This window comes from Canis lupus, chromosome 22 (assembly GCF_048164855.1).
Source record: "Canis lupus baileyi chromosome 22, mCanLup2.hap1, whole genome shotgun sequence".
NCBI classification, from domain to species: Eukaryota; Metazoa; Chordata; class Mammalia; order Carnivora; family Canidae; genus Canis; species Canis lupus.
In genome coordinates, this window is record NC_132859.1 from 28,518,801 (window position 1) to 29,095,516 (window position 576,716).

Here is a 576,716-nt window from a genome sequence, read left to right on the forward strand (position 1 = left end):
AGATCTACCTTCTCCTCTCCACTGGAGACTGATGATGATTTAAATTACAGGCCATGGACCTCTCTCCCCTGGTTATGGCTTAAGCAGGGACTAAATAGCCCTCTTTGATTCCATGCCTATAGTTTCTCATGGGACCAAGAAGCACTGAGCCCTCCTCTTTCCTTCATCACCAGTGCATTTAAGCCATTAAACCATCCTGCTGCATTTCAACAAATGATGCAGACAATTCACAGAAAGCACCCTTTAGCTTTTGGATATATGAATTAATCATTCCAGCTAACCAGATACAGAGTCCACCTAAGGCTTCTGACCTCCTCAAGATAAATATTAAATGTCTCAGACTTACTCTTTAGAAGCAATGCAAATAACCAACAGTCCCTGGGTCAAAGATCTGAGAAGTGATAAGTTCAAATAAATCCAATCATGAGGTCAGGCAAGAATCTTATAACTGGTGTGAATATTGCACATTGCCCACATACAGTTTTCTCCTGCCAATACCAGCAGGGACACCAGGAAGTGTGAATGGGCTGGTTCAAATCCCCTACTTTTGTGGGCTGCTACATCTTTCAACCCCATTTACAGGATGAAAAAAAAAATCATGAACACAAGAAAAGAGATTTGCGACTTTATTAGTGTATGTCTACTGGTTTAAGAGGAGCCTATAACATTTAATATCTGTAAAACTATGAAAGGGGCAGAAGCTGCAACATTCCAGTGTTTCCTTTTCGAATTCTGCTTTGTAGAACACAAGTATTCCCTGGCAGGACTACAGGAGCAGCTGCTGGAAAAAACAGAGAGGCAGAGGTACAGTGCCCTTGGCCTCCCCTTACTCTACTGGAGCAGCTGCATTTTTATCTGCTTTATCAATTGAACTCCATGTATGATTACATTTGAATAAAAGCATTCTGCTGCTTTAAAAAAACGGTTGGGAAACATGGGTTTTGATCATGTCTTCCTCTGCTGTAAGACCCATTTTTCTACACCCAAGAACAGTGTTTCCCTTGAACATGGCCTTAACATTTATTTATTGAATTTTTGGCTCTTTATGTATTAGCAAAGAATGGGATTATCTTTGCCATGCTTTGGCCTTTTTTTTCCACAACGTGCCCCATTTTATTTTGATTGCTTTCATCTTTTTGTTCTCTTCTCCTTATGTTCAGCCTCAAAATTGCTATTTTACTCCTAGCCTAGGGACAGGCATGTTTGATACCATTTCAAATAAATAATCTAACTGGAGATTGGAGAGGAAAACAATGTGATCTCTCAGGTCTAGGAATGGTTGTGTTTCATTTAATTTATGCAAAGCCTTCTGTACCACACTCCCTATAGAGTTTCCTTTGGAAGCCTGACCACTACCTTTCAGGAGAGTGGAGTTTCCTGGAGCACACGGTAAGGATCAGCATAGCCCAAAGGGCTCTCTCCAATCACTTCCACTTCCCATCTCTTTTTTCTAAGTGTCATGTATGGATGAGCAGAGAGACCACAGATACACACAGGCTACTCCCTAAAAACCAGAGCTGCTTTGTATCTATTTATATGTGGACATGGTGGGATCCCCTGGACAGGCAGAGTGGCGCTTCACTGAGATTGCCATAGCCTTTGCTTTTAACACAATATTCCAAGCATCCCTTTTTCTTACCGTGGTGAGTACTACCTCACATTGTACCATCCCTCAATTTCTTGGCTCTCTGAATGGTGCCTTCACAGTTTCAGAAAAGGAAGAATCAAATTTAATCTTCGCTGATGTCAAGTAATTCCTTGTGTCTTCTTTCATACTATCCTTGGTGGCAAATTTCTTACCCATTTAGACTACTATGGCTTTAGAATTCATGAAAATACCCTTGCTGACCTGTCTTAAATGGTCTTTAAATCTGCAATTATGTTGAAATAAAATTCATGAAATGAGTTCTAGGTGACATTTGAGGGTTGTTGAAGAAAACAAATTGGAATACTCATTATGAACCTTTCCTAGTATTCAAAGGAAGGGACCATATTGACCCTTTTTATTTTTTTATTTTATTTTATTTTTTATTTATTTATGATAGTCACAGAGAGAGAGAGAGAGAGAGAGGCAGAGACACAGGCAGAGGGAGAAGCAGGCTCCATGCAGGGAGCCCGATGTGGGATTCGATCCCGGGTCTCCAGGATCGCACCCTGGGCCAAAGGCAGGCGCCAAACTGCTGCGCCACCCAGGGATCCCGACCCTGGGTGGTAGTTTCAACTGTTAGCACCCAAAAATATTTGTCTAAAGGTTTTCTTTAATGGCCAGATATGTGTACAAAAGCATGACAGTCTAAAAGCACAGAGAATGAATGCATTTTGGGAATAGCTCTAAACTCTGATGGATGGGACTTTGAGATAAAACACTCCACTTTCATCACCTTTTTGGTGGGATAACTCTGAGGGGCATACCTTCAACATGGTCCTTCAGAGTCCCCCTGTGGAATGAAGCTCCAGTAGCCCACAGTGGTAGGTAACTTCGTAACACATCATTTTTCTGTTTTCTTCCCTTGCCTGACTAAATCCCCAAATTTCCTACTGGCATCTTCTGGAATCAGTTCCCAAATAAACTATTTGCCTTCAGATTCTTGTTTCAGGATTTGCTTCTGGAGCAACCCAAACTAAAATACTACTATAAGCCTCAAGTCTGTCATTAGTAAAAGGGAAGAAATATTAACTCCCTCATTGCCTTATAAAGATTAAGTGAAGCAATATCTGTATAATTCTTAGACTGTTGTTACTCAGAACAAGCATTCAATAAATTATAGTTATCCATAACAACCCCTCACCTTGCCCCCATATCTCTTTCACCAGTTTTCCTACCACTTTATCCTCTATTCATTCCAATCAGGGCACAGTGATCTTGTTGCTCTCCCTTAAACATGCCAAGCACTTTCCTGCTCCAGAGTCTCTGCACCCTCAGTGTCCTTTTCCAGATATCTGCATGTTTTTCTCTATTACTTCTTTCAAACCTTACTCAAATGTGAGCTAACCAAGAAAAGAGTTACCTGACCTTCATATATAAAGTAATATGTCCCATAAGATCTCAGTAACCCCTTGCCCCATCTTGATTTTCCCCATTATAGTCATCACTCTACTAGAACAGAAACTCCATAATGGAAGGAGCTATGTCTGTTCTGTTCCTGGTATATCCCCAGCATTTATAACAGGGTCAACCACACAAAAAATGCAAAAATAATATTTGTTGAATGAATCAATGAATCTTCACAAAATCCTAAATTTAAAAAGTCTTTTTAAAATATTCTTATGAAAAAATAAAATAATAAAATAAAATATTCTTGTGTTGAGATATACTGATGAGGGGGATTTTATCAGATTATGACAGTGGTATAGTATGCTGGCTAACACTTACAAGCCAATTATTAAGTATTCAACCATTTTGTCAACCTGTATTAAGGTGCTATAGCTCAAAATTGCCACGATGGAAGCATTTACACCACATAAATTGGCAAATGCTATAAATCAAAACTTTTGTTTTTGTGGAGAACTGGTTGACCAGCATACCACTGATGACAGGCAAAATTCTGGTAAACAAAAAGTGCCTTCAGATTGACTAGAATATAGCTTAAGAAAGGACAAAGGATAACACTTTTGAACACTAACAGCATCCTGGTCACTGGGTTGTGCTTTAAGCCGGATAATTTGTGCTCCCATCTCCAAATCATGTTTTGAGCACAAACTAATGCCCAATGTGATGGTATTAGGAGGTGGGGCTTTTGGGAGGTTATTAGGTCATGAGAGTAGAGCCCTCAGGAATGGGATTAGTACTCTTATGAAAGACACCTCAGAGAGCTAGCTCCCTTGGTCTTTCTACTATATGAATATACAACAAAAAGATGGCTATTTATGAACCAGAAAATAGGCCCTCATAAGGACACTAAATCTGCTGGCACCTTGATCTTGGATTTTGCAGTCTCTGGGAACATGAGAAATAAATTTCTGTTGTTTATAAATTCCCCAATCTATGATAATTTGTTATAGCAGTCCAAGTAGACAAAGATCATGTGATAAATATTGTAAAATCATCCCCAGGCAGATTTAGTAATATTCTTTTCTGTGCTCCACAGCATACACACACTCCACTATTGTTCTTAAGACATTAAATTCTCATTGTCAATATACAAACTGTGAGCTCTACGAGGACAAGACACTGTTCATCTTTATAATCCCAGGGATTAACAAAATCTGCCCACACAGTTTTCTTGTCTGTTGGAATGACATAATGATAAAAGCAGGCAGTATAAAGATGAACACAAAAAGTAAGAACATATATAACTGACTCCATAATGCTTCCTTTTGTAGTATCTTACAGAATGAGGTTGGATTCAATTTCATCTTAAACTTGCAGTCATTTCTGCAGAAACAATGAAAATTCAATGGGTTCAGTCCATTTTTCTTTGCACAAATCAATTCTACTAAGGGTAGGGGGTTCTCAAAATAATGAACGCCAGTCTACTTTTAAATGTAAAACCATAGGGGTATCTGACTTCTGGAACCATAGGGGTATCTCATAAAGAATGAGTGAAGTTTTCAGTTTTAGCCTTACATGCCATTAGTAAAAGAAGAGCTACTAGAAGTCTGAGTAAGGTTTTTCTACTTAGAATAGTATATGAAGTGGGCAGCTCGGGTGGCTCAGTGGTTTAGTGCTGCCTTCAGCCCAGGGCCTGATCCTGGAGACCTGGGATCGAGTCCCACATCAGGCTCCCTGCATGGAGCCTGCTTCTCCCTCTGCCTGTGTCTCTGACTCTCTCTCTCTCTCTCTTTCTCTGTGTGTGTGTCTCTAATAAATAAATTAAAAACCTTAAAAAAAAAAAAAAGAATAGTATATGAAGCAAGGAAAGAGATTATAATTAATAGCCCCTAAAACAAAAAAGCCTAGAGATTGCAGTGATATAAATCAATAAAGTTAATTTTTTGTTTGAATCTCAGAAATATCAGTCTAATGTGGGAGACGTGGCTCTCCTGGGTAGGATTCCTCTAAGGCACTCATACCTATTTTCCACTGGCCAGAAGTCAGGCACATAGCAAGAGAAGCTGAGCAAGGTGGTTTTTATATGAATTTGGAAAAAGAAATTATTCAGGTGAGCTTCTAGTCAGTGTCTACCAATGTGGCTAAAAAGTTATCAGAGATTCTACACATAAATTCTTTTTATGGGAAGTCTCATTATCCCCAAATTACTGACAACAGCCTACTTTTGCTATGAGTGGAAGTTTCGGTTTGCTGCCCAACCAATAGTCCCATGTCTTCTGGTTGGGAAAGACTATATCCCTCTCCTAGAACTTAATTTTCCTAACCTCCCTTGATAACCTTGTGAGTCTTAAAAAGAAATCTGATGGGAAACTTTCCTCCCTAATTAAAAGAGAACCAGGAGTAAACTCCTTTTTTCTCTATTGATGTGGCCATGCAATCTGACCTTTGGAATTAGTACTGGCATCTTGTGGCAATGAGGGAATATACAGCAAAGGTACTGAAGATAGTTGAGCTTAAAGATGCAAGTGACATAGTTCTTGGTAATAATGAGGATCCATTGAATTAACTCTGGAATTCACTACACTGGGTCTCTTATTACTTGAGATAATAAAGGGTTTTCATAGTAAAATCTTTTTAGGGTACTTATGGTTTGATTCAACAGGCATTTATTGAGTGCCTAATTGGCACAAGGTGTAGTATCTGCCACAGAAAGACAATTTCCATGCACTTCAAGATCTGCTCCATTATTTTACAGAATGCTGCCAGGGGCCTCTTTCTAAAAGCCAAACACATGCTCTCTTACGTTGAAACCTGCCCAAATATTTTACCTTCAACCTTTCTGTCAGTCAGTTCAGGCTGCTTTAACACAATACCATAGCCTGCATGGTTTATAAAACACAGAAATATATTTCTCACAGATCTGAAGAATGGAAATCCAAGATCAGGGTGCCAACACCGTCCAGTTTTGAAGACCCTCTTCTGGGTTGCAGAAGCTGTTTTTTCATTGTATCCTCACATGGTAAAAAGAGGAGGAGGGTGCTCTGGGATCCCTTTCATAAGGCTTCATTCTTATGATCTAATCACCTCCCAAAGGCTTCACCTATTACCATGACACTGGGGATTAGGATTTCAACAGATGCATTTTGAAGGATGCAAACATTCAATCCATTGTACTTTCAGTCCCTGGAAGATAGATGGTAGTTTGTTTTTTGTTTTAAAGATTTTACTTATTTATTCATGAGATGCACAGAGAGAGGAGCAGAGACATAGGCAGAGGGAGAAGCAGGCTCCCTGTGGTGAGCCTGATGCCAGACTCCGTCCCAGGTCCCAGGGATCACGACCTGAGCCAAAGGCAGATGCTTAACCACTGAGCCACGTAGGTGCCCAGATGGTAGTTTCAGAATTGCTAGAGTTTGTTGTAGTACTGCTAGCCATGGATAAGGGAACGGAGGACCAGGCCTTAGCTACATTGATGTCATATCTCTAAGTTTGTGTTGTTTTCTTTTTTGTGCTTTTATTTCATTGTTGTTATCCCCAATCCCTCAGAAAGTTTGTTATACATAGCAGAGCTGTTTACTGGTGTCCTAGAGAATAAGGTGAACAACTCATTCAAATTTGTTCAGGACTTCTCTAGTTTTAGCCCAGAAACTCCCACATCCCAGGCAAACCAGGATAGTTGGTTCTCCTACCTAAAGAATGGATGCAAGAGGGTTAGATCCGTGGGTGACAGTGGGAACTCAATAGTAAAAGCTGATTGAAATTGAGCTGAGGGGTAGTTTTCCAACCAGGAAGTGAGAGTTACTGAGAGAAGGAAAATACTTTCCCAGGATCCTGAGAAATGCAGGACAGATCATTAGATATCCCCCCTGGGACAAGGACGTCAAATGGACTATTTAAATGGTAGGGAAAAAAAAGAGTAACTTCAGAAGACTGAGAAACAGAGATCCTGGTGTTGCCTGTTTAAACCATTTCTACAACTGTGATAAGTGCTACTTCAAGCAATCTTTTACAGCCTTTTCCTCTTACAGCAAATGCTGTATTTCCAAATATGCCTGACTTAAATCTCTCTGCTTCATTTGGGTCCTAAGAATAAAATTTCCCATAAATCAATTCTGCATAATATGTTATCTATTAGAGAGTTGATTCTCCCAGATAAAGAAATTCAATATACAGGAACGGTGATAATACTGGATAAATTCCGCCCTCCAGGGAAGGTGTTGGCACATACAACTCTGACTACACAAATCTCAAGGTTTCTCCTGAATAAAGCCAGTTGCCAAAATAAACAAGAAAAAAACAATAACTGCATGTGGCACATTCCTCAAGGCCCCACTGAATTCCATTACCCGGACTTCTGGTTGTCCAGGCAGGAAAATAGCCCATGCGGCTTTCTCAATGACGGAGAATAGAACTTCCTCCAGCTTGTCAATAAAGTTCAGTGTTACCGGCTTCATATTCTGGTTAATGGACTGTGATCAGCTACTTGCTATTTTTTCTTAGAAATGATATCATTGCTGCTTATTAGGTCAAAAGACCACTAATAAAAGTTCTCTACCTGAATAAAGTGCCCCAAATGCATTTTCAAAATTCAGTTTAAGAATCTGGCAGTTGAAAAAAAAAATAGGTTGCAATGAAGAGGCTCTAAAGTAGACACTTGTTCTTTGGTAAAAACAATTCTCATGCATTCTGAACTGAATAAATCTAACCTAGATTATAATCATTAGATTGTTTTAAAAATAATAAGCTGTCAAGTCTGAAACGAGGAAGAAATTGAATAAACAGACTGAAGAGCTGGGTATGTTTCAGGCATCTAATGGTTTACACAATGGCAGTGAAAGAACAAGAGCGGACGCACGGTCAGTAGCCAGAAAACTTTACCTCTTCTCAATTTCCTGGCTCTGAGATTTTGATAATTCATGGACACCATCTCTGGCTTCTTGGACTTTGACTTCAATGTTACTTCCCATCAAGCAGTGACATTCTAAACATTGTTTTCAAACAAAAAAACTAAAAATAAAATTTCTTCTACCACCACCGATGCGGCTACACAGAACTCATGCCACAGGAACATAGCAATTGTTTTTGCACAGTTCTAGGAGGTCCCTAAATAGCAGCAGAGAAGACATGGCAGTGGTGTTGGAAGCACGCACTATGAGGTCAAATGGTCAGAGTTTGGACCCTAACTGCACTACCTCCCACTGTGTGATCTTAGGCAAGAGGCTGGAACCCTAAGAGTAGCATCTAAACAGCATCTGTGGCCACAATCCAAAGGGCAGTCTTCTCCCTTTTGCTATGGTTTACATGTGCACATCTTTTTTTCCCAACACAACTGTGACAGCCTTGAAATAGAACCTCTCTTCCCCTCTAAGAGCCTTCTACTACAGAACGCACATAGTAGGAGCATGACAAATATCTGTAAAATAAAAGGCTAAATAATTGGGAGTAGTTTAATTATCATGTGTTTCTGACCTTCATCATGCTTTATGACATGAAAAACAAAGACGAAAATTTCTCAGCCAAGATCTATTTCTTGAGGCTCAGGAATTTTTTGAAGCAGAATAGGGGGGTAGTAAGAATTACTGTGTTTGAATGTAGCCCCTATCTGTCATTTGCTGTGTGATATTAAACAATTTCCTTATTTCTCTGTGCTATTTCCTCATCTATAAAATAAGAACAATGACAGTATCTACATACAGTTATGAAGAGGATTAAATGAATAAATGACAAGTGCTTAGACTTGTGTTTGGTGCATGATAAGCACATTATAAAGGTTTTTTTTTTTATTACAAATAAACATGTAAAATCAGTATGCATCCTAGAATTGATGTATCAAATAATTGTATCTTCTTCTCCTCCCCCAGCTTATATTAAATCTATGTACATCTTATAATGAATGATATCTATAAATCAAAGAAACAGTCATTAAAGGAAAGCAAGAGAGGCAACAAAATGGGAAAAAAAAAATGGCTAAAGAAAATTGAAAGAATGGGAAGAAAATGGAAATGGAAAGATACATGGAAGGCGAACTCAAATCCTGCCCAGTTGGTTGTTTCATCTTGAGAATGTTAGGTACATCTTGCCTTATGTACCTCTATAAGGATGAAGTAGCTGAGAATGACGTCAAACATAGTTACACTATAGACTGAATATTTGTGTGTCCCTAAGATTCATGTTGTAACCCTTACCCCCAATGTGATGGTGTTATAAGGTGGGGGCCTCCAGGAAGTGATTAAATCATGAGGGTGGAGCTTCATGAGTGGGATTAGTGTCCTTATAAAAAAAACCTAGAGTGCTACGTCTATGAAGACACAGTGGCCTTCTATGAACAAGGAAGGGTGTTCTTACCAGAAGAGGACCTGCCAGCACCTTAATCTTGGACTGCCCAATTCCAGAAGTCTGGGCAACAGAGGTTTGTTATCTATAAGCCACCAAGTCTATGGTATTCTGTTATAACAGTCCAAACTGACTAAGAAAAATTACTTGGCCTCTAAAGACACAAGATTGGCTAAAAGGATTTATTAACTATTCCCCTCAGCTCCTTCTTTCTGGTGTTAGTACTTTTTGTCAGAGGTGGCCTAGAAAGAAGTCCATCATAACACCAACAAGGAATGTGAGAGGAAATTATCTCTGTGTGTTTCCTCCAGAAATCTCAGTGTAGGTATTATTGTCACCACATTAAAAGAGTTGATGGGAATCCTACAAATACTAGGTGAAATATACCAGGTATATTTCTGTATCATATTAAAATAATCTCAATATTATCCTAAAAACACATGTACAAAAATAAGCAGCTTCTCTTTTGAAAACTATGACGTCTTTACATTTTGTTTCAGGGTCACATTTAAAACAATCCAGACCTGGCTTCTTAAATTATGTTCTATAGAAAACTAGTTCCATGGAATGTTTGTTGTTATGTTGGATGTGTCTTTATATCCTTTTCCCTCCATAGAGTTTTAATAATAATACCTTAAAAAAAAAAACACTTTTTCTTAATCCTTAAAAAAAAATCCAATGGTCAAAGAAAGTATTAGTGAACCAAAACTTAAACAAATTTCTTTTTGATGGACTTTTTAGAGCCCTTAATATGGCAAAAGGATTGTTCATCTCCTAAAAGGAGATACCATAGGCAGTTTTTGCCAAACATATTTGACCACATAACATTTACAGCATTTTACCTCATGGGGCATTTTGACATGTATGTTTTAGAAAAAACATTTAAAGAGTTGACTTAGTCTTCCTATAAATATAAACAATAATGCAACTCATTTGACATTCTGTACTTTCACAAAATATTTTCATATATATAGTAATAATTGTCCATCTCTACAGTCCCTGGGAAATAACAGGAAAGTAATTAGTACCACCATTTTATAGATTATGAAACAGAAGCCTTGGAGTGTTCGATTATTTTCTCATTGTCACACCATGTGGCATCTAGGGCATTTGACATTTAGGCCCCCTGTTTCCAAGTCTAGTCTTGAATAAGAGGGTATTTAAGAAATACATGGACTAGTTAGCCATGCAATCTCTCTGTAGCTTTGCACCAGCTCCCATCCCTTTGCTGTAACTTCAGGAAAGGGTGACAGCATCTAGGACACAGAGTACCCTGGTCTAGGGCCCCTGGGTAAACCAGAAAGAGCCATTTCTGAAGTACGGGCAGCCAAGAAAAGCAGCATCCATAGAGCAGCTATAGGAGCAGTTGGAGCTGATTTTTCAGACTGATAGACAAGGAATAATACATTGGAAACTGCAGCTGGGAAGGCCTGGGTGTGGCTTAGGAGGTGATGAACAAAGATTGGTTGGCCAAAGGTCTCTCACATTAGTTGGTGGCTACATGGCACGTGGGTAGATCATTGTATGGTTGTCACAATCAGCTAAATGCAGATGAGGGTTATAATTTCTGTTATTGGCTTCCAGTTCTGGAGGGTCAAGAAGAGCCTGAATGGAACCAAGGGAAAGAAATCATGGAAATCCTTTGATTTCATTGCATCTGGAGTTTTCAAGGTAAAAAACATTCTCAGTGATGATACTTGGTTCAGCGCAGCATACCAGGATAAGAAAAAAGACTTGGAATTCAGTACTGAACTCTTTTATTATGTATGGGAGATACACCTTCTCATCATCCAAGTCTCCAAAGCTGAAAGGAATGTGCAAAGTCAAGTACAAACCGTGGCTTCCCAGGGAAGAGAATTCTATTCAGCCAAAAGTCAGTTAATCTCATAATGTGTTTTCATGTGCTAAGTGATATTTCACTGCATAAGTTGTCTGAGCAGCACACACTGGATTGCCACCAGCCTCCAGAGCTGTAGGAAAAGAAAATGATCACTTATGTATCTTGGTGGCTTATCAGGGAACATAGAAGAATTAATGTATTTATTCTTTCTTCTGAGATTAAATGTAATTGCTTTAAAAAGATAATCATGCTATTGTTTGAATTGTATGCATTTCTTATGAAGCACTAATACATTTTCCTGTAGTCTGACAAAGTATATGGTCTCTTATCCTCATTTCCCTGTGGATAAATACTTTGTTAATTAATAAAGTATTATATGAGCACTTAGTGTCTGCATTTAACAGTGCAAGGATTTCATTCAGATTATGTTAATAGATTGTTCGCATTATTTCTTGCATTAATTACAACTTCTTTCTGTGGTTTCATCATAAGAGCATTGTCTCTGTGAATACAGGGGGCTTTTTGGATTATAGTCTTGTTTGACTGCTGAAGTAATACTAGGAAAATATTATTATACTGAGAACTACTTGCTAGGACTTGGATCAAAAGACAGAAACAGAGATTCAATTATTTCCAAATCTTAGAGGCGACACAATTAGAGTCTGTCTTAGTTGAATCAAAATCAAGCAATTTGGGAATTTCTCTGGAACCCACAATACCTTGGGAACAAATTGATGAAATTGGTATTCCACATCATGATACCTTAGGCATAATTATGAGAAAAAAACTAAAAGGATTCTTCCTAGTTATTGATAAGCGTGGAATTCAGATGAAGCAAATGTGTGGGGTAGGAATGAATCTGAGGCTATGGGCACGCAGTAAATTTCACTTTATTTTCCCTGAATCAGTTTAATTCTGCATCCTCCTGCTCTGCTGCTGGGAAATTTAATCACAGTTGATGTGATGACCTCTCCCTCTCCCACTCCTGCCAGTGTTATGCAAAAGTTCTGAGTCTCTAGTAATTTCTAGAAATGAGGCAGTCTCTTGGTCATCAGTTGATTATGATTGCCACTGAGGCATTATGGGCCTAGCTCTCTGGGCTCCTTCAGGGCTGACTGTACTCTTTATATGCTCCAGCAATCTGATGTAGTTTAGAAGGCTGGAGATCTCTGTGTCCACTACAGAGATGCACCTCCACAGCCATACCTCCAAGAATGCATCCCTTCATCAGTCCACAAGTACAGACCCTCACCAGGAATTGCTATCCCCACCTTCCCATTCTGTTTCAACCTCTTTTTTTTTTTCCCCCATTCTAGGAGCTTTTTCCTTCCTTCACACTGACTGCTTTAATAGTCATATTTACTCACTTCACTCTCCAGTTCCCTCAGAAGCAATTTTAGCATTATTTTTTTAGGTTTTTCCTAGTCAGGGAGACTAGTTTTGTGGAACTGAAGGTTTCCACTGGGTCAAAATAGCTCAGAGGTCCATTTGCAGAAGAATCAGTTACATGCTCAGAACACAGATGAGAAGAAAACAGTGGGCAAACGTTACCATCTTGATAACATATCCTGGAACCCAACTTATTTTCCAAGGGAATGCAATTTTATTTTTAAAAAACTAAACTGGGGGCAGCCCAGGTAGCTCAGTGGTTTAGCGCCGCCTTCAGCCTAGGGCCTGATCCTGGACACCTGGGACTGAGTCCCATGTCAGGCTTCCTGCATGGAGCCTGCTTCTCCCTCTGCCTCAATCTCTCTCTCTCTCTCTCTCTGTCTGTCTCTCATGAATAAATAAATAAAATCTTTAAAAGAATAAAAAATAAAAATAAAAAAATAAACTGTAGAAAACACAATTCTGCTGTCATTATTTCATGTAAAAAAAGGAATAACTTATAAAAATTAACAAGCTTGAATTCAGAATTTGCAAAGGCTCAGATTTGATGTTCTAGATGACAAAGTGAGAAAACATTAACATCTGAAGTTTTATCTAATTGTATTTGTTTACAAAAATGATTAGGTTATTTTCATTTTATTTCTTAAATATTCCCAGGAAGGGTAACTCCTGAAATTAAGAAGCGTATTTTCTTTTTCCCTTTTTATGCCTGCATGTTGTCATCCTCCTGCCTCAGTTCCTCTGTTTCCATGCTGTAAAGGTAGATTCAGCTCTATGTTGCAGTCTCTCACGTCTTGCCCTCTGTATTTACACTTCTCCAATTTCTAGGGCTGTTGATTTAGCAAATAAAACTACAGACAGCCACATTAACTTTAAATATCTGATAATAATGCAGAATTATTCAGTATAAGTATGTCCTGTGCAGTATTTGGGACATATTTCTACTATTTCATTGATCTGAATTTCAAAGTCAACAGTCTTCTGCATTTTATCTGACAACCCTACTCATATCCCCAGGTCACTATGGCCTTTTTTCCCCTAACTTCTTCTACCTCCTCTATCAGAAGATTGCTCCATTTAAAGAGCCATTGTAGTAAATGTGAAAGAATCTTCAAAGAAAGGCACTTTGGTTGAATACCCCGAGATCTATGACAAACCTGTGCTCCCAGGCTCTAAGCTATGTGAGAAACAGGAAAGTGGCTTCAAGAGACACAATCTAACAGCTTCAGGATTCCACATTTATAATAAAAATAGAGTCAAGAAAAGGAATTGAAGTTTAGGTCAGAAGATAGTGTCACATAAGAAAAAAAATTCAACCGTTTATTATAATCAAACACTCTGAATTCATGAAATAAACTGAAAACAATTTCACAGTGCAGTTGAAAGGAGAATTTGGATTTTTTTGTTTTCAACTGGATAGTGCTAGAATTAAGAAAGTAAGCTTATTCCTTGAACAGGTCTCTTTAGAAATAATCCATTTGGAATACAAAGACCTTTGTTACAAAGAAAGGTATGGCTGGGAGGGAGAGGCCATTGAATTTGTCCGTTGTGCTCCTCAAGCATTTAACGTAGAAGAAGTAAAGGTAAAATAGCAAGAATTGTTCCTACAGGAAAACATTTAAACTTCTAAACTGGGCTTCACAAATAAGAGTACAAGGACAAGACCAGTAGAGGCTTTTATTTCAAAGCAAAATAAGAGCTGTGCAGGATACCACCCTTCTGGTTCAATAAAGTCTCCAAGATGCTTTCAAGTTGAACATGTTTTTAAGCATTGCAAGGGTATTCCATAAATGATTTTTCTTAAGCTGTTGCTTATTAAATCAAATCTGAATCTGGCAAAGTAACAGCATGAGCCAGGGGAAAGCCAGTAGATGATGCATTAATGCAGCCTTGAAAATAATTTTCAAGTCTTACTCAGCAACAAATTTGGTTATGTCCTGCTTCATACGGAATGATTTCATTCCTTTGTTTTCCTAATCAGTTCACCTTCTACAATAGCCATTTAAATCAAACATCAAGTTTATCAAAAGAGTATTCCTTATTATAATTAATTCTAAGGGATAGAAGAGTACCACCTTCTTTAGCAAACACAGAGTGAGGAACTCTGACATTTAATCATATTTACACAGGAAACAAAAAAGCTATAGATTGACCAGTTATCAGTTTAAAACACAGCTCCATTATTTACTAGCTTTGCAGCTTTGGGAAGATCCATTAACCTCTCTGAATCTCCTTCTTTAATTGTAGTATGAATAATAATGCTTACATACATGATAGTTTGAGAATTAAAAATAGTATGTGGAAAGTGCTTCAGAACGAATAATATCTAATAAGGTCTATTAAAGATATTCTGAGGCTCATGAAAGAGAATTGCAGAGACCTTTTGGATAACATTTCTCATGCATGTTGGGAGAATATTAATTCCTACAGATGGGTCTTATAAAGGGATTCTATTATCAAATAAGTTTGGGGAGCATATTCTATAGGCACTACTAGAAAAATCTGTTTAGACTCTGAGAAATTCTGCAAAAGAAATGGTTGTTCAACACTGAGTTTTCCAAGCTAAGGAATCTAGTAACCTTTTATTAGGCATCAAGAGGAATCTTAATCATGGGCAAATCTTGCTTCTTGCATGGAAAAAAAAAAAAAAAAAGCAAATTTACTGATATTTGTTCAGCAGAGGATATATTTCACACTTAGATTGATTTCAACATTATTACCTTTCTTTTCACTAATTTCAAAACATACAGTATTATATCTGTTCCAAGTGTACAACATCATCACAAGTGCACTCATCCCTATCACCCATTTCACCCATCCTCCTATACCTCCCATCTGGTAACCATCAGTTTGTTCTTTACAGTTAAGTGTCTATTTCTTGGTTTCTCTCTTTTTCTTTCCTTTGATTATTTGTTTTGTTTCTTAAATTCCACATATGAGGGAAATCATCTGGTATATTTCAGTTCTCTGAATGACTTTCTTTGCTTAGTGTTATTCTCTCTAGCTTCGTCCATGCCATTGTAAATGACAAGATTTCACTCCTTTTTATGACTGAATAATATCCCATTGTATATATGTACCACATCTTCTTTATTTATCTGTTGGTGGACACCTGGGCTGCTTCCACAATAGAGTTATTGTAAATAATGTTGCTATAAACACAGGGGTGCATGTATCCTTTTGAATTACTGTTTTTGTATTTTTTGGGTAAATACCTAGTAGTGCAATTACTGTGCTATAGAAGAGTTCTATTCTTAATTTTTTGAAGAAACTCCATACTGCTTTCCACAATGGCTCCACCAGTTTGCATTCCTACCAACAGTGCAAGAGGGCTCCTTTTTCTCCACATCCTCGTCAACACTTGTGATTTCTTGTGTTTTTGATTTTAGCCATTCTGACAGGTGTTAGGTGATATCTCATTGTAGTTTTGATTTGCATTTCCCTCATGATGAGTAATATTGAGCATCTTTTAGTGTGTCTGTCGGCCATCCGGATGTCTTCTTTGGAGGAATGTCTATTAATGTCTTCTGCCCAGTTTTTCATTGAATTATTTGTTTGTGGGTGTTGACTTAAGTTCTTTATCTATTTTGGATACTAACTTTATCAGATATGTCATTTGCAAATATCGTCTTCCATTCAGTAGGTTGCCTGTTAGTTTTATTGATTGTTTCCTTCACTGTGCAGAAGCTTTTTATTCTGAAGTAGTCCTAATAGTTTATTTTTGTTTTTATTTCCCTTGCCTCAGGAGACATATCTAGAAAAATATTGCTATAGTCAATGTCAGAGAAATTACTGCCTGTGCCTCTTCTAGTATTTTTATGGTCTCAGCTCTCATATTTAGGTCTTTAACCCATTTTGAATTTGTTTTTGTATATAGTATAAGAAAGTGCTCCAGTTTCATTCTTTTGCATGTAGTTTTCTCAACATCACTTGTTTTTGTTTTTTGCTTTTTAAAGATTTTATTATTTATTTGAGAGAGGAAGAGCAAAGGAGAGAGCATGGGCATGGAGAGGGACAGAGGAGAGAGAGAAGCAGACTCACCACTAAGCAAGGATCCCAATGTTGGGCTCGATCCCAGATCCCAGGATCATGACTTGAATAGAAGACAGATGCTTAACTGACTGAGCTACCTAGACATCCCCCAACACCATTTATTGAACAGAATTTCTTTTTCCCATTGTATGTATATTCTTTCCTTTTTTACTAATTTTTTGATCTCCAATTTTAATTAATTAAAAGAAATTTGGATGAAATGTTATTTATTAAAAATATACCAATTAAGGGACGCCTGGGTGGCTCAGTGGTTGAGCATCTGCCTTCAGCTCAAGGCGTGATCCTGGAGTCCCAGGATCGAGTCCCATATTGGGCTCCCTGCATGGAGCCTGCTTCTCTCTCTGCCTATGTCGGTTTCTCTCTCTCTCTCTCTCTCTCTCTCTCTCATGAATAAATAAATCTTTTTTAAAATTGAACCAATTAATATTCTTTCTGAAAGATTTTCTTATGCAACTTTTAAGTTTAAAATTTTGTCTGACCTGATCAGGAACTATTACATTTACAACCAAGAATATACACTGATCCATTGCCTTATGAACAGAACATGCTACTTTCCTAGCTACTGTGGATATATACACAGTATATAGGATTGTGTGTGCTTACACTCTTTGAGCCTGTCTCCTTATCATCATCTTCTCAAATTCCATCAGCCTCTGTCCTTTCTCTCTCCACATAGGCCATCCCAGCATAAATATAATCCACTTTCATTTGTTTTATCTCCAAATTTCCTCTCTTCTCCAGTGAGGATCCCTATTCCCATGAAGACCTGTCTAAAAAAAGCATATCTATAAACAGTTGTATAGGACATAGATGAACCAGGCTATTTTCTGCCTGGGTTCCACATTTCACAATCCATTCAGCATCTGCTTGACGACCTCGTTTCCTAAGGCCCCAGTAAGTGAGGACCTGATCTCTCTCAGCTCCAAAAGTTAGATCCAGACATTTTTAATAACTCAGAAGCAAACTATAATGAGTTTTTGGTAAGGCATATACAGAGCAGCAGTAGTGACTGCTATATGCATTATTTGCTATAAAAAAGGATGACTTAATCTATTAGTCATTAGGGCTGATAATACAGTCTTACTCATGTATTGGTTTTGGTCTTTGGAAGAGGGAGTGTATTGGTAATTATCCAGAAGCAGCCAATTTGCTCCCATGGAGCATTCTGAGCATTTTATACCTGGACATTGTGCAATGAGCCTTGAGATCAACAGCTCCAATCCCACAGGCCTCGTGGAAAGTGCCAGTTGTGAGTTGCAGCCAGAGCATTCATCTCACAATCTCAGTTCCTAGAACACCAAGCCATCAAACAGCCTGCTGGGTTGGCAGGGGCTGCCTCAGTGATGTCCAAGACCAGGGCCATGGCAGGGAAAGGGCTGAGGTGTTTTGGCATGAGGGATGGAGAATGGTTTCTCAGCACCTGCCCACAGTATGCTTGCTTCCAGGTGCTATGACAAACACCTTGGCTTTTTATGACTCTCTAAAATTATTCCTCAGCCCAACATAAGACTATAAACCGAGAGGAATATGGATGAGCTCCCTGAATAGTGAAACATAAGACCTCTATTAGAGCAGAATGCAATACATCTACTTATAATCAATCTTTGGTTGTGCTTTCACATTGTTGACTTCATGAATATGAAAGCTCACTGTAATAAAATTCAAGTGTAAGTTTTCCATCAAGTTTCAGCTTCCTAGAGCAAGAAGCTTTTGAATAAAAAGTCTAACGATAAGAGTTAACACACATAGCACTTTTCCAATACAAGAACTATTCAAAATACTTCACATATTAAGATTAACTAGTTTAATTCTCAAAACAATCCTATGAAGAAGATACTATTATTATCCCCATTTTAAAGATTAGAAATGAAGTTAAATAATTGTCAATATGGAGACTAAAGCATTGTTGATAGTGAGCAATTATAGGATCAAAAGCCCTACTGCTGTGAGGAGGTAAGAGGTCCACCAGAGGTGGACAGGAGACTGTGACATCATCACTGCCTACATAATAACAATAGCAAAGTCACATTTGGCCCCACCATCTTCATCTGTGAGATGAACATATGCTCATCTTTTCCTAGAGTGTTTGAAAATATATTTTAAAACATCATGGAAATCTATGACAACCACTACGAATAACAAGGGAGCCATGATGAATAAGTACCTTAAAGCTATGGAAATAGAAGATCCACAGTTTGAGCCATGATTGCCCAACTCTCTGTGCAGTACTGTGTCTCCTGCAACTATAGTCAGGAAATGAGTTATAGTGCTCTCTTGGGGACCATTCAAAGGACAGGATTCTGGAGTAAACTGAAGAAAAGGAAGTAGCCATGTTTTATTCAGAGTTATTTTTCTAGTTGGGACCAAGGACAAGACTGAGCCAAATGAAATTGTTCATATTCAACCATCTTTGACATCAAAAAATGACAGTTTCATACGGTTCATCTAATATAAAGCCCTACTTTATGGGACTCCTAGGAAAAAACATGTTTGATTAGAAGGTAAGTCTGTAAGAAGTCAACGTTGAAATACCTAGCCCAAATCAATGAACCTACACCACACCTACAGCAATCTTGAATACATGATAGGGAGGTGGGTATGCAAACTATATTCATAACTATAGAAATCTGAATCAGTCTATGAGATCACCATTAGCACAGGGAATACACCTGGAAACCTGGGTTTTTTTGTCTCAATGCCCAGTGTTCCAGAAAACTTGGTGCAACCATGTTCATCCTTTCCAGCAGGAAGTTTTAAATACAAATCTGCTAGACTCTTGTAAAACAAACATAGTGAAACAAAAATAACAAAGCCTCTTCCCAGGATTTTTTTTTTTTTTTTTTTTTGGAAAGACAGTGAGGTAATGTAATGGAACTCTGTAATATACTTCTATGGCTCCCATTGTAATTTGTGAGATATCCCTACAAAAACAGATTTGGAATCACTCCAGCTCATGCTGTCAGTTTGGACTAAGACTGGCAGTACAAATGGGCAGACCATTTTTTTGATAATGAAATCTAGAAATTCGTTTGGAAGACCCTGAGCAATGTCATTGGTGCTTGTTTGATGCTGCAGTGCCATCAGCATGAAGTGAAACAGCTCTGCTTTAAAGTGCCTGGCAAAAAAAGGCGCATGTCTCTGCATCTCAGGAGCAAAAGCAATAAACATCATGTTACTGTAAATTCCATTTTTATAGCATAGATTAATAATGCATGAGCATGCATTTCTTATTGCCATTCCAGTGAATTTCCAGAAGACTTTTAATTCTAAATGAAAAAAAGGTGTGTTTATATTTTCCACGCTGTCATGTGTGCACTGTACATGTAGTAAGAGATACAGACACATAAAGAGAAAATACAAATTTTGAATCTTGGAGGAATCATCTTTGTGTCCATAAGCATTTTTTGGTGTCTCTGGAGAGATCAAAAGTGTCACTGCACATATTTCAGAAAGTAAGAAAAGAACAGAAGCATAATGATGTTATATCTTCCTGGGGATTTCATTACTTAAAACAAGTGAATTGTACAGGTGAACACAAGGGATTGGTCTCTCAGTGCTCCTCCAAGAAATCCCTTAGAAATAAAAAATTCGCGTGAGGTCAACTCTGGAATAACTAGCCTGGAAGATGCCATTTATTCATATTTCCCTACATAAATGGCATTTTCCAGGGTGCATGTTCACCCTGACATGCACACTCAGACACAAAATGTGCACAAATCGAATGCAGTAACTACTGCAGTCTTCTGCAGCCAAGATAGAAGTCCTTACATCAAGAATTTCATTTTTCAGTCTATGAAGTCATTCAGCCTCCTACTTAGACTACAGATGGGAAATAATTTTCAGAAGGCCCACCTGAAAACTCTTCCGGTTGCTGTGATTAAGGCTAGCCAGCTATCCCTTCTCAACCTTTTGGCTAAAATCAAGTGCAGTTTAGCCAGCTATGCAATTGGGTGAAAAGTATTTACTGTTCCATTACCTGGGTTGTTGAGTGAGCTCTATAAATTTTGCTGGTCTCTCTGTTTCTGGCTCCCTCTCTTCTTTATCATATTATCCTAGCTTTCTAATCCATCTTATTTTTAGATTTAGATGGCATTTCTCCTCCACCCCCCACTACACACACACACACAATGTAGGTGGGCTTTTAATTGCATGAAGCCACTAGAATAGTCACATACCTATCTCTAGGGTCCATTCTTCAGAAATTGATTTTACAAAATGACCTTAGAGGAATGTACTAACCCTGCTGTGAGATAATTTGAGTTTTACTTGTGCTCACCTTATGTGGAACCTGGTGATAAATGTGACCTAATATTAATTCCTCAATCCTGTCTTCCTTGTTCAGGGTGGCAATCTACCCAGCTAAAAATAGTCTGTTGTAGTTAGAGATGGCCATGGGACATAATTCTGGCCAATAGAAATGGTTGAGGTTTTCTGGGAAAGCTTAGATTTCTCAGTAGAAGTACATTCCTTCATGTTTGGCCTTCTTTCTTCCTGCAACAAAAGTGAGATGAAGGTGTGGCAGCTATACTGCAACCAGGAGGTGGCAAACATGAGTACAAGTGGATGCTGGAATACAAAAATAGAAAATATCTGAGTTCTTGCCATTATTGCTAAGCAGCTGGAAGACACTTGGACTCATTACCTCTGTACTTTTCATTATTTGATCAAAGTAAACTTTATATGCTTAAGTGACTGTGATCATGTTTTCTGTTATTTGCAGCTGACCCTGTCTCTCAAATGACATGCAATATTAGACAGGGTTCTCCACAGAAGCAGAACCAGTAAAGATTTATTGTAAGAAATCGGTTCACTTGGTTATGGAGGATGAGAAGTCCTGCAGTCTGCCATCTATAACCTGGAGACCCAGGAGAGCTGATAGTGTAAATCCTAGTTCATATGCAGGAAAAGATCAATGTTCCAGCTCCAACAGTAAGACAGAGAGTGCGAATTCTCCCCTCCTCTGCCTTTTTGTTCTCATCAGTTCCTCAGTGGATTAGATGATACTCACATTTGGGAGTGCCATCTGCTTTACTCACTCTACTGATTCAAATGCTAATCTCATCCAGAAGCACCCAGAATAATGGCTAACCCGTGACCCAGTCCAGTCAACACATAAAATTAGCCATCACACATATCTTGCACTCTGCTAACAATTTCAGGTAACCATATCTTCTTTGTGGATTGCTTTAGGGGTTGGGTAAATGCGTGATGGAGCATAATAGTCAAGAGCCAGTTCTTCTTTCAGATTCCTCCCTTCTGAGCAGGTGAACCCACAATGCTACTGGAGAACACTCTTTATTTCCCCTGCTTGTCCTTCCATTTTCAGTTATTCTTTCTTGACTTTTTTCAGCTCTTTCTCTCAATACTTCTATTTTGCTTACTTCTATAAAAAGAGCAAGGAGAGAAGTCAGAGACACCGAATTGGAGGTAGAAGTATCTTAGTTTGAGTTTCTCTAAAGCAGACCTTGGGACAAGGATGTGCGATGAGTAGTTTATTTGGGAAATGACTCTAAGAAAACACATGTAGAGAAGTGGGGAAGTGAGACAAGGAAAAGAAGACAGCAAACAAAAGGTGTGTCATTGTACAGGCAACTGACAGTGGGCCACTGAGGCTTAGAGACATGGTGTAATGCGTCTTAGTTATCCCAACATGCCCAGATACTAACCCCAGCAAGGTAATTGGAGTATTTATAGGGGAGTATTTACTGGGGAGAGGTGGTTATTCCCCAACACCTCTAGCCTGTGGACCAAGTGGCTCCAGGTGAAGAGTTGCAAGGGCTTGTAACTCTAACAGTTGAAGTTCACTTTGTTAAGTTAGTGTTTCCTCAAGGTGATATCCAGTTGCAATTTTACAAAGACCAATAAAGTCTTACACAGTAGATTCAGTGGAACCACATACTGTCCTTGTTGTTGCAGTTCATCCAAGATCATAATTAATATACCAGGACTCTATCTGCATGCTCCCACTCTATCAAAGGTGGTATGATGCCATTTTTGAGCAATTTGATTTCACTATCATTTGAGACTATGTATATAACAGTCATTGAAAGACCTATGTTCTCCTTTCCAGTTACTCTGGCAAATACCATAAGGTCCTTTAGGAAAGGACTGGAGAAATCACTACTCTATATCCTCAAAGGAACTTGGAATGTCCTTCCATTAAAGGGAAGTAATGAAAAAAGAAAAAAAAAAAAAGAAAAAAAAATAAAAATAAAGGGAAGTAATGTCTCATGGCTTTGAGAACTGGCTCACATCTGGAAGGTAGGTGAAAAATTGTGATTGCCCATTTTAATGGTTCTCACCAGTCTTCTTATTCACCCACTTTTGATCTTTTGTGGTTGCATTAGACAGACAATACTCTTACTGGCTACCCATCTATCTCACCTCCAGGTCCACCATGCTGTATATGCCACGGCCACAAATTGTAGCAGTTCAAGGCCCTCTGGGCCATGTTGGCTTTGCTGCCCTCCATGAAATCACATCCAGCTTGTTTCTGGTGTTTAGTTCCCTCTGTCCTGGTTCCTTATTATTCCCATTGAAAGCAGCAAGCCCACTTTCACAGTGACAGAAAACAGCCACCACTGAACTTCTCAATGATACCAGTCCCTCTCCCCAGTGCATTCCTTATCATCTTCATGATGGGAGTGTACTCCAGGCCTTCCCTAGAAACAGAGTTAGCCAGTTAGTTCTCTAATCTTAAATAGTTTACCTAATCCATCCATTTAATGCAACATTACAGACTTTTAAATTATTACTCAAATCTGAGACAAAGTTGATCACCCTTGTTTTCAGACCTAAGGAGCCATCCTTTTACAGAAATAAAAAGAATGATGAAGAAATAATTTGAACAAGTATATGCCAACAAATTAGGTACCTTAACTTAAATGGAAAAATTCCTGGAGAGACACAAACAAAACCAAATTAAAAACTAGAAAATCTGATTTGAACTATAACAAGCAAAAAGATAAGTAATCAAAAAACTTACCACAAAAAAAAACCCAAAGCCAAATGCCTTCACTGATGAATTCTACCAAACACTTAAAGAAGAATTAATACCAACTCTTCACAAGCTCTTCCAAAAACTAAAAAGAGAGAACTCATCCTATGAGACCAGTATTACCCTGATTCTAAAAACAAAGATTGCACAAGAAAAGAAAACTAAAGAAGAGTATCTCTTGTAAATATAGGCACAAAAATTCTCAACAAAATACTAAGAGATCAAATCCAAAATTTATATAAAACAGATGATACAGTTGAATGAATTTGTCCCAGGAATGCAAGGTTGTTTTAACATTAAAAATAAATTAATATAATATACTACATCAACTAAACAAAGAACAAAATCACATAATCATCTCAATAGATGCAGGAAAACCATTTGATAAAATTCATCACTTCTTTGTGATAAAAACACTTAACAAACTAGAAGTATAAGAGAATTTCCTCAACTTGATAAAGAGTATCTATGAAACACTCACATTTAACATCATACTTCATAATGAATGCTTAAACCTGAAATACTGAATACTTTCCTAAGATCAGGAACCAGAAATGGCTGTCTTATCTAGCACTTGTATTCAACACAGTACTAGGAGTTCTAACCAAGGTAATTAGGCAAGAAAATGAGATAAAATATATCCCATGATTAGAAAGGAAGAAGTAATACTATTTTGGTTTGCAGATGACATGCTCTTATTCAAAGAAAATCTTAAGCAATTCACTAAAAAAAAATTTAAGATTAATAAATGAGTCCCACAGATTGCAGCATACAAGATAAATATACAAAAATTAATTATTGTTCTATATAGTAGCAATGAGAGAGCAAAATTTAAATAAATGAAAAAATTTATAATAGCACCAAAAAGAATAAAGTAATTAGGAATAAATTTAGCAGGAGAAGTGTAAGTATACTCTGAAAACTATAAAACGTTATTGAAGGAAATCAAAGATTTAAATAAATGGAAATAAACTCCATAAACAAGGATCAGAAGACTTATGTTGCTATGATGACAATGCTCCCCAAATCGATCTATAGATTTGGTATAATTAAATCAAAATGCCAGCTGACTTCTTTGCAGAAACTGACAAGGTGTTCCTAAAATTCATGTGGAAATTAAAGACTTAAAATAGCCAAAGCAACTTGCAAAAGAACAAATTTGGAGAACTCACACTTCCAAACTTTAACTTTAACCTTACTACACAGCTACAGTAATCAAAACTGTGTGGTATTATTATTAAAAAAAAAAAAAAAAAAAATATATATATATATATATATATATATATATATATAACAATAAAATAGGCATCTTACCATTTATCTTCAACTAAGATGGCCAGGAAATTCAATGGAGAAAAAATAGTCTTTCAACAAATAATGTTGGTAAAACTGGATATACACATGCAAAAACTATACTTAGACCCCACTTCACAACACTCAAACCCTAACTCAAAATGGATCAAAGATCTAAACTCAAGAGCTAAAACTATAAAACTCTAAAATGTTTTATGCATAAAAATATAGGCATGATCTTGAATTAAGCAATGGTTTCTTAGATATAACACAAAAGAACAAGCAAAAAAGACAAAATTAATAAAATATACAACATCAAAATGAAAAACGTCTGTGCTTCAAAGTACATCATCAAGAAAGTAAAAAAAGAAACAACAGAATGGGAGAAAACTTTTGCAAATCTTTTATCTGAAAATAACGAGATACCACTTTACAACCACTATGATGGTTATAATAAAAAAGATGGGCACCTGGGTGACTCAGTTAAGTGTCTGCCTTCAGCTTAGTTCATGATCCCAGGTTCTCAGATTGAGCCCCACGTCAGGCTCCACACTTACATTTTTTTAATGTTCTTATCTCAATCATCATCATCATCATCATCATCATCCATAATTAGCTCACTGCTGCCATCTCCCATCTTAACCAAAAAGTCCAGGATCATTGATGCATATTTTCAATAGCAATTCAGTTTGAAAGTTTATCCGGAATAAAAGTAGTTTGTAAAACTGAAGGCTGAAAAAGATGAGAGTCTCAGCATATTAAGATCTATCTTACTGGTATGTAAATATTGGGTATTAATTTAGAAACAAAGGTGGTTTTGACAGTGAAGTGCTAATACTTCAGCCTCATCTGAGGGGAAACATGCAATTGATTGAATCAAAGGCATTCAAAAAAGAAGGTTATTTCAGTTGCTGTGTCACTCAAGAATAAAAAGAAAAGGGTGAAAGAAAATATTCTATTGATATGTGTTGTCATCTGGGTTTGCTTTTCCATAGTCATCTGTGTGTGCGTTTGATTGTATTTTATGTCACCCTGGTGAACAATACCACAATATGTCAAGACCATTAGAATTCAACTACAAAGGAGGCAAGAAAAGAGTTCTGGTTTTCATGTCGATCAGCATCATCTGCTTAGATTTGGAGGCCTTAAAATTAACTCAAGCAATATAAAAAAAATATATCAGACACAATGCAGAACAGGCAGTCTCACAAAAGACTTCCTTTATGGCTCATCAGAGTAAATTTCTTGTCAAAATACTCCCAGCGCTAAGTAAAGGTTATCTATTCATATGAACACCTGACTTATGAAATCAATCAGGGCACAATAAGAAAGATGCCTGCTTTTTGCATGCATTCAAGTTGTTGCTTCCATTAACTTAACTTCCTAAAAATATATTTCATTTTTTCAGTCTGCTCTGCATAACTCATTAACATCATAATCGCCAGCAATAATTGCCTGAAGTGAGTAAAGAAAATCACGAAAGATGAAGAGTTGAATTACCACTTAATGAAAGAAGAAAAAAAAAGAAGACAATTTAAATCAACAGTCTACGATACTACCACCACTCCCTTCCTTGAGAAAATGTATAGTAATTGTGTTTCTTGGAGCTTGTTGTGTTTATAAATGAGGGCTCTCAGACAGTAAATTCTCGAAATGATTCTAAGGGCTTAATTGATGATGTGAATCAGAATATTTGCTCAGCAATCCAAAGATGCATTTTTATAACAAGTCACAAGATAATACTATTTAAAATATTTCAAAATTATCTCTATGGTAATTATAAGTCCTGGCCAAAACAAAGTGTTCCTCTTGGTCTTCAAAATGTGTGGAGCCTACTAGAAATGTTAAATATACTTGGGAACTTAATGGGTATCCATTTAAACCAGTGCTTCCCTACTAGAGTTGATTTGCACTCCCAGGAAACATGTATCAATGTCTGGAGAACTTTATAGAGTTGTCACAATTTAGAGTATGCTCCTGGCATCTAGGACAGCTCCACACAATAAAGAATCATCTGGCCAAAAATATCAGTAGTACTGAAGTTGAGGAATCCTGATTTATATAGCAACAAAGGACCTAAGAGGTTACTATAAAAGGCAAGTGAAATAAAGGGACAGTGTCTTTTACTACAAAAAGAACACAAAGAAGTCTGAGCAAAGCTAAAAAAAATTAATGCAGTAGTTTACAAAACAATAATTTATTTTATAGTTTAGTGAGCAAGCTGGAGTTAGGGAAATGGGAGAGGGAATATAATAACACATTACTCCAGCTGCCCTTACTGGCCAACCTTCAACTCATAGTAATTTAGGACTGATGAGTGTCAGATAATCAGCAGGCTTTGGTTTTAGTAAAATGTAATTATGATTTATCATTTCATAGTTATTTCTTAAATCTGTAAACATGTGCATTATTATAAGAAACAGATTAAGTGGGTCAACAAGTTCAGCTAAGTATACACGTGAGAGGATATTAAAGTGGAATTTTAGGAGATGCCTTAGAATAGTGGCTCTCAAACATCAGCATACATCAGAATCACCTGGAAGGTTTGCTAAAACACAGACTTTTTATGCTTCACACCTAGAATTTCTGATCCAGTAGGTCTGGGGTGAGTTCTGAGAATGGGCCTTTTAACCCATTCTCCCATTATCCTTGGGGGTTCCCCACCCCCAAGGATAATGCTGGTCTGGGACCATTGTAAGAGCCACTGCCTTCGTTCAATGGATACTGCAACCTTAAAGGAAGTGCAAGGCAACTATGATGCAAACTGTTTGGAGGAGGTGATTAAAACATCCTCCTCCACAACAAGGACCTAGAGATTTAGAGATGAGGGAAGTAGGGCTTTACAGAGAACTCTAAATTGTGTATTGTGAGGCACATCCCCTAATAGGGGGTAGAAGTGGGCTGGAGAGTGTAGGCACTTCCCATCATGACTGGGGGAGAAAGCTTCAATCCAACCACTCACAAAAATATCTTCCTTACAGTTTGCAAACAGAGTACACTCATCTCTCTCTCTCTCTCTCTCTCTCTCTTCCCCCCCCCCTCCTCTGAGAAATCTAAATAGCAACAGAGCAATAGAGTCTGACTGGCTGGCTAGCTGATCTGATGGTAGGGCAGATGGGAAGTGGCTATTGTGTTGGAATTAGTCTGCTCTGCTGGAGTCTGACAGGGAAAATGTCAGATGACTGTCCCCTCACATAAGGGCCATGTGCAAGAGACCTTGCAGAGTCTTCGTAAATTCTGACCAAGAGGGCAGCCTGCCATGGTAAGGAGTAAAGGCTGGAGGTACTGCTGGATTTATAGAGGCCAAGAAGAAGTAAGATGTGAGCCATAATACAGATGTATTTTACCCAAGGCAGAAAATTTCCCCAAGAGGTCGCCAACAACTAAGTTAAGTGCATCCAGAAAGTCATTGTAAATGCCTGACAAATCTCACAAGCATTGAAATTAGGTAGGTAGGATTCTATTAGGTGGGAACTTTTCCCCTTAGGGCATCTCTCCCTATCCCTCCAACTCTGGAAGGATTAGAAGCATGGTTTTTCAGAGGATAGAGAATGTACAGAATATGGAAAAGATGCCATCTATATTCTTACCCCTGATTCCAGCCTCCCTACCTGGAGGAGGCCTGAGCAACGGAGAATTGTTAGCTTAACTAAAGAAGGACCAGAAAAAACAAGGTCCTGCCTGAGTTTTGATCCCAAGGTAGAGTAGAAATTTGCCTCCCAGTGGGGATTTAAAAGGAAAATGGAAAGCTAAAATTAAATTTGTTATTGTTTTGTCATGCCCCCATGAGTGATGTATCTTCAGTAATGTCTATACACACAGTATTTATCTTACCTTCCTAATGTCTCTGAGTAAGTTTCCTGCTACACAAATCCATGTCTGACCCACTTCTCCACATTTGTCCTCAGTTTCATCCTTTGATAGAAGAGGTCAGGGTTATTTTATTTTATTTTATTATTATTTTTTTATCAGGGTTATTTTATAAACCATGGATAGTTGTAAGCCAAGAAAAGTCTGATAAATGGCTGTTTGAATACAGAAACATCATATTACATTCCACATTAGATGAAAGCCCAAAGAATATGTATTATTTGATGTATTTGACCAGAGTTTAAAGTCTTTTAAATAACCCTAATACTTGAGTGAGCAATCAAGTAAGCCATTTGGGGACTCAGTTTTAATTGATATAGACAATTGCAGAGCAAAAAGTAAAGAATATATGAGAATCCTAATGGATATATGTTATCAATTGGATATGCCTTTAGTATTCAGGATTTCATTGTTACAGCTATGACAGGTTCCCTAACTTCTTCATTTTCACTTTCAGTAAACCCTGCCCCCATCACCATATTGATGTCATGGATTGAAACACCATTTTGATCAGATCCCCAGTCAAATCTAGTCAATGGGTCCTCGTGTCTACAGAATTATAATTATCCATGTTGGTTAACATGTGCTGATTAGGACATTCTATCAATTATGAGTATGATCATTCTGAAAAGGAATTTGGCAACTTAATAATCAGGGTTCTACCAGAGAAACAGAACCATTATTATCTCTATCTATCTGGTAAATTATGTAAGTGTGTATATAACCTATACGTATTGATGTATGGGTGCATGTGAAGACATATACACATGTATATAAGACATATATGTACGCACATATGACATATATACACATAGTATAAATACCTACAAATACATAAAGAATTGACATGAGTGACTGTGGGGACTGGGTAGACAAATCTGAAGCCCATTCAGGAAGGCCAAGCTAGAAACTTCAGGCAGGAACCAAAGCTGCAGTCTACAGCAGGAATTTCTTCTTCAGGGAAGTCTCAATTCTGCTGTAAGGCCTTTCAACTAATTAAATCAGGCCCACCCTGATGATTGAGGATAATCTCCTTTACTTAATACCAACTAATTGTAGTTGTTAATCATATCTACAAAATACTTTCACAGCAACACCTATATTAGTGTTTGATTGAATAACTGGGCACTACAGCCAAGCTAAGTTGACACATGAAATTGGCCATCACAGCAACATTATCAAAAGGTGCAAATAGCTTCGTATCATTTGACTCAGGATTCCAATTCCTGAAATCTGTCCTAAAGGAAATAAGCAGAGATGTGCACAACTTTTCATATGTATTAGTGGCTCACTTCAATTACTATCTTGAAACAAAGCTCTGTTCCATCAGCCAAAGACACATATGCTTGATCCCAGAAAGTATGCTTATTTGGCAAGTTCAAGCCAAGGTTATTATTTAATCATTGACTAATAAGTTGCATCTTTAATGAAAAGTGGAAAAGGGTTAAAAAGTGTTAAGACTGCATACTATGGTTATTTACCTCTTCACACCATAACATTTCTAAAAGATCCTAGAGTATGCATGTAACTTTTTACACTCTGAAAAATAAACATTTTATATATTTTTAAAATAACTCCAAGAGGCATTTTAAAACACCAATAAAAGCAAAAACAACACTGTAATTAAACTAAGTACAGCACTCTGAATATGACAACATAATTTGTATGCATCCTAATGTTATGATTTTAATGCCTAACACACCACACAGTGTCTAATATTAGGGAATCAAAACTGAATATTAGAGAATTGAGCTTAGACCTCTGAGTTCTACTGTAGGATAAACCAGTGACTACTACCAGAGCAGATAGTACAATGAAAACAACTTTCTGGGAATTAGTGGAGCTTGTATAGAGTCTATTACTCCTTCACCTGGTACCGATCAGGTCAAAAATAAAACAAAACAAAACAAAAATCTAAGTACCAGCATAAATAGCTTATTGCCCAAAGCCACTCCTCTTCAAAGTACCCTGATCCATTCTTTGCCACCCAAAGGCATGTCTATGGTTCTCCTTATGCCAACTTCTAGAAAAACAATAGGCTAATTGTAGTGTCTTCTGACCCTTCCCACTAATCCAGATGGATTAAAACTTTTCTACAAATCAATTTCCTAAACTCTTCTAACATTAGGAGAGACTGATTCATCATAACCCAAGATATTCACTGGATCAAGTCATTTATAATAATGGACAAGCCCAAGGCAGCCCAGGTGGCTCAGCAGTTTAGCGCCGCCTTCGGCCCAGGGTGTGATCTTGGAGACCCGGGAAAGAGTCCCACATTAGGCTCCCTGCATGGAGCCTGCTTCCCCCTCTGCCTGTGTCTCTGCCTCTCTCTCACTGTGTCTCTCATGAATAAATAAATAAAATCTTTAAATAAATAATAAATAAATAAATAAATAAATAAATAACAAGCCTGCTATCACTTTAATTGTATGAGCCCAGCTTCCACCCTTTATCTTGATCTTCTAACCTCACCCTTAAAGTAAAACTGGTCTATGGGACAAGTTAGTTGTCTCTTTAAGCTTCCCTTTATTTTCTCTTTAATATTTTATTTATTAATCTGAGAGAGAGAGAACAAGCCATGGGGAGGGGCAGAAGGAGAGAGAAAGGAAAAAGACAGAGAGAGAGAGAGAGAAATTTTTCAAAAGACTTCCACCGAGCAAGAAGCCTGATGCGGGGCTCGATCTCAGGACCCAGGGAAACATGACCTGAGCTGAAGGCAGACACTTAACTGACTGAGCCACCAAGGTGTCCCATAAACTTCCCTTTGTATTCCAGGTGGCTGGCTGAGTAAACTCAGAGTCCTTCTTGGGCTGAGTACTTACCTGCTCTCTCTCTCTCTTTCTCTCTCTTTTCAGGTTTATCTGATTACATCTGTCCCAAAATTATAGATTTGAAGTTGAGAGTAGGGAAGAGATAGAGGTTAGAGGTTCCACTGAGGCTCTAAGCTTTAGCCCCATTCTCTGGTTTAGCTTTCATGAGACAGCCTATAATACAGTATTGAATGTTCACCCCTAATCCCTAACAAGGCTTAAAACTGGATCCTTTCCCTAACTTGTTTTAGTCTTACATGTCCATGATGTTCTGGTGTTATTCCTACATCACCACCACTTCAAGACTGGATAGAACAGCCTTCCTCTATGAAGTATAGCTATTCCTAATGACTTTAATGCCTTTGTTTGATTCTACATTTCCAAGAGAAGCTTCTCTGTTCATCGTCTTGGCTTTTTTGAGTTACTGTTTCAGGCTGCTATTCAAATCAAGCCCTGGTATCCAAGAGTCTCTTTCTGCTGTATTTTAGTGTTTACCTCCTTCATTTCTCCTCAGTTTTGGTGATTTAACCTGCCTGCTTATCTTGGGTCCTATGGGGGGGGGGGAGGGGGGAGAGGGCAGAATTATAAGATAGCCCCAAGACTTCTGGGCCTTAGTATATATGCCCTGTATAATCCCTTGCCCTCAGGCATGGGTGGGGCCAGAAAATATGATGGATCTCATTGCATGATTAGTTTGTACCATATGCCAAAAAGTCTGAGATTTTTAGGTATAAATCAGATCTCAGGATGATTAATTTTGAGAATATCAAAAGTAAGATTATCTTCAGTGAGCCTGACCTAACCTACACCCTTCAGAAGAGGAGGTCTAGAAGTAAGAGAAAAGCAGCAGCTGCAGCAGAAGTTAACCTTGAAGAAGCAGCAGCAGAAGTTGGCCTTGAAGAAGCAAACTAACACTGCAGAGAGGATATGTGGCAGAGAATGGAGGGTGGCCTCTAGGAAGTAGGGACCTTAGATCTTCAAACATAAGGTACTAAATTCTGCTGACAATCACATGACCTTTGAAGAGAGACCAAAGTTCTAGAAGGGCAGGCACTCCTTCAACATCTTCATTGCAGTCTCATGACACCCTGAGCAAAGGGCCATTTTACCCATGCCTGGACTCCCGACCCACAGAAACTTTGAGATACAGAATGCATGTCGTCTTAAGCCGCTAAATTTGTGATGTTTTGTGACACAGTAGTAGTAGAAAACTAATATACATTCCTAGGGTGTTTTTACTACAAGCATGACTGGAGCCTGCAGTACTGAGGACTGCACATGCAATTGCAGGTCAGCCAGACATTGTCTTAGCATTCTCTTCCAGCAACACACACACAAACACATTCCTCCATTCCTAAACTGCCAGTATCCCTTCTGCTTTGGGAGGAGCTGGATCTAATTTCAAGCTAAAGCTCCTCCTGCTCCTGCACTGGACCGATACCTGCAGACCACCTATAGAAACTTTTCTCTGCGCCTGGAGATAAAACAACGTTGTCCTTGGGGACTCGTAGCCTCAGCTGGTGAAGTTGCTTCCATTAATTACAGCACAAAGAAACCTCTTGAATGTAGTATTGTGAAGTTTGTTTTGAAAATCATACTCCTTTTGAAAATTACCATTCATTATGCTTCGTAGCCAAATCATTTTACTTAGGAGCAAAAATGTGATTTTTCTACCAGCTGAAGAGTTCCTCTACAATGAAGCTAGAGAATTATTCCTTGAGCAAGACTGCCTCTCCTGAAGCTAAACTCTTCTTGCATATTTTAGGGAAGAAATGGACAAATCACATGTAAATGGAGAAATAAATTTTTGAAAGCAAGAGCAACCTCCCTTTCAGTTCATTTCTATGAGTATCTTTTTTCTTGTTTTGCTTGCAAAATGGGAAAGAATATAACTATCTGTATTTTTTGTGAATAACTATATAATTCTTCAATTCAAAATCTAAATCTTTCTCTCTGATCTGTAATATCTCATAGCCTCTATAATAAAACAATCAAATCAACTCAATGTGTCTCAAATATGCCATACTCTGTGACACTCTTGTTCAAAGTCATTTTTTGGCTCCTTAACACTGTAGTTTCTTGATATATGCAATGCCATATTTATAGCTATGAATTGTATTTGCTGGATAGACTGCAATGATTTGTATAGTGATTTGTGATGTGTGTCCCTGAAAGCAACCATACAGAAATGAATTGCATTATAAAAACTACATTTGATGCCTCAATGAAGCCCATTCATTATAATCTTGAAAATTCCACCATGCATAGGTCAGAGCTACTACTTTGCATTTATCAGTAGTTTTCCATTCTCATGGATTACAGATTTATAAGTTTCTAATGATTTTCTAGGCCAAACTGAATACCAATAATCAAAGAAGAACTATTTAGTTTCTAATTATTACAGTAAAATAACCTTGTCTGATTACAAGGAAATGAAATCAGTCTTTTGATCAGAATCATTGCATGGGTACATAAGCACTGAAGTGGGTTATTTATTGAAGAAGGCAAGGCTTGTGGTGGATATAAATTAAACAGATGATTCCTTTCCCTTCTTTACTTTCTTTCTCTGTCATGGCACGACAGGAAATGAGGAAGTGCCAGGATTCCCTTTGCAATTCTGAACATTGTCTTAGGTGTTTCAGAACCTCACTAGATATCTTGAGCTGTATTTAAGGAAAAATAAATTTGAAATGGCCGACACAGTCAAAAACAGAAAAAGTTTTTTAAAAATAGAAAAAATAAACTTACCTTTTTCCTTCTTCATATTTTCCCCACTCCTGAATATGGACTGTGGTGATTTTTTTTTCTCCTTCTTTTGCCATGCCAATGAGATTGTAGGTTCCATGGAAGTTGAAATGGTGACTTACTTATTCACCATTATATTCCCACAGTTTAGCAGAGTGTTGGATATAGAGCAAGGCCCTTACAAACATGTGCAATACATGAATATCCCTAAGCATTTAGAAACTTGTGCTTCTCTCTAAAATCAGAAAATGGATTGGATAAACCATGTTAAGATGAAATTTCCCACCAAATCTTTAACCAATCTTTGAGGACTAAACTATGTTGACCAGGGATGACCCATAGGAAACCATGCTTAACAATAACAACAAGAGGGATCCCTGGGTGGCGCAGTGGTTTGGCGCCTGCCTTTGGCCCAGGGCGCGATCCTGGAGACCCGGGATCGAGTCCCACGTCGGGCTCCCGGTGCATGGAGCCTGCTTCTCCCTCTGCCTGTGTCTCTGCCTCTCTCTCTCTCTGTGACTATCATAAATAAATAAAAATTTAAAAAAAAACAAAAAACAATAACAACAAGAAAAAATTTTTTAAAACTTAGGAGAGATAGCCATCATCACACTGTAAGGAGTATAGACTCTACATAAATAGCTCAGGAAAAATCACTAAACATGTAAACAAGTGAGCAACATTCACAACCCCTATGAGAGGTGGAAATAAGAATCTAGAGTATACAATATATTACCTAAAATACTCAGTTTTTAACAACAAAAAAAATACAAGGCATGCAAAGAAATAAGAATATGTAGCCAATATATAGAAGGATACTATCTCTGTTTCAATATAAGCACTCTGTAGGGGCCCAGATGTTGGACTTAATAGACAAAAAAGTAGGTATTATATATGTTCAAAAACAAAGGTAAACCATGTTCTGATAATTAGAGGACAGTATAATAACAGTGGATAATCAAATATAGAACCTCGATAAAAAGAGGGGAGTTATAAAAACTAACCAAGTAGAATTTCAGGTACTGAAAAGTACAATAATTGAAAAAATCAGTAAAATAGCTCAACAGAAGATTTGAGCTAGCGGAAGTAAAACTCAGCAAACCTGAAGTGGGTCAATAAAAATAATCCTGAGGAACAGAAATAAAAAAGAATGGAGAACATAATGAATAGAACCTCACACACTTGGGACAACATAAAATATATTAACATATATGTAAAGGAGTCTCAAAGAGAGGAAAAGGGGCAGAAAAATAAATGAAGAAATAATGGCTAAACATTTTCAAAACTTTATCACCAAAAAAGAGAAAAGCATTAATCTATATATACAGAAAGCTTAATGAACTGCAAGCAGGATAAACACAATGAGATCCACACCTGGACATGTCATAGATAAAGTCCAAGGGGAAATCTTAAAAGCAGTTAACGCATATATACACACAAAAACACCCTCCCCCCCGCCACAACTCATCATCAACAAGGAAACTGTGTTAAAACTACCAGATGACAGGCAGAAAGAAATGAGGCCAGAAGGCAGGCAGTGGGATGACATATCTAAAGTGCTTGAAAAAATACAACTGTCAACTAATAACTGTAGCAAGCAAAACTATAAAAAAATGAAGGAAAAATTAAGGTATCTCCAGATACAAACGAAGACTGAAAGAATTCATTAACAGATTTTCATGGCAAATATCAAAAGAAGTCCTTCAGACTGAAAAGAAATGATACCGTATGGTAACCTGAATCCACACAAAGAAAGAGCACCAGTAAATATAATTATGTAAGAAAATATAGGGCAACTAGGTGGCTTAGTCGGTTAAGTGTCAGCCCTCCACTGAGGTCACATCCTGGAGCCCTGCTGAGCAGGGAGCCTGCTTCTTCTTCTGACTCTGCTCTCCCTCCCCTATTCATGCTCTCTCTCTCTCTCTCTCTCAAATAAATAAATAAATAAATAAATAAATAAATAAATAAATATCTTTTTTTAAGTAGAAATATATTTACAGATACGTAAACATGTAAATATAAATATATATATTTCTCTTTTCTCTACTGATTTAAAAGGCAATTGCAAAAAACAATTATTACAAAACTATCAATGGGCTTATATAAAGTTATAGATACATGACAATAATAGCATAAAGGAATACATCTGTACTGGATAAAGTTTCTATATCTCACTGGAATCAAGGCAGAGGATGAGGGCTGGAAACAAGAGATGCTTTAGGAAGTTACTCCAGTAGCTGGAAATGGTCACTTAGGGACCATAGTAGAGAAGTGGCAGTCTACTGGAAACTATTTGAGTGGGATAAATAGATAGAATTACCAAATTTGGCAAAGGTTTAGAACAAAGGGACAGGCTAAAGAAAATCTAAATAAGGTTGAAATGGAAGGAGTATCCATTTACATAACTGGAATAGTGATACTTTGTTGTAGATTATTTAGATTGTTTTCTAGCCTGAGGATTCACTAAGAGCCAGGTCTAGGGGATCCCTGGGTGGCTCAGCAGTTTGGCACCTGCCTTTGGTCCAGGCCCTGATCCTGGAGTCCCACGATCGAGTCCCGCGTCAGGCTCCTGGCATGGAGCCTGCTTCTCCCTCCTTCTGTGTCTCTGCCTCTCTCTCTCTCTCTCTCTCTGTCTATCATGATGAATAAATAAAATCATTAAAATAAAAAAAAGAAAGAAAAAGAAGAGCCAGGTCTATGAGGAACCGAAAACAAGGCAGGTCAGTTTTGGCAAGCCCAAATTCTCCATCCCAACCCATCTGAGTTACTACAATGGGAAACCCCATTTGAGTAAGTCACGAGGGTGATGATTCTCAGCAAGGAGAGGAATAAACACAAAAGGTGCCAAGCTGGAGTGGCATTAAATGAAAATTCCTCATATTTCAAATTATTGTCTGGCACTGGTGCTATTAATGAAAAGGAGTCTATTTCAACTCAGTTTCAGTTAACTTAAAAAAAAAAAACCAATAGTGTGATAGTTTGATGATGAATATAGAGAAAACTGCCAAGATTTCAGATTGGGAAATGAAACAGGGCAGAAATGAGGAAAAGATGAAGAAATGTAATTCAATTGCCATTTAAGAAGAATCTAGGCTTCCATCTGGAACCATCTAGCCTTCACCGTTGACTTTGCTGTATTCTGTCATTCTCTACAGGTTGAGTGGTAATTCCATTTTCCCTTTTTTCTTTTCAGTATTAATGATTATTTGAATATATTTCTGAATATATGAGACCAGTTTAAAAATTTAGGGCATATTTTTATTATACCAAAAAGATAAATGGTAAATTTTCTCCTATGTTCCATACTCCATTAAAATGGCCCTGGAAATTTTGATTGGATGTCTGGACCTGTGGTGCCCAGAGATCTATGCTAGCTAAGCCTCTGGAACCTACAAGTCCTGACTCTTCTTTTGGTTTGCAGTTCTTCACAACACACACAGTTGGATTTGTGTGAATTATGCTAAGCAATTTTTTTTTTCCTTTGGTTAGAGAGATTCAGGAAAATAAGCAACTCTTATGGAGCCTGGAGATTAGATAATATTAGGATTAATAAAAATGGCAGGGCAGCCCGGGTGGCTCAGCGGTTTAGCACCACCTTCAGCCCACGGTGTGATCCTGGAGACAGGGGTGTGATCCTGGAGACCTGGGATCGAGTCCCACGTCTGGCTCCCTGCGTGGAGCCTGCTTCTCCCTCTGCCTGTGTGTCTGCTTCTCTCTCTCTTTCTGTGTCTTTCATGAATAAATAAATAAAATCTTTAAAAAATTTAAAAAAAGGGGCAGCCTAGGTGGCTCAGCAGTTTAGCACTGCCTTCAGCCCAGGGCCTGAGCCTGGAGACCCAGGATCAAGTCCCACGTCTGGCTCCCTGCATGGAGCCTGCTTCTCCCTCTGCCTGTGTCTCTGCCTCTCTCTCTCTCTCTCTCTCTCTCTCTCTCTCTGTGTGTGTCTCATGAATAAATAAAATTTAAAAAAAAATTTAAAAAAAGTAAAAATGGCAATCAGTATCTCCATGGAATTAATAATTCAAGAAAACTTTTTCTATTTATGTGTCCTCTCATCTCCTGTCATCACTCTTCCTATTCTTTTCCTCTCCTTTGTTTATATGGGGAAATACCGCCTTCTAGAAAGTTGCCTTGAATAACATCAAGAGCAGAGTCACTATGAAGACCTGCTCAGTTATGATGTAAATGGCATCTCTTGCTAAAAACATATAACACCCCCGAAAAGGAAATCTTGGCTGAGGAAGAGAAGAGCTCAGCATGGACTCAATGCCATTGACATGATTTTCATCATGTGTTTCAGCAAACACTGGAGATTTTGTGACTCATTCCTTGGGGGACACCCCATTTCCCAACAGATAGATGACCTTGTCTACTTAAGGTCTTCAAGGTAACCAGATCTTGCCAACAGTAACCACAGTTTTTATATTATAATTTGTAACACCTTACCTTACTTAAAAAGTATGAATGGGGAAAAAAAGTATGAATGGCCCAGTTTACTGAAGCTAGGAGAAGTAAGTTACCTTGTGTTGAGTAGCTATTCTATGCATTATATTAATTAATTGAATCCTTTCCAGGATGCCTGGGTGGCTCAGTCAGTTAAATATCTGCCTTTGACTCAGGTCGTGATCCCAGGGTCCTGAGATCAAGCTTCATGTTGACTCTGCTCAGCAGGGAGCCTGCTTCTCCCTCTCCCTCTGCCTCTGTCTGCCACTCCCCCTGCTTGTGCTCTCTCTCTGTCAAATAAACAAATAAATAAAATCTTTTTAAAAAGTCAATTGAATTCTTTCCATAATTCTGTGAGGAAGACATTCTGTGACTGTGACCAAGGCTCATAACATTTAAATGACTTTCTCAGGATCATACATATAAGCTCAGAATAGATTAAGAGGTAGAATCCATGGACAATTTCCTAAGAAATCAATCTGTATCCAGTACTAAAGCATTATCTAAGTACTTGGAAAATTTCTTGACAGTTAACCCAAGGATTCAGATCAGATTTCTCACCATCACTTGGGAAATGTAATTAGTCCTCTAGGACTGAAAGAGAATAGAAAAAACAAGAGTATAAAACACTCTTCTTTGGAACTGATCTCACTGAAGACTAAATGCTGACTAAACATTAAAAGAATATTTTTTGAAGTAGGGCTGCATTATCAAGTTTTCCAAGGACCTTATCTGTCTCAATCAAGGGCTGCATTATTCATTTTCCAAAAACCTCATCTGTCTCAATCAAGCCCTGTCATGTAGTGTCACAAAGCAGGTGTCCTGGGACACCTGCACACTCTGAGAAGGAGTTAGCATACAGACAACTTATTAGGGCATATTTTTAAGATCAATACCTACAAAAGAAAAGAAGAATAGAGGATTGGGCTAAAGGAGGAGGTAAGCTGTGACAAAGATTCAGCTGTGGCCTTGGCTAATCTCTACAATTGAGCCTTTCATAGCTGTTCTGACTTGGGCTGAGATGGTCAGGTATTTACATATTTCTGTCAGTGGGCCATTGGATGATATGGATCAGCTGCCCCAGAAAGGAGTGTGACCATGGGCAAAGAAGTATCAAAGGATTACCAGGAGTAATTTCTGGAGATGGCTGACAGCTGAAAACTCTCAGCTGCAGACTCCCAGTCACTGAGAGGAAATGTCCCTCATTCCAGAAGACAGTTCTGGGTGAATCATCACAGTATTGACTACATGTAACTCAATAATAGTTAAGCCAGCCTTCATAATCAGACCCATGTGGCTCTGAGCACATGTTTTGTCCCTTATATCAGTATGCCTATCTGAATGCACAAGGAACACTGTTCTCGATTGCCAAAGTTCCAACCTCTTCTAACCAGGCTTCAGAGTATCTTAAAGAACAAAATATATGTTCCTGGTTGCTCAAATCAACATTTGATTCAATTATAATAATTCTGAGCTAGATGTGGGAAGGAGCATCCTATCACCTGATATTTTCACCCACTCTCCAAATATAGTGAAGTAATTCAGAGAAACCACTCTTACATGCAGACACATAGATATACAGCAAGACTATTATAGGTAGGCAGTCCTTGAGCCTTTCCTGATCCCTAGAAAGTGCTCTGCAGGGCTGAAAGTTGGGTCCCTAGTAAACTCCCCCAAGCCTTTGCTTCCCGTGCTGAAAGAGGTGTTTGCAGCTTTGCAAAGGAAACGGTCAATACTGCCAGACATAAGCTTTTGCTTTTCCCCAAGCGGTGCTAAGGTGTCTGAAGATCCGCTGGGGAAACCAGGGTAAGTTAACAGTGATTCTTGAATGCTTCTCCTGGCCACTGAGGAGTGAGTTGAAAAGAAGGAATCAGACATGATCCAAACCATAAGTGTAGTCTTAGTTTGGGTTCCTCTACAAGCAGAACCTGAGACATGAGCAGGGAGGGGAGAAACAGAGAGACAAGGACAAGCAAATTCCACACTGAGTGAAAAGCCCAACTCAGAGATCCCCCTGACATCAGGGGCAAAACCGAAAGCCAGATGCTTAGCTGACTGAGCCACCCAGGCACCCCTAAATGGTTTCTGTTAGAGCTGTTAGCCCTGGGTAACTAGAATTAAATCCTGTGGAAGACCTTTTGAGGAAACCTTACAAAATTCACCTCAGAATGACTTCAACAAAGAATGGGTGCCTGGGGAGGCATTTCTCTAGTGCCTCCAATCTCTTACTGTATAATGGTCTCCCCTGAGGAGATGAATCTCTCCACACTTCCAGAGCCAGCTCCCATGGTTTTAGAGAAAGCACTGAGTAAGAAGCATGGAGGACCCAGGTGGGACAGGGTCAGCCTGCCAGAAACTGTCCACCACAGCTGGTGCTGAAATTGGACATGGGCCGAGAATATTCTGTAGGACTTGAAAGATGTCTGCTATAGCGGGGGATTGTCCTGGTAGATTTGTGCATGGTTGTTTTGTGAGAACAGCTCTCGCAAAAGCAAGAGTGAAAAGGTGGTCACTTGACTGTCGACCTTAATCTTGAATGTTTCTGCCCTCCGTGCTCAGGGGCCCTTCCTCTTGCCCACATTAAAGAACACCTGCGTGCTTAGGAATTGTTTCTCCAGGGCATTTGTGAGCTTTTTGCTTTCAGTTCTGGCTCAATCCCCCCAAACCAAGAGTAATTTACCCCTATCAGGCCTCTCTCCTCATCCCCAGTAAATATCAGTTCCCACACCTGCTGCAAGGAGCAAAGTTCAGAAGATTGTAAGTAAACAGTGTTTGTGAGGCTGGGGTGGTTTCTTCAAACTACACATTTTAAATTTTTGGCTTGATCAGTGGGAATCTAGTTACCGGTAAAGATGTCATTTTAGTGACCTTTTATTTTGTCTGAATTCAATCTTGGGTATCGGGAAGGGCCTCAGAAATCAGCTGTCACCACTAACTAACCTTGTGACTTCTTGGGTCACCTGGGTGGCTCAGGAGTTGAGTGTTTGCCTTCAGCTCAGGGCATGATCTGGGGGTCCTGGGATGGAGTTCCATATCGGGCTTCCTGCATGGAGCCTGCTTCTGTCTCTGCCTATGTCTCTGCCTCTCTCTGTGTGTCTCTCACAAATAAAAAAATAAAATCTCTAAAAAACAAAAACAAAAAATTTTGTTGCTTCTTTGGGCTTCTGTATGCCTTATCCGTAAATTCTATGATTTCATTATGTATCATGAAATGGCCTACTATTTCTTTTTTTTCAATCACTCAGGCAAGTGAGATATAACATTTCATTTCTATTCATTGAATATGATTTGTAAAATGGTACAGAAAGCTAAACTCTTAGGGGCAGCCTTTTCACTACAAATCAATTGGCATTCTTCCTACTGTTTGAAAAATTATAATACTCATGTCTTCAGATTTCTCACCCTTATCTTCTTTTGCTACTTCACTGCACTGAACCTTGAAATACAATTTTTTCAGCACAAAAAATAAGGCTGCCTTTTTGGCCAATGTCTAGAGAAGAAAAATAAGCATGAAGGTAGGTTTTAGGTTTGCTTCCCTTATTACCTGTCAAATGTATGATTCTAAATAAGATGGTGCAGACCCTCATTCTCAAATGCTGGCTATTTCTTGTTATTCATTAAAGGGTACAATGTAGTGGCTCCTGGGTGGCTCAGTCAGTTAAATGTCTGCCTTAGGCTCAGGTCATGATCCCAGGGTCCTAGGAGCAAGCCCCATGTTGGGTTCCCTGCCTATCGGAGAGCCTGCTTGTCCCTCTCTCTCTGCTCCTTCCCCCTGCTTGTGCTCTCTCTTAAATAAAAAATAAATAAATAAAACTTTTTAAAAAGGGGCACCCTTTTTAAAAGGAGCCTACTTCTCCCTCTGCCTATGTCTCCGCCCCTCTCTCTGTGTCTCTCATGAATAAATAAATAAAATTTAAAAAATAATAAAAATAATTCAATGTATTTTTAAAAAAACAATCATCTAGATCTCTTTGTATGTCACAACTCTTAATTCCCACAGTATCCTCTGTGAGTAACTGCAACTGTTAGTTCCAGAGACAGGTGGAGAAACTGAGGCATTTAACATTAGGTAACGCTCCCACGTCTGTCCAGCTACTAAGTAGGGGAGCCAGGATTTAAACCTAGGCAGTCTGACTTTAAATACTCATGCTCATTATCATCATCTTACAGGGCCTCTTACCTAAAATTCTCTCTGTGAAAGTTTTTGGCATGAATTCATTGATACCTTGTCAAGCTATAAGGAACTTAAGGACACCAGCTTTATTTATATAAACTATGTAAATTTGTTTGAAAATCGGCAGCAAAGCAAAACATTTTCTGCTGAACCTAATCTCCATATACATAATCTAATTTTAGTAATCACGATTTCTCCCACAAATCAGAGCCCAAGGATGTGTCCATGTCTTTCCCTAAGATACTGCAAAGTACCCCAAATGTAAGGGCTGAAGCTTGGAGATATTTTTAGTCATAGAAAAATGTGATTAAGGATAGTAATTCTGTTAGTGATCTCTGACCTATTTTTGGCTTAGAATCACCAGTAAATCCTGCATATAGCTAGCTAGCACTGATGGCATATCAGCATGTGCGCGTACTACGATTCCATTCAATCTTTTATGGTTGGGGGGTGTAATGAAATCTATTGCACACTAGATGGCAGCCTTGCCACGTGAGCCCCCAGCCTAAACCCACAGAACTAAAGTGAGAACTGTTCTCATTTCAAAGCAGTATGTTTAAGAAGATGTGAACACAGAGCTAATAATGAATCTACTTCTCTGATTCCAGGTTTAGAGGCTAACCCCTGTGGAAGAAAGGACTAACATGGAAGTGAAAGAATTGTCCTCTGCTCAGTAGTTGGACAGGACTAACAGTTGTCCTACAGAGACTTCTTCCCTATGAGGCTAGGAAAGGTCACTTTCTACACCTTGCGCAGTTAGAATCATTACAGAAAGCTTCCCTGGAGACTCTTCAGAAAGACACAATAGTACACATAATTATACACTGAAATAGCTGAATCCTTGTAGCTCTTACATGATTAATCTATCACTGAATAATTACGTGATGGTTGATCACATTTGTGCTAGACATTTTGTGCAACTTTTTTCTTCAAAACATCCATTTTTCCCCAAAACATAAAATATTTGATAGATGGGGACACCTGGCTGGCTCAGTCAGTAGAGTGAGTACTTGACTCTTGATTTTCGGGGTTATAAGTTTGAGTCCCATGTTGGGTATAGAGATTACTTAAAAATAAAATCTTTAAAAAAAAAGATTTGATGGATAAATAAAAAGGTGGTAGTCTCAGTATTATTATACATGGTACTTTAGAGTCATTGAATGTAACATCTCCTTTTTCTTCATCCTAGAAATGCCTCCTCTGATCTTCACTGTTGCTGAACTCCGTCCCCAGCAGAGTCTATGCTCAAATCCTCCAGGTAGCATGTCCTCCTCCCTGCCAGATGACAGCTAGAGAGACTGGAAGGGAGAAAGGAACTCTCTATCTCACAGAGTCAAAAAAACATATTCCTGCCATCCCACAGGGAAACCTTGACCACACTGCCTCGTGGACACAAAGACTGCTTCAGGTGTATTAACCACTCAATAGACTTTTGTGGGTTGGCTTATGAACTGAATACCACACATGTGCTTGTGAGAAACAGATTCACTGTGCAGTACAAACTATTCCGATGCCTGGGCTACATGCAGCTCCTAGATGAGGGCTTAAAAATAATATTTATCTCCTTCATATTCTGTTGACCTCCTACAGTTTTAATCAGACCTCCCAAGTCAGATGGCTGCTGCTGTTCCAATTTATCTTGCTACAACTATTTATTAGCAGAGCAATAATTATGGCATGACATAGGTCCACTGGGACAATAGTGTTTTATGGTTATCTTCTTGGAGATAAAAAAAAAAAAGCTTTCAGTAAAACCCTGCATTTAGGGGCACAATCTAGGTGAGTGTTTTGTACCAAGTGGAATAATCACCGTCAAACTAGAGAGGTATAACAAACTCTTTTTTTTTGGGGGGGGGGGAGGGTATAACAAACTCTTAACCCAGATACATGTTTGCCCCTCATCTCAATAATTTCAGACTCTTTAATCATTATAATGGTTATATCTGCCCTCCCTCCTTCATTCATTCCTTTCAAAAATTCTTTAAGTCAGTCACTACATGAGGGCCTTAGTAAAGATACATATAACATGTTATAAAGCAAGAAACTCCTCCCCTGTGATCTAGTACATAATGTGGAACCATAAATAAGCATTATGCATAGGTTGAAGGAACGTTTAAAGATCTGCAGCAACATTTTCCAGCTCTGTACTGTAGGCTGTCATGACAGCATTCAACTCTCAGAACAACTTCCGAATTGAGGAAACAGATGCAGAGAAGTTGAGGGCCTTGTTCAAGAGCACGTGGAGAATTCTAGAGTCAGGATTTGAAATAACGTCTATTGCACTGATTTTCAGTGCAGTCTCACTGGTGACTATCACAAGTGAATGCATAGACATTTTCTTGGTTTTAAGGCTTTCTTTTTTAAAAATTTTATTTATTTATTCATGAGAGAGAGAGAGAGTGAGAGAGAGTGAAGCAGAGACACAGGCAGAGGGAGAAGCAGGCCCCATGCAGGAAGCCTGACATGGGACTCTATCCTGGGACTCTAGGATCATGCCCTGGGCCAAAGGCAGTGCTAAACCACTGAGCCACCCGGGCTGCCCATTTTCTCAGTTTTAAAACTAAGTCTCACCTAACTATTCCTTAAGTAGTTAGTCACTAAGCTAAAAGTCTTGGCAAATTGTGACAAAATCTGCTCTGTTCTGGGTAACTGGCTGCCTATAACTGTGACCTCATTAGTGGTGTGTTTAGTTTATACAGTTTCCATAATATTTGAAAAGAAGAATTCATAACAAAATAATTATTTTTTATCTATGTGACTACCTATAAAAGAATAAACTAGTCCATAGGATTATTTATATTTGCTCTTGATTATATAAAAAAAACTTATCAGAACAAAAATGTTAACCAAAGTTACCCTATTAGGTTCCACCATTTATCTTTACTCCCATTTATCTTTGAAATCCTTGATCCCCAAAGCTGGATGTACCAATGGACGAAACTATGACCAAGGTCAAGTATAATTCCCAAGACAGAGGCAAGACAGTGTCTGTTATGTGGGGATATTTGAGAAAAAGGCCTATACTCTAGGATATCAATCAAAACCCCTAATAACCTAACTTAACAAGAATGGAATCCAGATTTGTGGCAATTTTAATATGAATGTGTCTGAAAGTCAAGTTTTGCCCATAATTAAGAAAGATGAAGAATGTGATAGAGTAAGAATTTCTGTTCTAGAGAAGATACATGAGAATCTCCAGGTACCACAATCCAGAGCAGCAGCCCAAGTATAGGCCATTCTGAGAAATTTAACCAAATAAGTGCTTTCTACCTTCACAATGTCTAAGTGACAGCCATGCCTTCTGGGGGCCACCACCCCAGAGGAACCTTACAGGTACAAATGTCAGTCAGTAGGCAGACTTCATAAAAATGCCCATCACTTAGGGCCACGTTAGTGTTCTCTTCCAGACTCCTTTGTTGACATCAGTCCTTGATCCAAATGTTAAAATAAAATGTCCCAACACTCCTTGCTGCCCAAACCTCGGCCTACCATGATGGCTCAACACAGAGGACTGAAATTCTGCTCTGAACATCTACTCTGGTCTCTTTGGTTTCATGGTGCCTGCTCCTCTTCTAGGACTGCAGTTGGTCTGTCTCCTTTTCTAAAAGGCTGAATATTCTCTCCATACTCTCCAGCCCACAGCTATTATTTATAGCTAAAGTGATTCTATATTTATCATCTAAATCAGTACACACTTAAGACTGAAAAGGGCCAGCCTGGGGTGGCTCGGGCAGCCTGGGTGGCTCAGTGGTTTAGCGTTGCCTTCAGTCCAGGACATGATCCTGGAGTCCCCAGATGGAGTCCCATGTTGGGCTCCCTGCATGGAGTCTGCTTCTCTCTCTGTCTCTCTCATGAATAAATAAAACCAAAAAAAAAAAAAAAAAAAAGACCAAAAAGGAACACTATCAAGTATGTGGGAAACAGGAGGAAACCAAGATAGTTCTGTGTCCACCAGGATATATAACCCATATCTATCTACCACCAGCCTGGCTTGGGAATGAGTCTGGAATCCATATTTCCTGCTACATGTCTAGTAAGAGAGGCCACTTGACTCACTTTGGTACATGTTGTACCCTTTGCACACATGGTAGGAAGGGCCTGGTCACTCTCACTATGGGCTATTCCTATAGGTGAGTTTTCCTCAATTTGTGGGACATACCCCACTTTTAACTCATCTTTAACTTAAGACTTTACCTGTTATGAAACATACTGAGAGAATGTCCCCAGCAAAATGTGTTTAATTACCTTTATTTTGGGGGTGCCTTGTGATTGGCAAGGATCTCTATATCAGACATTTACTGAGTATCTATATGAGCAAGACATTTTAAAGAAGAGGGATATAAAGATAAACAAATAAGAAGAAAAGGAATTTAAATAACAATTACAGAGTTGTAAGGGCCATTGAAGAAATTTAGGTGAGGGGCATCTGCCTTTATAGAGGAGTTAAAATTGAAGATTCAGCTAAACCAACCATCAGCTGTATCTTTCATTCCCACCAGGAAATACACAGCACATTCATATTTAGAATAATTTTAGAAAAAACAAAAGGACCCATTACAAAGTCATGTGCAGGGAATAGGGAAACCACAAGGATATGCATGCAGGAAACTGGTGGTAGTGGCAATTGCCAATGCTGTATGCTACCCTAGGACAGAGTTTACTAAGATGTTGGTTTCTGCTGCAGCACAGTGAGCGGGCACTTAAGAGACCAGAAAATAAAATTTTCTACTCACAGGTCCAGAGAGGAAACCCTAGCAGGCCGTGTAGGACCAACAGGAAGTTGGGTGATGCAAAGGCTCAACTGGTGAGTTGAAGGGTCGTAGGTGGTCCCTGGGGATGGTAGCCTGGAGGAAACTTAAGTGTTTTGTTACCGACTGTACCATACTCCTGGAAGGTAAGAGCAGAACTTGGGAGTGGTCAAATGAAGTCAAGATGTGCACCTTATCAAAGCAAGGCAGTGAAATGGGAAGTTTGGTTTTTGTTTAACTTGTTAGAGGCCTACAAAATGGATGCCACAGAAGCACAAAGAATAACTAAAGAAGGTTATGATGCCATTACTAGATTGCAAAGAATGAGAGGAGAAAGCAGTATTACTATTAAATGTATATTGATTTGGAGCCCAGGAGAGAGACATGTCAGGTGGGCCCTCTCGAGAACAGCAGTGTCTGGAGCTGAAGATACTGAGCCATCTTCTCAGAGGGAAGCCAGAGGGATCATTCTTCTGACCTCTCTCTTCTCTCTCCCTCTGAACTCCTTCTGGGGTTCCCAGTTGGCTGACATAACAGGACACTGGAGGGCACAGGAGCCTGTTCGTATAGTCCATGCAGGTCAGCATCCACAGGGAAGAGAGTATAGTGTAGACAAGCAGAAAGCAGATTTGGGGATAAAGAGGCAAACAGAAGATACCTGCCTTACCAGTATTAAAGAATTGTCCTAATTACTACTGCTGCCTAACAAACCATCCCAAACTTACTAGAGTAATACAAAATCTCAGAATCTGAAATACAAAAACATTCCTAGCATCCTACAGGAGATGTAGTTGGAAATTCAAAAAGGTCATGGGGGCACAACTTGTCTCTGCTCCATGATACCTGGAACATGAGTTGAGAAGACATTGAGGGATGACTTGATATCTGGGGGATAGAATCATCTGTTCACTATCCACAAGTCTAGCAGTTTAGTTTGGTTACCGCCTGTCAATCAGAATACCTGTATGTTAGCATCTCCATGCAGTCTGGGCTCCTGCATAGCATGGTGGCTGAATTCCAAAAGCAAATGTCCCAAAGAAGAATCCGGTGGAAGTTGTGTGAACTTTCATAAATTAGCCTCAGATTTCACATTTCATCAGTTATACTATAGTCACAAGCTTGCCCAAATTCAAGGTGAGAGATCATAAAGCTCATGTCTCTATGGAAGGGACAAGACGGGATAGAATATGGCCATCATTGGAAAATGAAATATGTTATACTTGGTCAATAAAACTCTCTATCTGGGATGTCTGGATGGCTCAGTGGTTGAGTGTCTGTCTTTGGCTCAGGTCCTGATCCCGGGATCCAGGATTGAGGCTCCCTGCATGGAGCCTGCTTCTCCCTCTGCCTATGTCTCTGCCTCTCTCTCTCTTTCTGTCTCTTATGAGTAAATAAATAAAATCTTTAAAAAATGATTTAAAAAGAAAACTCTCTTACTTTTAATATCATCATTTATATGCCTTATATACTTTTAAAAATAAACACTGAATTAATATTAATATAATTTGATTTATTATATTCTTCAGACATTATTTATTTGGTTGTACCCCATGAAAACAAGCAATAAGGAACAAAGCCTTTTTTTGAGGATGGATGTGATTCTTTATAAGATTATATAGATATGATTTTTATATGTATAATACTATCAATTATAATTCCATATTAAATGATTAGTGTAATTTAATAAGTCTTGACTCTCCTTCCATAATTCTGATGTATTGAGCACCTCTAGAATAGTGTCATGTCTATTCAGATATTGAAAATATGATTATAGGCAATCATTAGTTATATACAGTAGGAATGTATTTTTGAGAAATTTTATGATAAATTGTATATTTTTTCTAAATGGTTGTGGTAAGGGAATAGAATTTTGTATTTATGCATGAAGTTCAAGATGAAACACACAATTATGTGGTGGTAAAATCTAATTCAAATATAGAGAATTTGCATCATAAGCTGGATATATTCTGTATCTCTCAAAGGAACCCATTACTTCTTCCATACGCTGTTCTATTTTGAAGGAAAAGGATTTGCCCTTGGAGTTTGGATTAAGTCTTGTTAAAAGGATGACTCAAAATATCAAAATACAGGCAAAGCAAACACTCTACATTGTCATATTGGACATCAATAAAGACAGTTCTCTTAAGGAGAACAACCCATGACCAAGGCTGAATGATAAGAAAAACCTGAAGAAAACTTTTAAACAAAGACATGTTGGGCAGTGGTATAGAATAAAAATAAGCTGATAAAGCAAGAGACATAAACAAATTTGATAGAGGATTTGGTTATATGATCAGGGAAAGGTAAATGCTTTCATGAGAAGAGATTCTTGCTATGCTTTTGTTGGAACTCTGCAAATAAGTAATTATTAAATATTACCATAAAAATCAAGAAAAAATAATCTGGATAAGCCTATATCTATTAAAAATTGAATCAATAATTAATAATCTTCCAAGTTGACTTAATAACTAACAATCTTCCAAAATAAAAAGCACCAGGCCTAGATGGGTTTGCTTGTGAATTCCTAAGAAATAAATTATACCAATTCTCTACAATCTCTTCTAGAAGACAGAAGCAGAGGAAATGTTACCTAATTCATTCTATGAGGCCAGTCTTACCTTAGTATCAAAGCCAGACAAAGACATTACAAGAAAATAAAACTACAGACCAGTATTTCTCAAAAACATAGATGTAAAAATCCTCAACAGAATAGTAGCAAATCGAGTCCAGTAACATATAAAAAGAATTATATACCATGACCAAGTGGCATTCGTCTCAGGTATGCAAGGCTGGTTCAACATGTGAAAATTAGTTAATGTAATCTATCACTTCAACATGCTAAAGAAGAAAAATCACATGATCATATCAGTAGATGCAAAAAAGCATTTAACAAAATCCAATACCTGTTCATGATAAAACTCTCAGCAAAATAGGAATAGAGGGGGAGCTTCCTCAACTTGGTAAAGAATACCTACAAAAAACCTAGAGGTAAAATTATACTTAATGATAAGGAAGTCAAAGCTTTCCTGTTAAAACTAGGAACAAGGCAAGGAGACCCCCTCATCACTGCTTTACAACATAGTATTAGGAGTCCTAGCAAATGTAATGGGATGGCAAAAGGAAATAAAAGGTACACAGATTGGGAAAGGAAAAATAAAACTGTCTTCACTTGCAAGTGACAAACTATCTATCTAGAAAATCCAAAAGAATCAACAAAAGAACTCCCGGAACTGATAAGCAATTACAGCAAGGTTGCAGTATGCAAAGTTAATGTAAAAGTCAATCAGTTTCCTATATACCAGCAATGAACAAGTGGAATTGGAATTAAAAATTCAATAGCATTTACATTAGTGTCCCTCAAAATGAAATACTTAAATATAAATCTAACAAAATATGTACAAGATCTTTATGAGGAAAACAATGAAACTCTGATGAGGCAAATTAAAGACAAAATAAATAATTAGAGAGACATTCCATGTTCATGCATGGGAAGACTCAATATTTTCAAAATGCCCATTCTTCCCAAAAAGGTCTATAGATTTAACGTGATCCCAATCAAAATCTTGGCAAGTTATTTTATGGATATCAACAAAATGATTATAAAGTTGCCAACACAAAATGGTAAGAGAAGAATACAGTCAGAGGACTGACGCTATCCAACTATAAGATTTACTAACAAGTCACAGTAATCAAGACAGTGTAGTAGTGACAAAAAGGATAAATAGAGCAGTCCAGAAACAGATCCACATAAATATTATCAAGTAATCTTCGACAAAGGAACAAAGCCAGGACAATTGAGAAAAAGAGTCTTTTCAACAAATGGTGCTGAACACCAGGAACATCCACATACAAAAAAAAAAGAAAGAAAGAAAGAAAGAAAGAAAGAAAGAAAGAAAGAAAGAAAGAGAGAGAGAGAGAGAGAGAGAGAGAGAGAAAGAAAGAAAGAAAGAAAGAAAGAAAGAAAGAAAGAAAGAAAGAAAGAAAGAAAGAATTTTATAGACATAAACTCTACAACTTTCACAAAATTTAACTCAAAGTGGGTCATAGACCCCAACGTAAAACACAAAATTATAAAACTCCTAGAAGATGACATAGGAGAAAATCTAAGTGGATCTTGGGTATGGTACTGACTATTTAGATCTAACACCAAAGGCATAATCCATAAAAGAAATAATTGATAAGCTAGACTTCATTAAAATGAAAAACTTCTACTTTGCAAAAGACACTATCAAGAGAATGAGAAAACAAGTCACTGACTAGGAGAAAACATCTGCAAAAAACCATATCTGATATGCAATATTATCCAAAATATGCAAATAACTATCAAAACTCAACAGTAAGAAAATAACCAATTAAAAAAATTAGCAAAAAAAAAAAATTAGCAAATACCTGAACAGACACCTCCAAATAAAGTATACACATCCCATATAAAATATGCAAAGATTCTCAACATCAAATGTCTTTAGAGATTTTCAACTAAAACAATGAGATACCACTACACATCTATTAGAGTGGCCAACATCCAAAACATTGACAACATCAAATACTGGCAACAATGTGGAGCAACAGGAATTTTTTGTTCATTGTCAATGGGAATATAAAATGGTACTGCCACTTTGGAAGACAATTTGGCAGTTTCTTACAAAACAAAACATACTCTTATGACCCAGCAATTGTACTACTTGGCATTTACCCTATTGGGTTGAATACCTATGCCTATACAAAAATCTGCCCAAGAATGTCTATGGTAGTTTTACTCATAATTGTCAAAACTTAGAAGCAACCAGGATATCCTTGAGTAGGTGAGTGAATAAATAAAATGGGGTATATCCAGGCAATGGAATATTATTCAGTGCTAAAAAAGAAATAAATTAACAAGCCTTGAAGAGACATGGAAGAACATTAAATCCATACTGCTTAGTAAAAGGCAATTTAAAGAGGCTACATATTGTATGATTCCAACTATATAAGGCAAAACCACAGAAATAGTAAAAATATCAGTGAATAACAGGAGTTAAGAAGAAGGGAGCAATAAATAGGTGGAGCGTGGTGGATTTTTTAGGGCAGGGAAATCATTCTATATGATATTATATGGTGGATACATGTTATACATTTACCAAAACCCACAGGATCTCCAACAGCAAGAGTGAATCCTAATATAGACTTTGGATAATAATGCTACAGCAATGTATGTTCATTGACTGTAACAAATGCTCCACCCTAGTGGGAGAATGTTGATAGTAGGACAAGCTGTGTATGAGTGGGGAAAGGAAATATGGAAACTCTACTTTCTGCTCAATTTTTCTGAAAATCTCAAACTTCTCTTAAAATAAATTTTGTTTTACAAATCAAGAAGCACATAGGGCAATATAGATAGTAATATGATCTTACTAGAATACTTATCCTATTCTGTGTGGAAGGGAAATTATGGTACCCTACTGAATGGGTACACCACTGTTACAATCTTAGAAATTGAAATGAAGACATCTGACCTCAGGGTTTTTTTAAAGATTTTATTTACTTATTCATGAGAGACGCAGAGAGAGGCAGAGAGAGAGGCAGAGACAGGAGAAACAGGCTCCATGCAAGGAGTCCGATACGGGACTCGATCCTGGAACTCCAGGATCATGCCATGAGTCAAAGGCAGATGCTCAACCATTGAGCCACCCAGGCATCCCTAACCTCAGGTTTTGATGGCAGTAGGGTATCCTAAACCCAGTGTATAAATCTATGAAGCTTTCTGTAACTATTTGACTTAGAGTTGGAGGAGGGGTGGATACATAGCTTAGGTAAAGCCAACTCCTCTGAAGCTTTATTTTCTAAGTGACATTTTCCAAGTATGCCAGAGAAACCCCATTCATTGGATTCTTCCTGTGTTACTGCTTGAATGATGGGGGCATCATTTGAAAGGAGCTCCGTCACAAAATGTAACACAATAAAACAATGCTTTCATAGTTGTATTATATTCCTCCTTAAACCCACAAGGGCCTGGCATAATTTAATCGGTAAATAAAGAAAATGCAGCCTAATATTGGGCATTTGAAACTCAATTTTCTGTTTCTTCTCTATGTATATTCCTGTCTTCCTACAGGAAAAAAGACCCTTGAAAGAAAAAGAACATAACTAGCAATTCTTACAAACAGTATTTTTAGTCTATGAAAAAAATAGTTTGGATTCATGTGTTGTCACTTAAGTCTTTGAAAAGATCATTTTAGAGCAAAGACATTTCATACACAGATATTATATTTTAAATATTTCTATAAAATCCAATGACACACATCAGTAATTTACAAGAAATGTATAGAAACAGATAGCACCACCAATATGATTGATACTAAGAAAGAATCTTGATTTGAAATTTGGCTCAGCGAGGCACACATTATTCTCCTTTTCAACTGGTACATTTAATAGCCCTATTGTCACTGGAAATTTGCTTCTTTTTTGAATAACTAGAGAATTAGCTTGAGTCTTTCAATCTGGATTCAGGAAGATGCTAATATATTCTTTTAAGCTCAGAAAGAATATATTTTCCTGGGGTCCAAATAATCAGGCTTCCCTTTTGCCAGCTATAATTTTATAAAGGTATTTTCCTCAAGCTAACTTTTCTTGACTGTGATTCCACATTCTTAGGAGTGACTCAAGCTACCTCTTACCCTCATTCTACCACAAAGAAAGAGGCACTCTAATGTGGGTTATAGGTATACAATTAAATACAAAGGGAGAAGGAATTAACATTGTTCACTTCTCCCCAAGTGGAATCCCTACCTTCATATAACTCTAGAATTGCCTCCTACATTTCTGGGCACCACCCTATCAGTTGTTCTGATTGGCCTAGTCTGGTCCGCCTGTGAAAAGTAGCCCCAAACTCTGAGAACCCTATCGTTATTTTGTCTTTATTTCTTTTTAAAAAATCATTCAGTCTCATTCAGTCTCATCAAAGCCTCTTCTGATTTCCTTCTCTTGTTCCCATATCAAAAGGCTCTGGTAAAAGATACATGTCTATATCACTTGATAATTTATGAGGTACCCTTACATATTATCTTCTGGCCAGGGGCCCAATATTTCCATTTATCTTTAGCAAAAGGAGGGCTCAGTTTCTGAGAGGCTATAAAGTTTATCTCAAGGTGATAGAAGAAATGAATTGCAGAGCCAGCCCTGGAGACCAGGCCCTCCAACCTCTTGTTCCTGGCTCTCAAACTGAGCATGCATTAGTATCACCAAAGGACTTGTAGGAACACAAATCTAGGGTGTGTGGATGGCTCAGTTGGTAGAGTATGTGACTCTTGATCTTGAGGTTGTTGAGTTCAAGCCCCATATTGGGCATAGAGTTCACTTAAAAAAACAAAAACAAACAAACGAAAAACATTTAAAAAACAAACACAGATCTCTAAGGGCCACAAACAGAGTTCTTGAGTCAGCAGTCTGGGATGGAGCTAAGTGTTTGGATTTCATACAAATTCCCAAGTGACTCTGATGCTGCTGGTCTGGGGACCACACTTTGAGAATCACTGCTCTATAATATAAGTGCACTGCAGTATAAGTGCACACCTGCCTTATATGCATGCCCCTCACTTCAGACCCAGAGAAATTCCATAAAATAAAAAGAAATGTGTAATAAAAAGAAAGGGGGAAAGAGAATCTTTAGGTTTGCTACCTCCCTTCTTCTAGTCCCTCACTAGAGAGTCCAGAGTTTGTCATCAATAATGTTGTATCATAGTGTCCTGAGAATTAAGTGGTCACAGCCCAAGGCTGTGGGAAGAGGAGAATGGATGGGCTCTGACAAAATGCATTTCCAGGATATGATCATTTTGGTCTTTTCTGCAGATTTCATCACATGCTGTTCTCTCAGCAGGCTTTTGGCATCTGGCCTCCACAGGAAACTCCAGCTTGACTCAAAGACTGAGGTAAGTATTTTTAGCAAGAACTATCCACCATTACTAAATGTGTTTGGTTTTGCTTTAGATTTAAACATGGACTAATTTAATAAAGGTACTGAAGCAAAAGGAAGAATAAACAGTTCTATTTGTTGTGGGGGAGTACTGTCTTATTAGAAGCCAGGGAACTTGGCCAGCTGAAATCCCAAACATTTTTCATTGTAAAAATAGTATGAGTTTAGCAAGTCACTTGAATTTAAATTCCAGAATAGCTAATAATAATGATGCTTACTGTGTGCCAGACATGGTTTAATATATAGCTACACAAATTAATTTCATTAATTTGAAACATTAATGAAACATGCTCAGCAAATTCTAAGAACCAGGTACTGTAAATGTCTTCAATTTGGAGATGAGGAAGAGGAGGTCAAAAGAAATCAAGTGACCTACCATAATCTAGATGGTTAAGAAGTGAAATCTGAACCCACATAAATTCTGGATTCTGTGCTTGGGCTCTGAACCACTATCTTTTCACTCAGTGGCCCATGCTTTCTGGCATGAATTCACAAGGAAAAAAAAAAAGGAATGATGATGGGTGCCTGGGTGGCTCAGTCAGTTAAATGTCTGCCTTAAACTCAGGTCATGATCCCAGGAAGCCCTGGAGCAGGCTTCCTGCTCAACAGGGAGTCTGCTTCTCTCTCTTTCTCTCCCTCTGCCCCTCCCCACCACTTGTTTTCTCTCTCTGTCTCTCAAATAAGCAAAACCTTTAAAATAAAATAAGAATGATGAGATTGAACTAGATTGAACCAAGGTTTGATGCTATACCAGGACTGTGCTGGCAAAATGCAGTAATTTCAGGGCACCCGGGTGGCAAGGTCTGCTAAGCATCTGACTCTTGGTTTCGGCTCAGGTTGTGATCTCAGGGTCCTGGGATAGAGCCCCATGTTGGGCTCTGCACTCAGTGCAGAGTCTGCTTGGGTTCTCTCTCCCTCTCCCTTTGTCCCTCTACCTCTTAAATCAATCTATCTATCATCTATCTATCTATCTATCTATCTATCTATCTATCTATCTGTCATCACCATCTATCAATCATCTATCTATCTATCTTTAAACACACACACATGCACACAATAACTTTCCATCTTGATTGCACTGACTTACACTTAGGAACCAAGAGTCTAGGTCCAAGTCAGGAAAGCTCAGACTTCGGATGTCCCCCCACCCTACTCTTAGTTTGTCTATGTAAACTGCCTTAACAGCAACAACCACAATTGACTAGTAATAGAGAAATAACACCAAATGAAATAACAGGACTCAGATTCAGAGACAATTAAGAAGAAAACAGTTCTGTTTCACCTGATGGGTCTTAGTTAGTGTGTCTGTCCGGTTTCAATCACCTCTTCTTTGAAAGAAAAGATAGTTAAGATGCCTGGTGTTTGTTACATAATGAGTCGTTTTGTGACAATAATTGATTTCTAGTAGAACATGATGTACCCTCACAGTGTTTTGCCTCATCTATCAAGGTTAGTTCCTTTACTTGCTTTCCTTTTCTTTTTTAATTGTCTAGAAAACTAAAGTTGGGAAAGAGGAGAGGGAAGCAGAAGGTGCCACCACTGAGTGTTACCTTTCACCTCCACCTCCTGTACTAGGTGACTGAACACCTGAGCCTGAGATGAAGTGACATTAGCCCAAGTTGTGGCCTCTCTGTTCATTTCAAACTGTTTTTAAAGATCCAAGTGTCAAATTTTTCCAACTAAGTCGCTCAGTTCTCACTTTAGTGTTGAGAAAACAACTTTAATTGGCATACCAATTTCCATTTACAAGGAATTTTACATATCATCCAGTTTGGTTCTTGTAATAATGCATGAGCTTATTCAGGTAGTTATTTTTATCCTCATTTTCCAAATACAGAAACTGACACTCAGAGAAACTCATTTTGAAAAGCTTATATTTATTAAGTGACAAAATTTAAGCTTGAACCTGAGCCTACAAACTATAAAATTTTAGTTCCTTTTATTTTTTTCACTATTACATACTATCTGAATGTATAAAACCTGATTGCATTTTTTCTTTTAATTGGCAGTTGAAGACATCCCATATTTTTTTAAAGGAATGATGTGTTTTTTTTCTTCTAAGCAGCTATTAATAATATTTGTAACAATAAAAATTCTATTTTGAAATTTGGAAAGCAATCTCAACATTTTTTTTAATTTTGAAAGGGATTTAAAAATTATAAAATATTTTTCAAATGTTACTATCAAACATTAATTTCTTGATGGGACTAATTTATCATTTTAAATATTTTATTTATTTATTTATTTGAGAGAGAGAGAGAGAGAGAGCATAGCATGTGTGCATGCAAGTTTGGGAGAGGGGCACAAGGTCAGGAAGAAGCAGACTCCCCACAGAGCAGGGAGCCTGACCCCTAGGGCTGACCTGAGCAGGGGTAGCTGCCTAACTAACTGAATCACCCAGGCACCTCTCCATTTTAAACACATAATCAAAAATAAAATATAAATGTCAAATGATAGTTTACAAAAAAAAAAGGAAACTCTTTCAAACGGCCAGTGTACCTTATCAGTGAACATTAAGGAAAGGCCAAAGACTCAGTGCTGATGACACAGATGCAGATGTGGCTAATTTCTTGGAATATATGGAAAAGTAAGACCTCTCAAATATATATACTAAAATCTTCCCAAGGAGTGGGGGGTGTCTGGGTGGCCTGGTTGGTAAAGCATCTGCCTTCAGCTGGAGCCTGTGATCCCAGGGTCCTGAGATCGCCACCCCCTTCCCCACTCTTTCTCTCTCTCTTTCTCTCTGCACTCTTTCTCTCAAATAAATAAAATAAATTAAAAAAAAATCTCCCCAAGGAAATAGGCAACATTGCCGTCCATGAGGAGTCAGCCCAAATATCAGATATAATAACACAATACAAAAAAAAGAGCAATGTTCTCTATTTCTATGGGGAAATATAAACTATTCATATTACAGTAAATGAAAGAAAAAATGTCTCAGGAAATATTACCAAAGTATCATGAGAAAGGTGAGAGGCATGGTGTGACAAACAAGAAAGAAAGGGGAAAAGGAGGAGGAGAAGGAAAGCCAGAGAAGAGAGGAAGCTTCGAAGGAAGGAAAGGAGAAAAAAGGAAGAATAAAAGGAGAGAGGAAGGAGGAAAGCTTTTAAAAGGCAGATTAAAAAAAAAAAAATCCAGTTTGGAAGCAAACAAAAGAAGCAAATTAAAAGGCAGAAAAACAGTCCCTGAAAGGGCTTTACATTATAGCAGAACTTAAAAGTGGAGTAAAATAAGCACCTGGATACTAAATAATGAAGCAATATAAAATTTAAGAAGTGTTATGGCTAAGAAAATAAGGGTTAAAAGGTCAGTGGAGAATTAATAAAGTTAGAAATAGTGAATAATAATGGTAATAATAGTTAACATTTAGATAGCAGTGGCTGTCAGGTACTGTTCTAAATACACACACACACACACACACACACTCAATCCTTAAGGGGACACACTATGTTACACCTAACCTGACACCATAAAAAAAAATTAATTTGACACAGAGCAGAGACTTACATGTGAAAGAAAAATCAAAGAAGCTTCCAGAGGAAAATATAGCAGACTCTCTTCCTAACTTTAGGGTACACAAAGATTTCTACACCAAAAAACTTAATGCAAAAAAATGACAAATTAGACTTGTGAAAGTTGAGAATTTCTGTTCACTGGGGTGCCTAGCTGACACAGTTGGTGAAAACATGCGACTCGATCTCGGGGTTGTGAAATCGAGTCCCATTTGGTCGTAGTTTACTTAAAAAAAAAAAAAGAATTTCTGTTCATCACATAGCGAAAAAAAGTAGGGCACAAAGTGGGGAAAGACCTTCACAACGCTGATTTTTCACTTGTGTGAAAAATATACAAAGAATGATAGAAATCAGGAAGACAGGGAAACCTGTTTTGAGAAATAGCAAAGGAGTTGAAGGGACACTTCATAAAAGAAGATCGGGGGACACCTGGGTGGCTCAGCGGTTTAGCACCTGCCTTCGGCCCAGGGCGTGATCCTGGAGACCCGGGATCGAGTCCCACGTCGGGCGCATCGGGCTCCCCGCATGGGGCCAGCTTCTGTCTCTGCCTCTCTCTCTCTCTCTCTGTCTCTGTGTGCGTCTCTCATGAGTAAATAAAATGTTTAAAAAATAGAAGAAGGGGGCATCCCTGAGTGGCTCAGCGGTTCAGCACCTGCCTTCGGCCCAGGGCGCGATCCTGGAGTCCCGGGATCGAGTCCCGCGACGGGCTCCCTGCATCCTGCATGGAGCCTGCTTCTCCCTCTGCCTGTGTCTCTGCCTCTCTCTCTCTCTCTATCATGAATGAATTAAAAAAAAAAAAAATAGAAGAAGATGGTGCGCGGGCGCCCCAGGGCGCCCCCCGTCTGGCTGCGCCTCCCCAGTGCCCGCCCGCAGCCCACCCCACCCAGGCACGCGCCTCCCGCCGGGCCGGCCCCGACCGCCCTCCACGTCTTTCCCAGTTGCAGCCTTGGGAACCCCCTGGGCCAACGCGGAGGCCCCAGCAGCCACCCGCCCCCCCTTTCTCTGGGCTGCTGCCTCCGCGGGGTTCCAGGGGCTCCGGGGCACGCGACCCCCCCCACCCCCGCAGCGGCTGAGCCACCCAGGCCCAGGCCGAGCAGAACCCGCGCCTCGGCCTCGGCGAGCTCCTGCGCGTGCTGAAGCCTCCTTCCCCCCACCGAAGCCGCTGCGGTCCTGGCGAAGAGCCTGAGCTGGGCCCCTGGGGTTCTGTCCCCAGGCCCCATCTCTGTGACTGCCGGAGAACCGCTTCCCAGGTGAGGACGGGAGATTCATCAAGATGAGAAGATGGAGACCACCTGCCTCGCCTCCTCGGGCTGGCGGCCCTGTGAAAGGCTCAGCCTCTGGCCTGAGAGCGCGCCCCGAGCCCAGCTGCCTTGGAGGGGCCCCTCTGGCGGGCCCCTGGTGCCAGGGCTTTTGCCTGAGCCTCGCTCTGCAGCTACTAGGCCGCTTTTTAATTGCTCTGGAGCCCTCGCCCAAGCTGGGAGGAAATGCAGACAATAAAGCTTTTTGCAACAAGAAAGGGGAAAGAAGAAAAGAAAAAAGAAAAAAAAAAAAAAGGAAAGGAAAGGAAAGGAAAGGAAAGGAAAGGAAAGGAAAGGAGAAAGAAGAAAAGAAAGAAAGAAAGAGAAAGAAAGAAAGAAAGAAAGAAAGAAAGAAAGAAAGAAAAGAAAGAAAGAAAGAAAGAAAGAAAGAAAGAAAGAGAAAGAAAGAAAGAGAAAGAAAGAAAGAGAAGAAAGAAAGAGAAAGAAAGAAAGAGAAGAAAGAAAGAGAAGAAAGAAAGAGAAGAAAGAAAGAAAGAAAGAGAAAGAGAAGAAAGAAAGAAAGAAAGAGAAAGAAAGAAAGAAAGAAAGAAAGAGAAAGAAAGAAAGAGAAGAAAGAAAGAGAAAGAAAGAAAGAGAAAGAAAGAAAGAGAAGAAAGAAAGAGAAGAAAGAAAGAGAAAGAAAGAAAGAAAGAAAGAAAGAAAGAAAGAAAAGAAAGGAAGAAAGAGAAAGGAAGGAAGAGAAAGGAAAGAAGAAAGAAAGAAAGGAAGAAAGAAAGAAAGAAAGAAAGAAAGAAAGAAAGAAAGAAAGAAAGAAAGAAAGAAAGAAAGAAAGAAGAAAGAAAGAAAGAAGAAGAAAGAAAGAAAGAAAAAGAAGGAAAGAAAGGAGAAAGTCAAATGACCAACAAGTATATATAAAGATGCTCAATGTCACCAGCCATCAGAGAAATGCAAAATAAAACCTCAGTGACTCTATATCCGCATAAAAATGTCTAAAGTGTTCAGGGCTTCTGTAACTTAGTACTGGAGAGCATGTTGAACAACCAGGACACTCTGTATGGCTTGCAGGGAGATGGAAAATCTCCATAAAGACAAATGTAAGGTTCCACTTCAAGTCAAAAATGGCTGTTTGAAAGGTAACTTATTCAACACTGGAAATCTTGTTACATACGCTGTTTGAAAGCCTATAAACTTATTTTTTTGTTTTTAATTGATTTATATTTCACATACACTGAAGAAATTTGGATTATAAAAGAATTCTGAGCTGGAGGTGTCTTTCTTTTGTAATATGAGTAAGCTACCTTGTATTTGTTTTCTAATTAAGTATAACAGTGTATAATTGACATGTCAACATAATCATTAAGACAGCACAAATATAAAGAAAATAGTTAATAATTTCATTCAATCTCCTCCCTTTCACATTTCCATTCCCTTGAAGTATTGTGTATAAAGAGCCCAATATTTATCTTCCTACGTTCTTTTCCAAACTCAAATACAAGAATTTATAAAAATAACAGATGTTTGTTTTCTAAAAAATGGAATGATACTGTATACATGTTTCTTAAACCTGTTTTACTCACTGAATAATATACATCATAAATAACCATGGAGGTCAACACATACAGAACTCTCTTTGGAGTAAAATCTTCCATCTTCTAGATGCTGGGAATTTCTGCCAGTGACAGCAATCTCTCCTGGGCACTACTTTGGCATCAGAGAACTGCCTCACTCAAGGTAATGCTTCCTCCTGGTGACTGCCTGCAGCCAATGATTGACTGATGTGGGAATACAAGGGCCAAACTTTCTCACCTGGGGATAATTCTGAACAGCTTTCTCAGCTCCAGAGCACCCTCATAGCATTGGCTAAGGCCTCAGTGGAAACCTTTGTGGGTCAGCTTGTCTTTCTGCCCAGTCTTACCTTTTCCCACCTCCGAAGTAGGGTATCTCCTGAGACCTCTCACCAAAAACCTTCTTCATGCAACTCCCCCTCCCAGAGTCTGTTTCAACCTGACCTATGTGAGGGAGATGGGGAAATAAGTAAGTAAGACTGTAGAGAGATATTATATAGATTTTTATGATTTTAGTGCAACATAAATTTGGGCAATGATTCTCAAATTGTGGTGCTTTGAACCAGCAGTGCCAGCATCACTTGGAACTTGTTAGAAATGCAAATTCTTAGGGCCCGCCCCAGAATATTAAGTCAGTAACTCTTGTGGAAGGGGGTAGCTAAGGCATCTGTAGTTTAACATCTCTTCTAGGTGGTTCTGATGTCACTCATGTTTGAAAACCACGGGCATAAGGAATAAGATAAATTCAACACTCAATACCTAACATTGAAAACAAGAGGACGTGTGTCATTGATGGCAGAAATGGTTATAGAGCAAGAAGTATAAAACTGAGCATTTAGCCCTCATTCTCCTATTTCTGGGCTACTATAAAGATTATATATTTATTGTGGAATCAGTTACTGAAGCATGTTAGAGGTGTACATATGTGGACATGAGGCTGCAGAGATAGTAATTTCTTTTCCATGAGACCAAGTGGCTTGGAATCGAGCAAAACCAGCCATCGGAGAGCCCTGTGATTACTCTTGATGATTAAATCCTTCTCTTTTTTTAAATATATATTTTATTTTTTTAAAGTATCTCCATGGCCAATGTAGGGCTTGTACTCTAGACTTTGAAATCAAGAATCACATGTTGTACCAACTGAGCCAGCCACGCACCCCTAAATTCCACTTCTTGAACCTACAGTGAACTAGATGGAAGCCCCACTGATTAATTTCTATTAAGAACTACCATGGCTGTCATAACCTGTCCAGGTTAAATATCTCTTATGGCACAGTGAGTCCTCAGCGATGGACTCAAGAGGAGAAAGGAGTAAACTGGATAAGGAAAGAGCTTAATGTAGGTTGAGGGCTGACTTCCAAGGAGGGTGTCTGTCAATTCAAATTATAGCATTGAAAACAGTAGACATATTTAAATCTAGTAATCACTAACCAAGAAGCTAGACCTCTGTTTAATGGATTGATGTCACAAAAATCATCCCCACCAGGGCACCTGGGTGGCTCAGTGGTTGAGCATCTGCCTTTGGCTCAGGTTGTACTTCTGGAGTTCTGGGGTGGAGTCCTGCATCAGGCTCCCCATGGGGAGCCTGCTTCTCTCTCTACCTATGTCTTTGTCTCTCTCTCTCTGTGTCTCCAATAAATAAATAAATAAATAAATAAATAAATAAATAAATAAATAAAATCTTTTTAAAAAATCACCCCCACTTAGAGGATGAGTGACCACATTTGGTATCCAATGGAGAGTAAATACGTTTTTAAATATATTTTTAAAAAATTCTGTATTAAAGCAGAAACATAGAAGACTCAAGGGCAGGAGTCCTAAATTCTAAACTGACGATTAGGAAATGCATCATAATTGAAGGAGAATTTCACCATGCTTGAAGACATGATCTGAGGGCCAGTAAAATCTATTTTTAGCATTGGCTAAATGAGAGCTAATGCCGTGTAACAGTAAAGTACATTATCAGTGGCATGTGACTATTTCAAACTTTGGGTTGCAACGCTCAGTTAAATCATCTGTGTCTGCAGGTCAGCTGATCCAGGCTGAGTTTGGTTGGCCCACTCTCTCTCTATATATATATGTATACATATATACATATATATATAAAAGATTTTTTAAAAATTTTATTTATTTATAGAGACACACACAGAGAGAGAGAGAGAGGCAGAGACACAGGCAGAGGGAAAAGCAGGCTCCATGCAGGGAGCCCGATGCAGGACTCAGTCCCCGTTCTCCAGGATCACACCCCAGGCTGCAAGCGGCACTAAACCACTGCACCACCGGGGCTGCCCAGTTAGCCCATTCTAGAATGATGTCTCATTCTAGAGCTCAGACTGAGGGGGGAGCAGCCACACAGGAAAAGCTCTTTTCATGGCAATGAGAGGCACAAAAGTGCTTGACTAAGTACTGAAGCACATTTCTGTTTACCACCCCGGCTCCAAATCTCCACCTGGCCAAACCAAGTTACATGGTTGAGCCCACAGTCAGAGTTTAGGGAAGAAGACTCTTCCCATGGTGATAGGAAAAACAGGAAAAGTATGTGCCATCAGGCCTGATTACCAAAAGGGATTAAATATTGGGGCCAATAATTCAATCTCCAACTTAAGTTACCTTAAGCAAGAAACAGAAACTGTTTTCTCATCAGCAAATGGCAATAACAGTAGCAAATCCCCAATGCTAAGAGGGACTAATAAATTGCTGGATAATCATAACTGATAGACAAAAAGGAAAAAGAGGGGCACCTGGGTAGCTCAGTGGTTGAGCATCTGCCTTCAGCTCAGGTCATGATCCCAGGGTCCTGGGATTGAGTCTTGCATTGGGCTTCCGGCAGGGAGACTGCTTCTCCCTCTGCCTATGTCTCTGCCTCTCTCTCTGTATCTCTCATGAATGAATAAATTAATTCATTAAAAAAAAGAAAATTGTCATTTGCTTATTACCAGGTATTTATTCCAGCCACTGTGATATGTCCTAGAGAGAGCTACTTATAGAGAACTACTACTACAGAGAGCTACTATAAGTTTAGAGTCTGATAAGGGGGAACCAAGATACAAAAATATAAAACAATGTATGTACAGTTTGTGAAAATTCATAAATCTGTATACTAGTGATACGTACATTTCTGATATAACTCAATAAAAAGTTTTGAAAATACCAAGTGTAACAGGTGAAGTGATAGGGATAAGTAGTAGGTATAGTGATAACATGAAAGACAGAGTCCAACTCTGTTTATGTCCTGGAAGACCTCCCAGTGGAAAAGATGCATGAGCAGGAGTTTGAAAAGAAAAAGCAGAAAAGAGTAGAGGTCCAAGTGGTTGGGATGGAAAGTTAAGTGGATAGAACGTATTCAAGGAAGAGAAAACATCATCTACACAAAGTGGATGAACACTCAGTGCTTAATTCCAAATAGTGTGGGAATTAAGTGTATTTAGACCCAGAAGAGAAGTGAGTCAGAGAGCTAGGTTACACAAGAGAAGAGCAGTGTAGGCAGCAGCTTAAGTTCCATCTGCTGGTTAGGGTAGAGCTTATTAGATACTTTCAAGCCCTATTCACCTTGATCCTGGAACTGACTAGAGGCTGATTCTACTGAAAAGTTTTAAAATCTTTCCTCTAGGAATAGAAGACCAACTACCATAGCCCTAACTTGGATTTTGAGATGTACACTGTATTTCATAATCCTAGTAAGCAAATCACTTATTAAATTTTAGAAAACTAAAATGAGTCGAGAAAAATCCTTATTTTAAATTTAAAGGATTCAGAAACAGAACAATTAATAATTTCAAAAAAATAATACTCTTCATTGTTAAAAATCTTATGAGGGAAATCCCAAGATGAAAACTAGTTTTACTAGAAAATTCTACCCAAACTTCAAGATACAGATAACTATAATCTTGAACAATAGATAACTCCCTCTAATTAATTTTATGAGATAGTATAACCTTGATACCCAAATCAGTAAGGACATAATGAAAAAAGGAAACTTGCAAATTGATCTCACTCTTTAATGTATCTGAAAAAATCCTAAACACAATATTAGCAAGTCAATTCCAACAGTGTAAAGTGAAGATATATCACGACCAAGTTGAGTTTATCCTGGGTGTACAACTGCATTTAAATTAGAAAATCGATTAATGTAATTCACAACATTATCAGGTGAAAGGGGAAAAATGTGATCATCTGAGTAGATGCATAGAAACACTCAGTATAACTCAATGTATATTTATGATTTTTAAAAAATATTATCAAACAAAGAATAGCTTGGATCTTCTTTAACCTCACAAAGAGAGAGACTGTGATTTGCCCTCACAGGCAATCTCCTTCTTTATTAAGTAAATAATCTTACAATTGAGGAGAGAATAGCACTGTGGGCTACAACAAAATGTTATTAATTTCACTTGTAGCTGGTTGTTTGTCCATGAAGCATAAAGTTAAATTTTATGTAAGATTTCTTAGAAGTCCTTCTAATGGAAACTGATTCTATTTCTCTCTTCTCTCTCTCTCTCTCTCTCTCTCTCTTTTTACTGGCTTCTTCCTTGTTGCTCCTAGAATGGTTGCTGTGATGACTGGAGACCCAGCAACTATTTGGAGCCATGAAATGACCTTGAAAGGAAAATTTGTGTAAGGAATAGTGGAGGAAAAGATTAAACAACTACATTTCTCATGATTTTATGTAACTGCTGTATCCATCATTGGACCACTTATTTCTGTACTATTTTAAATAATAGGATACATCTCCGTGTCAATAAACTACTCTTGTTTTGGATTTTCTAAAATCAAATTGCAACAACTCTAATCTGGACACTCTTACATAGAATTTGCCAAAAAGAAAGCTCAGGAAAAAGCATTATACTTCACAGTTAAATATTAAAAGTATTTATTTTAAAATCAGAGTCAAACAAGACTTAGGACTTCTGATTAGCATTGTACTGGAAATTCTAGCCAGTTCATAAGAAAATAGGTATAAAAATATAACTTTCCAAAAGAAGTAAAAAACTTTGTTATTTTCAGATAAGATTATTTTCTAAATAAAAAAAGCAAAATAATCTACAAATAAATCGTCCCTCTACCTCTGCTTCTCCCTCTCTCTCTTTCTCTCTCTCAAATAAATGAATAAATAAAATCTTTTTAAAATTTGCACTAGAACAATTGGCTATTTATATAAAAGAAGATAAAATCAATTCAAAGTATATTATGGGCCTAAATTTCAAATTGAAAACTTTTAGTGCTTTACAGAAGACAATAGGGTAAAAAGTCTTTATAATTTTGGTATAAAGTAATAGTTGTTTTTAAAAACATACAAATGAGGAGCTCCTAGGTGGCTCAGTTGTTTAAGCATTTGCTTTGGGCTCAAGTCATGATCCAGGGGTCCAGGGAATCAAGCCCTACTGGAGCTCCCTGCTCAATGAGAAGTCTGCTTCTCCCTCTGCCCCTGTGCTTCCTCACACCTCACCCTGCTCATCCTCTCTCTCAAATAAATAAATAAAATCTTGAAAAAAAAAACATACAGGGAACCCTGGGTGGCGCAGTGGTTTAGTGCCTGCCTTTGGCCCAGGGCGCGATCCTGGAGACCCGGGATCGAATCCCACGTCGGGCTCCCTGTGCATGGAGCCTGCTTCTCCCTCTGCTTCTCCCTCTGCCTATGTCTCTGCCTCTCTCTCTCTCTCTGTGTGACTATCATAAATAAATATAAATAAATAAATAAATAAATAAATAAATAAATAAATACATACATACATACATACAAATGATGAAAGCATCATGAACATTACAGAATTTTTACAACATGAAAATTAAATTTTTTTTCATGAAATGATTTTCTGAAGAAATGAAAAGATAAGACAAAGCAGAGATAAAATATTTACAACTCTTGGAATTGACAAGGGATTTAGTATGCAGACTATATAAATAATTCCTGTAATTCAATTGGAAAAAAGACCCAACAGAAAAGTAGGCTAAATTACTGAACTGGCTTTCACAAAAGAGAAAATGTGAATGACAACAAGCATATGAAATCATGGTAATCTTACTAATAATAATCAAGGATATGCAAATTAAAACCACAATGAAATATGCTTTTATTTAACACAATTGGCAGATAATTTAAAATCTGACAATACCAACTGTTGGTGAGGCTGTGGTGTAATGGGTCTTTACTGTTGTTGGACATGTATATTTCTACTACCATTTTGGAAAAAAATTGTAAGGCTTGAAAATATGCACAATTGATTAGCCAGAAAGTTCTTCCCTAGTGAAAACCCAAAATGTTTACATGTATATTTTAGGAGACAAACACACAATTGATAGAGCAGTATTATTTTTTTAGTAAAATACCACAAACAACTCAAATGCTCATCCACAGAACAATAGATAAATAAACTCCAGTGTATTTATAAAAAGGAATGCTGAATAATGAATGACTGAACTACAACTATACAATTAACATGGAAAAATCTGTAGTAAAAACTTTAATCAAAAGAACAAACTCCAGAACAGGACATACAATACAATATCATTTTATTAAAGTTCAAAACCATGTAAAAAAATAATAAATTTTAATCATAAATACTTATGTGCTAAAAGATAAAGAAAGTCATGGGAATGAAAAGAATATTGCTACAAATGGAGTTCACCTGTGGATATAGAGTAAAGAATGGCTAAGGAAAAACAGGGACCTCAAACATGAAGGCAAGGTACCATTTCTTAACCTGAATATGAAGGTTTTATAAATTATTATTCTTTACATTTTTAATATATAGTCTTCTGTATGTGTGAAATATTTCATATAAAAAAAAAGCTGGGGCACCTGGATGGCTCAGTAGTTGAGTGTCTGCCTTTGGCCCTGGTGATGATCCCAGGGTTCTGGGATTGAGCATCGCATCAGGCTCCCTCTGTGGGGAGCCTGCTTCTCCTTCTACCAATGTCTCTGCCTGTCTCTCTGTGTCTCTCATGAATAAATAAATAAAATCTTAAAAAAAAAAGAAAAGGCAAACAACAAAAAGTGACAACTGCTCACAAATGACTACCAAGGTCTATGGACATAATTCCTTTTAAGCAACTAATGTTCTAACAACTTTCATGACTTCCTCTGGGTAAAAATGATGGCTTCTGACATCATTTGATTACAACTGTCCTTTTCCCAGTGGATATACTGCGGGGTAGGATTTTATTTCTACCATCTTTCCCAACAGATTTCTGATAGAACATTTAAACAGTAAGTAAACATTGTTTCTGAACAGTGATTTCTCACAGGAATTTTCAAAGTATGTTGTGCTCCTTGTGTGTGTGTGTGTGTGTGTGTGTGTGTGTGAGTGCGTGCATGAAAAGAACAAATTACGTGTAGGAATAGGAAATTCAGGACCTTAATAGAAAATATAATAATAATATATAATAATATTGTCAATATTGTTAAAAATATATTTTAACTATATTTTAGTTTAAAAGTATATTTAAGCAGGGCAAATTTCTGAGTTTCAAATATATTTATTCATTTGTCTTTATTGTAACCCTATGAGATAAGAATTACTATCATAGTTTATACAGTGTTATGAGGAGACTATATTTTCTGAAAATTCTCCACACTATTTTAATCCCAAATTTTCCTCCAAAATGAGAAAGAACACTCCCGTGAGTGATGCTCAGGGACCTCAGACAATAAACATAGCTCTCTGAGAATTTTAAATAGTTGATTGGATGATATTCCATTGCCTGTTGCCTGGCTCTTGTGTCTAGCCAGCCCTCACCTTACTAAAAAGAAGATATCCAAATGTCCATTTTACCATAAGTAAAATGCGAATAAGACCACAGTGAGGTGCTAAACATATCAACTGAATTGCTAAAATGTAAAAGTCGGATACTATCAAGTTTTGATCTGGGTGTAGACTGATTATAACTCCCATGTCCAGTTCATAAAAATATGAATTAGTATAAGCACTTTGGAACAGGCAGTATTTATTAAGTTTAATATATGGGTACCTTACAATGCAGTATTTCCATTCCTATGATACAAATATGTGCATGCAGAAGCTTAATTAAAGATATATACTAGAGTGTTCATGGTAGTAATATTTTTAATAGCCTAAAACACAAAACTACCAAATGCTCATCAAAAGTTAGATGAAGAGTAAGTTGTAGTAATTACACACCAAGCAATATGGTACACTATTGAGAATGAACCATCTACAAATCTCAGAAACAACACTGAAAGAAAGAAACAGATGCATATAAAGCACGTCTATAGACAGAACAACTCTACTAGGTAGGAATAAGGATGGTGATTCCTTGGTGAAGGGACGGTGTAGGGATTGGATGGAAGGAGGGCCTTCTGGAGTATTAGTTATGGATGTGCTAAGTTTGTGAAAATTCATCAACGTGTATAATTTTCAAACATGAACCTTTATATATGCATGTTATAGTTTGATAAAATTAAGTCCCAGCTTGGGATGATCTGACAGTCTGTCCAGGTGGAGACTCTCACCTGCCTGAGACAGAAAAATAAAACTCAGGAGAGAGGTGAAGCATTTCTTGGATTTTGATGAAGTGAAGAAATGTAATGGGTGGATTTACTGTGAAGCAAAAGACATGCTTAAATTTCAGGGCTCCTCCCAGCCCTGGACCATACCACTTCAAGTCACACTAACCCTCAGGTATGAAAATCTTGATCTGTCTTTGAGAAACCTCATCCCTTACTTATTAGTTGTTAGAGTTATCCCAGCCTTCATCTCCTTCCTCCTAGGGTTTATTTCCTTAATTCTGAGTTATTCAATCTGGAATACTTCCCTAGAGATTCTTAAAGAACAGTTCTGTTTGACTTTGGTGTTCTAAGCTTCCCCAGAATTGGGGCACCTGTGTAGCTTATTCGGTTAAAGCACCCAATCCTTGATTTCAGCTCAGGTCATGATCTCGGGGTTGTGAGATCAAGTCCCCAGTCAGGCTCCACACTTAGCACAGAGTCTACTTGAGATTCTCTCTCTCTCTCCCTCTGCCTCTCCTCCTGCTCATGCTCTTTAAATAAGTAAGTAAGTAAGTAAGTAAGTAAGTAAGTAAGTAAGTAAATAAATAAATAAATAAATCCTTAAGCTTCCCTAGCACAACCCATGTTGGACATAGCCCCACCAAATTTAACTATTTTCAAAATCCCAGCTACTGGGAGATCACAATTGTTTATTTAGTTTTTTCAAATCATATAAACACATTCACACACACAGTGAAAGCAAAGATTAATTCTCAAATATTCATAATCAATAAAACCTAAACTTAGAAAAAAGTAGATGATATTCTAAATATTCTAACTGCTCCATCACCTTCAAGGGCATTCCAGACAACAACAGAATCTGCACTTCTGCGATGCTGTAGAGCACTGTTAGTTCTTGCATTTCAACTGTTCCTTTTTATTTTTTTAAAATTTTTTAAAGATCTTTGAGAGGCAGAGAGCGAGCATGAAAGAGAGAGAGCACGAGTGGGGAGGGGCAGAGGGAGAAGCAGATTCCCTGCTAAGCAGGGAGCCCAAACTTGGGACTTCATCCCAGAACCTCAGGATCATGACCTGAGCCAAAGGCAGATGCTTAACCAACTGAGCCACCCAGGTGCCCCTCAATTCCTCCTTATCCCAGCTTTCAAACTGCAGTCCACAGGGCCTCCTGCAGATGAAGAAGCTGCACATTACTGAGTGAGCTGTTTTATTAAACCTGCAAGGACAAAGCTGAAATCTCAAAAGAATGCTTTGTAAGGGCTCGATTAATTTCAGACACTATACCAAGTTCTCTTTTCCCTTGGTCAGTGTGTGTGTGTGTGTGTGTGTGTGTGTGTGTGTGTGTGTATGTGTCTGTGTGTTACAAATTGTTGATGGCAAGAAAGGAGGACATTGTCATAGAACTAATTATATTTTTATTGTTCCCTTGGTCTAGAAAAGTGAATCAGAATCAGCATGACCTGGAAACTTGTTAGAAGTTATAATTCTTAGGCTCCACGGCCAAACCACTCAAAGCACTGGAGGTGGAGCCCAGTAATCTAGAACCTCCACTCCACTTCCTTTTAGCTCTCTGCCTGGCAAGAATGGCCCCAAGTATCACACCTCTTTGTGACACCTTCCAAGCCCCAAATCCTGCTCACTAAGCAGAACAGAAGTGCCCTGAATTGCTCTGTCCTCTGTGCTTTCAGGGCAATTTGGACATATGTACAACTCTCCATTATAGCACATATCACATTTCTAAAATAGTGGTTTTTCCACCCACTTCCACCCACATCTATTTCAACTTACTTGTATCTTATGATGCCAGCTGCAGTCAAAGGTGTAATAGAGGAGCCTTCTTTCTCTGACAATGTTGGGTCAGTAGTCATGTATGTTGAAGTGAGTCACTGGAGAAAGATAGCATCAATGACACAGTCCTGAAATTTTCATAGACATCTTTTCTTCCATTCTCAAACCTCAAGAGAAACAAGAACCAATAAACTAGCTATTAAGAAAAGAAAGAAATTGATGAGCCGTAGATTAGAAAGCAGATCAGTAATCAGGATGAATGCTGAATCATTGCCCTCTTGCTGTGTTTAGACCACTTTACCATTTCTTAATTAAGCAGTCTTTTTGCCATTGCCACCCAAAAGGTTTCAGATGTCAGTGCTTGTCATATGTTGGGTTGAATGTCTTCACCTTGTAAATGAATCATATGATTAGAAGCTTATGAACCAGGGGTACCTCGGTGGCTCATTCAGTTGAGCATCCCACTCTTGATTTTGGCTCAGGATCGTGAGACTAAGCCCCACATCAGATTCCACACTCAATGGGGAATCTGCTTGTAGCTTTCTCTCTCTCTCTCTACCCCTCCCCCTGCTCACACTCTCTCTCTCTCCTTCTCTAAAATAATAAAAGAAATAAATCTTTTTAAAAAAATAGAAGCTTATGAACCAGATGTGGATGTTTGAGATATACTTGCGAACAGGTTCGCAATGTCTCATTGGAATGGCTCCTTGATTATAAAGTAGATGCTTTGGGAGACTGCAGGATTCCCTTTAAGTTAACTGAGTAAAATCAGATAATACTGCTCCAGCAAACTAAAAACATTTTTTTTTTTAGATTTTATTTATTTATTTGACAGAGAGAGAGAGAGAGAGAGAGTACACACACAAGCATGGGGAGTAGCAGGCAGAGGCAGAGGGAGAGGGAGAAACAGGCTTCCTGCTGGAGCAGAGAGCCCGAAGACCCAGGCTCCATCCCAAGACTAGGAACATTACCTGAGTCAAAGGCAGCTACTTAACTGACTGAGCCATCCAGGTGCCCAAAAAACAATTTTTAAAAGTGAATATTAAGGATGTAATTCTGGAATAATTCAGTTCATTTTCTATTCATTTTCTGTTGGTAAATCAGAGCTGAATATTTGGAGCTGTATCAGAGATCTCTGAAAATCAATTAATTCCTGTTTGTATTAGGATCAGCACCATGAAAATGCTTTTCATACACTTGGACTTTTGTATGGCCACCAGGTAGCTATATTTTCCTCACAGGTAATGTTTTTGAAAAATTGAGTAAATTCTTATCATGGTTTTGGTATTGTATTAGGATCAGCTCCATGAAAATGCTTTTCATACACTAGAGCTTTTGTATGGCCACCAAGTAGCTATATTTACCTTGCAAGGTAATGTTTTTGAAAAACTAAGTAAATTCTTTTCACGGATTTTCTCTCCTGGTATTTTCAAGAAAATTTAATGCTTTCTTATCATTGACTCCCATTACTTGTTGATAATGGAAATGAGCAGTACATCCTAATTGATAATGGACAATAAGGGAATGAAACTAAATTATTCCTAAAATATTTATCACTATCATATACTTTTTAGGCTATTGTATGCCACTCTGACTAATAGAAATAAACATTTCTCAATGCTTCTCTTTATTTTTCTACATATCTTTTTTTTTAATTTTAGAGAGAGAAAGAGAGCACATGTATGAGTGGGGAGAGGAGCAGAGAGAGAGAGAGAATCTCAAGCTGACTCCCTGATGAACATGGAACTGATAAGGGGCTTCATCTCAAGACTCCGAGATCATGACCTGAGCCAAAATCAAGAGACAGATGCTTAACTGACTGAACCACTCAGGCACCCCATATAATTTTTATTAAATATTTTGTAAATGGATTTTAAAAGGACATCTTCCATTATGTTCTTTTAAAAGTTAATAATAATAAACATAATAATAAATAAAAATGTGTGTCTATTTTGAATAATTGGAAAATAAAAACATATAAACATATAATAAGACAAAAATCTCATTCAGGAAAAATCTATTATTTATACTATTGTGAACTTTTCTTATTTATATATGCATTTATCTTTTTTACAAATTTGGAATCATAAATCACTATATAGTTTTAATTATGCTTTATTTAGTTAATATATCTTATGCATTTATATCTTCACTTTAAAAAAACTATGAAGTGACCTTATTGTTTTCCCATATCTTTTCATTTTCTTTCATAATAAAATTTTAAATGACTTTAAAATTATCCAGAAATTATTGTGATTTAAAAAAAATCCTCAGAGAAGAAGTTCCAGCCCAATGCAATTCAAGAGAAAATGAGCCACATATATAATTTAAAATTTCTAATAAGTTAAAAGAAAGTATATTTTCTTTAACCCAATATATCCACCAATCACCATTTTAAGATGCAGTCAGTACAAAATATCATTGAGTTAACTCACATTTTTTTCTTCATTTTTAAATCTTTGAAATCTGATTTATGGGGACACCTGGGTGTCTCAATGGTTGAGCATCAGCCTTTGGCTCAGGTCATCATCCCCAGGTCCTAGGATCGAGTCCCACATTGGGTTCCCTGCAGGGAGCCTGCTTCTCCCTCTGCCTATGTCTCTGCCTCTCTCTCTCTGTGTCTCTCATGAATAAATAAATAAAATCTTTTTTAAAAAAAGAAATAAATAAAAGAAATCTGATTTGTGTTTTATACACAGTGCATCTTAATTCTGACCAGCCACACATCAGACATTTGATAGCATCTAGTAGCTAGGTACCTGCCACATGGGATAGCATAGTTCTATATCGTCTCTTGTGTTTTACTTCATGCAGTAGATATCAGACAATCACAACAGTTAAACTAGTATTCAAAGGTACATGATTTCCCTACATGGCCCCTCTTATACAATCTTATTCGTTTCTCCTACTATCACAATTTCCCACAAGATTCTAATTTTAAGTTTCACATAAAAATTCCCAATAACCTGGAGATGCCAGCTCCTTAAAGCCCAGCCCACATCCAACCCTATCCCTGCCACTCCCACTCTCACTCCTATCCCCAGTGGTCTAGGGCTTTAGGACTTTGGTCCTGAACTGCCTGCTTTAGTCATTTCATGCCCTCGTTATAAAGAAATTTCTCAGTCTCTGGTCTCGTTCTTCTCCTTCTTTGAGACCATGCTTCTAGGGGTATTTTCTGATTACTATATTCCCTTGTACCTTCCTACATTGGGCCATTGTCCAGCCTGTCCACTTTGGAAGCAGTCTTCAAACTGGAGTCTGGCCATCACGGAGTTCCCCAGCGACACATGGGCACGTAGATATTTTTAAGAAAATCAATGTCCAAAATCTCAACCTCCATATGCATTCTTATCTAAAATGAACCAGCTTGAAAATGCTTCACAAGTTCTCCTTTCTTGCCTTCATTTTTCCAAGTAGCCCCCAGCACACCTTTTCACTAATGCCTTGTATTGCTCTATTGTTGTGCACAGAAAATCCTCTGGTGCACACAAAAAAGAAATCCTGTCTAAATGTCAGTACAAGTGCTGAGCAAGTGAATACCTATAAGGAAAAGGTAGCAAACCTTTTTCAGGTCAGGTGCTTTCTAATTCTCCACTTTTCACAATTCATCTAAGTGAATTATGAACTTATAGATGCTTAAAATAATTCTTGGTGGTAGATCACTAAGTATTTTTTATTGTATAACTTGGAAAAGTTGTCAAAGAATTCAAGGGTCATTGCTAGTAACAACTCTTTTTATTCCCATCTATTTATTCATGCAAACATGTTTTCTTAGTACTTACACCAGAAAAAGATATTAAATAGGAGTAAAGCTGATGCTAAACCCCTATTTTAAAAAAAAAAAATGTAGAATCTGCCCTGAATGCATAAAGGAAATCCCTATCCATCTCCTTAAGAAATGCAATAAATTTTCCTTTTATGCTTATTATTTATTAACATTTACAATACATCTACGTCACTTTTATTAGCTATCTATTAATAATAAAGATAACTCAATCTGGAGCCTTATTGTCATAAGAAATGAAATATTTAAATTTCAATTTATATGCACCATTTTCTCACAGAGAATTTTGATAGTGTGATCAATTTAAGCCTTTCAAATATAAAAATACTTTTTAAAGATAAAATCCTATGAAAGAAGTGGAATGGAAATATGAGTTTAAGGAGGTGAAAAGAAATATGTAAAAATTTCCTACTGTTGTTTATATATATATGTGTGTGTGTATATATATACATATATTCATAAATATGTATATATATATGATTTATTTTTAAGTAATCTCTACATCTAATGTGGGGCTGGAACTTATAACCATAAGATCAAGAGTCACATGGTCTACCAACTGAGCCATTCAGATACCCCTGGATTTGTTACTTTTTTTTTTTTTTCTTTTTTTTTTTGAGAGAGAGCACGACTGAGAGTATGAGCATGGAGGAGTAGAGGGAGAGAGAAAATCTTAAGTGAGCTCTGCATCCAGCACAGAGCCCAATGGGAGGCTCGATCTCACTATCTGAGTCAATCGGTCCCTTAACCAACTGGGCACCCGGGGATTTGTTACATTTAAAAGAGAGGTGTCAAAATTTCATTGTTAGAAATTACATCCTTTGTCCTTACTTAAATGTATGTTGAAATTTCTTTAAATATTAAGTTAAAGTATGAGATGTAACACAGCTTCTTTTAAAAAATTAGACCCTACACAAACACTTTGACTCCCTACAATTCCCCCAGCATGTGGCCTTCAAGGAGACGCCACTGGCTAGACCTTTAAAGTTTCTGCATCTCTCCACATCTAGACCATGGAATTATAATATTATTTTCCTCACAGCATTGTAAGGTTAAACTGAGATAACTAATCTAAAAGCATTTTGTAAACTATGGAGTATTGGGCAGATGTTTGTTACCAATAAGTGTTTTCATCCATGAATTCCCTTAAACAAAAATATATCTTGATCATCTGCTCTGTGACAGGAACTGTTTTAGGTTTGTGTTTTTGTAAATCTTACATTTTCATAAGATTAGCAGAATACACAAATAAATGAACAAAACAAGATGATTGCAGGTAGCAATCTGTGTTAGCAATTACTGAACTTCCATGTCATACTTTTTGAAAGAAAAAAGCACTGCCTTCATTACACAGAACATCCCTTTCTAAATGTTCTAGGACAGCCAAAGACACCACGGTAGGTTATATACCCCTCCCCACCAGTCTCCTACCATACTCCACTACGTCTGCTGTGTTCCAGCCCGGTGACCTCTTTCTTCACTGCATCTTGACCACTCAAGGTATGCTCCTGCCTTGCAGTGTTTGTTCTTTCTCTGGAAGGCTCTTTTCTGATACATGCAAAGAGAGCTCCCCCACCCCCTTACATTCCTTTCCTCACATTTAATCTTCTCAAGAAAGTCTATGCTGACCGTTCTATCCCAAATTGTAAACTGTCTCCTCCAACCCTACATTACCAATCTATTTTGCTCTATTTTTCCCCCATGGGACTTAACACATTCTAACAAACTATATAATTTACTTATTTATTATTTCCATCTGCTCCTTCTAGAATGTAAGCCCCCAAATGGGAAAGGTCTCTGGAATTCTGACTCACAGGCCAATCACTAACTGCAGTTGAATTTAATTGCAATGTTCCCCCATAGGGTGCTAATTGTTTTATTATTGCTATCTCATTTAACCCTAACAACAACCACATGAGGTGCTTTCTAATTTCGTTTCAGTATCTATTGCTACATAATAAGCTACTCTAAAACTAAATGGATTGATACACAATAATTTATCGTTTCTCACTGTTCTGCAGGCCAGAAAATCAGGCATGTCTCAGCTAGATAATTCTCTTTTCACACAGGATCACTCACTCATCTGGCTTTCCTATTGGATGGCTCGGCTGGAGGATCCATGAAGACTCCCCTCAAATTTCTGAGATCTCAAGTACTCCTCCCCCTGACCTCTCTGCCACTACCTGATTTTTTTCCCCATCTCAATAGTCTCATTCGAGTTTTGTTATACCACATGGGCTGGCTTTCCTTACCAGAAGCTCCAGGCTTCTTCAAGTTTGTTACAGGAACTAGCATAGAGTTGTTACCTCTATAATCTCTTAGTAAAAAAGCCATTTCCTCACAAAGCTGGCCTAGATTCAAGGGGCTGGGAAATAGAATATACCTCTTAATGGATGGAGCAACATGGGCATAGAGAGAGACAGAAAATGATGGCATCTCACTTTGGAGACTAGCTACTACCGCTGCTCTTATTTTTCAGATAAGGGAATTGGAGCTCAGAGAGATCAGATTGACAAATTAATAAATGGCAGAGATGTGACTCGATTCTAGCTATCACTGACTCCAAAGCCGGCATCATTAAGCACTCTGCTTTACAATCTCTACAAGAGTGGCTTCCGCAGTAACAGAGGATGTCTGGGCCCCTCCAACACAGATTGTGGGAAGGCTGGGAAGCAGGCCTGCTACTGGGGTGCTAAGCAGTCAAGGCTCTAGGATCCTAGTTCCACTTCCATCAGAGGAGTTCAACCTCAGATTTCTGTACTCATTGAGCTTCCACAAAATTTGAAGAAGAGATTCCACAGATTTGGAATACAGTCAAAGCATACCAAACAAGTATCTGATTCAAGAATGAGTTTATATTTCTGCAAGTTAAAATCTGTAACATACTAAAAAGATGTATGTTTATGTTTATGCTTGTTGTTATTCCTATTTTGTATATAAAGATAAATTTTAAAGAGATAACTTCATTTCAAATAGGTATTTTATGCTTAAGTTGAAGGTGATTTTTATACAATGATCTTAAGATACTATTTTTTTCGGAAAAAAATACTGTTTTGGGAAAGGCTCTCTGAGCTCTTTTGAAACGTTATAATATATGATGAATCCAATTTCAAGCTGATAGGGGAACAGTACATTTCTGTTGTGTGGTTTGCAAGAATATAATTTGGGGAGCAATTTTCTGTGCAGTTGGTGGGCATGTTACATTACAATTTTGTGCAAACTTGGCACAATATTATTGTAAATTCTAATAATTCTGATTCTTCACAATGCTGCAAATACTGGGGGAGGAAAAGATGGTGAGCAGTCTTGCTTCTGTGTCTCATCCAGAGAAACCTTTTTTACTTTTATACATTGCATTTTTGCACAAGATTTTTTTTAAAAGATTTTATTTATTTATTTCTTCATGAGAGAGACAGAGAGAGAGAGGCAGAGACACAGGCAGAGGGAGAAGCAGGCTCATGCTGGGAGCCTGATGCGGGACTGGATCCTGGGAGGTCCAGGATCACGCCCTAGGCCGAAGGCAGGTGCTAAACTGCTGAGCCACCCAGGGATCCCTGCACAAGATTTTATATGAAGAAAGTTTATCAGCTGTGAAAGAAAAATACAACTTCAAAGGTGTCTCACTAAATGACCTCTAAACCATGAAGTTTAGCTAAGTCTATGGTTTCCTGGTCATTAAGCAATTTATTCACCAAAATCTATACTAAATATATCCTGAAGTGGTTAAGGGATTTGATAATTTCATGAAGTTTTTGGCAATAGGGGCACCTGGGTGGCTCTGCGGTTGAGCTTCTGCCTTTGGCTCAGTCGTGATTTCAGGGTCCTGGGATCAAGTTCTGCATCAGGTTCCCCTCAGGGAGCCTGCTTCTTCCTCTGCCTATGTCCCTGTCTCTTTCTGTCTCTCTGTATGTGTCTCTTATGAATAAATAAATAAAATAACTTTTTTTTAAAAAAGAAAGTTTTTGGCAATGATATCATTAGTTGGGAATAAATAACATAAGAGAGAATAAAAATCTTCCCTCCATATGCTGATGATGACCTGGTAAAAGTATTTTGCCTTGGTATAATTATTTCATTCAAAACCTGTTGAAGATAATTAAGATGTCCCAAATTTTCTCTAGACTATTTCTTAACTTTCCAGAAAATTGCTCTAGATAAGAAATGCATAGACTTTCCATCCAAGAAATCAGTAGAGAACAAGAATAACTGTATTATGTCTAACTGACATCCACTAAAGAATAGAAGCTATCCTAACTTTTCAATAGCCACAGCTCACATTTAATTCAAGATCCATCCATTCCACTCTTGATTAGTTTTACTTGTATCCAAAACTTATTTTCAATTTGTGTTTTTATTTTATTTTATTTTTTTAAAGATTTCATTTATTTATCCATGAGAGACAGAAAGAGGCAGAGATACAGGTAGAGGGAGAAACAGGCTCCAGGCAGGGAGCCCATTGTGGGACTCTATATCCCGAAACTCCAGGATCATGCCCTAAGCCAAAGGCAGGCTCTCAACCGCGAACCACCCAGGCATCCCCCAATTTGGGTTTTTAATAAGCACTCTTTTCTTGGGACAATTTACTTTTGTTTCTAAAGTAGCAACCTGAGAAGCCAGTGGTCTCTCTGATTCCTCCTGGACTGGAAAAGAGCACAATAGATACTCATTCCACATAGTGAGTGTTGGAAATCATTAAGCACTGTCAAATCACCAAAGAAAAGAGTATTGCTCTAGATCCGGTTTGGCACTGAAAGGTATCAAAACAAACAGATACCAAGGTTAAAGCAGAGAGAAACTTTAGTCTCAAGGCAAATCAAATGCAGAGTTAGATACAAGAAATATAGTTTAGACACCATGCATACCCTGCTTTCACAAACTTGGAAATGATTGCTAAAATGAACAATAATGGAGCCAATGATAAAAACATGAAAACCAGTTAGCAGGCCTTTATAACAATCCAAATGAAAAATGCAGGTGAACTAAGCTAGTAACAAATAGGAGAGAGAGGAAAGGGATGGAGAAAGAGAGAAGCTGATATCAGGGGACCAAATATCCTGGTTTGTGTGGGATTGAGAGGTTTTCTGAGATGTAGGACAGTCATTTTTAAAACCAGGATATTCCTGGGCAAACTATTCAATTTTTAGGAGCTTGGGGGGTTTTCCAGAATGTGAGGCTTTTAGTACTAAAACTGAGAAAATCCTTGGTGAACAAGGACAAATTAGTCACCATATACTCAACTTTCCTTCATTTTCTTATAATAACCCAGCTTCTTCTTGCCTTGACATCATTGCAGAAGCTTTACCCCCCACTGATGGCATTGAACCTATCTCTCCAGAAAAATCAATTACAACTGGAAAACTTTAGACAAGTCTATTCTAAATGCCACAAGAACATCTTGAGATGAGTCAGAAAGGGAAAAACATAGTATATGGAAGCATTACCACTGACTTCTATTAAAATCAATGCAAACCAGAAGACAATGGTCTGACATTTGGTTGGTTTAAAAAAAAAAGGAGACTAAAGAAGTTGCAGACAAACACAAACTGAAAGAATTTATTACTGGCACTGCTGCACTATAAGAAATGCTAAAGGAAGTTCTTCAGGCACAGGACAAACTATTGGATATCCGTGAAGGGAAAAAATGAACCTTGATTCTAGGCATAAACAAAAATTCCAGGTAGATTTTTAAAATAATGTAAAAATCTAATCAATAAAGTAGAAGATAATACAGAAGAATATGCTCTGACCTTATGGTATGTAAATTTATCAATTTGATAAATCAGACTACATTAAAGTTAAAAACTTACAGTCCTTAAAATACATAAAGTCAGTGAACAGAGAAGCCACAAAATGAGAGAAGCCAGCCATTATATACTTAATTGAGAATGTATTTGTGTGTGTGTGTGTGTGTTTGTGTGTGTGTAGAGAGAGAGAGACAGAGACAGAGAGAGAGAGAGAGAGAGAATGAGCAGGAGGAGCAGAGAAAGAGGGAGAGAGAATCTCAAGCAGACTTTTTGCTGAGCATAGAACTTGATGTGAGGCTGGAACTGAGAAATTACTTGTAACCATGATATATAGAGAATATTTTTTTAAAAGATTTACTTATTTCCTTCTAAAGAGAGAGAGAGAAAGAGTGCAGTTGGGAGAGGCAGAGAGAAAGGAAGAGAGAAACTGAAGTCAACTCCACCTCAGCATGGAGCTCTATACAGGGCTCAGTCTCAACCCTGAGATCACAACCTGAGCCGAATCCAAGAGTGGGACCTTTAACTGCCTGCGCCACCCAGGGACCCTTATAGGTAGAAACTTCTAATCAATAAGGGAAAGAAGACAAACCAGTAGTAAATGGACTACAGATTTAAGCAAATACTTTACAAAAAAAAGATATCCAAATGGCCAAAAATATTTAAAAAGATGCTCAAGTCATTGTAATTGGTGAAATGCAATTTAAAGCAAAAGAGATACCATCACAATGTGTGAAATAAATAAGACTGACAATATCAAGTGTTACAAAAATGTGTAGCAATGGAATTCTTATATACCATTGTGGGATTGTAAGAGGCATACCTACTTTGGAAAAATATCATTTTTAACAAAATTAAAATTTAACAAAATTAAACATATATCCACTCCACGACCCAATAATTCTAAGGAATATGCCCAAGAGAAATGAATACATGTACACATAAAAAGACTTACATGAGAATATATATTATAGATTGAGTCATAACAGCCCAGGACAGGAAACAACTTAAATGTTTATCAGCAGTAGAAAGGGTAAACTACTCTACAACCACTCATTGTATAAAAGGTAAACCACTCATTGCAGTAGAAAGGGTAAACTACTCATTGTGTTACAATCGGAATGTATATTATAATACAATAATATGCAGCAATGTAATGAATGGAATATGGGTAAAGGCAACAGCATGAATGAGTCTCACTATCAAAATTGTCTTGAAAAAGCCAGACAGGAAAGAATATCTACCGTTCTATTCCATTTATACGAAGTTCACCATCAGGCAAAGTTAATCTCTGGTCAGAGAATCCAGATAGAGGTTACCTTAATGGAGGAGAGTCAGGTAGTGCCTGAGAGGAGTGAGTAGGGTGCTGATAATTTCTTGACTCGCGTGGTGATTACCAGCTTGTTCACAATGTGCTATTTCCTCCCACTCTCTACTTATGGTGTGTGAACTTGCCTGCATGTATGTTGGAATTTAATTACGTTTTAAAATAATAAAAATAAAATATAGCAAAGTAAAGCATATTGAGTTCCAAACGAGTAAGATTAAAGACCATAACATTGGCAACTATTTATTGTCAATTCGCTCTGAATTTTTTCTGGAAACCGACATTTTGCATTGAGTGAATGACTGTGGCCTCGGTTGTGTTCCTGATCAGCAGCCCTGTGGAGCTGAAGTGTGAGTCAGTTCAGGTTACATTAGCCTTTGAGGGAGCAGTGCCCAGCAGGTGGCTTCCCTTTGCCCTTTTCTAGCAATTTTTCCCTGTTTCCTTTCTGCTCTCCTCCTGCTGAGAGGTCTCTGGTATTAACAACAAATAAATGGGCAGCTGTATCCTACACAAAGGCATGCCTTCGGTAATCCCTTTGTGATGAATCATCTAATTTTTTATTAATTATTGTCCTTTTGATTTCAAGAGAAGGCAGAGGGCACGGCCTAGGATCCCACCACTGATAAATATTATTTGTTGTTTACGTGCCAATAATTGAGGGGATTGATTTTTCTAAAATATATGATAATTATAACTATAGCTATGCTCATTTGTACAGCATCTTACAAAACATTTTAATATATGTTCTCTCATTTGATCTTCATAGTAATCACGTCAAGAATGTGGGGGCAAGCATGACTATTTCCTTTTAATTCAGGGAGAAACCAAGGTTCAGATAAGTCTTACAAAATAAACACTGTATTTTAAACGACAAGGGAAAGGGAAGATCTAATATCACTGTTTGAGTTTGGGTTTCCTCAGATGCAGATCCTGAGTCATAGGTATATGTAAAGAGTTCATTTGGGAGGAGAAGAAAACACTGGAAGGGAAGCAGAGAAGCAAGACAGAGAAGGAAAAGCAATCAATAAAGTGTGTGTGACCATTTATTTACAGCTCCATTATTGGGATTTAATCTAGCTCTGGGAACCAGGGTTATATGTTATATATTTTATCCCACCCAAATCACAAAATAGCTAAGAGCTGGAGTATTTATCCACCAACATTCAGTACATTAACTTTTATAACTACTGGCCTTCTGAGCCTGTGTCTAAAGAGGAGATGGAGTCCACAATATGAAAGGTAGGGTGAGGACACAGAAGTCAACTCCTTGGTGATATTATGAACACCTGATTCAGAGTTAACCTGAATCAAGCTGAAAAATTGGACCTCATAGTTAAATGAAGTAATTCCCTTTAATGTTTAGGCAAGTTTCAGTTTTTACTTTTATACTTACAATGAAAGGATTCTAACTGATATGAAATATGTCATCTCATTTAAATCAACATTATTAGAATTATTATTATTTTATATACTATTGAGAAAAATGCATACAATTAAACTAAGAACTTTTGCTTTATACCCCTTAAGTTTTTAAATTTTTGTTAACTTTTTGAAAGACCTCTGCAAGGTCATTTTTTCAATCATATAAGTTTGGGAGGCATTAATCAGGGTATATAAGTGACATAAGCTAGTTAAAATGTGTTCCCATTCTGCGTTCAATTCTTCTCAAATCATCTCAATCATCATCATTACCTGTATGTTCCCACCAAATATCTCCTTGGGGACATAGCTTTTTTAATATGTGTAACAGTTGAGACTGCAGTTTTTCTCTAAGTCCTACATGTCTGTTCTACAAATTTAATGCTTACTGTTTCTTGTCTATGATAGACAATACTTCAGCATATATATTAGTAACAAACCCTCATACATCATCTACCATGGATTTCTTCCTTTCCTGGTTCTCAGAAAGCATTCAGTTGCAGTCTGCAAGAAAATGGAGAATGAATGTATTTGTTCAATGGAAACATTTGCTTTGCAAATATTAAATTTATGTCCCCATTGTTTACTTCTGTTGGCTTCCTAGGTACATGATAACTTTTCACCTTTAAATCTTAGTGAACTTCTTAAAAACAGTGATGGAACTCAGTTATATTTTAATAATATCTATAGCTCAATTGATGTTATAACAACCAGCTATGACCAAATTTTGGTCATACACACAGGCAATGATAACTAGGTTGCTGAAAGGCATTTTAAGATGCCATAGGTTAAAAAAAAAAAAAAAAGATGCCATAGGTTACATAACACATGACAATTTCAGAGATTTTCAGAGTAAAAACATGGAAAGATTTGCATCTTAAAATAGATGAAATACAGTATCACTTATCTAGTAATGCAGAATCAAGTCGTCCCTATTATTCTGGTCTCCTTTCAATACAGTTACGCCTTCTTTCTTTTTTTCTTCAGATATGCCTTATTTCAATGAAGATGTTTGTATATCCTTCCATTTCATTACTATAGTTAGAATTCTTTCAAGTGTTTGCTGTTTGTATATTTCTTTATTTTAAAAATTCTTTGAAACACGAGAATGTGATGGTCCTTAAAATAAATTCTAATATCTAAGCATTTTTAAAAATTTGAATAAAATAAGATTTGAATAAATGGAGATTAAAATAGATTTCTGGCTGTGAAGAATTAATACTGTAATAAAGTCGATTTCCAGTAAATTAACTTATGAGTTCAGTGAAATTCAAACTTAATTTTCTGTAGATCTCAACAAGCTAATTATTTGATGCTCCTGGAGGAGACAATGTATAAAAGTAGCCCTCTTTTTAAGCAAAAAAGGGAAAATTTCTCTAAAGGATATAAAGTATTCTGTGAGAATACATTAATTATAACAGTATAGGTTGACACTGGCAGAGAAAAGTAAAACTAATTGAAGAGAAAAGAGAGGGCAAAACCACACATTTATGTAGAAATATAGATTAAAAGTGGCATTGCAAACTAGTGAGGGGGAATGGTAAATTCTGTACACAATGCTGAAGCAAATGAAACCAATGTGGGGTCTTACATGATCTGAAATTTAAGAAATAAAAACAAAATAACACAGAAATAATCCCATATTAATATTTGGAGAAAATGAAACTGAATTTTTGTTGTAATTGGGTAGAGCAATTTTATTTTAAAAAGATGTTAAACCTGGAAGAATTTAAGAAAAAAACAAAGATTCTACTACTATTTTAAAATACATGACATAAAAGACTTTATAACTAAAACCTGGGGTTAAATCAATCATTGGGAGAGTATATAGACAATGAGCGTATCTGGGTGGCTTAGTTAAGCTTCTGCCTTTGGCTCAGGTCATGATCCCAGGGTCCTGGGATGGAGCCCCACATCAGGATCCCTGCTCAGCAGGGAGTCTGCTTATCCCTCTCCTTTTGCCCCTCTTCCTGCTCGTGATCTCTCTCAAATAAATAAATAAATAAATAAATAAATAAATAAATAAAATCTAAAAAAATAAAAAGAATAAAAGAAAACATAGGCAACATGCATAACAATAGAATAATTTCTCAAATATCTAAAATATATAAAGTGTGCAACTCAATTTTATGTAATAAGATTTTGCAATTGAAAATCCATAAAAATAAAACAAATTATACTATTGTTATGCTAAGAATAAAGATACATTTATATTGAGATTATCATAATATATATATTTTAATGCAGTCAATAAAATATGCAAATTATAACTCTACTATTGAGAATTTCACACATTTTTATGATATATGTAATGGTAGCAGTGATTATATCTGGGAAATAGAAATACAAATGATTTCATATTTTATTTTCTTTTGGGAAATATTTTCTGAATTTCCAACAACAAACATATCAACTGCCAGCAAAAATAAAAGCTTTATAAATGTATTATGGATGTTATTTTTCCTTCTTCCAATTTTTATTTTTTCCAAATTTACTTTATGAACATATTTATTTCTCAGGATAAGCTAGATTATCCTTCAATAAAAAATAAGCCCAAGATTTTCAGCAACTTAACACATTAATGCATACCTGATTTCTATTTTTAGCTTGTTGGCCATCCATTAGTCACAAGGCACTGCATGTAAGGGAACTGGGAAAAGAAGTAAGATCATATTTACTCCATAACTGATCAGTGTCTCCACCACCATCTGTCTTTCTGGTCAATAAGCATGCCTTTGTTAATATCTTTCCACTCATAGAACACACTCAGCCTTTCCCTAAGAAGACAACTTGGTGTTAACAACTCAGTGTCACTTCACCCAGCTCAAAGAGTAAGCCATACTCTAGTTTCTCTCTCCTCTTGGGCCATACACCTATCAACTAAAAAGATGGGTGTTCCCTTCCACCTCCTTAAGATTTATTTATTTATTTGAGAGAGAGAGGGTGAGAGAGAGCATAACAGAGAGAATCTCAAGCAGACTCCCTGTTGAGTGTGAAGCCCCGACATAGGGGACTTGATCCAGGACCCTGAGGTCATGACTTGAGCCAAAATCAAGAGTTGGAAGCATAACTGACTGAGCCACCCAGGTGCCCCATCAACTAAAAAGAAAGCTGTTTGCTTTCCTTTCACCCAGTATAACTGGTGGAACTGAAACAGGAAACCTCAATAAAATCTTTCACCAGAAAGGGAAGAATGGAGAAAAGCCTGTACTGTTCCATAGCAATTTTGAAGTCCTGCTGGCCTCCCTATCCTGGATGCACCTTTATTAGACCCTGATTCAACTTTCAAGGAGAAAGTCCCTTGACCATTATTACTCAGGGCTTTCCTTTCTCAGTTGCTTTCTGTCTATGGTAGTTTGGGGTCCTAATGATTGTTAGGTTTTGAACAATCACAAATATTTTTTGGATAAAACTCGATTTTTATAAAAGCAAAACTTTTTAAAACTAATTTATTCATTTGAAATAACTTTTACACTCAACATGGGGCTTGAATTCACAACCCTGAGATCAAGAGTCACATGCTCCACTGACTAAACCAGCCAGGCACCCCAAAGTGAAACTCTCTTAAAAATAAATCAGTATACTTATCCTTTATTTGCTTAAAGTCACATCAATATGCATAACCACGGATGGCTCCCAGATTTGCTACATTTTCCTACTTCCCCCTCATCCTTCTCTTGCTCGATTTAATAGTGAATACCTTAAGGCTATCATTAACAGTAGATATGAAGGTCATACTCTTACTCTGATCTTTGCCTTGGGTCATTTTAAGCTGGTGCTTATTTTAAATTTGTTGAAAAGAACCTCCTTAAATGCTTAATCTTATGAGCTAGTGTCTAGAATCAGTGACTTTGCCAATCCTACAAGGCACTGAATTTCTGCATTTTCATTATTCCTTTTTTTTCCCACTTACATCTGAGCCAATTTTTTCAAAAGCTCATTTTTTCCTTGAAATAACTTGCCAAATGTAAAAGCAAATAGCGCCACCTCATACTACCAGGTTTTACTAAGTGTTCAACCACAGGATAATATAGATCCATCTTTCCAGCCTCTGTATACTTTTTTTTTGAGACAGAAAGGGGGTGTTGTGCAGAGAGGCAGAGGGAGAAGAAGAGAATCTTAGGCAGGATCTATATCCTGTGGGAGCCCAACTTGGGGCTTGATCCCACTACCCTGATATCATGACCTGAGCCAAAATTGAGAGTTGGACACTTAACCGTTTGAGCCACCCAGGCCCCCCTCTATACTTTTTCCCCCACTTCCTACTGGCCAAACTATTAAGCTAATACCAGACATTTCAGTGTTTTTTTCGTTTTCTTTTCTTTCTTCTTCTTCTTCTTCTTCTTCTTCTTCTTCTTCTTCTTCTTCTTCTTCTTCTTCTTCTTCTTCTTCTTCTTCTTTCTTCTTCTTTTCTTCTCCTTCTCCTTCTCCTTCTCCTTCTCCTTCTTCTTCTTCTTCTTTTTTGTTTCAATGGCAATCCTCACTTTAGTACTAATATTTGTATTGGTAAGTATAACAGTTAAAACTGAAGTAATAAATCCTGAAACCCTAGTGGCTTTACATAACAAAGATTCATTTTTCACAGGTGTATATTCTGTTGCTCATTGGTGACTGACTCCCTTGGATCTGTTAACTCCTTCCACTTTCAATCTTATGATGAGGATTCCAATTTACTGCTCATGGGGAAGAAAGATCTGCAGAGTAACATAGTCAAAATTCATCACATGGTCATGTCAAATGAAAGGGAGCTGGGAATCATGAGGAAGTGTATGGGTATTTGGTGAGTATTAAACATCTCTGTCACCATGTTTTATAAATACTGAGTACTATGTTGAAAAATAAAAATTATATGCAGTTGTGATGGCTGGGTGGCTCAGCGGTTAAGTGTCTGCCTTCGGCTGAGGGCATGATCCTGGAGTCCTGGAATTGAGTCCCATATCAGGCTCCCTGCATGGAGCCTGCTTCTCCCTCTGCGTATGTCTCTGCCTCTCTCTCTGTGTCTCTCATGAATAAATAAATAAAATCTTTAAAAAAAATTTTATGTAGGTTATTTCTGTCCCTCCCAAAAGAAAAAAAAAAAAAAAAACAGGGGTGTCTGGGTGGCTCAGTTGGTTAAGTGGTGCCTTTGGCTCAAGATCACAGTTCTTGGGGTCCCAGGATGGAGCCCTGTATCGGGCTCCCTGGTCAGCAGGGAGTCTGCTTCTGCCCCTCCCTCTGCTTGTGCTCACTTGCTTTCTCTCTCAAATAAATAAATAAAATCTTAAAAAAAAAAAGAAGCTATTTTTCAGAAGTTATAGCAAGGAAGGACAAAAGTTAAAAAGATATATTCCAAACTGATAAAAAGAATATAGTACCTTATATTCAGAAAAATATATTCATGTTTTATTCACTCTTCTAAAACATTTACAACTGTATAGGACATATATTTACAAATCTTCACCTTATAAAATTGTAGTGACATTGATACCGTAAACATTTATCTTTGCAAATAGTAACAAGAATAATGTTTAAATTTATGTTACAATTTTAGTTTTTCTCACAAAATATTTTTAACTTATGAAAATAAAGTTGAAAACTATGAAGAAAATAGCAATCATAATCCTGCTTCCCAGTAACAACCAATGTTAGCATTTACACTTTTTTTCTTAAATATTCACATTCATAGTTTACATTATAACCATAATATTTTAATACTATCTGATATCTTTTCATTTTGCTAAGTATTTAATATAATATTTTCTCATACTATTCAAAATCATCTGTAAACATCATTTAATACCTATTCAAATCAACCACATAGATATGCTGTAATTTATATAATTATATCCTACTACTTGGACAGGTTTCTTTCCAATTTTACAGCTAAATTACTGTTTTAGGAAATGAGTATATTTGCACATAAATCTTTGGACTTCTGTTTCATTAGTATAGATTCCAAAGAGTAAAATTACTCAACCAAAGGGTATATATGTTCAGAAGCTATGAAAATTAGCACATGTATTTCTAGAAATGTTCTAATTTGCATTCCTGTTGTCAGTATACTAATATTTCTATCTTGCCCAACTTTTATTAGCACTGATATACACACATACATACATGATATATACATATATATCTTTGCCAATTTGAAAGACATAAAAATATTCTTTTTGCATTGTTATTGCATCTCATTTCTTAAAGTAATTGTTTTCATTTAATTGAAGAATAATTTGCATAAAATAAAATTGATAGATTTTAAGGTTATAGCCTGATAAGTTTTGACAAATGTGTACAACAGATTAGCCACCACCCCAAAGAGATATAGAATATTTATTTGATCATTCCAGAAAGTTGCCTTGTGCACATCTTGTCAATCTTCCCTCACAAGCAGACATTATTCTAATTTGACAGTTTTTAAAAATCAACTTTATCAAAGTTGATATCAAAATACAGGTATGTTAAGTGTGCACATCAATGAGCCTTAACAAATATATATGCATATGTAACTAACATTCTGGTTAAGATAAGGAATATTTTCATTACCTCAGAAATTCCTTTCTTTTGTTGTCAGTCCCCTCTATCCCTAGCCTTGCACAACCATTGATCTGCATTCTGTTGCCACAGATTAATTTTGCCTATTTTAGAATTTTTCATAAATGGACTAGTAATACACTATACTGTATACTCTTGTTTTTGGACACATTACTCTGTGCCACAATTTTGAGATTTATCTATGTTGTCACATGTAGCAGTAGGTTATTCTTCATTATTGCTGAGTAGTGTTATACTGTATGGATACACTTTTTCAGCTGCTGGTGAATTTTAGGTTGCTTCCAGTTTGGGGCTATTCTGATTAACAGCTCCTATGAGCATTCCTGTATAATGTTTAACATGGGTAATCTTTTATTTCTATTGGATAAATACCCAAGGATGGAATTGAGGTATCATATGGTAAGTGCACTCTTAACTTGAGCTTTACTGTAAAACCAACTACCGAAGTGCTTACACATCTGACTAGCAAGTATAAGGTTTTCCTTTGTCCCACTTTTTTGCCAACATGTGATGTTGTCTTTTTTTTTTTTAAATCATTCTGCAGGGAATATAGTGGTATTTTATCATTTTTTGATGCTTTTTGTGACCTTCCTAACAAGTCTTTTTTACTCCAAGTTAACAAAGATTTTCTCCTTGTTGTCTTCAAGAAATGTTGTAGATTTAGCTTTTATGGTTAGGACCATGGTGCATCTTGTATTAATTTTTTTTGTATAGTGTGAATGAAGGGTCAAGGCTGATTTTTTTTCCTTAAATGGGCATCCAATTGTTTCAGCATTATTAGTTAAAATGACTTTATGTTCCCCATGGAAATGCTTTGGTACTTTTATTGAAATTTAATTAACCCTATATAAACATGTTTAATTCTATAGTCTTCACTTTGTTTCTTTGGATTCTAAATCTGTCCTTGCATCAATACCATATGGAATTGATTCAGTAATCTCTTTGGAGATGTTCTGGGTGATGATCCATTTAAAAGCCCTTGAATAACCTCTGAGAAGTAATTTCCCAAGACATGAAAAACTGGTTTTAAAGAAAAACAAAATTTACCATAGCATTCTGAAAATGTATATTCAGGATGCTTGCTGTGTGGTAGACTTTTTTTGGTTGTTTTTTGCTTGTCTGCTTTTACCATCTAGTAAGAAGCTAATGTGGTTCACTTTTATTAAAGGCCTATATTATTTAAAAATGGGAAGGAATCTCACATAAATGTCATTCTGTGTTTCTCAAACTGATGCTTGCATTGCAAAGGCAACATTTGTTTCCCCGTAATCAGACCTCTTCAATCACTTAAAGATGTGTTTACTTTATTATCAGCTGTAGTATTATATATTTAATATTTTATATAATCTCTCTTAAAAATCTAAATATTTTAAGAACATAAATATTAAACAATATTTTAATCACTACTGAAATGGAAAACTTTTTAAATATGCATTTTCATAGTAGATAATTATTGAAATAACATAATGTCATCTTGGTACAATCTAAAATCATCCCACAAACAACTCCTAGTATCATAATCTGAGCACTACTTGAGGCCTATCAAACTAATGTTGATCTTTTAGGGAGATTTCCACAGAAAAGTGAATGATACTGTCTATATTCAGTAAGTTTTATTATTAGATGGCAAAGAGTCCAAGTATTTATGATTTATGTGTCTCAAGTTTTCAATATTAGAATTTGAGTCTCCTTATTCCAAGTCTGCTTTTTTTGTCAATTATACCACCATGTGTAGAATGCACTTTTCTCCTCCATTTACTTCTTGAAACATGTGTATTCAAACTGTTATTAGCCCAATTTTTATGAGAATGTGTACAGAGCTCAACTGGTAAGTCAAGTTATGCTTTTGAGATTTGTGAATTTATTATCCATAGAAAACTCCAGATTTTTTGGTTTGTTTAAATTATATTTCTGGAAGCAATAAAATAAAACTTGAAATCTTATAAATGGGAAAGATAAATTTTCAATTTAATTATTAATTTTTGACTCCAGTTTATAATTTCTAATTTTTCCTGAATGCAGTCAATATTATTAAGGACTGTTCATCCTCTGATTATAATAGTATGCTACTCATTTTTCAAAAGAAAATAAAACTTTCAAAAGATCTAATCCTTAAAAAAAGGATAAGAAGTGTGATATAAGATTTTTTAAAAAAAACTTTTTTTAAAAGATTTTATTTAGGGATCCCTGGGTGGTGCAGCGGTTTAGCGCCTGCCTTTGGCCCAGGGCGCGATCCTGGAGACCCGGGATCGAATCCCACATCGGGCTCCCGGTGCATGGAGCCTGCTTCTCCCTCTGCCTATGTCTCTGCCTCTCTCTCTCTCTCTGTGACTATCATAAATAAATAAAAATTAAAAAAAAAATAAAGTTTAAAAAAAAAAAGATTTTATTTATTTGAGGAAGAGAGAGAGAGAGTAAGAGACAGTGGCAGATGGAGAAGGAGAGGCAGACTTCTTGCTGAGCAGGGATCCCCAGGTGGGGCTTGAGCCCGGTACCCTGAGATCATAACCTGAGCCGAAGCCAGACACTTAACTGACTGAGCCACCCAGGCATCCCTAAAGATTTTAAGTAATCTCTATACTCAGTGTGGAATAAGAGGTGATTTTAGCTACTTTCCCTGAAATTCTTCCACATGTGGTTAAATAAGCATTTAATAGCAATTAAAATTGTTAGATGTTCCCGTTTTGTTGCCTTTGGCAGTGAAGAATGAGTAAGCTTACAAAATGCTATCCAGGGGAGTATTTAACAGTTGAAATTCGAACTTAATATAAAGGAGCTGCAGTGTGAGCTTGTTGATCGATAAAAATACTCTTCTTTTCCAAAATTCAAAGGATTCTACACTTCTGCACCACACAATACAGAAATAACACATTGAGCCAAGGCACCTGCCAGTTGATCCAGAAGTACTTGATTCCATACATTCATTCATTCATTCACTCATTTTTCATTGAAGCAATCACAATCTCTATGGCACCTGAATCACTTTGTGAATGGCTTTTATTTTGAATCATTTTGTTCATTAAGCACAGCTGTAATATTGATCTTTATGTATTTTTAATGAGAAGAGCAAGCCATTGGGGGCTTAGCCCACTCAAAATATATCTTAGCATATCCAACAATTTTTTTGCTTTGTTTCTCCAGATCTAACCTCCCTCCTCCCAAAAAGGATTGTGACTGCCATGTCAAACTATCACCTAAACGAAAGAAATGAAAAGTTAACTACAAATTATACTCCTTAAAACTTTGATAATAATTTTAGGGGTACCTGGGTGGCTTAGTTGGTAAGAGACTCTTCCTTTGGCTCAGGTCATGACCCTGGAGTCCTGAGATTGAGCCCCACTTCAGGCTCCCTGCTCAGTAGGCAGTCAGCTTCTTTCTCTCCCTCTGCCTGCCACTTGTGTTCTCTCCTTGTCTCTCTCTCAAATAAATAAATACATAATCTTAAGTAAATAAAACATCAATAATTTTAGTTTTTAGGAAACAATTTCTCCACAATCTTTGTCTTGCAATGTTGACAGTGTTGACATTTTTTTTTTTTTTTTTTTGGTGAAAGAAAATAAATCCACAATGTAAAGATTTAAAATTCTAATGACTTCATTATTTCAGAAACTGTGTTTTTTCACATTTTATTTTTTCCTTTTAATTGAAACCTAAGAATTATTTTTCTTTAATGTTATAAAAAGGGATTTTATGTGTGTCACTCTTAGAAAAAATAAAATGAGATGACATATAGGATCATGTAACTATGTAATAAAATTATCAATCAATGTGCATGTAAAAGTTACTGATCTATTAATGGTTGTACTTATAACCCACATGCATAACAGTCTTTATTGAATGTTCCATCTATTTTCCCTCATATCAGCAATTTCAAATGAAATTATTCCTCAAGGTAGCCTGTAATTGTTTCTTTCTAGTATTTCTTAGAATTTAAAATATTTTCAAAGTGCTGTACCTTCTCAATTTCTGTGGTCCCTGCTATGGCATAGCTGGGTCTTCATATATCTTGGGGCAGTCTGATATTTCCTTTACCTCTACAAATGGTCTTGATAACTATTTGTCATCCTCAGTAGATATTCTACATTTATTGGGTGGTAATATGTATTGTGCTCAGTAATCTGCTAAATGGTAGGGAACCCAAAGAAATGAGATTGACAGATTGAAAGTCAAAGTTGAAACACAAGGTACATAATAATTATAGACAGTTTCATAAACTGACATTGCGGATATTTTGCAACTCACTAGATAGTCTTACATCCTCTAAATGTCAACTTTTTGTCTTGAGACCTGCTAACCTCAAGACAGCCTGCATGTGTATTCCAGGAAGAACAGCTTGTAGTAGTGGCCACAACATTGAAATTTTAAAAAACAAAAATAAAAAATAAATAAAAATAAATAAATAAATAATTTAAAAAACCCTTTTATTAAAAAGGAAATATATAGCTTCATTTTAATATGAAAATCAAGTTTCTAGAAGATGGGCCTTCTTCATCTTGTGGCTTTAGAAATAACTTTACCACATACCATGATCCATCAGGGCACAAATACTTCAGGTTGAGAAGCTTTAAAGGTGATTTACAAAAGATGAGCCGCCATGAATATTTTATCAGAAGAGCTACAACTCAAAGGAAAAGAAGGAAATTAATCTTCTGTGGCCATGTTAAGGGTGTGAGCATCAAGAAGTACACACCTTAATAATCCTTCATAGTTTGAAAAAATATTAATCCAGGAAAAACAGAGATATAAAGAAAAGTCACAAGGGTACTTTGCTGAGACCATTTAGATATAAGTATTCTCTCTTGAATTGACTGTTTGACCTTGAAAAAGTCATAGCTTATCTTAGTGCACCACTCTCCTCTACTAGACTCAATGTATGGTCTCTGTAGTCTAGTTTTGCCATCCTATGATTCAAAATTGTATTGAATTTCTTGTCACTTTACCGCACTCCACTTTGAATTAATGAATACAGCAGAGTGGCAATGATCCCCAAGTGCCAAGCTCACCACTAGAAATAGCTTTAGCAGTGTAATTTTGTTTTATTTATTTGAGAGAGAGAAAGAACAGGCAGTGGGGAGGGTTAGAGGGAGGAGACAGAGAGAGAGAGAGAGAGAGAGAGAGAGAGAGAGAGAAGTTTCCTGCTGGGCAGGAAGCCTGGTATGGGGCTTAATTCTAGGATCTAGAGATCATGACCTGAACCGAAGGCAGATGCTTAACCAACTGAGCCACCCAGGAGGCCCTACCAGTGTAATTTGAAAATATGTTTTGACTGCCTGAAATTTTAAGGCAGCTACAAGGGAAGAAATTAGTATTTATTAAGCTATTATAATATACCAGTCTTTGCATATTCCACAAAATGAAGAAAGTGACTCAACACTTTTCCTTACAAACTATTTAGGAGCAAAATTTATAGAACAGAATTACATAAGAAATGTTTCAAAACTGGGAAGCAGCAAAGGAATAACTGAATCTTGAAAGTTAAAGTGATGGCCAAGGTGGGAAAGGAGTAATAGAAGTCTTTCAGAGAAAGTGAATTTTGAGCTGAATCTGGGAGAAGACAACACTTAGCTAGTAAAGTAGATGTGGAGGTGGGGAAGTAATAAAAAAATGCAGTTGAAATGAATCTGCAGTTCAAGGATTTTGAATGAAGTAGTGGAATGAAGACGTTGGCAACATAGAGATCATAGTTAAGTTCCTTAAACCAACCCACACTGTGTAAATAACCCACTATTTTTGGAGAACACATAAGTCTATATTGAAAACCTCTAGAGATCAAAGTTTAAGCTAGGTACCATGAAAGACACAAAGCATCTAAAATACAACGCTGGTACCTAACATGTCTCTGATCTGGTAGAAGACCCAAGGCATGCAGACTTTGGAAGGTAATGAAACTAAATTTTCTAGAATGAAGATATTGAAAGAACACATGTCTTGATATTTAATGAGACATTACCAAATACAGAATTTGGATAGTGCTACTACAATTCAGAAAAGAAAGAGATCACTGAGCCAGCACTATGAAATTAAACAAGAAATAAACAGCATGATGTCTCACTACCAGGAACTTATAACTTTTAAACATCTACTTCATCAGTTAGAGCAGTTCGACCCTTCCCTTCCCCCTCTGTATCCTTTTATTTCTGTTTTCCATTAGCTGAGTGATGACGGCATTGCCATTTACATCAGCACTGAGCATCTATTCTCATCTTTTGCTAAAACATTGGGTTTTAAATACATACAAAAGAGCAGCAGGAGACTTGAAAAAGACTGACTTTATATATATATTTTTTTCTTGTGTGAAAGTCTAAAAACAGAAACCAGGATAGAATCTAGGAAGGGAAGGAGGGTGTAAGAGTCACTCTTTTCATCTTTAATGCATTAAGCAAGAAGACTCTGCATTGTCTCTATCTGTATGTGAGCAAACGGATACAGTTTTTCTTCTAAGTTCTCAGGGGCAGCAGGATTGTTGCAAGGGTTCAATTTTCAAGTGTAAATACATGACCCCTTATCTTATTTTGAAATATTTTCCCTAAACACGAATCACATTATATTAAAGCTGGAAGGGACCTTGGAGAGCCAAAGCTTCTCTTCCTTCTTTGTTTGTATGAATCCCAGAGATATTAAATGATTTGTTCAAAGTCTCAAAATTAGTTGAGAATGAGTCTGTAGTGGAACCTGAGGTTTTGATGCCCAATATCTTGTTATTTCAATAAAACTAAATGATAGTTTCTTCTTGGAAAAATGATAGTGAAAAAAAAAAAAAGAAAAATGATAGTGAAAAACTATCATTTTTGATACTTGGAAAAACTAAATAATAGTTTCTTTTTTAGCACCAAGACAGATTTTGATCTCACCCAAATGACTGAGATACTTATATATTAACCAAACCCTATTTTGGCCTCTACTTAACTCAGAGCTTAATTTAACGTTCAGATGAGTAAAATCACATTTCTTGTACAATAAATTGCTCTTTCCTTTATATAATTTTTTTTCTTTTCAGGGCTTGAACTCACGACTCTGAGATCAAGACCTGAGATGAGATCAAGAGTCAGATACTTAACCGACTGAGCCACCCAGTTGCCCCTCCATTATATAATTTCTGATTTTTCTGAGTGTATTTTAGATTTCATTATAGAGTAATACATATTCATGGGAAAATCTGGAAAACATGTCAAGCTATAAAGAAGCAATAAAAGTTCTTATAATCCCACCACTCATATAATATACTTCATTTAAACTAACTTTCTGTGTCTGTTTTAAATAGTGAACTGTCGGGATCCCTGGGTGGCGCAGCGGTTTGGCGCCTTCCTTTGGCCCAGGGCGCGATCCTGGAGACCTGGGATCGAATCCCACGTCAGGCTCCCGGTGCATGGAGCCTGCTTCTCCCTCTGCCTGTGTCTCTGCCTCTCTCTCTCTCTCTCTGTGTGACTATCATAAGTAAATGAAAAAAAAAAATAATAAAAATAAATAAATAAATAGTGAACTGTCTTGAAATAGTTTTAAAAGTAGGAAGACATTACTTTATGAATAAGTTCATTTTATCAAGGAGAAATTACATCACCTCACTTTTCCCAAATATTCACTTATCTGTTAATATGTGTAGTCCATTCAACTTAACAAACATTCAACAACTGGAGCCCTCTTTTTAAAAATATGGGTGTCATATGGGTGTCCTGTACTGGGAGCACCCAGTGCAGGACAGAGTCATCGGAGCTTGCCTTGGATTCATTGTGAAAGGTTATAGAAGAATGATTCTATAGCTTGAAATTTTTGTGATTTAAAGAGTGTACATTATTCTTATGTACTTTAGAAAGTGTCTGTTGTATAAATACACATTAGAAAATGCCTGCTCAATAATCTGATCAGGGAAGTTTAGATCACATACAAACTCCTCTCTTCATTTTCTGCCTATAAATTATCAATCCAGCAGTATAGGGAAAACACTTGGAATATTTTCTTTAAGTTAAAATGTATGTGGTTTATAAATAAATAAATCAAAAGGGAACTCCCACAACCACACACCCACACCTACAGTCAGGATATCAGTGAATCAGGGGAAGGAGAAGAGATTGGATAGCAAAGGGAATTGTAATGAAGGAGCTGTGAAGTCAGTGTCGAGATTTGCTGCTGAGGAAGACCTGCTATAGAATAATTTCATCCATCCATTTACTCATTATTCATTCATCAAACATTTTTAAATACTCCTTATGCCAGATTTTTTTGAATAAAAGATTGGATAAGACAGTCTTCTTAAGATAATAAACCTTCAAAAGCTTGGTGGGGCAAAAGACGGAGAGATAAACTAATAAATAGAAAGTAATATATGGGTGAAATGAATGAACTAATAATTGTGATAACTGACTTTTATTCTTTCAACAAGTATTTACATGACTACAATGTGCCAGAGATCATGTTAGTTACAATGGGAATACCACAATGAGTACATGGTGGACATTGGCCTTGTTGATTTCTTTGTCTTTTCTCATTTATCCCTCACAATTGCTCTGTGAAATGTATGTTATTATAATTCCCATGAGATTCAGAAAAGCTAAGTAACTTACTTAAAAGCACAGAAGTAAAACTAGGTCAGATTATATACAACTGATATACAACAGCTGTTCTGAAAGCAAAATGACTCCATTTTAAGGTGCATCCAAATTAGGCGGGAGTAGAACGTGGGTATGTGTGTGTTAGTCATGCTAAGGAGGTTTAAAAAGTGCTTTCCAGGAAGTGAGGATAGTATGATCAAAGTCACAGGCTCCTGAAGAGCATTGCATGTTTTGGGAACTTCTAGGAATTTTGTTTTCCTTGCACAAAAAATTTGAGTATGATGAGAAATGCATCATGAAGAAATAAACTGAGCTCAGAAAATAGACATTTGACTTTACCCTCCGGACAGCATGAGGAGTGACATGATGGGCTTACCTTTTAATGAGATCAATGCTAGCTGGAATGTCAAGAATGGTTTTGAGGTAGATAAACTTTTAGGTAAGGGAACCACTTAGGAGGCATTGCAGGAGTTCACATAAGACATGGGAAAGACCAGAACTAGGTATTGATTAGATGGAAAAATTAGAGATTCTTTAAGATATAATTAGGAGATAAAATAAGGGCCTAAGGATATGATGGGTGTTGGGACTAAGATATAAGAAGGGGGTTCCCTGGTTGGCTCAGTCCATTGAGTTTCTGACTCTTGATTTCAGCTCAGGTTGTGATCTCCGGGTTGTGGGATCAAGGCCCATGTCAGGCTCTGCACTCAGCATAGAGCCTGCTTGTCCCTCTCCCTCTCCTCCTCTCCCTGCTCTTTCTTTCTCTCTCTATCTCTCAGTCTATCTCTCTCTAATAAATAAATAAATCTTAAAAAAAAAGAAAGAAAGAAAGAAGAGGGATGTCTTCCTACTTAATGATGGATGCAAAAGTTTGTGTGGGAGAAATAGTCAAAGTGTAAAATAAAACGCACAGTTGGATGTTATCAGAAGCTTAGAGGAAAGGCCTTGGCTTCATATTAAATATTTGAAAACTGTTTTCATAGAGGAGATATTTCAGATATGACAGCACTTGAGATGAAAATATTTAGTAATCTAGTTTATGGAATCTTGAAGAATGATGAAATATGAAGAAAAGTTGAAGGAAAGCTTTTTTTTTTTTTAATGAAAATTAAAAATTCAACAGGCAAGGGGCTTTTTTTCCAAGACAAGAAAGTTTGCTATCTTAGAAATTTATGAAGTAGAGAGTTTTTTTTTTAAATTTTTATTTATTTATGATAGTCACACAGAGAGAGAGAGAGAGTGTCAGAGACATAGGCAGAGGGAGAAGCAGGCTCCATGCAGGGAGCCCGACGTGGGATTCGATCCCGGGTCTCCAGGATCGCGCCCTGGGCCAAAGGCAGGCGCCAAACCGCTGCGCCACCCAGGGATCCCTGAAGTAGAGAGTTTTAAAAAAGAATTATTGGCAGGATCAAATGCAGGGAAAAAAACATCAGGAATATATGTGCTGAAAATGTCCATTAGTTTAGAAAAATAAACTAATGACTTTAACAAGAGGTCATCAATGGTCATCAATGGCTTTACAAGAGACATCTTGGTAAAATGGTTGAAGAAAAATCCAGATTATAGAGTCACCTGGGTGGCTCAGTGGTTGAGCATCTGCCTTTGGCTCAGGTCCTGATCCTGGTGTCCTGGGATAGAGTCCCACATTAAGTTCCCTGCAGGGAGCCTGCTTCTCCTCTGCCTATGTCTCTGTTTCTCTCTCTGTGTCTCTCATGAATAAATAAATACAATCTTTAAAAAAAAATCCAGATTATAAAGGGTTGATAAGGAAATGAGGAAGTAAGAAACTGGTCATGGTAACTAAGGGCTAATTTTCAGGAAATTTGAATGTGAAGGAAATGTGAATAACTACATAAATCAAGGAAGGTTATTTATAAGGTCAGAGAATCTGGAATATTTATAGGTTAAGAGACTAAACTACTAGAGAAATAAATACATAGGGGAGAAGGGTTTGACAAATGGAATACAGTTCTAGAAGCCAACTATGAAAAATTATGGGGGTTGTATGATACTCTTACAGAGAACACTTAATCTTTTGGGAGAAAAGGAAAGATGGTAGGATGAATGAAGTTATAAAATCACTGGCAGATGAGAGAAGATGAAATTGAAGGTGTTCACCATTAAGATCTGATGAAATTGGAGCAGTGTTTCTTTCAAGAGGCCTAAGCAGAATGTTGAAAACTTCAGATGGGCACTAAAGGACATAATGTTAAGTTTCCTGTGACAGAACATTCCAAGGTAAGGAAAAGATAGTTAGGTTTAATAAATGAATAAAGCAAATATTAGCTCCAGTTTTTATTGTCCACCCTCCGGAAAAGGCTCACATAAACTGAATGCAAAGTGGTCTGGATTATACTCTTGGCTGTGTGACTTGAATATTGTGAAAATTTACCAAGAGTTGAGGATGCTATTAGATGAATCCCTGAACCCCTAGGAATCAGCTATCTGACTGCTGCCAAAGGTTTGTAGTGACCTAAGTTCCCAAAGTGAGAGTCTGCACAGGACAGCCTAAAATAATATCCTATGCTTATAGAGCTCTTACTATGGATACCATTATATGTGTTTTATATTATTACCTCATTTAATTATCACAAGGTTCAAGGTAGAGTATGAGTATTATTTCTCTCTAATAGATGAAGGTTCACACAATACTTCCAAAGCTCTCCATCTTATAGGTGAGGAAGACCATATGCATAATTGGTCAATGAGCTTATCTAAATCTCTCACGTCAAGTTAATATTTCCCCTGCCCTAAATCACCACAGGGCCAGGTGCAACCCCTATGGCCTAAATCCCACCACAACTATTGAAATGAGCCAATCTTAAACTCTGTCCTGCTTTGCCTTTCCCACAGAAATCCCAGTAAAAGCTGTGACCTAGGAGCTCCCCTCACTCTTGCTTCTGTTTCCTTGGTGTTCCCTCTGTGGCTCTGCATCGTGAGTCTTGTCTCTCATTTCTAGGGAAATTGTAAGTGATATTAAACTTCTCTTTCAATGGCATTGACCTCTCTGTCATCACCTTTATAAATTAAGACTGGGTACAAAACAAATTGTATTTTACCACCCTTTTCAAATTCAAATTGTCACATGACTCCTTTTACCCATTAGGTTGTGAGCAGAGGTGTTAAAACAGTGTATGTTCTATCATATTTTCTTTTTCTTATCAGGGAAAACATTTTGAGCAGAGTTTCCATCAATCTGGACCCTAGTAATGAGCAGAGGTACTTGCCAAGTCATGTTGGAAATGTAGAGTGAGCAGGAAATAGCATTGCTGTAAAAAGCCACTGAGATTTTATATTTTTATTGAAGTATAATCTAGATTATCCTGACTGTGATCATAACTCTGGAAGTTTTTGCCAGAATATTCCGGTTTCTATACACATTGAATGTATTTTGGGAACAGGAGGCAGTAACCATACCACCAGAATCCAGTTTAGTTGGATCACAGCAGGACAACTCAAGAGCATTAGTAAAAGAAATGAATGAACTTGATTTTCCTTCTGAGCTTCTAGAGTGATTTATATTTAGAAGGAAAAACTCAGAAGCCATAGGTTGTGATGGGTTATTAATACATGAATGTGTTCTGAGTTAATAAGACCATATATTGTAACAGTCAATGATATTTATTGTGTATAAATAACTTTGAATTAGGTGTTAGAAAACAACAAAAAAGGAGAAATTGATGTTTGTAATAATGCTTTATATCATGTGCTGCACATTACAGGTTTCAAAGATTTTTCACAAATATTTTCTTCTACTCGGTGAAGAAGGTAGGGAAAGTATTATTCCAGTTTTACAGATGAGGGAGTATTAAGTCACAAAGATTAAATGACTTTCCCAAGGTAGTGACAAAGTCACAAAGGGGATAAGTGGTAGAGGTAAAACCAAAACACCACACTTTTGAGTAGACATTCTTTTTTTTTTTTTTTACCAGCCTATAAATTAAAATAGCTACTTCTCCTCTGAGGGCAAAAGTTCTTGTTGCCAGAAAAAGTTTAACAATGTTTTCAAAGCCTATGGACATCAATGAAACATTTATTTGTACCATGGTATTGAATGAATGCTATAATTTAAAACTGGACATGAAGAAGACCTAAAACCATCAAACAGATGTGGAGGTGGGTGGGTGGTTTCTGAAGCCCCTTTTCAATTTCATCCAGACTGAAAAGACAGCATGAAATGTTGAGATGTTGTTTTGAAACCTCAGGAGTTCCCCAGGTAAAACCTTAAATGAATCCTGTATGCAGAGGGCAAGGAGAAACCAAAGAAAAGGGCAGGCCACTCCAGAGTAGTAGGTGGCAGGTTTAACCAGCAGAAGGACTTACATACTAGGCTTGTCTTGAGTAGCTGCAAAACGAATAGATGTTGGCATCCACCCACCAAAATCTTAGCTACGGCTTAAAAGCTTGCTTTCTCAAGTCTGTGCCATTGAAAACAGCTCCAGGCTGTGGGAAAGGTAGGCAGAAAATACTTTACAAGGATAGGGGGAAAGTGAGGAGTCTCTGATTGGAGACCAGCTCCGGGGTCAACCAGTGGTCACATCCTCTCCATGACCTCCACCAACATGAGAGAACAAACATGAAAGAAAACAGTAACCGTTGCCATTTATACATAGTTTTAGTTCTCAAGGGATTTCAATGTATATTTTTACACTTGTGTCTTGTCTTTTTTTTTTTTTTTTTTTTTTACACTTGTTTCTTAACATTTTCCGTATAAAGAATTACGGACTCGAGCCAAGATTTTGTACCCCTAAATCCTAAATTGTTATGGAAATATTTAGAATAGGTGAAATTAGGTTTTTAAATCAAATTTTGGAATACTGTCATAAGGCAATCTCCTTTGAAACTTGAAATACTAACAATCGACTTGGAGATTTTTAATACATGGATTTCTGTTCCTTCCCTTTGAATCTGGATTCTGTGCCTGCTTTAGTCCTGGCAGTTTCTGGACCAGGTAGTTAGAAACTGGTAGTTCCTAATTCCTGTCTCTTGGGATACTCAGGGAAGGCGTGGATTCCAAGACCAGAGTGGTGATGACGGTCTTGAAGACTTCTTGGTGGGGATGTAAGCACGTAAGAGGTGGTGAAAGCCATCTACTACCGACCAGTAGGATTCAGTATGATCCGAGGCTGGACTATGATTTTAGGGGAGAAATCTTGTCATGTCTAGTACAGTCCCTCACACACAGTAGGTACTGGAGAAACGACTAAGACAGTGAGTGATAAATGCTGAGCTCCCCCCCCCCCCCCATAAAACCTAGGCTTTCTCTGGGGTTGCCTTTCTTAAGCCCCTCTCCTTTCTCGTTGCATGCGTTTGGCAACGAAGATCAAGGCCACGAGCCAACCGTTTTTACACACACAGACACCCAGCTCTACAGTGCACATTTTATGAACCCGAATGCTGGTTTACACCTGATGTTATTTCCTGCTGAACTTCAAGCCACTAGATGCGGGGCGTTTTTCCAGCTTTCACATCCACAGCAGCAGCCCGGGTTTTCTAGGACGCGGCGCGCCGCCCAAACAGAAGCAGGGGCTCCCTCTGGCCTCTTCCCCACTCTGCCCACGAGGGAGCCAACGGAGCCGCCCGCAGGAGTCTGGGCGCGCCGCGTGGGGGACACCGCCCCCGAGGGCTCCGTTTCCCCACCGCGCAGCCGGCTCGGGACGCGAGGCTGGGGGGGGGCGCGCGGCTGGCGGGGCCCGGGGGGCGGGGACCCCCGCAAGGCCCGGCCTCGCGGTCGCCGCCCCGCGCCGCCCACGCCGGAGTCCCCGCCCCGGCCCGCGCCCCCGGGCTCCGCAGGCCGCGCGCCGCAGCCGGATCTTCTTGAATTTCAACACAAAGGGAATCCTCGGCCGCAGGAAGTGCATCACCGAGGAAGAGGGACTGGGGGCGGGGTGCGGGGGAGGCTTCCACCCCGCCCCCCCCGCAGCCCCGGGCGGCCGTGACGACAGCCTCAGGGTCTCCCCTTCGCCCCAGGAGCCCGTCCCCTCCCCCCGCCCCGCTCCCCGCTCCCCGCTCCCCGCTCCGGCCGCGCGGGAGCTCGCAGGCGGCGGGGACGCGAGCTGCCCCTCGCCGAGGCTGCACACCTGTTCGCTCGCCCCCTCCCTCCCTCCCTTCCGGGTGCGCCGGCACCTGGCGGACGGCTGTTTTTCCGTCCCTGGGCTCCCAACTTTTCCCTCCACGTCTCCTTCCCTTGTGCGGGCGCCGCAGCTCCCAGCGCGGGGCCTCCTCCGCGCCAGGCGTGGGCCGGGCTTCCCTGGGCGGAGCGCCGGCAGCCCCGGGTCCCCGCGTGGCAAAGGGGACAAGGGCACCGAGAGCCCGCTTTCGTTTTCCGCGACACCTGCCGCTCCGGGGACTCGGCCAGGCTTTCCAGCCGGAGGCTCCAGCGTCGGAGGCAGCCTCGCCGTGGGGCGGGTGGGGGTTGTCGGGTGCTGGGGAGGAGGCGGCCTAGGCTGCTGGCTGTGGAAGCTGGTGGCTTGTCTTACGAGGCAACCTTGCTGCTTGCACTTAACAGTGCATTTTGCAAATCAATAAAAACAGAAAACTTTTCTAGGAATGTTTTATTTACATTTCATCCGAGAGTGAGAAACCGGTTATGCATCGTCCATTAAGAAACAACCCCCCCCCCAAAAAAAAACACACACACACAAAAACCCCCCCAAAAAACCTCTTATTGTTTTCTTTTAGTTTAGAACGGCTTGGGAAGGCCACGGGCAATTTGGAGAGCGGGACCGAAATACCCGCTTTTGAACCCGGGAAGGAGAGGTGGAAAAACCCAGGAGCTTTGGACTAGTTTTCAGGCTGCAAGACCCGGGTCGCTGGGGAGGGGGCCGCGCGACTAACTCGGAGCTGCCCTGCTGCAGGCTCGGGCACTCGCCGCGGCAGGTGTGCCGGAAGGGGGCCACCTCCCCCCGCAGGCGCCCGGCTGCCTCGGTTCTCTCGGACACCACGGGGGGGGGGGGGGGGGGGCTGCCCCCTCCCAGGCTCCCGGGTACCTGCCCCAACCTGTCTCCTCCCCTTCTCCAGTACCACACCCACGGGACTCCGGTCTCCCCGGGAGAGGGACGGAGCGGGAACAAAGGGGTCTTTGTTCACTGGCTCCTGGGGGGTGGGAGTCGAGCTCGCGCGCGTTTCCCCGCGCCCCTTGGAAACCGGGAGGTTGGGCGCCACCCGGCCTCGCCCTGCAGCGAGCGCCGTCCTCCGCGCCCCCAGCGCCTGAGGTCAGGGCGCGGCGCCCCGGGCCACGGCGGGCTCTTCCCGGGCGGGGCGGGGGGTGCGAGGCCCGCGGAGGGGCGGTGGGGGGGCTTCGGCGGCTGGCGGAGGCGGAGGGGGCGGGAGAGGGAGCCTGCGCCGGGCTGCGCCTGGAGGTGCGGGGCGGGCTCGGAGCGCTCGCGGGGAGGCTCCAGCCGGAGCGGCGTTGGCTGGAGCGCGCTCCCTCTCCGCTTCCATCCTCCTCCCCCGGATGGGCCCCAGCGCCACGCCAGGTTGCCCTCCGCTGCCGTCAGCACGCTCCCCTGCTCCCTTCTTGGCGCTTTCCTCCCGAACCATCCTTCTGGACAAACTTTGATGGAGAATTTCACACCACGCTGGAAAAATGCCGGTTATGAAAGGATTACTGGCGCCCCAGAACACCTTCCTCGACACCATCGCCACCCGTTTTGACGGAACACGTAAGTCTTGCACTTCGACGAGTTGTGTGCTATTTTCCGAGAATGATTTTTCACGTATAAATTACTTTCTCTCCCACCTTCTTTTTTTGCACCGGCGGAGTGAAATTCTTTCCGTTTTTGCAAAGGCGTCTTTCCTTCCACCCATGGTTCGGTGTAGTGTTAACACTTTGGATTGGTGTAGTTGGTCCCCTTGACTTCCTGGGTTTGTGGGAGCCAGCAAGCAGCCTGAAGAAAGACCGACGCCCGTGTTCAGTGTGGGACCTGGATCGGGCACTTCTTTATGGGACTGTTTTTTTTTTTTTTTTTTGAAAATTTTTGAAAAATTAACTTAACGAGGTGAGAGCGGGAATGTCCATGTTAGTGAATTTCCACCTTACCTTCCTAGAGTTTCAAGGCTGTCTCGATTACAGGGTGAGTTTGAAATGTTAGGCTTCCATGGAGCATCATTCCTTGAGGTCTTTCGGATAGGCATGGTTTCCCATAAGAGTTTGAGACACGCAAACTAGAATCAGGATTGCCAACTGTAAGCTTTCTGTAGAATTCTAAGCGTTATGAGTTTGTCAGAATCTTGATTCCTGCCTTTAAGCTAGAAGAGCGTACCTCTCAGTCCTGAGATTATCCTCACTCTAGGATATACTGTTGGGGAGGGATGAGCTGGGCATTATAAAGGCTGATCGTATGAGAAAGTTTCCACCAATTTTTTTTTTGAGGGTGAGTATTATTAGACGTTTAGCTTGTTTCAGCTATAGTTGAAAACAAGGATATAGTTAGTGACCTGTGGACGTTTGGAGATGTTTGGAATCACCTGCAAGTTGTCCTCTTTCAGGACCACGGTCAGGTCCCCGTTCCTTCCCAGGCTTCCGGAGCTCTCTTTATTGAGCCTGTTGGTCTTCCCAACAGGCTTAGGACTCTGTACTCTGACCCCTAAAAATGCTCTTAGTTGGTTTCAATATGAATATCCTCACCTTCCTCCTAGCTTATGTTGCTTCTGTGTGTTATCTTTCCTTTTTCTGTCTCTTACACAAAACTCATAGGAACTCCTTTATTCTAAAGGCTCTTCTGTGGTTCAAGTATCATTGTTCTTTTACTATGATGGTGTATTTCATGGAACTGGCATGAGAGATCACCTCTAATTCTATTTCCACTCCAGTAGTCTATATACACATTCCCATTATGGTGAGAAGAAAGTCCTGGACTTTGTGCTTTAGGAATAGTTGGAAAAGTTTACATGGGAGGGAGACGAATAATTTACCTGATTTTGTTCATTTTTTATTTTTGATATCCACCCTACTCAGGGCAAAAGGTGTGGCTATTCTTACAGTGTTTTTAACTCTTGCTTTAGTCGTTCTCTTCCCTTTTATATTCTACATGTGTCAGACAGTATTGGTGAAGGGCAGCCCAATGTGTCTTCTTTGGATAATAAGAGAAAATACTGTAATAAAACTTATAGCCCCTGCCACTGCCATTACCTTCACCACCCGAACAGCATACAAAATCACCCTTGCTGTCTTTAACCATGTGTGAACGTGGGTACTATTAATTGTTACCTTAGGAGCTGATTAGTTTGGTTTGTCTGTTTCTTCTTGAAGTTGCAAATTTAAGCCCCAAAGACTCTCAACATGGATCCCAAAAGCATTTATTAAAAAACGAGGTTACTGGTAAATGGTAGTTGCTTATCTCATTGTCATTTAAAGTTGAATGGAGTGCATAGTGTAGTGAGTGAGTCATCCCAGCATAGCCCTGAGAATTACTGCAGCAATATATTTAGATATCAGTTATAATGAGAGGGGCTTTAGACCATCAGTACGAGATACCTTTGCCTCTTTCTGTCACTCTAACATTTGATGACTGGAGCGCATGTAGATGGGTGTACTAGTGAATAGCTCCTTTTTAAAAAGCTAAACATTAATGTTAATTAAAATGGATTAGAAATTTTAAATTCTTATTTGGGAAGACCATCATTACCTACCAGCATTTAGAAAACAAAACCAAAATCCAAAACCAAAACCTAAACCTAAAACTTTTGGAGAACATGCTTGGTCTGTGCTTGGTTGGGACTTGGGGGATTCCTGTAGGGAACCACTTTGTATGAAATCAGTGAAACAAATTTCAAAATGAGGAGTAACATGAAGGTTTACTTTGGCAGGACTTTTTTCTTTTTACATCTAATGAATACCCTTCATCCCAACAAACCCCACTCCAGGGAAAAAGATTGTATTTTTCTCATTTACTTCTCTTTTGAATTGTAGGATGACTTGAATAATCTGAAATTTAAAAGAATACTTTAAACACATTTTTAGCCTCAAATTTTGCTGTATCTAGAATCATGGGCATACCATTTCCCTGGCTAAGTATTTTATCTTATTGTGCTATCTTTTCTGTATTGACAAAATTTTAAGTATACTTCATTCCCTGAAACTCTTCCTATGATCATCCTTCTTTCTCTTGATTTTTTACAGTATTAATTCCTTGTGCAAGACAAAACTATTTGCAAGTTTTAAATTCACCAAACTTCCACCTACCTAAATAAAAATTCTACAGAAAGTGAATGATGTTATTATACTCAAAAAGTAATATGTTTACTTGGTACATTGGATTATTTGTTAGGTACACTTTATAGTCATCTTAGTTTCTTATTTTATTTTATATTGTGTAATCCTGATGAAAAAAAAATGAAGAGAAAAAACAGTAATCCTGGCAAACCACCTTGTTAACTTAACCACCATGCAGTATTATTATTAGCCTTACTGACTTAATATTGTAACGGAAAATAATAAAACCTAAAACATTTAAAGTTTCTCCCAGGAAAAAAGTAAGTATACAATAATAAAAGCTCATAACATAATCTTATTAATTTATTAGTTGAAACATTATCACAGGGCAACATAAAAGAAGTTAATAATATATTTTATCACCTGGTGACACCTTATTATTTATATAATAGTTATTTCTTCCTTTTGATATTTAAGTGAGCTCTTTGTCAAGATTGAAAGACAATTGTGGACCATTAATTGGAAAAATATTTTTCTCATATCCAATATAATTTTTAAAAACTATTGGAAAATATGAATCTTTTTATGGTAAAACTACCCTAAAATACATGTACTTTTGAATTATGTTCTCCTGGTTTGTGTTTAATTGAAGTGCAGTGAGACTGAGAAAAACTAAGAACCTTGCTAACATTAACTACGTATACACTATTTAGGACAAAAAAGTAATGCCAATGAATTTTTTTGACTCATTACATGTACCCACACTTCTCACTGGAAACACTCTAAAACAGACAGACAGACACACACACACACACACACACACATACTAAGTTTTAACAGCATAACCTGGATCTAATTCGTTTTTCCTACGTGGTTTTTCTTTAAATATATTTGATGTATTTAAAAAAAATCTTCTATGAGTGGACTTCTTGCATTAAGCACATGAATATTAATCTTGCAAAGAGAAAGTATAGTAGAGAAGACATAAGTACATATGTTAAAAATAGTTTTTAGTACAGATATTTGTCATGGAGTACCTTTTGAGCAAAACACATTTTTTTTTTTTTGAGGATATAAAACTTTCAGAAGCAAGTGTCCATTTTCAAACATACATAATGGTACATTTTCATAGCTGTAAATTTGCCTACATATTCTAGTCATATCAAAATTTGGCCAGAATACTTCTCCTTTGGGGTTAGTGAAACAAGATTTAAACTTTAAAGGAAGTTTGTAGCCCAGTGACTCTATCAAGGACATTCTAGTCAAAGTATTCAGGATAACAATAGTTTAGAAACTCATTCATATTTGCATGTACTTTATGTACTTCTGTATAGCCTGTTTAAAATGATCCAAGGAAATTTGTTAAAATTGAAATACTTCCTTTACAGAGGTAACTGCAATGGTTTTTCTTTTCATATTTCCTTTCTTCTTTTTTTCCATTTTTCCTTTTATGCTTTCATCACGGAACATAGAGCTCTTAACTTTATAATCATAGAAAGAAGGGTAATGAATCCAATGCTGCAGGAAGGTGGAAGAATAAGGTAGGACAGTGGAGATCTTCCTAAGTCTTTGCTGGGTTGTAGTTTGGAGAATACCAGCAAAGGCATTTAGCCAATAAAAAAGAATGAGCTCCATTATGTACGAGTCTGTCTATAAAAGGCTATTACATGAAAACATTCAAGGAAATAGCTAGAATTCTAGAGATATCTCTCCCCAAACAGAAGTTTATAAAGACTCTTAAAAATTTTTTTCTGTGCTACTTGTAGTCTCTTTTATTCTTATTCTTTATGTTTAAAGAGATAGTTCTTTATTAGTTTTCTTTTCCTGTGTAGTAAATTGTCACAAACTTAGTGGCTTAATAATTCACATTTTCTGTAGGCCAGACATCTAGGCAAGGATCAGGTGGGTCTTCTGCTCAGGGTCTCACAAGGCTGCAAACAAGTCCTCAGCTGGGCCTATGGTCTTTGCAGAGGCTTGAGGCTCTCCTCTAAGGTCATGTCGTTGTTAGCAGAATTTAATTCCTTTCGGTTTTATGATTGAGGTCTCTGTTGTCTTGCTAACTATCAGCCAGGGACTTTTCTCAGCAACCAGCAGCTGCACTCAGGTTGATGCCACATGTCCTCTCCTATAGGGCCTCTTACAACCATGCAGTTTGCTTCTTCTAGAGCAGCAGGAAAGTCTCTCTTTTAAGAATTTGCCTAAGTCAGGCTTACCTAGGATAATCTCCATTTTGATTAACTCACAGTCAACTGATGATGGATCTTAATCACATCTAAAATCATCTGTTCTGCTCACACTCAAGAGAAAGGGATGAGACAACGTGTATATACAAGGAGTTGGGAATTGTGAGGGCCATTTTGAAACTGTCTACTACAGATGCTATCCACCATTGTATTATCATACAAAATCCAATGTTCTGACATTTGTTCTAAAAAGTAGATTTATTAAGTGAACTCTGTAGTTCTATATGCATGAAACCCTGTGGAGTTTACATCTGGAATCTTAGTGAATTCCAGCCTACTAGAGGAAGGGTTTTGCTCACTATCTGGCGGTGGCACAGGAGTAAAACTAGTCTAGTTCATTTGAGTCAGCTGTCCTGTCATACTCTTCATTCTCTGATCTAGAAGTGATGTGGGAAATTTTGGATTATTTTAGGATATTAATCCAGTCCCTTAACAGGGGGTTCCCTCTCTATGGATAAGAAATGGGACCTGTTAGTCTGTGTACCTGGTTCTCTTAACCTGTACTGGATGGAGAAACAATCTAAGAATGTGGCATCTGCAAAGAATTATAGCCAAAGCAGGGCACTGCACTCTAAGGGGTCTGGGGTATTTCTCCCTTACTAATTAACCAGGCCTATTTCTGGGCAAACTAAGTGAACTACTTTGAAAAAATATGTTTTCCATGTCTTTCTCATGCCCCTAGCCATGTCTCAGATTTAAGACTCTATGCACTCTTGCATTGAAGTTGGCTTATGTTCAACTAAATAATGTTCTTTATTTAAATTTATTCTAGATTTACTGAAAATTAGAAAGAAAAAAGAGAGAGGGAAAAGGAGAGAGAGGAGAGAAGAAAGAAGGGCGAGGAGGGAATTATTTATTCTCATGCTTTGATTTTGTAGATGAATTCTTTACTCTGCAAAGGATTTACCACAGCAGTTCTCATAACTTCCATGCAATGAACAAAGCATTTGATTATAAGAATTGGATTTATGTCTTTATCAGACATACATTTCTTTTGATGAGTGAAATACACAAATAATAAGAAAATTTTTATGATATAGTCTTTAAAATATCATATAATTTTGATCTGACATCATTATATAGAGGAAAATTGATAGCCAATATGTTAAAAATGGAAGTTATGCTCATTATATATTTTTCTTAGGCTCTGGCTTTTAGTATCACCCCAGACCAAAGGCCATGGCATGAACCTCTTCTGGCATGAGAAACACATTGAAGGTCCTGAGTTACCCATTTCTGGGATATCCTAGATCTAACATATTTCTAGAATGATACAGTCATTCTGATGAAATCTTTACTTTAGTCTCAATGATCAATCATTTCTTCAACAATATTTAAGCAACACTGACTATATACACAGCCATTATGCTAGGATCTTTGGAGTAAACCAGGCTTGTCCTCCTCTCAAAGAAGATGATAAATGTATGCAAAAGGTATTGTAGGATAGGTTGGAAATGGATAAGAATATTCAGGAGATATAGGCAAAGGACTGTGCACATCTGGATGAAAAAGGAATAATTTCTGTGGGTGAATGATCTGGCAGGGTTTTATATAAAGAATGGCATCTGGGGAGGAATTATTGGCTCATATATGATAAGAACAAAGACAATATTCTGTTTGCTAATTTGTGTAGCAGGGTCATTGAAGCTAAAAAGGGGGAGGGGTGTCTTTGAGTATCTTAGAGGATGTGGATGGCAAAAGGTAGAGGCAAGAGGAGAATGGAAAGTAAATTAGGCCAGACATGGGATGTCTCTAAGTCAGAGTACTTTGTCTTCGTAAGCCATTGAAAGTGATAGATTCATATCTTGGTACAATAGTACGGTGCCATCTATGCCTGGTGTAAAAACTCTCAACCTTTCCATATTCCACAGTCTGATGCATAATGCAGGAGAAACATCCACCTTGAAACCTAAGAAGTTTCTTCTTACTATCTCTTCTAAAAATGCTTTTACACTTTGACAAGGGTCCCAGAGAATTCAGTGGATTGATGGGTTCTTCATGTTTTTACAAATGTCTGCTTTGCCCAGGGAGCTTAACTTTTATCTCTTGGGAAAGAGAGAGATTGATTTCTCACCACATAGCTGAGTACTCTTCTCCTCCAGGGTTGTGTTATACTATAAAATTGTGCCTGTGGAGAAGAAAAAGAATTGAGGGTGTGCTAGCATTCAGTCCTAGTGAAGTCAATTGGAGAAGTGCCAACAGTAAAAGGTACAGAATTGCAACCGCTGCAGAGATAGTAGAGTTCAATCTGACAGTGTATATTTGCTGAGATATTCTAAATACTAAGTTTTAAATCCATTTTGGTTTAGTAGAGCCCACAAACAAAAAAGATGAGACTTCAGCTTTACCTATGACATAGTTCATATTTAGCAACTGGAGCAGTTGAAGAGCTTTCTCAGTAATTTAAACAGTCAAATACGGTTCTTGGCTTATGCATTCCCTGGAAGATATATTTTGGTTTTCCTTCACAGCTGTTAATGCAGCTATCTATCTCCCTTAAACCTTTCAAAACTCACATGTCCCCAAATGAACTAATAATCTTTCCTGGCCTATCAAACCTATTTGTCTTCTTATGTTTTCTGGCTCCGTTATTGGCATCACCGCCCATCCATTTCTCCAAGCTAGAAATCTGAGTTGCCCTCAACTGTCCACACATCTAATTGGTTACCAAGTCTTTGAGATTTTCCTTTAGAAATGCCCTAATCTGGCTCCTTACCTCCTTCTCATTGCTTCTTCTTTAGTTTGGATCCTCTGTTCTTTTATCTACACAGTTGTAACATTACTCTAACTGGATTTCTCTGGCGATAGGCCCATATCCTGCTTACTCCCTACCCTTCAGCCTACACTGTCCCCAGAGTGACTTCCAATAAAAGCACTATGATTTAATCATTTAACCCTCCTATTTAAAGCCATCTATCAGCTCCTTGCTACCTCTTGGAGACTGTCCAAAGTCCTTAGTGTCAAATGACCCCAAGATGATGCTGCAGAATCTTTTCAAACCTTTGTCTCCCAGGCTGCAGACCTACTCACCCTGAATCCCCTGTTCATTGATGTCTTTGTGCCTTGGCCAGTCACTTGAAGAGCAAGATCCATTTTCTTCAAGACCCATCCTGGGGTTACCTTGTATCTAAGCTCTTTCTATGAGGCTTCAAGTTGAATTAAGTGGCATTTGTTCCCTGCTTCCACATTACCTGGCCTGCTTCTCACAGGTGTTCTGATTCTATGCTTTCATATTCCAGCACTCCATTCCTTCAAGTTTTGACTTTATTCTTTTGTCTTTATTCTTTTGTATCCCCCTTGCTCAGGCTTACCTTTGGAACAAAGTTATGGCTCAATAAATGATTCTTGGTGTAAAAGAATTGCAAACTCCTTGAAGGCTAGAGTTGCGGAGTAATTAATTGCCTTTATTTCCCTTTGGTGCTAACTGATTTTCCTTATATTCAGTATTATGTTGTTTAACTTTAGTTTTGAAACATAATTCTAGACTAGCTTCTAGCCTCTCATTTTCACATGGTTCAAGTGCTAATTTTCTTTATTAAAGTTTAATGATAGTAGTGACTACCATGTTGGGCAGGTCTACATACACTCTGTATACTATGCTGGTGCTTTATTTGTTCCTGCCACAACCCAACAGCCCAGCAAGGGGGAAGGCAGCCCCCCTTTTTGTTACAGATGACAAAACTCAAGCTCAGCATTTTTCCGTGTTATCACACTAGCCTGTGATTTTTCTACTATAGCCTGTGATTTTTCTACTATATCACACTGCCTTTAAAATGTGTTTTTTTTTATAGCAAGTATAAACAAACTAGGGCAATCTGTGGTATCATTTCTAGTTTCTAATTCTTGCCAAAAGGCATTTCTGCTTTAAAGTTTTTAGCCCCTTCTAGTCTATGTGCTGTTTTTTTCTTTCCCTTTTGATATATTATGGTTTAAGTACTTGTCACTTAAAGAATGTTTTTAGATTGGTATTTAAGACTCATATCTGGAACTACTTAACGCATTCACTGTACAGAGCAGTTTTGCTCATCAAAGAAAATCTACTGTCCATTTTTTAAAAAAAATAAAGAAATCCTTTTTCTTTGAGATTTTGGTGCTTAGAATTTGCTGATTTTAGAACTTGTGATTCTTTTATTGTCAGGCTAATCTCTCTATAGAAGATATTCTAATTCTCATATCTATTATAGTGACATCATTTTGTGTTTTTACCTTGTTAGTGTCTTACAGAAGAAATTCTTCTACCTATTTTGAGTCTCCTTTTATTGGGAGAAATATATTCTCCAGTGTCAGGTACTGTTGACATCTTTTAACAGAGATCATTTACCTTTTCTCCACCTTGAATTTACAGGAAGAAATACAAGTACCTAGCTCTCCAACTTGCAAGTATAATCTAAACTCATTTCTTTTCTTTTTTTTTTTTTTTTTTTTTTTTTTTTTGTTCTCTTCTGTCTTTTAGATAGGCTTCCTTATTGTACCTGTCTGTCCAAATGAGTTTCTCATTCTAGTCATTGAACTAGAAGGAACCGAGACCAGGGCACTTACCAATCTTTCCATGTTCTGTTTGATTTTCTAGAAAAAAGGATCCACATAAGAAGTTCACAGGTTATCAAAATAGCAAACACCCAGTTTGACAAGTAGAGTTGTCCTTAATTGTGGTGTTCTAGTTATTTCTTCAATGAAAAGAATAATGAAGTTAAAAGTGGGTGTATTTTTGACCTTCACACCTATGATTCCATAAATGGTGAAAAGAATGCATGTCTTGTCATTGCAGCTTTTGTATTGTATTAATGTGGTACATCTTTGGTTAAGTTATAGTTCCATCATCTGAAAATAAGCTTGCTACCCTCTCTCAAACAGTATGTGGATTCAGGTTTTAAGATACAGAAGTAATAATCACTGAGGGCTCTTGTCCATCTGTATAGTGCTCTATATCTTATAGTGTATTTTTGGTTCAAACAAACCAAAAGTTATAAAATTATTTGAAAGATAGTAATAATAGTATTAATATTAATGTTTGCATAACATTTCAGCATATTCATTTTTTATCCCTTTACTTAAATTACTTTTCAATTTAAGATTAAAAATGGCTTCCTATTATAATTTTGAATGTACCTTTGTTTTCTGTAAGTGAAGTTCAACATTTAATTAAAGTCTACTTCAGTTTCCTTTCCGGGGCATTATTTGTCCATATTCATTGCCCTTTATTGATTGGATTACTAGTATTCTCTTTTTGACACCTGTGAGTTTTTTACATAGTAACAAAATGAATATTTTATAAGTGATGTGAATTGTATACGTTTTTGTTTCCAATTTTGGTTGGTCTTTTGATTTTTACATAGATGAATTAATCAGTTTTCCTTATTGTGTTTTTTATGTCATACTTAGAGAGATATTTTCTATATTAAACTTGTTTTTAAGATATATCCTATGTGCTTTACCATAGTTTCATTTTATATATTCAAATTTGTTCTCCTCCATTCTAAGTTCTGCAATTTAATCTATTGAATATATATGATGTAGGGATCAAAATTTATTCTTTCTAGATGCCTATCCATTTTCCTAACGTGATTGTTTAGTAATTCATCTGTACTATGCTTATTTCTATGCATATTTTCTATGTCTAGTTTATTATGTTATTTTCTGCACTCCTATATGTATATTTATAATATTTTATCATTCTATATGTAATTTTTCTATCTTATGACTTTCTTTTTTTATCTTTTTTTTAATCTTATGACTTTCAATCCTACTATATTCATCTCTTTCTTTATATTAGTGTCATAGTTTTAATTATAGGAATTTTACAATATGTTAAGGATTTTATTTCACTATTTTTTTCCAGAAAAGTTTTAGTTGGCTAATCATACTTACTTGAAGTCCCTATGAATTTAAGAACCAGATTATCTAGCTAAAAACAATCTTGTTGGTATTTTTAATGGAATCTGTATGAAACATGACATTTTTATGATGTTGAAAATTTATATCTAAGAACTTGTTATGTGTTTCTATCATTTATATCTTTTTAGGGGGTTCTCAGTAAAGTTCTTGCACATTTCTTGTTTCTTTTGTTCCTAGTTATTTAATCTTTGTCGTTTCTATGTGGAGTCTTTTGTTCCACCATTTTGTTTTTCTAATTTAGTTATGTTTGTTTATTTGAAGGCTATTGATTCCTATGTGTTATTATTTTTTTAACCAGCCAGCTTGCTGAGTTTTTACTATCCCTTGCAATAATTTTTCAGCTAGTTTCTTGGGGTTTTCAACTAAGAAATAATACTATCTTCAACTAATAAAAATTTTTCTTGTTTCCAGCTTTTGTAACTCTTACATATTGTCCCCTTAATTTTTTTCTGTTATCGAATTGACTTTTGGTTAGTATTATAAACATTATAAATACTATTAAAAAATGGTAATGGTGGGGAGCCCGGGTGGCTCAGTGGTTTAGCGCTGCGTTCGGCCCAGGGCATGATCCTGGAGTCCCCGGATCGAGTCCCACATCAGGCTCCCTACATGGAGCCTTGGCCTGTGTCTCTGCCATTCTCTCTCTCTGTCGCTCATGAATAAATAAATAAAATATTAAAATAAATAAATAAATAAAAATGGTAATGGTAAAGAAAATCCTTCTTATTCCTGACTTTCAATGGAAATTATTTTAATGTCTTTCTAGTAAGCATTTTTCTGGCTTTAGTTTGAGGGATAGATATTTTCTTATATATTTCCACTTTATTAAGAGACTTTGTTATATGTTCCTATTTCATCGAGCAATTTTATAAATTGGCTTTTCATCATCTGTCTAAGCAATTCTAGGTTTCTTATTGAATCAATTAATATAATAAATTCAATTGAACTATCCTTGCATTCTTTTAATAAAAGTTACTTGGTCATGTTACTGGGTTTTACTTGTTAATGTTTAATTAGAATTTTTACACTGGAAACACACACACACACAAACCCACAAACATACATGCATATGTATGCACGTGTTTATAATACTGACATTAATTTTCTCTTTTTGTATATGTATTACTGAATTTTGGTGGAGTACCCACACATCCATATTTCTGCCTATTAATGTAGTCCCATTTAGTTTAGCACTTGCACCAAATTTTTCATTTTTAATGTAGTATCATTATTAATCATTGCATTAAAATAAGTCAAAATGGGTTGGTAGATCTCCAGTTGGTACTTAAAGGTTTTGACTATAGTCTTGTCTAATGTCTCAGGAATCTGTGTAGGGAAGATAGGTTTTATTTTAATGTGTATTTAAGTCTGAAAAACTCCAACAATGCATATCTTTTATGCCAATGCTTTCCAGATACAAAATATTTAATAATAATCTGTATATACAGATTATATATGTATATAAACACACACACACACACACACACACACATCCTTTCCTAGGACAACATGTGCATTGTATACTAACCAGCAGCACCAAGGCCTGTGAAATGCATGGAGTTACCAGAGCCCAGGTTAGTGAAGTCAGTAGGAAGCACAGGAAATTATCATTTAGGTATACAATGAAATTTAAGTAGAATGTAGCTATTTTTGGTATTTTTAAAAGTTTTTTGCAGTGAAACTTTTCTGCCATCAGTGACCTCACAAAAATGAAAGATGTGTTTAATGAAATATTGAGTTCCCATTTCTTTTTTTTTTTTAAAGATTTTATTTATTTATTCAAGAGAGACAGAGAGAGAGAGGCAGAGACATAGACAGAGGGAGAAGCAGAGGGAGTGGGAGAAGCAGACCCCCACTGAGCAGGGAGGGAGCCCTATGCAGGCTTGATCCCAGGACCAGGACTCGGGGATCATGACCTGAGTTGAAGGCAAATGCTCAACTGACTGAGCCACCCAGGCACCCCCATCAGAGTTTTTGATGGAAAAGGAGTTAATTTTAATAATGCTTGAGTTTTGTATCTAATTTATGGATGTAAGTAAAGCTTTTCAAAGTTTATTCTATAGAAGGTGAACATACATTATTATAAATGTCATTGTAAATTCAGTGAAGTGGATCATTAACAATAAAGTTACTCAGTGGTGACAAGAGAAATGTAAATTTTAGTATAGCATAATATCACAGTAAACACAGTGTTTATTGAACTTAAAAAATGTATGAAGCAGAAATGTGCTTGGATTTGGTGGTGGTGTACATTTGATTCATTTTTGTGTCAAAAAACAATGATAATCTATCAATTACTAAGAAGCTATAGTGGTCAAAATTGCTAAATATTTTTATATATGAGAAATTAGTTATAGTAGTTACACTACATGATATATATTGTTAAATGCAGAAAAATATTTGTCATGTCAGTGCATGGTTTACTTTTTTACTGGCTCCATCATTTAGAATCTTAAAATATATGAGTCTTTGGTGGAATCTTTCAGGTTTTCTACATAGAACATCATGTCATCTGCTTGTAGTGGAAGTTTGACTTCTTCCTTGCCAATTTGGATGCCTTTTATATCTTTTGGTTGTCTAATTGCTGAAGCTAAGACTTCCAGTGCTGTGTTAAATAGTAATGGTGAGAATAGACATACCTGTCTTATTCCTGACTATAGGGGAAAGGCTCTCAGTTGTTCACCATGAAGGATAATATTAGCTGTGGGTCTTTCATATATGTTGATGTATGTTCCATCTATCCCTATTTTGGTGACGATTTTTTTTACCAAGAATGGATGCTATATTTTGTCAAATTCTTTTCTGCAACTGTTTAGTGGATCACATGATTCTTATCCTTTCTTTTATTAATGTGGTGTGAATATTGAGTCACCCCTGCAGCCCAAGAATAAATCCCACTTGATCATGGTGAAGAACTCCTTTAATGTACTGTTGGATTCAATTTGCTAGTATCTTGTTGAGAATTTTTCCATCCATGTTCATCAGGGATATTTGCCTGTAATTCTCCTTTTTAGTGAGGTCTTTGGTTTTGGAAGCAAGGTAATGCTGGCATCATAGAATGAGTTCAGAAGTTTTCTTTCCTTTTTTTTTTTTTTTTTGGAACAGTTTGAGAAGAATAGGTATTAACTCTTATTTAAATGTCTGATAGAATTTCCCTGGGAAGCCATCTGGCCCAGAGCTTTTGTTGGTTGGGTTGATTACTGATTCAATTTCTTTGCTTGTTATGGGTCTGTTCCAATTTTCTGTGTCTTCCTGTTTCAGTTTTGGTCATTTGTGAATTTCGAGGAATTTGTCCATTTCTTCCAGATTGCCCAATTTGCTGGCATATAGTTTTTGATAGTATTCTTTCATAATGGTTTCTATTTCTGTGGTGTTGGTATGATCTTTACTCTTTCATTCATGATTTTATCTATTTGAGTCCTTTTTTCTTTTTTATAAGTCTCCTAGGGGCTTATCAATTTTATTAATTCTTTCGAAGAACCCACTCTTAGTTTTATTGATCTGTTCTACTTTTTTATTTGTTTGTTTCTATATCATTTATGTCTGCTCTAATATTTATTGTTTCCTTTCTTCTATTGGCTTTAGGCTTTCTTTGCTGTTCCTTTTTTAGCTCTTTTGGGTGTAAGGCATATTTAAGACTCCACCAAAAAATGACTAGAGCTGATACATAAACTTGGCAAAGACACAAAATATAAAACCAACATGCAGAAATCTTTGCATTTCTATACACCAATAATGGAGCAGCAGAAAAAAACAATCAAGGAATTGATCCTATTTGCAACTGTACCAAAACAATAAAAATACCTAGGAATAAACACAACTAAAGAGGCAAAAGGTCTATTCTCTGAAAAGTATAGAACACTTATGAAAGACATCGAAGAGGACACAAAGAAATGGAAAGGCATTCCATACTCATGGATTGGAAGGACAAACATTGTTAAATGTCTATCCTATCCAAAGAAATCTACATGTTTAATGCAACCTCTATCAAAATACTACCAGCATTTTTCACAGAGCTAGAACAAATAATCCTAAAATTTGTATGGAACCACAAAAGACCCCAAATACCCAAAGCATTCCTGAAAAAGAAATACAGAATTGGAGGCATCACAATTCCGGATTTCAGGCAACATTACAAAGCTGTAGTCATCAAGACAGTATGGTACTGGCACAAAAACGGACATATAGATCAATGGAACAGAATAGAAAACCCAGAAATGAACCCACAACTACAAGGTCAACTAATTTTTGACAAAGCAGGAAAGGATATACAATGGTGAAAAGACAATCTCTTTAACAAATGATGTTGGAAAAACTGGACAGCAACATGCAGAAGAATTAAACCAGAACACATTCTTACACCATCCACAAAAATAAATTCAAAACGGGTGAAAGACCTAAATCTGAGACAGGAAACCATCAAAATCCTAGAGGATAACACAGGCAGAAACCTTTTTGACCTTGGCTGTAGCAGCTTCGTATTAGACACATCATTGGAGACAAGGGAAACAAAAGCAAAAATGAATTGTTGAGGATTCATCAAGATAAATGAATTCATGAAGATAAATGATATCTGCACAGTGTAGGAAACAACCAACAAAACTAAAAGGCAGCCCACAGAATGAGAAGGATATTTGCAAATGATGTGTCTGATAAAGGGTTAGTATCCAAAATGTATAAAGAATTTACCAACCTTGACACCCAAAAAACAAAAAATTCAGTTAAGGAATGGGCAGAAGACCTTTATAGACACTTTTCCAAAGAAGACATCCAGATGGCTAACAGACATATGAACAGATGCTCAACATTACTCACAAATACAAATCAAAACCACAACAAGATACGGTCTTATACCTGTCAGAATGGCTAAAATTAACAACATAAGAAACCACAGTTGGGGAGGTTGCAGAGAAAGAGGAACCCTCTTAAACTGCTGGTGGAAATGGAGGCTGGTACAACCACTCTGGAGAACAATGTGGAGGTTCCTCAAAAAGTTAAAAAATAGAACTACCCTATGATCCAGCAACTGCAAGTTTTTACCCAAATACGGATTAGTAGGTTTTTACCCAAATGCGAATTAGGGGTACATTCACCCAAATGTTTATAGCAATATTATCAACAATAGCCAAACTACGGAGAGAGACAAATGTCTATCTACTAATAAATGGATAAAGCAGTATATATATATATATATATATATATATACATATATATATATACACATATGCATATACACACACACACACAATGGAATACTATTCAGTCATTAAAAAGAATGAAATCTTGCCATTTGCAGTGACTTGGATGGAGCTAGAGTGTACTATGTTAGACTTGGTAAGTCAGTCACAGAAAGACATACCATATGACTTTACTCATATATAGAATTTAAGAAAGAAAACAGATGAACATATGGGAAGGGGGAAAAGAAAAAAAGGGGAGAGGGAAACAATCCAAAAGAGACTCTTAATAGAGAGAGAACAAACTGAAGGTTTGGATGGAGGAAGGCATGTGGGGGATGGGCTAGATTAGTGATCGTAATAAAGAGGGCACTTGTTCTGATGAGCTCTGGGAATTGTATGTAAGTGATGAATCACTGAATTCTATTCTGGAACACAATATTGCATTGTATGTTAACAACTAAAATTTAAATAAAAGTTACGACAAAGACAAAACAAATTAAAAAATAAAATATCTGAGTCTTTGAATTCATGCTTTGTAAATAATCTGTGTCCACAAAAGTTATTAGTCCTTTCTAAGTGAGATTTTATTATTTCTTTTCATTTTGTTTGAAACATTTGAAAATATTTAATCAGGGAGACTGGCTCAGTCGGTTTAGCATTTGCCTTTGGCTCAGGTCATGATGTTAGGGTCCTGGGATCTGAGCTGCAAAGGGCCCTCTGCTCAGTGAGGAGTCTGTTTCTCCTGCTCCCTCTGCACTCCCCACCCCCTTTATTCTCTCTCATCTCTCAAATGAATAAATAAAATCTTAAAAAAAAAAGAAAATATTTAATCAAAGTACTTAATAAACAGCATACACAAAACTTCATTTTAGTGTATAGCAACTATTGTAAACAAATCAAAAACAGAAATACATTGAAATGTATCTCTAGATAAGCAAAGGGAAAAAACAATAACTCAAGCTATCCACTAGATTAATATTTGAAATTCTTTAATTTTCCTTTGGAATATTTCAACTTGACTCTTTTGATGCAGGTTCTATTTTTAATTGGACATATTTATGTTCAGACTGAAACTGAATGCAGTCGAAAAGAACTATGATTTTGCAGCACCAATATTTGGCAAAACCCCAAAAATAATCATGAAGACACCTTTTATTTATTGATTTATTTAAGTAAGTTCCATGCCCACCAAGAGTCTTATGCTTAATGGATTGAGTCAGCTTGGTGCCCCATAAAACACCTTTTATAACATATTTTTGTATTATAGAAATATTTTTTGAAGATATTTATTCTGAGTAAGGCAAAATGAGAGCCTATGAAGTTTTTAGACTGAGATATTTACATCTTTAAATATAGAAGATAGAATTGAGATATTCTCAATGAGGCAAAATTTTGAGGAAAAATGGAATCAAGAATATCATCCATTTAGCAAAATTTGCATGTGCCTACGAGGTATTTCAGCAACTACAGACTCTTTTTTCAATTATAATTTTTTATGGTCTATAGTGAAGAGTTAATTGAAGATGTCCGCAATTTCAAATTTATTAACCAGAAAATACACCATTGAGGAAAATTACAGGCAATTTTATGAAAAAAAAAAAAAAAGGTAATAGTACTATATACAGAGAAAAAGAACTAGTCTTTAAAACAGTAACAGCAACTTAGTGAAGGAGACAGATATGACTAAGTGCAAGACTTAACTATGTGAAAATATAATGAAAAGATCATTGTGCTTAGATTATTATGTTACTTTCTGGTAATATAAAAATATAGATATTATGTTCTAGAAATACTGTGTTTCAAAATAGCTTTGGAAAAAAGAAATTTTATACATTCATTAATATAACTAAATCAGTCGAATATAAAAAAAATGATTTTTAATATTATACAATTATATTCTTTAGTACCTATTTTCACTCTCAAAGGAGTCCCTGCCTCATCCTATGTTATGTTCACCTCATATCAAGATTTTCACAGCTCTTTGAAATAAGGCTTTCTAGCCTACCCCAAGCTGCCAAATACAAATTTCCTTAAATTAGACTTCTTATATAATTTACTTAAATTTTTTTCCTTCTTTTTTTGTAAGTAATCTCTACTCCCAGCGTGGGGCTTGAACTCACGACCCCAAGATCTAGAGTTGCATGCTGTACTGATGTGCCAGCTAATCACCACCGCTGTAATTTACTTTTTTATTTTTTTAATTTATTTTTATTTTTATTTTTTTCCTGTAATTTAGTTTTGATATTATCTTCTAAGGTAGATTGATAGACTTTGGGGAAAAATTTATCCCACAATTTTGAATGTTAATATAAATATTAAGAAAAATATTTAATGGTTTATATAATGTTTGGTATCCCTTTAATTTTAATATGACAGAAACTTTGATATGGAAAGGACTTGAGTCTTTATTGGCCTGTTATTATTCTAGATATTTGTATTGTTCTCACTTTAGAGACAGAGGCAGAGGACCCTAGAGAGGCTGTTTATTTTGTCCCAAAGCTACTACATGGGAGGGCTGGGTTCTAACATTTGTCATTTAATTTCAAAACCCATGTTCTTTTAGTTTTACTCTGATTTTACTTTGAAAAGGGAAAAAGGAAGAGATCTGACATCTAATGAGCAACAATACACCCAATGCTGTGTCTGATATTTTCACCTACATCAGTTTATTTAATCTCTGCAACACTGCAAGTTGTTTTTATTCTTATTTTATGGACAGAGAAATTGAAGCCCAGAAAAGTTGAATATATTATCAAATGTCATGCACTTTATAGTGATGCAGGAGTTTATAGACACAGTTTTGACTATAGTAGTCTATATTTACTAAAAAGACAAAAAATTGGAACTAAAGTGTAAAGCATTACATTTACATGATTAAGATCTTAATGTTTGACTTCACGTTGAGACACAAACCATTTTCATGCTTTGTAAGAACACACCATTATTATCCAGGACTATTGTCCTGGATTTTCCAGGAATTTACCTTCCTTGTTAGATTAAGTACCAAAAATCGTTCTTACCTAAGGGGTTATGAACAACTGGTGGTGGCGATCATTTGAGATCTATGCCACAAGCCCAGAAGTTTGACTACAGTAGATTCAGAGTTTTCTATAGAACAATGCCACACTAATTTGAATGTAAACATACTTCTGGCCAATCAGTGGTTGCTTAGGCATGGGAGTGGGGTGGAGAGAGGTGGCATTACTAAGGAGTATGAGAAAACTGTTGGGGGATGATGAGGACTTATCTACTGAAGGGACTATCTCAAGGCTGGCTTTGAAGCTACCCTTCAGCTCCCTTGGGGCCCTGGCATGTACCTGCCCTTCCTTGTTCCCCACACCATCCCTCCCCCAACTAGAGCAACTCTGAGATCACCTATTTTACACATTGAGCTTTGCAGCAGCTTTCCTTTGAAGAATCTCTGTGGCTGAAAACAAATTTTGAAAATATCAGAACTGGCACCTAAACATTATATAGTTGTAGCTGTCACCGTATGAGCTCCCCAGGGACCAGTTTCTTCCCACGTGGATGAAATCTATGTCAAGTTCTGTGACATTCTGGGTTAATATTAAGTAATGAAAAGATCTTTCAGTTACTATAGTCTCAATAAAGATCCAGTGCAATATATAGTCACAGTTTTCATCTTCTTTGAAAAGTTAGCTCTTCCCTCTCCCAGCATAAGTCCAGCCTGTCTTGGTAACCTATAGTAGGAAAGATCCCTACTATTGAGATTCTCCTCCTCCCCTTCCTCCCCTACCCCCATTCATTAGGCTGCCTCAGTTTCTTCCAGGGTTGAACCTGGAGGAGAGAGGAGATATGTGGGACAGAAAAGTTCTTAGTCAACAAGTATTATTGAAAGCTGTCATTGGCATTTTGGAGTAAACCTGGTGTTCATTTGAAATGTACTGTTCTAGCCAAATTGGTAGAAGCTATGTTGATTGGTCACTGCCTTGTTTTGATTGTATGGCGAATGTGCCATCTGATTATTACATCTTTGGAGTATGACATGTGTTTGGGGATTGTAGTGAGGCTGGTTCTCTTATTTGGCACTTTCTTGAGTTCTTAAGATCTCTTCTCACTCACATGCACATATATATGCATACAGAGGCAGCACATCCCAAGGGATTTATCAACTACTGTTTCCTTGACTTGAGTGATCACATTTTTCTCTAGCTTATGACTATTCCATCAACCCCAAGACACCCAAGGTACACCTCCATCTTCTTTTAAGAAGGTCACTGTCTACCTACAAGGGTCCCTCTTGTACAGGATCTTTGATAACCCCATGCTGGCTCCCTTGTAGGCCTAGATTGAAACCATGGAATCCACAGGGAACACTTTCATGTTCTCTGCAGATAATCTCCTTTCATTGTTGCAGCAGTGCAGCTGGTCTGCTACCATCTCTCACTTTTTAAATTTTTTACCCCAAATTTCCAGAGGACATTCTTTGACTATGCTATTGAAGGCCGATTTCCTGGGCTTGAGGTAAAAGCCTAGCCCCTTCTATCTTTTGAAACCTCTTTGTAGTCTCTGAAACGCCACTGTTTCATAACTAGTGTGAAAGAAAGGCTTAATGTATGAACAGCTGTTTTTTGTTAACCTCATTTTAAAATCCTGTGTGTAGTTTCTTTTAGAATGTGGAGACATTAACACTTAATGTTTTAGGACCTCAACAGAAATGGGAAGTGATATGGGTACATTTTATCATCCTGTTACATAACAAAGATACCTAGCCTAAAATTGTCTTTCAACAAATGCATAGCTTCCACTAGAGTGAATCTTATGGATCCTATCAGGAATCAGTAAATACTCTCCTAATGACTGACAGATTGTCTATACACATCTCTTGTTTCCTTGTCAAAGAATTTCAACATCAAGTTCATGTTTTACATTATGTTGGTGGAAAGTATTCGTAAGTACTTTATCATAAAGCCACATATATTACCTCATTTATTTTTTACAAACACCAGACTAATTTGGGAAGGAAATAGATATATTTCTACTTGAGATCCATGGAGGAGATTCATATATGTGTGTTCCAGCCTTATGTCTTACATTCTTTCCTTATGTCACCTTATGTTAATATTTTATTCTATTTTTATGTGACACATTGTTAATATTTTATTCTATTTTTTTGTGACACATTGAAAGAAATGACATCATTCTTATTTTGCAGATATGGATATTGAAGAAAAGGCATCTTCTCTTAGGTAAAGTTCAGGTGCTATACTCTTACCTTCCTGTTTCTTTGTTTCCCTTCTTTATCAGTTCCTCAAGCTCTGTCCCCAACACACGCACTCATGCATGCACATGCACATACACACAACTATTTATAATTTAGTATTACTTCATTTAAATGTTAATTGTTCCCAAAGTATCATATCTTGTATGATGTAATAGTGTCTCAGGCTTAAAGAATTTACATTTTCCAGTATCAGAAAGTTAGATGGGGAAGAGATATGGGGAATATTGTGAAACTGACCATGTTTCCTCCATTCACAGGCATAAGAGTGTTCAAAGTTGAATGTTCAGACTCTCTATAGCATTGGTACAGACTCTTTTAAGTAAAAATAACATTAGCTACATAGTCTCTTTATTACTCTTACTTGTTCTAATTTCTTCACTCATTTCTTTATTTTAATAAATTATATATATTTTTGTGAGCCACATAAATTATTTCTTTTTTGGAACATTTCATCATATTAAAAAAAACCCTAAGTTTTAAGAAAACTTGTTTTTATACTTTCTCAAGAAGCTTCCTCACTGGCTTAGAGATTTCTAGGTTAAATTAGGTCCCTTGGAGGATACAGGTAATATTTTTTGTTCCTATTAATTTATTTCTATGTATCATCTTGTTTTTCAGTGACTAGAAGGGTAATAACAGGAAAAAATGAATGATTCCTGCTGGCAATATATTTTTCAAGTTGTCATTTTTTAAGAGTTGATGCAAATGGTAGAGATACATGGCTTTTCTTCAATTCTTCTTCAGTATTCAAGTAGGTACTCAGTAGCTTGAGTCTATAAATAAATGAGCCTATCAGAGGTATACCATGAATGACAGATCTGCTCCTCTGATTACTAAATTCACTTCAATAATTTCATGTATACTTTTAAATTAGTGGCGTTTTTTTGAAGTCAGGAAGGAAACGTGCTAATTGCTTCCATTACCGAGTTTATGGATAAAATGAGAAATATCCCATTAACCCAGAGAGACATGGCTCTGAATTTCCTATGTAAAGTGAGAAGCTGAGATTGTTTTGAAATCTAGAATAACTCACAGGTAATTTTGCTCTGTTGGTGTGTTGGTATTGGTTAGCTGATTGAGTATTCTCTGCTCATTCAGTTGTGAAGGATTTTCATTCTGGATGTGTGTGAGAACTTGACAATGTTTGCACTCAAAGTGTGAAAATAGAGTAATCTCATCTGAGTAGAGGAATTCCCTTTTGCAATCATGAAAGAGGAAGCAGGAAAGGCTTCTGATCTTTGTAGTTGCTGTCCGTGAGTTTTCTAGGTACACATATGTCTCTTTGTTTTCTGATATTTTTTACTTCACAGTAATGGGAATACTTTGACTATCTTCCTGGGTTGGGCAAGTTTCAAAAGAATAATATTGTAAATCATGTTGCTAATCTAGGTATCTTAACAAAATTTTTATTTGACATTATTGCTTAGAGAATGATATAGCCTTGTTCACAGTCATTATAGTATTACTTTATTATTATATTTTTACTTACATACTTGCCTCTCACACAAGAGTACATGTTCCTTGAGATATCTCTTTTTTATGATTGTCTTTTAGTCTTGCAGAGTGCCAAAAATAGAGTAGATATACAAAAAAAAATTTACTAAAAGTTTCAACTGGTTAAGTATGAAACAAGACTTAATAGGAAGTGTTTTTCTATTTAATCACTTAGGTTTTTCAAAATTCCTTGATCACTTATATTAAAAAATCATTACTATTTGTCATCATCATTGCATCATTATAAATGCCTGCCATTTGTTGATATGTATTATTCTCTCTGCTCAGCATTTTTTATACATAAGTTCATTTAATTCACAAAAAGACCTTATATGGAATTAGCCACATTTCCATCTCACAAATGAAGACATTGAAGTAGGGAGAAGTTAAGCAATTTGCCCAAGTGTCACACTGCAAAAGTAACAGAATCAAGATGCAAACTCATGTCTGGCCACTATATGGTTTTAGAAGGCATCACCCTCCCCTAAAATTTATGATTGCATAATAAATTTTTTGTTATTGGTTTCTTAAGACCTCTAATTCCATCCCCTGCTATTTGCTTAGTTATTTCCTCCTGTATATATGTTATACATTAAAAAGAAAAAGATTGTCTGAGTTAACTGACAAGGTAAAAATAACAGATCTATGTTTACACGTTAACAAACCTAGGAGATTCATTTCCTTCTAAGTAGTTCTCAACTCTGGCTGCAAAACAGAATTGCCTCATGAGCAGCTGAAAGCTGCAGATCACCAGGCTCTGTCCCAGAGCTGCTGAATCAGTATCTCTGATTCTGGGGGGACCCAGGCGTCTGATTAAAAAGAAACAGATGACATGGTGTGTTTCTTATGTGCAACTGGGATGGAAAATCATGGCTTGGATCTGTGAGATGAGGTTTTGAAACTTGCCCTCTGAGCAACGGACCATTAATATGCAAGGTATTGCCTTGAGAAATAGGTGCCTGGACAGCTCCCAGGTTTTTCCCAGGTTTTGGGGACCTCTGGTGGGGGAGGGAGGTGCCCGATGGGCAACTGGCAAGCCCGGTGGGGAGCTGAGCGGTCCTTATCCTCTGTGGGTGCCCCTGGATGGCGCATGCAGAGAACTGTGCTGGGGCTCCAGTAGCAGGAACGGGCCATTTCAGGCCCCAGGCCCTGTCTGGGCCACTCCAGAAGCTCTTGTTGGTGACCACCAGTCCATGATGCTCTGGCTGCAAATTACATAAAGCTTTTAACTGTGATTGAGCTGAGCACTTTTCTCAAACATTTTGAGTGATGATTTTTAGCTTTGTTTTGAAAACAATAAACAGAGATGAACCTGAAAAAAAATTCTAAAAATATTTATTGAGCATCTACTATGTGCCCAACAATGTGTGAGAACTTGCACTCTCCAGGTATAGAAAGCAGGAAATAGTTCAATGAATTGAACTGTTCTATTTTCCTTTCTTTTTTTAAAAAGATTTTATTTATTTATTCATGAGAGACACAGAGCCAAAGGCAGACGATCAACCACTGAGCCACCCAGGTGTCCCTCTATTTTTCTTTTTAATTCACGTTATGAAGTAGATAGACTGTGTCTACAACTCACTCAGCTTCTCATTTTTTAGTTCTTTGCTCAGCTTGTGAATGTTGCAGAGAGAAAGGATTGAGAGAAGAGAGAGTGGAGAAAGACACAAACTGTGTATAGACATATATATCATGGCAGAAGAACATACCCATTAACATAAGCTCTTCACAATGTATGATTTATGAGAAAATGATAGAACATTTAACCAATATTTAAATGAGTTCAGCTAAGAACAAATAATTGTGTATATGTGTATACACACATATATACATACATGACTAATTATCTTGATTACTGAATATTCTATATATTTATCTTAAAGAAAATAATTCTCCTTGCCTCCCCAGGACTCGTGTGAGCACAGATTCTGGGCAGCTATGTCAGGTTTGGCACCCAAAAGTTCCCATAGGTGACTTTATTGCTTTTTGGTATGGTCTAGTAGGTAGCACCTATGTGTTATGTTGCCATTCTGTTTCCCTCTCAGTGTCTCCTTCCTTTCAATACCTTGGCTTCTACCCCATCATGACATTTTCTTTCTTCTGTGGCTGAAAGAAAAGAAGAAAGATTGGGGGCAGACACCCTGTGGCAAGTGATATTCCTTTCTTAACTCTCTGTGGCTTCTGACACAAAATAGGTTTCTTCCCTTAGCTCAGTAGTGTTTTGATATCTTTCCATTTGACCTTAGTTCTAGGCCCTTAGAAAGCAAGTATATTTTTAAGGATTTTACCTTCCATACATTTTCAAATATATTCGAACAGAGTAATGAGTAGAAACACAAATAAAAAGGAGGCCTGGGTGGCTCAGGGGTTGAGTGTCTACCTTTGGCTCAGGTTGTGATCCTGGGTTCCTGGGATCGAGCCCCACATTGGGCTCCCCATGGGGAGCCTGCTTCTCCCTCTGCCTATGTCTCTGCCTTTCTCTCTCTGTCTCTTATGAATAAATAAAATCTAAAAAAAAAAAAAAAAAGAAACACAAATATAGTGGTTTTCTCAAAATAGTATTTAAAAATGCCTGATTGATTCTGCAGATACTAAGAATTAAGTTTCTACAGATCTCATGGCAAGATCATAAATCTCAGTGTTTCTAAATAAATAAATAAATAAATAAATAAATAAATAAATAAATAAATAAATAAATCTCAGTATTTCCTTTATCATTTGGGCAACAGAAAAACATCCTGTGTGAGGTCAAGCAAGTTAGTCAAGGATTTACTTTAAAAACTTTAATTTGGACCTTCAAATTTTTAAGTAATAGGGATTTTTTTTAAATGTTCTCGATTCTAAGAACGAAATTGAAGCTGAATCTTCATATTTTAGTGAGTTGACTTTCCCATTGTGTCATAAAGCATGTTTCTTATTCACCTTGCCTGGCACCTCCTCCGTGCTGTAGAATGTGATTAATAAAATTATAGTCACTATCTCAAGAAGGTAGTGTAAGAGATAGATATGAATGTTATTTCTAATCATAAAGTTTAGAAAATGTTATAAGGGAGAGATTATAAATTTGAATTATTTTTAAAAAGATTTTATTTATTTATTTGAGAGAGAGAGAGACTGAGAGAGAGAGGTAGTGAAAGAAAGAGATATCTTGAATGGAGGGAAGGGTAGAGGGAGCAGACTCCCTGTGGAGCAGGGAGCTGGATGCAGGACTCTATCCCAGGACCCTGGGATCATGACCTGAGCCAAAGGCAGATACTAGCCAACTGAGCCACCCAGGAGCCCAGATCTGAATTATTTTGATTTCTGTATAGTAAAAACTTTGTGCCTGTTTTTTTAAGAAGAGGAATTTTGAGTCTATCCATAATTGTTTTCTTTCTATTAGTGGAAAATACTGCAAAAGAAAGAGAGAAATGTGCTAATCTGTCCCTATGAATTAAATACCAATCATTTTATGTTTTATTATGTAGAGTCTAGTGAGAACATAATATAATCTCCTTTTTTTTTTTTTTTAATGATGAATTTGGCTTTCTCACCCTAGATGAAGTGCCATGAGTTTTAATATTAGGACACTATCACCCTGGGATAAATACTTTCTGAGTACAAATATTTAATAATGGATTAACTTGGTCTGAATATAGTAATTCAGAAAAACCCTGTATGTAATTAGTCAAAATATGTGAACTCAAAGTAGTAATTTAAAACATGTATAATAACTGTTTTGTCACTTTATCAGTTACACTTTTTCTGTGATCATTCTTTTATTTTATATTAGTCCACAAATGACAATGAAAATACTATTCTTTATGTGACTCTAAATAGTTGAGATGCAATTTTATGGAAGTATCTTTATAAACTTCACGAGAACATGAAGACCAATTTTTGCACACCTTCTAGTATGTTTCTTCTGGAAATACCACCTTTTTCATCACTTTTAAAATGAAATTTCGTTCATCATATTGGTTCTTTAGCTGATCTTATATTTATCCAATTAAATGTAAAGGCTGAATGTAAACTAGTTCTCCTAATACTCTCTATGACATTTCAGAGGGGGAAAAAATCTGTGAGCTATTTTTATTTACATATGAATTCAAATTCAAGTTTTCCCATATGTACTCAGACTTCACATTAGACATTTTCTTCAACTAATAAATTTACAGCAGCTGTCTGGGAGTATAGGATCAATTTAGCTACATTAGCATGTTTAGAAATAATGCTACCTGAAATAATAAAATTCAAATTATGATATCAGTGCTTTCCTCTGGACTTGTTTTCTACTATTAGAATTTTCTCAGAATATATATACTGCTGAGTTGGGGTGAATATTTTTTTTTAAAGATTTTATTTATTTATTCATGAGAGATACACAGAGAGAGAGGCAGAGACATAGGCATAGAGAGAAGCAGGCTCCATGCAGGGAGCCTGACATGGGACTTGATCCCAGGTCTCCAGGATCAGGCCCTGGGCCGGAGGCAGTGCTAAACTGCTGAGCCACTGGACTGCCCTTGGGTGAATATTTATTCACATCTTCTCCTTTAATATTTCACTCTTGTGCAGACTCAGAAGGCCTTTTTTGGTAAAGTTCTGAAAGAGATCTGAAGAATTATCTGTTTCAACCTCTAATTTGAAGGTAAGGAAATGGGGCTTAGAAAGGCAATGTGACTTGTCCAGGGTCACACAGCTGGTTAGAACCCGTGCTTCTTCTCCAGTGTCATGACCAACCTATAGGCAAATAAGTGAAATTGGAAAGAATATTTGACTTTGAGACTCTGAAATGTCTTCTCTACATAGACTTTTATTCCATGGGAATTGACCTTTAAGATAATAAAAGTCTTAGGAGTTATGAGATTTGCTTGGACAACAATGACTACAGTGTTAGCTTTTTAGTATTTTCTTTGAAATGACTTTGGTGTAGACATTGTAAAGTTGAGGTTAGGCAAAAGGAGAAATGTGAAAAAAACACAATGAAGGCTCTCTAAAAAACAGAAGACTTATTAAGGTTATGCGATATGATTTGGAGTTTTCCAGATTTCCCATATAGGCAGTGCCTAGCTTAGTAGAAGTTGTTCTATAAGAACATTCTATTAATTTTTTTTCAGATAGATAGAACATCCTTGATTATTGGTTGAATTTAAGCCTCTTACTGAGTGTTATGCGTGTTCTATTGGGCACCACTGTTCTCTTAGGTTAAAATCTTTTTGTTCTCTGAAGCAAAAGTAACTTTTAGTATCCGACCCTGAAGGTGCACATGAGGTAGGGAAAGAAAAAAAATCACTTTTTAATTTTAATCTTGACAAATTAAATGCACCCCATTGAATCAGTGTTTTGGGATTTGGATTAAGGCTCCACTATCCAAAACTAATAAAAAATTAAGTTAAATATTTGTGTTCCATGTGGCATGAATCTGTTGTTCTCTCTGCGGATAGTTACATCCTAGCCATATAGTGATTTTTCTTCTTGTAAGCTTACAGGAGTTCATCCAGCACCATTCCAGTACTTTCTTTGGGGGCAGGCATATGAATGTGGACATGACACTATTCTTGACCACTTTAGTTTATAAGACTCTCTCCCTTTCTCCCCAGTTCCCATAGTACTTCATTATGTACTACTTTGTAATATGTATAACTTATCTTGTATGGTGCAATACCATACAATCTTTTTTAGAGTGGTGTTTTTACTTTTTTTTTAAGATTTTATTTATTTATTCATGAGAAACACACAGAGAGAGAGGCAGACACAGGCAGAGGGAGAAGCAGGCTCCATGCAGGGAGCCTGACGTGGGACTCGATTCCAGGTCTCCAGGATCAGGCCCTGGGCTGAAGGCGGCACTAAACCCCTGAGCCACCCTGGCTGCCCGGTGTTTTTACTTTTATTTTTTAAGTTCAGGCATTGCCAAGTTAGAGCAATAATTCATTCAATACATGTTCACTGAGTGCATACTATATCCCAGCACTGTTTTAGGTACTGGGTATATAGCTGTGAATAATTCAGGAAAAGTCTCTTCCTTCATGAAGCTTATGTTCTGATGGCAGGGGTGGGTGGAAATCCTAAACACACAAATAAAATGAGTTTAGAGAGAAACACACAATAATAAGAAAATATAAGAGAAAAGGGAGAAGAAAAGTAACTTGGAGAAAGAGGTTCTTTCTTTTGAAAAGACGATCATAAAAAAGGCCCTTTAAATGACCTTTATGACAATGATTGAATAATGAGAACAAACCAGCAGTGGAAATATTGGAGGTGAGAAGGGAACATTCAAGACAGACGTGACAAGATTATAGGTTGGGGGTGGGGTGGAGCGTAATATGAAACAAGTTCTGAGTGGTAAGAAACTGGATCATGTAGGGCCATATAAATCATTGTGGAAAGAAGTTTGGATTATGTTCAAACTGAAATAGGAATCCAGTATAAGGTATTAAGAAATGGAGTGATATTATATAACTTGGGCTATATTGGGAGAAAGCACCATAGGTGGATGTGAATGGAAGCCATCTATTCATATATTTTATTATCTTCTATAGATCTGTTTGGAAAGGAATCTACTCTCTGGATCATGTGTGTGCATTTGTGGATGTGAGGGTGCCTTGGGAGAGGTTAGGCTTGGGGTACTCTTCATGCATGGGTAGTTAGAGATCTGGAGTCAAAAATGATCTTGATGCTTGGAGAACACTAAGACTTGAAGGAAAAGATGGATTGTATTTGAGGGATGCCTGAGTGGCTCAGTTGCTTAAGCACCTGCCTTCAGCTCAAGTCCTGATCCTGGGGTCCAGAGATGGACCCCCACCCCAGCAGGGAGCCTGCTTCTCCCTCTCCAATCCACTCGTGCTCCCTGTTGCTATCTCTGTCTCTCTCTTTCAAATAAATAAATAAAATCATTAATAATAATAATAATAATAATAATAATAATAATAATAAAAGAGGGATTGTATTTGAGAAAGGAATTCAAACAGGCCTGATGGAGGAGGCATGAGGCCAGGCAAAGGAAGAGTTGCTGACCTCAGTCAGGGAAGGCAGGGAATTCACTAAGGTAGGGGAGGGTGAAGGCCAACTTGGGATAATTTAATGAACACAAATTTTTGTATTTTCTTCTGTTTTCCTCCTTTTGTTGGGCCAGAGCTAATATGGGCTAGAGTGATATGATCTGATCCTGCATAGTCATATATGTGCATAAAGTACACATGCGCACTTTACCTGCATTGTCATTTATTTCTCTCAGCAATTTAAAATTGTATACTACCACTCTACAACCCCTTATCCAAAACCCTGAGGATGGGATGTGTTTGGAATTAAGAATTTTTCAGATGCTAGTTAAGACATTATGATGTGTATGCTAGATATTACCTAACACCCTACTGGAGTATGAGGTGGCACCCTGTAACCAAACATATTAACATTTCTGCAACAAAACACAGTTATTTGCACAATATGGAGAACATTGAGAATGCAAATAGTCTCATCTCAATTCAGATGCAGCTTGTAGATAAGAGTTTGTTTTGAGCTCAAAAAGCTTCTCATTTCTAGTATTGGGTTTTTTTAAAAATTCGGATTGAGATTCTTACTGAGGAGGAAATTAGGGTTTAGAGAGGTTAAGCAACTTGGTAAATAGTTGGGCCAGAATTTAAATACTGCATTGGCTGCCCACAAACTCTCTGTTCTTAACCATCACGTGATATCGCCTGTTCAGAAATGGTGAGTCCTGCTTACAGATACCTGTCTTGTATGTAAAAGCACATACCTGTGTATTGAGAGACAGATTGCTAAAAAGGAACTACAGTAAACAATGGCTACTAATAAGTTTAAAATATAACCATTTTGAGGGTATAAAGACTATGTGTCTGTAAATTGTTTTATGCTGTTTCTATCATGGTGGCATTATAATGTTATTAATGAAAAATTATCTATTAATACATTGCAGATTGAATTATGATAAACGTAATTAATGACTTAATTAAATAACTTAATTTGATAAATGATTTAAATTATGATTATTATTCTCCATCATCCCATTGATTAACAGAGAGAGTTTTGCCTAAGTTGTGGATGATAGCAACCTCATTTATTTAATTTCAACAAAACTTTAGAACATAAGTTAAAGTTGTTAAGGCTGGAGGTCATCACCCATATTGAATATGTATTCTGCTGGATATATTCAACTAAACAGTATGGGGCCCTGGAAACATTGAATAAGAATATTCCGGGGATCCCTGGGTGGCGCAGCGGTTTGGCGCCTGCCTTTGGCCCAGGGCGCGATCCTGGAGACCCGGGATCGAATCCCACATCGGGCTCCCGGTGCATGGAGCCTGCTTCTCCCTCTGCCTGTGTCTCTGCCTCTCTCTCTCTCACTGTGTGCTTATCATAAATAAATAAAAAAAAAATTAAAAAAAATATTTTGAATAAGAATATTCCCATATAACAGACATCTCTTTAGTTTAAGTAAGATTATTCCAGAGATGGAAAATGCTGGAAAGACCTGGAAATGCTGAGATTATTATTGGTGTTATTATTGTAATTGCTATTATTGCATTTAATATTTTATGTCACATTTTAATGTAGCAACTAAATGATTTCTTTCTTTCCTAAGATTCTTTTAGGACTGTTTTCTACTTGAAACGTTATCAAAGAAATTAATAGAAAAATATTCTTCCTTTTACTGAAATTCAATATATATTAATTTGACTAAAACACACTGATTTTGAGCTGGAAATTTTATGTAGTTAAGGAAAAGTAATGTTTCTTTAACATTACCTATGTTTTGCTTATTTAATTTTGTAACTTCATTTTAGACTATTCTATTCCATTGTGTGTGCAAATGTGTAATTGTGTGTGCATGTTTGTGTGTGTGTGCGTGCATGATATATAGCTGATTCTCATTATTTGAAGTAGTTATAACCTATAAAGTTCCCATGAACACTGAATTAGCTAATACTGAACCAGTGCTCCTAGGGAAAATACAGGGTTAGTTTCCAGTGTGCCTCTGATCAGAACGTTAACATTGAACTCACAGCCAACAGCACTATAACTCATGCCCGAATGAAGCTTGTCTAGCACACACATTTTCTCTGTAAGATGCATCATAGCTTTTTTCAGACTTAGGAACACGGGAGAGCACTAGGCTTGGAGGCCATTTTATTTTTTAATCTTCTTTAAGGATCTTATTTATTTATTTATTCACGAGAGACAGAGAGAGAGAGAGACAGACAGACAGATGGACAGAAACATAGGCAGAGGGAGAAGCAGGCTCCCTCTGGGGAGCCTGATGCAGGACTTGGTTCCAGGACCCAGAATCATGACCAGAGCCAAAGGCTGATGCTCAACCACTGAGCCAGCCAGGTCTTGCTCGGGGGCCATTTTAAATAGCAAAATCACCAACAGAAAGCACAATAAGATGAAAAACTTGACACTAAATAGACTGAAAGAGACACTTGTTTACAGTTTAAGAGCTGAAACAAGAAGGCAGAGAAAGACCTTGTTCAACCTCAGTTAGGACCATGCCAGGTGACTCATATTTGTCAGTGCTCTGTGCATGTGTGTGAGTTCTGTTAAAGCACCATAAGTATTAATTTGGTGGTTACAGATATGTTTTAGTGAATAGACAAATTCCCAAATAAGGAATCCACTAGTAATGAGGATAGACTATATAGGGATGCATCTGTAATATGTTTTGGTTACTATAGGGTAGGAATTATCTTCTGTTACATTTTATCTTCTAGTTCATAATACTTCCTGGATAGCCAGGCCCATTCTGTGTTTCCATCTGTTGTTAGTTACAGGCAAATATCTCTAAGTGTAATATTTATTGTCTTTAAATACATGTGTATTAAATACTTGAGTATTTAAGGGCATGCATATTTAAATACATGTGTATTATTTGTATATACATACAAAGATAGAGCAAGAATGAGTGAGAAGAGAGAGTAATGACATGTTGATGTACAGAAGAAAGTCATTTTTAAAAGTAATGAATGTCCTAATTATTCATGTGTTAGCGCAGCAGCCTGTTTAAAAATTCTTTGAAGTACATAAAATTGACTTAACCTCTTCTGTTTATAGACAATTAAAATGAAAAGCTTCATAATTAATATAATCTTAACATTATTTTAAAATGCAGTTAATGGGAAGTCATCCATCTTCTGACATAGTTAATTCAGTTTTTGCCACACTTACAGCTACTGAATTTGAACATGTCATTATATATTAGAAGGTGGTGCTTTGCTTTGCTTTTTTTCCTCTTGTTCTTATTATGAAAGTCAGAAGACCGTTTGCTTAGTATATTACCAACTCAATTCTTTGTTCATTCATCAAAATTAATTTATGCCTTCTAGTAACACTGAATAGCACAGGAAAGTAAATACAGTAATTGGGTGACTTTTTCCAGAAAATTCTGTATTTGATTGTTAATAAGATTTGGAGTTGAAGCCTCTTGGAAATAAATAAATTCACTGGTTTGTATTATGTTTTGAACCTTGAGATTTTTCATTGCCATATCTTTGGAGAACAGAAATACTTGGTCTTCTGAAGTTTTTGGTTTATTGAAAAAAATAATTGAGAATAGGGGATAGGAAGTGGGTGCCCTGTCCATCCCTTAATCTTGAGGCTCTAATTCAGTGTTTCAGACATGAGTTCAACAACTACTTATGCAGGTCACTATGTCACATATTGTTGAGGGCATGACTGAAACAGAAGGATAACTCTTCCCTCTTTCAGGACACTTACACTCTAGTGACAGAGAAAAGATTGGTATGACTAGAACACAGGGTAGAATGGAAAGGTTATAAGAGCACTAGTTAACAAGGATTGTGAATTAATAAACAAAGGGAAGGATGCTTCTTAAAGAAAAGATTGGTATGACTAGAACACAGGGTAGAATGGAAAGGTTATAAGAGCACTAGTTAACAAGGATTGTGAATTAATAAACAAAGGGAAGGATGCTTCTTAAAGAGAACAGAGAAGAGAGCATTTAGACTGGAACTTGTATCCTGAGTAGAAACTGTTAGGTGGGAAGGGGAGATGGTTCTCCAGAAGATTTTGCTGGGCCAGGGCATTTGTGAAGTAAATAGCAAAGTGGATAACTCTAGGAATGCTTGAATGGTAATTTGGACATAATGGCTCATGTCTTGGAAGCTAAGTAATGTGGTTGGACTTGAATCAGACCGTAGAGAGCTACTGCAAAATATTCAGCTGGTAAAGTCAGAGCCTTACTTTGAGAAGTGCTCTTTAGCAATGGAGTTTTGGTGGATTAGAAGACATGAGATACTAGAGACAAACTGGTAAGTAATTGGGTTACTGGTATCAAAAGTCTTGAACTGGGGAAGAAAATTTGAACTAGGAAGTTGGGGATGAATGAGAGAGACATTGTTGAGAAAGAATGTGTTTTTAATGTCATAAATACTTTTTACTTGGATGAGAGATCCTTTGCCCCAAACATTGAGGTTTTGTAGAGAATTTACTCCTGGGAATTGTTTTTGTTCTGGTTTTATTTAGAGTGGGGAAATGTTTGTTATTTGTTTCTTGAAGTTTTGCCAAATGTACTTATCTGTGGTGTTCATCAGCTACCATATATGAACTATCTGTTTTTGAGTAATAGGGACAAAATATAACTCTAAAACTATGTTGATTAATAATGTAATCTTTATTAGTTATTCAGAAGATACTTTCATATATGAACCTTAGTGTCAACATTAAAAATATCAGTTATCAAAAATATATCAGTTATCATGATTCTTTATTTTCTTTTTTTTTTAATTTTTTTATTTATTTATGATAGTTACAGAGAGAGAGAGAGAGAGGGAGGCAGAGACACGGGCAGAGGGAGAAGCAGGCTCCATGCACCGAGAGCCCGATGTGGGATTCGATCCCGGGTCTCCGGGATCACGCCCTGGGCCAAAGGCAGGCGCCAAACCGCTGCGCCACCCAGGGATCCCGATTCTTTATTTTCTATAGCATTTCTGATTAACAAAATTCAGAGGAAAAATTTAGAATAATATACTGTACTTAATCGGTAATCTACAATAATCTGCTTCAATTATCTACCACAGAAAAACTTTTTTAAAAAAGATTTTATTTATTTATTTATGAAAGACACAGAGAGAGAGAGAGAGAGAGAGCGCAAGACACAGGCAGAGGGAGAAGCAGGCTCCATGCAGGGAGCCCGAAGGCAGGTGCTACACCGCTGAGCCACCCAGGGATCCCCCAGAAACAACTTTTAAACTCCACTTTGTTGCTTATTTGTGCTACAGTGATTGTTCTCCAAGATGAAAGTTAACAGAGACAATCAAAATACTTTCTGGCATATATTTTATTTAAAAGTAGAAACATTTTGGGATGTCTAGGTGGCTCGGTGGTTGAGTGTCTGCCTTTGGCCCAGGGCGTGATCCTGGAGTCCCGGGTTCGAGTCCCACAGCAGGCTCCCTGCATGGAGCTTGCTTCTCCCTTTGCCTGTGTCTTTGCCTCTCTGTCTTGCTCTGTGTCTCTCATGAATAAATAAATAAATAAAATCTTAAAAAAAATAAAAATAAAAATAAATAAAAGTAGAAACATTTTACTATATCTCAGAGACTTTAGGAAATTTAAAATGTATTTCACGAGTAAATTGCATAAGAAAGACTCAAATAAATATCTTTGAATAAGTTCAGCATTGCAGTGAATTTAACAGAGCTAGATAATAGCAGCAGCAATAAATAAATCCCACAGAAATACAATAATAGGATTTTGTTTTTTTAAAGATTTTTTTTAGTAATCTTTATGTCCAGTGTGGGGCTCATACTCAATAGTCGCATGCTCCACCAACTCAACTAGCTAGGCACTCCTAGAATATTGTTATTTAAGCAAAGCCATGGGGGAAACAGGTATTATTTGTTGAAAGATGCTAAAAGTTACAAAGAGGAGAAGTCTGCATCCAAGCACATTGGACTCCATACCTCAAATTTAATTATTGTAGAGAAGATCAGATGTAAACAACATTCATAATAGTATTGCAGTAGAGTTGAGGCATTTTCTATGCAGGAAATTTCTTAAGATGATCATCCTATTAGAAGTACTTAATGATGCATAGAAAGAGAGCTGTGTTTCTGTTTTGAGACTAAGCTTTTAAACATGACAAGAATGATGCTGGAGGGGGGAGGTGGGTGAGTGGGGGAGAGGTATTTGGGTGATGTGCATTAAGGAGGGCATGTGATGTGATGAGCACTGGATGTTATACACAACTGATGAATTATTGAACACTACATCTGAAACTAATGATGTACTATATATTGCCTAATTGAATTTAAATAAAAAATAATAATTAAAAAAAACATGACCAGAATGAGAGTACATAGATAAAACAGAGATGCTTTGCATCAAAAAGTTTTCATCAATTTGTGCCAATTACTTAATACTGAACCTCAAAACATTTAAAAGTCAAAATTATCACTGTTCAAGATCCTTCTTTTCTACTGAAAAATTTGAAGCATATGTTAGGACAAACTAGAATGTAACACTATAAAATATTTTATTTCTAAAATCTGCCTACTTTTAAGCTTTGTAAAGGTGATCTGGTATGACTACATTTGCCCACAGAGCCAAGGCCAGTTTTTCTAATAAAGGTAAAGGTATTTTGAGCATACATTTAAAAATATTCTGAGTTTCTATTGAAACAATTATGAAAACCACTATTGAACTGGTTGATATCACTGGATAAGCAGGAGGCTGTCAAAGTGGAAGATTTGCTATGTCTTCTCAGCTTAACTTCAAACACTCAAAATTGCTATTATGGCTTTATTTATGTAATTTACTTTTTAAATTGAAGTATAGTTGACATGTAATGTTATATTAGTTTCAAGTTTACAACATAGTGAATAGACAATTCTATATATCCGCTATACACATAGAGCAAGTCAGTACCAAGATGTTTCTTTATTTTTAAAATTTGTTTTGTTTTTTAAGTCTCCCCAAAAGACTATTTGACAGACTATGAGGAGGTACTCTTTGTAAAAAATTCTGTGAGAGTTTATTTTTAGATTGTTGCAACAAGTCTAAAATATTTATTCCTAAATGGAATATGTGGTTGCCATATATAATTTCATAGAGTGTTATCCAGGGAAAGGATATTGGGTAGAGGAAATGGAATAAAATAGAAACTAAATTATTTTAGTTAAATAGAGAATATAACATGGTAATATAAAAATATGCATTTTTTGGGATGGTCTGATTATTATCTTAACAAATATGAACTAACTTAAGGAGGATTACATCTTTATCTGGTTTTTATTAGAAATGTTTATTTCTAATAACATGGTATATCTTTAATTGTTGAAGTCAGTTTTTGTGAAAGATATTTTTAGTCATACTAAGAGAATTCACCCTAAATAACCATTCAGAAAATAATTTTTAAAAGATAGACTTTATCAGGAGAAAATTGAACCTGGAAGGGTTGTATGCTAGTCCTTGCTTCATTCACTTTCAGATCTATTTCTTGTCATTCTCCTTTGTTTTGTATTTCATTTAACTACAGAAGGTAGAAAAAGAAAGAGTAAATCTTAAGAAAGGAGGAAGAACAAAAATGGGTAAGAAATTTTCAATGTAAGGCAAAGAAATAGATGATCAGAAAACCAAAAATTTAGGTTTTTGAAGAAGTTAATGATACATAAATATATGTCAAGACTGATCTAGGAAAAGAGAAAAGACACAAAGAAAAAAATAGAATAAAAAGATATTATTTAAATCTCTATGACCAAATACCTGGATATCTGTATCATAGAAAAACTATGTTTTTATGTTAGAAAAAACTGTTAATGTAACATACTACATTAATAAAGGAGGTTCTAGACTGTAGAGAATGACATTCATTCCATCAAGAGGTAGTATCTCTTTCTCTACCCTTGAATCTGGACTTCGCCATGTGACTTGCTTTGGTCAATGGAGCACTAGGAAATACGATGAAAGAGGCTTAGAAAGTGCTCCTGCATTAGATCTTCTCCTTTATTGTTGCCAGGAGCCCTGATGACATTTTCAGAAGTGTGGGCCAGCCTCCTGCAGAATGAAAGGACAAAAGGAGAAATACCCCAAACTTTTAAGCTGAGGCTTAGTAGGCCTGTTTCATGAGGATAGCCTTCTGAGTGAGTCCAAGTGAAAGCAGCAGAGCCATTCCGCCAGCACACAAAATCACACACAAAAAATAAACCATTGTTGTTTTAAGCCACAAAGTTTTGGGGCATTTTGTTACTCAGGAAAGGGTAGATAATACAGTATGGTATGATCTTATGTTGGGAAAATTTTATTATTTTTGATGTTTCTTCATTAAGAAATGCCATAGCAAAATAGCAGAACTTTCTTGGTTTGATCAAAGGTATTCATCTAAAACTTACAGTTAATGTATGTAGTCGTGAAACTTTAGAAGCAACCTCACTCAAATTTGGAATCCATCAAGAATCCTGCCATTACCTCCTCTGTTTAATATTTACGAGAAGTTCTAGCCAATGCAATCTAATAATAAAAATGAAATGAGTTATACAAATTAGAAAAGAAGTCAAAATAATGTCCTTACATTTCATCGAGAATGTAAATACCAATAGAACAGAAAGCACACTGTGAAGACATGTTGAAGAATAACAACAAAGTGTGGAGATCTGCTCTACCAGATGGCAACATTTATTGTTTGTTAACTTAAGCAAGTAGATTGCAAGGTCGTATGCAGGTATACAAAAATGACCAACAAAAAGAATACAGAACCAAGAAACAGACCTAGATGTTTTTAAGGGCCTAATTGACATTAGAGATGAGCTGGGAAAAGGTGAACTCTTAAATTCTAAGTGAACTAAACTTAGGTAAATAAATAATTTTAAAAATGAAATATAGAAGAATATCTTTATGGTCATAGGGAGGGAAGCATTTAAAATACACAAAAAAACCAGAAACTTAAAATAAGATTGACAAATGCAATTAAATTACAGCTTAAAAATTACTTGACAACCACTGCAGCAAAACCTACCAATAACAAACATAGTTGAAATGTGAACTACACACTGGGCTTAGATATTTGCCACCAATAGAGCTGACAAAAGAGTGCGTACCAAATTTTAAAAGAACTCCTTCTATTAGTCTAAAAAAGAAACAGACAAAGGCAAATCACAGAGGAGAAAACTCAGAGTAAGTCAACAGGAGAAAGAACAAGAGAAAGATGCTCAACCTCACTAGTAACCAAGGAAATGCGGCTTAAAACATTTCACATCTATATGGCTAGTGTATTGTTTTGAAAATTTGAAATGATATATATTGGTAAGAACTTGGAGAAACAGGTTTTAAACATGCTTATGGTAGAGTGACTTGGAGCAGCCATTTTAGAAGAGCAATTTGGCAAGCTATAGTATATTTAAACATGGGCATGCTCTTGGACACAGCTATTCCACTTCTAGAAATATATTCCAGAAATCAGTCCACTACCAGCACACAAGGAAATATGTCCAGAATGCCTGTTGCATCTTGATTTGTAATAGCAACATGTAGTCTAATAAGTAAATTTTGAATGTAATCATATAATGAAATATTACCTTATGAAAGTGAACCATCCATAACATAGAAGAATCTTGAAAACACAATTTTGAGAGAGAAAAGACAAATATATTATTGCTTATACAAAGTTTAGTGATTATGTAGACAATACCATATATTAATTTTAGATATCTGTAGTAAACATAAAATAATAGGCATGGGAATGATAAACATCAGTTTAAGATAGCGAATATCATTAAAGAAGAAGGGATAGAATTTGGATACATCTGCATTTCAACTATATATGTAATATATTTTATTCAGTAAAATCTGAAGTAAAAATGAAAATTTTTAACACTTAAAGCTAGTTGAAGAATACAAGGACATAACATTCTCTCTAACTTTCTGCATGATAATGATGCTTCATAAAAAACTGTTAAATAAAGTCAAATTGTGTTGGTTCTGATGCAGAACTTATCAGAATCTTTGTTATGCTGGAATGGCCTCTGCCTCTCGAAGAGGTAAATGTAGAACACAGCCCTCTTCAAACATATTTGGCAAGAAAATGAATTTTGAACATGTATATGGAGATACTAGATTATTGCAGAACGTGGGAGAAATGCAAATCTAGAGATAGACAGTGCTGTTGGACAGTACTTTCCTAAGGAAATCTCTGGGGTCTAGGATGAGCATCTGCCTTGTGGTCAAAATATTTAGCCAAATGGATTAGGCTTTGTTATGTATGGTTTTGTTATGGGCAAGTTAGTCTAAAAATTATTCCAACTTGTGCCATAAATTATCTGTGGAATTTTGCAAGTTTTCACAGGTTTTTTTTTTTTTTATCCTTTCATTGACGTCGAATTTATATCCCATGGTGAATGTACAATGCAATGATTTTTAGTTAATGGATAGAGTTGTGCCACCATCATTGCAGCGTACTTTTGAAGTATTTCCATCATCCACGAAGTTCCCACCAGTCTCTTTGTAGTCAATCCCTTTGACGACCCCCAGGCAACCCCTGATTTTCTTTCTGTTCCTATAAGTTTGTCTTTTTTGAATAGTCCGTAAAAATAGAATCATATGATGTGTAGTCCCTTGTATCTGGCTTTTTACGTTTAACATAATGTTTTTGAGGTTCACCCATGAGGCTGTGTAGGTCAATATTTTGGTCCTTTACGTTGCTGAATCCATCCATGCATGGATATGACACTTTGGGTTTGTCCAGTTACCACTTGATGGCCATTTGAATTGTTTCCAGTTTTTGCTTATGAACAGCTTGTTTCTTTTTCTTTTTTTTTTTTTAAGATTTTATTTATTTATTCATGAGAGACAGAGAGAGAGAGAGGCAGAGACACAGGCAGAGGGAGAAGCAGGCCCCATGCAGGGACCCCGATGTGGGACTTGATCCTGGGACTCCGGGATCACGCCCTGGGCCAAAGGCAGGCACACTAAACCGCTGAGCCACCCAGGGATCCCCAGAACAGCCTGTTTCATAATGCTTCTATGAGTATTCATGTACAAGTCTTTTGCAGACACGCGTTTTCATTTCTCTTGAGTAGATTTATAGAAGTGGAATTGTTGGGTCATTGAAAGTTTATGTTTAACTTCTTAAAATACTGCCAAACTATTTTTAGAGTGATGGCACCACTTTACATTTCTACTAGTAATGTATGAGGGTTTTAGTTTCTTCACATCCTTGCCAAACTTGCTGTTGTCTAGGTTTTTATTACAGCCATTCAAGTGGGTATGTTGTGGTATCTTAGTGTGGTTTTAATGTATATTTTCCTAATGATGAATGATGTCGAACAATTTTCATGTACTTATTAGCTGTTTGATGTCTTCTTTGCTGAAATGTCTATTCAACCCTTTTGCTGTATTTTAAATTGATTACTATTATTGTTGTTTATTGAGCTGTAAGAATCATAGTCTAGATAGAAATCTTTTATCTAATTCAAGATTTGCAAGTGTCTTCATCCCGTAAGAAAGTAATTTTAAGTTGGGCTTTATTTTCATGTGTACCATATCTCTCACATGATCTTAATTTGGGCAGAAATTACTGCTGAGAAGTCAATTTAAAAAAGAATCATTATGACTATAGCTGTTACTTTAGCTGGTTAGCATATTTGTGCTCCTATGATTTATTTGCCCTTTTTCTCTTCAAAGGAGTATTGAGTGCTATGAAAAATATAGATTCAAACTTATTAGAAATCATGCATTATAATTACTAGTGATTCTGTCAAAGGACAGTTGATTCTTAAATATTGCAGGGTTAAGGATGTTGACCTGACCCCCCTCACCATTGAAAATCCATGTATACCTTTTGACTCCCCAAAACTTAACTACTAATAACCTACTGTTGACCAGAAGCATTAAAGATAACATAAAGTCAATTAATATGTATTTTGTATATGTATTATATATTATATTCTTACAATAAACTAATCTAGAGAAAAGAAAATGTTATTAAAAAGATCATAAGAAAAAGGGGCACCTGGGTAGCTCAGTCGACTAAGCATCTGCCTTCTGCTCAGGTCATAATCTCAAAGTTCTAGGATATAGCCCCATATTAGGGTGCCTGCTTGGCAGGGAGTCTGCTTCTCCCTCTCCCTATGACCCTCCCTCCAACTCATGCTCTCTTTCTGTCAAATAAATAAATAAATAAATAATCTTTAAAAAATCATAAGGGAAATACATTTATAGTACTCAGTACTTCTCTACAAAAATCTGTAAGTGGTCCTATGTAGTTCAAACCTATGTTGCTCAAGGGTCGACTGTAATTATATTTACTATCTTGATTTATTCCAAAAATATAATTATTGTTCAAAACATTGTTTGAAGTTTTCTCATGATTTAACAGGGCATTCCAAATCCCTGTTAAGCCCCTGTGCACAGTGTATCTACACACGCTCATACATGTTCATTTTTTTTCTATTTCAAGATATAAGTTAACGTTTTGCCAATTGCAGATATTACCCTTGTAGTAGTTGGGCAGAGTCCAATTGGCAAGATTTTTGTCTCATGGAAAATACAAATTTAGTGAGAAAACAATAAAATTATCCATACGTAGTCCTTAAAAAAAAAACAACAGTAGGAAGTAACAATTCTCGAAGTCAAAGCCTTCTGAAGGAACTAGATTAATCAGCATTAAAACTTGCTGGGGTAGGTAGCTGGCTTCCTGAATCACCTTCTCAGACTGTTAGGGAGACATTGCTGCAATGACACAATCCGCTGGGGTGCATTCTCCCACAGTTTTATGCAGTGTTCCTCTCCAAAAAAAAAAAAAAAAAAGTTCTGCAACTTGCCCTTACTGACTTGAAATGAATGTCCTTTCCCCTTGAATATGCCTTTTGTTTCATTTTCAAAAGTCTCTCCAAAAGAAAACCTTGTATAAACACCTGGCATTTCACAAATTATTGTGTTGCTTAAGGGCACTTTTCCTGGGCCTTGTCTTTTATTCCTATATTGAAAGGGCAGAGCATAAACAGATCACTTTTGTATGCTCTACTCTCACGTGATGTTAAAGGAGGGGCAGGGAGAATAATACATATTCTTTGATGTGTTCTTTTTATTCTGCTGAAGGATAAATTTTAATAAAGGAAAAATCATAATTCATACAGATACGTAAATAAATACATTTATACAGATATAAAATAAACATGTGTTAAAGATTTTATTTAACCTATTGTTAAAAAGGGAACTATGCAGACATGACAGGGTTCAAAGGAAAAGTCAAGGGATCCCTGAGTGGCGCAGCGGTTTGGCGCCTGCCTTTGGCCCAGGGCGCGATCCTGGAGACCCGGGATCGAATCCCACATCGGGCTCCCGGTGCATGGAGCCTGCTTCTTTCTCCCTCTGCCTGTGTCTCTGCCTCTCTCTCTCTCTTTGTGACTATCATAAATAAAAATAAAAATTAAAAATTAAAAAAAAAGAAAAGTCAAAGAATCTCAAATTCATATAGAGTAAAGAAATATCGAAATGAATTCGCAGAAGAGGTAAAATTGGCTTTTTCTGTAGGTGGTGGTGAAGGGGTGGGAAACAAGCCATGGTATTGCATTGGAGACATCTGGTAATCTTTTCTGCTTATTCCACATTTCTGTATAGTTTTAAGCAGAGCTTGTTGAATTTTTCTGCAATGTGCCAGATAATAAATATTTTAGAATTTATGGGCTTTATGACCTCCCACTCAATTCTGCTATTATGACATGAACACAGCCATAGATAACACATGAGCAAATGATTGTTTAATAAAACTTTATTTATAGACACTAAAATTTGAATCCTATATTATTTTTTCTGTGTCATGAAATATTATTATTTTTTGTTTTTAATTTTTCCCCAACCAAATTGGGATTACAGGCCAAATTTGGTTAACTTTTAATCTACAGTGAGTAAAAACCTCATTGCTAAAATTAGCACAGATTTTCCAAAATATGTGATCTGTGGTAATAAATTACCATACATAATAGTAAATATATTTAGTATCTATCAATACAAATAAATTATAGTAATAAAAGAACAACAGGGGATTCCTGGGCGGCTCAGCGGTTTAGCGCCTGCCTTTGGCCCAGAGCATAATCCTGAAGTCTCCGGATCAAGTCCCATGTCGGGCTCCCTGCAGGGAGCCTGCTTCTACCTCTGCCTGTGTCTCTGCCTCTCTCTCTCTCTCTGTCTCTCATGAATAAATAAATAAAATCTTAAAAAAAAAAAAAGAACAACCGTAAAGCCTTATGCTAAAACAACTGGAAAAAACAGGATTGGCTCAGTAAAGGTTACTTTACCTTGTTGATGACTTGGTATCACCCCGTTTGTTATCCATTCTGCTCATAAGACTCAACTTCATATAATCCAGTTAAATCTGCTTTGAAAGTAAAGATCCTGAAATGATTCTCTTTCAGAGTTGCCTTTACTAAACTCCTATGGAGTTCCAAATATACTTGGAATATGTAGCTTTGCGTGGTACATGGGGAACAGAGCAATATTTAATACCCAATTGTTAATAAGTGCTTAAGAGATACAGTCCTCTATATAAGCTGAACTGTAAATATTTTCCATTTATTAAATAATACTTAAAATTGCACGTATAAACAATCAAAACAATCCTTGAGAATAAACTTTTATCTGCTCTCACCTACCCATTGGCTGAATAAATTGATGATTTTGATGATTCTATAAATCAGGAACAGCTCTGAATTTTTTTATATATCTATGTTTACATAATCTTACTGTCTTTTACAACTGCTATGAGAAAACTTGGGTCATTAGAAATATTCTTGGAGTCTATGAATTAATTATTATAAAATAGTTTAAAAACCTATTCAAAAATAGATTTTTAAATATGCATTTTTTAATGAATGCTCAAATAAAATTATAAGGATATTTTCTATTATCTGGAATCCCCATTTATGACCAAGCACTGCTGCACAATTTTTGTTCTATACTTGTGTTTATTTATTTATTTATTTTAAATATTTTATTTATTTATTCATGATAGACATAGAGAGAGTGGGGGGTGCAGAGACACAGACAGAGGGAGAAGCAGGCTCCATGCCGGGAGCCTGACATGGGACTCGATCCTGGGACTCCAGGAGCACGCCCTGGGCTGAAGGCAGCGCTAAACCACTGAGCCACCCAGGGATCCCTCTTGTGTTTATTTTTTGGTGGGCTTTAGCTGATATTTTAAATATTTAAAGTGTAATCATTAACATAACATTGGTCAAGCTAAGACCATTGGTCCTTGTTGTAGGATATACAAATGTATTCTAGAGCAGAGGTCAGCAATCTTTTTGTGAAGGGTCAGGTCATAAATATTTTTGGTTTTGTGGGCCTCTATCATAGTCCTCTATCATAACTATGCAGCTGGGCAATTGTAGCCTGAAAGCAGCCACTGACAATATGTAAATGAATGAGTATGGCTGTGTTCCAATAAAACTTTATTTACAGAAACAGGTGGTGGGTTGAATTTAACCTAAGAGCCTTAGTTTGTTAACTCCTTTTCTAAGAACATCTAATGATTCTCAAAAGTCTAAGAAAAATTATATACTACTTTAACAAGATTATTCTGTAAGCTAGAAATAATTTAGGAAGCCATTATTTGCTGACACATGATCCTTTTTTGAAGTATAATTAAAATTAGGTCTTTAATAATGCTTTATAAAATAAAGGATTCCAGGGTTTTTTTGTATTGTTTTGTTTTTTTAAGGAGGCTCCACGCTAAGCATGGAGCCCAGTGTGGTGCTTGAACTCACAATCCTGGGATCAAGACCTGAGCTGAGATCAAGAGTAGGGCACTTAACTGACTGAAGCACCCAGGCACTCTTAAATTTTTGTTTTTTAATAAAAAGCTCATTCTTAAGGAAATCTGGCCTGCATGCTACAAGTTATTTTTACACAGACTATGGGTAGCTTTTCCTTTTGATTCAGCCATAAACCATTTACACATTTACCTATTTGAGTAACTAAATAAGTTGATAACCAGATCCCTAGATATAGGACCTATCCTTTCATGCTCATCTTGCAAGTGCAGGATTATTAGAATCAGCCAAATCAGAAGTGTTTGGATGAAGAACTTTAAGTAGTTAAAATGCAATGGTAGGTCATTCTTTGGCAGATCAAAAGCAAAGTTTAAAAGCCAATTAGTTCTCCAAAAATCTATTTGCTGGATAACTGATTTACAGAATTTATTGTTAAATATGCCATCTCTTTTTGAATATATTAAATGAATATTTAGTTGCTGAGTTGAATAATTTTTATGATTGCATTTATAAACATTGTTTTATTTACTATTTTTAGATGAATCTAATAAAAGTTTCATTTGGGAATTATTTAGCTTATAGTAATCTCTTTTAAATTCCTAAATTTTATATTAATGTTAAAGAATCTTTTCATATTTAAAGGACCTTTATTTATTTATTTATTTATTTATTTATTTATTTATTTATTGGAGTTCAGTTTGCCAACATATAGCATAACACCCAGTGCTCATCCCACCAAGTGCCCCCCTCAATGCCCATCATCCAGTCACCCCAACCCCCCACCCACCTCCCTTTCCATTACCCCTTGTTCATTTCCCAGAGTTAGGGGTCTCTCATGTTTTGTCCCCTCACTGATATTTTCACTCATTTTCTCTCCTTTCCCCTTTATTCCTTTCATAAAGGATCTTTTTAATTCTCAAGTAACATTAATTTAGCTTGTTATTTAGTTATTTATAAAGATATAAGTTTTATAGCAGTGCATTTCATAGGACTACATTAATAGTTTTTAAATATTACTGTAAATTTTAGCTTATTGACTTTTTTGTCCTCATAGTTCTTTTTTTTTTTGTCCTCATAGTTCTAAAATAAGCCACAGAGATGAAGAGTATAGCATGTAGAATATAGTAAATAATAATAACTTTAAATGGTGACAAATGGTAAAACTATACAGCCTAATGTATAGAATTATTAATATAATAAGTTGTACAGTTAAAACTAAGATAACATTATATGTTAACTATACTTAATAAGATCAATAAATGAATGTTTAAAAATTATTTGGTTGAAAGATAATATTTTAAAAGGTCATAGGATGAATTAGTTTTCTTATAAATACATTTAATTTTCAGAAATTTATAATTCATATTCAACAACCAAAATTTAGACTAAGATTACTACCCCAAATCTAATTTACAGTGGTTTACCTATAAGTATTACAAAGAAAAAAAATCGGGTGATTTTGCTAGTAATTACAGAATTATGGCTCGTATGCCAATTGGTTAATTAATGGCAAAACTTAAAGCCTGAACTCTAGGGGTGCTGGGGTGGGTCAGTCAGTTAAGTATCTGTCTTCAGCTCAGGTCATGATCCTGGGGTCCTGAGTTTGAGTCTCTCATTGTTGGGCTCCCTGCTCAGCGGGGAGCCTACTTCTCCATAGCCCTCTGCTGCTCCCTCTGCTTGTGCTCTCTCTCTCGTCAAATAAATAAATAAAATCTTAGAAAAAAAAAAAGCCTGAGGTATAAAAAATGGAATTGCAAAGAATGTGAAACAACTAAAAAAAAAAAAAAAAAAGTCCAAAACAATTCTATTGCAAATGAAGTGCTGAAATTTTATATTTCAATTGTTATAAATACAAAATTAAGGCCTATGTATTCATATGAGATTCATAAAAAGGTTATATAGTCATTGACTGTAATTTAAAAATTCATGAACATATTCCTTAGAAGAGTTGATACATTTGATAAAGGTTGACGATTATTTAATTAATTGACTTTTAGCAAAACTGAGCTAGAACCAGCAAAGATGGCCCAGTTTTGGGAGAGAAAACATCTGTGCTTGTCTTGAGGGGAAAACCTAAGTTGGGGCATCAGAATCCATGGTTCTGTGAAATCTAGTCAAATCAAGTGAACATTTTAAAGCTTGTACTCACAGGTTTTCCACTGATTCAAGAAAGTAATAAATGCTTTTTTCCCTCCCATTTTTCTTTTTCAGCTACATTAGTTCTAAGATAAAAATTTTATTCACTGTTCTCTTTATTGTATCAGCAACTGTTTGTGCTGGTAACAAATCTACATCCTGGTAGTTCTCAGAAGAAACTCTAAGCCCCTTGTCACGTACACTCTCATGGAATAGCCCTTCTCATGAGTGGTATGAGTGAGTGGTATGTAGGTGCTGTTTGTAGGTCCCCATCATTCCATTCCAATTTCTCTTCAGTTCTGGCACAATAGCCTAGTTAGAAGCTCCATGGTTCCTTTACAGCAATTAGGAAGTTTCTCTCTTCCCTGTTTCATCTTCTCCTCATCTTATCAAGAGCAAAAGTTGAAAGTATTTTAAAAGTGTAAACAACCCAGGTGAAATTAATTTGACCTTTGATGAGGTAAAAGGAATAAAATTTATCTCCCTGGTTGCTTTGAAGAGATGTCCCCCCCCCCATAATAGCTTTGTGGGGAATAAGATGTGTCCAATTTATTTATAGCTAAAGAAATATTAGCTGCATGGGCAAGAAGCCTAATGACTTTAATGTGAAAGAAAATAGGATGCTGTTGGTGGTTAGCTAATTTCCGAAAGCAACAAGTGGAAATGACAATGTAGCAATAGCTTGGGGTTTACATTATATAATGGATGGTGGGGCTGAGGGGTGGGTGGCTAGGACAGGACGCACAAAGAAATATTCATTGGCAACCTCTTTGAACTTCCTGTTTAAAATCTCTCAAATGGAAGCCTTGTGAAAGTAGGAGGCCATACACAGTTTGTATGGCCAGCCTGTTTTAAGTATGTTGTATGAATTTCATTTTTAAGGATATATATTTTTACAGAAAATAATGATTTTTATATTTATTGGTTAGTGGTTTTCGGTACAATTGTCCTTAATTTTATAGAATGACTTTCCTCAGCCCTGTGGACAAGATTATTTTGAGGACTTGCTATGATCATATCTTAAAACTCTCAAAGAAACTTGTATTTTTGTAAAATAGTAATAGACAGCCTATTGAATAATATTTTTAAATCATAAAACTAAAACATAAATGTATAATTCAGATAGTGCGTACATACATGTACAAACTAAAAAACAGAGTCCTTCTGACTCCAGGACTTCTTTATCTGCACATACCCCTTCTTCACACTTGCCTGATAATCCCATTCCCCTGTGCAAAAGGTTTTAGTATGCATCTTTTCACACCTTTGTTAGGCATTTGTGTTCATGTGTATAATATAAATGGGTTCATACATTGATATTTTACAAATTTTTCCCACTTCATAGATCCTGGAAATCTTTCTATACTACTAATATATATCTCTTCATTTTTTTTCTTTTTAAGAGAGGGAGGGGAAGGGGCAGAAGGAGAGGAAGAGAGAATGTTAAACAGGCACCATACCCAGTGCAGAGTTGCAGGCAGGCCTCAATCTCACAGTCTGGAGATCATGACCCGAGCCATAACCAAGAAACAGACGCTTAATTAACCAACAATGAGCCACTCAGGTGCACTTCCAGTTCATTTTTAACACCCTTCCCTCAGTGGTAGCTGTTTCAAGGATGCAACTATTTTTTTTTTTAAGTAATCTCTGTCCCAATATGGGCCTTGAACTCACAACCCGAGATCAAGAGTAGCATGCTTCAAAGACTGAGCCAGCCAGGTGCTCCTTAAAGATGTAGCTTTGAGAGAGTAAGGTGTTGAGACTATCTGGATGGTATACATGACTGAAACCATATTTAGGCCTCTGCATAAATTTTTAAGATTCTAGTAGGTGGATTCTTTGTCTCAAGACAAGCCTCTGAAGTAAATTCCCTTGCTTCTTTTTTTTTTTTTTTTTTTAGGTTTATTTATTTTAGGAGAGGCCAAAAGGGGAGGGGCAGAGGGAGAGCTGAGGAAGAGAATCTCCAGCAGACTCCTGTTGAGCCCTAAGTGGGGCTCTATCTCATGACCCTGAGATCATGATCCGAGCCAAAACTAAGAGTCCAGTACTTAACTGGCTGAGCCATCCAGGTGTCCCAAATTCCCTTGCTTCCTACACTTGCCACTGACCAATCTGGAGTGGCCTGCCTCCTCTATCTCTGCCTGTCCTTCACATATGGTGAAGGACATATGGTGGTAATTGTTCATTAGCATAGTTTTTTGCTTATCCTTTTATATCTTTAATTATTGGCAGATTTAGTCTCTTTATTTTTAAATATCAATTTTATTTTATGGAGTTTCTTGAAGGCATTGGGAAATTTTCTTTGGTGTTTTTTTCCCTTTGATGATTTATTCTTCTGTTACCCCTCTCTAAAACTCCTATGAGGTGAATGGATGTTAGCCTATTAGCTCTCACTATGTCTTGTAACTTTGTTCTCATACTATTCAACTCTTGTCCACTGCATTCAGCTGAGAGGTCTCCAGAGTCTGCCTTCTGGGTCACCAGTTTTTATCAGGTCCCCTTCTGCTGTTTTGTCTACAGACTTTTAGTCTTAATTTTAGTCTTAATTTATGCTTTTTTATAGCTACCTCTTTATAACAACCTAATTTTAAACCATTTTTTAGTTATTCCCTCCCTATGCTGTGGGGTATTAGTTCTGAGGGCATTAGTTCTACTCATTTTTAGTCTTTCTTCTGTTTTGTTCTTAACTCTGTTTATTTGGATTTCCCATTGGGATAGTAATACTTTTTTCAAAGGTTTGGTTTTCCTTCCTAGGTCTCAAATTGTACAGTCTCCGTAGTGTCCAGTATATTTTTACAGACTGGGTAATAACTGTTCTTTGTTTTGCAGTAAATTCTTATTTTAAAAATAGGAGTTTTTCCTGTGGCTATTGTGTAGAGGAGCAAATGGGCAAGGTGGTGACCTCGAGCCAGTTGAAGCTTTCTTCAAATTTCCTAGGAAATGCTTTACCTAGGATTTTGTCTCAATTTCTAGGACCTATCTCCCATGTCAGAATTCCTACTTTGATAGAATATACTCGTGTTTGTTTTTGTTTTTTTCCAGGTAGCAAAAATAATAGTTACTGACCTTGAGACTCATTGGTATTCAACCTTCTGTACTTCTCTTGAGTATCAGCCAATTCTTCTCCAAAGAGTGCCTTCATCTTGGGGTTGTTTGAGGTTTTCTCTGGTTGAGATAATCATAACTCAGTTGGATTTTACCATCGGTCTGTTCCTGTCTGCTTTATATCTTCCAGGAAATCCATAATTGATTCAAATTTCCAGTGTTCTTTTGTATTTACTTTTGTTTTTCAAAGAGAGATGGGGAATGAAGAGATTTTTTCTGTTAGCTCTCTTCCATTTTGATTTAAGAAGACCATGTTTCTTTTATTATTGCCATAAATGTCTCTAGTTAAACAAATGATGCATTCATCTTGAGCAATTGATTCTATTTTGCCAAGTTACTCCTTTTCAGCTTTCTATGGATTTGGCTTGGGTTTGTGGTTGAATTTGATCCTACTATATTTATTTTCACTCAATCTGATTCCAATAAAAGACACGACTACCTACCTTGTTTTGAATTTGAAATACTTGTAGCAGGTCTGTTTAGAAATGGTCTGCAAACCTGCTGGAAATTTAAGCCAATCAAATATTATTAGAAGCATTATTCTTCACTTTTTTTTTTTTTTTTTTTACTGTTTTAAGTGCAGGATTGCAGCTGATTGTCATAAAAGATTTAAGATTTCCACATCACTTTTAGAAAGATTCATTTATAGAGACACTGAAACTTTCTCATTTTAAAGCATCAGTAATGAGAGAAAGTTTTACTTTGAAAGCTGAGGCTGATCCCATGCAAGGATTATTTTCAGTCCCTATTTCACTGAAAGTTTTAGATTCTTAAACATATGCCATTTTTAAAAATAGTGAAGAGAACATCTTCTAATTCCAATATTTAATAAGTCCCCTCTTTGCAAAACCTGTAATTTAGTGCTCAACACAAAGTATATGTGTGAGAATTGAATATTAATGTAATTTAGTGAAGTTTCTGCACAGAGAGAAATAAGAACAATCTTCTGTATCTCCATGGACACTAATCTTTCCTTGCTTTTGAGTCATATCATTCTCTCTCTTTCCTCCATGTTTTTCTTTACCTTCTTCATTCACATTTAACATTTATACAATCTCTCATAAATACCAGGTACTGTGTTAGTCCTAAGAGATACAAAGGTGAAGAAATAAACCATGATTTTGACTTTGTGTCTTTTTTTCTTAAGTTATTCAGTTAGTTTGTTTGTTTATTTGTAAGTAATCTCTACCCCCAGTGTGAAGCTCGAACTCATGATCCTGAGGTCAAGAGTCACAGGCTCTTCCGACAGCCAGCCAGGTGGCCCTTAACCTCATGTCTTAACCTTTGAGTGTGTGCAAATTCAAAAAAGATGGTAAGTGTGAATATGCTTTTGCAAGCTGTAAAGTGCTCTCTGAATATAGGGTGTCATGGAAGGTTCAAGTATGTACAGAACTTATCAATTTAAATTTTGGATAGAGATAAAAACAATTTGCAAAATTGTTTTTGAAACAATTTTTTGTAAAATTGTAAAAATTTGTAAATTGTAAAATTTGTTTTGAAACCCAAAAGGTTTCAAATTGTTGTCTTAAGTAGTGAGTAGTAAACTGAAGGTAATTATGCTATTGCAGGAAGAGACTTTTTTTTTCTTCCAAGATATTATTTAAATTCAAGTTAGTTAGCATATAATGTGGCATTGATTTCAGGAGTAGAATTTGTGATTCATCACCTATATATGATACAACAAGTGCCCTCCTTAAAGCCTGTCACCTATTTAGCCCATTCCCCCCACCCACTTCCTCTCCAGCAACTACAAGAGGAGACTCCTTAAAAAAATAGCTGTTTCACTCAAGAATTTTGCTTTAACTTTAAGGCTTCAAATATTGTGGGGAGCTTATTAGGTATTAACACTTTACTTTTGTAGTTTTTGTGTGGGTGCAAAGATCAAATGAGACTATAGGTGTGAAAGTGTTCTGTAAACTGTAAAATGATGTATAAATATAAGTTGCCATTATTGTGAAAAGAGGTGGTATTAAGAGATTATGAACCAAATTGGATAAGGCACAGAATATGGGCCATATTGGGATAGGAAAGGACAGCAGAGTAAGATTTGAGCAAAATTACAACTACCTATATGATATATTTTCAAGCATTCTGGAATGGATTCCATTTCCAAAAATATCTTCCATCTCTACAACCTGCTATGGCATTTGAAGTTCTGCTAGGGAAATTGCTTCTGTTTGATGCTAATTGTAGGTAATAGAAAGTGTTCAGAAGTAGTATTTTTATAATGCAGTGGTTTGACATTTGCAAGTATTTTGCTCTATTTTTATTAGCTCATGATAGCATTTTGAGCTAGGTGTTGGTGATGATATGTTTATCTTTACCACCTTTATTGTTCCTTTTTTTCACTGATGAAGAAGTAAGGATCAAAAGTTGAATGAACTATTCATCCTATAACCAATGTGTGACAGGCTTAAACGAGACTGTCTCTCTTCTGTGTTCTTTCTGCTCCATCATGATCAAATCGTTGATGAAAGTGTTGATGAAGCATCTGTTATAGAGTTAGGGAATTTCAAAGTCTGATGGTAATTTCTTCATAGGGCCCCTAAAATGACTGGAGAGACAGATCTTATGGATCAGAATCAGAGAATGCCAGAGACAGTGTTTGATTTTAAGTACTAAATTGTGCTTAACAATTTGATTAATGGAAAAAACTATATGTATTGGTTTAGGTCAGGGAATGCTTTGCAAAGAGTTGGGACTGTCTATTTTAAAACGTTAGATAAGAAGATAGAGACCCTTTCAGGGTAGGTTAAGTGTATTAAGAGGAAGGCCATCATAAGTGAAAGTGGCAGTAAAACTGATTAATAAAAACGTATGTTTTAGGTAAGAATACCAATAACTTGTGCAATGCAATGTGTCCCTGAGCCTCACAAGCTATGATCATAGGGACACTCCTCTTACCAGCTTGAGGCCCTAGGGAGTGCCCCATGCATTTTTCCTGCTGTCCTCACATACACCTACATGAGCTGCTGCCTGACTGCCTGCAGTTCTAAGACTCAGTATGTTCATTCTTTGTGTGTGTGTGTGTGTGTGTGTGTGTGTGTGAAATGATTCCTTTCCTTGCCCTTTTCTACCTTTTTATTATTTTTTTAAGACTTAATTTATTTATTCATGAGAGACACAGTGAGAGGCAGACATAGGCAAAGGGAGAAGCAGCCTCCCTCTGGGGAACCTGATGTGGGACTAGATCCCAGGACCCCAGGATCACGATCCAAGGCAAAGGCAGACACTCAACCACTGAGCCACTTAGGAGGTGCTCCCTTTTCTGTCTTTTTAGAAGGAACCCTATACTAGAGCTGCTTGGCTCTGGCATGATGGGGTTTTCCTCCCTTGATTCCCGTAGCTCTGTTCTCCCTCAAGGTGCATTCATGCTGACAGAGTAGATTAATCATAACAGATTCATATCCCATCCTCTCTCCATACCCAACAGAGAAGTTCTCTCTGGTCTCAACACCCAGATAGGCCTGGACAGTTGCTCCATCGCTTGACAGTGGAGCATATATTACCCTATTTGTCTTTTGGCAGAAATTACCAGTGTGTATTGATTTGGTTGGCTGCAGTGTTTTGCCTCTCAGTACAAAAGTGAAAGAGAGAGATACTCCATCTACCTGATAATTCCCCAGAAGCCAGGGCACAGCGTGTGACCCAAGCTCAGCCAATCAGATGTTGCAGCCTGAGGCCGATTCTGGAAAAGTGACCCAGGAAAAGAAGGGTCATTAAGGAGCCACAGTGAACATAGCCAAGTTCAGCACTGATGGCAGTGGCTTCTAGCAGCGGTCACCTTTTGCAGAAGCATCAGAGTCTTGTCATTGGACTTGCTTCTTTCTTGGTCCTCAGGCCTAGATCTTTCCCATGTCCTGCTCTTTTTTTCAGTTTGCACCTTCCTCTAGCCTTCTTTCAGATTCTTTCAAATCTAATATATTTCCATCAAATGTTCAAAAGATAGAATGTTAGAAAATGTTTGTTTTTTTTTATTTTAAAGATTTGAACACTTGAAAAGACATCCTTGTTCTTTTTTTTTTTTTTTTAAGATTTCATCGATTCATTCATGAGAGACACACACACACACACAGAGGCAGAGACACAGGCAGAGGGAGAACCAGGCTCCACGCAGGGAGCCCAATGCGGGACTCGATCCCGGGTTTCCAGGCCCAGGCCCTGGGCAGCGCCAAACTGCTGAGCCACCCAGGCTGCCCTGTTCATTTGTTTTTCTTTTAAAAAATATAGCTCAAATTAATTTATTTTTCTTATAACAAAGTACTGACTCAAAACAAAAGACTCTGTTGCCAACTCTGGCTTACTGGACAATGCTGACTTTCCTAGTGCCAGCTTCTCCCTAAGAGAACTCTGGTGTGCCCTTTGAGCTATCATTTTCCTTTTTTGCCTGGGAAGTGGCCAGGTATAACTGCATATGCCTGATCTCATAAAAGACAGTTCTATTCCTTTTCTGAACCTGCCAGTTCACATGCATAATGAGAAAATGATCTCACTCAAAGAGTGAGAAGGAAAGTACCACCTAATTCCATGTGTTAGGAACTTTACATTCCTGTTCTGGTCCAATATTACTGATATTCTCATTTAACGCTCACACCAATGTTGAAATGGGCATTTTGACCCAGTGAAAGACTCTGAAATGGGGGGAAAAATTACTGAAGTTTTCAGTGGAAAACTAGGTGTTCTTTAGCAACTTCCTCTTCCTGGATATCTGGTTACATGGAGGTCTCTCTGTACCTTTCATTGTCTTTGACTGTGAATTTAGACAATTAAAAGTGCAAATAATTCTTATTCCTAGAGATACAAGTGCTTAAACACTTCCCTGGACACATAAAACCCTATATAAAAGCTTTTGATAACTCTCTATATACAAATAAATGTTTTTAAGTTGACTTCCTTTCCCCTTCTAGGGAAAAGTCCAGTTTTTAATCTATTTTTAAGTTCATTTCAGCATTTCTTACTGCCTATCTGTCTAGTTCTTTGGATTCTCCATTGATATAGTTGTAACATCTGACTGGTTATCTCATTAATTAATAAGTTAAGTAGGAATATTGGGCAAACAAGGATCCCATCACTTTTGTCCAAACCTGTAAAATAGTATTGTAAGGAGCTTCCTGTTTCAGTATCTTTCTCTTTGATTTTGCTTTACGATCCACTAACAGATTATTATTCTGAAACAATACTTTACACATTTTATCTTTGGCCATTTCTCCCAATGACTTCTAGGGTTAATTAGAAATATTTTTAACTACTGACTTTAGAATTTAACTCCCCCCCCACCTCTGACCCTACACATCTTACCCTACATGCTCCAGTGTTATCTACCAAACAACTTACCTTGTATTTACTGATCTTTGCTTTCTCTTTCGGGAGGCCTTCTCCCACTCTGCTTTACCCAGTCCAGTAAATCCTGAAAAATCAATTCCATTCTATTTTCACCTCTCCCATAAGATCTTTCTGAATCTAACTGGTATAAAGCTATTGTTCCCCACTGTAAAGTTATAGCACGTGTCTGTTCCTTCATTTGGCAGTCAACCTTGCAATTGTTTTGGGGGCGTGGAAGCATTTATGAGTTATGTTCTTAGAGGTAATATGGTGCAGTAACTAAGAATATAGGTAGGAGCCAGACTGCCTGGTTACAAATCTCAGCTCTGCCTTTTCTTCCTTCTACAAGCTTGGGAAAGTCATACAACTTCTCAGTGGTTTGATTTCTTCACCTCTAACAAGATGATGGCAATTACTGTATAATTATATGACTGAATGTATGAATATATGTCAATTGTTTCTAAATATATTTGGTTCAAAATAAGTGTCATATAAACTTTACCATTTTGGTTGACATTTTTTCTGTTTTACTTATTCTTGGCTTATTTTCCCAACTGAATTTTAAATTATTTGAGGAAAGAAATAATTTTTTATTGAAGTATAATTGAGATACAACATTGTATTAGTTTCAGGTATATAACATAATGATTCTACATTTGTATATATTGTGAAATGGTCACCGCATTGTTTATTTACCATCTGTTACCGTACAAAGTTACATTTTTTTCTTGTGATGAGAACTTTCTAAGATTTACTTTCTTATCAACTTTCAGATTAGCAATAAAATATTATTGACTATAGTCCCCATGCTGTACATAATATGCCAATGACTTACTTGTAACTGGAAGTTTGTACCTCTTTATCTCCTTCACCTATTTTGCCTACCCCAACTACCTTATCCTCTGGCAATCGCTAGTACACTGTGTCTTGTCTATGAGTTTGGTTTTGTATTGTTTTGTTTATTCATTTGTTTTGTTTTTTAGCTTCCACATATAAGTGAAATTATATGGTATTTGTCTTTTCTCTGTTTGACTTATTTCATTTAGCATAATACTCTTGAGGCCCATTCATGTTGTTGCAAGTGTCAAGATTTTATTTTTTCTTATAGCTAAGTCATATTCCATTGTGTGTGTGTGTGTGTGTGTGTGTGTGTGTGAGTAGCCCACATCTTTATTCTTTCATCCTTTAGTAGACTCTTGGCTTGTTTCCATATCTTTGCTATTGTAAATAATACTCAAATGAATGTAAAGGTGCAAATACATCTTCAAATTAGTGTTTTCTTTTTCCACATGTAGCTTTAGATTTGTTGTGTCTTTTGGAGGAAGTGAGTTCAGAGTCTTCTATGCTTCCATCTTGAATAGCACTGGGAGAGAAATTATTAAAAAACAAACAAGCAAAAAACCTTTTGTACTATGTATGTCACAAATTTGATGCTTCATCACTTGGTAAAAGAGAGTTATCAAAGGCTTTTGTATAGGGTTTGTTGTGTCCAAGGCAGCGTTCAAGCACCATGTGGAAAGATATTAGAAAGGTTGGTTCAAATGGCAAAAGACATGAACAGAAATTTCACAGAGGAAAACATAGACATGGCCAACAAGCACATGAGAAAATCTCTGCAACACTTGCCATCAGGGAAATACAAATCAAAATCATAATGAGATACCACCTCACACCAGTGAGAATGGGGAAAATTAACAAGAAAGGAAACAACATATGTTGGAGAGGATGTGAGCAAGGGAAACCCTCTTGCACTATTGTTGGGAATGTGAACTGGTGCAGCCACTCTGGAAAACTGTGTGGAGGTTCCTCAAAGAGTTAAAAATAGAACTACCCAATGACCCAGCAATTGCACTGCTGGGGATTTACCCCAAAGATACAGATGCAGTGAAACGGCAGGACACCTGCACCCCAATGTTTCTAGCAGCAATGTCCACAATAGCCAAACTGTGGAAGGAGCCTCAGTGTCCATCGAAGATGAATGGATAAAGAAGATGTGGTTTATGTATACAATGGAATATTACTAGGCCATTAGAAATGACAAATATCCACCATTTGCTTCAACGTGGATGGAACTGGAGGGTATTATGCTGAGTGAAGTAAGTCAATTGGAGGACAAACATTATATGGTCTCATTCTTTTGGGGGATATAAAAAATTAGTGAAAGGGAATAAAGGGGAAAGGAGAGAAAATGAGTGGGAAATATCAGTGAGGGTGACAGAACATGAGAGACTCCTAACTCTGGGAAACGAACAAGGGGTAGTGGAAGGGGAGGTGGGCGGGGGGATGGAGTGACTGGGTGACGGGCACTGAGGGGGGTACTTGATGGAATGAGTACTGGGTGTTATGCTATATGTTGGCAAATCGAACTCCAATAAAAAAATATACACACACAGAAAAGAAAGGTTGGTTCAAGGACTACTTCAGTAATTCCAAACATGCAATAGTTTTTTATTCATCTCTAATCAACAGACGTTTATTGGGTATTCACTGTGTGCCAGACATAGAGATCAATCATAGGGATTCAGAATGAATAAGTAACCATTCTGATCTTTAAAATACTTTACATACAGTACAGGAAAATTAATAAGCAAATGAATGGGGGCAGATCATTGCTGAACTTTATACTAGAAGTATGCATAAGCAGAGGTTACTGTGGGAAACAAAGGTAATGACAGAAATGGTTTCTCCAAGGAGGTGATTTTTTTAAAGATTTTTAAATTTATTTTACAGAGAGAAAGAAAAAGCATGTGGGTGAGAGAGGAGGGGAGGGACAGAGGGAGAGAATCTTCAGATAGGCTCCCTGCGGAGCCTGGAATTGACGTGGGACTGGATCTCATGATGCTGATGCTGAGATCACGACCCCCGAGATCATGACCTGAGCAGAAACTAAGAGTCAGATGCTTAACCTGATACCCAGGTGCCCCCAGGGAGATGATTCTTAAGCCAACCTTAAACAGAAGGCATTGAGAGGTAAAGATTATGGGAGTGTTCTGAGAAAGCAGAGCACATTTGCGGAAGCCAGAATGAACATGGCAGTGTAAGAGAACTTCAGGGATAAGGCTTGGCTACTGCACAAAACAAAGCTGGAGCAGGGCTCCATTGTACCATAGAAACGATTCAGATCATTTCCTATGGCCAAAAGAGAATGTGTGGAGATTTAGATTTGTATAATAAATGATTAATAAAATTTATAGACTCTTGTGATTCCAAGTTATGCTTCATTTTAATATTATAGAGATAAAGATGTATCTTTTTTTAAAAAGTTTTTTTAAAGATTTTTTTTTATTTGTTTTGACAGAGAGAAAGAACATAAGCAGGGGGAGCAGTAGGCAGATGGAAAGGGAGAGGCAGACTCCCTACTGAGCAGGGAGCCCTAAGTGGGGCTTGATCCCAGGACTCTGGGATCATGACCTGAGCTGAAGGGAGACACTTTACTGACTGAGCCACCCAGGTGCCCCAAGGATCTTTCTTATGTGAGCACAATTGATGTGATAGTGATTCCTAACACCAAGAACAACAAACTTCCCCAACCAGTAACCACCAAGCAATCTCCACTCTTCACTGATGTTTTCAACGTTTTCTTAATACAAGAAAATACACTATATTAGGGTATCTCATAGAGTATAGTAGCATCTTAGTTAAGTATGCCATAGCTTATGAGATGAATTATCTGGCCCAATGAGAATAGGGATTTGCAAAAAGAAGGTAAATCTCAGAAAGTATGGAGGGAGGAGAGATGGGAAGAGAGGGATCTCAAGCAAGGCCAGTACTTGGAAGAGCCACAGACTAACCAGAACTTCAAAGTAGTGGTCTGTGGCAGGTAAGCAGATGATGAACACTGGCTGGCTGACCAACATCTGCCTGGCATCAGCCTCAGGTTTATGGCAGAAAATTATGAAAAAAGAAAATGCTGTAGGAAGGGATGGCTTGCCATTTTGAAAAGCTGTTTTTCTCTCCTCTCAAATATTTAACTTCCACCACGCTGCATGTTCTTATATTCATTTTATTGTATCATCCTATTAATATATAAAGTCTGATAGTTATTCATTGCTAATCAGGTTGAAATAAATCATGTTACACGTTAAACTGAGCTTAATTTATCCTCTTTTTTGTATCTGACAGGGTGCTTTTAGAACAATAAGTTCCACAAATGTCAGAGCACAAACAAACCTTCATTAGAAGCAGTTCTCTACTATTACATAAACTATGATGAGAAACAAAGGACATCACGTCCTAAGAGGCAAACTTTTCAATCATCTAACAAAAGGATACTCCCTCAAATTTGTAAATATGAATTCTTCGCTTGCAATATTAAAGTTCTTGTAGCTGCTGGATAAAAATTGTTACTCAGATAATTCATGCAGCGAAAATGTGCTTGAGTCATTAGTTCCTGGGAACAATTCATGTGTATTGTATATTTATATACTTACATAAAACTAAAAAAATATGTATCTAAAGAGATATATTTTTAAAATCCCCTAGCGATAGATAATTATCTAATTAATAAATTATCTAATTGATAAGTTTCTAATTATAAAGAACTGTCTTTTATCCTCATAAACAAAGCTGTATTCAGTAAGACATGTAAATCACCAAGTCTTATGACAAATGACAGATGTGGTAATAAAGCAAAGTAGTGAGTAATATAATATTGCTGTTTCAATTTAAAAAGTGAGTAGTCCTGTCTGTCTGGATGAACTGGGTTTTATTCAGTTGGTTGCATGATCTAGTGCTACAATTAATAATGAAGGAGTTTAGAAGAGGATGTCTTTTTAAATTGTTTTGCTATAAACTCTGATGTGATACAAATAACTTGGTACAGATTTTTATAGTGAAACTGAGGAATATGGTGTCTTATTCAGTGAATTACTAAGTAGGTCTGATTTTAAAAAAGCTAATTAATCAACTGATTCTCTACATCATTGCAGAAACTAATACTAGGCAGCTTTCAGAGATATAAATAACCGATTAAAAATAAAATTGTTTTCCATATAAAAAAGAAAAACAAAACAAAAAAATTGGTAAAGGAATATGAGTGAAGAAAAAATAAAAGTAGAAAATAAGGTAAAGCCTTTAAAGATCAGCTTGATGTATGAGATGATTTTTGAGAAATTGCTAAATGTGGTTTAAAAATATATCCAGATCAAATAAATAGTAAGCACAAATAACTTGTAGATTTTTGTTAGATATTTATTTTTAAAGATACTTAGAGAATGATTAATAATACTCTATTAAGTGAATAAAGCTTACTAAAATGTTAAATTCTGAAGAGAAAAAAATGCATATTTTTAGAATTCACTGGAAACCTAAACAACACAATACTCAAGGAAAGTTGCAGAGCTTTTACTACATTACACAAGTTGGTATTCCCACTTTTCTTTTTTATTTCTGCAACAATGCTTTATAATCAGGGTGGTATTAGTGTTCTCTATAGCTAATTGTGATTTTCAATTTTACCTATGTCCTTTAAATTTTTAAATTAATATTAGTTCAGCTTCAACTTTATCAATTAATTTTTGTTTAACCCTATAGTATGTAGTAATGTCACTTCATAAGAAATGTAGTTTTGGCTTATGAGTTTTAAAGATTGATTTATCTGAGAGAGAGAGAGAGAGAGAGAGAGAGAGAATGGGAGAGGGGCAGAGGGAGAGGGAGAGAGAATCCCAAGCCAACTACCCACTGAGCACAGTGTCTGACAAGTGGGGCTCCATCCCAGGACCCTGAAATCATGACTTGATCCCACAATCCTGAGATCATGACCTGAGCCCAAATCAAGAGTCAGATGCCTAACTGACCAAGCCATCCAGGTGCCCTGGCCTGTGAATTTTAAAAAGACAAGTTTTGAGATACAAAGTTCCCAAGCCATTACTTGTACAGTGAGACTTCATTGATGAAATTATATCCTTAAAGTTGTGTTGTTTAATTTATGCATAATACATAACTGGGATCTTTTCAAGTAAGTGAAATACAATTAACAATTACCTTAAAAAATTCTATTAGATACTCATAATGCTAACAACATCTTTATCACAGTGTTTTTATTTTGTTCTCCAATTCTTTATTTCCATTTAATTAATTTTCAACATTCAAATTTCAACAAATATTTTTTAAGGGCCAATTATGAGCCATTGTGTCATTTAAACCTCACCTTCTCTCCCTCATGGCCATTATCCAGATAAGAAAACTGTCAAATTCTTAAGTGACAGAGAAGAGGTAATTAAAGATAAACTTGTAAACATTTTTTTTAGCATAATACTCTATTAGCTGCTATATAGCATATTTCTTCTTAGTTATGTTCTTAGTGGATGCCATAGATGAGTCTGAATTTTTATGTCCCTAACTTTGGGTCACACACCTCAACTCAGCAATCTTGTGGAGGTTTGAGAGCTATCCACACCAGTATTCTTTGAATCCTCAGTTTAAGACAGAATTAGCATACAATACTGTAACTCTCCCACCTTAGAACCCGTGTTTTCTCTTCAGTAAGTTCTATTCATTTTCTCTTAAATGAAGAGAAATATATTGTTAGTTATACTGATACTGATACATATTCAGTACTTGTATACATATATCAGTACTTGTTACTTGTTACTTATTTGTTACTCAGGGGATAACAGGTTGATTGCTTTCCATTTTAGATTAAAGCCTTTGGATGTTAGTTTATATTCTCCAAAAACAATTAGTTAAATTCTTTTCCATTCTAGAAACAAAATACCACTAACAGAATAAAACAAAATGAGAGGTCAATTCATCTTATTTGACAGATGCACCACCAATTTCAAAGATAAAAACTGACAATCTCAGTTTCATTAACAGATCTCCTGTACCATATTAGTGAGTTAGGAGAACTCAGGTTCTTGAATGCAAGCTGGAAGTGCAAACTGGCTTAATGAGGCCAGCGATCATATGTTTGCCTGGTCTAGTCTTGACTTATACTTGTCCTATCATTTACTCTGGTTTAATGACTATCCAAATTTTTCAATTTTTATGGAAATGTTATTCATTTTAAGATGAATTAGTTGGATTGTGTTTCATAGATTTCTGCTTTGCTTGCAGCTTCTGCCCTAGTCTGGTCTAGTAGTTTGTGATACCCATGTGGAATGAAAAGATTTCCCACTCTAATATGTGGTTAAATCTGAAAGACAATGATCAGCCTGTCTCTCTCTACTCCAAGCTTTTCCAGCTTCCTTTCAGAGACTCTATGTATTCTGCTTGCTGATAAAACAAAGAGCTCTCGAACCTCAGGGACTAGGGACAGCTAACTCCTTCTGTGCCAGGTGCACAAAACTGCCAGGACACCAGTCATTGGGGCTAGTAGGAAATGTACACAGTTTTGCTCAATGTATGAGAAATATGTATGAAAAATAGAGGAGGAATAGTCTGTTTCATAGAGAGTTTCTTTTCATTTATTATATGGCCTAAATCTACAACCATATTTCATGGTTTGAAAAATTTTATATTGGAATAAACTCCTTTGGCAGCAACAACAGAAAAAGAGAAATGAATGTTTAATGAAATATTAGGTACTGAATATACAGGTCTTAAAAAAAGAGTTGATAATGAACATGTAACTTGCGCACAAAGTTTATTTTGTTTATTACCCATTGTGGAAACCATAGGTGTGTCACTAACCAAAACTTCTGATGGGAAGATGAAAATTTGCTGAAGAAGCACCAGTGTTCACTTCAAATTCTGTTTGCCTTTTGTTAAAAATTAGTTAGAAATTTAGAATCAAGTATTCAAAGAATGGACAGGCAAAAATATTCATATTTTGGACATGTAACAAACTCTAATTATTGAAACAACGCTTCCAAAAAGAACACATTGAAATGGCTCTTTACAAAAGGAGAGGCTAAACAAATTAAATAATGAGAGCTCAACCACCATAAAGACTTAATTTTGGAATTTTATACTGCACTTTGGAATATCTTGGGTTTGGGGAAGAATGTTTTGTTGGCACTCCTCTCTCTCTTTGAATATATTTATATATTTTGAAGTATTTAGATTTGGCTTAATATTCAAAACAGATATTTGTTGATGTATCAGAAATATTTTGCAAAGAAAGTTATTATAAATAAAAGGAAAACCCAATATCTATAAGAATATTTACATGTTTCAATATAAAAATATTATAATTGAGATTATACTCCATGTAGCATAATTTGCTTTTTATTTACCAGGTACCTTAGTGTTTATGGAGAGAGTATTTTTTTCCAGTTAAAATTTTTATGGTGTACAAAAAAGAAGATTTAAATGTCCCCAGTTTCCTGTGTATTATCCATAAAATGCATCTTTGAAGAAGTTTGCAGGTAATTTTACACAAAATTGAAAATAAGAAGATCATATAGAAAAAGTACATTAAAAAAATACCAGTGATATGGTACTCGAGATATATATAAATAAGAACCTGTTTAAAGTACCTAAATATGTACATGAATACTTTGTCGGCTTATGCTATTTTTAAACTTATTTCTCTTGGTAAATTTTCATAGGAAAAAATACCTAACTCTTTCAGAATGTACTTCCTAAAATCAAGGATAGTCACTGATGAAATAATACAGCTATCAGAATATGGAAATGAATGTTGTATATATTTAATATTCATATAAGATAAGGAAGTATTATAATGTTGTTTTGCTAAGGATATGTGCTCTTTTTTATTTTTAGGAAGGGTTTTATTTTGAAAATAGTTATTGAATAGAATTTTTTATTTGGTTCATCAATATATTGAAACCAAATTGTCAGTTCTTAATTAAATATTTTTAAATTATATAATATTTTTTTTGCTTCCATTCAATGCTAAATGTGCACCAATTTGCATGACAAATTATATGATCTACCTGCTTATTTTTAAAGAATATGTGAAAATTGGGGCACCTGATTGGCTCAGTCAGTAGAGTATGTGACTCTTGATTTTGGGATTAAGAGCTTAAGCCCCATGTTGGTCATAGAGTTTACTTTAAAAAAATAATATATATACATTTACATATATATATGAAAATTAAACTTATATAAAAAAAAGAGAGAGGAGGGCATTCTAGGAATTTGATTCTACTGTGAACTGAGGTTACCACTCTCTGTCTCTCCTCTTTGTAATAATTTTTTTTTTTAATTTTTATTTATTTATGATAGTCACACAGAGAGAGAGAGAGAGAGGCAGAGACACAGGCAGAGGGAGAAGCAGGCTCCATGCACTGGGAGCCCGATGTGGGATTCGATCCCGGGTCTCCAGGATCGCGCCCTGGGCCAAAGGCAGGCGCTAAACCGCTGCGCCACCCAGGGATCCCCTCCTCTTTGTAATAATTAATTGTGATCTTGGAAATGCAGTTATGTTGATTAAACATGACTGTGAAGCCTCTCTATAATGGAACAGATTCAGAGTTGGCTGGTTAGAAGCCCCAAAAGCTGACCTGAAATCGCAAATAATAGTTTTAAATTATGACACCCTCTTCCACAAATGGAAGGAGATAGAGTTCTCATGGAGATTAAATAAAAAACAACAACCACGGATTAGAAAAACAAAAAAACTCCCACGTCACACAAATGGTTGTCAGGTTTCTTTTCTTTTCTTTTCTTTTCTTTTCTTTTCTTTTCTTTTCTTTTCTTTTCTTTTCTTTTCTTTCTTTTTTCTTTTCTTTCTTTTCTTTTCCCTTTCCTTTCCTTTCCTTTCCTTTCTATTTTTTAAAAAGATTTATTTATTTATTCATTCATTCAGAGAGAGAGAGAGGCAGAGACACAGGCAGAGGGAGAAGCAGGCTCCATGCAGGAAGCCCGATGTGGGACTCGATCCTGGCTTTCCAGGATCACACCCGGGGCTGCAGGCGGCGCTAAACCGCTGCGCCACCGGGACTGCCCAGGTTTTCTTTTAAATTGATATTTGTCCAAAGTATTTTTTACAGTATTTAACCAAAACATTTTAAACTTGTTGGGAGAAAAAAAAAATGATATTGAGGAGGAGAATCACACTCCATTGTGAATGAGGTATTGGAAGAGATCTTATCTTCATTCTTATAAAGGAAATCAAGGGGCTTCTAATGAACTTCAGAAACATCGGACTATTCATTCAGTGCCTCAAGAAATCTTTGTACTTGGTCTTTCTGAGTCCTGTCAAAATAGAGGACAAATATATATACAAAAAGACCAAATAATGAGGTACAGAGAGTGTTTTCCTAGCCTTATTTCATGAGTAGATGGTTATAAAAAGAAACCAAAAGAGAGATCAAATGAATACAGTATTTAAACTACCCTCCAACCTGTCAATCCATTCATCCATCTACCTATCCATTCACCCACCTACCCATCCACCCAATCATTCATATGTTCAACTAATGGTTAATGATCGCTTATTTTTTTTTTACATATTTCATTAGCAAAATCACAAACACCTGGCTTTGATTTTAAATCTTGTGCAGTCTAATCCAGGGATTAAATGTCAATGAGTATATTTCTGTGTGGCTAGAGGATTTCTGCTTACCACTATTTGGGGGCAAGATGAGTTCCTTTCTGAGAATTCAGAAAAATGTTATCTTAGAGTTACTCTCTATGTTAGTAAAATCCCCATCCTTAGGTAAATACAGTTAATCTCCACTTAACTTCTCAAGTTCATTTCAACAAATGCTTACCAATTACTTACAAGCCAGGCATGGGGGTACAGAAAAAATTGATGAAACACCATCTGTGCACACAAAGAGAGCACAGGAACCCATGGATAACCTGAAAACCATCCCACTGATGCTCTAACCAAGGTGTGAGCAGTGTACTGTGGGAGCACAGAAAAGGTGCACCTAATCTGACCTGAGAATGGTAGAGAAGGGAAATGGTATCAGAGAATACCTCTAGGAAAAATTTTAAAGGATGGATGAAAATTAATCAGATTAAAAAAAAAGAGAGAGAGAGGGAAAGGAATTCCAGAAGTGGGCAATGTATGAACAGAGGCACGGAGGCAATAAAATGTATGATGGAGAATTATAAACAAACTGGTGCTGCGAAAGCATAGAGACAGACTGCCATTGTGGGCAGGGGACAAGCTGGAGTAGAAGACTGGGATCTGTCATGCAGGAACTTGTGTGGGCTTTTGAGGAGATTGAAGCTTGAGATGTCATTGAAACAGTTTTAGGAAGAAGAGAAAGCTATCAAAGACAAGAATGGGCAGGGGTAAGAGAAGAGCTAGGAAAGTGTGACATCATGTCTGCCAAGGAAGCTTTTCAAGAAGGAAGCTATCTTAGTAACAATTTACAGAAATGCACATCCAAGTAGGAAATGAAAAATGTTTTTTGGATAGAGCAGTTAGGGAGGAAAATATAAGGCTAAATGTAGACTGTATTATTCTGCTCTGTAGACTTGGGGGCTGGCATTAAATGGGTGTTCAAGAAACGTTTGTGAGACAATGAAAGAATAAATAAGTAAGGTACAGTTGGTCCTTGAGCAATATAGGGGTTAAGGGTGCCAATTCCCATATGATCAAAAATTCGTGTGTAACTTTGACTCCCCCAACACTTAACCACTGTAGCCTAGTGTTGACTGGATGCCTTACCATTAACATAAGCAGATTAACAGATATTTTTTATGTTTTATGTTTCATTGTACTGTATTCTTACAATAAAGTAAGTTAGAGAAAAGAAAATGTTCTTAAGAAAATCATAAGGAAAATAACATTTATGGTACCATACTATGAAAACCTGCATGTAAGTAGACTTGCACAGTTCAAACCTGTGTTGCTCAAGGGCAGTTGCATATTAAGTTATGCTTAATAAAGGACCTCTTTTGAAAATATAGAAGCAGGTCTCTGTGCCTAGATTGTAATAATGGTCTAACATTGTAACAAATATTATATCGAAGAAAATGGTGATAATGCTCCATTATGTTATAGTAATACAAAATAATCTGTTAATATCTATGAAGTATTTTGAGACTCTCATAAGTAGGTATTGCATTGCAGGGATATATTTTTATTATGTCCCTTCCTATACCAATATGCACAAATAGATGGCTGAATTATGCCAGTGACAAAATAAGTCCAATGTGCAATTGGACTCTTTTAATTTAGAAATGATCATTTGTATGTCCTGAAATATGCCAAGTTGTGTCTAGAAGGCTGTGAACAGCTGTCTTATGTAGCTAATGGCTTTTCTCACCAAAAATGTAAGAAGTAGATATAATAGACATGATGTGTTCTGGATATTGAAGGTGGAGTAGAGGGAGACTTTCTTGCACAAAATTTTAATGTAATGGGCATGGGTTTAAGGATTGTATTTTTCTACATATAGTTCAGGGTATTCAGTGTACCTACTGTCAATTGGCAATTCTACTAAGATTTTTAAAAATAAGAAACTAATTACAGCTGGACTTAATAAAACTCTAACAATACAGCCTTAGCCTGTTTATCTTCTTAGTCTGCAAGTTGAGAGAGTCAAATGCTAAATGCTCCAGAAATTAATTTCCCAAGATTCAAATGCAGTTTAAGGAAATGAGTCATTTACTCTTCTTGTAAATGCTGCAAGAGAGGAGCTCTGCAAAAGTTTGCCAGTTTGAAAATTTCTACATTGTGTTTTTACTCAGTCTTTGTACTTACTTTCAAAAAGTACATATTTAATGTTTCATATGTCATTATTCTTATTTCTATTGCATATCTTCATTATATAATAAAATATTATGAATGATCGTTTAGAAACTGTCCGAATGTTACCAAGCAATAATTCTTAGGTTTGAATTAACACCCTAATTCTATGGACATGTTTTCGAGGACATGAAAAATCGAAAACAGTTTGATTTTCCATCAAGGTCCTGTGACAGAGCACTTGTCTGTATTGCAATATTGCTGAGTATCACAAATAAGTAGAAGTTATAATCCTTATTCTCATGAGTTTGCAAGCCTGTCAGAGAGAAGGAACCATATATAAATCCCTAAGAGAACAATTACGTACCAAGCACTTTTTAAAAAAATATTCTTTTAATAGGTATATATGAGCAAATTTTGTTTTATTTATTTATTTATTTTTAAGCGATCTCTACGCTCAAACTAGAGTTTGAACTCACGACCCCAAGACCAAGAGTTGCATGCTCTACCACCTGAGCCAGCCAGGTGCTCCAAGTACTGAGCACTTTAGAGCCTCCTGCATCTGTAGAAGGTGCTTAAGAATGGGAGAGAATCATGGGCTCAGGATGTCAAAGGAGGCTTCATGGGGGAGATGTTCTGTTTCCTATTTTTTTATGTTGATAGTAGTACCAAAAGGAAATCTGTTTTACCCAATTTGTATGAGAATCCCCTTTATGAGTGGGAGATGGAAAAAGGGGAACTGAATTTGCTGTTCAGAAGAGCTCAGGGTTAAAGCAAAGAATTAAGAGATATCAAATCTTCAATATTTTGGGACCTGAGGCATATTTTTCCATAGTCTCTGCATTCAGAAAACAGAACAGAACAGGTCTGCTGTGAGCATGACTAATTTTTTACTCAATCAGTAGTGAAGAAAAGATTGATTGATTGATTGATGGATTTATGCTTTCTTTACTCCTTCATTGGTTATTTTAGTAGTGGCTTTTTCTTTGGTGTTTGAAGCATTATGACTTTTTACTTTAAAAGATTCTTTGTGATGGCCATTGCAAGCAAACCAATAACCTCTTTTGTGCTTAGAAGTTTATTTACTAATGAAAATGCATCACTAAAACATTCTTTTTTTCATTTGGTAGAATAATTTGTGTTTCTTGAACACAATGTCATTGTACTTCCTGAGGCCAAAGAAGTATATTCATCTAGAAAATAATGCTGATAAATTTTTAAAAAGATTTGAATCATTTAAAAATAGAATAGGTTCTTGAAAGCAAAGCTAGTGTAATCTTTGGGAGTTTGGAGGATTATTTAACACTTATCCAGCAATTGGTGATTACATTGTAAAGCATTCAAACTAGTCATGTGGACTGTATCAAATTATCCAAAAGATTTAAATTCCCTTGCAGAAGTAAGCAAATGATCCTGTTTTCACATCTGTCCTCAAAGCACAGCTCCGTCTACTGGATTCCAAGCAAAAAGCAGCTTTGCTTATAGGGAGATGTATTGTCATTGGTAGTGTGAAACTTGATAGAAGTACTGCTTGTTCACTCCAGTTGTCAACGAAGGAAGTCACATCCATGAGCCATATGCTTGCTGAGGAAACCAGCAGAACATTAGTGGTAGAATTGCAGGTTTCTGATGAGTTATCCATCATCTGTGTAATATATACTCCTGTTTTCTCACTATTCCTACTACCTGGCCTGGAATGAGAAGGGAAGGCCTCAGGCTTTGAAGGTCGATGAAGGAAATTCTTTGAGGAGGCACTGGATAGCCTGAGGCTGGAGACCAGCATTCCAGACCTCCCTTTGACAAAAGTAACCAGTGATCTTGGACAGTTTACACTCTTCTCTGGTGTTCTCTTCCTTTCTTTGCAGAATGTGGAGTTTGAGCTAGATGATTTCCAAGATCTCTCCCAATTCTAACAAAGGCCCTTTTAGAATTTCCTCCTTGTTTCTAAAAAAGCCTTTAACATTTCAAGAGTGAAGAAACTTGCCATTGCATTTAAGGATGAAAGGAGAAAGGCAAGGATGGACAGCAGACCTAAGCATTCAATTATGATTCCTTTTCTATCTCCTTGCTTTCTCTTCTGCCCATTATCTGATTTTCTCTAAAGTGACATTACCCAAATGCATAAAATGAAATTATATCCTTTAAGATGGTACACCTCATTATGTGATGATTAACATCCTGATTATTACACAAGGCTTGGTAGAAAATTATGTGAGAGCCCTATAGCTGGCTTGGATGAAGCCTTCTATTTGGTGTTCCAATCTCATTTAAAGTGTATGATGTGAGAGAATTCATTTTACTATTTTACCTTCTTTTGTATGATACTGTTTTTTTTTTTAAACCTTACTTTCTTCATAATTGTCTTTATATTTCTGAAATTTCACTGTGGTGGGTTCCAAGCCATTGTGAAATGGCTGTGTTAGTGTTATAGCAGGTTAAGTTTCATACACCTATAAAAAAAGATAATAAAACTGGGCAATCACATATGTCCTAATAAGGGTTATTATCATTTTCAAGCAAGTCAAATGAGAGATAAAGGATCTTGGCCAGAATGTGATGGTTTATTCCTTTGACAGCACTACCTAGATAGAGCTCTGTTAATTCCAGAGTCTGGAAACATGGTGAATTTCTGATAATGGTGCTAACAGCTACCTTTTTCACAGTAATAAGAAGCCAAAATTATCTCAGGAAAACTTTCCTTGCTGCCTAATATTCAAATATTTTTATTTCAGTAATGCCTAGTTAATGTCACTATTCTCGGACCCCATTTATATTTATCTCAGTTTTCCAGTATGATCATAGTACTTGATATTTTCATTGACTACATGTTGTAGTTATGTATTCTACATATATTTATGACATACCTGCCATTTTCCAAGTATGCATAGGATAATGTGGGCAGCAAAGACAGAGTTCTCACCCACAATTACTTATATTGGAGGAGTAAGAAAAACCTAGATAATGATAAAAATGCAATCAAAATGCCAGTGTGACGGTTATAGAACAAATGTCATAAGGAAGTGCATGATTTCTTTCCAAATGAGTTAACACCAGGAACTTTGATTTATAAGCAGAGAGCTTAACTGCTGAATGGAATAATCAAGGGATGCTCCATGGAAGAGATAGGGCTTAAAAGGGAGCACTGAAAGACATGGATTGGAATAAAGAGAGAGGGCAAGACAGTATGAACCAAGGTGATGTTTCTCAAAGGCTCTGTACAACTGCAGATATGCACAGTATCTAGAAGTAGCATTAAATAATATTTGATAAGTGACAGTGACAGAGTTTTCTCTTTCCAAACATCTTTCAATACTTTTATTCAGGAAAAAAAGGCCTCAATTTCATAGTGATGCATCTGTAACCCCTTTCTGTACTTGCTAGTTAAGTAGTCCCTCTTTACTCCCCTTGCTCTTTGATGTATTGACCTAAATATGATAGTAGACTACAGTAACTAGAATTCAACAAAAAGGGTTTAAATTGCACTTAGTTTTTAGTTCTCTTCACCTATGGGAAAGGAATGCTAGATTTCTATTTAGAGTTGTATAAAATATTGTAATTAAATAAATGTATTTAAGTGAAAACTTCAATAATTCAAGAAAAATGCAGACAAATACTAGTACAAATGTTATGTAGATAGTGCAAAATTTGTTTGGGTGGTATATGAATGACTTTGGGAAAACGAATTATAATATAATTTATACTTGGGATGGCAAGTAGTTCCATGTGGTAACAAGGAGAGTCATGATGGAAAGTAGCCAGAATAAGATTTAAAAGATAGGCTGTGAATAGATCAAGGAGATCAGTGAATACTAGATTCATGAACATTATTCATGTTGTGTCTTTTCTTGGGATTCCATTACTACTTCTATTATTGAAATATTAATAACTATGGTTTGCTGATTCCTTCTTAGATACCAGGTATTAAGTATCTTACATATAATTATAACATTTTTTTATCACAAATATGGTAAGAAGAAGGTATTAGCCTGAGTTTTGAGTGAAGAGTCTTATCAAAGGGTAAACCGTTAAATGCTAATACAGTTGAGTTTGGAGCCCAGGCCTATTTGATTACAAAACTTCTATTCTTCATCATGCCTAGAAACCCTACTCATCTTCAGGCCCTGACATGAATACTAGCTTTTTCTGTTTAAGCCCAACTTGCCAACAGATGGCCATTCTCCTCTTTGGTCTTTCTACAGCTAGCCCTATGCATTTCTGGGTAGTAATTTTCACTCTTTCACTAGAATTGCATATCCAGCCTCTCTTGACCAAGTTGTGAGAGCCCAGGTGGCCTGTTCACATGTCTCAAGGCATCCAGCAGTGTACTTTTCTCTGGATCAAGGCTCCTATTGTTTAAATTGAGCTAAATTTTCTTCCTTTGCTATGGCTTATCACAGAAGTACAGCTGTATCACCTCAGAGTGGAAATAGGAATAGGGGCTCTGGGGAAGATAACTCAGGAGCTACCTGGAAAGGCTTTGCCTTTGTCAGATTGTATGAATCTAATTAATTAATTTTGAACAAATCAGCAACTCTTTGGAGTTATTAAATCATTTTGGATTTTTTTTTATATCTGAGTTTTATAATGTCTGGGTTAAGCAGAACAGAAATGGATCCCTGGTAATTACAGACTTTTAGATCTCAGAAGAGAATGTTAAATATCTTATCCAACTCCTTTATTTTATCAATGAAGAAACTGAAGACTATGGAGGTTTCATGAGTTCCTTAAGGCCACAGAACAAGTTCAGGGCAGACTTTTAACTAAAGATCTCTTGATTCCTAGAAAACTATCTTCTATATTGATGGCTTTGAACTTGAAGATCATGTGCTCCTTCTTTTCACCCGATGTTGGAATCCCTATAGTCTGACTGAGGGCAGCAGATGTTGCTTGTGAGCAGGGAGCAGGAACTCATTATTCCATTTTAAATTAAAATTCCCTCTTTTAAATTCAGTATAACTTCACAATCGTGTCTATTGCTCTAGACACCAGAGTATTCCAGGGCTTTCTTTTTGGAAGCTATCCTCTTTACATCTGCATGCACTCTTGTGATCCTGTCCTTCTTAAGACTTTAAATACATCTATGCATTGAGAACTTTCAAATTCATATATCTAGACCGTTCTTTTCCTGTGAACTCTAGATCCATGTACAATTGCCTGCTGGATATCTGCCTTTGAATGTCTAGTAAGCATCTCAGATTTAATACTGAAACACAAAGTCTTGATTATATCTTCCCATTAAAAAGCGCCCCCCAGGGCAGCCCCGGGTGGCTCAGCGGTGTAGCGCTGCCTTCAGCCCAGGTTGTGGTCCTGGAGACCCGGGATCGAGTCCCACGTTGGGCTCCCTGCATGGAATGGAGCCTGCTTCTCCCTCTGCCTGTGTCTCTGCCTCTTTCTCTCTCTCTCTCTCTCTGTGTCTCTCATGAATAAATAAATTAAATTCTTTTAAAAAAAAAATCTCCCCTACCCCCTAGTCTTCTTTACCTTATGAGACTGTTTTTTCAGTTCGAGGGGCCAGAAATCTGAAGTCATCCTGATGTGTCTTATTCTCTTTCATTGTGCTTCTAAACCATCATCTACCCTATTGGCTCAGCTTTAAAATTACTTCCAGAATCCAATACATTTTAACCAACCCCAGTGTTCTCATTGTAGTCCAGGCTACCAATTTATCTTGCACAGACAACTTGCCCACCACCCTGCCTGCACAAACTATTTTCCTCACAGCAGCTGGAACATAAATCAAAATCCTCACAGTGGTCTGGAATCTCCTCTGCATGATCTGAAAGCTCACCTTTCCTTCTGCCTTTGTCTGCCACTCCTCTCCCTCTCACTTAGTCTTGGCTAGGTACCACGCCTCCTCACTGTAGCTTGAATGTGTCACTTAAACTTCCTCTCTAGCCCTTTGCACCTGTACTTGCAGACCCTTTGATTTACACACTCTTCCCTCTGATGTGCCCACCCACACCCACTCCCTCAGCTGCCTTCACTTCTGTGCCCACCTAATCAGAGAAGATTTTGCTAACTACTGTCTCCAGTACATTATCATAATACCTTGATTAATTTATGTTCGGAGCATTCATCACTATCTGACAAACTATGTATTGACATGTTCGTTTGTTTTTTAGCCTCTGCATATCATACAAAAAAGTGTGAGCTCAATGAGAGCTGGGATTTTTGTTTTTTTTTTGTTGTTGTTGTTATTGTTTTCTGCAATTTCCCTCTGTATCTAGAATAGTGTCTGTAAAATGTAGGGCAATAAATAAATATTTGTTAAACGAATTTCTTCTTCAACTTTGCCACTTAGTCAGATCTTTTATTTGTATTGTGTTGTTTCTGCAACTCACACGCAGGAATTTGCCTTTATTCTGATAAACACTATCATTTTAGTTTGGGGTCATTAGGCAAAGTTGGCAAAATCTTTTTGAATCTGGATTTTTGCCATCCTATGTTAATTTATGATGATTATTAATATTAGCCACAGTTACCATGTGGCTAATATTACCATGTACCATTGAACACTTACGTGACTAGTACTCTGACAAGTATTTTACAATATTATTTTACTCGATCCTTACAATGAGTCTACAGCTTTGGGCAAGAAGTCTCTACTTACCCTCTTTATGGCAGTGCTGGAAGTGAACTAGATGTTTGGTGTTTCTAAAAAGAAGTAGAGAGGAACAACCTGCCATTTCTGTGAATGCTTCCCATTGCTTGATATCACATGGAAATGATGAAAAGACCAATAGCATTTGCTACCATCTGTCAAGTACTTACTGTATGCCAGGTACTGTGCTTGACACTGTACAAAATCTCATTTAATCTGCATAATAATTTTTTATACTGGATGTTACCTCTGTTTTCTAGAAGAGGAAACTGTGAAGAGTGGGCACTGGTAGGATCCATTGAAACTCCATCCAGTTCTCCTTTCCTGGACTGAAAGTACTATGTCCATTACCAATTTGTTGCCTCAGCTCCCAAAGCACTTTTCAATATATGCTCTGTGTTAACTGAATTCCAGTAGAGGGTGCTACAGAGACACTGCAGGTGTGTGTATTGGGGGGTGGGGTGCTTTTCTGCCCATTTCAGAGGGGTGTTGGAGGTTGGTGATGTGAATGCAGACTTAGCCTAGCCTTGATCTTTCTCTAGCCCTCTTGACAAAAACCAGAGCCTCAGTGAGGCTCCTACCCGACCCCCTGACTCCTGCCAGCATCCAGATTCCCAACACATACACACCCACATTATCAATGCTGGTCATCCACCCCTGGCTTACTCTGCACTCCAGTGGGTGGTGGCCTGTGGCTTGCCCAGCAAACCAACCATATTCAGCCTGACCAAACCAGTGTACTTCTCTACTCTCTGGTGGGTTGAACCACATTTTTCTTCCAGTTTGCCCTCCTAGGATATTCTCTTTCAGTCTTAGAATGTTATACAGTTTAATCGTAGTAATTATTTATATTAAAATTTTTCTGTTTAACCTACTGTATAATTTCTATATCTAGATTGGATCCAGACTACTATCAGCCTATCCAACAGCTGTTACCAGCATTGGCTGGTAAACTCACAGCTTCCCCTTTCCTCAAATAATTAATTGCCCTTGTCCAGGAGGTTAACAGACTCTCCCAATCTTTCCCTTCTACCTGTGGGCCAGGGCTACAAAAGCCAGCTCCTTGGACGATAGGCAGGGACAAATCTGTGGTGTATTCACCTTCCAGAGGTCCCCTATTGATCAGGTCAAGGTTACATTATCAGAAACCATGTCATTTCTCCCCTTCTTAATTCTGTTCCCCTTATTCTCTTAAAAGCTTTTCTTGAAAGCACTCCCTCAATAAATTAGGTATATCTTAAACTTTGTTTCAGGCTCTGCATTTAAAGAACTTGACCTCAGACATGTACCAAGCACATAGAGCTAGAAGATAATGAAGTTGGTGATTACACGAGGCTTATCTGACTCCAAATCCTGTATTTTTAACTATTATGTTCTCATGATTGAGATAATCTCCCTCTTCTAGCATGTCCTCCCTAACCCAGCATGTCTTCTATGCCAAGCCATCTTGGCTTTGAGGATGGACTGTCACTGGTTCTGAGCGAAGTTTGTGATTACTGTTCAACAGTATCCAAGGCCTGTGCCCACTGTCATCACGAAAGGTCCATGTGCCCCTTATCTGCTCCATGAAGGCTTAAGCACCTCCTGCTGTTATTGCCTTGGTCCTGTATCTCTCTCCCTTTCTTCACCAAAGAGTGTAAATTAACACCCTGACTGGAGCTCTACCTTTCCAGTCCCTGAAGCGAGTCGGCTTGTTTAAGCAAATCATGCTGCACTTCTCCAGTCATGTTTATTTGGGGTAAACTTGTTCTCTGTGCCTTAGGATTTGTGCTCTGGCATTTGCTGAGGTTCAGAAACTTAGGTGACAGCTTGACAGTTGAATCCCTTTTAGGTAAATGGTAGTTTTTATTGGGGGCCTTAGCAGCTGGTTTATTTATAACTCCTGCTACCACACACTGGCACTTAATGGGGGTTGTTGGGGGAGAAGACAGTTGAAAGGCTGTTTCCGGACCTAGGAGAACTAGGAGGGCCTAGATTTACCAGAGATTGCGTCAATCTTGAGCATAATTGGGCCAACACTGCATGAGAACAACTTGTTTGAGCCCATTCCATTTTCAGATGCTCTAACGTGTAGTGAAATATTCAGCAGACAAGTCAACAAGTCTTGTATTTAATTGTGTCTTTTCCATGATCCCAACATGTATTCTGGTTCTGTGGTTTTTTATGTGACCAACATATGCAGATTCTTTTGAGAATTTCTCAGCCTAGCCAATGCTCCCCAGTTGACCCTAAGGGACTCCTGTTTTCTCATGTGGTAGTAATTACTTGACAGTGACACAACTTCTCTCCCCTCCCCCCCAAACAAACTGATAAATAAAGAACTGGTATTCTTCTCAGTAGGCCCTCCTTTCTTCAGAGAGGCAGTCTATTCCACTGCAGAAGGTGATTCCACTCTTCAGCACTGCCACATTTCCTTTGTGGCTAGATGAAGTACGGCTGTAGCTAATTCAGTCACATCTTTAGTTGTCCCACAGTTAGATGAAATTATTAGCCATCCCTACAGAGTGTCAGAAACTGCAAATAGAATGTGCCTTTGAAGGCAGCCGAATCCAACTGGGAATTGAGAAATTAATAGGAATTTAGAATAATGGGCATGCTTGCAATGAACCATTTATGGGTTCAGGAACCTAGTTCCTCTGATAATTTGAATGAGCAGCTTTGCTAATAAAGTTTGTCTATGTTTAGTGAACCTGCTGGCTCTACCTGTCATTCACAAACAACTTGAATTATCACTTTCCAATCAAATTTTGCCCTTTCTCTTAGCTTGCTGGCTCTTGGAGGTGATTTTCTCCATGCCGGCGAGGAATGGAGAGAGAAAAAAATAGGAAGAGGTTTTAGCACCAGCTGGGGCAGGCTGGCTTCCCTCTACATCAGGGTGAAGTGTGTTTATTTTATGCAGGTAATGGATGAAATTCAAATGGTGCCACATTTATTTGAAGATTTATTTATATATTATTTGAGAGAGAGGGAGAGAGGCAGAGAGTGTGAGAGTGCGAGCAGGGGGAGGGGCAGAGGAAGAGGAAGAGAGAGAGAATCTTAAGCAGACTCCCTCCTGAGCCCATCACGGGGCTTATCTCCGGACCCTGAGATCAGGACCTGAGCAGAAATCAAGAGTCAGTTGCTTAACTAACTGAGCCCCCCAGGCGCCCTCGTGCCATGCTTATTTGGAAGGGCAGATATTCTCAACTTGAAATTCCCAATTATGATCAATATCTACCGGTAGCTCCTGACCCTTTTTCTTAGATCTGTACATGTCATGATTCCTACTCTTCTGATTATGGTGGATTTTAACTTCAGGAAAATGAGCAAACGTCACCGGCAGCTTCAAAAGTGTTAATAATTACAGTGATTCCTCATACAGGAAAGCGAGTCAGAGTCGGGGGCCACCTTCGTGTACACGCTCCGAGCGCCTTTGGTAGATCTTCTGTTTTCCCCACTGCACAGAAATGCCTGTCCTCAAGGCAACACAAAGTGCTGCCCACTCCCAAATACATCAGGATCCCCTTCTGTGCTCTCTGCAGCTTCCCCAGCAGCAAGGGAGGCATTCTCCAGGAAACAGCTTTCAACAGGATTGATTTTTCCATTTGGCCGCTGAGATTGCGGCAGCGCGGCGGCGGGCCAGGTCCTGGGTGCTGAGGCTCCCGGGGCAGGGCGAGGAAGGAGCAGGATCCCGAGGGCACTGAGCAGGGCGAAAGCAGGGCTCTGTGCGCACAGGCAGAGTGGCGAAGAGCTCAAACCAGGTTTCCCACCGCCTTGTAGCTGTGTGAGCAGAGAGCAGGCATTTAATATCCCTGAGACTGTTTCTTCATCTTGAAATAGCCAATGATGGCAGGGTGCACTTCCTGAGGTGATTGTGAGCATGAAATGAGGGATTCATGGAAAGCCTTAGCACCCCTTGTAGACGGCACATATTTTTGCTTGTGTACAGCTACCATCACCGCTAATACGGGGGTCGTTACTTTTGTTGCAGAGCATTCTGTTTTAGCTTATCTAGCACAGATGGCTTAAGAAATTTCACCTTGCATTTCTATAATCTATAAAAATCTGTCATGTTCAAACTTTTAAAGGAGGTGACCATTTGGTGAGTGGATGAGCACTCATACCTATGTATGAGTAGTTTAACACAGACATTGCTTTCTAGAGGCAAAACATTTTAAGAGCTTGAAAAAATTGTCTTTAATATATGTTTTTTCTTTTATAAGCAACTTCATTAGTTTCGTCAAAACTCTTGACCAGGAAAAATACACACTGGTTTATATATTTAACAAATACATAGTTTTTACTGAGTGCTAAGTGAGTTCTATGTTCATACAAATATTAACTCAATCCTTACTATACCAATATGAAGTCACTTCTATTATCTTCTATTACTATCCCCTCTTTACAAATACATACATTGAGGCACAAGACAATTAAGCAAATTGCTCAAGATCCTGTAGGTAGTGAGCTCTCCAGGCAGGATTCTCATCCAGGCAGGCTAGCTTCAGAGTCTGTTTTGTAGGTGTCAGGCTAGGCTAGTCTAGCCTGTTTGTATCGTGAGGCTTTTAAATGACAGGAGCTGGGATTATTTAAAATGTTCTGTGTCCATCAATATGAGATTTCAGAGTTGACATACAGTCACTTTATTTAGTTGGTTTAGGACCATGGCAATAATCAAGAATTTCCCCTCTGGGCAGCCCCGGTGGCTCAGCGATTTAGCGCCGCCTTCAGCCCAGGGTGTGATCCTGGAGTCCTAGGATCGAGTCCCACGTCGGGCTCCCTGCACGGAGCCTGCTTCTCTCTCTGCTTGTGTCTCTGCCTCTCTCTCTCTCTCTCTCTCTCATGAATAAATAAATAAAATCTTAAAAAAAAAAAAAAGAATTTCCCCTCTGCATAAGGCCATTTAGATGAGGAGTTAGGGATGCAGGAAATGCCATGAAGCGGAGTTACAGACTTCCTCTTAAGATCCTGTGTGACAGATATTAGGACCACTGAAGCTGAGTGAATTCAGCTGTTTTCATTGACCTAAGTGAATCTAAACTAGATTCTGAAACCTTTGGTATTCTGAACCACCTATGAATCTCTGCTTGGTGATTCCAAGTAATTCTGTTCAACACAAATAGAAGAAGCCCTATACAATGAAACCAGATATTACCTCTTACCTTCTTTTTTTCTTTTGATAAGTGATGTCTGAATTTTAAGAAATTAAAAAAAACACCACTAACCATAATGGATTCCATGGACTTAAGAGGGTAGTTATTTTATTTTATTTTTTTTATGCTTTAACTGGCTCTTTGTATGCTTTTGAAGAAGTTGATGGACTTCTCCCTCTTTCCCCTTCACTGGTGATCCCTGATCCGCTGACAATGGACTGCTCTTACAATACCATCTGGCCATGATCTCAGTTTGAAAAGTACCATGAGCACTCCCTGCTGTACAATCTCCTGATTTTTCTCCTGCATCACTGGTGACTCCTTGTCAACTTCTTTGCCATGTTTTCTCCTTTTCTGAGACTTCATAAAGTTGAAGAACTCAGCCTCCTCTGAGCAGATCATATAACTCCTCTGCTGAAAATGCTGTCATGACTCTTCATCCAAAGTCCGTGTATGAAAACCCTTTATCATCTGATCCTTATTCTCTTTTTGGCCTAATTGCCCATTGTTAGTTTGCTAGGGCTGCCATAACACAGTGACACAAACTTGAGTGTCTTAAAAAACAGAAATGTATTATCTCACAGTTTTGAAGACTGGAAGTCTGAGATCGAGCTGTCGGCAGGGCTGTGTTCCTTTCCTCAGAAGGCTCTAGGGGAGACTCTGTTCCAGGTCTGTCTCCTGGCTTCAGGTGGTTTTTTTGATTTGCAGCTATGTCACTCCAATCTTCACGCTGTGTTCTCCCTGTGTGTGTGTGTGTGTGTGTGTGTGTGTATGTGTGTGTGTCTGTGTTTGTGTCCAAATTTCCCCCCTTTTAAAGGACATTAGTTCTCCTGGACTTGAGGCCTGCCCTACTCCAGTATGATTCATTTTAATTAATTACCTCTGCATTGATTCTGTTTCCAAAAAGGTCACATTCTGAGATACTGGGAGTTAGGACCTCTGCATATAATTTTGGAGGAGCACAGTTCAACTACTACCACTACTGTGCTTCTTCTTATTCACTGGGAGGTACCATGCTACCTTTGCTGCTCCTTGAATGCTTGGATGTGCTCCTGCCTTAAGGCCTTTGCGTTGTCTGTTCCCTTGCCTGGAGCATCTCCACACCCTGACTGTCCGCATAACTCACAAGGTGCCCCGTTCTCAAGTCTGTCTTCAAATAGGCCCCTCTCAGTAATGCTTCCCCCTCCTGATCATCCTATTTACAATCATATCTCAACTCTGCTCCATGCCCCCCAGTTACCCTTGTCTACTGTTGTTGCTGTTGTTTTCTGGACTGCTTATCATCTTCTAACATACTTGGTAATTTGCTTATTGCTAGTTTTGCTATTTATTGTTTTTCTTCTCCCCACCTTGATATTGGAATATAGGCCCAATGAGGGGCTCTTTGTTTTACTCTCTGATGTATTCCAAACACCTGCATGACAGATATTCGGAGCCACTGGAGTTGAGTGAATTAAGCTGTTTTCATTGACCTAAATGAATCTAAACTAGATTCTGAGACCTTTGGTATTCTGAACCATCTATGAATCTCTGTTTAGTGATTCAAAGTAATTCTATTCAACACAAATATTATGGGCCATAATAGCACAATAGCAGCTCAAAAAAATATGTGCAGCTTACTCATTTTACTTTATGGGTTTAGTTGTAGAGATGCTTATTTTAGTACATCGGTTAAGGCAGGCGGGAGGAGAGTGAAACATATAACTATTTTATTGAGCACTGTGGCACCCACGGCTTTCCTGTAGGACCCTGCATTTGGGACTTTCAGCCGAATGTCACATTCGTGATTACTCTAGATCTGGGCAAGTGCTTGCCATCCCTCCCTTCTGAGAGCTCAAGGCCTTTTGCACATACACTATGAAACCAAAACTCTTCTGATGAGACAGTGAGAGGCCTCTCTTGACCTATTTCTACTGTCATTTAGTATGCAGAGAAGCAATCAGTGAAGCTCCTGGAAGAAACTCTAAGGTTGAGACGTTGGACATCATGACTTGCTGTGATTTTCCTACTAGTGTCAGAAAGCACAATGCTCCTAGAGTGACCACAGAGTGCTCTGGGATACATTTCTTTGGCTTCACTAGAGTGGAAGGGGTTTAAATGGCCCACAGATGTCACATCCAGTTTTCTTAATAATCTCATCAAGGCTTCTTCTAGGCCCCTGGTAGCCAAATGTCAGGAGTGATTCCCAGCAGAATCACTGAGTTAGGTAGCTCACTGTGCATTTCTTGGTCTTGAACTCCATTATTTTATATGAAAATTACCTGTGATCATCCTTTGTCCTCATAAATATTGTTTATTTTGTAGGAGCCTCTGTCCTCCTAGAATGTAGACATTAATTATGGCAAACATGTCTTACCCAATGCTGGTTTTCACTCTGGTGCCAGCTTAGATGCTGGCCCAGAGTAGATGGCTCTGAAATACTTTTTAAACTCCATCTGAAGTACAGCTGCAGAGCACAGCTCACATCTCATTCAGGCTGCATCTCCATCTGGTCTTGCTGTGGCCATTTTGGCTGGTTTTTCCTTGAACTCAGGAATGGCTTCCAAAAATAAATGCTAAAATATCACTTAAAGACATTTACCTGTCAGGGAGAAGACTTGGAAGTTTGTAGAAGAGCATGAAAGCGTGTTTCTGACATCATGCAGCCCAGAAGGTGAACCTTCTCAACAAAGGCTTCAAAAACAGGAGATTTCACAGCGGAAGTCCTGGCCACACAGATGTGGGAAACATGCCATTGATTTTTTTTTCCAGCCACACTCATTCATGGATAGCAACATTATCCATGACTGACCATAAAACAGAGGGGTATCAGGAGGTAGAAGTTGACTAAGGCAACACATTTGATCCCTGAATCCACAGGTAATAACCCATCTTATTCCTTTTCAGCCACCTGTCATATGCTTCCTGAACTGTGTCTCTTTTTTTTCCTCTATTCTGTTGGTGCTGTCCACATGAACCATCTAGAAGAAAACATTGTGTGTGTTTGACTCCAGACTTAGCTCTTTTTTTTTATTCTTAAAGATTTTATTTATTCATGAGAGACACAGAGAGAGGTAGAGACATAGGCAGAGGGAGAAGCAGGCCCCCCCACAGGGAACCCAATGTGGGACTCGATCCCAGGACTCCAGGATCACACCCTGAGCCAAAGGCAGATGCTCAACTGCTGAGCCACCCAGGTATCCCCAGAGGTAGTTCTTTTTGATGGGGATCTTTCTGCAGATGAGGTTTTATCAGAAACTTAATGAAACTTAAGCTTTCAGGGCCTTTCATTTGGCTTGATAGCGGCCCTAGAATATACCATTAATCATTTCTGTTTGTAAAATTTTCAAAAGTAATGTATTTTAACCACAACAGTTTCATTGTACTGTTTCTTTCCATTCTAATTTTCCCTCCACCACACTTGCCTTTGTGTTTGCTGCAGGCAGTTTTGGGATTCAACTAACGTGGAAGTTGAGTTGGTAATATTTATTTAGTTTAGGTTGAGCAGAATATATTTATGTAGTTTTCAGTAATTTCCAAGTATAGCTATTGCTAGTTATCTGGTATAGGAATGAATGGCTCGCAGGAATACTCAGGCCACCCACTCCATGACTCATCAGGTGTCAGGACACATAAAAGCAGGGCTAGAGATTTTGCTGCGGGACAGCAGCTCCTATGATGCCCTGAACCCCACTTACCTGAACAGAGGGGTAAAAAGGGGATTGGAATAGACAGAACCAACATCTTGTCTGTAAAAAGTATCACAGTATCTTTTGTAAGTATCCTTACAAAGGACACCTTTTGTCCTTCTTGTGATTATTCTCATCCTAAATAAGTCTTTTCCTTGACTTCCAATATATTTTCTCTTTTTTTTTTTTTTTTTTACAAAATTCCCCCTATTTTTTAAAAAAAGCTTTAAACCCACCTCTGACTTATCGAGTCTTTATAATTCGTTACATTTTAACAAGTCCTCTAGGGTCAAATGTACACTAATTTCGAATAAAGTTTATGTCATTTTAAGTTAATATTAGTAATATCACTGAAAAAAATTAGTAATTTCACTAGCCTCTACATCTTCTAAAAAATATGTATATGTTAAATAATTAGTTTTTATCAAGTCTCTAGGCATGAGAAAAAAATAACATTAGCATCCCATTTTTATAGGACAAACAAGTGGAGTCAGGCAACTTGAGTAGAATTTCATAGCCTTAAAGCTTCTATAAATTACTCAAGAATGCTTATCTATCTGCCTTCCAAAAGGGACCATGTTCCTCTACATAGAAAATTACATTTTTACATTAAAAAATATTTTTTTCTAATTATTTGCAGATATGAGAAAATTGTCAAATGCCAATTTTGCTGAGTGCCTTTACTCTCTGTATATAGTATCTTCTTCAGTTAAAATAAATGTTTTATATAGCCAAAATATCTTCAAAATTTCTGGGAGAAAAGTTAGTGGTGAAATGTTTAATAGTATCTACCTGTGGGGCACCTGGGTGATTGAGTGTCTGCCTTTGGCTCAGGTGGTGATCCTGAGGTCCTGGGATCGAGTCCCGCATCAAGCTCCCCGTGGGGAGACTGTTTCTCCCTCTGCCTATGTCTCTACCTCTCTCTCTGTGTCTCTCATGAATAAATAAAATCTTTAAAAAAATAATAATACTATGTGAACTAGGATTGATTAATTAAAGTAGGTCAAAACCTGTGCACTTGTGTACAGAGGATAATTTTGTTTGGCATTTCCAGTCAGTATAACTGCAGTAAAGGTTTCAGAAAACAGCAGTAATGCCTTATAAAACTGGCTGTGGTGTGACAAATAGTACCAGCCCCCCCCCCTTTAAATAAATTGCACTCCAATAAAAATAGTGATGGTAAGCTTTGATAAAAGTAAGTGGTTCAGATGAACTTTCCAACTCAAATGTAAACCAGTTGTAGAGAAGTTAAAACCTTTGAAACTTCTGCTTCAACCACGGAGAAATCTGCAGCAAGATCAGTAGCATCCATTTTGTTCAGGATACTTTTTAGGATGAAGCCCATATGGGAAATAAAAGAAAGCCTCCATATTATGCTTTTCTGATGAAAAAGACCTGTATTTCCTGTCCCTAGAGACGTCCCAAATGACTCCAGTGTGCACTGCCTTGTGCACAGAGAGACCTTGATCAAATCCCTGGACTTTTGGGTTTTAATTTCTCATTTTATAAAACAAAATATAGGGACCCCATCTCCAATTCTCTTTCCATCTCTGTCACAAATATTCTCTGGTCTTTATCTCTTTACCTATGTATTAAATGGGTCAGATTCCTAAGGGAGAAGAGTAATTAGCACTCTACATGTAATAGATGCTGTGGGAGATGAAGATACCACTGGAGCCCTTAAGATTCCACTGCATTATTATTGCTTGACACTTGAGCAAAGGTTACTGGACAGGATAATTCTGGCCTGAGATCAAAAATTCCAAACATAGGGCATTAGAAGAGTGGCACTTTATACAGCATTTCTCTGCTAAGATCTCTATATAGGATTAAATTTGCATGTGATTTAAGTTACCTACCACCGTCCCCTCTGAAGTAAGTCTATTGCGGACTGACATTTTGTCTTTTACTAACACAGATTTTCCCCAGCAATGAACAGGTAACCAATGCTTGACTTGAGCTTCTAATAAAGTAGTTGCCATATGTTTTGGGGCCACATTATAATTTTTTAAAAAAGGCTTATCTTTGAAACTATTCCAACTGAATGGAATAGTTACCTATACTATTTAAATGATTGCTTCTTTTTCCTCTCTTTTAGATTATTTGATTATTTATTTACTTATCTACATATCAATGCTGAACTTGTGTGTTAAGTTTGTGTAAGTTAAATGTGCTTATTTGGGATTGGAGTCCATTGTACTACTTTTCATTTGAAGTCTTAAAATTTACTGCTTATATAGCATGGGTCTGCTTCAACCATTTATTACCAATTCCCATTACCAGAGTTTGTATAGCTCACCATCTTTGCCTGCTAGTCTTCCATGATCATGTGGGACCATAAAACTGCAAACTCTGGCTCAAGGGCTCACCATTTACTTACCATTTTCTTCTATTTGTTTGGAAAAAAAGTTTTAAATAATTTCTGCCTTTTAAAGGTTGTACTGCTACATCACTTTGTAATTTCATCTCAAATACTTTAATGTCTTTTCTTAGACAAAAAAGATATGCAAAGTTAAGGATTGGGAAGATTTTAAAAAAGTTACTTGAAATCATATTTGGTAATGCAAAGAGGAATTAATAAATGCAGATTAAGACCTATAGTGACACACCAATAAAAAATAAATTTATATAAAAAAAAAGACCTATACTGACACATCTCTTATTGATTTGTGCTTCCCTGTAGGAGAATATGTGCATATCGTAAAAGAGAGAGTGAAGATTTTTGTTAAGATTAACAAGGCAATCTGTGATTATTCTCTTAGTAGAGTTCTTTTTTACATGGGGAATAGAGTAACCTAACTCAACAGGAGTTTTTTTTTTTTTTTTAAACTTTGAATAAAGGCAAATCCTGACACTTTTCAATGGCGAGTATATTATATGTTCCAAAATAGAAAATACTAAATTTTATCCAGCCATTAGGATTTTAAAGCACTTGACAATGAAGTTCATTAAGAGTTGCTGTGAAGCCTATGAGAAATTAGACTAGTAATGTTGTTCTTGTTTCCTGAACTATGCTTGCTTTGAAAATTATGAAACCTAGCCATTCTAGTTTAAAGATAAATAAATAAACCTTTTACAATAATCTGAAATGTTTAATTTTCTCCTTTTCAAAGGCATTCATTCCCATAAGGATGAGAAGAATTGACGTTTGTTAAGGCTCACCTTGATTTTTTAAAATTTAAAAAATTTTCTTAATTTTTTAATTTTTAATTTAAAGGATTTTTAAAATATAGTTGACACACGATGATACATCAGTGTCAGATATACAACATAGTGATTAAACTTCTGTGTATGTTATCCTGTGCTCACCACAGGTGTAGCCAATGTCTGTCACCATACAACACTATAATGATATCACTGATTATGTTTTCTATGCTGTGCCTTTTATTCTCATGACTGATTCACTCCGTAACTAGAAGCCTCTATCTCCCTCTGGCAACCACCAGTTTGTTCTCTGTATTTATAGGTCTGATTTTGCTTTTTGTTTGTTTACTCATTTGTTTTATTTTTTATATTCCATATATGAATGAAATCATATGGTATTTGTCTTTCTCAGTTTGACTAACTTAATTTAGTATAATATCCTCTAGGTCCATCCATGTTGTTGCAGATGGCAAGATCTCATCCTTTTTAATGGCTGCATAATATTCTATTGTATGTACATGTGTGTGTATCACATCTTCTTTATTTATCTGTTGATAAACACAGGTTACTTCTATATCTTGGCTGTTGTAAATAATGCTACAATAATCAATCACATGGGTGCATATATCTTTCTGAATTAGTGTTTTTGTTTTCTCTGGGTAAATGCCCAGCAGTGGAATTATTAGATCATAAGGTATTTCTAATATCAACTTTTGAGGGAACTTCCATATTGTTTTCTACAGTTACTGCACCAATTTGTGTTCCCACCAACAGTGCATGAGGTTCCTTTTTCTCCACATCCTTGCTAACGCTTGTCATTTCTTGTCTTTTTTTATTTTAGGGATCACTGGTTTTGATTTTTAACAAAAGTATAAATAGGCTTTTGGTTCTTTGCCCAAGATTAGAATCAATCACCAGTCATTCTCAAGGATATATTTTGGACAGGGTGTTGCTGGGTATTGTACTAATGGGTGCAACCAATGCATAAGGCCCACCCTGTGACATTGAGGAGCATATAGCTTATAGTGGTGACGGATACATAGAACTCTAACAAAGAGATGGTTTTGGGAAGTGATAGAATGGAGTAAAAGTTCAGTTGAAGAAAAAGGAAGAAAAACAGAGGTAATCATGATGAAGAGCAAGAGAAAAAGAGAATCTGAGTCAAACATTGGTGTAGTTTCAGTAATAAAACAAGAACAAAGGTGGAGGCAAAAGCTGTCATCACTATATGGAAAATTGAATGCAAACCTGGGAGGTTTGGACTTTATTCCTAGTCCCTGAAATTAAATACTAATGTGAAGGAAGATTTGAAGAGACATAATAGAACAGGACAGGTCTATAAAAATCCAATCCATTGTTTTATAGATAAGGAAACTGAGGACAGAGAGGTTGCATAGAATATTAGTAACATAGTAATATCAAAAACCTCTTTGCTGACTCACATCCTAGAAATCTTTTCATCACATCCTGCCATACTAGGCTACTCAAGGTCAAAAACTTCAGCAGTTACTGCTTCTTGTATATGTAGTAGATTAACCTAATAGTCATTGTTTTTAATATCTGTTTTTTACCTGAAGACTTCAAAGAATGAGCTGACTGACTTTTCCCTGACTCCTGAATGCGGCATGTATATTCACTGTAATAACTTGCCCTTCGTGTGTAAAACTCCTAATTTTCCTTCTTACAAAATGGTTGGCTTACTTCATGGCTTGTGAAAGGTGGCATGTTTTATTGATGTGGACTTGACAATTCTTTATAAGCCTTATACTGTAGCGCATGCTTTTTCATCTATTCTGGGAATCCTTGTATTTTTGTGGTCCTACACTTATAGATAATTGATTTGGACAATATTTACCTCCATGATATGTGACTAAAGTTAGGACAAAACTTAGATGGTTAAAATACTTGTTATTTTCTTCCATGAAGTATTTTGGTTGTTGTGGTAGGTCAGGTGTACATATAATCCAGTGATTTTAAGTGAATATACTGTTTGTTTATTCACAGATGTCTATTATGACTTTCCTGCCTATGAAAAGTGATACCATGAGTAAACCACATTGTAAGGAACTGAAATATAAATTCTGAAATAATCTTTTGATTTGAAATTCCTTTTGACCATATGGAACTTCCTGTAGTCTTGGATATTCCAATAATATAAATATCAAATGCCTATCTTGCAAGCATAACTTGTAAAATTCTTCCAGCCTTCATACTGGGAATACTTATTTTATTTACCAATGCTTCAACTACCAGCAGTATTGGTGGGATAGTTTTAGGAAAGGCAATGCCTACCACATTTATTTTTATAAAAAGTTTGCATATGTTTGGTATAATTATATATATTTGCGTGTGTGGTATGCCTGTATGTGTGCGTGTCTATGTGTGAAATTTCCATCCTGGGTCCTACAGAAGGTAGTTTTGATCAATCATGTTTGGAATACCCAAAGATTTTTTGCCTCAGACTTTGGAAATGGTATTAGGTGTTTGGTATTTTTGTGGAAAACAAGACAAGAAAGTATAGTTTCTATCATCTTTGTTTTGGCACTAAGAGACCAAGTTACACTTGGAGGCATCATGTGTTGTTCAGCATTAAGGTTTGTGCTCCAGCACTGCATGCAAACACACATACACATGCACACACACAAGGGAAAATTCATTCTGCAGGGAAAGCAGCTGTCTACTAATGCTTGGGCTACGCAGGCTGTGCTCTGCAGAACTCCAGCAGGTGCCATTTACACGAGACTACTATAGTCTGAATAGTGCCCCCTGGAGCTCTACAGTATTCTTCCAGAGGACTACTCATCTTAAAATGTTGCCAGATTTCCAATAACAGGAAACAGCACCAGTGCACATAGGTCTGCAGCTTAGGCACAGTTCTGAAGATCCACAGTGTCCCATTTTCATATCCTTGACTTTTCCACAAGACCATATGATTTAGGGTCTGTTTTCAGAGCCATACTCACAGGTCTCTACCTGGATTCTTCACTGGGCTTCTTTTACCTAGATTCATCCAGTGACTCCTGCAAATCACTGCCTGAAATTTATTGTTTGTACTCACTCAGCTATAATATAGGAAGCGTCATGGTTCTCCCCTAGAGCCAGCATCCCTCTTTGGATGCCTCAATCTGGTTTTCCCACTAACTTTGAAGACTAGACAAAACATTTCCCTCCATCCATGCCTTTTCTTCTTTAGCCTGTCTTGTCCTTGACCCTCTCCTTTTACTCATTTCTTCTCAGCCCAGGCAAAGTTGCCAATCCATAGTGTTAGTGTTCTCTATTTCTGGTAAGCCAGTATTTTATTCTCTTCAGATACCTCAGAGAAGTGGGGAGGATCTGAGGGAGTAAGATGGTTATACTTGACACTTTTCCCTTCTTGAGAACTTTTGCTCCTAGAGATGACCCAGTGTCTAGATTGGAAACTAGCATATACATGAGAACTCAAGAATTCCTAACAATCACCATGGGTTATATTTGAACGTGAGTGCTTTGTTCCCAATACAGAGCTTGACCAGAGTTACACACACACACACACACACATCTGTTATAAGTGGTACAACGATATAAAGCATGTCAGCTACTTACGTCCTAGGAAAAAAGAGTTTAGCATAAAACAGCAATAACCAAAATTTTAAAAACATCTTGTTCATGCCAGGAACTCAATGAAACAGTCAGTATATACTATACACCAGACTCTCACAGGAATCCTGCTTATAGGCTCAGTGTTACATCTCAGTAATGTGGGTAAAAATTAGTGGTTAGGATTTGGGTGCAGGTCTGTCTGGATTCTAAGATCTTATGTTTCCACTATACAGGATGCCCATAAAAATAAAAACACTTAGATGGGAAGGGGCCTACCATTTGTAGCTACCCTCCATGCATAATACAATTCACTTTTGTATATTCCTCATTCAGATCACATAACACTCACATGAATGAGGTACAGGTTATTGTTCCAGTTTAGACTCAAGTGGACAGAGGAGACTACTTCACTCAGGTGGCACAGCCAGCAAGGGATAAAGCCAGAATTTGAGTCCAGACAGTATGACTCTGGAGCAGGGATCTGGAAACTGCTGTCTGCAGGCCCTATCTGGCTCCCCTCCTGTTTGTGAACAACATGTGAGCTAAAAATAGGGGTTGTGTTTTTAAATAGTTGAAAAGAATAAAAGAGTATCTCATAATACTACTTGTTTTTGTATTTTCTATGGCTTCTTTTGTGCTATGACAAGGTTGAGTATTTGTTACTGAAATGAGATGGTCCTCAATGCCTAAAATATTTAGTCTCTTGCCTTTTACAGAAAAAAGTTTGCTCATCTCTGAGAGCAGTATTTTTAACCTTTAAGCTATACTTTTTTCATTAAACCATGTTATGCTTATATCAAGTACTATTAGAACTTCTAGATTATTTTGCATCATGTGAGACTTTCAAAATGAAAATGATAGTCATCTGGGACCCATTGGATGAGAGTGGCACAGATGTGAAATTTTAGAAGCAGCTCAATCAAACCATAAAATAGATTCTATATTGTATTATAGGAAATATAATAAATGTTCTATTCACACCATTGCTAGCTCTATGACTCATTAGAAAAAATTTATCCCCAGTGACAAATAAAATGGTGGTTTATTCATGTGCTACATCACCAGTATATTTAGCTAATTGGTATTCATTTGTATTCATCAGGTTATTTTCCAAAATAGATAAAAAGTAGAACATTAGCTGGAAAGTCATGAATAATCCACGTACTTAGTGGTTTGGCTAAAAAGGTCTATGAGAGAAGCTACAGAAACTGTCCTAGCTATGAAAAAGATTGTTATCCAAGATACCTACTGTATGCCATGCACTCCTATGAGTGGTAACTCATTTTATTCCCACAACACCATCTCATAGATAAGGGCACCAACACTTTAAAGTACAATAATTGCTGTGGGTCAGTCAACTAGTAAATGGTAAAGCTAAACGAGGTCCTAAACCAGGTCCCTGAACTTCAAACTTGGCATCTTTTTATAGAACAAATTCTAAGACATTTATCATTTCAAGTTGTGAATTAATCTAGAATTACTCTTCCAGTGGGGCAATTGATTCTCATGCTAAATGTCCATTATTTGGTCCTGTTACTTCTCTTTGTAGTTTAAAAGGTAGGAAAGTAGTTGAGGAAGTAAATAATATTGCCATCAATTTGTGTCTGTCACACACAGAATACTAGAAGATGTTGACCAAAAATAATGTGTTTTAATAATTTGAGTTTCAGTGAATTTTATTCCCAGTTTTTATAGAAGTTGTAGAGATAATTTTCTTGATTTCCATGTATGTGAATACTTTTTACTTGTTATTGGTGGTTAACTCAATTTTATAGTTGCAAAGAGTAAACATAAAAGTTTAATGAAGCCTAAATAATCAGTAGATGATTTTATGCTACTTGAAACCAGATACCTACTAGGTACAGGTGCCTACTGAAGAGAGGTGAAGACAAGTCAGTTGCCATGCCATCTTGATACATCATGGCTTTAGATGGTTGTGATAAAAGATTACAGCAAAGTGCATAATGTGTCATTGATTACATGATACCAAAAATTGTATTTTCTTTGCTTTTTAAATTTTGAAACAGGTTACTTTTTACAATCAGATGAAACCAATCAAATCTGGATCTTTATGTAATATAAACACATATATTTTAAAAATATTTTATTTATTTATTCAAGAGAGACACAGAAAGAGAGGCAGAGCCATAGACAGAGGGAAAAGTAGGCTCTATGCAGGGACCCAGATGCAGGACTTGATCCTGGGACTCCAGGATCACGTCCTGAACTGAAGGCAGATGCTCAACCGCTGAGCCACCCAGGTGTCCCTATAAACACCTATTTACTTGTGACTATGAACAAACAGATTGTTTACACTTAGATAATTTTGAAACCTTGAAGAAATCAAGGACAGTGTAAATATTTAATAATGTGTACTTGTGTGTGTGTCTTTTAAAATGCTCAATTCTAGGTGGACATGTAAATTGGCACAATGCTTTTCTTTGGAAAGCAATTTTGCAATGTGTGCCAGATGTTTTAGAAATGTTCTTACCCTTTGAACTTCTAGGAATTTGCCTAGGGACAAATGTGAAAGATCCACCATCACGTTAGTTGAAGAGTGAAAAGGTTTACATGCTCAGAACATACAAGCATTACAAAATGATCAACAAATTGTAGTATATCCAAAGCATGAACTACTTTGTAATCTGTAACATGATAAACATATGTATCTACTGTCGAGGGCTCAGTCAGTTAAGTGTCTGACTCTTGGTTTTGGCTCAGGTCACCATCATCACATGGGTTTTGAGATCAAGCTTGGAGTCAGGCTCCATGCCCAGTGGGGAGTATGCCTGAGATTTTCTTCCTCTGCCCATCCTCTCACTTGTGCCTGCACACATGCTCTCTCTCTCTCTCTAAAATAAATACATCTCTAAATATATACGTATATGTCCACTGTCATAGAGAAAATTTACATTAACTGAAAATGAAGGATGCAGTTTCACAAATTTCATTGTATCTCAATATAAAATATGCATCTGTACCTCAATGATAACACTGATTTTTTAAAAGATTTTTATTTATTCATGGGAGACAGAGAGAGAGAGGAAGAGACACAGGCAGAGGGAGAAGCAGGTTCCCTGTGGGGACCCCAATGTGAGACTCGATCCCTGGGCCCCGGATCACACCCTGAGCCAAAAGCAGATGCTCAACCACTGAACCACCCAGGCGTCCCTATAACAGTGATTTTTAAATTTTCCCGTGTATTTATACATGTTCCTTATTAGATGACACATAATTTGAGGGCAGAAATTGTCTTATTCAGTGTATTCCTTTTATTATGAATATCCTTGGTATGTTGTAGACAATCTATAGCTTCTTTTGAATGAATGAATGATAAAGGTGAAAAAAATGATCTGATGATCTTTAATAGAATCATGATTTTTTCTATATTTTACATTTTATTTGGTACCTTATTACTTGTAGGATCAGAACAGATCTATTTTAAAATCAGAAAAATTGGGATCCCTGGGTGGCGCAGCGGTTTGGCGTCTGCCTTTGGCCCAGGGCGCGATCCTGGAGACCCGGGATCGAAGCCCACATCAGGCTCCTGGTGCATGGAGCCTGCTTCTCCCTCTGCTTCTCCCTCTGCCTATGTCTCTGCCTCTCTCTCTCTCTCTCTCTGTGACTATGATAAATAAATAAAAATTAAAAAAAATTAAAAAAAAATCAGAAAAAATTTTTAAAATAACAGTAAGATTATATATTAGAGAAGAGAGGGGGCTTCTTTTCTGTGGAATTGCTGACATCTATCGTGGAAATGGTTCATTGTAATTTGGCTCTAGTTTAAATAACCCTCTCTTAATGCGCCAGCCTACAAGAGCAAATCTGTTGCTTGGCTTCCTTTCTACCCCAAGGTATTCTTTTACAGAATGAAAATACCCAACAATGCAAAACTAAATCATTATTAGCTTTAATTTGGGGGATTGAGCCTTGAAGTAATGAGTGTTTGGGGTCTGATTCTGTGAGTGCTACTCACTGTCAGCTTTCCTTTCATCAGAGGATCTCATCTTCATTTGCAAACATTCCTTTTCTCCTAGAAGCATCTTCCACAGTGCTCTAGCCAGGTAAATACATCTCTGCCTGAGATATTAAATCAATACAATAGATTAATTGTAATGAGTTGAGACTTGACACCACAAGTGAATACACAATACCTAGCTAAAGTCAGAGGTCCCTTTGCTAAAATGCTTTAAAATTTTTCAAATCACACATTTGAGATATTTGCTCCTGTATCTCAGTTGGAATTTATTTTTAGCAAGAAAATAAGAGGAATTAGTACCACAGATTTTTATTTTGTTTTGTTTAGTTTAGTTTTAAAGAAAAATACGTGGTCAAATGGAAGCCTCCTGTGTGATTGGCAAACAAAACACACCTTACAGGTTTATTAAATTCAATCAATAGATTGCAAATATCCTAATGTCACTGGAATACGTCATCTCTGCTTGGTTGCCAAGAAGATAATCTTACTCTTGCTTTTATTTCCCCAGCCATATCCTTCACTTAGAATCCAGAACTGAAAAAAACCTCTCAACAACTTCAGCAGAGGGATTTTTGTTGTAGAAAGATTTGAACTACAAGAAAACCAAGGGTCCCTTCTAATAGAGGAGAGTCACCATTTGCATGTGCTATGAAGGTCCAGCTCACCATTCCCCTCCATACACGGCTCATTTTATACTTCAGTTCTCCAGGCTTGTATAGAATTTAAGAGACGGTCAATAGTAGCCTACAGAGTGCTTTTGTGAAAAGTTAAAAAATGCACATCTGGTGGACAGATCCATTAGAAAAAGAGACCTCCTTGGGTGGTGTAAGTAGCACCCTGTGGCATGAGGTTGATCACCAACCCTGAGCCTTCCCTTTGGCTGAGAGCCTTTGTGAAGTCACCAATGAACAACTCTGGCTGGCAGCCCTTGATAAAGGGTGGATTTCCACCCATTAACGTGAGAATGGTCTGAAGCATCTAAGAGGTATGATAGGAAAGGAACACTTCCAAATTTTGATTGGTATGGGTCACACATGCTTTGGGCCCTTCAGGTATCTTAGAAATAGTTCTTGACTATTTCAGAAAATACCAATCCTGTTAATGCCAAATCCAGAAAGTATGAGTAACAGCCTATTTTTATGTATTATCAGTTTTGACTTACAAAATGGTGATTTTCTATATTTTATCCTAAATAGCTCCCCCCATCATCTGGAAATTTTTTGATGTTCTGAGTATAAATGCTACTTGCCTCTTATCCTTATGTTATCATATTCTTTCTCTGTATGTGAACCAAGCTGGTATCTTAAGTGGCTTCCATCTCTGCCTGGCCCAACAAATATTAACTCTTGCTACTGTTGAAAACAGCTTTGATTTGGTATTATTGTTATTGTCAATACACTGAGTGGATGCCAATTTCAGGATACCATAGTAGGTGAAGAACTTTTGTAAGTGGAAAATTTGTATCAGAGGGGTCACCAGCATCCTTTGTTAATTATACTTAGAAAAATGAAAGTAAGTGGATTAATTGTGGGATAGTTTGCAAAATACATATGGTGCTTTTATAGGTTATAATGCTTGTCTCCTAATAAGAAAGGTTCTTCAATTTGCTATTAAAAATGTAAGGTAACAGTGAACTTCTAGAAACTCTGACACTTATTCTCATGCGCTTTGCTACTTTATTACAGGAAGAGAGAGGAAGGAAAGAAGGAAATTAAATATCCATCTATAGAGGAATAGGTAAATTAACTGTGATATATCCCTACAGTAGTTAAAATGAAACAATTAGATGTATAGTTATCAATGTGAATTGATATGAAACACAAAATTTACTGGTGTTGGGGGAATAGACTTCAGTATGATCCATAAAGAATAATATAATTTTGTAAATTTTACAAACACATAAAACATTTCTATATGTTGTTTATATATACAAAAAATGATGAAAATATAAAAACAAAGGTGAATTCGGTATATGCCCATTCCAGAATTTTGTGTGCTTCTAGGGGAGGATGAGAAGGCCTACCATTGACAAAGGCATGTCATGACACTGCATCTATAGTATTGCAAAATTAGAAATATGGAAATACTTTAATATTCATTAATTTTGTATGATTAGGATCTAGGTTTTGACACATTACTCTTTAATTTTATATTTGAATATTTTATAGTAAAAGCCATGTAACAGCGAGCATCTGTGTAAACCTGTTATAACTGAAAAAGATAAATATTATCAAATAAATAGATTTTTCCTAAAACTGTGGGGGCTGAATGCAAATCTTTTTAATGCCCCTAAATGTCTCAGCTACTTTGAATTCACAGAATTACAGTAACCTAAGGTGCTGAGTGAAAAGTATGCTAGTTGGAGTGACCTGATCTTTGAAAATAATTATTTCAGGGAAATGGCTAAATTAAAGCTAGCAACAACAACTTTTGGCAAGGATGCAGTTGTGCACTCTTTGGGAAGCAGACATTGCAAATTTGTTTGATAAAGTAGATTCCAACATGTGGACTTGTATGTAGAGATAAGTTAAAAGAAAAGTCATTGAATAAGTGATATTTGTGTCCAGATGGGGAACTGTGGTGGTGAAAGGCAGGGAAAAGCCTGGTGAAACAGCCCTGGACCTCCTGGTATAACTAAAATAAGCATCTTATGGGGACTCTAGGGGGCTCAGTGGTTGAGTGTCTGCCTTTAGCACAAGTCATGATCCTGCAGTCCTGGGATCAAATTCTGCATCAAGCTGTCTACAGGGAGCCTGCTTCTCCCTCTGCCTATGTCTCTGCCCCTCTGTCTGTGTCTCTCATGAATAAATAAATAAAATCTTTTAAAAAGTAAAAAAATAAAATGAGCATCTTTTACTAGTATGTGAAGGACTCCATAGATTTCCCAGAGGAATTTAAATTGTTGGTGTCTCTTTGAATCATTTGAAGTCTTTCTTTGTATGGGGTTTGGTTAACAAACACAACCACAACAATAACAAATGTGTGGTTAGTCATACCTTGATAAATCACATATTATCTATTCTCTTCTCCCTTCATCCTGTCCTCACTACCCTTTCCACCTGTTAATGTATTTGAGATGAATTAATCTACTGTCTTTTGTGGGGGAGGGAAGTAAAGAGGAAAACTCTGATATGTCCACCTGTGAGTGTTGCATGTGTTGAGGTAGAGTAAGAAGGCACTGGTTAAAGTTTGGTATATAAAAGAGACAGGAACACGAAGATTGGAGAAAATGATGTAATTTGTGAATCTTGGTGTTTTGGAAAAACAGTCCTGAGTTTCTTTTTTGCTCTCATCCTACACTTTGCTCTGACACCACATGTATGGGTTTTTCTGCACATGAAGCAATTCTGCGCCACCAGCGCAGCATGTCCTACAATTTAACATCATGTCCTATAGGTTAAGGGCTCAGTCCAAAGATGCAAGTCCCAAGTTCCAGTTGTTACCTGTTCTTCTGACTCACTGGCTGTGAATCCGAGGTTCCCATGACCTATTCCTTGGGTTCAATTAATTTGCTAGAGCAGGTCATAGAACTTAGGAAAACATTTAACTTATTACATTACTGGTTTACTAAAAAGACATAACTCAGAAACAGCCAAAGGAACAGACGCCTAAGGCAAGGTGTGAGGAAAGGATGTGAAGCTTCTGGGCCAGCCTGGTGCTCCATTCTTCCAGCATTTCTATGCATTTGCCAACCCTAAAGTTCTTTGAAACCCATCTTCATGGGATTTTTATAGAAGCATCATTATATAGGCATGGTCATTAAATCATTGGTCATTAATGATTGGTTCAACCTCTAGCTCCTCTATCCTCTCTGCAAGTGAGGGTGAGGCTGAAAGTTCCAAACCTCCAATCACATGATTAGCTCCACTGGCAACCAATGCCCATTCTTAGGGGCTTTCCAAAAGTCACTTCATTAGCATAAACTCAGGTATGGTTGAAAGGGACTGGTTCAAAAAGACAGTTTTTTCTGCTTAATTCTTTCATCTTTATTATCCTGGAGCTATTTCACTCTACGGGTATTTGAGGACACAAGATCAACTATTATGACAAAAGGTTCCCATTGATCTTACTGCTTAGGAACATTGCAAGAATTTTAGGAGCTCTGTGCCAGGGAGACCATATATATTTCTTATTATAAATCACAATATCCCATATAGAATTAGATAAAACTATTACAATGTAATCATGTTATATGCCCGTTTCACAGAACCAGGAAAGGGGCATATGGTGTAAGTTTGAGCAGTGCATTAAATTATTCATCCAAATTGTAGACTTAGGATGACACGGTCTCCATTAATAGGTGTCTATATAGAACATGACTAAATGGAGAGAACTAAGACAAGAAAGAGGAACATAAAAATGTAATTTTAAATATAGAAATTATTCATACTTTTTTGTAATACAGTAGATTTCAATATCCTGTGTGCCATATATATATATATTATGCTAAAAATATTTTAATACAATTGTTTAAAAAAATCAGTTGGTTTAAAAATCCAGTTGAACTTGATGTTATTACTCTCTTTTGATTAATTGTAATTCCTCTGGAAGTCACTTAACTTATTTATATTACAGTATCTTTATCTGTATTACAGAAGAGTATGAGATTATAGGGTATGAATGTGTTTTCCAAAGTCAAGTTAAACTATGCTGCATTAGCATATAAAGAGTAGTAATAGGCTTTTTTCATTTGTTTTATTTCTATAATTGTTATTTGTAAATCTTCTGGGACTAGTCATTTGATGAAAGATATATGTCTAGTGAACATGACCCAATATTAGGGCTCATGGCTTGGTGAGCTGAGTGCAGGCTGCATTTCAGTCCCCATATAACTGACAGTTGGGCACACTCACTTGGGACATGACCTATTCAATTGTGTGTGGCATCCTGGTTCTCTCCAAAAGCCATGATGGTTTATAAAACCCTGCCCTTGACATTAGCACAAGGACCAGACACTTGAGTATTAGAGGGCAGCCATAGTTGGCATACCCATTGGATAGCAATGCATTTATTGATTTCATTGATCTACATGAATCTGTTCAGAAGCAAATATCAGTAAATAATAAGGGCCATATAAATGCAGGCAATGAAGATCTTGTACTTCATGTAGTGAACTTGAAACAAATGCAAACAACAACACTGAGAAATCTGTGTAATTAGTATATCCTTTGATCCTACTTTGAGTCCCACAATATAGATCCAGAATCTGTGTTTGTCTGTGTGTGTGTGTGTGTGTGTGTGTTTATACCTTTCATTTCAAAACAATTTAAATCTAAATTGTATCCCATTGCATAAGAAAAATGTGATGAAAAGGTCCATTTTGAAACTATTGGTTATGGGATAAATATATACATAATACCCTATAAATTTTATAATGAGAAAAAAAATTTTTATAATGAGAAATTTAGCATTTAGGTTTGGAATACTTTATTTCTATATCTAGATATAAAGACCAGAATCCAAGGCTTGGTAGGAGGAAAATCTTCAACAAAGTGGCAAGATTATCTCTTAGAGTTTTTCAAATGATCTTAAAAGCCATCTAGGCCAAGTTTCTGCCACTCATTGTAGTCCCTTTCTGCTAAATCTGTGTCGGTCATCCGCTTCAGTGAATGCTCTTAGGAAGCTCAGTGTACTTGAGGTAGCTTGTGACCTTTTGGGTAGTGTTAGATATTGGATACAATTATATCTGTGCTAAGATGAAATCTTTTCCCTTGTGGTGTCAATCCATGGACATTGCTTTTACTTCCTAGGCAAATATAGAACAAGACCACTCTTCTATGTGGCAATGGTCCCAATATATCAAATAGTATAATTTTCACGTCAGTGGACTGAGAAAATAGTAGACTAGACAATCCTAAAACAAACTGAGAAAGGAACAAAATCCAGGAAGTAAAGATTATTCCAAGCCTTTGTTTTTGCAACACTTGTACCCTTCTCTGAGAATTCTTATTGTATAGAATAATAACTGTTTTTTGGTTTTATCACTACATGCTGAGCAAATACATCTTGCTTTCCTAATATGGATGAATAGCAATGCCAGAAGAGCCTTTACAAGGGCAAAAGAACCAATTACCTAGCATCCCTATCTCTTAAATTGTATTCTAACATAGAACAGAGAAAAACAACAACAGGATTTAGGATGATACTATTTCATACCATATGTTTATATCATGAGTTACACATCTTAATTTTTTCCCTCATTGGACTTTTGTTGGAAATTACAGAATTTGGTAGAGATCTTCAAGATCAATTGTTATCAATAAATGTCTAGTAGTAGATGACTGAGAAGGGTATTTTTAAAGTCTTCTTTAATTCTAGAAGATATATCCAAAATACTAACTTTAATTTATGTTAACATCAAAATCTAAAACGCTTCTAGAAAATATATACATTTAAGAAGTGATTAGCTTAGTAACTTTGGTATATTTATATATCATCTTTCAAATTATGTTGATAAAAACAGGAATACTGGGACGCCTGGGTGGCTCAGTGGTTGAGCATCTGCCTTCAGCTCTGGGTGTGATACTGGGGTCCCGAGATTGAGTCCTGCATCAGGCTCCCTGTATGGAGCCTGCTTCGCTCTCTGTGTCTCTGCCTCTCTCTCTCTCTCTCTCTCTCTCTCTCTGTGTCTCTCACGAATAGATAAATAAATAAATCTTTTTTTAAAAAACCCCACAGGAATACATGGGGAAATATTCATGATACTGTGTATTTCAGTTAGGAATGTTTCCATTTTCAAGTACCAGGAAATTCAAATATTAGTGGTTTAAATACATAGGAATTTATTTTTCATAATAAAATGTGGATATAGGTTTTGCTGGATGAAACTCTCCGATCAAAAGATGTAGAGTGGTATACTTACCTGGTAGGGAACATACCATGATCATAAAAGACACAGAGAGGCTAAATGAATAAAGAACAAACAAACAAGCAAATCAAGACACATCTATATGGTGCCTACGAGAGACTCACTTCAAATATAAGAAAACACACTCACTGAAAGTGAAGGGATATAAAAGATATTTTATACAAATGGAAACCAAAAGAACTGGAGTAGCTACATTTATACCAGACAAAATGACTTTGAAACAAAAACTATAAAGAGACAAAGATAAATGTTACAAAATAATAAAGGGGCCAATCCAACATTTGTAAATATTCATGCACCCAATTTAGAAGCACCTCAGTAAATAAAGCAAATATTAACAAGACCTAAAGGGAGAAAAATATAGCAACATGATAATAGTGGGGTCCTTAACACCCCATCTACATCAGTGGATAGATCATCCAGAGAGAAAATCAGTGAGAAAGTATTGGCTTTAAAAGACACATTAGATCAAATGGATATAACAGACATATATGGAACATTCCTTCCAAAAGCAACAGAATACACAGTTTTCTCAAGTGCGCATGGAACTTTTTACAGGATAGATCATGAGTTTGGCCAAAAAACAAACCTTAGTAAACTTAAGAGGACTGAAGCATATCAAGCATCTTTTCTGAACACAATGATATGAAACTAGAGATTAATTTCTAAGGAAACTGTAAAAGTTATAAACATGTGGAAATTAAACAACATGCCACTGAACAACCAATAGGTCAATGAAGAAACCAAAGAAGAAATTTAAAAAAAAAAACCTTGATACAAATGGAAATACAACATGGGATGCAGCAAAAGCAGTTCTAAGAGGGAAGTTCATAGTGATAAATGCCTACATTGAAAAGTAAGAAAAGTCTCAAATAATTTAACTATATACCCAGAAGAACTAGAAAAAGAACAAAACAAGACCAAAGTTAGTATAAGGGAGAAAATAACAGAATAGAGCAGAAATTCAAGGTAGACTAAAAAGACAATAGAGATGGTCAGTGAAAATAAGAGCTGGTTCTTTGAAAAGATGAACTTAATTGACAAGCATTTAGTTAGACTCAAAAAGAATGAGAGGGCTCAAGTAAAATCAGAAATGAAAGAGGAGATGATACAACTGATGCCACAGAAATACAAAAGGTCTTAAGAGACTATTATGAATGATTATATACCAACAAATTGGAGAACATAGAAAAAAATGGATAAATTCCTAGAAACATATAACCTACCAAGACTGAATCATGATGAAATAGAAAATTTAAATAGACCAATTATTGGGAAAGAGATTAAATCACTAATCAAAAGCGTTCCATCAGACAACATCCAGGACCAGAGAGCTTCCCTGGTGAATTCTACCAAACATTTAAAGAAGAATTAATACCAATTCTTTTCAGATTTTTCCAAAAAAATAGAAGAGGAGGGAACTCTTCTAAACTTACCTTTTGGGGCTAGCATTACCCTGATTACCAAAAGCAGACAAGGATGTCACAAATAAAATTACAGGCCAATATCCCTAATGGATATAGATGTAAAAATCCTCAACAAAAATGTCAGCAAATTGAATTCAGCAATACATTAAAAGGATCATAGACCATGATCAGGTGGGATTTATTCGGGGATGTCAGGATGGCTTAACTGCATATCAATCAATGTGATGACACTTCATTAACAAAGTAAATGATAAAAATTATATTATCACCTCAATAGAGATGAAAGAACATTTCACAAGTTCAACATCCACTTAAGATAAAAACTCTCAACAAAGCAAGTAGTGAGGGAATGGACCTTAGTGTGATAAAGGCTATGATAGCCCTCAGCAAACATACTCTGCAGTGAAAAGCTGAAAGCTTTCTGGAACAAGACGAGGATGCCTACCCTTACCTCTTTAATTCACAGCAATTAGGCAAGAAACAGAAATAAAAGGCATCCAATTTGGGAAGGAATAAATAAAACTGTCACTATTTGCAGATTACATATTATATAATAGAAAATCCTAAAGACTCCACAAAAAAACTTTTAAACTAATAAATTCAGTAAAGTTGCAGGATACAAAATCAATACACAAAATAAATTATGTTTCTATACACTGATAGCAGACTATCAGAAAGAAATTAAGAAAATAATCTCACTTATGATAGCATCAAAAAGAATAAAATGCTTAGATATAAAGCTAACCAAGGAGGTGAAAGATCTGTATGTTGAAAACTACAAAATATTAATGAAAGAAATTGAAGAAGACACAAATAAATGGAAAGATATTTATGCCCATGGATTGGAAGAATATTGTTAAAATGACCATAAGACTCAGGAATTTACAGTTTCAATGCAATCCCTATCAAATTTCAAATTGCATTTTTCACAGAAATTGAGAAAATAATCCTAAAATTTGTATGGAACCACAAAAGATCCTGAATAACCTAAGCAATCTTGAGAGAGAATAACAAAGCTAGAAGCATCAGGATCCTTGATTTCAAACTATATTACAAACTAGAGTGATTAACTATGGTATTGACATATAAAAAAAACACATACAGATCAAGGGAGCAGAATAGAGAGTGCAGAAATAAACGTACACATACAAATTTATGACAAAGGAGCTAAGAAAGTTCAAAGGGGAAAGAACAGAACAGTCTCCAATAAATGGTGTTGGGAAAACTGGATGACCACATGCAAAAGAATGAAATTTGACCACTTACACCATACACAAAAACTTACTCAAAATGGATTAAATACTTGAACATAAGACCTGAAACCATCAAACTTACAAGAAGAAAACATAGCTTCTTGGCATAGGTGTTGGTGATGATTTTCAATCTGACTGACATCAAAAGCTAGGGCAACAAAAGCAAAAATAATAAAGACTTCTGAAGATTTTATTTATTTATTCATGAGAGACCCACAGAGAGAGGCAGAGATATAGTCAGAGGGAGAAGCAGGCTCCCTGTGAGAAGCCTGATGCTGGACTCTATCCCATGACCCCAGGATTATGACCTTAGCCAAAGGCAGATGCTCAACCACTGAAACACCCAAGCATCCCAGCAAGTAAGACTATATATTAAACAACAAAGGAAACTGCCAACAAAGTGAAAAGACAACATACTGAATGGGACAAAATATTTGCAACTCATTTATCTAATAGGGGGCTAATATCCAAATATATAAAGGCTTCATACAACTCAACAGCAAAACAAACACAGAAACAAACAAAAAACAAGTAATCTGATTAAACTGCAGGCAGAAGATCTGAAGAGACATTTTTCCAAAGAAGACATACAGATGGCCAACAGCTATAAGAAGAAATGTTCAGCACTAATCATCAGGGAAATGCAAATCAAAGCCACAATGAGCTATCACCTCACATCTGTCAGATGGCTAGTATTAAAAAGACAAGAAATAAAGAGTGTTGGCAAAGATGTAGAGAAAAGGGAACCTTCCTGCACTGTTGGTGGGAATATAAATTGGTGCAGCCACTATGAAAAACTGCATGGAGGTTTCTCAAAAAATTAAAGGGAGAACTACTGTATGATCCAGCAATTCCACTTCTCGGTATTAATCTGAGGTATACAAAAATGCTAACTCAAAAGTATTTGTGCATCTTTACGTTCATTTCAGCATTATTTACAATAGCCAAGATAGGAAAATCACCTGAATGTCCATTAATGGATGAATGAGTAAAGAAGTTGTGATATAATTTTTTAGCTATAAAAAAGGATAGGGGACGCCTGAGTGGCTCAGCGGTTGAGCGCCTGCCTTCCGCCCAGGGTGTGATTCTGGAGTCCCAGGATCAAGCCCCACATCGGGCTCCCTGCATGGAGCCTGCTTCTCTCTCTGCCTCTGTCTGCCTCTGTGTGTATGTGTGTGTCTCATGAATAAATGTGTGTATGTGTGTGTCTCATGAATAAATAGATAAAATCTTTTAAAAAAAAGGGTGAAATCTTTTCATTTGCAGCAACATGGATGGATCTCAAAGGACACTATGCTAAATGAAATATATCAGACAGAGAAAGACAAATACCATATGATCTCTCTTACACTTGGAATATAAAGCACCCCTCCCCTGAAAAAACACAACAACAAAAAATCAAGTTCATAGATACAGAGAGAAGAGATTAGTGGTTGCCAGAGTGGGGGTAAAGGGTGGAAATATTTTTTAAAAAAGAATGTGGGGCTCATGGGTGGCTCAGTTGGTTGAGCATCGGACTCTTGATTTTAAGTCAGGTCATGATTTCAAGGTTGAGAGATCCAGCCCTTGTGTTGGACTCTGCACTCTTGGGGGAGTCTACTTCTCTCCTCTTTCTCCCTCTGCTTCTGCCTCTCCCCCAACTCAAGTGCATGCATTCTCTTTCTCTCAAATAAATAAGTATTTAAATCTTAAAAAAAAAAAGATTATTACCACAGACAAATGGTGAGCCTCATGGTAACTACAAAGCAAAAACCTTAGTAAAGACACAAAACAGAAAGAGAAAGAATATAAGCGTACCATTAAAGAAAGTCATCAAACCACACACACACAAAAAGAGCATAAGACAAGAAACAAAACCTATAAAAATAGCCAGAAAACATATAACAAAATGACAATAAGTACTTTATCCATCCCACATACACACTTACTTTATTCATAATTACTTTAAATATAAATGCTAGCATTAGTTTCGCTATTCAAAGATGTAAAAAATCCAGACTCGTTCCATCCTTTAGTTCTGCCATTTGCAGAAAAGCTGTCTTGAGGCCTCAAAATGACATAGCTCTAGATATCACAAATAAGTTCCAAAGCAGGAGCGAGGGGTAAGAGAAGGTAAATGGGCATAATGCCCTGGATGGTAAAAGCATTTCTCTTTTCATATTGCTTTTTAATGGAAATGAAAATATCTTACTAGATATCTTCAAACTGACTTATCCAAATGCCTCATTGGACAGAACATATTAATTAACCTGGCCATGTAATGACAAGTGAATAAAACCAGGTTTACCATTATGATTATTCATGATTGTTTAATATGTGAATGGCAAAAAATTTTAGAAATGAGTTGAAAATTATTACCTTAACTGAGAAGGGTCAGATGATGGGTAATATTTTTATTTCTTCTCTGATTTCCTAATGCTTTGTAATATGGCTAAATTAATTTGATGATGAAAGGATGCCTTTATAGTAAAAATAAATTCACTTGAACTAAACGTAATTAGACTTTTGCTGAAAAATTCATTGATTTAGCACCTCATCTCACTTCCCATCTTACATATCTGCACTGAGCCAGGGCAGGGAAAGGGGTGGGGAAGTCACACTGCTATCTTTAAGGTCATTCTTTTAAGTAGAGTGTGTACAATGTCACAGTGAACATCTTCTCTAGAGCCTCCTGACTCAGAACATGATTCTATTGATTCATTTAAAAATCTATACTGCAAATCATATTTAAAACATAAAATATACTTAACATTGACCTGGAAATGTGTGATTAGTTTGCCTGCTTTCATGACCTCCTTGGTTCTCCTCCTATCTTACTGGTCATTCTTTCTCACTCTTTTTGGATAACTTCTGATTTTTCCAACCTTTAAATGTTGACATCTCCTGTATTTAGTACTCAGACTTCATCTTTGCTCTACTTATATTCATTTCCTGAATGATCTAATTCCTGCCAAGTCCACATTTATATCTTCGGCATAGATAACATCTTTAAATTTCAGATTCATTTATTCAGCTGCCTACTTCACATCTTCTCTGGGATGCTTAATGGGCTTCTTAAATTTAGCATATGTAAGGCCACACTCTTGAAGTCTCTCAAATCTGCGGGGTTCCTTTTTTTCCCATCTCATAAAATGCACCTCTACCCTTCTAGTTTCTAACCCAAAATCACTGGCATTATTTCTTGATTCTTTTTTTGCTCTCCCATTGAAGTTGAATCCTTTGGCAAATGTTTTCAGCTATTCCTAAAGATTCCTCAGGTTTGGCCACTTCTCACTACAGCCATTGCTAACCACCCTAGTCCAAATCACCTCTTTCAAAATGGACTCTTGGGATAACCTCTGACTGGTTTTGTCAGTCTTGCCAATGTTCTCCTACAGTATATTCTATACAAAATAGCCAGAGTGGGCTTTTCATTATAGAAGTAAGACATGAACCCAGGCCATCCTCCCTCCTTCTCTCCTTTCTCCCCTCAATGCTTAGCAGTATGCCTGGCACATAATATTTGTTGAATAAATGATGCATGTATCCCTAGAATTAGAATAATACAAATTAGTTTCCTGAATCAAAGACCTTTGTTCAGTTTTTAACTGATCTAAGGGTCATGTTCTAGAAAGGGAAATATTTGAAAATAATTAAGGAAATAATAAAATTATGATTTACTGAGCAATGTCTTTACATGCTAGGCATTACGTTAGCTATTTTATGTGAATGAACAATCACCTCCTCTTTACAAAAGGAAGACACTAAAATTCAGATAAGTTAGCTTATCTTCTTCTCAAAGGTAAAGAGTGGCAGAATTTGTCTCTGACTCTTAAGTGGTCACTAGTATCTCATGCAAATCTTTTACTGAAACTGCAGAAGAATTCTGGTTTGAAATATTCCATGTCGTTTTAAGATGCTTCTTTTGCTCAATTCTAATATTCAAGCTCTTTTTCCTTTTGTCTGTCTTTCATTTTTTTCTCTCCCTCTCTCCTTCCCTCCCTCCCTTCCTTCCTATCTTTGGTTCATAAGATTAAAATTATATACAGTATTTTAAGTCACTTATTACAGTCACTATGTTCCAGTCACTGTTGACACATATTTTGGTGCCCATAATTCATTGAACTGCATGTGTCTGATCTGGAAAGGATCTTGGATATGAATTTCCTCACTTTCCATATGAAATAAGTAAGGCCCAGAAAGAGGAAGTGACTTGGGCACCATCATACAGCTTATTACTGAGACAGTGAGAATCCGATTTTAAGATATCTGGTATAGTAGACCAGTGTTCATCCAAAATGTAAAATTCCACTAGATATGTTATACTTCATATTTATATCTCCTCATGACTTAGGTCTAAAAGGTGCTTCACCTAAAATCTAAACATTAGCATAAATGAGTTTTCTTATGAAAAGACAGTTTTCTATACTGCAAGTTAGGTGGCTACTATAGTGTCAGGACTACAGAACCCAGATGTACTGATACCATTCATAGAGGGAAAAGATGTGAGTGTGTGTGTGTGCACGTGTGTGTGTACATGCATGCATATCTTAGATAATATTCACTTAGAAAAAATACACACCCACATAACATGTTTGATGATAGGATACACAAGACAGATCATTTCCTTATAGAGTTTACAGTTTAGTGTATGTTTATAGTTTTGTGCATAGTGGGCTGGAGTGTGACTAACTAATAAATCATAAATAAACAACTCTATGTGTTGAAATATCAGTAAAAATGGTAATAGTCATAAGGAAAGAAAGGGCTACAATGATAGAGAAAAATGAAGGGTGACCTGTTTAGATAAGATGGTCAGGAAAGAATCTTCTGAAAAGTGAATATTTAATCTGAGACCTAAGATGAATCACAGGGAGAAGAAATGCATGAGCAAAAGCCTGAAGGCTGGAAAGAGCTGGGAAGAACTTTCTTTTTCTTTCTTTTTTTTTAAGATTTATTTATTTAAGAGAGAGAGAGAATGTGAACAGGGGAAGGGACAGAGGGAGAGAATCTCAAGCAGACTCAAAGAGCTTGGGCCCCATGCAGATCCTGATCCCCAGACCTGAGACCATGACCGGAACTGAAACCAAGAGTCAGATGTTCAACCAACTAAGCCACCCAGGCGCTCCTGGAAGAGCCCAGAAGAACATTCTTAAATGTCAGATACCAGAAAAAAGTAAGTGAAATCTTAGGTAGCACATTACAGACCATGGTAGAGAGCATTTAAGTTTCATTCCAATTGCAATGGAAATCCTTTAAAGAGTTTAAAATGGTAGAGTGGCCGGACACTGGGTGGTTCAGTTAGTTAAGCTTCTGACTCTTGATTTCAGGACAGGTCACAATCTCAGGAGTGTGATATCGTGCCCTTCGTCAGGCTCCACACTGAGCATGGAGCCTGAGTAAGATTCTGTCTCTCCCTCTGCCCCTCACCCTCGCTCTTAAAAAAATAAAATAAAATGGGAGAGTGTTAGGCATAATTTTCTTTACAAAGAGTATTCTAGGTAATAAGACCAAAAGCATGTTTTAAATCTGTATGTGAGGTAGGTCAGTACCTTTCATAGTCACAGCAAAACATCATCAGTTTGTGAAACAGTGGGGTTCCCATCCCTAGGCACTGGTGCAACCAAAAAATACAATGTTGTAGAGGACGATTAAAGGACTATAGATTGGGGCATACACTGACCTTCACTATTCTCTGCAAACTTTGAACTTCGATACTTCTGTGCACTGAGCTAATTATTGAAAGTGTCTCTAGGAATTTTAGAAAACCATAAAATCAAAAGGGTTATTATATAGAAGGGAATCCTCCCACACCTTAGAAACTGAGTATGTATTCATCTACAAAGGAGATACCTCTTTCTCAAATTGGGGTTTGGGTATATAATCAGAACCTCCTTCCATTAGGGCAGAAGGTCTCAATTTTTGTATAATAAACCAAACCTAGTGATTTGATTTAAAATGGAGATCCTGGGCTCCCATACTTTGGAGGTTCTAAGTTAATAGACCCGAGGTGAGGTCTGCAAAACTGCAACCTTAATAAGTGAACCCAGGAGATTCCAATGGACAAGCTAGGCCAACGCTGCACTTGGAGAAACTCTGCACTCGGTGACGAGGAACGCCTACTCGTATCCCAGCTCTATTCACCGCAGCCTGTCCTCCACTGAAATCGAGAATATTGCAGCCCTAAGGATATTTTAACTTACTGTGGAGCATTGTTAGGTTAGTCAGCCTTTCTGAGCTGAAGTCCCTACATCTGTAATGACACTTACAGTAAGATGCTGTTGTGAGGGTCAAAAATTTAAAATGCTGAACACTGACCTGAGCGCCTGGCATATCACAGCAGTTTAATAAACAGCAACTCTAATCTGCTTTATTTCTGCCTGTCTAATTTATTTGCCTGCCTCCTTTCTGCTCATCTGTTTCCTAATGCAGAGGCAACATTCACCTGTGTTGGTTTGTTTCTCAGTTTTTGCCATCTTCCTCTGGCCACCACCTCCTCTACAAATTCTCAGAGATCTGTCTCTGGAAGGTATCACCTTAATTAAAGTTTTGCACTCTCTCTGCCTTACTACAGAAGACACTAGAATAAAAGCACTAATATTACAGCCATGGAATATCTGTAACTATCAAATTAGTTTACTCTTGTGTTTCCTGCTATTTAACTTACAATTATCTCTTGCAAAACCACTCGTCTTTCCTGTTTAATCTAACATGAGTACTGTGAAGCAGAGAAGATTATGCCGTGGACAGATGAGGTTCTGGAAAACGCTACCAAATTATGAAAAACATTTGAATTGCATTAGCTTCCACAGAGTATAAACAATGCTTGAGTGGGAAAGGAGAAATCAGTCCACCCTGTGGCAATGAACACACTATATAGTTTGTCTTCAGAAATTCAAATGTAAAAGTCCTTTAAGTGTAAAAAATAATGAAATGTGGCTAAATTAATCACTTTCTTTTAAACCTTTATGTATATCTCAAGTAAAGATCCTGTTCCAGTCTCTTTGAAATTAAAAGGAAATATTCTTTGAATTAAACATAATTGCAAGCAAACTCTAGGTTGTGCTGGAGGATAACCAGGGGACAAGTTAAATTAAATATTTTGGGAATCTGGGTATTCATAGAACGTGGCTAGTTTCGTTTGCTAGGTTCCATGTAGTCTGCCTTTCAATAGGACAAATACGATGACAAAATAAATTACTCGGTTTGTCAGAACAAAAGTATTGTCATGTGGTCTTACTTTGTCTTTAAATAAACTAAGAAAGCTTTTGCAAAGGTATAAAATTTAAACCACGATTAGCTACATATTTGGTAATTTACATTTATTTAAGGTAATAAAATTGAACTAAATGAGAATTGGGCCAGAAAATTCAGGCCCCACTACTGGCAAGACACAAAACCTTCCTGATCTTTTATTGTCTAACTACCTTACCCTCTGGGGGAGTTAGCATTGTTAGATTATCCAGTCGTGTATATTGAAAAGAGGGAAAGAGTGTAGTGAACATGGTGCTTTCTCTTCCTCTGCTCTTTGCAAAAGCAGGAAAAAACCCTTGTCCTTTCCAGAAGGCTCCCCCAAGGTTCATATTTGATTTTGGGGAGGGAGGGAGGTAGGGTCGGTTGGACAGGAGTTATATGCAAATACAGGGATAATATATATGCAAATACAGAGATATTTACATTATACTTAGTTCTTTTCCCTAGGCCTGTTTGGAACTGACTAGTCTCCCTCCCTACACTAGGGTAGTGGCCAAAATTTAGCATCCTGGATTAGGAAATCACAAAGTACCTTTGAATGATCCTAAAGAGTCCCTGATGATTCCAAAATGCTGATTTACGTTGTTGTAAAACATGGTAGTTTTCTTTACTAAGTAAAAGTGCCTTATAATTTCTTCATTTTATATTTTGGAGAAAGGGCTTAACATTATTTAACCCACTGTTTTTGCTTAATTGATTTTCTAATAGAAAACGAAGTTGTTTATTTCTGCTTACCAAAGACTTTGCTAAAAGTAGCATGTCAGGATGAAAAAATAAAGGTTTATCTGGTTGACCTGGTTTTATCTTTAAAACAAAGATGCTAGAGGGGAGCCTAGGTGGCTGAGTTGGTTGAACAACTGCCTTAGGCTCAGTCATGATCCCAGGGTCCTGGGATGGAGCCCTGCTTAGGGCTGCATGCTCAGCGAGGAATCTGCTTCTCTCTCTCCCTCTGCCTTTCCCTCCTCTGCTCATGCTCTCTCTCTCTCTCTCTCTCTCTCTCAAATAAATAAATAAAACCCCCCAAAAAATATTTAAACAAAGATGCTATTGCTACATGATAAAACAATAGATTGAGCTAAACATTGACTTCATTTGGTATACTGTAATAAAAGCTTATAGGTTATGTGTTTATTTCACTTATTTGTTTAAGAATTGTTGAGCATCTACTATATGTCAGGCACAATAGAGGTTGTAACTACATTAATGAACAAATAAACCAATCCCCTATCCCTTGCTGTGTGCCTCCTAATGGCAGAGTATAGATAGTTATACTCATTTTCTAAAAAGTAAACAAATGATGTGAAAAGATCATTTTGTCTAAAAGATTAACTCTGTAAGACAAGACCTAGAGAAAATAGGGCACATTTTAATATTATTTCAAATGTGTTTGTAGGGAATCAAGTGCAGATAAAATACTAAGTACATTTTATTATTGTCTTTGAGATTTTATAAAGTTTCTCCTTCATTCATTTTGTTTTTGGTAAGTACTGTCACCCTGTCATAAATAAAAATCATTCTTTTTCAAAATTCAACGCATTTCTTCAACTCTTAATAGACCATACACCTAAAATTTAGTATAGCTCAACATTGAAGCTCACACCACTGAAAAAGTGGAATTTGCAAAACTTAGTGATTTTGCAGTTACCAAATTATGATAAAGAGTGAACTAAATTTGCTTAACATGTATTTGCCTTAATGAGCTTTTGGAAATTTCAAAATCTGTTTATCTAGATTTTTTAACTTCATCAAGTTTACTACTTATTTTTATCCAAGTTATTTTTATTCAACCATTTAGGAAAATGGTGAAATAAACTTTAAGAAGATATTTTTGAATAGGTGTTACATGTATATACTACAAAATTCACAATTTAAAGAGGTATACCATGAAAACTAAGTCTTTTTTTCCTGTTTTTGTCCTGAGCCACTTGGGTGCCCTCTCTGTCATTAACTATCACTAGGATCTCATATACCTCTCCAATGATATTTTAAAGGAGCTTCTCAACTATTAATGTGCATGTGAATCTTGTTAAAATACAGATTGTGATTTAAGGGGCCTGGGATGAGGCTTGAAAGTCTGCATTTCCAAGAAGTTCCCAGCTGAGGCTGATGTTGCTGGCCTAGACCACATTCCCAGGGACAAGATGGAGCAGTGCATTTGTTTATATTTGTCTGTGTGTTTGCTTACTGGACTGAAAAGACCTAGATAGTCTCATTCACAGATAGAGCTTACTGCTCTCTACTACAGCTTCAGCACTAGAATCCCAGCTTTGAGCTTTGCTTTATGATAGTGTTCTTCTCATTTTTGTCTGTTTGCAGTGATAATTTATACAGTTTTTAGGAAATCAAACCATAAATAAAGGATGAAAGCTACCAATGTAACCATCTGAAGCATGCTACTAGGTGATGCATAAATTGCAAGGACCATGAGATTCCCTCTTTGCAAATTTTTCAACTACTTTTTTTATAAGGTTAGGAAAGTCCTCGATCCAAGCAACCTCCTAAATTTGGGTACAAAGCACACTGAGGATTTTAGCTTGCAGCCAGTACCACCAATCTAATAAAGATGCCATCATACTTGGAAATGATACAATTAAGTTCCCTGAAATCGATATAAAGTGCAAAGATGACTTAAATATTTTAAAGTCAGGGATATTCATAATCTATTTGCTTGAATAAAGTATTCTCTTGAGATGACAGTGATCAATAACACAAGGGAGACAGATGTTGTCTGTCTTGGATCTGTATGTAAATGTTACTCAGAAAGCATGGGGCAACTCCTAAAAGAACTTAAAAGTTAATGTTTGTTTCTTGTTCTCTGCGAGAATGTGAGTGCTGGAGGACTCAAATTTGCCCATCTACTTTGTCTGCAGAGTATGTTCATAGAGTACTGGCTAGCATGACACAAGATTTGGTTTTAAAAGAGAACCAGTACCAGAAGCACATTTCAGAAAGATTTGGACCATCAAAGTCTCTATTTCTGTGCCATTGTCAGAAAGAGCCAAAGGAATACAGAATCCTCCTTGATGCCAAGTACCACTAACTCCTTAGGTTCAAATGATTCCAGGGGTCTGCCATAATGCAGAATTTTTAGACCGGATACAGAGATGGTTGTCTTGAAGTATTTGAGGCCTCTGGAACGGGTTGCTTTGGATCTAATTTTTTGGAGCATGCCCTAGTCTATGATGTAGAAATCCTGGAGTTCGGAACAGTCAAGAAAGAATTCTCGGGACATCTTCAGGCAAAAGATTGTTTTATTAAAGCACAGAGACAGGACCTATGGGCAGAAAGAGCTGCATTCAGATTGTGATGGATGACTGACTATACACTTTCAAGTTGGGAGGGGGTTAGGGATAGCATAAACCTCCAAGGTCTTTTGAAAACAAGGTTTCCAGGACCCTGAGGGGGCAGGCCATTGTTAGGAAAAGGTCATTTATTACTGAAAACTTAGCCATGAGACCTTTCGGATATAAATCAGATATGTATATATTTATTAGCTTGGAGAATGACTGTTAACATATCTTGGGGGGTAGGGATAAGGAAGTTTCCAAAGGAAATTCTGTATGTTAAAGAAGACTTACAGGATTCTGGAGGTCGGGGTAATGTTAAACCAAGATTTCTTTCTGCCCTTAGCAAAGTAATAATATTGAGGCAGCTGAGCTCCCAGAGGGAAGGTCACTCTACCCTTTTCAAGTACTTGTCGGGCGGGCCCCTGAGTGGTTCAGCAGTGGTTCAGCGGCTGAGTGTCTACCTTCTGCCCAGGGCATGGTCTTGGAGTCCTGGGATCGAGTCCCACATTGAGCTCCCTATATGGAGCCTGCTTCTCCCTCTGCCTGTGTCTCTGTGTGTGTGTGTCTCTCATGAAAAAATAAATAAAACCTTAAAAAAAAACAAAAACAAAGGACTTGTCAATAGGCAGTAAGGAAATTGAATTTGTTTCTTTTGCCTTTGTTTCCCACATCAGTCTACCTTCCATCATGATTCTCAAGCATAGGTTATGTTGAGGTGTGCTAAATGGTATCCCCAGAGTCATAGAAAACAAATAGCACACCGTCCTGAAGTTTCAACAGTTAAAAAGTTGGCAGACTCATATTAAAACAAGTCAAAACTCCTCAAACATGAATATACAACACAGTAGAATATGCAGTTTTGATAGGTTTTTATTCATCATGGGGTTTCAAAAACAGTATTGAACTTAGATCTATGCCCCAAGATCCCTTAGAATACAAATTAATGGCTTCAGCCAATGGAGGGATATTTTAATGGAATAATTTTGTAAGAATTCTGATCTACACTGGCATGAGGTCAGAAACCTGATCTGTTGAATCGCAGCTACATTTCTTTGCCTCCTGGGAGGAGGCCTGTGCAAAATATTTTGGAACCAAGAAAGTCGCTGTCATAAAATACTGATTTTCTGGAGAAAATGAGGAAGTGACATGGAGGTTGCTAAGAGACTCAAACTGGCTTGGGAGATGTCATCAATGAACTTTGTTTTAAAGCTGAACTTGGTATTTTATTTATGTATTTGTGTATTTTATTTATGAGTTGATATATGTCAATGATTGGTTAATAAATGATCTCTGTAGAGAAAAAACTATCAATTTGGGCTGTTGGCAGAACAGAAGAGGTAAACATTTTCTAGAATAACCCATTTTCTAGAATTAGCTTTAGACTATTTTCTAGAGTCATTTTTTCCAGAATTAACCCATTCCTGCTTGAAAACAGAGGACAAGTCACTTCTTTGCAGAAAGAATGCAGGATAGAGTAAACACAGAACCAGTTTTAATCCCCTTGGACCAGAATCTAAAGTTCTCCAGGCCTCAATGTTCTCATTAAAAAAATAATAATAAATAAATAAATTTAAAAAAACCCCACAAAGATGAAAGGAGTTAGTTGTGGTTTGACTTTTGCCCTCTCTCCTTCTTTTCTTCTCTAGCTTTCCATTTCTTCCACCATTCCCAGAGAGCCTGGGGAGCTGACAAGGAATAGTACAACTCCATTTGAACGGGAAAGTGGTGCCTGTGTATTAGGAAGTCAGAACAAAGGACCTGGGTCTCCCCCAACCCTGAGATTCCCTCTGATGATCTACACAGGCTTTTTGCTAAGGAAGCATTTAGAGAAAGAATCAACTGCCTAAACTGTAAACACATTTAGATCCTACTGTTTACTCCCGGTTCAAAAATGAATTTGCACAAAAGGATGACCTAGAAATAAGCAGGGAAAAGCAGTGTGGCATTTAGATGCATATCACATATACATAATTGATTCCTTAAAAGGTTAAATACGCTTAGCATATGTATGGATAGTGATATACCCATGATGGGTTCATAATCATTATGGCAATGGCTTTGTTTTACATAATTCTAAAGTAAATGTCGTGTTTCTTTGGAGATTCCAGGACTGGTATTCAGAAAAGCATATGTTTCCAAGTAGATAGCAGGGTAAGAGGAGGTACTCTTTCCCAAACAGAAGGACTATTCTTGTAACAAGTACACTAAGCTTTATGAGGCACGGAGACTGCCACTAAATTCTCTTTGGAATTAAAATGCAATTACATATCGAGGACAAATGCTAAATATAAACAGAAAGGCCAAATACATGATTTTTTTTTTGCTTTGTTTTTGCAGTATATTTGCAGGAAGAATTAAATACCCCAAACAGAGTATAATCCTTTTTTTTGTTTGTTTATTTTTTTATTGGAGTTCTATTTGCCAACACATAGCATAACACCCAGTGCTCATCCCATCAAGTGCCCCCCTCAGTGCCAGTCCCCCAGTCACCCCATCCCCCAGCCCACCTCCCCTTCCATTACCCCTAGTTCGTTTCCCCGAGTTAGGAGTCTTTTTCTTCTCCCTTCCCTTATATTCCCTTTCACTGTTATTTATATTCCCCAAATGAATGAGAACATACACTGTTTGTCCTTCTCCAATTGACTTACTTCACTCAGCATAATACCCTCCAGTTCCATCCACGTTGAAGCAAATGGTGGGTATTTGTCATTTCTAATGGCTGAGTAATATTCCATTGTGTACATAAACCACATCTTCTTTATCCACTCATCTTTCGATGGACACCGAGGCTCCTTCCACAGTTTGGCTATTGTGGACATTGCTGCTAGAAACATCGGGGTGCAGGTGTCCCGGCGTTTCATTGCATCTGAATCTTTGGGGTAAATCCCCAACAGTGCAATTGCTGGGTCTTAGGGCAGGTCTATTTTTAACTCTTTGAGGGACCTCCACACAGTTTTCCAGAGTGGCTGTATCAGTTCACATTCCCACCAACAGTGCAAGAGGGTTCCCCTTTCTCCACATCCTCTCCAACATTTGTGGTTTCCTGCCTTGTTAATTTTCACCATTCTCATTGGTGTGAGGTGGTATCTCATTGTGGTTTTGATTTGTATTTCCCTGATGGCAAGTGATGTGGACCATTTCCTCATGTGCGTGTTGGCCATGTCTATGTCTTCCTCTGTGAGATTTCTGTTCATGTCTTTTGCCCATTTCATGATTGGATTGTTTATTTCTTTGCTGTTGAGTTTAATAAGTTCTTTATAGATCTTCGATACTAGCCCTTTATCTGATATGTCATTTGCAAATATCTTTTCCCATTCTGTAGGTTGTCTTTTAGTTTTATTGACTTTCTTTTGCTGTGCAGAAGCTTTTTATCTGGAAGTCTCAATAGTTCATTTTTGCTTTTGTTTCTTTTGCCTTCGTGGATGTATCTTGCAAGAAGTTACTGTGGCCGAGTTCAAAAAGGGTGTTGCCTGTGTTCTCCTCTAGGATTTCGATGGAACCTTGTCTCACATTTAGATCTTTCATCCATTTTGAGTTTATCTTTGTGTATGGTGTAAGAGAATGGTCTAGTTTCATTCTTCTGGATGTGGCTGTCCAATTTTCCCAGCACCATTTATTGAAGAGACTGTCCTTTGTCCAGTGGATAGTCTTTCCTGCTTTGTCAAATACTAGTGGACCATAGAGTTGAAGGCCCATTTCTGGGTTCTCTATTCTGTTTCATTGATCTATGTGTCTGTTTTTGTGCCAGTACCACACTGTCTTAATGATCACAGCTTTGTAGTACAACCTGAAATCTGGCATTGTGATGCCCCAGCTCTGGTTTTCTTTTTCAATATTCCCCTGGCTATTCGGGGTCTTTTCTGATTCCACACAAATCTTTTTTTTTTAATATTTTATTTATTTATTCATGAGATACAGAGAGAGAGAGAGGCAGGGACACAGATAGAGGGAGAAGGAGGCTTCACACAGGGAGCCTGATGTGGGACTTGATCCTGGGACTCCAGGATCATGACCTGGGCTGAAGGCAGCACTAAACTGCTAAGCCATCCAGGGATCCCCAATTCCATTACAAATCTTAACATGATTTATTCCAACTCTCTGAAGAAAGTCCATGGTATTTTGATAGGGATTGCACTGAATGTGTAAATTGCCCTGGGTAACATTGACATTTTCACAATATTAATTCTGCCAATCCATGAGCATGGAATATTTTTCCATCTCTTTGTGTCTTCCTCAATTTCTTTCAGAAGTGTTCTGTAGTTTTTAGGGTATAGATCCTTTACCTCTTTGGTTAGGTTTATTCCTAGGTATCATATGCTTTTGGGTGCAATTGTAAATGGGATTGACTCCTTAATTTCTCTTTGCACAGTATCATAGTTAGTGTATAGAAATGCCACTGATTTCTGGGCATTGATTTTGTATCGTGCCACACTGCCAAATTGCTGTAAGAGTTCTAGCAATCTTGGGGTGGAGTCTTTTGGGTTTTCTATATATAGTATCATGTCATCTGTGAAGAGGAAGAGTTTGACTTCTTCTTTGCCTATTTGAATGCCTTTTATTTTTGTTGTCTGTCTCAGCAAGAGGCTAGGACTTATAGTACTATGTTGAATAGCAGTGATGAGAGTGGACATCCCTGTTGTGCTCCTGATCTTAGGGGAAAGGCTCCCAGTATTTCCCCATTGAGAATGATATTTACTGTGTGCTTTGCATAGATGGCTTTTAAGATGCTGAGGAATGTTCCTTCTTTCCCTACATTTTGAAGAGTTTTGATCAGGAATGGATGCTGTATTTTGTCAAATGCTTTCTCTGCATCTGTTGAGAGGATCATATGGTTCTTATTTTTTCTCTACTTGATATGATCTATCACGTTGATTATTTTACAAGTGTTGAGCCAGCCTTGCATCCCAGGGATAAATCCCACTTGGTCATGATGAATAATCTTCTGAATATACCATCGGATCCTATTGGCTAGTATCTTGTTGAGAATTTTTGCATCTGTGTTCATCAGGGATATTGGTCTATAATTCTCCTTTTTGGTGGGGTCTTTGTCTGGTTTTGGAATTAAGGTGATGCTGGTCTCATAAAATGAGTTGGGAAGTATTCCATCCTTTCTATCTTTCAGAACAGCTTTAGTAGAATAGGTATTATTTCTTCTTTAAATGTTTGGTAGGATTCCCCTGGGAAGCCATCTGGCCTTGGACTTTTGTGTCTTGGGAGGTTTTTGATGACTGCTTCAATTTTCTCCCTGGTTATAGGCCTGTTCAGGTTGTCTGCTTCTTCCTGTTCCAGTTTTGGTAGTTTGTGGTTTTCCAGATATGTGTCCATTTCTTCTAGATTGCCTAATTTATTGACGTATAGCTGCTCATAATATGTTTTTAAAATCGTTTGTATTTCCTTAGTATTGGTTGTGATCTCTCCTTTTTCATTAATGATTTTATTAATTAAAGTCTTTTCTCTTTCGTTTTTAATAAGGCTGGCTAATGGTTTATCTATCTTATTAATTCTTTCAAAGAACCAACTCCTGATTTTGTTGATCTGTTCTCCAGTTCTTCTGGTTTCTATTTCTTTGAGTTCTGCTCGAATCTTTATTAACTCTCTTCTTCTGCTTGGTGTAGGTTTTACTTGCTGTTCTTTCTCCAGTTCCTTTAAGTGCAAGGTTAGCTTGTGTATTTGAGTTTTTTCCAATTTTTTGAGGGATGCTTGTATTGCAATGTATTTCCCTCTTAGGACTGCTTTTGCTGTATCCCAAAGATTTTGGACGATTGTATCTTCATTCTCATTAGTTTCCATTAATCTTTTTGATTCTTCTCTAGTATCCTGGTTGACCCTTTCATCTTTTAGCAGGATGCTCTCTAACCTCCACGTGTTTGAGTTTCTTCCAAATTTCTTCTTGTGATTGTGTTCAAGTTTCAAAGCATTTATCATCTGAAAATATGCAGGACAATCCCAATCTTTTGGTATCCGTTGAGACCTGATTTGTGACCCAGTATGTGGTCTATTCTGGAGAAAGTCCATGTGCACTTGAGAAGAATGTGTATTCAGTTGCGTTTGGATGTAAAGTTTTGTAAATATCTGTGAAATCCATCTGGTCCAGTGTATCATTTAAAGCTCTTATTTCTTTGGAGATGTTGTGCTTAAATCTGTCATTTGCAGAAAGTTCAGTGTTGAGGTCTCCCAGTATTAGTGTATTATTATCTAAGTGTGTCTTTACTTCGGTTGTTAATTGATTGATATACTTGGCAGCTCCCATATTAGGGGCATAAACATTCATGATTGTTAGGTCCTCTTGTTGGATAGATCCTTTAAGTTTGATATAGTGTCCCTCTTCATCTATTACTACAGTCTTTGGGGTAAACTTTAATTTATATGATATGAGGATTGTTACCCCTGCTTTCTTTTGAGGACCATTTGAATGGTAAATGGTTCTCCAACCTTTCATTTTCAGACTGGAGGTGTCCTTAGGTCTAAAATGAGTCTCTTGTAGACAGCAAATAGATGGGTCTTGCCTTTATCCAGTCTGAAACCCTGCATCTTTTGATGGGATCAAGCCCATTCACGTTCAGAGTTACTATTGAAAGATATGAATTTAGTATCATCATAATACCTATTCAGGCCCTGTTTTTGTGGATTATTTCTTTGGGCTTCCTCTTTCTTTTACAGAGTCCCCCTTAATATTTCTTGCAGAGCTGGTTTGGTGGTCACATATTCTTTCAGTTTCTGCCTATCTTGGAAGCTCTTTATCTCTCCTTCTATTCTGAATGAGAGCCTTACTGGATAAAGTGTTCTTGGCTGTATGTTCTTCTCATTTAAGATCCTGAATATATTCTGCCAGCCCTTTCTGGCCTGCCAGGTCTCTGTGGAGAAGTCTGCTGTTAATCTAATATTTCTCCCCATATAAGTTAGGGATTTCTTGTCTCTTGCTGCTTTAAGGATCTTCTCTTTATCTTTGGAATTTGCAAGTTTCACTATTAAATGTCAAGGTGTTGAATGGTTTTTATTGATTTTAGAGGGGGATCTCTTTATATCCTGGATCTGAATGTCTGTTTCCCTCCCCAAATTAGGGAAGTTCTCAGGTATGATTTGTTCAAATATGCTTTCTGGTCTTCTGTCCTTCTCGGCACCCTCTGGAACCCCAGTTATATGTAGATTTTTTCCTTCTGAGGCTGTCATTTATTTCCCTTAACCTTTCCTCATGGTCTTTTAATTGTTTTTCTCTTTTTTCCTCAGCTTCCTTCCTTGCCATCAACTTGTCTTCTATGTTACTCACTCTTTCTTCTACCTCATTAACCCTCATCGTTAGGACCTCCATTTTGGATTGCATCTCATTTGATTTTTAATTTCTGCCTGATTACATCTCAATTCTGCAGTCATGAAGTTTCTTGAATCCTTTATGCTTTTTTCCAGCGCCACCAGTAGCTTTATAATTGTGCTTCTGAATTAGCTTTCTGACATCGAATTATAATCCAAATTCTATAACTCTGTGGCAGAGAGTACTGTTTCTGATTCTTTATTTTGTGGTGAATTCTTCTTTCTAGTCATTTTGCTCAGTGCAGGGTGGCTGTATGAGCAGGCTGCATCAAGAATATCAATCAAGACCTAAGTAAATTTCACCCTAGATGATTCTGCCGAGGTCAGAGACCAGAAATTGAAAACAAAGATCAGAACAAAATAAAACAAAAGGACCACTAAAGAGAAAAACAAATTGTAAAACAAAGTAGTAAAAAATAAAAGGCCAGGAATCCTAAGGAAGAAAAAAAAGAAAAGAAAAAGAAAAGAAAAGAAAAGAGAAAAAAGAAAAGAAAAGAAAAGAAAAGAAAAGAAAAAAGAAAAAAAAAGGAGAAGGAAAAAAGGGGGGACTGGGAGATGGTGGTGGTGAAGAAGTTGTAGTGGAGGGAAAATGTAGTCTACCTGAGGGGTTCTAGAGGGTAATCCTCTTGTTTCTGAGTATATTAAGTTCTGTAACTTAGAAGATGCTTAGTTCCAAATTTATATATATCAGAAACACTTGTAGAGGGCTCCAACATTGACCACCAAAACATAAATGAGATAAAAGAGGGGGGCAGAATGGGAATGAGGAATCTCACGGAATGGCATACCACTTGGTTCTGGGTGCATACTTGTCATGTTTTAGAAGGTATTAACTTATGCCATTGTAGAAATAAATGAGACAGAAAAAACAAAAAACACAAAACAACAACAAAAAACATATCTTGTATATCTCCCCAAATTAAGTTGAGTATGTTGAAGGGAATCTAGAAGTGGAAAATATATCTAGGACCTGTAATTGTAGGAATATCAAAGTCAAAAAGGAAGAATCTTTTAAGAATCTTAAAAATGAAGAGGTGGTAAAATATTATAGTTAAGGTGGGAAAAGAGAAAAAAAATGGAAATTTACAGCCTGGTATAAAAATGAGTTGTACTGGAAAAAAGAAGGGAAAAAAAAGGAGGGGTACCCTCTGGTTCTATATACCGTAAATCCCTCTGACTTCCCCTGGAGCTTTCCAGTGCTGCTCTGTCAAGCACATGCTCTCCGCTGTCCTTCCAGCTGGTCTTCTGGGGGAGGGGCTGCTGTGCTGATTCTCAGGTGTGTGCACCTGGGGGAGCTGCCCGCCCCCTGCCAGGTGCTAGACTCAGGTGAGCTGTTTATCCTGTGAGGCCCCTGATCCCTGTTAGTCCCTTCATTCCCAGGCACAGGGTGACACCAGGAGGAACAACCCCACAGGCGGTGGCCACCTCTCTAGCCCTGGAGTCGGCTCCCGCAGTAACTGCCGCAGCTCCCAGTGCGCACTGGCCTAGATGCTCCCGGGGCGGGGGGCGCTGACCTGCACGGCTCGGGGGCGCCCTGTGGCAGGACCGTCCTCGCTGTCCTGTGCCCTCCCTGCCTCCGACCCTCCCGAGGGGACCGCAGGATCCTGGGCTGTGTCCCCCGGTGCCTTGGGATCCGGGGCCTGCGCTGCTGGAATCGCGCCCCCCGGGCCGGGCTCCCGAAGGCATCAGGGCGCAGCCCCCTCCGCCCGGAGCCCCCGCCTGACCCACCGGCTTCTCCCGAGGCCCCGCCGGGCGCTCCAGCCCTTTACCGAGATCCGACCGGGTGTGTGGGGCGCTCCCCCCGGCGCCCTCCTCTGCCAGTGACCCCGGGATCCTGGAGGCCCCGCTGCCCTCCTGCGGCTCTGCCCGGGTTCCCTGCTCAGCGCCTCTCCCTCCGGAAGGGTCCGGTGCGGATTCTCAAAGTACCTGCTTCTCCCGGGGGCTCTCCTGTCCCGAGGCTCTTGCCACCTCCTCGTAGGGGCCCCTCCCCCACTTGATTCTTTTTTTATATTTTTCCTGCCTTCCCACTTTGTTAGAAGTGAAAATCCTTCTCTCTGTAGCGTTCCAGCTGTTCTCTCTTTAAATCTCAGGTCGAATTCGTAGGTTTTCAGGTTGATTTGAAAGTTATCTACCTAAGTTGGTGGGGCCAGGTGCCTTGGGGACCCTACTCCTCCACCATCTGTCCCCGCCCCACAACACAGTATAATCCTTAATTGAACACACAGTTTAGGCAATTTGGTGAGTCCTTTAGAAGCTTTTTTCAAAAGCTTATTGTAGCTCCAGAAGGGCTGGTCTCTTCTTATGTAAACAATTATAAGGACGCTAAGGAAATTGATGAAAGAACCAAGTCACTAAGAACTATGTAGAAGGAAATACTGTAATGTATGCCATAAAATCGGGGGGAAATAGGCAATTTGTTGTGTAAAGATACATATGTAAGTGGTAAAATATGAATGGGAATGGTTATTACAAAAATTCAAGCTTTGGGTTTCTTCTCTGGGGAAGGAGGGAAATACAATCCATGTGGTGCACAGAGGGAGTTTTGCTGGATGTATGATCTATGGTGGGTATTTATTGTTGATGTTAAATATTATTATACAGTTTTTTTAGGTAAGTTATATTTCTTCAGTTTTGAGAATGGAAAAGGCAAAATAATGGTGAAGAAAAGCACAAATTAAGTTAGTTGGAAAACAATTTAAGATAGTAATAATGATAAGGGTAAACGTATTGATCTTAGGTTGATCGAAGTATCTTCATATTGTAGTTTTGAGGGGGGAGGGCAAAGGGAGAGAGAGAACCCCAAGCAGGCTCCACTCCCTGTGCAAAGCCCCCCTGCTCTCAGGATCCTGAGCCCAAATCAAGAGTCTGATGCTCAACTGACTGAACCACTTAGACCTAACCCGTTCATACGGTATTTTTTAAAAATTTAAATACGTGCTATGTACAAGACACAACTAAAATAGATCCCCAGAAGGAAGGGTTGAAAGTAGTAAGATAAGAAATATACCAGATAAATACTAACAAAAGAAAACTATTGTAGTCCTTTAAATAATGGGAAAACTGGACCTTAGGACAAAATGTGGTGTCGTTTATTTCCTATCTCCAATGGCTGCTCTCTATCCTGAGCCTATTCCATCCTGGCATCTGCTTCTGACCTTCCAGGACTTTTGGTTGATCATCTCCACCTATTTCTGTCTTACTCCACATTAACCATTTTCAAAGCTCAGAATCTTTAATCTCTCAACTCTAGTAGTGCATATCATCTGTGTACCATTCATTTGGTACCTACATTAGCTGTGTTTTAGTGTTATTGATATTCATGCATTTCTTTAATTAAATTGTAGTAATCTAGAGCTAGAGACTATACCTTCTTCATCTTTTAACACCCACCATCATCTCCCCGTAGGTCCTGCCATATGGTAGAATCAAGTCACCTGACATATAGTAGAAAGTCAATAAACATGTCAATAGTCGACTAAAAAATGGCTTCTGAAAATGCATTAAAAGCTCTTTCAGGATGCTTGAGTACTTTGCCAATGCTATGTATTTACATTTTCTAAGCAATCTCTCAGCCAAAGTTTTAGAATGGGAAGAGGAAAAGACACTGTGGTTAGAGAGTGATCCATAGTTGTGCGGAGCTATGGGTGAAGACCATTAGCCAGTAGGAGGGTGCCCACCTCTGGACCTAGCTGGAAACTCTGGCAGGCTCATTACTGATTCTCAAGCGCAGAGACTGCATCCAGTAAACTTTTTGTCTCTACACCTGGAACAAAGTCCGACATGTAGTACACAGTTAATAAATGCTTCTGCAAAGTGTGGCAGAATTAAATATTAGTCTCAGATAATTTAATTCTTCCTGTGGCTTCAAAACAACATGCTGTCAAAGGCTTCCCAGTGTAGGACTTTAGCTCTGGCTTTTTTCCCCAGGGAGGGTAGACAAGCCAGCCCAGTTGAGGCAGGATGCAGATGTTAGCACTAGAATTGGTGCTCTGGGCTAAGGGCTGATTGGAGCAAAGTGGGTAGAATGGATTTGGTTCTCATAGCGGATAGTGGGCTATGGAAACATGAAACAGATGTTTAAAAATATGATGAGGAAGCCCATGGAAGAGCTCTTCACTGTTTGTGTTATTGACCAATGAGAAATAGCTGGAATTCCTTCTTGCTCAAGATAGGCTGTCTGCTGGAAACATTTTTAAAACATTCTGGTTTTTGAATATGCAATATATAAAGCATGTAGTATAACTTTAAAAGTGTATGGTAGGTGTATGGTAAAAATAAGTGTGCCTACCACCTTTGCCCAATGTTGTTCTCTCTAAAGATATCTACAGTTGCCAAGGTATTCCACTTATTTTTGGGTACACACAAGCATTTCATATTTGGATATACATATATATGTTTATATGTGTTTATATATTTTCAGACAAATAGTTCATCTAATAACATATTATATTGAATCTTGATTTTTTCATCTAACAACCACTGTGGTTCTTTGTATTTTTACTTGTGTTATTTTTAAAAATACTAGCCTCTAATATTGTCTAATATATTGTCCAACATTTGCTTTGTGAAAGAATGAATGAATGATATAATAATAATCTCTAATTCATTCTGAACCTAAAAGTCACCTACCAGCAGATTTTGTAAATGCCTTCTCTTACAGCCCATCCCCAATATGTGTCTTTTTGCTTATAAATATATTCAAACCTCAAAATTAATCTCAAAAAGATTCATCCTATAGGAACCTTCCCTAAATATTGCCTTTCACACTGTCTTGTAGAGGTTATCTCCAAGCACTTAATACTCTGCTATTTTTGATTGTCCTCTGATTCTTATTTGTTAACATAATGACCATAAAGATGTGAATAATACTCAACAATTTTTGTTGAATACTTATTTGTGCCACAGACTTCACAAAGCACATTATGTACATTTCTCATTAATTCCTATGACACACCTTTCCCCTTAGTGAGAAAATTCCATGTTGTGGTCCTTGGTCAATTCTAGGGTCCCTGTATAACCTCCCACCTGCCATAGCACTAAAACCCTTTCTCCTACTTTTTATTACCGTTCCTGCCTTCCCTTTCTCAATTTCCTACTGTCTTACTTCCTGAAATCACTTGCCAAGTAAATGTCTTACACTCGAATCCTCATTTGGGGTCTGCTTTTAGAGAAATCAAACCTAAGGAAACTGAAGTATAGTGTGTGAATAACTTGTTCAAGTTTATGTATATACATCAAGCAGGAGATTCAGGGCTTGAGCCCAAAATTATGCCCAATAGTGCCTACCTGACTGCCAACTAGATAGTTAAGTGCTTTGAAGCAGGCCAATGAAAACTGTATTCCCTCTGTAGTGTGTTTCAAAATGCAAGCCAGAATCAGAGCTTAATACATATTTCTGCTGGTCAGTGTTTTAGACTGTCTTTTTCTCACCCCAGCACATCAGGACATGCGTTTTAGGCACTGTTAGCTAAACACATGTGCTCATAATTTCTCCTGAAACTATGATTTTAAAAAAGAGTTCCTCATGCTCATGTAGTGCCTGAGTGTCTTCTTGTTGTTCTACAGATAGCAACTTCATCCTTGCGAATGCCCAGGTGGCTAAGGGGTTCCCCATAGTCTACTGTTCTGATGGCTTCTGTGAGCTCGCTGGATTCGCCCGGACTGAAGTCATGCAGAAGAGTTGCAGCTGCAAATTCTTATTTGGAGTTGAAACCAATGAGCAGCTGATGCTTCAAATAGAAAAGTCATTGGAGGAGAAAACAGAATTCAAAGGAGAAATTATGTTCTACAAGAAGAACGGTGAGTGGCTTTCCTAGACTGGTGCTCATTGGGCAGTTGGGAAGGATCACCTGCTTTCAACTCAGTAATTACTCCATAACTCACATTCAAGCTTACTGGCATTTCCCATAAATATACACTGTTATTGAAGTTCCACAAACGACTCGGGCAATAGTCATGTTTTAGCCATTAGCAGCATAAACTGCTTGAAAATTTAGCATTAGAATTATAACTGTTCAATGTTATATATTAACTAAATGACTATATGTTAAAGTGAAGTGTCTTATAATTTCACTAGGTCATTCTTAAAATACATATTAGATATGATAGTTGTTAATATATTATTAATAGATGATCTTATCCAGGGATATTCTCCAAATTACGTGCCTTTAAGAACCACATCTGAACCACAGTCATTAAGACAGAAATCCGAGTGTTCACTGGCAGAAGAGGAAGTTAATGTAAAGGACAGCATAGGCATTTTCTCTTCCAGTTCCTTGGCCACGGAGCCTTTCTCACTACTTTTTAAAAGACAAAATAAGAGGCACGTGGTGTACCTCAGAGTAGGAATAAATTTGCCTAGACTCAAAATTGCTGCTGAGGAAAGTGTTTTCCTGTGGCTGGTTTTGTGTCTCTTTTCTAAATAAAAGAAGATATAGGGACCGGTATGGTATCTGCAGTGCTTGGGTCTGAAGTAGGAATTGGTTTCTTTACCTCATGGGTCCTGGTAGTTTGGATGAATCCAAGAGGCATGATCCTGGGGAAATGCCAACTCAAAATTAGAACAGATTGGGGCACCTGGGTGACTCAGTGGTTGAGCATCTGCCTTTGGCTCAGGTCACGATCCCTCTTCCTATGTCTCTGCCTCTCTCTCTGTGTCTCTCATGAATAAATAAATTAAATCTTTTTTAAAAAAAGAGAACAGATTGTCATTTTCCAATTTCTAAAATTCTTTTTCTTTAATAGTTTTCCCTGAAATAACATCGCTGTCGAGATTTATTTCCATGCAGGGCTACCAAGCTAGAGAATAGACTTCCTCACCTCTTTTGAAGTTGGGCTGGGTGTGACAAAATTTTGGGCCAGTGATATGCAAAAGAATGATTTATGTAACTTTTAGGAAAAATGCCTAAAAAATAGAATTGTTTGTCATCTAATTTTTCTTCTCCCTTCCCATAATATTATGGACTGTATTGTGTGTCCTCAAAATTCATATGTTGAAGCTCTAACCCCACTGTGACTGCATTTGGAGAGAGGGCCTTTAGAGAGGTGATTAGAGTTAAATGAGATCATAAGGGTGGGGCCCACATCCAAATGACTAGTGTCCTTATAAGAAGAAGAGATACCAACGATACAGGCACATGGATGAAAGGTTATGTAAGTACAGGATGAGAGAGGCCTCAAGATAAAACAGCCCTGTCAGCACCCTGATCTTCATTTGCAGCCTCCAGAACGATGAGAAAATAAATTTCTCTTACTGGAATCATTTCATTTTGGGGTCTTTTTGTTACAAAATCTAAATTGCATTCTAACTCTGGGTTTCTCAGCTTTGGCACTGTTGATTTTTTGGGTTGGTAAATTTGTTGTGGGAGGCTATCCTGTACATTGCTGATGATTAGCAGCATTTCAAGCCTCTATATTTTGCTCTCAGCACTTAGTATTGGGGTCACCGTCAGGAAGAGGTATAGCGTCCTGAACATGGGAACCTCATCTTCTTTTATAACTTATTTGTCTTTGGAGGACAGTCTTTGATCATGTGAATTTTGGATACATGGTAGTCATGAATTATTGGAAAGTACCATTCTAGGAGGAACAGAATATCCAGTGCTTTGGTATTAGGAACATAGTTCAGACCTTTGTGTCCTTCCCAGTGTCAATAGATAAGGCCTGTGTAGCAAATATGATAAAATAAAAGGACTCCAGCTCTGTGTAATTATACCGCAATCACCGAAGAGAGCCTGAGATAGAAGAAAATAGGAGATGCCATGGAGAATGCAGACTGGTCAGGAGTGATAAAACCACCATCTGGTGGAACAAAGAGAAAAGGGATATTTGTCTAAATTATCCGCTGACTGCAGATTTGTCCTTCTCAAGATAGGTCCCTTGTATAGGTAACTCCAGATCCATCTGAACGTCTTCCTTTTTAAGCCAGCTCAAAATATCTAAATGTGGCAGCACTGAGAAAGGTTTAGGCCAAGGGGCAGAATCTAGATGGGAAGCCCAAAGGATGGAAACTTTAGAGGCCAGAAAGGTAGAAAATACGGAGTACAGTGTGGGAGTCAACACCCAAAAGAATTTCCTGAGCCCAGGATTTTATAAGATGTCTATAGCCTTGGACCTCCTTGGGTGGAAATGATTAAAGGCACCAGTCTGCTGTAACCCAATCAATATGGAGAATTGTCTGACATTTTGAGCCAATAAATTGATCCAATTATAAGTGATTGAAAATTGCTCCCTTCCCTCTGATAATCATGCTGTATGTTAGCTAGTTTTGTAAATATCTCTCTCCACATACAATGGTGAACCTTTGAAGCACAACCAATACATGAGTTGTTTCAACATGTCCAGCAGGTAGAGCTTGAGTTTAGAGCAGGGTCCGTCAGACAGTTAGTTCGCAGGAAATGTTTGCTGAATGGAATTGAAAGTGATCATTAGAGGGACTTATGGATACTTCAGAGGATGTCTGGATTTCTGATTTTTAAAACAAAGCTTATGCCCTCAACAGTCCTCCTTCTCGCCTTCATTTGGCTATTATTGATAATGCTGCTATAAATATCAAAGTCCATATACCCCTTCAATCTGTATTTTTGTATCTTTTGGGTAAATACCTAGTAATGTGATGCCTGGATCATAAGATAGTTCTATTTTTCACTTTTTGAGGAAACTCCACACTGTTTTCCAGAGTGACTGCACCAGTTTGCATTACACCAACAGTGCAAGAGGGTTCCCCTTTCTCTGCATCCTCACTAATACCTGTTGTTTCTTGTGTTGTTAATATTGTTAATTTTAGCCATCCTGAGAGGTGTGAGGTGGTAGGTATCTCATTGTGGTTTTGATTTCTATTTCCTGATGATGAGTGATATTGGGAATCTTTTCATGTATCTATTAACCATTTGGATGTCTTTTTTGGAAAAGTGTCTATTGATGTCTTCTGTCTATCCTAAAACAATTTTAAAAGAGAGATACTCTTACATTGTCATATTACAGATGAAAAGGCCAATATAAAGAAAGAATAAGATTTTTAAAAATTAAGTAATAATTAGGAAGACAGTTTCACAGATAAACATAATATAAATCTACATTTGGTATGCTATGGTGAGCATAGCAAAATGTGTATAATTGTCAAATCAGTATATATTTGAAACTAATATAACATTTTATTTCAATTATACTTCAATAAGATCATCTATTTTCAAAAAATAAAGCAATTGCATAATTACCATAAAAAAGTAATCACTGATTTATAAATTTGTTCAGTATTGTGTTGTCACATTGTGTATGATTGTATTAAGAATCCCATTTATTTCAAGTAAAGCACCTACATACAATTCACACATAAAAAAAATACAATGCAGACTTTTGTCTAAAATGGCGATAATATTTTACACTTTCATGTTTAGTAGTTAACAGTTCTCATTACTTATCCTCCCTCTAGATAGTCAAGGGTCTACCTATATCAGAAATGAGTACCATTAAGATGCCTTTTCAAAAAGCAGTCTCCTCCACTTCTGTTGATATCAAAAGGCATTAACTAGGGCTATTCTAGGCAAACAGATGTATGGCTATCAACCAAGGCTAACCATTTTATTAATTTGTGTTCATTCTGTCATTGTTTCTTTTAATATGCGCAATACTAAAATCTTTGTGGTTTTCTCCTTTTCTTATACAGAGCATACTTTGCACAGTATTCTGCACTTCAGCAGAACAGTATATATTCTCTAGGACTGTGTATACCTTGTAGAACAATGTATGCTAAAAGTCATTCATTCTCTTTTATAGCTGCATAGTATGATATCATCTGAATCTATCATCATCTATTCAATCGTCTGTTGATGGACTTCTGCGTTCCTACTGGAATGTGGTCTGTTTTCTTTGCCTTTTCTGCCCCTCTCTCTTTTAAATACTTTTATTACTTAGAAAGTTTGTGTCTTTTTCTAAAAGTTATCCTTAACATGAGGCATTTATTTACCTTTAGGGTACTTACAGTCCACTTTCTCAAGATTTTGTCTTCATTTCCTACAATAAACAATGTTGTGACTAGCCGGGAGCCAATTCTTCCTTCTTATCCTTTCCCCTGATTATTTAAAGTAATATTTTTTTGTATCAGTTATCATCTGTAAGACAGCATGTTCATTCTGCTCTCCTCGTAGTCTCCCTTCTTCCTCTCTGACCTCTTTCATAGTTATATTTACATTGTCAGCAAATAGCAATTGCATATATTTTGTCATTCTTATACTCTGTCATTTAATCTTACTGCTATTGTTAAATATGCTTAATGATAACCGTATATCCTTAGTCCAAAGCTTCTCCAATCTCTTCTTGATTTCCTGAAGCCTGATCTCTGAGCCATCTCAGAAAGAGCTCATGGGAACTGTTTTCTCTGAATTCTTGCTTGTTAATAACTGTGTAACTGTGGCCTTTAGACTGATAGATCAGTTTGGCTGAAAATTAAGCTTTTGGTTCATATTTTCTTCATTTAAATATCTCAATTATGTTATTCCCTTATGTACTGGTATAGAGTATTATTTTACCTTAGAAGTGTTGCTATTTAAGTATCTTGATGTTTTGTCCTGGATGTTCAATGAATTTATTTTATTTTATTTTTATTTATTTTTTATTTTAATCCAATATTTTTACTGGTGTATATTTTGGCATAGGCCATGGGTCAGCACACCTGTTTGTAAAGGGCCAGATAGTAAATACTATATGTATTGCAGGCAATCTGTCTCAAGTACTCCTTTCTGTCACTGTAGTGTGAAGCAGCCCTGGAAAATATGTAAATGACTAGGTGGGCTGTCTCACAATGTGTCTATGTTGACAAAAACAGAAAGTAGGTTAGATTTGGCCTTCAGGCCACAGTTTACGGATAGTTGATACAGAATGTTTAGAGTCAGATTTTACTTCTGATATGTTATATGTCCTTTCTTATTTATTTAAGTCTCTTTTATTGTAGGAAATTTTTCTTGAATTGTAATTGTCATTATTATTTTTCCTATTGCTTTGACTCTCCTCTTTAATAACATCCAATTATATCTCTATTGGGTCCTCTTTGCGTGTTCTTTATCACTTTGTCTTTTTCATTTCTTTTTTTTCCCTTTTTTTTTTTTAACCATGTGTAGTTTATTTCCTTTCCCTTATTCTTGTGGTATGCATTCACAATGTATTTCTTCTCTTTAAAAATCTTCAATCCTTTGTCTTCTGTTTATGTGCCCTCCTGAGCTCAGTTTGCTCATATTATTCATATCATTCTTTGCCTAGTACATTAGTTGCTAGGGCTGCCATAACAAAGCACCACACACTGTGTGGCTTAAACAACAAGAATGTATTTTCTCAGTACTCTGGAGGCTGGAAGTCCAAACTCAAGATGTTGGCAGAATTGCTTCCTTTTGAGGTCTCTCTCTCTGGCTTGTAGATGACTGCCTTTTCCTCTCGGTGTCTTCATATGATCTTGTCTCTCTATGTTTTGTCCTTTTTTTTTTTTTTTTTAAATTTTTATTTATTTATGATAGTCACACACAGATAGAGAGAGAGAGGCAGAGACACAGGCAGAGGGAGAAGCAGGCTCCATGCACCGGGAGCCCAACGTGGGATTCGATCCCGGGTCTCCAGGATCGCGCCCTGGGCCAAAGGCAGGCACCAAACCGCTGCACCACCCAGGGATCCCTCTATGTTTTGTCCTAATGTCTTCTTTTTATAAGGAAACCAGTCAATATGACTCAGGTACATCCATATGACTTCATCTTAATTAATTCTTCCAAGATTCTGTCTGCAAATACAGTCACATTGTGAGGTCATGGGGATTAGAATTTCAATATACAAATTTTGAGGGAATACATTCATTCTGTAATACTTATTCATGTTATTTCTGAGTCTTTAAGTTACTGTGTGTTGTTGTTTCAAATTTGGTAAGGTTTTCTTGATTACCTTTGCTTTATTTTGAAATGTTTTGGTTTTGTGTACTCCATGGAATATTTTGGGTGTGTTTTTACTTTATGTAGGTTTTTTGGTCAGATAATTTTTTTAAAAGATTTTATTTATTTATTTGTTTGTTTGTTTATTTATTTATTTATGAGAGATAGACAGAGGCACAGGCAAAGGGAGAAGCAGGCTCCATGCAGGGAGCCCGATGTGGGACTCAATCCTGGGTCTCCAGGATCAGGCCCTGGGCCGAAGGCAGCGCCAAACTGCTGAGCCATCCAGGCTGCCCTGGTCAGATAATTTTTGTCTTTATTCTTCTCTTTTATCCTTGTCTGTTGTTTGTTTGAAAAATATGTTTTCTTTGACTTTTAGAAGAATATTGGAAATAGAGGTATGCTTGGAAAACTTTCCTAATCTATGGCTCTAAGTCCCTTCTGCCATCACCAGAAAGTTTTTTTCTTTTTTATTTTTTTTAAAGATTTCATTTATTTATTCATGAGAGACACACACATAGAGAGGCAGAGATATGGGCAGAAAGAGAAGCAGGCTCCATGCAGGGAACCTGATGTGGGTCTCGATCCTGGAACTCGAGGATCATACCCTGAGCTGAAGGCAGACGTTTAACCACTGAGCCACCCAGGCATCCCAGAAGGTATTTTTTCTTAATCACTTTTTAGCACAGATACATTTTTGCTACTTCCTGAGATTGGTTTCCTCTCCTAGCATGGCCTCTCCCACACTAGTATTTGAAATATTTTCTTTCTTTACCCTGATCTTCATGCTCTGACCAAGTAGATTTCTGGTTCCAACAATTTCCAAGAAAGATTTTCTCAGAGTGTTGAAGGGTCAGGCAACCCCAACACCATCCTATCTTTGTGTAGCCCACTTGCAATCACTGTAAATTGAAGAATGTAAAGCTCCTTTGTATTTTGTTTTTTAAGATTTTATTTTTAAGTAATGACAGCCAACATGGGGCTTGAACTCACAGCCCCAAGATCAAGAGCCCACCCTCTAAGCCAGCCAGGTGCCTCTCCTTTCTAGTTTTAATTGTTTTCAGATCTGTCTATGAAGTCCTCTACTTTCAGAGCATTTCTTCTTTTGGGAATAGAGATACCTTTTGACAATTTATGAGACCCCCCCAATCTCCTAGGCCTATTGGGAATTTTCCTTTTCCTATCCTGTTTTTTCCTATGCAGCTGTTGTTCCTACAGAATCTAGCTTCTTAGTCAACTAATCCTTCACAATAGAGCTAAAAATACACAATGAAGAAAGATAATCTCTTCAATAAATGATGTTGGAAGAACTGGATATCCACATGCAAAAGAATGAAATTGGACCATAATCTTATGTCATATGTAAAAGTCAACTCAAAATGGAGTAAAAACTTAAATACTAGGGGTATTGCCCTATCACTCTGTATTCTGAGGTCCCAAGGGGACCATTGTCATACAGTTTGATGTTTTTCATGGATTTCTGATTTTGCTACCTTAGTTACTTTTACTTTAATTTTGTGAAAGGATTGGGGATATCTCAAAAACCAAGTCCTTACCACCATGGCTCTTTCATGTAATACTTTAAACAATTTCTTTAGACATTGTACAGTTGCTTTGCTGATATAAGCCCAGTCTGTGAGAGTTTCATTCTCCTTCTTTTTTTTCTTCCTAAATGGTGATTTGCATGGTTGGGATGTGAGGCTTAATGTAGAAAGGGTCCCTTCACCTCTTGTTGACCACTGAGTCATGCATGGCTCATCTGTCTGATGTTCCCCTTATAGCATTACAGCTGAGTTTTGTAGCTGGTGGTACTCCCTAAATCACTTTACCTCCCCTTAGCTCTTAAAAGGTGAGCACACTCATCCTTCATACAAAGAAGCAAAGAGAGTCTCTGAGAAAATAAACTGGAACATCCTTCGTGCTCTCACATTTCCTCAAAAGTAGGCAGCCACCTCCATGTTGATAAAGAGGTATCTTGACAAGCAGTTTTTCTCGAGTCCCAAATACAGAAATAAAAGGTCTCTAATGTCTTCAGTGTTTCCAAAAAACTATCCAACACAGCTTCTTCCTGCTTCAAAGCTGTGAAGCCTCAGAGTGAAGAGATTATCTCTAGTCTCCCATATTCCTTTTCACAATCTCACAAACTGAAGGGATACCGTAGTATATCATGTCATATTGCCATCTTCCAGACTCTAGCTTCTTCCTAAGGTTTTAAATGGTAGAAAGTTATATCCTCCACCATGGTAGATCATCATGATTGGCTGTATGGGCCCCAACCTTTACATGTTAATCTTAGCATATCCTCTACAGAAATCTTACCTTTCAAGTCTATTTTGTTTTTCTTTTATTTTTTATTTAAAAAAAATTTAATTAAAAAAATTAATTCTAGTATACTTAACATAATGTTATTAGTTTTGGGTGTAAAATATAATGATTCAACAATTCCATACATCATCCTGTGCTCATCTTGACAAGTACACTACTTAATCCCCATTATGTATTTCATCCACCTCTCCATCCACCTACCCCCTGATAACCAGTAGTTTATTCTCTAATAGTTAAGAGTCTGTGTCTTGCCTTATCTCATTCTCTTTCTTCTTTTTTTTAAATCCTTTGTATTGTTTCTTAAATTCCGCATATGAGTGAAATTATATTGTATTTGTCTCTGACTGACTTATATTGCTTAGCATTATACTTTCTAGATCCATCCATGTTGTTGCAAATGGCAAGATTTCATTCTTTTTGATGGTGGAATAATATTCCATTCTATCAAGCCCAATTTCATATTAGCTAGATCCCAGGAAGAAAAAGGCTGGAGGAGAATAAAAATGTCAAAAGAAAATTAAAATGGCATCATTAATTTTGCAAATATCGTGTCCCGATGTATCAGTTTGTTAGAGATATCACAACAAAATACCACACAAACCAGTGGCTTAGGCAACAGAAATTTATTGTCTCACCCTTCTGGAAATCCACCATCAAGGGGTCAGTTGAGTTGGTTTCTTTGAGGGCGGTGAGGAAGATTTTGCTCCATGCCTCTGCCCTAGCTTCTGGTGGTTTGCTGGCAATCTTCAGTGTTCCTTAGCTTGTAGAAGCATTTTCTTGATCTCTACTTTCACCTTCACATAGTATTTTCCCTATGTGAGTGGCTGTGTTGAGATTTCCACATTTTTATCAGGACACCTGTCATATTTCATTAGTGCTTACCTTAATGTCCTCACTTTAACCTGATTACTTCTGTAAAGACTCTATCTCCTAATAAGGTCACATTCTGAAGTACTTAGGTGTTAGGATTCTATCATTTCTTTTTGGGAGATGAAAGTAAACCTAAAACACCTGGTTACATTCACATTAAATGTATTACAATTTGCCCCAAATTGTCAACTAGTAAACAAAGAAACCAAGATACATAAACATCCTCTGACTTCAAGGTCCTTGCTCTTAAGCCACTGAATCTGTGGAAAGGGGATTGGTACCATCTCCCAGGGACTTCTCTAGGGATGTTTGACTCAATAATTGGGGGGTGCTGCTTTTACCATCTAATGGACAGGAGTCAGGGATGCGAAATGTTCTATAATGTATGGGTTGGTCTTGCAATTGAAGAATTGTCCAGTGTCTAACATAGCTTTCTTTCTTTTTAAATTTTTAAAAATTTTATCGAGGTATAATTAGTATGCCAAAATTACACATATTTAATGTATATGATTTGATTAGTTTGGACATATATATATACCTGTGATACCAGAGCACAATCAAGATACTAAACATATCCATCACCTCCAAAAATTTCCTTGTGTTCTTGTGGCTTGTTTATTTGTGGTAAGAACCCTTAACATGAGATCTATCCTCTTAACTTTATAGAAAGTGAAATAAACCATTCACAGAAGGACAAATACTACATGATTCTACTTACATGAGGTATCTAAAATAGTCAAACTCATAGAAGCAGAGAATTAAATTTTTTTTTCTAATGGTTGAGAGGAGGAGAAAAAAGGTAGTAGCTGTTAGCTAGATATAAAGTTTCAGTTTTGCAAGATGAGTAAGTTGGAGAGAACTGCTGTATGACATAGTACCAAAAGTTAACAATATAGTATTTTGCACTGTATGACTTTCTAATGCCCCATCAGGTTTTCCAGGAAGTGAACACTGGCTTCTAATTATCTGAACAGTATTTTGAGGAAGCCTTTAATTTCCCATTGAATTTCCAAGAAGAAAACCTTAGTGTAATGAGGAATGGTTAAACTTTTATCTTGTTTCGAATTTCACCCATTTCAGAAAAATATTGTCACTGACTCATAGTACTTGTCATGGATGTAGCACATCCACATGGACTCTGCATTCCGAGCTCTTGCATTCCCTGGAATTCTGCATATCGATCCAGTTATCCAGCTGCCAATGCACATCTTTTGCTGCAGGCAGGCACACCTGAACACTTCATGTTGAGATGCATATTAGTTTCTCAGAGATGACCTCACTTTAATTTTCTGTTAGATTACAGTTGATAATACTTAGTGCTTTTTTCTGAAAACAAGCTATATAATCATATTAATTATGATTTTTCAGTTCTAAATAGAGAAGAGGGAAGTACAAATATTTGTTACAAAAGGGAATCTTGAGTCTGGTAGAGTTTTAGATAACTCTTTTCACTCACAAATTCACTCATTCCTGGGTTACCTTCAAGAGTTGCCGTTTATTTCCATGTACCTTCTGAACTATTGCTTACTGTTTTTCAGTTGACTCACTTTATTTTTTAAGATTTTATGTATTTATTTGAGAGAGAGAGAGCACAAGCAGGGGAGCGGCAGACAGAAGGAGTGGGAAAAGCAGATTCCATGCTGAGCGCTGAGCAGGAAGCCTGATGCGGGGCTCAATCCCCCAAACCTTGGGATCATGACCTGAGCTGAACACAGACACTTAACTGACTGAGCCACCCAGGTGCCCCTAGTTGATTCACTTTATAAAAATTCAAATTGCAGGATCCCTGGCGGCTCAGCGGTTTAGCATCTGCCTTTGGCTCGGGGTGTGATCCTGGAGTCCTGGGATCGAGTCCCACATCAGGCTCCCTGCATGGAGCCTGCTTCTCCCTCTGCCTCTCTCTCACTCTCTCTCTCTCATTAATAAATAAAATCTTTTTAAAATAATTCAAATTGCAAGCAAAAGAAAACTAAATCACTACTCTAAATGGAAAACTGAGATCTCTAGCCTCAAAAAGAAGGTAACCATAAATAAATATGCAATGAGGGGCACGTGGGTGGTTCCCTCAGTTAAGTGTCCAACTCTTGGTTCTGGTTCAGGTTGTGATCTCAGGATCCTGAGACCGAGCCCTGTGTAAGGCTCTGCGCTCAGTGGGGAATCTGCTTGAGTTACTCTCTCCCTCTTCCTCTGTACTAGCACACATCCCTTCTCGTGTGCACATGCATGCACGATCTCTCTCTAATAAATAAATCTTTTAAAAAATAAATATGCAGCAAAACATTGTAATTTCGTTTCTTGAAATTAATATATATATATATATATATATATATATATATATATACCACGAAATCTAAGTAACAATAAATCTAATTGATTATAATGTACCAACCAGCACACTTTTCTTTTCCCAATAAGAATTCAGGTAAAAAAAAAAAAAAATTCAGGTAAAAATGAATTGTCTCACATTTACAGATAAGGAAACTGTTGCACAAAAATAATTTGAACACAGAAGTGTGTGTTATGTGATAGTCCTCAGCTTGTCAAGACATGGAAAAATGCCTAGAAATATCAACGCTTTTTAAAATATATATACAGTTAGCTTTTCAACATTCTGTGATAATGGACTTTAAATATTTGTGACAATAAAAACAATTTATTTACAATTTACTATTTGTAAATATTTGTTTAAGGAGGATTCCTGGGGGGTGAGGAATCCTTTGTTTATTTGGCTGCTAGATGTATATTCAAATGCAAATCAGAAGCTGAAAAACTAAATTGTTCAGTAAATAAAAAGTAGCATTGGAGTTAGGGGAAAGCTGGAACCTTGAAACTGAGGAGCCTTCTCTTGGGTGACCAGGGGTGGAAGAAGAGAGGTAGGGGAAGATTGGAAGAGAAGATGAGAGAAGGAGAGTGAGAGAAATGAGGAGACATTGAATGTTGTCTTGCTCATTTCCCTCAAAATGTTTAAATATAGGTTGGATGTACTAGCTGCATAGTTCTGTTTCAATGCACATTAAAACTAACAGATATTAAAATGTAAGGTATTTATATGAACTACCTAAAATAATCTGTGTCCTACGAAGAGTATGCCTACCACTAGCTGGGCAACACACTGTCTTTACTCTGGCACACATATAAACTGTCAGAATCAGGCATATGCTTATTCAGTCTTATGAGGTCAGTTCATGATCAAGGGCAAAAGGAAGCAGATTTCCTCATGAACTTTCTTTTTCTTTTTCTTTTTTTTTTTTTACAATGAGCTGCTCATAGCAGATAATTATAGTAAGGAACACCACTTTCCTTCTAACACTAAGTTTATATGTAAGATATTCTTAGTGAGTTCTGTTACACTCAGTTTTTCAAATGACTTTGCATATGATTTTTAGAATATTTGATTATGCCCTCCAGGTACTTTAGAATTGGAGCTCAATATAGGAAAAGAGACAAAGCCTTGGGGTTGTAAAATGTCAAATGATTCTCAAAATTAACATTTTAAATGCACTGGCATCATTTCATTCACATTCCTGTTAAGAGATGGGCATTGCAAATAGAATGGTTTCCACATAAGATCCAAATTTCAGAGCAAGGGGTGTCATGCCCATCCATGTAATAAGAAAATGCACTTTAATGGAAACTGTAGTGTCTTCTGTGGCTGTGGGGGTTCCCAGCATGGGCATCACTCACAGTCGCTTTACATTTCTACCACATCCAAAGAACAATGAGGCAAGCAGTGGGCCAGGAACCTATTGCAACAAGAGTTCGAGAACCAGCCTTGAGATTACAGAAAAGAAAAGAAACTTTATTTTAAGGTGGAGCAAGCCCTGGGGTGGAGGGAAAGGTAATTCTGAGTGAAGCAAGATCATTTTCCTTCTTAGCCCTCCCATAGACGCAGACCAGAGTTCCCAAGAAAGGCAGCACAAAGGCAAGTGCTATCCTTTGATAGACTCTCCTCAGGCCTTTGAGATTGTCAAAGCCATGAGCATTAGCCTTGCTTGGGATGGTCCTTTGGTAGCAACTGAAAGCTTCGGAGTGAGCCTGGAGGACAGTGAAGAGCTTAGAGTCTTAAATTCTTGGAAGCCAAGAGGACTAGATTGTAGAGACACTTCTGGATTTTGGAAGTATCTGTGAAGAGCCCTGTTGGGTTCACATTTCCTGAAAAGCTAGTGAAGGTCAGAGCTTGGAAACTTTTTTCCTGTGAAATGGATAGAAGCAAATTCTTACCTGCAGGCATGTGGCATCAAGGAGGCACAGTACAGTTTATATAATGTCCCAGTTAACTATTGCTGTGCAACAGCTACTTCAGAATTGAGTTGCTTACAACAGTGGCTGTTAGCAGCTTATAGGATTGTGGGTCAGGAATCCAAGCTGGGCTTGGTAGAATGATTCTTCTTTCTTTTGGGGTTGGCAGAGGTTGGTTGTTAGGTGGTGTTCAGAGGGACGATGCTTCCATGTTCAGATTGGAGGACCTTGAATGACTTCACTCACATGTCTGGCATCTTAAAAGTCTAGGATCTATTGGGACAGAAAACTGAAGTGTTTACACAGAGCCTCTCGTGGAGGCTTCCAGATAATCTACTGGTCCATGAACCAGGCAGAGGCTGTGAGACCTTTTGTGACCCAGTTTACGATGTCACCTGCATAACTTCTTCCGTGCTATATTGGGATTGTGTTTGGAGCAGCTGCAAGGCTACCCACATTCATGAGGGGGGGAACCTAGATCCCAATGCTTAATAGAAGGAGTGACCAAAAATGTGCAGCCATGTTTTACAAACTCCACATCTAGATTTGTTGAAACACATTTATTGAGGAAGAGAGAGAGTAGCAAGAGGCAAGAGGATATTTAATTCTGATGCTTATAAAATGTATGGCTTTTCTAATGTCTAAAGGGACGCAAATAGGGACCGTGCTTCCCACAACTAAGTGTATTCAAGAGCTGTGGGTCAGCTTGTTGCTGCTTGCTCTCAGTTACTTTCCAGTCTGATTCCGCTGAGGTTCTACTTTAGACTTTGCATGCCCCAAAATAGAAAGCCTTTTATGATGCTTTTATGATTTCATGATGATTCTCCAATATGTCTGTGCAGTCTTTTTAATATTTTGTGTGTGTGTCGTTCAGTCTTGATAGAAGATTGGAATTTTATATTTCCCTCCTGTGTCTTTTGCATTCAAGATGTGGGGCTCAGTAATGCAGCCAAAAACCATAGGGTGATGTAGCCGGAAGGTGAAGGGCTCTGGGACAGCACAGCGCACACCAGAGCGGCAGGGCCCAGGTGGCCTGAACTGGGAGGCTGCCTGGCAGTTCATATTTTCACTTACGTGTATTCAGGCTTGGCTTCGTCCTTGTAAACATAGGCAGCTCTCCTGGGCTAGGTCTCATGCATCTGAACAAGCTACTCTAAGAGAAAGCATGCTGCTCTCTTTCTGTGCCCACAGTGAAAGTTGCTTTGTTGAGTCACTGAGCAGGAGTTTTATGCCATTCCTTTTATTGACGTGCTCACTCAGGCTCTCCAGCCAGGGTGATCAGAACAAAGTGAGGCAGGGGTGCCTGGCTGGCTCCGTTGTGTTAAGCATCTGCCTTTGGTCATGATCTCAGGGTTCTGGGATTGAGCCCCACATTGGGCTCCCTGCTTAGTGGGGAACCTGCTTCTCCCTCTCCTCCCTGCTGTGCTTGCTCTCACTTTCTCTCTGTCTCAAATAAAGAAAATCTTAAAAAACAAACAAACAAACAAAAAAACACAATAACAACAAAGTGAGACAGCCCTGCAGATCAGGCCTCTGTGCATTCGGGAACCACGTAGTTCTCTGGGTTCTGTGGAGACTGAGTGGTCACCGTTGCCACCTAGCCAGTCCTGCATGCCTTCCCTTCTTCACAGTCAGTCTTGTTGACTAAACAAAGTCACTAAACGACTTTGGTGATAACAGCTCATATTTCCTGTGTGTTTGCTGAGGGCCAAGCTCTGTGCTCTACACTTTGCCTGTGTTGTTATTCCATTTACTCCTGGCACCAGTCCTTTGAGGCAAATCCTATTAATACCCCATTTCATAGTTAAACTCATTCACAGAGAAGTTAAGTGGACTCCGGATGCATGTGCTCTCAGACACTAGGTCATGCTCGTGGGCACGGCAAACCTCAGCTTCCGGCTGTGGACCCTGTGACTCCCCCTCACCGGCCCCTGGGTTATGGGAGAGAGCAGCTTCCTAGATGCTGTACTTAACTCTCTGGGAAGAACTGGCAAACTGACAAAGAAAGAACCCTATTAAGTGACTCATTTTTGTACCTGTGGCTATTCATTATTTCATCTTTATGAGCCGGAAATGAAATGTAACCACAAACAATGTTTGAGATTCTTTGGAGTGAAACAAGTTCCCTTTGCTGTATACTAAGTATGTACGCTAGTTAAGTGACTTGGTTTGTCTGAGCCTCAGCTTGACCTTCTCTGACACAGATAGTGGTGCCACCCTCACTGAAGTCTGATGGAGGATGAAATGAGATAACCATTGCTCAGCACCAATTATTAGGAAAGGTACATGATTTGTAGGATCCATCGCGAAGTGAAAATACAGACCTTCCCCCAACACCTCATCTTTAAAAAGTTCTACTAAAAATTTTAAGATAGTAATAGTGGACCATTTCATCAAGACCTGGGGCCCTCCTGAGTGCACAACCTGTGCAATTGCACTGGTTGCATGCCCATGAGGCTGGTCCTCAATGTTATAACCCTTCAACAAATACCCCTTCCTCCCCTGGCATGTTTCCTCTCCAGAAGAGCCTGTCTGCTCCCATTTCCTGGAGCGCCAGACCTTCAGAACCTCCCACTTAGATGTCTGAATCCAGGGTCAGAACCCTGGCCTGTTGCCTGGTTTCTAGTCCCTCCTCACCTCACTAGAAAAGCCATAGACATGTAACCATCTTCAAAGGGATCCCATAAAGATTCTATGATGTCTTAGCTGAGAGGCTGTATGGCATCTGAGTTGTAGGAGAATTATAAGGCTAACACGAAAACTTACACCATTTTCGACCTGCTGTACTTTTACCATGAGTAATTATATAATATTGACTGGTTACAACTGTTTAAAATAGACCTGTGCTTTATTTCTCAATGATGAGCCTTTACTCTGTGATACTCACCAAATTTAAACACTACCTGGTTATCAGAACTTCAGATCTATAGGGCACTCGCATGGATCCTTTTGCCCTGATGAAGAAAGTCATTCTTCCAGCTGCTGCCTTAGTTGAGACTGCGATGAGTTGGGGCCTGAGTTTCAGTGGTATTTATTTATTTATTTACTTATTTATTTTTAAAAGATTTTATTTATTTATTCATGAGACACACACACACAGAGGCAAAGACATAGGCAGAGGGAGAAGCAGACTCCTTTTGGGGAGCCTGATGCGGTTCTCCATCTTAGGACCCCAGGATCATGATCTGAGCCAAAGGCAGACATTCAACCACTGAGCCACCCAGGTGCCCCTCAATAGTTTTATTTAATCAGGTGTCCGATCTACAATCTGTTCTCTTCCCTGCCTCCAAGTTGTCCACCTCAGCATTCCTCTGACCCTTCTTCACTCCTAAGACAAAGCCTTCAGTGATTCCTCCTTGTCCTTGAGAGTAAATGGAAACTCCTTCGCCTGAGGTGTAAAGCTACCTAGCTACCTAGCAGGAGCTAGCTCTGCTCTACAGTCTACCTCTTCAGACTCAGCCTTTCTCTTTTCTGCCCACCTTTCTCTCCTCATTTCTCATCATCCCTACTCCACACAGCCTCGCTTCAGGCTGACTCATCATTTTATAATATTTAAAAAATCCCCCATGTCCTGACTTGCCTTGTGCCTTTTTACTTGGCCCTCGCCTGCTGGGAACAGCACCCCCACCCTGCCCACACACTCACATTAGACCAGTAAAATCATCATAGTTCAGTTCAAGCCTGTCTCATCTGTGAGGCCTTCACCAACTGAAACCTTCTGTTTCACATCATGCTTCCTTTCTTCATAGTAGGCACCTGCAATGAGCTGAATGTGTTTGCTCAAAATGTAGATGTTGGAAGTCGAATCCCGATGTGACGGTGTCAGGAGGTGAGGCCTTTGGGGGTGATTAGGTCATGAGGGCGGAGGCCTTGGGAATGAGATTGGTGCCTTTATAGGAAGAGGCCAGAGAGTCTTTCCACTGTGTGCGGACACAACGTGAAGTTGACCATCTGTAACCCAGAAGAGGACTGTCACCATAACCAGACCGTGCTGCCTCCCTCATCTCAGACTTCAGCCTCCCAAGCTGTGAGAAATAAATTCCTGTAGTTCTGAAGCCTGGTCTACGATACTTTGTTAGAGCAGGCCAAACTGCCAAATAGACCCTTTGTTACAACTTTCCCTTTATACATGTATCTCTCCCAGGAGATTGTGGGTGGTTACGGGTGGCTTTTTTTTTCTGGTGCTATATTAATTAATCATGGTATCTGCTGTGCCTAGAACAGTCGTTGGCACATAAGAAATGCTGAAATACTTGCTGACTGAGTAAAAATGTTTGTTTTACTGTTTCAAATAAAGCCCTGTCTTGCTCCCTACTCAAACAGCCTTGAGACATTGTATGAGTCTATCTGTACACCCTCCTGTAAACTCATTTAGTTCTTCTGTTTCAGCCTTCTGGTACCTCTCCTTCCAAATCTCTCCAGATCTCTGACCTCAACCTCCCCTTTTCTTTCTGTTTCTACACATTGGTTCTGTTGCTAGGATATTTTTCTTTTTTTTTTTCTATTTGGGGAACCTCTTCTCATTCTCTGTCTTGCAGTGATAAAGGGAATGGCATTTTGGAGTTTTCTGCAGGATTGATAAAGCAACATCTATTTGCATGGGAAGTAACAGGGTTGTCCTGAGGCATCTTAATCCAAGAATGCAGGATTGGAGGACTGGATTTTTCATTGCATCCTTCTGCTTTTAGCCCTTTCTATGCCAGTTTCCTCTGAGAGGTTGAGCCAATGCAGACACATTTATTTATTTTGAGATAAATAAGGCAGCTAAGAGGTGAGTGTCTCTGGAGCAGCTAGCAAGAAAAAGCAAGGGGAAAGCAGCTGGAGAGACAGCCACCAGAGAATGCAGAAAAGACCAGCAACTTGCACACAACTCAGGGATTGTGTTGTGCATGGTGTTGGAGACAGTGGAACCCCTCTGAATGTGAAAGGAAGTATTTGCTCTCCCTATAGGCTCTGGCATGTGAATATCTCTCAAAGCTGAAAGAACTGTCTGAGAAGTACTCCAATTGTTGGCCGCTAGGAACTTGGCAAGATGGTCACATTAATTCACATTTTCAGATGCTTTTTTGAGAACAGAAATGTAGTAAAAATTATCTTATTGTAGAGAGCACTTTTGCCCATTTCCAGCATGTCTTAATGGAAGGAATCATGAATTGTGTATGTGAAGACTTGAGTTCAAGTTCTGACTCAGGACATGCTGAACACCACCTTAGCCAAGTCATTCTACTCTCCAATCTCTAAATTTGCCTGTAAGAGGCAAAGATAATATTTTATATCTTAAAGCTGTTAAGGGGATCAGAAAAAGAAAACAAGGGATAGAAAATATAAAGAACCACATAAATTCTAGCAATAATGATTTTCAGAGTCCAGATTTATATCCACCAGGCAAAAAAGCTGCCATTACTTATGAATTATGTGATTTAGAGCAGTTTACTTCAACTTCCTGAGCCTCAGTTTCCTCACCTGTAAGATGGCAATAGCAGTTAGAGCATCTACTTTTTAGGTTTAAGTGAAATATTGCTTGTAAAGTGCTTTGCATGGTGCCTGGCATATGGACACTCAGTAAAAGTTAGCCATCAGTTTCTCAACCAATAGTATTATTATTATTGTAAAGTTGGAGTTCATCTTATAAAAATTAACTTTGTTCTTTGAACACCAATTGTAGAGCTCCTACAATGTTCAGGCCAGGCAATCTGCTTTGTACCTGGGGGAGTACAAGAGAAAGGAAGTCATAATAGTCATAATCCTTGCTCTCCTATACCTTAGAGTCTACTGAGAAAGAAAGACTCATCAAATAATCATGGACCTTTAAGTAGTTTGCAAGCTGCTATGGGATAGAATAATAGGGGTATCTGATCAGATCTGGGAACAAAGAAGAATTTATCAAGAAATTGAGTTTTGAGTTGAACTTTGGAGGGTGAGTATAAGTTGACTACATGGAGGAAAGAATAAAGGCATTCTAAACAAAGACCCCTGTGCCTGTGTGCAAAGGTTCTGAGAAAGACTACCCCATCTGAGAAAGAGAGAGAAAGCCAGTGGCACTGGAGAACAGGCAGTAAGGTATCACATCCTATAGGAGTGGAATAAGGATGGAATCACAGGCTTTATAGACCATACTCAGGTTATGGCCAGTTAACTGAAGGCAGTCAGAGTTGTGAGCAGGGAAGTCACATAATGAATATTTAATCTTACAAAGATCATTTTTTTTTTTTCTGCCATGTGAGGCAGGTAATCCACATAAGCTTAAGTGTTATTGAAGTATGACCAGTAATGAGGATGTCACCTGGGACTTGTGAGAAATGCAAATTATCAGGCCCCACCCAGACCTACTGAATCAAATCAGGAGGTGGGGCCCTGCAACCCGTGCTTTCACAAGCCCTCCAGGGGATTCTGTTGCATACTAAAGTTTTTGAAGCCCTAGTTTAGTCTAGGATGTGGTCAATAGAGATGCAAACATGAATGGATTTAAAACTCATTTCAAGGGTTTAGCTACTGGATTGACAGGATTTAGTGATCTCTTTGGTTTGGGGGTAGGAGGATGAGAAAAAAGGAAGTGTCAAGAATGACTCCAAAATGTGCATCTGCAATGGAATCCCCTAACCTGGCCTTTTATACTTTGTTGGGTTTGTATGTTTTGAAATGAGAGGGGAGGGAAAGCTGGAGCATAGCTTGTTGTTTTAGCATGTCTATTTTTTAATATTTACTAATCCACAGAGCACTGATGACCAGATCCAAAAACTATCATTATTAAAAATGACATCAAGTGAAAAAAAAGTTATGGCTTAGAGCATCTCTAGCAATGGGTAATGTAGCCAAGCTCTAACTGGAGAACTGATTTCATCTATGATAAGGACAGCTATTTTTCTTGAGGTCTTTACTTCCCCAGAATTTTTCAATGCTGAGTCCACTAAATTATCTTTTGAAACATCATCATGTTCCACTATTAAAAAAAAAAAAAAAAAAAAAGAGTACTGTGTTTCAGAAATTACACTAGGAGTCAAACAGCAAAAGAAATCTTGTTAACAATGCTACTAAGATACTATTAAAAGGGAAAACATTAAACTTGGAATGTGCTTGATTAAAAAAAAAAAATCCCCTTTTGCTTGAACTTGTTTCATTGTGTATAGTATCTATAATATATCTATCTATAATAATTTAGAAAACTACTGGTTGTTTTATTTTTAAGATTTTATTTATTTATTGAGAGAGAGGAAGCACAAACATGGGGAGCAACAGGCAGAGGGAGAAGCAGACCCCTACTGAGCAGGGAGCCCAGTGTGGGACTTGCTTCCTGGGATCGTGACCTGAGCGAAAGGTGAATGCTAAAGGCTTAACCAACTGAGCCACCAGGCGCCCCAAACACTACCTGTTTTCCTCCAAGCATAAAAAGAGATTGCCAGAGTAAAAGCTTCTCGTGCATTTGATCTTTTAGTTGCTTTGGCCTGAGTCTGCACAGACTCCTTGACCAGTCTCCATTTGACTCCTTTCTCCCTTGATTTGCATGTATTTTGCTTTTGGGATGCAGCTCACAAAGTTTGTACTCAATGTCATAATCCCCACATAGCTTCTGTTAATGGAATTGAAAGACATGCCTTGTCAGAGATCCCTCTAAGGTTGTTAAGCTTTTTTATAGGTGAAGGATAATTAAGTATATTTTCATTATCAAAAGTGAAAGGAAATGACGACCCTCTATTTAGTAAAATAGGATCATCTGGATAATCTTTTTTAGAATGCACCCCTATGACATTCACAGTCTAGGTTCTACTTGGTTCTTGCACTAACAAATAGAGCTTCTTAAACAGTCTGGTAGTATAGAGTAATCAAAACTCCCAAAGAATGAAGAATTAACTCTTAGAACACAGTAATTTATAGACTTCTTCCTAAGGGGTTGGCAAAGTATGGGTTGTGGGTCATATCTGTCAGGATGCCAGTTTTATAAAGAACATTTTATTGGAAAATGGCCATGCTCATTTGCTTATGTGTTGTTTATTACTATTTTGTCACTACAATAGCAGAGTTGAATAGTTGAGTCTGTGTGACTCTATGAACGGCAAAGCCAAAAATATTTACTATCTGGCCCTCTACGGAAGACGTCTACTGACCTCTGAAGATAAATGTACCAAATCTATTAGTTAATATCAAATTGGAGGCCCACATGGTTTAGGAGAATTCTGAATTGTCATGTTTTAATTATATGCATAGGATCAAAATGTGCTTTTGTTGGTGTTGGAGGAAAATGCCTATAATCATATGGAAGCTAGTGAGAAAATGTTATGCATGAATTCAGATTTCACAAAACAGTGTCTGTCTTGGGGCAGGCTTGCCAGTGCTAATAGCTCATCTGAGCACGAAGGGTAGGGCAGTCTTCACCTGGAATAGGGTTTGAACTCAAGTTCTGATGAGGTATCAGCTCCGTTTTAGGGGAGGAGCAAGCAGTAAGTTAAGGAAGCATCTAACTGCTTTGCTTCAATATGCCTGCCAAGTTGTGACTCAGGGCAATCTGGCACTGTGTTCATGAGTCTTTGCTAAGAGTCGAGTTTGCACAATGGAAGAAATGTTCAGTATGTTTGTTGTCTGCATGTTCTTGGAAAGTGCTAAAATGACACCTAAAACTGCAACCATGTATTTATACACTGGAGAATTGTCATGAGATTCTTAACTACTTCTTTTCAATTTCTATTTCCTTGTTTCCAAATTCTCATCTCAAAATTTCTGCTTTTTCCCATAGAACATATTTGTTATCATTTTTATCTCACTCAACAGATTCTAATCCCAAATCTACTTAAAACAAAAACTTGATTGGGGTGCCTGAGTGGCCCAGCCAGTTAAGAGTCTGGCTCTTGATTTCAGCTCAGGTCATGAGATCCAGCACAATGTTGGGCTCGATGCTCAGCTCAGCTCCGAGTCCACTTCTCTTCTCTCTCTCCCTCTCTCTCGGCCCTTCCCTCTGCTTATCACTAATATCAATAATTTATGCAAGTATAATTTTTTCCTTTTCAGATATCAAAATAATATTATTCACTCATGTGATAATTATTCCTTAGAGATTTCTTTTAATGTTTGTAGAAATGCACTGTGTTTTAGCACAAAGCCAATGAAACTGAAAGTCATATGACTTTTGAGGTATAGTCTCACCTCTTCCAACAATTAACATTAATCATTCTGAATGGTTTACTCAACCACTCTGAACTCAAGATTTTCATCTTTCCAGTAAAGAGTTTCATCTCATCATCTCAAAGATCTTTCTAACCCCAGCAATCTGAGCTGACTTTATGTTACAACTTAACACTAGCTTAGATGTTCAAGTAAATACTGAATAATTCTCCATTTTCCAAAGTAATATGTTTCCTTAATTAAAAATAAAATCATGAAATGTTTCATATGTATGCAGATTTTTATAACCAATACCCACCTTATGCCATCACTTAGCTTTAACAAATATTAATACTGAACCATAGTTGTGCCTGATTTTTTTAAAAAAGATTTTGTGTATTTATTTGAGAGGGAGAGAGAGCATGCACACAAGGAGGGGGAGGGGCAGAGGGATAGGGAGAAGCAGAACAGGGAGCCCAACAGAGCTTGATGCCAGGACCTTGGGATCATGACTGGAGCTGAAGGCAGATCCTTAACCGACTGAGCCACTCAGGCACCTCCCTTAATGTTTTTTAATAGTTAAAGGATGGAAGCATTACATGTATAGGTAAAGTCCTTATTTTATATAATTAGTCAAAAAGTGTAAAATACTTTTGTACATATTAGCCTCTTCAAAGCCCTTAACCATGAGAAGTAGCTGTATATTCAGTATGCAGACGTGGTTCAGACAGGTATAAAAATTATATTTGAGCATACTCAGTGAGTAAAATGTAGAATCCAAGACTCAACTACATGCAAGGTCATCTAAGCCCTGATTTTTCCCATTATACCTTGACTCTCCTTTTCTAAACATAGTATTTTTGTAATTAGAATTCCTCATAAACACCACAAATTGATTATGATTATCTTAACTAAAAATACTAGTTTATTAAAAACATATGTTGCAACTTACAGACCCAAAGAAAGCAATGAGCAACCAGCTCTTGAAAAAGATAGGAAGCAGTAATTTTCTGTAAGGTCTAGGTGGCAGGAATAACTGGAAGGATTTTTCTGGCCTCCATTGTTAAATGAATATGCTTCCTCCATTTTTGATCTTGGGTCCCTCTGTTCAAGACCAAAATTACTGGAAAAGAAACTGATTGGCTCGGTGTAGACTATTTGTGTATCCTTCCAGTGAGGTGCTAGTCAGAGTACTGGGCTTGATGGTTCTATTAGGGCTATGTGCAGAGGAGTGTTTTGGGTTCTGATGGAATATGGTGGTTCAGTGACAAGAGGAAAGGCACGGATGCTATTCTGCCAAAAAAGTGAGATAATCTACTCTGCTAATTGTGGCAACCATGAGAACATGCATCTTGTGTCTCTGATTACAGGATAGTAATTGGCTAATGGCCCCAGCTGCTATGCTCTGAAACCATTTCACTGTGTTGGCACAGAGGCCAAACTTTCTACAGGCTGCTTCCAGCCAATGACTGAATGAAACAGAGGTGCTAAATAGTTCTGTTCCAGGGAGATACAGAAATACCCTGATGGTCACCTTGGCTGGGTGACTCCTTGATGACCTTGGTGAACTTCCATTACAACCGCACTGCAGGCTAACACACTGTTGTCAAATTTTTCTTCCTTCCCTTTCTCCTTTGCTTGACCTGAGACCTGCTTTATGTTCTTCTCATCATTAGCTTCTAAGAAGATCCGCAATGGCACACATCTAGTCATTAATATTCAAAAGCAATACTAAGTAGCACTTTCATGAATAATTCCCTAAGAATATTATTCTTCCTTTCCCACATTCTTTAACCCCCTTTTTGTTGTTGTTGTTCTTAAAACATTTAAAACCTTCTAACAAACTCTACGATTATTGGTAGTTTATTGTTTTTCTTTCCAAAGTAGAATATAAGGTCTCTTGGGGGTATAGGACAGAGATCTATTCTGTTTTGTTTACTGAGGTAACCAAACACATAAAACAGTTCCCAGCCATAGAGGGCACTCAATAAATATTTGTGTTTTTTTTTCTATGTGTATCAATAAATATTTGTTGAATGAATAACTTTATTTCTAATTGCTTGCAATGTAATCTCCAAATATTTTCTTTTGGGTCCTAAACTAAGTAATCCTAGAGTCCCAGACTCCCTTACCCATGCTGGATTTATGTGGGCATTATGATTATTATTGATACCAACAATTATTCCCATTGCCCTACAAAGACCATAGATTCCTCCAACTAAAACCTTGTGCAATTAGAGTTAACTTGATCCTCGAATTCTCATTTAAAGCAAGTTCTTTTTCACTGAAAAACAGCAAGTTTGAAGAAATCTTAAATTGCTTTTCTTAAAGTCAAGTATCGTGGGGGCAAGTTTGCTTCAGTGTCTTGTTCCCAAAAGGAAGTAGCGATCACAAAGCAAAGCCCTTTGGATCAGACATTTTTCTGCTCACTAACAGTTGTCTGTCACATTTGGCCGCCTTTCATCCAGAGGATCGTTGAAATAGAGAACCACAGCTCAGAGTTGATTGGGGCTCAGGGCTCTTTGTTTTTTCCAGTCTTAGAAGAAGAAATGAATCAGGGGGATATCACTGTGTGTCCTACTAGAGCTGCCACAATACAGAGATGACCATTTCTTAAGGTTCCTAAGAAAGCAAGAGAAAAAAACATATCGGGAGGATGTGTCAGACAAATGCTTTCTGAATGAGGTCAGAATATGGTGCTACACACATCAACGACTTAGGTTACTACCCTTAAAAACTGTTACCAGGAAACTTTTCTGAGTACATTCTCTTTATCTCAACATGGGGACTGAAAGTAGTACAGTAGTTGGTTTTCAGATCCCAGTGTCTCACTGGCTACTGAAGGAACTTTAAGAGTTAGAGCCATGTGTATCTTAATAAAGAATGTATTCCAATCTGAAACTAAAATAGCTAAATCTTGTCTCAAAGAGAGGTCTGGGCACCTGGCTGGCTCAGTTGGTGGAGTGTGCAACTCTTGTGATCTCCAGGTTGTAAGTTCAAGCCCATGCTGGGTATAGAGAGTACTGAAAAAAATAAGATCTTAAAAAGAGAGAGAGAGAGAGAGGTTCTACTCTTATTCTTGGTTGAGAGAAATTTGTGGGTTATCCTAAGCCTTTATTTCATTTTTTTTCTCTTATACTATGGTATTTAAGAAACCATTTGTATCATTATGTCCTAGAGCATGTGGAGAAAACTTAAATGACAGTGAAACTCCATTCCTGAACATTGTTTATAGAATAAGAATATGCCCAGAATATTATAATAAAGCAAAATTTGAAACACAACTGAGGCTTGTGTTTAAATTCTGCTCTTTGGCATTTAAATGCTGTGTGAACTAAAGAACATACTGCATATCTCAGGTTCCACATTTGTAAAATGTGGTTCAGTGCGGTAAAGTATTGGTCATGTTGCTTAATGAGAAGTTCAGATATAATGCATGTAAAGCATATGGCATAGTGTCTAGCACATAATGGAAACTTAAATTCTCACACTAAGTTCTTGCTGCATGCATTATATTGTTTATATTATCAGGACTCCTTTTATCTCTATGTCTCATTGGACTATACTCAGTTGTTCTGGCTCCTCCTCTAAACCCATCCCAGCTGAATTTGTGTTTAACCATATGTGGAAAATCTATTCAATTTCAGGTAATAATTATCTCTGTTTACCGTCAGAGCAGTTTGGTTTTCTTAAAGCAAGTAATAGCTCTACTGGTCAATAACATAATCAATGATTTGTTGAGCAAGGATGGTGCAACTATTGATAAAATCACATCTTGGGGATAATTTTTTTGGCTCTCAAGTTCCCGAGCTCCCCTTTTTCCTAATGATTAGAGATTTCTTAAAAAGGGCTATACATACTCCTGGGAGAGGAATACGGTTTTTATTTAAGGAGAAAAGGAACTTGGAACAAAATGGAAAGAAGAAAAAAAAAAAACTTGGCACATTCAAATCAGTTAAGTGTTGCATGATTTGATATCTATTCTTCTTTCTTCTCTCTCTCTTTCTCTCTTTTCCTCTCTATCTTTGGGATATCTGTTAAAATTTAGATCATTGGAATGTGCAAAAAGTGATCTCCCCAGAGATATGACCTCATCACCCTTATTGCCCTGTCTTGAATATTCAATTTCTTACCTCAAATCTCTAGAGTTGCCAGAACCCCACTATATGTTCCTTTATCCTTATTCTATAAAAACTGAAAATAAAGTTCCTGAGAAGAAAGGAGAAAAGAAAAAACAATAATTCCACAAGCCACCGCTATTAATATTTTGTGTGCATTCTTACAGGCTTTTTTTTTTCCTACAAAGAAACAAATGTAAAACACATTGTTTTTATTTTTTATTATTTTATTTATTTATTTATGACAGTCACAGAGAGAGAGAGGCAGAGACACAGGCAGAGGGAGAAGCAGGCTCCATGCACCGGGAACCAGATGTGGGATTCGATCCCGGGTCTCCAGGATCGCGCCCTGGGCCAAAGGCAGGCGCCAAACTGCTGCACCACCCAGGGATCCCAACACATTGTTTTTATGAGATCCTTCTTTTCATTGAATATTGAAATGAAAGGTATCTTTAGCCACTGCCCAGCTCAGGGGTGTCTCTAGCTGGTTCTGTTCATCGCCCCCCAACTCCACTTTACCCTCTGCTGTTACACAGGTGTCAGTGTCCTAGTGCCCTTTAACTTTGGGTCACTAAGATCCTGGGGCATATGGAGGAAGGGTTCACTCCAGGAAAATCCAGTGGGGACAGGGCAAAGACCTGAAACATATATATGCTGCACTGTAGATGGATGACCCTTGGAAGGGTTTCCTGCAGGTAAGGTACAGCCTTTACCTGATATTTCACAAAAGAGTCTTTGCTTTTATCCCTTAGTATAGTACAAATGCCAAGAATGGTGAGATTGATATGGAGCTTGTTCCCCATACAGTTCTGGGTACTCCAGGGGACTTCTCTTTCCTTTTTAATATGACTCTTCTTTTAAGTCACCTTTTCACAGTACCCATTCTATTCCTGTTTTTTTTTTTTTTCCCCAGCCCCTTGAAAATAGTCCTTCCATATTGATAAAGAATCTGGAATGTTATGCTAATACTTTAAGCAAGCAGTGAAAAGCCATTGGGTGTTTTTATTCAATACTCTGTATTTTCACAGCTTATAGGAAGCAGCATGAGAGGAAACCTAAAGGCAGGAAGAACACTTTTGAAGAGTGGATGAGAGATGATGAAGGCTGGAACAAAGCAATAGTAGCAAATGTAAAGAGGAAGGATAGCTAAGAGTTCGATGATAGAATCAGTTGGTATTCGCATTACTGCTGCAGCCTTTCTGCTACAGCTCTGAGTGTCCCATCATCCATTACTATCAGGAATAGCTTTGTTTACTTGTCCGCAGTCTCTTTCCAACCCCTGCCTCAATATGTACTCCCTAGACTAATTTCTAAAAACTGTCAAACTTGTCACCACATCACTAAAAAAGTAGCACTAAGACAACAGTTTTTGGGACCAAAACTCATCAGATTCAGTGTGAAATATGAAGAGCACCTGAAAATGTTTAGGTCACATGATATTAATGCTGTTAACAGTTGGGGTATTGTATTACCGTAGTAATAGTTTCAAAAACTCAATGTCACACATATTTATTGTGAAAAATCCAATTAAAATCCTGCTTGATAAGAAACATGAGGATATGCAAAGTGTCCATATCCTCCTTTCTGCTACTGAGTTACACTGGGAAATGCAACTTGTATCTCTCATCACAACAGCAGAGTCATTAAAGAAAAGAGAACAACTCACAACTCAATTTGCTTTTATATCTGTACCTTCTTATGTTAAGTTATCAGACTTTGAACTCCTACTGGAAACTATCATTTTTCTTTTTCTTTTTCTTTTTTTTTTTTTTTTGCTTATTGCCAAATATAACCTGTTGGGGGTTTGTAGAAAGCATATAAGTCTTCTTACAATTGTGAATAGTAGCAAGTCAGATTCTCCAATACCCTTGTTTCCCAGTGGAGAAAAAGGAAGTACCAAAGTGGAGACATGGGACATTCCACCGCATTTAAGCTCTGTGTAATTATTTATGCAATTCCAAAAATACATTTTACCATATAGGGTATAGACTCTGTTTTCTCCCTGTGAGTTGTATTCATCCATGGAAGTCTAAGGTGTTATTAACTTAAATCCTGGCAGAGCCTCATCTGTTTTAGCACTCAACAGCCCACATGGTAATTACTGCTGCTATCACAGAAGGACTTAAAATTGACACAGGATTTCTGCCCTCTAACCTGTTTTAAGAATCCTTCATCTCTGGATTTGAGGCTGAGGAATGTGCTGCCTCCCATCTTAACCTTCTGAGAGATTTATCACAGCAGGCTTGAATTACCATTGACTGGAAGATGTTGATGATCTTTATTGTGCCCATGGGTAAGAATGGAAGAGGCCAACCTTGGGGAATAGCTTTGAATGATTATGGTCCTCCAAGCTTGGAGATTTTGTCAGAGAGCCAGGGCAGAGGGCCTAGTAGAGAAATTCAGGAAAGCCAGGGAAGGGATGCATAAATGAGCAAATTAAGTGTGAAGGGTCTTGTCTACCTGCTTGGTAAGTGTTGGCATCTTTCCTCTTTTTTGGGAAGAAGCAAGTGGCATATGCATTGCCTTCTAACTCTAGAGATAGCCAGAACCATATTTGTAGGGCAGTTGATATGGATAAATCTGAAGGAGCAGTTGAAAGAAGAAAGGAAGAAGGAAAGGGAGGGAGAAAAGAAATAAGCCTATAATTCCCTTATACTGTTTCTCTTATACAGGTATACCTCCTTGTATTGTACTTTATTGTACTTCACAGATAATTGTATTTTTTTTTTTTACCAATCAAAGATTTATAGCAACCCTGCATGGAGCCACTTGATTGTGCCATTTTTCTAACATTTTCTCGCTTTGTGTGTTCACATTTTGGCAATTCTCTCAATATTTCATACTTTTTCGTTATTATAATTGTTATAGTGATCTCATAGATATTAGTGAGCTTTTATATTACTATTGTAATTGTTTTGGGGCACCACCAATGCTGCTCATATAAGACAGCAAACTTAAATGTATGTGTTCTGACCCCTCCACCAACTGGCCATTCCCATTCTCTTTCTCATTCCTTGGGCCCCTTTATTCCCTGAGATACAACAATATTGTAATTGGGTTGATTAACAACCCTACAGTGGCCTCTAAGTATTCACATGAAAGGTAGAGTTGCATGTCTCTCACTTTAAGTCAAAAGCCTAGAAATGGTTAAGCTTAGTGAGGAAGGATGTTGAAAGTCAAAATAGGCCAAAACTAGCTCTCTTATTCCAAACAGCCAAGCTGTGCATGCAAAGAAGTTCTTGAAGAAAATTAAAAGTGGTACTCCAGTGAACACACAAAGCGAACACACTAAGAAAGTGAACACACTAAGAAAGTGAAACAGCCTTATTCTGGTGTAGAGAAAGTTTGAAGGGTCTGGAGAGAAGATCAAACCAGCCAAACATCCCTTAAGCCAAAGTCTAATCCAGAGGAAGGTCCTAACTCTCTTCAATACTATAAAGGCTGGGAGAGGTGAGGAAGCTGCAGAAGAAAACTTTGAAGCCAGCAGAGATCGGTCTATAAGGTTTTTTTTTTTTTTAATAATCTTTGCAGGTGTAGTTTTTTCATTGTTTTTAAGATTTTATTTATTCATGAAAGACACAGAGAGAGAGAGAGAGAGAGAGAGAGAGGGAGAGAGGAACAGATACAGGCAGAGGGAGAAGCAGGCTCCAAGCAAGGAGCCTGATGTGGGACTCGATCCCGGGTCTCCAGGATCACGCCCTGGGCTGAAGGCAGTGCTAAACCGCTGAGCCACCGGGGCTGCCCTGGTTTATGAGGTTTAAGGGAAGAAGCTGTCTCCATAACATCAAAGTGCAAGGTGAAGCAGCAAGTGCTGACGTAGAAGCTGCATAAGTGATCCAGAAGATCGAGCTCAGATAATTCGTAAAACTGGCTATGCTAAACCACATATTTTCAATATAGATGACACGGCCTCCTATTGGAAGAAGATATGATCTAGGATTTTGATAGCTGGAGAGAAGTTAATGGCTGGCTTCAGAGCTTCAAATGATAGGTTGACTCTTCTGTTAGGGGTTAATGCAGCTGGTGACTTTAAGTTGAAGCTAATACCCATTGAACATTCCAAACAAATCCTAGGACCCTTAAGAATTATGCTGGATCTATTCTATGCTCTATACATAGAACAAAACCTGGATGACAGCACATCGGTTTATAACATTGTTCTCTGAATATCTTAATTTTAAACCCACTGTTGAGACTTACAGAAAAAGAATTCCTTTCAAAATATTACTACTCATTAATAATGTAGCTGGTCATCCAAGAGATGTACAATGAGACCAATGTTGTTTTCATGTCTATTAGCACAACATCCATTTTGCAGCCCATGGATCAAGGAGGAATTTTGACTTTCAAGTCTTATTAATTAAGAAACACATTTGGGGGTGCCTGGGTGCCTCAGGCGGTTAAGTGTCTGACTCTTGATTTTTGCTCAGGTCATGACCTCAGGATCCTGAGAGGGAGCCCTGTGTCACCTCCGTGCTCAGCAGGGAGCCTGCTGGAGATTCTCTCCCTCTCCCTGCTCACACATTCTTCCTCTCTCTAAAATAAACAATATTTTTTAAAAAAACAAAACATATTTTGTAAGACTATAGCTGCCATAGATTCCTCTTTTGCATCTGGGAAAAGTAAATCGAAAACCTTCTAGAAAGAATTCACCATTCCAAATGCCATTAAGAGGGAAGAGGTCATGGAAAGAGGTCAAAATATCAACATTAACAGGAATTTGGAAGAGATTGATTCCAGCATTCATGGATGCCTTGGTGCCTTGGACGGGTTCAAGACTTCAGTGGAGGAAGTAATTGCAGATGTGGTAGAAACAGCAAAAGAACCAGAATTAGAAGTAGAGCCTGTAGCTGTGACTAAATTGGTGTGATCTCCTGATCAAACTTTAATGGATTAAGAGTTGATGAGCAAGGAAAGTGACTCTTGAGATGGAAACTTCTCCTGGTGAAGATGCTTTGAAGGTTGTTGAAATAACAAAGGATTTAGAGTATTACATAAACTTAGTTGATAAAGCAGCAGGGGGGTTTGAGAGAAGTGACTCCCAATTTTAAAAGAAGCTCTCCTGTGGGTAAAAGGCTATCAAATAGCACCACATCCCACAGAGAAATCACTCACGAAAGTAAGAGTTGATTAATGTGGCAAATCTCATTGTTGTCTTATTTTAAGAAATTGCCAAAGCCACCTCAACTTTCAGCGACCACCTTCCCTTTATCAGTCAGCAGCCATCAGCAAAGGTAAGACCTTCCACCAGCAAAAAAGATTACGTGATGCTTAGCATTTTTTTAAGAAATAAAGTATTTTTAACTAAGGCATGCACATTATATTATTAGACATAATGCTATTGTACACTCAATAGACTACTGTATAGGATTGTTTATCCTAATATGTTATGTTATGTTAGGTTAGGTTAGGTTAGGTTAGGTTTTAACCTAATTTCATTTAACCCAGGCTCAGTTGGTTGGGAGGCCAACTCTTGGTTTCAGCTCAGGTCATGATCTCAGGGTCCTGGGAATGAGCCCACATTAGGCTCCATGCTCCGTGGGGGAGTCTGCTTCAGGATTCTTTCTCTCTCTCTCTCTCTGTTCCTCCCCCTGCCATCTCCCCCCTCTTTCTTTTTAAAGTAAATAAATAAACCTTTTTTAAAAAAGTCATTTATCCCTCTTCATTGCAGTGTTTACTTCATTGGCGTGGTCTGGAACCAAGCACACAGTATCTCTGAGGTGTGCCTCTACACATTTTTTTTGTCATATATGCAATGGGAAGGCAGACATCAGGCTAGTGCATGCCAAATCATTACAAAATTTGAATTTAAAGGAACCCATGTTGAGAACTTTTGCTGAATTTATAGAATGTCAAAGGTTATATCTCATGTAACTTAAGAGACAAATCTCAAAGTGATCTTTCAACTGCTCCAGAACATGATGTGAAATGACTGCTGTGTGATTAGAGATACTGTCAGGTGGGCAGCTCTTCCCTTGGCTCTCTCTCACCTGATATGCTTTTGCCTCTCTCTAAGATGCTTTGGTTCACCTGTTCAAAGTCTCTGTGGAGACAATAATGATGCCTATCTGAGTGCATAGATAAAATGGATTTTCAGGAAAATTAATAGCCTCTGTTCTTATTTAGATGATGTTTTTCTAAGATAGCTAACAGAGAGATGCTTTAAGGTGTGATCCAAATATCAGATTCATACTGTTTTGCCATGTCCCTGCTATTACTATGTCCAGGGTCTGATTGATAGCTTGCCATGATGGTTCTTTTTGTTCCTACCATAGCTACAGCATTAGTGAAAAGAGCTCCCAACTTGAAATGATGGCCATAGGAAAAGTTAGAATTAAGAGCCATTCTGGGATGATGAGGATAGTAGTGTTTGGCCAGGAATATGGCTTATTTATGAGTTTTCCCCATTAGTCATAGATGATAGAGTTGATTTATTGTCTCATGGTTTTTGAGTTGCTCTATCTACCACTGGACTGATGAATGTGAGGATATTAGAATTGAGGGACCAAGTTAATTGGAGAAGAGTAGTTAATTGATACCCCCCATGGTCCAAGGTTAGTTACTGTAGGAGCTATGTTTGGATCCCAGGTCTCCTGGAGCCTGGTGATGGGATATTGAAATAGGATTGCTGTTACATAGCTATTTGGGAAGATGAATGAAAGGAAATCATAGATCTGAATCAAAAGATCAAAGGAATTCATGATGCTGAAGCTATTAGGAAGATGTGGTGGAACAGGGACACAGTCTATGCATACTTTATATAGTAGAAGCACATTATACACACTTTTTTGTATATTCAACTACACTTTTCAAAAAGTACAAAGCAGATAAAATAAAATGTGATTTTTTTTTTTATGTCAGATGGCCCCTATATCAACTCCTTCATCTGGTGCTTAACTAAAGAAAAAAAATTTGTTAGATTCTAAGGTTGGATAGATATCTCAGCCTGTTTTGGAAATTATGAAATGTAATGCAATATATACAAAACAACTTAAAATATCAGAATATCAGTATTCTGACTGTTATTTTTGTCTTATACCCAACTTAGAAATCAACTCCCAAATAAGGTGTATATTCACAATAGTAGTGTTTTTTCCCCCATCAAAAGAAAAATGAAGGAAAAATCTATGTGAGTAGATGAATAGTTTTGTTTTTAAGCAGTAACTTTTTTGCCATTTTCAATTTTCTCTTTTGCCCAGGAATGCTTTTTAGTAGGAAATCTAGTATAAGAATTTTAATATACTCTGAAAATGTATATCTTAATATACATAAAAACATTTTAAAATATGAGCCTTGGGTTTGAACCTAAAGCTACTAATGATATTTCTCAGGGTTCTTTTGTGCAAAAAATAGAATTGTACTTGATTACCTCTTTTTAAAATATGTTCATTTTTTAAAAAGATTTTATTTATTTATTTGACAGAGAGCATAAGCAGGGGGAACAGCAGGCAGAGGCAGAGGGAGAAGCAGGAACCTAAGCAGGGAGCCTGATGTGGGGCTCTATCCCAGCACCCTGGGAACATGACCCATGAAAGCATATGCTTAACTGACTGAGTTACCCAGGCGCCCCTAAAATATGTTCTTAAAGTAGAAAAATAGACATGCATAAGTGTAGAGTTTGATAGGTTTTCAAAAACTGAACATTCCTATGTAAATAACATAAAAATCATAAAGCAAAACTTGACCAGCATCCTAGAACTCCCCCAACCTGTTTCCCCTTCAAATCACAATCTCCTAAACTACCAACCTGACTTTTAACACTGTAGGTGAGTTTTGACTGTTTTGTACTTAATGTAAATGTATTCTACTCGTTTGTGACTGGCTACTTTTGCTCAATATTATGTTAGTGATATTCATCCATCTGATTGTTGATTATTGCATAATGTTCATTCACAGTGCTGCCTAATGTTGTATTGTGAGAATGTATCTTAATACTGCCATACAGTTTTTAAGGTATATGTACTAATTTGCAACCAGCTGGCATGTAGGAGAGTTCAAGTAACTGCATTTCCCCCAAAACTTGGTATTTTCCATCTTTTTTACGTTAGCCATTCTGGTGGGCAATCATTGATTTTTAAATCGACTAAATAAACCTCCAGCAAACTCCTACCAAACAAAGGTCTTTATTTAGCAACCCATTCGTGCTGGGGGTGGAAAGGGGCAATGTTTCATAAAGTGGAATGCTTCAACATCAACAAGTTCAAAAAAGAAATACAGTTTGAATTACATAAGCAGAAATATCTCAGCACAGACAAGTGTTTTTGTTTAAAATACAGCCTTATTTTCAAAGAAAGCATTTCATTTGGGATTGAAGAGATATGCATATGGGCTAGTCATTTATGGAATCTGAAAACTGACATTTTTAAGATTTTGGAGGGGAGGTGTGGGATAGAAGAAAACAGTAAGGACTTTATTAACTGCACCAGTAATGATTGAGGTTTTCATAAGAAAAACACGAGGCAGTGGTTGATTTGTATTTTTATTACTGTTGCAGGGTCTCCATTTTGGTGCCTATTGGATATTGTTCCTATAAAGAATGAGAAAGGAGATGTGGTACTTTTTCTGGCCTCATTCAAAGATATAACAGATACAAAAGTGAAGATTACTCCAGAAGATAAAAAAGAAGGTTGGTACTGTTTTCAGAAAACATTGACAGATGGAGCAACATTTTGAAATTGTTTACTCAAAAACTCTGGGAGGAAAAAAAAATTGCCTTTTTAATAACAGCAACTGATAAATATTCAGAACTGTTAGCAGTCAGTATTTGGTGCCTATTCCAAAATCACAGAGACATTACATGAATTTACATTCTTGTCTGAGTAATAAAGACTCATTTGACAGGAACCAGAAGTTCATATTCCTATGCAAATAGAATGAGAATGGAAAATAGTTTACTAGAATATAAAGCATCACACCAACTTGTTTTATTAGGGAAGAAAATGAGTCAAGAGCAATAAGTGAACTTAAAATGATGTGATTAAAAGTATTATCTGTCAGTTTCATCTAAAGTGAAGTAGCTCAAAACCTAGAAGTGAAAATTTCACGTGCAAAATTAAGAATCAAGTTTAATGGTTGCTAGAGTGGACTGTCGGAAACAAATGTGTATCTGTATCTCATCATACAGAACAGTATAATGATTTGTTTTAAGGTATAAATAAGCTTTTAATGATCTTTAAAGGAGTCTAAGGCTCTATGTTGCTTTCCTTTTAGTTATACTTTTCCTTCTGTTTATACTTATTATGAAATTTCTTGCAATTCATGCAAACTGACAAAAATTGATGCTGAAAAAATGTCAGTTTTGTTTCACTTAAACAGGAGTAGGATTAGATACTTTGGGGTGACCAGAGAAAAAGCAATCGTCATTTCAGGGATGTCCTATGTAGTAAATTCTTTATGAGAACAAGCTATTTGGCATTCAACAACTATGTCTTTTTAAGAATGAACTCTTACTCCGGTTCTTTTAAAACATATATGTTAGTGTTTTAAATATAGAATGTCTCTTGAAATGACAACCCAAAAGAGAGAACTATCATGGTACTCCCACCCCCACTTCCATCATTTAAAATGTTTGCAAATACACAACCCTTTTCCTGTGTGTTTGCATGACTAAATGGTTAGGCATATTTTACATACAAAAGGAAAGAACAGTCTTACAATGAAAGTTACGTGGATATTACAGCAAGTGTAACACCTGTCCAGTGAGAGAAAAGAAAATGTGGGAGTCAATGTGCAGTTTTGTTTTTAGTTTTGTTTGTTTTTGTTTTTGGTATTATAGGAATATGGAAGGTGAGTATGAATTGTATTTGCTCACAGCACTTGTTGACACTAAATGTGTGGATTTTCTCCATACCAAGAACCAGTTCTCCAACTTTATGGACACCAGCTGGGGGTCCTATCATGTAATTCAGCTCTGACACTACTCAGAGTTAGTGTCAGACTCCACAGGTTTATGGGTTCATTCCCACAAGACTGCCCTCAATTCAGATGCTAGTCACAAATATTGGGAGCCCAGGGTACCTGTACACTTCTGTCCTACTTGGCTTTAAAGTTGGAGGCTCTGCTACCCCACATTCCCCTCTGCGAATACGGTAATTTGTTAGAATAGCTCCCAGCACTCAGGGTAACACTTTTCTTATATTATTACAAAGGATACAACTCAGAAATAGCAAAATGGAAAAAATGCATAGGGCAAGGCATGGAGAGGGGGAATCTGAAGCTGCCATGGTCCCTGTGGGTGAGCCACACTCCCAGGACCTCAGTGTGTTCACCAGTTCAGAAGCCCTCAAGCCTGCTGCAGGAATTCTTACAGAAGTTTTATTATGTAAGCATAATTGATTACATCATTGGCCATTGGTGATTAACTCAGTCTCCAGCCCCTCTCCTCTCCCAGAAGGTTAGGCATGGGGTGAAAGTTCCAACTCCCTAATCTTGCCAGGGACCCCCAGCTACTAATCATTCATCACTGAAGCTATCTAGGGAACCCCAGCCACTAATCATTCATCAGTGTATAAAAGACACTCCTCATCTCAGAGATTCCAAAAACTTAATAGAGTTGTTTGCCAGGAACAGGAGAGAAAGACATTTATATACATGTTTATATATACACACATTTATATATATGTATATATGTTTATATATATATTTATATTTATTATGCCACAGTAAAGAATATTTAAATAAAATCATTATTCATATATTGAATATGTGTGTATATTATGTACACCCATATATGTGTAGATAGAAATATAAAACTAAAAAATATATGACTACTACTTTTTTTTTTTTTTTTTTGCTTCAAAGGGAGCAATTTAATTAATCTGACTTGCTTTAAACATGAGGATCATGTGTCATGGTTTTATAAAATTTAACTCATCACCTTTGTCTTAGGTCTGTCATGTCTGCTCTGCAGATAGGGAGAAATTCCTGTCCTGGAAGACTGAAATTGATAAAAGGAGCAAACTATACTTACTCACTTGGGGTTTGAAAGAGCTCAATGAAAACGCTCCTTTTCTCCACCCAAGCGCTGGACCAACTCACAAGGGAATAAGAATAAAGCAGATGGGAGACCAGCATATCACCTTTCTTTCTGATAATACTGATAACAGAGCATCTGACATGTATCATCTACAGCAAGTGAGCTTCCCCTTTCTCAGCTCTGGATTTAGGCAGAGTTACCCTTGGTCAAGCTGTAATGAGGCAAGGCAGATCTCCCCAAATTATAAATTCAAGCTCAAGGACCAGAGCAGATCAGGTGTTCCCCAAGGCAGCTGTGCCTTAATACCGTCCTTCCAAATGCGATCCAATTAAGTTCCTCTTCTTTCCCTGGGAAGAATTGAGTAAAGGAGCAGAGAGAGGCCACATGTTTCACACTAACAGAACTGCTTGCGCATGAAAGACCGCACTTGCCATTTGGGGGTGGAGGGCATAAATTTGGATACTCTGGAACCAGTGACAATTTTACTAATTCAAAGTTCTTTTTTTTGTAATATTTTATTTATTTATTCCTGAGAGATAGAATGAGGCAGAGAGAGAGACACAGGCAGAGGGAGAAGCAAGTTCCATGCAAGGAGCCTGATGTGGGACTTGATCTCGGGTCTCCAGGATCAGGCCCTGGACTGAAGGCGGTGCTAAACCGCTGCCCCTAATTCAAAGTTCTATCTTAAAAATGAGTTTTACGTTTATATTTAAATAAATATGTTCAACTATGCTCAGTAATAGTCCAGTTTGTTTAGGGAACGTGTATGATCATGTTCTATCACTTGCAAAGTTTAAAGCAAAAAATATCAACAAAACATTTTTAACATTAACTATATAATGCAAAGTATGACTTAGGAATTTTGAAATATTTGACAACAGTCCCTAAATTTTTATAGTTTTATAACTTTTTCCTCAAATGATTATTACTTTATATGAGATTATGTATTATTTCCAACATGTACTGAGCACTTAAGAACATTTTCTTCTGTTACTACCTTATTATAAATGTCCCACCAATATTATAAAGCCAATATGGTTATAAAATGATCTTAAATAATAGATATATATTTCTTTTCTTTATTTTTAACCTGCCATTAATAGAGAAAAATACATTAAAATTCACCAATTGATGGCATGTCTTGCAGGAAAGGCACATCTTAGCGTATGATATTTTTAGAACTTCAGGATAAGTGTTTGAAAATCATTAAAATGTCACTGTGTAACTGGAGCAATATTGTTTCATAGCACTAGAAAACTCTAAGTGAGCCTGATTGACCTGGTATTGCACCTCATACAAATGTATCACTGAAGTTCACTGGGTTGTAGAAATAAGATTTGTGTTAATTAAATTAATTTTTACCAAGGCTCAATTATGGACTTTAAGAGGTATAACTTGTGCACTTCTATTTTTAAAAAATACTTTCATCATTAATATCTATATTGCTTGAGGTTTTCTTAAAGATTTTTTTTATTTATTTATTCATGAGAGACCTAGAGAGAGAGAGAGAGGCAGAGACACAGGTAGAGGGAGAAGCAGGCTCCATGCAAGGGAGCCTGATGTGGGATCTGATCCCAGGACTCCAGGATCATGCCCTGGACCAAAGGCAGGCACTAAACCACTGAGCTACCCAGGGATCCCCCTTGGGGTTTTATTTGAAATGAAGAAAAACATATTTTATAGAAAAGGCTTGCAAGGTATGAGATACAAGGAACAGCATCAATCAGAGATTAGCATAAAATACAAAGTACTGTAGGTGTACCCGGTAGCTCTCTGAGATGTGTGTTGGGTAGGTGATCTGGGGGTGTGTGTTTTTGGTGGGGAGAAGTAGAAGAGAGGGACGGAGAAGGGAGGGAGGGTATGGAGGACTTCAGCAGAAATCTGGTGATTTTTACTACCTAATACCCTCCTTATTTTGGACATGTATTTTACTTCCATTCTAAAAATAGTGTGTAAACCACTAACTTCTATATCCATTTCCAGCATTACAATAAGGTGAGACTCTGTTCACCTCTTTTACTATCAGTAAGAAATGTTTTAATACAACTTAAAAGTGGATTAATAGTGGAGTAATTCAACAAATACTTATTGAGTATCCACTCTGCCTTCAGATTTGTATTGTTAGGGGATGTCAAAATGAAGATGCTTTGGATCATCTATACTTACCTGAAATCCTGGTTCCACCACATGTTGGGTATTAGATCTTAGACTAACTAGCTGCTTATCATCTCAGAGACTGAATTTTCTCATCTATAAAATGGGGTAATTGTACGTGTCTACATTTGTTTTAGATTGTCAAATGACAAAAATCATGGAATTTAGAAATGGATTTGATGCCCTTTATTCAAGGGAAAACACTCCATGGATTGGGAGTATACAGTGTGTCACGAGCAGTGGGTCACTCGGATTTTGGACAAGAATGAGTTTTCTAGGGACGTAGTAGGGGCAACATGGAAACAATGGGATTGGCTAGGAGATAGGGGATTTCTTTATGAGGCTAGCAAGGTCCTATATTTTAGGATAAGGTAAGCTAGCTAAAGCTGATTTGGAGGATAGTGCTTGGTGTATATTAGGATTCCTTGACAGGTATTTCCCCTAAGTGCAGCCTAGCATAGGTTTAGATGTCAGGGCACTGGGTCCCATTTTGTGAGTCCCAATATATGAATCAATTTTATTGAGGTTTATAAGAAATAATATATGCAAATCATATAGGACAGAAAATATGGAATACGCTCAGTAAAAGATAGTTGTGGTCATTGTTATATTCTCTCTGTATTATTTTAATAGCTAGCTGTTATTGAGTCTCTGCCTCATACTAACAGAAACTTCATTTATTTCTCATTATAACTGTGTGAATTAGGTATTATTCTTATTTCCATTTACCAATGAATTTAAGTGCAATAATAGTTGATAAAGTTGACAGAGTAAAAAAAAAATCTTAATATAACTAAGATTTACATTTGTATAACCAAATCAAAGTCCAGAGTGTACGTTATTTTCTTGGGATTCTTTTTTTCTCTCCTAAGAGCTTGTGATCTTATGAAGGACACCGATCCAGTATTTGTGATACAGTGTAGTCAATGATAGTAGAGAGGCAGAACTGGTAAATCCTTTCCAGAAAAGGGAAAAAGATAGGGTGGGGCCAACAAGAATTGGAGCAGAGCCAAGAACTTCATAGGGAAAATAATATTTAAGCAAATCTTGAAAGACGAGTGGAGTTTGATGCACCCAACAGAGGGATGTTAATTTCAGGAGCTGAACTAGCAAATAGTTGACATTTTTTGGAAGCAGATTATGAAAGTCAGGAAGCTGAAGTTTATCTCTATGTAAGTAGGCAGAGCTTAAGTCTTAAATATTGTATTACATCATTCTTTATTTTTTCTTCAAGTTTTTATTTAAATTCCAGTTAACATTTTAGATATAGATGGTGTGGAGTGTAGAAGATGTGGAGCTAGAGTTCACAGTTAGAAGTAGGACTTGACAGGAGATGAAGGCAGAAGACTGACTCCAAGTTTCTGGCCTGGGGACAATTAGGGGCTGAATTGTGTGCTTCCCAAATCCTATGTTGAACAGCCTTAAATTCACTACCTCTGCATGTGACGGCATTTGGAGATAGGGCCTTTAAAGAGGTAATTAAGATGAAATGAAGCCATTATGGTGGGCCCTAATCCTGTCTGACTGGTGTCCTCATAAGAAGAGTAGATTTAGACATAGGGAGACATGAGGGGTGTGCACGCACAGATGAAAGGCTGTGTGACCAGGAAGCAAGGGGGCAGCACCTCCCCTTTTGACTCTCAACAGATGTGCTTTTATGAAAGCAGGTCTTACATTCTCATCACCCCTGCAACCCACTTTCTAACAACCATTCATGTTAACCTTCTTTTTTTCTTTTAAAGATTTTATTTATTTATTTGTGAGAGACACAGAGAGGCAGAGACATAGGCAGTGGGAAAGGTAGGCTTCCCTGTGGGGAGCCCCGCCCCTGCCATGCAAGACCAGATCCCAGGTCCTCCTCATGTTGACCTTCTTGAAGTCTCTGGACAAACCAAGCTGGTTTATTCACACTTAACTAATACAATTCATCCTCATTTTTCTACACACCCATTTCTCAGATTTGCCCTCAATCTAACCACGTTTGTCACTCCTAGTCACCAGGGGAATCCTACTTCTTTTCGTTGTTGTCAGTTTGCCTGAACCACCTGAGCTCAGGGTGGGGGTCCTTCCCTTGGACAGCTCTGTGTTTTCTGCTGGCTTCATTCATCTGGCTTGTCTTTCTCAAACTGTGAAGAGGACCTTAAACTTGGCATACTCCTCCATTGTCTTTGAATTTCTGAAGTGCCTGCACATAATAGATAAAGAGGACATACTTGCTGATTAATTCATTTTATTAAAGGACTTTCCCCTACAAGACAATGTTCAGTTTTTTTTAAAAGTTCCTTTCCTCAGGACGCCTGGGTGGCTCAGTGGTTGACTGTCTGCCTTTGGCTCAGGGCCTGATCCCAGGATCCGGGGTCGAGTCCCACATCGGGCTCCCTGCGAGGAGCCTGCTTCTCCCTCTGCCTATGTCTCTGCCTCTCTGTCTGTGTCTCTCTCATTAATAAATAAATAAAATATTTAAAAAATAAAAAAGAAGAAAGAAGAAAAGAAGAAAGAAAGAAAGAAAGAAAGAAAGAAAGAAAGAAAGAAAGAAAAGAAAGAGAAAGAAAGATCTTTTCCTCTATAGTCAGTTCTATTTGTCTGTTTTCCAAACTTCATTTCACAGCAGTTCATTCATTATAACTGATCTGGTTTTCCATTCAAACCAGTTGCGCACATAATTTGTGCCTTATTGTTTCAGGCACAGGGCCCGAGGCAATTATTTTTGTTTATTTCTTGTAGGACGCCCCAGTTTTGGTTTGAAATGCTGGTTGACACCAAGCTATGCATTATGTAACAACGACATCACCAGTTAACCCAGACCTGGAGACTTTTAATTATAATTTCTAAAAAAGTGAGCACTTCAGATTTGTCTTGAGAATTTAGGGGTTGATGTGTGAGGCGCCTCATATTATCTTCAGCAGTGATACAAACCAGTATTCAAATGCAATGGCTTTCCTGGTAGCCTCACTTTTGGCAGATAGCAGCAGGTTGTCAGTATTAACTACACTGATGAAAGTTTAACATTGCACCCACCTTTTCCTCTTACTAAGTGACTTCAGAAGAAATAAAAATGAATAGCTGCACTATACAATTAGATATCAATAGCAGTTGCAAGAACCTGAAAACCTAACAGCATAAGCTTAACCAGTATGGGCTTTATTTTCTCATATTGCAAAGTGTCTGGAGCTGAGCAGCCCATGTTTAGAATGGTTACAGCAATACTGGTAGGCACTCAGGTTCTTTTTTGCCTTTCTGCTCTGCTGTCTTCATGTGTGCTGCTTGTCATTCTCATTCTTTTCATTTTTAAGTTTTTTTTTTTTTTTAAAGTAACCTACACCCAGCATGGGGCTTAAACTCACCACCCTGAGATCAAGAGTTGCGTGCTCTTCCTACTGAGCCAGCTTGCACCTCATTCTCATTCTTGTCATTTCATGGTTCTAAGATGCCTGTTGCACCTTTAGAACTCATTTCTGTTGAGACAGAAAGGATAGTGAAAGACAGAGGGCAAAGGCTTCTCCTTTTGAGGCTTTGCTTTTGTGGGCGGAAGGAGTGTCCGGGAATTTCCATCAAGTTGTCAATGACCATAACTCTTTCACATGGCCTTCTCTAGCTGGAAGAAAGGTAGGAAATCAAAGTTTTCCAGTCTATTTATAAGGTTTTCACACATTTAGAGTAGAAATAGCCAAGAGAAGAAGGACTTGGAAGTCAGGTTAGGTCAGCCAATCTAGAGTGTCTATCATTTACTGATGATTTTCTATAAGTCAGACAGATTATCCACAGATTCTGCTAGAATGGAGAAGAGTGAAACTTAAAAAAACAAAGTGAAAGCAAGTGAACTGTCCAAAACCTCGGTACCATGAGAAGATGGAGACAGGACTCAAGCCCCAGGACTGCCTGGTCTCAGAGCAGCTCTCTTTCCATCATGCCCTAGGGCCTCCTATGAAACAAATTATAGAAATTTGGAAATGAGGTGGACAGAAGTCTGGGCTTGTTGCAGTCCCTTCTCCAAACCCCACGTGTGATTGTCATCAAAACAGAAAGCTCCTGCCCCAATTCTTTTTACCATTCTTATTTCTTATTTAGAGTCCTTACTGTTCAATGTGAGATCCAAGGACCTGACACACGAGGCAGGCCCTTATCACCCTCTGAATAAGAATCTGCATTTTAGGGCAGCCCTGGTGGCACAGCGGTTTAGCGCCGTCTGCTGCCTGGGGCCTGATCCTGGAGACACGGGATCGAGTCCCACGTCGGGCTCCCTGTGTGGAGCCTGCTTCTCCCTCTGCCTGTGTCTCTGCCTCCCTCTCTCTCTCTCTGTCTCTATGAATGAATAAATAAAACCTTTTAAAAAAAAAAAAGAATCTGCATTTTAGTAAGATCCTCAGATGATTTACCTGTGCCTCCGAATTTGAGAAGACTTTGGCCATACACATTTCTTAGAAGGGGCTTCTGTGACCACCCTGTCTGAAGGAGCCCACCTCCAGCCATCCCTTACATCAGCATGTTCATTGTCCTCATAGCATTTACTGCCATCTGAAACGAACTTCATCAAAACTAATTTCTACTGTAATAATTCTATCCTCCATTAAAATTTAGGTTACATCAGGGAACACTGTGGGTATCACTTACACTCAGTAAGTTCTCAAGAAATACCTAAGGGATGGATGGATGGATGAATACATAAATGTATAAATGACGTCCAATTTAGCAAGTTTTATTATTCAGGGAGAGAAAACAACATAGCATTCTTGCTTCTTCAAAATCAGATCATAACTATCAAAACTGCATGTCTCAGGTGTACATTCTGATGAATATATTGTTTGGCTCTTTTGTGCCTGATTTAAATCAAAGACCATTTGACATGTATTTACCTGAGTCAGTTCCCTCTCAAAATGTGTTCTTACTGCTGGTGTTGAATGGCCATTTCACTTCAAATAGAATCTTTGCTATTGGTCAATTTCCTGTTCTTGTTGATTTTTCTGATTATCTTTCAGTTTCTGGGAATCTCAATTTGGTCAATATTTTTAAGGTAACTGAAGTCATTATATATATATATATATATATATACACACACACACACACACACACACACACAAATATTCTCCAAATCATTAAGCCACTGATCAGATATTGATTACATTTGAGATGATTTTTTTGTATACATGGAATATTTTCATTTTCAGTATGGAACATTCTAATACTGTTCCCATCACTTTCTTTTGTTTACAAAGTGGAAGAAACATATGCAGATATCTTAATAGAGAGCAGTTGTCTAATGGGAGAACTATTGTAAAAATTGATACTTTTTTGTGAGGACATCTATTTCTGCCTCCAGGAAATCTATACCAACTCTTTGTCAAATATGTGATGAAATATGAAATGAACAGCCCAGGCAGATGCTTAAGGTGATTGAAGAATCTTCATCTCATCTATATTATCTATATTAAAAGAAAAAAATCCTTTGGGTTTTCTGTACATTTTCGCTATCTTCATTTTTAAAATAGTCTTCCAAAGACAAATAGTGAAAGCCAAAATTTATAAACTAAGTTGCCTTTAGGGACCATGGGATAATAAGATGAGTGAAATCCTGTGATAAACTGTGGTGGAAACTGAGGCATAATGTACATGTTTTGCTTCACAGTCTTTCCATTTTAAAGAAAAACTTAAAAAAATGAAAAATAAATAAAATAAAATAAGGAAAAACTTAAAATATTCTGCAACCAATTTAAACATATCTGTGGACTGAATTTTTTCTTGGAACTTGTCATCCTTGGACAAATCTTTATGAACCTAATACCTTATTATTCTAATTTTTATAAAAGGTATTTATAGTTTTATTACTTCATGAATGGAGACATGATTTTGACCATTTTGGGGGGTGAATGTAACATTTAAAACATTTTGTAATTAAATGCCCAACTAATTGAAACACTAGACAAATGAGTATTAAGAAGATTCATAAATTCAGGCTGAGGGTTTAGCACTGCCTTCAGCCCAGGGCCTGATCCTGGAGACCCGGGATCAAGTCCCGCGTCGGGCTCCCTGCATGGAGCCCACTTCTCCCTCTGCCTGTGTCTCTGCCTCTCTCTCTCTCTATCTCTATCTCTCTCATGAATAAATAAATAAAATTAAAAAAAATTCAGGCTGAGAATTTTAAAAAGCCATATAACTGGACCTCTGGTTGGTTATATGCATTCTTAGTGATATTCTCTGTATCCAACAGAATTCACCTGGAGGTTGGTATTAGAGAGTGTTCCTAATTCAGGGATTATAGCTGTTATGCAACTGTCATGAATGATATGGTACAGTCTGGAACCATGGACAGATCTATGAGGTCCTGTGTCTCTGGGATCAGCATCCTATGGAGAAGCATACCTAGGTCTGGCAGGACATGGGTTTGTGCTGCAGAGGGTGGTGGTGTAGGAGTGGTTACCCTTTTTGCATTTCTTTTTATATGGGTTAGTGTGGTGATGGCTTTGCCAGTGTGAGAAAAACAGACTGTTAAGTGCCAAGAGCTTAGGTGTCAGCCTTTCAGGTAAGTGCTGGGAAACACTGAAGGGAGGGCCTGGGTCCCCAGTTAAAGGGGGTTTGAGTTTAGTTTCTGCCTCTCACATCAATAAAAGTCAACTGTCCATCCCAGCTAGCTTGTTTGCAGACAAGAAGATCTGAGAGCCCCACTGAGCAATCCTGTTCGTCTCTACAAACAGGCTTCCCCCAAATTCCATGAGGCTTTGAATGTGTTTATTTGACACATTTTGTGGGGAATGATGTGGCTCGGAGAGAACATAGAAGTTTCACTAGATAAATGTCTACTGAAATGTTCATCTAATTGCTTCAATTTCTTGAAATTATATGGTAACTCAATTTTATTTAATCTACTTTAAAAATACATCTTTCAGTTCTTGAGAAAAATATGTACAGACTCAATGTGGAGAATCAAATTTTTTGCCTAAGTATTAGCATTTCATAGCAAACATTCATATTAATGTTGATGCAAGATGGGAGGTGAGATGAATATTTATTAGCTAGAAAGCTGCTAAAATGACTGATTATATTGAGAAGAAACTTTGGAAATTATAAATGGTGCTTATGAGCTCATTGGTGTGTGCGTTTGTTTCTTTATTGTGTTCCTTTTCCCCTTCTAGACTCTGAGCTGTGTGAAGGCAGAGCTACATCTGATTCACTTTTGAGTGAATTTAACCAGAATGGAGATTAGGGGTGGGCACATGAAAGACTGAACTGAGTGCCATTAAGAGATGAAGAGTCTTGTGGCGATTTAGAATCAGTTTAGAATGATTTTTTTTAATTTATTTATTAAAGGGAGTTTTTGAGCTAGGGAAACTCCAGCAATAAGCTGAGACTTAGGGGGTAAATGGGGGATTTTTAAGCATATGGGAAGTCTTATGTAGCAAGGTAAAATAAAGTAGCAGAACAGGCAGAGATAGTAAAACTATTGAAAAGGAAAATAGCAACTTCTAATGACTAATGAAGAAAATCAGTGATCCTTGTATGAAAAGGAGAAATGGGATATTCCAGATATATCTGATACAAAATTTTTAATTTATTTATACAACCTTAGTGAAAAGATGGGTAAAATATGCCTACTAGATGGAATATGAAAGCCCACACATTATAGCACAATATGAGAGACACATCTGTGAGGGCTCATCTCTCAAGAAAGTGGTTTAGGGTAATGTGATCACTAAGAAATGTACTCAGGAACATCTGAAGGAAGCTGTAAAACCCAACAGAGAAGGAGGGAATATGATAGAGCCCTGAGTCCCATTGAAGCACAGTGTTAAGAAGTAACCATCAGAGTGGCTAAGTATCATGATTTGGGTTGATTTCTCCAGTATTTACTCTCTTACATGTTTAAGGTGCCATAGTATGAGCTGAGAGCAGTCATTAAATGATGGAGCCCAAATGGGACTCCAGCTGTATTTCACCTTCAATAGAATTTCAGCAAAACCTGAATGATAGATTAATGAAATTACAAGTTAGCAAATTATTTAACAACTTATTTATATACATTACAACCAAGACAGACAGAACAGAAAACCAAACCATACCATTGGATCATGACTTTTTGAGTAAGTAGTCTAGCTTTGTGTTAAAAGGGAGGTTGGCTAAATTAAAGTTAAAATGAAATTATTCCTAATAATATTCTGTCATTACCTTCTGTGCACGAATAGAACTTCGGATAAGCCCAAATATCTGCTGAGGGTATTGTACCCTGGAAAACTGATTTTCAATGATCTAGTCTAACTGCAAAGTTCCTGGGAAAATGCTGGCTACCAGTGAGTAGGAAAGGACTAGAGGGTATCCAAAAATTCTCACATAACCAGAGAACAGGAACATGGTGAATGAAAGGAGTTTCTCAAAGGCTTGACAAAATGTTCTGCTCAATTACATGAGCTCATTGGCAGCCTTGGGATAACAGGAGAACCTGAAAGCCAAGAATGCTAATCAATATCTGCAGAAGTACTGCTGGCTGGCCATTTTACTCTGTGCAGTCATTGCTAGATTTGTGGATTGGAGTTATATCCATTATGTACACTAAGAAATGCATTTTTGCTGGTGTCTTTTCATAGTGACTATCACCCTTGTGCAATCACACATCATTGTTAGAATCAAAAGAGAAGCTATTAATTTGTGAGTATAACAAACGACAGTGGTGAGAAAAAAAAATCTAATGAATCAGATGATCTAGACAAAGTTGGCAAATAAGAGTTACTGTATAATCTAATGTCTTTTGGCTGGAAATAACTACCTAGATTTTATGTTGAAAAGCCTGTTGAGGTGGCATCTTGTCTCACAGGGGAAGGCTGCTATAATCAATTACTGAACTCTGTCTACCAAGGCCATAGTGAATAGGAGAATAAAAGAAGGTGGTAGTCACAAGCAAGCCAGATATTTTTCACACCTGCTGTTGAGGAAGGAGTTATCATTTTTATAACAAGTAGAAAATTGGACACTTCAACTTTCTCTTGTGGGGTTAAATCAGATACAAAACAGTGTATCTTTCACATATTGAAACATTGAAGTGTCATCTATGGTGGGGGTGGTGGTGAGAGGCCCCAAAGAAGAAGACTTCTTTATCTAAACCTTGGATCTGCATAAAGCATGAAAAAAGAAAAAGAACATTTTTCATAAGAATTCCTTATCACAAGATCACACTTATTTAGATTTGGGGCTGAATTTGTAACATCTGTTGGAAATTGAGTAAACCTAGCTGAAAATTTTATTTAAAGTGATTCCAGTCTGTGAGATTACCAGGCACACAAGTCTTCTCTGATAGGGTTTTTTTTTGTTTGTTTGTTTTTGTTTTTTTTTTTTACTGGAAAAGTGGGTTTTATTTCAGAAATATTGTATTGAACATATTTAATTTTTTCAACATCTTTTTTTTAATTTAAATTAAATTAACCAACATATAGTGCATTATTAGTTTCAGATGTAGAGTTAAATTAGTCATCAGTTGGATATAACACCCAGTATTCATTACATCACATGCCCTCCTTAATCCTCATGCACCCAGTTATTCCATCCCCCTACCCACCACCCCTCCAGCATCCCTCAGTTTGTTTCCTATAGTTAAGAGTCTCTAATGGTTTGTCTCTCTCTTTGATTTCTTTCCATTTTGTTTTCTCTCACTTCCCCTATCCTCTGTGCTATTTCTTATATAACCCCACGTGACTGAAACCATGTTAATTGTCTCTTTCTGATTAACTTATTTCGCTCGGCATAATACCTCCTTTTCCAACATGTTGATGTAAATGGTAAGTATTCATCCTTTCTGATGGTTGAGTAATATTCGATTGTGTATGTATGTATTTGTGTGTGTGTGTGTATATATATATATATATATATATATATATATATATATATATCTCACATCTTTTTTTTAAATTTTATTTATTTTTGAGACACACACACACAGAGGCAGAGACACAGGCAGAGGGAGAAGCAGGTTCCCTGTGGGGAGCCTGATGCAGGATTCGATCCCAGGACCCCGGGATCATGCCCTGAGCCAAAGGCAGATGCTCAACCACTGAGCCACACAGGCATCCCTACCACATCTTCTTTATCCATTCATCTGTCGAGGGACATTTGAGCTTTTTCCACAGTTTGGCTACTGTGGACACTGCTGCTATAAACATTGGGGTGCAGATGTCCCTTCAGATCACTACAGTTGTATCTTTGGGGTAAAAACCAAGTAGTGCAATTTCTGGGTCATTGGGTAGCTCTATTTTTAACTTCTTACTGTTTCCAGAGTGGCTGTACCAGTTTGCAGTCCACCATTGGGTATTTCTAATTGCAATTCTAAAAGAATCCTGAGACAAAGTTCCAAGGAACATGAGCTTACAATGAAAGTCATCAATGCTATGAGATAAATTATCATGAGCAAGAGTCACCAGAAAAAAAAAGAAATCACAAAATTGAATCTTCAAGCCTGTAGATATTAAAATTATCAGATAAGAATATAAGTATGCTTTATTTAATGAAAATTCAAGAGGGCTGTAAAATATGATAGAGGGACAAAGACTATCAAAATAGCATGTATATTTGAAGAACCGAACAGAACTTTTATAAATGAGAAAGATAATAATTAAAAATAAACTCAATGAAAAAGATGGATAGCAGGTTAGTCATAGAAAAAGAAAAAGTAAGTGAATTAGAAAAGAAGCAATCCAATTATGCAATGTATTACACATGAAAAAAATCAAGAGAAATAGTGGTTAGAGTAAAAAGATTTTAAAAAGTGGACTTTTAGAAAAAGAATAGAATGATGGGTAATGGGGCAGCCCTGGTGGACCAGTGGTTTAGCGCCACCTTCAGCCCAGGGTGTGATCCTGGAGACCTGGGATCGAGTCTGGCATCGGGCTCCCTGCATGGAGCCTGCTTCTCCCTCTGCCTGTGGCTCTGCCTCTCTCTCTCTGTCATGAAAGAATGATGGGTAATAAACTATTAAGGATTTTTCAAAATTAATGCAACTCAATGTTCAAATTTAGGAAGCCCAACCAATCTGAACAGAAGAAATGTAAAGAAACCAAATCTAGAAATGTCATTGTAAAACTAAAGAATACTATGTACAAAGAGAAGATCTTAAAAGCAGGCTTAGAGAAATGACTTTATCTGCAAATGGAAGCCAATTTGACTAGCATCTCTCCTCTCAACACAATAAAAGCCTGAAGAGAGTGGAACACTATCTTCCAAGTGTTGATGAGAATCAGTGCCAACCTAGAATGTTTTATCCACTTGAACTCTTGAATAATGGAGATAAGATACAGAAACTTCCACCTAAAATATAGATCATTCACTTACATCAAAACTTTCCTTTTGGACAGTTTAATATTAGAAATGAACAAGAGGAAATGACAGGAGATACAGCAGAGATTAAAGAGATAATATAATCAAAAACTTTATGCCAATAGTTTTTCAAAATTAGGTGAAATGGAAAGTTCGTAGAAAAATTTTTAAAAGTTGACTCAAGAAGAGAAAGGAAATTTGAATTATCCTGTAATAATTAAACCTATCGAATCACTTGCTTAAATATTTTCCTCACAAATATTAAACTCAAATGATTTCATGAATGAGTATTCCCAAACATTTAATAAACATATAAACTCAGTCTTAAACATATTCTTTCAGAGGATAGAAAAATTACAATCTTGGCACTAAACCCAGCTAAGGACAACTTGCAAAGCATGGCAAAGAAAATGACAAGCTAATCTCACCATAAATGTAAATGCAAAGATTCTAAACAAAAAATAGAAACAGACTGAATCCAACAATGAATAAAAGCAACAATGCATTCTGAGCAAATTGAATTTATTACAGTGAAGAAAGATTTAACATTAGAAAGTGTATTAATAAATCTACCATATTAGCTGATTAATTTAGGAGACAATCTGATCATCTCAGTAAGTTCAGGAGTTCCACCACAGTACATATTAAAAATATTTTTATATAGAGCTCCTGGCAAAAATACAAATAAGGGAATCTTCTGCTTTTTGATCAAGGTTATGTCTACCAAAAAAATTGTAAAAAATGACCAATATAATAATCAATTGAAACAACACACTGCTGTTGCCATTTCTGTTTCGCCTAAGTTAGCAGCTCTGACTAGTGCCATGAGAAGGGAAAAATAAAAGATTGTTATGAAAGTAACAAAACTGTCATATTTTCAAATGATATAATTGCTTACACAAAAAGCTCAAAAGAATCTACAGATAAATACCCTGCTTGGTACAGTTGATTAGAAGTCTGATTAGAACCTGATTCTTGGGCAGCCAGGGTGGCTCAGTGGTTTAGTGCTGCTTTCAGCCCAGAGCCTGATCTTGGAGACCCGGGATCGAGTCCCACGTCGGGCTCCCTGCATGGAGCCTGCTTCTCCCTCTGCCTGTGTCTCTGCCTCTCTCTCTCTCTCTCTCTCGCTCTCTCTGTGTGTGTCATAAATAAATAAATAAATAAATAAATACAAAGAGACAAAGAGACAGACTTTCAAACTTGCCATATTGGCAAAAATAAGCACAGGACACAACTGGCTGTTTTACTTATTAGACTCTCGTTAAGCCATAAAAAAGAAAAGAAAAGAGAAGAAAAGAAAAGAAAGAAAAGAAAAGAAAAAAGAAAAGAAAAAAAAAGAAAAAAGAAAAGAAAGAAATCTTGCCATTTGCAAGAAATGGATGGAGTGTTTTGTGCTAACTGAAATAAATCAGTCAGAGAAAGACAAATACCATGTGATTTCATTCATATGTAGAATTTAAGAAACAAAACAAATAAGCAAAGAGGGGAAAAAAGAGGAGAGAGGAAAACCAAGACATAGCCTCTTCACTCTAAAGAACAGACTGATAGTTACCAGAGGGGAGGAGATTGAAGGATGGGGTGGGGGAAATAGAGGATATGGATTAAGGTTGGCATTTGTGATGAACACTGGGTTTTGTATGGAAGTGTTGAATCACTATTTCGTTCCCTTGAAACTAATATTACATGTATGATAACTAACTGTAATTTAAATAAAAACTTAAAAACTCATTGAAAGACATCTATAGTGATGCTTAGTAAACAATTTTTTAAAAAATAGAGGGAACTCATTTAGTTTATTACCTTAGATAATTTTGCTGTGTTAACAGCAGTGGCTGAAAATTTGTGGATAATTACAGCATTATCCTAGTAAGAAGCAGGAAAGGCATTCACCTGAGTAAGCATGCCTTGATTTCAGTGGTTAATGTAGCCCTCAAAATTTCCCTTCTTTTTTTTCATTTAACAAAGGAATATAGTTTTCACTTCTATGTTAGATATTATTAACTTCACATTTAAAAATGAGCTTTAATGTGAATATGTATGTCAAAGTTTATTATTTTAATCTAATGTTTCCCAAAGAGTAGTAGAAGTCTCGAGTATTGTTGGTAGTGCACAGTGATTTTAAAGGACACCCAAAACACTTCTTAAAAAATATATATTATACTATACTAGCACATAGATTAGAAAGCATAATCAAAGTGCAGGCATTATTAAAATGGCCTAAATACAAATAAGTGAGTTCTTTGGAAGTAAATGTTTTAAATGTGTACAAATGTTATATGACAAAGTAAGAAAAACAATATTTAAATGAGTGTAATTTGGGATACATTCTCAATTATAGGAAGACTCACCACAGGGTAGGTAAGGTGATAAATACAGAAAATAGAAATGCAGAGTTAATCTCAGAAGCATTACAGCTTTCTAGCTATTGATTTGTTTACCTATAACTAAGGGGGGAAATGTATGTCCCTGCATTGGGGCATTTTTGTCATGAAGCTAAGCTGTGTTTGATTTCTGTAGTTTAGAAAACAAAAAGCATATTTGCTTACCATAAGGAAGTCTGGACCCTTGGGTATTCATTAATATTTACAAATTTAGTCTTAAGGGTATTTAAGAGTGGAGATTATATAACTTCTTTACATTTTGTGATTTAAAAAAAGTTAAATAATCTAGTGACTCCTTTATGAGAATCCTAGGACGATTTCTTTTAGGTCAGGATATGAGTTTTAAAAATTTATTTATAGCTACTCTAACTATTATATTCAACCATGTTTTCCTCTTTTTAATTGAGCTAGAAATTTAATAATATTTAATAATATGACTAAATAATATCAAATTTTTAGCTCTTTCTGAGTTTCATTTTGTTCTTTTCTACCCTTTGCCTAAATTCTTTTTACTTTTAAAATCTTCCTAATCTATAATTTTGTAAATGCCTTAATTGTTGCTTGGAATAGAAATGATATCCAACATTATTGAATGCTTTCCATAAGCCAGTTGTTCTTCTAAATGCTTTTCATATATTTATGAACTTAATCCTGTCAACTACCCTGTAGTGTAGGGGATATTATCATCAATGAGTTTAAAAGTTAAGTACAGTGCCCACGGGTCACAAATCTGGTAAGTAGTGAGGCCAGGACTCGAACCCAAGCCTTGGTTGGCTTCAGAGTTTGATCTGCTATAATCGCTACATTAGAGAGTTTCTACACCACGGTATAAAGGAATATATAACCATGGTAATCCCTTATAAAAATGCCGCATAGTCATTCATGAAAAAAAAATGAGGAAAATACAGAAAAAAACTGAAGAAATACATGATTCCTAGGTTCATTATACGAAGAAAATCCTCTTGCATACATTCATGGATATAATCCATCCATTCCTTTTTCAATGTAAATTTCAGTACACGTTTTTAAAACAATAAGTCCATTCTCTAAAAATACTCACTTCTAGGGAATTCTTATGTAAAAACTTCATTCCTGGGACTCCTGGGTGGCTCAGCGGTTGAGCCCCTCCCTTCAGCCCAGGGCAGGATCCTGGAGTCCTGGATCAGGCTTCCTGCAGGAAACCTGCTTCTCCCTCTGCCTATGTCTCTGCCTTTCTCTGTGTCTCCCATGAATAAATACAATCTTTAAAAACAAAAACAAAAAACTTCATTCCTTCTTGTTGAAGTTTAAGACCATTTTATCATGCTTGGGTCCTTTAAAAAGGAAGAAAACTAACATTGAAAGGCCTCCTATCAATAAGGTACTTTCACCCACCTATTATCCCATTAAATTTTCTCAGAAAAAGCACTTAAAAATGTGAAAACAAATGAGTATTGCTTTATATGCTTTAGGGCCATTAGAAAATCATGTAATTCTTCTCTTCTGAATAAACTGTGTGTTTTTCTGCTACTACTTAGGTTCTCCCTGTCCCCAACCCTATAATTATATTTGCCATTTTCCTTTAAGCCCTCTTGAAGTTCATTCTACTCCTTTTGAGTCTAGAACAGTACATACTAATGCATATTATATCTCATCAATACTGAGTTTAATAAAAAGATAGCTTTTAAATGCCTGCATTTTATGCATTCTATTCCATCAGGATGGCTGTTAAAGATAGTTATGACTGTCATTCAATTTGTGAACCACCATGATCCTTGAGATAATGTCTAGTTTTTAATCTATACTTAGTCATATCTTATAATTGCAAAATCTGTAATAACTCCTTCCATACTGAACTTCAATCTGATAGTTCCCCATCACTTAAGAATATATCAACTTTCAAGATATATATTATCTCTTACCTGTTCACTCTCCTTACTGGGATTAGGGCAACCAGAGAGCTTTAACAATTAATATTTCCGTTTACTCCACTATGGCCTGCAAATAAAAACGTCAGAAGTTCCAAAGGCAGAGTGAAGTCTACATCAAGAAACTGGCTTATTACATGTACATATTTCCCAAATGTCACTAAAATGACAGTGAAAAGATTTTTTTTTTTTAAGACGTAAGCTTATAGGTCAAAAATAATAGCAAAAAAATTTTAGAAACTGAAAAGCAAATTGATGTGTGCAAACTGAATGGATCTGGGAAACCTAAATCCTAACCAGTAATGCAAAAAGCTCAGAAGAAATGTGATTTTTACTGTAGCACTTTCCAAGACTCAAGAAGAGTTCCTTTTCAAAGTGACGATCATGGTAAAGCTAAAACACAAGTCATTTGAAAGTATTTTTTAAGAAGCAGCTGAATCCACAGATTTCTTCCCTTACTCTGTGCAACCAGACAACTGCCCTCCCCAAACTATTAAGTTCCCTGGGAAGCAAGTATTAGTAGGATCAAGATCTGGGTGAGTGGCAGCCCTGGTGGCGCAGCAGTTTAGTGCCGCCTGCAGCCTGGGGTGTGATCCTGGAGACCCGGGATGGAGTCCCATGTCGGGCTCCCTGCATGGAGCCTGCTTCTCCCTCTGTCTGTGTCTCTGCCTCTCTCTCTCTGTGTCTCTATGAATAAATAAATAGAATCTTAAAAAAAAAAAAAAAAAGATCTGGGTGAAAAGGAAAGAAAGTAGGATGAAGCAGAAGACTTCAGGTTCTGGTATGGTAACAGGATGACTTTTCAGAACTGTCCTGAGTTGGGTGAAGGGCCTGGACACTCAGTGCAACCAATCGCTATACACATGCTGTCCCCAAATAGTATGTGATCATTGGCAAGTGACTCTCCTCAATCATGGCATTCCTAACCATTGGAATATAAATCTTTTGGTCATGAATGCACAGCACACTCTAATAGGTGTCTGATACACTTCCCTGCCCTTGCTGAAAAATGTGAGACGTCTCCTTTTGTGAGGGTGAGACTGAAGATCTCTGGACTGAAGAAAATCAGGCACATTTGGGGATACAGGTGCTGCACTAAAAGAGGAGGAGATAAAAATATGTACATCCCAAGTACTCTGACCCTGGTCTGATTTCTCAAGTTTGCTCCTAGAACCCTAGCAGCCAAGTGTATACTCTGTTGATAAGAGTTTGGAAGAATCTTTTCAAAATAATCTGAACAGCACAGGAGGAAAGTTCTGAATATGTTGATAGTAGGATTTGCTTATGCAAATAGCTTAGCCATATCACCCTATGACAAAGAACAAATTTGACACATCTTATCCATGTGCTTAGATCTTCCATTCAGATTTATCATGTTCCATTCTTTTTTTTTTTAATTTTTTTTATTGGAGTTCAATTTGCCAACATATAGCATAATACCCAGTCCTCATCCCGCCAAGTGCCCCCCTCAGTGCCCATCACCCAATCACCCCAACCCCCTGCCCACCTACCCCTTATTTGTTTCCCAGAGTTAGGTGTCTCTCATGTTTTGTCATCCTCACTGATATTTTCACTCATTTTCTCTCCTTTCCCCTTTATTCCCTTTCACTAATTTTTATATTCCCCAAATGAATGAGACCATATAATGTTTGTCCTTCTCCGATTGACTTATTTCACTCAGCATAATACCCTCCAATTCCACCCACGTTGAAGTAAATGGTGGGTATTTGTCATTTCTAATGGCTGAGTAATATCTTAAATGTGAAGCAGATATCTAAAACTGCCTGGACTTCTACTGAAATCTTTTAATATAAAGGATATAAACTAATATAAACACAGATGAATAGTCTACCTTGAGTAAGAAGAAACTCTTTAGGAATAACAAAGCTTAATATTCAATATCTCTAGACACATTAGAATAGATATTAAATCCTAGATATTAAATCCATGAGATATAAATATAGGGTGATACAGGAAAAGAAAATAAATTTTTAAAGAAAAGTTAAATTCCAAAGTTTAAGAAAAATTTGGAAATTTAAAAATAATGATTTTTCTCAAATTTTAATAGAAATATTGGAAGATTAAGTTGAGCAATCTTTCAGAAATTTGAGCAGACTGACAAAGATGTGGAAATAGAAGAAAAGAGATAAGATTAGAGGACCATCTAGGACTGCACTGTCCTAGAATTTTCTGTGATGATGAAAATGTTCTATATTTGTGCTAATAGGGTACATACTAGTTACATATGGCTATTGAACACTTCAAGTGGGGCTAGTGGGACTGAAGTACTGAATTTTAAAAATCTATTTAATTTCAATTAATTTAAATGCAAATGTGAGAAGCCACAGGTGTCTAGCAGCTGTGATACTGAACAGCACAGATCTAGGAGGTTAAGGAACTAGATTAAAAACAGTATCAAAGAAAGAGAGAGAGAAATAGGAATAAAAAGAAACTAGAGTGAAGGACTCTATTAATCAACTACTACAAGTTTCTGGAACTGAAGGATGTGAGTTTCTGCACTGAAATTTCATAATACTGCAAACAAAAAGATGATTCTTTTGGCTTCTAGGAAAAAAAGAAAAAAGTAACATACAAGGGATCAGAAACCAGAATGACTTTGGACTTCTCAAAAGAATACCGGAAGCTAAAAAGCAGTACAGCATTGCCTTAAAAATTGGAACCCTCATGCACTGTTGGTAGAAATGCAAAATAGTATAGCCTGGGAACTAGGTGTGGAGGTCCCTCAAAAAATTAAAAATTAAAACTACCATATGATCCAACATTTCTACTTCTGGATATTTATCCAAAAGAACTAGAATCAGAATCTCAAATATTAGCACTCCAGTGTTCACTCTTGCCCTATTCATAAGAGCCAAGATGTAGAAACAACTTAAATGTCCATTGATGCATGAATGCGTTAAAAAAAATGTGTCATATACATACAATGGAATATTACTGAGCCTTTAAAAAGAAGGAATTCCAGCCTTATGCTGAGTGGATTAAGGCAGTCCCAGAAGGACAAAGATGATATGATCCCACTTACATGAGATATCTAGGTAGGTAAACTTAGGAAAGCAAAGAATAGAATGATAGTTGTCAGGGGCTAGGGTGTTGCTGCTAATCAACCAATGTGGAATTTATATCCAGCTGATATTTTTCTCTGACATGAAAGGTCTAAAAATCTACTTCCCTTCCATGCACCTTTTCTGAGGAATCTACTAGAGGCTGTGATATGCCAAAATGAGGCAGTAAACCAGAAAAATGAAGACATGAGATTTGGCAAGTGAAGAGGTAATTTGAAAGAGTGTATATTATCTTAAGATGACAGCTCAGGATAAGAGCTCTGCCCTGGGTTGAGCAAGCCATCCTGCCCAGATCAGAGCAGACAGAGGCTCTGAGGGAAGGCTTCAAGATTGGTAAATATTCCACCTGCTGCGTCAAACTTTACTGAGGGAAAATTCACATAATTAGTGAAGAGATTGGATTTTTATTAGTGATAAATATATAGAAAACAAAGCAAAAAAAATCAGATAATTATTAACTCCAAAGAAAGAAAAAAACTTGTGTGGAGAAGAAAAAATATCATACACCAAATGGCTCAACTGTCAAAATATTGTGAATGCTGAAGACTGATCTAACCAAAGTAACTCTGTAACCATATTGGGAGGAAGGGGAGATGGAAAGAGGTTGCGTGTGCTTGTGGGATGGGATATACAAGAATTAAACTCTCATCTTTTATAGTGAGAAACAAGTCAGTAGCACCTAGAGCTGGAAAGTTGAGAAAGTGAAAATATAGGCATTAGAAGTGATTACTTAAAAAAATAGCCAAAAGACATGAAAAGTTTTGTTTCTGATACAGGAAAAAATGGGATGAGAAGATCTAGAAAATTCTGGTTTTCTAAAAACTTTTGGACTATTGACAGACATGTGCATGTGTAACTTTGATTATTTTTTAAGGAAAAAATTACTGTTTAATTAACTGCACCAGGTGCACTCAAAAATTGTTAATCAACCTTCTGCCCCATCAGCACTCATCCAAACCTGCCCTAATTTATTGGTAAGTGATGAGAAATTTCCTGAAATCTTTGGAAAAACCTAAACAAAACAAAGTAAAACAAAAATCACTTGCTTTTTCACCCTGTCAGGTATTTAACTTGATGAGATGATGTTTAATAATAGAAAAAAAAGAAGGTCCTGTCTTACTCAGAAGGAAGGAATAACATTCGAAAGTCATCCTTATAAGAAGGGTCCATGTCTGAATCTGTACTGGGTGCCAGCAGGCGTATGAGTGGGTGATTTCAGCCTTTGCTAAGGCATCCAACCTAGGTCTAACTCCAAAGCCAGAAGGGGACACTTCATTCTAAAAACAAGCAAAATCAGGGTTGCACAAAGGCAAATCGTTAGTGGAGAGCACTAAAGGAGGAGCCCCAAGCCCCAGGACTAGAATTGTCCCATCTTCCTTATCAGTAAAGTGAAACAATATGAGGATGTGAATAGGTGGCTCCTTTGATTCATTTTGCCTATCAGGAGGTGTAATATTTCAGTATTAGATATTATAGATCATTTATGTCCTTCAATTTTCAGCAAAAGTGCCATTTTTCAAGTGTTTCTTGGATCCACCAGGGGGAAAAGTGCTTCTATAGTATCAGAAGGTCTATCCTGTAAAGATTATAGACTTTCTAAGACATAAAAACAGGAAATTTTCCCTCAATTTTTCTCAAAGGATAATTAGAACTTATACGGTCTCATATTTGCAGGCCCCCAACTGATCTCCATGTAACAGCTTCAAAAGAAAATCTCTCCTATCTGACCTAAGGCCTGAGTGATCCCATTGCCTGATTTGAATCTGATCAGTCACCTCTCGGGAGAAGGATATTTCACAGTCTGTCAACTCAACAAAATAAAACTTGCTGATTCAATCATGTTTATATATGGGTAAAATCTAGGATATCACATTCAAATTCAATTCCTCTAATCGCAAAAGCTTCCAAATGATCAAAGAATCCAAATATTTTCAGAAATTCCTATTAGCCCTGTTTCCATCTGTTCTAACAAATACCGGCTTTCTGGCTGCTCTAACAAAATACCATAGACTGGGTGGTTTATTTTATTTATTTATTTATTTATTTATTTATTTATTTATTTATTTATTTATTTATTTTAGACTGGTGGTTTTTTGTTTTTTGTTTTTTTTTTTTGTTTGTTTTGTTTTTTTTTTTTTAGACTGGTGGTTTAAACAATAGACATTTAATTCTCACAGTTCTAGAGGCTGGAAAATTTGATATCCAGGTGCCAACATGATCAGGTTCTGGTAACAGCCCTCTTGAGGGCTTGCACAACTGTTGCTTCTCACCATGACTTCAAATGGCAGGTGCAAAGATGAGAGAGCTCTGGTCTCTTCCTCTTCTCATAAAGCACAAGCCCCATCATGGGAGCTACCCCCTCTTGACCCCTTCTTGACCTCCTCTAAACCTTATTACCTACCAAAGGCCTCATCTCATACCATCATACTGGGAATTAGGGCTTCAACATATGAACTTCCGGTGGGAGGACACAACCATTCAGTCCATAACAAGCCCACACATCATGAGACCCTATGAGTGCTGCCTTTGTTTCTACAAGAAGCTCAAGATTTGAATCATGCTGGGTTTTCAGCCACACTTGTGATACATGATGGTGACTCCTGAGGTTTTCTGTTTACATTTCAGCAGGGAGTGTGGTCTTGCTCTGGCCTTTGGGTGATTGAGTGTGTTATCTCAGGGGGATCCTGCAGGAGCAAATTATTGGCAAACCTCAAGGCATTATGCTAACTGCTAAAATCACTCAACTTCCCTCCTCAAATCTCTATCACTTTAGGTAGAAATTAGCCACACTATCTCAGAGAAGGGGTTTTACATCTAAGTATTTGTTGAGAAAGGTATAAATGATCACTTTTATTTTTAATTCTTTGATAAGTGAAACAGAAAAGTGATTTCAGAAGAAATGACACTAACAAATTTTGTCCCACCTCTTCATGTGAAAAATATGAGTCTTTAACTTCATAAATAGGCAGTGAAAGAAATTTTTGTCTTCAAAGGACTAGTTATAGTTGATGAAAACAAAGCCAAATCAAACAATAAAAGGAAAGAAAACAACTTTATCTCTATATAGAGTAAATCAAGTCTGTTTTATAGATGAGAAAAAAATGGAAGATTTAAGTTACCGATTTGCTGGTTCTCAGTGATCTTTTCTACTGACATCTCCCAAACACAAGATTTGGACAGAAAAATACTTATTTAAAATGAAACATTTTTTTTTTTTTATGCTGAATTGTCATGGACACTGTGCTATGACACCAGATGCCCTATTGCAGGACTGAAGGGTTTGTAGCTTTCAGAAGCTTTGCTGGCAGACAGCCCTGAGCTGTTAGCTCCCTACAGGGGTTACCTAAGCTGAAAGGAGGACCTGTCCACGGTGGCAGCTCTTCCCAGGCAACCTTTATCTGATGACTAGTCAGTGGTGTGGGGAGAGTCAGTTTGAAGGCCTAGTTCTTTCCTCTTACTTGGGATAATTCTGAAGGATCCTCCCAGCTCCAGAACTCCCTAATCCTTGATCTGCCTAAAAGCAATTCTCTGCTTCTCTGCTTCAGTCAGCTTCCTTACCCACTCTCGCTCCTTCTCCCTTCCTCTCTCTCTCTCTCTGTCTCTCTGTCTCATACTCATACATACACAAACACACATGCACACATAGCAAATTTGCCTTCCATTACCATAAAACCAAGGATTAAATTAAATGGGTTTTCAAGGGAACAAGGCAGACTGCCTTAATGTAAACTCTAAGGATGCTAACAAGCAAACATTAGTAATATAGTTAACAGTGTCAAACCTGGAAATAACACCAAATAACAACTCTTTAGGGTTCAAGTGGAATCGGAATGTGACAAGATTAAAACATCATACTAGCCAAATGCTTATTTTCTCCTCTCTTTCTTAGATTTAGCAAGCTTGGTTGTCCTTGGATTCTATATAACTTGAGCTCAGTGGTTTCCAAACTTTTTCATTCTGTTAGTGTTGTTCTGTTTTCTCTCTCAGAGGGCCCAACTGCAAGGACCCCTGTCGTATGAGACACTAGGGTTTCCCCGTAGCTAAGAGATAAATGCTTACTCAAAATGAGAGTGAACCTCTACTTTTATACAAATTACTGAAGGAGTGGGAAAAGCTGTCTGAAAGGCTTTATCAAACTTGACTCTTTGTGGAAAAATTATTTGGAGGTTAAATAGTGTTTCATAAAGTCAGAAAGCACAGTGTCTTATGTGTACTATTTCAAAGCTTAAGATTCAGCCAAAATGCTACCCCTTAGATTCATTGTCTTACGTATCAATTCAGCAAAGAATCATCTAACATCTAGAGACACATGGGTGGAAAAGAAAAATTCTTGCCTTTGCCTATTTCTTGCACTGTCTATTGGGGAGTGACACCAGTAACTAAAATACATTGTTCTATATAGTAAAGCAGAGATCTAGAAAAAGTTCTCTTTATTATTTCTGAGTAGGAATGGAAGAAGAAGGGAGGCATGAGGGGAAGGCTTCTCAAAGGTTGAGAGGTTCAGAAGAAAAATATTTGCATAAGATGGTGGAACATAAACCAAAACCCAGATTTTTGCGACAAGCAGCTGCAGCCTTATTGAAAGCACCAAGTTCAATAGTTGAGCTAGAAACTACACGGAAATCTGGTACCCATAGCCACAACAGAGATGCAATATGGCAATTTGTTTTGACATGGGGCTCAGTTTTCGGTGGATTAAGTGTCTGCCCTTACCCATAGTCTCTGTGTTTTCTTAGGGCTTGCTTTCTGCTGTAAGTAGCTTTTGGATTTTCTATGTGTAAGAACCTCTTGGAAGGAAAGAGGACTTTGGATGGGAACTTTGGATCTCAGAAATGTTAAAATATGTGTGAGACAGGAGACTTTGTTTTCTGGCTTCTGGTATAGTGCCTGCCACACAGTAGGCATGGATTTGACAAGCCACAACAACCACCACGCCAACATTACTTTGGAATGCACAGGTACACAAACCATCAGTGTACGGACTTTTAAGGCAAAATGGGATGAGAGAATTTTCTTTTGTTTTCTTTACCCAAGTAAAATTCCAGTGTTACTCTACATAAATGACTGCTATAAAGCTAGTTAATTGTACCACTTTGATTGGCTAGGAGATTTTGACTATTTATTTAAAAATAACGCCTTCTTTAACAAAAAGCAACTCACGAAAATAATTATCTGCATAGGTGCTGAATTCTTACCTTCCAGAAAATGTTGCCAAATCTTATCCAGAGATGGACGGAAAATATCATGAAATGTCAGTATAAAGAATGTCATTTTTGTGTTGTTTATGGATTTTTGTAACTTAGGAATCATAACAGCATTGCTCTTATGAAGTCTCCAAAGAAAAACTATGAGAAAAGGGTTAGCAGGTCTGGAGGAGATGAAAGCCATCAAGAGGGTAAGAGTGTTTTGAAGTGAGAATAATAACCTGCAGATCAACACATCCATATTGGCAAGATAGATTGCTGTTCTTGAGTTCAAAGGGGTCAGTTGTTACAATCTGTTTCTTAATGGAGTAATTTTACAAATATTTCATAAACTTCACATGGTGATATCTTCATGTAAAATTGTTTTTAGTAAATGGCTTAAATAAAAGGGGATTTATCATTGTTTCACAATAAAGGACCTATAAATCCAATATGAAAAATAGATTTTTTAAAATTACATTTGAGGAGGAAAACAACCTGGCAGATATACCCGTGCCCAGCATTTCTGAAAAACTCCTGGCAGCTAAGACCTTGTCAAAAGTTTCCTCTTCACTCTAGACAGATTGATTAGACTACTGAGCCTTTTGCTCTTTTTGACCATTACACTTTGCGTCATCCAGAATGCCATCTTCCCCCAACACCCGCCCTTAACACAAAGACCCATCCCATGCTATTGAGCACAGGTACACAATTTATCCCACTCTTGATTCCTTTGTAAGTGTTCTCTCCTTTCTCTGATCTTTTAAATACTTACCATTTTTGCCTCTCATACTCAATAATAATAATAATCATGAGAGTTAATGTCGATTGAGTGGTTACCGTGTGTCAGAGACTATTCTAAGCACTTACATGGATGTCATCTCATTTAATTATCACAAAATGCCAGTGAGTAGGTACTATTTCTATCTCTGTTTTTAGAGATGAATACATGAAAGCCCAATCAGGTTAAGTAACTTGCCTAAGCTCACACAGCTAAAAAGCAGTAGAGTGATGATTTGAGTCTAGACAATCTGGTTCCAGAGCCAAATTATTAGCTTCTCCACAAATTTGCTTTCATCTGAACTTTTTGCATATGAAGTAATATTTTTAATCATTTTTATTGTGTGCATGTCATGGACATCTTTTGGTCTCTTGGCCATCTTGTGTTCATTTGCCCTGTTCCCCATAGTGTATTTACAAGGAGGGGACACACTGCTTTTCTAGTCTTAGACCATAACTCTGGTGGAGCTTGCCCCATTCCTCATAGATTCTAGGAGTAAAGTCTGACTCAGGCTTGGCAACTACAGCTGTATACTCCTCTGACTCAGAAATTGGTGAGACACACAACCACACCAGAGCCAAGGAATCATGAATTTCAGGCATATGTACTTTCTGCTAGATTTGAAACAGAGATAACACAAATTCTTAGAGCTTTTCTGAGAATTAAATCAACCCAGAGCATGGACCAAAATTCATTTTTTCTGCTCTTTATCTGAATTGATTAGGATTTTCTGGATTTTTTTTTTTTTTGGGTCAATTGCTGCAAAAAGTATCCTAACTGGTATAAGATCAACAGCTTCTTCCAGATTAAATGGTCATTTTCTTCAAGGTAAAGATTGACTTTCCCAAACTCCCTTCTGCATAGTGTTTTGCACTTAGATATCTTGTATAATATTAATTGATCCCATTTTGGAAATCAGCTGAATCAATATGATAAACTGAAATTCATTCTAAGTATACTGCAAATTACATAGACTTAGGTTGAACTTTGTCGTGAGTTAAACTTTCACCTATTTATTTGAAATCACACATTCTAAAAATGCAAATGTTTATAGATAAATTTATGGCATTGAAAAAAGCTAAATTCTATTTCTATCCCTCCTATTTTTCCATTTTATTTCTTTCCTTTTATCAGAATATAAGGAAAACAGGGCTATGTGACTGGTTTACTCTAGAAGATTCCATGGCATATTCTGTTGGAAGGAACACTGACTCAGAAACGGGAAACTTGGCAAACTGTAAGCTCGAGCTGGCCTTTAATACCCTGTCAGGTTTGGGCTTGAGTTTCCTCATCCATACTTTGAATATACTAGATTATATATCTTCTTGGCACTTACCTTGTTAAAAGGAATGTGAACTATCACTATATGACGTGTTTCTGCCCTCTGTCCTTTCAAGGAAATCCTTCTGCTGTTGTCGGTAGCCAATCAGAGCTTCTGGTCATGTGATATTGGTAAATGTCATTCTAGCTAAAGTGTAGATTAGTAAAGTATGCTATAATTATGGCTCTTATGGGTATTGTGATGATAAAAAATTATTTTTCCTAGGTTTTATGCAATATTAAAGTTAGCTCAAGGACCTTGCTCTAACTTCCCAGGTTTATGGGCCATAAAATTGGAACTGTGGAATAACTGCGTGAGATGTTCCACAAGGTCCCTTGCAGCCCCTGCTTCCTGTGAAAAGATACAAGGTGACTGACTGCCTAGAATAAGCTTTGTGTAGTATCTAGTGTAGTCAACATGGGGCCTCTTTCCCCTTGTTCTATATCCTACTCTTTTGGTATTGGATTAGTTCTGGTGTCCAGGTTTTCCTGAAGACACTGCCTCCAGAACTGCCCTTAGCACTTGGGGCTTCTTGAAGACATGCTGGTCTGTGAGCTGTTCTAGAGCCCCAGGAATAAGAGTAGTGGCCTTGAATGGAGAACATATATGTAGTTCAGACTTCCAACTATAGGTCATGCTAAGGAGTTTGGTCTTCATTCATTAGTGGATGAATCCTCCTTTCAAGTCATGCAATCAGAAAGGAGTTTGAGGTTTATGGTTGTCTGAGAACAGCTTTCCTCTACTTCATAATTTTATCTAGTGCAGGTCACCTTGCTAACTCTAGAATATAGTAAAGAGATCCCAGGAGTTATAGGTTCAAGTTGTATCTCTGCCACTAGCTAGCGGTGTGACCTTGGACAGGGCATTTTGCTTTTCCTAATTTCAGTTTCTCCAGCTACAGTATAAAATAATTAGAGGATAATTTCTTGGGCATCTTTTATTGCAAGGATCTGTAATTCCACAGCCATATTACATGACAGGAAATCTTGTAAGATACTGGGTCACAGAGCCTGCTTGTAGACTGTGAACTGAAGACCCTATATTCCAAATCTTCCATCTGAGCTCACCAGAGGAAGAGGACACTCTGTATGTTTGCCACATTCAGTATTACCAGCCAGAATAGCTCTTATTCTGATCTAAGTTCTTGAAATTGAAGTGTATGTGTACACTTTCTTTTTCTGATGCTCCCACTGATTCAATTGGAAAAACCCAGTAAATAGCTTTGTGGCTAAGTGAAGAAACACTTACTATGAAGTGTCATGTATAAGTCACTAGATGGTCATATGAAGTTTCCAGTGGTCCCTGGTCTTATTCAGGGAGAAGAAAGACAAAAATAGACTTTAGTATTCGTACTGAAGTTAATGGAATTTGCATTTCAATGTCAGTCTTTAAATGGTTTGATTCTCATAAACCCTACATTTTATGGAGTGTTTGATGTTACATAATGGTGAAATGAATAGAATTGGGAAATATTTGAACTTCAAATGTACTTGCTGGTGTGCTTTTTTTTTTTTCTTTAAACCACCTACATACACAAACCTAGGATCAATTATGCAAAGTTTAATTTTTAAAAGTTTTGATAAAGCTGGGCCATTATGCTTGCTCCTTCTCTAGTGAGTTAGCTCTCACGTGGGAATATATTTGAGAAAATGGTTAGTTCACATTTTCATTCTCATTTGCTCTTTCTCATTTGATCTAGATCAAAGATCAGCAAACTTTTTCTGTAAAAGGCTTGGTAATAAATATTTTAGGCATTGTGAGCCATACCATATATAGTCTCTACCAAAACTACTTAATTCTTCCACTATAGCAGAAAAGCAGCCATAGACCATATATATAAATAAATGAGTGTGGCTGTGTTCCAATAAAACATTATTTACAAAAAAAAGATGACTGGTTGGTGGGCCAGAGTTTGCAGATTCCTGGTCTAGATCATTAATTAACAAGTGACTCCTCCCTCACCCTGTACCTAAACTAGATCATTTTATACTAGAGAAAGCATTGGAAGATGGGACCTGAATGCCTTCTAATTATGGGATTTCTAATTACAAGACATGATTCCCTGGAAAGTCTCATTGGTGGGGGTCTGATTTCAGTCATTACATTCAGCACTTAATGTGTGTTAGCTAAGTGCTAAGTGTTGTGCCTTATATCTTGTGTAATGCTTTAACTATCAAATCACAGGAACTTCTATAGCTTTAAGAAGTATATAGGTTGAGGTTCCTGGAAGACCCATAGGTTAAGCATCAGTTCTTAGTTTTGGGTCGTTATCTTGGGGTCATGAGATTGAGCTCAGTGTGGAGTCTGCTTGGGATTCTCTCTCCTTCTTCGTCAGCTCCTCATGTCTGTGTTCTGTCTCAAATAAATAAATAAATCTTAAAAAAAAAAAAGGAAAAGAAAAGCATAGGTCACTTTAGTACTCAGATCAATAGGACCATGCTTCTGGTCTGGAGAACAGGGAGGAAGGAAGGAAAAGAGTCTCTCCAAATGGTCTAAGAAGCAGTCACGTTCTAGAATCATTAAAAACATGACACAGAATTGCACAGTCTTAAAATGGGTAGTGAGATATTAGTACCAAAAATGCCAAGGAAAGTAATATTTCAATTTCTGATTCAAGAGGTAGAAGGGAGAGGCAAGTCTACATAAGGAAGTTTAAAGAGACCCTAGAGTCAAACTAAGTATTAGAAGCCCAGGAGAGTGATAGATATAACCAAGATAATGAGAAATGGAAATCTGTGAGCTCTACAAACCCTGGTCAGCTTCTTTCTTATCCAAGAGTTTCTTTTATTGAACTTTTATTTTTGCCAACTCTTGTTTCATAAGGCTTACAGGTGCATTTCCTGGCATCTAACACATGGTTAATAGATGCACAATCATAAAATGTTGACATAGAGAGATCATTTGGGGGTCTATTTGATGACTAAAAAAGTTATAGTTTGCTACTATGTTGACCCATCTGGAATGCTTCATCATGCCTCAAAAATTCTTGTTTTGTGCACTTAAAGTATGTTCCCTGACCTATATGAATTAACTTTATGATCTTAATTTAATTCATGGATCACAGAATCAAGACTAGAGATTCAGGGTCTTTTATCTTAGATTTTACTGAGACTGTTATAGATTCAAATTCTGAATTCAAGTGAGTAAGACACTATCATTTTTCTTTTAAGGAAAAACCAGGAGATTATCATAGTTTGCCACCATGTTTGTGAGAATTACTTCAAAAGAAAATCTCTGAAATTATCAGTCTTAGATCATTATTTGGTGAATTGATGGGCATAACTCGAGAAATATGGACCAATTGAGAATTGACTATCTCTGAATTGAATACTTAAGGTCACACTGATTATTAAGGCATGACCCAAAGCTTTAAAAAAAATTAAGTCATTTATTGATTTCAAGTCATTTGATGTCTATGTAACCGTATTTCCTTATTTTTGAAAAAAATAAATAAACCTGAAAATTTCTTTAGGAGTAGTTCATCTTGTGTGTGTGGAAGGTTGCATCATTTTGTAACTGAATATTATGAAAAGAATTTAAAGTTTATGTAAAATGGGCATATAGATAGGTGATTTTTTCAATTCTGGCACTATTGACTTTTCTGTGTCAAATAATTGTTTGCTGTGGAAGGCTGTCCTGTGTACTGCAGGATGTTTAATAATAGCCCTGATTTCTACCAAAGATGCCAGTAGCATCCAAACCCATTTTGGCAACACAAACTGTCTCCAGACATTGTCAAAAATCTCCCCTGGTTGAGAAGTATTGGTATAGAGCAACCAAACCATCACCCTATAACATATAGCATTAAGAAGATGAGGGATAGTATTAATACCATAAGTCTCTTTAATAGTTAAATTTCATTGTTGATGAAAACTAATTTGTTATTCAGTATTTTTGAGTGGTGCATTATTATGCAAGACTTCTAAGGAAGCCATTCATTTAGAAATAAAGGGCTCTCTCCGTATTCCTCCAACTCTTGCATATCATATTATCAATTTGATGGCTGTGGTTTTAATACAAGGATTGTATTTTTGACTCTGTTCTTCACCTGAAGATTGCATGTCCAGTAGCAATGATGGAGTTACATCTCAGAATGGAAAGTAAATGGAGCCTTATCTTGGGACCTCTGTGAATTAGCTGGATCACATTCAAACCTCCTAGCATACTTTTTGTCTGGATAAATCAGTTTGCTTACTTTTCCTTAAGGTCAAGAATTGTGAATTATTTATCTTCGTCTTCCCAGCTTAGTGGCTGGCACAAAATAAATAGATGCTTTAAAATGGAATGAATAGATTAGATCTATTTGTTGGTCTTATAGACAAGGAGTTGGCATATTTTTTCAACATCTACTGTTCTTCTTTTCTCCTCCTTTGTCCTTACATTTTCATTCCTGGCTATTTCTTGCTGGCCTGAATTCTTCATGGATATTCTATTTTATTCCTTCAACTGACTCAAAGGATGGCCAAGATTCTTTTGCTTTGCCTCCTATAAACTGCGAAGAACCAGAACAAAAAAAGCACTAAGGAATTTTAATGTAGGACACTGGGGAATACCAGTGAGAAAAATATTGGATCATTTCACCACCCACTGTCATTATGATAATGCTACTGCTACAAATTTTAAAGGCAAACCTTTTTAAGTTATTATTTTTTTTACTTTTAATTGATTTCTATATTAGAATTCCTATAAACTTGTTTCTCATCTTAAGTAATTTTTAATGTTTTTAATAACTCTAAAATATGGGCCAATTTCCTATAAAACTTGATTATTTTTCAAAATCAATTACCAACATTAAAAAAAAACTGGGGGGTTGACAGTCCTTAAGAAAAAAGTGCCTGCAAATTATGTGAAACTGATAAAGGCAAATGGCAAAGTCTTTGAAATTGGACAGAACTAGGTATTAATTGTCATGCTGCCTTTTGTAAGTTACAAAGATATGGGTAAGTTATTTAAACCTATTGCACTTAAGTGCTATTAACTTTAAAATGGACCAATGTCTACCTCAGAATGTCACTGTGAGAATTAGAGAAGTATAAATTAAATTTGCTCTAGGATGATATTTACATAAAGTAGGTCTTTTTAAGTCAATCATAGTCACAATAGATGATCATGACGGGTGGTGATTTTGGAGATGATGGTACTGGTATTAGCTAGACATGGACCGGGCCAAGCCCTTGCAAAATCATGAATTCTCTATGGAACCTTTCTTATTCCTTATTCTAGATCAGGCTTAAATAGAATCTTTCCCTCTTATCCTGTTCCATATGTTGTGCTCTATTGGCTGTCAATGAAGCCTTGCTAGGCAGCTGAGTGTCTTTCCAGGGAATATTTATATTTTAATAGAGGTATTTTGAAATGTCTTCTATAGGCTCAAGGATATGAATGAAGACAGAGACTAAAGTGACATTACCCTATTGCTCTATCTTTTCCTGATGATTTGTTTTCTCCACTCTGGGATCTCAAAACTGATAATTAGCCTTTGCTGTATAACAGATTCCCCCCCCCCGCCAAAGTGAAAACAATAATAGTTTATCATTTCTCATGATTCTTTGAATAAGCTGTGTGGTTCTTCTGTTCCAAATGGATTTTGCTAAAGTCACTCATGTAGCTACTATCATGGTCTTGGAACTTGGCTGGGACTGAAATATCCTAAATAACTTAATATATCCAATACCTTAACTGAGGAGGAGAGAATGACAGGGTTGTCTAGGTTTCTATTTCTCTTTTCCTCTATCCCTCTCCCTCTACTCCTCTATCTCTATCGCTCTATCTCTCTATCTCATTATTCAGGAGTTCAGCCCTTGCTGTGTTGCATAGAGGCTGGATGTGAAGAGGGCAAATATAGAAGTTACAGAAGTCCAGAAGTCATACACCATCTCTTTTGCCATATTCTGTTGGTCACAGGACCAACCCAAATTCAAGGGGGGAGGAAGTAAACTCTGTATTTTGATAAGAAGAGAGGCATGTATGAATAAGAATGTGAGGATTTGTTAGGTGCCTATATTTATCGATAATCTACCGCTCTCTGGGAAGCTAATTCCATTTCACCCCACTTTCTACCTTTTGCTCCTCCTGAGTCCCTCTCCATATTTTTTTCTGGCAGGATCAGGGGAACTAATGGTTTCTCAGTTTATAAGGAGTGAGTGGTTATCATCATTCTCTTTAATGCAGTAGGTTTAGTGGAAGGTTCATGGGTTTTAGAGACATACAGACCTGCAAATGCATGCCAGGTCCACCTATTCCTATTGTATGATGCTGAGTAAAGTACATCAGCTCTCTCACATCAGTCTTCTCATCTGCTAACTAAGTAGAGGAGATAAAACCCACCTTAATGGTTAACATGAGATTTATATTAATATAGTTTTCCCACAATGATTAACTGAAACTTAATAGATGTTCAGTAAATGTTAATTCTCTTCCTTTCTGTTTTTACCTCTCTCTCCCAGTTTTCCTGTTATCTTTTGGTGGAAGAAAAATTTTTTTTGAAAATTTCTAAACACTACTAATAATAATCTAACGCATTTGTCTAAGCTTTCTGATGTTTCTGAAAAATGCTTCAAAATTTATAGAGAATTTTGACTATTCTATTACTATTCTCTTATCCTGATGGCTCTATTCTATCCTGAATTTGCCATGTTATTGCTACCCTAAACCTTGGCTCACATATTCATCTTGCCTAATAATCCTCCTTCATTGCCTGCTCCTAAATCCACATGAAATCCTTTCTTTTCTAGAAGCATTATCTAATGTTTCTGGTGCCTAATATTTACAACTTTGTGTTTCAATCTATTTTATGTTCCTAAATCCTTTTCCCATCAGTTTTATGCCCCATAATGATTTTAGGGGTCTTTTAAAGCACTTATCTCCCCAGCTAGCTACTCCAAATTCCCCATGCTATAACCAGAACTCGCCCATTGGCAATTTTTCAATAACAACATGTTGACTTGAATTCTTTTACAGAATATCCAAGGAAGGATTTTTTTTTTCCAAACTCAAGGCTACAGGGTTTTTATTAACATAATCAACCTTATATCTGTACTTCCTTCACTCCCTCTGGAAATCCCTGTCCTTTTTTTTTTTAATAAATTTATTTTTTATTGGTGTTCAATTTACCAACATACAGAATAACACCCAGTGCTCATCCCGTCAAGTGCCCCCCTCAGTGCCCATCACCCATTCACCCCCACCCCCCGCCCTCCTCCCCTTCCACCACCCCTAGTTCGTTTCCCAGAGTTAGGAGTCTTTATGTTCTGTCTCCCTTTCTGATATTTCCCACACATTTCTTCTCCCTTCCCTTCTATTCCCTTTCACTATTATTTATATTCCCCAAATGAATGAGAACATACACTGTTTGTCCTTCTCCGATTGACTTACTTCACTCAGCATAATACCCTCCAGTTCCATCCACGTTGAAGCAAATGGTGGCTATTTGTCGTTTCTAATGGCTGAGTAATATTCCATTGTATACATAAACCACATCTTCTTTATCCACTCATCTTTCGATGGACACCGAGGCTCCTTCCACAGTTTGGCTATTGTGGACATTGCTGCTATAGACATCGGGGTGCAGGTGTCCCGGCGTTTCATTGCATCTGAATCTTTGGGGTAAATCCCCAGCAGAGCAATTGCTGGGTCGTAGGGCAGGTCTATTTTTAACTCTTTGAGGAACCTCCACACAGTTTTCCAGAGTGGCTGCACCAGTTCACATTCCCACCAACAGTGCAAGAGGGTTCCCCTTTCTCCACATCCTCTCCAACATTTGTGGTTTCCTGCCTTGTTAATTTTCCCCATTCTCACTGGTGTGAGGTGGTATCTCATTGTAGTTTTGATTTGTATTTCCCTGATGGCAAGTGATGCAGAGCATTTTCTCATGTGCATGTTGGCCATGTCTATGTCTTCGTCTGTGAGATTTCTGTTCATGTCTTTTGCCCATTTCATGATTGGATTGTTTGTTTCTTTGGTGTTGAGTTTAAGAAGTTCTTTATAGATCTTGGAAACTAGCCCTTTATCTGATACGTCATTTGCAAATATCTTCTCCCATTCTGTAGGTTGTCTTTTAGTTTTGTTGACTGTATCCTTTGCTGTGCAAAAGCTTCTTATCTTGATGGAGTCCCAATAGTTCATTTTTGCTTTTGTTTCTTTTGCCTTTGTGGATGTTTCTTTTGCCTTCGTGGATCAAAGAAGGATTAAAGACTTATTTCCAGGGCTACTCCATCCATGAAAGATTCCAAAAACTGCATTACTCAATGTCTTGATAAATCTGCATATGTATATACATATATATATATATATACACACACACATATATATATGAGATATGAGATAATATGTATATATAATAGCAATGATTAGGAATAATTGAAAATTGCAATTTTTGAGAGGACAAAAGAAGAAAACACATAACTTGCTTCATCAAAATTTCCATAAAAGAAATTCCTAACTAACAGGTGACTAAGGATTAAAAAAAACATCAATGGGAGAATTCTGCTTATACCACATTTTAATACTTGTCATATTTAGATATGCAAGGACTCCTTTCTTTAGTGTGTATTGCTAATTTCTTTATTTATTTCCTTTGTAAATACTGTTAGAACTATATCCTAAACGAGTAAATAATTAGAGGATGTTCCTACCAATCCATTACAGTTTTTATGACTAGATACCATCTGTTTGCTCTTTCTGCATCTAAAATCTTCCTTCAGTGCATACTTCACTGTAAATCCAAAAGCAAAAGTCAAGTCACATCTTCCTCTTTTAAGAGTTAAAATTAAGTTGTTGAGCGTGAACCCCAATAAACTGAGCCAAAAGTTTTCTGTGTCTGTTTTCTACTAAGCTGGCAAGAGTCAAAACTGAAAGAAGTAGAGTAGGAAGCAGATTGGTATGTTTATTATTTGTTATTTCTGATTTATGTACATACAACTCTTTCAGTGAAATTGTTAGTGCTCCTTAAGAGATAATTACCTCAGCCTTGGTTCAGTTATTTAAATTTATCACTGAAAGACACTTCCATGAATTTGAAGAATCACCTATCAAGGCATTTTTCCATTTCATTCTTTTTTGAATATTTATTTATTTATTTGAGAGACAGAGTGCCATGCAATTGTAAGTGGGGTTGGGCATAAGGAGAGGGAGAGATTCTCAAGCACACTCCCTGCTGAACATATAGCCCTATGCGGGCTTGATCTCATGACCCTGAGCTCATGACCTGACCTGAAATCAAGAGTCAAGGCTTAAGGAAACTTAACTCACTGAGCCACCCAGGGACCCCAAAGCATTTTCAGTTTCTATATTTTCTGAAAATTTGTTTCCATCACTATTGTTAAGAAGCATGGATTTTTTTTAAAAATAGAAATGCTTACTCTTCTGTTTGCCTCTCCTCAGTCAACTGTTTGATGGATATCTTTTCTGATTTTAAAGTTTACATATTTTAATTTTCAAATGTAGGGATCCTTATGATTCAAAATGGCTAGTGGTTTGGTACCTACATAGATCAATAACCAAAAACTTGGATGTTTTTTTAAAAAATATATTATTAAGAAAAATTTTAATCCAACAAAAGGTAGAAAGGAAATTATAATAAACCCTCAACAGCAATTATTTAGCTGGAGAATATTAGCATTTAAAAGTCAATAAATATAAATTTACTCTAACGTATGTCAAAATGAGTAATTCTCTAGTCATTTTGAAATTTGGTATGTTATATAAATGAGTTTTATTGCTTTTTATGGCTATTTAAACTAACCTCGATCCTCACACCTCATATCTATCATAATTGTTAGCACTTTAAATTTTTCTGAATTCTTGGCTGGCTCAGTTGGTAGAACATGTGACTCTTGTTCTCAGGGTCATGAGTTTAAGTCCCATGTTGGGCATAGAGATTACTTAAATTTTTTTTTCTGAATTCTTAATATTAGTTTATCTTAATCCCTCACTTTATTTCCTATGTTTTGCTGCTTGGACTTCTCGGACTTTTAAAAATTTATTTTAGTTATTTCAGCTTTTCACTCTCAAGGGAAAACTACTTGTTCCTGTAATAATCCTCTGGCATTATTCTGATTTCTTCTAACTCAATCAGAGGTCTTTTCAAAGGAAATCAAGTTCTGCCATTGAATTCTAAAACAATTCTCCTTTGTCTTTTTAGCCAATTCTTGTATAAAGTCTCCTCCCAAACTTCCCACAATTAGTGACTTAAATTCCTCACACAGAACAATGAAGTGAATATATCAACTACATGAATAAAGAATCTGGTAAAGTAACTAGCAACATTAGTAACTTACTTCCCTCTATCCCTATACTAAGTAATGAGTAGAAAGATAAATAACATAATACATCTTCCAGATTAGAAATTGTGCAAAGCCAAAGCACCTACTGCATTATCCAATACACTTTTCTACTAAGTGTACATTTTTTTTCTAGTTTGAGAAAGCAGAAAGAATAGTACTCTTTTGTTTTGACCCAAGATTACCTATTTAGTAATTTCCATTTTCTCTAAATGATAGAGTTCTTTCATTGACTAAAATCTCATTCCAAAGCTCATTTTTTATAAAACAGACAAAAAGAAATGGGGCTTCCTGACCTAGTGCATTGCCTGGTGACTTTCTTCTATCCCACACTCACCTATTTCTATCCCTATCACACTTCCTCTAAAACCTAAGAATCTAAAAATCCCAATTAAAAGCCATATTTCCTTAGGATGCCTGGGTGGCTCAGTGATTGGGCATCTGCCTTTGGCTCAGGGCATGATCCCAGAGTTCTGGGATCTGCTCCCACATCTGGCTCCCCACAGGGAGCCTGCTTCTCCCTCTGCCTTTGTCTCTGCCTCTCTCTCTGTGTCTCTCATGAAAAAATAAATAAAATCTTAAAAAATAAAATAAAAGCCAGAGTTCCTCAATGACTGGTTATTTGATAATATTAAAGAATGTGGTTATATATTTATGTGATATATATTGTGATTTGTTTTAGAAACTTTTTATTATATATCTATGTATGCATATGTATATATAGGGTAGGTAGATATAGATAGATAGATACGATGCCTCGAATTTGCCTTAAGAGAAAGTGGAGCAGTGGAGTGGGTGAAAGTACATAAGACCATATGTTTATTCATATTGTTGAAGCTAGGTGATGAGTAAACCAGAGATAGGGTTCTATGGAGAAAGAGAAGGCATAGGATATAGGTATAATTCACACACATATATTTCTTTTTTCTGATTTAGATATTCAAGATCAATACTAACCAGAAATCTAACTGCACACTTTTGATTTGTCTTTTCTTTTTTATGTATGTTGTAGCTAATAAAATCTTTACTTCAAGATGTATATAAAATAAACTGAAGATAATTACATCAGAAGTGGGATAAAACATACATGACTTTATAAAATACAGAATCAAGTTTTATGCACAGCAATCTTTTGAGGATTTCTGTGGAAAATAGACTAAAAAAGACGAGGGATGAAAACAGTGATGCTTATCTGATAAGCGTAGCATCTAACCACATTCCCACCAATCAATAGATACTCAAATACATGTCATACAATTATATAATGGGGAAATATTTTTCTTATTTTGTTCATTAAAAAAATTAATTACCTATCACATACCAGGCTCTATTTTAAATATTAATGATACAACAGTAAGTCATGAATGTATAAGATCTAAAAATATACACATTTGCTTTGTAGATGTGTAAGTTTATATCCTGTTAATGATAAAAATTTCTTGCATATGACAGTAAAGTGTCGTATTCTAACAAGGTGGGTTCAGTGTAACAATTTTATAATAGATGGAAGTAATATGTGTTGAGGAAGGAGTCCTTTTCCAAATTGACAAACTGTTGGGATGAGCCAGCATCACTGAGTATGAAAAACCAGCTCCAGGCTTTGATGTAGTTTAGATTCTCAAATATTAAAAAAAAAAAAAAAAGATTCTCAAATACTGAAAACAATTAGAAGGCCTCAATGTGCTGTGCTCAAAATAAGTAAAAAAAAAATAAAAAAAAAAAAAGACCAATACCGAGACACAGTCTGAAAAATACTTTTCTATTGTTTTGAAATAATTATAGATTTACAGGAATTAGCAAGGATAGTAGAAAGAAAAAAGAGGGGTCCCAATTGTTCACAATAGCTACATCTTATAATATCAAAACCAGGGAATTGACATTAGCACAATATGTGTGTATAGATTTATGCCATTTTATCACATGGGTAGTTTTGTGTGACTACCACCATAATCAAGATATATAACTACTTTATCTCCACAAATATCTCTCCCTTGCTACCCTTATATAGTCATAGTCACCCCCTACCCTTCACCATCTGTAACCCCTGACTACTGCTAATCTGTCCTTCATCTCTGGCATTTAGAGAATGTTACATAAATAGAACTATAGAAACATCTATTTGTAACCTTTTGAGATTAGCTTTTTTCACTGAATATAATGCCCAGGAGATCCATCCAAGTTGCTGCATATATCAATAGTTTGCTGTTTATTGCTCAGAGGTATTCCATGATACAGATACACTACGATTTATTTAGACATTCACCGATTGAGGGATATGGCTGGTTCTTGCTTTCAGTTCTTAGCTATTACGAATAAAATTGCTATGAACAATTGTGCATAGGTCTTTGTGGGACATACACTTTCACTTCTCTGGGATAATTGCCCAGGAATGCAATTGCCAGTTTGTATGGTTAAGTATATATTTAGTCGTTATTTTTGTTTTTCAAGAAACTGCCAAACTTTCAGAGCAACTGTACCATGTTACATTTCCATAAGCAATGTGTGAAACATCCAGTCTCTCTACATCTGCACCAGCAATTGGTATTGTCACTGCTTTTCACTTTAGCTGTTCTAGTAGGTAGATAGTGATATATCATTTTATTCTCCATTAGCTTTTCCTTAATGGCTAGTGATGTTGAACATCTTCTCACATGATTATTTGACATTCTTACATCCTCTTTAGTGAAATGTCTTTCTATGTGTTTACTCATTCTCTAATCAGATTATTTAAATTTCATGATGTCAAATTTTGAGAGTTCTTTACATATTCTCGATATGTAGTCAGTTTTTTGTCAGTGATTTGAAAATATTTTCTCCCAGCCCATAATTTCTACCATAAATGTGCTAATTTGGAAGCTTACGTGTACTATTAAAATTCAACAATAACCACAGCAATTGTTTTGAACCAAGCCCAGCAAAAGATTTTTGGAGGAAGCAGAGTTTTTGTCACTAAAATTACTTAAAATGCCTGCACATGGTGATGAAAAGCTGACCAAAGGTAGTTGATTTATCGTTGTTTTCAAATTGTCCATAGACAGCACTTCTTCATGCTTACCCTTGGTTTACTCTGCTCCTACTACCCTGTCCTGGTATTCTATGGCTCCAATAGCCTGAGAGATTATCAGGCTTTGTGATACTCTCAGGGTAAGAAAATTCACTGTAGAGGATTGTACAGTACGTCATATGGAAAATCATAAAGTATATAATCCTTAGATGTCTCTTGAAAAAAAATACTTGAAGATGCATTCCATCCAATAGAAAGGATTCAAAATTATAAATTTAAAAATGTGGAAGTTACAAATTTGTGTCCTTCCTTAACCAGTGTGGACCAGTTATATATTAGTTCAGAAGAATTCTTCAGTTCAAGGAGTAAACCAGGTCCCAGAGCAATTCACTATGTTTTTCTTCTTTCACTTCTAGTCATTTCTATGTATCAGTAAATATTTTGTTCTGATGCACATCCTTGCCTCACAGTTCAGATGTTAATTCTCACTGTGTCAGATTACCATTGAAACACCAACCTGTTGTATTTATTCTGACCCAGTGATCAGTAGTTAAGCTGCAACACTGCTGATGTAGGTCAGGATCTCTAGCAAGCAGCCCTGAGATGGAGATTGCAGAACATTTATTAGGAAATTCTCTTAGGAACAAAGCTAGAATAAAGGATGAGAAGAGAGGACAGAGCAGAAAGGGCAGTTGAGCAGCAGTGCTGCTGCCATAAGATGTTTTGCTGACTCCCAGGTTCACCATTAGCTAAAACCGGTGCCCTTTGAGTTGGGCAGGAGGACCTCCCATTCCATTCCCATATTGACTGGTTATTGAACCCAAGCTGCTCTGGGAAAGGAAATCACTTTGGTCCAGGTCACTCTCCATAGCTGGGAGCATTTCCAGAGTGGTCTGAGGACTGAGGTAAGGGTTCTGGGCAGACACACTCCCAACAACTACAGACTTAGACCTTTCCATTTTGATTAGGCAACTGGGCAATATAGTGCAGCATGCGCTACAACTCTGCTCCAGAATCACTGACTTTTTTCATTTCCCATCACAGAAGCAAGACTTAATTAGTGGCCAAAGACCATTGCAAACTTTTAAAAAATGGTTATATATATATTTAAAATTTATATTTTCCATTTTTTTCCCTTAAGTTTTTATTTTAATTTCAGTTTGTTAACATTCAGTATTGTATTTGTTTCAGAAGTACAATATAGTAATTTAACAGTTCTGTACATTACTCAGTGCTCATCACCCCAAGTGCCCTCCTTAATCCCCATCACCTATTTAACCCATCTCCCCACCCATCTCCCCTCTGGTAACTATCAAATCGTAAAATTCATATTTAATTAACTGAGTTAAAAACTTTTTCTTAATTAGGTAAAGTCCCAGTACCACATCCATTGACAGTCCCACATCCATTGACAGATATTTTCCCCTTTGGGCCTCTTTATTTCTAGGATCTGTGATTATTCCTGTGTTAATTATGTTTAAGATTAGTTTACATAATATGAGGTCAGTAGTATTTAAAAAAAAGTCTAGAACAAAATCAAAGAATAAAATCATCAGAATTTATGGGACACCTGGGTGGCTCAATGTTTGAACGTCTTACCTTTGGCTCAGGGCGTGATCCTGGAGTCCCAGGATCGAGTCCCACATCGGGCTCCCTGCATGGAGCCTGCTTTTCCCTCTGCCTATATCTCTGCCTCTCTCTGTGTGTCTCTCATGAATAAATAAATAAAATCTTTAAAACAAATAAAATCATCAGAATTTAAATTATTTCTGGGAGATGGTGTTATGAAAAATATTCACTTCCTGCATTATGCTATTTTACATTTCTAAATTTTGTAAAATGTACGTATATTAGTTTCTGATACTCAAGGAACAAACGTTATTACTATAAATTGGAATTGAGTTTATAAAAAAATAAATGAAATAAAAATTTGGAAGAAAATGCAGAAAACCCTTAATAATGAAAACAACCAGGCATTTTTTGTTTTTTAAATTTTCTCTGTATTTTCCAAGTGAAACTTCTAATGTCACTTCATTAAAAATGAGTTTTCCCTGTGTTACTGATAAATTCTCTATCAAGTTAAAGATTCCTCCTATTGCATGAATATTACAAAGTTTTCTTTAAAACATATGAATATTTGTTGTTATATTTTTAAAAATTCATATTTATTGAGGGACACCCGGGTGGCTCAATTGGTTAAACATCCAACTCCTAATATCAGCTCAGGTCTTAATCCCATGATCATGAGTTCAGGCCCTAGGTTAGGTTGGACAATGGATGTGGAGCCTCCTTTTTTTTTTAATTTTTAAAGATTTTTAAAAGATTTTATGTATTTATCTGAGAGAGTAAGAGGGAGAGAGAGAGAGAGAGCACAAACAGAGGAGAGGCAGAGGAAGAGGTAGAAGCAGACTCTCCACTGAGCAGGGAGCCCTACAAGGGGCTCAATCATAGGACCCTGGGATCGGGATCCCTGGGTGGCGCAGCGGTTTGGCGCCTGCCTTTGGCCCAGGGCGCGGTCCTGGAGACCTGGGATCGAATCCCACATCGGGCTCCCGGTGCATGGAGCCTGCTTCTCCCTCTGCCTGTGTCTCTGCCTCTCTCTCTCTCTCTCTCTCACTGTGTGCCTATCATAAATAAATAAAAGTTTAAAAAAAAAAAAAAAAAAAAGGACCCTGGGATCATGACCTGAGCCAACTGAGCCACCTAAGCACCCCAACATTGTTTATTTTTTAAAACAATATATTTTCATTTCCAAAAGTCTGTAAGTTCATTTACTAATTTCTTTTAAAATCAAGAATTATAAAGGACTTAAAAAAAAGATCCACATGATGAAAGTTTGAAATAGATGGAAGGCTTTTTTTATGCACATGACTTCTACATTTTGGAATATTTTTGAAAATGTTTTTGCAGAACAAAATCAATTATGAATGTTCCACAAGCATATGAAAAGAATGGGCATTCTATGTTGAATGGTACCATAGGTATATGTTCAGTAATTATAGATAATAAACACAGATAAATAAATAAATAAATTATAGAAATAAGTATAGAAAATAAATAATAAATGACTAAATTTTTCTATAATTTTATGTATTGCCACCATGACCTACCAATTTTTAAGACAGTTAATTATTTCTCTGCAATTTTGATTTGTAAGATTTCTTTGTGGTTTTTAACAATTTTCTGTTTTCAGCAGTATATAATTCAGAGCATAAAATTTCATGATTTTTTATGGCTTATAATTTTTTAAACAAGAAGGAGCTTTTGTTTTGTTTTGTTTTTAAGCCATCTTAACCCAGAAGTCTCTGCCTTATTATCTAAATGGAAACACATACATACTCTAATATAAACCAGTATATTATAAAAATATTTTACAGTATAAAAGAGGGGATGTGAGGGGCAGTGGAAAGGAAATGGAACCTAAAAGTGGCAACTGGGGAGGTGGATGTTCCAATGTGTATCTCTGGTGATGCAAAGGAAAGAGCAAAATGAGAGAAAAAAAAAAAAACAGCACAGGAAATGATGCCTATCTAGGATATAGATCCATTCTGATTCAACAGCATAACACAGATAAGTGAAAACATCTCATAAGAAGCTACTGCTAGTTGTCCATAATCTATGGTGACGTGGAAAGAATGGAAGATCATTAAGGATTCAAGGATTAAGGATTACCTATTAAGGATTCAGGGAAGATCGTTAAGGATTCAAATATGAATCAGTCCACTCATTTTGAATTTGGGCATGTTACAGGATTTCTATGACCTTTCATTTGCTTTGCAATGAATGGAAAAAGTGATGCTTTAAAAGGGGGGATGAAATGAGAACCAAGACAGTGTTCCTAGCCTGATGCCTAGAACATGAGAGGAGCTAAGGGAATATTGCTAATACATAATGTTTTGTTGAGAAGTCCTAACTCACTGGAGTGTAAATGTAAGTTTTAATTTTTTTTCCTGAAAATTATCATTACTTGGTATTGCTCAATAGCTGAAATTGCTTCTTTCATCATATTGATTATGAACATAGTACCTCCTCTCCTGTGTTGATCATGTGTAGTTTTATAGCACATACATTCTCCTAAACATTAAGTCATTTACCTTTTGTGATCTGATGGTGACTTCCAGTTATTTTCTTCCTTTTGTTAGTTCACTACTGTTTTCATTTTTTTTCTGCTTTAGAACTTATGGTTTATCATTTTAATGTCTCTTGTACATAGACCCCAAATTCTCTTGCATCTCTGTATTTTCTCTATATCTATCTGACAAAGCTGCAAACCCAAAAGGACCAACAATATTTTTATTTTGGCCCAGACACAAGTGGCTGTGAACTGCTGGTATAATACCTAAGTTAGGGAGGATGGGAATCCTCTAAATCCTCTGAATCACTCAAATTTATTTTTAGCAGCCTCAAGTGGGGCAAATTCTCCAACAAATCTATCCCTTTCCTTACTGAGCTTGACAGCCCATCCTCTACAACAAATATTTCAAGCATTCCATCTTGTCTTCAAACTACCAGCCCGTGCTAATTACCCCTCACCCTTAGCATTTGGCTGCACCTCCAAAGTCAACAAGAAAGAAAGAAACACAGAAAGGGAAAGGAAAAGAAAGTCCAGGGGAGGAGAGAGAAAGGGAGAAGACAAAAGGGAGGGAAGAAAAAGGAAGAAAGAATTTCCCAGACAGGAGCTATTTCATCTTCCTGCCATCAAACCTGTATGTCCACCTTCATGTATATGCCACCAATGTCCTCCTTCCTATAAAAGAAAGTGATGGGATGTCTCTTCCACCTAAGGAGAATCACTCAAAGTGAGGTGTGAAGACACTATGGCCTCTCTTTCTTGAACCATTCTTCTCCCTCAGATTCTCTGACACCACAACTATCCTTTCCCTCCTCTTTGTATTTGTCTTTTTCAAAGTTTTTTTAGCCTCATAGTTGTCCTATTATGTTTTGAAGGGCCTAGATTTTTTCCTGTCACTGTCTTGCAAGATAATTTCATAATCTATTAAGTGACAAAGCCATACAACTTTTCTTTCTAAATATATTTTGAATGTGTCAGCTTTGTTCCACTTCTACCGCTGGAGCCTGTATTCAACTGACTTAAAATGGCCACCTGAGTGATTCCTAACGACCTCTATTGACTCTTTCTAATCAGTTTCTACACTGTAGTTTAATGTGCAATTTTGAAAATTCAAATTTTCTCATGTCATTTGAACACTTAAAACCTTGCTATGGTTTCATGTGCCAGAACTGTTAATTATCCCCCAGAACTCATCCATTATTAATAGGACCCTCTCCAGCTTACAACAGAGATTCAACAGGGAACAAGGCTGCCCAGCTAGTGACTCTGTCTCCTCACCTCTTTGTAGCCGAGTGTGGCTAATGTGGGATGAGTAAAAGTGATGGGAGTGACCTCTGGCTCCTATAGGAAGCTTCATGCCCTCTACTTACTTCCTCTTCCTCCTCCCCCACAGGAGCTGCCTTGGACTCCGAGATGGGGGCCACTTGTGAAGGATGGCAGAGCTGCTCCACCACTTTAGATTGCTAAACTCTGCTTGTTATAGGAAAGGGAAAGACCCACAATACAGAGAGAGAGAGAGTCATTTTTCTTATTCAAAGAGTTATTCAACCCTAAGCGGTTCCCCAATTAATACTCTTACCATTGCACTTAGAGTCAAAGGCAAAATTCTTAATGGGGCCTGAGAAGCCCTGGGTGATGGGTGATGGGTGATCTTTCTGTTCTGCCTACCTCCTCGTTTCCCCTTTTACTTTTTTTCTTCCCATTCTCTATATGCCAACTCTCCTGGACTTCTTTCAGTTTTTCAGAGATGCTGAACTCTTATGCCCAAGGCCCTCACACCTTTCATTTGCTGTCAGCAATGTTCCTCCCTCTGCTACCCCTTGTATTGTCTTATTAACAACTAATTCTTTTTAGAATTTAGTTTTATGTTTCCCTTTGAAGGGCCCCTTTTTAAGACTATAAAATTGCTGTTGTTTTCTTTGGAAGATTCTTAGCTCTTAATTTGATTTCTCCAGTGAGAAAGGAATGGGTTTATTATCTGTCATAAATCTCTAATCTGGTTCCTTTGGTAGTTAGCATTGTAATTCCACCTGGCATTTTGATACCAATTGATTTAGTATAAGCAGCCTGCTGGTCTTTGCTACCATATTCCTAAAGACATCTGGCTGTTTTCATATTTAAATGTATTTAAATTTACTCCCTGATGGATTAATGGTTACATTTTCAAATACAGTGTTCAAAAGTTCTGTGTAGACCAAAATCTTGAACACACAAAAACATGATCTTAACCTTCAACAATACAATGAAATGTGATTGTTCAGCCATGAGTTTCCAAAAAAAATGCCCCTTTTGGTGTTGTTCTTTGTTTTTAAATTTGTTTTTAGTGATCCAAGCTTATGATGATGTATCATATTTTATCTTAAACATTCTTTCAAAATAAGAAGCAAAATGTGAACAATTAAAAAAAAAACCCATAGAACATCAGATTACATTTTTGTAGGGAATAAAACACCCCATTTTCTGGTCATTAAAAGCATGCCAGAGTGAAGTGGGAATTGGGTATGTTAAAATCTTTGAAAGACTTGGAGTTCAAGCTTAGATGGGCAGGGACAATGATATGCATTAGTCAAAATTACACTCAAGACCAAACAGTATTCCTGCTAGGTGCTGCGCGTGGGAGGAGTAGGGACTCCAACCAGTTTGGCTTCACATATTGCCTCTATTGCTTACTAGCTCTGTGATAGTATTAGACCTTTCAGTTTTCTCGTCTGCAAATGGAGGATAATAATACTAATCTCACTGGATATTTATGAGGATTAATTGAAATAATAAATAGAACAAGGCCTGGTGCACAATAGCTACCAATAATAGTTATATGGCTTCCCCACTCTTGCAACCAAACCACATCATTTTTATGAAACAGAGAAATCAAAGAGGCTTTGTAATACTATAGAGATTGGATGATGAAGCTTAGATAAATAATAGTTTTTAATTTTTATATTTCACAGTCACTATAATATAGATACAATTTGTTTAGGATGATATTGTATGTTGACTGACTGACCAAATAAAGACTAAATGTTTCTTAATGTTGAATAATATTTTTTTTTTCTCGTGGACAATAGCCCTTTGGGAAGAAAATAAAATAGCTGGAAATCTACCTAATTTTACTGAAATAGGGTTCCATTTGATTAAAGATTTAAATGTCAAAAATAAAAAAGACATAAAGATGTTGGAAGAGAGCAGGCATAAATTTTTTAAAATAATTTTTTAGTGAAGGCAATTTGGCTCTGTAGCACATAATGTCTAGACACCACAATGGGTAAAACATTAAATCTGACAAAATAAAAATTTAAAATTTGTATACTGGATAAATAAAATTCAAAGTGAAGTAACAAAAGGAGAGCATATATCCTATTGGCAGGATATATGACAAGAAAATGGCAATTAGTACACAAACAGCTCCTACAAATAAATTTTTAAAAAGCAATGTAACTTTAATATTGGCCAAAATAATATGAATTGACTTTATAAACATAAATACAAATATTGTGTATATTTAGAATGATTTATAAGTTACTTTGATATGAGAAAATATGTAAAGAGTTTTTATGGCAAACTTCCATTTATGCAAAGAAAAAATATATAAATGTTAATATAGTATATATATATTAGATTGTTAATATAGTATATATATTAGATATATTTCTAGAAAATAGCAAGAAAAAACATTGGGAGCTGAATTAGGGATATGCATATGGAATAGCAGGAAAATGGGAGTAAGTTTTTTGACTTTTGATTCAATGTTTTTCTGAACTTATACTCCTGTATGTTTTACTGTAATTTAAAAAATTAATGCAGTTAAGATGATGACAAAATATATAAGTTGTAAGGACTAAAATTAAATATATGTCATTAGGAGGCAGCAGATAATTTTAAGTGTGGAAAAACGTGTCCTATGTGCATTGAAAAGGAACTGTCAAAACTTGACTTTCTTGGGATGAAATGACGCATTCATTGATGCTTAATGAGTTTTGTTTTCCCCCAGACAAAGCCAAAGGAAGATCAAGAGCAGGCACCCACTTTGACTCAGCCCGGAAACGGAGTCGAGCTGTCCTTTATCACATCTCTGGGCACCTGCAAAGAAGAGAAAAGAACAAATTGAAAATAAATAACGTAGGTGGTATGTGTGCACACTGTGAATGCGAGAACTTCCCCTGGTGCCAATATTTGATTCACTAAAGAAAAGCTCCAATTACTCATTTATTGGCTTTCCTAGATTTTTTTGCACTTTGGATTGTGCTTTCCTATAAAGAATAAACTAGGAAAGGTCAGCCATCATGAGGCAATGCTTAATAGAAGTGCTTAATCATTGTGCTATCACAGCACAGAGATCAAAGTATTGCCATAGTCAGTACACTATGGTACAAGGGACGCTGTGAATGGGGACATATTGGTTACATTTTATGAACAAGATGAGGCACTAAGTCAAATTACACGTTTGTAGTTTGTTGGTTAAAGTTTCTCAAATTTAATTTTAGTTCATCTATTTGCACTTTATTTAATTTTACTCAGTGCTTTTATCCAGGAGGACCATGAACCAAAGTCATTACTCCTTTTAAAAATTTTCATCGTATATGAAGCAGAGTTGGAAATTTCACACAAAGGAACATTGGAATTGAAATTCTATGCCTTCTATCACACAGTTTTGCCAAAAGTTGTACTTTTGGTAAATGACGGTAGGGCTACTTTCTGAAACCTGGTGCTTATCTGTCAAAAGCCATAGCAAATAACTGTGCTTTAAAAAGGTATCCTCTGCAGAGTTTTATGTGTGAAATCTTACAGGATTTCACACTAATTTTATAACTGGTTCTTAGCACTGAAAGATGTCACTGAGAAACCCAGAACTCTATTTGGTTACCGATATTCAGAGATAATTTTTCAAATGCTGCTAACTCTAATGTGCATTGTGGAGTCTTCAGAACATACATCTTTTGGGGTGTGTGACTATGGGACATAGATACAAATATTCAGAGTGCTGACTTGCCAATGACATTAGAAAAAGTCACATCAAACAAGCAGAGCTATTTTGGAATCCATCTAAGATCCAGAAGTTCTGGGGTTAGGGACACAAGGGATTTTTTGGCATCTTATACTTTTACATAGGAAGCTCCAGATTACATAATACACATGTGTATATATGCATGCACAGTCATGCCTCAGACATACAGCATATCCACTTCTCGATAGTGGACAAAGAAAGATTCCTCAACCCAGAAGAGTAGGAGATCTGACAAGAAGTTCTACAAACCTAATTCTGCTTCAAGTGATTTCTTTCTCAAAACCAGAAAGGACCATCACCTGTGGCTGGCTCTAGGACCATCATCCGTGCTGGTGCTGCTGACCTGGTAGCCATCACCATTAACAGTCACACACTGCTTAATTTGGCCTTAGTATAAAGATTTTTCTGGGGATACCTGTGCCTTGGTGTCACATTGACTTCCTGAGAGCCCAGGGACAGACTTGAAAGAGCACACACCTCTTGATCTATGGATCCTTCCACTGGTTCCTATTTACATCCCCCTTCAGTTACTAAGCCAGCCTTAGTGACATTAAACAAGTTCCAGGAAGAAACAAAGGTAGCCACATCTGGGCTTGATTCTATGCAGGTCAACCAACAAAGCACCTAAACAAATATTAGCCAGAGATTCTGTAATGCTGAAAGCTGACACTGTCTTCTACCCTTTAGTTGAAAATCATTTAAACATAGCAAGTGTTACTAAGCTTCAAAACGTATTTGCTGAACATGCTGTTTTTCCCTTTAGACCCAACAAAGTACAGAACAGTACTTAAAAATCTAATTTAAAAAATCATAATGTTCACCGCTTAGCTGATTTGCTAAATTCCCAGTCATTTAAGAAATAAAAACATGAGGGGGAGCATTAAAAAAATACCTAGTAAGTAAGGATGTCTAATCAACAAAGTGACTTCGACAATTTAGATAGTATCTTACTTCTAAAAGCAATGTGTAGAATCAAGACTGGCCCTGTTCACTATCTCTTTTCAAGGAGAACAGAGTAGAATGGCTAAAGACAGCAGGAAGAGAGAAGGAAGAAGAGGAAAAAAATGACCTGGATCGTTTATCATCTGAGCAATCTGTTTTGGGGGAATTTTGGTTATAACAACATTTACACACACACAAATTCTCAATATTTTTTTTACAACTCTTTGCTATTTACAAATCCGTTTTATTTACATCATATTATTTGATTTTCACAGCAAGCCAGTACTAGATATGATTTTTGTTAGGTTCATTTTAATGATGGAAAAGAACTCATTCAAGATTTCAAACGTAGAAGCAAGATTGGAATGCAGCTGTGAATGTTCTAACTCAAAGCCACTGTGCTTTTGCCCTCTACCTTGCCTTCTCTGATACATTTCTTATGGAATAGGAATATATGATTCATCCACAGGCAAATGAACTCATCAGGTCATTAGAAAGGCTTGAGAATCAGGATGTAACACCTTTTAGTCCTGGTTCTAACTGCCTAGTACATCTTCGAAAAAGGTACTTAATTTCTGCTTTCTTGATTTGTTACTCTATCAAGGACAATGTGATGATGCAAGTGTCTCTAATGCAAGGAAATGTAAAGATCATAAGAGCCTTGGGGCTTCAAAGGAGAGTGCTCTAAATGCCAATATTACCAGCTGCATACTAGTGTGGTCCTGGAAGGCAAGGTGAACAAGCAAAGGCTTTCCTGGGACTTGGTGCAGTGATTATAGAAACATCCTCCCATCTCTTTGCTCATTGGAAAGTTAGTTTCAAAGAAAAGTTACAAAACTGGTTTAGGAAACAGTTACCTTAGTAGGCTTTGGCTTTAATTTATAATTCATAGAGGTTACAGAGTTAAAACACTATTGGTACTAAAGAATATGCTTTGAAGTTAATAAATAATATATAACTAAAATTGAGAATAGTTGGTTACATTTTTCCTTAGGCAAACCCCATGTTTCAGGGTTATAAATAATCTTTTTCCCCAACTTGCTAAAAGCATACTTTCCAATTATAAGAGATTTTTTTCCATTCAAAAGATTTTTGATAAAACTTTACAAATCTAGTTGTAGGAGAAGAGAAGCATCCATTTTTTTACTCAGTTGAATGTGTCACAATGTGCAGGATTTGAGATGAAAATCCCTTCACAATTTAAGCCTAATCTGAGGTATAATGAATTCTTAGTATCTTTTAAAATAATTTTAAGGAATATGTTTTAAGTACCCTATAAAAATGAAGTAGTATGATTTATTTTCTGACCTATGGAGATAAATAATATATTGCTGACTTTTTGCTTCAGCATCACTAATGCTTCATGTAATCAGCATAATCCAAAGAAAATACTTCCTGAGTTTTCCCAATCCTCATTCCTAGAGCTGGCATCTCCCTCAAACAAGGTGAAGTTTTAATCTCTTTAAAATGATAGGAAACAACTTACTCAGAGAGAAATTGAGGTATTCCCCCATTCTCTGTTAATGTCTTATATTTGAAAAAAAAATATATGAGAATCCATCATGTCCTTCTTTAAACAGAAGTACTTATCAACCCTCAGGTGATTAATACCAACCCTAACTCTCTCTTCTCCTATGTACCTGCCTAAACTTTAAATGAGAAGCCCAACAGGTAAACTTTGTTCTCCTCTTCCCAGTTTTATGCCAAAACCCACCCTTTAAACTTGTTTCTGGAAACCAGAGAATGAGGTAAAAGAGGCAGGTCAGGTATCAAGGAATTGAATGAAACTTAGATGCAATGGAAGATGGGTATCAAAGAACCATCTGGAAGTAGTAAAACAGTCCCTCACCATGAAATCCTGGCATTATGAGGCGCCTGTGTGGGTTGAGTGGGAATATTAACAGGAAGTAGAAATGTGTTGGAAATGCCTACCAAGGAGAAATGTAAGATAAAGGGTGCATTACTATTAAGGTAGCAAAAATATTTGGTCATTAACAGTTACCACTAAAAAGTTAGGTATTACTGACCTTTCTTGAGTCCTCAAATAGCTTAGGAATCCCTGAACATTCCACATCAATTTGCCCTTTCCTTAATGTCTGAAACAAGAAAACATACTGTGACCTGCAAGTAACACATATTCCAAAACTTTTAACTGTTCACTTCATTCAACTTAACTTTCGAATTTAGGTTTCCATTACTGATCTTGTATTTCTCATTAATTGAGGTCAAAGCAAGGTCTGCAAGTATCTGGTCATAGGCTTGTCAAATTTCCACACATGTTATTGTTGGGCCTTCCTTTGCCTTATAGCAATAAGAATTGTTCATCAATTTGGACTGCTTTCAAAGTGAAGTGCTTTTGCAGCTATGAAATTCCAGCTATTCTTCTGCATTTCATTGGCTGCAGTGAACACTGCCTTTCTCATCCTATGACTTGAATAATTGTTAAGCAACCATTTCTTACTTTGCTATCTTAACAAGGGCTAGCTAGTGTCAGGATGAATCCATGCCAATCAAGGGTATGAGATATGGGTTCCCAACTTGAAACTTCACCAACAATTACAACGCAAAATGCAAGTAGTTAGCACAACCTGGTTATATTTTGGAAGAAATGTAAATTGCTGTTAACCATAGAATATTGATCATATATCTCTATCCTTTCTGGGAAAAAAAATGGTAACTTGATTATTATTAGAAGAATTTCAGTCATTTATACGCTTTAGGTAGTGTCATCTCAAAACTACAAGTATAAGGAATGTCCCCGTGACAATAGGAATATAAATGTATCTTTGTGTTTCCAGTGTGTATAGGATTATACTTGTAACTGTGGATGTTCATAGGCAACATTTTAGGAAATGATCTTTTTGTTCTTAATGAACAAAGTCTAGATTATTCACCTAACATTCATGAATAATCCTGTGTATTTCTGTTATTTATAACAAAGCTCTCTGCTCAATTTTAGTATATACATCTCTACTTTTTGCATCACCAACTTCTAAAAGTCACTTGTAAATACATTGGCCTTGTGTGGATGAATGATCCTCCTCACAGAAGTGTGTTTAAGGCTGTGTGATCCTTGCTTCTAATGTTGTGTCTCCCTTCTCTCCTTTTTGTCTTTATCCACAGAATGTTTTTGTAGATAAACCAGCATTTCCGGAGTATAAAGTTTCTGATGCAAAAAAGTCCAAATTCATACTTTTGCATTTTAGCACTTTTAAAGCTGGCTGGGACTGGCTTATTCTGTTGGCGACGTTTTATGTTGCCGTGACCGTACCTTACAACGTTTGCTTTATTGGCAACGATGACCTGTCCACGACTCGGAGCACAACAGTCAGTGACATTGCAGTGGAGATTCTTTTTATTATAGGTAAGAACCAACGGCTGCTTTCCTAGAAGATTTGCATAAAGGAAGTAAGTGTGTTCCAGATTCTTCTGACATGAATTTGAACTAAGATCCATTTGCATGGGCATGACTAAACCTCTGATGCAAATTTTGGAGAAGCACATATTTGGATTTCTGAAAATTGCCTCTTCCAGCTTTCTCACTGTTCCTTTAGTCAAACAGATCTAAGCCCATGTTTTGTGTTTCTATCCTTGTTTTGTCAAAAATAGACTAAAAAAGACTATTTTGTTGGTACTCTCACATCCATCATGATCTTAATTGCACAGGGTCAGAGATGGGGTTTGACAAGAACCCATCAGTGGTCTGATAATGGGCCAGTCTTGGGCATGATTCTCCATATCCTTCCATGCCTTTTTGGCATGTTGGTGGTTGTTGCCATAGGTGGCCTGGTTGCAGAATCAAAGGATTACATAAGCCTTACGGTCAATCAGGAGAAGAGGGAGTATCTGATTTTAACTTAAAAAGAGGCCCCATGGGATGCTTGCTAAGAATGTTTATCTCTAGAATATTGGGAACCTCAGCTGAAGCCATCTGTGCTCCACTCTTATAAGCCTCTTCCTATCTCCCTGTCCCTTAAATCTTCATATGTTTAGACCAAATCCTAGCTCTTTCTTGTTTGTTCTAAGACAAATCCTTTATCTCCATTAAGGCTTAGATTGACTCCTGTAGAGGGGATGTTCGTGGGTGTGTGTGTGTGTATGTGTGTGTGTGGTTTTGTTTTGTTTCGTTTCATTTTAATTCACAGGAAATTGGGAAGATAGTACAGAAATGTCCCTTGTCCCTTTCACTCATCCCTGTGGCGTTCTTGACTATCATTGGTAACCTGATACCTGCTTCTTTACATGGTTGGTCATGGTTATATAGGGCAACATCCTCATTGTAAAAATGAAAAAATGTTTGGAAAATGTTTCCAAGCAGGTAGGCGAACACAGGAATGAGAAATGGATCTTAAAGTTCAACAGAAGAAAATAAATGAGCCAGATCAAACCCTTATTTCAGTAGTGGTGGTACTTTTTTCTCTGTGGAGCTAGTAAAGCTTTGGGGCCAGAGTGGATTCTCTAAATGAATGTTAGCACATTTTCTCTGGATGAGTTTGTATGCTCTTGGTGTGGCTTTGGCACCACTATTACCATTGCATTTACTGAGAACCCCCTCAAAGCTATGTTAGGACCCCTGCTCCCACCCCAAAAGTGGTGGCTGTAGTATGAATAGACCACTAGATGGCAATGTTGTCTACCTGGGTAGCTTGGCAAAACTATAAAGTCAAGGAAATATATTTTAATTTTTTTTAACTTAAACCATTCTTCACTGGGAAGATGTAACCATAATAAAGAGATATAAAATCACTGTTAAATGGCAAATAACAATATTCCAGCCTGTGAACAAATTGAGTGTATCCATATGCCAATCCATTGTTTTATATCCTTTTACTTTGTTAACCTTCCATGTCTTCTCCTACCTGCCCAAGATGCATGCATAAGTTAGCACTCTAAAAAGACTCCCTATGACATGTTCATAGTTTCCAAGAATTTGAGCAGGCAATCTACATGTCTATTATGCCTGAGTATCTGCTTAACAAATATATCATATCATTACTATTATTATTATTATTATTATTATTATTATCAACTCTGTCATAGGGATATGGTTATATCTTGAACTTTCCACCCTTCCTTGCCCTTAGATATTTGAAATTCTAAGTGGTTACCACCACTTCTGTACTACATGCTCACTGGCAGATGATAATGTGTTTACACCAGAACTGACACTTATGAGAAAGATATTTTATAAAATTTTGGAGCATTGACTTGGTTGGTTGGCTGCTTTCTTTAAGGCTGCTTTCTTCTACTAAACCAAATATAGGGGCAACTGGCTTGCCCCCTGCCAGTTGCCCCTATATTTTCTGTATTCTTTGTGACTGACATTTCTGCTATGCTCAGGGCAGTAAGATATTCCTCTAAGTAGGCAATACCCACTCTTTAACTAGCAGCATGACAAGGAAATGGAAATTCACCCCTGTTTTTAATGCAGTTTGCCTTCTACAAAGATTAGTTTAGAATTTGAGATTTTGGCCTGCCAACAGTTTTAGAGTTATCCCAGCCTGGAATCCCCTTGAATGACTAATTTTCATAAGGAGTAAAAACTTTACCACTCTTTGCTATTGTTATCTTCTTGCTCTATAAGTGAGTATCTACAATTTATTATAACAGATTTGGAAAAATAGTTGAAAACTTCTCAAAGTATGTTTCCCAGAACCTTTATTCTGTGACATATTTCACAAAGGTAACCTAAAAATGATCACTGAGAAATAATTCAAAATAGTAGGAATAAAAGAGTGCATAGCCTGTAATACTGTGTTTTTACAATACTAATAAGGCAGTGCTTGTACCATTTAATAGTTATTTAAGTTGGTAAGTGTGGCCAAATCTCTGTGTATTTAACATGTTTATTTTCTATTTAAAGATAGTGTTATTAAATTGACATCTTAAAATCAATTGGATCAGAACTGTTAAGAAGTAGTTTAAAGAGATTTGGGAAGGAAAGGATTTTGTATAGCAAAACATGGTACTTTCAAAACATTTTCTTATTTGAACCACTCTATACAAATGTAAGATGATGTGATTTTTTTTCTAAATGAGGAAAATTAAGTATTCCATAAAAAAATATATATATATATAGTCAAAATGAAACTTGGAAGATAATATATCTCTTTTGGTGATTCAATATGCACATTAGCTTTATAAATTCTCTGAGAAATTCAATGTTAAAGAAATATTTAAATGTGATTAATTCAGCACCTCCTAAAGATATTTTTACTTCTGAACTCTCTTCTCTGGGCTGTTTAGTAATACTCTTTTGGGAAGACTGACTTAAAAATATTCTTCCCTGATAAATTCACAATAAAGTATCTGAATGTTATTATTCTAGTAAAATTATAAATGTGAATGGTGAGCTTGAATCTCTCCCAACTACTCTCTTCATTTTAAAATAAATTTCTTTGTAAATTACATTAATACTTTAGGATCAATAGGGCACAATGTTTGTCTGTAAGTTACAAAGTGGTTATAAAATTACTTTTAGTTTGAAAACCATCATGTATAATTTATCTGCTGTCTCAAAGCCTTACAGAAACTTACAATGAGAACTGACCTACTACTAATTTATCTAATCCAATCTTTCTTACTTTATGAGTGGGAAACTGAGCCTTCGTGATATGCCTAAGGCCCTGTAACGAATTGGTGACACACTCAGGTCTCCTGGTTGTTGTATCAGGTTTCTTAAGAATAGATAACCAGGGCAGCCCGGGTGGCTCAGTGGTTTAGCGCTGCCTTTGGCCCAGGTCATAGTCCTGGAGACCTGGGATTGAGTCCCACGTCAGGCACCCTGCATGGAGCCTTCTTCTCCCTCTGCCTGTGTCTCTACCTCTCTCTCTCTCTCTCTCTCTCTCTCTCTGTGTGTGTCTCATGAATAAATAAATGAAACTTCTTTTAAATGCTTTAAAAAATAGATAACCAATATGATTCCATTTTCTGAAAAATTCTACTCAGCTTGCTTTCTTTTATTCATAGCAATGAGGCAGAAAATGAGAGAAAGAAGTGCCAACTTCCTTTTCTTTCTTCCATGAATGCAGAAATTAATAGTTTTAATCTCTGAAATCTTGGTGGCAAAAATTGTGGTATACCCATAGGTCCAATAATCACTTATCCCATTTCCTTCTCAAAACCCAAAAGGGGGATGCCTGGGTGGCTCAGTGATTGAGCATCTGCCTTCGGCTCAGCTTGTGATCCCAGAGTTCCTCAATCGCGTCCCACATCTGGCTCCCTGAAAGGAGCCTGCTTCTCCCTCTGCCTGTGTCTCTGCCTCTCTCTGTGTCTCTTATGAATAAATAAATAAAATCTTAAAACAAAACAAAACCCCAAAAGAACTCAATTTTGTGCAAACAGCAGTATCCCAGACCCAGGGAATGAATTATGAGAATTCCAAGCCAGTGATATTTCCTATCCCCTTAAAATATGTGACCAATTCTATCCAATAGGATATATAGAGATGGTTTCTATGGGGCCTTTTGGAAATTATGTTTTTACCCTGAAAAAAGCAGAGAGACATACAGGGGAAAATATTTGTGTCCTTATTCCTTTCTTTCCCATAGGATGTGTGGATAGAAGGGTATGATACATTGTAATTACTGCAGCCGTCTTTAATCATGAGGAGTGACATAGGGAAGAAGATGTGGACTCCTTGATGAGTCATATAATAGTGTTTCTGTTATTGGGACCACTGTTAATTGGATATTTTGTTATTGATAGCTATATCATCCTAAATTTTTTTTCAAAACCACTCTCTTGTCATCTTGATTCCTTACACTAGGCCATTTCAATGATAAATCCCTCCCAGAGGAACAGAATGCTCTTTTTTCTGTCCTGTCATTCCACTGTGAGCCTATCTGGGTTGTGGTTTGCACATACTTCTTATCAGCTGTTATAATCACAATGGCTTAGAATCATAGGCTATGCCATAAAGCTGTAACTCTGTTGGTTTCTCTGGGAATCCTCAGAAAGCTAAAGGTCAAAGGAAACATGGTATGCAATTGTATTTTCTATTTGCCTCATATTCCCCTTAGTCATAAAAAGACAGTTGAAAGTCACGGGGATAAATGGCAATCATACCTTGTGTAGACCATACTGGCCAGGACTGAACATCTAGCATCCTTACTACTCACTACAGACCACCAATGCTCCCCAGTTATTATGACAACCGAAACACCTCATACATATTCAAAAGGTATTTTTTCCTTGATGTTATATTTTTAAGGTTATACTTTGTGCTGACTTAGGTAGTTCTGCTTCACTGGTTCTCAGTGGGCACAGAATCACACATAGGAACTATTTTAGAAATATGTAGGTTTGACTTTATTTCACTAATCAGCACTACCCATCATTTGGTGTTTAATGCTTTTAGATCACAATTTACTTATCTACAAATTATTTCACCCAAACTAATGAATAGAATTCCCCTACATGTAGTATATCTTCTGAGCATATATTTATATTTTCATTTCTGGTTATTTTATTTTTTCTCCTTTGTGATGCTTTATTAATTAATGCTTCTATTCACTCACATGTCACCAAATTTTGCTATCTCAGAATCTTTACTTCTTCCTATCATTCAATTATTATTATAACCTTGTGACATAATTGAAGCAGGTGTATCTGTTTATAAATAGGAAGGAGAAGAGGGAAAACAGAAAGCAGTTTATCCAAGAACTAGCTGATTATTGACCAAGCTAGGACTAAAACCCTAAAACCAACTTGTAAAATGGGTAGTAGCATTATTATGAGCAAATACTCACTGTTTAATCAGTACTGATAAGAATTGTCAATAATGTCACCAAGCTTCTATCTCTTCAGTTTGTTTTACTATCCACTCTTTTTCAGAAAACAAGCACCTTTTAATACAAACTGAAAGTTCAGCTAATCATGGGAATAAGGTAGACCAGAACATTCCATATCCCTTAACTTTCAAGAACACAAGTGTCTGGGGACTCATTTACCACTTAAAGGATCTAAGGCTTTTATCAGCTACTTCTACAAGTTTGCCTCAGCATCCTTTTAGAAAGGCTGAGAGAAGGTCTGTTACATCTACTTAAGTCAGGCATTCTTTATCAGCATTGATGTGACCACAAATAATCATCCCAGGTGTGTCTCCAATCTTCCATCAGAAATGTAGGAACAGGAAGATAGCTGATCTTCATTTCAGCTCCTCCTCCTTTTTCCTGCCCTGCTCTGATGAGACTGAAAGGTACTAGCTGGGCTTCCAGTAACAGTTTAGAAGAAAGTCATTAGCTAAAGGCTTACTCACTAGCTTTAGAGTAATGGAGACTTCTCTCTGTTCAACAAACTCATAATTTTACTGGATCTGCATTCAATTTCTTTTTTAAAAGATTTATTTATTTGAGAGTGATAGAACAGGGAGAAGTCCAGAGGGAGAGAGAGTCTTTTGAGCAGACTCCACACCTGAGCATGTAGTCCAAATTCAGGACTCAATCTCATGACCCTGAGATCACAACCTGGCCAAAGCCAAAAATTGGATGCACAACTGACGGCACCACTCAGAGGCCCCTGTGTTCAATTCCCAACAATATTTACATATGTGTTTGTTTTATAGAACTTCTTCCCAAATCCATCTTTGTTGTGCATAATCTTTATCAATATGCCTTTTCCCATGTGGAACTAAAGAATAATGTTCTTATACCATTCAACTGCAGTTTGTTACTGTGATAGAAATTCAAGCCTCAAATGAAATACTTTAATTCTTGGAGCGCCTGGGTGGCAGTCGGTTAAGCAACTGCCTTTGGCTCAGGTCATGATCCTGGGGTCCTGGGAGCTCAATTGCTGAGCTTCTCCTTCTCACTCTGCATCTCTCCTTGGCTTGTGCTCTCTCTCAAATAAATAAATAAAATCTTTTTTTTTTAAAGAAATATGTTAATTCTTTCAGCATTCTTGCATGTCTTTTTCTGTTAGGATAAAATTTATAAATCTCAGTGGAACCTGAAAGACCATAGACATTTTATTGCTATTTCATTGCACAAGCTAAGCCCAGCTTAGAGTCATTTTCCTGAAAATTTCAAATAAAGATATGTCATTTTCCAATTTAATCAGATGACTGATATCAAAGCTACAGACTTGGATACTGAAGGGAAAGTTTTCTAATAATAAATAAAGTCGAAATTTTGTGGTGATGAGGGAATTCAAATAAATTTTACCATTAAATGCTCTGGGTAACCTGGTATTCCCAGACTACATATTTAAAAGGCTTGAGTAGGCATTCATTTGTCTCTTAATATGTGAGTCCCTCCCTCCTCTCTTCTCTCCCTCCATCTGCCTCATTCTTCCTCTCCTGCCCTTCATGTATGTTCTTTCTCCTGTTCTCTCTCCTTTCAAATGGAAACCTACACAGCCATGTACCCCTATATCTGCACCCCCACATCTCTATCCTTCACATTGATCTTGGATTGAGTAAGAGAGTCTCTTAATAAGGAGAACTCAAGGGCAGCCCCGGTGGCGCAGCGGTTTGGCGCCGCCTGCAGCCTGGGGTGTGATCTTGGAGACCCAGGATCAAGTCCCACATCGGGCTTCCTGCATGGAGCCTGCTTCTCCCTCTGCTTGTGTCTCTGCCTCTCTCTCTCTGTGTCTATGAATAAATAAAATCTTAAAAATAAATAAATAAATAAATAAATAAATAAATAAATAAATAAATAAGGAGAACTCAAGATGGCATTCATAGCCATGGCTCAGATTTGTCCTTAGCCTCATGTGGGCATTTTTAACCTGACGACAAGAATATCCCAGTCTCTACATTCCCAGATAATACATTTGGAGAATTGAATAAATGGAATGTGTTGTATCGAGCATTAACCATTGACTGGACATGAATTAATCAGTACCCACCTGACTACTGACCAGCTATTTTCTGGTGAATAAATTTAAGACTGAGGATACAGCAATAATTAAACAGTTAAAACAACCAAAAAAAAAAAAAAAAAGATTATTTGCCACTTTAAAATCCCACAAAAGTGTAACATACCAAGTGTCTTATCTCAAAAGTGGAGAGATTTTGTTTGTCAGAATGCCTTGGGGGAAAAAAGAGTGCATTGAAAAGTAAAATACTATTGTCATTATTGTTATTGAGAGCTCCCAAATAAGTTGTCTTAAAAGTACTTACTACAGCACCTGGGTGGCTCAGTCAGTTAAGTGTCTGCCTTTGGCTCAGGTCATGATCCCAGGATCCTGGGATCAAGCTTCACATCAGGCTCTCTGCTCAGCAGGGAGTCTGCTTCTCCTTCTCCCTCTGCCCCTCCCCTGCTCCTGCTCACTCTTCTCTCTCTCTCTCTCTGTCTCTCAAATAAATAAATAAATAAATAAAATCTTTAAAAAAAATAAATGAAAGTACCTACTCAAGCACTTAAGCAAAGACTAAAATTGCATTTATTTTTGCAAATAAACTGTGAGTTTCATTGTTGCTTCTTTAGGCTTTTTAGAATAAATAAACCTAAAAATTTCTTTAGGGGTAGTTCACTCTTTTTTGTATGGATGGTTGCACCATTTTATGATTGAATTATATGAAAAGATTTTAAAGTTCATGTAAAATGGGCATATAGTAGTTTTTTTTTTTTTTTTTTTCATATAGTAGTTTTTTGACCCTGGTACTACTGACATAAATTTTAAGATAGGAACAGTGGAGAAACAAATGGTTCTCATTCATACCCATCCCAGCATAACTACTGCTTCCACATTCAATCTTTCTGGCTGCTCTTTTCCCTGTTTATTTTCATGTGGTTTTGATCATAGTCTACACAAATTTTGGTGACTTTTTTTTCACATAAGATTTTAGTGTAAGTATTTCTCTGTGTTTTGTAAGTATTTATAAACATTTAATAGTTGCATAATATTCCATTATATAAATGAACTATTATGTTTACTTAACCATGTCTTAATTGTTACACATTTAAGATTTTTTTTGCTACTTAAAAAATTATAATTAACATCTCTGTGAAAAATATATCTATTTTTTAATCTATTTTTAGATTTATTTATTTATTAATGAGAGATACAGAGAGAGAGAGAGAGAAAGGCAGAGACACAAGCAGAGGGAGAAGCAGGCTCCATGCAGGGAGCCCGACGTGGGACTCGATTCCAGGTCTCCAGGATCATACCCAGGCTGTAGGCGGTGCTAAACCACTAAGCCACTGGGGCTGCCCCAAACTATATCTATTCACTAACTAAACAAACATATGTCAAATGCCTGTTGTTTGCTATTCAGTGTTTCAGTTGGTACAGATAGAATAGCAGAACAAATAGAGATCTTTGCCTTTATAGGATTTATATCCCAATAGAGACCAATAGGAATCAAAACAAGTAAAATGTATAACATGTCAGAGAGTATAGTGAGTTGCATAGAGAATAGTGAAGCAGAGAAGGGGAAAGAAATGAGCTACAATCCTAAGTAAAGTAGTCAGGGGTGTGAATGAAGAACATGACATTTAAATAAAGACATAAAGGAAGCAAGGAAACAGTCAACTGAATTTCTTGATAAAGAATATTCCAAGGAAAGAGAACATCAAATGCATTTAGTGTTATTTTAAGGGGTGGAGTTAATGGGCTAAAGAATATTAACATATACAGCTTATAACATGTTTTCAAAATTTCATTTTTTTAAATCACATTATCTTCAGAGCATTTATTGGTCAGTAAAGCTCTAGTTGAAATACAATTTGTTCATGCTAATATTTTTTATAGTTATAGCGATTGTGAAAAGTTATAGATGCATGTCACTTTCTGAATTTGTTTTACTACTAAACAGTCATTTCATTTAATGGAGTAATTCAGATAAAAGAGTGTTATTAATATTGCATCATTGTTATTTCTTTCTTTCTATTTTTTCCTTAGGAGATTAGATATATATATATGGAAAATAGAATTGTATTTGCTTGGCAAATACAAAATTTATTACATGATGTGCCTGAATCCATTATGTTTATATCTGAAATGTTTGTGAGTTGGTAGTTTTGAAGGAAAATTATCTCAGCGCAGGTCTGAGAATGATGCTGCCCTCTGACTTACATATTACTGTAAATAGACTATGAGAAGGAGCATGTGCTCATAAAAAATGAAACAATAGTGCTTGTTTTGAACAAGGCAAGGAAATTAAAAATGGAATATTACTAAATTTAGAAACCCAGAGGAAAATTGTGAGTTCTTGATTTAGAATCTTATTGCAGACTAATGAGGGTTTTTTTTTTTCATTTGCCTCTTACCAAACATGAACTCTGCTATGTCATTCTTTTCTTTTCCCATTTGTTCAAGTATGTTTTCTTGCAGTTTAAAAAATCATATTGTCTAAATAAAAATAACACTACTTATGTGGTTTATATTTCCCACTTTCAACTCATGCATTTTGTGTTTGCCATTGGAATAATCTCCTCCCTAATTACACCAATAGTTTTAAGATAACTACATAAATAATTTTTAGAGCAAATATTCATTGAATGTATTGAGAAGTTATTTAAACATTTTTTTAAGATTTATTTATAGAGTTGGGGGGGCAGAGGGAGAGGGAGAGAGAGAGAATCTCAAGCTGACTCCATACTGAGGGTGGAGCCTGACACAGGGCTTGATCCCACAACCCTGAGATCATGACCTGAGCCAAAATCAAGAGTTGGATGTGTAACTGATTGAGCCACCAAAGTACCCCTTTAAATATTTTAGATAACTGAATACATTATGGTCACCTGGACCTAGATGCAACTCATTATGTATTGTTCAATTCATTAATATTTGTTGAGGACCAATATTATGTCACTCAAATGATTGCTCATGGCATACTCAACATAGTTTTGCAAACCTCCCACGGTCTAGACTCTTAACAAGATTTTTTTTTTAAGATTTTATTTATTTATTCATGACAAACACAGAGAGAGAGACAGGCAGAGACACAGGCAGAGGGAGAAGCAGGCTCCTTGCAGGGAGCCCGACGTGGGACTCGATCCTGGGTCTCTGGGATCAGACCCTGGGCTGAAGGCAGCGCTAAACTGCTGAACCACCCAGGCTGCCCTAAGATTTTATTTATCATCACTTTCTCCTTTTACCTGTGGCTCCAGACATATTGGACCATCAGCAGTTCTTTGTACCATTCCTTACATATTTTGTATTTTCATATCTTTCATAGTTCCTACTCTCAGGGAAAAAGAGGGGGCAAGACATCTCCTTAACTCTCTTTGTCCCATAAAATTCTCCTTATCCTTGAAGTGTCATCTTTGGTCTCTTCTTGAAGGTCATCTTTTCAACTCTCCTTACCTCTATCACCATGAATCTGAGTTAGTTTTCCTTCATCCATTATTTAAATACTTTCCCTCTCTGACTTTTCATCCCTATATCATAATAGTCTATTTCTCCCCCACTCCACACACATAGCATAAATAAACTATGAGCTCCCAGAGGATGTGGACTGGATAATATATTTATTTCCCTGGTTTGTCCAGCTAATATATATCTGACTCATAGTAAGCAGGTGACTAATGTTTACTTACTACCATAGTGCAGATAAACAAAATAGGAAGTATGGCTCATGGAGTTGAACAACAGCTTTCTTTCTAAAGGCAAGCCTCCATGGCTTTTTCATGTGGTTCCACGGGTGGCCATTCTTTACTTTTAAACAGTATAGCTCACTTTAGAGTAACTAATCTTTAACAAGTCCGTGCCATCAAGCAAACAGCAGGTAGCTTGAGAAATCCCACAGGTTGTGTGCCCTGCATACCTCTTGCAAACTTTCCAAGAACTCCTCAAGGCCCTCCAAATGGTGCACTAGGGTGAGTGTGAAATGAACTCAGAAATTCAAAGAGCTAGGTTTTAGGATGCCACATCTATGTCTGGGTGATAATCCTAGAAAAGTGTTCTATGGATGTGCAGAGAAGCATGGAGATGCTACAGTCTCAACTTGGCTGGATATCCTGCCTACCAGAAAATTAGAAATCTTTCTTAGCAATTAACTACTAAGAATTATTTAAAGGTAACCCTGACAAAACTTAATATCATACTTTGGGTGATGAAAAGTGTACCGAAGAAATTGAAGGCATTCTTCCTATATTTGAGAAGCTTATACAATGAATGGGAAAATTTGCCTAAGTATGAAAAACTTTCAGTAGACAGTGAAAGAGCAGCAGTAACCTTGCTCCAGGCTGTATAGACGATGCCATGATTCCAGGAAAGACATAGCTGGTGTATTTTGAAATAGATGTAAAGCTGGTAAGTATTAGTCATGGAATGTGAAGGTGTGATCAGAGAGGAGAAATTGATAGGAAAGTGGAATGAGAAACCATGAGGACTGAGCATCTGGAATGAGGCTTAATTTACTAAGGTGGCAACAAGAACTAAACTGTGCTTGTAGTTGTTCATCTATTTGTAATTCTAATGAAATAAAAATGAAATTCACTATTGGAATGGAACATTTCAAAAAACCTAACACAAATAGGGCTATTGTATAAAGACCATACTCTCGGGGCACTTGAGTGGCTTACTGATTGTGTGTTTGCCTTTGGCTCAGATCGTGATCCCGGGGTCCTGGGATCTAGTCCCACATCAGGTTCCCCATAGGGAGCCTGCTTCTCCCTCTGCTTGTGTCTCTGCCTCTCTCTGTGTCTCTCATGAATAAATAAATAAAATCTTAAAAAAAAAAAAGAAAAAAGGACCGTAACTCTCAAAACGTGAAAACCCTGGATTCCAGGTGTTAGTATACAGTAACTGTGCACTAAATCGATATTGAAGGTTTGAAAGTGAGCATGACTGGGAATTTACTACATAGTAAATAAGACAATGATTCACTTGGATTGAATCAGATAATGGCCTGAATAAAACATACGGGCCAAGAAAAATGCAAGATATTAAGTCTGATTTTTAAAATTACTAGTGCTTCATTTTTATTGAGAATATTAGAATATTTAAAGAGTATTAATTTACATTTTATCATTTGACATTTAACCCTTTGAGAAGACTGAAGTTGCAAAGAGTTACTTCCTATTTTTCCTATCTTACAATACTGTTGTGGTTGACCTTACACAGTGTAGTATAATTAAGAACTTAATTTGTTGGTATTATTCATCCCAGTTTGTAGATAAAGAAACTGAAGCTCAAAGATGGTAAATAACTTTATAAAGAAAGGAGATATAAAGGGCAACAAGTAAACTTCTATCTGGACAGCAGACTCAAGATAAATATTTTCCCAGGCACCAGGATGGGTCAGTTGGTCAAGTAGACACTTGACCTTCAGCTCAGGTCATGATCTCAGGGTCCTGAGATCGAGCCCTACATCTGGTTCCCTGCTCAGCAGGGAGCCTGCTTCTCTCTCTGCCCCTACTTCTCCTCCTGCTTGTGCTCTCTGTCAAGTAAATAAATAAAAATTTAAAAAAAGATAAATATTTTTCTATTTATTATTTCATTTAATGGTTATAACAAAGCAAGAGAAGAGTCTTCCAATCACCTGTCACCTCTTTGTCAAATGGTGCTTGATAGTCTTTTTCTAACTACATTTCTTTCCATATTTGATACTAGTGATCCCTTCTCTCACATTGGCGTCCATGGCATACTATGTTCTAGTTTTCCTTCTCCTTCCTCAACATTTCTACTCAATCTCCTCCATGAGCTCTTCTCACTTTGCCTGTATTTTAGTTCCCTGGATTTTATCCTTGGCTTTCTCCTCTCTCCCTTACATCGCTCTCCCACCATGAGTGTTTGCATCACCTCCTATTAGTTCAGTGTTGGTGGTTTCCAGATCAATATCTTGAACCTGATTGCTTCCAAAACTTCATGCATGTGTATTCAACTGTGTGCTATCTTTCCAGCAAGCACTGCTTCTTCAAATACCACACATCAGAAATTGAATTCATCACCTTCTTTTCCTAAACTACTCACCTTTTCCCTTCCTGCATTTTCCCATATCTGTGATTATGACCCCATGAGCCATGAACATAGGGCTTTTCACAGATATCCCCTTCTCCCTTAATCCCCCAGTAAAATCAAGCTCAGAGTACTGTGTGGTCCACTCCTAACCATCAGATGGTACACTGTCTCTTCTTATTCTTTATTGTGACTACTTCAGTTCCAGTCACCATCAGTTTTGACTAGATAACCATATCCCTTGACTAACTTTCTTCCTTGCCTATACTTTTAGGATCTATTCATTATGCTAGAGGCAGGTTTTTGTTTTTGTTGTTGTTGTTTTAATATAATGCATATCTTATCATGTCATCTGACTGCTTAAAACCCTTCAATCAGGGGATCCTGGGTGGCTCAGCGGTTTAGCACCTGCCTTTGGTCCAGGGCGTGATCCTGGAGTCCTGGAATCAAGTCCCACATCGGGCTCCCTCCATGGAACCTGCTTCTCCCTCTGCCTGTGTCTCTGCCTCTCTCTCTCTCTCTCTCTAAAAACAAAACAAAACAAAACAAAAAACCTTCAATCACTTCCCATTCTTTTTTTTTTTTTTTTTTTTTTTTTTTTGAGAGAGAAAGAGAAAGAGAGCATGAGAGGTGAGGAAGGGCAGGAGGAGAGGGAGAATCTTATGCAGGCTCCATGCCCAGATGGACCTCTATGCAGGGCTCTGTTTCATCACCCTGAGATCATGAACTGAGCCAAAATCAAGAGTTGGTCAATTAACCGACTGAGCCACCCACGTGCTCCTCTAGTTTTGAACTTTAAATAAATGCATACTTGCAGCCTCCATCCTCTTTCTCCTTTGCCTTGATAACTCTCATTCATGCTCAGGACACACTTCACTTGTGGTCTCCCACCTGTCTGTCCCAAGCCTCACCTTCTAAGTCTTCATCTTCCAAGTTAGCTCCTCCTTCTCGAGTATAGCTATTCCTCCAGAGCACTCATCACATAACTTTATGATTTCCTGTTTATTTACCTATATCTCCTACTAAATTACAATTTCTTTGAATGCATGAACAAAGTATTAGTATTCTTCCCACCTCCAAATCCAGTCAATAAATACATGTACATATTAGGCGATCCATAAATATTGGTTAAATAAATAAATGAAGGGCAGTAATTATTAGTTCCAGTACTTAAGTAGAAATTAGAACTTAGAAGAGTTAAAAAAAAAACAAAACAAAGCAAAACCAATTTTTAAGGGAAACATGGCTACTAAGTGCAAAGGCTGAAATTAGAACCCAGTTATTTTTTTTGTAATAATAAATTTATTTTTTATTGGTGTTCAATTTGCCAACATGCAGAATAACACCCAGTGCTCATCCCGTCAAGTGCCCCACTCAGTACCTGCCACCCAGGCACCCTCACCCCCCGCCCTCTTTCCCTTCTACCACCCCTAGTTCGTTTTCCAGAGTTAGGAGTCTTCCATGTTCTGTCTCCCTTTTTGATATTTCCTACCCATTTCTTTTCCCTTCACCTCTATTCCCTTTCACTATTATTTATATTCCCCAAATGAATGAGACCATATAATCTTTGTCCTTCTCCGATTGACTTATTTCACTCAGCATAATACCCTTCAGTTCCATCCACGTCAAAGCAAATGGTGGGTATTTGTCATTTCTAATGGCTGAGTAATATTCCATTGTATACATAAACCACATCTTCTTTATCCATTCATCTTTTGGTGGACACCGAGGCTCCTTCCACAGTTTCGCTATTGTGGACATTGCTGCTAGAAACATCGGGGTGCAGGTGTCCCGGCATTTCATTGCATCTGTATCTTTGGGGTAAATCCCCAGCAATGCAATTGCTATTGACAGGCCTATTTTTAACTCTTTGAGGAACCTCCACACAGTTTTCCAGAGTGGCTGCAGCATTTCACATTCCCACCAACAGTGCAAGAGGGGCCTCCCACCAGTGAGAATGGAGAAAATTAACAAGGCAGGAAACCCAGTTATATTTTTTAAAAGCCATTATTTATGGGGCATCTGGGTGGCTCAGCCAGTTGAGTGTCAGATTCTTGGTTTCAGATTTCATGATCTCAGAAAGAGCGAAAATAGTGTATAGTTACAGAAGGTAATATTTGATCAGATCAGTCCCTGCCTTGGACATCTTTATTAAGATAATACAAATGAATCCTTATCACTAAAAGATGTGTTTTCATACAGATTGAAAATTCGAACTGACAATACACATGAAAATCCTGATAACAATTGAATTATACAGAATGCATGGTCAATAGCAATCTTGAAGCACATTGAGACAGTTATGTTTCAGTCACTCCAATGCAAAGGAGACATTACTTGTACTTAAGTATGTATTCAGAATAGCATCAGTAGTGATGGACATTCAAATACTAAATAAGAAACAGCATTAGCTTGAGTATAGAATTCATGAAAACAACCCCTTGTCAAGTTGTTACTAGTAATAGCCAAATAACCACATTTGGAGTACTCACTTGTTTGAGTAATGCCTCAGAAAACAACTTCTCAGAATAAAATCTTAGATTTCCAGTCTGTGGCAATGTTCGATCCTGAGTAAACTGAATTTTGTAGCACCTTGTAACTCTAGCCTGATGGAGACAATGTGGTTTCATCCATATACCTAGAAAAACAGCAGTAAAACTATCTTAATGTAATAAAAAGTTAATTTGAGGACAAGATCTTCCTTGAGTACACGAGTAGATGATTTTTAACAAATAGATGTCTTTGTGAACTTTTAGTTATTCATCTTTACATCAATAACCACTGCCCTATAAATAGAAAATAAGTAGAAATAAGTAATTAAAATATATGGAAAATATAATAAGTAGAAAAACACAGTTGGTAGATTTTGAGAGTTATGTTTTTGCTCTCTGTAGAATATCACTGAGAATACTGTATTTTATTTATATAAACAGCTACAGAAGCAGCAGACATTATATTTTATTTGTATAAACATATACAGGAGCAGTTTCTCCCTTAGACTCTAGAAATATCCTAAAATAAGTTTTTAAAGGATAAAGTGTGTAAGAACTTTAAAAACAACTTTTAATGTGAAATATGAACAATTAAAAATAACTAGAAACTTTGTTTCTTTTAAGGCTATAGTTCTAATTGATAACCCTTTGATATTGTACATTTCCAAAGGATAAATTTAACCTCCTAAAGTTCACCTTCTGCCCTGACTCTGAGTATATAGCTGCATGTTGGTATTAACTGGCTCTGGAATTCTTCCTGTCTCATTCTAGTACTGCCTTTTGTTGTTGAGTTTTATATGTGATTATTTGGATTCTATTTCTGCTTGTCTTGTGATTTCGTTTCTTGGTTTTGGTGATCCAGCTACCATGATGAATTGTTGGGTCTTAAATGCCTGGTGATATTGACTTGACTTGTAATTGGGCTACTCTCTCTACTCAAACAACCCTAAGGGAGAATTCATGAAACATAGATACTGTCTTACTTCCCAACTTTCCTTTTTATTTGAGTGACCTGGATTATAATACAACTAGAGCAAAGAAACACTTTGTGCCCCAACTTCATCATTATTGCTTGATCCTACTCATATCTTACTGAAATCAGATAGGTGTGGCTTGACATTATTGATCTTTTTATGATTTTACTGTTCAGAAAGACTAAAAGTAGACTAAATTATAGAAACCACAAGTAGAAATGCAATTATGGCATAACACAAATACATGAGCAATTTCTACTGATCACCCTCATAAAAATAGCTATGAAATCATAATGTGCTAAAGTGAGAATCTATTTTTCTCTTAAACATGGTTCCATTATTTCAAATACAGAATATTTTATTTCAGTTAGGGTTTTTTTGATATAACATTTCAGATTTGTGACTAATCAACTTTTGTGTTAAAAGTCAAATATATTAGTCATATTTTAAATGTATTTGAGAATCCTTTGATAGAGCTTAAGCGTATCCATTTCTGACTGTGTTGGAAAAGCTGGTATCTGACAGATAGGCCCTTGGGACAAAATGTAGAGACCAGAAACAGATCTATGCATATACAAGCTCCTGACTTCTGACAAAATGCCACTAGAATACTTTGGAGGGAATGGTAGTGCTTTTTAAAATGGTGGTAGGTCAATCAGATATCTACCTAGGAAAATATAAATCTTGACTCCTGAATCCCACCATACACAGAATCACTCACAGCAAAGGATTGTAGATAAAATGTCAAAGTAAAAAAAAAAATAAAACTCCTACGGGGCGTCATAGTAGAATATTTTAATGATCTTGGCATAGGCATAAATTACTTAGAACACAACTCACAATCAGAAAATATAATAGGAATTCTTACAAATTAGTTTTTAAAAAAAGGAGGAAAACATATTTCATTAGACAAAAATCCTGAACTGACATTTCATGAAAGCAGATATCCAAGTATGCAACTACTATGTGCTTGATATCATTAGGAAAGTGAAAATAATTTCACTGTCACTAGAATGAGTAGAGAAAAATTAAAATAAATTAAGAGACAAAATTACCAGGGATTGTGGAAAGATATAGAACAACGTGAAATTTCATACACTGTGTGTAGGAATACAAATGAATACAGTCTCTCTTAGACTCTTTGCTGGAATCTATTCAAGTAACAGAAGTAACATATATAATTGCAACCCAGCAATTCTAATCGTAGAGTCAACAGGCCTATCTGTATCTACACAAAGATAAGTATAGTGTGTGTATGTGTGTGTGTATGTGTTTCTAAGAGTATTAGCTGTAATGGCCCATATTGGAAACAACCCAAATTTTCACCAACAATGAAATTAAGAAGTGAATCTCTGTATAGTCATATAATAAAATATTATACAGCAATTTAAAAAAGTGAACGTGATATTAAATTGATGAAAATCATATGCAATGTTCAATGAAAGAATCCATACACAAGAGTATATACTATTGATCTATTTGTATAAAGTTCCTAATTAATTAAGCAAAATTAATCTATGGTAATCAGGACAACAGTGATCTTTTGGGAATTAATGACTGGACTAGATCATAAAAGAGGTTTCTGAAGTTCCGGTCCTAGTTGTATCTCTATCCTTTTGTGATGACAAAGCTGATCAGCTTTGGAAAAATTCATCACACTGTCCACTTTAGACCAGTGCATTTTGCAGTGTATAAGCAATTCTTTTTTTTTTTTAATTTTTATTTATTTATGATAGTCACAGAGAGAGAGAGAGAGAGAGAGAGAGAGAGAGAGAGAGAGAGAGAGGCAGAGAGAGAAGCAGGCTCCATGCACTGGGAGCGCGATGTGGGACTCGATCCGGGTCTCCAGGATCGTGCCCTGGGCCAAAGGCAGGCGCCAAACCGCTGCGCCACCCAGGGATCCCTGTATAAGCAATTCTTAAATTAAAACGTTCTTTTAGAAAAGGAGTTAAGATGGTGGAGGGACCCTAAGCTTGCACTATCCCTGGAGCATAGCTAGATAATTATCAAATCTTTCGGACCACCGAAGAAATCAATATGGGAGAAAAAAAAAAAACAACTTGCAAGTCTATTAGTAAAAAGCAGCCACGTTCTGGAAGGCAGAAGGTGCAAAGAGTTGATTTGGGGGAGATAAGAACTGCAGGTGCTGTGGAGGGGAAGAAGTTTTGCTTACAGAGACTACCACAAGGTATTATAAGTGGGGAGCACAAAATCTGAAGTTTTGGAAGTCTATCACTATCCCAGTCAAGCCTGCTTTAAAGGTGATCTGGGGGGGAAGGAGGGCAGAGACAAGAGAGTGGACAAAATGGTCTGAGGATCCCCTGGGTTGTAAGAAGAATGAATGGTGCCAACATTCTGCACTGTTCTCAGGCATATGAGCAGGAATGCCGACTGAAGGCAGTGAGCCCGGGTGCTGGCTTTTTGGCTTCACTTTGCCCTAAACTCTGAACCACTGTGCAGTCAGGAACCCCCTTTTCCTGGGATGGGCCAATAAATGGCAAAGACATGGCAAGACCTTTCCCCAGAGGATTAGCACCTCGAAAATCCCTAAAAATTGGAGTTTTGAAACCCATCTGTGCACATAGGAGTGTGGTGCTACCTGGCAGACACAGGCAGGGTGAAGGCAGGGATCTGATGGAAGCTGGGGACATAAGAGGGATGATTGTTTGCTCTTTTGTGAGGGTTTTCTGAAGATTGGTTAGCACAAACTCTCAGTTCTGGGGATGGCAGAGTGGGGCCTCACTATTTTGCCTTCTCCCCATCAGCAAGGACCAACCTCAGTGAGCTAAACAGCACTACCATGTGGAAACTGGAGCTGCTTACACTAAGCCCTATCCCCCTGCCCCCTGTAGGTGCAAGTCTGCCTGGGGATCAGCACAACAGGACTCTCCCCTAGATGATCAGCACAGACTCCTTGCTCACAAGAAATCCACTTATCATAGAGAACTGCAAAGCCTCAGCTCTAGGAGAAATAGGATCTGGATTTCTTTTTACTTTTATATCTTACTTTATTTTTTAATTCCTTTTTAATTTTTGCTTGCTTATTTATTTTTATTTATACATATTTATATTATTATTTTATATATTTTATATATTTTTAATACACATATTTTTAATTGTGGTTCTAGCTTCTAACAAGCAGACCAAAACACACCTACGATCTAGGTGTGTTTCTTTTTTCTTCCCCTCTAGACAAAATGACAAGACAGAGGAATTCACCCCAAAAGAAAGAACATTTAATAGAAGTAAGAGCCAAGGATTTAATCAATATGGATACAAGTAAGATGTCTGAACTAGAATTTATGAAAACAATTATATTAGCTGGGTTTGAAAAAAAGCATTAGAAGACAATAGAGAATCCCTTGCTGCAGAGATAACAAAACTAAAATCTAATCAGGCCAAGATTAAAAATACTATAATGGAGATACAAACCCAAATGGATGCCAAAACAATGAGGATGGACAAAGCAGAGGAATGAATTCATGATATAGAAGATAAAATTATGGAAATTAATGAAGCTGAACAGAAGAGAGAATGAAATGTAATAAATTATGATGGTAGACTTAGGGAACTCAACAACTTATTAAAATGTAATAACATTCATATCATAGCAATCCCAGAAGATGAAGGGAGAGAAAAAGAGGCAGATTTATTTGAACAAATTATACCTGAAAATTTCCCTACTCTGGAGAAGGACACAGACATAAAAATCCAAGGAGCATAGAGCACTCCCATTAAATTAAACAAAAGCTAACTACTGTGAAAGCAATGTTAAAATCACAAAATACATAGACAAACAAAGACTCCTGGAAGAGCAAAGGAAAAGGGTCCTTAACCTACAATGGAAAACAGATCAGGTTTGCAGCAGATCTGTCCACAGAAACTTAGCAGGCCAGAAGACAATGGCAGGATACATTCAGTGTGCTGAATGGGAAAAATATGAAGCCAAGAATATTCTATCCAGCAAGGCTGTCATTCAGAATAGAAGGAGAGATAAGAGTAAGAGTTTCCCAGATAAACAAAAACTGAAGGAGTACATTACCTCTATGCCAGTCCTGCAGGAAATATTAAGGAGGACTCTGAGTGGTGGAACAAAAGACCAAAAGCAACAAAGACTAAACAGGAACAGAAAACTCCACCAGAAACACCAATTTCTGGTAACACAATGGCACTAAATTCATGTCTTTCAATAATCACTATGAATGTAAGTATACTAAATGCTCCAATCAAAAGACATAGGGTATCAGAATGGACTAAAAAATAAGACCCATCTATATGCTATGAACCAAGGCTCATTTTAGACCAAAAGCACCCTGCAAATTCAAAGTAAGGGGATGGAGAACCATCTATCATGCTAATGAACATCAAAAGAAAGCTGGAAAAGCCACCCTTATATCAGACAAACTACATTTTTTTGTTTTATTTTTATGATTTTGTTAATTTTTCTATTTGTTTTGATTTCTTTAAAAAAAATTTTTATTTAAATTCAATTTGCCAACATATAGTATAACACCCAGTGCTTAATTTTTTAAAGACTATTTATTAGAGACAGCATGCACATGCACGTGCACATGAGCGGGGGGAGGGAGAGAGGGAGAGGAAGAAGCAAAGTCCCTGCTGAGCAGGAAGCCCAGTGCAGGGCTTGATCCCAGGGTCCTGGCAGAAGCTTAACCCTCTGAACCACCCAGACGTCCCCAAACCAGATTTTAAAACAAAGACTGTAACAAGAAATGAAGAGTATTTTATTATAATCAAGGGATCTATACATCAAGAAGACCTAATAATCATAAATATTTATGGAGTATCCAAAAATATAAATCAATTAATAACAAACATTAAAAAACTCATTGATAGTAATACAATAATAGTGGGAGACTTTACCCCCCACTTATGGCAATGGGCAGATCATCTAAGCAGAAAATCAACAAGGATACACAGGTTTGAATGACACACTGGACTAAAGGGACTTAACAGATACATTCACAACATTTTATCCTAAAGCAGGAAAATGAATACACATGGAACGGTCTCCAGACTAGATGGAACACATGGAACAGTACACATGGAACAGTCTCCAGAATAGATCACATACAGGGTCACAAACCAGCCTTCCACAAGTATAAAAAGTTGAGATCATACCAAGCATATTTTCCAACCACAATGCTATGAGATTTGAAGTCCACCACAAGAAAAAATTGGAAAAACCACTAATACATGAAGATTGAAGAACATCCCACCAAAGAATAAGTAGATCAACCAGGAAATTAAAGAAGAAATTAAGAAGTACATAGAAGCAAATGAAAATGAAAACATGGCAGTCCAAAACCTCTGGGATGCAACAATGTACTGGGGAAGTATATTGCAAAACAGACCTACCTCAAGAGGCAAGGAAAGTCTCAACTAGACAACCTAATCTTATATGTAAAGGAGCTAGAGAAGGAACAGTAAATAAAGCCTATAGCAGTAGAAGGGAAATAATAAAGATAAGAGCAAAAATAAATGATGTCCATACTACCCAAAGTAATCTACAGATTTCATGCAATCCCTTTCAAAATTCCACCAGCATTTTTCACAGAGTTAGAACAAACTATCCTAAAATTTGTATGGAATCACACACAAAGAAAATCCAAATAGACCAAGCAATCCTGGAAAAGAAAAGAAAAGCAGGAAGCATCATGGATCTGATATTGAGCTTTATTATAAAACTGTAGTCATCAAGATAGTATGGTCCTGGCACAAAACCAGACACATAGATCAATGGAACAGAATAGAAAACTCAAGAATGGATATGGTCAACTCAGAAAGTTAAAAACAGAACTACCCTATGATCCAGGCAAACTATGGAAAGAGCCCAAATGTCCATCAACTGATGAATGGGTAAAAAAGATGTAGTATATATACACAATAGAATATTATTCAGCCATCAAAAAGAATCTAATCTTGCCATTTGCAATGAGTGGATGGAGCTAGAGGGTATTATGATAAGTGAAATAAGTCAGAGAAGGACAAATACCATATGATTTCACTCATGTGGAATTAAAGAAACAAAACATGAACATATGTGACAGGGATGAGATCGAGGGAAACAAACATAAGAGACTCTTAAAGATAGAGAACTAACTGTGGAGAGTTGATGGGGGGTGGTGGGGTAGGGCAAGGGCTAGATGAGTGATGGATATTAAAGAGGACACTTGTTTCAATGAGCACCGGGTGTTGTATGTAAGTGATGAATCACTGAATTCTAATCCTGAAACCAGTATTGCACTGTGTATTGACTAACTAGAATGTACATAAAAATTTGAAGAAAAAAATAAAAACATTTTTAAAAGATGCCAAATAACGTTAAATATAGCAACCCATAATCAAAATACAACCTAATTATCTTCTTATGACTCTAAAAAGTACCTAAATTTCAAAAAGTAATTCATAAACCTCACCAGAAGAATTCCCTTCCTAAGCTGAAGAATTATAATAAAAAATGTTTTGTGGTTGTATACAGGAGACTTTAAATTACAGGTCTCCCATTTTCTAGTTGGGTAACCATGGGCAAGTTAATTCTGAGCCTGTAACCTATCACTAAATGGACGTAATACCTAATTCATAGTGAACATATGAGGATCAAAATAGATAATACATATAAAGCACTTAAAACAAGCCCTATCAGGTAAGAAGGTTACCTGTTAAAATGCTGTCTGTTATTATGCTCATTTTTTCAATAATCCTATTGTAATGTTAGCACTATATATCATGTGTATCAGATCTATAAAGTAACAATAAAAGTAATTGTATTAATTTCTTAGGCAGATTTAGATAAGTCATTCACTGTCCCTGTTTCTCAGTTTTGAAGCCTATAGAATGGCAGTACTACATATTACTCATAGTACTAATACAGATAACAACAATGGCAGCTAATACCTGCTCAGTGATTTATAACCCAAAACGTGTGACTACAGATACTCACTGTTAGCTACTCTGCTCTATAGCCTTTTAGGAATACATACCTGTCAGGACGGGCAGTGGTAACAAGTCACTTCAAAATCTCAGTGGAATATAACACAAAGGTTTATGTCTCCCTCATGCTATGTGTCCATTGTGAGTCAGCTGTGAGCTCTGCCCACTGTAGTCACTCAGAAACCCAGGCTGACAGAGATTCCATCTTGCCACATGTTCCCATGATCATCAAGGCAGGGAGAAGAGTACAGTAGCTCTCAAAACTTTGCTCAGAGTGTTTCAGGCTCCTCCTGCTCTCATAGTTTTAGCCAAAGTGAGGCACACAACTTCTTCAAGTGGTAGGGAAATAAAATCATACCAGGAAGTAGAGAGGCAGGGATATTTGGTAAACAGCAATAAAGACTGCCATAAATACTAAGGGTACTATTTTCCTCAAATATGAAAATGATCAGAAAGTCCTAATTAAAATGTGAAATAATATGTAATCATAAAAGACCTTATTATTTAATCTAAAATTTTTCTCTCTTATGAAGATATATGTGTTGGATTTCACTTTGGGGCAAACATTAATCATATCAATACATTTTTATCTATATTCATTTTCATCAATTCTAATTTTTATTACTTGTATAATCAATATTTATTCCATATGAAATTAGTAGATTCAAGTGTTTGGGGTTTTTAAAAAATTTCATGACTGGGTATTTATAGACATGACAGTCCTTATACTTTCTATTATATTTAAACTAGGAAATTTTACCCCTTGGTAAGTATAATTATAGACAGAATGTGTACGCCAAAAGGATTTCTATATTTAAGTGGCATATGCATGGGTCATGATCTTTCAATAGGTTTATGTTTAATCATTAAATTATTTTTATTAAAAATGATCTGGTAATTCCAAAGTTCAATATCTAATTTAGAGTTACATGTTACTGAAATGAAGTTGAATAATTTATAGGAAGCCAAAATTGGTAGTTTTTACACATACCAATATGCATGTTATGTGGAAAGCTTTTTACATGGTTAACTTATACAATAAAATTAAAGCAACATACAAGTCAATATAATAAAATAAATTTTATTTATAAATAAGAATTGGGGGTTTAATAGAGATACATCGGGAGTGTGTGCTGTCTCTTTTGATCTGCCACCATATTCAAAGATGGGATTTACTTTTGCGCCAAAAGATAGAATGACATCAGATAATAAAATCAGAGTCTGTTGCATGCTTCTTTTGCACATTTTGTACATCTTTAAATGCCAAGTGCCCTGCATTGGGCAAAGAGTACAACAGGTCACCAGTGGGGTTATTTTTATAGTACTTAAGGATGTGCCAAATTTGAAAGGGAGAGCTATACTTTTGTTCTTTCAATAAGGAAAAAGACCAGTCATTTGGGAGCAGTCTGTATGAAAAATGTGGGGAGATTTAAGTTGGCAAAAGTTTGCTTCAACTAATAGTAATATAAGAGGTTTTTTTAAGGATTTCCAAACAACTTACTAGGTTTGCATTACTAAAAATAGAACCAATTCTAGATGTATTATTAGGAACTTTATACTTCAGCCCAATTGGCAAAATTTTTAAGGTCTGATGACATCAAGTATTGGTGAGACAGTAGAGTAACAAGGATTCTGAAAACACTGGTAGGAACATATGAATTTGCCACTGTCCACCACACTTCTGGGTACACCTGGGAATTAACTTTTGTCCTTCCTGATAGAGAAGAGTGACACCTTTGAAAATTTATGCCCTGCTTATAGGCAAATAGGGGCAGGGCAGGGAGCTTTTCTCATTTTTGCTTCTCTGTTATCTTCAGCTCAAAATAATTGGTATGCCACAATGACGTATTTTGGGATATTCTACCCTTTCAGTACCTTCCTTCCAAAAAGACAGTAGTCAAGTACGTGAACGAATTTCTTTTCCTTATTGTGTTAAAGACTTGAAATTCCTTTTCAAAGTAAAAATTGATAGGGTGCCTCACTATGTAAAATGAATAAAAGCTCAGCTTAAAAAGAGGAAGGGTGAAAGGAGAAGGTGAAAGCTCAAATCCTGTCTTCATGAGATTTTGTTGTGAAAACCATCAAGCTAGAGGAAAACACCAGGACTGGAAACATCAGTAAGAGACCATTGAACAAAATGGAGATATTCAACCTGGGGCATGGAGAGAACTTGATGACTGATCTCTAATATTTATAGAAAAGGTTTTTGGGTGGAAGAGGTCAATGCATTTTGTGTTGCTACTTAGGACAAAATTAGAACCAAGGAAAGCAAGGAATAAGGAAGAAGGCAGCAGTTGGAAGAAAATGATTTTTAGGTTCCTTTCCTTCTACATGGGTTCATGTAATGTTGAAGTTGAGGGTCAAAACCAATGTAGGAGTCCACCATGATAATGCAGGACACACTGGTACAAAACAGAAGTCAATATCAGTATCGAATGCCCCTTGATGCATCTGCTTGTGTTCTTCTTCAGGCAATTGCTTTTAAGTGCTATTTCTCAGAGTCTGCTGACTTTTTCCCCCATAGATCTCTCATTTAAAGTAAGGAAGAGGAACATATGCTGACAAGATGAGCAAGGATCGAGTGGTATGAAAATTTCATCCACTAACATGGACAATCAGTTACATTCTTAGGTTTGCTAGTCCCTCAAACTTCTTCATTAATTAGCTCTCAGTTGTTCACCTTCCCACACTGAGCTCAATTTGCTGTGACACCATCCTGTTTCAGAATGCCTCACAAGCAATGAAGAAAGACGGTATCTTGCAAATGAGTCGGCAGCTGGTTTAGTTAAATATCCTTCCACCCACGCTGTACTACATTGATTAATTTTTGAAGAAATGGCTAAATGAAGATATTAATTATTTGTATGTGGTATATATGCTCACATGCACACCATTATATTTTAATTTACTTTTTAACAAGTAAGCCAATATGACTTTTAAATTATTTCCCATCTGGCTTACGTACTAATAAAGAAGAAAATCTATTAATTTGTGCCATATCAAATTCACCCTTTTTTTTTTCTTCTACTCTCTAATTATATGGTTCTCAAAGAAATCAAACTAGAAAAAATGGATTTAACCTTCTTGCTTTTTAGTCCACATATATAGCTGCTTAGTGTGGGAGTGAAAGGAAACATTTATTTTTGGAAGCCTTAACATTATAAAAACAGAACATGTACACAGTTATCTCTCTATTATCTATATTTATTTTAATCATGATTATGTAAAACTGAAATACAACAAGGCAAATTGATTATCCTGAAAATAATTAAGTGCCATCTGAATCATCAGAGAATTCAATTATATTTTACCTCATTTTGATAGTGTATATTATGACCATTTTTTTGGAAACTGTATAAGCCACATAGAATACATATAATGATTCTCTATTGCCCTGGTTATTTACTCATTACACATGATACCAGCACCATGTGTTACAAGGGATTATATACATACAAACACATGAGACATTAAAGTTTTGAGGTGGTAAATTCTTATGAATTAATTTGTTACAGTTTTAGAATACTTTTCCTGGTTCAAACTGTGTGTGTGTGTGTGTATTAAGGGACAATTGTACATGTTGATAATAAATGGAATTGAGAAAAATTACATATAGAAATTTGAATAATGAATATGCTGTCAACATATTGAGTATTTTTCAACATGTTGAGTATTTTTCAACATAAAGTCAAAAAACATTGTACTTTGCTTTCCAGATGTCTCAAAATAGAAACCATACTGTTGCCTTTCAGGTAGGTTGTGGATTGTCTGGAGGAGAGCACATTCTTACCGTAACATTTGAATGAGTCATTGATTTAATTGCCAAAGGTACAAAACCTTTGCATTAAACGTGTATATTGCCCTGGGTATCATTGACATTTTCACAATATTAATTCTGCCAATCCATGAGCATGGAATATTTTTCCATCTCTTTGTGTCTTCCTCAATTTCTTTCAGAAGTGTTCTATAGTTTTGAGGGTATAGATCCTTTACATCTTTGGTGAGGTTTATTCCTAGGTATCTTATGCTTTTGGGTGCAATTGTAAATGGGATTGACTCCTTAATTTCTCTTTCCTCAGTCTCATTGTTAGTGTATAGAAATGCCACTGACTTCTGGGCATTGATTTTGTATCCTGCCACGCTACCGAATTGCTGTATGAGTTCTCGCAATCTTGGGGTGGAGACTTTTGGGTTTTCTATGTAGAGTATCATGTCATCGGCGAAGAGGGAGAGTTTGACTTCTTCTTTGCCAATTTGAATGCCTTTAATGTCTTTTTGTTGTCTGATTGCTGAGGCTAGGACTTCCAGTACTATGTTGAATAGCAGTGGTGAGAGTGGACATCCCTGTCTTGTTCCTGATCTTAGGGGAAAGGCTCCCAGTGCTTCCCCATTGAGAATGATATTTGCTGTGGGCTTTTCATAGATGGCTTTTAAGATGTCGAGGAATGTTCCCTCTATCCCTACACTCTGAAGAGTTTTGATCAGGAATGGATGCTGTATTTTGTCAAATGCTTTCTCTGCATCCAATGAGAGGATCATATGGTTCTTGGTTTTTCTCTTGCTGATATGATGAATCACATTGATTGTTTTACGGGTGTTGAACCAGCCTTGTGTCCCAGGGATAAATCCTACTTGGTCATGGTGAATAATTTTCTTAATGTACTGTTGGATCCTATTGGCCAGTATCTTGTTGAGAATTTTTGCATCCATGTTCATCAGGGATATTGGTCTGTAATTCTCCTTTTTGGCGGGGTCTTTGTCTGGCTTTGTAATTAAGGTGATGCTGGCTTCATAGAACGAATTTGGAAGTACTCCATCTCTTTCTATCTTTCCAAACAGCTTTAGGAGAATAGGTATGATTTCTTCTTTAAACGTTTGATAAAATTCTCCTGGGAAGCCATCTGGCCCTGGACTCTTGTGTCTTGGGAGGTTTTTGATGACTGCTTCAATTTCCTCCCTGGTAATTGGCCTGTTCAGGTTTTCTATTTCTTCCTGTTCCAGTTTTGGTAGTTTGTGGCTTTCCAGGAATGCGTCCATTTCTTCTAGATTGCCTAATTTATTGGCGTATAGCTGTTCATAATATGTTTTTAAAATCGTTTGTATTTCCTTGGTGTTGGTAGTGATCTCTCCTTTCTCATTCATGATTTTATTAATTTGAGTCTTCTCTCTCTTCTTTTTAATAAGGCTGGCTAATGGTTTATCTATCTTATTAATTCTATCAAAGAACCAACTCCTGGTTCTGTTGATCTGTTCCACAGTTCTTCTGGTCTCGATTTCGTTGAGTTCTGCTCGAATCTTTATTAACTCCCTTCTTCTCTTGGGTGTAGGATCTATTTGCTGTTTTTTCTCTAGCTCCTTTATGTGTAAGGTTAGCTTTTGTATTTGAGTTCTTTCCAGTTTTTGAATGGATGCTTGTATTGCGATGTATTTCCCCCTTAGGACTGCTTTTGCTGCATCCCAAAGATTTTGAACGGTTGTATCTTCATTCTCATTAGTTTCCATGCAATCCCTATCAAAATACCATGGACTTTCTTCAGAGAGTTAGAACAAATTATTTTAAGATTTGTGTGGAATCAGAAAAGACCCCGAATAGCCAGGGGAATTTTAAAAAAGAAAACCATATCTGGAGGCATCACAATGCCAGATTTCAGGTTGTACTACAAAGCTGTGGTCATCAAGACAGTGTGGTACTGGCACAAAAACAGACACATAGATCAGTGGAACAGAATAGAGAATCCAGAAGTGGACCCTGAACTTTATGGGCAACTAATATTCGATAAAGGAGGAAAGACTATCCATTGGAAGAAAGACAGTCTCTTCAATAAATGGTGCTGGGAAAATTGGACATCCACATGCAGAAGAATGAAACTAGACCACTCTCTTTCACCATACACAAAGATAAACTCAAAATGGATGAAAGATCTAAATGTGAGACAAGATTCCATCAAAATCCTAGAGAAGAACACAGGCAACACCCTTTTTGAACTCGGCCATAGTAACTTCTTGCAAGATACATCCACGAAGGCAAAAGAAACAAAAGCAAAAATGAACTATTGGGACTTCATCAAGATAAGAAGCTTTTGCACAGCAAAGGATACAGTCAACAAAACTCAAAGACAACCTACAGAATGGGAGAAGATATTTGCAAATGACATATCAGATAAAGGGCTAGTTTCCAAGATCTATAAAGAACTTCTTAAACTCAACACCAAAGAAACAAACAATCCAATCATGAAATGGGCAAAAGACATGAACAGAAATCTCACAGAGGAAGACATAGACATGGCCAACATGCATATGAGAAAATGCTCTGCATCACTTGCCATCAGGGAAATACAAATCAAAACTACAATGAGATACCACCTCACACTAGTGAGAATGGGGAAAATTAACAAGGCAGGAAACAACAAATGTTGGAGAGGATGCGGAGAAAAGGGAACCCTCTCACACTGTTGGTGGGAATGTGAACTGGTGCAGCCACTCTGGAAAACTGTGTGGAGGTTCCTCAAACAGTTAAAAATATACCTGCCCTACGACCCAGCAATTGCACTGCTGGGGATTTACCCCAAAGATACAAATGCAATGAAACGCCGGGACACCTGCACCCCGATGTTTCTAGCAGCAATGGCCACGATAGCCAAACTGTGGAAGGAGCCTCGGTGTCCAACGAAAGATGAATGGATAAAGAAGATGTGGTTTATGTATACAATGGAATATTACTCAGCTATTAGAAATGACAAATACCCACCATTTGCTTCAACGTGGATGGAACTGGAGGGTATTATGCTGAGTGAAGTAAGTCAGTCGGAGAAGGACAAACATTATATGTTCTCATTCATTTGGGTAATATAAATAATAGTGAAAGGGAAAATAAGGGAAGGGGGAAGAAATGTGTGGGAAATATCAGAAAGGGAGACAGAACGTAAAGACTGCTAACTCTGGGAAACGAACTAGGGGTGGTAGAAGGGGAGGAGGGCGGGGGGTGGGAGTGAATGGGTGACGGGCACTGGGTGTTATTCTGTATGTTAGTAAATTGAACACCAATGAAAAAAAAAAAAAAAAAAAAAACCTTTGAGAGAAGTGAGACGAGCACGGGGAGGGGGAGCAGCTGCAGCCAATGTTTGCCAAGCTCCACTTTGCAGCCATGATTCTCTTATGAGGGACTCGAGATCTGGAGTCTTTTATTCTTTTTCTTCCTCAGAATCTTATTTTATTCTATGCTTCCCTTGTGCTTAGAGAACTTGTGTCACCATCTCTGTCCTTGCATTTAAGGAGATATTTACGAGCATCGAGTTCTCTTGCTTCTTGAACACAGGGAGAAAATAGAGTATTCTCTGTTGTCCCTAGACAGAATCAAAGACAGTTCATTTCCTTACATTCAATTCTATGACTCCTTTGTCACTTCTGTGACATTCTTGTTCCTAGGTGGTGCTGATGCTGAGTTTGATCTAAGGGATATGTTCAGAAATGCGCTTCCCTGCGCCAACCTATTGTTATTCCCTCTAAAATATATTGGGAAGTGCAGTAAATCTTGAGGAGAATGGAAAGAAAATGGGATCAAGTGTAAATAGATGTCCTATCCTTTGTTGCTTACTCTCTTCATGGCTTTAAACAAGGCCCTTAAGGGACACCTGAGTGGCTCAATTGGTTAAGAATCTGCCTTCAGCTCAGGTCATGTTCCCAGGGTCCTGGAATTGAGCCCTGTCTTGGGCACCCTGCTCAGTGGGGAGTCTGCTTCTCCCTGTCCTGGTGCTGCTCCCCTTGCTTCTGCTCTCATATTCTCTCTGTCAAATAAATAAATAAAATCTTTAAAAACAATACAAAACAAAGTCCTTAAGTCTCTTGAGTCATTGATAAAATAGTACACCTGAGAGAGTTGGTATTGTCACACAAATTAATGAATGTGAGAATATTTTTGTATATCACAATACACCAGAATTATGTCTATTTTTATGCATATGACAAAAGTAAGTTTCTTAGAAATGAGCTTTCCAAAAATAATGCTAATCGTCGAATAAACCTACAGTTTTGCACAACAATAGGACTATCATCCTGGAAATCTTAGAATATAATGTATGTTTAGTTTTTTTCCCTGAAAAGAAACCTAAAGTATTCATGAAGTATCTCAGAAGTAGATTTGTATCCATAGATTAAAAAAAGAATCTTTTATATTCTTTAAGTATTATTACTATTTGTGTATAAAAGTCTTATAATTACTCTTTTTTAAAACCTAAAATTAGCATATCTCCTTTTTTCACCCAATTAACTCAAATGAGTAACAAATTATTTTTTAAAAGCTTTCTAAACTGATATTCTGTAATGACTCATCCATGAAAATGTCTTTTCTATTCAGAAGTCTGCACCTCTTTTATCTTTTAGTCAAACACATAATTTACTACACAGCTTTAAAAATGCCACATCAATCAACCAAAGGCCAATCATTTTATTCATTCCTCTATTCATGAGAATGCCCCAGAAATGTGGATGGTGGTAGTGGGTTTTCTGTGAAATTTGTGGTAGAACAGGTGATCAGTTAGTAAATATGCAAGGAATTTGTTCCTCTAATTTTTTTTTCCTATCTTCAAATCTTTATTTAAATTCTAGTTAGTTAACATATAGTGTAATAATTGGTTTCAAGAGTAGAATTTAGTGATTCTGTACCTCCAATCTTACAATGAACAAGGAGACTTATCTCAGTCTGTGTTATGGAAACAACAGATCACCCACCAAAGGGCTTGGTAAACAACTCTGGATTTCTCACTCATAAAATGAAAACCTAAATCCCTAATCTGAGCTTTCTTTTGGAAACCAGGAATTTGAAATCCCTGCTTTATTTCAGCAATTAGTGGCCTTATCTGTTGTACTGACTTGCTAATAAAGAAATACATGAGCCCAGAAAGTAAAAGAAAGAATGAGATGTTCACCTGCTACCATAACTATCTGATGGCATTCCATGGTATGTCCATTCTTGGCAGCTAAGCTTCAATGATGCATTAGTACTTTGCTGTGATAGCACTTTTACTCTGCAGAGTCACCTTGGGATTGTTTTCATCTTTTTTTTTTTTTTAAGATTTTATTTATTTATTCATGAGAGAGAGAGAGGGAGGGAGAGAGAGAGACAGAGAGAGAGAGAGAGAGGGAGGCAGAGACATGGGCAGAGGGAGAAGCAGGCTCCATGCAGGGAGCCCGACATGGGACTCAATCCCGGGTCTCCAAGATCATGCCCTGGGCTGAAGGCAGCGCTAAACTGCTGAACCACTGGGGCTGCCCCTGTTTTCGTCTTTTGTGAATCGTTTAGCCACTGCTTCTTCCTTTCACATTCTCAATATTAGCAACAGAACTATTTCAATATTTTTATTTTTTGACAAAAATGTGACTGTTAATAATGCCATTTTTAAAAAGCTTGATCATTCACAATAGACTAGAAAAGCCATTGTTTCCTTTTTAAGCCACCTAGAACTTGCTTCCAGACTTGGGGCATGACTGGCCTCTGTGAAGTTACCAAAGCCAAAGCACTGAATTGGAAATTAGGAGACTTGGATTTGAGTCTTGCTCTTCCACTGACTAGCTGAGGAGTTTAATCCTATGCTTCAGTTTCATCGTTTGTGTGACCCTGGACAAATCATTTGAGTTTCTTTGTGCTTCAGTTTCCTCATCTGTAAAAGAGGATAATAAAAGTGCCTACTGTGTAGCATTGCTATAAGTAGTACATGGGATTATGATTATAAAGGACCCAGAACAGTACTGGGCTTATGCCAAAAGCATGTGTGTCATCTGTAATAATGTAACAGTAATCTGTCTTGTCATAGTTCTTGTATTCTCTCTCCTTACAAGGTATAATGAGAACCAAATGATGGAATACATGTTGTAGTCCTCTTTGTATTGAAAACTCATATGGCTGTTGGAAGAATTCATTTCCTTAGGATGGAAATTTCTTACTAGATGTCAGCCAGGGACCACTCTCAGCAATTGGAGACTCCCTATCCTTCCTGCCACATGGCCTTTTCCACATTATGGCAGTTGCCTCCTTCCAGGCCAGAAAGAGCATTTCTCACTGGTTTCTAATCCCTTACCACCTGTTGAAGAAAACTTGCTTGTATAGGGCTTACCTGATCAAGTCGGCCACCCAGGCAAATATTCCTTTAGTCAGATCCTACATGAGGGTGGCATGATATCTTATCATGCTCACAGGTTCCACCCTCACTTAAGGGGAGGATATCATATTAGAGTAAGGGTCATCTTTGAATTCTGCCTACCACAAACGTGAACAGGAAGTGAAAAGTAAATTGACATGCCAAATGCACATTCTTATATGTTGCATCGCTGTCATCCTCATTGTGTTCATGATATCAAACTTTTATCATCATACAACCCTATTTTTATTTTCAAAGGTTTAAGTAAACTTTAGGTTTTTTATCATCATACAACCTTATTTTTATTTTCAAAGGTTTAAGTAAACTTAAGGATTATTCCAGTTCATTCGATAACCATGTAATTCAGCTTTGCATTTGCTTCATAACTCTCTCAATTCCTATTCGATTTGGCGTATTTAACCTCCAACATTCTCTCCTTTGATCTTTGAGTCAATGACTCATGGCACTCCCCAACAACAAAGTTCATGAAGAAGTATGTTCTGTTGAATTCACTAACCCATAAAATACTCAACCATTATCCCCCTTACATATACATATTCAGCAATCCTGAACTTCCCTATGGCCTGATTGTGCTCAACTCTAAAACAAACTAGGGAAAAGGTAATCTTTTCCGATGCTTTAATGATATTGAACCCAGAGACTAATATAACAGACTCTGAGATGTTTATTCATAAACATAATATAAATATAAAAGTTCAATAAATAATAAAATATAATATAAATTTAAAGTAAGTATGAATATAAAATAAAAATATAATAAAAGAATGATGTAGAGAAAAATTGGAAATGATTACATCATCCATGAAAATGGAATGGGGAAACTGGGCCTAGAAATCCAAACAAGAATCCTCTGACACTTTCTTAATATAAGTGCTTTTAGGGCAGAGATAAGTTTTATGCCTACACAGAAATTAGTAAAACTTTGTTCATGAAACAAAGTAAAATTTTATTTAAAAAAGAATGCAGACTAGAAATTACATCTGTGTTCAAATTATCTTTGCCACTTTTGATCATGGATGTGTTACTTTGCCTCACTGACAGTTTTTGTCTGTTTAATGTGGAGGTAATACTGTCTACTTAAGAACGTGTTCTGAGGAGTAAGTGAAATAACCTATGCTAAGTTTTTAGGACAATGCCCAGTACATAATGAGCATTTAGTAAGTGATGACTATTGTTGTTTTGTTATTTTTATTCATTTTAGTTATGTTAACATGTGGCCCAATGTCTGGAATGTATTAAGTGCTCAGAAAACATCACTTTCTTCACTCTTCTTCAGTACCTGTTTGTTGAATTGAACTGGATCTGTAAAGAAGAGTATTTCAGATATTATCAGTCTGGTTACCATTTGTCTAATTTTATTTAATTTTATACAATTTTCTTCCTCCCTCTTCCTCCCTGCCTGAATGCCTGTCTTCTTCCCTTCATCCTTCCTTCTTTCCTTGTCTTTCCTTCTTTACTTCTTCTCTCTGTACCTTCCTTCTCTTTCTCTTATCTTTTTTTCTCAAGCAGATATTATTTTAAATTTCCGAACAACCTATGTCAGCAAGTCTGGCCAAGTTATCTTTGAAGCGAGATCAATTTGCATCCACTATGTCACAACCTGGTTCATCATTGATTTAATTGCCGCTCTGCCTTTTGATCTCCTGTATGCTTTCAACGTCACAGTGGTGAGTACAGAGGGTCCTTCCACATGATCTTGATCTTAACCCTGTGTTTGTTTTCCACATATTCAGGTTTTAAGCATTTGTGACAATTTGTATGTCCAGGACCTTGTGCCCTCCTGAATATAGATGCCAAAGTGACCAATGGTACGCAGACCATGGAGTTCCACTTAAGAGAGTTACTTCCTTTTGAAATCTGCATTATCTGTATGAGTTATTTAAATACATAGACAAGGAAATAAGAAAAGCCTGAGTTTATCATCAATACTGACTCACAGAACAAATCCTTTGATAAGGAAACCATCTGCAGGAATACAGGCATTACTATGTATTACTTAGGCAGATATTTACATCAGGAATTTAGTGGAGAGTTTAAGATTTCTTCCAGTTTTATGACTTTTACTCTCTACCTCTTGAGTATTTCATTACTTACTGGCAAAACAAATAAAAGACTGATCAAGATACAGAAGAATATTGAAATTAAAAAAAAAGAAAAAGAATTCAACCACTTCTTAGAAGTCCTTATAAAAATGTTGGGTGGGGCAAAAGTCTAAAAAACACTGACCGTGAACTTGAGAGCTCTCTTGGGTTTTTAACTTTTCTCTATGATTGTAACTTCCCTTCTTCCTTCGTGGAAAGCCTTTATCCTCATGCCTCCTCGCAGGAAATAAAGTATGTCCACTTGTGGTAATAGCTATTTTTACTATTGAACAATTGTTGTTCTTAAAAGCATTAAGTGCTCACTTATACATAGAAAGAGTTTTAGGGAGGCATAATAGCATTTTGGGGCCAGTAATGCAGTTTGCTGCTACAGTAACCAATTTTAGCAGGCAAAAATTTACTAAACATTAGTTCATATTAAACATATTTCTTACTCAGTTGACAACCCCTTGAGATTCTCTATCAAGAATTTAAAAGCATAGTTTTCAATACTAAAGTGATCAGTGTTTCAAATATAGTCATTATTGACTTCAGAATGAAGATTGAACTGTAATCCTGCCTATTGAGTACAGATTTGTGCACTTGTTAATTATCTATATAATAGTATTTTTTTTCTTTTTCTTTCTTTTTTTTTTTTTTTTTTTTGAAGATGGAAAGTTGAGGGTGTCAACATCTTTAAGAGGTTTATAAGTTAACTAAAGGAAACCTCTGGGGAAAAATTTAGTATATAATATCAATCAGTGCCACATTGAGTTGTTATCCAGGCTTTTTAAAGTGCTTTTTAAAATTGAATTTGACTAGATAAGTGTGCTATAATGAAAGTGTAATGACTTAAAACAAGGCTTTGCAAGACTGCAACAAAAAAATTTCAAAAGAAGTACATAATTTACAAAATGCTAAGAAAACTTTTCCACATTCTCCTGGAGAATTCTTAAATAAATCGTGTTGAATAGACTGTGTTCTAAATTAACTTGCTGCTTTGCTACTACATACTAATAATATTTTTTTATGTTCCATTTCTCTTTGGGGACTGAGCAAATAGAATGATTTAAAATATATATTGCATCATTATATTATAAAATCTATAAAATTTTAAGATACATAATATGTTTATATATAATTAACATCCTCATTGTCTAAAATTAACACAAAGGATTTCTGACAAAATCTAATTCTCATATTTTGATGAATTTTAAATACTTGTACACCTTTACTGCATTCTTGCTCCCTTTCTTCATTCTGCCTTGTGAAATCTGGCACTAATACTTTATAAAGAATACAAATTATAGATCAACATCTCTGTTAGAAAGAAAGGGAAAGGAAGGAATAAAGGAATCTCTCTTATCAGTGATGATTTTTCTGTGTCTCACTGGAGTGAGAATATGATCATTAACAGATTGGCACATAAAGTTGCAATGCCCCCAAATAAATGAGTTAAGATAAAATCGTCTATTTTAACAGAAAAGCTTGTTCAATGTATTATATTTACTTCCCAGGAAAACATAAGCTACGAAGAAAAGTTTATGCATTATGCAATTTTTTAAAAAGATTTTATTTATTTACGAGGGGCACAGAGAGAGAGGCAGAGATATGAGCAGAGGGAGAAGCAGGCTCCCCACAGGGAACCTGATGCAGGACTCCATCCCCAGATCCCAGGATCATGCCCTGAGCTGAAGGCAGATGCTCAGCTGCTGAGCCTCCCAGGCTTCCCACATTATGCAATTTCTATACTGCACAGGCTTACCAAAAAAAATAAATAAATGAATGAATGAATAAACACAGGTGTTGGCTTTCCAGATCTAAAATACACTCAGTCAGTGCATCTCTGTAGATGACACTCAAAAATACATTACAACCATCAAAAATATATTGAATGCTCTAATTTTGATTCTGACTATAATTGCTGATAGTAAATGTTTTATATACACTCACACATTTCTTTAATAAAACTTACCATGTGTAAGTCATTATGGAAAGGCACTCTGAGTGACAAAGTTGTGAATGAAACAGAAAATATGATAGAGTGAAAAAGGCAAAAACATAAATCCTTATATTAGGTCTTAATACTTACCATCTGAGTGACTTCCTTGGGGAAGTTAAACATCAAAAATGGCAAAATGAGCATAAAAATTGCTACAGGGTTTCTCAGCAGCCTAAAAAGGCAACATTTTTATAAACTACCTTGCTAAGTGTCAAACACACAGAAAGACCTTGGTAAATGTTAATCAAATTCTCTCTCTCTTCTCTCTCTCTCTCTCTGTCTCTCTCTGTCTCTCTCTCTCTCTCTCTCTTTCTCTCCCCTAATGGATAGCCAGGGGGTGGTCATGTCCACTTAGTAATAGGGGAAACTCCCATTTGATAGGGGGTACTGATGAGTACATCACACTCTTGCGCCTGTCTTTAAGGTGCCTCTAATTTTTATCACTGACAAATTCAGGATAGCATCCCAAAAGTAGAAAGATACTTTGTTTTTTCCAGATTATATATTTCCAACTAAATCGAATATGCCTCTTTCTTCTGTCATTCATTAAGAGACCAAACTCACATTTTATAGCAAGAAGCTATTGACTCAGATGGGAATAAGTATAATTTTTTTCAAAAGTGTCAGCAAAATCACTAAGGCTGTCTCATCCTGGACACCAAGGCTCATGTCCTTTATCTTTTCAAAAGACTATTGTTCTCATGTAAGGACAGCCCCCTATTCTTCCCTTGAACATCTTCTTTCTGGTCAAAGGAAATGGGGAGTTCCTTACATTATTAGTATTCTATGGTCATTGGTGTCTTAGTCTGCTCAGGCTGCTATAACAAAATATCATTGATTGGGTGGCTTGAACAATAGAAATTTTTCTCCATTCTGAAGTCTGGGAAGTCCAAGATCAAGGTTCCAGCCAGTTTTGTTCTTGATGAGGGCTCTCTTCCTGGCATATAGACTGCTGTCTTCTTGCTATGTTCTCACATGGCAAGGGGAGAGAGAGACATTGGGTTAAGGAGAGAGGGAGTCAGGGAGAAAGGGAGAGAGGAGGAGGAGAGAGGATACTCTCTGGGCTTTTCTTGTAAGGGCATTAACCCATCTTGAGGATCCTACCCTTTTAAACCATTAAACCATTTAAACCATTTAAACCAAATTACTTCCCAAAGGCCCCATCATCAATTATCATCACATTGAGGGTTAGGACTTCAACACATGAGATTTAGAAAGACAAACTTCAGTCCACAGCAAATGGCTTTTTCCCTTTGAGACTTCTGTTTGAGGTTTTATTTCAAGTACAAAACTGTCATCTATCTATCATATTCTTCTACCATAAAACAAACTCCACTGTCAGTAATTCCTCTAAGTTACAAAGTAGATATTCCAAAGTACTGGCATTTAATCATCTGGTTTACAATGAGCTGGAAAAATGACAGATGAGAACTTGGCTGTGAAGGAGATGAAAATAAAACTTGACATAGAAGAATGAGAAAAAGAAAAGCACAGCTAACCGACCTTACTATTTTATTATATTTCAGTATAGAATAATTCACAAGATTACAAATGAAAACACTTTAACTGAATTTCTATTATTATATTAAATGTAGAGTGTTTTGTATCTCAATTTATTACCCATTCATTCATTCAACATATATTTATTGAGCACTTACTATATGTCAGGCACTGCTCTAGGTACGAGTTTCTTAGACATAAGGAGAGATGAATAGTGGAGGAAGGAATTGGAAGTCAACTAACTCCAGAGCTAATTATAAAGGCAAATTTCCAGAAGATGCTGGCCGTGTTTATGATTCTGTCTTTAGGAAATACCGTTTTTAGGGGTAGTCATACAAACCACTTTCTTCCCCTGTATTTATGGTTCTTTCCACACCCCTTCCCAAATTAGAAAAAATTGAGTAATTTGTCAAACTCTATTTGCATATAAGCCTATACTTTATTTGCCTTTTCTATTTTAGAATGCTTATTGAGGCTCATTGAGGTGTGAAAGAGTATACATTAGTGCACCACATGTGTTGTTAATAACGACATTGACCATTCTGGTGGACACCAACAGTGCACATTTTTCAGTTGGGCGCTCGAAGTCAGGAAAATAATCCCTTAGCAACAAGTATACTGTTTAGTGCATACGAAGTCAGGACGTAGGAGAGTTTTCAAAAATTGTGTTCATTTTATTTTGGTTCTCTAAGCGTATTTGAGAGAGGGCTCAGGATGTATAAGTTTCAGGCACATGTTTTCCCTGTCTATCAGCAATGTTAGAAGGAAGAGAGCACAGCACATGAGACAGAACATGCTACTGGCATTTTTGAGTAGATCTGATACAAGTTTGATAAATCTAATCACTGTGTTTTCCAAAACTAAGTTATCGTTATTGCCACTTCACAGGGTTTTACTTCATCATGTATCAGTTATTGTTATAAAACCGCTCTTACACTGAGGAAGGGATGTGGAATTGAAAGAAAATGTGTGTAATAGGTGGAGACACCTTATGTTCAGTCCTGAAACCATAATGTGTTTCAGTAGTTTATCGTAATATACAAAATTATATTCAACCAAATAGGTTGAGAAAAACAGATAAATCTTAAGGAAAATAAGAATTAATTTAAAGAAATTTTATCTTTTGTTCTATCACTTCTTGATATAATATGTTAAGAAATGAGATTGGTATGGTCATGAAAAATGACCATAGCATTGGGATCATGATTATACTTAATTTCAAGAACTTTTCAGGACAGCTGTAAGTTAAAGTAACGTCATAACATGAAATGAGCCCATGGGTCAAGTTGTGCCGCCCTGTCTCCTCCCACAGGTGTCTCTCGTGCATCTCCTGAAGACAGTCCGGCTGCTGCGTCTTTTGCGTCTCCTGCAGAAGTTGGACCGTTATTCTCAGCATAGCACAATCGTCCTGACTCTGCTCATGTCCATGTTTGCACTTCTTGCACACTGGATGGCGTGTATCTGGTATGTCATTGGAAAAATGGAGAGGGAAGACAACAGCCTTCTGAAGTGGGAAGTTGGTAAGGGCTTACATTTGTCACATTTTCCATTTTTAAGTGAAAAGGAAGATTGTCTAGAATTTGGAGGAGGTGAAAGATGAGTCCATAAATATGTCCTCTGACTGTCAATTTGTCTAATAATTTTTAGAGGTGGAGTGGGCTGGGTCCATGATCAAGTGATTTCTCTTGAGAAAGTTTTCTGGAAAATCCTTATATATATTTTAAAGAGTAATCGGTTAAGATTTCAATGAGTTAACTGTTTAAAATGACCAGCCAGGCTGTAGAAGTGTTCAGATAAGTAATGTGTTATATTATCTGACATCTCCAATGCAGGGCTAGTACCATTGGATCAGTGGGCAACTGGCCTATGGCCAATCACTGCAGTGAGACAGAGAGAGAATGTATTATAATGACCCACTTGCCACATTTAGTATACTTCGGGAATTTGGGATGATAGAGGGTACTGGATATCAACAAATATAATTTGTAGAATTTTGTGTCCCCATAATACATGGGAATTTAAGGGAGATTTTTCCAAGGGTTACATAATTCTGCATAAATGAATCTGAAATGTTCTGCACAGGAACACATTTTTAAACTTATGTTAACCACAAGAACTTTACAGAAAATGAAATTCTGAAGGCTATAACCCTCTATCCAAAAATATCTGCATTCTTCTCCCAGTCATTGCCTTTAGAGAATTGTCATAGTACACCGTGTAGAATTCTTTTTTTTTTTCCTTAATCTGACATTTCATCAAAAGAATCTGTTTCTTGGTTGGCTAGAAATTCTTCACTTCTTTTCTCCAAAAATCAATCTTGAACTTTTGGAAACTCAGACCTTTGCACAGGGATGAAGCCACAAGAGATTCCCAAGAGAGAAAGATGCTCTAACTTTTCATACCAGTACTTAATGGCAGAATGCATTTGGAACATCCCTGGGTTGCCTCTCATAATGCCAGCCTTTCACCATAGGGCGTATATACAAAGCCTTCAAAGTACGTCTTTGGAGAATGAGCTGGAGATCCTATGAAAACAGATTCCAGGGAGTGAATCACCTGTCTACGTTCTTAAAAATGCACCTACACATCTCAATATTGACCCTAAGTTGCACCAAAGCAATGAATGTGTTCTGATAATTTTCATCTCGGAATAGTCTTCTCTTCCTTATCAAAGTACTTCTTCTGTGCCTTGCTGTGGATCTCAATTCTCAGAAATGAAGTCAAGGGAGCAATACAACTGCAGAGTGAAAGCAGGAATATCCTACATATTTGGGATTTGGGAATGTGAGCAGGGATTTGGGAATGTGAGCAGGGAGAGGAAAAGACAGCAGGAGGAGGACAGAGAAGAGTTGATTAAAAGGAGGACCAAAGTCTAGATTGTACTTGGTTTAAAACATTTCCTGTCCTTTAGTATTGTTTCCCTTTCTATTTTCTTGTCCTGAAGGGTCCCTCATCACATACTCTGGTGTAGTCCTAATGGTGTTCAGTGAATCACAGCATTAGATCTCTGCCCTATGTTTTGAATCCATATTTAAATTCTGACTTGTGGTCAGCCACCTGATTCCTTTCTGGGCCTGACCTAATTTCCTTCAGGCCCCAGACCTATACACTCATATTAATTTGTAAGCCTTGTCTAGTCTGAGAGTCTCCAGATGGGGAAATTCAGCTTATTCACGCTCTCAAATTTAGTTAGATGAGGAAAGCTTTTGTTTCATTTCCAACACACCAGTTCTGCTGCAGATGTACAAGCTAGCTGTTGTTTTTCTTCCCACAAACACACAGAGGTATTGATTTTCTAAGAAAAAAGAAGCCAGCCATCTGAACTGCTTCAGTATTGCCCCCTACCACTCCTACTCTTAAACTTGATGTTATGGTTCAATGTAACGAATGGAAGCTTGTGAAGTGGAAGTCAACCCACAAAGAAAGCACTGGCATAGTACAATGATGGGAAGAAAACATTGGGTTGGGGCAACAGTACTCTCCTATCATCATGGCTCCACCACTAACCAATTGTGAGATTTGCAGTAATTTGGTTCACGTCTATAGGCCTCAGTTTCCTCAGCTAGAATATGAAAAAACTCACCAAATAACTCAAAAGTCTATTTTGGTTTCCATAATTTATGACTTTAATGGAAGAACAAACCCAGTATGGTGTGATTTTTTTTAATCATGGTTCAGTGTCCACATAAACCATCAGTAGCAAACACTAATATCAACAAGTTTGAGGAAAGAGGATGTGTCAGGGAGTATATCTTGTGATCACAGCACGTTAAAGAATTGCTATGTTTTACTCAGTTATGATAAGAACAACTAAACCTTTATCTTTAGAGAATTAGATTTCCTGTCCAAACACCTCTCATAAAATGATCAGGAAGGTAGTATGCTAATTATGTCTGTCAATACTGGATTTATAGACTTGGCTATAAGGACTTTCCCTTCTCTTAAAATTACTTGCCCTATTGTTCATTTAAAAGATTTTCCAGCTGAGATTTGGACATAAATTAAATAATTATGACCTTTCCTATTTTTTTAAAGCAGCTGAGAATCTAGGATAATTTAGTTTTTCCTATGGAATTTGTGTATTAATATTATATTTTATCTTTTTTGGTCCAACTACCATGATTCAAAAAATTCTTCACACAAATAAAGTTTGATTAGAGAACATGTTCTTTATGGTGTGACTAAAGGTAGATGTATAGAACAGATTCATATCCCCAAGGGATAAAATGGAATTTTCTTTCTAATCATCGTTAATTGTCTTAAAATGATTTTTCCCCTTTTTGTCCTTGGCAGGTCTACTACTTATAGCTAGAGAGAGCTCCCATACTTTTCATCAGATCAAATCAAAGTTAATCTTTTAAAAAAACTGTAATATCACTTCTCTATAAGATATCTATTTTTGGAAGGAAGAATTAATATTCATGGATTAATTATACCAAAGGCTGGTTATGAACTAATTTGCCTAGTGTTATTTTTACTTCATATTCTTATACACTTTCATACTGTATTTTAAGAAATTTAAGGTTTGACTTATTGTTTCATGGAATTTTAGGCTTGGGAGGAGCTTAGTCGAACTTTTTAAATTTTATGGTGAGAAATCCAGCTCTAGGCTATATAAGCTCTGTGGTGGTAGGGGTTATTGTCTGTTGTATCACTGCTGTATCTCCACTACAGTGTATATTTCTTTGCACATGGCAAATGTTTGAAAAAAAATGTTGAATGAGTCAGTCTTCAAGGCCATTCAATTACTAAGTGACAGTCATGGGACAAGAACCTAGATTCCCTAACTTCTTGTATAGAACTCCTTCTAATAATTTTGAATGTTATGAGATTAGAGGAAATGGTTATTCAGCAAATCTTTTCAGGCAGGAAGTTTGAGAGGGGAAGAATAAATAAAGAGATCACTTAAGTTGTTTACTCATTCAAAAAATATTTTTTTGAGTGTCCAGTGCAGGCTTCCTTCACCCTGTGTAAGGCACTGGAGATAGCAAAACAAATATTATACTTAATGTCATGGAACTTAAAGTGCAGTAGGAAGAAGAGACAAATAGCTCGATAGATATATCACAGTGTTATAGTTCTATGACTGGAACATGCATAGAGGGAAGGCAGCTAGATCTAACAAGAATATCATCAAAGGCTTTTTCAAGATGAGCTAGTTTTAAGGGATGAATAGATCTTGGCTCTGCAGATGCTAAAGAAAGGGCATCAGCGAGAACAGGAACATGGCTACACGAAGCAGTCACTAAGAATCAGCATAGAGGGTGAACGGGGTGTTAAGGTGATGAGGCTAAAGAGGCAGGTAGTCAGGGACCAGATCTTTAAAGACCATTCATGCTAAGCTTTAGAGCTTGGACTTCATCCTGAGGCTACAGTGAAGCATAAAATTCTCTCAAGCAGTGATCCTTTGAATATAGAATACCAGAGAATAGGGGAGATGTTTTGCTCTGCTTCATTTTCAATATCTATAAACTGGTAATAACAATAGTGCCTACCATATTAGAGTTGCCAGTATTAAATTAGGAAATTTATTTGAAGCATTTAATACTGTGCCTGGCACCTAGTATATGTTCAATAGATAGTAGCCATTATAGCCATCATTACCACTTTATTATGATGGTTACTTATATTCAAGAAAGCACTGTGAACTGTGACTAGTGATACTTATGATTTTATATGAGAAGAGTATTAAGAACTGGCTTAAAACATACTGCCCTTAAAGTTTAGTTGTAATGCTGGATGGCAAACTTTATGCTTTTGCCTATCTTCAAAATAAAAAAACCCACACTGTCTATTTGAGTCAGTCTCTGAAAAATTAGTAAATTTCACATAGCCTCACAATTGCACACATACAGATTTCCTCTTCCAGGCTAATACAGGTGACAGGCCCAACATCTATCCTGTAAGCTTGTTGAGGTGTAGAAAACTTTTATGGAACTTAGTGCTTCAAGGGCAAGATTTAACATTGCGTTAAAGAAGCATAACACAGGGCAGCTTTAGTGGCCCCGCGGTTTAGCGCCGACTTCGGCCCAGGGTGTGATCCTGGAGACCCGGGATCGAGACCCACGTCAGGTTCCCTGCATGGAGCCTGCTTCTCCCTCTGCCTGTGTCTCTGCCTCTCTCTCTGTGTGTCTCTCATGAATGAATGATGAATGAATGAATGAATAAAATCTTAAAAAGAAAAAAAAAGCATAACACAACTGAGTTTAAGTATGCTTTTTATTTTAAAAAGGTTTTTAAGATTTATTTATTTGAGAGAAAGAGAGAGAGAGGAGGGGAGGGGTTCGGGGAGAGATAAAGAGAATCTCAGGCAGACTCCCTGCTGAGAATGGAGCCACCCACAGGGCTCAACCTCAGGACCCTGAGATCATGACCTGAGCTGAAATCAAGAGTTGGATGTTTGAGCCACCCAGGTACCCCTAAGTGTTCTTTTTAAATTAAAATTTTTATTTTGGCTGCAAAGACATGTTTCAGAATGATCTCTTAGGGAGGGGGTATCTTTATTTGTTTTCTATAAGAAGTCTTCAATAAATACCCAGCTAGATCTGAATAAGAAGACATGCATGTTTCTGTACATCCCAATTAATATAGGGATATATTATTTTAATTATCACTTATGAAGTTCAATAATGACATTGAATTAGTCCTTAAAGAGTTCCTTAGGATCCCAAATAGAACATAATGGTTCTGATTTAAGTTAGAAATATTTGGATTGGAATCTTGCTTCAGGGATTCACTAGGCATGCGATTTTAGCCAAAATGACTTCAGTGTGTGACTTTTTATACAAGGCTCTTTAGTTTCCTTGTCTGTAAAGTGGATATGGAAGTACCGACCCTCAGTGGTTTTGAGTATTATAAGTGCTCAAGTTGACATACCTAACACAGTCTGGTAAGTAGTATGTTCTTGCAGCTGATAGCTACCACCATTACAAACACCTCCTCCATTCTTACTACTGATTGGTGCTATTCTCCAACTGCAGTTATCTGCTCAAACTTCCATCAATGAACTCTGTATGCTATTCAAGTCTAGTGAAGAGGTGATATTTCTCTTACAGTCATGATTCTTGTTTGGAAGCAAAAACAAAAAAGGAATCCATCAGCAGGACATGCAGACTCAGAATGAGAGAACAAGACTTAGGGAAAGAACATGATCCAAGGCAGCTCCAAGCATCCCAGTGCAGGAAGCACAGTTGCTGACAGTTTGCGAACGTGGCCTAGATGTGTTTCTGCTTTGTAAATGCTATGAGAGACCCCTAACCTTCTGTCTCTAATTTGCAGTCCCTGAAGGGAGAATCCAATTGGCCAAGCTTAGGTCACATGCTCAAATACTGACTGCTGGGGTGAGGTGGACCTCCCACCTTCACTTCTCTGGGGCCCTGTGTCTCTCAGTTTACTATACATGATGGAGAATACCCGCTTCACGTAAGGTTTTAGAGAGAGAGAGAAAAAAAGATGAATACCTTCTACAGTAACATCTTTACCCTTATATTTAAAAACAAACAGGACAACGTACAAAAAACATTTATTAAAATGCTTCTATGAATCATACCCTTCTCGGACATTGTCATGCCAAATGGAATTAGCTGAGAAAAGGACATGTGGTAGTTATCGATGCTTCTTGCTTACTACAACACAGTCTGGGCTCCTTATGTAAACGTCACAATGGCATTCTACTGACCAAGCCGTGCTTCCTCGGCTAGACTGCATCGTGGTCAGTAGCTCCGATTTGCAGCCAAAAATACTTCCTTACATTCTTTCTCAAAGCTATCTCTATTTCTAAAACTGTGACATGCTGAACTTTAAAGTAGATGATCTGCTACAAAGGATAGAGATGAGAGTACACTGTAATAGAGAGAAGCTTTTTTATCTTTTAATCCTTTGGCTGGAGTAAGCTTATCCATTGTGGATGCCTAAAAGTATATTTGTACCAATGACCAAAAAAAGAGGGAAAAAGCCCAAAAATCTGGAATGGGAAGAAAAGGATTAAGTGAGATATCATTTTCAAATTTTCATTGACAATTTTAATCCTAAATCTGATCCTCGTTGGATAAAACATCATAAAAGCTGATTGATTTAAAGGGCTCTCTAGTTACCAACTGCTTAGCATTTACAAGCCTCATGCAATGGGCAAAAAAATGACCAGTCTTATGATATTATGAGCTGGTTATTTCAATAACTGCATCAATTTTCCCTTAAAAAGATATAACTGACTAGCATTCTACATTTTCAGGTTTTGTATAAAGAATTATGAAAAACTGTTTGAGATAGCCTTATCTATAGATTCTCATTCTTGGGAGTATATGAAATGAACAAAGAGGAGAAAAAGCTTAAAATGAAGGTTTAAAATGTACCCCAGTGAGGGGTACCTGGGCTTTTTTGAAAAACAAAAGATCTTAAACTTTAATGTGTACTGAAATCACCTGAGGATTGTATTAAAATACAGATTCTAGTTTAGTAAATCTGAAGTGCAGCCTGAGACCCAGTGTATTTCACAAGCTCCCGAGTGAAGTCCAGGCTGCTGGTTCCCCCACCACACTTTGAGTAGCAAGGTTTAAAAAAGTCTCAGGAATTTCTGTGATGTTAATACTCACAGTTTATAAACAGTCCTAAACCAACAACAACTCAGTCCTTCCTAACCTGTTCCACATCCCTGTCTCTTTTCAATCCTCATCACATCTGTGAATTTATTTGAATATAGTAATGGACCAGGGAGGTCCATTCTCTCAATGGAGATCCTTCTCCATTGAGAAGGAATTAACCTCCATGCTGAAGCAATATAACATGGAGGTCCTTCTCCATTGAGAAGGAATTAACCTCCATGCTGAAGCAATATATAACACAATATAATATAATATAAATTATATAATTTAATATATAAATTAAATATCATCACCAGAAACAATTTATATTACTGGTAGTTCTGAGAAACTAAAATTAAATGCCATCAGTTTTAAAAGAGTTGCCAGTGCTCTATTCTATTTTGATAAAGGTTTCTAGAAAACAGAAATGTTTCCATGTTTTCTAGAAAGATTTTACTCTTTGCCATAAAGAGCAAATGGTCTATTCTTAAAATTGAGTTTTCCATTGTACATTCTGAATATAATGATACACTTTACTTATAAAAAATTGAGGAAATAACATATATGAATTTCCAATGCTGAAGTTGAATTATCTCTGTCATCTGACCTTGTACGTTTAAAACTTATTTGGGCATTTAGAAAGCAAGCAACACAAAATTAGCTTTTAATTGCATACTGTTCTCAATCCTTTGATAGGAAAGTTTTGTGTTTCGGGTAGCAGACTGGGAGTTAATATGATTTCACATTGCAAGAGTTGCCCAATAAGAGGATGTACTTCACACTTAACAATTAGAAAATACTGAAGCTGATATTTCAGAATATTCTTGTACCAGGGTTTCCAAATATGTTTGAGCTTCAGACCATACACTCCAAGCAAAAATGGTCCTATTGTCATATAAGTTTGAGAAATGAAGGCACTCCATCCCATTCTGAAGGACTGACAAGGTAAATTAGCACAGTGTGAGCTCAGAGAAATCCCAAAGAAATTGTTTAAACTTTATTTAACCCAAATGTCGCATACATTTATCTTACCTCATAACCTTTCCTTTTTCTACTACACATTATTAATATTCTGTTAATCTCTCATGAATTTGGAGTTTAAAAAACACACCTTAACAAATTACTAGACTTAGTATCATAGTAGGAGGAATAATTATGATTTCCATCTTTTTAACAATATGGGATACCACTGAATCTTTCCACAGTAAATCTATAAGAATAGAGAGAGAGATTATCCTCATTTATAATATGGAGATAACAAAAAATACCTACATTAGAGAGTAGTTGTGTTGCAAGATCACTGAGCATGACAATCAAGAAAGAATTCTTGAGACCTTTTATGGTGCAACTTAAGTTTATTTAAGTAGCATGGGGATAAGACCCATGGGCAGAAAGAGCTGCACTTTTGCTGTATGAAGCTGGCGTTCATATGCTTCATGCTCAAGGGGGAGGGGACATGCAGGGAGTATTAGATCATGAGTGTTTCTTTGAATTTCTACTCCTAAAACTACTTTCACTGAGATCTCTTGGTGCATATCATTCAGCTCACTATTAACTATCAGTGAGAAGTACAGGCAGTCATGAGGCCATTTTCAAATGTAGCAACCAGTACTTATTTGATCCTTATAGAGACTAGGCAGGCTATATGTCAGCGAGGGCTAAAGGTGAACATTTTTCTGCTTCTGTATCTCATCAGTTGGGTGAGCTTAAGTAAGCTAATGTATATAAAAACAATTTGCAAACTAAAAAGTGATGTAGAATTATGACACATCATTATTGTGTTAATAACATACACACAAACACACATACATATATATATGCATATGTGTATCTGTATAAGTGTATCTTTCTCTCTTTCCAGAGAGACATTATGTACATACTCTATACCACAAACTCCTGTCTTTATGTTCTTTCCATGATACTGATCTCAGTATGCCTATGTAGAGAACCCAAGGATCATTTATTTGGGTGAATGCAGGAATGAATCAGTGGACCACAAATAAAGCCTTCTGTCCCATATCAATGGGTCATCCCACTCAGATTAAAGAGGAAGAGGTTCTGAAGTCAGTCTTCCTTCAGTGTTCAGAAGTAAGTTATGCCGGGTATCTCTTTCTTTATATTATCTTATCATTTATAAAATTAAAGAACAAAATTCTCATTCCTCATTTGGTGAAACTGTATTTCCATGAAGTATAGATCATACAGTAATAGGAAGCCAGAGGGAGAGAGATGAACAAAGAAACACACTCTTAACTATAGAGAACAAATTGATGGTTACCAGAGGGGAGGTATGTCGAGGGATGGGTGAAATAGGTAATGGGGATTAAAGAATACATTTGTCATGATGAGCCCTGCATAATGTATAGAATGGTCAAATCACTATTGTACACTGGAAACTAATATAACACTATATGTTAACTCTATGGAATTAACATTAAAAACTTAATAAAAAATTAAATAAAGTAATAGAAAGCCAAATGTCAAGATTATATTTCGATTACATAGTACATTATTTTAGGATGTAATAGAAAGCCAAATGTCAACATTATATTTCAATCAAATTATGTATTATTTTAGGATACTTTGACTATCCAAAAATTTAATTTCTTCAGTATTCAAATCACATTTGAATGGGAACTGTTTTGTTTCTATGGGAGGGGAAAAATAATTTTCCCTCTACTCTTCTAGGTTCTTGGAGGAGACACCTTGTAATAAAATGACAGACTAACAGAAGAAAACAGAAGCATGATAGCATGTATATCCCCTATATATGTGAGAGAAACCCAGGAAAACGGAGTAACTTGCCAAAATAGACCATGTTTTCATCTTAAATACTACCCTCAGCTAAAGACAAAGGATTTAGGGAGTGGGGAACCAGATATGGGAGTTATCAGGAAAGCATAGTAAACAAGGGTATGGTTGTGTTAAAAACAAAAATTCAAATGAGTAAATTTGAAGATCAAATTAACTTTCTTAACAATTCAGGACAGCATCCCAACCAGCAAGTAGAAAGCATCCTTTAGAAGCTATACAAAATGGAAGATTTCTAAAGGCAGAAATGGTGCTGGACAAGGAAGTTATCAGCACAAGAACAGAAAGAATTGTTTCAGGCAAGGCCATCTTCCCTTAGCAGAAAAGACAGAAAGTCTTACTTAACATGCAAATGACCTCACTAGTGCTGATCAGAAATTCCAGACTGATTGGTTTAAAATTCCATTCCTGAGAGAGGTTGAAACTGCAGTTAGGTTAGGTATTAAGTTTTGATGGAGCTTAGCAAAAGTGACTCCATTTTGGGCCTCTAGTTTCTTTTTAACAATTGATATGAGTATCAGTATCATATCAATATCAATATCCAACTTCAAAACCATATCATTAAAACAAGTTATTCAAAACAAGTTCTAATCACAAATGACTTCATTCAAAACAAGGTTTCAAAATATGGATTTGAAATCATAAAAAGTAAGTACACAAGTGGTCATTGGTGACTGATTCAACCTCCATCCCCTCTCCCCTCCCTGAAGGTTGGGGTGGGATGGAAATTTCCAACATTCTAATCACAGGGTTGGCTATCTAGCAATCAGCTTCCATTTTTAGGTGCAATAGTTATATCATAGAAAAGATGTTTTAGGAGATCTGTGCCAGAAACAAGATGGAAACCAGATACATATTTATTATGAATCACAATATCACATATACTATTCAAATATGTAGATTTTAAGGGCCATATTCCTCACTTAGCGTCTTGGGATTTGTGTGGTGTGGCAGTGAATAAGTCAGTTCTTAATTTCCTATTGTGTAGAGTATGATAAGCAATGGTTTCATCCTTATAGGATACCAGAGACAGCTAATCATTTCAACTCTTTCATTCCCTATCCTGATCCTTTTTTTGTGTTTTCTGAATTAGTGAATAATTCAAACACACTTCCATTTTCTAACTGGAGATAAATTTGGGTTGGTACTGCTATCTTTTATTAGATCCAAAACCCTCCAATGAGCTGCTTCCTAGTCTCATTTTGTCCTCTCAGCCCTTGAAGGAATATGCTTGGTTCTCAAACACCTTCAGCCCTGCCCTGACCTAGACTTTGGAAGAGAGAATCTCCTTTGAGTATTTTCTGCAAGAAGGTGATGCTGCGCTGACCATTCATTGACTTATTGTGCTCCTCCCAAAGGATCCTATGATTTAATCACTAGAAACTTTGCCTACCTTTGACCTCTTCTTTCTACCCTAAAGGATTTTCCTGAGTTTTGTGGTTGTTAAGATCAGGGACAATAATATGTTTCCGGCTTCCAGAGTGCCAAATGCTTCTATACTTAAATAAGTTCAAAGTTGAAGATACTAGTTTTAGGGTGGTCCAAAAGGCAATGTGAGCATCTAAAGAAAAGAAAAGGTGGTCAGGGGGAGTTTAATATAGCTGGTTGAGGCTTGGATCTAACTTTTTTTCTTTCTTTCTTCCTTCCTTCGTTTCTTTGTTTCTTTCTTTTTTCTTTCTTTCTTTCTTTCTTTCTTTCTTTCGTATATGTATATAGTTTAAATGCCTAAATAGCCTCTCAGTATTATTTATTGAATAATCCATTTACTCACACTAATTAAATATGGCATTTTAATCATACTCAATTATTATGCATACTTATGGCTATTACTAGATTTCATTTTTCTTTCACTGACAGTCTAATTTTATACCAGTATTGCTGAGTTTAATTATTGTACTGTTTAAATTTTTGGTACAGCAAGTAGAATGAGGCCATTCTGACTCATTTACTCATTTAGATCAATATTAGGAAAAATCACCCCTCCAAAAAAATACGAATGGCATTTTAATTGGAATTAATTTCAAAAATTAGTTTAAGGAAATTAATGCTTTTATAACAGTGAGATACTTTTGTCATCCAAGGCATGGTACTTAATCTCCAATTATTTAAAAATTTTTATATAATTAAGAGAAAGTATGTAGTTTTCTTCATACAAGTCACACATATTTCTTATTGAGTTTATTTCTAAATATTTTACATTTTTCTGCTTATGTGGGTGGGATCCATTTTTCATTAATTTTGTTCCAGTTATTATTGATATAAGAAAATCTAGTGACTTGAAAATAATATTGTGTAGATATTTCACATAATATGTATCCGAATTTTAACTAATTTCTTTGAGTTTTTAGGAAAACAGTCTTATAATCTAAAGTACTAATAAATTTCTCCCTGACTTATCCAATGTCTATACTCTTTTTCATACTGGTTTCAGAAAATTATCTTTTTTATTAAATATTTACTCTAACTTCACTAGATGTTACTGAGAAAATATTTTATAGATCACTAACAGACATTCCTATGGATACTTGATACCAAACTTTCAACTCTGGCCCTCAAAAATATTTTTTGTAAAAGAACAGGGTAAAATAGAACAATTCTTAACTTGGAAGTTGGGATCTTCTATCCTAACTGCAGCCCTGCTGCTAGTTACCTATATGACCTATGAAATTTTATTATACCATATCTGTGCCAATTATCTCTGTGGAAATGAGATACGAAACTGACTCTTTTTTTTCTCTCTCTCTCTCTCTTTTTAAATTTTTTTAAAGATTTTATTTATTTATTTATTTATTTATTTATTTATTTATTTATTTATTCATGAGAGGCACAGACAGAGAGAGGCAGAGACACAGGCAGAGGGAGAAACAGGCTTCATGCAGGGAGCCTGATTCAGGACTTGATCCCAGGACTCCAGGATCACTCCCTAAGCCCAAGGCAGGCACTAAACCGCTGAGCCACCCAGGGATCCCCATGCAACTGGTTCTTACTGAGTCTCAATTCTTCTTGAGTCATAAGCCTTTTTGGAAAATGAGTGGAAGTTGTAACTCTCTGTGATAAATTCCTACATCTGTTTAAATAGTATGCATAAAACTATAGTTTGTATATTCTATGATACTTTTTCATGGGTTCCTTGTAAATGGGACAAACAAAAACATCCTAGAGCTAGATGATCTCTAAGATTGTTTTCAACTTGGAGAAGATTCGGTTCCAATTCCTTTAAGAAAATTGCCTTGCACTTGAAACTTGGGTTTTTTGAAGAAATAATACCTAGTCTGTTGACGTATCTTTTACCGAGAGTGAGACTCAGTCAGAAGTGCTCCAACTCAATAGTAGAACATTTTTTCAACTTTCTGTTCTTTCCAGGGTTTTTACTATTAGAATGTAATTGTATTTTGTACAATAATATACATGCCATGAAAATCCTCTCCTGTAATCCATTTTTTTTCTAAATTTCTTAACCATTGGAAGAATTTAGCCACAGCCATGCACTGTCAATTTTATGATGCAAACAAACTCAATAAACAATTTCACTTTACATGCAACTTTAAAGAATTGTAATGATTTCTTAAACTGAGAGAAAGCAACGCTACTCTCCAAATGGATATAGAAATAACTTGTGATTGAAATGTTCAAATTTTCATTTCTGGTTTAGTCTCTAAATGATAGTCCGAAGCAAAGCTGATTTCCTAATATCTTAGAACTTCAGTTATTTGGACAGCATTTGATTAGCTCAGCTGGGGAGTCCTTTTGCAAAGCAGCCTTTAACGCCAGCATTTTTTTTCAACCCCTATACTCAGCAACCTTAGGCAATTGAATTGGCTCCAGTTGAGTTACTATTTTATTCCAGCTAACCTTGGTTCATAGATCACAGAATGTTAGTGTAAGGAAGAGCCCTAGAGAGAAATATTCTAAACTTCTAATTTTACTTACTTGCTTGCTTCTCATGATGTACTGAGAAGAACAGTGGACTGGGAGTCATGAAATTAAGACTCCAATCTAGGCTTCAGGTTTCATATTTCTTCTGGGTAAAATGAAGTGGTCAGAACAGATGATCTCCAAAATTGTTAGAACATCAACTTATTTTTTATGTGAAGAAGAGGGGTACAAAAGATTTTCAATGGAGATTTTCTACTCTAAGGTATTTCTGAAGATAGAAATACATATTTCTACTTCCAAAAATATGTGAACTGATTTTTGTTATTTTTGGCCCTTATTTCAAAGAGGGCGTAGTGTTGACCTGATGTATGTCTTTTTAAAATTACATTTTAGTCTATATATCCCTTTCCTCAAATCCAAATACACTATTTTTAAATTTCCAGGGCTGAAGTGTAAAGATAATATTTTTAAGAAGTAATAGAAAAGGGACACCTGGGTGGCTCAGCGGTTGAGTGTCTGCCTTTGGCTCAGGGCGTGATCCTGGGTCCTGAGATCAGGTTCCTCATTGGGCTTGCCATGGGGAGCATGCTTCTCCCTCTGCCTGTGCCTCTGCCTTTCTGTGTGTGTCTCATGAATAAGTAAATAAAATCTTAAAAAAAAAAAAAAAAGAAGTAATAGAAAATAACTTGTGATTTCAATGGAAAAGAATCAGGGTGTCAGGATTTTTCTTAAGTTAGTATCTTCTTTATCTTTTTTTAATATGTTCCCCTCATCACTAAATTCAAGAAAATTGGATCCAGGTAACAGTTTTTCTGAATAGCAACCCTTGATGCAGCCTCTCCCGTCTTCCCACTAACATTTATGTAATGACCAGGATAAAAGCATCCTAACCATCTTAACCATCATCAAAAATTAGGATCAACCATTGATCTCTTATTACTAGAGACAAGAATTTCCACAAAATGACACATAAATAGGTTTGGATTTTAAAATATAACCAACAGACAACTTGAGCTTCAAATTTTGAGAGATCTACACTAACGGAAGTCCTTCATTCTATACTCATACTCTGCCCTTTGATTCAGAGAGCACAGGTCTGCAAGGAGATGGGACAATTATCTTTGTTGCACAGACATTCTTTTAACGTCAAATAATAGCTCTGCCAGGCTCAGTAGGTTTTCTATTTCATCCAAGATTAGAAGAAAATTTCAAATATACAAAATTTCTCATCTTAGAGATGTGGGCAGGGAAAGGAGGTACTACAATGTAAATTGTCAATATTAACTGGTAAGTAGAGAATATAGATTAGATAGACTTTGAAAAACTAAATGTCACCACCAAATAGAATTTAAAATAGTGCACATAGCTTATAAATCACACAAACCATAGGATGTATAGAAAAAGACAGGAAAAAAGGAAGTATCAAGAAAACACAAGTGTAAGAAATAATACATCATGATTTTAATGAAAAGTTAATGACATGGGGAAAAGCTCTGGTTATTTCAAATGAAGAACTCAAGATACAGATTTCAGTGCATTATATGATTCCTATTTGGGATAAAGAGGAAGTACACACACACACACACACACACACACACAGAGACTAGAAATAAATTCAGTAAGTAGTGGAGTTATTTGTAAATTTTTCTACATTTTTAAAAACAATAGACTTACATCAAATTAATATTTAGTTACGTATATTTAGTACAAACTACATACATGGTTCAGTGCTTAATATATTTGTGTACATTGTCTCATCTGATTTTTATTGCATTTCCATGAGACAGATATTTTCAACCCCATTTACAAAAAAGAAACTAAAGCTTGAAAAGTTTGAGGTTTCCTAGAAATCTCTTTTTTTAAATAAAGTATTTTTAACATACAAAAGATTAGAACAAATGGTGTAGACACTGTTTGAGATTATTTTGCCGTATTTGTTTCATTTGTATTTTTAAAATAATACAACATTACAGATAAAGCCAAAACCCCATTACCCACTAATTCCCACTTGCTCCCTTCCTCAAGTTGGTGCATAGGCTCTTCTTGGATTCTATTTTTCGCCTATGCAAATGTATTAATAAAAAGTGTTTTATTTTGTCTCATTAGCTTCCATATAAATTACCACAAATAGAAGTCATAGTAATAGTAACAGTAGATAATTAAATAGCAGATAGTAGTTGATGATAATAATAATACATTGTTGCAGTGTCTTACTTGGTAGTGTAATATGTGTTCTTTCCCCAGATCATCACCAACAATTACTATGAATGATTTTAAACTTGCAAAAATCTAGGGTCAGGGAGAAGTGGAGGGTAAATGAAATAGCGTCATGTTTTAATTTCCAATTCCCTAAGTAGAAGATATTTTCTTTTTCTTTTTTCTTTCTTTCTTTCTTTCTTTCTTTCTTTCTTTCTTTCTTTCTTTCTTCCTTCCTTCCTTCCTTCCTTCCTTCCTTCCTTCCTTCCTTCCTTCCTTTCTGTTGTTTCTTCCTTTTTTCTCTTCTGACTACTACAGCTTCCTCTTTGGTGAATGAGACACTTAGCTCATTAATTTACAAATTCTCTTCTTTCCTAAATAATCTTTCTGATGCTCTATATTTTTAAGTGTTAAATCTTTAAAAATTACTACTCAATGTGTATGTGACTTATGAAGTTAAGTGTTCGTTATTGATTTTTAATTACATGCATTAGTTGTCACAGAATTTGGTCCCTATGACACTGGTTCTTCAGTGTTTGTTGACACTCATTTTGAATATACTCTTTGGTGTTTGGATTAGGACATGCATATATATTTTTTGCATATAATTTTGCAAGGTTTTATATATGTTTATTGGGTCAAGTTTTGAATTTAGTTATACATATGTTATAGATCCTTATTAACTATTTTCTATCAAATATAGACTGAAATTTTATTTGGTGCTCTCTCAGATCTCTGTTTTCCATGGTGTTTGGCTTCCTTTTAATAGTTCTAATTCCTTCCTTTATGTCCATTAATTGAATTTAAATATTTTAAATATATTGTCTTAATTGTATTTCCCTTTTTTATTTTATTAATTCGAGTTCATTGTATTTTAATATTTATTTCCTCATGTATTTTGATGTTTTTCATTTTCATTGTCAGCTCATCTTCAATAGGACTTCTTTTAGAAATCCTGTGCAGAGGGAGGAATGAGAATATACAGAATTTTGATTGTTTTTGTTTGCTTTTGCCAAGGACAGAAACATTATTTCTTGGCCTAGGATCAAATTCTTAAAAATTGCTTAGCTTCAAGGTGCCTCATGGATAGTATATATTCAGACACCAATGTTTGCAAGGCACAAGTCTGAATTTAAAAAATTTCTCTCAAGAGATTACTTTTTTCAAACTCTAGTTTCCTTGTCTTTCCCATAAGCTGTTGGGTAGATCATTTCTACCCTTCTCCATGCATGTGTCGCGGTTTTATACCAGGTGTCAGTTCAGTGTTTGTAAGATTTAGGTATTCTCTCCTGTGCCTGAATGGGTGTGAAATCCAAGGCCATAGACATCATTACTTCTGGTCAGCTTCCTATCCTTCTCTCCCTATCAGCACCATCACCATGCCAGCCTTCAAATTTGCTACTCCTTTTTTTGCATGTGAAGATTTCACTTCCTCATTTGGAAGAATGCATATATTACCAGTATTTTCAGGTATTTATATCAGAAAGCCTTACACACTAGCCAAGGTCATTATCTTGCCAGAACTACTGTATCAATTTCTGCCCCAAATACTGTAACCTAAATTCCAGTGTGATCTCATTGTATGTTTTGTTTAAACTATAAGAATGGTTGTAATCTAATCCTAAAAGGCCAATTCAATAAGGGTTAATTACTGAAGACCTGATTCCCACTTATGATATATTTATAGGGGAAAATCATTTAAATGTAAGACATCAAATCTCCAGTCCTTCAAACAGAATTGTTCAGTTACTAGGAAAATGAATTATGCTGCTGTCTAGAGAAGGCATCATCAAATTGCTTGATATAGAATTATTTCTAGCTACTATATTAATCATATTCTTTGGAATAGGTGACAGTTCAATGTACTGCAGATTATTTTCATAAGAGACTATAGATATATTGAAAAATAGAATAGAAAAAGAACTGAGTCTTTGAGATTGTTGCATTTAAACTCTACAAGGTTTTCAGTATTTACTATGAAATAAATATTTGTTGAGGACTGAAAAAAGACAGTGCTATGAGCTGCAAGCAATGTAAAGAGTTGTAAATTAGAGCCCCTGCCTTATAGAAGTATACTCTCTTCTTGGAGTGTCAAGAGATAGACACAAAACTACACAAAAATTATTTTTTAAAGGCTGATTTGCTGTAAATTTGCACACATAAAAATTTCCTGAAGAGTTTTTTAGAAACAGGGCACCTGGGTGGCTTAGTGGTTGAACATCTGCCTTTGGCTCAGGTCATGATCCCAGGGTCCTGGGATAGAGTCCCTCATCAGACTCCCCACAGGAAATCTGCTTCTCCCTCTGCCTATGTCTCTGCCTCTCTCTGTGTGTCTCTCATGAGTAAATAAATAAAATCTTTAAAAAAGAGAGCTTAGAAAGAAATAAAAATAATTTTAACTGAATTTCTTTGAGAATGGCATTGGAGATGAACTTTAAAAGGTGAATACTATTTTAGAGGAGAACATTTAGAGAATATTTAGGTGTGGTATACATGGTGTGAATAAATTCATGGAAGTAGGAAATTTCACAATGCATTTGAGGAACAGTTAGTAGATGAGTTTGTGTGGAGCAGAACATTCTTGAATAAAATAAAAAGTTAACAAGAGGAAGTCATAGCATTTATGGATGAAGGAGGCCAGGTGTGAAACTAAAGGTTACTGAAATTAAGTTCTGAAAGAAGTGGAGAATGCAAGCCCTACTTGAGAGAACCAACTATGACCTAGGTCCAGCTACATTAACTGATTTTTTCAGAGAATTTGAGAGTCAGGATTTTTTGTTAAATGTCTGATATTTAAATATTGGCAAGTAATGCAGAACTTGAAAAGCACAATGTAAGCACAGTGTAAATAACTGGACCTGATCCAGTCCATAGGTAACCAATTTGCCTTTTCAGATACACAGTGAGTAAAAAGAGAGATAAGGCCAAAACAATGGTTGAGAGTTTTGGCTGAGATGTGCAGATGTGATCTCTAAGACAAGAGAGACCAGAGAAGGTGTGACCTGATTAATAGAGTATTTTAGAAATCTTATTCCAAACTCAAAACAGAGAAATGTAGGCAATACTTCTCCTTGTGATGTTTGTCAAACTGTTTAGTCCAGCTGTACATTCACATGAAAAGGAATACACATGCTATTTTTAGGAAATTTGTCTCACACTTTATATCCTCATGTATATATACTTCTATATGAAGTATAAGCTTTATATACATAACTAATGAAAAGTTTTCTTCTGTTTGTTATCCTCATTGTGTGATTACTTTTATAAAGTGGTATTAAATTTATAAAGAATTTCCACTGGAGTTATTTCTCCATTTGAGATTTTAACAAACATGACCATGAGTTATAGATAAAAGATAAAAAGATAATTGGACATTTTATGTAAACCAATTAGACATCTGGTTTAAAAATGTCCATACCTCTTTCCTTGGTTCTTGTCATGTGTGTATGTTTGGGTGTTTGCTTGTATGTCTTTCTCCAACTAGCCACAAATAGAAGAAGTGATTAAAATGTGGTTCATAGTTTAAGACACTATGGAGACTACTGCTAAAATCTCTTTACTGACAGGTCATTTACTTGGACAGAGTCTTTTGGTTTTGTTTTTTTTCCACTGAGATTAGTTAGGAAAGACAGAGACAAATCCCAAACTTAATTCCTCAGAAACTTAGAGACCAGAACCCTGTTAAGATAGAAATGATTTATGAAGTCTCTCTGCAAAAATGGTAGATTTGTTTCCTTGTATATTTGTCCATGCCCTTGTCCTCTACACCAAAATTAAATAGACTGGCAGAAACTGGATGCCAGAAGATTCCCTCCGTTGAAATATTAAAGATGGAAATAAAAGTTAATGTACATCAAGCTTTATACAGCTTTCAAACTCTTTATCCATTTTCTCTCATGAAAACATTGAAAATTAATTTTGGGCTGGATAGCTTCCTGTAAACCTATATTTGATCTCAAAAGATCAGATGTCACATGACTGCTTTTAAGAATGCGAGTTCTAGATTCAGACTTCAAAACCTGAATCCTCTGCTTACCAACTGTGTGGGTTTGTGTGTGGCATTTACCTGTCTAGGCACTGGCTCCTCATCTGTGAAATAGAAGCAGGATTAGCTTCTTTACCAGGTTATGATGGAGATTAAGTGATAGGAAGTGATTATCAGATGCTCATTTCATGTTAACAGCTGTTGCTGCCACTGCCACTGCTGCTGTTTTAGCTATCATTATTCCTATTACTGCCCTATGATATTTTATTAAAATCATGACTCTCACAGCTGATTTTGTTCTCCAGAAACTTTATGTACTTGATTTATAGTGTTGAAGCCAGCACGCAAACTGCTCGCAGTCTTTACTGAAAATCTGCTGCTGATGGTCAGAGATTACAGTTTTATTTTTAGTAGTCTTTCTAGCCTGAAATGGAATTCTGTCAAGGTTGGCTTTTTTTTAAGTGTCATATATAGAAGGGTGGTATTTCTAATTTTATCATTTGCTCATAAAATCGTATTTTTAGTGCTAGTTAATCCCATTAATTTTTTTAAATATATTGGTTTAGGCTTACAGATTGCAAAGCTATTCTGTGGCTGAAATGGTATATCGTGGAATATGTGGTGACTGACCCTCTAGGAAATAACCAATGAAATTATTTCAAAGAGCCAATTAGTACTTGATTTAAGAGTATGTCATAAACTGAGGAGACATGATTCCTATCTCCAATACAGTGTTTTGTATGTTTCATACAAAAAAATGCTTGTTCATAGCAATGCAAATATATTTGCAAATCCAAAAATAATACCATGGTATAATAGGTTTCTGAAGAATTAGATCTTCTTAAATGAATAACCCAGTATTATTTTGTTTTTCTGTTGACAACATGCTTGATGAGTGGTGTAAGCAAGTCATATCAGATAGTCATTCTTAACAATTATCATGGCCTTACTGAGTGTGTGTGTCTGCGTCGGGGAAACAAACACCAATTCATTGCCACTGCCAACTTAGAGGATTTTACATTCTTTAAAATTGGTGAATCACATATTTTTCATTCCCTGGAAGGGAAAGATTCCATCTTTGGATGGCAAGCTCAATGGAATTATTTTAGTAAAAGTCTCTATTTTCTGAGTCAATAATTGCATTGAAATATTGATCAAACAATTAAAACATCTTTATTCGACCAAATATTGAACTGATTTTGATGAAGGCAGATGTTTTGATCCTACCATTTTGAACCCTGCATTTTAACTAACTCTGTGGATGTTTGTCCTTACTCTCTTGACCCCTAAGGACATTTCCATTGTATATTTAGTATACAGACATTTTCACTAGAACAACATTTCTGACTTCTCATCTAGAAGTCACTTAACTTCATTATACTTAATTTTTGTATCAAATACCTATACAGCAGTGTTAAATAATTCCTTTCCATTTCCTTTTTAAAATTTCTATTGAAGTTATTTTTTATCAAGGTAAGTTCTTTCCTGTGTGAACTTTGTACCAAAGACTTAATTCATCAATCAATTTTTTTCAAATCAGATAGAATGAGTTTTCTTTTGTGACATTTCCAGCAAGTTCAATTTTCTCAATGTACGTTTTAAAGAACTAATTTTTGTTAAGAAGATTTTATTCTTCCATCATTTTTGGTCAATAACAATTTTACCTTGTGCAGTTGTAGCTATTATGATTTTTTTAATTGATTATTTCTACTGTGTCTAATTTGTCCCTGATCAATGTTCACTGTCTCATTGTTCCTAAAGAATGTTTATTTTCAATCAGGTTATTTTGTGTTGGTAACTAGCGAATGTGAACATGGTCTCTTTTCAACTTCATCAACTCTATTTGTTTCATTTCTACTAACCATGCTTATTAATTGATAGCATAATTAAAATATGTTTATGTCTCTGAACAAGGAACAAAGAGCATGAGATAGAACAATGATGGCATCTACATGGAGAGAGGCATCAAATATCATTGCAGTCCAAACAGTGGGTCAACATGTCCTTCGAATTTTTAGACACCTCACTGAAATTAATCAGGAGACATATGGTTTTGCTAAGTGATGTAATGCCTCAATATGTTTTATTATCTGTCTATATTAATGGATAACTTTATTCTAACACCCAAATTTCCCTACTGGCACATGTCCATTTTTAGTTATATACATGATATATGATGAAAATTAATTGTCAACTCATCTTCTAATTTAGAAAGCTAATTTGTTTTGGAATCATCTAGTTATTTGTGACAAAGTGATGGAAGACTGCAGGAAAGGTGAAAAAGATCCAACATTTTACACAGTAATCACTCCAGGCACCATGACAGATGTTTAACAAAATTATCTTCTTCAAGCCTCTCAAAAACAAGAAGGCATTTTTAGTTCCTTTTTTAGTTGAAGGAGTTGGAACTTAGAGGGCTAGCTTCCCTGAAGTCAGATTGTGAAGTAGTCATGGGGCTGAAGTCTAACCCATTCTGCAAAACCAAAGCTTGTTTTATATTCATGGCAAGTGTATCTATTTTGCAATGATTATGATTGAGAAGGATATATTTTATCACTTAATAAATATGTATTGGCTGCATATTAGGTGCCACGCCCTGAGTTAGGCTTGGGAATCAAGCGTATAAGATGACAATAATTCCTACTCTCAAGAAACTGCGGTCTAATGGGAGCTGCAGGCAGATAATCAGAAGAGATGAAAGGGCAGTAAAGCATCCAGTGGTGGGAGGGGAAGGAGAGGGACAGAGGGCTAAGCAATGGAAATGAAAAATTGATTACATAGATTACTGCAAAGTGAAAGGGGATAAAAATAAGTCCTAAATGAAATCACTGAAGGTTTGAGAGTTTTGCAAGATCCTTAAAAATGTTTGTGAGTATTGCATCATAGTGATGATGATTCATAATGATTAAAAATTGTAATCTAGATACCAGCATGAGACTTGAATGCCAATAACTCAAACTCTTCAGTATGAGCCTCTCCCAAGACTGAAAACGTGTTTCTCTTTCTTCTACATTTATTGAACTTTGTCAGACCGAATGACCCTGAGATAAACCCCCAGAGGTTTCTCCAGCGGTTTCTCAAGGCCTTGGTACCTTTTGCCTTATTGTTTCTTCAAAAGTTATTTCTAGATTTTAAGAATGTGCAGTATCTTTTTCATTATGAGTATTCTCAAAATAAAGTTGAAGGAACCATCCCGATTCTAGCAAGAATTATACTAAATTCATCCCCACATTATTTGTGATTTGTTTCTCTGACACTCACTCCCTTTCCTTCTCACTCTCTCTCACCCACACATGCACACGCGCACACACATGCACACATGCATATACCTAGGAGGAGAATGATTTGGCAGTTTTCCTGTTAATTTATTCAAAGGCTTAACATTCTTGCCACAAAGTAATCCATTATATCAAATGTTAGTCCTTGATGGAGCAGTTTAAACCCAACTTTCCTTTTGGTTGACTGCTTTTGTTGATTTTTGATATCTTGGAAGAAAAGGAGGATAGTTTTAAGTTTGCAAACTTGCAGGCTAAACATACTTTACATGACTTCCTGTCCCATACCCTTCACTTCAGCCCAATTGCATAAACTCCTTTTCTCCATATGTGCATTAAATGTTCCTGGCCTAGTGCCTTTAGTTAACTTCCCAAAATGCACTTTTCCTCCATCTCTGTTATTCTTTGCAGTACACTCTGAATACTCTCCTTCTCTAAACCATTTCTGATTGCTCCAGCAAGGGGCCCTTGGTTCAGACAAATGTACACTATTATTAGAGTTTCCCAAGCAGACTGCAAGACAATGATGCCCCAGTTCCCTTGTCTTTACATCTCACAGCATCTCAAGCATTATGCATGGTTACTAAATAGTTGCTAAGTGAGTGAATTAATTAATGAATTTTGAGCTATTTAGAAACTCCTGAACAGGTGGAAACAATGAAAGTAATATGTTAGTCTCCCGGCTCAAGAAAAGCCTCTCTTGAGGAGTGGTGGGAGGTTAAGAAAGAGAATTGATCTGAATGTACACTCGGCTGGGGACTGGATGTAAGAACAGAGCTTTCAGGAACCAAGTCCTGTCATCAACCAAGTCTTTGGTCACAATTGCTGACCAAAACAAACAAACAAACAAACAAACAAACCAAAATACAAAAATTAACTGCATTCTATTCTGAGACAAAACATCAAAGATAGACCTGAACAATCTGCAGGATGTTCAGAAAAGGGAAACCGGGCACAGGAAGTGGAGTCATATGACCTTGAAAAGTGGTTGCAGTTGAGCATTGACAGTTGTATTTTTAAACATAGGAAATACTGCTATATTTTGGAAGAAAAGAGTAGAAATAGGGCCAAAGGGTGGGTAGCCAGGGGAGGCAGATTGGATTCAACCCTAGTCTTAGAGAGAGCCTGGGCTGTGACTACAGGGTAACTCACATGTTCCTGGGTCCTCAGCAGTTGGAACTGGGAGCCAAATCCTGCCTCTGCCACAGCCTGGGCTCACTAGGGTTGTGTACTGCTCCCTCAGCCGTGCCTACCCATGCTACTGCCACTCTACCCATGCTTCCTGCCACTTTTTCTCAAGATGTTCTGGTGTCTTTGGACTTCTTTGTTTTCATTACTATGTTCCTCTTGCGGCTTCTGCTCTATGCCTAGAGTGGGACAGCTTTCTCCCGGAATGACACCTACAAAACCTGCCCTGTGGCATTTGAAACACGTTTCCCAGAAACAGAACTGAAGGTATTTCAGAAGATATCATCCAATGAAAGTAAAAACACCTTCTTCCCCCAAATTGCTAGGGTAAGACTTAGGCAAATATGTAGATAAACTATATACTGTACTTTGATTACAGTGTGAGTTAAACCAACTTTTGCATGCCAGGCTGGAGACTAAACCATCTTTTGCCCTTGCTTCCATTGTTTCCAATCCATTAAAAAGGCATTACGGTTGCCAAATAATGAATTTGTAAACAGAGTTGGTATCTGCGGGTGAAATCAAAAGTCAGATGCCAATGAATGGGATGGTTAAAACATGGTTCAAAGTACTTAGTTTACCTAATATTTTTAATAAGGTCCAAGAAACTACATAAGAAAGTGGGTTTTCATAAGAAAAACAAAAGCTGTGTGGTCTCTAATTCCTTCACAACATGGACCTGACCTATATAAAGTCTCTTGCAAAGTCCATGAGAGGATAACCAAAGAATTCTATTCCTGAAAAATGAAACCTTGGGGACTTGCTGAGATTTCAGGCTACAGTTCCAAAAAGCTTTCACATTCCCCAAGCTTTTGCATACACTGACCATTAACACATCAATTCCCGCCAACTGCCTTTAGAATAATAGCTAAGGCTTCTGGTGGGGGTGGTGGGGCAGCAAAGAGCATCACAAAAGTTTCCAGTCTCAAAATAAAAATAACACCATGTCTCCTGACCACATGTCTTAGATGATGGTGACTATAAGCAGCAGAAGGAGTATGGAAAATTTCTATTTGCAGGTGGAAGGGAAAAGCAATGACATAGAAAAATCAATTGCAGCAGCCATTTCTATAAAAGAGACGAAGTCAATCAGGAGCATGCTAATACCAAAATCTTGATTGACAAGAAGGATCAAAAGGTAGCATGATATTAACTAGTGTAAAGACTCTCAACTCAGACAACTCCAGATTCAAAAGCTGGTCCTTCTCCCTAACAGATGTCTCTCATGTTTGACTTAGCCTTTCCAAGTACTAATATTTTAATATCAACATTTTAGATTGTAATGCTTGGCTCTTAGAGTTGTAAGAAATTGTTAACACAATCGATGATTAAATTAAATGATATATAAAATATTCATCACATTTGATGATCAGCGTGTGGTCTCCAGCCACGAAGGCACAAGCAAGAATATTATGACATACTGTTTTTACCATAACAAATCAAGTAATGGCAAAGAAATTGATGACAAAATATTATGAACTTACATCCTATCGATTTTGTGTCTTCAGTACCTCAATACAGAAAGTGACATTTGTAATACGAATGATACAAAATCCCTGATTTGCAAGAATGATGTGATTGTTCACGTTATTTCTGCTACCATGTTCATTATTTTATACGGATGGAAATGAGATGGTGGGTTAAGATTTTATACCAATCTTGAGGAATGAAGGATTTTAGAAGTCTGCATTACTTTCAGTAAGACAGAAAACCTTCATTCCTTTCAAACAATGGCAGCAACAATAAGAATAGCTTTTTATCTAGTGCTTGCTGTGGTTAATTCTGCATTCTGCTAAGCCCTTTATGTGAACTGTGTCACTTGACATTACAGCAGCCTATGAGGTGAGTTACTGTCATGTTCTCCATTTTAGCAAGAAGGAGACTAGGGCCCAAGAAGATGAGTAAGTTAGCTAACATCACACAACTAAGTAGCACTTTCCTATGCTGCATTGCTTGCCTTCTGAGTTATTCAGGTTTACAGAACTCCTTGGTCAGATACATTTCTCTGTTGTCACGTTTCTCTTCTGCATTTTTCCTGCATCTCTTGTTCCTTGATTGTTGTCTCTGGGCACTCTGTCTACTTCTCATTTGTAAAAATTTCCATGCCACCTGTAGGTGTCTTGGGCACACCTGTGTTAACTTCACATCTGACCCCTCAGCCATGTGCTGGCAAAAAACTTATTTTGGAATGTTCATGCAAAACTCCCACCACTTATTGTATTTCATTCCCCCATCAAGCCATCAAACAAAGTTAGTTATATGTTTTAAATGCATTACTGGACATTCTTCTAAAGGAGAACCAAGGCTGACACTTCAAACTTGGTGTTTTATTTTGACACATGGGTATTTCCTAGAAACTTGAAGAAAATGCCTTTAGAACATAGAAAATGCCTTTAGTTTCAGACCTAACTAAAGGTAAAGAAAATCCAGAGGACTCTTTAATGGGGCATTTGAACACAACATTCTAGCATTTTCTATGGCTTAATTTATTTGAATTACTTTTATAATTGAGATGTTAGAAAATGTATTTCCTTTAATGCATTTGGAAGAAATGTAATTAGAACTTTATTTTGAAGTTCTACAAACCAGAGAAACTTAAGATTCCTTTTTAATGGATATCAAAGCCTATCCTTCTAATTTAAATGACTGCCAGGCAACTACAACAGCTGAGAAATGGTTTGCAAACGTGGGACATGTCAATTCATTTTTCTTCCCTAGGTTTGTAGCAACTCTGAATCTTTGAGAGAAAAGAGAAAACATAAAGGAGATTGGGAGCAGATAATGAAAATAAATTTAGCATGCCACAAAAGTAAAATTACTTGGTTGGATTCAATTACTTTTACCCTAAATTATTTTCCTGAAACTTGTTTTTGTCTCTTTGTGCAAAGAATGAGTGCTTCGGATTAGAATTTTCTTATCGAGTGACAAGTTGTCTCTGGAAATGCTACTCTGTGCTCAGACATGAATGTATGTCACAAACTCATTAAGCCATGAAAAACATATAAGCAATGACTCAGGAAAAAATGCTCATGGTGAGGCAGATCTGAAAGCATTGTGAACTGTATGAGCATTTCATATAGGACGGTTAAAGGCAAATAGTTCATAGTTTAGGTTCTGTTAACTTAGCCATGAGCCTAATCTTTGTTAGAATTTCCTTTATTTTTAACCAAGATTTGAAAGGCATTTGGAAGTGCCTCAGTTGGTTGGAAACAGATGGCCTGTACTGCCTCTTCTTAGGACCAGTCAGAAAACTCTACAGTAGTTGCTCAACTGTGGCTTCAGGTTGTTTCACATTTCGTGTTCTTTCTGGAGGATTTCTGTTTGGTTTGATTTTTGTTTTTTTGCTGCATGTATTAATGATCAATTTTGGTAGTTTACCATAGTGTGTAACCTTTCAATTCATCGTTGCTGAAGTGAAATGCTGGACCTTAGCAATCAATAGTCAGGAAATTTCTTTCATACAAACTTCATATTCAAGTAGACTTTAGAGAACTGGCAAACTCTGGACTGGTTTTAGCGCAAGCAGTACATCTTTTTGTTGACAGTATCAACATCACATAATATTGCTTCTGAAAAATTGTTCAGCAGTGGGAATAGAGCAGAAATGATACACACATCAAAATGTGAAAATCTCCCATCCTTATCCCATCAATATTTGTCGATGGGTTATCACTCAAATAATTAAAAACAAATAAAAGATGGATTCATAAGATCATGGGTTATTACACAAGCATTTTGCTTTAAGAAAGTCAACCACTTGTGATGAAACATTACAGGATCTTGTTTCATAAAATCTTAGATCTGAGAAACATTACTAAAAGATTATGGAAAAAGAGATTACTCAATCCAATCACCTCATATTCAAGATGGAAAAATGGAAGACCAGAAAGGCTAACTGGCGCTAACTGGTGACCCATATAGGGTCATATATCAACTTAATTAATGGCAGGACCAAGATTAGGATCCCAATTTCCTGACTCAGAGTCCAGCCTTTCACTGTATGGTTAATCCTTTTTGTTTCAGACTTTTACCTCTAAAGTAAGTTATACCATTTCAGAAATGTAAGATACCTCCCGGTGTATGAAAACCAAAATGTGCTATTAGTGGGAACTTAAATGATGGAGTTCCTATTCAAATTAGGACCCCAGATTTATTGATGCCTTTTCTTTAGTGGAATCAACAAATCAGTATCAAATACCACTGTAGCGTGGTGCCCTTCTCGTCTAATCCGCAGTCACATCCTGTAACATGGGATGAAGTAGAGGTGGAGATTGAGTTTTGAAATCTAAGTCTCTGAACTCCTTAACTCTTTATTACATTAAAATATTGAAAGTCCGTAGTTTAGTTAATGGTAATGTGTCAATGTTAATTTCATAGTTGGACAAACATTAAGATATTAATAGTAGAGGAAACTGGGTGAAGGATATATAGGAATTCTTTGTACTCTTTGCAACTTTTTATTAGTCAAAATTATCCCAAAATAAAAAGTTTGTTTAAATCAAAAAACAAACAAAACAAAAACCTATAGCAACAGGTACTAGTTGAACCTTAAGAAATGGAGATGAATATATAGATATTTTAAGAGACAATGGAGATGAAATCTTAAGCTTTTTTGTAATATTTTTTGGGGGTTAACAACTCCTTTTTGAATATGTATAACAGTAAATACAATACCTGACAAATGCTTTGGCTTTCCAGTACCACACCATCACCACCCCCACAAGCCTACATAAACACATGCATACACTCAGACTTCTGACACCTAGTTTCATATCTCTCACTCACTCCTGCAGCTGGGCAGGCCTACACCTCAGCCCCTTGTGGGAGGCTGAAGAGATCAGAGAAGTTCTCATGCTATGCACTACAATCATTGTCTCCCATGGCTTTGCCTCTCCCAGTAAGACACCTCCTGCCTTAGGACTCATAAAACAGTGTTTTTCTACCTCTCATCTGAATGAAGTCCAAAAGGATTAAGTATGGAGGGAGGGGAAGCAAATGTTAACTATAGTATTTTCTATGCTTGGAATTTACATTAGAAGCCTCTTGATCCCTGTTGAAGTAATTTTCAGGTTCTAAATGCCATGTTATCCCATGTCTACATTGTGGATTATGTTTGGATAATTCTTCTATTTTCTCTGATATGATATGTGCCTTTGAGACACAATCTCCCACTCTAAGCAAAAGTGGCCACTGAAAATGCAAACTTACTAAATAATGGTTTCCACAAGCACAATTAAAAAGATTGTTTAAAATTATTACTTCTTTATAAAGTATAGTATGAAAAAAAAAAAGTATAGTATGGTAGAAAGATCATGGATGTTTAGTTAGAAAAGTATGGACTTGCCTCTCAGTTCTAAAACTCCCGAAAAGAAGGGAGAAAATTGCTGAACTTCTCTGTTGGGACTCATCATCAGTTTTTTATTTTTCTTTTGTTTTTAAGGCAGAGTAATTGTGATAGTTGTATGAAAATAATGTTATGTGGAAGCCTAGTAAAACATTTGGCATTTAGTAAGTGTTGGCTGCTATCGAAAATGTTCTTGATTCTCCACCATGTCCCCTCAATCTATATGATTCCCATCCTTAGGATCTGTAGCTATGTATCCATGCCTGAGGCACTGTCTTCAGGTATGGAAGGCTCCTTTGCTAGCAGTCATGGCAATGGTAGGGAATTCAAACTCCCTTGGAGCCGCCGTCAATTATTGATAGCTGATAGCTGTTATATATATATATATATATATATATCCCCTGCTCCAACCGAAGGTGTGTTCCACACTGATCCCAGAGGTTCCCCAGTAGGATTAGGCTGCAGTTGTCTATAGCGGTAACTACAGACACACTTCATTGGCTGCTTCCACTCTATGTGCCCCTTCCCTATTGTCTCCCAAAAATATTGACTGGACCCAGAACTTACATAAATTACTTATAGATAAAGCCATGTCTCAGAGTCTGCTTCTGGGAAGGTTTAACTATACTATTTCTTTTTTACCATGTTTGTATTCCATCATAAAGGATGGTACCTCGCTTGTAAAGGCATTCAGTTACACTGCAATGCTGGTACTCTTAGGTCTGTAGCACACTGAGGTACTATGCATAGTGGCCAAGAATTTGAGTTCCAACAGTGAACATATCTGGATTAAAATCCTGAGGATTTAAAATTGCCATATTGAGCAATTTATTTAATCCCTCTGAGTCTTAGTTTTCCTACCTTTAAAACAGGGATGATAATTTCTAAATTGTTACAATGATTAGTGAAATAATGAATCAAAATATGGATGATAACCTATCCCATAGAGTTAAGGCCTATCCATGAGTTGGAAGATGTACTGCCCTAGTAGAGTGTCTGGAGCACAGGAAGTCCTCAGCGAAAAGTAAACTACGCGCCAACCTAGTAACAAGGAAACTCTAGCATGGGCTCCATTGTTGCGTCTAGCTAAACCCTAATACAGCATGGTTCATTCATACCCAATTAAGTAAAGAACCATTTTGAATTTTGGTGTAATTATGCATGTGCTAGTCCCTTCTCTCTTTTCTCTATCCATACAAACATATCTTAACACACATATAAATCTGATTTACTAAGCTTATATTTTACTGGGTAGTTTTTATATTCCTAAGGTATTTTATGTGACCAAAGAAATTCACCATAGGTCTTCCTTAAATAACATGTTCCTATTTCTTTCATTAAACCTAAAATAATTTACTAAGTGCTAACCTAAACTAAGCTTTTCAAGAATGCATATGTTGTATAAAGCAGGTCACACCTGTACAAACTGTACACACATGCATTGTAAAAGTAAATAAGTTGGGCAGCCTAGGTGGCTCAGCAGTTTAGTACTCCCTTCAGCCCAGGGCGTGATCCTGGAGACCCAGGATCGAGTCCCCACATCGGGCTTCCCTGCCTGGAGCCTGCTTCTCCCTCTACCTGTGTCTCTCCCTCTCTGTCTCTCTCTGTGTCTCTCATGAGTAAATAAATAAAATCTTAAAAAAAAAAAAAATAAGTGAGTTATTGTAGGAAACCTAAAGAGTAAAATAATTAAGAACTTCCATTTAGAGTTAAAGTATGTAATTAAGTGAAATATTGAGCCCATGGTAAGAATACAATGAAAAATATATGTATTGAATTATACTAAGTTACAGGCTCTTCTGGGCTTTGAAATTGATCTTTATTCCAGAAATATACTCTTTTATTTATCTAATCAATTTTACTAATGATAGGATTATTTTGTTATCTTTTGTTTTTATGAGAGGGGAATGTATTCAGTATATTTAGATTCTACTTTATGTTGTGTATGTTTTTCCTTCAAAATGTTCTTTAGGAAAAAAAATTGAGCAGAAGCAGACAGACTGTTCTAGGACATCCCTTCCTTTAGAGATGAGTTTCTCCAGCATAAAAAAAGATTGGCTTCCAAATTGGTTAAACTGTTTTTTCTGTACAGTACAGTGACATGTTGTCTTGTTACAGTGAACATGTGCTCTCATTTTGGACGAGCTGTTCTGTGAAAAAGTTTTATTTAGCCCACAGATCCAATCCCCGGATTTGTGGGTGTTACCTCTTTTCCGTGTTACCAGGTTTTGTCATCATCATTATTGCTTTCGCTCAGTCAGCTGTAACACAGTTTAGTAGCAACCTTTCTTAAAAAACAAGATGTTTCTGAAAATAGACAGAACAGTTGGCTAGACAGAAAAGAGATATCAACAAAAGTAGGTCTGTCGTTCCTCTGCATTTTGCTCCCTGAATCACTTCTGAGATAGCTTTCCACATTGTAAATGAACAGGCATTGGATGAGGATATAATCTGTGTGTCCTAATACAAACTTTTATCCTATTTTAATACCGAAATCAATTTATATGAGAACTGATTTGTTTCAGAGAATTCTTATGTCTTTTACTTTTATTCAAATTAAGGAACTTAACCAAATCTATTGACTGGGTTTGTTTGTTTGCTTTTTTTTTTTTTTTTTTTTTTTTAAGTGAGAAAACTGGCTTCTGTAAGTAAATGAATACTTTACTTCAAGATCAGTAGATGGTCCAGTTGCTTCTTCATGGTCTGATTGTATAGCTGATTCAGCCAAGAGGAAGCAGTAGCTTTATTGTTTCTGATTTTTTTCTTCTTCTGTGCATCAACTAAAACAAAAAATAGGTCATGCAATATTTACTCTTTGGCCAAAATGGTATTCTTCAGTTGCCCAGTAATTAGCAGAAATGACCAATATGGAACAAAGGGATGAGAGCCCTTCTAATCACTTCCTTGTCCAGTAGAAATAATACAACAACAAACCTTTCAGAGCACAAGTTGGAAGACACATAAGAAACAGCCAACCCACTGGCCATTCAGCATCCTCTTGTTCTCAGATTTGATAGTATTTGGATCAAATGCCAACAGGGGCACCACTCTGAGAAATCAACATCCTGAATATGACAATAAATTCAGATGTTATTTCTGCTTCCTGATTTTTTCTGTGTCTAGACTGTTTTCCTACAGTGTATATAAACATACCAGTAATATTTTTTAAATGCACATTTGATTTGCTTTTGTGCTATCTCTTCAATTAATCTTGGATAAGTTGTTTTTATTTCTGAATCTTTCTCTATACTAGATTAGACTAAGTTTTATTAAGTCTCCTTTTATCACTTTCTCTTCCCACTCACTTCTAGAACAGAGGTTTTTAATCTGATATGTATGAAGGGGCTTCAGGAAGCCATGAACCAACTAAAAATGAATACAGTGGTGCAAGAGTCTTCACATGAATTTTGTTCTGACAAAAGGATCATGTCTCTCTTCAGATTTACATAGAGGTGTATTACTCCTTCAATTTTAAAAACCACTGCCATCTGAATTTTCTCCCTTTTGTTGCTATTAGAAAATGCTAATCCTTACCTTAGGTTCTACTGAATACATGTGGTCACCACCTTTCTTTTCCATTACAGTTCACTGCTGATCTCTTATTTTTTCTTACCTTTCTGGATTGTGTACTTTCTTGTTCAATGTTATCAAGAGAAGCAAGAAAGAGAAAAGAGATATGATGCACCAACCCTCTACCAGTAACGGTGGTTGGCATTTTCATATGTGGCACTTCATTGGATCCACTGCAGCCCTACAAGTTAGACAATATCCTTGTTTTTACAAATAAGAAAAGTGAAACTTAAAGAAGTTAGTTGTTCCTACGGCCTGTAAATTAAAGAGTCCAGATTTAAATCTGTATTGAATCTAGTGTAGGGGAGGAAGTTTTTTTCCTTCTTTTAGGTTCTTTGGCTGGCTAATAATAACATTGACATAAGACAATCAAATAAACGAAAAACAACTTAATTTAGTACATATGGAAGTCTCACATAGACATGAGGAGGTCAAAGACAGGTAGTTGAGTCATATGCCATCCTGAGTTAAACTGAAGGGGGCTTCAAAGGGAAGGAATGCAATTCATTGGAAGATAAGAACAATAAATGTTTGGTAAACAAATGTTTGCCTTTCTGATGTAAAAAGTTATCCCTGGTAATAGCTCTCTTTTTGGTATAGGCCCCCTATTTAAATTATTTTAGGCAATTGAGAGGAAAGTAAAAGGCTCTTCTTGAGTCTGTTAGGCCTTGATTGCCTTCAGCTCAAATAATTCACATGCCAAAGTGGCACATTCTGGGGCAGCTTGCCCTGAACCCCATCACTAGTGTTTATTTCATCACAAAGCTTTCCAGACAGAGTAAATATTCATAGCTTACTAACAGCATCACCTTTTATAATGTGAAATTTAATGTTTTATTATTATTCTCTATCATCAAAACATACATTCATTATTCTAGTACAAATTTACAAATGTGTATATGCTGTTTCATTGCATCAATGTTGTCATATTGTCTCATACTGTGACAGAGTGCAAGAATCATTTATTCATTCCTTAATTCATTCTTTTTTTTTTTTAAACATTTATTAAAACTTATTCTTGTTAGTGCTTTGCTAAGTACTGGAATAGTGGTTCTAAATTCTATCTTTGCATTAGATTTTACTGGGGACTTTTAAAAAATACCGGTACCTGGTCTTGGCAACAGAAATTTTAATGCAGTTAGTGGAGACAGCCGTTGGGCAGTGTATTTTTTTAAAAAGTCTTCTAGCTATAGCCAGTGTTGAGAATCATTGTACCAGAGCAGTGGCTTTTCAAAGTGTGGTCCCTTCCATCTGCAGCATCAGCATCATGTAGGAATCTATTACAAAGGCAGATTCCCAGCCCCTACCCAGCCTCCTGAATTGTACCAGTAACTTCCAGGGATGCACTTGGCTATCTCTTTAACAAGCCCTCTAGATGTTTCTGAGGCAAGCTAAGGGTTGACAAACATTTCTCTAGGGAAACAGGATGAATAAGGCACAATACTTGCCATTAAGCAATTCTCTTTGGTCTCAAGGAATTCCCAGTTGTTTAAAATATGCATTTTAATTACTTAGTACAGTTCCATAATCTATAACTTTAGCAGAAAAGGGCAGAATTATTACTACTTAAAAAGTATAATGACTTTCATCTCTTTTGGGGCAGCCATTAAATGAAGTGTTTATAAGAAAGTAGTGGCCAGTGAATAACATCTCTTAACAAAAGTCTTATGAGCCTTATGGGTTCAACTGAATTGTCATAGTGTTTTGTAACATACATACATACAGTGAGAGAGACAGAATTTTAGAATACAAAATCTTAGAGGATAAATATTTCCAATAAAGGATTTTAAAGTTGTCTTTCTGTTGTGTTTCCATTCTATTACTGTCAATAGCCTACTTGCTAGTTCCCATCTTTATTAATACAGTTTCTTTATAGCTTTATGACCACATAATTGACATACAACAAACTGCATATATGTAAAGCTCTTGATTTGATCAGTTTGGGCACATATATACACCAGTACTATAAAACAGTTGCAAGGGGCATCCAGTTCTATTACAGAAACCTCTTAGTAGAGCAGTTTTCCCCCTCCCAGCCCCAAATGGCAGAATGGGGTTGCAGAGGAAGATTCCTGAGTAAGGTAGCATGAACTGGTAAGCCAACTAGATGTCAGCCCAAATGAATAAAACAGGGTAAGTTGCGCAGGATGAAAATAAAGCCCATCTTGTCTGTGTGAAGTCGAGATTCTTGTGTTTGTTGCTATTTATCATCATGTAGGGTTTAAAAATACCTACTAGACTCCTTTATCTCTTAAAATTCCAATTGAGAAGGAGCTTAACCACTAGAGAAATAGACAACACTGTTACTGACAGTAACAATCCCAATTTCTCTCCCTGCAGGTGATCTCCTGCATTAGGGGAACCTGTTTAGCTTTGACCACCCATCTGCTCTTGAATGCCCACTTCTCTGCTGGGTCTTAAACAGAACAGCTTGCATAAAAGTGACATTTTTGCTTTTTAGGAATGGAAACTCATTCTTTGCCTTTAATCTCCTTTTAACTTTTCTCTCTTCTTTCTCCTGAGCAAATTAGTATGTCCCTAAATGTTCATTTATCATGACTGCCAGGTGCTAATACTGGGATTTTACAATTTGGGCTTACCTTCTCATTCTTCCATTGCAGGCTGGCTCCATGAGTTGGGAAAGAGACTAGAATCTCCATACTACGGCAACAATACCTTGGGGGGCCCATCGATCCGAAGTGCCTATATTGCCGCTCTGTACTTCACCCTCAGCAGCCTCACCAGTGTTGGGTTTGGGAATGTCTCTGCTAATACAGATGCAGAAAAGATCTTCTCCATCTGCACCATGCTGATTGGTGGTAAGACAAATTCTTCTTTCACACCAAGAGAAGGTGCCATACTATTGCTGTTCTGTTTATTCTGTCATAAAACACAATAGAGGTATGTTACTTAAGTTGGAAGAGTCTAAAAGCACTAATTAGAAAATCAGTGACATGGGACGCCTGGGTGGCTTAGCAGTTATGTGTCTGCCTTTGGCTCAGGGCATGATCCCAGAGTCCCCGGATGGAGTCCCACATCGGGTTTCCTGCATAGAGACTTCTCCCTCTGCCTGTGTCTCTGCTTCTCTCTTTCTGTGTCTCTCATGAGTAAATAAATAAAATATTTTAAAAAAAAGTGGCAAACACTTTAATTTACATACAGATTAGCAGTGAAAGTCTATGATGTCAAAAAATTCCATTTTCTGGACAGATAAAGAAGTAATCATTTACTCAATGCTGATTTTGTTTTTTTGTTTTAAAGATTTTATTTATGTATTAATGCGAGACACACAGAGAGGAGCAGATACATAGGCAGAGGGAGAAGAAGTCTCCATGCAGGAAGCCCAATGTGGGACTCGATCCCGAGACTCAAGGATCATGCCCTGAGCCAAAGGCAGATGCTCAACCGCTGAGCCACCCAGGCATCCCATTAATGCTGATTTTGAAAGGGCAGGAACTTTGTTTTCTTAGCATACTGTTTACTCCTAGTATTTGTGAATTACATGAGTCTGAATTGCACGTATGTATAAGTGTGAAACTCCATTTTATAATCTCAAGTGAATGTTATCAAATCTTATTAATACCAATATAGTAGATTAAGGATGCTTGATAGATCACTTAATTAAAAATAAAAACAAAGAAACACACCCAATAAAATAATAAATATTCAACATTTTAAAATTGTTTTTATGTTCCATTCTCTGTGCTAGATGCTTCAGTACAATACCCTGAGCAATTCTTATGGGTTGGGCACTATCACTATTCTATTTAACAAATACACAAATTAAGATACTATTGTCTCTGAGTTCCAAACCCACCTTCTGTGCTGTGCTTTGTAGTGCTGGGGTTTGGACTCCGCAAAACTCATTTTTCTTTGCTAGCCGACTACAGTTACTTCCACCAATAGGCGAGCCAAACGAAAAAAAAAAATAGGGGAGGCCAAAGGGAGAGTGGAAAGCTGGAGGTGGAAAGAGTAGACTGCCTGCTTCTGATGTGTATGATGTACCTTGAGTGGCAGACCACGTCGAGCAGCAGCAAGTAGTCCCAGCATTCAGCATCTTCAGGCACTCCCAGAACCAGCCTCATTGGGTCTTCTTCAAGATCCCTGCATCAGTTGGGAGCACCTCTACATCCAAAGTCAGAGCCCTGGTTTCTTATGGCTCCTCTCAGCTCCTGTTTTGGACTTCTGTGTTCTGATAAGTGCACTTCTTCCCTTTGTTTATCCATCTCCAAGGACAGAAGCTCCTTCTTGTGGTTATTATATCGACATTACCTCTATACTCTCTTTTTGCTCGTTTAGCACTCTAGCCCCAGGAAAACCAATTCTCTATAGTGAGTTTCCTCTGTTGAAACCTTTACTTTAATTTCCCTTCCCTGAACCTCCTAACTTAAAACAGGATTGATACTATTTTTCTCCACATTTTCAGATGATAAATCTAAAGCTTGGAGAAATAAAGTAACTTTCCCAATGCCATACAATCAGTAAGTAAAAGAGGCAAGGTTTGAACCCAGATAAATGCTTACTACTACATACATATAAATACATGATTGGATATTTACTGAATTATAAGACTGTTCTCATGGGAGTAGTAGGAGATGTGGTTGTTTAGGCTGGATCAAGTCTTGTTTTCTTAGGTCATTCTTAAACATTCTTCTTAGGTCAGAATTCTTAAACTAGGGTTCTAGCAGTATTTTCTGCCCCATATGATTTGCCACAAAAGCCTGTTTTATCATTCTTTTTTTAAAAAATACTTTATTTATTTATTCATGAGAGACACACAGAGAGGCAGTGACATAGGCAGAGGGAGAAGTAGGATCCCTGCAGGGAGCCTGATACAGGACATGATTCTGGGACCCCGTGATCATGACCTAAGCCAAAGGCAGATGCTCAACCACTGAGCCACCCAGGCATCCCTTATCATATTCTTTTAATGGCCTTAATTCCGGCTATCACTTAGAGTTTCTCACCTTATAAGAGGGAATGGCTCCTACCAGCTTCCTTGCGTGGGAGATGTAAAATGAGTTATGTGGGGCTTTAAGCAATGACTCATCCTGCCTATGGTGAAATCAAACAAGGATAAAGCCAAACTTTCCCTCAAGGAACTTGTGATCCAGCTTAGAAGAGATAGGCTGAAAGATGTGGAAGGAGTTTTACTAACAGCAGACTGTAAATGCTAAGTGCCAAATCAGATAGAAGTTCAGAAGCAGTGAAAAAGCAAGGGCCAGGGATCAGGAGAATTTCTTGGAAAGGCAGTGCTTGTGGCAGAGTTGCTGAAGAGGAATGCTGGGACTATAGCAATTGTAACAGGCTCTTGGCTGACGTACAGCGACAACAGCCTAGGGAGCAAAGAACAGGAACTCTCATTTTGTGAAGAGCTGCAATGTGTCCGACACCATGGTGGCTGCTTTATACCCAATGTTATAACTTCTATAATCGCCAGTCTCCTCAATCACCCATCTTTCAGGTTAGCAAAATGACAAGTGTTTTGCCAATATACACAGTTTATACTTATTTAATATTTGCCCATGTTTCTTCTATTCCTGGTGGAAATTTGAGGAAATGCTCAAATTCTCAAGGCTTAACCTAACTGATCTGACATTTCAAGAATCTGCTAGATAATTGAGCTTTTATTCTCTATTGATCCACATACTATATTGTGAATGGTCCTGAATCAGAAATGGTTAAGGCATAAATTATTCCCTGCTATTCATTGTAAGTAGAAAGCAGTGCTGGTCACAGGGCCAAAAGATAAAGGACATAATCAGATAATGTTACTTTGTCACTTGTTAAGCGTTCATTGATCAAATTATCCTGGTGGAAAACCAGGGCACATTTGTTAGTGGCATTAAAGTATTTAGGTGACTTGAACAGCACGTAGGCAAATGGTATCTAAATAATTTGACTTTATTAATTAAACCTTCTGAAATTTGTGTTTGTGGGAAATAACTCTGTATTATTATGACAATTACCCTAGGCTAGAAGAAATGATGCCTGCATTTTAATATTTCCTAATTAACTAACTAGCTAACTTTGAGAGCTGATCATAAGGGCTCACAATATGGAACATTTTGTTCATTTAATTTTCCTAACACTATGAGATAAAAGTTAATAACACTTTAATTTAGATATAAGGCAGCAGAGGTTTAGTGAGTTTACAGCTATCCACTCACTCTCACCTTGGACCAGTACAAAGGCTACCTCCAGGACCTGGTTGAGGACATGATTTTGGAGTCACTGGGGAGGTCTGACCCTTCACTCCTCATCAGTCCTGCCTTCTCATGCCTTCAGCATGGTCAATAAACTGTTTCTTGCCACTGTTTAAAAAAAAACAACAACAGGATATCCATTGTATTATATACTATAGATTGATTTTATTCCCTTAATTTCTATAAATGTACACAAATAATTTTTTTAATTAGGTGTATGTTACTATGGAATCAAGTCTGAGGTATCTTATTAGGAATCTCCACCCAAGGCTAATGAAATTATTAATGACAGGGATGCAATATTTACTACAAAAGCAGGTAGTAGCAATATTTAATGTTGCAGGTGACTGCCAAGATCCAAGATAATTATCTAGGGCAGTGGCTTTCACTAGCTGAGGGAGGAGGAGGGAAAAATGAGAAGGTTGCATGTGAGCATCTGTAATGACAGTGTATACAAACCACTAATTTATGAGAAGAATATTTAAAACTATCAAAGAAATCTAGCAAAAATAATGGGAGAGAAATCCATATCTGGACAAATTTATGTAACCTTAAAAGTTTCAAACACCTATCACAGTTGATAAGTGAATGTTGTAAAGCTACTGGATACAAGTTCAATATGCAAAAATTAATAGTATTTCTATATGATAGTAACAAACAACTGAAAATGAAATAGAAGTAATTATAAAAATATCAAATATCAAATGTGCAATTCTACTATGCAGAAAACTACAAAACATTAGTGAGAAAATTTACAAATTGTTTAAAATAATGGAAGGATTTACAATGGTGATGATTTTAAGACTCAATATTCTAAATATACTGGTTTTACCCAAATTAAAGATTCAATACGCCAATGAAAATTCTAGTACATGTGTGTTGGTGGGTATGTGTGTGTGTGTTTGCAAAATGACAAGCTGTTTCTACGGATGAGTGCAAATGCAAAGCTAAAACTGGTCAAAGCAATGGCAAAGAATAAAATCGGAAGATTTGCAGTACAGATATCAAGATCCATTGTAACATTATAGCAATTAAGAAAGCACATGCTATGGGCTCCTGGGCAGCTCAGTCAGTTAAGTGTCAACCTCTTGATTTTGGATCAGGTCATGATCTGAGGGTCCTGGAATTGAGCCCAGCATTTGGCTTTGTGCTCAGAGTGGAGACTGCTTGAGATTCTTTCACTCCTTCTGCCCCTCCCCCTGCTCTCTTTCTCTCTCTCCCAAATAATAAATAAATCTTAACAAAAAAAAAAAGAAAAGAAAAGAAAAGAAAGCACGTGTTAGCTCAGGAACAGACAAATAGGCCAGTGGAATAGGAGAGTACAGAAATAGGTCCACGCACATATGGTCACTTTATTTATAACATTGGTGACATGTAGTGTGACGGGGGAATGATGATTCTTTCAATAATGTTGCTGGTTCAAACGTATATCTGCTTATTGAAAAACTACCTCGTCTCCTCCTAAAACTGTACATTAAAATTAATTCTAGCCGGAGCCCTAACCATAAAGAAAACACTGGGTAAATTGAACTACAGAATTTGTATTTATCAAAAAACATGATTTAAAAATGTAAAGAGGCAAGCCATAGGATAGGAGAAAGTATTTACAAATATCTATCTGACAAAAGACTCTTATCTATTATAAATAAAGACTGTCTACAAATCCATAAGAGCAGACAATCCAAAAATTCATAAAAACTTTAGAAAATACTTCACAAATAGGTTTCCATGCCAAATAAACAATGCAAATCAGGATCGTTCATGAAGGGCATGTAAATTAAGATCAAATTAGATAGCATTTATATTCACCAGAATGCTATTCTTTTTTTTTTTTTTTTTTTAAGATTTTATTTATTTGTTTGACAGAGAGAGACCATAAGCAGGGGGAGTGGCAGGCAGAGGGAGAGGTTGAAGCAGGATTCAGGACTCAATCCCAGAACCCTGGGATCATGATCTGAGCCGAAGGCAGATGCCCAGTGCCCAGAATGCTATTCTTAAAAACAGTGTCAACCCAAGGGTTTGAGAGGATATGGAACACCTTGACTTCTCCTATACTGTTGATGGGAGTGCGATTGGTACAATAATTTTGTTGATATTTACCAAAACTGAACATACTTGTATTCTGCCACTCAACAATTCCACTTCTGAGAGTATATATCCAATAGAATACTTATATATATTTCAAAAGACCAATAAATGTCTATAGAAGCATCGTTGCTTCTATTACATAAATAAATGAATCGTGAAACCAGTATTCAATAGAATACAATACAGTAATGAGAATGAATGAACTATTACATCACGCAACCACATGGATGAATCTTACAATGAATGCTAAGCAGAGAAGTCAGACACCAAAAAGTACATATTGTGTGACTTTGTTTAAAGAAAATTTAAGGGCAGCCCGGTGGCTCAGCAGTTTAGCACCGCCTTCAGCCCAGGGCGTGATCCTGGAGACCCGGGATCGAGTCCCACATCAGGCTCCCTGCATGGAGCCTGCTTCTCCCTCTGCCTGTGTCTGTGCCTCTCTTTCTCTCTGTGTGTCTCTCATGAATAAATAAATAAAATTTTATAAAAATAAAGAAAATTTAAAAGTAGGCAAAGCTTATGGATTGCAATATAATTCACAACTACAGGTTACCTTTGGTAATGGGGCTGGTTAGTGTCTGTGAAGGGGACACAAGGAAGGCCTAGGGTGCTGGTAATATCCTGTTTATTCATCAGGAGGGTAAAACGCTTTAAGAAGCAAGCTGTACATTTAGTATTTGTATAATTTCTTGATGTGTCATTGATATGAATATCGCCTTGTAAAATTGTAATAGATGAGCTAAAAATAGTAACTACCAAGTGTGGGATGGGAAGGTAGGTAACAGTGAGCTGAGTTCTCACCTTTCATGTCAGGTTGTTTTTAGGTCTTGTCTTAACATGATGATTCAACCAATGGAAGTAAAACTAAGTTGTCTAAAATATTGGTGATGATCACAAGAAGACCTCAAATAAATAATTTTAAAAGATTGCCTTTGGGGGATCCCTGGGTGGCGCAGCGGTTTAGCGCCTGCCTTCAGCCCAGGGCGCGATCCTGGAGACCCGGGATCAAATCCCACGTCAGGCTCCCGGGGCATGGAGCTTGCTTCTCCCTCTGCTTGTGTCTCTGCCCCTCTCTCTCTCTCTCTCTCTCTCTCTGTGTGACTATCATAAATAAATAAAAATTTTAAAAAAAAATTGCCTTTGGGAAGTGGGATGAGGGTGAAAGGATGTGTTTGGGGCTGAACTATTCACAATATATTTTCTAAGCTAATTGCTCATGATTACAAAACTTTTAAAACAAAATATCAAATGACCAGAGGTTCACTTCAGTTCCATAAATATTCATGGCATGCTTAAATTATGCCAGGCACTGTGCTAGATGCTGGGGAAACAAAAATGACTAAGACATAACTTTCCTTCGAGGAGTTCACAGTTTAGTAATGGAAATAGGAACTTGGGCAGATGATGTTCTTTCTTTTTCCATTTTAATTCTTCCTATTATAATGCACATTTAGAAAAGACTGAGAAGTCCACACAAAAATTAAAATTACATAAAATCCCATTACCAAAGATAGTCTTTTCAGTCTTTTTACACATATATTACCCTCTTTTTGACAATATTTACATTAACTCTGCATATCATTTTTGCTGCTAAACAAAATATATTAGAACATTTTCCCATATCTTTAAAAGCTCTTCTATCAGGGCACCTGGATGCCTCAGTGGTTGAGTATCTGCCTTTGGTCGGAGTCCCACCAGAGCCTACTTCTCCCTCTGCCAATGTCTCTGCCTCTCCCTCTCTGTGAATAAATAAATAAAATATTAAAAAATAAATAAAGGCTCTTCTATCAGATTTACTAACAGCGGCCTCATAGTCACCTAATAAGTAAGCCCCAATGGATGGGTCCATTGGCTCAATCTCGGAGGTCAGATAAAACTTCCTAGTGAAGGTGGCTCATCCCTGAGGACATGCCCCGTTTAAATGAGTCATTGTTGTCCTGAAAAAGGTAAAGTGAAATTCCTAACAGTTAAGGCTTTCCTTGGGTCCTCTCATCCTATATATATTCTCCTGACAGAATTTTATTGGCCCCATATGGGCTATGGTGTTCACAAATTCAGGCTTTTTAAAGATGGCTACACTGCCATTCGAATAGGTCGTTTAGGAAATTGTTCTCACTCTGCTTTCTCCGCCATCTGCTCTCCACAATCCAGTGTACTCCAGCAGGAGGGGAAAATTCTAGGTCAGTGAGTAGGTGGGAGAGAGGAGGAGGGCAGCTAAGATTACCCAAAGCCTGGGCTCTGGTCTCCTTTTATATTAGGGGCAAACAGTCTGCAGGCACTGCAAAGTGGTTGGCTGACGAACTCAGCAAGGATGCTCTACCTCAGGAGAGCAGTGCTGCCCAAGAGGCAGGGAGAGAAAAGGGAAGGGAGAGGGAGGAGAAAAAGAAAGGAGAGGGAGGGAAGAGAAAAGAGAAGGAAGAGGAAGAAAAGGAGACACAGAAAAAGAAAGCCAGGCAGCCCCTCTAAGAGTGCACTTTCATTTAAGTTCTATTGACTTTCTTCTGAGATCCCAATTACGGAGGTTCCTCCCAAGACCTGATATTAAGACAGGATTTTACAGGATTCGTTTTATACAAAACTCAATTATACAAAGCAAAAGAGCCACCCACACACTCAGCAGCAGCCCTAGCATGCTACTTTAAGAATTATATACATCAGATTTGCTAGGAGGAAAAGAAAAAGTGAATGATAACTTCCAAACTGACCTGGATATTGCAGTTCTTGAGTTAAACTGCCATAGCAGATGGAATGATTTGGCCTGACAGTTATCTACACTCTTCACCAGTGTGAAAGTGATAACCAGTGACAGAGAGGCAAAATAACTTTAGAAACTGAAAAATTAAGGGATCTGTGGTTTTATTTATTTAACTACTTAAATGAGAAGTATTTGCTGCTGCTGAAATGAAACTGAAATTATGGTGACTCGAAAATAGACTAGAACTTTCCAACAACACTTAGAATGCTACAATTAATCCAGTAATTCATTTTATTGATAATGTACAATTAGGATGCTAAATGATCTGAACATATTACTTCTCTTACTTTAAGTGTTTTACACACATTATAATTAAGCAAAGCAAAGTTAAAATCATACACATAATTAAGGAAAGCAGTGTTAAAATAAATGAAATAAAATTGTTCTCAGTACTCAGTTTAATCTCCATGAAAGACTATTACATACTTTTACAGATGGTAGGGCTTCCAAACAGTGAGCCCATAAGTATATTAACTGAGCCTGAAATTGGTGTTTAATTTCTTTGAGTTGGAGCAGAATCGTTTCCTTCCTTTGCTGAGTGTTTACCATAAATAGAGGTCTCTTCTTCCAAACAAAGTATTTGACATAGGAACTACTGTGCTTTAAAAAACATGCAGAAGAATGGAACTCTATTTAGAATTTACCAAGAGCCATTCAATAGTGAGTTATTAGGCAGTATACATCTTTCTTGGAATAATTTTGACCCGTTGTAAGACATTCCATTTTTGAAAATGTAGAGAGAATATATACTTACATTTGTATGGAGCCAGCATTTTTGAAATATTTCTTGAATTTCTTTCATCAAGAAGTTATTTCCATTAACAAACACTCTTAAATATTTAAGAGATTGCTGTAAAACCTAAACTGAGTCCTTTTCCCCATATTTTTACACTACTGGGCATATTGAAAATTCGTCATTACACTTTCCAATCTCACAGGAAAAATTAGCATAAATTGAGCAGCCACTGTTTTTCATACAAAATATTAGGCACTTTAAAAATATATATATTAACTCTTTAAATATCAAAAAAGTCATATGAATAAGTTACCACTCTTACTTATCCATGGGATTTCTAACATCTTCCCAAGTTCACAGTTAGGAAGTGCCAAAGTCAGGTTTCAAATCTTGATGTGTCTGATTCTGAAGCCCATATTCTCTCTGCAACATTATACTCCTCCTGTGTATAGACCCTAAATTTAGCCTTTTCTAGTAACTTTTCTAAAATGTTGGGGGCTTCCTTATTATTACCATTTATCTTTATAGGCATGATGACCATATCTTCCATAGAGAAATGATGATATATAACCTGAAAGAGTTTTAATTCCAATATTAGATTAGATTGAAATTAACATGCCAGTGGTCACTAATTACTGGGGAATGTAGAGGAAAGAGAAAATTTTATTTGAGGCTGTCTTGAAATAGAATGAAGATTCTGGAAGATAGATGCAGTAATATGTTGACACATTTGCACTAATGTATTCATTTTGATGCTGAGAAACTTGAGTTCCTTTGACATTGAGATTTTGGTACAAGGACACTTTGATAGGTCCTAATAGACAAACTACTAAATTTTTAGTCTTTTTTTTTTTTTTTTTTATCAAAAGCTGTTGAAACAGATGATTTCACCCGACCTCTGAGTTGTCAGTCCTGTCCAGGATGGGGATCAGGGGTGAATTCTGAATATCACTGAGAGTTGACCTGCCCAGAAACCTAACTACACCTGGCTCTCAACTCTCCCAATGCCATAGCCCCGGGTGGGTTCAAGGCCTTCTTGGATTATCTGCTAGTGTCTGCAGAGACCATTCCAGTTCTGTTTGGCTAATCACTATTTAGTACAAATTCCTGTCTTGCCTTCTTGACTTTAAGATACTTGGGCATTCCTTATGGTGAATAACTCCTAGAAATAACTTTTTTTTTCAGTAGAAGACCCATCTCCAAGCCCCATCAACTCTTGAATTCTTGTGAACTGTCTTCTATTTTATAATCTGTTGGTGGTTCGAGAAAGGGGAAGGGTCAGCAAGAAAGTGGGGATTAAATACCAACTGAGAAATCTCATTAAAACAGGAATCGCATATATATGTACCAACCTGGTTCCTCTCAGAATGGCAACATGACTCTAAGCAGAATATCTGTTTTTCTCTATGAATGCATTTGTTTCTTTAATGGTCCCAGGTTTTCAGATATCTCCTTAAAATGTAAGTAACCTCAGAGCTAAAGTGAGGTTGGCGATTGGAGCCATATTAATCTCAGCTTCAGATTGCTCAGAAAATCCTCAGTTACATTTCTAGCAACTTTCTCTATACCTTTATTAATAAAAATGTGTTATATTTAATATGCTAAAACAAATTTTAAGTGATGGCTTAGGGGAAAAGACTAATAAAGGTTAACCAGTTATAATAGATTTTTTAAAAAGATTTTATTAATTTATTTTTGAGAGAGACAATGTGTGCATGCACACACAAGTGATGGGGATGTGTAGGAGGGGGAAGGGAAAGGGACAAACAGATTCCATGCTGAGGGCAGAGCCCATTAGGGCTCTCCTGACCCTGAGATCATGACCTGAGCCGAAGTCAAGAGTCTGATGCTTAACCAACTGAGCCCCTCAGGTACCTCTATAATAGACTTATTTTTAAAATGTATTTGTTATTATGATAACCATTGAACTGTAACTTTAGAGCTTTTTATGAAATTATATCAAAATTATTTTATCTTGGCTATTAAACTATACCTATTAAAATAATATAGATGCAAAAAGTACAAAATAAAAGTTGGTCATAGCCAGAATAGTAGTTAGTGGATTGTGAGTCAGAGGGGCCTATTTTACCTATTACTGAATATTTTTAGAAGATATTTTTACTTTTATCAAGCCATATGGATTCAAGTGAATGCATCAGGATCCACTCTGTGACAAAGTGGCTGTACCAAAATGCTCATACCAAAACAGTTGTATCAACATGGCCACATAAGCATACTCTGCTGAATTCAGGATATATAAACTGTAAATTTAGACTTAAGGGGTGAGCTACTCAATCATATTTCTCTCCCATTGTATGCTTTGTTGTCCTCTCTAGCCTTAATGCATGCCTTGGTGTTTGGAAACGTGACAGCGATCATACAGAGGATGTATTCCAGGTGGTCTCTCTATCACACTAGAACTAAGGATCTGAAGGACTTCATACGGGTCCATCACCTGCCCCAGCAGCTCAAGCAGAGGATGCTTGAATATTTCCAAACAACCTGGTCAGTCAACAATGGAATAGATTCAAATGAGGTAATGTTCATTTCTCATGTTGACGTTTTCAGGCAGAAAGGACATATTCTTAGGTAAAAGCAAGGTGCTCTAATGCAGTCCTCAGAAGTGAAGTACACACCAACTTCTTTACCTGTATTTTTTAATCCCTCATGAAACCTGGTTCATCTTCTTTCATCGGCTTTGGCTTACATTTTCATGATGACACTCTGGACTGACCATTGTTTTACATTAATTTGCTACTTCGGTCAATCAGGTGGACTTTCATTCTTATTGATCCTCTCTGGAGGAACCAATCAATTCTTATGACCATTAAATTGTGTAATGTTGGATTATTAGATTAACCAAGTTACTGTGTGCCTTTAAAACCAACAAAGTAAAAAAGAAAATGTCTTCTGGCACGTGTATTATCTGTGGACTTCCAGGAATACCCCAGATCACCACGTAAGAAAGGTATCCTATAATAATCAACTGTGCTACAGTGCCCCAATCAAACTATAATCCCTCTTTTAATTGATGATTTGGTTTCTCCGCTTGTGCAGATATGACCATGATGCCAGAGGAAAATACCAGTGGGTCCAAATTCTATATCTTCTCTCCTGAGTGAGAGTCTTTGTGAAAATTAAGTCACAAGAAGCCATACATCTTCATTCTAGAGTCTTTTATTAATGTATCATATTTCTCCAGACTTATTATCTGCTGATTTTATAGTAGCAGCTAACTGGGGTCACAGTCACTGAAAAATCTCCCCAGGGTTCTATATATTTCCTCTTCTGTACACTAGTTGGTCAAACAGTGGGAAAAACATCCCTCTTCTCTTGCAGAGTAAATAAATTAGACTAGACTTAACCCAACTTGATTTCTTCTTTCATCTTGACAGCTTTTGAAAGACTTTCCAGACGAGCTGCGTTCTGACATCACTATGCATTTGAACAAGGAAATCCTCCAGTTGTCCCTTTTTGAATGTGCCAGCCGGGGCTGCCTCAGGTCTCTGTCTCTACACATCAAAACCTCTTTCTGTGCTCCGGGGGAGTATCTGCTTCGTCAAGGAGATGCTTTGCAGGCCATCTACTTTGTATGCTCAGGCTCCATGGAAGTTCTTAAAGACAGCATGGTGCTGGCTATTCTTGGTGGGTCTAAGTTTAAAAACCTCAAGAAATTTTACCCTAGAGCATAAGTTGAGAAGAGAAAATGGTGGGGGAACGGAATACTGCTATTGTGAGTAAGGAAATTCTGGGTGAACATATGGAATTAGGATTATTTCTTAAATGGATTTCATTTGCCAATTATTTATTATTGTTATGCCACATACTGAGTTTACCCTGTGCTAAGTATTACATCCAACATATCATTTCATTCTTGTTAAAAATCCAGCAGGGTGAATATTTTTTTAAAGATTTTATTTTATTCATGAGAGACACAGAAAAAGAGAGGCAGAGACATAGGCAGAGAAAGAAGCAGGCTCCATGCAGGGAGCCCGATGCGGGATTCGATCCCGGGACCCCAGGATTACACCCTGAGCCAAAGGCAGACGCTTAACCACTGAGCCACCTGGGCATCCCCAGCAGTATGAATATTAACCCCATTTTACAAATGAATAAATAGTATCTTAGTTAATTTCTCCAAATAACATGATAAGCAAATGAACACAGTTCTTTTTTATTCTTAAAGCCAGATTATTAGTCGTGATACTTGCTGCCTTTTGGTGAAGTAGCCGATCAATTTTAAGAGAGCATTTCTTTATTTCTGTGGAGAACAAATTCAGAGAAGAACATAAAAATTATTTCATCTGGGCTAGAAATAGTGCAAAAATTATTATGCATTGAGAATAAGCTCTCACTGCAGTCATTAATCCAATATTTTCAAGGTTTTTTATTTTTACTTCCTGAAAGAAATTTCATAGGATGGTTTGTAAAGATTTTATACCACAAAGTTGACTCCCATTTATTAAGATACAATTGGTTTTCATTAAAATACAAGGTCACCTGGGTGGCGCAGCGGTTTGGCACCTGCCTTTGGCCCAGGGCACGATCCTGGAGACCCGGGATCGAATCCCGCATCGGGCTCCCGGTGCATGGAGCCTGCTTCTCCCTCTGCCTGTGTCTCTGCCCCTCTCTCTCTCTGTGACTATCATAAATAAATAAATAAAAATTTAAAAAAAATTTAAAAAAAAATAAAATAAAATACAAGGTCAGCTGACAAAAGATGATGTGTAGAGTTAATGTAGAAAAATTCCTACTCACAATTTTTGTGTAATTCTTTTAAAATCACTATCTCTTGTTTTTTTTTTTGTTTTTTTTTTTTGTTCATTCAACTAATATTTACAGAGGGCCTAAGAATGTGTCAGGTTGTGACCTAAACAATAAATATATTTTGAACACCAATGTAGTATATCGATGTTTAGAATTTGTGTTAATATAAAAAGGTTAATTTATTTTTAATATAATTTAAGAACTAAGATTTATAAAGCACTTAACCATTTATAAAATATTTTCACGTGCAGGTTCTTATTTAAGCCTTCCTAACACAAAGAAACAGATGGGAGTGGTATTTTCTCTGTTTTTCCAAAGCCAAAGCTAACTTAGGTCTTTTGACTCTATATCCAGTTCTCTTTCCACCTCTAAGCAATGCCTGCTATTCTATATAATTATTGTAAGCCTGCTTTCACTGGATTCTAGTCATAAGCTTCAAGACAGATTATATTTGGGAAAGGGAAGAGAACTAATATTTATTGAATCCCCAATATGAGCCAGGTGTTTTATGTCCATTATCCAACTTAAATCCTACTATCCTGTTAGGTTGCCATGGTTAGTCCTGATTAAAGGTGGAAAGGGGAGGCTAGTGAATAGTGAAATACCCACAGGCTTCTCATTGCTTCATATTCACTCAATTTGCCACTTACCAGAGGAAAGGTAGGGCTTGCTTTTTAAAGTTTTGGTACTACTCTTGATTCATCCTCATGTTTTTTCTCCTTAATAGAAAGGCTGGAGGGAAGGTACAAAGTTGAGGGATAGGGCAATTGGATGATGGGCATTGAGGAGGGCACTTGATGTAATGAGCATTGAGTATTATATGCAACTGATCGTCACTAAATTCTACTCCTGAAACTAATAATGCACTATATGTTAACTAAATTAACTAAAATTAAAAAAAAAATTTTTTTTAAGAAAGGCACAGGATAGCAACCGAAAGAGTTCATTTTCAGGTTGGCCAGTTCATTATCAGTGTCGGAGTGAGGCTTAAAACTCCTGCTACCAACTTGGCAAAGTTAACAACCATTCTATTATTTTGTGATTCTAAATCAAAATTTACAGTTATTTCTAAATTTGCTTCAAAAATTACTTTTAATCATAAAATAATTTTCCATGGCCTTCCTTAAGACCATGTAAGTTTTATAGCCTGCCTATTAACATAGCCTTCCTTTAGAAGGGCATATAGTTATTTTTCCAAAACTACATGGTTTGATATGCTTGTAAGCAAAAATAATATAACTTGTTTAAATATATATAATCTCTTTTTTCCATAATCTTGGTGTGTTTTACATTCAGTAACTAGCAACAATTCTAGGAATGGAATATGAAGCCAACCTCCATAACATTAGAACATAATAGGTACAAATTCAGTGGCTTCTAGGTGATTAGCATTGTTTGTAATACATAATTCAACTGGATTTTCTTATTGAAAAAAATTCTACTCACATCTGAAAGGCTTAATCCTTTGCCTTATGCTCTTGGCCCCAATTTCCTCCATGAATTATGATTTTCATAATTAACATTTTCACATCTTCATTTCTACTGTGTCGAACACGAAAAATGGTTTAAATGCAAACTGTCACATGACCATTCTAAATGCTTGTATGTGGTATTGGGACTAAACCCAAACAAGGATAACAAACTACTAATATTCTATCTTTTTGGTTAACATTATTTCAATGGAGATTGGGTATTTTACTTCCCCTGTGGTAATATTGTCATATAGGGCCAATTAAAAGCAATACTGACTTTAATAAATGTAAGCACATGGCTTCACATTTGATCTTTAGATATTTAATACACATTCACTCTGCCAACAAAATGAATTAATATATAATGTTGTAGGGAAGAAGGATCACCAAACAGCTGTCAAGCCGTAACTTATTCAAGCAACTCAGTTGTCCAGTCGATACACGAAGGCATTTCTTAATCTGATGCCTGGGGAGGCGGTTGACATAGAATCAAGGATTTGTTATGGGGATAGAATTTGTTTGCCTTGTGCACTTCCATTTCATGTCCTGGTAATTATGTTTTTCTACCAATTTCTTCACTGATGTTTAAAAGAAAATGACAAAGCACTGATAAATGTGCTCTTCACAGATGGTATTAGTCTGCTTAATTATAATTAAACATGTTATGGCTCTAACCTGGATAATTTGCAGATGCTTCCCATCAGCTTGCCTCACACACCCCCCATATCCCACTGCCTGTGGAAGACTCACTAGTTAGCAAATATCAATAATAGAATTCTGAAAAATGGAGAAAGAGATCATAGAAATCCTTCTCTTCTTTAGAAATAAGGACACTGAGACCTAGACTAATTAAGAAACTTATATCAAGGTCCTAAATCTAGATAGTAAGAAATTCACAAGACCATAAAATCAGTGAAGGTAGGACCACATTGTTATTTACCAGTGTACACATACCAAGGCTCAACACAAGGTCTGGTACATAGGTCAGTGCTTCATAAATACTCATTAAATGAAAAATACACTGGAATTCTTTCTATGGTGCCAAGCTTAGAAAGATGTTGATGTTGCTTTTATAGCTGGGGTCATTGTGGCTTAAATAGTCATGCTATGGTCATCCAAAGTATGAATGTGTGATGACCCTAAAGTCGTTCTAAACAGCAGTTGCTTAACAGAATATATAAACACTCTTTGTAGCAAGACACTACATCATGACAAACTCTCCTGAGATATACAAATTTCAAAATTTACTAGATTCAAAGCATCCTGGTATATTTACATCTGGGATCCCTGGGTGGCTCAGTGGTTGAGCATCTGCCTTTGGCTCAGGTCGTGATCCTCGGGTCCTGGGATCGAGTCCCGCATCGGGCTCCTGCAGGGAGTCTGCTTCTCCTCTGCCTGTGTCTCTGTTTCTGTGTCTCTCATGAATAAATAAAATCTTAAAAAGGCAAAAAAGCAGAGCAGATGGTATATTTACATCTTGCATTGGTACCCAATTTTGAGTTTTTGAGCATCAATTTAGATTTCTTTTTTTTTTTTTAAAGATTTTATTTATTTATCATGACAGACATAGAGAGAAAGAGAGAGTCAGAGACACAGGCAGAGGGAGAATCAGGCTCCATGCAGGAGCCTGATGTGGGACTCAGTCCCGGGTCTCCAGCATCACGCCCTGGGCCAAAGGCAGGCACTAAACCGCTGAGCCACCCAGGGATCCCCCCAATTTAGATTTCTAATAAAACATGTAAGAAACAAAATTGCCAAGTTTAGCAGTATCGGTGACAACAAAAACAACTTGAATTCTCTAGCACCATGTAGTTGTATATTCCCTTAGAACTGTAAGTATAGATTTTAGTCCCTTTTTTCTTTGGTCAAATAGGCTCAGCCTCAAGGTTTGAATTTAATGTTATTTCAAAGATAATACTTAGATGTAATTCAATAATTTTTAAATGTTCAATTTTTATCTTTTATATACTTATGAATATTTCAAGTATTCATGGTTAATTTGGCATGTTTCCTTTTACTGTGAAATTCAATAAAACAGAATTTTATTGAAGCCTGCTATAGGTCAGATACTTTCCTTCCAGAAATGCTGAGCACGATAAAAAAATAACAATTTATAAGTTAAAAAAATAACCGAATGTGGGACAGGGCAATTTGCTGTATACCATTCCAAAGATATTATTTGTTTGGTGGTTTCTCTGCTGATCAGTTGTTGGTTGTTGATTCCCTGTGAGACAGAGTAAAGTGGCCATTAAAAAAATAATAAAATTTAAAGCACAGGCAGGAGGACAAAGCAAAGAAATTCCAAAGTTGTAGCCATGAATCTCATGCCAGTGTCCTCTGTGAACTTAGGTCATATTACTTCAGTGTTTAACCTAAGTTTGTCTGATGATTGAATGGATTTTCTTTCATGTTTCTCACATGGATGCCGAGTGAATTAATGGCTGTGTCTAAAATCAATCTGAAGGTGCAATCAACACTTATATTTATGCTCGCCTTCCTGCTAAGCTAAACTGATTCAAATCAATTGAAATATTTTAAAGATTCAAATACATCATCTAGTATTATCTAATCAGCAAACTCAAGGAAGCCAGCTAGTTCCCAGGCAGGCGAATCCAACCTAAGACTGATAGAGACTCCGCAGGCAAAATACCAGAAGGTGCTGGGAGTGGGTCGGGCACAGATGACAAAGTGGTGGTAAGTCTCTCTCCTTACAGTGGTGCAAGCCAAGAGCACATAGTTTTCATTTATTTGATTTCTTTTTCTTTCTTTTCTTTTCTTTGCTTTTTTTTTTTTTTTTAATGGGAAAATTGGCCTTTTACACTGTTAGAGAGTGTTAGAAGTATAGCTTGTGTCTTATATTTTCATTTAGTACATTCAGTGTCCATCATGTCTAATACTTCTCTCTGCCCCCCAGTTCTGAGGAGATGGAAGGAGGCCACCTTCTCTCTCCTTGCCATCCTGTCTGATAGACATGTTCAGAGGTAAATAAAACAACCTGAGTATGTTAGCAAGCTGATGATGAGGACAATTATTGTGTTAGAATCAAAATTATTAATAGACATTTTCAGGATATGATACAGAGCCTTACAAAAAAAACTGGAGCCATTATCATTTCTCTTGAACAGTTGAGGCAACTGTGACAAAAATGTCAACTGCTTTGTTTGAAGTTATTTGTTGAATGCCATGAGGGGTTGTCTGGAGTCATCTATGCATGACAATTGCTGTCTCTGGCTCTCCTAGTCTTTATCCCCTCTCTGGCTCTCCTAGTCTTTATCCCCTCGACCCTCTCTGGCTCTCCTAGTCTTTATCCCCTCGACCACTGCTCTCAACCAGGAACAGTCTTGCCTCGCCAGGGAACATTTGGCAATGCCTGAAGATATTTTTGGTTGTCACCACTGGGGGATTGGGAATATGTACATTCTACTGTGTACAGAAAGCCCCCTCCCATGACAAAGAATTGCCAGACCCCAAATATCAACACTGCCAAGATAAAGGTTTCTTTTTCTTTGCAGAGTCATCTCAGAGAAGTGAAGCCTGTAAGTCAAATGAAGTCTCCAGTCCCAGCTTGCTTTTGTTTAAAAGTGACATGTCTCTTTTTTCACTGTTTCAAGGGAAAGGGGACTTAATTGGAGCAAATCTATCAATTAAGGACCAAGTGATCAAGACCAACGCAGATGTGAAGGCTTTAACCTACTGTGATCTTCAGTGCATCATCCTCAAAGGACTCTTTGAAGTGCTAGACCTTTACCCAGAGTATGCTCACAAGTTTGTGGAAGACATTCAGCATGACCTCACATACAACCTTCGAGAAGGTCATGAGAGTGATGTAAGTCTCACTTCTAATTAGTGCTGAGACCTAAAACATGGATCCTCAGGATCATTTATAACAGTAAAAGCACATGTCATGACTTCACTTGTAAAAGTCCCTGAATGAATAAGGTATGGTTATTCAGCCAGTAGTTGAACAATTAAATAATTAGGTAGAAATCAAGCCTGGCGTTGGTTATCAACATTTTAGGAAAGTATTGTTTATAGATGACCTCCTTTAATTCAGTTTCTTTCTTGTTTATTTTCATGCGCTTATAACAAGCATCAGTTTTAGTGATATACTATTTAGCTACAGATGCATGATTTCTCCAGAATTTAAAGATTTCCAGATAGAATATATGGCTCAGAGTTTGCTGTGTTTGTAACTGTTTACTATTCCACTTGCTTGCTAGGGAGTTTGCTTAAGAGAAATCTTTTTGTCAAACAGTACCCAAAATAGTCTATCTTAAAATTACTAAATATGCATAAAAGGATTCAAGCCAAAGATTGATACACTGAAAGCATAATGAGCATTTTATGAAATTAGATATTTGCTGCGTGTCTCAGTTTATACAAAGAGCTTTCCTAACAAAATAGGTACTACCCTGCATCTTGGGATTAAGCTGGTCACGAATATGACTTCATTAGATGTGTCAGTGGCACAAATGATTTAATAGGAATGATTGTTGAAAGGCAAGCCAGAGCATGCATAATGTTCAGTAACAACAAAAGTCTCGATCGGCCGCCTTGAGTTTTGCCCCAGATATTTGCAATATTCTAGGGTTTTTTTTCCCTGAGAGGAACTATTCTTCTGACTAACCCATATTGTGGAAGCATTTTGTTAGTCATTAATATTCCTCGTTCTGAAAGGTAGAGAAAGAATTCCTACTTCTTTAATAAAGAAAGGGGTATTTCTCCAGTTTCTTGAGGGTCAGTGACCTATCTAGGTGAAGGACCTGGACTACCCATCTCCAATACAGCACAAGAGGCTACTGCAAAGTTCAGAGAAGGCTCCTGAGGCAGAGACAAGGGAGCCCCTGAGGACATGCTCTTCCAGCAGCTTCTTTCCACTTGGACGTATGTGGTCATACTTGAGTGGTTGAGGTGCTGACTTCTCATAGCTACTTAAAACCTCATTTCTTAACATCCTAGTTCCCTACAACCTTGATCTGAGGCACCTGGCTGGCTCAGTTGGTAGAGCATATGAGTCTTGGTATTGGGGTCATGATTTTAAGCCCCACTTTGGGCATATGGCTTACTTAAAAATAAAATTAAATGAAAAGTTAAGAGAATTCAGAATTACTTTCCTAAGAGGTAACAAAGCCAAAGAAAGTATCAATTTTTTTTGTAATACTAAAAAGAATAAATTGAAAGAATAGCTAAATTGGAAATACTACTTTTCACTTCCCTTAAATTTAAGATGAGAGGTTTTCAAAAGCCATAGGAGGAATTTAAGCTGAATTTAAAAAAAAAAAAAAAAACCCTCTTGCAGTATAGATAACGTAATTCCTCCAAGTAATTTGGTATAGTAAGTTGTCTTAAGATGAAAAAGGATCTGCCTTCAAATCTAAACTCACACATGTATTTTCTGTAGAAATAGATGAACTCTTACAACACTAAAACCCCCAGAAAGTAAAGAATCAATACCTTTAACCATTATGTCATTCTGGACTGTTATTCACTTCACATTTATTGTCTAGGATATGAGACTACAAACTTCCTGGGTGAAATGAATTTACACATGGAAAATTCTAGGTCTAGCAAAGCAGCTTATCTATGTTTATAAAATACTTCATCAAAACATAACACACAGATCTGTTGCACTTACTTAATGGTTAACTGTGAGATATAGGGTCTCTAATGTGTATGGTGGAATCTGGTTGAGTATATCTCATATTCCTTAGTTAGCATTAGCTTCAGTGGTATCTGAATGTGAATTTATATTTCTGAGTCTAGACCCCCATGCCTTTAATATGCCGAGGTGAATCTTTATTTTGTTTGAGTTTTCAGTAGGCAGCCCCTATCTCAAACACAAATAACACTGATAAAAGCATCTAATTCCTAAGTTGTATTGAAATGTGTCCATTGGGTCACTTGACACTGGACAGTTTCTTAAATACTTAAGCTGTACTATATCCATGAGGTTTGACTCTGCTTCCTCACTTAGATAACAACAAGGCTGAATAGATCTTTCAAGTGAAATCTGTGATTTACCAACATCTCTTGCCACCGATGTGACTATATTACAATTTAATTCAAGATTGTACTGAAAAGAGAGCTATTTCCAAAGGAGGGACTTGGTTTAAATTTAGTACCCATTTCAGACTGAAATAAGATTGGGCTACTTGGAAGCAATTTTCCTGAAAATGATTTACCAAATGGTACTAATTTTAAAAATCATATCCGACAACCTAGATACTTAGCTCTTCAATAGTAGCCTGAGTGTAGGTGTGCATCTGCTAGCTCAGTCTTGTGTAAAAAGAGAACATAATTAATTCTGCACCTTTTTGAGATATTTGTTCTTTGAAAATTGCGTATTAAAGGACTCACATGTTATTTGATCATGTCAGCTTTCCTTGCTATCGGAGAAGCAACAGGTGTTTTGTTTGTCAGTGTATATTTTAAAATATTTTTCCTGCAAGAAATGTTTTCTGGTGAATTGTTTTATGTATCATACACTTTTATGGTGCTTACAATGGTATCAGATAAGGTGGAAAAAGCTCAGTAAATAATGGCCTAGAAATTTTACTTGCACCTACCCAGTATATTTCTGTTCTGAAACTTTTCTCATACTGATCTTTCAGTGGATTCAGAAGTTGCAGCAAACATTACCTTGAAGGAAAAGATCACATTTCAGGTAGTGTCCCCAGGGCCCAGCGTTATGTTTATTATGTTCATGGCTTTCCGTAAATGATGATGGCTGTTGGACTTCTGGCACTTAATGAACATCTTACTTGCTCTGACTGCAGTAAAAAGACCCTCCGTGTCTTCTTTTCTTCTAGCGATTACGCAGGCTTACTGCTTCATTCCCTCCATTACTATTAGTTTTGTCCCTGTTTTCCCCTGAAAGACCTCAGGGTGGAATGGACTCCACTGGATTCTAAGTTTATATTCCACTCTACCTTGAAGTTCTCTTGCTCCTGCCTAGTCCCCTGCCTCAGAGAGATGAAGGCTCCATACTCCTAAGAAGAAAAAGGGTTACTCTTCACCTCTTCTCAAAGTACAGACTGATTCTTTTTAAAATTCTAATTTTAGGATAGAGCTAGTGTGGGGCATTGGCACAAGGGCCAGCCTGAGGATCCTGGTAAGTTTGGAGGCAACTTAGAATAAGGACATTGACTATAGGCAGCAAAAATCCAACTCAAATAGAGCATCAGAAGCAGAGGAGATTTATTGTAAGGATTCCAAGTATCTTATAGGATTAAATAAAGTACACGCGCACACACATACATGCAAATGCACACATACACACACCTGAATCTCAGGAATTCTTATAATCAGGTTAGGATTTTCTCCACATTTCTCACTTTTCCTTGCTTCTCCATTTATCTTTCCTTTGGTCATCATGCCGTCTTTCTTTCCTTGTCCAAATGGCAAGAAATTGTTGCAGATAGCAGCTCCTCAACTCAAGGGGGGAGCGGATTAAGCTGAACTCTTTTAGTCAATTCTAGATTCCTGTAGGAAGACTGAGTGGTTCAGCTCAAGTCAAGTGCCTACTCAGGTTTCATCATTTATTGTGTGTGGGAGTGTTTGTGTGAGGGGGTCAATGATGAAGAGAGATCACACTCTAGTAATATGGTGGTTTCCATGGCAACTCATGGACTGAAGAATTACGGTAAGAAAGATCCAGAAAAGTGGTGGGTGGTCAGGGGTAGCTGTTGGACAAATGAACCAAAGCCAGTATTGTATGAACTGTGGAGAATCACATCATTGCAGGTTATGCAATCATATCTCAGCAACATTTTCTTAGAACAAAATATTTAAACATATACAAAAAATAAAAACAAATAAAGTAGAGAACACATAAAAAGCTTTAAACCACCCTGAGCGGGCTCTTGTATCATCTCTTCTGGATTCTGTCTGGTGTAACCATTTGTCAGTCAAACAGCATGAGGCATATCCTACAAAGAGATCAGCCACATTTGAGGACATCTGGGTATTTCAGCTTGTGTTTGCAAGTTGAACAGTGAACATTTAGATTTTTAAACTCCTTGGGGGAAAGCAGGGGTTAGCTGAGTTGGAAAAGTCAGAGGATAAAAGGCCACCTGCCATCTCATAAACAAGACAAAAAAAGTCTTTCTTTCCTTACTTTCTTGGCTACTTCCATCCTGCAGGGAGCAGCAGATGTTCAGCCTGAAATAAAAGGTGTCAGATTTGCATACACACACACACACACACACACACACACACACACATAGGCAGGAGTCAATTTATGCACATTCCTTGAGAATAAAAAACTACCTAGGGTGCATTCACCTAGAATCCTCAAACCTGCCCTACTGGTGTTACTCAGGTCCCTACATTCCCCACTGCACTTCTGATGGTTGTTTAAGCTACCATCAAAGTCTGGAGCCTGCCCTCAAGTTCTCCTGTAGACTAGGGTAACAGAACCCACCCTCTTGACAAGGTTCTGTGACATGAAGATGATGTTGCTGCTGCTAATAGTATAATAGCTCCTGTGAACAAAGCTATATGGTAAGCACTTTACAAACATTGCCTTCTGTTACTATTATAGTATTCTTGGAGATTAATTGCTAAGTTCAGGTACTAAGTAGGAAGACTAATTAAAGAAAAAAGTGGTAAAATCTGGCCCAATCCTTCAGCAAATGAGGTCAGGAACTACAACTTCAGTCCCATGCCACCTGAATCCTAAACCCAGTGACAATGTAGTAGAAGTTTATCCATCAAAACAAAGTTATACATTTTTCCTGTGTCCTTTAATCCTATGAGCAGTGAATGCAAGCTGTATTTTAGGTTAATGGAGCATTCATGGGAAAACATGTTTCCATGGGAAAACAGGCTTCACACATTAAGAGAAAATGAACCACAGAACTTTTTGATAATTCTTCAAACTGTACACTTCTTATTTGTGCATGCTTTTGCATATGTTATACTTTGATGAGAAAGTTTTTTAAAAATAAGTCATTGAGGAACTCAACCAAATTATAAGCGGAGAACTCAATTGTATACATATAAATTCTTTGAGAGCCATAACTATATTTTATTAATCATTGTAATCATTTTCCTAGTAAAACTGCTGGTACAAGGTATGGGCTTGATGAATATTGATTGGAATTTAGTTTATATATATGTTAAAGTTATATATAGTTATATAAACTATATATACATATATATGTTTCCATATCCACAGAATAATAAAATATTGGAGCTGGAAGGGATTTTAAGTACTATGTATTAAAACTCAGATTTTCCTTTGATTATAAGTGACTTAAAGGGAAAGGCAAAGAAAATGTATTCATTCACAGAATTAAAAATCCAGTCATTGGTTAGGTATATAACTTAAGTGAATGGTATACCTAAAGGAGTTAGAATAATCCCTTTGCACAAAGCAGACTTTTACTTTGGGATGAAGTTTTCCATCAACCATTCCAAGTATGTGTTTCAAATAGGATTCAGTCAAAATATCAAAATATCTTTCACCATGTTTTAATTTCTCTTGTCGACTGCATATTTAGTAGCACATCTGCTGATGAGGAGAGGATGTTAATGTTTATTAAGTATGTATCAGGAGCAAGGGAGTTTATTTACATTACCTCCTTCCATTTAATTTTTAGTCCTTGCATCACCCCCTGAATCCTTGCTTAACAGATGAAGGAACTGAGTGTCCCAGCAGTATCCTGCCTGAGATTACAGAATTAGTGAAAGAATCAGATAGTATAAGATTGAGTCAAATGCTGGTATTCTGAATCCCAGCCTTGTACATTTGTCCACTAAAGCACTCTGCTACAAATCAGAACATAATTCTCCTAAAAGAAGTTGGTTTCCTTCAGTCATCCTGACGTACAGCAGGAGCTATACTGAATTTCTAGAATAACATCACTTTAATCTTCTTAACCTTAATGCTATTACTCGTCCTGTCTCATCAAAAACCTACTGTGCCTAAATATTTCAGGAAAGACATCTCATTAACAAGAGGATGAGTAAGACGGCAGAACTATTGTAGCTTGGCCATCTGAGTTGTCCTTTCCCTTAGTATTTGTGCTTTCATTTGCTCATAAATCCATCCACCTATTAATAACCCTTTGGTCACCAACTGGCACTCAGAGAACACCTTCCCACTCAAGTACATGCTTTTCAATCTTCTATACATGTAATGGTTCTTCATCCTTCCTTCATTCCATGTTTACAAGTAAATCATGATCATTTCAGATGTACAAAATAGTATTTCAATTCTTTTCAGATTCAATTTCATCCTTGTAAGAAGTTGGAGGCCTTCTTATCAATTGAAATAAAATGTTCTCAGCACTTCCTTTATGTGTGTGTGTGTGTATATATATACATATATATATATATATGTATATGTATATATACAAAGTTATGGAGGAGGATTAAAATATAGGTGAAGAGGGTGCCAGGGTGGCTCAGTCGGTTGAGCATCCAACTCTTGATTTTGGCTCAGGTCATGATCTCACCATCCAACTCTTGATTTCGGCTCAGGTCATGATCTCACCATCATGAAATTGAACCCCACATTGGGCTCTGTGCTGGGCATAGAGCCTGCTTGGACTTCTCTCTCTCCCTCTCCCTCTGCCTCTGCCCCTCCCCCCATCTCTCTCACTCACTCTCCCTCCCCCTAACAACAATAACAAAAAGAATACAGATAAAAGAAACAATATTTTTAACATTTCTCAATCAATCTGCAAATACTTTACCTCTGTATATTAGGATTTTTTGAAAACATAATTTTATTTTGTTTTTTTAATTCAAGAATTGGATTTCTTGGGTCTTGTTAGAATAATCCTGAATGTTTTACTATAGTATATATTTCACTGTTTGCACTCAGCTAGTCTAATAATATTTCACAGGTCATCCTTGGGCATGTACAACATCTCTTCAGTTAGCCCTTTAATCCCAAACCCAAACTCAATTGATACAACACAGAGTCTGTGGGTGGTATAATTAAAACTGTTCTAAATGAGCTAAGTTGGTAGAAATTAAATTAAAATTAAAAACAAATTACAAAATCCCAGGATAAACATCTCTAATAGTGCTTTTCCCGTGAAGTTCCCCAAAAGGGTGTAGACAGCAGAGACGATGACATATGGTAGAGACAGTCTGCTTACACTACAGCGCAGACTGTGCTCGGCAGGCAGATCTGGAGGCCTTTGGTTCATCAGATTGAAGGCATCTATTTGCTCACCGTTTAAACCTAGCATCCTGGGATGCCAAAAGAGTGGTGGCTTTAACTGAAGGGAACAGTAGCCAAGTAGTCAGAAACCGGAAGCAAACAAGATGCCAAGTTAGGGGGGAAATTGAAGTACCTCAAGATTATGAATTGGCAGGCCAGCATGCAGTACTAATGACAACTCTATAAGGGCAGAGGGATTCATGGAGATACAGTTCTGTGAAATGAATTGGGATTTAAAGGATTTGGTTTCCACGCCATTGAGGAAAATGATTAAGGAAAAATTCTGAGATGAACATCTGCAAGACGCTAAGCTTTTAGTGATGTGGTAATCCCACTTATGTGTTCCACCCAGAAGATTAAGTTCTTTAAAAGCAGAGCATATGGTCACCGATCTGTGTCACTGCATTTTGCCAGGATTCATACAGTCCCATGTCTGACTAGGGCTAACGAAGTGTATTTGTATTCCAGGTTGTAGTTTACGTTTTTTTCTTTTATTAGTCACACTTTCATCTTGATAGGACAAAATGTTAGCATTGTATATGGGGAAAAGAATGAAAAGCCAAAAGAGGATTCTGTCAAAAAGAAAATGAATCTAGGCATTACACTCAATACATACAACTTGGAGAAAGTTGTTTTCTTTCTGCAGGCCTCCAGTTCCTCATCTCTGGCCTAAATGGTCACTAAGAAACTGTTGGTTGAGTCAAGCTAAATGCTGCAACAAACAACCCCAAGTCCTGGTAACTTAATATAATAAGTAGAATACATGATTTATGCAGTAAAGTTCATTCATATTCCATGGACAGGTGGCAGTTTCTCACTTGATGACGTAGGAATCCAGGCTTCCTCTATTTGGTGGCCCCATCACCCCCTAGCCCTCAGGGTCATCTGGAACTCAGAGTCCCTCACAGGACACTTCGTATCCAGCCAACCAACCAGTTAAGAGAGAGAGATTGGAGGCTGCCCTTGTATTATTTAGGGGCCAGACCCAGAAATGGCACAGATCTCTTCTGCTCACATTCCATCAGCCAGAAGGAGTCATGTGATTCAGCCTAAGTACACACAGTCTAGGAAATCTCATCAAGCTGCATGTCCAACAGGATGCATCCATCCAGGTGAATAGTTAGCCAGTTAGTGAACAATTAACCAGTCTGAGTCATAGGTCCTTCTTGTATTACCTTTCTATTGTTTTTTTTTTTTTTTTACTCCAGCTTAAGAAAACGTTTAAACATTGAGAAATGTGTGCAGCCAAATTAAATTATTTGTTTTGCTCTCTGCATGTGTTTTATTTTACTATTGTGTTTTTATTTTGCCTTTAAATGAGAATGTGTTCTTTAGGAAACGCAGAGTGAGCACATATGATATCATTTAGTATTTTGAGGAAAATATGAGGAGTGGCAGATGAATGCAGCTTGCCGGACAGATGAGTGTGCCACCATTTTATAAGAGTCTAGCCTATAGGAATATATTTCTGCCAAATTCATTAATAAATAGGAGGATATTCATAACTTAAAATATTTCTTTAGAGTTTCTAAATAATTTGCCACAGAATCACTTTAATGGTGCTTCTCCAAGTAAGTGTTTATTTAAAAATTCTGAATGAATTAACAAAAAAGGAAGAGAGGAAGAGAGGCTTAAAGTCAATGATGTAGAGCCAGTGCCAAATAGAAATTACACCTCCTGAAGATCTAATGGAAATTAATAAGAAAAACATGACTCCCACTGTGGAACTCCAAATGACTAATTTTGGAAGCATCTATCTTACCTAAAAGTAGTATGCCTTCACAACCCAACCCAAGGCCAGAATTGTTCCTTCAAAGAATCCAATATGCCAGTTTCTCACAATCCCCAAAGACAGAACTTCACAAGCACAGCCTGATCCACGAGATTGGAAACTTGAAGGGCCAGAATTCCTTTGCACAAACTTGTGTATACTTGTGAAAACATTGGCCTTCCAGTAAAGTCACTGGTGCATGTTTTGCAATCATGGAAATAATCACCTTAAAACCTGGAGAGAAAAGTTTGTTCTGAAGAGAATTAAATGTATAGATTTCATGTGTGTAACTAGAAAAATGATGTCTTTGTGTGAACCTATAAGTAACTCACTTAGCTTGTAAGTAGAATGCCCCACTCTAAGAAGTTATGACCATTCTAAGTGGATATGCTTTATTCACTGTTCACATTTTCATGAAGAGGAATTCCACAGTAGATAACTGCTGTGATTTTTGTCCAAATTTGGAAATGGCCACTCTGTGACTAGGCTGTTCCATGATAATGCTAAAATCTTGTCCACATAGTATAATTTCAAGAAAGAGGTCATGGCCTCACCTCTCCCCATAAACCTCTCCCCTAAATCCCTCACAGTGTATTTTGAAAGGTTAAGGAAAATTCTATCCTGGGATAAAAGCTGAGGCTCAAAATATAAATTTACATAAGAAAAGAAATAGAAAAGACATACCACCATATAAATTACTGGGGAATGACTCCCTTCACAGACTTTGGGTGAGGATGTTATTAGGAGAGAGACCAGAAAAGGAAACAAGATATATCAGGCAGATTTGATCTATGACAATTGTTATGGGGGAACAAAAATGCCAACTCAGACACATTTCTTTCTGAATTTCAGTGCTTTGTACTCCTCTTGTGAATTCTCACAAAGACTTGTTTTCAGTCAATATATAACTATATTGTTATATATAATATGTAACATATTATATATTATATAACATTCTAGAAACACCTTATAGTGTTCCATCATGTACATGAGTACATGATGTACATGAGTACAACAAAACTGTAACCTAAGAAGCTTGGCCTCCATCTACTATCTGTGAGACTTTCTTCCTCACCTAGAAATTGTTGAGTATTTGGCAAAAGTGTAAATGCTATGAAACACAATATTCTTCATGCCGAAGTTTCAGACTGCTTTAATTAAAAAGGGTATGCATTTGGGGGTGCCTCGGTGGCACAGTCAGTTAAGGGTCTGATTCTTGATTTCAGCTCAGGTCATGATCTCTGGGTTATGGGATTGAGCCCTGAGTCAGGCTCTGTGCTCAGAGTAGAGTCTGCTTGAGAGTCTCTCTTTCTCTCTCCCTCTGACCCTCCTGGCTCATCCTCTCTCTAAAATAAATCAGTAAATCTTAAAAAAAAAAAAAAAAAAATATATGCATTTGGTCATGTAGAAGCCTGACCTTCTATGACCCCTCTACCATGGTCCTATATAGGCCTCTTATTTTCTCTGGCTAACTGAGCTTAACCAAGCCACTGTGGTTTAAATAAGCAAAGTAGCTCTTTTCGGTTTGCTGATACAAACACTTTTCAACATATAGGGCAGTTCACCTTTTTTTTGTTACAGTGTATAATTGACAGTCAGCTTCCTTGGCAGCAAATTAGGCATTTCACATTAGCTTTAGAAGTACCGTTGGGAGTTATGATGTGAAAACTTCTCATACCAGATTGAGCATTTTCCTTCACCAACCTGGTTTGGAACCAAAGTACTCAGCTTGTATCCTGAAACTCTTATGAAACCAGCTATTGTGTTTCCTTACAATTACATAGTAGCTGATTTTACAAGCTAACCAAGGAGCCATTGTACCCTAATCAGAAGCAGGTCATTGGGGGGCATGGAATCTCAGCTCAATATAATGAGTTTAAACTGCAAATTCTTTTAGCGCTGATTAACTGCTGAACTCCCAAATCAGGGAGTTGGTACATAGCTCCTGAAGCCTGAAGTCTTTAAAACTCTATGTCACTGTGGAGAAATTTCTAGTTTTTTCACATAATGGTGCATATTTTCCTCCTTTGGCTTTCTAGAATGATATTAAGCACATATTTGTAAGTAACTCTGACTCCCTCAAAATCATCCTGCATTTTCTAAGTTCTTAAGTAAGTATTAAGAGACTTGTTGGGTTTTCTTTTAATTCAAAAGCCTTGTAATTCATACATTTGAATTTAGAGATAGGAAGTTAAATTTGTGCTTGAGTTAATTTGCATACATTATCCATGTCTTGACTGTATGGACAATTTGAAAGTACCTTATTTTATTTAAGTGAAGCAGATAAAAGGGTTGAGAGAGAAAAGAATAGAATACCAAGTCATTACATTTTCTAAAAAAGATTTTATTATTTGACACAGAGCTTCAGAGAGAGCAGGAGCAGGGGGAGGGCCAGAGAAAGAGGGAGAAACAGACTCCGCGCTGGGCAAGGAGCCTGAGGTGGGACTCGATCGCAGGACCCTGGGATCAGGACCTGAGCCAAAGGCAGACGCTTAACCAACTGACCCAAGCACCCATCCGAGTCATTACTTTATGTAAAGTGTTGTACAAAGAAGAGTTTTATGACATGGGATGACAGCCCTCGCTAGGAGAGCCATGTGGGGAAAACTCATGTTTAACAAATTTGTGACCTCTTTATTAAGTAGTCCTACATATATATTAGTTTCGGTTGGACAAACCTATCTGTGTGAATGCTTGGATATCCATAGCTAAAAATGCCCTATATCCCATTAATCCAATTCAAAGGAAACTTTTCTTTATAACCCATATATCAATAATAATGTAACACTTATTAACAGAAATTAATCACTTTTTATGCCAGACACTGGACCAAGTGCTAAACAAATGCAACTATATGAGGACTTTTTTCACCATAAGTCTTATGTGAGAATTCCTTATGTATCTTAAAGTTGAAGTGGCAAAACCCACTGCTTGGCAAGCTCCAGATGCTTTTTCTCCCTAGAGAAACGAGAGGGCTGGAAGGCATGGCACCACCTAGTGGTCAGCTCCGGCAGGAACATTGGGCATGACGGCCGGAGGGGAAGCAAGGAGGGAAATGTGAACAGAAAGATCCCAGTTTCAGGAAGAGAACTGAGAAAAAGCACCTTAGCTATTGCTAATGGAGTAGAAAGGGAGGGGGTAATTTTAGAAAGTCTCACTGCAGACTTATCAATAGGTTTATCAAAGGTTTATCAATATATAACCTTTAAGGTTCTTGAAAACACACAAAAAGAATTATTTTTAAAATTACAATTGACTCAGGGCACCTGGGTGGCTCAGCGGTTTAGCGTCTGCCTTTGGCTCAGGTTGGAATCCGGGGGTCTCCAAGAGGGATCCTGCTTCTCCCTCTGCCAGTGTCTCTGCCTCTCTCTGTGTCTCTCATGAATAAATAAATAAAATCTTTTAAAAAATTAAAGTTGACTCTTGAACAACACAGGTGTAAACTGCACAGATCCACTTTTATGTGGATTTTTTTGATAAATACAGCACTGTAAATGTATTTTCTCATGATTTTCTTTTTTTTTCTCATGATTTAATAACATTTTCTTTTCTCTGGCTTACTTTATTGTAAGAATACAGTATACTGTAACTGTATACAGTTACTCTGTAACATATAAAATATGTGTTATTCAACTGTTTATAGGGTTTCTGGTCAATAGTAGGCTATTAGTAGTTAATTTGTGGGGAGTCAAAAGTTCTAAACGACTTTTCACAGGGAAGAGGGTAGGCGGCACCCCTATAACTCCCAGTGCTGTGCAAGGGTCAACTGTACTTTTGGTTACTATACATTTTACTTAATGTCCAATGTGTGGCCAACTGGGTCTCCAAGATTTGTTCAGTTTACATTTATGTATCTCATTTAATCCTCAAAACAACTTTAAATACTATCACTGGGATGCCTGGGTGGCTCAGCGGTCTGCCTTCGCTTAGGGCATGATCCTGGAGTCTTAAGATTGAGTACCACATTAGGCTCCCTGCATGGAATCTGCTTCTCCCTCTGCCTATGTCTCTGCCTCTCTCTCTCTGTGTGTGTGTGTGTGTGTGTCTCTCATGTGTAAATAAATAAAATCTTTACAAATAAATACTATCACCATTTTTTTTAAAGATTTACTTTTTATTTGAGGGGAGTAGAGAAAATCTTAAGCAGACTCCAAACTGAGTGCAGAGCCCAACATGGGGCTTGATCTCATGACCCTGAGATTAGGGCCTGAGCTGAAACCAAGCATCGGAGGTCCAACCAACTGTGCCACCTAGGCACCCCATCATCACTTTTTAGAGGAAGAATGAGAAATAAAATTCTTTTGGATTAAACCATTAAAATTTACCGAATTATTTGTTACCTCAGCATTACCTATTTTATCCCAATTAATATGTTTCCTATGGTCACATAGCTACTAAGTGAAAAAACTAGGAAAATCCTGCCGCTTAACCACTATGCCATACTATCTCCTAAATGGGTCCTATCCACCCTATTCCTGGACACACAGACCTTTTATCGTAATACACAGCAATGAAGAGTTTGTGTGGCATTTCCTACACTATAGGCTCAGTAGTTAAGCTCTTCAGAACTAGAAAATAAACTCTAAATTCAAGTGTCGGTTACTTGACATGTGCTTTCTTCATCAGAAGTGATGATATTTACTTAGAGGAAAAGAATTCTCTTCTCAGTCTTAATAGTTTGTCTTGACCTCAGGCTCAGGGTGAAATTAGAAAAGTTCAAAATCATCAGTTTTTTTATTAAAATCTCATTTCTAAGTTATACAACAAGCAAAGGAAACATGTTGGCTACTGTATTGCCCACTTAGGGTTTCAGACCAACTTCGAAAATGTCTTCTTGAGAGTAGATGGTAGTGAACTTCTATGAATGCCCCCTTATTCAAAGCCTATTCTTTCTCCAGAGCTTTCCAATTCCTCTGTCTTCCACCTGCCACTGGTGGCATTCACCAAGAGGTTTCTCCACTTAAGTCTACAAGAGAAAGAAGCAGATCAGAAATAAAAATGAGACCTCCTGATTTGCTGCTTGCCCGCATCATATGACAATCATTTAGGTTTTGTAAGAATGGGCATTTTAACTATGTGAGTTACTGAGTATCCTTCATTCATACTCTTATTTACCCAAATAGCCACCAATATCGGTAATGTTGCTGTTCAGAGAACAAGATAAAATATGTGATGATTCCTTTTTCTGAATGAGGACACATGTTCCTTCAATCTGCTTTTGTGACTTAATCAATGTGGCATTATTAACAAAGCGGAGGATATCATGAATCACTCGAAAAGAAGAGCCTTGTAATTTGCATCTCATTTCCCAATTGAGCAATCAGCTGTAGATAACATTCTTACCAGAGCACTTTAGTGTCTTAGGAGATTCCAGAGTTGCAGACTCACACAGGGACTTATAATTCTGACCTACAAACCAAGTAAGCCATGGAAATACCTTCCTTGGGTCAATGGTCCACTGGGTTATAGTTCAGGATTCCTAGGCCTCTGTGGTGGGTTCTATTCCCATTTGCTACATTCCTACCTCGTAGTACTCAACTTTGATGGTTCAACCTCCTGAAAAGATCTTGAGAGTAAGGAAAGCTTATTGACAATGCCTCACTACTACCGAAAAACCATTCAGCTTTTAAGGGTAGGGCATTAGCTTCCATTAATATCTGTTTGCAGTTCAAGCCCACTAGTAGAATTTTGAGGCCTTCCCAACACAGTTCTTTGTTTTTTAAAGAAGATTGTGAATTTGTTTTGCTTTTTTGTAGCAGGGTGTCTGAGGAAGAAGAGACCATTTGCCTTCTTCTGGTTCTCTATGCCAGTGAGCAGTTTTTTTTCATTATAACCTCCCTCTTGGTTCCACAGGATTTAACAGAGTGATAGAGTAAGTTAAGTGGTTAGGGACCAGGGAAATAAAAGAAGAAGACAATCTTTTAAAACCAACTCTGCATATCTGAGAATGTTTCTTTCCTAGCCCAAAGGGTTATAAAGCCTTACCTCATTCATGATGACCTTGTACTGAGACATGTCCCCAGTCCTTCTTGCCCTCACTTGGCTTCTTCTGTCCTGGCAAACTGAAAGTGCATTTCCAAGTGGGCTGACCCTCAGCCTTCTTTATTTCTCTCTAGACTTTATTGCAATGATCTTCATTCCTTATTTTATGTTGATTTAGAACATTCTATCATCCCAATCCATATTACTTCAGTCTTTTTTTTTTTTAAATCATCCCCATTAGAGACTACCAGCAACTCTATTATCTATAAGGTTTAAAAGTTCATGTGGGAAGGACTCAAATTGCATAACACTATCTTCCTCAAAATGTTCAAAACCTTTGAGTTTTCCAGTTACTGGAACAAAAAAAAATGAGACCTGGGCAGCCCCGGTGGCGCAGCGGTTTAGCGCCGCCTGCAGCCCAGGGCGTGATCCTGGAGATCCGGATAGAGTCCCACATCAGGCTCCCTGCATGGTGCCTGCTTCTCCCTCTGCCTGTGTCTCTGCCTCTCTCTCTCTCTAGCTGTGTCTCTATGAATAAATAAATAAGTAATCTTTAAAAAAAATGAGACCTATAAACATTATCTATTCAAAGGTTGTTTTTCCCACTGGGGATAGAATGCCTAGAAAGTATTGTATTTCCAGAGAGGTCTGGAACTCAGAAAAGCCTAATAAGGTGCTTGGGTAACTTAATATCATGAGATTTGGGGGCCTACTTTATGGCAGTCATCAAACCTTCTGCTAAATTCAATTCAACAATATGTCAGGCACTTAGCCTTTCAGCTCAAGTAACAGCATTACCTGCTGAAGAGGGCACCTGAGACAACTTTTGATTGTGTGCAAGGTGCACTGGGAGTCAGGGCATATGGTGTCTGGTAGGGTTTTGCCAGGACTCTAACCTGATGCATAAATTGGGCAAGTCCCCTCATCTTCCTGGGTAGCAGTTTCCAATGTCTAGGTAGGCAGTTGGACTAACTCTGATTTCAACCTTGACCCAGAGACCCTGGCCATACCCACCACCAACTGGAAGAGACCCTCTGTGGAGTTGGTGCTCTGGAATCTGATTTACTTAGGAATGCTTCTCAAACATTCTACTGTCTGTCAGGTTACAAACCATTGTAACAGACACTCTGTAGGGTGACTTCTAGCTTTAAAATACTGGGATTCCATGAAACTAATATTCTCTGCAATTGGCAGAATCTGGGTCAGCATGAAGTGTTAGTCAATAGAATGAATGTATCATAGTACACTTTTTAAATACGTGTGATTAATGCCATATGCAAATGAAATGACTTACTCAGAGAGCCTACCACAATAGTGTTGGTTATATAATGTATACTTCTTACCTCATAGGCTTGCAATGAAAATTAGTGGACATAATGCCTGGGAGCATTTTTCAGGGTTTTTGTCACATAGTGAACACTTAGTAAATTAATAGGTGACAGAATGATAATAGCAGTGATGTTGGTTATGAGATCAAAGTATGCCCGTGGGTGGGCAGCATCAGTATTGCCCGGGAACTCGTTAGAAACACAGAATCTCAAGCTCCACCCCGGACCTCCTGAACCAGAACCTGCATTTTGTAATGAAATCCCCAGGTGACTTGTGTGCACATATAAGTTGAGAAGCACTGATAGAGAACAAACTTTGGATTCAGCAATTTGACAGAAGTCTTGTTACTACCATGTAAACCAGGGAGCTAGGATTTACATCTAAATCAGAAGACTCTAAGGCCATTTCCTTTTCCCTACACCTCAGAGGGTGCCTCTGACCTGGAGCTGTTCATGCCTCCTGAATCCCACAGGTGTATTCATTCTCCCATCCAGCCTGTATGTAACTGACAGGCTTTTTAAAACACATTTTTGTGTCTACCACAGTAGCAACAGCACTGTGATTTTGGTTTTCACATTTTCAATTATTCAGCTGTTTTATTTGTCACCATTTAGGGAATTATTACAAAACTTATGTCTACAATGCCTCTGATTAATGCATATTTAGGCAACTAAGCAGATGTAGAATGGGTTGACTTCTTTGATAAAATTAAACATTGATGAAACATATTTGCACAGCAATAATGATGCCAGCATTTGTATAAATAATAACACATTTATTTCCCTAATCATCTAGAAAAAAAAAAAAAACAACAACAGTGAGAGTTAACAGAATTACCAACTATGTCTCACTTACGAGGCAGATCATTTTTGAGTGTAAAAGGTTTTTTTTATGTGAATAAAGCTACGCTAATTTATAGCATCTATTATCAGTTTAAAATGAAAGAAGTGTATTTGAGCAAAAATCAAAGTGGATGAGACCTGAAGCATATTTCCAGAATAGATCATAAGTTTTAGAGCTTCTTTGTCCATCGTGGAAAGCTGCATGTTTTGGAATGGACTCCTCCACAGTAGTGTAGTTTGATTTTCTATAAGATGTATTCTGAAACCCAGCTTAAGTGATTCAACAATACACATTTGTTTGTCACCTTTCAGCATCTCTGAAATTGGGGTCTATCTTATAATTGATGGCATGTCACCATTTGATTGGCAGCATTTTTTTCTTTTCATAACCAATGGGATCTTAAATACAGTCAACTAGGAGATCAGGATCCGCAGTGAACTTAATTGTAGTTCACCAGGAACATCATGGTGAGGAAAACAAGTGAGATGGAAAGGAGGTGTCACTCGCACCTGTATTCAAACAAGAGGAGGTGGATAAATGGAAAGAGTTTAGATTAAATAAGAAAATAGGGGATCCCTGGGTGGTGCCGCGGTTTGGCACCTGCCTTCGGCCCAGGGCCTGGTCCTGGAGACCCGGGATCGAGTCCCACATCGGGCTCCCGGTGCATGGAGCCTGCTTCTCCCTCTGCCTGTGTCTCTCCCTCTCTCTCTCTCTCTCTCTCTCTCTCTCTCTGTGTGTGCTATCATAAATAAATAAAAAAAAACATTAAAAAAAAAAAAGAAAGAAAATATTCCATGAGTTTCTGTTTCACAGAACCAGAGAGAAAAATCATAGAAGACTCAAGAATTTAGCAGAGGGCAGGAAAGATGAAAAGGGAGATGGAAAACAAAAAGGGAGCAAATAAGACATCAAGTTGGAAAAGATAGCCAGTACATCCACTATTTCAATCATTATTTTCTAGGTGTGACGTTGTTTGCTGCTCCCTTTTCTTAGTTCACACACTGGTCAGTAGAGCTGCCAGAGGCTGGGGTGAAGGAGGCTTTTTCTGCATCTTTTAGGGGGCATTTTTTTTTCCTTCTTGCCTACCCAGGTGGATCAATCATCCCTCACACTCTCTTTCCCCAGCTTCCTACGGTTCACCCAGTCCCAAACCACCTGGGGAGGTTTAAATGATCATTACAAATTCTATTTGTTTGTTTGTTCTTTCAGGTGATATCAAGATTATCGAATAAATCTACAGTCTCACAGGTATGCCTTTTTCCAAAAAGCAGAACACTTATCTAAAATCTGTAGGATTTCCAATAAATCTGCCTTCTATTTCAGGAATTTTATGTACTTATTTTCTACTTTCCCTGATATATTTTCCAGTGAAATGTATTGACGGACTTTCTGGAGTTTAAAACAGAGAAGTATTGAAACTCCTCTCTCTAAGGGTTATATTGTTGTTGAAAAGTAGTTGGCACCAGAACCTTCCAAAAGTAGTAAAGTCCTGAGATACTGATCTTGGAAGTACATTTATTACATTTAAGATTAGTAGCCAAATGTTCTCTTGTAAGTTTCCAATTGATGGTACAACATGATTCTCCATGATATAAAAAAAAAAAAATAGTTCAGAGATATTCTGGAAGTGGTTTCACCTGAACCCTTAAGGCAGTCCCAACTTTTAGGAATCCTCCAATTTCACAGAAAACTTTTCTAAGAAACAGTAACTTATCAGATTTATTACCTAGACTTTTACTACCAATAATCCTGTGACAGGAACCCTATAAAAAGCTCCTTTTCTTACTCAGTACTCTACTGGCAGCAGAACCCAACACCTTTCATACACAGACACACGTACGTATCCAATTACGTAACAGATATCAAAGACATTGATGATTTACTGGAGATAGTTGGGACTGTGGAGGCACAAACAGGGCTTACTCTTAATACTATTGAGAAATTTCTTAAAAGCCCTTAAAACCTCTCAGTGCATTCAACCTAGTTTCTCTCTGGCACTAGTTATCTTTCCTTCCTCATGTCTACAAATTACCCTCCTCAGGAGCTAGCAAAACAGTTATTATGTTTCAACTCTTCTCAACCTGGAGACTCTCCTCATTCTATATCCCTTTCCCCCTAAACTGTTCCTATGTTCTCTTTCTTATAACAAGAAATTTAGCTTTTTTTTTTTGGATTTTCCAATTTGAATTCCTCACCCCTTCATTGGACTCTGAAAATGAATATCCCTTCTAAGAACACAACATCTTTAGCTTCAAAAGAAAAATTATTCTGTATAATTTAGGCTTAAATTTGTTTACAATATCATAACCACCAGAATAACGTGGGCTTCAAAGCAAAAGATGTTTATTTCTCTCTCATGGACAAGACCAGAGGTGGGTGATAATAACAGTGTCAATAGGGTCCTGAGCTTTATTCTTTTGGCTTCATTATGCTCAATGCATGGCTTCCTTTTTAAAGATCTCATTGTCTAAGATGGCTGCTGGAGACCTCTCCATTTTATCAATATTCCAGATTAGAAATAAAAAAAAAAAAGAAAGAAAGAAAGAACAGGATAGAGGCTCTTCTTTCCAGACGTCTTCCTATAAGTTCCTTTTAACCTGTCCGTTTATATGGTATCACCCCTAAACTTAGCCTTATGGCCAAACGAACTGGCAAAGGAAGATCTTTGGGAAAAAGGAGATCTGTGGGCAGGGTGCATTGCTAAGAGTTATGTTAACTAGCAAAGAAGGGTAGATTATGTAAAAAGAAAGTAACCAACACTCTCTTTAGCACCTGCCCTGAGGCAAATGCTTCCACTTACTTCATGATCATCATCACAAGGGCAAGCATCTATTAAGTACTTCCAATGCACATTGCTATGTGTTTTAACTTCCATTATCTAATACCTATTTTCTCATACTATTCCCAATATATAGGCGAGAAAACCAAGGATTTAAGCAATTATATTACTTCACCAAAGTTATAGATAGTAAGTCTCAGGACTTCTAGGACTGTATGACCAAAAGTCCATGCATTCAGCCACTGGACTTTTTTCTACTTCCCCTATAGTCATGACAGGTTTGACTGAATCTAGTCAACTGTGAGTTCAAAGTGGCTATCCACATAGAATGTCATGAGCTAAATTAGAGATTGTTTTGATTATGGGAACAAACACCTCATTGCCCTCATAAAAGCACTGGTTAGGAGAAAATAAAGGATGGGTCAAAAGAGAAAGAAGAAATCTGTGGTCGAAGTTTATGGCTGTGTATATATGAGTGAGTCCAGCTACACAAGGGAAGCAAGCGTTTCTGTATAGATGGCCTGAAGAAAGTAACTGGTACTCCTGCATAGAGGCTGCGTGTGGGCTGGGTGTTAAATAATCTAATAAACATGGCATCTGTCAGCAATAATGGTAGGGAGAATAATTAATTCTTGGTTAAAGTACTGCTGGCTGCCTTGATCACAAGAGTCAATATCTAAGCAACTTGCCCAAAGTGCCAAGTTTCCATAATAAAATGGAAGTTTTAAATTTAAACAAACTCATAGAAGTACAAACACTGTGGATTATTAGTCAGAGAATTCTTTTAGGGCCAGAGGAGCCTCCTTGAGCCAAAGGAATGATTAAATTGCCAATGCAAATATAAACAGAAGTCCAATTAAAGAATTCACTCATTGTTTTTCATTTCTTTGATAACTTTGCCCTGTTGTGTCTTTAACTGAGTGAGCTAATTTTTCTCTTCTACAGTGCTACCAAACAAATATTCCCCTGAAATTCCATGTCGGTCCAACTTTTGTTAAAAGCACAGAATTTTTAAATGCTGTGAAAAGAAAAAACAAAAGCCAAACCATGACTATCCCAATAAAGAACTAATGGCTTCACATTAATTAAAAGAATCGTATCTAGTTGGAAAGATGAGTCTAATAATGCCATTTCCTCAAGAAATTTTGAGTCATTAAGATTAAAATACAAGAAAGCTACATGAGTAAACTAATTGTTCTTAGCTTGGCCTACACTGAATGGGCTATTGCCTGTAAAGTCACCACAGGTTCAAGTTCATTTTTTGTTGTGGTATCTATCATTAGAACATTACAGGAAAATCCAAATATACCAATAAACCAACTGTTTATTAAGACGAAGGAGTAACTATGACAGTTCATGAGATTTAAATAGCACTCTTAAATCTTTTCTATTTGTTGTCTTATTTCTCTTAGAAAATAATAGTGAAAGGGAATATAAGGGAAGGGAGAAGAAATGTGTGGGAAATATCAGAAAGAGAGACAGAACATAAAGACTCCTAACTCTGGGAAACGAACTAGGGGTGGTGGAAGGGGAGGAGGGCGGGGGGTGGGGTGAATGGGTGACAGGCACTGAGGGGGGCACTTGACGGGATGAGCACTGGGTGTTATTCTGTATGTTGGTAAATTGAACACCAATAAAAAATAAATTTATTTAAAAAAAAAGAAGAAAGAAAGTGATGAGGAGGTAGAAGCAGTTGTATCCTGAAAAGAGAATGAGGCATACAAAATGAGGCATACAAAAAAATGTGTTGACCTTTTGGAGCAGGGAAGCCATGTCTGAGGCAGAGCAAGAAACAGCCACTCTTATAGTGACCCCATGAGGGCCACTAGCTTCCTCTTTGCTGTCCTCTCTGCCCTGCCACTCTATCATTACCTCCATTGCTTTTACACATTCTCTCCCTTGCTTCTTCTTGGTCTAAAAAATTGAATGACTCCAGTCAAGAGTCTAAGATGGGGTCTAGCAAGACTTCTCCTTCCCTTCCCAGGGTTCTCAAGGGGAGTAGACCAAATGGTTTGCCCCATTTCCTGCCAATTGACATTGGACAATAAATATAGCAGAAAGTAGAGTAGCTGTGGCTGTTACTGACCTTACTCCATCTCTGTGATCCAAAATAGGAAAGATTTTTTTTTTCTCAAAGATAATATATTTTTCTGGTTGATCGACACATAAAGTTCCACTCCAGACCCTATGGCTTTAAAGGAACAAGGGGGCTGACACCTTCCTGTAAAATTTAAAATGTCCTAAGAACGTGCCCTCATATACTATTACCAATGACAGACTGATTAAAATCTGGATGCAAGCCTGGTAAAATGCACCAAGACAGTTTTAAAAAGACCAAGAGAGGTGTTAGCAGACTAACACCAGGATAGCAGAAAGGGTAAACCTGGGGAATATCAGAAATGGGGATACATTGAACCCCTGAATAAATAAAAGCAAAATCTGCAAAGTGTGAAGTTTTACTGAGAGGTTTCTAAAGGATTTGACTTTGCTTAGATGGGCCCACCAGCATGAATGATCTACCTCTCAAGTGGTCTTTGCAATCTGTACTAACCTATGTTATCCACTGGTTTAGTCGGAGCCCAAGGGAAATGGCAGCATCAACAAAAGACTCCCATCCATTGTGGAAGATGAAGAGGAGGAGGAGGAAGGGGAGGACGAGGAGACAGTCTCCCTTTCTCCCATCTACACGAGGGGAGCCTCCTCTGCACGCAGCAAAAAGGGTGGAAGCAATAAAAGCTATCTAGGCTTAAGCTTGAAGCAGCTGGCTTCAGGCACTGTGCCATTTCACTCACCCAGCAGAGTCTCCAGTTCACATTCCCCAAAAAACAAACAGGAAATCGACCCACCTAACCATGGTAAAAGGAAAGAGAGAAACTTGAAATTGCAACTTTCAGCTTTGAATAGTGCTGGACCCCCAGACCTCAGTCCAAGGTAAGAATCACATCATGCAATTCTTTCCTGGGTGAAAGGGCTACTTTTTGTTCAAATTAGTGCTGTGTTAGTAAATTATTCAGCCTTCTGGGCCTCTCAACCACACAGGTTTCTAGCCTGGCTTCTTCAACTTTCCTGGATTTTGTGTGCAATTTTTGCCTCTACATGGAGGAGTGTGCAATGTAATAATTAGTTTTAGTCATATTCTCAAAAGGGTCCATTAAATATTCAGAAGTCCTTCATCCATTTAGCTCTACCTCTTATTATAAGTTTGTATTTCTACACTGTAATTCTATAATTTATAAATTTAAATGAAAATAAAAGAACAAGGCTCATTGATGTTATTCCCTCAGTACTTGAACCCACCAAAAATTTTATGGAACAATAAGTTAAAATCGTAAAGAAAATGAAGTGATGTTCATTTTTAATACTGATTTCTTCATCATTGTGGATAACTGAAACTTGGTTTTATTTTTGCCTCTTCCATAGGTAACATGGCATGGCTCTACTTTTACTTTTAAAAATTCACTTTAGGATTAACTAAAGATAATTGAGAGGGTGAAAAATCCTGACTCAGATAATGTGAAAGGAGTAGTTTATGGTGCATACAAGCAATACTGAAAAATCACATCATAGGTGAATAATAAATAAAAGCAAGAAAAAAATACTGATTGCTTCCTTTGTGTCATGTCCTCTGCTAGGTAATTCCACATTCACTATTGCATTTAGTCTCCTCAGGAATTCAGGAGTCCTGTAAAATAATTCATGTTATCTGTACTATGAAGATATAGGAAGTGAACTATTTTGTCTAAAATCTCAGAGATTAAGTTTGGAAATCTGGATTCAAATTCTGTTTTTCTACTTGAAAGGCAAGTGATATTTGTCAATATATTCAACTAGTCATTTGAAGAAAACACAATTTATCCATTTAGAGAGAATATTTTTAAAAATTAGCAAAACAGTGAAAAAAGCAGGTGGACATTAAAGGTTCAGGAATTCAGCTGAGGATGGTAATTTGAAAATATTGCCTTATTCTTCTCCTTCCTACATTTTAAATAAGAAAGACAATAAATCTTAAAGGGAAATATATCAGAGCTGGAAAAGAAAGGTTTATGTACAATTGATCCTAACACTTATAAAAGGATTTTGAGGATCTGCATCAAAATGCTAACAGTAGTGATGGATTACAGGTGATTTTTGTTTTCTAATTTTTACTTTTATGTTTAAATTTTCTACAATAGACTTATATTTTTAAAATAATGAGTAGCTTAGACATTTTTTAGCAAGAAAAGACTAGGCAAAGTCTTAATAGTTATTTATATGTAATTATTTAACTCTTACTTCAGAGTATTGTCCAGGTTGAGAGTAAAGGTGTCATCAAAGTTATTTAATGTGATGCTATAATCACTAGATTAAAACATTTAATTCTGGATAGATTGGTGATTTAACATGAATTCAGATAAGAAGAATTCTGTAGTTTAAGGCTTTGAATCTGAGAATAAATAAGATTCTAAATTCTATATTTCCATTGGAATACAATGTACACTAAAATTGTGAGCCACATATGTAATTTTAAATTTTCTAGTAGCCACATTTTTTAAAAGCAAACAAAACAGAACTCAAAAAAACAAAATAAAGTGAAATTTAATTTAATAATGTTTTATTTTTATTTGACTCAGTATGCCCCAAATAATATAATTTCAAATGTAAATAATATTAAAAAATTTTTAATAAAACCATTTGCATTTTTTCACTCAAGCCTTCAAAATCCAATGTGTATTTTATGCTTACAGCATATCTCCATTTGCATGAGCCACATTTAAGGTGCTCAATAGCCATATAAGGCTAATGGCTATCATATTGGATAGTACAGCTTTAGAGTATGTAGAATTTAGAAATTAACACAATATTTTAGTCTTCTAGAAATACTGGAACCCAGGGTGCCTGGGTGGCTCAGTCGGTTAAGTGTCCAACTCTTGGTTTCAGCTCAGGGCATAATCTCAGGTTGGTAAGATGGAGCCCCAGTTAGACTACATGCTCAGTGGGAAGTCGGCTTGGAGTTCTCTCTCCCTCTTCCCCTGCCCGGCAGCCCCACACTCTCTCTCAGGTGCTCTGCCTCTCTGTCTAAAATAAATAAACAAAATCTTTAAAAACAAAATACTGGAACCCATTAATATAAATGCACAACTAGCCAATGTCCTTTATTTTAAATAGGATTGTTGATGGAATTGAAGATGGAAATAGCAGTGAGGAAAGTCAGACTTTTGACTTTGGCTCTGAACGCATCAGACTGGAGCCCAGAGTCTCCCCACCTCTTGGAGGTAAGTTCTGTATTTAGCCTTTTGACAAAGGGTGATATTTCTTTTTATCTTGTAATGTTTGGCATAGGCACTTTTTTGCCTTCCCATTCTCTGAATATTTTCTACATGCTAGAACTTTACCAATGTCATTGAACAATTAAACTTGAGTCTGTCCCATCTCCAAATTATTAAGATATAATTTGAAATTGTTTCTCTGTCCAGGCTAGATGCTCTGTCATTTACCAGCCCAGGTAAATGGTATGTCAGGAGACTCAAGTTTCTGCTGTTGATTAAAGGGTGACCATGTTTTCTTACTACAAATGCAGACTAATCCACAAAAGCATTATCCAGAGGAAAAGCTGTATTGGTTGTACACTATGGGAACATTGGTTATTTTTAACCAACCTATTGGTTAGAGATTGTGTATGTGCATTTTGTCAGAGCTTAAACAACTTCAAAAGGATGTAAGAAGGTTGGAAATGATGGAGACCTATGTGAAGCACTACCCTCTGGTGATGGTGAATTAATGTAAGGGTACCCCTAAACCTAACCAGCCTCCTCTCTCCTTTGCCTTCTTGAGTTCATTGCCCATAAAAAGAAATCTATCAACATAATGAAGACCAGAAATAACAAGTAAATTCTAAAGAAGACACACTTGTAGTTATAATAAAGTGAGAATAATGAGCAAGCATAGGATATCCAAAACAATTTACCAGAAAACTACCAGATGTAAGGCCAATAGTCCCCTGCCAACTCTGTCATCCCCTTCCCACTCAGCTCTGAGATCCTGTGTCAGTATCTACTAATAATTAGTGAATATTTCTGTGAACAAAACCAAGCCCAGTAAAAACTTTTGAATGTATAGTTCTGGGTGTGTGTCTCCTTTTTTAGAATACCAGTATTCCATGTCAATCAACAATCCTACTTCCTGGCACTCATCATCTTCTGGGGAAATGGAAAGGTCCTTATAAGCTTCCCTGATGGAAGTGAGGGGAATTGCAGATGGAAGGAAGACAGGGATAGAAGGAGTACAGATCTCAGTCAACAATCCTGATTCATTCATTTGATTGACTTACCTGTGCTGATATTACTCTGGGGAAAGAGGCACAGAAATCATAGTTACAGTCACACTGATGTATTTGCTATGAAAGTTGATGGTAGGTCCCAATTGGAAGTTTTCCTTATTGACTAACCTAGACCTAGACATGATGCACAGAACCTCACCACATCCATCCACCTATTTCTGGTCCCCCCACCTCCTTATAGCCTCCTCTTCTTGTATTCCTAACATTCACTCCTACACTCATGCACTCAAGCAACAAATTTTCTTGGCTATACCTCCTAAGCCCTACATTCTAAGACTTTGTGTCCTTACTGCCACCATACTTTTCCTTACCACATCCATCTCTTGCCTGCATTGCTACCAAGGTCTCTTCTCTGGCCTCACTCTGCTCTCCATACAGAGTAAACTTTTTAAAAAATACAAGTTTATTCTTATAATTCTGATCCTATGCTTTAAACCCTTAAATAGCTTCCTATTGCCCTTAGTGTGAAATTCAAATCTATTGCCTAATTGCTTTTTAAATGTCTCTTTTCCCAGCTAGACTCTAAGCTCCATGAGGGTCAATTACATTTTCTTTATTCATTGCTCTCTCTTCTAAAGGAGGCATGGTCTATTATATATGTTCTCTAGTCATTCATTGAATTAATAGATTAACTTTGCAAAGTCTTTGCAAAATGAGCTTCTATTACTCTGCCACTTCAGACTGTTTTCAGTGACTTCTTTCTTCCACACGTTTTCTACCCATAATTTACCAGAATTAAGATATTAGGATGACCATATAATTTTCTATAAATATATTTAAATAATAAGTATAAATAAATTATATATGTATATGTCACATATACATATATAATTATATATGTAATATATAATATATATATATATTCCTTTCCACTCCAGCTAGCAGCAATTCATCCAAATTTTTGGTGCTGACAGAAATAAATATATTTGGAAGAGTAAGGTAAAGAAAAAGTGCAGATAAGAGCACCAGGAAATAGGAGATACTATCTTTTAGAGTAACACAGGAGGAGATAGGAAACCTATAGTAAAGTTAAGCACCTGAAATATAAGTGGGGGAGGATGCTCTCATGGGCATGGGAATTAATATTTGGGGGGAAAAAGAGGAAAAGAACATTCCTTTTCCATGGTTTAGGCACTGACTGTGATATATTTTTAGAGAATGATCAAAAAAGAAAATGTGCCATCTTGGAACATGGTGGTGATTGTGTTCAGGGGAAAGGAAGATATGATGTGAACACATCCAATCAGTGTGGTCACAGTCCCCACTATGATACGTTCCTAGTTTCAAGGAGTGTATCAGGCATGATCCAGAGGATTACTAGAAGCATGTCCATTTCCAGGGAGACAGAACCTACAGTGCACAGGCATCAGGAAGATTAAAGGTAGTAGCTTAAGCTTCCTTCCCCATTCCAACTGCCCCAATTCTCAAATATGAGGTTTATTACTAAAGGACTCATTTTGTGTGTGTTCCACTTTTCAGACCCAGAGATTGGAGCTGCTGTTCTCTTCATTAAAGCAGAGGAGACCAAACAGCAAATAAATAAACTCAACAGTGAGGTATGGAACTTCCTCTTTTTTTGGTCATGCTGGAGTGGTAAGAGCTATAAATCCTAGTTGCTAGCAAAAGCAATATAATTTAATTATAGGCATGTGCTCTGGTGTCAGACCAGCATGGATGAATTCCCACTAAGCCTCATATGAGTTACGTGACCTTTTATAATTTACTTACCCTCTCTCTATTTCCCTGTGTACAAGAAGAGGACAATAAAGGGCCTTATGGCCCACTGTGAAATTGAAATAGTAAAGGCAAATCATTTAGCATAAAGTAAGCACTAAATAAATGATAATTATACTAATTAGTGTCATAAATGTATTGATACTTGATATAACTGGTGCTTTTTCACTTTTTTCATGTACTTTAATTTTTAATGAGTTAAAGCAAGATGATTAATATAAAGATGAATGCTATTTCTCAGAATAATCACATGGCTTAAAATGCTCTTCCCTTCCCTGACATATATTTGCTGTGTAACTTTGAACACTTTTACTCTCCAGATCTTACCATCTATCCATGTAAAATCAGGTAACTTTTTAACAACTTTATTAAGATATATTTTAGTTTATTTTTTTTTAATTTTTATTTATTTATGATAGTCACAGAGAGAGAGAGAGAGGCAGAGACATAGGCAGAGGGAGAAGCAGGCTCCATGCATCGGGAGCCCGACGTGGGATTCGATCCTGGGTCTCCAGGATCGCGCCCTGGGCCAAAGGCAGGCGCCAAACCGCTGCACCACCCAGGGATCCCCTAAGATATGTTTTATATATCATAAAATTCATCCATTTCAAGTATACAATTCAATGATCTTTAGTAACTTCATTGAATGGCTCCACTGTCATATCAGTTTTAGAATAATTTTACCACCTCCCACCCCCCCAACCACTGACAACAAGACTTCTCATAGTGATTTATGATTAATCCCTGTTCCCTCATCCAGCCCTAGGTACCCACTTACCTACTTTTTGCTTCTTCCAGCCATTTCATATAAATAGAGAAGGTAATTTCTGAATCACTGTCCTAATTTGGTGTCCTCCCCAAAAAAATTCAATTAGGAAAAAAAAAAAAAAAAAACCAGATTCAAGACAACAATTTGGATGCAAATAGTTTATTTGGGAGGTGATCCAGAAAGCAGTTGGGGCTCACTCCTGGTGGGGACCACTGAGAGAGCATGTAGGACAACTCAAAACTGTTCTACCATTAGGCAAGGAAAAGGGGAATTGAGGGTGGTTCCTAAGAGATTGACTCTCTAGCTCTTCATGCAGGCCTAGCTGCAGAGGAGACTCAAAAGCTTGCTTCTTCAGACAGGAATATGCAGGAAGACCTGGACCTGTCTTTGGTGACCTTTAGGGTTGACCTAAGGTGAGGACATGTGGGCAGGCACAGACACACCCTTTCTAGGACTAAAGTTTTAGATTATCTGATGAGATCTTAGCAAAAAATGTAACCACTTACTAACACTGATGAGATTTCTGAAAATGAAATCATATGATCATAATCAGTTTCCAATTATCTGTAATAGAGGAAAACTGGGTAGCTTGTCATGAAGGTCAGAGGTTTTTCTTAAACCTGTGTGTCTTCAGCTTCGTGAAGATTTACAATTTACTACCATTTCCCCTTCTGTGTCCACTCTCTCTGGAAGTGAAATTGTTGCTAACAAGACAAAAGAGCTCCAATGGACAGAGTAACAAGATAGGAATGGAAAACTAACCGGATTGAAACTTCTTAAATCACAAGGACTTGGCCATACACTGGATTACCTAAATAACCTCCTGTTAAAAATCCATTTAAAAAACAAAACAAAACGAAACAAACTAAATACCTTGTCAGAGAAACTTCTATTGAATAATTTCTTTTCACATACTGTTTTTGGCTAAAAGCACCCATTGATATAATTTGAATTCTTTTCCCTCACATTTGAGATCATGTAATGGTTTTAAGAATTGACTGACCTATATCTTAACTCAAATACTGGAGTTCATAATTGTTCTGGGAAAGAAATATGTTTATATCTTCACCTTTTGGAAATTACATAATTTTCCCAAGTCACGGCTGTAAATCCACACATGATATGATTTTTCTTTGACAATGTGAGCCAGTGGTAGATACGTTAAAACAGATAAGCACTTGAAAAACAAAACATTTCCCCAGTGTGATTTGGTATTCATGATTGCTTTTCTAGTGAGATGACATAAATCTTTTTATCTTGCTATATATTGAAATAAAAAGGGCAAGTTAAAATATCAATTGTCCAATTATCCTTCCCTAAAGAATTAGTTTTTTCTTATAGGAAATATCTGATTTCTTCATGGTTGAAGCTTAAGTAAGAAAATCTTATCCTTTACACATAACTTAATTTATACAGTCTTGACCCTTTGGTGCATTAAAACCCACTAAGATAGGCAGAATGAAAATACAAATTGGTTTCAAACTGTAAAATTATCTTTCTTCCAACCTCCTATTTGTTTTTTCCTCATACCTCCTATAAAGTAATGTTGCTTATCATAGCAAAAAAAAAAAAAAAAAACTACCTTTTAAAATCCAAGCCTAATTTTTCCATTTCACCTGTATCCTACCACTCACCCATGTGCTCATCTGATTGCTTTATTCTTCATTTATTCTATTCCTTGTTAGTGGTAAACAAGAGAATTGATAATGACCATGGAATTACTGCATAATAATAACTCTGTAATAAAAAGGGCAATCTCAATATATGTGGGGTATGTCAAGCATTGTATAAAGTTTGAGAACATGGCAACAACTCTATTCTGATATTTGCTTAAATATTTAAGATATAAAGAAACTGTTCATTGATGTGTAGATTTCATAATCAGCTGGCTAAATACAGAACAAAAATCAGGAAAGGAATCATGTTGGTAATAACCTACATTCACAGAACAGTGAAGAGAGTTTAAAAGATGTAGGGCAGCTACTAATATTAGAACACTTTTGAAAACATTGCCATTGCTTTACAGCAAACAAAGAAATAGTGCAATTCTAAGGAAATCGTTTAAAAATAACAACAAAATGTCACTGTGGGGGCCATGGGCTGTGTAAGTCAAGTGCTCCATTTCTGAAAAGGTTTGTAGGTAAGGGTTAGAATGTTTCCTTATTTCTGAAATCTGGCTGACCCAGAAAGACATTGCAGCAAAGCCTACCGGGGGAGCCTGCGTGCTTCGCCACAGCAGGCATAAGACATAAAACAGACTAGTAAAGAAAGAGAATAAGCTTTGGAGAAAGAAAAATATTCAGATCCCTACTCATAAAATTAACCATCTGACTTCAGCAAAATGTTCACCTTCCCTAAGTTCAGATTTTTCCTCTATTAAGTGGTAATAATAACATCTGCAATATAGGATCATTGCGAGAACTTTATACCATAAATAAAGCACCCAGCATGATGTTTTCTGTTAATAAGGGGTCAAATACTCATTTTCTCTTTCTACAAGGTTATACTTCCATTCAACAGAAGGCTACTCTCAAGTTAAAGCCCCCTGCTCCCTCCTCCTACCCGGTGTGGAGTAATAGGAGAGGATTTGTCTCAGTGCTTTCATGGGAGAGAAAATTTTGAATTTTCATGAGGGATAAAATGAAAATTAATAGATTTAAGGGACACAGTTGATCATAAAAATTACTAGTTTTTACCTGAGACTTTTTTTTGCTATGAAAATACTTAATATAAAATTAGAATAGAAAATGATAGGGCAAAGTGTTTATATTTCAGTGCATCTTATTTTAGCTAAATAATTTGATGAGATAGTGTCACTGAATCAATGTAAAGAACACTTGTTCTGTAAGACTTAGAGATTAAAGGGCAAAGACACCCAGTATGCCACTTAAACAATGCTTAATCATTACCTGCTACTATACTAAACATGTAAGTAGCAAAAATGATTATTAAACTAGGCAGAAAAGAACCTGCCAAGCTTACTGGAAACATCATCATAGCCAAATCTTCATTTTCAAAATGAAAGAATGCAGGTGTCTTGTTAAATCATCCTTGTTCAGCAAGGGGTATTTGGGCTGGAATGCTCTGATTGCCACTTTTTAGCATTTTTTTTGTATGTACACAAAGTTAATATTAGATCATTTTAACCCACCCAAGTCTTAAATATATTCATAAGAATTAAATGTACATTTCTAAACAAAAAATGGCCTTCGTAGAAAAAACTTGTATTTACTATTTAAAGGGAAAAGCCTGACTTTTCATACTATTTATTAACTCCTTTTTTAAAAAACAACTTTTCTGAGATATAATTAATATATCATATAATTCACCTATTTATTTTTTTAAGATTTTATTTATTTATTTGAGGGGGAGAGAGGAGAGAGAGAGAAAGAGAGAGTGCACAAGCAGGGAGAGGGGCAGAGGGAGAAGCAGGTTCCCTGATGAAGGCAGACACTTAACTGACTGAGCCACCCAGGCACCCTAATTCATCCATTTAAAGTGTATAATCTGAAGGCTTTTAGTATGTTCATAGAGTTGTGCATTCATCACTTTAATCAATTTTAAACCATTTTATAACCCCACAAAGAAACTCCGTATCATATAGCCATCACTTGTAATGCCTGAAGTCCCCCTATCTTGAACCCTATTAATCTACATTCTCTGCCCATATTTTTGCGTATTTTGAACATTTCATATAAATGGAATCATACAATATGGTCCTCTGTGACTGGCTTTTTTTCATTTAGTATAATGTTTTCAAGGTTCACCCATGTTGTGGCTTGGGAGTACTTCATTTGTTTTTATACCCAAGTAATATTCCATTGTATGGATATACCACTTTTTGCTTATTCATTCATCAGCTGATGGACATTTGTGTTGTTACCACCTTTTAGCTAATATGAATAATGTTGCTATGAGCATTCCTAAGACATTCACACAAGTTTTTGTGTGGACATGTTTTAATTTCTCTTGGGTAATTAAGTGGAATTGCTGAATCGTAATGTAACTCTATGTTTAAACATTTGAGAAACTGCCAGACTGTTTCCCAAAGCAGCAGCAGCACTTTACATTCAGCAGTATGTGAAGGTTCCAAGCTCTCTTTTCCTTGCCAGCAATTTTTTGTTTGTTATAAGACTTTTTTATTATAACCATACTAGAGTGTATGAAGTGGTATTTCATTGTGATTTTCACTTGCATTTCCTTGATAGCTAATAATATAGAGCATCTTCTCATGCTTTAGAAAGTTGTCTATTCATGCTTTGGAAAGTCGTCTATTCAGATCCTTTGCCCACTTTAAAATTGGATTGTCTCTTTGTTACTGGGTTGTAAGAATTACATATATATTCTCGATACAAGTTATGATGTGCAGTTTCCTTCTCCCATTATTGAAGTTGCCTTTTTATTTTCTACACATTTTTCTTTGAAACACAAAAGTATTAATTTTGGTGATATTCAGTTTATTCTTTCATTCTTTGTGATTTTGAAGTCACATCTACAAATTTGTAGCATGAGATCAATGAAGTCTCCTTCAGTCAAAGAAATAGAATAGCAATATCAGAAGTTGTTCCTTACCAAAGATTTGCTTTATTACTTTTCTAACTGGCAATGAAAATTTAGACTTCTATTAATAATTCACACAGAGAAACTTACATGAGTAACATCCATAGTAAAGGGTATGCCTCAGTCCTCTGAATTAGTATTATCATTATATCTTTTATTTGACAATTAGTTTAACCAAACACACTCAGAGAATTGTGAGACCATTCCAAGTTCTGACTGTACAATCTCATTTCTTCCTCATCATGATCACATATGTATTCTTAACCATCAATTCTCAAAAGTAAAACCTAAAAAAAATTTGTACATTCACTTTTTGACATAGAAAAACAAAATCCATTTAACTGCTGACAAGCCATTCTGTAGTTTTCATTTTAAAACATAAGTATTACTGATTATAATGCTACGTTTTGTGGGCATAGCTTTCTAAACTGGAATATACCCAACTATTTAATGATTTGCAGGATGCTTTTTGTTTATTTTCAGTTCTCAAGCCTGTATACCTAGGTAGATTTGTAGCTCTTATGAGAGATTTCCTGATAATAAATACATACCTCATACATACATACATACATACATACATACCCTAAACAATAGTGAGGATCTCCCAAAAGGAAAAAAAAATGCCACTCAAAAGTTTATCCTGTGAAGTATGAATTTAATATGGATATAGCTTTTGGATATTAGGTGTTTTTGTCTTCCTAACCTGTGATACATAAGCCTCTCTTATTTTGAGTAGAGGGACTAAATGGACATATTGGTAAAGGTCCAAGGGGGACCAATGCCACATTCCAAATGGGCAACTTGAGCAGGAAAAAGAGTATTTACAAAGAAGTTAGTTGAGTGTAGGGCAACCACAAAGGTTAGCACTGTCCCTCCCACTGTGGGTATAATAACAATAGAAGAGCACTACAACTCCTGGGTCTGAAGGGGCCAGGGTAGAGAGTGATTATAGATAGAATCTTGAGTCCCAGAAAGGTGGAGAAGGCCACCTGAAAAGAGCTGTGATCTTTTGTTGGGACCCTCTGTGACCTTCTGCCCACCTCAACTCTGCAGGGAAGCAGCCAGAGGAACATATACCCCGACTTCCCTCTTCTATCTCTCTTCGATCTGCTGATGTTCTACAATGGCCAAACCCAACCAGAAGCCAATGAGCCAATGAGCCTGTTGATGGAGTTCATACAAGTCAGTCTCAGCTCATACAAGGAGCAGAATTGGTTGGAATGTGGATCTATTCTAGAAATAAAAATGAGAAATATTCCGTAAAATGAGTTATTGTGTATTCAAGCAAGTACAGAGAAATTCAAATGAAATTTAAACAATTGGTTATTAATTATTTATTAGTAGTAATTAGCCAGTTAGTAATAGCCTAGTTATTAACTGGCTACTAACTAATAGTTTCAGAATAACTGTTTTTTTTTTTAATGAATATGGGTGTTCCTCTCCCATACTTCCTAAATAACTTGTAAGTTTTGATACATTCTTTAAGGATTTATTTATTTATTTGAGAGAGAGATCAGGGGAGAAGGGCAGAGTCTTAAGTAGACTCCATGCTGAGCATGGAGCCTGACACAGGGCTTGATCCCCCAACCCAGAAACCACAACCTGAGTCAAAATCAAGAGTCTGGCACCTAACTGACTGCACCACTTAAGAGCCCCATAAATTGATACATTTTTTTTAAAAGATTTTTTTAATTCATCTATTCATGACACAGAGAGGCAAAGATACAGGCAGAGGGAGAAGCAGGGTCAATGCAAGGAGCCCGATGCGGGACTCGATACCGGGTCTCCAGGATCAGGCCCTGGGCTGAAGGCGGTGCTAGACCGCTGAGCCACCCGGGCTGCCCAGGTTCATACATTTTTAAAAGAACATACCCCTCTGCCATTTTCCATTCATCAACAGAAAAATTAAGTCCAATAATTGATCCAATCTAGCAGCTACAAATAGTATTAGAAATTTTTTATAGAATTTCACAATTGGAAGGGATTACAGGGAAATTTTTCTTTCTTCTCATCCCCTAATACATGAATTTCACCTTTTTAAAAATGAGAACATCATACATCTTTCAGAAGGGCTCTGATTCCACCTCCAGTCTAATATGAATTTTCGTGATTCTTCCATGATGAATCCCAGTTTTTAAGTGCCTTCTCTGAGTTTTAATACTTGCTTTCTAACCTTGCCATTCAGCATTTTCTTTTCTATACTTTTATGTTATTTTCATGTGCACATTTCTTCTTTCCCCAAGCTCTTGAGAACTTTGATCATATCTCCAAAAAATTCTGTGAATTGCCTCAAAATTATTATTATTATTTTTATTGTTGTTGTTAAAGTATGCAGACTTTACAGAAGTACAACAGAGAATGTCCTTATCTCAAGTAGGTCAATGTTCAGGACTAGAAAATAAATATATATGAACTTGAGAAGGCTTGGAGATTCTTTAAGTCTTTTTATTAGAGAACCATAAGGCACGTAGACAAATGGGAACTGACACTTCCCATTTACTTGTACCTAATTAGAAATAAACACAATATCATAAATCAATACTAAATTAGTCAGATTTCCCTTTTGTGCTTATGTGACCATAGGATAAGATAGAATTTGAAAATAATTTATGTAATAGGTAGACGAATTGTTCTGAAATCAATATTTTAGCAATCTCAGCTTCAATATTGTATTTTTATAATGTGGGAGAATCATAAAATTTGAAATTTGAGAGATATCTCCGAGGCCACCTATTCTAGCTTATCTTCTAGTAGTGGAATTTTGTTTCTGAGATTTTTAGCAAGAAGTTATTTTGCCTGAACATTTTCTATAGTGAGAAACTCACTATGTCCCAATAGAAAGCTACACTAGTATTTTCCAAACCTAGTTGTGCTTTCAGATTCTCTAGAACTTTTTACATGATTATAGATTGTAGATATTTTATAAATTATGAATATATAAAATATATTTAATATTAGTAAGTATTTTAAAAATAACAATTCCTTTGGCCAGGCATAGACTAACTGAATCTCAGAACTCTAGAGTTGGCACTGGGAATCTGTATTTTTAAAAATTTTCCAAATGCAGGGCACCAAGGCGGCTCAGTCAGTTAAGCTTCTGACTTGTGATTTTGGCTCAGGCCATTATCTTAGGGTCCTTGGAGCCTCAAGTTGAGCTCTGTGCTCAGCAGGGAGTCTACTTAAGGATTTTCTTTCTCCCTGTCCCTTTGCCCCTCCCCCACTCATATTTTCTCTCTCTCTCTCTCTCTCTCTCTCTTGCTCTCTCTCTTTCTCTAAAGAAACAAAATCTTTTAAAAAATTCTCCAAGTGCTTCTGATGACAGCCAACCTCATTCCTCAGTTTAGCTATTAGAAACCTATTCTCTATATTTAGCTCATATAACTTTCTATAAAGCCTTTTTATTAATATTTCCTACTCTATCCCTCTTGAGTTGCATAGAAAAAGCTACATAAATGTTTTTTATGCTGAAAATATTTTAAATTTTGAAGATAGCTAATATCTCTCTTCCTCCCCATTCTGTAGCATATTTTCCTCCTCTCTAATGCTCTCTCTTCCTGAAACTTTACTCATGTAACATGAAATACAGACCCTTTAATCATCATGATTAACTTCCTCTGCCACTGACCCCTCCTCTTGTCCAAATTTCTTAAAGACAACCACAAATGATCCCAGTGTCCTATAGATGACATTTCCAGAACAGACCATATTGTCTATCATGTTTTAGTTTACGAAAACACCTGAAGGTCTTGTATTTTTCTCTCTGTTCAGAAAGCTCTTCCCCAATATCTGCATGGAAGCTCTCTTCCCTCTTTTAAGCTTGTGTTCAGATGTCAACTTAGTGAGGTCTTCCTTGACCAGTCTTTTTAAATAGAAGTCCCCTCTACCCAAATTACTTCTAAATTTGTTCTTCCTCATAGCTTATCAAACCTCTGATACAGTACATAGTTTATTTATCTAGATTTTTCATCATCTTTATCTCCCATTAGGATGTCAGTTCTATGAGGACAAGAATATTTATCTGTCTTTTTCTTTGCTATGACTGGCTACATACAGTAGCCATACATTTATGGTGATGAATGTATAAAAAGTGCTGGATTATGCATTACATCTTTTTTAACCATCAGGTAGAACATTGAATAAAAGAGAAAATAAAATTCCAATTTTGAGTTTGAAGAGACCCTATAAATCCCATCATGTGAGATGCTTCTATCATGGATTAGTAAATTGAGGCCCAGAGATAATCACATATGCAGCAAGAGGTATAGAAAGGCTTAAAAAGCCTTAAAAGTCCCATTTCAGTGGCTTTTTTTATTGGGTTAGTTTTCAGAGAAGGCTATCCTTGGTGTGCACTGAAAAGATTTCCTTCTGAAATATTAGATACCCATGTTAAGACTTGAGTCTTTGGTTTCTTAAATTACCCATATATACTTAAAAGTAATATTTGATTTAATAATGGACAGATAATTTTAAGATATGATAATTTTAGAAAGGGCTTTTCAAAAAAAGTCTAATAGGGATCCCTGGGTGGCGCAGCGGTTTAGCGCCTGCCTTTGGCCCAGGGCGCGATCCTGGAGACCCGGGATCGAATCCCACGTCGGGCTCCCGGTGCATGGAGCCTGCTTCTCCCTCTGCCTCTCTCTCTCTCTGTGACTATCATAAATAAATAAAAATTAAAAAAAAATTAAAAAAAAAAAAAAAAGAATTGACTTTTAAAAAAAAAAAAAAAAAAAAAAAAAAAAAAAAAAAAAAAAAAAAAAACAAAAAAAGTCTAATAAAATACAGTGTATGTTTATTCAAGGGGAAAGATACATCTCCCAAATATGTTTTTCCATTGGTGACTATTCCACATGTTAGCATATTCAAATCCAGAAAAAGAAAAAAAGAAAGGAAAAGGAGTACATTTTGAAGCAAATAAAATGATAAGTGGGGTGGAGTCCACTGGTAAAATATTGATTTTTTTAAACGTATTTTTAAATCAAATCTGATAACTGGTAACAAAATACCGTTACTACAGCCTTATACTGACTTCAGTTGATGATCTGCAAGCCTACTCTCTAAAGTGAATCTCTTCAGCCTTGGTGATAAAGGAGTTCTATTCACATAGCATTCATTTGATAGAGAATTGTGTTTTTGTTTAAAACTCCATTATCAAAAAAGCTTGAATCGGGTAGGTGTCTACCGGTGGTTAAAAGAAAACTCTAGACCTCTGAACAAGCTTTAGGTAGTAGGTTCCATGATGCTTTATATTAGACCTTGCTGAACCAGTCTTTCTCACTGAGGTGTTCATTGCTCAATTGCTATGAAAGTAAAAGAAAAGCTTTTGCATTCATTCAAGTAGGTATCTATTCTTTTGGTGTTTTTTTTGGACACTGATTTGCAGTAGTTAAAAATTAGTCATTGAAACTTATAACAACCAAAAATAAAGGAGAAGCAATTAATGTAAATCAGTTTTCTTTTTCAGGTAAGATATTTGGGGATTTTTAAAGGAATTACATGTACATTGTATTTTTAAGTGAGATTCTAATGTACATACCAAATATTTTGTTTTTATTTTTTAACCATGAGCCATTTTAAACATATAGGTATTGATAAAATAACAGATGTCCAAATAACTATTATTCATATTAAGTAAATAATAACATATTTCTATGTTTCATATGTTGTGTACATACATGTTGAATGTACATCTATACACAGAATAATTCCCTGTGAGATAAACATACAAATAAGAAATAATAGAAACAAGCTGAATGACTCCTACCCATCAGGTGAATGAGAAAATCACTACATAGAGACAGATAGTAAAGGCCGGGACACATAAACCTTAAACCCCACCCCGGATAAAGTGCCACATAATCAAGAGGGAGCCCCTAACTCCCAGCATTGGAGAGTTTGGAACTAGAGCCCCCAACTAGGGTCTTCAAAACATCTGGCTCTGAAAGCCAAAGGGGCTTATTTTCACAAGTCCTACATGATTATAGCAAACAAAAATAATTTTTAAATGGTTGGGAGAACATAGCAGATAAGGGGCTAGTATCCAAAATTTATAAAGAACTGAACAAACTCAATGCCTCAAGAACAAATAATCCAATCGAGAAATGGGCAGAAGACATGAACAGACATTTCTCCAAAGAAGACTTACACATGGCCAACAGACACATGAAAAAAATGCCCAATATCACTCAGCATCAGGGAAATACAAATCAAAACCACAGTGAGATACAACCTCAACTGGTCAGGATAGCTAAAATTAGCAAGTCAGGAAATGACAAATGTTGGTGAAAATGTGGAGAAAGGGCAGTCCTCTTACACTGTTAGTGGGAATGCAAGCTGGTGCAGCCACTCTGGAAAACAGAGTGGAGGCTTCTCAAAAAGTTGAAAATAGAGCTACCCTATGACCCAGCAATTGCACTACTAGGTATTTACCCAATGATACAAATGTAGTGATCTAAAGGGGCACCTGCACCCCAATGTTTATAGCAGCAATGTCTACAATACCCAAACTATGGAAAGAGCCCAGATGTCTGTCGACAGATGAATAGATAAAGGTGTGGTGTATATAATGGAAAACTACCCAACCATCAAAAAAATGAAATCTCGCCATTTATACCAAAATGCTGCATATTTATATCCCAGACTGAAACCAAATCAACTCTAGGTTTAGAAAATGATTGGAATATATATCCATGATGTTCCATAGCAATTAAAAGAGGGTTTGTTCAGTTGTCCATCAACAGATAAATTGATATAGATGGGATTTGCATATATATATATACATACTCAGCTATCAAAAAAATGATATATATACTCAGCTAGTATGTATATATATATATACTCAGCTATCAAAAAAATGAAATCTTGCCATTTGCAACAATATGGATGGAACTAGAGGGTATTATGCTAAGCAAAATAAGCCCATCAGAGAAAGACAATTATCATAGGATTTCACTGATATATGGAATTTAAGAAACAACAGAGGATCATAGGGGAAGGGAAGGAAAAATAAAATAAGATAAAATCAGAGGGGGAGACAAACCATAAGAGACTCGATCATAGGAAACAAACCTAAGATTGCTGGAGTGGAAGGATGGGGTAACTAGGTGATGGACATTAAGAAGGCATGTGATTTAATGAGTATTGGGTATTATATAAGACTGATGAATCACTGAACTCTACCTCTGAAACTAATAATATCCTATATGTCAATTAATTGAATTTACATTTTAAAGAGTGAAAAAATGGGTGTTAAGAGCATCTCTATGGTTGTATATCCAAGTTCAGCAGAGAGGGAGCATGCAAAAATGCCCATTTCCTAGTTTCTCCCTGAAAGGGATATTACTGCATACTTTCCCAGCTGCTGCCTAAGGACAATCCACGTGCACCTAGGTACTCTCTATGATCCTCCACTTTGGGACACTGACAGATCTTGGGACACCCTCAACTACTGGGAGCCACCAAGAAGAAAGACAACAGTTTCAACAATCACAAAGACCCTAAACCCTCAAGATTCCACCAAAATTTGTTAGAACTAATAAATGAATTCAGTAAAGCTGCAGGATATAAAGTCAATATATAAAAGTCAGTTGTATTTCTATCCACTGATAATGAACTATCAGAAAGAAAAATTAAGAAAAACAATCTCATTTACAGTAATATCAAAAAGAATAAAGTACTTAGGAATAAATATAACCAAGGAGGTATAGACTTGTACACCAAAAATGACAAAATATGTGTTTTTTTGTGCTTATTTTATTTAAATTCAATTAATTAACATATACTGTTGGTTTCAGAAGTAGAAGTCTGTAATTCATCAGTCTTTTATAATACCCAGTCTCATTATATCCTGTGCCCTCCTTAATGTCCATCACCCAGTTATCCCATCCCCTCACTCTCCTCCCCTCCAGCAACCCTGTTTGTTTCCTATGATTAAGAGTCTCTTATGGTTATGACAAAATATTGTTGAAAGAAATTAAAAGAAGATCTAAACAAAAAAAAAACCTCCAACTACAGACTTGTCAAAGGAATTGAGAAAAGCTGTTTAGACTAGATTCTCAGCTCTTACTGAAAGACTAGTACACGAAGAGTTAACCAAAGGGACTAGATCCATAATAGGAAGTCATGATCTGACTTAGAATACGACAACCAGCAGCACTCGCATCAACTGGGAGCTTAACAGAAATGCAGAATCCCACCCCATACCTACCGAGTCTTAGTATACATGGTGTCAAGATCCCCAAGTAATTCCTCTATTCATTGTCTTGATAAGCAGTGTCAATACAGTTTGTATTCTGAGATGAGACAGATTTTTCACTAATAGCAGTGAAGATCCTTTAGCCAGACAGCAATTTGGATACTAATCAAACTTTGTCACAGGAAGTGGGAAAGTAGATGAGGAAAGCAATCAAAGGGTTGATAAATAATGGATTACAACAATACAGCTAAAGTAATAAAGTCGTGTCCAAAGGCCTGAGTTTGCAGAAATTCAATGAAACCATTGGAGTAATCACTTTCAAGACTTGTAATTCTTCTCTTATAATTTAAGTGGCATCAGATGCACCTGCAAAAGTAAAGCCCTTGGTACTATTCCTGTGTGACCTCGGGTAAACCATTTCACCTCCCAACATTCTAGTCTCTCCAGCTGTAGAACAAGATTTACAACTTTCGTTAGTAATGGGATTGAGATTCTCATTTGGATGAAATTTATGCAAGTGCCGAGTATGATTATTATTTTAGCTGACAGATAAAAAGATTGTCATTTGTTTTTGAATGTGTTGTGAAGCAAAAGACACAAGGATGAAATTATACCGATCGTCCTTTTTGTTTTGCCTGCTTATGGAGTTTGATTGAACTTGTCTGAATCCCATGATAAATATGCAACATAACAAAAGATTAAATGAAAGACCATTTAATTACCTGAATCAGAGCTTGTAAAAATGTATATGTGTTCATGGCGGGGGGTGGGGGATGGAGAGGATTGGTGTAATTAGGACCGGGAATTTAGAAAAATTGTGTCTAGCAGGAAAATGTGTACATGTTTGGCAAAAATTGAGTGATGGGTCAAGAACTCTTCAAGCTAAGAAGATTATATCAACAGATGCATTACCCATCTGTTCACTGAATGTACAAAAATGGAAACGGCATTTTTTTTCTATCAATTGAAGTTCCAGTTATACTCAGAGGCCATGAATCATACCATGCCAATAGCCAAGATTGAAAAATGTAAAACATGAATAATAGAAAGCAAAAGTTAGCTACTTTCTACGTGAAATAAAAGGTATTGTCAATTCTGGTCTTCCTTGTGAAACTCACATTCCTGTTCCCAAAAGGCACAATCCAGAGACACAACAGAACAGCAAATCTGTGTTTACACTAAAAGGCACATAATCTAAGTGTAAAAACTGGCAGTGCACAGTCTTATTGGAACAATAGGTCACCAGCATCCCAGATGGATTTTTTTCAACTATGTAATAACACAATGGTTTTAAAACCTCCCATTTTGAAGTGAGGGGGATGTCTATGAGATACTGACATCATATAAAACATTCTTACCTGCTAGAGATATAGTGGTACTTAAATCTGTGTCTTGCAGTGCTATTTAGGGGAGATTGGTGAAAGTTATTTAAGTTCAAATGAAAATATTAGAAACTCATACTAAGAAATTAACCATGCAACTTATTATTCATTAACTTACTCATGTATCAACAAAGAGTTGTAAATGGCAGGATTTATACAGAGACTAGAGCTATTATAAAGCACAATAATGACTAGTCATACCTGCCCCCAGCTAATCCTGCTGAACATTGTTGTATTTTGGCTCATGCATCCTTTATAGAGATTTCTCAATCCATCTGACTGCAATTACTCAAACCTTAGATCAACATTTTTCAAAGGCTTTGGTTATCGCTGTTACTATTTGTTACGGCAAAGAGCTACACAAGTGATGCTAAAACTTGGAGACTCTATTTCTCCCAAATTAATTCTGTAAAAGCATTAACAGCATGGTTTGTCTCTCCGTGCTGAGGCTGAAGAGGAGTTATATATGTCCTTTATTCTCTTTGGGCTAAATGTTTCCTGGGTCAGTATTCCCTACCATGAAGAAGTTTTCAACTGAGCTGTTTTGCATTATCAAATGCAGATACTGGGGATCCTGGCAAGCATCAGTTATATGTAGGGACCAAACATTAACTCCATTGTATTATTTAATCCTCACAACAAAGTATCTGTGGACATATGATTGAGGGTGAGAAGTAGCATCACATCAGTGGTGCAAATTAAACATAAGAAAAGAAAAACAGATACCTTGGAAATGTAGGCAACAATAACTATTTCTTAGCAAAAAGAAGTTCTGAGAAAAGCTGGATATGGCAAAAAATAGAAAAATTGTGGCAATTAGTGACTTCCTTCTTAAAGGTATGGGATGATCACTTTGTGGATTATCATGGATAATTGACCAGTCCGGTGTCACATGAGTGTTTCTATTCATGACAGAAGATGCTGCTAAACAAGAGCAAATGTACTGCCTAAAAATCTGCTAAACACCTAATGATTCGTGTGGTAAAATACATGTTACTGGGAGAACAGAGAAGAGAAGAATCTTTAGATGATCCAAAGTTTTGGATAGAAAACTGAACCACTTGGAAGCACAGATGGTGTTTTCAACACTTCTTTCTAGCAGTTGGGACTTTGGAAGGGATAGAGAAATCTTGGATGTGAACAATTGGCTCTGCAGATGGTGATGGTGAACTGGTTTGGCCGACAGTTTTAAATCCCAGACTGATGGGTTCTTATTCACAGAAGAATTAAGAGAAGGAAGTGGAAGGAGGGGGGAATGAATAAAGGAATATAATTTAATACACAAGGGGAAAATGTGTATTAAGTTATGGTTTATTTATCAGTTTTATAAATAGAAATAATCAGAAGGCCACATCTAAAATAGCCAGCTACGGTAGCAACCAGAGATGCAAAAAAGTTTACCAAATTTCAGCTGATAAAACAATTCTGAATAACTTAATTAAGTTTGTCACTTGGCACTCATAGTCATGAGATATGGGAGTCAGTAAATAGGTGCCACTAAAAAATGTGATGGGGGGACACCTGGGTGACTCAGTTGATTAAGCATCTGACTCTTGATCTCAGGGTCAAGAAAGAGAGGAAGAAGAAAGAAAGAAAAGAAAGAAAAGAAAGAAAGAAAGAAGAAGAAAGAAAGAAGAAAGAAAGAAAGAAAGAAAGAAAGAAAGAAAGAAAGAAAGAAAGAAAGAAAGGGCATTGAGCATCTTTAATTAGTAAAACAATCCCTAAAATGGATTAGAAAAGAATCCAAATCCTATCCTCACCCCATCCCATCCCCTTACCAACATTAACCTTTTCAACAACACCTGGAAAAATGGGGTCATTCACCTAGAGGTATGAGAGGAAGAAGTGAGGGAGGGAGGGAGGGAGGGAAGGAGGGAGGGAGGGAGGAAGGAAGGAAGGAAGGAGGGAAAAGAAAAGAAAAAAAAGAAAAGAAAAGAGAAAGAAAGAAAGAAAGAAAGAAAGAAAGAAAGAAAGAAGAAAGAAAGAAAGAAAGAAAGAAAGAAAGAAAGAAAGAAAGAAAGAAAGAAAGAAAGGAAGGAAGGAAGGAAAAGAAAGGAAGGAAGGAAGAGAAAGAAAGGAAGAGAGAGAGAGATAGGGCTTGTTAAGGGCTTTGTAATATCCACTTAAAAAGAGGCTGTATTGGGCACCTGGGTGGCTTAGTTGGTTAAGACGCTGCCTTCGGCTCAGGTCATGATTTCGGGGTCCTGGGATTGAGCCCCACATTCTTCCTGTTCCGTGAAGACTCTGCTTCTCCCTCTCCCACTCCCCCTGCTCTTGCTCTGTCTGTCTCTCTCTCTCTCAAATAAATAATATGTATTTTTAAAAAAAGAGATAGTATCTTCTAATATGAGTAACAGAAGACATTTAAAGAATTTGAGCAGGTGTTGAGGTAAGTGGGAAAACTTTGGTTCATTTGATCTGGAATGATTTTTGTTTGTTTTTACTGACCTATTTTTGCAGTACTCTGGTTTTAAGTTGTATTTTGAAGGCATATCTCCTTAAATGGATGGAGCCTTGTTCACAAAGTAGCCCCAACAAGCTTTTTTAGCAAATGCACATCTTAGCATGCTATAAAAAGGCAGAAAGCCTCACCACCCTTGTAGAGACTTCATTCTTTGCTTTCCACATTTGATTAAGAATAAGGCCTTTCCTGTTTTAGAATGAATTTTGTTAGCAAGCCCAGCAGAAAGCAGTAAACAAAAGTGCCGTGCCTCTTACTGCAGTTTTTGTGGCAGTATGTTGTCACTTTCAGCGTCACCAGAGTATCCACCTCCAGGAGATGCCGTGTTTCCTTGTGACAGTTGCCTTTGTCCTTGGGAAGTGAGAGATCCCATATCCAACAGGGATTAATTCTCTTCATGTAACTTTAATAAGGTGCAGGGGTGTTTCCTCAGTGACACAGTGACAGAAATCTTGATATAAATTGATCTTTACCCTTCAGAGCTAAAGAAAGCTCTATTTCCTTGGATTCTTTGTTTGCTTTTAGTTCAGGCTAATATAGTGATTTTGTTTTCTGGAAATGTTAATGCTTCTTTACATTCTGGGAGCCAGTCAAGACTCTCGATTCTCATTCGAAGTTCATTGCCCCGAAGTTGTGATAAGTGCACAGTAAAAGTTGGATGTCAAGGATGTGGCTATCAAAAGCTATTTCACCCATGAGAAAATACCTGTCCATCTTGAAATCTAGAAAAAAATAGTTCATCAGAAATATATATGTTGGTGTATTGTCTGGCTCCAAATTCCCCTTACTGCACACTGTTTTTGTTGTTTTATTTGTATAATTTAATATGAGGAGGTTTTGCTCTGCTTAATACATCTCTGACTTAGAGATGATGCCATTTACTTACTTGATGTTGAATTAACACTTCAGATAGATTTCACACATGAAGCTATCTTTTTGTATCATCTGGGCTCTTCACAAATTCTGAGCACATTAACAAAAATCTCTCAACTCTTAATCAATACCTCCTTCTCCAGGTGATTATATATTATAACAGAAAGAGCACCAAAATAAGAAGGCCTGGATTCCAGACCAAAGAATGAAATAAGGGACCTTAAAAATGTTGTTTAAGTTCTGAGCCTTAGTGTCCCCATTTTATAGGTGGGGAAATAATAATGTATCTCTGCCTATCTTAGCACTGTTTATAAATCCAATAGAGAAAAAGGTACCTGAAATCACATTGTATCATAAATTTACTCAAACATTTATTGAATAACATAATTGTTGATGTGCTTAAAATGCAAAATGGTTCTTCAAAGACTATCTTTATTCAAGCCTAATAAAATGCCTATTAAAAAGCATTTTACTGGGAGCTAATGTACCTCTGGTCAATTCGATGCAGAAATGAAGCTTAGACATTTCACAGAAATGAATGGTCAATATATCCCTTCAAACATCTCGTTTAGTGTCAGCCTTCTCTTCTGAAATTTGGATAAGAGAGCTAATCAGTTCAAGATGGAACCCATGGGTGAATGTCTGCAATGCCAAGATCCAGATCCTGATTTAAGTGTGACCCATGCACTTTAAAATTGAGGCTTGGCAGGTAATAAAATTAGACAATCTCAAAACACATAGTTAAAATGTAGTGAAAATCTCAAAACACATAGCATCTTTCTCAGATTCACTATTTTGCTTCTTAAATGTGAGGCTCAGAGGTATCTTTTTATCACCCAAAGTTTCAGATCTGTTGAAAAGCCTGGACAGGCATTCGATTGAGTCCCTCGAGTTCCATGCTAGCAGCAAGGCACAAATACTTTTGGCCTGGCAATTTCAAGGCAGGTGTTACCAGTTGGTTGCCTGAACCATGGAAAAACCTCCTTCTGGCCTTTTTTAAAATGCCTGATTCAAGCGGCACTACCTCCTGATGGGCCTGCCAGGGAGAATTAGTTTCAGAACGCACTCACAGGAAGTGAAATGAATTAAGCTGCTGGAGGAATTAGGAATGTGTACGTAAATGTTGAAAAAAGTTTGCCCAAAACAGCAATCTTGGATCTGGCATCACTGAAGTCGAACTTGCCTTTTGTTTTGTTTTGTTTTGTTTTTTGAGGATAGTCAATGGGTTCAGGTGCTTATATTGGAGTTTTGTGGTTCATGATAGAATAATCAAGTCACAGAAGGTCCTTTATAAAATACAATCATAGCAATGAAGGCAAAGTATTACACCATCGTGTTATTGTTACAAATCACCAAAGATTAGAAAATAACATGTTTGTGTCCTGCTTTCTTTTCCTCACTTTGAAGAATGTAAGCACTCCAGAAAAGCTAGATTCAATCTTCTGGTGGTCTTCCATGGTTAGAAAAAAGTGATGTGGTTGGCAAGAAAATAGATCCTCTGACAGATTTTATTATCGGTTTTAAGTATAAAATGAATAATGAAGACTTTTCAGTGGGTCTTAGGTGTTTGAGGGTTGTGTCTACTTGGAAAATCTTACAAAAGGTAAATGTCTTGGCTAGAAAAGTGAATAAAGCACATACCACATAATCTGGGTTACAATTCCACAAGGCTCCAGGTTCACTGATCTACCACAACGCCCCAAGGCTCCACACCATCTGATCTGCACCTACCTAGCTTTCAGGTTTCTCTTATTTGGCTGTGTTCCCTCTTTCTGCAAACTCCCTCCCTCACCGATCTGGTGCAGGTTCTTGCTTACCACCTTCATCATCCCTGAAGGCTAGTTTGCCCCTGAACCTACAATGAGCATGGATCTCAACCAAAAATGACGAAAGTGAGGGTTATTATTTACTATCTACTCTGGACAGATGGTGTGCTGAGTGCTTTACATACAATACCCACCACTCCATACTGGTTTTTGAGGTGTCTGAGGATGATTTGTGTGCACCACTGTGTAACCCATTAACTTAAGGTACTGTCTGTATGTACGAGATACAAGAGATAATTGACCCACGTCTCTAATTTAGTTCAAGAACCCCAGAGTCACTGATTAAGAACACAACTATGAATATCTCTGTAGGTTCCCTCAGAATAAGAATGGCTGTAGATTAGGTGCCCAACTTTCCCATCCACCCCTTGGACTTGGCTGGAGTTAGAGGTGGGCAGCCTTTCAGTCCTTCGTATTGTGAAATCTCATTTCCTTGCACTCATTCAAAGCACTGCCATGCACCTCTGACTATTGCTTTCTGCTTTGCTTTATCCACGCAGGTAACGACATTGACTCAGGAGGTCTCTCAGTTAGGTAAAGACATGAGGAATGTGATGCAACTTCTAGAAAATGTTCTTTCACCTCAGCAACCGTCACGGTTTTGCTCTCTGCACTCCACATCCGTGTGTCCCTCCAGGGACAGCTTACAGACCAGGATGACCTGGAGCACACACCAACCTTGCCTACACTTACAAGCTGGGGGAGCTGCTTATACTCAAGCACAACTCTGTCATGGTAATGTCACCTCACACATTTGGAGTGTGGATCCCTCCTCTGTGGGGAGCAGCCCCCAGCGAACTGGAGCTCATGAGCAAAATCCAGCTGACACTGAACTTTATCATTCTCCAAACCTTGATTATTCACCTGCGCACTACCAGGTCGTCCAAGAAGGTCATCTGCAATTTTTAAGGTGCATCTCCCCACATTCAGATTCTACACTGACACCTCTGCAGTCCATTTCAGCGACCCTCTCATCCTCCCTCTGCTCCTCCTCAGAAACGTCCTTGCATCTGGTTCTCCCAAGCAGATCAGAGGAGGGCAGCTTCAGCCAAGGAGTCACGAGTTCCTTCAGTCTGGAAAACTTGCCAGGATCTTGGGACAAGGAAGGAGCAGCATCAATCTCTACGGAACCCTTGGAAAACTTTCCACTGGAAGTTGTCACAAGCACAGCAGAAATGAAAGATAGTAAAGCCATAAATGTATGATATTTGCGCACGTGCAGCAGCTGCCAGTTCCAAACCCACCACTGCATGACAGCTTTAGTTTGCCTTTTTTTGCCTCGGGCAGGTGTGAAGACTGGGCTAAGCTGGGAGTCCTGCAGGAGCGTGCGTGAGGAGCCAGCCGAAGGCGAGCCACATCCATACTGTAGCAAGCACTTGCTAGATCCTTAGGAACATAGCAGAAACCGTTCCCTCTACAGGCATTCACTTACCCGTCTGTTTCACAGACTTTTTAAAAGTCCAAAGACCCTGAGGGTCTGAGCAGCTAGAAGTTCCAGACAAAGAATCTGTGGATTCATTTTGTCCTAGGTGACTTTTGTGAAATGCAGCAAAGGTTTTTCCTGAGTGCCTGCTTGTCGTTCCTGAACAATATCCATAGCACTGTTGGCCTCTGGAGTGCACAGCTCCTGCTGATCTATTTTTCTTTTTGTGAAGGCAAAGGGACAATTATCACTGCATGTCATCTCCTAGACAATCAGTCAAATAGAGCTGGTGGCCAGTGGTTAGCTATTGCACGTTACTTGCCATGTAAATGAACATGTCTTTATTTATCGAAAAAAAAAAGAGAGGCTATTTTTATATCCTTGGTATGAAATATGTATTTAAACTATTTAAAATATTTATAAAGAAATGAATGTTTTCTTTTCATTTTGGTAAAAAAAGAAAAAGCTTGCCGTCTTAAGAAATGCACTACTGTTATGTATAGTAGATCAAAAACTATTTATTATTAAGAGGATGTAGTTTCAAAAGGAATCCCCCCTTTTATTTGCATGCAGTTTGCAACAAATGTATCCTCACACTTCGGGATTACAAAGAAACAGTGAGGTCATATTTTATTAATGAAATAAAAACATGGACTGAGTGTCAAATATGTGGGCTCTGGCATGGTGGTAGGCAGGGCTCCACCTCGTTAGGCTCTGCTGACTCACGCCAACGACCCGAATTAAGGCTGCCCCCACTGTGCTGGCATAAATGTCTCCCCTCCAGGCATCAAACTTCATTGTTCAGGAACCCAAAATTGGTCTGTGGGATATGAGATCTCAACTACTTTAAGCCATTCTGATCTCAAAATGAGGGAGAGAACCTTGGCTGTATGCTTCCTTTGTGCTATTCTTGAGGGAGAGATTATACACCAGTGCAAATTCCAAAAGGGAGCCCAGACTTCTGAGCAATGACTTGTGAGAGTAGTAAGGCCAGCTTACACTGGATCAGTGTTTTCATTTTTTTCTGTAAAGCTCTCAACAAAGCTGTAAGTTATGCAGCGCAGGTGTTTTCATTCTCATTTTGCAAAGAGATAAAAAGAGATTACACAGCTCGGATGCCGGAGATGGTCTAGAACCTATAATTCTCCCTGCATCTCAGCCAAATGCAAATTCAGATGCTGGCTTGGGAATGGTTTAAACACCTTCACTCAACTTTTATTTGTTTTGGGTTTTTTTTAAAAGATTTTATTTATTTATTTCAGAGAGTGAGCACAAGCCTGAGCAGGGGGAGGGGCAGAGGGAGAAGCACACTCCCCCCTGAGCAGGGAGCCCCATGTGGGGCTCCATCCCAGGACCCTGGGATCATGACCTGAGCCGAAGGCAGACGCTTAACCAACTGAGCCACCCAGGCACCTCTCAACTTTTATTTGATGTTTAAGGACATTTAGGGCCAAATCATCCCAGACATTCTTAGAAAACATCCCATTTACATTCTGGAGTCTCAGGTTCTTTTTTTTGCATCACAAAAAATAAACAGTCTGAGAATTGTATCATTAAAAACATCTAAACAAACCAAAAGCTCTGATGTGTGAATCTTGTACCCTAAAATTGGCTGGGCAGCAGAAAGAAATCTGTATGAAAAAGGAAATAGTACGTGTGTATCAACATATTACTCAAGACAATGCGTTCTACTTCTCCACCTCCAAAATTTAATCTCTCCTTACCTAAGTGAATGGGAAAATTGAGGCAAAGGCAGCTTTCTAGATTTAAAGTACTCAGGTTTATATTAATTCTCCCTTTTGTTCTCCTGACCTATATAGTCATTTTTAGTACCATTCAAAAAGAACGGTATTAGTGTGTGAATATTCTTCTGGCAAACTAGCACTAATTATTGATGCTAACAATAATGACTGACATTCTGTTTTTTGAGTAGTGACTCTGTACCAACATATATTTAGAATTTAACATGTTATATTTCCTCATATAATTGTCAAACAATGCTAAAAATGACTTACTATTATCCTCATTTTGTAAATGAATAATTGGGCCATGGACTTTTTTTTAACTTACCCAGTCACATTGTTTTAAATGATAAATCCAATAACCCATAGCCACTCGGTATCCTCTTCATGTCCAGATCTGTTCTTGCTGTCTTTTAAAACTTTACTAGTAATTACTTCCTTTTGAAATCTGTGAATAGAATAAAATAAAATATTTGTGTGTTTTTTTTTTTTTTTAAGGAAGCATACAGATGGGACAAATTAGCTAACCTGTGAGGATTTGAGGAAGCCCCTGTGAAATGTCTGGAAACATGCCCATATTTTTCCAGCCAGTCTCTCCTCTGTATCTGCACTTAATGGCTGACCTTAGGCATAAGAATCAGATACCTGCCCTCATAGGTCTGCAGCTGGATGAAAATGAATGATCACCCATAGTAAGTGAGGGCTCTCATTGATTTCTTAGAGGAGGGCACCTACTTCAGTCCCAACTTACTCTTTATTCACCTTTTCCCTCATCATCATTATTCTGAGCAGAACTCCTCCATATCCTGGGCAGCCAGAATGACACATTTTGCTTTGTTTGTTTATGTCTGTTGTGATATTATTCCAGGAAATGAGAATCCCAAGTTTTTCTAGGTATTTGATTTTCCAAACATTATTGCAATGTAAGTAGCAGAAGCCCTTGTCTACTTATCAGGGATGCATGTTTGGATCTCTACCTACCAACTCTGCTGAAGAAGCAAAACAGGGATCCAGAAGAAAGAAAAGCACTTATTTTCTTGGTCAAGTATATTTTCTTTAAAACAATACTGAGGACTAAAGTCTTCTGTGTAGCTCTAATTAAGAGAACCAGACAGATTAACAGGACTTTATTTTAATTCAACATAAGAAATTTCTGGTAATTAAAGCCACTTACAAATGGAGTTTATTGCCTTGAGAGATGGTAAAATCACTAATAAAGTGTCCTTTGAGAGGTTGCATAACTACGTGACAGGAAAATTGTTTTCCAGAAGGATTCTGTATTGGGTGGGAGGTTAACAGAATACATGCATCAGAATCACATGGGGTGCTTGCTTAAACTTTAGATCTGGCTTCAACCAAGTGCCTTTGGGTGGGGCCTGATATCTCCCACTTAAACTCCCTGGGTGATTTATATGCACTAAATATTGGGAAATATTGGTATGGAATCTATAGTAGTATAAGACTGAGTCCTACCTAATTTATACACAGGTGGACTAGCATCTACATTCTGTTAAAGATAGGTCTGAGTCTGTCATTGTATCAGAAAGACCTGGTCAACCTCTATATCAGTAGTTTCAAACTTCTGTTCAAATGATGTATTTCCAGGGGATCTTAATAAAATTGAGATTTTAGGGACCTGATTCCTAAGATATGGGCTGGGTCCCAAGCAATTCTGATATAGATGTTCCAGGGAACAAACTCCAGAAACGTTACCCTAAGCTGTGTCATCATCCCTTAGATAATGAGTAGTTGGTTCTGTGGGGGGCAGACCAGCTAGAGTCAAACAATCAAAACTGACAATTATGTACCATACTGTTTCCATGGCATTCTTAATAAATCGATAAATTTTTTCATGAAAATAAGTGATCACTTTCTTCAAGAGCACTTTGAACGTTCCTTCATTACTGGTAATGGCTGAATGCCTACTATGTGTCATGTACTGGTACCTCTTGATTTGTCGTAGGTCTTTGTTCTCTTGTTTGACTTGGATTTTCTAGTAGGAAGAAAAAAATGAAAATGCCTTTTGAAGCCTTATGAACTTGTCAGTTCTTCCTGAATAGGGAGGAATCATATTTGGATGTGAAGTAAACCAACTACTTGGTTAGAGAATGACAGTTGCTATTGATGGCCCCTGTGTGAAATGGAACTGCTCATGTCAAGATTATGATTTTATCCAGAGCAATGAAAATAGCTTGTTCCAAATAGTTCTTGCTACAGCTGCTTCTTCTCATGAGGTGTAAGATCATCCTTATAAGACATCACCTTTACTAGAAAGTTTTGTAACACTCCAAATGGATTCTCCCCTTAGATCACCATCACCACTGAAAACAGAGCCTCAGAACCTGTGCAGTTTCCATGAAAGACTGCTCTAAGAGGCTTCTCCTTTGCCTGCTTCTTTCAGTTTATCCAAGGGCACACACTCCAAAGAAATACAATGTTGAGGAAAGGGCAGGAGTTTTGGAGAGACACAAAGGAGTGTTTGCCTCCAGCCATTTTTCCTTGCTCTATGACCTCAAACAAGTTATTTAACACTTCTGAGCCTCCATTTCTTTATCTAAAAATCGGGTATTAAAATATATCTAACTTGCAGAGTCTTTGTGAAGAGTCAATGAAGTAATTTATGTGAAAGCACATTGCCTGACATATAGAGAATACTAAGCAAATGTCAGTTGGTCTCCCCTGGCTCTCCTACTTCCTCTGCCTCCTATCTCTCTCTCCCACTTCCCTTCCAAATTTCTCCATCCTTCCTTCCCCCTACCTCTTCTCCACCTGCTTACTCCCTAGCTCTCCCTCTTTCTCCATCTCCCTACCCTGACATCTCCATTCCCTCTCTCCCTCTCCCTTCTCTTTCCTTCTCCCTACTTCCTCTTTCCCCTAAGAGTCTCAGGCTAACTTCTGAAAAATGAGCTGCCTTTGACATTTTCTCCACAGAAGCCACAATCTAGCTTTTACGCTATGTCACCTGCAATCTATTCCTTACAGTATTACCAATCAAGTCAACATTTACCTTTAAGAAAAAGTTGTGGGGGATGCACCAGGGGAATAATATGCCACCTTTGCTCCTAGCCATCTTAGCTCCAACCTGTGTGGCTTCTGATTTCTATCCAAATTTTAGTAATCAAAGCCTCATTTTATTTTTTAAATATTTTATTTATTTATTCATGAGAGACACAGAGAGAGAGAGGCAGAAACATAGGCAGAGAGACAAGCAGGCTCCATGCAGGGAACCCGATGTGGAGCTCCATGCAGGGAGCTCCATGCAAGGAGCCCATGACTCCAGGATCACGCCCTGAGTCAAAGGCAGACGCTCAACTACTGAGCCACCCAGGTGCCCCCCAAAGCCTTATTTTAAAATCTTTACAATTACAGAAAGATCCGGGAAATGTATTCATCAATATGAACATGTATCTCTTTTTTTCTTGCCCATAAAGTTTCTCTGAAGAAATTTGCTGTTGCCTCAGAAATCAGACATATATATGTCATGCCCACCACCCTGAGATACAGAACACCTGAGTACTGTCAGCCAAAAGCCTCAGAAATTTCCCTGCAGCACGGGGCCTTGCCCTGTTGCCCATAGCTCCTGTAGCTGGAAGCCGAGATGAAGAAACGTCTGCCACTTCACACAGATGTCTTCAAAGTTTCCCCTCGTTATCCCATAGAGAGAGTAGGTCCCACCAGAGGGAATAAGCTAAATGTCACTCCCTGCAGCTTGTGTCCTGAAAGAATCTGTTCCTTGGGTTGTAAAAGTCAACAGAGCCCTGAATAAACCTCGCAAAAGACAGGAGGACAGCCCAGTGAGGCAGAGACCAGCACATCTGCATCTGTTGTTCAAGGGAATTAAATAAAATGTATATTCTAGAAAAAATAGCTGAGTGGGCAAGATGCTTCCTATGGGCAAAACTATGCCTCCTCAGACTATTTGCTTCTGCCTTAGGTTTTTCCCCTGGAGATAAGGGGGTGGGGTGGAATTTAATACTGAATTTAAGGCTCTGTTTTGGGTTGTTTTTTTATCTTTTTTTTTTTTTCAGTTGGCTGGTAAAAATAGAACGTACATATGTGATATATTTGAGTACAACAGAGAATAAAATGGGAGGAAGTGAACTTAAAAGAGTATCCATGCTGTTTGTTTTTGTAAGAAACCAGAAGGGATATACTAACATGAAGGGACCATTTTTATTTAAGAATTCCCTCTGGAGTAAAGAGTACTCTATCCCTTTGGTACTCTTGCTTTCAGTGGTAAATTTTCTACCAATACTAATTTCCTGAACCCCAACTGGCAGTTCATTCTCCACTATGGTTTATTTGTCGTGAGGGAGAATTATTTCTGAGCTCAGCATGGGGATCAGTGTTAACTGCTGCTGAGGAAGGGGCTCAAACTCAGCTGCATCTCCCAGGTAACACAGAGGTCTCTGAGTGGCTGCAGCTACATGGCTAACACTCTCTAATGTTTTTGGAGTCCCTTGCTGTGATTGGCAGTGATGTTCAGGAGCCCCCAGGTTGATACGCAGATTTCTGAAAGTTGCCATGGTAACCCATTACCCAAAATGAGTCATGAGATTCCCTGCTCTAGTCAGAGGACCTGTAGAACAAAGTCAAATTTTTATTTCCAGCTCCTAGTACCCAAAAATATTTGAGCCCTAGACCTGAAGCATTTAGTATACCTCTGGTTAACTTACAGAAAAACTTATATCCACAGAAAAGAGACAGCATTTCTGACTCTTGGTTTTCAAAGTATGGTCCATGGAGCAGCAGCAGCTTCATCTGGGAGCTTGTTAAAAATGCAGAATCTTAGACCCCATCCCAGAGCTACTGAATCAGGGTCTGCATTTCATCAAGATCCTCAGGTGTACGCATTACAGTTTTGCAGAAACACTTAAATAAGCATTGGTTCTTGGCTTGCCACTCATTAGAATCAACCAGGCTAGCTTTTATAAACCAGATTCCTTGCCCTAACCTCAAAGATTCTAACTTAGAGTGGGCCCCAAGTACCAGTAATGTTTAAATCTCCCCATGTAACTCCAGTATACACCCAAGGTTAAGAAAACACTGTTCTAGAATAGTGGTTCTCAAAATATGGTACCTGGACCAGCACCATTAGTATTACCAGGAACTAGTTAGAAATGCAAATTCACAGGCTCCACCCAGACCTACAGAGTCAGAAACTCTGGGGATGGGCCCCAAAAACCTCTATGATTCTGATGCCTGCTAAAGTTTGAGACTTCTGCTCTAGTCTAGACAGCAAAGGAACCAGTAGCACCTAAAGCAAGTCATAAGCAAGAAGGAGTTTGAATATAATAGTATATTATTATTACATGTTATATTTAATAAAATGTACATCAATATCTACCTTCTTCCAGGAGACTCATCATTTTCTATTTCAAATCTCTCTCTATGTTTTAAAACCATACTGATAAGTGAACATGTCACTTTCTAATTAGAATAGGCTCCTAACTTTTCTATTTCTATAGGCTAGCCTAATGACATCCTTGTGAAAAATCTTATTCTTAGGAGGCACTGGTACATTTTAGTTTTATAAGGCCTAGCTTGATAAAGGCTTGGTGTTGGTTACAACAACAAGTCAAAATTACAAGATTAGTGAACCATGGTTGGAGAGAGAAGTTTCTCCCCCGAGAGTACAGAAAATGTATCCCAAGAAAAACCAATCTAATGTTTTTCCTAGTTTTAATTACAGATAGTTGTTGTGTTTAGAAATCAGGGCTTTAGTGCCGCCTGCAGCCCAGGGTGTGATCCTACAGACCTGGGATTGAGTCCCATGTCAGGCTTCCTGCATGGAGCCTGCTTCTCCCTCTGCCTGTGTCTCTGCCTCTCTCTCTCTCTCTCTCTCTCTGAATAAATAAATAAATCTTTTAAAAAAAGAAATCAACACTGAAATATAACACTGAAATATAAAAACACTGTTTATATTTCAACACTGAACCAGCTGCATATATAAGCCATGAGAGTAATAGTATGCCATTTTGATCACATTTGTAGATGTGAGGCACCTATTTTTGAGGGTTTTTGTATTTAGACTAGACTAATGGATCTGAACTTATCTAATATGTGGTTAAAATGATCTTTTTAAAACAAAATATTTATTTATTTATTCATGAATAAAGAGAGAGAGAGAGAGAGGCAGACACATAGGTAGAGGGAGAAGGCGGCTCCCTGCAGGGAGCCCAATGTGGGACTCGATCCCAGGACCCTGGGAGCATGCCCTGAGCCAAAGGCAGATGCTCAACCACTGAGCCACCCAGGCATCCCTAAAACTATCTTTATAGAGATATTTGCTAAAGCAAATGTATATAATAAGGCTTAGGCTGAGACAAACTGAGTTTTTAACTCTACTACTCAGCTATTTGACTTGACAAGACAATTATATTCTCCTACTCTTCATTCCCTCATATCTGAAATGGGATGCATTAATTTGAGTTCCCCTAGTAACATATCCTGAGACAAAAATTGTAGTAAAATAGAATATTTGAGGGATGACTTCAGGAAACACTGGTGGGGGAATGGGGGAATGCGGAAATGAGATAAGGAGGGGGAAGGAAGGAATAACACATAAAAAATGTGTTGTTGAGCAATAATCACTGTGAGCAACTGAGACTCAAAAGCCCCACGTTGCTCTGGGAGACATTGTAGAACATGACCATGAGTTGTCCCACTTGAGGAGGAAGAAGCTGGTGTATTCATCCCCTAGGTCCCATTTGTTAATGGCTGAGGGCTGCTCCCAGAGATGTTAGCTTCTCAGTATGCCAGGCCTGCCCCATGGAAAGGCAAAGACAAAGCCTCAGCAGAGAGTCACAGATGCTTGCAGAAGAATGCCTTGGGAAAGGAGTGGAATGGTGTGTGCACGGTGGAGATGGGCAGACTACCAGAAGAATCTGCTACCTGAAGTATGTATCAGGTCGAGTCAAAGACAGAAACCAGTAATTAGAACAGAAAATACTTGATATAAAGAATTATTGTTTATGGAGGATTACCTCCAAAGAAGAGATGAAAGAGAATGCTAAAGATACCCTATGGCAGAAGGAGAGTCCCCAAGAGGAACAAATTTGGAAAAAGGGGCCTCAAGGCTAGAATCTAGACTGAGTGATAGACATAGCACATTGGCAGCAGGGTTTACCTGGTTGCCTGGATAAGAAATGTCCATAGTCTCTGGACTGAGGCTGGAGGGCAGGAAAATGCATGCAGGGCAAACAGGAAACCCCTGCCAGGTACAGGTGGACCAAGCCTGGTGCCAGAATTGGCAAGCCAAAAGTCAGCTTCACTGAGTGTGCAGCACACTACTCGTCATCATGTACCACAGGAGCCAACCAAGAAGCAGCACACAGAAACCAGAATCCCCTCTCCTCTGTAGTGTCTTTCTAACACTGTCACTGGAAAAGGGGAAATATTTACAAGACATAGTCGACTATCTGTAATGGCAATGAAACAGGGCAATAACAAGTGGGTTTTGAGGTGAAAGACAATACTCTGACAGAAAATAATGCTATTCATATAATATCATTCCATATGAAGTAAATGGAATAGCATGTTTTAGGATTACTTTTTAAACTATGAAGTTATTTTTGATAATATTTTAAGTGAGTGTTTTTATTCAAAAACATCCTTAGAATTACTGTTTAGGGCAAAACCATGTTTTTCACTGACACAACTGATTTATTTTTTTTTTCTAAAACATTGTTAGATATGATATTCTTAACAGTGTTTGTCTTCTGTGTAAGAATGTTATAAATTGACTCCTGTATTAATACACCTCTTCTTTTGTCACCTAAAACTCCTTGAATGGGGACCAGGTCTTTCTTCTACAATTAATGACAAGTGCAATATGTCCATTTTAATGCGTGTAATAGAAGGACTCTAGCTTTTTTTTTTTTTTTACTGAAAATTTTGGTAAGCTGAAGGAAAAGGGAAGAGTATGGCTGGGGTACACAGTGAATGAGTGTCTGAGTAGTTAGAATGTCCTTGCTTTCCCCCCTCAAAGACCTTCAGAAAACCACATCTTATTTCTCACCTTTATTAGTGCAGAGTCAGAGAGAGTGCAATCAGAAACACTGAGTTTAAATTCTCTAATTTAGCACTTTTCTCTCTTATCCTCCTCACCAGTGATATGACTGACAATTAAAATATCACCTTGAGATGTCTTTATCACATACACATCCAATTAATTAACCTTTCCACTAAATGAATTAATCTCTTGACCCATCAATATGCTTCTGGCTATTAATTTATTGTTTCCTTTCAATTACCATTGATGTTCATAATCACTCACAACTCTTAAAAATAGAAAAACAATTTGTCTTAGGTCAGACCATCCTTCTTTCTTCCTCTTCCTCCTTGCTTCATGAAGCTTCAAAGGATTACAATATAACTCATGGGCGCAGAAATAAATGACAAGAGGTGATCATGGATGGAGATACATCCTTTTTTTTTTTTTTTTTTTTTTTTTTTTTTGAGAATTAAGCCCATGGTGGAACAATTGGCATTTTGAAGGAAGTGGTATCAGGGATCAAAGAGTTCCTAGATGACCACTGTTCAAGCCCAGTGTGGAGGCAATGTATATGGGGTGAGTTGACTTGGACCTGATGGCTTCTAAAATCTTTTCTGGTTTAAGATCCTCCAATCATGGGGAAACGGGAGAGAAGACTAAGGGAGAAAAATCTATAGGTCACTTGGACTCTATTCAGATGTGACCAAAACTAAAATTGATAGTTCATAAAAGCATGGAAGGGGACAGTCTAGTTAAGAGTGAGAAACAACTTAGATCGTAAATTTCCAAGTAGTTATTAATGCCTCAACTCACAAAGTGAAAGAAACTCAGCTTCTAGAGCCACCAGAGAGAATTGTATCCCTTCTTCTGTCTGACATGAGGACTGATTCTGGCCAGTTACTGGCATTCAACATAATTCTGGGGCTGGGAGAAGAGACAGCAGTTAGATATAAGGTGAATCAAAGTGAAAGTAGCAGAACTGGGGATGCCCTACTACATGCACCCCAGGTATCTGCTGCTCTAGAGAGAGTTGATTTGGATTATTGGGGTTTGTGTAAATGAGTGTTCATGCTGGAGTTCCATACCCCTCTTCCATGACCTTCCTTCCAGGTTTCACCTTTCCCTCTTCTTTTCATATCAACATACGATGACTTTAATGAACTAACTGCTATATGCCAGGTACACTAAATATGTGCTCTCTCTAAATACTCCCAGTAAGGCCATAATATATCCTTTATTATCCCTTTATCACAAATAAGAAAGCAGAGGCTGAGAAATTATGCGATTTTCCACCATAAATTGGAGACACAGTCCTTCCTCTGATATTCCAAAGACCAAATTCGGCACAATTTCACAGAGTTGTTAGATCTACCTCAGACCTTCCTGAACATTTATAAACACATACTTAATTCTGTTCTGAACTTGAACTTGGAAAACAAATCTTATTAATAAAAACATACATTGTGTCTTCCCTTAATAGTATAACTGCATTTATTTGCACTGAGTCTCCTGATAAACCTGTTACGTTGTCAGCTTATGATATTAGGCTTATTTTATTGATGAGGATATTCAGGCAAGGTTGAACAAGGGTCTAAACCAGAAAGAAATTAAAACAGCTAATATTTAATGGAAACAGGTAACTACACTCAGAGTCTTATAGTATATTAATTCATTTTGTCCTAACAATAATCCTATCAGGGCATCACTGCTGTGATCTTCATTTCATAGCTGAGAAAACTGAGGATAAAAGTAGTTAAATAATATATGCAATACCACACTCCTGGTTAAGTGGCTGAACTAGAGTTTAAACCTAACTACATTGGTTCCAAAATCCTTGCTCTTAGCTCTATTCATATTCCAGTTTTATGCCTGTTATTACCTGTGGGTCTCTTTGGGTTATAAGCCATTCCAAGACAGCTAGTTTTTCAATTGATTCATATTCTCTACATAACCAGGACAGAGCCTGACACAAGATGGCTGCCACAAAATTGTGACTGGAAGGCCCTATAATCTCAACAGTGATTATTATTTGCAGGAGAAGTAATAAAAGATTGGTCATTATACGGCTTCACAGGATACGTTTAGAACTCAATGCAAATAACGGAAATGGCATTTAACCAGCTGCTCCAAAAGATCTCTTCTTGTGCTTCCAGATCCCCCCTTACTTGTGCAGCAAAGGTGAGATGTAAACAGGTTTCGACAGGGTACAGCATCTGTGTTCCAGTCTGGAACCCAGAGATGGGCAGGTCTCCACTCAACACATTCTATACAATCTTCCTCACCATTATTTATCTAAGATAGCTCCCTTGGAGGGACTTTGTAAGAATTTGTATACTTTAGAGTATGATTTATCCAGCAAATCAATAATCTAACTACTCAGCATGACCATGCTTATTTTGCAAGAAATGAAAGTCAAAGGAAATGGCATTTTTGCTTAGGCTTAAAATCTTTTTTAAATTACCCCAGTCAATAGCCCAGATGCTGATAGTGGTAAAAAGAACAGAAATAAACACAAAAAGTTTTATTCCTCTACCCAAATCAAAACAGCAAGGCATTCACACACATTCAAGACAGGCAGGCACCTTTCTCCTTACTGTCTCGTTAAAGCAGGTACAAGTTAAATGTGACTCTTGTCCCCCCTGAACTATTCAGAGTTAAGCATGTATTTCTTTAATTGAAGCTTCCTTATCCTTGTTTGCTATGGGAGCTTTCCTTTAGAACCAAGCCCTTATTATTTATAAAGCTTGAGACTTAACAAGAAATGTCTCTGCTCTTCTTTCTTCCCTTTCTCCCATTCTATACTGTTGCCTCTCTTCCCTCAATTCATCCCGATACTCCAAGTTGAAATATCAGCACAAGAGAGTCAGCCTAAATGTGAGGTAAAATATTTCCATCATCTGCTCAGAGACCTCTGCCAAATATCAAGGTTATTGACCCACGTGGAGTGTAAATATACTTTGGAAAGCACATGTCAAGGGACTTTGGTTTACATTATCCACTTGGGCCTTGCTCACAAGTAGGCTGCTCAAAAAGAAGGCTGTTGCCTGAGGCCACAGTAAGAGCAAGGCTACAGTGTGTTGCTTTTTTATGGCCCTAATATCAGTTGCCATGATTCATTTATAGAAAAACAAGTGGCTAAATTTTTCATTTACAGAAAGGAAATTTGACAGAGTAAAGGGGACTTCAGGTTTTTCCTAAGAAGTCATCTGCATTAGTTTTCAGTAATCATGATTGAGTACGATCTTTGCTACAGCAGTTTGTAGATAGCTAATTGTGGTATGCAGCTTCTGGCATGGCTCTCAGTGCTCCCTCTTTCCTGATGCTCATGCCCTTGCATGATCCCATCCCTGTGAGTGTAGGATAGTGACTTTCTTCTACAAACAGCACATGGTAAAAAATGATATGCTATCCTTCCCATTTTTAGGTAACAAAAGGCTGTGACTTCTCTCTTGCTGGTATTATCTCTCTCAGGTTCTTCTCACTTAATTACTGTGATGGAAAGCACCTCAAGGCAAGGAAGTGAGGGTTCTGGCCAGTGCCCAGAAAGGAACTGCGGCCTTCAGTGCAACAGTCCACGGAAAACTAAATCTCACCAAGAACCACAGTGAACTTAAAGCTGATCATGCCCCAACTGAACCCCCAGATTGAACCTTACAGTTTCTGCCTATATCTCAATTGCAGACTTTCAAGAGACCCTGCAAAACCATGCTCAGATTCTTGACCCGCACTATGATATAATAAGTATGCACAGTTTTGTGCCAATAAGTTTGGGAATAATTTACTATCCAGCAATAAATAACTCATACCATAAGAATTGGGGAATTTTCCCTTAAATTGAGCAGATGCCCTAACACCTGATCTCATTATAAAAGTAGCTGCAAAAATCCTCAAATATGGTCATGGGTTGCTTGATGAGCATGATGTAAGATAAAAAGGAATTCATTGGCCTTAAAAGTTCTTTCATCCAAAGTTGAACAGCTCTTAGTCTAAATACTAAAAACTGTGTTCTCTCCTTTGGACAGGACAAGAAAGCACTTGTAATTTTTGCCCTTTTTTCTACACAGCCCTTTTCCAGACCATTCAGTTACAATACAGTTGATGAGGTTTCTACTTTCTGTAGTTATCTCTCTGAATTCACAACCCTTTGCCCACACTGATTGGTTTGCATGGTTTTCAAGTGTCATGCAGATGGTTCTACTGTCCATCTTATGCTGTTACTAGCTTCCATCTCAAACTTATCCCAATAACTACAATATTATTAGCTCCTATTTACCTATAAGGAAATCTGAGAGAGGTCATATGACATGTAAGTGGAAGAGCCAAAAACAGAATCCAGTCTCTAAAGCTCATTTCTTGGATCATTCAACTTTTTAATACCATTCCTTCTGGATTGTTTATGGAAATTAATTTAAAAATTAATTTCAAGATTTGCACATTGAAATGCACATTCAAGATTTTCTCATAGTTCCCAGTTCTATCTATTTCTACACTGACATCTTGTACTTAATACCAACCTTGTGTCTTCCTTGGTCATACGGTCCCTCCTCCAGCTTTGTGCTTTGAAAAATTCATTCTGATCTTTCCCTTGGAGTCTTAGAATCTTGGAATCCAGAATCTCAGTACTTTTACCAAACAGTCTCTCTTGCCTCCTTGAATGACTTAGAAAAGGCATGAATCTTAAAGTCTGACATTCCTTGGTTCCAGTTCTAGTTCTACCATTTACTAGAAGTGTGACTTTTGAGAAAGTTGCACAATGCCTCTGGTCCTCAGTTTCCTAACAGTTTTTTTTTGGGGGGGGGAGTTGGGGAAGAAGGAATAATCATGTGTCTTTTAAAAATTAAGTAAGATGCTAGATACAAAACATCAGCACAGTATAATGTTTTAGGTACTTAGCAACTTCTAATTCTGTCCTACCTGTCACTCTCTTTTCTACCCTCTCCTCCATTGCCCTTCCTATATAAATAGAAGGGAGTAAACTACTTTTCTTGGCTTATCAGTTCTTTCTCTACCTTGGCAAAACCCCACATCAATTGAATACACTATTACAATTTTTAAACCATATGCATCCTTCAGGGCTGTTTCTGTTGTGTTGTTTTTGGGTAACCGCTAAAGTTTTTTTCAACATTACCACACAATAATACTACATAGTGTGTTAAATACCACACAACATTTCAAAGTGTTGGGGTAAGGGGACATTGGTGATGATATTAAATCCCAATTAATGTGAATATTGGCTCCTAGGTAGATAAATCAACAATCCCATGAGGTTATCTGCCTTTAGAATGTTTTGTAACCCTGACAAAATCCCCACAGGAGTCCAAAGATTGTCAGTGTGAGACCATGAATCAGATAATATGTGACAAACATTGTTTCTTGGCATGTGTCTTTTCTGATTCCATTACTCTTTCCTGAGATTTCACGTTGTATGAATCTGAAAGACACTCCACAGACCTGGTCTGATGTCAGTCCTTCCACATCAAAACATGTGATAATCATCCTACATTTATTTCCAAAAAACTATTTGTCCTTGATAGCATTTATTCATTTTCCTGATTAATTCCTGCTCTCTGTCTGTAATAGAGGAAAGGGGGCTCCAGTTTTTTGTATGAAACTGTGTTTTGAGCATTAAAGTTTGGGTGTCTTTTCACTTCGCTCATACCTTCAGACTGGGACACATAACAGATGCTAGGGTCACTTAAGAGCCAAAGAGGAGCCTAGGAAGAAGTCTGTTGATGACTTAACCACTCCATCAACAGGTTTCCATCCCAGCATAGGACAAAGTTTCATCCTCTATCTTCAAGATATTTAATGGTTTCTTATCCAGATGATACAAATTGCTTTCTTATATTCAGTGCAAAGTTTCAAGCTTTAAAAACTTTTTTAAGGGATCTAAAAACTGATAGAATTGTCTCTTAATAAAATTTATATGTAAAAAGTCAGGTACTGTCATCTTTCCTTAGTCTCTTACCCATTGAATCATTGGTTGTTTTTTTTTATAACCTGTGTGCAGAGGCTGGACTAATTTCTATAAAAATTTTAAGATGAAAGTGAAATTTCAATAAGATACGCATGGCAATTCACCCTTCAGCTCAATGTCACTTTTTAGGTTTATACTTTTAGAGTGCCATGAGATTTTCTTTCACAGGATTTAAATTTAAAAATACGTGCTACATAGTTGGTTAATGTCTCTTTCCTAATCAAATCATCACCTCTTTGGAAGCAGGCACCTTGTCTACTTGGTTCATCATTATATTATAGGTACTGCATACCCAATCTCTAACTTCCTCAGGCTCTCCAGGTTCTAACTCAGCAGAGTGGACCAGGAGATGATTATCAACATCCAAGACTTCAAAGTTTCTTATCTAAAGAACATGAAATTAGATCAAAGAATTATCCAAAAACCTGAAAGACGTTTTGGACCTAAAACTCAACCATACTTGAGTACAGAGGAAAGAAGTGAAGGAGAAAAAGATGAGAACTAAAAGGAAAAAGACAACATAAGAGGACATTGACTTTTTAACACAATCTTTGGAAATAAGGGAAAAAATAATAATTCTTATGTGACTGGTTATATTGTTACATTATTACCAAAGAATTACAGCACATTGCTCAACACCTAGGCTTTTAAAATTGATAAATAGATTGTTAATGGTATTATCTCTTACAGTTCGTGTGTTTCTATTGGGAACATAGTAAGATATCTGGTGTTTATATTTAATATAAATTTCTATGCTTTATCTATTAGGGGAAAATTGAATAAGGACACTGTGGTTTAGAATACCTCAAATTTCCTCAGCTGTAGCTCAGCATGCAGATATAATTAGTGGTGGGAATGGAAATTCCCTGCACTGGGAATTCTGGCTTTATTGCTATTAAATCTTCTGCACAGAGTTTGGGCCAGAAGGTCTTGGAACCACATATTCCATTTCCCCTTCCTATCCTGTCCCCATTTCTGCTACTGAGTAGATTTTCTCCAGGAACAAAACCATAAGATGTAAATGGTACCTGTTGCCATAGCAGCTAAAATGTTCAGTTCTACCTTCCTCCTCTCAAAAAGAGCTTAATGTATTCAATACCTTTCTTGAGGTTAGAACATAAGTTAGAAACTGGGCTAGGATTAGCTCAGATATTTTCTCAACCACTGAGGTATAGCATCTGTGTGAATTCATTGTTGATATTCTAAATCATTGTGAAATCACTTGTGGTATGAAAAAGAATCAACCAGATGATTGACTGATAGCTCTGTATTAATACCATCTGTCCAGAGGCTCTTCTAAGAGCTCTATGGCAAGACAGAACAAGGAACACTAACTCAGCCTGAACTTTCTATGGCTTAGAAAGTTGGTTACATCTCAAGTTAGATTTACATGTTTGATTCCCTGAAGTTTAATTTAGCAAGCAATACCCCATTAAGGTTGGCCCTCCCTCTGATTGAGTCAGATAATTACTTGCTTATACTTCCAAGCTCTCACATCCCTTCCAATTTATTTTGTTCTCTCAATGGAACTACTGTCTGCTTGGTTAGTTGAAAGGATTAAATCCTAACTGAAATAGAGGTAGGATTTTTTTTTCTTTGATGTGACTACTCTCTGTCTCCATAATAGAAACATGAAAGGCAGGAAGTCCCACAAATACTGTCACCACACTTATTGTCCATATCTGTCCATTTCAAGACATGGCTCTATGAAGCGGTGGAAAATAAAATAAGCAGATAAACTGTAAAGAAGGAAAACAAAGCAAACAAGCATATATCTACACAAGGACCTATACATTACTGTTCATGATAGCTTCAAAGTGGAAACAATTCAAATATTCATCAACAGAGGATGAACAAAATGCTACTCAGCAATTAAAAGGAATGGTTTACTAATACAGTCAACAACATGGATGAATCTCAATAGCATTATGCTAACTGTAAAAAGCATACTGTATGATTATATAAAACTCTAGAAAAGGCAAATTTAATATGCAATGACAAAAAGTAGATCACAATGGAAAGAACACAAGGGACCTGTGTGGGGTGATTAAAAAAATGTCTGTATATTGATTGTAGGTGTGATTATAGGAATGTATAAATTTATCAAAACTAGTTAGAATACTTAAAATATAGCATTTTATTGAATGTAAATTATATTCAATAAATATGACATATATATATTCTTCAGCCCTTACTTACAAAGCCCAAACTTTTACCAACATTCACACTGCCTTTTACCCTGCCCTTCATTTTTGAATAGAGAAACAGACTCAACATTTTAAAAAATATTATATTTCTTTGGATTAGATGCTATAGACCTGTGGTAGGATGGATAATATTCAAAGACATCAAGTCTTACTCCCTAAAACCTGTAAACTGAAAAAGGGTCTTTGCAGATGTGATTAAGTTAAGGATCTTGTCCTTGATTATCCAGGCAGGATCTAAAATACTATCATCAGGGTTCTTACACGAGAAAGGCAAAGGGAGACTGCACACACAGAGAAAACAATGTGAAGACAAAGATTGGAGTAATGGAATCACAAGCCAAGGAATGCTGGTAGCCACCAGAAGCTGAGAGAAGTAAGGAATGTACTCTCCCCTAGAACTTTCAGAAAGAGCTCAGCTTGACTTTGGCCCAGTGATACTGATTTTGGACTAGTGGCTGCCAGAACTGTGAAAGAATAAATACTTTTTATAAAATCCCAATCATTTAGAACTTTTAAAATTCCATTCAATCATAAAAGGATTTAATGAGTTAGAATTACAAACAAGACTCAAGAAGATCTGAGTTCATGTCACTTATAATCAGAGAAAGGAAACAGATGCTAGAACACAGGGTAGAAGAGACAGAGACATAACATGAGAGCCTAGGTCATGGGAAAAGAGAAGAAGAAAAAAAAATCATATCAAACCAAAGATACAGAGAATGTTTCTGGAAAAAGCCGCCTTTAAATTGGGCCTTGAAAATTGTCAAGAATTTTGAGAAACAAAATATAAACTACTGGGACTATATTGAAATAAAAAGCTTCTGCACAACAAAGAAAACCATCAATGAAACAAAACAAAAAGGCAACCTACCGAATGGGAGAAGTTATGTGCAAATGATACATCCAATAAGGGGTTAGTATCCAAAATATAAAGAATGTATACAACTCAACACCACAAAAAAATAAAATAAAATAAATGATCTGATTAAAAATTGGGCAAAGGACTGGATAGATATTTCTCCCAAGAAGACACAAGATGCCCAACAGACAGATGAAAAGATGCTCAACATTACTCAATGCAAACCAAAAATGCAATGAAATATCACTGCACAGAGAGTGGCTAAAATAAAAAAGACAAGAAATAACAAGTGTGGACAAGAATGGGGAGAAAAGGGAACACCCATGTGCTGTTGAGAATGCAAACTGGTGCAGCCACTGTGGATAGTATGGAGGTTCTTCAAAAATTAAAAATATAAATACCATATGATCCAATGATTCCACTACTGGGTATTTATGAAAAAAAACAAAAGCACTGAATTGAAAAGATATATGTACGCCTATGTTTATAGCAGCATTATTTACAGTAGCCAAGACAGAGAAGTAGCACAATTGTCTATTGATATATAAATGGACAAGGAAGATGTGATGTATATGTCTGTATCTGTATATCTATGTGTCTAGCTAGCTAGCTATCATTCATCTATATTATGGGATATTACATGGCAGTAAAAAAGAATGAGATCTTACCCTTTGCAACAACATGGATGGACAGATGGGTTATTAAGCTAAGTGAAATAAGACTGAAAGAGACAAATACTATATGATTTCACTCACATGTGAAACCTAAAACAAATGAACAAATGCCAACCAAAACAAATGAACAAACAGATACACAAAAAGCAGCTATACAGGAAACCAGCTGATGGTTGCTAGAGGGAAAGGGGGTGGAAAAATGGGCAAAATGGATGGAAAGGAGAAGCAGACACAGGATTCCAGTTATGAAATGAATAAGTCACGGGAAAAAGGCACAGCTCAGGCAATATAGCCAATGATATTGCACTAGCATTGAATAGTTATAGATGGTAGCCAAGCGCTTGTGATAAGCATAGCATAACATATGAGAAGTTGAATAATAAAATCACTATGTTGCACACCTGAAACTAATGTAACATTGTGTGTCAACTATATTCAACTAAATTAAACAACAACAACAACCACAGCCAAAGGAATGTTGAAAAAGAAAACCATATCTGGGGGCATCACAATTCCAGACTTCAAGCTCTATTACAAAGCTGTATCATCAAAACAGTATGGTACTGGCACAAAAACAGACACATAGACACATAGATCAATGGAACTAAATTGAGAACCCAGAAAAGGACCCTCAACTCTATGGTCAACTCATCTTTGACAAAGCAGGAAAGAATATCCAGTGGAGAAGAGTTTCTTCAACAAATGGTATTGGGAAAATTGGACAACCACGTGCAAAAGAATTAAACTGGATCTTTTTATTACACCATACACAAATAAACTCAAAATGAATGAAACACCTAAATGTGAGGCAAGAATCCATCAAAATCCTAGAGGAGAACACAAGCAGCAATCCCTTAAACCTCAGTTGCAGCAACTTCTTGCTATACACATCTTCAGAGGCAAGGGAAACAAAAGCAAAATGAATGAACTATTGGGACTTCATCAAGATAAAAATCTAACGACAAAAAATGAAAACTTTGTACCAGAAAAAAAATGCTATAAATAAAATGAACAGTCAGGAGAAAGTATATGCAACCAAGGACAAAGTGCTAATTTTTTTGTATATGAAAAATATAATATTATAAAACAAGAGATCAGTTACTTATGGAAAAATTGAGAAAAGAGACGGATAAATGGTACATATGGCCAATAAAACATTGGCTGATGGTATGTTATATTGGTATCAGCTCCTTAATGGGCAATTTTGCAACATCTTTCGAATTTTAAAGTGCATATACAATTGATGGTGGCTTCCATTCCTAGAAAATTATTCTGCAAATATTCTCAACCAAGTACCCGTAGATTTTTATGTACAAGAATCTATTTTCTTTTTTTTTTCATTTTTTTTAATTTTTTATTGGTGTTCAATTTACTAACATACAGAATAACACCCAGTGCCCGTCACCCATTCACTCCCACCCCCCGCCCTCCTCCCCTTCTACCACCCCTAGTTCGTTTCCCAGAGTTAGCAGTCTTTACGTTCTGTCTCCCTTTCTGATATTTCCCACACATTTCTTCTCCCTTCCCTTATATTCCCTTTCACTATTATTTATATTCCCCAAATGAATGAGAACATATAATGTTTGTCCTTCTCCGACTGACTTACTTCACTCAGCATAATACCCTCCAGTTCCATCCACGTTGAAGCAAATGGTGGGTATTTGTCATTTCTAATGGCTGAGTAATATTCCATTGTATACATAAACCACATCTTCTTTATCCATTCATCTTTCGGTGGACACCGAGGCTCCTTCCACAGTTTGGCTATCGTGGCCATTGCTGCTAGAAACATCGGGGTGCAGGTGTCCCGGCGTTTCATTGCATTTGTATCTTTGGGGTAAATCCCCAACAGTGCAATTGCTGGGTCGTAGGGCAGGTATATTTTTAACTGTTTGAGGAACCTCCACACAGTTTTCCAGAATGGCTGCACCAGTTCACATTCCCACCAACAGTGTAAGAGGGTTCCCTTTTCTCCGCATCCTCTCCAACATTTGTTGTTTCCTGCCTTGTTAATTTTCCCCATTCTCACTAGTGTGAGGTGGTATCTCATTGTAGTTTTGATTTGTATTTCCCTGATGGCAAGTGATGCAGAGCATTTTCTCATATGCATGTTGGCCATGTCTATGTCTTCCTCTGTGAGATTTCTGTTCATGTCTTTTGCCCATTTCATGATTGGATTGTTTGTTTCTTTGGTGTTGAGTTTAAGAAGTTCTTTATAGATCTTGGAAACTAGCCCTTTATCTGATATGTCATTTGCAAATATCTTCTCCCATTCTGTAGGTTGTCTTTGAGTTTTGTTGACTGTATCCTTTGCTGTGCAAAAGCTTCTTATCTTGATGAAGTGCCAATAGTTCATTTTTGCTTTTGTTTCTTTTGCCTTCGTGGATGTATCTTGCAAGAAGTTACTATGGCCGAGTTCAAAAAGGGTGTTGCCTGTGTTCTTCTCTAGGATTTTGATGGAATCTTGTCTCACATTTAGATCTTTCATCCATTTTGAGTTTATCTTTGTGTATGGTGAAAGAGAGTGGTCTAGTTTCATTCTTCTGCATGTGGATGTCCAATTTTCCCAGCACCATTTATTGAAGAGACTGTCTTTCTTCCAATGGATAGTCTTTCCTCCTTTATCGAATATTAGTTGCCCATAAAGTTCAGGGTCCACTTCTGGATTCTCCATTCTGTTCCACTGATCTATGTGTCTGTTTTTGTGCCAGTACCACACTGTCTTGATGACCACAGCTTTGTAGTACAACCTGAAATCTGGCATTGTGATGCCCCCAGATATGGTTTTCTTTTTTAAAATTCCCCTGGCTATTCGGGGTCTTTTCTGATTCCACACAAATCTTAAAATAATTTGTTCTAACTCTCTGAAGAAAGTCCATGGTATTTTGATAGGGATTGCATTAAACGTGTATATTGCCCTGGGTATCATTGACATTTTCACAATATTAATTCTGCCAATCCATGAGCATGGAATATTTTTCCATCTCTTTGTGTCTTCCTCAATTTCTTTCAGAAGTGTTCTATGGTTTTGAGGGTATAGATCCTTTACATCTTTGGTGAGGTTTATTCCTAGGTATCTTATGCTTTTGGGTGCAATTGTAAATGGGATTGACTCCTTAATTTCTCTTTCTCAGTCTCATTGTTAGTGTATAGAAATGCCACTGACTTCTGGGCATTGATTTTGTATCCTGCCACGCTACCGAATTGCTGTATGAGTTCTAGCAATCTTGGGGTGGAGACTTTTGGGTTCTATGTAGAGTATCATGTCATCGGCGAAGAGGGAGAGTTTGACGTCTTCTTTGCCAATTTGAATGCCTTTAATGTCTTTTTGTTGTCTGATTGCTGAGGCTAGGACTTCCAAGAATCTATTTTCTATGTGGCTTTGCCACACTGTGATATCCTATTGGGATATAAAATCATTTCAACAAATTTGTTCTTAAGATCAGAGATTTAATTGTTTGTAATGGATGCGTATCACCATCACTCTATGCAAAGATGTATACATTTGTTGAAAGGTAAATATTGTTGTTATATGTTGAAAGGATTTTTATTGGAGAAAAGTCACCAACAATGTTTAGGGAAAGGGAGAAGCAATCTATAGTTACAAAGTCATCTTTCATCATTTTATTTCAAAGAGAAGGACAATAGAATTTGCAAAAATATATGAAGTTTAGAGTATAGATATCTTCTAGGACTGCAGGTCTGCTGAGACCCAATCAGAGAAAGACGATTATCATATGGTTTCACTCATATGAAGACTATAAGAAACAGCACGGAGGATCAGAAGGGAAGGGAAGGCAAAACAGAATGGGAAAAAATCAGAGAGGGAAACAAACTATGAGAGACTCTTAACTGTGGAAAATAAACTGAGTGTTGCTGGAGGGGAGGGGCGTGGGGGGATGGGGTAACTAACTGGGTGACAGACATTAAGGCTTCATGTGATGTGATGATGATCACTGAGTGTTATATGCAACTGATGAGTAATTGAACTCTACATCTGAAACTAATGCTGTTCTATGTGTTGGCTAATTGAATTTAAATTTTAAAAATAATGAAAAATAATTTTAAAAAGAAAAGAAAGGAAACCCGTTAAAATCACTCATCCTCATTTCCTAAGGCTTCCAGTTAATCACTTTAGAAGTATCTCTCAACTCCACTAGCAAATGAGTAAGAAAAAGTTGTGTAGCAGAAGTTCTTTAGGTGAGGGTTCTCTTTCAAATGATTTTTAGCCAGTCATAATAGAGCACTCCTCTTCCAAGTTGCTAACAAAAAAAGAGATCATGAAAGTAGTCTAACCTAAGATGAAAGAATACAGAAAGCATTTTAACTCACAAAACAGAGATGGCACTCCCAATTGTCCAAGAAATAGCTTTTATGAGTTTTCAGATTAAAAATATATGCTACATTTCAGACAAGAAACTGCTTCAGAACCATAGTGATTGCTCACGTTTTTCTAAGAATACAGAGTCGCCTATGGAAACCACATGAGAAAAAGAAAGATTTCTTGTTAGTTTCCACTTGTGATTTAAACCTTTGGTAACTCAGGGAATAAAGCTTTTGTTCTACTAACTCTCTAGCTGAAAATCTTGTAAAAATATCCACTAAGGTCTTTAAAATTCAGCAGCAAACTCATGAATCCCTTGTCAGTTAATAGAAAAAGTTACCCCCTAAGAATTCTAATTTAAGCCAGTAGAAGAGTCAGGAAGAGGGGGTTACAATGCAACTATCTATCCTCACAGGTGGAGGATCTACCTTAAAATTTAATCTCAGGTGACTGGAGAAACAATTCAAGCCATAAACTAAGAGGAATCAGATTCTAGGATTTGCTGACAGTATCTCTGTGATTGTTACCCTGGTTCCTGTAATAATAGAGCCATCCTTTTCCTTATTTTCAGAAAAATTAATTCACCAAAACATACACAGTTATAAAGATGGAAAAAATGCCAAATATAAACCAACCTTTTTATATGCCACTATGACCATGTTCTTTTAATATAGTCTCTATTTAATCATACCATTTGCTATGTAGAAGCTTTATACATGTTAACATAGACTTTACATGAAGCTGTAACCCATTCTCTCAACTGGATACAAAATAATTGATTTCTTAGTCACTAACAAATTTATTTTTTAATAATAAATTCTCATAAAAGTCATATTTTTGAAATGTAGAGAATACTTGTGGTCAACTCAGTCACTTTTTTTTTAGATCAAGGTGTACCACCTTAAATATATATACAACAATTCTACCCCAGTGTTATCACAGGTGTGTTATAATTTCTTTCATAATTTGCTTAATGTTGCTCTATTTTACATTTTCATCACTAGATAGTATGAACAACTTCTCATATTATTATTTTCTGATTGTACTTCCTTTTTGAATTGTCAACCCATGTCACATGCTTGCTTAATTTTTTTGTGGTCTTGATATTTTGCTTATAACTTTGTGTGCATCCTTAATATTTTATAGATAGTGAATTGTGTCATGTCTCATGTAAATCTTTTATGGTATACTTTATTTCTTTATTATTTTTCATCATAAGGATATTTTCAATTTTTTCATATAAATTTATTTTCATTTTTCCCATTGTTACTTAGAAGTTGAAAATGTTATCATCCCTCTGTGAGATAAACTATTCTATTTTCTGCCACTTCTTCTCTAATTTGATGTTTTATATTTAACCCTCTAATTTGGTGTTTCTAGACATTTCATTCTTCTTCAGGACACAAGCAGAAACAGATAAATTACAATTCCCACTCTAGTCTAGCTGTAAAGCGACTGCTTTTTCTTTCACCCAGGAAGAAAGGCAGCATGATTCTGCAAAGAACACCCACTCCCCGAGCCCCACCCCCATGACAATCATTGCCCTTATTCAAATGGAGAATATTTCAGTGATTAGTATAAAGTGACTTTTTCTATATTTCAAAGTGCTAACCAATTACTTCAGTGTGACATATTTAGTAATTTTTTTCACTATCCACTTAAAACATTTTTTAATTTTAAAGGCCATTATTTTAGAACAGTTTTAGATTCACAGCAAAATTGAGAGGAAGATGCAGAGATTCCCAATGCCCCATGTCTCCACACATCACAGCCTCCCCCATTAACATTCCCCACTACAGTGGTACATTTATTACAATTGATAAACCTGCAAGAGCATATCATTATCACTCAAAGCCCATAGCTTACATTCCTATCCATTTTTTAGTAAATTTACTTGCCTCTGTGAGGTATATTTATACATACTTGATGCTACCCCATTATTTCATATTTTTATTTTTCTATCAATATCAAAATGCCTTAAGAGTTACTGCTCCATTATGGGTTTTAATATCTAGTAGATATTTATCCCTCTGGTGCTGCTTTTTAATACACTTGTCTTGATTTTCTTACCTATTCATTTCTCAAGTGATTTAGAAGTTTTCACTGAATTTTTAGAACTCCTTTTGAGATTTTGATAGAAATACCATAAAATGTACTTTTTAAAAAACTTGGGTGACTTATAATTAATATGGTGCATTGAGTTACTGTGAAAAATTGACTATAGTGCCTCAAACATTTAGAAAAACTGGACAAAATATAATAGTAATACTAAAATATTTAAATGCTTAACCAGCTCCAAACCAGAAAAAGAATAAGACAACAAAACTTGCAAAAATGAATCTAATGGAAGATATTAAAAATAATAACTATTATGCAGAAAATTATAGCACCATATAGAATAATACCAAAAGTAAATGAAAAATTTAGAAACACTTACTTGTAAGAAATTACATTTCAATTGTACTTTTCCTGCATTTATCATTCTTTTTATGTTTTATTTTAATTAATGGACTTAATTTGTTAGAGAAGTTTTAGGTTTACAGAAAAGTTGAGCAGAGAGCACATGGAGTTCCCATATATTCCCTCTCCCTCTATCCCCCCACCCAACCTCCCCTATTATTTTTTTTAAAGATTGTATTTATTTATTCATGAGACACAGAGAGGCAGAGGTACAGACAGAGGGAGAAGCAGGCTCCCTGCAGGAAGCCTATGTGGGACTCAATCCTGGGACTCCGGGATCATGACGTGAGCCAAAGGCAGACACTCAACCGCTAAGCCACTCAGGCATCCCCCAACCTCTCCTATTATTAACATTTTTAAAATAAGTGTGATATATTTGGTATAATTGATGAGCCAAAATTGATATAATATTACTAACTAAAGGCTACAGTTTATATTAGGGTTCACTCTGTGCTACACAATTCTACAGGTTTTGACAAATGTGTAATGCCCTGTATCTACCATTACAATATCGTACAGAATAGTTTCACTCCTTGAAAAATCTCTTGTGCTTCAGCTATTCATTTCTCCCTCCTTCTCTCTCCTGGACTTCGTGACAACCACTGATCATTTTATTGTCTCTAGTTTTCTTTTTTCCAGAATGTCATATGGTTGAATCATATAGTACGTGACTGTTTCAGATTGGTTTCTTTTATTTTGCAATATGCATTTAAGATTCCTCTATGCCTTTTAGGTCTTGATAGCTCATTCCATTTTATAGCTGCTAATATTCCATTGCATGGATATACCAGAGTTTGCTTATCCATTCACCTGTTAAAAGACAATTAATTAGTCACTTCTGATTTTCAGAAGATCTCTCATTCCTTTTTTCCATCCTTTCATAAATAGGAAAGGTGATAGTGGGCACCATTATTTTGTTCTTGAATTTAAAATGAATGTCTATACCTCACTCAAATACAAATGTTGGCTTTGTGCTTATACATGTTAATCATTCTTCCCACTTTTCTGGATTCTTAAAACTACATATGATTTAAATATGTATATTTAATATATATATAGTTCTATATATTAACTAACTAGAATTTAAATAAAAGCTTAAAATATAAGTGGCTCAGTTGGGTGAACATTCAACTCTTGATTTTGGCTCAGGTCGTGATGGCAGTGTCCTAGGATGGAGCCATGTATCAGGCTCTGTGGTCAGCGGGGAGTCTGCTTGGGAATCTCTCTCCCTTTGCTCCTTCCCACCACTTGCATACATGCTCTCTCTAAATAAATAAATAAATAAAATCTTTTTTAAAAAGTTTAAAATATTTATATAAAATTTTTATAAATTGTTTATATAAATTTTTATATAAAATTTTTAAAACATATTTATATGTATTTTTTAAGTTGTAAAGATCAAAAGAGGAGAAATTCTTCCAGGAATTAGCTATCTCTTCCTCTTTGTTCAAATCTTATTTAAAATATGTCAGTATGGTTTGGCAATTTTAGAAAATTCTATATAGTAAACTTTTTTAAACAACATCCATTTTTTACTAACTGAATTTTAAACTTTTTTGCATCACTTTATAGATTTGTTTTAAAAAAACTTTAAAAGCTTATCAGAGCAAGATGATCTAAATAAATAATCAAATATATAATAAATCAAATAAATATATAATAATCAAATAAATAATAATCAAATTCACATTTTCCACCATGAATTTGAAAGATGTCTAGTTTGCATTGTTAGAACTCAGTTGATTTGTATGTGTGTATATGTATGTGCACACATATATATCTGTGTATATACTTATATTCTTTTTAAAGATTTATTATTTATTCATGAGAGACACAGACTGAGAGAGAGAGGCAGAGACATAGGCAGAGGGAGAAGCAGACTCGCTGCAGTGAGCCCCAATCTGAAGGACTCCACCCGGGATCCTGCGATCACAACCTGAGCCCCAACCACTGAGCTACTGAGGCATCCCTATACTTACATTTATACAAAACTTTTCTGGTCACTTTCTTAAGTATTTACACTAATTCTTGTGTGGATTTTTTTTCCTTTTAACTCTTGCACTGATATTTTATCAAGTTAGGAACCTAAGATCCTATTTGCTCTATAGAAGTTTCAGAAGCTTCTAGTTTCCAAAATGAGCTGTGTAACATATTTACTTAGTCAAATGTAATGTTTCCTTTCCAATATTTAACTTTTTCAATTAGATCTGTAGTAAATTAATTAAGGTAAGTTAAAATCTATTTTACATAATTTTTTATTTTGTGCATATATTAATGCATTAGTAGTATTTGAAACATTTAATACCTTTTTATCATATTTTCATGATTCTTTCACTTATGGTATCTTTTCATTTTATTCCGCCATTTTTGTTACCTTGTTATACCTTTTGGTCTATTTGTTTCAGCACATATCCTAAGAGCAAGAAGTCACTGGCCTCTTAAATTAAAAAAAACCTAATATTCTGTTGTTATGTGTATAATATAAAATGTTTATATTAGTTGTTACATATGTTTTATACATTTCTAGAAAATTACATTTTTCCCTATTACTCTTAAACCTTTTTATGTATGATCATGTTCTTTTTCCTTTTACACGTTTAGTATAGTTAGAAAAAGCAAATTTATTCTTTCTACCCTCACTCCTAATTATGCCACTCTTGTTAACAACCTAATTCATGGGATTATTTACGTGTCTCTAAAGTGAGTAACTGATTTCAAAATTCTTCATATGTATTTTCCACAAACTTCTAAACTTTTCACATTTTTTTCCCCTGAGAATATTTCATATACACTCTACTACCTTGATAGTATAATACAGAATTAGGAGCTATCCAAATTATGATTCCTTTGATAATTACCTTTAGTTTTAAGATAGGAAGGGAAAATTTTATGCTATGAAAGATATGAAATAGCTGGAGTATGCCTTGTAGAGTGTTTTTGCCATTTTAAATTTACCTAAGATAGCGTGAGACACTGCTATCTCCTACTTGTTATTTTTTCACATTTTTTATTTCTTTTCCAAGTATGCCATTGATTATCAGAATGTTCTTTTATTCTAATTTTTCATTCAGGAACTTCTATTTTCTCTCATCTTGTTTTTTTAGTTACTCTCTTCAGTTCCACCACATTATATTCCAGCAGTCTGACTTTCTGCAGCATTGTATGACTGTCTGTTTTTCTCAGTGATGATGTGAACTGGTTAGCACAATCCTACCTTTCCTTCCACAATTCTCATATTCTCTTTTATCACTGAAAAGTAGATAACTACTATCTTCTAAAATCCTATACAAAATCCATTTCAAGTATTGTTGCCTGAGTACTAAGAAAATAACCTTAGGAAATTTTGGGGAAAACCAATCATCTGGCCTCAGTCATAAGTTGTATGCTATAAATGTGAAAAGGAAATGGGAAAATTTTTTTACATTCTTTTCCTTCTCTTTCATATATCTTTCAGACATCCTTATAGGGGTCATATTCTTAATTTAATTCCATCGTTGTGTCACTGAAGGATGAGCACTCTCAATGTCGGAAGTCACCTCTAAACTCTAACTACTTCTGGATTTTATCTATAGACTAGACATTGGAATGATTTAATCTATCTCATTAGGCCACACTGGTTTCAAACACTCAAATTTGGGACTAGAGTTTTGAAAGGCCTTCTCTCTATTCTTGCCCAGAGCAGTGAGCACCATGGAGACACTGAGGTCTTTGGCCTTCCAACCTTTGACTTTCCTTGGCTTGTTACCTGCATTATTTTGATCTTTGCCTTCATGTTCATTTGGTGTTCCTTCTGTGTGTACATCTGTCTCTGTCTCCAAACTTCCCCTTTTTAAAAAACATCAGTCATATTGGATAGGGTCCACCCTACTGACCTTATATTAACTTGATCATCAGCAAAGAGCCTATTCACATCAGCAAAGATCACATGCAAAGGTGCTGGTTGGCAGTTAATATCGCAAAGTCCTTTTATACAATTCAACCCACAATAGAAGGGGATATCAGATTAGCAAAACGTCAAGTAAGGTCTTCAGCTTGGATCAGGAGCAATCTTTCCATACTTATGTTTTAGTCAGATGATACCTAATTAGGAATTAGATCAAGCTAGGTATTACAGATGTTTTTTCCCCTCGATTTTAATTTCAAATGTGGTAAAAATCTTTTTCTCTTGCAAATTTTTATTTAAATTCTAGTTAGTTAATATACAGTGTTATATTGATGGCAGGAAATTTAGCATATTACAGATGCTTTTAATCCTGCACTTTCAGTATGGAGTATATAGAAATCCCTTTTTTAATTTGCAATATTTTTCAATATTTTTATTTTAATCAATAGGCAAGTGAAAACTTTCTTTCTAGATTAAATAATCTCCTATACTTTCCCTTAAGAAATTAGAAGAGGAGGCTTATTGGTTTTCCCTCATTCAATCATTTTCCTAGACATCATCCACTGGAAATTATTATCAGGAAAACAATTCCCTGCCAACTTCAATCAAAAAAAAAGAAAGTAAGAGCAAATATAATGATATTATTTCTACTTTTAGACATCCAATAGGAATGTTCAAGACAACATCAATGGTGATTATATGATTTGCAATGGCTGATCATTTTATGCTCTGTATTTATTCATGCATACACACACATGCATGCCTGCATGCACACACTCATGCAGTCACTCAATTAGTGATAGGCAACCCAACTGGAAAAGGTCTTATTTACGTGTAGCTTTCATGTCAGTTAAAGCTAATAATAATGGAAACTTAAAGATACCCATTCTCTCTGTTTTTCTTTTATACTTATTTTGGCATGAATTCTTTTATGCAGATACTTTCTTTTATGCCTGCATTTCCAATGCACATTAGACTCCAGTGTTTAATAGGAGTTAGGTTTTAGTGGCTGTGCAAGCAAATGGTTATACAGTAATAACTGAATAAATAAATGGACATAAGATCAGTTTTACTAAAAAATGTGGTTTTCAGCCAACATCATCAATTTTCATTATTTACTGTGATAGCACTAATTTCTAAGGCCTTTTATTATTGAAATACTCCTGATGAAATAAACTGAACTGACACTTAAAAAATATTGGTTATGTTTTAGGCTAAATTTACAAATCTTTCTACTAGGCTTACATGTACTATGTTATATGGAATATTGTACCATCAAATTTAACTCTATATTAAAATACTTCTCACTGGCCTGAAATCATAAAAACTTTTACCTCCACATGGTTAAGTGAAATGGATTATGCTATTTACTGAGTTTCCAGTAAACCCAGCTCAAGGACCAGTAAATCTAGCAGATCGTTGTGTACTGGAAAAAGCAGTCTTAGTTCCAAAGTTTCTCCTCTATTGCACAGAAAAATTGGCAGCCCCAATTCCATCACCCAGAGGCCACATTGAGTCTGGAATTTCAAAAGTAGTCAGAGTGGTTGTGTCTCTGGTGGTTGGAAATGGTCATTGACATTCAGACAGGTAGTCACCTTTTTAGCATTTCTTTTCTTTTTTTTCTTTTCTTTTCCTTTCTTTTCTTTTCTTTTCTTTTCTTTCTTTTCTTTTCTTTATTCTTTACCTTCAATATGACTGTCATTGCTCAAAGGAACTAGGAAAACAAAAAGAAGGATAAAGAATGACAATGTGGTAGCAAGAATGAGGGCTGAGCAATCAGAGCATGACTACATAATGTCAGAAAAGTTATAATGCAGTTATCTTCCAGAAGTATTTTCTGTGTATACCAAATTGATTGTCATGTCATTTAATAGAGATTTTATTTATTTTTATTTTTTCTCAAGCTTCTACATGGACTCAATATTTCATATTCATCATATAACTTAGAGATGCTTTCATTTGTAGGGGATAATATAAGGAATGAAAGAAGAGTAAAGATTCAGAGGCAAAAAAAAGAAAGTAGAAAACAAAACTCAGGATTCAGAGAATTCTGATAATGCAGACCAGTACAGAGGAGGGTGTGGAGGTGGCAGGGAAGATAAACACTGGAACCCAATTTGAGACAAAACTTCCTCCTGTGCTTTCTGGGAATCGAAATCCTATCTGTCAAAATTATATTACTGAAATGGGATAAATGCCTTATGTAAACAGGATGGAAATGGCTCATATGAATGGGGAATGTGAAGCAGAGAATGATGTTCAGAATCTTAGTCAGTGTCCACTGCCTTCAGGATGATGTCATGGCTGTGAAATAAAATGTATTGTGATACCGTTTCAATTGGATTAAGAAGTCTAGAGTGAGTTCAGAGCTCCCTCTAGCTTGCCTCTTTTGTCTGTAACACAGGTCTAGAAGTCATGAAATTTGAAGTCCTACAGATGTCACGTTGGATGTAGCAAAGATTTCTGTGGATTATATTAGTGTTGATGGTTGGACATACCTCTTTGGGGTGGCAGTGACAAATGAAGGAAGAAGTCCTTCCATACAAAAGTCTTCTATTGGGGAGGAGGAGGAGCAGGAGAGAGAATCTTAAGCAGGCTCCACGCCCAGCACAGAGCCTGATGTGGGGCTTGTTCCCATAACCCTGAGATTATAACCTGAGCTGAAATTAAGAGTTGGATGCTTAATCAACCAAGCCATCCAGGTGCCCCCATAGAAAGTCTTCTAAGACCATCTCAATATGTCCCTGAACCTTAGTCAGGCACTGCTGCTCATGGACACTAGTGCTGAATATCCATGAAGAAACCTTCCTGGAGTAAGACTATCTCACTTGTTTCCAGATCATACAGCCTAGACAAAAAGACATCTACCTGGTGATTTCAGGTACTCATCAAATATGCTGTAGAGAACAGCCAATACCTTCTTGGTATCATGTAAACTTGCTGGCTGGACTGAACCTGGCCTATATATTCCATTTTTTTGGCATTCAAATTTAATTTCCTATAACTGACTTCTTTGTAGTTTTATTACAGTTGTTACAGAAATACTCAAACCAGAGATACGCATGAAGATAAATGTATCAAGTAATCCCATCAGGAGATCTGCAGTATAAGCCCTCAGATGTAGGCTTTGAATATGGTGAGTAGTCAAATTGGTGTACTAATGTCCCTCCTTCCATCACAAGCTATATTTTGTTGGTACCATTACCCTGCAAACATACAGAACTGGTTCTTGGTTGGGAAACAGTGGGATTGCAGGATGAACCCTAGGCTGGACTAACTTCCCAGATGTTACATATCTAGTATGTCATAGAAAGAATTCAAATCCAGTTCTGTAAGACATCAAAGCCCATACTTTTAAACATGCTCAGGAAACACACATACACACACATTTACATATATACAAATGAGAGAGAAAAATTATTATTTGAAAATGGGTTTTGTTAGTCTCTCCAATTATCTACTAAATATACATTCTCCTCCTTCTCCCTCACCAACCAAAACTCTGATTTTCATAGGGTGTCAATTTACTCAACTAAAAATCTTGGTTTCCCAACTATTCTTGTAACCATGGATAATCCTGTGGCCCATTTCTGGTATAATTGCAAATTATTACGCTACAGAGCTCATGATAAGTTTTCTCTCTCCTGGTAGAGGAGCTGCCCTTTTTTCTGCCCTCACTTTTGTTCAGGCTAGGATATGAACTTGATGTTTGGAGGTGCAGTTGCCATTCAGAGACTATGAGGACAGAATCCACACACAAAGCATGGTAGAGTGAGAAGATGGAAGAAGCATGAGTCCCTGATAGCATCAGAGACCTACTGAATGATTTCTGAACTTTATGTGATGAAAAGAATCCTTTATTTAAGCCGTAGCTTGATAGGTTTTCTCCTTTCGATGGAGTACAATTCTAACTGATATAAATATAAATGAACACATATCTCAAAGCTCAAGTTTTGTGAATTAAAAACTCTTTGTTTGTAAGTCTTGTAATATGGTCACCCTTAATAGTGGGCACTTCTAGATTGCAGCAATACCCTTCCCAAACTTCAAAACTTTTATATACACCTGTTATCGTGGTTAAAACACCCATACAATTTTACACCAAAACAAAACAAAAAACCATGTACCAAGTACATAACAGCTTTGATGCTGCAATCTGATTAGTTAAACTAAATTATGGGAGGAGGGGAGGTGCATATTGTGATAGCTCCTGCTGCTCTTCAGCCAATTTGCACATTTTCCTAGAATTATTTTAGATGTTATTATCATCCAAACACCTGCTGCTATGTAGGCAGGAAAACAAGCCAAAACCAAGTGAGGAAGCAAAACATACTAAATTAAAAACAAATGTGTATACTCTCTAAGTATAAAATACAAATAATAGCTTTCAAATCTGCGGGCTGGAATTCCTAATTACTAACCAATCTCTAAGCTACTGTAAATGCCCAAACCCAGATAGGAAGGAAAAATGATCTGGATAATTTCCATGTTGTTTATTTCTTCTTATAACTCTATGTTTTCTGTAGGATGGGGAAAAATATTTAAAAGGTACATTTTTGGGGATGCCTGGGTGGCTCAGCAGTTGAGTGTCTGCCTTTGGCTTGGGGCCTGATCCCAGGATCCCGGATCAAGTCCCACATTGGGCTTCCGGTAGAGAGCCCGCTTCTCTGTCTGCCGATGTGTCTGCCTCTCTCTGTCTCTGTGTCTCTCATGAATAAATAAATATTTAAAAAAATTAAAATTAAAAAAATAAAAGGGTACATTCTTATCTCCTTTCCTTTTTTCAGCAAACTCTGTTACTTAATTTACATCATTTTTGCCCAAAACATGCTTTAGGTTTCTTTACTCAAAAACCACACAGATACAATATGGTGTAGGTAGTAGGAAAGAAATGTTCACATTAAATATTACTTTATATTATTTGAACATTGAAGATTGTTGATTTTTTTTGAGCTCTGATTACTCAGTGCACAGAAGTAGGGAGTTAGGAGAACAATGCACATCTTCTAAACTGAGCAATTTAAAACTGATTCTTAGAATAAATATTGCATTCCCAGAGCACTTTCTTTACTCCTAAGACTGCCCCCTGAAAAGGTTTCCTCTTTACTTCCTTCTTAATTGAGTGCAAGAGAAAGGCATTAAAGGAAGAAGGAATCAAAATCCAAACTTCAGGTTCTTGATGAGAGCCTTCATATAGTGATAATTCATCACTGTTCCAAAGCGGAGTTGATGATGCCTGATTATCATGAGACAGGCCATCAGAGGAAGGGACCAGACCATCTTCTCAAGGGTCACACACAGCTTTTCTGGAATAGTATATTGCAAAAGGTGTGCAAATTGGGGAGGAGAAAGTCAACAGGACACAGGGACCTGTTCATGCTAAAGGTTTTCAGCAGTTGCCTGCTTTTAGAACAGAGAGAGATCTAAAGAAAACATTTACAGAAAGTTTTCTATATTGGATAAAAATGCTTGTGCTGCCCCTTGAACACTGGCAATAATGATTGCCACTATTTTTTAAAGTAATAGAGATGTCTATGTCTTCCTCTGTGAGATTTCTCTTCATGTCTTTTGCCCATTTCATGATTGGATTGTTTGTTTCTTTGGTGTTGAGTTTAAGAAGTTCTTTATAGATCTTGGAAACTAGCCCTTTATCTGATACGTCATTTGCAAATATCTTCTCCCATTCTGTAGGTTGTCTTTGAGTTTTGTTGACTGTATCCTTTGCTGTGCAAAAGCTTCTTATCTTGATGAAGTGCCAATAGTTCATTTTTGCTTTTGTTTCTTTTGCCTTCGTGGATGTATCTTGCAAGAAGTTACTGTGGCCGAGTTCAAAAAGGGTGTTGCCTGTGTTCTTCTCTAGGATTTTGATGGAATCTTGTCTCACATTTAGATCTTTCATCCATTTTGAGTTTATCTTTGTGTATGGTGAAAGAGAGTGGTCTAGTTTCATTCTTCTGCATGTGGATGTCCAACATGCATATGAGAAAATGCTCTGCATCACTTGCCATCAGGGAAATACAAATCAAAACCACAATGAGATACCACCTCACACCAGTGAGAATGGGGAAAATTAACAAGGCAGGAAACCACAAATGTTGGAGAGGATGCGGTGAAAAGGGAACCCTCTTACACTGTTGGTGGGAATGTGAACTGGTGCAGCCACTCTGGAAAACTGTGTGGAGGTTCCTCAAAGAGTTAAAAATAGACCTGCCCTACAACCCAGCAATTGCACTGTTGGGGATTTACCCCAAAGATACAAATGCAATGAAACGCCGGGACACCTGCACCCCGATGTTTATAGCAGCAATGGCCATGATAGCCAAACTGTGGAAGGAGCCTTGGTGTCCACCGAAAGATGAATGGATAAAGAAGATGTGGTTTATGTATACAATGGAATATTACTCAGCTATTAGAAATGACAAATACCCACCACTTGCTTCAACGTGGATGGAACTGGAGGGTATTATGCTGAGTGAAGTAAGTCAGTCGGAGAAGGACAAACATTATATGTTCTCATTCATTTGGGGAATATAAATAATAGTGAAAGGGAATATAAGGGAAGGGAGAAGAAATGTGTGGGAAATATCAGAAAGGGAGACAGAACGTAAAGACTGCTAACTCTGGGAAACGAACTAGGGGTAGTAGAAGGGGAGGAGGGCGGGGGGTGGGAGTGAATGGGTGACGGGCACTGGGGGTTATTCTGTATGTTAGTAAATTGAACACCAATAAAAAATAAATTTAAAAAATCAATAAATCTTTAAAAAGAATAACTTTAAAAATAAATAAATAAAGTAATAGAGAGTTATTATTTGAATGCGATGTGAATCAATTGGCAAGCCAGATTATACTGGTTGAGTATTAGGGGCAACAGTGCAAGTGGTATGAATTTAGGTGCAGTGCTGCTCTGTGCTGAAACAAAAGCACAAAGATCCAAGGCCAGGACTGCCCCACCAACCATGCCAACTCAACTCCTAAAAGAATAGTATCAGAGAATACAGATGCCAAACGCATACTAAGATGTTCTTAGAATATCATTGCAAACTCAGAGGGGCAATTTGGAGGAAGCATACCATTTTAGATAGTATATTTTATGCAGAAAATGGATATAGGCAGTATTATATGAATTCTCTAAATTTATGGAAGTCTAAAAACTTGCTCATGAAATTACTTCCTAGAAATTGGTTTTTAACCTAGACTTAATGATCTCTCAATTTCTTAAGAAATAAGTCTTTCTTCCTCTGGAATAGCTGAGGGAAAGTACGGATATCCTGGGACAGATGCAGTCTTTTGCCCTTCCTAGTACACTAAGAGCTGAATTTTTCAGCCTTATTTTTACTGTAGACCCTGCAATTAATGATATTTATGAATTGCTAGTCTTGTCTTCTGTTTACCAGAAACTAAGAAAAAAAAAAAAAGGCATAGTTAAAAGACATTGTAGGACAAGAACAGCCCCATGATTCCTGCTTCCTTTGTGTCTTTATGTAATTTTCTCCTCTTGAGTGTGGGCTAAACCTAGTGACTCAGTAGTGAATAGAATATGGCAAATGCAGCTGATGTCACTGTCCAAGGTAGATTACAAAAAGACTACAGCCTCCATCTTAGGAAGCCTCTCTCACTCTTTTGCTAACTTATTCTGAAGAAAGCCTGCTGCCATGTTATGAACTGCTCTCTGGTGAGGCCAGAGAGATCTCTAGTCAACATCCAGGGGAGATCAGAGGCTTGCAAATAGCCATGTGAGAAAGCTTGGAAGCAGATTCTTTTCCAGATCAGCAAGAGATGACGTCAGCCTTGGCTGACACCTGACTGCAGCTTAGATAGGTACTGGACAGAGGCACCCAGCTAAGTTACACCCAATTCCCAGCCCACCGAAACTGTGAGATAATAAATGCTGTTTTAAGCTGCTAAATTTTGTGGTAAGCTATCATGCAGCAGTAGTTAACTAATATGGTTGTCATAAGTGTAACACCCCAAAGGCTGAAAAATGTTATGGACTATATAAGAATATATTGAGTTTAAATTTAGAGGTCAGCTTTGTGCAGTGGCAGTATCGTAGCCAATGAGGTTTATCCAAGGCACGATTATTGCAAATTTAGAGGTCAGTTATGGATTCAAGTCTACTAACTGGGCTTCCAGTTCATTGGCTAGTTGTCTCTCCACTCAGAAAGTGTACCTCACAAAACAGCAAATAATAGAGATTCAGGTCAAGCAGCCAAGAGTTATCACCTCTGTCTTGTGGGTAGGTTGCAAAACTGTAAGAGAAAGAGCTGCCCGGGGCCATGTTCCCAGCCGTAATGCAAAAGCCAATGTGAAAGAATGAGGTTCAAATGCAGAAAAATGAAGGGAGATTAAGAGCCAGTAGGTAAATGGGGCCTGGCACCACTACCTTCTCTTATTCCAGAAAACTCTGGGACCTAGCCTTATCACTGCCCTTTCTCTGGTTTGGGTATTTAAGCCAATTAATTCTACATTATGCCTAACCTAGTTCCTACTGGGTTTTGATTTTCTGCCACCAGAAAAGCCATAACTAATACATTTCCTTGACTGAGCTTTGGTTTTCTCACCTGCAAAATTGAGAAGACAAATATATAATGCATAAGTTTGTGATAAATGTTAAAAAAAACTTCACTATCAGTAAAGACAGCTGTTCAATATTAATTCCTTATCATGTCTAATCAATGTGAGGATTTACAGAACCCATTCAAAGATTCTCCAAACTAGGATCAATTCTACATTGTCTCTAATTACACAGCAGCTGGATAATTTATAAATTATCATTCTGGTATTTATAAAATACCATTCTCCCATAATCCAATAAAGGCAAAGAGTAGACTGATCTCAAATATATCCTATAACCTTCCTTCTTTCCCCCTGCAATCAGCTTTCATTTCAAACCCCTCTGAGTCACTAGATTGTTCTTCATCCCAAACTGTTGGGGATGATTTTTTTTTAAGATTTTATTTATTTTAAGATTTATTTTTTAAAATAGTTCATTTATTTATTCATGACAGACACATAGAGAGAGAGAGAGAGGCAGACATATGCAGAGGGAGAAGCAGGCTCCATACAGAGAGCCCAATATGGGACTCCATCCCAGGACTCCAGGACCACGCCCTGAGCCAAAGGCAGACACTTAACCGCTGAGCCACCCAGGCATCCCTCCATCCCAAATTTGATCCTGCCTCAGACCTATTATGGGTTTTCAAGCTTGTTCTCCACAGAGTTTTACTTTCCAATATCAAAAAGGAGGTTTTTTTTACATGGCAGACCCTCACATCTCCTTCCCCAAAACAAGCTGAGTTAAGCATGTACTAAATTTGGTTCCTTGAATTTTAGCTCCTAGCACCAGCTATATGGTCAAAACTTCTGGTTAAATAATGAGGCCAATTTTTGCCCTTTTCCAAGAGCTTCAAATGATCTCCAAAGTACCACAAAACTTAATAATTGTAGCGAAAATTTACTGAGTACTTATTTGTGACAGGTTCTATGCTAAGCTCAATATGTGCCTTAATTCATCTAGTTTTCTCTGTGACATTATATTGGTATTGTTATTTTTCTTAGGGGACAAAGAAACTAAGACAGAACATTTATATAAAATTGTCAAGATTTAATAGCAAATAAGCTGTAAAGTTCAAACTTAAACTCATGCAGTTATGACATAAAAGACTACATTCTAATACTATGAATAGATATGAAATAAAACAAATATTCCAGATTTCAGCTTTGTACCAGCCTCTCTTTATAGGTCCTTCCCCTCTCAGATCCAAATTAGAACATAAATTTCCTAAGTTGGGTCTTCTTATGGAGTAAGCTACAAGGAACAGTGGTATAAAAGGTTGCTTATAAATTTGTGTTGGGACACCTGGGTGGCACAGTAGGTTAAATGTCTAACTCTTGGTTTCAGCTCAGGTTGTGGGATCTCAGGGTCATGAGGTCAAGTCAAACACTGGGCTCTGCACTGGGCATGGATCCTGCTTAAGATTCTCTCTCTTTCTCTCTCTCTCTGCCTCTCTCTGCCTCTCTCACTCATGTTCTCTCTCTCTAAAATAAATAAATCTTAAAAAATAAGTTTGTGTTATATACACTCAGTAAAAGAGAGAGAACACTACCTATTTTTAATTCCTTGTACCAACAATCAGAGATATTTATATCCTAAGAAATACAAAAGTATGTTCATGTGAGAAGAAGACTCAGACATCAAAGCACTTAGAAAAGAGATTTGCTTATGAGAAGTTGGCAAAAATCAGACTTCAGGAAGATTAGCTTGTCAAAAACAAAACAAAACAAAAAACTCTCTACAACATAAATTTAAAGGAAAAAAAGCTGTGAAATTACCAAGGTTATATGGCTTATGTTAATCTATTCACAGTAGAAAAAGAACTTTCTCACATAGTTACTATATCCACAAAGGATATCACATATCCTTAGAAATCAATTGTGCAAAAGTCAGGGTTATAGTTATTTTGCTACGGAATGAGTAATTTAGAGGAAATGCTTAAAGTTTCCTTTATTTTATGGACCAGAACTAGACAGGATGACCCTGTTATTTTTGTTTTATCACATCCTGGAACATCATGTATATGTTTATTCATAATGGTAGCAGGACGAGATGTTCGTTTTCTTCCACAGTGGCTGTGATTGACATGGCTAGGATGGCCCTAGACAACAGTTAGATCATCTGGGTAACTTGGAGGATAATGAAAATACCTTGTGACTGACTCAGAAACCATGTCATTGATAAAGTGGTTTTTGCCATTAACACTTCATGGAAGGACATGTTATAGGAAAGGCTGAGATACTTTAATGAGCTGTGACACTCAAGCTTTTCCTTGCTTTAAAGAAGACAACATAGTCCTGCTGAAAGAACATGGACTCAGGTAGTAGACCTGAATCCAGACTCCATAAATTACCAAAAGTTTGACTCTGACAAAGTCACTATGTTATGTAATATGTAACATGATGATTGCATTTCTTTTTTTAATAGGACTTTTGTACAAGGACTATTAATATTAGGGTGTAATCAGAGAAGCAGACTTCCTAAGAGACATATATAATAAATTATTATAGGATTTGATCTTACACAACCATGGGGCTGGTTATGCAGTGTATTTAAGGATATGGTATCACTGTCCAGTGCTGAAAACAAAATATACAGGGAAAGCAATCAGAAAGGGAAAACAGTTGTAAAATTGGGAAAGCCATAGAGAAGATATAAAGAACTACAATGCAACAACAACAAAAAACATACAATTCAGTTCAACAACGAGAAGGGTCTTGAAGGGACACTCTCTAAAGAAGGTATACAAATGGCTGATAAGCATAGAAAATGATGCTCAATATCACTAATCATTAGTGATTATCAAATACACTAATCAAATACAAATCAAAACCACAATATGAAACTGCTTCACATCTGTTAGATGGCTATTCTAAAAACAAAACAGAAAATAACAAGTGTTGACAAGGATATGGAAAAATTGGAACATTTGTGCATTGCTGGTGGAAATGTGAAATGGTATAGTTACTGTGAAAAAAGAATGGCAGTTCCTCAAAAAAATTAAACAAAGAATTGCCATGTGATCCAGCAATTTCACTTTGGGGTATATGTCAAAAAATGTAGCAGGGTCTCAAAGAGATATTTGCGAACCCATAATTGTAGTAGCATTATTTTTTGCAGGTTTACTAAGATATAATTGACATACATGATTGTATAAGATTCACAATGTGATGATTTTATAAACAAAAATTGCAAAACAATTACCACAACCTAGTAAACATCTCCATCACCACACATAATCACCAATTTTGTGTGTGCTATGAGAGCATTAAGATTTTCTCTCTTAGCCACTTTCAAGCATATAATACAGTATTATTAACTAAAGTCACCATGGTATATATTGCATCCTCAGAATTATTCATCTTATAATTGGAAGTCTGTTATCCTTTGAATGACATCTCCCCATTTCCCACCCCCTAACCCCTGATAATCATGTCTGTTCTCTGATTCTATGAGTTCAGCTTTTTTAGATTCCATATATAAGTAAGGTCATACTTGGCATAATGCCTTCAAAGTTCATCTATGTTATTGCAAAAGGCAGGTATCTTTCCTTTTCATGGCTAAATATTCTGTTGAATATAAATATGTACCACATTTTCTTTATCTGTTCATCCATTGCTGGACACTTGGATTATTTCCATGCCTTGGCTATTGTAAATAATGTAAAAAACATGGGGTTCAGATATCTCTTGAAGAGAGTGACTTCATTTCTTTTAGATATACATTCGGAAGTGAGATTGCTGGACCTTAAGGTAGTTCTATTTTAAATTTTTTGCTTAAGTTCTAATCATAACTATACTTTGTTGGCTTTGTGTTTCTGGGCTTTTAAGAACCAGTTTCTTTAGCCCTAAAAAGACTATAACAATAGTATAAACTTCATAGTATTCATTGAAAGAATGAAATAATATAAAGTGCTTAGAGTAGAACCTTGCATATATAGCAACCACTCAATCAATGTTACCTATTGTTATTAATTTTGTAGCTGTACAATAATAGCTCCTTAATTGAAAGTTAAGGCTTATTACTTATAATGAAGTCTCAGAATGCAGTACCTGAATTTATTAAAAATAAATTTGATAGAATGTTAATCATAAGCATAGACTTTTGCCACAACTTGGTTCATTATTTTGACTTTTAGCCAGTCATTAGCATTAATAATATTTCTGAGCATTCAAGTAATTTCTCAAGAAAAAGGAATTACATTTCCTCCATAATTCATAATTTAATGAAATTTCCAATATGTGAGAAATCATTTCAATAGGCCAGAAAAGCCATTCTGAGCAGTCTCATTTTAAAATCGCTGCCAATGGCTAGACATTCTGTAAAGTTTGTATTCTATTCTTACATATAGATCATTTTGCTTAGTAAAGGGATTTCCAAAGAAGGTTTCCTGGCCATCTAATTATTGTAAATCAAACAATATTTTCCCCTTGACTTACATTATAACTTTAGAAACATGTAGTCATGCCTGGGTGGCTTAGTGGTTGAGCGCCTGCCTTTGGCCCAGGGCGTGATCCTGAAGTCCCAGGATCGAGTACCCCATCAGGCTCCCTGCATGGAGCTTGCTTCTCTTTTTCTGCCTATGTCTCTGCCTCTCTCTGTATCTCTTGTGAGTAAATAAATACAATCTTTAAAAAAATATGTAGTCATTTTAATAGCTCATTAATTGACTATGACGTCTACTCATTAGATTTAAGATTCTCTACTTAATAATTGAGCAAAATGTAAGCATTTTCCTGCCCAGAGAAAAATATGTATTAAAAGAGGTCTGTATGTATTCATTTTATATTTAGGTCTAAAGACAGCTATCCCTTAATAACTCAAGTTTGAGTTTCATGTAATTTTTTTCTTGGTAGGTCACATTTGTACCCTATTTTTGGCTTTGTTTTCTATTTCCAGGTTGATAATGGCTCCCACAGCAGGGGTCTGATGTAGGGATCATTTCACACCATACGGAAATGCAACCACTGAAATGAACTATTTCACGTCCAGGAAAGGCTGAGAGGACTTTGAATAGCACAAGCTGTAATTTCCCAAAGGGGATTTACTTAGGGCAGTGAAGTTCATGGATCTGGAGAAAACTTAGTGAAGTTTTTACAGTGATCAAGACCTCAACTTTAGCAACTTATTTTAAGGCCATGAACAAAGTCAAGAAGAGGGCGTGTCATGGCAAATTGAGTCAATTCTAAAAAAGGAAGTCTGGTAAAATTGTCCTTTTGCAGCCCCAGTGTATTCTTAACTTCTTTACACTTAAAATTATCAAGGAAATCCAAAACTTTGTCTATGTGGGTTATACCATCAATATTTATAGTATTAGAAATTAAAACTGAAAAATATATGCAATATTTATAAATTTATTTTAAAATACATTTATTAGTTGGTGTAAATAACATATTTCATGAAAAAATAACCGTATTTCCCAAAACAAACAAAAAATGAAGAGTAGCATATTTTACACTTTTGCACATCCCTTTAATATTCAATATCATAGAACACAGCTGGATTATCACATCAGCTTCTGCATTCAGTCAAATGCTATCTGTTTTTTGGACTTATGTATATGAAGAAAAGTAACCCTTACAAAAATATGTAGTTTGACAAAGAGGAATATTTTAATAGCCTTTTCAAATATTTGTGGATTTTCTTATTTGATGTTAAGTCAATACTCAACAAGAGGTAGTGATTTAAAGGGAAGTTGCAGAAAGGACTCCAAAACAATCTCAGTGAACTTTGCATAATCTATCACATTAAACTTTGTTGACATTTCTTGTACTCTGAATGAGTACAAGAATCACTTTAACATGAATGATTTTATAACATCATGGTCATTTGGAAGATACTGGTTCACTGAGCTATGCAGATGTTCAAAACGTTGACACATTTTATTATACAATATCAAAAAATAATATTTTTTGTTATCACCACTGATCTCATCAGAAAAACCTTTGGAAAATGTCAAGATCACAAATATGATGCAAGTTTTCTAAAATTCTAATTTTCACTTGAAAACTTACGTGACAGCTTACTTTATTTTTGAGAAAATATTTTGGATACTCAAATCTAAATAATCATATTTTGTCTGTTAATAGATTTTCCTTTTTTGTTAATAGATTTTTCAAGTAAAAATGGAACTTTTTGTTTGTTTTCCTTGTCTTTCTTTTTTAAAAATTTTATTTTATTTAAATTCAATTAATTAACATATAGTGTATTATTAGTTTCAGAGATAGAGTTCAGGTATCCATCAGTTGCATATAACATCCACTGCTCATTACATCATGTGTCCTTCTTAATGCCCATCACCCAGTTACCCCATCCCCCCCACCTACCACCCCTCTAGCAATCTTTGCTTTGTTTCCTATAGTTGAGTCTCTTGTGGTTTGTCTCCCTCCCTGATTTTGTCTTATTTTCTTTCTCCCTCTCTTCTCCTATGATCCTCTGTCTTGTTTCTTAAATTCCAAATGTGAGTGAAATCCTATGAGAATTTTATTTCCCTGATTGACTTACTTCGCTTAACATAATACCCTCTAGTTCCATCTATATCACTGTAAATGGTAAGATTTCATTTTTTATGGCTGAGCAATATTCCATTGTATGTATGTGTATATATATGTATATACCACATATATACATACGTATGTATATATATATGTATATATATACACCACACCTTCTTTATCCATTCATCTGTTGACAGCTTTAAACCCAAAGCATACAGTGCTTTATGCATACTTTCCATTATATCACTCAGAATATTTAAAAAGTATACTCTAAGGTTATTTAATAAGATTAACAATTTTATTGCTTCATAAAAGACATTCTTAAATAGAATTGACATTTGTGTGCGTGGCAATGAAGAATACATGATACTAATACAGTTTGGTGGAACTGTCTTGATTTGAGCTTAGTTTTATATACCATAGCTTTTATACTGTCAGCACAATATCAAAATACAAAAGGCAAATATTGTCTTATATAATTATAAAAATAATTTTAACCTCATTGACTTCCTGAAAGGGCCTTGAGTACCCCAGGGGCCCATGGACCATATTTTGAAAACTCCTGTTCTAGAGAATTCTAGGCCTATTTAGTGGGACCAGTCTTAAAAAAGCTTTTTTAGAAAGGCCTGATGTCTTTGGTTTCAGTTTTCCTTTCACGATCTAGCTGAAGACTGGAAAACTGGGGTTCCTAGTTGCCTGATGGTATGAGAAAACCCAAATATTCTCAAATTAGACAAAAAATAAAATAAAAATTGTGCTCCCTTTTTTAAAACAAAAGAACTGAGTGAATCATTCTGACAAATACCTTGTCATTTTATAAAGTTCCAAAAAGGTACATTAATTAGATGAGGATAAAAATTAAAATAATAGCATAATTTAGAAAATCTTTAGTTGTGACAAACCATGGATTTTATTCATTTTAAACTTGCCTAAACATGTCAATATTTTTACACAAAACTTTATGTAGATATACCTTAGTTGTTCTGAAAACCCTCTCATTTCACAGATAACATAAACTGAAGTTCACGGAATTTCCACTTAAACCTTAGAACCTTAGAATTGAAACAATCTTTAAATCACCTAGTTCAATCTTCCTACTAAATGAATTTTATCTTTAGGTGAACTTACAAGATTGCCTCGAACTTTACCAATGGCATGTGGCTCACTGCCTCAGAAGGCATTATTATATTCCAAACTGGACATCAACAGCAATTCAGATGTTTCTCTTTAAGTTGAAACAAACAAGTCTTCGGCATACTTTCTAATGTAATATAATATTTCTAATTCCTAAGATCATATTTGCTTTTATAGCAGTCTATGTATAATATTAGCCTGCGGTGACCAGATGGCTTATAAAATCTGTGTTTTTCACGAGTTGTTGTCTAGTCTACCCTAGCCCATCTTTGTATTGTACTGAATTGTTGATATTCTTCTCCAACAATAAGTTTTTAAAATTAAATTTCATATGGATCACTTTGGTCCATAGTCCAATTTCTTATGATCAATTTTAATTTTGATTTATTTAACACTGATATCACCTACCTACAATTTATGTCATCAGAAATATTGATATAGAGGCAATCATGTCTTCATCTAATTTTCTTTCTAATAAAAATAACAATAGGGAGGAAGGAGGCCTATGGCATGATATTAGAGATAATCATTTATTCAATCACATCTATTAAGATTTCCCAGTCATATTCTATGTCCTTAACCACTTAGTATAAAGGAGAAGAGAAAGAGAAAGGGACAAAAAGTTTATTAAAGTAATAATGGCTGAAAACTTCCTAAACATGAGGAGAGAAATGAACATCCAGATTCACAAGGCCCAAAAGACCCCAAATAGGTTAAGTCTGAAAAAGACAAAACTAAGATACATTATAATTAAGTTGTCAAAAGTCAAAGACAGGGAATTACAAAAGCAGCAAGATAAAGGTGACAGGTCACATACAAGGAAACCCTAAAATGACTATTAGCATTTTTCTCAACAGAAATTTTTCAGGCCAGGCAAGAGTAGAATGACATATTCAAAAAGTGTGTGTGTGTGGGGGGGGTGCCCTGAAAATGAAAAATACTATACCCAGCAATGTTGTCCTTCAGAATAGAAAAAAAGAGAAACTTTCCCAATCAAACAAAAACTGGGAGTTCATCACCACTAGACCTGTCTAAAGGGAAACATGAAAAGATCATTTTAAATTGAATTTAAAATAATTCAATTAACTTCAGAAAACATGAATGTGTAAAACTCATTAAGAATAGTAAATATATAGCCAAACTCCGATTCTCTAATATTGTAATGGTGATATATAAATCACCTCAATTTTAGTTAAAAAGTTAAAATTAAACATATTAAAATTAACCATAACTACCATAATTTATTATTTGTTATTACAGTAATATTTGTTATTATATTAATTTGTTATTTGATATTAAAAAACATAATATCAATAAACTAATATGAGAGGGAGAAGAAGTAAAAGTATATATTTTCTGTAAGCTATTGAATATGTTGTTATTAGCCAAAAATAGAATTTATAAATATAAGATATTTTATGTAAGCCTCAAGGTAACCACAAAGGACAAACCTATAGTAGATACTCAAAAGATTAAGATAATGCCAAATCATATTGCTATAAAAAGTCATTAAATCACAAAAGAAGACAGCAAGAGAGGAAGCAAAATACAAAGGATCTACAGAGCAGTCAGATACAATTAACAAATTGGCAATAGTAAGTCCTTACCTATCAATAATTACTTTAAATATAAATGGATTAAATTATTGAATCAAAAGACAGAATGGCTGAATGGATAAAAAGAATAGATTCAACAATATACTGCCTACAGGAGACTTACTTCAGCTTTAAGGACTTCCATAGACTTCAAATAAAGGGATGGAAAAAGATATTTCAAGCAAATGGTAATCAAAAGAAAGTAGAAATAACAATATTCATATCAAAAAACAAAACAAAAAAACAAACAAAAAAAAATTCATATCAGACAAAGCAGTTTTAAGCTAAAAATGGACAAAAGGAACAAAGAAGGTCATTACATAACTATAGAGAGGTCAAGCCATTAAGAAAAAATAATAATTATAAATATTCGTGTACTCAACATTGGAACACGTAAATCTATATAGCAAATACTAACAGAACTAAAAGGAGAAATAAACAGCAATGCAATAAAAGTTGAAGACTTTAAAACCATACTCTCAATAATGGATAGATCATCCAGGCAGAGAATAGATCAGGAAATAGTAGACTTGAGCAATACTATAGTCCAAGTGAAGCTGGGAGACATATACAGAACATTATATCCAATAGCAACAGAATACATATTTTTCTCAAGCATACTGAACATTCGTTAGGATAGATCATAGATAAGACCACAAAACAAGTTTCAACATATTCATAAGGATAGAAATTATATCAAATACATTTTCTGGCTACAGTGGTATGAAGCTAAATATGAATAACAGGACAAGAACAGGAAAATTCACAAATGTATGGATTTATAGAAATTCAAAAACACATTCCTGAACAACCAATGAGTCAAAGAAGACATCAATAGGAAAAAATATTCATCTCTCTATAACTTAAATAGATTACATACTTACTGGAAGACCTGAAACGATAAAACTCCTAGTAGAAAACATCAGGGGAAAGCAACTTTACATTGGTTATTGCAATGATTTTTTGGATATAACACCAAAAGCACAAATAACTAAAACAAAAATATACAAATGGGAACTACATCAAACTAAAAAACTTCTATATAGAAAAAAAAATCATCAAAATGAAAAGACAACTTACAGAATGGGAGAAAATCTTTGCAACCACATACCTGATTAGGGGTTAATATCCATATTATATAAGGAACTTACACAACTCAATAGCAAAAAACAAATAATCTGTTTTAAAAATGGGCAAAGGACCTGAATAGACATTATTTCAAACAAGATATTCAAATGGCCAACAGGGACATAAAAAAGTGCTCAACATTATTAATCATAATTGGGGAAATGCAAATCAAAATCACAATGAGATATCACCTTACACTGGTTAGAATGGTTATTATCAAAAAGACAAGAAATAACAAGTATAGGCAAGGAAGTGTAGAAAAGGAAACATTTGTGCACTGTGGGTAAGAATGTAAATTGGTGTAGCCACTATGGAAAACAGCATGGAGGTTTCTCAGAAAATTAAAAATAGAACTATCACATGACCCAGCAACCCACTTCTGAGTATATATCCATAGGAAATTAAATCACTATCTCAAAGAAATATCTGCACCCCCATGTTCATTGCAGTGTTTACAATGGCCAAGACATAGAAACAACTTAAGTGTCTATCAACAGATGAATAAATAAAGAATATATACTATACGTATATAGTGGAATAGATTCAGTCATAAAAAAGGAAATCCTGTCATTTGCAACAACATGGATGAAAGTTGAGGGGATTATGCTAAGTGAAATAAATCAGAGAAAGACAAATACTATACAAGTAGAATCTAAAAAACCACACTTACATGTGGAATCTAAAAAAACCACTTTCATAAAAACAGAGAACAGATTGGTGGTTGCCAGGATTGGGAAGGTGTGGGTGGGGTACATATGAGTAAAGATAGTTAAAGAGTACAAACTTCCAGTTATAAGATGAATAAATTTTGGGGATGTAATATACACCATTATATTATTGTGACTATAGTTAACAATACTGTATTGTACACTTGCAAGTACTGAGAGTAAGTCTTAAAAGTTCTCACTTTACATACCAAAAAATGTAAATATGTGAAGTGATGGTTACACTAACTAAACTTACTGTGGTAATCATTATGTAATATATATGTATTTCAAATCATTATGTTGAATATAGTAAACTTACACAATGTCATATGTCAATTATATCTTAGTGAAGCTGGGGGAGGGGAGAAGAATCTGAGAAGTCCAGCTTAACACAAGTATCCTTTATATTATAGGCAATTTTGTCATTTTATAATGTAAACTGAACAGTAATACCACAGAATGGGGAAACTCTCTAAAGCTCTCTAGGTATCATTCCTGCACATGCTGTGTGTAATTCCATAGGCTGAGATGCAAACAGATGACAGAGCTGACATTAGTACTCATTTGAAAATTGCTCCATTTTTTCTCCAAAGTATGAATTCTGTATTTGGGATTGGTGGCTGTCATTTTGAGAGTAAAGTGGGCACTGTTATTTCTTGACATTTAGATTACTCCACCTATAACCCACCTTAATAATTTATTCTATTTCATCCTTTGTTCATTAGATTCTCTGTGATTGATGCCTGAATTTGAATACATGATTTTTCCCTGATGAACTGCATTCACATTCTACTCACTTATTCATGACTCCATTCATTTATACATCCATCCACCCATCCAAACATCCAACCATTCAGAGTCCTTGCCATAAGCTTGTCACTGAAGATTCCAAGTATAATACAGAAACCTACTAAAGATTACATTTCTTTTGTAGCAAAAGGGAGAGCCAACATTTTTCCAAGAACTTAAATAAAAGACTGAAAGAAAAAATATTCCAAACTTTTAATAGTGGTTGTCTCAAGTAGTATGTTTATTAATCTTTTCTGTTCTATCCATATGTTCTGACAAAATATAACTAATCTTAAAATCAGTAAATGTAACAAATTAAGATTTTTCTAGTTTGAAAAAAAGGATATTAATTTTTCCAATCAAGTTTTATGATATTAAATAGTATGACGAGATGGAAATCATATGTATATGGGTAAATATGTCTCTAGAGTAGCTAGTGCAATGATCTGGATAACTTGGCTGCTCAAGGTTCAGTACATTTATTAATTATCTAGAAAATCAGGTATGTTTTATCTTCCTCTCATTTTAATAAGTTAATATACATTTATTTTCTTCCTATGGTTTATTATGATCATAAGTCATAAGTATTGCTCTGTTTTCATCTCTAATAAGAATACATGATTCCCTATTTCCAATAGGAACCAATACTTATCAGATAGATCATGTGATCTGATTTGAGGTTCAAAGAATATTTGATTGGCAAATATTTAATTGGCATTGGCATTTTAATTGGCATTGCTTTCCTGGGAAACTGATTGCAGACCTCAGGGGGATAGGTGGAGATGGAAAAGAAAAGCAGATGAAAGAGAATATGAGGCCTCCACCAAGTCCTCTAGTTCTAATTTCAGATTCCACTGAGGAGTAAAGATTAACAGTGCATCTGTGAGTAGGACCATAAAGAGATACTAGAATATTCTCTAGTGCAGAGACCAGAGTCAGAAAGAGCTACCAAGATGATTAAAAACATGCTGATATGTGAAATCACATGTTCTTATTTCTATACCTCCATAGACAAAACTGAGAAGGACTGAGGCTATCATCAGAGGAATCAAAGGGATCAATGGGTATTGTGGTGTAAACTACTCTTTTTTCACCATCTTATTTTTCACCTTCTTTCTGTCTTGTGCCATTTTATTTAACTTATATTAAATAATAAATTATTTAATATTGCTAAGTTAATAAATATTTGGACATTCTTTTTTTGTCCCTCTGCTGGAGAATAATGGAGGTTACTCTTAAATTATTTAACATACTTATTTGGGTCTTCATTTTTCTACATTTGAAGCTATTCAAGATTCCTTTCTTCCTTTTGAAAATGATGCTGATCTTAACACCCTTTAATTTTCCACAAAACAATGTACCCCTCTTGTCACTGCTTCCTAGAATATTCTTCTTCTTTTTTTATTAACACATAATATTTGTTCTGTATTGTTTTTATATCCAAAAGTTAATTACTATTATAAAAATTTCATATAAAATTTCTGTGCTTATATATTTAATTTCTTGTATCTCACTCTCCTCAAGGTGTAACTTTCTTATTACTGAAGAAGATGATTTAATATTCCTTTCAGGAAAGACTATGGCTGAAAAACTCTCCTAGTGGTTGTATGTCTAAAATGTCTCTTACACCTGCCTCCCTCTTTCATGATAATCTAGCTGGATATAAAAGTGTAAGTCATCAGATATTTTCCCTCACTATTTTGAAGAGATTCCATCACCGTTTTTGGCATCTCTTGTTAATGATGTGAAGTTGGCTGTCTCATTAATTGACATTCTAGTTAGTCTGTCTAGCTACTCTGTAGTAGCTTTTAAGAATCTCTTTTTCTCTTAACATTCTGCTGTTTTAATACCCAGTATAGGGTAAGTATTTTTATCCCAGCCCCTATTTACAGTGCCCTTCCTTCCTGAGTACTCTGCCTTTGTTCCTGCCATTAGTGTTTCAAATCTTGTTTCTTCAAAATTCTTTCCATTCTCTTCCTTCAGAAACCTTATTAAGCATATATGAAAGGTTCTCAATTATTTCCATAGCTCTCAACTGCTGTTTAATATTTGATTCCATCTCTCCCTGCTATTTTCAAAGTGGATTACTCACAACTCCTTTCCATTTCTCTCATTCTTTACCTGGGTGCAGTCTAAAGTTTGTTTCATTGATTGGAGTTATTTTCAAAATGTATTGATTCCTTTTCTATACAAATACTCCTCTGTCTTATTACCTGATTTCATAATTTCTTGTTTTTTTTTTAATTAAAGAACTACTTTACCACTATACATATGCAAATTTTAATGTTTTTGTTATACAAGGCTATAATATTAGTTTTACATGGGATGTGTAAATATTCCTTTTTTTATTGTAGGCGGTGTTCATCCACAACCATATTAAAGGAACATTGCAGAAAACAGGGAATATGTATTAATATGTGTTTTCCAACACTCTTCTGATAAAATAATTTCATTGCTCATTAACAAGGAGGTAGAAAGGTAAAGGCAAAATCTGAGGTGATATTTGTGATTTATCCCAGATTGAATTACTTGCCCCTTAATTTATCCCAATTTTAAATTCCATTTTCCAAAAAAAAAGTTTACTTTACTAAAGCAATAAAATGAGAAGTAGAGTCAGTACAGCTGTAAATAATCATGCACTGTGCTGATATCTGTGAAAAGTATTAAAATAAGATTCCGGCTACAGGAAGGATCATGTACTTGATCTGAAATCATTCATTCCACAATCTCCACTACATTGATCACTCCCTTGTGACTTTCTTTTTTCTGTAGTAAACACCACATGATTTATATTTTGGTAGGCTCTCAGGTTTAAAGACAAACTCTGGGAGTGTAAGCCTCCATCAGAAGCCATCCTACTGAGACCGAACTGTTTTCATGATGCATTATCCCTCTACCAGGTGCAGCACTATAATATAAATTCAAGGGAAGCATTACAATTGCCATATAAATTTTAAAATACTGGTCAAAGATTTCATTCAGCAGGTTTTTCTATTTAGCCCTGAGATCAGAGTAAAATGCCATATCACTTTAAACTTTTTTTTACAATTCTCATAATTGTCATAATTACAATTGTCATAATTATGTCATATTATGATAATACTGAAGTTATTTTCTATGACAATACTAAAGTTATTTTCTATATTGGTCATATCTGTTAGTTAAACCATAAAGGGTTCAGCTATTGGTTTGGCAAACAAAATAGTTCTATAACTGTAGTATCAAGAAAAGATTTATAGATAAACATTGTAGCTTCTTTCTTTAAAATCGGGTAAAATATTAGACAAATGTTTTTGAAAGATTCTAACTTCCCCCTTAAAAGCATATAGATTCATAATTAATATGTTCATTTAAGCTTTTCTTAAAACTATAATCCAGTAGATCAATCAATTGCTGATCACTCATTTTATATAAAATGATATACAGATTTCTTCAAGTCCAAAGTTAGCAAGGCAAAAACCCTATATTTGCTACTTTTGTCAAGTATATTAAGTATAAATATCCACATAGCTGCTTGGATTAATTGTGCTTTGCCAGTCAATCTGAAAGAGGATTTTTAAATTATCCATCCAACAACAACAAAAAAATTTTTAACATTTACTATGTAGCAGACATTGACTTTGCTCCATTTGGATCTCTGAGATTTCCTTTACAAATTTTGTGCACCCCTTCTCCAACATCTGTGTTTTTGCTTTTAATGGCCTGCCCCTGCTACCTTCTTCATAAAACTTCCTTGGGCTATGAGAGTCACTTTGCTGACTTTCCCTGCAAAGGCAGAGAACCAGAAGGGGCTACAAGTTATGACCCCCAAAGAGCTCATTTCCAATGATTGACTAGTGGAAAGCTAACTCTTGACTTGGGCCGGGAAAAATAGGAGTTGTAAGATTCCAGAGCTCTCACTGAGATCAGGATGAGGTAATTTACCACATCTTCTCATCAGGTGGGAAATCACCTGAAATTACACCCTTGCTGGGCTTCTGCCCCACACTGTTTTGTTTTCCCCACTCTCTTACTTCTGGGAACACTTTCTAATAAAATAATCTGCACACAAGTCCTCACCCTAGTATCTGCTTTGGGGAACCTAACCTAAGGCATACTATGTGTCACACTTGGGGCTGAATGCTAAGGACATGAAGGTGAGCAAATGAGATTCAAAAACAGCCATTTAGAGCTCACAGTCTAATAAAGAAGATGGGACACTGAACCACCATTAAAATACACTGTGAGAAGGGCTCTCTCAGAAGACAATGCTCTAGGAGAAGGAGCACATAATTTTGTAGGGTGGCAGTTGTCAGAGACAGCTTACCAGAGGAAGTAGCATTGAAATTGAAACCTAGAGACAAGGTGGCGCAGTCAATTAGGCATCTGCTTTTGGTTCGAGTCATGATCCCAGGGTCCTGGGATCAAGCCACATGTCAGGCTCTCTGCTGCTCAGTGGGGAGCCTGCTTCTCCCTCTCTCTCTGCCTGCTGCTCCCCCTACTTGTGTGTGCTCTGTGTGAATATTTATCTATAAATAAATAAAATCAGAAAGAAAGAAAGAAAGAAAGAAAGAAAGAAAGAAAGAAAGAAAGAAAGAAAGAGAAAGAGAGAAACTTAAAGGCTAAAAGATTATCATGCGAAGGGCAGTGTGGAAAGGTGCAAAGGGAATATGAAGTGCAAAGGCCTAGAGTGAACAGAGGGCAGTTAGATCATTAGTGAAGAAATTAATACAGAACCTGTGTGTTACTGCATTGGCCTACAATCCAAGAAAGAGTTACAAGCAGGACTTAATTGAATGAGACCTTTAGAATGGTCATTCTTGCATTAAATAAGCATATTTGTGTACCTCTGTTTCAGTATCAACAAATTAACACCTTTAAAAGTTCCAAATTATGAGGCATCTCTTTGGGCTACAATGCTCCCAGGAAGGTTTAGTCATTTAAGTTAGGCAGAGTGTTAGCAGAGAGAGGAAAAAATCACATTTCAAGTGGTGAGTCTCAGAAAAGCGAATAGTCAGATAACACTTGAAGATGTCAAAGGACAGATCCTAATGAAACTTCATCACCTCTTTATGCTCCCTGACTCATTTAAATAGCTAATCACACTTTTCTCTATACATACTCAGTAATATACAAATTTTTATGCAATCCCTTTTCTTAATTCTCTGACTTCTTTAATAGACTATGAGTTCTTCACAAAGGAAGAGATTCTGATCTTTAATATGCCAAATGATTAGTACATAGCATGTGTTCAAAAATGTTTATTGGGGGCACCTGGATGGTTCAGTTGGTTAAGTATCCAACGGTTGATCTCAGCTCAGGTCTTGATCTCAGGGTTATCAATTGAAGCACCATGTTAGGATCCACACTCAGCATGGAGACTACTTTTAAAAAATGTCTACTGGGTAGAAAAATTAAAGGATAAATGAAAGATTATTTCTTTTAGCTTTTGTTCTTTTCAATATGAGCAGAATTTCCTTTGTCCAAAAATCTTTAATTCACTAGCTTCTCCTTTTCCAGGCCAGAGACATCCAATGGAAATATGAGATGAGCCACATATATGTAACTTAAATTTTCTAGTAATCCATATGAAAAAAAAGTAAAATGAAACAGGTGTAATTAACTTTGATAACTTATTTCATTTTACTCAATATTTCAAAAACTATAATTTCAACATGTATACAATATTTTAAAATTATTATGAGATACTCTACATTTTTTGCATACTAAGAAACCCAGTGTGTATTTCACATATGCATAATCTCAATTCAGACTAGTCATAGTTCAAATGCTCAATAGCTAGTTTCTACTATGCTGGACAATGCAGTTCTATATACTACCTCAAAATATGAAGTTTAACATTTTCCAATACAAGATTTTCTTTCCAGTACAAAACTTCCCTAAGAAGCAAGAGAGTTTCAGTCACATTATTTAGACCAGAATTTCTCAGGAGTGATACACAGACTAGATAGTTTTGGCTGGATAATTCTCCATCATGGGGGACTTCCCTGTGTGTTGTAGGATGTTCTGCAACATCCTTGGCCTATACTCACTAGATGCCAGTAGCAACTCCCTTCCTTAGCTGTAACATCAAAAATGTCTCCAGACATTGCTAAATGTCCCCTTGGGAGTAAAACTGCCCCCACTGAAAAACCACTGAATTAGATTATCCTTTTGAATTTGGGGAAGCAGGAATTTTGTCATGCAAGCAATCTAGTGCGTCTCATTCTTATTTCCAAAGAATTATCATGCCACAAAGGAAAGCTTCCACCACAAGGGGTTTGTTGTGAAATTTCTACATGCTGAAGTTTTGCTGATCTGCCAAGAGCATCCCCACTTTCCCATCTCTTCCACTGCAGGACACTACATTTGGTTTGACTGGTGTTCAAGGAGTCCACTAGACAGAGCCTTTTCCTAGCTTTTTCTGTCACATTTCATAGGGCAAGTTTTCTTATTTACAAGCAAGAAGAGCTGATTGTGGGCAAATAGAAAAATAATTCGTTGGAATGTTGTCAGGAAAGTTATTAGGAGGATCACACAGTCCACAAGACTGAAAAACCTAACTCACAAAATTGTTAAAAACAAAAGGAGACTCCCTCTCTGTTCAATACTTTATTACAGGAATAGTCTGATCAGGATGCAGTTATTGGGGGTACAATAGCTGCACACTCTTGCTGCCTCTGAAATTTGACCTCAACGCTGTTGTTATGAATATTTTACAATTTTCTTGTGATTTTGCATCATTCTCCAATTGCAATCTCTAATGTTTCACCTGCATTTATTAGCCTTTGCATTTAGATGCAAGAAACCTTTGATCCATCTTCACTCAACTCATGATCCATGGATCATGAAAATGATCATTTTCATTGGAAATGGATGGATTTCATTTTCATTGGAAATGGATTTCATTTTCATGAAATGGATCATTTTCATTGCCTCTATGAGCCTCTCATAAAGGTTTGCACTCCAAGCTGCTATAATTGCTTTCTTTTCAAAATATACTTTGGATATACAAAATTCTAGATGCTTGGAAGCTCCCAAGCAGTGGCAGCTTGATCCTATCTATGGGTAGGAATTCAATTGGTTTCACCAGCGCCACTGACCTTTCTTTCTCTGAGCCTCTCCCTTTCCTTTGCCTCTCGGAGAGTCACCTTTAATGGCCCTTGGAGTGTCCACCGCAAGGATGTCTCTCTTCCTGGGCCTCACTGGCCTGTACCTACTTGCTATGTTGTTCCTTGTGATTATTAAACAAAAACAAAGATCCTGGCTAGGTTGATTCAATGACACTGCAAAGGCTATGGTCCTCTTTTTTGTTTTTTTGTTTTTACTAGGCAAAGAACTTTATTAACCTTATTTCAAATTTAATTCCCAGGCTTCTTCAGCTTAATTAGCTGCAAAGAATGAATTGTGTATAAGCAAAAACTTGAAAAGAGTTGCAGTGTCCAAAGGACTTGGGCTTAAAAATTTTAGAGATCTAGATTTTATCAGATCTATGAACAAAATTTTAAAAAGCAGTCATATATAAAATAGCAGTTCCCAATAACTTCTTCAAGTTTTATCTTCTTCAGAAGTTGACTCAATTCAGTTTGCTTCATTCTTGGAAGCCTCATCAAAATTCTCCACAAGATCTGGAACTTCATCATCCTCCTTCTTTCCGGTAACAAACGGTGCTTTTCCATCCACCGACTGTGTGGACAGAGCTTCAGCCAATCTTCTTAAACTAGTCAGGCTGTCTGCACCAAGTTGGTCTAAGCTACTGGGTAGCATTTCTGTCAGCTGCTTAGTCTCAGCATGGCCTGGAAGGCTGAAAGTGCTGCCAGAGTTGTCTGAACTTTAGGGTTGTCAAGTGGATTCCTTGGTTTGTGAATATATTCACTTCTTTAACATCAGAGATATTGTTTACCCCTAACTTCTTTAAAGAGAACTGAAGTTTTTTTATCATCTGCTGTGGCCATTTTATGGGCTACAAACAGTTCCTTTCCCACCAATGCCCACTTGTGCTTATCATTTGGTGAGCTTCTCCTGGTTCATGATTGTTTCTTTCATCTTGTTGGAGCAGAAATGGAACCATGTGGGGAATTAGGGTTGATGGTCAGTGGGTCTTGGGCAGACCAGCTCAGATTAGGTGCATACACATGGGGATGTAAGATGGCAACTCTGGTCCTGTTTTTCATTCACCTATTTACTCACTCAACAAATATTTGTTGAATGTTTACCATGTACTAAGCTCATTGCTAAACACCAAATAAAAGTAACCCATATTAGCCCTTGTGTAGCTTATAGACTAGCAGGAGGGACAGATATTAATCAGATAATCACAGAAAGAAATATTAAATCACAACCAGGACAAATATATGAAGGAAAGGTGGATTTCCCATATGGTTGAAATCCCATATTTGAAAAAAAAATAAAAATAAAAATAAAAAAAGAAATCCCATATTTGGAAGGCTATGTAATGTTATAATAGAAAGCCCATGAGGGTTTCCCAAAGGGAGTGACACCAGAGAACTGAGGGACAAGCAGAAGTGAAGTAGTTGAAAATGATAAGAAGGAGCATTCCATGAAAAATAAAGAGTAAGAAAAAAATGTGAAAAATTCAAGAGAATAAAAAGGGCCAGCGAGGTTGAAGCATGAAAGAGCAAGAGAGAGCATGTATATTTACCTACCGAATCTCCAGCTTTGCTCAATCAAATATAAGCAAAGCAGAAATTTTAATTAAAAAAAGTATTCCAGACAAAAAAATAAACTCAAAATGGATTAAGGACTTAAATGTGAGTCCTAAAACCATAAAAATGCTAAAAAGAGAGCACAGGCAGTAATGTCTCTGACATCAGTCATAACAACATTTTTCTAGATATGTCTCCTGAGACAAGGGAAACAAAAGCAAAATAAACTATTGGGACTACATCAAAATAAAGAGCTTCCGCACAGTGAAGGAAACAATCAACAGAAGTAAAAAGGAACTTACGAAATGAGAGAAGATATTTGAAAATGACACATCTGATTAAAGGGTTAGTATCCAAAATCTATAAAGAACTTATAAAACTCAACACCCCCAAAATGAATAATCTAATTAAAAATGGGCAGAAGACATGAATAGACCTTTTTTCAAAAAAGACATACAGATGGCCAACATAAAAAGATGCTCAACATCACTTATCATCATCAATTTTGCAAATCAAAACTACAAAGAGGGCACCCCTGGTGGCCCAGCTGTTTAGCACTGCCTTCAGCCCAGGGCATGATCCTAGAGACCCGGAATCGAATCCCACGTCAAACTCCCTGCATGGAGCCTGCCTCTCCCTCAGCCTGTGTCTCTGCCTCTCTCACTCTCTCTCTCTATCTCTGTGTGTGTGTGTGTGTCTCTCTCATGAATAAATAAATAAAATCTTAAGAAAAAACACTACAATGAGTTACCACCTCACATCTATCAGAATGGCAAAAATCAAAATACAAAAATAATGGATGAGGCAAGGGTGTGAAGAAAGGGGAACCCTCTTGCACTGTTAGTGGGAATGCAAACTGGAGCTGTCACTCTGGAAAACAGTATGGAATTCCCTCATAAAGTTAAAAATAGAACTACCCTAGGATCTAGCAATTGTACTACTAGGTATTTACACAAAGAACATAATATTAATTCAAAGGGATACACACACCCCAATGTTTATAGCAGCATTATCTATAATAACCAAATTATGGAAGTAGCCCAGGTGTCCACTAACTCACGAATGGGGATATATATATATATATATATATATATATATATTCCTCAGCCATAAAAAAGAATGAAATCTTGCTATTTGCAACAACATAGAAGGAGCTAGAGAGTATAATACGATGCAGAGTAAGTCAGAGAAAGACAAATACCACATGATTTCATTCGTATGAGGAATTTAAGAAACAAAACAAACGAGCAAAGGGAAAAAAGAGAGAATGAAATCAAGAAACAGACACTTAACTTTTGAGAAAAAAACTGATGGTTATCAGAGGGGAGGTAGGGGGTAGGTAAATAGGTAAAGGGGATTAAGGAGTACACTTGTGATGAGCACAGGATGTTGTATGGAAGCTGAATCACTATATCATACACCTGAAACTAACATTACACTATATGTTAACTAATTGAATTTGAATTAAAATATTAAAAATTAAGAGTGAAGACAAAAAGTTTAGTTTGTACCATATAAAACAATATATATGTGATGGGGGAAAACAGATATATCCATCCCTGTTTATTGCAGCATTATTTACAATGACCAAATTATGGAATCAGCCCAAGTGTCCATCAATAGATAAATGGATAAAGAAGATGTGGTATAACCTTTTTTAAAAAAAGTTGGAGGAAGATAAAAAGCTTCTGCACAGCAAAAGAAACAGTCAACAAAACTAAAAGACAACCTACAGAATGGGAGAAGATATTTGAAAATATATCAGATAAAGGGCTAGTATCCAAGATCTATAAAGAACTTATTAAACTCAACAGCAAAGAAACAAACAATCCAGTCATGAAATGGGCAAAAGACATAAACAGAAATCTCACCGAAGAAGACATACACAAAGCCAACAAGCACAGGAGAAAATGCTCCACATCACTTGCCATCAGGGAAATACAAATCAAAACCACAATGAGATACCACCTCACACCTGTGAAAATGGGGAAAATTAACAAGGCAGGAAACAACAAATGTTGGAGAGGATGCGGTGAAAAGGGAACCCTCTTGCACTGTTGGTGGGAATGTGAACTGGTGCAGCCACTCTGGAAACTGTGTGGAGGTTCCTCAAAGAGTTAAAATAGAGCTGAGACCCAGCAATTGCACTGCTGGGGATTTACCCCAAAGATACAGATGCAGTGAAACGGCAGGACATCTGCACCCCAATGTTTATAGCAGCAATGTCCACAACAGCCAAACTGGGGGAGGAGCCTCAGTGTCCATCAAAAGATGACTGGATAAAGAAGATGTGGTTTATGTATACAACAGAATATTACTCAGCCATCAGGACGAATACCCACCATTTGCTTCGACATGGATGGAACTGGAGGGTATTATGCTGAGTGAGGTTAGTCAATTGGAGAAGGACAATCATTATATGGTTTCACTCATGAGGAATGTAAAAAATAGTGAAAGGGATTATAGGGGAAAGGAGAGAAAATGAGTGGGAAAAATCAGTGACAGTGACAGAACATGAGAGACTCCTAACTCTGGGAAACGAACAAGGGGTAGTGGAAGGGGAGGTGGATGGGGGAATGGGGTGACTGGGTGACGGGCTTGAGGGGGACACTTGATGGGATGAGCACTGGGTGTTATACTATATGTTGGCAAATCGAACTCCAATAAAAAATACACAAAAAAAAGAATAAATACATTTTTAAAAAGTTAAAGTTAAAATTTTAAAAATTAAGTTGTAGGAACACCTAGGTGGCTCAGTGGTTGAGTATCTGCCTTTGGCTCAGGACATGATCTTGGGGTCCTGGAATCAAGTCCGGCATCGGGCTCCCTGCAGGGAGCCTGCTTCTCCCTCTGCCTATGTCTCTGCCTCTCTCTCTGTGTCTCTCAGGAATAAATAAATAAAATCTTTATTAAAAAAAGGAAGATGTGGTATAGACATAAGTGAAATAAGCCAGTCAGAAAAAGACAAATATCATATGGTTTCACTCATAAGAAGGAAATCCTCTAAACTGGTTGTAAGGAAATGGAGACCAACTTCAGGAAGTGTTCAGCAGAAAGGTTCTCTTGCTGAACTCTATTTTGATTTAAATGAGAGGTCTTATAGCTATAATATATGGAAAAGTAAGACTTTGGTGTTATCCATCCCCTGCAAACAAACTCTCTATCAAGTTCAGTTGGTAGGACTAGCTGATTTCTACCTACTTCACCAGAAAAAAAAAGGACTCTGGGACCTTTTAATTATTATTGTCACTGCCAGCCATACATCTGGATCCAAGTGTACATTTGATCACAGAATAATGGGAACTTAATAGAAAATAAAGAAAATTTGCTTCTAAAAAATTGTTTATATGAATGAATAAATAAATAATTCTGTTTCTTTCTCTTTTTTAAATAATTCTGTTTCTGAAAAATTAAAAAAAAGAAAGTAAGCCTTTCACTTGAACACCTGTGAATGGCCCATGTGACCCAGTCCAGAATAATTTAGCAAAGACGGTTGTCTTAGACAGAATGGCAACTCTGCTTCTTAACAGCTGAGTATCTGAAAGCAGTGCTGAAAGAAAGCAATTCACAGCCGGTTTCCTTTCTTCGTTTACACCTCCTTGGCCCAACTGTCTTCCCTGGTGGTGTTGGTGTGATGTTAGAAGCAGACTCATCTCTCTGAATGCCAGGCTCACCACTTCTTCTGACCCAAGAAGAGTGGACTCTGTGGAAACTAAAATAAGCCACTGTTCGACTCTCATCTGCTGCAGGAAATTCCACTTTGATGCTTCCAGCTTATTTTCTAAGATAAAAGAAAGAGAGAGAAGGAAGAAGAAAGCTGCCACCAGGGAACTCCTGCTGCTGAAGGTCAATGACTTTTCAAGTGGACTTACCCTGAAGCTTCTGAGAAAGATTTTTTGTATTTAAAAGCATCTGTCATTCATTCTCCAACATGTTTCACATCTTGGAAAGAAAAAAAGCCTGAAACTTCCTGATAAAAAAAAAAAAAAACAATTGGGAAATTAAGTTTGATGGGCCACACCTTTTGCTGTCTCAATTTTTTGGATTCCAAGTCCCCACTTAAGGGACAGACAATCAAAGACAGACAGACACAGAGCTGGAAATAGTAAGCAGAGTAAGAAGTGAGAGAGAAAAGAAAAAGGAAAGTAAATGAGAATGAAACAATTCAGGAGGTGACGAAGAGACAATGTGAGAGAAGTGAGGTCAGAGAGACGAAGGCAGAGAGTGAGAAACTGAGGTAACAGGGACAGAGAGAGGTAAGGACAAGGATTGAGAAATAAAAACAAGTAGAGCTAGAAAGAAAAAGAATACCTATACTGGGTATACAAAAGAAAAAATATTCCTTCAATAAGAATCTATGGGGCAGATTCTATGTGAGGTTTCTGAGTTAGCTGGCACGGGGACCATAAAGATAAATCAATTAAATAGGACAATGCATTGAAGAGCAGTGATATGAAAAATAGAATGCATTCTGAGAAGAAAACCATAGCAGGAATATTCAGCCTATATAAGTTGGTCTGGCACCTTCTGGGAAAATTACAGATCTTTTTTTTTAATTAATGTGTAAGAAAATAAAGTTCAGAGTTTACAAATAGTGGGTTTATAAAGCTGAATTTTATCTGATAGGCAGCCTTCCTGGATATTCTCCTTTGAAGTTGTACCTCTTCTTGTCAGAGTTGTCACTATCCCATATACAACAGTATAAAAACAAACAAAAATTCTTGTCTTCAAGCCAACTTATTTCCATCAATTGGCAAATTGTCATAATGTGCTGAACTTTTTAGAACAAAGTGCTTTACCAGCATTTGCAAAAAAAATTATCTGAATAATTGCAATCATCCTTCATGTGTGCAATGTCAATGGTGACTCACATCACGTGTGTTCGTGTGCAGTGCCCCAGTCTGTACAACTATACTCAACAGCTGACATATACATCTTTTCCTTAGGTCAGGACCTCAGAATTAAAATAAAAGAAAACTTAATGTATCATTCTTGTTCAGGGCTTCTAAACTAGAAGTCTACAGGCTCATGTGCCCCATAGTATGTTTGCTTTTATCTGAAACTTTTAGGGCTCTGAGTAGTTAAGATCCCAAACCCAAATTCCTAGCTTCTCTTGAAAAATTATGTCTGATAATAAATGTCTGTTTCCTCATTGCCATACCTGGCAAAAGCAGAGTAGCTCTCTCCCTTACTGTCAAGGCACATCCTCTGAAGAACACCCTTCTTTCACTCTCATCAGGCTCTGGAACACTGAGACCAAGAGTAAGTGCTATTCATCATAATTCTTTTGCTGTTATCTTATTTATATTTGGTAAGCTTCTCATATATACACTGGCCTCTGTGAGCAACTGAATCTGAAAACTTTGATCTAAACTTGTATTGTCCAATACTTTAGCCAGTAGTCACATTAGCTATTCAAATTTAAATTAATTAAGATAAAATAAAATTTAAATTTCAGTTTCTCAGTTGCACCAGCCACAATGCCAGTGCTCAATAACCAGCTAGTGGTTACCATAGCAAAGATATAAACTTTGCAGAATATTCTGTTGGTTAGGGCTAATTTAGAGAATAAAGAAGGGTTGAGACCATCATTTTCCTCAAATTTTGTCCCAAATTTGGATACAAGATATAGGAGGTATTAGGTGTTCTATGGTCATATGATTTTGTAAAACACTGTCTGTATTAGTATCTTATGGCTGCTGTAACAAATTACTACAGACTTGGTGGCTTGAAACACTATGCATTTATTAGGAGTTTTACAATTCTGGCAGGAAGAAGTGCAAACAGGTTTTCTCAGGGTTAAAATCAAGCTATCAGTAGGATGGTGTCCCTTCTGGAGAATCTAGGGAGGAATCATTTTCTTGGCTTTTCTAGCTTCTAAAAGTCACCTCCTTCCATCTTTAGAGCAAGCAATGGCCAGTCACTTCTTTCTCTGACTCTAAAATTGACTCTTCTTTTTCTAACCTCCACTTTTGAAGACTTATGGTTATATCAGTCCCGTTTGGATAATCTAGACCAATCTCATTTCAAGGTCAACTGACTAGCAACCTTAATTCCATCTGCAACTTTAATTCCCTCTTGCCGTATAACAACATATACATAGATTCTGGAGATTAGAACATGGACATCATTGGAGACAACTATTCTGCCTATCACTCTGTGTTAAACAACACTTAACAGAACTACCAAAAAAAGGAACAAAAAAATTCCAAAGTTAGTAGAAGGAAGAAAATGATAAAGATTACAGCAGAAATAAATGAATTAGAAACTAAAACACAATAAGAAAGATCAATTAAGTTAAGAACTAGCTCTTTGAAAAAAATAAACAAAATTGATGAAACTTTAGCTGGATTCACTAAGAAAAAAAAGAGAAAAGGCTCAAATAAAATCGGAAATCAAAGATGAGAACTTAAGCTGATAGCAAAGAAATACAAAGAATCTTGAGAGATAACTATGAACAATAATATGCCAACAAATAGGACAACATAGAAAAAAGGACAAATTCCTAGAAACATACAATCTCCCAACACTAAATCCTGAAGAAATACAAAGTTGGTACTAGCAAGGAGGTTGAATCAGTAATTAAAAACCTCTCCAGAGGGGCACATGAGTGGCTCAGTTGGCTGTGTCTGCCTTTGGCTCAGGTCATGATCCCAGAATCCTGGGATCCAGCCGTGCATTAGGTTCCCTGATTGGCAGGGAGTCTGCTTCTTCCTCTTCATCTCTGCCAGCTCATGCTTTTTCTCTTTTTTTCTCAAATAAATAAAATCTTAAAAATAAATACAAAATTAAGAAAAAACTCTCCAGAAACAAAAGTCTAAGACCAGATGGCTTCACTGGTGAATTCCAACAAACGTTCAAAGAGGATTTAACATTTATCCTCAAATTCTACCAAAGTTTTGAAGAAAGGAACTCTTCTGTTTTTTTTCTTCTAAATTTTATTTAAATTCTAGTTAGTTTACATATAATGTAATACTCGTCTCAGGAGTAGACTTTAGTGATTCATCACTTACATATAACACCTAGTGCTCATCATAACAAGTGCTCTCCTTAATACCCATCATCCAGGGATCCCTGGGTGGTGCAGTGGTTTAGCGCCTGCCTTTGGCCCAGGGCGCGATCCTGGAGACCCGGGATCGAATCCCACGTCAGGCTCCCGGTGCATGGAGCCTGCTTCTCCCTCTGCCTGTGTCTCTGCCTCTCTCTCTCTCTCTGTGACTATCATAAATAAATAAAAAAATTTAAAAAAAAATTTTTTTTTTAAAAAATACCCATCATCCACTTAGCTCATCCCCCCAACACCTCCTTCAATCAACCCTCAGTTTTTTCTCTGTCATTAAGAATCTCTTATCGTTTGCTTCCTTCTCTCTTTTTTTCTCTCTTCCCATATATTCATCTATTTTGTTTCCTAAGTCTCACATGAGTGAAATCATATGATATTTGTCTTTCTCTGACTTTATTTCACCTAGCATAATATCCTCTAACTCAATTCACACCATTAAAAGTGGTAAGATTTCATTTTTTTATGGCTGTTTGATACTCTAGTGTGTGTGTGTGTGTGTGTGTGTGTGTGTGTATGTGTATGTACCTCACTTCTTTACCCATTCATCAGTTGATAGACATTTGGGCTTTTTCCATAGTTTGGCTATTGTTGATAATGCTGCTATAAACATCAAGGTGCTTGATGTGCTCCTTGATGTGCTCCATCAATGTGCCCCTTCAAATCTGTTTTTGTTTCCTCCATGCCCAATGTGGAACCCAATACATAACTTAAACTTATGACCCTGAGATCAAGACCTTAGCTGAGATCAAGAGTCAGATGCTTAACTGACTAAGCTACCCAGGAACCCCCAAATCTGTATTTTTGTATACTTTGGGGAAATACCTAGTAGGTCAATGGCTGGATTGTAAAGTAGTTCTATTTTTAACTTTTTGAGGAATCTTCATACTGTTTTCCAGAGTGGCTGCACCAGTTTGAATCCCACCAATAGTGTAAGAGTGTTGCCCTTTCTCCACACCTTCACCAACATGTGCTGTTTCCTGTGTGGTTAATTTTGGCCATTCTGACATGTGTTCAGTGGTATCTCATTGTGGTTTTGATTTGTATTTGAGAAGGGAACATTTCTAAAGTCATTTTACTTGACCAGCATCACCCAATACAAAAACAAGACAATGACACCACAAAAGAAAATTAGAGGTCAATATCCCGGATGAACATAGATGTAAAAATCCTCAACAAGACAGCAAACCAATTCAACAATATGTTAAAAGAATATTTTGATCAAGCGGGATTTATTCCAGGGATTAAAGGATGGTTCAAAACCTGCAAATCAATCAACATAATACATCACATGAACAAAATGAAAAATAAAAACATGATTATCTCAATAGATACAGAAAAGGAATTTGATAAAATTCAACATCCACTTATGATAAAAACTCTCAACAAAATGGGTATAGAGGAACTGTACCTCAACATATAAAGACCATGTATGACAAACCCACAGCTAACTTCATATTCAATAGAAAAAAGCTGAAAGCTTTTTCTCTAAGATCAGGAATAAAACAAGGATACCCACTCTTGTCACTTTCATTCAACATAGTATTGAATGTCCTAGCTAGAGTAATTAAGCAAGAAAAACAAATGAAAGGCATCCAGATTGGAAAGGAAAAAGTAGAACTCACTATTTGTGAATGACATGATTCTGTATATAAGAATCCTACAGACTCTGCAAAGACCTGTTAGAACTAATAACTTAATTCAATAGAGTTGCAGGATATAAAGTCAACATACAGAAATATGTTGCATTTTTATACACTAACAACAAAACTATCAGAAAAATTTTAAAAATCCCATTTACAATTACATCAAAAGTAATAAAATACCTAGGGATACATTTAACTAAGGAGGTGAGAGACCTGTTAGTGAAAACTACTAGACATTGATGAAAGAAAATGAATAAGACACCAATAAATGGAAAGATATTCTGTGCTCATGGATTGGAAGAATTAAAATTGTTAAAATGTTCATATTACCCAAAGCAACCTATAAGTTCAATGCAATCTCTATCAAAATTCCAATGGCATTTTTCATTGAAATGGAAAAGCAATCTTAAAATTTTTATGGAATCACACAAGATCCCAAATATCCAAAGTGAGTCTTGAGAAAGAACAAAGATGGAGACACCATGTTCCTTGATTTCAAGCTATATTACAAAGCTATAGTAAACAAAACAGTATGATTTTCACATGAAAACAGATACATATAGTGGAACAGAATATAAAGTCCAGAAAAAAAACTGGCAGCAAAGGAAGCAAGAATATGTAATGAAGAAGGCAGTCTCTTTGATAAATGGTATTAGAAAAACTGTACATCCCCATGCAAAAGAATAAAACTGGATCACTGTCTTAGGACATACACAGAAACAAACTCAAAATGGATTAAAGACTTAAATTTAAGACCAGAAATAATAAGACTCCTAACAAAAAAAACAAGTACATTGGCATTAGTCTTGATGATATTTTTTTTGGATCTGACTCCAAAGGTATTGGCAACAAAAGTAAAAATAAATGAGACTACCTCAAAATAAAAAGGTTTTGAACAGCAAAGGGAATCATCAGCAAAGTAAAATAAAAAGGCAATCTACTGAATGGAAAACCATATTTACAAATTATAAATCCAATAGGGATTAATATCTGAAATATATAAAGAATTTATACAACTCAATAACAAAAACCAAGTGATTGATTAAAAAATGGGCAGAAGATGTGAATAATTTTTTTCTAAATGCAGATGGCCAACAGACACATAAAAGGATGCTCAACATCATTAATCATCAGGAAAATGCAAATAAAAACCACAATGAAATATCACCTCACACCAGTCTGAATGGCTAGTATCAAAAAGACAAGAAATAACAAGGGTTAGCAATGATGTGGGGAAAAGGTAACCTTCATACATTGTTCATGGGATTGTAAATTGCTGCAGCTACTATGGAAAACAGTATGGCAGCTTTTCAAAAAAAAATGATGTAGCAATTCCATTTCTGGGTATTTATCTGAAGAAATTGAAAGCATTAATTTGAAAAGATATCTGCACCTGTATCTTCATCACAGCATTATTCACAAGAGCCAAGATATAGAAACAATCTAAGTGTCTCTTGATGGACAAATGGATAAAAATTTATAAATGGATGGATGGATAAATGGATAAAGACACATACACACACACACGAGTATTATTCAACCATAAAAAAAAATGAAATCTTGCCATTTGTGACAACATGGGTTGACTTTAAGAATATTATGCTGAGCAAGGGTGTGTGGATGGCTCAATCAGTTAAGCTTGGGTCATGATCTCAGGGTTGTTCCAGAGAACAAATTTGATGATTATTGGAGAGGAATGGGTTTTGAGGAGTGGGAAAATGGAAGAAGGGGAGTAGGAGACACAAACTTTCAGTCATAAAATAAATAAGTCATAGGGATGTGATGTACAATATTGTGACTGTTGTCAATAACATTGTTTTGCATAGTATGCAAGTTTATATGGTGGCATAACTAAACTCATTGTGGTCATTTCACAATGTATACAAATATGGACTCATTATGTTGCACATCCAGAACTAATATAATTTCATAGGTCAATTAATTACACCTTAATAAAAAAATTATAGAAAAAAAAAGAATGTGGCCCATCCTCATTTGGTTCCTAACAAAGATTCTGTCGTGAACCTTTTAATGCTGTGGTGAATCTTTTAATGCTGTTAACAAATTAACTTAGTTATTTTTAAAATGCATTTTTCAGGCTTATAACTTGTCTTTGTAGTTGTTGATGAGAAGCTGGCCCCTTGCAGGGAAATAAAGTTTAAACACAATATTAATGTTTCTGTAGAAATTAAACCAGAAATATTCAGAAAGTAATAGCCATTCAGAAGTTGAGGATGATGGTTAGTTTTGGAATAAAAAAAGAAACAGAATATTCTATCTTTAAGTATTTTGGGACAAACTGATATAGGAAAGTAAAATATATTTTGTGAAAGACCCACAGTCATTCACATTAATTTTACAGAATTTAGAGTTCATGAAATTAGGTTAAATGTATGATCATAGAGGGACTGGTCCATTTTCCAAATATGGTTGTGAACTCTCCTCTCACTCACCAGAACCAAGTCAGCAAGGCATATTTTTCAAGTTTCCAGGAGAGGAAAATTACCCAGTGAGACTGGAGGGATAGGCTGCAGTGAGGAAATATCCCTGGACCATAAATTTGGTCATACTTGACTCAAGCTCTACCTTTCACCTTAGGAAATAGTTCCAAAACATTGATTTCTCATTAGTAAAATGACAGGGCTATATTCACTCACCTCTAAAATTTCTACTTCTGCTCATGAGAAAAAGATGAAAATCAGAGAAAACTCCTCTGACAGATTTTCAGTCTCACCTCCAAATGGCTCATCTCACCACAGCATCAGCAGCTGAAAGATAAAGCCAGAAGGAAATTCAGGGTTGCAGGATGTCTCCTGTCTCCTGGTTAATAGCTGAGGATAGAGAAGGAAATGAGTGTGATAGCTTAAAAATACAGAAGGCAGTTATTGAAGACCAGAATAAGCAATGTGCTGTGTTGAACAGATTTGTTGCTTTCAAATGATAAAACTACAACTCAACTCAATTTCAGAATAGAACAGTAGGAAAGAGAAAAAAAATAAGAGAAAGGGAGCGAGAGAGAGCACTTGGTTTATGAAACTAGGGAAAGCATTCATTGTAACTAGACTTAGGGATGTCATCAATTCATATGGTACTGTCTAGACTTCCTTTCACCATTTCTTGGATCTGCTTCTCTATGTATCTCATTCATTCTATTCAACCATATCTGGATCTTCTTTTGTCAGAGTAAGAGGAGAACATGAATACAGACAAATGCAGGCATATGGCCACCCAACTTAGCCTTCACGAAGGAAAGATGGAGCTTCTCTCTTCTATCAATAAATTAAAAATTTATAGAAGGATTCTTAATGACCTTGCTTAGTTTGTGTGCCTTAGAGTTGTGACAAGGGAGATGGTGTGGCATGGAGGCCAAACTTAGTATAGCTCCAATGTTCTGTGGCCAGGATGTGCAGGATAATATTACTGGTGGCCCTTCCAGGATCACAGTGAAAGGAGGAATTCACCAAAAAATAAAGAGAAGGGATGGGAGGAATCCTGGACAAGTGAAAATAATAAATATTCAATTGTGCATAGGGTAGAAGAGTTCAAGAATTGTATAGAGAAAGGGTCCCAGTGCCCTGAGCACTCCTCACTGTACATCTTTGAGAGCTTCTTTTTTTCTGTTGAGACACTTATATTAATAGCAGAGAGAATGCAGATTGGAATCTGAAGGTCTGAATTTGCTCCTAGCTCTGACAATGAGTGATTCAGAAATGTTGCAGAACATTGCAGAAATGTTCCAAAATTTCTGATCTCATTCATAATTTGAGATAGTTAATCAAGATAATTTTAAAGACCTCCTCTACCAGGAATATTCCATGAGTCTTTGATTTAGCCTCGATACCCAATATACAAAAATGTATGTGTTGAGGCATCTGGGTGGGGGCTCAGTTGGTTAAATATCTGCCGTCAGTTCAGGTCATGATCCCAGGGTCCTGGGATTGAACCACACATCAAGGTCCCGCCAAGTGGGGAGTCTGCTTCTCTCTGCCCTCCTGCTCCTCTTATTTCCATCATTTCTCTAGATTGAACTCTAAAATGTAAAATTCTAATATCAAAGGTCATGCACTTTGGATAAACATTGCTAAGTTCACATCCTCTCCTCCAAAAAAAAAAGATTGTATTAATATATAATCCCATAAAAAATGTATAAGAGTATCTATTCACTCGCATCCATACAAACACTAGGTATCCTTTGTACTAGTTGCCAATTTTATGAGTGTTTTTTGTATCTTAATTTTTATTGTATTACTATGATTATTCATGAAGCTAATGATTTTTTCATATGCTTATAGGCCATTTATATTATTTTTTATGAGTTGCTTATACTCTTCACCAAGTGTCATAAACCTTAAAACTGGCTTCTATTCATATTCACATTACAAACTGAAACACTCAATCAAAGTTATTTTTTTAATATGAGCTATAATTTTACTTTAAAACCACTGGATGCTATATTAACATAAGAATAAGCTATTCTGGGTGACTGAATATTTCTAATTTTCCATAGATTAAAGAAGAATGGAATACTTGATATCAGAGATACATAAACTACAATTATGTAAAGTACAAGCACAGAGAGGTGAAAAAATTCTAATTTAGTATGCGTTTTGGATGCTGTTGGGGTCTCTCCATGTCATATTTACAGAGTCCTGGTTGCTGAGAATATTGGCTATTAAGAACTTACAAATGCCCCTTGCTCAAGAAAATGACCCTCTGTTGATGGCAGTCACATGGCTAGAAATATTCACCAACTCCGAAAATATCCTATATTTAAATGACTAAATATGGAGGTACAAAAGACTGACACCCCCCCCACACACACACACACATCTTGTGGAGGGAAAACTTTGTGGTATACTTAATGTTCTGGAGGAATCTACCTCACCACCAGTGGATTAGGCCATGGTAAACCTTTCCTAAGGTAATAATCTTGCTCTTCTTTGCTGTCCTTCTTTCCTCACTCATGTCCTCTGAAGAGCATCTCAACCATAAATCAAATGCACCTGAATCTTTGTGTCAGCCTCTGTTTCTCAGAAACCAATCTAAGACCACAGGAGATAGCATAAATTTCATAGAGAGGTAACCTTTCATCTGAGCCATGTTATGTGGGTGGGCATCTAATGCTCAATGGGTAGAAAAAGATACAAGCATTTCATGTAGATAGAATGAGAAAAAGAAAGCACCAAGTGTCTTCATGTGGCTAGAGTATGAGAAACTTGAAGAGCTATGGATATATATAATCCTTATGCATAAAAAGACTTAAGATTAATTAGAAGGCTAATGCAGTAGCTTCATTTAGAGCTGATAAGTAAGTGCCTGGACTTCAAATAACAACCCACTAACAACACTTCACTAATTGATACTGAGTCTTGGGAAATTATGTAGATTGGGTAAAGATAGACTAAATGTGGCTAAATATGTTTTCATATAACACAGAAAGAAACTATAGGGTCAGATTTCAATTTTAAAACATTCTAACCCACAGAAAAACCACATTATTCATCACGGGAACTTAACCAAATGACTAGTCAAAAAGAGAAAGCATAAAATGAAAATAAGGAAGGAAAAGTATCTGCCAACTCAGCAAGACTTGACAGGTGTTCAAGAATTTAGGCTAATTAATTGACCACATGGTTGATGAATTAAGACAGTTTCCTTGTTTGGAACAAAGTATACTTACTTTGTCAGAGGTGATGATAAGGAGAAACAAGGAAGATGTAATTGAAGTTGAGATAAAATGTTAATGAAAAGCACTAGGAAAAGGAAAAAAATTAAAGAGCAATAAGCAAATAGGAAGTGCAGCAATTTAGATAACCATCCCACAGTGAAATAATATATGGGCCTAAGATCGGGATGTCTTAACGGGCTGGCAAAAATTGTATGACCTTCAAGTCCTTTAAAGAGAACTATTTGAAAATTATGATAAAAGATAGAAGTTAATGGACTAAAGATATATTTACCATCCACCATACCCTAAGCAAATAGTCTCTGAAACAAGCTCTACCTTCCAAAGCTAAAAATATTCATATTTTCCAAGGAAAGCTTATTACCTTGATAACACAAATACCCCCTATTAGGCTTACTGAAATACTCATAATGGGCAGAGAGGAACATCTAGCCTAGAAAGAATGGGACAAAGTAAATTCATTTCCTTTGAATGGCCTAGCACTTCTTCAGCCCCTTACAACTCAGCCAAAATAGTAACAATTCTAGCATTTTAGTTTTCCAAAGGTAAGATAGTGTAAGGAAAAATGCACCATCTTAAAACCTGGGAGCTCACTCTGTTTCCATCACTAATCAGCTCTGCAAAAGTCATAACCTTTCTAGATCTCTGTTCTCTTACCTGTAAAATGAAAGGACTTCACAAGAGGTTAAATCCAACTCTAAAATGCTACTGCTCTACTTTGAAGTCTGCAGCAAACATTATTAGACACTAAAATGACAAAGTAGAATGGTTCAGTTTAAATTGAATAGCAATCAGTTCTATTGATGGCTGTGTCAACTAGTTTGACTTATAAGTATTTCACCTAAAATAGTTTCTATCGCTACTGGATAGCACTTCTTCTGGATCTGACTCGGCATTAGTCTTACTGATTATGGATCATTGAATTTTTTTCCTGCAATTATTAAATAACCAGTTAAGCCCAGTTATGTGATCTAGTGGAAAGAGCATGGCATTGTTGAGCAGAAGCCCTGAAATCCAGTTTTTGCCTTATTGCTATTGGATTGCATGGACATCGGGAAACTTGTTTAACTCTGAGTGGAGAGCAACTGTAACTTATTTGTCTTCTTCATAGTATTATCAGGGTCAAATGACATATAAGATAGAGCCATTTGAAAATACTGCATGTTGGTAAACTTAAATCTTGGGCCACAAACAGATTTTCCAATATATAACTTTATTTCTACAACTGAATTTAATTTCTATTTTGAGCTTTCATTCTTCTGGATGTGAAAAAATTAACCTCAGTCAATTCAGGTCCTTTCTCATTTCTGCTGCATTTGTGCCCTTGGTCCCACAGGGACTGCATAGTGCCAAAGCAACGGAATAGCCTTTATTGTCACTTGTCCTTGCTGACATTTGCCATGACTGCCTCTTGCTTGACCCCAACTGTCTCTGGTTGTCAATCCCTCCATGTCACCACTTCATCTGCCCCTTCATAGTTGCAAAGCCACTCCAAGTCTGGCAAGACTTACGAAGAGGAAAGAAAAAAGGAACCAGAGAGATAAAAAACAAAACAAAAAGAACAAAACAAAACAAAACAAAACCCTAGCATAAAAATGTATTATGGAAGCCAAGGGAGGAGAAAACACCAAGGAAAATGGTGGTCAGAGGCTTTAAGCAACTCAGATATGTCTAAGAGTAAAGGGGGAAAAATGACGCTACAGATAACTTTTGCAAGAACAGTTTCTGTTGAGAGGTAGATACACAATGCTAATTGCAGAGGTAGAGAAGGAATTCTAGAGGTGAATGTGACAACTTTTAAATCTTTTTCTAAGAACATATGATTGCAATTATCTTCACTTTGAAATAGTGTGAGAGTTACATTCAAAAGTTTTAATTTAGAGTGTAATAATTCAAGTAAATGAAAGGAGATAACTCTTCCTATGGGTCAGCAAGACCTGACCACAAGAGTGATTAAAATTCAGTATTATCAAATGTTGTGTCCTTAAGTAAGATAAAATATTTAAGCCCATAATAATTAGGCCAACACTTCTCTGAACTAGTCTTGGGAGTAAATAGCCAATGAAAATGAAATCCTCTCTTCTATTGTAACAACCTGAGACAATTAGTGACCAGTAAGTAATGAAATAGGCACTATTGCTGATGGATGAGGGAGAAGAGAAGATAAGTGGAATTGCTCTGGCTGCCATAACTGTCTACTTTGCATGATTCCATAAGCCCAACCTTATTGTTTTTAATTTAAGGAGTATTATGAATAATCATCAACTACATAGGAGTGATCAGTATCAGAGCATTCAAAGTCAGTCACATCCATCTTGCAGAATGCCCAGACTATGAAAATATTGCTTGCTAAATAATTCTTCTACAGGACTGTGAAATGGAGGGGGATATGAGCAAGTGTCACCATGACTTTTTTTTCCTTCCATCTTGACCCACAAATCCCAATAAATTCCCTTTTTTTAAGTTTCAAATATTTATACTAGAACACTGTATTTTAATTATACCTCAATGAAAAAAAATAAAGTTTCAAACATTTAATGCTAAGAGTATCCAATTCAGTTGAATGATGTAGTAGGAAAAACTTTTGTAAGTTCATTTTTCTCCCTTTAATTCTCCTGCCTAACTCAGATAAGCCAACCAGAATAGGAGGGAGAAACGACATGCTTTAGTAATTTATGTCAAATTGGCTCAGTTGTAGACTCACGGTATGTAACTCAAATATGCTTACATACTACTTAGACCCACTGAATTATTTTCAGATGGGTACAATGAAGCTCAGGAGTATTGTGTGTCTTACTCAAGATATCACAATAAAAAGAGTAGAGCCAGGAATAAAACCCAAATTTTCTGACATTAAGGCCAATAGTCGACAAATATTTACTAAGTGCTTAGTCTATGCTAGACAATGTCCTAGCCCCTGATAATTAAGAGCTAAAAAATATCACCTGGGGTATGGAAAACAAACTGATAATTGGCACAACCACTTATTATAGCAAAAAAAAATATGTAATAGTTCAGAAGACTCAATATGGTTGATGTTGGTTCCCCGTTGGCTTATAAATTCACCATAATCCCAATCAAAACCTTAGCAGGATTTTTGGTAGATATTAGCAAGTGGATTCTAAAATGTTTATGGAAAGGTAAAACATATAATAGTCACAACATTTTTTTTAAAAAGCATAAGGTTGAGAGATTCACACTACCTGATTTCAAGTCCAAATATAAAGCCGTGCCATTTTCAAAAGCTTACATAGACAACAGAACAAAATAAACGGTCTATAGTCCCTCAAAACTATGACCAATTGATTTTGACCAATGCCAGGCAATTCCATGAAGAAAGAATACCCTTTCAACATATGATGCCAAAGAAATTCAATATTTACACATGTAGAAGAAACTATGATCCATACTTTGTACTATATATAAAAAGTGACTCAAAATGGGTCAAAGACAAACATATAAAACCCAAAGCTCTAAAACTTCTAGAAGAAAACAGGATAAGATCTTTGTGACTGTGAATTAAGCTAATCATTCATAGAGAAGACAGCAAAAATACAATCAATAAGTGAAAACATTGATAAACCAGACTTCATCAAAATCAAAAACTTTTGCTCTGTAGAAGATATTAAGAGAGTGAAAAGACACTCTGGAAAATGGTTTGGCAGTTTCTTTTGAAACTAAACATAGTACCCGGCAATCCTCTTCCTGGACATTCCCAGGTAAATAAAACTTATGTTCCTACAAAAACCTATACATTATACTTCATAGCAGTTTTATTGATAGTAGCTAAAAGCTGAAAACAACCCAAATGAGCCTCAGTGAGTGAGAGGATAAACAAACTGCACTACATCCATTCCACAGAATATCACTCAGTAATAAACATGAATGGACTAATGATACATGCAACCATTTTGGTGAAGCTCAAAGTAATTATGCTGAGTGAAAAAAGCCAATTTCAAAAAGTTAAATACTATATGATTTAATCTATATTATCTATTGATAGGCATAACTTTGGTAGAACTCAAGAGAATTATGTTGTGTGAAGAAAAAAAAAGCCTATCTCTTTCTCACCAGGCTCTCAGGCAGGAAAAGTGAAGAATTTTGTCTATAGAATCTGAGCAGCCCAGAGACAAGACCAAGGATATTGATATGATGGACTTCCCAATAAAATTCCAACCTGATCACCCCCTATTGCAGTTCACAGTCAACGCCCTCTACAAAATTCTGAGCTTCTAAATCAGCTTTTTTAAATCTCTGACTCTGAAATAAAAGCTGGCAAACAAGGATTACCAGCCATTTGAAGAAAAGGTTCTAATCCAAAAGATAAGGATTAAAACAAATAAATAGGAAACAAATTGGAGGAAAACAAGACTGTTGGTGAAGAAACTTCTCATACACACACACACTAATATACTCAGAGAAATAATGGAATACATTGCTCTCATGGAATAAGAAAGGATGCTATAAAGAAGGACAACTCCATAAATAAGAAAGAAGGCATAGAGACATAAAATATGAAACAGAAATAAAGAAGTCAAAAGAAGTGTTGGAAGATAAGGTTGGGGTATATAATGTGTGTGAGAGAGAAAGAAACATGAAAAAATAGAAAAGAGAAAAAATTAAAGGATCCATCCAAAAGGTCCAGAAAAAAACTTTAGAGAGAATGGAGAGCAGGAAACCATCAATGAAATAATTCAAGAAGGAGATAAACATATCTTTACTACAGCAGTTCCATAAGGTACTCTCAAAGGAAAAAGCTCCTATGGCTCGAATTTGTGAGAAATAAACATATCACAAATAAACACAAAATATCTTTTGAGTTATAGAGATTGACAAAACCTCCTTTTATTTCTTGAATGTGCACTGCTATTGTTACCAACGTTGGGTAAAAAGGACAGAGAGATTCACTTTTTTCTTCTCATCAATCTCTTACTTCCCTTTAGTTTTTCTTTGAGTGTTAAACTACAATTTAATTTAAAGGAACTAAACAAGTTGTAGCAGTGAAATCTAACAGTTGATAGTGGCATTTTATTTTATAGTAAAGATCTATATTTAAGGAAGAAAAAGCAAGCACTACCTGGCTTCCATCTTAAGAATATACATCAGGCTGCTTATAGCTCTATTCCCTTTGGAGGTGATGTGCTGCTGTCCATTCCAAAAGAGGTGTCTTTTTTGGTTTTGATAGTCAGAACTTTTACATGATTCTGAGGGCACCTGTTGGCAGTTCTCTGCTATTCTGATGTGACTACGTGGGGAGAGCATGTAGGTGCCATTTCAGCACGTCTCCTCCCCACTCCCTCACTTCCAGTTCAGATGGCCTCAACAAAGGAGACAGGATTATTTTCTTGATGCTGTGATGTGAGTTGGCATAAGAGACTAGAGTCGCAGTAAGGCAGATCTTGAAATGCCTTCATTTTATCACTACAATAACTTTTAAATCTGATTTTTTGGAACACATTGTTCATATGCAGCCAAGAGTCTGTTCTGTCTTATGCCCTGAATTACTTTTCTTCAACAAACACCAGTAGAAAATACATGCACAGTTCCTTATTGTTTGAAGAGGTAATGTTGTACAAAGAGCAAAACCCAAGAAAAACAGCTAAATTGATGGTGGCTTTCTGTTTAATGTGACAGATTAATGTCACTCTCGCTCTTCAAAATCCTTTGTCTTAAATTTTTCTTTGCTTTTTCATCATTCTACTTCCTACCTCTCAGTCCTTCTCCAGAATACCACTTCTTGTACACTGTTTCTTTTAGATAATATACAGATGTAATAAATATTTATTCATCAAAATATATTGATTTTCTCTTATAGGTCACACACTGTGCTAGGAATTCAAATTGTAAGTGTTAATCAAAAAAGTAATCTTCGTGAGGTTTAGAATGTAATGTGGATTAAAATTTGATATTTCTCAGGGTGCTTGGGTGGCTCAGTCATGCATCGGACTCTTGATCTCATGAGGCTCACATCATATATCAGGGTTGTGAGATCAAGCCTCATCTCAGGCCCTGTGCTGCATATGGAGCCTGCTTAAGATTCATTCTCTCCTTCTGCCCCTCCCACCCTGCTCCCATGCATGCTTTCATTCTCTCAAAAAAAAAAAAAAAAAAAAAAAGGCAAAAATTTGATATTCCTGCAATATTGCTAAATCTTCCTCCATTTGTCCCTCCATCACTTTCCTCTGTATATATACATATTCATTGCCCATCATTGTCTCCTGTTACATGTACACAGGACATAGACCAATATCATTTTAATTGATAGATTCAGGAATCAGTAATGCAGAAGCTGTCAAAATGCTAAAAATAGATGTGAAAACTCCCCAGTCATGGTCAATAACAACGAAAAAAGTAAAAGATTTAGGATCCTGAAACCAATCCGTTTATTTTAAGCACCCCAGTTGGCTATCAGATTAGGTATGCCTAGAATTAGGAAAAAGGTATGCCAAACACCTGTTCAAACTTAGTGCCTGTGTTCTCCCAGGCCCTACCAGTTACAGAATTACAGAAAGTCACACTTATAGGTACACAATAGCTTCTAATTCTTCCCTTGTCTATTATTGAAAATCTTCCAGATTCTCTTAAAAGCCTCCCCCAAGAATTCCTGCATGTCCCCTAGAGATGCCCCACTGGTAGTGAAAAAGAAGGCTTCTCAGCCACCACTTCCTCTTCTGCTCTGGCTCTAGCTCTGGCTCCGTGCGGCACTATCAGCAAGCCTCCAATCTCTGTGAAGCCTAGTGAATGTGCAATTTCACTGATGCTGCCTCTGATGACATTTTTTATCAATGTCGCCTGAAGTCATGCTGTGCTCATGTTGTGCTTTGCTGGAGCTGCCAAATTTCCAATATGGCTGTTGCCCTCCCCTGCTGATTGCCCAGTGTCCTCAATGGGGCGGCTACATTCTATATTCTCTGCTGTAGTGCATGAAGCAGCCTCACCTTTGTTACTCACCACTAAATATACCTAGTTAGTAGTTCAGAATGCCACAACACAATGAGACAAATAAGAAATAAAGTACTGGTTTCTTTGTATGGGAATATCCAAAATGCTGCACCATTGGGAAGCATAATTAGGAAGGCAAAGCAGAGCCTCCTGCCTCCCATTCTAAACCTAGATCTTAGGGCCTGCAAGCTTAGGCATACACACAAACCTGACTCCATATCACTTACACAAACAGCCCTACCTTATACACCTAGTTACACACAGAACAGAGAGCTTGAAAAATGAGAAGGGAAGCCAACCACAAATATTGCTTCATGGAAGCCTTGCCCCAAAGACATAGCATGAAATCAACTGAGAATATATGTGTATGGGATATCAAGAAATTCACTTTAAGTAATTTGACTTGCCTGTCTTCCTCCTACCTTATGTGTTCTGACTCGGAGGATTCTTCACTCTGCACAGGCTGCTGAGACATAGCTTCTGGTGTGCTTCCACGAGAATTGAGGAGGTAGCAGGAAGCTGCCTCGATGTGTACCACCAGGTATCCTTATCTCATGTGTATGTTTTCCACTGCTTGCTAACTGAGACCACTATAAAGCAAAGTCATTGTAACTGTGGACTAATTAAGGAAATCATCCCTGCTAATCCTAAATCAAGACCCACCTTTTATGTCTGGTCTAGTTCATAACACCTTCTTCAGAATATGGGCTGTGGGCTCTTCCCATGGGCTGTGGGCTCTTCCCAGGCTAAGTGCGTGGAGACAAAAAGGCCAGGAAGTAAAAGCTTGGAAAAGTTATATGACATGTAAGCATCCTGCTCCCCAGTAGATAAGTCCCAGTGAGCAAATTCCGCACATAGGATTAGCTCCTCCACCTCCCCTAACTCTGCCCTCCCTAAGGGGATGTGAGGAACAAAAGTTCATTCAACCCTGAAGCCCATTATATACTGAGACAGGAGCTTGAGGAAAGAGGTACAAATGTTTCCTCCTACAAATTTAAGAAAAGTGAATATAACTTAGAATTTTGGAGAAACTTAACTTTTAGTTTCATTGGTAATCCTCTCCTTCCCCTCTATTTGCATCCCTCTCTTTTTTCTCCTCCTTCTGTACTAAAAGTCAAGCCAGGGCAGCCCCGGTGGTGTAGCGGTTTAGCACTGCCTGCAGCCCAGGTCGTGATCCTGGAGACCCTGGATCGAGTCCCACGTCAGGCTCTCTGCATGGAGCCTGCTTCCCTCTGCCTGTGTCTCTGCCTCTCTCTCTCTCTCTCTCTCTCTCTCTGTCTCTCTGTGTGTGTGTCTCTATGAATAAATAAATAAATAATCTTAAAAAAATTAAAATCAAGCCAATTCATCTAGGTAATAACTAAGGATGATCTGCTTATGGAGTTTTAAATCACCCTGATGGGACGCCTGGGTGGGTCAGTGGTTGAATGTCTTCCTCTGGCTCGGGACATAGTCCTGGAGTCCTGGGATCGAGTCCCACATCGGGTTCCCCTCGAGGAGCCTGCTTCTCCCTCTGCCTATGTCTCTGCCTCTCTCTGTGTGTCTCTTATGAATAAATAAATAAAATCTTTAAAAATAATAAATAAATAAAATCACCCTGAACTCATCTCCTCCTCAGAACACACCAAATTGCCTCTATTTATAGAGCAATTTCTCCTGAAGAACTGAGGGCTGGCTGAACTGCTTCTGTACAACAAAAGATAGAACAGCAAAAGAGAACAGCAAGAGAACTGGAGACATGGTAACGAAGACGCCCCCAACAATGCCGTTAACTGTAGTGAGAAAGGATAGTATTGAGAACTGGGAACAGATTCCTCTGTCCTTGGGCACAGAAATAAAGCCAAGGTTAAAAGAGCAACTAGGATATAAAAGATCCAGCCCTAGAACTTCACCAAATGGAAAGCTCTACAGGCAGAGGCTGACAGGCAGGTCTACATTTCCCCTCCTCCTTGAAAGCACAGACTAGTACACAGCCTGGGTGCCCTAACAGGCCTGCCACCTCAGTGAGCCCAGGCCCCTAACCCACACCAGCCCCGGCCATCCCACCAAGGCAGCCACGGGGTAGTACACACTAGTTAGTGGTCACTATAGTTCCAGCCTTTGTGCCAAGATGACAGAGGCATAAAGTAGCCTGGAACACTCCAGGCCCACACTACTTCAGCTTCAGTCAGCATGCTAGGGCACCCTCAGTGTCGAGCATCCTAGGATTTCTTGGCTGATATCTGCTTCAGATCCAGCCACCCTGCCAGGGTGCCCCTGTGCAGAGGACCCTAGAACACCTACACTGGTCTTGTCTCCATTCTCCTGGCCAGGATACTCCCTGCTAAGCACACTGGGACACTCTGGCTTATGCCCAATCCAGCTTCAGCCCAGGACCACACTGGTCTGTAGCCACTTTAGCTTCAGCTAGCCTGTCAATGCCCTCTGTGCATAGAGCCCTAGGTCTTCCTGGCTTGCACACACTTTAGTTTCAGCTGTTCTGCCAGGTTACTCTCTGCACAGAGAGCCCAGGGATCTCCTGGACCACACCAGCCACAGCTCCAGCTGTCCTGCCAGGGCATCCTCTGGCAGTACTTTGGGACACTGTGGCTTGTACCCACTTTAGCCTTAGCTGTCCTGCGAGGGTGCCCATGGTGTAGAGAGCTCTATGACCCCCAGCCCATACCACCCACAACTCTAGCCAGCCAGTGAATGTCACCAACCCCCACAGTCAATCATCTGCACAGAAGTTGACCACACACAAGATCATTCTTTCAAGTTTAGGAGAAGTAGTTGTTTACCTAAACCATAGAAACACAGAAAGTCAAGCAAAATGAGGAGGCAGGGCAATATGCTTCAAAGAAAGAACAAGACAAAACCTCAGAAAAAGAACTAAATGAAACAGAGATGAGAAATGTGCCTGATAAAGAATTTGGAGTAATGATAACATTGTATTTTCACTATACTGGAAATAAAATAAAGTGAAGTGAAATTTAAAAATAAAATTAAGTTTAAAAAAGAATTTTAAGTAATGATTATAAAGATACTCACAGGGCTGGAGAGGAGAGTGGAAGAACTCAGTGAGACCTTCAATAAAGAAATGGATAATATAAAAAAAGAACCAATCAGAATTGAAGAATACAATAACTGAAATAAAAAATACACTAGAGGGAATGAACAGTACATTAGTGGATGCAGAAGAATATATCAGAGATCTGGAAAACAGGGTAATGGAAAACAAAATGAGAAGAATTTTATTTTATTTTTATTTTTTTTAAGATTTATTTATTTATTCATTCAGAGAGAGAGCGAAGAGAGAGGCAGAGACACAGGCAGAGGGAGAAGCAGGCTCCATGCAGGAAGCCCGATGTGGGACTCGATCCCGGGTGTTCAGGATCACACCCCCGGCTGCAGGCGGAGCTAAACCGCTGCGCCACTGGGGCTGCCCAAATGAGAAGAATTTTAAAAATGAGGATAGGTTAAGGGATATCTTGGACAACATCAGGTGAACATTCACATTAAAGGGGCCCCAGAAAAAGAAGAGAGAAAAGGGTGCAAAAAGCTTATTTAAAGAAATAATTAAAAAATAAAGAAATTTAAAAAAAAATAAAGAAATAATAGCTGAAAACTTCTCTAAACTGAGGACGGCAAAAGACATCCAAGTCCAGTAAACACAGAGAGTTCCAAACAAGATGAACCCAATGAGGTCCACACCAAAACACATAATAATTAAAATGTCAAAAAAATTAAAATGTCAAAGGTTAAAGATAAAGAGAGAACTTTTAAAGCAGCAAGAAACAAAAAGTCTCATTCAAGGGAAACCCTATAAGGCTCTCAGCTGATTTTTCAGCAGAAACTTTGCAGGCCAGTAGAAAATGGTATGATATATTCAAAGTGCTGAAAGGAAAACACCCACAACCAAGAAAACTCTATCTGGCAAAGTTATCATTCAGAACTGAAGGAGAGATAAAACATTTCCCAGACAAAAGTTAAGGGGTTTGTCACCACTAAACCAGCCTTACATGTTAAAGGGACTTCTTTAAGTTGAAAAGAAATGGCCATAATAAGACATAAGAAAAATTATAAATAAGAAAATGCAAAATACGATAGCATATACATACAATGTGGAGGAGGGAGTAAAGAAAAGTTTGTGTCTGTTTTTTTTCAGAATGTAATTGAACTTAAATGACCACCAACTTTATATAGACTGCCATGTACTTGGGATGTTATATATGAACATCATGGTAACCACAAACCCAAAAACTTTAATAGATACACAAAAAATAAAGAGAAAGAAAGCCAAATGTAACACTACAGAAATTCATCAATCACAAAGAGTAAAATCATCTTCTGCCTACAAATGCTTGGGGGCTGTTATTGTACCAACATACACACTATATATTTTCAGGAAGATTCTTTCCCAAAAGGTCTCCTAACATTCATACAAATAGACTCCTGGTAAGCCTCCCCTCCAGTCTTCCATGCAGCCTCAACACACCTTAATACAGGGTATTCACAACCTTGGCTCTGCTACAAAATCATGATTCATCATAAACTAGCTCTTGCAGACATTTGTGGTTACCTATATGTACTTTTGTGTCCAGTTTACCAAAATATTTACTGTTTTAGGAATATGTATGACCTCTAAAACTGCCAAAAAGTTCTTTGCCACAAAACAATAACCAAGGCTTTTGGGCCAAAGATTTCATGGAAATATAAACCTGTTCCAGTATGTGTAACCCCTTGTTCTCTTTCACTAGGAAATTAAATATGGTTATTTTCAGAGTTTATATAACTCTCAGCTAGGGAAATACCCTTGTGGGTCTAGGCCTAAATTCAGGACTGCTACTATAAAAGATATTTTAGTTGTTTTTACTTTTATGATGCAATTAGTAAAACTTAGTGAAGATTTAGATATGTTGCTTTCAGACTGAATTATTTGCATATTGTCTTCAATGATTCTTCAATTGTTGTACTTTTATATTCTCAAATTAGAAGGTCCTAATTGAACTTACCAAAGTGAGATCAAAAACAGCAAGCATTTTGATTAGCATTTTGTGCAAAGGCATAGAAAAATCCCTAGAATTAAAGGCCTTTTCCTAATTTGCTCAAGATAAGGTAAATTGAGTTTCAGAATACAGTGGGAAAATGAAGTTATAAAGAAAAATCATGTAGAAGGAAACACCTGTATTTCACTTTGCAGAGAAAAACTGCCATTGGGTTTTGTTTTTGTTTTTGTTTTGTTTTGTTTTGTTTTTGTTTTTGTTTTTGTTTGTTTTGTTTTGTTTGCCATTGGGTTTAAATATAAATGTGAGAAAATTAGTTACATTAAGTGATCTTGGATCAGATGGTCTTTTTGGTATATTGCATCATTAGCCTCAATTCTTCATATCCACTTCTGTGTTTCAGTACCTTTTGCTGTCTTGCTCTGCAGTTACTCACACTAAAAAATATAACTTGCTTTGGCCAAGAGAATAATGAGATGATAGTGAAATCAGACCAGTCCCAGCCTAGGCCTTAAAGTGTCTTGAGTGATTTGGCTTGCATTCTTGTGTTTCTGGCATTTTTGTGAGAAGTTCATGCTTGGGCTTACCCACTAGCCCCCAGAGGGTGAACATGTGATGCAGAGCCACCCAGCCAGGGTGCTCCAATCAGCCAGCCTTGATCAATTGACACCCCCACATCCAGCCAACCCACAGGCACATGAACAAAGCTGTCCAGCCAATCCCAGTCTAGAACAATTGACTCCTAGCTGACCTTTGGGTACACGAAGAAAAATAATGTTCGCTATTGTAGGCCACTGGTATTTTGTGGTTATTTAACAACTGTAGACCAATACAGTCAAATAAATGAAATACATAAGCTGTAAAAAATATTAACTAAAATTCTATTTAGAAATTTGTTCCTTTGGGATACTTGGGTGGCTCAGTGGTTGAGCATTTCCCTTCAGTTCAGGCCGTGATCCCGGGATCCAGGATTGAGTCCTACTTTGGGCTCCCTGCGAGGAGCCTATTTCTCCCTCTGCCTGTGTCTCTACTCTCTCTCTCTGCATCTCTCATGAGTAAATAAATAAAACCTTTAAAAAAAAGAAAGAAAGAAATTTGTTCCTTTGGAAAAGCTAAGGTCTAACTCCCCTTGAAATCAAAGTTGCCAGGTAGAAGCAAAATTTGGACTTTCAAATCAAGGTATGATGCAGCAATCAGATGCATTTTTTACTATATATTTTAAAGTTAAGGGAGATGTGAAGATACACATACACACACACACACACACACACAATCTCAGTGACTAGCCAGAGATAAAGGGAGATAGAGATCAACATGACAACCCATTGATCCAATGGTAGAACTCTAAGCAATTACACCTCACCAATTTAGCAGATTTTTAATTTATCAATGGTCAAGTACCATTCGACAAATTTTCAAAGGAAGACCTTGTCTCACCTCACCAACCACTCCACAGCACTCCAATTTAGGAAGAGACCAGCCATCTCTACATTTGTAAATCTAAGTGAACTTTCTCAGTGGAAAAGATATAATGATAGCAACTAAATAAGTACCATTGTAGTGTGGTCACTACCTAAACAAAGATTCAGGATGAGAAACATAAGTCAACATCTATATTCTACCCTTTCAAACTATTTCTATAAGCCAGTCATCAGCATTAAGTCAGTAAGCATTTCATAGGCTCTTAAAATCTCATGAGAGAAAAAAAAAAATCTCATGAGAGGACAGAGCTTCATTACTGCCAAGTTCTATTTCTTCTTTTATTCTCGTCTAGGTTGAAATGAAATTCCACAGGTCTCTGGTTAACAAATAACATAACATGTTGATTTAAATTAAATCAAATGGACAGCCCGTGTAGCTCAGCGGTTTAGCACCACCTTCAGCCCAGGGTGTGATCCTGGAGGCCCAGGATCGAGTTTCACGTCAGGCTCCCTGCATGGAGCCTGCTTCTCCCTCTGCCTGTGTCTCTGTCTGTCTCTCTCTCTCTCTCTTTCTCTCTCTCTCTCTGTGTCTCTCATGAATAAATAAATGAAATCTTTAATAAAATAAAAATAAATAAACTAAATCAAATTATTGGTCTTTTAGCTTCTAACAAGGTATCTTCAATCAATTATTGAGGGTCAAAATGGTGGTATTTTGCCAGGTAGAAGCAAATTTTAAATTAATTGCTTTATTTTAAATTAATTATTGTAGATTCAGCTCTGCAGCTTATTAAAAAATTAAATCTTTATGAATGTAAAATACATTGAGAAGAATAAAAGACAAGAGATCTATGTTTGCATAGAATTTTATATTTAAATTCATTAAAAGTAATCAGAAATGTTCTAAATTCTGTATGATGTGAACATTTACTGAATCTTTCTTTAAGAATTAGAATTATAACAGTCACATTCATTGGACATGATACAAAGATATGTGTAAAATCTAATATAAACCTGTGAAAGCCCCTTTTGCCCTTAAAAATCTGTTTTTTAATCATTCATTCAAAAATACTTATTGAGCACTGTGTAAGTCAGGGCATCAGCAGGAAACAGATGGCATACTCAAATTAGGATGTTTTCAGTAAGGGACATATTACAAAAGTCTGGGCAGGATGAAGGAAAACCACAAGGAGCAGTGTGGTAATGCTGGACTCAAAACATCCTAAGTACACAGGTAACAAAAGGAAGGTAGTATTACCAGAAGTCATAAGGAGAGAGTCCAGTAATAGAGGTCTAATAGAGGTCTATCTTAAGAGAAGCAGTGACTTCACGGAACACAGCTAATTTGAGGCCACCCCATAGGGTGGGAGCCAGCAGCCACTACAGTAAATATTCTCTTCCTCCCTCTGACTGCTCTCTTGCTGGGGAACTGGGAATCCAGCAGTAAACAAAAAGGACAAAAATGGCTGCTACCATGGATGTGACATGTTAGCCAAGGGAGACACGGGAAACCAACCTAAGTTCTATTTAGAAAAATAAAGCTGGGTAGAGTCACAGAGAAAGCTAGTAGTAGAGTAGAAGAACTGAAATTTAAACAGGATGGTCAAGGGAATGCCTGAGTGGCTCTGCAGATGAGTGTTTGCCTTTGGCTCAGGGTGTGATCACAGAGTCCCAGGATTGAGTCCCACATCGGGGTCCCTGAGAGGAGCCTGTTTCTCCCTCTGCCTATGTCTCTGCCTCTTCCTGTGTGTCTCTCATGAATAAATAAATAAAATCTAAATAAATAAATAAATAAATAAATAAATAAATAAATAAATAAATAAATAAAATCTTTTTATAAATAAATAAACAGGATGGTCAAGGAAGCAAAGAAGTGGTATTGGATCAAAGGTACAAAAGGGGTGAAGGAGCTAAACATATAGATATCTAGGGAAAGACATTCAAAGCAGAGAGAGAAGAAAGTGGCATAAAGGCTTGTTAGGCATACACTGCAATAATCCAGGCAAGAGACAATGGTGATTCAGAGAAGGATGGTAATAGTAGAAGTGGTGAGAAGTGAAATTCATTTTCTTATTTTTCTTTTTTTTAAGATTTATTTATTTATTATTAGAGAGAGAGAAAGAGAGAGTGGGGGAAGGGAAGAAGGAGATGGAGAGTCACAAGCAGACTCAGCACCAAGCATGGAGTCCCACACAGGGCTTGATCCCACAACCCCAAAATCATGACCCAAGCAGAAACCAAGAGTCAGACGCTCAACTGACTGTGCCACCCAGATGCCCCCCCTACACTTGGGATTTCCTCATCAAAGTATCTGTTCCAAATAATCCGTTTAATCATCCAGGTCAGATAACCTACCTGAAAGCCAGATTCATTCTTTTGATTTATCTTTCCTCATTTATATAGCTTTATTGGATCTAGCCTAATGTCTTGTGCACAAAAAACACATAATAGATGATTGCTGAATTTAATATAGCTGGAAAGATTATTATAAGATAACATTATTTATCTACTTTATCTACCCTGGATTACCCTTCTCTGATCTTCAGCAACTTGGTAAACAAAATAACACTTGCAAACAAATACATTATACATTAGCTTTTTAGGCTTTTTACACTTGTTACTTCATTATATCATCATGGATTTCTTTTCCTGGCATTATTTTCTGCTCAGAAATAAGTGTATTTTAATTATAGGAAGCTAAAAGATATTAGAAAAGCATAATTTCAATATGTTTGCATTCAGTATGCTTTACTGTTTATATTACAAATTTGAGATTATTATGGAAGAGCATTACATTCTTTTCATTTAACATAATGATATCCCATCTCGTAAATAGTTTTTGAACATGATATGAGATCATTAGTGATTTTTTTCCTGGGAAAGTTATTTTTTCCCCAGAGCATGGTATTTGATAAATAACTTACAGAGGCAAACCTAAAGAACAGAAAAATTATAGTTGTCCGAGGTTATATAGTTAGTTAATATTTAAGATTACTCTCTCTCTCTCCTTCTAACCTAACTTTTTCCTTTGGAATATGAAGGTATCCCCCAAAATGTTGTTGATCAATAATTGTGACAAATACCAAATAAAAATAAATTTGCCATAAAAAATTCCCAAAGAAATTACAAAGAAGACATATAAGTAAAAAGTAAGTGTATAAATATAGATCGATTGATGAATGGATGGTTGGATGGATGGATGGATGGATGGATAGATAGATAGATGAATTCAATAAATAAACGGATCAATGGATAGATAGATGGAGTATAGATGGATGGGTAAATGGATGGGTGGATAGAGAGATGGATGGATTCAATGAATCTGAGTTGGACTGCTTTTTCCATTAGAGCAAATGGTCAAAGTCTGTTATCAGAGAACATTATCTGGAAAAAGATTGAAAGTTTAACATTTCCTTTATGCTTCAAAGTTAAAATAGGGAGCCTGATACAATCTTACCAGAAAATGAAAACCTGTGAATCACTCCTGACAAGAATGGATCCTTTTCCAAATTCAACATTGTCCCAGCCGCATTCCACCAGCATATCTCATGCTATTGCAGAATCACTGTGAACAATGCAAAAAGTCACTGTGGAGCTTTGTGCAGTGCAAGTCAATACCCATAATGACAAGCATGCCATTAGCATCTAACACATCCAATCTCCTACATAAACGGTAAATAATAATATGTGTTCCTTCTAATCCTAACTAGGTTATCTAGGTTATCTTAATTCTGGAGAAAGTACGTAGGTACAAATGAAATCAATTACAATATCTGAAACACAGAAAACCATGCATTGGAATAAACTCCTTGATACAGCTAAAGAAAGAGGTATTGAGGAAAGAAACCAGAGAGCACATCCTTGGTCCACCTGGAGGAAGGAACCACAGTTCTCTAAATTACTCTCAGTATCATACACATGACCTGCTACACTAGTTTCTGGTGCCAGTAGGCACTCGCATTTAAACTCTCTCATCATTTCACTCCTAAATATTTAAGTGTAAAAGGTTCATTTATGGAAGAAGTGATAAAGCTCCTTTTAAAATTACAACATAGTTAGTTAATATTTAACTGTAATATTTAACCATATTAACTATAATATTTAACTTTAAATTGACTATGTCATCTTAAGAAAAACTATTAATTTTTTAATATCATTGAATATCTAATCACTACTCGGATTCCTTTCTGTCTTCCTCCTCTTCATATTCACTCTGTGTGTTCAAACCAGGATCTAAGAACGTCATTATTCCAATGGGTCAACAGTAGGTCACTATGTCCCTTCAGTCTCTCTCAATCTCATGTTCTCACTTTCCCTGTGATTTGTTTATTATAGAAGAGGTTGTTCATCTGGCAGAGTTCCTCCCTATCCACATTTTACTGGTCCTCACCCCTGTTGCCATATAACATGTTCTTATACCTCTATCTTTCCTGTAAATTTATATTAATTTCTAAGCTTCCCAGGATGCCTGGGTGGCTCAGCGGTTGAGCATCTGCCTTTGACTCAGGGTATGATCCCCGCCCTGGGATGGAGTCCCACATTGGGCTCCCCGCAGGGAGCCTGCTTCTCCCTCTGCCTGTGTCTCTGCCTCTCTCTGTGCCTCTCATGAATAAATAAATAAAATCTTAAAAAACAAATTTAAGCTTCCCATATATCTAGAGGCCTGATCAGATTCAAACTTGATTCTTTAAAAAAAAAAAATCTTCTCTTTTTAATAATATCTGAGGGAAGTATCTGGGCTTCATAGGCCACATTATCAGAGAACAATTTTTACTTATTTTTAATGTCTGTTCCACCTCTAAATTTTTCAAGAGACCATGGAAAGGACAGATATACTCTGGCTGCCACCCCCTCATCTCCTGCTATGAGGAAGGACTATCTGGCCTAAACTCTGAGACATCTCTAATAATTTCAGGTTAATAGCTGGCCACATCTATGCCAATCTTAATCTCTCAAAGTCTTTGCCCTGAAATTAGGTTTCCATTTCAGATTTTCTTTTCCCATTGTGTATTTTATTCCACCGAAGATTTTCAGTAAAGATCCTTTCAATCCATTCTATAAGTTATCATAAAAGGAATGATCAATAGCCTTGAAACTTTGGCTCATAGAGGCTCCATGATTTTAGAACTTGTGACCTCCTTCTGCCTTTAAGCTGTTACAACAAAGAAGACCTACTGTCCTTATAATCACATATCTGAGAAGAAACACTACATTCTTCTCAAAACAAAGAACATTTTCTGGCAAATGATGTGCTGTCCTCATCTATAGCATAAAATAGTGGGCAACACTATTTGATAAGTCCCACCTCCAAGATACAGGATCTAATATAAGTATAGTTTTCTGGAACCACAGAATTTCATAAAAGAGGTCACAGTAAATCTAGAAAAACTAAAGGTTACCTGATATAATCCTTCCAGGAAAATTATGAGTTTGCCTCACCATCCACATTCTAAAGGTTGGAAAACAGGCTCAGTGCTTGCCAAGGGTCATAAAAATCTCTTTTCATGACAACATATGGTATTTAATCAATATTTAAATTAACAATGGTTGTCCAAAGTCAAACAGTGACATAAAAAAAACATATTTCAAAAATCTGCACTGGTCTGGTTAAAAGCAGTATGCATTCTAAAACGGGTGCAGCAGTCTTCTAGAAGCAAGGAAAGAAAAAAAAAGAAAGAAAAACTGTTTTCTTCTCTGGGCCCAGGAGATTGGCAGAGCACCCTGGGGGGTAATCTTCTGCTACTGTTGGAGATGCAAAGTGCTGCAATGGCAGAGGCAAGACTAGGCTTGGCATTGTTCTGTATTTTTGGCTCCAAAGCCATAATCTTTTTCCTTGCTAAGCTGTTTATCTATCCTTACCCCCTTCTCTCATTTGGTATCATTAGTGTTTTTATGCAAACATTTTTCTTTTTTCTATTCAGCACTGTTTTTCTTTACTATCAGAATTTACGTGGTATTTAGGTTTTAGTTAAACACTCAGGTTTTCTGTATCAAACTGAAAACAAATTTCATTTGCTTATTTCAATAACCTTTCCCGCTAGGTACTTAGTGCTGAAGAGTCTGTTTATTCCACCATCTAGTCCCCAGGTGTCTTCTGACTTGTTCAAACCTAAACAATAGGGAGAAGCCTGAGTCAGAATCTGTCATTTCATGCCATGTTCAGATGATTGTAACCACTGCCAACTTGTTTTTAGCAGATTCTCCAATAAAAGGACCCAGTCCATAGAGGCAAGATAGGATTTTGTTGTATCCATCTTTCCAAAACCATATTTTTCCAGTCAATTTATTCCATCCATCCATCCATCTATTCATTCATTCACACATTCATCCATTCACTTATCCATCCACTCGTCCATGTATCTATTCACTTAACTACTCATTCATTCATTCAAGAAAAAAATCTATTAAGTCCCCACTCTATGTCAGGCACCACTGCTGAAGCACTCCCTCTATTCTCCACCCTATCCTGTCCCTTCCTATCTTCTTTATTTTTTCTTGTTCCACTAAAATTTCTGGATCTACCTCAAAAGTTTTATATTTTTTTATTATCACCTCCATTGTGTGTAATAATAATCTTTCTTTTTTTAAAGATTTTATTTATTTATTTATTTATTTATTTATTTATTTATTTATTTATTCATGAGAGACAGAGACATAGCAGAGAGAGAAGCATGGAGGGAGCCCGATGTGGGAGTTGATTCCGGGATTCTGGGATCATGCTCTGAGCCAAAGGCAGACACTCAACCACTGAGCCACCCAGGTGTCACATAATAATAGAGTTTCATACATATTTGTTGATTAATGAGAAAAGTTTAGAGAACAAGAAATGGAAAATCATAGTGAGTAAACAAGATAGAAGAAAGATTAGGAGGGATTTAGAATACAAGGTGGCCAGATAATTACCTAATCTGATAAGATTTCTAGGAATATAAATTATATACTACTGCTCCAAGTGGTATATAATTTAGGCTCTATAGAACATTAAAGTTAGAAGGAGGAAATCAATTTATTTATAAGATGAGATGAGCAACTCTCCCAAGGTCAAGTTGTTGTTTGTGATTTTATTTCCTAATAAATGTATATTCCAAATCAGGAAAGTCAACAGCTTATAATAACGCCTTTGACATAGGCCAAGTGATTTAGTTTTGCTAAAACAGTCCACCTGGCTCGGTCTTGCTTTGCTCGGACAAACTAGGTCGGATATACCGGTTTGTTAATGAAATAGACCTGAGTTCAAGCTCAAATTCTAACATATTCTACCTGTGTGGCCTTGGACAACTTATTAACCTCTCTGAACCTTTGTTTCATCATTTATATAATAATAATAATAATAATACTTATCTTTATGGAGCTTTGAAAATTAAATGATATACATGATAAAATTTTTAGCCCTGCCCCTAGAATACAGTAGATGTTTAATTATGGTAGCTCTTAGTACCATCACATGGATTTGATAATTCTTATAAGCAAACTTAGTCAATTCTTGGTTTGTTTTCATACATGCCTACTTCTGCTTCTGCTCTTTAAATATGAGTGGTCATCACCAATATTAAAATATGTACTAGCTTCAGTTTTCAAGGAAGAATAGTAATTTACCTAATATTTTCCATATTTAAAAGAAATTCCAAGCTGCCTACTATACTGACAATGAGTGTTTAAACTAACATGAACTACTTCTGAGAAAGTCTCTGGGCTTCATTTATTAAATCAATCATTTCCTCCTATAGGCTTTACTTCATGATGGGCAATAACCCTGAACAAATCAATCCTTTATGTCCTAACTTAATAACACTTTTAATGTACAGGTTTTGGTCAGAATATAAAAAAAAATGTGAATCAAATAAGATTATGGGGGAAATAAGCCAATCATTAGGAGGATTTTTTTAAAGTAATCCATATGCCAGCTATGGTCACCCTGTCTCTTAAAATGAAGATTAGCTTAAACCCCGTGTCATAGCACTAGGAAATCTAATACTGCCTTTAAGATTTCTGCAAATGGACTGGAAGCCTGGGTACTGTGGTTACCTGGTCTCTAATTATCACCTTCTGCTGTAGACAAATTATTCAATTTATTAATAATTTCCCTGTGATCCTCATGTTGTTACCTTCTTCCAACACTGCATTGAACCAAACTTTAAACTTGGCCTCTTCTCTTAATTTCTATAAAGACAAACACCTCAAAAAGAGCAATTGTGTGCAGAGCTGACTTCACTGCAGGTTTACAGAAAAGGCAGGAAAGGACATATTTTTTTTAACATTTTATTTATATATTTAAGAGAGAGAGATAGTGAAAGAGATAGCAAGAGAGAGCTTAAGCAGGGAGGAGAGGGAGAAGCAGGCTCCTCACGGAGCAAGGAGCCTAATTCAGGGGTCTATCCCAGGACCTGAGATCATGACCCCAGCCAAAGGCAGACTGCTTACCAACTGAGCCACCCAGGCACCCCAGAAAGGACGTATTTAAGCATCACAGTAATGAAAAAAAAAAAGTTAAAATTATGAGACAAATTTCCCTAAAGTTCTTTTGTTGACTCTGCCACTAGACTGTTTATCCACTCCTGTGTTCCAGTTTATGTCCTAGATTCCAGACTGTAGCCCATTTCTTTTTTTTTTTTTTTAAGATTTATTTATTTGACAGAGGGAGAGAATGCGAGCCCACGCGCAAGGGGAAGGAAGAGGGGCAGAGAAAGAATGAGCATCCCAAGCAGACTCCCCACTGAGCGGGGAGCCTGTCTCAGGACAGGCTGAGACCTGAAATCAAGAGGTCTCAGCCTCTTCAGGACCTGAGCTGAAATCAAGAGTCAACTCTCAACCAACTGAGTCACCCAGGTACCCCCCAGCCAATTTCTTAATACCATCATCTCTCCTAATTCTCATTTCCTAAACCCTGTTGAAATGTCCCTGAAATCTACCAGTTCTTCTTACTATTTATTTTTCTATTCAATTCTCTCTGGCTATTACTTCTAAATTTACTGCCAAATCTACATTATGTTGAATGAGCCCCAAACCGATCATGTGTTAAATATATCGAATGGCCAATCTATTTTCTTGGCAACACAAAAGGCCAGCAGAAATCTAAAGTTTCCTTTACCAGGATCTTCCCTCCTAAAAATATCTAATTTTTAGATATTTAGAGATTTCTTCTTGTTATGTAAATATTTAAGAAAGTAACTGGAAAGTGAGCCAAATAAACAAAATTAAGTGAGCAACCTCTGTTTTGTATGTTATAATAGGAGTAGGATTCTTCAAAGGTTAGAAGTGTGACCATGAAGAATATTCAGTGGGACCCTTCATCAAGATTGATGTGGAGAAATTTTTATCCCTTTACTCAATCTGATATATCATTTGACATATATTGTGGACATTTTATTGGTCTTAGATACAGAAATTTGCTTTCGATTTCCATTTATCCAGTACATCTACCTATGATCTTGAATAAACAAGAACATCTTAGAACCTTTGTAAAAATAGAAATCTGTTCCAGCTACATTACATGGTTGGTGAGAATCAGATGACATAATAAATACATAATTATTTAACATAATAAATCATAAATACATAAGAGCTACAAGGAGACATAATTGAAGCCTTTAACATTTTAAAATATGGATACTGATGAAAAGGTACACAAACTTCTTGAAAGGCACAGGATGATCTACTCTTAAAATCTGAAGTAGATATATGGCAATCAAGTTCTAGTTTCTGCAGTGATGTTTTAGTTCATTTTCATGAATAATTACAGTAAGTACATTCTTAGTACAGAGTATAGAATCCAGAATTTGAAGGAAGGTAAATATCAAAGTAAAGAGATCACCAGGAGAATCAAGTTTACAGTAACCAAAGAAAATGATGATAAACAAGACACCAATTATTATGTTTACAATAATGTATATTACTTTCATTCAGCCTAGAATACCATTCTTTTTGGAGAGCTTCTTATAGAGCTCCATGCAAAGGCAAATTATAGAAAGAAGAGTATATGGTGAACATGGGACTAATGTAGGAAAATCAATTATATAATTCCTGCTTTGGTTGTTACTAGACAAATGATAGTCCCAAATACCCATTTTTCACAATAGGAACATACATACATTTGGTATCAGGTACTCATGTTAGTTACCAAGATATGGGATTTCTTTTACCAGAATAGTTGGTATGGATAGAGCCCCTCTGTCTCTGATCTTCCTTTTCTACATTAAACAAAGTGAACAGCCACTTCTTTTTGTTATCTTCTTTTCCTATATATACAAATACCTTCAGTTAAAGCTAGTGCCTAAAGGCCATGTGATCTTATTAAACTGTCTTCACATATTTCTGAAGGGACCAACTGTGCTACAATCCAAAGTTATCATTTCACTCTCCAGGGTCTATATATTATTCCTCTTATTTTTAAGTCATTTGAGAGGCACCTTACTGTTATGAGTCCCCTTCCCCTTCACACAGCCAAATGAATATGTTCAAAGAAGGCAATGTCAGCCTCCCTATTACACCACCATCCACCTCCTCTCCAGGGTAGAAATTCACCTACACTCGTCTTTTGAAAAACCTGAGGGACCTCCCTCAAGGCACTGAGCAGCAGTCTAAGAATAGCCTTCTAAAAAAAATCAGAAAGTCCCTGAGTAATAGCAAGGTATAAATCATAAAGACCTCTAGAAGTTGGTCTCTGGAGGTTAAAAATAAAGTTTTAAGAAGTAGTGATAAAGAAACTAAGGTTAGGTTTTTGAATTCTCCTAGTGCTCTCCTTACTTTGCTCAAGATATTTCAAAATGGCAAAACTTTTAATGAACACTATAAAAATAGGAACCTATCAACCAATGTATATTTCTGAGTACCAACTATATGCCAGTTCTTGTAGCTATAAGCAAGATTAAGTTAAGGTCATGGTCCTAGCTCTCCAGGAATTTACATCTAAGGTAGAAAGAAGAAATAAACCAACAATTGGAATAGAGGATGAAAAGCACTTTTGAAAAGCAAATAGTTAACCCCTTGGGAGAGGCTCTACCCTCAACAGCAGCAGGGGCAAAAAAAATGTAATCAGAGCAGTGGGCTCTATTATTTTCCCATCCTTGGGCTTTCTCCCATCTAACATGGCAGCAGTTGGAACAAGAGGCAATGCAAATTCATAAACATTCAATTTAGTTACCCTGGCTATAACAACTTTGGGAGAAAAGACAACAGATTTGCAATATTCCTAAAATTTCCCAGTCCACAAGCTCCATTTAACCATTTACTTAAGACCCAAGAAGATTTCTCCTTGACACATCCTTTGTGCACCTCACAGAATCCTCCAAAACCACTCTCTTTAATTAGATAGGGTCAGTTAGATCATTGCTTTTTAAGCCTCTTTTTAAGCTGTGTGCACTTGTTTTTTCTCCATGTAACATCCCTAAAATGAGGATGGGCCAGAGCAGCTTAGAGAAAAGCCTATACATTTTGGTTCTCATTAGACTGTGCTCCCTTAGATTGAACTCCAATGCTGCCCTTAACTCATCTAATGTGCATGGCCACAAAATTGTAAACACACAACAACCTTACCCTCATCTTTGTTTTTCCTAATGCCCACCAAGAATTCACTTGACATATTCAATTTGACATCAAATACAGTACATTTTCCTCCCTTTTTTAAAAAAAAAATTTATTTATTTATTCATGAGAGACACAGAAAGAGGGGAGGCAGAGACCCAGGCAGAGATATGAAGCAGGCTTCCTGCAAGGAGCCAATATGGAACTCAATCCCAGATCCCGGGATCACACCCTGAGCCAAAGGCAGACGCTCAACCGCTGAGCCACCCAGGCGTCCCTAGATTTCCTACTTGACCAATCCTGCCCAATGCAAGGAACTGTGGAGAATGATGGAGAGACATCTACCCCAGTCCAAGAATACTTCTGAAAAAGTTGATAGCCAACATGGATAGAAGCTAGCTAGTTAGGAAGAAGAGGGGACATCCAAGCAAAGAGATCACAACAGGGACAAGACTCAGAAGTGTGGGAACACATGATTCTTTCAGGGAAGCACAATTTGGTTTAAAAAAAAGGAGCATCTGGGATAGAAAAGAAAAGGTCAAAAGTAGAGGGCATAAATAAACCCAGCAGCCAATTGATGAAGAGAGCTTGAAATAGTGGGTCCAGCTGTTTCTGTCTGTTAATTATCACAAAGGCAAAGGCAATGACTGTGTATTTCTTGACCACTGCTTTAAACCACAGAACAGAGTATGACGCAGAGTAGAAAACATTTGATGAATATGTGTGAATGATTGAATGAATGAACAAAGGAATATAGGTTATCCTTTATGTATAGCAGTCTCGCATGTAGCACTCCAAGTATAGCAGTCCTATCGAGGGATCTATTAATGAAAATTAAGAAAAAAATAGTACTAGTAGGTATTCAGATAAAATATGGCACCTTGCTCAAAACACTTCTCGCCTAGCCTGGGTATGTAGAGACAAAGTCTAAAACTTTGGCTGAATACTGGAATCACCTGGGGAGCTTTTTAAACTCTCAAAACCCAGTTCCCAATTAAATCAAAATCTCTGGAAGTAAAACCCAGCAGTAGTGTTTTCATGACTCCAGGTGATTTCACTATGCAGCTGCAACTGAAACTCCTTAGCCCGTGCATCGACATGAGCCAGGGTTTACCACAGGAGGTTCTTCATCTTTGGTATAAATAGGAATTACCTAGAGACCTTTTTGCCACCCGCCCTAAACCACATACACACTCCCAACTCCTGATTCAGTAAGGGTGGGAAGCATCTCCACATGTGTGTTTTGAAAAACCTCACCAGAGGATTCTGCTGGATGCCAAAGTTTGAGCACCGCACCTTTTAGAGATGGGATAGCCAGTTCGGCAAATACTCAAGGGAACCTAAAGGCAGAGAATGGAGATGAGAACAGAACTCTGTCTTCCATCATGAGCCATGAAACCATCACTGCCAGAGAGAGTGATGGGTCTGTTTGTTTGGTTTTTTATTTAAAAAAACTTCACATTTTATTTTACAGAATATGGTCACTTGTTGAGTTGAAGGCATGGAGCTTAAGAGCTGATCTGATACAGACTCTGAACAAAATGCCCCCCCTACTGCTCCAAGCACTTTTGATGACTGGTTCATCATTCTGAACACAAGACATTTCATTATCCGAGCTGAAGATGCTAACAATGGTGATAACTTACAAATTCTGAGAAAAGGCCTATATAGGCAAAGTGTAAGAGGTTTTTTGTTTTTTGTTTTTTTTTTTACTAAATTGGTATAGTGCACCCTTAAAATTACATATTCACAAACAGAAGTTAGAGAAAGATAAATTAAAATACACTTATGAATTTTTTTCTTGCTACCTGAGTTAAATTCAGGGCTCCTTTCCTTCAGAATGCAAAAAAGACAAGGTAACTCCACTGGTGTAAGGTTACAGATCACTAGATGTGAGAACGTTTCCTCTGAAAGTCTCTGCAAGAATGAAGATGGAAGTTGCCATAAGACAAATGATTAAAAGCATCTCCTCATTCAGAGAAGCAGCATGTTTATCTCTCCAGACATATGACTTGTTTCCGGGGAACACATCAAGAGACCACCTATTGGGCTTCAAGTCTAAACCTAATAGTTGGTCATCAGTTTGACTTATCTACATCTCTCTCAGGCTGTGGTAAGACGAACCCCCAAGTTCTACAGTGAGGGCTTCTGCCCAATCTTATTCATATTGAGGCCATATTACGAATCACCTGCTCCTGCACTGCTGATGTGAGCATTGTTCTTTCTTTAATTAAATCCCTTGAGTGAAAGGATCTTTCTACTCAAACAAATTCTGGAATGCTCTGCAGAGGTAAGCAGATTAAAGAAAAGAAAAATAGGGTCAACCAATTATTTGTTAAGGGAGTGGAAAGAAAGCACTATCATGTACCTCTTTTTAAAAGAACGTGAATCAAGGGGGTAAAAGAATTCCTAATAGCCCTCTGCATTGTCTTCTCCATGAGGCAAAAAAGCCTTTTACATTTTTTTTCAAAGCTTTTGAAGACAGAATCAGTGAGCTTCATTGCAGCACAGAGACAAGAGTTTCTCAGACTGTCAAAAAAAGAAAGAAGTCAGCATTCGTTAGTATTAAATTGAGCGTTTTTTCTTATCAAAGTCAGTATGCATTCTCTTGTCTTTATAATACTGCATTTATTAGCTTGTCTACTTTCCTGTTATTAACTACATGGAAGTGCTTGCAGACCTAAAAATTACTTTGTTTTTATATAATTTGTTCTCAATTTCTTTTTTTTCCTCGTGGAAAATGATTGAGGGTGTTTTGCGTTGCTCTTTTTATAATAATCATTAATGAAATTTAACTTTCACATCTCTTTATATAGTACCATTTAATCAAGCTGCTTTGTCAGTTTTAAGACAAATGGTCTTATGCTTACAAGCTGTGAGCCTGTCCCACACTGGAACAATTAATGGTTCTATGATGCTTGTCACTTGTACACATTTTCTCAAAAGAAAGAGCTATGTCTTGCTGACTGACTGCACATGCACTTCTATCTATTTCACAGGCTTTCTATTTCTAATATCAGTAATTAATATTTCCCCCACTAAAAGAGGATTTTTAACCCTAAGAACCCTGGTGAGAGAGGCTTGTTGTTGCTCTGCTACTGCAAAGTCATAAATAGGACCTAAACAAGGGAAAAGAGGAAAAAGAAATGCATACTGACTTTGGTAAGAAAAAAACAATTTAATACTAATGAATGCAAATTTCTCTTTTTAACAGTCTAAGAAAAAAAGTAGCAAAAGTAATAAATGCTAATATTTATTATTTAGTTATTTATAGTATTTATTTAACAATGGTGACAGGCTGGCATCTTGCTAAATCTTTTTCATGAGCTACCTTTATCTTAGTCTTTATCTTACAATAATCTTATAAAATTGGAAGCATTGTTATCCTCATTATAGAGGAGAAAACTTAGGTTTAAAAAGATTTAGTGACTTATCTAAGGTTACACATGAAGCAAATGCACGAGCTGAGAATGGAACCTGGATTAACTCAAAATACTCATGGGAAAGTCCTAAAAAAATGTTCATGCTAATCAGAGGGAGAAGGGGGACACCCACTCCAGTATTGACTTTCCCATGCTATATCTCATTTTGGGTAAAGTCAGTGTAGTTGATAATTGTGTTCTTCACATTTTTAATTTGTTCAAGTATTTTCTCTCACATAAGTGAATTTCAATCTCATCAAAGCAGCAATGTTCCCACATTGCAAGGTTCTAACTTTAAACAATGAAAACTACATTCTCTCAGAAGCTGACTTCTCTCGAGCTACTGAATATCTATAAAGATTTATTTGATCCTTTTCCTCAGAGTGACTGATCACCAGAAATAATCTATAATCATTCTCAAATACACATGAACAAGCCTTCTTTTTTTAAAAAAAAAATGTATTTATAACCAATTAATTAACATATAGTATATTATTAGTTTCAGAAGAGTTTAGTGATTCATCAGTTGTGCTCATTAATACCCAGTGCTCATTAATTACATCATGTGCCCTCCTTAATGTCCATCACCCAATTACCCCATCCCCCCATCCTCCTGCCATCCAGCAACCCTCAGTTTGTTTCCTATGGTTAAGGGTCTCTTTTGGTTTGTCTCCCTCTCTGATTTCATTTTGCTTTGTTTTTCCCTCTCTTTCCCTATGTTCATATGTTGTTCCCCAAGTTCCACATATAAATGAGATTGAATGAGAATTGTCTTTCTCTGATTGACTATCGCACTTAGCATAGTACCCTCTAATTCCATCCACAATGTTGCAAATGGCAAGATTTCATTTTTGACAGCTAAGTAATATTCCGTGGTGTGTGTGTGTGTGTGTGTGTGTGTGTGTGTGTGTGTGTACACATCCTTATCCATTCATCTGATGATGGACATCTGGACAAACCCTCTTTTAATTGCCATGGAACATCATGGGGATATATATATTTTTTTCCTGACCATTTTCCTGACCTAGAGGTGATTTGCTTTTAGTCTGAGGTATAAATATGCAGTATTTGATGGCTAATGGACAAACTAAAAAAGGTTTGCTGGACACCTGCTCTATATTCAACAATGTGATAAATATGATAAAGGAAATATAAGCAGAGGTCCTTGCCTTTGGAAATTTCACAATCTAATTGGTGAAATTAGAAATATATGAAATAATTCATAAATGAGAAAAGTCTGTCATAAAATGATAATCATGTGTAAGAAATAATACTGTGATAAAGGTGTTGAAAAATAATAAGATAAATTGTATATTTGTTTATCAAATAATAATTCAATACTTGTCAGATGAAGTGAGATTTCAAAGATGAGTCAGATATGGCCTCTGTCCTCTGGTCTAAAAACTTAAAAACTAGTTTGGGAATATATATACCTATGAACAAAAATAAATATGACACAAACCAAATATTATATGTCTGAGAAGAATATTGATGTGGAAAATGAGAGAAGCCTTTATAAAAGAGGTTCCAAATAAGCTTATCTTGAGGGCCAGGTAGGATTCCAATGGGTGAAGAG

General features: G+C 36.9%; 1 protein-coding gene, 4 long non-coding RNA genes and 1 other non-coding gene across 11 annotated transcripts; 2 read left to right on the forward strand and 4 right to left on the reverse strand.

The window, feature by feature from the left end:
* Positions 1-11,073: 11,073 nt before the first annotated feature.
* Positions 11,074-105,174, reverse strand: LOC140614463 (uncharacterized). Of its 4 annotated transcripts, XR_012015313.1 has the most exons (8): positions 104,980-105,174; positions 95,550-95,640; positions 87,084-87,144; positions 72,224-72,390; positions 62,322-62,415; positions 28,732-28,812; positions 22,992-23,269; positions 11,074-11,295 (listed from the first exon to the last, which is right to left on the reverse strand). It is a non-coding gene; the product is annotated as an uncharacterized lncRNA (long non-coding RNA). The 4 variants fall into 4 exon arrangements; XR_012015310.1 differs by lacking the exon at positions 95,550-95,640; XR_012015311.1 differs by lacking the exons at positions 22,992-23,269; positions 95,550-95,640.
* A 1,731-nt stretch (positions 105,175-106,905) lies between these two features.
* On the forward strand, positions 106,906-475,499 carry KCNH8 (potassium voltage-gated channel subfamily H member 8). The gene is made up of 16 exons (XM_072792921.1): positions 106,906-107,235; positions 234,663-234,896; positions 270,143-270,274; positions 322,067-322,194; positions 327,146-327,386; positions 362,951-363,108; positions 368,337-368,544; positions 404,470-404,667; positions 415,970-416,169; positions 417,029-417,278; positions 423,484-423,698; positions 442,183-442,221; positions 446,325-446,683; positions 448,898-449,004; positions 451,548-451,624; positions 472,365-475,499. The coding sequence occupies exons 1-16, from the start codon at positions 107,160-107,162 to the stop codon at positions 473,067-473,069; spliced, it is 3,327 nt and encodes a 1,108-aa protein (XP_072649022.1). The 5' UTR covers positions 106,906-107,159; the 3' UTR covers positions 473,070-475,499.
* LOC140614464 (uncharacterized) lies at positions 201,637-202,588 on the reverse strand. 2 transcript variants are annotated; one of them, XR_012015314.1, is made up of 2 exons: positions 202,387-202,588; positions 201,637-201,822 (listed from the first exon to the last, which is right to left on the reverse strand). It is a non-coding gene; the product is annotated as an uncharacterized lncRNA (long non-coding RNA). The 2 variants fall into 2 exon arrangements; XR_012015315.1 differs by having other exon boundaries at positions 202,356-202,588.
* A 35,937-nt stretch (positions 475,500-511,436) lies between the features above and the next one.
* Positions 511,437-511,576, forward strand: LOC140614539 (U4 spliceosomal RNA). Its single transcript, XR_012015380.1, has one exon. It is a non-coding gene; the product is annotated as a U4 spliceosomal RNA (small nuclear RNA).
* Positions 511,577-535,567: 23,991 nt separating this feature from the next.
* On the reverse strand, positions 535,568-554,365 carry LOC140614465 (uncharacterized). Of its 2 annotated transcripts, none has more exons than XR_012015316.1 (3): positions 554,215-554,365; positions 543,822-543,932; positions 535,568-536,239 (listed from the first exon to the last, which is right to left on the reverse strand). It is a non-coding gene; the product is annotated as an uncharacterized lncRNA (long non-coding RNA). The 2 variants fall into 2 exon arrangements; XR_012015317.1 differs by lacking the exon at positions 535,568-536,239 and adding an exon at positions 536,331-536,428.
* Positions 554,366-554,455: 90 nt separating this feature from the next.
* On the reverse strand, positions 554,456-566,309 carry LOC140614466 (uncharacterized). Its single transcript, XR_012015318.1, has 3 exons — positions 566,244-566,309; positions 563,656-563,763; positions 554,456-554,538 (listed from the first exon to the last, which is right to left on the reverse strand). It is a non-coding gene; the product is annotated as an uncharacterized lncRNA (long non-coding RNA).
* Between the last annotated feature and the right edge of the window lie 10,407 nt (positions 566,310-576,716).

Bases quoted from the DNA above. Each gene is read 5' to 3' on its own strand.
- KCNH8 (XM_072792921.1), top strand. From the start codon at position 107,160: ATGCCGGTTATGAAAGGATTACTGGCGCCCCAGAACACCTTCCTCGAC. The intron at 270,275-322,066 runs GTTGGTACTGTT...GTTTTCCCCCAG, and splicing joins TCCAGAAGATAAAAAAGAAG to ACAAAGCCAAAGGAAGATCA. The intron at 417,279-423,483 runs GTGGGTCTAAGT...CACTGTTTCAAG, and splicing joins CATGGTGCTGGCTATTCTTG to GGAAAGGGGACTTAATTGGA.